At 43.7% G+C, this 434,732-nt stretch overlaps 14 protein-coding genes and 1 long non-coding RNA gene across 18 annotated transcripts; 3 read left to right on the forward strand and 12 right to left on the reverse strand.

The window, feature by feature from the left end:
* Positions 1-9,016: 9,016 nt before the first annotated feature.
* Positions 9,017-14,777, reverse strand: LOC140065887 (uncharacterized). The gene is made up of 4 exons (XM_072113448.1): positions 14,761-14,777; positions 13,965-14,023; positions 12,742-12,871; positions 9,017-9,764 (listed from the first exon to the last, which is right to left on the reverse strand). The coding sequence occupies exons 2-4, from the start codon at positions 14,008-14,010 to the stop codon at positions 9,017-9,019; spliced, it is 924 nt and encodes a 307-aa protein (XP_071969549.1). The 5' UTR covers positions 14,011-14,023; positions 14,761-14,777.
* A 13,684-nt stretch (positions 14,778-28,461) lies between these two features.
* LOC140134933 (uncharacterized) lies at positions 28,462-31,283 on the reverse strand. The gene is made up of 4 exons (XM_072155776.1): positions 31,126-31,283; positions 30,936-31,034; positions 29,741-29,867; positions 28,462-29,507 (listed from the first exon to the last, which is right to left on the reverse strand). The coding sequence occupies exons 2-4, from the start codon at positions 30,979-30,981 to the stop codon at positions 28,580-28,582; spliced, it is 1,101 nt and encodes a 366-aa protein (XP_072011877.1). The 5' UTR covers positions 30,982-31,034; positions 31,126-31,283; the 3' UTR covers positions 28,462-28,579.
* Positions 31,284-34,357: 3,074 nt separating this feature from the next.
* LOC140134934 (uncharacterized) lies at positions 34,358-38,489 on the reverse strand. Its single transcript, XM_072155778.1, has 4 exons — positions 38,367-38,489; positions 38,029-38,120; positions 37,527-37,653; positions 34,358-35,719 (listed from the first exon to the last, which is right to left on the reverse strand). The coding sequence occupies exons 2-4, from the start codon at positions 38,075-38,077 to the stop codon at positions 34,792-34,794; spliced, it is 1,104 nt and encodes a 367-aa protein (XP_072011879.1). The 5' UTR covers positions 38,078-38,120; positions 38,367-38,489; the 3' UTR covers positions 34,358-34,791.
* LOC140134936 (uncharacterized) lies at positions 37,559-53,188 on the forward strand. Its single transcript, XR_011856429.1, has 3 exons — positions 37,559-37,673; positions 48,371-48,634; positions 52,501-53,188. It is a non-coding gene; the product is annotated as an uncharacterized lncRNA (long non-coding RNA).
* LOC140134935 (uncharacterized) lies at positions 51,178-55,470 on the reverse strand. The gene is made up of 4 exons (XM_072155779.1): positions 55,241-55,470; positions 55,043-55,123; positions 53,557-53,683; positions 51,178-52,368 (listed from the first exon to the last, which is right to left on the reverse strand). Exons 2-4 carry the CDS (start codon positions 55,089-55,091, stop codon positions 51,441-51,443), a joined length of 1,104 nt encoding a protein of 367 aa, XP_072011880.1. The 5' UTR covers positions 55,092-55,123; positions 55,241-55,470; the 3' UTR covers positions 51,178-51,440.
* Positions 55,471-101,499: 46,029 nt separating this feature from the next.
* On the reverse strand, positions 101,500-113,707 carry LOC140134938 (uncharacterized). The gene is made up of 4 exons (XM_072155781.1): positions 111,329-113,707; positions 111,059-111,136; positions 107,124-107,268; positions 101,500-103,094 (listed from the first exon to the last, which is right to left on the reverse strand). The coding sequence occupies exons 2-4, from the start codon at positions 111,099-111,101 to the stop codon at positions 102,590-102,592; spliced, it is 693 nt and encodes a 230-aa protein (XP_072011882.1). The 5' UTR covers positions 111,102-111,136; positions 111,329-113,707; the 3' UTR covers positions 101,500-102,589.
* A 136-nt stretch (positions 113,708-113,843) lies between these two features.
* Positions 113,844-117,283, reverse strand: LOC140134937 (uncharacterized). Its single transcript, XM_072155780.1, has 4 exons — positions 117,221-117,283; positions 116,907-116,984; positions 116,157-116,301; positions 113,844-114,570 (listed from the first exon to the last, which is right to left on the reverse strand). The coding sequence occupies exons 2-4, from the start codon at positions 116,947-116,949 to the stop codon at positions 113,988-113,990; spliced, it is 771 nt and encodes a 256-aa protein (XP_072011881.1). The 5' UTR covers positions 116,950-116,984; positions 117,221-117,283; the 3' UTR covers positions 113,844-113,987.
* A 2,725-nt stretch (positions 117,284-120,008) lies between these two features.
* On the reverse strand, positions 120,009-358,963 carry LOC140134943 (uncharacterized). 3 transcript variants are annotated; one of them, XM_072155788.1, is made up of 4 exons: positions 358,960-358,963; positions 124,064-124,141; positions 123,031-123,175; positions 120,009-120,735 (listed from the first exon to the last, which is right to left on the reverse strand). In XM_072155788.1, exons 2-4 carry the CDS (start codon positions 124,104-124,106, stop codon positions 120,153-120,155), a joined length of 771 nt encoding a protein of 256 aa, XP_072011889.1. In that variant the 5' UTR covers positions 124,107-124,141; positions 358,960-358,963; the 3' UTR covers positions 120,009-120,152. The 3 variants fall into 3 exon arrangements, with proteins under 3 accessions (XP_072011889.1, XP_072011890.1, XP_072011888.1); XM_072155789.1 differs by lacking the exon at positions 358,960-358,963 and adding an exon at positions 240,789-240,792; XM_072155787.1 differs by lacking the exon at positions 358,960-358,963 and adding an exon at positions 124,378-124,433.
* LOC140134939 (uncharacterized) lies at positions 155,907-159,049 on the reverse strand. Its single transcript, XM_072155783.1, has 4 exons — positions 158,965-159,049; positions 158,773-158,837; positions 157,797-157,941; positions 155,907-156,635 (listed from the first exon to the last, which is right to left on the reverse strand). The coding sequence occupies exons 2-4, from the start codon at positions 158,813-158,815 to the stop codon at positions 156,056-156,058; spliced, it is 768 nt and encodes a 255-aa protein (XP_072011884.1). The 5' UTR covers positions 158,816-158,837; positions 158,965-159,049; the 3' UTR covers positions 155,907-156,055.
* On the forward strand, positions 202,621-206,434 carry LOC140065653 (uncharacterized). The gene is made up of 10 exons (XM_072113231.1): positions 202,621-202,672; positions 202,777-202,810; positions 203,249-203,638; positions 204,074-204,112; positions 204,468-204,512; positions 204,736-204,828; positions 204,935-204,985; positions 205,192-205,248; positions 205,699-205,734; positions 206,245-206,434. Exons 3-10 carry the CDS (start codon positions 203,250-203,252, stop codon positions 206,291-206,293), a joined length of 759 nt encoding a protein of 252 aa, XP_071969332.1. The 5' UTR covers positions 202,621-202,672; positions 202,777-202,810; position 203,249; the 3' UTR covers positions 206,294-206,434.
* LOC140134941 (uncharacterized) lies at positions 217,090-224,824 on the forward strand. Its single transcript, XM_072155785.1, has 3 exons — positions 217,090-217,205; positions 221,414-221,558; positions 224,052-224,824. Exons 1-3 carry the CDS (start codon positions 217,163-217,165, stop codon positions 224,593-224,595), a joined length of 732 nt encoding a protein of 243 aa, XP_072011886.1. The 5' UTR covers positions 217,090-217,162; the 3' UTR covers positions 224,596-224,824.
* Positions 226,815-228,917, reverse strand: LOC140134940 (uncharacterized). Its single transcript, XM_072155784.1, has 3 exons — positions 228,773-228,917; positions 228,006-228,159; positions 226,815-227,643 (listed from the first exon to the last, which is right to left on the reverse strand). Exons 1-3 carry the CDS (start codon positions 228,813-228,815, stop codon positions 227,061-227,063), a joined length of 780 nt encoding a protein of 259 aa, XP_072011885.1. The 5' UTR covers positions 228,816-228,917; the 3' UTR covers positions 226,815-227,060.
* Positions 245,742-315,646, reverse strand: SIK3 (SIK family kinase 3). Its single transcript, XM_072155786.1, has 25 exons — positions 315,446-315,646; positions 280,009-280,125; positions 277,998-278,061; positions 271,658-271,819; positions 265,743-265,867; positions 265,421-265,544; positions 263,920-264,038; positions 263,553-263,663; positions 262,467-262,607; positions 261,529-261,606; positions 261,062-261,171; positions 260,814-260,970; positions 259,056-259,211; positions 258,021-258,091; positions 256,303-256,446; positions 255,164-255,317; positions 254,214-254,339; positions 253,777-253,877; positions 253,553-253,662; positions 253,148-253,472; positions 252,217-252,983; positions 250,052-250,218; positions 249,832-249,964; positions 249,532-249,683; positions 245,742-246,925 (listed from the first exon to the last, which is right to left on the reverse strand). Exons 1-24 carry the CDS (start codon positions 315,596-315,598, stop codon positions 249,538-249,540), a joined length of 3,861 nt encoding a protein of 1,286 aa, XP_072011887.1. The 5' UTR covers positions 315,599-315,646; the 3' UTR covers positions 245,742-246,925; positions 249,532-249,537.
* On the reverse strand, positions 332,760-356,908 carry LAYN (layilin). 2 transcript variants are annotated; one of them, XM_072155790.1, is made up of 8 exons: positions 355,791-356,908; positions 350,791-350,811; positions 349,091-349,388; positions 341,132-341,289; positions 337,280-337,324; positions 336,415-336,489; positions 333,776-333,872; positions 332,760-333,347 (listed from the first exon to the last, which is right to left on the reverse strand). In XM_072155790.1, the coding sequence occupies exons 1-8, from the start codon at positions 355,867-355,869 to the stop codon at positions 332,984-332,986; spliced, it is 1,137 nt and encodes a 378-aa protein (XP_072011891.1). In that variant the 5' UTR covers positions 355,870-356,908; the 3' UTR covers positions 332,760-332,983. The 2 variants fall into 2 exon arrangements, with proteins under 2 accessions (XP_072011891.1, XP_072011892.1); XM_072155791.1 differs by lacking the exon at positions 350,791-350,811.
* Positions 358,964-376,794: 17,831 nt separating the features above from the next.
* Positions 376,795-406,093, reverse strand: HOATZ (HOATZ cilia and flagella associated protein). Its single transcript, XM_072113232.1, has 6 exons — positions 405,854-406,093; positions 403,746-403,781; positions 402,718-402,788; positions 384,614-384,673; positions 378,754-378,806; positions 376,795-377,122 (listed from the first exon to the last, which is right to left on the reverse strand). The coding sequence occupies exons 1-6, from the start codon at positions 406,068-406,070 to the stop codon at positions 377,062-377,064; spliced, it is 498 nt and encodes a 165-aa protein (XP_071969333.1). The 5' UTR covers positions 406,071-406,093; the 3' UTR covers positions 376,795-377,061.
* Between the last annotated feature and the right edge of the window lie 28,639 nt (positions 406,094-434,732).

Genomic DNA, 434,732 nt, shown 5'->3' on the forward strand with positions numbered 1-434,732 from the left:
ACTGTAAGCACTTGTGCCACCCCCTCATCCTCATAGACTGTAAGCTCTTGTGTCACCCCCTCATCCTCATAGACTCTAAGCTCTTGTCATCCCCCTCATCCTCATAGACTGTAAGCTCTTGTGTCACCCCCTCATCCTCATAGACTGTAAGCTCTCGTGTCACCCCCTCATCCTCATAGACTGTAAGCTCTTGTGTCACCCCTCATCCTCATAGACTGTAAGCTCTTGTCATCCCCCTCATCCTCATAGACTGTAAGCTCTTATGTCACCCCCTCATCCTCCTAGACTGTAAGCTCTCGTGTCACCCCCTCATCCTCATAGACTGTAAGCTCTTGTGTCACCCCCTCATCCTCATAGACTGTAAGCTCTTGTGTCACCCCCTCATCCTCATAGACTGTAAGCTCTTGTGTCACCCCTCATCTGCATAGACTGTAAGTTCTTGTGTCACCCCCTCATCCTCATAGACTGTAAGCTCTTGTCTCACCCCCTCATCCTCATAGCCTGTAAGCTCTTGTGTCCTCCCCTCATCATCATAGACTGTAAGCTCTTGTGTTACCCCCTTATCCTCATAGACTGTAATTTCTTGTATCACCCCCTCATCCTCATAGACTGTAAGCTCTTGTGTCACCCCTTTATCATAGACTGTAAGCTCTTGTGTCACCCCTTCATCCTCATAGACTGTAATTTCTTGTGTCACCCCCTCATCCACATAGACTGTAAGCTCTTGTGACACCCCTTTATCATAGACTGTAAGCTCTTGTGTCACACCTTCATCCTCATAGACTGTAAGCTCTTGTGTCACCCCCTCATCCTCATAGCCTGTAAGCTCTTGTGTCACCCCCTCATCCTCATAGACTGTAAGCTCTTGTGTCAACGTCTCATCCTCATAGACTGTAAGCTCTTGTGTCCTCCCCTCATCATCATAGACTGTAAGCTCTTGTGTTACCCCCTTATCCTCATAGACTGTAATTTGTCACCCCCTCATCCTCATAGACTGTAAGCTCTTGTGTCACCCCTTCATCCTCATAGACTGTAAGCTCTTGTGTCACCCCCTCATCCTCATAGACTGTAAGCTCTTGTGTCACCCCCTCATCCTCATAGACTGTAAGCTCTTGTGTCACCCCTTCATCCACATAGACTGTAAGCTCTTGTGTCCTCCCCTCATCCTCATAGACTGTAAGCTCTTGTGTTACCCCCTTATCCTCATAGACTGTAATTTCTTGTGTCACTCCCTCATCCTCATAGACTGTAATTTCTTGTGTCACTCCCTCATCCTCATAGACTGTAAGCTCTTGTGTCACCCCCTCATCCTCATAGACTGTAAGCTCTTGTGTCACCCCCTCATCCTCATAGACTGTAATTTCTTGTGTCACTCCCTCATCCTCATAGACTGTAAGCTCTTGTGTCACCCCCTCATCCTCATAGACTGTAAGCTCTTGTGTCACCCCCTCATCCTCATAGACTGTAAGCTCTTGTGTCACCCCCTCATCCTCATAGACTGTAAGCTCTTGTGTCACCCCCTCATCCTCATAGACTGTAAGCTCTTGTGTTACCCCCTCATCCTCATAGACTGTAAGCACTTGTGCCACCCCCTCATCCTCATAGACTGTAAGCTCTTGTGTCACCCCCTCATCCTCATAGACTGTAAGCTCTTGTGTCACCCCCTCATCCTCATAGACTGTAAGCTCTTGTGTCACCCCCTCATCCTCATAGACTGTAAGCTCTTGTGTCACCCCTCATCCTCATAGACTGTAAGCTCTTGTGTCACCCTCTCATCCTCATAGACTGTAAGCTCTTGTGTCACCCCTTCAGATCCCAGAATTCCCTAGTGGAGCAGGCTTTAAGCCTCCACACACCTGGGTGGCCTTAATTGGTAATCTCTCCATAAGGAGAACACCTACTGTCTGACCCTAGATAGATCCAGGCACTGTGACTGTGGTAATCTTCTTATACCTGTTATCCATGGCCTCCTTTCTTCTAAAATAAACCTTTAAAAGTTTTCTAATGAGCCTGAGGGGCTAATAAACCAGAGAGGCTCTGTGTGTTTCCAAACCCCTCAATGCTGCAGCATCACAGGCTGTTACAATGAGCAGAACACATCTCACCCCCCCCCCCCCTGCTCTCTCCCTCCTCCCTTTGGCAATGTAATCTAGCAGCAGCAGGAAGTACATGGGGAGGGGAGACCTGCTCTGTCCATGGTAACAGCTAGTGTAAAGACTGAGGGGCTCTGGAAACACCCACCAGAGCTCCTCATGCTCATAAGCATAATTTTAATCATTTATTTTAGAAGGAAAGAAGCCATTACCACAGTCACGGTGACTGGATCTATGAGTAAGTGTCCCTGGTTTATCATGATGGATTTTGATGCTAGATATCCTTTAACACCCCACATGGCCGTTCTGGCAGGAGCCGGACTATCAGTTTGTGCCGGGCTTCTGCTACAGTCGTACCTGCTCTGCTTCTGAGCCCATACAAACACCATGACAGAATAGGGCAGCTTAGGGAACTAGAGCAGCTGTGACCACGGGGTACTATCCCGTTATGCTGTGGGTAGAGGTTAATAGCCAGTCCCATTTCATTACTAGGAATTGTCATCAGTTGACTCCATGCCTCTGTATTGACTTCTTAAAGGGGTTTTCCCACAAACATAAGTAAGGCCCTATCCATCAGTGCTGAGACCCCCGTAGATCACGAAAACGAAAACCTATGACCGTTCTGCTCCATTAATCTCTATGGAGCTGACGGAGATGGGTGGGGGCGTCGCTCGGCAATATCCATCAGCTCCGTAGAGATTAATGGAGCAGAACGGTCATGCGCGGCTTCCTGCTCCCTTAGTCTGAGGAGCGGCAAGGGGTCTGACGGAGGTACCTGGGACCCCATCGGACCCCTCGTTTTCGTGATCTGTGGGGGTCTCATCACTGAGACCCCTACCGATCAGCAACGTAGGTTGTGTTTGTGGGAAAAACCCCTTTAAGGACCTAAGTCTAGAGTTATGGTTTCCAGTTGCTATACAAAGCCAACCAGTCCCATCACGAGTGGGGCTCATAAACCTCATGTGTCTCTAAACCAATGGTCGGGGAACACTAGTTTTGGACGTTGAAGCCGTTACATTTGCTTACGGTTTTGTGTACAAACAATGGAAATTGGGGCAAAGTTGAGGGCTGCAGTGTTGTTTGTTATCTGCTGTTTTCATTCTGTCTACAAGAGTCCGTCACTTGAATCAACAGCAAAGTCCAACGTGCAGCCTAAGACCTCCAACTATACAGAACTGGATGATCCCGATGAAAGTCCACCTTCATGGCATCATTGCCCGTCCTATAGGTATTGTGTAATGCTGACGTGCACCGAGACACCGCTGATAACATAAAGGTTACATCCAGTTCATGCAATCCTCCCACACATCACAGATATTTCTGGAAATGCCATCCCTTTATTATATTTGGCAGAAGAGATGGGGTAGTTGTAGGAGCACACAGTCATCTATGAGGACAGCTGCCGGCCCATTTCTATTGAGACATAAGACATAAGTACTTAGTGACTACCTAGTGCCCCCATCCTAATTTCTACTGTGAAGCCCCACGTTTCCCTTACTGTGATCATCCCCTCTCCAGAATTACTTGATATTACTGTACTGTATGTGTATCATCATTCCTGTCGTGTGATGTTGCTGTGTATAAAATCTCTGTACTGTGACATTACTGTATGTATTATCCCTGTACTGTGACATTACTGTGTGTATTATCCCTGTACTGTGGCATCACTGTGTGTATTATCCCTGTACTGTGACATCACTGTGTGTATTATCCCTGTACTGTGACATAACTGTGTGTATTATCCCTGTACTGTGACATCACTGTGTGTATTATCCCTGTACTGTGACATCACTGTGTGTATTATACCTGTACTGTGACATCACTATGTGGATTATCCCTGTACTGTGACATCACTGTGTGTATTATCCCTGCTCTGTGACATCACTGTGTGCATTATTTCTGTACTGTGACATCACTGTGTGTATTATCCCTGTACTGTGACATCACTGTGTGTATTATCCCTGAACCGTGACATCACTGTATGTATTATCCCTGTACTGTGATATCACTCTATATATTATCCCTGTACTGTGGCATCACTGTGTGTATGATCCCTGTACTGTGATATCACTCTATGTATTATCCCTGTACTGTGATATCACTCTATATATTATCCCTGTACTGTGGCATCACTGTGTGTATTATCCCTGTACTGTGATATCACTCTGTGTATTATCCCTGTACTGTGGCATCACTGTGTGTATTATCCCTGTACTGTGACATCACTGTATGTATTATCACTGTACTGTGACATCACTGTGTGTATTATCCCTGTACTGTGACATCACTGTGTGTATTATCCCTGTACTGTGGCATCACTGTGTGTATTATCCCTGTACTGTGACATCACTGTGTGTATTATCCCTGTACTGTGACATCACTGTGTGTATTATCCCTGTACTGTGACAAGACAACACTGTGTGTATTATCCCTGAACCGTGACATCACTGTATGTATTATCCCTGTACTGTGATATCACTCTATATATTATCCCTGTACTGTGGCATCACTGTGTGTATTATCCCTGTACTGTGATATCACTCTATGTATTATCCCTGTACTGTGATATCACTCTATATATTATCCCTGTACTGTGGCATCACTGTGTGTATTATCCCTGTACTGGGACATCACTGTATGTATTATCACTGTACTGTGACATCACTGTGTGTATTATCCCTGTACTGTGACATCACTGTGTGTATTATCCCTGTACTGTGACATCACTGTGTGTATTATCCCTGTACTGTGACATCACTGTGTGTATTATCCCTGTACTGTGGCATCACTGTGTGTATTATCCCTGTACTGTGATATCACTGTGTGTATTATCCCTGTACTGTGACATCACTGTGTGTATTATCCCTGTACTGTGACATCACTGTGTGTATTATCCATGTACTGTGACATCACTTTGTGTATTACCCCTGTACTGTGACATCACTGTGTGTATTATCCCTGTACTGTGACATCACTGTGTGTATTATCCATGTACTGTGACATCACTGTGTGCATTATTTCTGTACTGTGACATCACTGTGTGTATTATCCCTGTACTGTAACATCACTGTGTGTATTATCCCTGTACTGTGACATCACTTTGTGTATTATCCCTGTACTGTGACATCACTGTATGTATTATCCCTGTACTGTGACATCACTGTGTGTATTATCCCTGCTCTGTGACATCACTGTGTGCATTATTTCTGTACTGTAACATCACTATGTGTATTATCCCTGTACTGTAACATCACTATGTGTATTATCCATGTACTGTGACATCACTGTGTGTATTATCCCTGTACTGTGACATCACTGTATGTATTGTCCCTGTACTGTGACATCACTGTGTGTATTACCCCTGTACTGGGACATCACTGTATGTATTATCACTGTACTGTGACATCACTGTGTGTATTATCCCTGTACTGTAACATCACTGTGTATTATACCTGTACTGTGACATCGCTGTGTGTATTATCCCTGTACTGTGACATCCCTGTGTGTATTATCCCTGTACTGTGACATCACTGTGTGTATTATTCCTGTACTGTGACATCACTGTGTGTATTATCCCTGTACTGTGACATCATTGTGTGTATTATCCCTGTACTGTGACATCCCTGTATTATCCCTGTACTGTGACATCCCTGTATTATCCCTGTACTCAGGGCTGGCGCCAGCATTGGGCATGCCTGGGCAAGTGCCAGGGCCCAAAGCTGTTAAGGGTGGGGGGCACATAAGTCTGTACATAAGGAATCCATGTAGGTGAGGGGGGATGTATGTAATGAATCCATAGGGAGTGAGGGGATTTTATATAAAATACCCATGAGGGGTCTGTTTAGTATGATAAACTAGGGAATATTTGGGGGAATAGGAGGTTTTTGTTTCTGAATTTTTAAAGCCGCCACATGAGTTCACTGCAAAGGGGAGCCGACGCTGCCTGTACTATGACATCACTGTGTGTATTATCCCTGTACTGTGACATCACTATGTGTATTATCCCTGTACTATGACATCACTGTGTGTATTATCCCTGAACTGTGACATCACTGTGTGTATTATCCCTGTACTGTGACATCACTGTGTGTATTATCCCGGTGCTGTGACATCACTGTGTGTATTATCCCTGTACTGTGACATCACTGTGTGCATTATCCCTGTACTGTGACATCACTGTGTGCATTATCCCTGTACTGTGACATCACTGTGTGTATTATCCCTGTACTATGACATCACTGTGTGTATTATCCCTGAACTGTGACATCACTGTGTGTATTATCCCTGTACTGTGACATCACTGTGTGTATTATCCCGGTGCTGTGACATCACCGTGTGCATTATCCCTGTACTGTGACATCACTGTGTGCATTATCACTGTACTGTGACATCACTATGTGTATTATCACTGTACTGTGACATCACTGTGTGTATTATCCCTGTACTGTGACATCACTGTTTGCATTATCACTGTACTGTGACATCACTGTGTACTATCCCTGTACTGTGACATCACTGTGTATTATCCCTGTACTGTGACATCACTGTGTGTATTATCCCTGTACTGTGACATCACTGTGTGTATTATTCTTGTAATGTGACATCACTGTGTAGTATCTCTGCATTGTGACATCACTGTGTGTATTATTCTTGTAATGTGACATCACTGTGTGTATTATCCTTCTACTGTGACATCACTGTGTTTATTATCCCTCTACTGTGACATCACTGTGTGTATTGTTCTTGTAATGTGACATCACTGTGTAGTATCCATTTACTGTGACATCACTGTGTGTATTACCCCTCTTAAGGAGGAAATAAAAGTCGGGCATATTGAATTTCATAAGCCATCTTTTTCCCCTTTCCATTTAAAATGCATGTATGAGCGCTGCTCACCCCTCCCCTCTCCATAGAGAAGCGAGCAGTCTGTGCCGTAACACAGGAAAATATAGGACATATACAATATTTTTCTGTGCACAATCATGGACGTTGCACTGATATAATGTGTGCTCACTGTACCATGACCGGAAGCCATAGGCGTCTACGGGGACTGATATTGTGTGCTGGATACAGGTCCCCCACATGTTCGTGTGCAAGGAGCGCCCACATCAGCTCACAGAGAAAACATTATATACTACATACTTCATTCCAGATTATTCATTTGCAGAAGTTTATTTAAAAGTTGAAAACAATTGAATGATTATATAATATAAAAGTGAATACATACATAATAATAAGAAGACCATATATATACTGCTTTGGTCGGAGTAACAATCAGTATTGGCAATCCTCCGTCTACTGTCGCTTGGCTACTGATACCTTGCAGACTTGATTTAACCTTTGGGAATGAACATTTCTAAATAAAAAGTTAGTGATTAGAAACCGCATCATGTGGGATCAATAAATGAGTATATCAGGTGATACCAATGTCTGTTTGTCAGTAACATGGAACAAGAACAAGGGAATCTCTGCCACAACAACATGTCATTTTAGGGACTGATAACTTTCTTAAGAGCGCTCATAGATCACATTTTTCATACAGAGCTCAAACTTCACTGTATAGAAGACTATTCTGTCTGTCTGCAGCCACCATTAGGGGGCAGTGTAGGAACCTGCTGCATACAGTTTTATTATGGGGATCAATCTATAGAGTCAAAGGTCCTAGAACACCCATTTATATTGGAAAATAAAATGGGAAATGACATATGTGACACCCCAGCAAGTAATAGGTGAGGGGGGCTATCTTTTCGGCTATGTCTGGAAAGTGGCTGCTATCTTGAAAGCCACAATACTGAATCAAGGGCAGTGTTTTTTTTTTTCCAATGGGAATGTGGTCATGTAGTAGATCAAAGAATTGTCTCCAAAATCAATTGCAACAATCTGACTTGCAATAGATTGTCATGAAGGTTCATGACTAGTAATGAGCAGACCCAAACCACAAAGTTCCGGGCCAGTTCCGGCTCAACCCCCCCTCCCCCCCTGTGTTTATGCCCCCGTGGTGCTGGCACTAATCATGGGCGTTAACTCTTTAAATGCCACTGGCAACTTTGCCTTTGAATAGCTTCAGCCGCGCACCACTGCCAGCAGTGCTAGGCACCACCAATTTGGGGAGGCTCCTTATTCCCTGATGACATCAACGGGAGCGACAACTCTCCCCAAAATGATGAAGCACAGCGCAACCAGGTGGTTGGTGCCAGCACGCTCTGCTGCTGTAGTTTAAATGCTGCTGGTGACATTACACGGACCTGAACAGGATTTTAAAATTCCAAATTTTAACAGGTCTGCTCATTACTACTGATAACGGTTGGATACAATAGCTCTGTGATCAACACCATGCACAACACGTCACATAGCTGTGCATCACAGGGAATGTCCCTGGTTGTTGTGTCAACTTTCTGTGCTTGATAACTTTTGAACCACAAGAAATGTTGCAAAACTGTATCAACTGATTTTGAGACGATTCTAACTAAGATAGATTCATGATGCTTAGCAAAAGGAGGTGCTTATCCAAACTTCACCCAAATAGTTGTTCATAGTCAGATTTTGCCAGGGATAAAATGCATTCACGTCTGTATGGCTCATCAATCCAATCCAAACTATAATCCTACCATGCAATGTGAATATATACTTATATTATATAATATATTTACTGTATATGTCATCATTTAATTTAGTTATATAATGAATTTTTATGCTATATTTTCAAGCAAAGCACTTGTAAGTGTCCCGCTATATATTTATTAAAGACACTCATAGCTCTGTATATAAATAGGAGGGACTTGCAAACCCCCTCTGGCACCCATCACCCAGTGGGCACATGTCCCACCTATTCTAAGCCCTTATGTTATATATTGCTTGTGTTAATGAGATCAATTCTGTATAATATATTTTGGGTTGTGATAATACTGTAGCAGGTAAAATGTTTACTCTGTGACTACTCTGGTCGGAGTTGTCAGGAGGGTGCTGTTTAGGAGTTCATTGATCTTGTCATAGATATTCTTTTCTATGTAATCTTTCTGGTCTGTAAGACTCAATGCTGCAGATGCATCTAACAAGTTTTGTAGGTTCTCAACACGTGACACAACAGACTTGATGATAGCTTCTCCGTAGGCACGCTCAATAAGGAAGACACTTTTTTTCATCACATAGTTTAGGTTCTCCAAGTTTTTCTTTAAAGGACTTTGCATATCTCCAACGAGAGGGGAAAGACTTTGATACAAAGACAAGACTTGCAGATCAATCTTCTTCTTCACTTCTTCAGTACACGTTCCTATCACCTTCTTCAGGGCATTAAAAGACTCGGCCATTTTAGCTTCTAGTTTTTGCGAGTACATGACCAGAGATACCATCATGCTATTACTGAGCGCGCCACTGGTCAGGTCTAAATTTAGACTTTCTAGCTTTTTGACAAAGTCCAAGGTGATTGTTTGCACTTGGGTTTGAAGCTCCTCAGCATAAGGATTAAGTGTGATCCTTAACTCTTCAGTGGTCCTGCTCAACAGCCTTGTCACCTCTTCCGAATATGGTAAGAGCTTGACCTTGAGTTGTTCCAACTCCAGCTGGAGCTTCTCGGAGTCTTGTGTCACTTGCTCATAGATGTCTTTGGCAAAGAACGAGACTTTGTTTAGTAGGTCTGCATTTAAACTTTTCACTCCATCCAATGCTAGAGCACTGTTGAAATGTAAAATATAAGGCGGTTAGTAACTTGTAATAAAAGGACATAAAGTCGTTTCAAAAGTTACATGTAAAAATGTATGAAAAGCATTGTGCTTAGAAGAATTAAAGGGAACCTGTCACCAGGGACCTCATTTTCAGACAGGTTAAAGAAAACCATTACACCTGTATATCTAATATGCCTTTCTGCTTTCTCCAAGCATTTGCATTACAATATGTGTGTTATAACTTATCTTGCACCCTGACAAAATCTTCTGCTAAGTCCCAGGGGTTGGGCTTTGGATCCAAGAATTTCAAAAGATAACATGTGACTTGTCTGTACTGCAGACTCCTCAGGAGCACAAAGGTGGGGGCCGAGAGCTGAGGAGTCTGCAGTACAGATACCGTATATTCCGGCGTATAAGACGACCTGGTGTATAAGACGACCCCCCTACTTTCCTGTTTAAAATATAGAGTTTAAGATATATTCGCCGTATAAGACTACCCCTTTTCCAACGCATACAAAACACCGGTAAAAATTAAAAAAAAAAACATTTGAATTTAACGTGGTCCTTTTTTTAATGTAAATTCTTATGACATGCAGGTATATAGCAGGAAAACTGTCGCTCATAAACATAAGGCATACAACAACAACATTACCATTACAGCACAGCCCCCAGTAGTATACAGCACAGCCCCCAGTAGTATACAGCACAGCCCCCAGTAGTATACAGCACTGCCCCCAGTAGTATACAGCACAGCCCCCAGTAGTATACAGCACAGCCCCCAGTAGTATACAGCACAGCCCCCAGTAATATACAGCACTGCCCCCAGAAGTATACAGCACTGCCCCCAGTAGTATACAGCACAGCCCCCAGTAATATCCAGCCAGCCCAGCATTAATAGAAAATAATAAACATATACTCACCCTCCGGTGGCCCCGACCTGCAGTGCTGCTCCCCCGATGTCCGCGTGGGTCCTCTTCTGGCTTCGGCGCCCGTCTTCTGTCTTCACTAACTTCGTGCCAGGCGTCGCCATTGTTCTCCCCTGGACGGCGCCTAGTATGACGCGCCGCTGCTGATGTCATACTAGGAGCCGCCCCTGGGAAAAGCATGGCGGCGCCCAGCAGAAGAAGACTGCGCGGAAGACGATCCGCGCGGACATCGGGGCCAACGGAGGGTGAGTATGCACCCAATGTCTTTTTGAGGCTGCCGGCAGCCATCGCTGTGCAAACACCCGCGATCGGTGCTAGCAATATGCAGCAAAGACTTACCGGCTATGGAGAGGGCTCAGCCCGTGAGCCCTCTCCATGCACCGGGACCCGCTGTATAAGACAATTACCGGCGTATAAGCCGACCCCAGAGAAGACAGAAGATTTTTCTGTCTTCAAAAGTCGTCTTATACGCCGGTATATACGGTAAGTCACATGTTATCTTTTGAAATGCACAGGTCCTCAATTAAATGATGTGTAGGACTCCAAGCACTTATCAGATAATTATCCTTTATCCAAAGGACTTGGTATTTACCAGAATACCCCTTCAAAGAAAATTTTGCATCAAAATCCATCCTGATAAACCAGGGACACTTACTCATAGATACAGACACAGTGTAACAGCCTATAAATCTGCAGCACACAGAGGCTCTGGATGCCACCCCAGTAGCATAAAGTAGCATTTTAAAAGTTGATTTTAGAAGGAAGGAGGCCATGAATAACAAATATAACAAAGATTACCACAGTCACTGTGCCTGGATCTATGAGCAAGTGCCCCTGGTTTAACATGATGGATTTTGATGGTAGATATCCACATGTAGTCTCAGCTGACTGTTACTCTAGAAGTTGTCAAAGTTGTCAAAACTATTATGTACTGCTTTCTTAAAGAAGACTCCCAGTGGTAACACAATGGGGCTCATTTAGTAAGGGTCCGTGGACTGCATTTCTGTCAGGTTACCCAACGGTTTTGCGCCACATTTAACAGGGGTTTTTGTCGCACGCGATTGGATTGTGTTGCAATTGCGCAAGCTTTCATGCGACACAAATCGTGGGAGCGGGTCGTTGGTCGATCTGACGGATTCGGACAGACCGCAGGATTTAACTTTAAAATTGTGTCGCATATAATGCACTTACATGCACCAGGAAGAAGAAGGTGAACTCCAGCGGACCTGAGCGGGGAAGCGACACATGCAGGAAATCGGGCGCACGCTGTAAGTGAATCGCGGCAGCTATGCATTCTCACCTCGGGGATCGCGCAGGGACGGGTAAGTAAATGTGCCCCAACGTGTACTCCTGCTCACTCCACCTCCTCTGCACGTCTATTACTCATACTACACTTGCTTTTGCACCACAGCGTCAATATGTGAATGTAGTCTAATAAAAATAGATGAGATGTATCTTTTAAACATGAAAATCACCGGCAGTCCCCGGGTTACGTACAAGATAGGTTCTACAGGTTTGTTCTAAAGTTGAATTTGTTTGTAAGTCTAAACTGTTTACTTTATAAGTGTAACCCCAGTCAAAAATTTTTTTGTCTCTGTGACTAGCGGATTTTAAAAATGTTGAGTTGCAGATACCTCTGATAACTATTATTGCTCTTTATTGTAGCCTAGGGCTAAAATACAGTAAATTACCAACATCCAGAGGTCCGTTTGTGACTAGGGGTCGTCTGTAAGTCGGGTGTAAGTAGGGGACTGCCTGTATATTCAAGCTTACAAATAACTGAGAAATATCTTATATATAAGTAGTAACAGGCTCATTCATTTACTTCTAATACTCTAACCATAATGTAGTCCTCTTATTCCCATACACTTTTCTGCAGATCACTCCCCGCTCACTTACTTGTAAGTAGGGGACTGCCTGTATATTCAAGCTTACAAATAACTGAGAAATATCTTATATATAAGTAGTAACAGGCTCATTCATTTACTTCTAATACTCTAACCATAATGTAGTCCTCTTATTCCCATACACTTTTCTGCAGATCACTCCCCGCTCACTTACTTGGATACACTGCTTAGGTCAGACACCTGGACCTGTGAGGTGGTGCTGTCCTTGGTGCTGAGAGTGGACTGGTCAAAGTAAGACAAGATGGCATCAACTAACACATTAGAGGCGACATCTCCCAGAACACCTGAGGAAGAAACCGAAAGTCTTATTTTTCAATTATATTAAAATTTATTTAAGTGAGCAGCAGAAGAGAATATAAGACACTTTGTAACATATCTCATAGAAGGAAAGTTCTTATTTTCCTCCTCCTATCAGGGTGGAGAAAAATAAGAACTTTTCCTTCTATGACATATGTTACAATGGGGCAGATTTATCAAGCAGTCTGAATGTCAGAATATTTCCAGTTGCCCATGGCAACCAATCACACCTCAGCTTTCATTTGACCAGTGCTCATGAATATTTTAAAGGGGAGCTGTGATTGGTTTCCATGGGCAATTGGAAATATTCTGACTTTCAGACACTTGATAAATCTGCCCCAATGTGTCTATTATTCTCTTCTTACTTCTGAAATATTTTCTGGAATTACCATATAATAAAAACTTTTCTTTTGTTTAAAGGAAACAAGTTGCCAAATGTTTGTATTGACCGGGTAAATAAAATGTAATTACATTTTTGATTTTATTTTTGGATATTTATATAAAACCTTTGAAATTGTGGAAGTATCTGGGGTTTTCCCCTTTTGCCTTCCTCTCCCAATAACACTAGATATAGAAAAGTGAATACAATTTACTTCACCTCTCATGTGGCATATATTATACCATAATAATAATATCATAAAAATCCTGGTGCATCGAATCTAATAATTTTGTGTTGTGTTTCTCTCTTTATCCTCATGTCAATAAATTCCCAAATAAGAGTAAAGAAAACAAAGCCCCTTAGGTTAGGGATGATGATCCATACCCAAAAACTTCATCAAAAATTTGAGCATAAAAACACAGCCTAAGGCTACATTCACACTGCCGTGAATGGGCACACGGCGATGTACTGGAGCGGTACAGTACAGCACACGTGCGGCATTGTACCGTTCTGTAGCCGGGAGTAAGATAGGACATGTCCTATCTTTCCCCGGAATACGGTACTGTGCGCTATATATCACTATCCCCAGCGCCAAAGTGTGCTCACCGTACTATGGTACGGCAGGCACAGATCGTGTGAATGTAGCCTAAAGCTAATGTTATAAAAAATAAAAAAACAAACATTTGGAGCTTTGTACTGACCTGCAATGGTGCACACCAGTGTGATGGCTAGCACTTTAGCCAACATTTTTCTTTATGACCTGTTGAGTAAAATATATGTAGATGTTACATTAGTTTAATATAACTATTAACAAGATTGGATGAGTCATAATATTCCCAATCATGTAACCTCCAGATCCTTCATCAATATACTATTTGGTAGGGTTGGAGATTGATCAGCTATTATTGTGGCCATACTGGGGATGGAACCAGGAACAGGTGGCTTTATCCACTGCATAGTGGCCATGTCCGGGAACAGCAACTCTGATCCTATGAATCTCTGATCAATGTGAGGTTTAAGGGTCTGACCTGGAAAACACCTTTTACACCTCATCTTAGTCAAGGAACATGAACTTTAACAGGATAGCAATTTCTTGTGTATTCACATACAAAGTTGCAAAGTTGTATGTATGAATGTATACTGTATATGTGTGTATAAATGTGTGTGTATGAGTGTAGAACTGTATGTTTGTGTATATAAGTGTATAAATTGTATAAATGTGCATGAATGTGCAAATATATCAATTTTTTAAGGGGAAGTCTGCTATGGGACCTGGCCTCTCCTAGTTACCCCCCTGATAGTTACCAATGACATACAAATAAAACCGGAGGTCCCATACCAAAAATTGGAAGCTGTTTGACTATGACACACTGACGAAAACTCAAAATTGGCGATCTTGGTTCCCCATCCCATTATTTTGCCCGGACCTCGGGTCTGTAGGGTGAGTATCACTTCAAATCAATCACACGAGAGAAGAGAATCCAGTCCATTCCTTACCTGATGACTTCTTCTCCAGTTCTGGATGCAATGTTGTGGTGCTGTAAGGTGATATATATATATCAGCGCATATGTTTCCCGGCTTGGTATTACATCTAATATTACAGCGTACAATTCCTGATGCTTCTCTGATTTCAGGGTAACGCTGGAAGCTTCTTGCACTCACAGAGTTCTGGTTATTGAATTTTGGAATCTCTATTTTTGTTTTTAGACGCAGTAAAAAATACACAGCTATTAAAGGGATATGAAAACATTTCTTTGTTTTTCATTTTCTAAACATGTTCTTAAAACCTCACATCTCCAAGCAATATTCTAACACTGGGACAATTGGATTTACTAAGCCTGTCTAAATATTAGATTATCCTTAAAGAGGACCTGTCACCCTTAAAAACGGCACTAGGAGCTGGTTGCTAAAGTAAGCAGCTCCTAGTGCTACAACAGACGCAGCAGTGTTACAATGATAGCGTTATCCGTAACCTCCGATAATGCTAACAAACACCGCTGTGCACTAGAAACGCTGGACCGCTCTCTAAGAGGTCCGACGTATTCATGAGGGGGCAGGATTGCGCATGACACGAGGCAGTCACCGCCGGTCTATGGAGTGAGCGGTCCGGTGTTTCTATTGTACAGCGCTGCAGTATCTGCTAGTGTTATTGGAGGTTTCTGATAAGACAAGCAGTGTAACACTGCTGCGCCTGTTTTAGCACTAGGAGCCGCTAACTTTAGTAACCAGTTCCTAGTGCAGTTTCTAAGGGTGACAGGTCCTCTTTAAGGGGCATGTATTAAAGGAAATCTGACATTAATATCAAGCATGATAAACCAGGGCCACTTACTCATAGAACTGTGACTGTAGTAATCTTCTTATAGTTGTTAACCATTGCCTTCTTCCTTCTAAAATCAACGTTTTAAATTATGCTAATGAATTGAAGGGCTCTGGAGGTGTTACCAGAGCCCCTCAGTGCTGTACTTTCACATGCTGCTACACTGTGCAGGAGCACTTTCTATTATGGAAAAGCATTTTTTTTAAATGGTCATAGAGGGTTGAGTAGAGGGAATTGTTATTTCAATAACATTGTATATGTTTACCCATCGTTGTATTGGAATTGAATGGTAATAAACCAGCCAATGGGTTATTACTAAGCTCCCCTTAGCATTTACTTACCCGGTCCATTCACGATCCAGCGGCCGGTCCTCCGACGCTGATTCGTGTCTTCCGGCGATTCACTTAGGTAGTGCGCCCGAATATGGCGGTTTTTCTGAATCCGTTGTGTTTTCTATGGCCACAACCCCCCCCCCCCCCCGATTTCCGTCACAATCCGATCGCGTGCACCAAAAACCCGGGGCAAATCAGGGAAAATAGGCCCAAAAAGGAAAAATTCTGGTAACCCGCCGGAAAAATGCGATTCGGGCCCTTAGTAAATGACCCCCAAAATTTCAAGCCAGCAGTCGAGTATATAGTAGCAGAAAATGCTTTGCAGAGGGCGAGAAAAGGCGATAAAATACTGAAATTCTATAGGTTAGCTTGAATATACCAGAACTTCCCCTTTAAGCTATTTTCTCCCTAAGTCTCTCCCTACTTCATCAAAACAAGATGCAGACGCTGAAACAAAAACAGAATAAAAGTAGTCAAGGCCAAGCAAAGAGATTTTTGAATTATGACATGGCTGACAGTGGACAATATGGCTTCTGGCTGAACAATATGGCATCTGGAGAGAAATATGATATCTCTTTCATGGCTCTGATTGCATGCGCTACTTGTATCTACAGTATATTGTCTCTTTCTTTATTGTCTATGTATAACTCATAAAATTCGCTCAAAAATGTGGGATGAAGAAGGCACAATTCAAAGAAAACATCTGTCTTGCAAAGATACTTTAGAAACACTTCTACAGACACAAGCTGATAAACTTATTGACAAATAAAAAAGTGCAAATGCTCCCCAAAAGGTACAGAAAGCACAAAAATGTGCAAAAAGAAAAGAAAAAATACATGTCCCTCACAGTCTAAAAAAAAATGTAGATAATTGTAACATCTGTGTTAGGGTTCAGCGGACCCAAACTACAATGTTCGGGTCAGTGGCAAACATGGCGAGTTCAGCTCCCCAAAAACCAGACTGACTTCAGCCAGAAAAACTGGTTAATGGGCAGCCCATCCAGTAGCTTTTTAACTTAAATTAAGGATGTTTGAAGAGGACTCTTCAAATACCAACAAGTAATAAACGCAAAAGGTGTTGACCCTTTAAGTGCCGCCAGCGGTATTTAAATGTCGATGGGTCATGTATGCTGCCATTTTTCCTAGGACCGCTACTCCCCGATGAAATCACAGGGTACGACGATCCTAGGGAATATGGTGACATGTACACTCACCGGCCCCTTTATTAGGTACACCATGCTAGTAATGGGTTGGACCCCTTTTGCCTTCAGAACTGCCTCAATTCTTCGTGGCATAGTTTCAACAAGGTGCTGGAAGCATTCCTCCGAGATTTTTATCCATATTGACATGATGGCATCACACAGTTGCCGCAGATTTGTCGGCTGCACATCCATGATGCGAATCTCCCGTTCAACCACATCCCAAAGATGCTCTATTGGATTGAGACCTGGTGACTGTGGAGGCCATTTGAGTACAGTGAACTCATTGTCATGTTCAAGAAACCAGTCTGAGATGATTCCAGCTTTATGACATGGCGCATTATCCTGCTGAAAGTAGCCATCAGATGTTGGGTACATTGTGGTCATAAAGGGATGGACATGGTCAGCAACAATACTCAGGTAGGCTGTGGCATTGCAACGATGCTCAATTGGTACCAAGGGGCCCAAAGAGTGCCAAGAAAATATTCCCCACACCATGACACCACCACCACCAGCCTGAACCGTTGATACAAGGCAGGATGGATCCATGCTTTCATGTTGTTGACGCCAAATTCTGACCCTACCATCCGAATGTCGCAGCAGAAATCGAGACTCATCAGACCAGGCAACGTTTTTCCAATCTTCTACTGTCCAATTTCGATGAGCTTGTGTAAATTGTAGCCTCAGTTTCCTGTTCTTAGCTGAAAGGAGTGGCATCCGGTGTGGTCTTCTGCTGCTGTAGCCTATCTGCCTCAAAGTTCGACGTACTGTGCGTTCAGAGATGCTCTTCTGCCTACTTTGGTTGTAACGGGCGGCGATTTGAGTCACTGTTGCCTTTCTATCAGCTCGAACCAGTCTGCCCATTCTCCTCTGACCTCTGGCATCAACAAGGCATTTCCGCCCACAGAACTGCCGCTCACTGGATGTTTTTTCTTTTCCGGACCATCCTCTGTAAACCCTAGAGATGGTTGTGCGTGAAAATCCCAGTAGATCAGCAGTTTCTGAAATACTCAGACCAGCCCTTCTGGCACCAACATCCATGCCACGTTCAAAGGCACTCAAATCACCTTTCTTCCCCATACTGATGCTCGGTTTGAACTGCAGGAGATTGTCTTGACCATGTCTACATGCCTAAATGCACTGAGTTGCCGCCATGTGATTGGCTGATTAGAAATTAAGTGTTAACGAGCAGTTGGACAGGTGTACCTAATAAAGTGGCCGGTGATTGTACATCATTGGTTTGCATAGTCCAGTCTTGGTCTCTGTTTGCACTTTTGCAACTCCGACTAGTTGTCAGCTACCCCTAGGGTAGTCAAGGCAATTAGGAAGGAATAGCTGGAGATTTAGTCTTAAAGGGGTTTTCTCATCAATACAAGAAGGGCCTAAATTGTTGATCGGTGGGGGTCCCAATGATGAGACCCCTACAGATCACCAAAATGAGTGGTCCGATGGGGTCCCACGTACCTCTGAGAGCTGCTCTCAGAAATTTCGGTCAGCTCCTTAGAGATGTATGGAGCAGAACCCCTTGTTTTTGTGATTTGTGGGGGTCTCCTCACTGAAACCCCCACCGATCAGCAAGTTAGGCCCTATATTGAGGGAAAACCCCTGTCACTGTCCCTGTCGATCCTAATCAATCCCTCACTGCATTACAATAACTTATGGAAAAGGATTGTTTTTACTCGGAATACAGTATAACCAATATACAGTAAATGACTATTTTGTTTCGGTTCATTTAAAAGCTTCTCCGTGTAAGCGTGTTAGCCAGCCTTCTCACGTACCAGTGCACAGAGTCACTGACATCAGCACATATGAGGCGACCTGATGTTTGTCCCAGTATAAGATGCAAGAAACCCTCCGCTGTCAAGCATAAAGAAAGGATTGTGCATCCGTAACATTAACAAACATGAGAAAAGAAGCCTCAAACATGATATGATAACGTTCTGGTTCATTCTTAAAGGTAACTTGGTTTTCTGCTCTTCTGTATGTGAGTGAGTAAGAAGCAGAAACTTTGGATAAAGACTGTATATTATTAGAGATCAACACATTACATGTACTGTACATTATATAAGAAATCAAGACCAACCTAGTCCCTTTGTAACCCATTGGAAAAATAGTGCCCTCAATAATGCTCTTCATAGCAACAATACACTCCTCATAATGCCCTGGGGGTGCCCTCACACCCCTTTATGTCCCTTACGGGAGGCAGCACATATAGTGATGAGCTTTGTGATTTCTGGTCAGTGAGATTAGTGGATTAGTAGTAGATGGACTAAATTTGCGGCCATGGGAGCAGCTAATTATAATAATAATAATAATTATTTATATAGCGCACACAGATTATCCAGTGCTGCACAAAGCTTGTCAAATTGGTCCCTGTCCCCATGGGCTCACAATCTAAACAACCTAACAGTATATTTTGGAGTGTGGGAGGAAACCCACAAAAACACAGAGAGAACATACAAACTCTTTGCAGATGTTGACCTGGGTGGGATTTGAACCCAGGACCCCTGGGTACCGCCCTATAATTATAGGCTCCTAGTTACCCGTTGACTCCGCTGCCTTTATTTCCAATCTTTTGTTCTATGAATGTCTTGAAGAAATCAGTTAATGTTTATATTCCATATAAATAAATCCCATATGAGAATTGACTAATATACATATTCTTCCACAAATCAAAGCCTGGCAGTATAGGATAGCATATAACTGCAGGCATCTTATCCAGTATTTTATAGTTACAGATCTTTCAATTCCAATCGCTAAAATGACATTCATCTTTCACAAATATTTACTAAAGATTCCGAATAATTCTGATGTCAGGTTTATAACAATTGATTATAATTCATAAAGACACTTGCGGTCAGGACCAGGTACCCACAAATCCTTACCCTTTTGGTCTAATGGAGGGTGTTTACCCAAAATGCGTTACCTTTGGATTGTTTTATTGTACCTTTTTATTAATACAAAATAAAGACGACGTCTAGCGGACCAGTTAAGCCCTGTTTTTCTCCTTTCGTAGACTATTATCCATGGTCCCCGGTGTTGGAGCTGTTAGGAGCTGCTAAGGTAACCATGTAAGGAACCTACACTAGTCACTAAGTAATCTGACCCCATAGTGAGTCCTGTATGCAACATTGGAAGTGGTAACCAGGTGAGCACCTCCATTATACTTACCCGGACATCAACTTTTTCCTTGAAGTTATCATGTGAGACACCGTTTTTTTTATATATCTTCTCTGTAGATAAATAGATTGGTAGATAATGGATGATGCTTTTTTTTAAATGTGATTTATACTTACAGGGGGTTATTTATCATTGGTTTTGCTGGGTTATTTTGGCATAAAAATTCTTTAAAAAGTCCCTTTGACATCTTTTGGGACTTTTCACTGCTAAAAAGTTGCACAGGGCTATTTCCCACACTACATTAATCTGGTGGAAACATAGAATTACTGCTAGTGCAACACCATTCAATGCCAGATTCATGATTATTTTCCCCTTTCCGCCAGTTCCACACCAAGGGATGTGAAGGGGTCACGGCCAGTGCTGCAGTGAGAAGTTCCTGGTAGGATCTGGTGTAGAAATGAAAGGCTGCGCAGTTGGCCGCCGAATACATCAAGAGGCCAAAGCCGGAGGTGCAGTGGGGCTATCATATCGCGGGCATTGGTGCATATTTACTTTACCAGGTCCTGTCGCGAACCGGATCCGGACTGTCCGACGAGGATGAAGTCTGGCGCGATTCACCAAGATTGTGCGCCCGATATCCTGCATGTGCCGCTTCCCCGCTGAGGTCCGCCGGAGTCCACCTTCTTCTTCCCGGTGTATGTGAGTGCATGTCTTGCGACACAATTTGAATTTTAAATCCTGCGCTTAGTCCGAATCAGTCAGGTTGTTCGTCGGCCAAGCCTCCGATTTGTGTTGCATAAAAGTCGGCGATTGCGCCAAAATCCAATCACGTGTGCCAAAAACCTCTGTTAAATGTGGCGCAAATCGGAAATAGTAAGGAAACCCGACGGAAATGCGGTCATCGGACCCTTAGTAAATGTGCCCCATTGTGTATGATAAATACCCCCATAGTCTATGATATTACTTTGTTACTGAGAATTTCCGACAGTGTGATGAATGAATGAATTAAAGATATGAAGCCATTCATATTATGTACAGACATATAGAACAAGGACACACATAATTAATTTCAATATTACACCATCTACAGAATATCCAGAATGCATTAGTTTATCTTTTACAATAGTTTTACAATAAACATTTGTGTTGATTACTTGTCATTAGTGTGATATGCGTTATTAACTATTATCGTAATTTCATCGCATTTGTATTATTTCCAGTAGAAACACTGACTTTTTATACACGTCTGCCACCTACAGTCCTGAAATAATAGCACACATGATGACTATGTAACTATCTGATTACTAAATGGTACAAAATAACAGAGCAATAAACCTTCTTTAGCCTTTATGTAACTGATGTCACTTTATGTAATTTATTCTGTCAATAAACAGTGAAGGGAATAATGATTTGATCCCTGGCTGATTTTGTTCGTTTGTCCTCTGCCATGCACAGTCTATTATTTTAAGGCCATGTTAATTTTAACATTTAGAGATAGAATATCAAGAATACAATCCAGAAAATTTCAGTGTATAAATTATACACTCACCGGCCACTTTATTAGGTACACCATGCTAGTAACGGGTTGGACCCCCTTTTGCCTTCAGAACTGCCTCAATTCTTCGTGGCATAGATTCAACAAGGTGCTGGAAGCATTTCTCAGAGATTTTGGTCCATATTGACATGATGGCATCACACAGTTGCCGCAGATTTGTCAGCTGCACATCCATGATGCGAATCTCCCGTTCCACCACATCCCAAAGATGCTCTATTGGATTGAGACCTGGTGACTGTGGAGGCCATTTGAGTACAGTGACCTCATTGTCATGTTCAAGAAACCAGTCTGAGATGATTCCAGCTTTATGACATGGCGCATTATCCTGCTGAAAGTAGCCATCAGATGTTGGGTACATTGTGGTCATAAAGGGATGGACATGGTCAGCAACAATACTCAGGCATTGGCATTGCAACGATGCTCAATTGGTACCAAGGGGCCCAAAGAGTGCCAAGAAAATATACCCCACACCATGACACCACCACCACCAGCCTGAACCGTTGATACAAGGCAGGATGAATCCATGCTTTCATGTTGTTGACGCCAAATTCTGACCCTACCATCCGAATGTCGCAGCAGAAATCGAGACTCATCAGACCAGGCAACGTTTTTCCAATCTTCTACTGTCCAATTTCGATGAGCTTGTGCAAATTGTAGCCTCAGTTTCCTGTTCTTAACTGAAAGGAGTGGCACCTGGTGTGGTCTTCTGCTGCTGTAGCCCTTCTGCCTCAAAGTTCGACGTACTGTGCGTTCAGAGATGCTCTTCTGCCTACCTTGGTTGTAACGGGTGGCGATTTGAGTCACTGTTGCCTTTCTATCAGCTCAAACCAGTCTGCCCATTCTCCTCTGACCTCTGGCATCGACAAGGCATTTCCGCCCACAGAACTGCCACTCACTGGATGTTTTTTCTTTTTCGGACCATTTTCTGTACACCCTAGAGATGGTTGTGCGTGAAAATCCCAGTAGATCAGCAGTTTCTGAAATACTCAGACCAGCCCTTCTGGCACCAACAACCATGCCACGTTCAAAGGCACTCAAATCACCTTTCTTCCCCATACTGATGCTCGGTTTGAACTGCAGGAGATTGTCTTGACCATGTCTACATGCCTAAATGCACTGAGTTGCCGCCATGTGATTGGCTGATTAGAAATTAAGTGTTAACGAGCAGTTGGACAGGTGTACCTAATAAAGTGGCCGGTGAGTGTATACATTTATTTGCCTTTTGCTGAGAGAAATAAGTATTTGATCCCTGACCAACCATTAAGAGTTCTAATCACATTGTTATGCATTACATTGCATTGCATTGCATTACAGACAGTGGGGCAGATTTACTTACCCGGTCCGTTCACGATCCAGCGGCGCGTTCTCTGTGGTGGATTCGGGTCCGGACGGGATTCACTAAGGCAGTTCCTCCGCCGTCCACCAAGTGGCGCTGCTGCGCTGAAGTTCCCCGGAGGCGCGCTGGAATGCCCTGAAATTCACCGACCTATACCTGGTGAAGGTAAGTGTAATTTTCGCGACACATTTTTTGTTTTAAATGCAGCGGTTTTTCCGAATCCGTCGGGTTTTCGTTCTGCCACGCCCACCGATTTCCGTCGCGTGCATGCCGGCGCCGATGCGCCAAAATCCGATCGCGTGCACCAAAATCCCGGGGCAATTCAGGAAAAATTGGCGCAAATCGGAAATATTCGGGTAACACGTTGGGAAAACGCGAACCGGGCCCTTACTAAATGACCCCCAGTGTCTTATATACTGTATATACTCAACTATAAGCTGAGTTTTTCAGCACAAAAATGTGTTGGCTCATATCTCAGCTTATAATCGAGTTCATGAAAAAAAATCTGTACTCACCTTTCCGACGCCCCCTCGCAGGTGCTCTTCTGTCTTCAGATCCTGCTCTGTCTTCGGGACCCCGCATGCTGTGTCACACTGTTTTTTTTTTAGGCTGGGCAGGGGGCTGCTGGCTATTTACAAGGGGACGGGCACTGTCTATATAGAAGGGTACTGCTGGCTATATAGAAGGGGGCAGGCACTGGCTATATAGAAGGGGGCTGCTGGCTATAAACAAGGGGCCAGGCACTGGCCATATAGAAGGGGGCTGCTAGCTATATACTGGGGGCAGAGGGCTGCTGGCTATATACTGGGGGGCAGGCACTGGCTATATGTTGAAAGGCTGCTGGCTACATTTTGGGGACAGGGGCTGCTGCCTACATACAAGGGGGCAGGCATTTGTATATAGGCACATGTTTCGCCAAGTCTGCGGCAACTGTGTTGGACCCCCTTTTGCCTTCAGAACTGCCTCAATTCTTTGTGGCATAGATTCAACAAGGTGCTGGAAGCTCCTCAGAGATTTTGGTCCATATTCACATGATGGCATCACACAGTTGCCGCAGATTTGTCGGCTGCACATCCATGATGCGAATCTCCCGTTCCACCACATCCCAAAGATGCTCTATTGGATTGAGATCTGGTGACTGTGGAGGCCATTTGAGTACAGTGAACTCATTGTCATGTTCAAGAAACCAGTCTGAGATGATTCCAGCTTTATGACATGGCGCATTATCCTGCTGAAAGTAGCCATCAGATGTTGGGTACATTGTGGTCATAAAGGGATGGACATGGTCAGCAACAATACTCAGGTAGGCTGTGGCGTTGCAACGATGCTTAATACCAAGGGGCCCAAAGAGTGCCAAGAAAATATTCCCCACACCATGACACCACCACCACCAGCCTGAACCGTTGATACAAGGCAGGATGGATCCATGCTTTCATGTTGTTGACGCCAAATTCTGACCCTACCATCTGAATGTCGCAGCAGAAATCAAGACTCATCAGACCAGGCAAGGTTTTTCTAATCTTCTACTGTCCAATTTCGATGAGCTTGTGCAAATTGTAGCCTCAGTTTCCTGTTCTTAGCTGAAAGGAGTGGCATCCGGTGTGGTCTTCTGCTGCTGTAGCCCATCTGCCTCAAAGTTCGACGTACTGTGCGTTCAGAGATGCTCTTCTGCCTACCTTGGTTGTAACGGGTGGCGATTCGAGTCACTGTTGCCTTTCTATTAACTCAAACCAGTCTGCCCATTCTCCTCTGACCTCTGGCATCAACAAGGCATTTCCGCCCACAGAACTGCCGCTCACTGGATGTTTTTTCTTTTTCGGACCATTCTCTGTAAACCCTAGAGATGGTTGTGCGTGAAAATCCCAGTAGATCAGCAGTTTCTGAAATACTCAGACCAGCCCTTCTGGCACCAACAACCATGCCACGTTCAAAGGCACTCAAATCACCTTTCTTCCCCATACTGATGCTCGGTTTGAACTGCAGGAGATTGTCTTGACCATGTCTACATGCCTAAATGCACTGAGTTGCCGCCATGTGATTGGCTGATTAGAAATTAAGTGTTAACGAGCAGTTGGACAGGTGTACCTAATACAGTGGCCGGTGAGTGTATATATCCGAGATTGAACATTCGTGCCCCACCTGATATACATAATCAATTACCCACAACTACGGCCTGCCCCATTAATACAAATATGATATATATGATACCTAGGGCCACATTTATCACTTGTTTTTTCTGTTGTTTTTGCGCCTTTTCGTTTAGGCGCACCGTTTTTGCGCCATTTTTGCGATTAAACGTCAAATTAGCCGCGCAGCAAAAATAACCACCTTTCCCTCATCTATCGTTCAATTCCAGATGTTTTGCTGCGCCTAATGATATTCATCACGTGCGACTTTTGCATTTAGGCGCAAAAACGGGCGCAAAAACACTCCAGCCCGAAGCTGGCGTTATCTGAGAAGAAAGCACTGAGCCCCTTTGCAGAAGAGCTCATTTCTAGCAGCAAAGCTCAGCCAGACACTGAAACATATAATAGATACAATTAGATACATTGCAGACAGGAGCTGCAGACTCTATTTACAGTTCATCACCTTCTATTTACAAAATATTCTGCAAAACCCTGAGCTCACAGCAAGAGCAAGAGAAGTTTGCACAAGTTTGCAGAAGCTTGCAGAATTTTGCAGATACTACATACAAGTGTCCCCCATGTAATTCTGCACAGTGTCTGAGGGGGATATTGTGCAGAATTACAGGGGTGCAGCAGGAGACCAGCACTGGGGGATCCCCTCCAGGAGAAGCCCCTGCTGAGGAGGTCACTGGGTGCAGGGTGTCACACACCTGGGTGCTGCTGTGAGTGTTATCTTCATTCTGGGCTGCGGGAGAAGCAGAGAGGAGCTTCTAGCAGGATCACATGTAAGTGCCCGAATCTAACATTGCGCCTAAACTGCGCCTAAACTTTGTTAAAGTAAAGTGATTAATAAGAGGCAGAAAATATACTTATCACAGATGGTTGTAGCTTGTGATAATTCTGGCAAAACAGTGCGCCAGAATTTAGGCGCAACTACTACACTTAGGCGCACAAAAGTGATAAATGTGGCCCCTAGTCTGGTAATCCGGTAAACCAGTACTTGGGTAATCATACACGGTGTATTGGTGTAGTCCTGTGGTTTATAATCCTTCATCCTGGTGGTAGATATCCTTTAAGTTGAATTTGTATGCAAGTCAGAACAGGTATATTTTATTGTCCCCCCAGGCAAAAATGTTTTGTACCCTGGGACAAACGGATTTTCAAAATTTGTGCTGTCATGGGAGCAAGGATAATCAATAAATCTTCATTACAGACACCTTACAGCTGATCATTGCAGCCTGGGAGAAAAGTAGCATCCAAAGAGCTTCACCAGAGGTCACAGAGGGCAGAGAGGTCCTGTATTGAAGTTTATCTGGATCCTAAGGGAACAGATAGAGTTGATGACAGGAGATACCACACACTGCCTAGGACAGCAGGTCAACAACCAAAATCACGGATTGTCTTGTTGAACCAAGGATGGGATTCTGAGAAGTGTGCAAAGGCATCTTATACATAGGATTGCTGAAGAGTTGGTAAACATAGGTTGGCTATGTGTTGACTACACCCATTATTGTAAGGGGTGAGAACCTTTTTAAAGGAAATCTACCATCAAAATCAAGCCTGATAAACCAGCGACACTTACTCATAGATCTACTGTATATATATATATATATATATATATATATATATATATATATATAGATATAGAATATGCCCAATCTGTGAAGCAAAGTGTCCATAATGTATCATAATGGTCCATAATGTACCAGTTCTGCATTTCCCTATTGCTCATGTAGAGGTTCCCTATGTGTCTGACACAATTTTCCCATAATGCAATGCACAGTATAGTCCTAATATGAGGTTCTTCCACCAACTGCGCATTTCATACAATGACCACCTTCCTGCCCTGTGCACTCACTCACTGTAGCCGTCAATCCTTCATGTCTGGCAGCCGTTTCTGACAATGCCAGGACTTTCTTCATACACCGGTGAATGATGAATGATAATACAGGACTGCCTGCGTATAAAATATATCACATACTCCACCCTGAGGATTTATATATAAAGGGCCCCTCAGGTAGGGTATGAAATGTCCTTTCTAGAATCCCCTCTTTTATGTAAAATCTCCCCCAAAGTCATGTGACAATGGTGAAAAGAGTCATACACAGGCAGTCCTCGGGTTATGTACAAGATAGGTTCTGTAGGTTTGTTCTTAAGTTGAATTTGTATGTAAGTCGGAACTGTATATTTTATAATTGTAACCCGAGCCAAATATTTTTTGGTCTCTGTGACAATTGGATTTTAAAAATGTTGGGTTGTTGTAAGAACCAGGATTAGCAATAAAGCTTCATTGTAGACACCTGCACAAAGTGCAGTAAATTACCAACATCCAGAGGTCCGTTTGTATATAGGGGTCGTCTGTACTGTAAGTCGGGGGTTCTTAAGTAGGGGACTGCCTGTACTGCCAAAGACCAAACAAGTTTAGAGACTTAAGAGTAATGTTATTTAAGAAGCATCTATCTTTGGATTTATAGCACCTAGAACCTGCTCATGTTAAAGATAAGCATCTCATCATTCAGATTACATCAGGCTTGTCATTCTGTGATTTACAGAACTGGAGATGCAGGCAGTTAAATACAGTCGGAAATGCTGCAGATATAGATCTTCTTGGATCCATTGGAATAGAGTGTGGGTCACACATTTATACTTTTTGCCCTTGTTCTTCCGATTCTATAACTTGTTCCATGTTCTGTGAATGTTTCTAGAGGTAAAGGCATGGGACGACCCTGTTTTAGGGACAGTGTAGACAGTATTCTGTATCTCCTGATTACTTTTAGTGTTTTTTTCTAGGATTTATCCCAGTCCCATGCAGGGCTGAGGTACCGAGGGTCTGTGCCTAAGGGCTTATAAGTGTCAATGTATAAGAGTGGGTGCATAGGTGGGTCATAGTATATAAGAGAAATGGCATAGGTTGTTTATACATAGGGGTGGGGGCATAGAAAGGGATTGGGAGCACAGGTGTTATGATTTTGATAGTGGAAATTATTGTATGTTTGAATGGGTTATCTACTCACCAGATGATTATCACTAAGAAACTGTTTCATATCACTGACCAAATATCATTATAATTACTTGGAAACAGTTGAACCATTACTGTCGAATTTATATTTGACCTTTAATGCAAATGAGTTCCAACTTAGTGCCCAGGGCAGCATGAACTGTACATATGGCTCTGATCCCTTGTACTAAATACTATATACAACATGCAAGACATTGGATCTCAATATTTATTTGCTACAATTTTGTATGTGTTACAATCTATTCCGATATTTATTTTAGAAATGGTGATTACTTGCTGAATGTCCTCATTCTTCTACCACAGGTGTCACTATCAGTTCTCAGAAGAAGCCCCCTGGGTGATGAAGTCCCGGATCCTGTCTCGAATGTCTTTCTCTAAGTACTCCATTTGATCCTGTACGCTCACAGTATATTCTCCCAACTTCTTCTTCATGTCTCTCAGTCTCCTGACAAGGGCCTTGTTAAGGGCGTCTGCAATGGGCATTATGGTCTCTCTAAACTCTTCAATCTTCTGGTCCATCTGCTGGTTCATCTCTGTAAAATATGGTTCCATGGTCTGTTTGACATCTGCGGCGTCACTATTCAGCTTGTTTCTTAGCTCATTCACATAGGGGTAGAGTTGCTCTCGCAGTTTTCCAGTGAACTCCAATAATTTGCTCTCGATCTGTTCAGTATTCTTCTTCATCTGGAAGTCCATGTTCTTGATCTGTTTGTGCAGCTCCTCTTGCATTTCGTCTGCGTAGGGTTTCAGGCTTTTATATAACTCATCCATTTGCTGTCCAATGTTGCATTGTACTTGATCGTTGATCATTTTTAGCTGTTTCTCTAGCTGCTCTATTTTGTCATCTATTGTACTCTTCAGTTCCTGCAAATATGGGCCCATTGACGCCTGCAGAGGGTCAGCATTTTCCTTGATCTTGGTCTCTATGTTCTTGCTTATAGATTTCAGTTGTTCTCTGAGAACCTCCGTGCTTTTATCCAACTGGGCTTGAAACTCTTTAGCATGTGGAGCCAATTTATCCTGAAGCTCCTCTGCATTTCTGTTCAGCTGCTTTTGCACCTCTTCCGTATATGGAGTCAACTTGACCTTCAACTTCTCCAGCTCTTCTTTGATTTGTTCTCTCAATGCTTGAGAGTCTTGTGTCAGTTGTTTTTGGATTTGTTTTGCCAAAGGAACAAGCTGACCCACTAATTCACCATCAAAATTATGAACACTCCGAAGGTTTTCTTCAATTAGAGAACTGTGGAGAAGAGAAAATGAGTCAGAACCAAGACTGGTAGCAATCTTAACTAAGATTGGCTCAATACCAACAAGTATTGTTGGGGTTCATAAAATTTTACATTGGAAATCTGTAATTTTTTTTCTCAAATTGAAGGAATATTATGACATAACCACACAAAGAGGACTTTACAGTAAGGTTTCTTGCCTAGAACAATTCTTTGTATCATGGGGGTTGCGTCCACAACTACTTACTTGATCTGTTTACTGATCTCCGATTGCTGAGAGTTGTCCGCTTTGTCCCTGCTATTACTGCTCAGTTGTGTGATGTAATTCCAGAAAACATTGCTTATCTTGTCTGTGCTGATATCAGCTTGATTTCCTAACAAAATACAGAACACATCAGAAGTCATGTAAATTTATAACCTTGCTAAATAATATTTAAAGGGATCATTTCACCTCTGCTGGCTGTGTTAGTTAGTTAAAAGTTGTAATTCCCATGAAAAAAAAATTCTGGAGCATTATCATCTTATGACTTATGGTTTCATAATCATAACAAACATAAAATATCATCCAAACTTCATCAGTAGAGGTGACAACAGGCTCTCTTCAGAGTCTGGTTTAGACAATCACAATTTTTTGTATATGTATGGCTTGAACCAGGTTTACAAGTTATAAAACATACCAGTGGTTAGACACCACTCCATTCCAAGTTGGCAGAAGGATACCTACTTGCAGATAGAGATGAGCAGACCCAAAGTTTCCATTCAGGTTTGGGTGCATCCCACGCTACCTGGACACATTACCAAATTGGCAACCAAACAGCCAATTCGGCAAATTGACGCCCCTAACTACTAGCCATGGCTGTGAAAGGGCATGAGCACACCAGGGATAGTCGCTAGGGAGGTTAATTCTCCGGATTGGTAGTTCGGCCGCCAATGCGGCAACATGTCAGATTCCCGAGGGGCACACCTGAACATGAACGTAAACTTTGGGTCTGCTCATCTCTACTCTTCGGCAAATTTCCTGAGGCCAGAGTTGTCTTGTTTTGCTCATCTTCTACAAATTGTTTCATTAGAATTAGGGTTAAGCTTATGGTTAGCGTTATGGTTAACGTAAACCCTAATGCTAGCCCTAACCCTATTGAAAATAAAGGAAGCAAGATATGACCTTTTTTTTAAATAAAAATAAATCAGTGTTTTAAAGGACTAGAGGGGGTTAAATTCCAATTTCCAGAACAATTGGAAGAAAATTGGAACACAATTGATTAATTGGCAGTGAATCAGAAAAATCTGTCTTCAATTTGTAATTGATAAATAGATTCACTTACCTTTATCTATATGCATAAAATTTCTAAAGTTGCCAATTTCTCAAAAATTTTGTTTTTGTTTTTTATGTTTTTCAGTCACAGTCCTTCTAAAGTTAGTATTCTCGAAGTAGAAATACTGACCTGTTATTACCAAGGCTAATGCCAGCAGTAAGACTTTCACCAACATTTTAATCACTGGATAGGTTGTCAAAATGGTTAAAAAAAATCCAGATGACCAATCTGTACAAAGAAAAATATCTGGGTTATATTAAGGCTCAATTCTCAAATTATTCCAATAGTTCTTGAAGCTGGAGGTGAGCTTGGTCCTTACCTGATCCCTTAGTGTTTGGGTCAGCATTGCAGTTGATGTTAGCCGTTCCTTTATATGAGTTTTTTTTGGACTCTGGCTATGTTCCAGGGCAGCTTTGTGGGCAATGGGTTGGTTTTTCAATGAGGAATCATTGATGCCCCTCTCTTTTCAGAGGGATGTTGGATGTTTGAAGAGCTTTGTGAGTTCTCGAGCCATAATTGTGAAGGAGGAGAAGACCGCTGAGTAGTTTTGTTCAGGAGCTACAGCTGACGTTGAAATAACAACTAGGCCCCATCACAAATGCTTGTGGTGTGTAAGTAAGAGGCCATTGCAGGTCGTATCTGGGCTCATACACAATAGAAGGCTTAACGGACACAATTTAGTAATTGTGAGTCCAATGAGCTTTTATTTGTGTGACCAATTTGCATATGTTAGCCATGGGAAAGGACTTAGTGGGTCAAGATCACAATAATTTTGGTAAAAACAATCTGGAAAGTAGAACAGAAAGTGCCAAACTATTATTATGCTGGATACCATTGCTGAATCCTGATTTTTTTTTTCCGGTGTAGGGCCCTCAGTTCATCTGACATCAGAATATTTATGTATAGAGTTCCCTAGAATCCTCTTAAACCTACTGTGGTGATCATGTGGTCATGCAGTTGAGTAATGTTCAATGGTCCAGATCTTGCTGGTTCCAATTGTCCCAATTATATTCTTCTGTTGTCACTGAGTTTTGGCAGTCAACCTACTGATCCTATCACTAATTTTTTTTTTTAATTTTTATTCTTATCTGTTTTTTTTATACCGTATATACTCGAGTATAAGCCGACCCAAGTATAAGCCGAGGCCCCTAATTTTACCACAAAAACCTGGTAAAATTTATATATTTTTTACTCGAGTATAAGCCGAGTTTGGGTTTTCAGCACATTTTTTTGTGCTAAAAAACTAGGCTTATACTCGAGTATATATATATTTTCAGAAAAGACAGATAATTGCAGTAAAATCTAATACATTTTTATTTGTGTTTATTTGTTTATTTCCTTGGGCTTGTATTTAAGTTGAATTTGTATGTTTGTTGTAAGTCGTAACTGTATATTTTATAATTGGAGCTCCAGAGAAAACATTTTTTGTCCCAGTGACAATTGGATTTTCCAAATTTTTTGCTGTCATGGGATCAAGAATTATTAACAAAGCTTTATTACAGACACCTTACAGCTGATCATTGCAGCCTGGGACTAAAGTAACATCCAGAGAGCTTCACCAGAGGTCATAGGGGACAGAGAGGTCCGTCTATAACTAGGGGTTGCCTGTAAGTCGGGTGTCCTTAAGTAGGGGACTGCCCATACTCATATATATATACATTTTCTTTTTCTGAAAAAAAGATAATTGCAGTAAAATGAACAACATCATAAACCACAAAACACCATCACATATTTTTGTTGATAGACATATTGAGGCTTATTTACTAAGGGTCCCGCGGACGCATTTTAGTCGGGAAATCTAGGGGGGGGGGGGTCTTTGGACGATCTGATGGATTCGGAAGCCAAGCACTCACATGCTACGGGAAGAAGAAGGTGAACTGCGGTGGACCTGATGCAGGATGTCGGGCACACGCTGGTAGTGAATCGCGGCAGCTGTGCATTCTCATCGGGGATCGCACCTCGAGGATCGCGCAGGGACGGGTAAGTAAATCTGCCCCATTGATGAAATAGGTTTCAATTTTATTGTTTATCTGTTTGCCATTTGATATATAAAGTATATGTAATATTTTCAGTTTGGAAAATCTAATTTGCTAATGCTAATTTGCATATACTTTTTTGGGCCATATCTTTGGAATGGGTAGATAGATTTTAGTAGCTATATCATTTAGTAACTTGATTTACCATCAAAATCCATCATGATAAACCAGGGACACTTACTCATAGATCCGGGCACCGTGACTGAGGTATTCATCTTATTTTTCTGCTAATCTTATCTATGCTAATGAGTCAGAAGGGCTATGAATGTGTTACAGAAACCCTCTGTGCTCTGACTTCACAAGCTGTTACACTGTAGCAGCACATCTAAGTCTCATCCTTCCCCCTGCAATTCGTGTAATCTCAGCAGCAGTGAGCACACAGCGGGAGGGGGAAGTGCTGCTTCATTATGTAACAACCTGTGCAGCTGCAGCATAGAGAGGCTCTCATAGTCTTTCTGGCTTGTTAGCATAATTTTAAAAGTTGATTTTAGAAGGAAGGAGGCAATGGCTAGTAAATATAAGAAGATTCCCACAGTCACTGTTCTTGGATCTATGAGTAAGTGCTCCTGGTTTACATGCCTGATTTTGATGGTAGATTTTCCTTTAATGGAAGTATAAAGATAATGAATAAGGAGGAGTAAGAGCATCCCTACCACCAGCTTAGGTAAAATAACCCTTTCACATGAACGTATGGGACCTGGTCATAGCATACGGCCGGCTGGAGAAGGAGATGGGTGAGTGGTCCTCACCCCTCCCCTTTCCATAGGGAGCAGTGCAGCGTTGCATAATTCAGACAAAAAATAGAACATGCTATATCTTTTTTATAGCGATGGCACAGTGCGGTGACACACAGGGGCGTAACTTGAGGGGGTGCAGAGGGTGCGGTCGCAACCAGGCCCAAGAGGCTTAGGGGGCCCGTTAGGTGTCACTTTCCCATATGAGTAGACTAGTACTAAAATCCATACATTATAGTCGGGGGCCTGGGACAGACTTTGCACTGGGGCCCATCAGCTTCAAGTTACGCCACTGGTGACACATGTCTACTCACCCTACTGTGGGTAGGGCACGTCACGTGCACAATGCACTTCCATGGTGGTCGCGCGCTAGCTGCCATTCGTACAGCTAGCACACAGCCATCATATACAGTCATGTGAAAGGGGTCTTAAAATCAGATATAGCACCTTCAAAGGGGGAAATGTATAAACACATTGTACACACAATGGGGGAGATTTTTCAGAAGTGTCTGAGAGCAGAACTGTTCTAGTTGCCCATAGCAACCAATCAGAGCTCAGCTTTCATTTTCCCACAACTGTTTACAAAATGAAAGTTGATCTCTGATTGGTTTCCATGGGATACTAGAACAGTTTTACCTCAGAAAGTTGATGAGTAACCTCCTTCATAATGTACCACAGATTTATGCAGTTAAAATGTTGTACACACTAAAAGGAGCATTGAAAGCGAAATATTAAAACCCCCACATATCTGAACAACATAGATAAACCAGGACAAAACATATATTGCTGAATTGAATTTTATTGAACTGAGAGAAGATAGAACAGTCACATATATGGTTTTTAAATGATGGAAAGATGACATCTAAAATGTGCAGATACATACATATGGTGGCACAAATTGCGTTCTTGATACTTCTAGGCAGAATACCTGTACTTTACCAGCTGTGACTGATAGGAAACACTTACTATGGACACTACAAAGGTCAAATATGTTAGGACCTACACCATTGACACGGCTGTAAACAATAGACAAGTAGATGCTGAGGTCTGGATGGACCTTCAAAGTGTAAACTTATTTAAAGACTATGTGAAGATAGTGTAAGCCTGTGAAATACAGAAGTGGGATAACACCATTAATATTATCCTAGTACCTCTAGTATGTAATATTGAACGGTATCATAGCAAATTACATTATCTTTCATGAATGAGAAGCATTTAGTTTTCGATGGCAACGCCCTTGTTGATGAATTCTTGGATCTTGTCACTGACATCTTTCTGTAGGTACTCTGCTTGATCCTGTACACTAACAGTGTATTCTCCCAACTTCTTCTTCATATCTTCAACTCTCTGAACAAGGGCCTTGTTGAGGGCTTCGCCATAGGGAGTCATTGTTTCTTTGAACTCAGCAATCTTCTTGTCCATCTCCTGGTTCATCTGAGTAAGGTATGGCTCCAGTGTCTGCTTGGCGTTGGTCATATCTCCTTCCAGTTTGGTTCGGAGCTCGTTGGCGTAGGGTTGCAGCTGCTCTTTCAATTGCTCAGTGAACTCCAAGACTTTGCTTTCCATCTGCTTAACGTTCGACTTCATCTGAAAGTCCATGTTCTTGATCTGGTTACGCAGTTCTTCCTGGACATCTTCTGCATATGGTGTCAAGCTTTTGTAAAGCTCTTGCATTTGTTGATCAACATTATCTTTAACTTTCTCGGTGATGGGAATGAGTTGTTTTCTCAGTTGTTCCACATTGTCATCTATCTTAGCCTTGAGTTCCTGGGAGTATGGGGTCAATGAGGCCTGCACAAGGTCTGTATTTTCTCTGATCTTGGCTTCCAGGTCCTTAGTTACAGACTTGAGTTGCTCAGTGACCATTGCAGTGTTTTTGTCCAACTGGGTTTTCAGCTCCTCAGCATAGGGAGCAAGTTTTACTCTAAGCTCCTCTGCATTCTTATTCAACTGCTTTTGTACTTCATCTGTATAGGGGGACAGTTTGACCTTTAACTTCTCAAGCTCCTCAGTTATTTGTGCCTTCAGTTTCTCTGGGTCTTGGGTTAGCTGGTCATGCATCTGCTTGACAAAGGGAATAAGTTGTTTCTCAAGTTCTCCTGCATAAAGTTGAATGTTCTTCAGGTTGTCATCAATTAGAACACTGTGGAAATTAAAAACATAGTTTTATTACCTTTAAAAAAAAATAATCAAAAGTAGTGTGAACATTTTTGACAAAATCCATACATACTCGAGTATAAGCCTAGTTTTCCAGCACAAAAAAACGTGTTGAAACCCCAAACTTGGCTTATACTCGAGTAAAAGAAAATATATTAAAACTCACCTTTCCGGCTTCCCCCACTGCTGGCAATATACTGTGGCAGGGGGCTGGCTATATACTGGGGCAGGGGGCTAGCTATATACTGAGGCAGAGGGCTGGCTATATACTGGGGGATATGGGCTGGCAGGCTATATACTGGGGGGCAGGTGCTGGCTATATACTATGGGCAAGTCCGGCAGGCTATATAATGGGGAGGCTGTGACCAATGCATTTCCCACCCTCGGTTTATACTTGAGTCAATGGGGCAGATTTAACAAGCAGTCTGAAAGTCAGAATATTTCCAGTTGCCCATGGCAACCAATCACAGCTCAGCTTTCATTTCACCAGTGTTCATGAATATTTTAAAGGGGAGCTGTGATTGGTTGCCATGGGCAATTGGAAATATTCTGACTTTCAGACTGCTTGTTAAATCTGCCCCAATATGTTTTCCCAGGTTTTTGTGGTAAAATTAGGGGCCTCGGCTTATACTTGGGTTGGGTTATACTCGAGTATATACACGGTAACTTAACTTTCTTGCAATTTGTTAGAGATCCCAACAACAAAATAGCAAAAGCTAAACAGCATAAGGTGATTTTAAAGAGGGACATTCTAACAAATCATGGGCTGTCTAAAGTGGAAAGAAATGTATAATAGAAATACAAATATTTTATAAATTAAGAAATATTAAAAAAATGGAAAGTAAAAAATATGAAAACAGAAATCTATGCAAACAGAAGAAAAACAGATTCATGGAAATTTTATAATTTTATAGAGTCAAAAAAATGTTTAAACTTAAAGGGAATATAGTAATGTTATTAGCTGTCTACATAGAATGAAATAAATGAAAAAAAAACAACTTAAAGGGGTTGGCCGCCTTACCTTGTGTATTTTGTAATGTGTTCGTAAGTTGGAGGGGACGACAGGATATTAGTTAATTTACCAATATACATCTATTAATAGTTCTGCTCTGCTTTCTTGATATGTAAAGTGAAGCCTCCAGTCTTTTACCTCATCACCCGGACATTCCTGACCATAAAATGGCCGCAGATGGAGGGTCATGTGATCTCTAACTGTCCATAAGCAATTGCCCTGCCAGGACCGTGATCTTGTATTCACAAATACTATCATAAGGTTCTGGCAGAGCGAGTAAAAGACAGGAGGATTCAATCTAATTATCAAGAAAGCGGAGAAGAATTTTTATTAGATGTATATTGGTAAATTACCCAATATTCTGCCCCCCCCCCACACTTACACACACTTTACAAAAAAGGGAAAGTGGCCAACCCCTTTAAAAAGTAATAACAAGTTAATATGTAATGACGTACAAATACATAAACACAATAAACTTGGGGTTTATGATCTCCATTGGAAGAGTGAAAAAGACTTGGTTAAAGCTCAGCCAACACCATGTCGTCTGCAGACAAAAACCAAGTACTGAGTAGCATTGTTTGTGGCTTACAAAGAGAGTACTAAGTAGCTAGACCCCTCTGTGCCCTACAAATGCAAATAGGTAGGAAGCAAACCATTAAATATCTATATCGCCATCTTTGATTTCTTACAACCCCAAAAGTGCAATAAAACATCTTGATCAATCATCTTCAGAGATTTTCAATCTATAGTAAGTACTATTCACAGATATTTGGACGCTTACTTTAGCTGTTTGCTGATGTCAGACTGTTGGATCTGCTCCACCTTCTCCTTGGTGTTGCTGGTGAGTTGGGTGAAGTAATTCCAGAAAGCATCGCTTATCTGGTCAGTGCTGATCTCCGCTTGAGATCCTAAGACGTATGAAGATAAGGTAAGTTTTTGTATTAGATTAATTTCCTAATGTTTCTTCTTTAGGGTAGTTAACAACAAGAAATGTACAGATGTGCTCACTTGGATTTGTTATGGGACATCGACAAAAACCACCTGTAAGTGTAGTCATTTTAGCTTGGATAATTTTATACTGCAGGAAGAGGTAATAACATTGAAATATTGTTTTGTAGGAAATGATTTTGTATAATGTATATTTGTTGTCTTTGGGATTCCTGATTTGAAGTTTAGAATCCAGACCCTACAAGATCCTAAGCATAGATTAAGTATCTGATGGCATCTAACATATCTTTAAGAGAATACAAGATCAGATACTATTCGTTTTGATATTTACTGACCTGTGATGGCGCACACAACTAGTGCCAGAGCTACGACTTTCACCAACATGTTGATTCTCTGGATCGGTCAACCTTGTCCCAACGGTGAAAATCTGTATCAACAAATTAATTATGTTTAAGGAATATACTGGTGAGTAGACACTTGTAGAAGAAGGTGTTTTTAGGTCATTCAGCAGTGAAGTCAAACTGCTGGGGCTTAGAAGGGAATAGTATTTTCCCAACATCTGAAGTGTCACCAATATATACTCTATCTCTGTGATCTTCTGATGACTATGATTACATAGCTCCTACACTGCCCATCCGCTTCTTTTAGAAGAAAGGATAAGATAGGTCCTTACCTGATCCCTTGGTGTTCGGATCTGAGGATGAAGTGTAAGCCACTGTCTGCCCTTTTATATTAGAGCATCCTTACTTTGGCTTTGCTCCAAGGCAGCTTTATGGACTTTAGATCAAATGTGGAGCTCATGACGTGTTTGTTTTTAAAGGGATCCTGGAAGTATGAGAAGCTCAGTGAGTAATGATCTGAGTCACAATCATGATGAAATTCAAGAGTGCTGATCATGAAGTCTTAATCTCTAAGTGCTGTTCTAAGTGAAATGATCAGAACATACCACCACAAAAGGTTGTCATCTGTGGGTTTCATGTTATTGAAGGTCACTATTTGGTCCAACCATAATCCAGGGTTACTGTGAGTCAAAAGTATTATTTCAGGTTTGTTGGGTTGTAGTTGGTGCCATTGTGTTCTTCATGTCCTTTGTTCTCATGAATTTTGTCAGATAGCTGTTTCGATAGATCTAAAAGATTACTTTGCAAAATAGTGGTAGAAATGTTTGGTCGGTATATTATAGATGTATATCTTAAAGAACTTGCACTGAATATGCAGCTTAGAGATAAGTACAAGCAATAACAGGGCATGATGTAATTGCAGCAAATAGAAGACGTGGTCTAAGCTTTTTCAAAATGGCTGGTATTGTAGAGTTCCCAGTATAAAGCAGTCAATAACTGAGGTCAAAGGATGGTTGCTGTGTAGGGGGCTTCAAAGGCACAGATTGGTCTCATACATGGGTCCACCATTTGAAGCTTCTACATGTGCGTGAGAACTGGACCATGGAGAAGTGGTCTGCCTCAACCAACCTGGGGCATACACATTGATGTTTCTCCCAATGAAGAACTGTTTGAGGTCTTAGCCACTGTATGGCCAAAGTGCTCACCTGATGACATAAGGTCACAGAGACCCAGGACAAAAAAAATAGAACTACCGCTGGATCCAAGGCTAAATGGAGAGGACATTAGAAAAGATTTATCATAAAGTGGTGAATCTTGTTTCGTATATATCCTGCCTGCCTGTCATAGAATTGTGCTAACCCCTTCACCTGAACAGGCGCAGGTTGTAGCTTGTGTGCAGATGTGGGGCAGGACCCCCCTTGCCGGTCCACCCTACTGTCCGGCTCATCCTCTTCACACAGCTCCATGCCCACTTGCATTGGAGACGGTATAAGGGGGAGATTAATCCCAATTTCTGCATTTTGCAAGGAATTGTGATTAATTCAAAGCTTGTATGCCACAATACTGTGTATATTTTATTTTTACACCTTTGAATATGAGAAACAGCATTTCTTAATGATAAAAAATTTAAATTACCAGAACGGAAAGTTTATGGTTCAGTTTTTTTCCTTATTCGCCCTACAAAAATACCTGGATAATTGTCCTGCCCTGATTCCTCTTTCTTATGTTATGTAATGTTTGATAAATGTTTCACTTTTCCTTTGATGGAAGAGAACACTTGTCTCTATGGATTCTATGGGATACAAATGTTGAAAACATATCCATAGGATGGTTCAGTAAAGGGGATTTCCAGCCACATCAATATCAGAGAACCGGTCACACATTCCCATGTGGCTGTATTCATCCTTAGCTACTTCAATTAGTGGACAGTGGGGTGTCATTTATTTAGGGGTGCAATAGATCCCATTCGTGTGATTCCTGGGTTCCCACCGTGGGGACCCCCACTAATGAGCAAGTTGTCTCCTATGCAGGCGCTTATACTGATCAGCTATTCTCCGTGGCTTCCAACACCAGAACTCAGAATAGATAACTGACCCAGGAGAACAGCTTTGATATATATGTTACATGTTTGTAAAAATAAATGTTATAAAATGCTTAGAGAGCTTAATAACACGGCTTGTACTTTTTACCTTTACTGCAGAATAGTTCCCATTCAAATGTTTGCTTCAAACTGCTAATCCATGCGGCTTATGGGATATCGCTGACCACCAATCCAAAGGAATTAGCTAATTTCAAAAACCAATGGACAACCCATGATCACATAATTGTTGAGAGACCCTTAAAAAACAATAAAAAGGGTAGCAAAGAATGGGACCACAATAAGAGGGGGGAAGAGAGTGGGCCAATACTATGTTTAGGAGAGAAGGGGGCAACAATAAGAAAGGAAGCAGAGAAGGGGGCCACAATAAGAGGGGGGGAAGAGAGGGGGATAAAACTATGTTCAGAAGAGAAGGGGGCAACAATAAGAAGGGGAGCAGAGAAGGGGCCACAATAAGAGGGGGAGAAGAAAGGGGGATCATGCTATCTGCAGGAGAGAAGGGGGCAACACTAAGAAGTGGAACAGAAAAGGGGGCCACAATAAGAGGGAGAAGAGAGGGGGATCATACTATGTGCAGGAGAGAAGGGGGCAACAATAAGAAAAGCAGAGAAGGGGACCACAATGAGAGAGGAGGGTGAGCAGAGTGTGGGGCCATAATAAGAGTGGGGGCCGAGAAGGGGGGCACAATGGGAGGAGTAGGAGCGGCGGAGCCCATGGGTCATATTGAGGGTTGAGCAGAGAAAAGCGTCACAAGAAGATGGGAGCAAAGAAGGGGGCAACAATGAGATAGAGAAGGAAGGCACAATGGGGGGGGGGGGGGATTGAAGTGTGAGGACGTTTTAAAATGTGTGTGAGCCACAGAAAAGGGGGCATGTCCAGACTCTGTGCCTAATGTAGCGTGATCTCTGACTACTACCCCGGCTACAGACACAATAGAGTAATCACATGTGTTTTATCGGGTTATGCCAGTCGTATTTCTGTGAAACTCCACCACTGCCCTGATTTCTTTTATCCACTTTTATTCCGATATAGGTTAAGTGTACATAAGGAGACTACCTTCCCTTGTCCAACTCTTCTTGATGCCACGTTGCTTACAATGTGAAGTAATGATGGGATTGAAGATCAATCATAACAAAATGATCTAAATGAAATAATGTCCTCTCACCACTTATCTGAGGAAGGTTACTGCAGAATTGATAATGTGACGCGAGTCGCTCTTTAACCTGCTGGTGTACAAAGCATCTGTACTTTTACCTGTACCAGGCTTTATCTGCTGTACTCCACCTTCCTCCGCACTACAAGTCATCGGGAAAAGTGAGATATTATACTGAGTTTATATTGCGCCTATCCCTGAAGCACACCAGTATTTTCAAGATTGTCTTCATGTCTTATTTTTGGGATAGGTGCACATCAGAATACGGGGCTCCATTATTAATGGGGCTCAGTTGGTGTCTATTATATGATGGATGTTTTCCTGTTACTTCAATGAAGACTACTGGCTCATATGCTCCCAGTAAGGAAACCAGCATTGTGCAGGGCTCCAATTATCAGCATTGTAGACAAAATCCAGTGTGTAATGTGCCCTACACAACATTAGTTTTCCTTGTTGGGTGATTTGAGGGCATCTACACTTCCTTTAAATCTATCTTTTTATCTAATTTTCCCATTTTATAAAATTAGTGTTGGAAAGTAGAGCAACCCAGATTAAAATGGATGGCCCCAATTCAATATCTATAGGGCAGCAGATAAAAATTTGGTTCTGGGGCCTACCACTCGGACCCCCAGTGATCATGATATTGGTGTGGATAGGGGTAAACCTCCTAATTGGTGGATGACCTGCTACTCGAGTCATGCGGGAGATTCATTATGCCTCCTCTACGAGTGTCCTGCCAGAGAAATCACATGAATCTCCCCCTATTCACCAGTTTTCTGGTATCTCTTACCTTTGGGCGCGTCGGGGCAGAGAGTGGGGAGCAGGGCAGGTGGAGGGCAGGCAGGGAGGTGAGCGGCAGGCCCGCTCTGCCAAAAATCTCTGCCAGTTCAGACCTGGTCTACAGGTTGGATCTAGCAGAGATTGTGCCCATATTTATTAAGAAGTCGGAGCCTCTTAGTGGATCTGGGCACCAGACTGCCAACAGAGGAATTTAAAGAAGACTGCTGTTAGTCTTAATAAATTCCCCCCAATACTATGCTCACCCAGTATCGCCCAACAGGAACCAATATATATCTGACCAGGCAATGGTTTTGAAGTGGGTCCCATTTTTAGTGCTTTTCTCTTTTTCCTTTAGATAGCAATGCTCCTTAGATGTGTCCTCAGCGGTTATAGCCCATCCGTGCTAAGGAGCATCAAACTCTCTGACTGTTATTGAGTGCCATGTGCTTCATTCCATATCCAAATTCTCACAGACCCCAGGGCTAAAGCTTGGGACCACCTACACAATGGGGACATTTACTAAGGGCTTTGCGCCGCTTTGCAACACACTTTTTTCAGACTGTGCCCTTTCTTCAATGTTAAGACGTCTTTCACAGGTATTTAAGTAGTGGGTGCGTTGCGATTGTGTCGCACGCAAACCTTTTTTTGGCACAGCTGCGCTGGCTTCCATGTGACACAATTTAGGGGGTGTGCTGTTGGACGATCCGACTGATTCGGACTGAGCACGAGATTTAACTTCCAAATTGTGTTGCAAGCCCAAGCCCTAACATGCATCACTAAAATGATGGTGAACTCTGTCGGACCTGAGTGGTGAAGCGACACATGCAGGATATCGGGAGCAAAATCTTAGTGAATCACGGCATTCGAGTGCATTCGAGTGGGACAATGCACTTTCGGTGACTGGGTAAGTAAATGTGCCCCAATGTTTCCACATTTCAATTAGTACCAGTAACCCAAATGACCAACTGATGCAGGCTTAGAAGCCGAGTCTTCACCCTTTAACAACTTGGCCCTTTTTGAATTTTTGTATTTTTGCTCCCCTCCTTCAAAAATACATCATGTATTGAGCTGTATCAGTGTTTTTTTCCATATAACAAATTGTAGATTTGTTTAATATTCTATGCCGTGTACTGGGAAGCTGAAATAAAATTCCAAATCTGGTGAAATTGGCGAAAACCCCCATTTGTGACATTTTCTTCTGGGCTCTGTATTTACACCTATCACTTTTTGATCAAAATGACACCTCCCCTTTATTCATTGGGTTGGTAAGATCACAGGAATACCAAATTTATAAAGGTATTAATATGTTTTTTAAAAAATTAATCCTTGTGTACAAAAATAACTCTTTGTTCCGCCAAGTTCTGACACTAATAACTTTTTTTGTGATACAGCATACCGTTCTGTTTATGATCTCATTTTTTGAGAGACAAGATAACGTTATCATTGCTGCCATTTTATGTACTGTATGACATTTTGATCACTTTTTAGTCAAATTTTTATGAGTGAAATTTTGGACATTTGGGCTGTATTTTCCGTTACGGAAATAACCGTTTTTATATATATTGATAGATCATGACTTTTTGGACGCAGTGTTACCTTTCATTTTTGTTTGTTTTATATCAGTTCTAGATTTTTAATTTATTTTTTTACCTTTTTTATATCTTTTTTCTTCACTTTCTTTAGACCCCCCTCGGGTACTTTAACCCTAGGTGGTCTGATTGATCCTACTATTTACTGTTATTGTACAGTGTGTTTTACAGTGCTTGTAGACCGCGCTGCTTTATGGGCCAAATTGCAGAGACGACCACTGCGACTAACTAACTCCATAGTTACACTACTGAAGGGTATTTTATCCTAATACTTTGCTGCATTAGGATGGCAGAAATTTTTATGCTGAATATTCCATGAAAGATTTTTGTATTCACTGAGATTACCTGACTTTCTTGACTATATCTTTATTGTCAAGTCTTGACTATATCTTTATAATAAAGTCTATATCTTTATCTTTTCACTTATTTAATGCTATACAGAACCAATTTCCTTTCATTACAAGCCCCAAGATTGAGCCAAAACTGTAAAAATAAAATTACCAATGGCGCTCCAAAAAATGGGAGGTTCTGTATTTACCCAAACTGCTCACAAACTCATAAACCTTTCTCAATTTCTGCATAGTCATGAGATGCAGAAGGTCTTCCCACCTTGCAATATTCTAGCTTTAAACGGGACCTTAGAAGGCCTTGAACCTTTGTGGCAATAACAGTTTCTGTATGACTCAGTATCGTCCTCTCACATTGTTCCGTCAGACTTTTGGCCACACTTCTATGCAGTGTTGTTTCGGTTCATTGAGATGTGTAGGCATCTGTTTACGCTCTCTTAAGCATTTCACTTAAGTTGAGGTCTGAACAATGACTGGACTTCTGCAGAGCCAACATTCTTTTCTTTTTCAGAGTTTGACCAAGATTTAGATGTTGTATAAAGAGACACACATTTCACTCTATGTGATGACTTATTATATAGAGGAGTTTATGGTCGGCTCAATGGAGTAAGAATTCGGCAGGGCCCACAAGTGGAGTAGAAAAATACACAGTCTACTAGTTTGCATCTTTTTTCATGCCAAAAAGTCTCTAATGACTGCAAGGTGTCCCCAAATCATCCCCCCCCCCCCCAACACCACACTGGACATATAATGGATCATTAAGGATGAGGTCACACAATGCGTTTTGTTTGTGTTTTAATTGCTTTTGAAATGCATTTCAATAGTTGAGGAGAGGTGATTTGCCTACCGTGTTTTGAGGACTATAAGGCGCACAAAAAATCCTTTTTCTCAAAAATCAAAGGTGCGCCTTATAGTCCAGTGCGCCTTATATATGAACCGTACTGACAGACAACAGCTGCCTTGAGCTGTGCACAGGTCTGCCACCTGCTGGTCATTCATCCTTATAATCAGGTGCGCCTTATATATGAACAGTACTTACAGACAACAGCTGCCTTGAGCTGTGCACAGGTCTGCCACCTGCTGGTCATTCATCCTTACAATCAGGTGCGCCTTAGAATCCGTGCACCTTAAATATGAACCTAGACGTTTTAGAAGGCATTTATTGATGGTGCGCCTTATACTCCGGTGCGCCTTATAGTCCGAAAAATACTGTAATTACATTACTGTTAACGTTTGCGTTGACACGCAAACACAATAACGTTAACTATATGTTTAGATTGCGTTTTGTAAGCACAAATGTTGACAGTAATGTAATTAGGCAAATCACCTCTCCTCAGCTGTTGAAATGCATTTCAAAATGCAATTAAAACACAATCGCAACATGTGACCGCACCCTTAAGTAAAACATAGCAATAGAGCAAAAACACTGTTGAGTCCTGACCCTGTGTATGCATGTTTTATTTATGTATATATATCTATATCTATCTATCTATCTATCTATCTATCTATCTATCTATCTGTGTATATCCTATCTCTCATATCTATCTATGTATCTATATCTATCTATCTATCTATCTATCTATCTATCCAGGGCCGATTCTAGCTTTTTTGCTGCCTGAGGCGAAAACTGAAATGCTGCCCCCTCCCCCCCTTTAAAAAAAAAAAAAATCCTAGCCCTGATCTCCTTCTATATACCGCCCACTGAATGTACATACGCAACTTAACACTAGCGCTGTGTTTACTAACATAGCACTAGTGTACAGAGGTGGGTCTTGGCCCGATCACGTATACGTTTCTATGGAAACGCATGTGATCGGTAACCAGAACCCGGTCTCTTGTAATAGAAATTAAATAGTATTTACACTAAAAGTACATAAATACGCGAAACATTCTATCTGTACATATATATATGTACATACAACTTACTACATTAACATTCCACATTAATACACATTTTTAATCTATACATACATCAGCCATATATATGAAATAAACCACTACTCCTATATTGAATCATGACTTACCCATTTTTCTTCAGAGGATCTTGCTGGTACATCAGCAGGTGGTAGATGGAGGGGTCAAAAGAGTAACTGAGGGGGTCAAAAATAAGTAAGCAGGAGGACCATACACAGCATCACATACTGCAGGCAGCAGCATACACACCGCATCATACACACACTGAATATACATGCAGCATACACACAGCAGGCAGCATCATACACAGCATCAGATACAGCATCATACACACAGCATATACATGCAGCATCATATACAGCAGGCCGCAGCATACACTCCGCGTCATACACACACAGCAGACAGCAGCATACACAGCATCATACACACACAGCATATACATGCAGCATACACAGCATCAGATACAGCATCATACACACAGCATATACATGCAGCATCATATACAGCAGGCCGCAGCATACACTCCGCATCATACACACACAGCAGACAGCAGCATACACAGCATCATACACACACAGCATATACATGCAGCATACACACAGCATCACATACAGCAGGCCACAGCATACACTCCGCATCACACACACACAGCATCACATACAGCAGGCAGCAGCATACACAGCATCACACACAGCAGGCAGCAGCATACACAGCATCACACACAGCAGGCAGCAGCATACACAGCATCAGATACAGCATCATACACACAGCATATACATGCAGCATCATATACAGCAGGCCGCAGCATACACTCCGCATCATACACACACAGCAGACAGCAGCATACACAGCATCATACACACACAGCATATACATGCAGCATACACAGCATCATACACACACAGCATATACATGCAGCATACACACAGCATCACATACAGCAGGCCGCAGCATACACTCCGCATCACACACACACAGCAGACAGCAGCATACACAGCATCATACACACACAGCATATACATGCAGCATACACACAGCATCACATACAGCAGGCCGCAGCATACACTCCGCATCACACACACACAGCAAACAGCAGCATACACAGCATCATACACACAGCATATACACAGCATCACATACAGCAGGCAGCAGCATACACAGCATCACAAACATGAGGAAGCAGCATACACAGCATCATATACACACAGCATATACATGCAGCATCACATACAGTAGGCAGCAGCATACACAGCATCACACACAGCAGGCAGCAGCATACACAGCATCACACACAGCAGGCAGCAGCATACACAGCATCATACACACAGCAGGCAGCAGCATACACAGCATCATACACACAGCAACATGCACAGCATCATACACACAGCAACATGCACAACATCATACACACAGCAACATGCACAGCATCATACACACAGCAACATGCATGCAACATACACACAGCAGCATATACACAGCATTATACAGAGCATACATACAAAACAGCATACACAGCAGGCAGCAGCATACACACAGCAACATGCAGCATACCTGCAGCTTACACACAGCAACATGCACAGCATACACCCAGCATACACCCAGCATACACCCAGCATACACCCAGCAACATACCTGTAGCTTACACACAGCAGCACACATAGCTGCTGATGAAGTTCAGGAGCTCTGAGCTGGTGGGCGGAGCTTGCTCATCGGAGCTTCTACAGCAGGAGCAGAGAGCTCAGCGGAGGATACTTTCTGGCTGCCGGCTGTGGTGGAGCAGCAGCAAAGTGATAACTCTCCATCTGACTGCTGCTCCACCAGCCAGTGAAGCCTCTGCACAGGCTTCCCGTCTGACCCTTCTCCTTCATCAGCCCACCGGGAGCCAGCCTTCCCCCTCCTCCTGCCAGCAGCGCTGCTGTTCATGTGCGGACCTGCCGCTGCCTCGATTCCTCACAGTAGCGCTGATGGAGGACACAGGCGGCGTTTGATGATGTCATGCCGCCAGCGTCCTCCATCAGCGCTACTGTGAGGAATCGAGGCAGCGGCAGGTCCGCACTGCTTGTGGGTGATTCGGGCGAGTGCCCAAATCACCTACAGCTGTTTCGCCGCCTGCCTCAGGGCTCCGCATCTGCCGCCTGAGGCGAAATTTTCATCCCGCCTCATGGCAGATGCGGCCCTGTATCTATCTATCTATCTATACATCTCATATCTATCTATCTATCTATCTATCTATCTAAATATATACAGTACAGACCAAAAGTTTGTACACACCTTCTCACCCACCATGAAACATGGAGGAGGAGGGGTGATTGTGTGAGTGCGGGGGGGGGGGGGGTTGGGGCTTTGCTGGTGACACTACTGGGGATTATAGTGAACCAGCCTGGTTACCACAGCATCTGGCAGCGGCTGCTATTCCATCCAGTGTTTAGTTGGACTATCATTTATTTTTCAACAGGGCAATGACCCCAAACACACCTCCAGGCTGTGTGGGGGCTATTTGACCAAGAAGGAGAGTGATGGGGGCTACACCAGATGACCTGACCTCCACAGTCACCAGACCTGAACCCAATCCAGATGGTTTGCAGTGAGCTGGACTGCAAAGTGAAGGCAAATAGGAAATAGGAAATCTTTCAAGACTGTTGAAAGACCTTTTCAGGTGACTACCTCTTGTATCTCATCAAAAAAGCCAAGAGTGTGCAAATCAGTAATCACAGCAAAGGTAACTACAATATAAGACATATTTTCAGTTGTTTCACACTTTTTTTGTTAAGTATATAATTCCTCATGTGATAATTCATCGTTTTGACGCCTTCAGTGTGAATCTACAATTTTTATAGTCATGAAAATGCAGAACATTTTTTGAATGAGAAGGTGTGTCCAAACTGTACATATACTGTACTGTACATATATAAGATATTTAGGAAGGGGGGAATTTATTGTTTTATTATTTCACTTGACTCTGTATTGAAAAAAAAACTCCTTCTGCACAGTGTAACTGCCTTTGAAGATACAACACAAAGGGGCTCTGCAGAGCACTTCTGTCTCATTAGCATAATTTTAAAAGTTGACTTAAGAAGGAATGGGGCCATGGATTACAAAGATTAGAAGATTACCACAGTCACTGTGACTGCATCTATAAGTAAGTGTCCCTGGTTTATAATGCTTGATCATGGTGGCAGATTGCCTTTAAGAGAATATACATGTCGTAAATAGACTAATGGATATGACAGAAAAAGTACTAAATCATGTATTAAAATAGGCCCCGAAAGCCCAAAGCAAAATTTAGTACAAAAGCTTTAATAAAGCACTAACATGCACCGGGAAGAAGAAGGTGAACTCCGGCGGACCTGAGCAGGGAAGCGACACATGCAGGATGATCGGGCACATGATCTTTGTGATCTTCATCTTCGTCAGACAGTCCGGATCGAGTATCGCGCAGGGACCGGGTAAGTAAATGTGCCCCAATATGTGAACACAGCCTAAGTCCATGTTCACAAGATGCGCTTGAATTGCTTTTTGAAGCTCATTTCGAGAGTGTATTGAATGGCCTTAAACTCTTTTGAAACACTTTTGTTGTGTTAAAAAAAACCCTTGTTGGTATATACAGGATGCAAGCATTTAGGTCTAAACATATCTGCGTCACAGCAGTAACTTGGAATGCATATCAAAATGACTTAAGGTACAGCATTAGGTGGGTCCGCTTATTAAAAGCAATCTGTGCATCTGCTAGCTCCCTCTCATATTGTTTTCCCCTCACATTGTGCCCCCCACTCAGCTCCCCTTATATTTTGGCACCTCATCTCCCCCTCATATTGTGGCCCATAATTTCCTTCTTATATTGTGGCATCTCATCTCCCCCTCATATTGTGGCCTCTCTCATCTCACCCCTCCTCTAGTGGCAACCTCTTATCTTACCTCTCATATTGTGGCCCCCTTTTATCTCACCCCTCATAATGTGGTCCCCTGTTATTGTGGCCCTTTCTCCTTCTCCTCTCATATTGTGGTACTATGAAAAAGTTGCAATCATTGGCTATTTATTGTATAAAATATAACAGCAATCCACAGTTAATGCGTTCAGTCTTGATTTCTGGAAGGAAGAGGCAGAATAATGGAAGAGCCCTTTGTGAGCCAAGCGACATAGTGAGATATAGGTGCAACTGCACCACATTGGAACAAGATGCCATGATATCTCACTATGCCACTAGCCTCACAGAGACATCCTTGGTTCTTTAAATTTGTTTGTGTGGGAGAAGGTAGAATTAACAGAATTTAATTGAGGATTTATAAGAATGTAGGTTGAGTCTCCATTTGATTTTGTTGGTGCTTAAATCTACCATCAAAATTCATCATGATAAACCAGAAACACTTACTAATAAATCTAGGCACCGTGACTTTGGTAATCTACTTATATTTGTTATCCATGGCTTCCTATGTTCTAAAATAAACTTTTAAAATTATACAAAGGGAGGTGGGGGTGTTACCAGAGCCGTTCCATGCTGTAGCTTCTTTGTCTCACCATTCCGTTCTTCTCTCTCTGCATTTCCCCCTCCCGCATCCCAGATGTGATTACACTGCTGAACATGAACTTTGAAGTTCTCCTGCACTGTGTAACAGCCCGTGAGTCTGTAGCAAGGATGGGCTCTGGTAACACCCCAGGAACCACTCAAGCTCATTAGCATAGTTTTAAAAGTTGATTTTAGAAGGAACGAAGCCATGGATAACAAATACAATAGAATTCTAGAGGGTTAGAGTTACACTTATCTCTTAGTCTGGTCATTACGGAACTGTAATGGATATTTATGACACTGATTAGTAAAGGTGCAAGATTAAAGGGGTTGTCTGATGAGATAAAAAACTGTTCAGATGATTTTGAAATTGAAATGGTTGAAACAAGGACAGAGAAGGAGAATGGCTGAGCCATACAAAGCCATTCATCACATCACCAATGCAAAGAGTATGAGGAGACACCATGCCAATATGTTGATTAGATTGAGAGCCCCTTTGGGGACAGGGACTGATGTGACAAGCTCTGAGCAGTGCTGCGTAATCTGTGTGCGCTATATAAATAAAGGAATTATTATTATTATCAGAACAAATTTAGAAATGGAGCTTCTGGGATCTTGGGGCCCTCACTGATTGTTGGGACAATGGTGGCATTCACATAATTGATGTAGACTATTAATTCAATCATTAGAATTTTAGGAACATCTATATCACAAAATCATGAAACCATGTTCTTTCCAGTCATTCACTTACAACACATTGTACATTGCTCCATTGTATTTTATTTAAAAGAAGTAAAAATAAAAAATACAGCTAAAATATCAGGAATGGGAACATCTAACACTGTCATGAAGGACAACGAAACAAAGACTTTGTCCTGATGAAGGACTGTGCCAACTAGTCACTGGTGAAGGCATGTGTTCAACAAAATAAAGATGATAAAAGCAGAATATAATAGTCTTAAGTGGTGTTAAGTCCCTTTCTAAAGCCTATGTTGGTGTTATTTTGAGTGTCAATAATATCTAGTTTTCACTGGCAACACCCTTATTGATGAAATCTTGGATCTTGTCTCGAACGTCTTTCTCCAAATAATCTACTTGATCCTGTACAGTCACTGTGTATTCGCCCAGCTTCTTCTTCATGTCTTCCACTCTTTGTACAAGGGCTTTGTTGAGGGTATCCACATAGGGGGTCATTGTGTCTTTAAACTCTACCACTTTCTGGTCCATCTTGTGGTTCATCTCATTGAAGTAGGGTTCCAGTGTCTGCTTGACGTTAGTCATATCTCCATTCAGTTTGCTTCTTAATTCGTTGGCGTAGGGGTAGAGTTGCTCTCTCAGCTGCCCGGTGAACTCCAAGACTTTGGCTTCCATCTGTTCGACATTCTTCCTCATCTGGAATTCCATGGTCTTCATTTGGTTGCGCAACTCCTCTTGCACATCTTCTGCATAAGGCGTCAAGCTCTTGTATAGCTCCTCGAGTTGTTGGTCAATGTTATCCTTCACTTTTTCAGTGACTGGCTTGATTTGTTTTCTCAGTTGCTCCACGTTGTTGTCTATTGTAGCCTTGAGTTCCTGGGAGTATGGGGTCAATGATTCCTGGACACGGTCAGTATTTTCTCTGATTTTGGCTTCCAGATCCTTAGTTACAGACTTGAGCTGCTCGCTTACTAACTGGGTGTTCTTCTCCAGCTGGGTTCTTAGCTGTTCTGCATATGGTGCCAGTTTTTCTTGAAGTTCCTCTACATTCCTGCTCAGTTGCTGGTGAACTTTATCTGCATATGGAGACAACTTGACCTTCAGGGTCTCCAACTCTTGTCTTATTTGCTCCCTCAATTTTTCTGAATCCTGAGTTAGTTGCTCATGTATTTGCTTTGCAAAGGGAATTAGTTGTTGATGTAATTCACCCGCATACAGATTCACATTTTCCAGGTTTTTCTCGATTAATGAACTGGAAAGAGAGAGAAGTATTTAGTGACTACAGCAACACCATTGATATTAGTGATGTCCCTGTGAAGTATTGTTATATGTTTAATGAAAATGTTTTTATTTTTCATATACTTGCTAAATGCTGAAAACTAAGATGAGGCTAGACTATTGATGAAGATTGATAACAATCTGCTGTGCAGTGAAAGACTGTGTCCTTGGCTGTTTTACGATACCACCCACTCCAAGAAGAAACAGAGCCTTTGTTCCTGCGATGATCATATTATAATTTACTAACCAATGAACTATGGACATTACTTCTTATCTTTGGCTAGTCAAGCCCAGGTCCAGCCCAATGAAAGTTCTGTATAATCCTTTGTGACTTGAATAAATTTGCACACATCTGTCTAGCCTTGCAGAGATTTAGATATTATACCATACGTTGTCTTGGTCTAATTTCTTCTGAGCTCAACTCTGTGACTTTTATAAATTATTAGAGAACCTGAGGTTCTGTGAACAAGGACATGACACTTGACATCCCCTTTAGACTATGTTCACTTAGGTTACAAAAGGGGCTTTAGAGTCCTTCATGTAGGCCTTTATTATCCTGTGCACAGATGGATGCCCAACCTGAAGCCCAATGGACCCTATTATAGTCAGTGAAATATTTTGGGCTGTGTTTGCCCATTTTTTAAAGGGTGTACCAACTTTTGGTTCTTAGCCCCTATCTAAAGAATAGCGGGTAGGGGGTTGGTTCATTGATCACGAGAATGAGGATCTTGTTTTACCGAATAAATCCAGCATCAGGTAGTGGAACATCATGGGTAGTGCCTCCCTTTTTACTGTCCAAGGGATTGCTAGAAGTTGCTGAGCACAGTACTGAGCTATCTGTAGCACTCTTATAGCAGTGCTATGCTCAGCAATGTCCGACACTCCCATAGTTGAATAATGTGGCAGTACACATGCTTGACCTGCCTCTGCCTTTAACAGGACCTAAGTTGAATTCAGTTAATCCTTAGAAATTACTTAGCACACCACTTTCTGGCAGTAACATACATCAAATATTTCTTTCTAGCAAATTGCATATGAATTAGTAGAAATTAAACTAGTTATTAATGACCAATCTTCAATATCCTATAACAGTTGTATATTATCTGACCAGTCCTAGCCAGGGAGTGTGTAATGGGAAATGGGTGACATTTATTGCACTTACTTTAGCTGTTTGCTGATGTCAGACTGTTGGATCTGCTCCACCTGATCCTTGGTGTTGCTGGTCATCTGGGTGAAGTAATTCCAGAAGGCATCGCTTATCTGGTCAGTGCTAACCTCTGCTTGAGATCCTAAAAATGAAAATGATCAAATTCAGAAAGACGCCTCCAAAGTGACTTTCAGTTTACCTTTTTATGTGTTAACATTGTAGTGACAACAGTTATTTACTGTAATGCCCTCCATCTGGGGTCTGAATGGCGCACTAGAGTAAGAGCGCATTTACACATTCAGTTTTTCAGATGCAGTTTTTGAAGCCAAAAGCAAGTGTGGATAATAATGGGTAAGAAGCCATCATTGAGAAAAGCCACTCTTCCTCCTTTTTCACTCCACTTCAGGTTTGGACATCAAAAACTGCATCTGAAAAACTGAGGCTAAGGCTGCTCCAGTGGGCCCAGTCTGGAACACAATTTATTATTCCTAGAGATACAAAAGAAGTCAACCCAATGTCAAAGCTACTAGGGCTTCTTCCAAAGGAGCGAGACGGCAAACCTGGTAAGGCCCAAAAACTACTACATGAATAAGACGCAAAGTGACAGATTCATCAAGCTGTCTAAAAATAAGAATGTTCTTAGTTGTCCATGGCAACCAATTACAGCTCAGTTTTCATTTTACCAGTGCTCATGAATATTTTAAAGGGGAGCTATAATTGTTTGTCATAGGCATTTAAGATTATTCTTATTTTTAGACAGCTTGATAAATTTGCCCAAAAAAAGTGATGTCACAGTGCATTTAAATATGAATATGAATAACACACAGTGATGTCACAGTACAAAAATACTACAAACAGTGATGTCACAGTACAGGGGTAATACACACAGTGATGTCACAGTACAGGGTAATACACACAGTGATGTCACAGTACAGGTATAATACACACAGTGATGTCACAGTACAGGTATAATACACACAGTGATGTCACAGTACAGGGTAATACACACAGTGATGTCACATTACAGGCATAACATACACAGTGATGTCGCAGTACAGAAATACTACAAACAGTGATTCCACACTACAGAGATAACACACACAGTGATGTCACAGTAAAGGGATTATAGACACAGTGATGTCACAGTAGAGGGATAATAGACGCTATAATGTCACTGTACATTGATTGTATACACACAGTGATGTCCCAGTGCAGGGATAACACACACAGTGATGTCACAGTGCAGGGATAATTTGTACAGTGATATCACAATAGAGAGATAATATAATATTGTGGTCATCAATCTGATATCAAAGTAGAAGGATAGTGATGTTATGTCACAGAGTGTATTAGTAATACAAGCTACAGTATCATAGTATAAGTGTAGAGTCATTATGTTCACTGTGACATCACAGCACAGGAAAAAAAATGCATCATGATGTCACCATGGCACCAAGGCACAGAAATAATACAAAAAATAATGCTCGTGACCAATACTGACCTGAGATTGTGAATAGTACCAGTGCAACCACGGCTATTCTCACCAACATGTTGACGCACTGGAAAACCAATTTGCATAAATCTGTAAAAATAAAAGTAAAGTCATTAGGAGAAAAAATTAGCTGGTTCTGTTTGGATCAACCAATAACATCCTCCAATTCCCTTCTACATTAGCTGTTCGCTTTCTCTGTCTCCTCACCTGATCTCTGTTCTTTGATGATGATGGTAATGAGTGGAAACCACTCGCCGGCCTTTATATTGACTATCTCAGGGCTGCGCCGAGGCTTCAGGCATTGGGTTTGGACTTTAGATCAGTTTTACAACGTGGAGCTCCTGACGTGTCCCTGTTTTCCTTGTGATGCTGGAAGTTAGATTAGCTCAGTAAACCCTGGACACTGAGTCACAGTCATGATGGCGGATGGAGGGGCCGGTTGTTTGTTTTTGTGCATAAAATTCTCAGTAGCCATCATTACAAAAGCCCCTTGTCCCCCAGCTCCAGGTTATTCCAGTTCACATGACAGGACATTCACAATAACAGCCGGGTGTAATCCAAGCCAAGATTCCTTCCCCAAAATATAATGTCCCTTCATCTGTTTACCAAAAGAACCGGTCACAGAACAAAACTCTTCACATCGTTCAGTTTGTCCTAAAAGATTACACAGAATCACAAATTGGTTTGCACGTAGTTTGTCAAAAAATAGGAGGTTACTAAAGGTGGGTTAATCCCTGAAATTTTGATACATTTTCTATATAAGAATTTATGTGACGATCGGTCTGATAATTTGGATCTGATGACCTGAAAGAGTTCATTTTATACAAGGAGACAGGACCTTTTATGACATCAGAGGTCCTTCCATAGTGCATTGGTTATCTAATATATATAAGGATATAAGGAACACAGCACAATACAATTACTCAATTCCAATATATACGGGCGCTGCACAGTACTAGTACTTCCATCCTGTATATGTTGCCACTACCCAGTACTACTTGTATCTTGGATATATGGACAGCACATTACCAGTTCTCTTATCCTATACATTTGTGACTGCATGGCATGACTTTCATCCTGTATATTCAGCAGAGCTGCACCACCCATGAAGCGACTTGAGAATATCGCCTAGGGTGGCGACCACTGCTGGATGATGGGGGTGGCATCTTAGGGCCACTACTACCCCTCCTCCTACTTGGCCACTTTAATAATGGAGTTACCTCGATGTGTGACAACATCAGACGTCCGCTTGCTGTGGCTCATCCCCACTCATGTGCCATAGTCATCACACATTGCCTGCGCCACATATATCACATAAGTCGGACAGAGCCGGCCTGTTTGATGGATGGTACACAGCCCTGCTTCTCCTAAGGGCCCGATTCACGTTTTCTCGACGTGTTACCCGAATATTTCCGATTTGCGACGATTTTCCCTGAATTGCCCCGGGATTTTGGAGCACGTGATCGGATTGTGCTTACCTTCACTAGGAATAAGCCGGTGAACTTGAGTGCATTTCGGCTGGCCTCGGGGAACTTCAGCACAGCAGCACCACCTGGTGGACATCAGATGAACTACCTTAGTGAATCCCGGCCGGACCCGAATCCACCGCAGAGAACGCGCCGCTGGATCGCGAATGGACCGGGTAAGTAAATCTGCTCCAGTCCCTCCTTGCGTCAGAATACCCCATTCACTCTAATTAACATCCCTTCATCATAAATGTCTCCAAAGTCTGAATGAATGTTGTCAATCACAGCAAAAGGGGGTGTTCTAAGACAAGGAGAGCTTGACTTCAGTTCAAAACTCTCCACCTAATTTACATCTTTAAAGTTGATTTTTTTAGATGATGCTCCAACACTCTGCCATGAAAAAAAGATGATTTGGAAGATGATAAGCTTCTGGTAGTGGTGTGTTAGTTCAATTTCTGCTGACAGGTTCTTTTTAGTTTTTCTTTTTATGGTATATTTGGAACTTTTATTAATCTAATAGTCTTTTTTCTAGTTTTATATGCGTTTTGTAATTTGGACTTTCCGAAGGTGTTGTGGATTACACCTGTTTTTTCTTAACTTCTAGCACGGTTCCTTCTTTATTTAATTATTTATTATTTAATGTGATTATTATCCGTATGTAGGAAGTTTTTTGTCATTTTGTAAACATTTTATTGCGTTTCGTTACTATATGAGTAGTTTTAAAACTTCTTTTCTATAGATTTACAGCAAGTCTATGAAAATCTGTATAGTAGACTTCTTCAGGCAGATGTGATCTCTAGGCCTCTGCTTCTATGCAGACAAGCAGCTGGCAAGCACATGTTTGCCCGATCCCGTAGTAAATTTTTTGTGAAAGGAGAACCTCTTTGAGGTGGTATTTTTTTTATGCATTTGTGCATATTTCGAATAGAAATGACAATCACTTCTAGATTCTTATATCTCTTAACCCCTTTCTGACCAGGCTTTAAAAGGCTTTAATGACCAAATCATTTTTTCATGAATTGTCATACTTATTGGGTCAAGGGCCACAACTTCCATTTTTTTGTGCAATATTGTAAAAAAAAAAGTTGCTGCATGTTTTTTGTAACACATAAGGGTATTTAAAAATAAAAAAAAAAGTTAAGGGACTTATTTTTCTAAGTTTTTTCAGGGGTTAAAGTAACAAAAACTGGAGATAAATATTTTTTTTGTAATGTATAGTACATATATTTTTTCAGTTTTTTTAATTATCTGAATATGAGCATTATAAATTAATTCCTTTGTGTGTGACAGTTGTTGTTTTAAAATACTTTGGGGCTCATTTACTAAGGGCTCCACGGCCGCACTTTCATCGGGTTTCCCGATTTTTTTTACATTTTACGCCAAATCCTGCCGGGATTTTGGCGCATGCGATCGGATTTTGATGCAAACACGCCGGCATTCACGTGACAGAAATCAGGGGGCGTGGCCATCGGAAAACCCGACGGAAAAACCGCAGAATTTAATAAACGAATTGTGGCGCAAAATCAATCACTCACATGCACCGGGAATAGGTTGGTGAACTCCAGCGGACCTCGGCAGACTTCAGCGCAGCAGCCACAGCTAGTGGACATCGGGTGCACGACCTTAGTGAATCGCCGGAAGACCCCGAATCCTCGTCAGAGAACGTGCCGCTGGATCGCGACAGGACCGGTTAAGTAAATGACCCCCAATATGTATAGTCTGAGGCAAATGGGGTGACTATATAGTTTTTGAGGTGGAGTGGGGGATTTTTTATTTTATTGGGGAATATCAATGAATATTTTTATTAATTGTATATTAATTAATATGTGATGTGTGTATGTGTTTTACATTTATCTTTCCTCCACAAGGTTATAAAAGACATTTTTTTACATTTTTTCTTTACTTCTTTACAGATGTTTGATCAGAGCTGTACTGGGTCTAATCAGACCAAGCAGCTCTGATTAACCCCTACAGACCCAGCAATCACGTGACCACCGGGACTATACAATGGGCAATGAAAGTAGCGTAAATCTGATTTGCATACATTGAGTATAATGCATTTTAGATGATAATATTGCAGTCTTCCCAGGCCCATACACGTGAAGTTCAGCAATGTCGTTTTAATGTCAGACAAAGACAAATATGTTGTTGGCAGAGTCTTATCTCACGGCAGCTAGAATAAACTGTGATGTGTAGCCTCAGGGCAAAGTACCTGATAAACCCAGGAGGTAAAAAAGACTAAACCTGTGATGCAGATGTAATAGTTACATAAGCCCGGGGCCATTATACACTATATTACTGTATATTATATGTCCTGATGGAGCGTAATACACATATAAATATAGATGTAATTTTGGTTCAGAGAGTATTGTGACATATAGTCCCCTGAATATATAATATGATGTATATAACATTCGCCCTGAATCCATAATAATCTGCCCCATGATGAAATTATAAACACAGTTACCTCTCGCTGTCTTGTCCTCTTATGACTGGGCTTTAGGGAAATTATAGGGAATGTGATGATAGTTGAACCTGTGTCTTAAGGTGGGAGCCGCACAGAAGAAAGAAGTCTATGACCATGATGAAGACTGTATATAGTCGAAAAACCTATGGGGGAGATTTATCATCACGTTTCTGAGGTAAAACTGTTCTAGTTGCTCATGGAAACCAATCAGAGCTCAGCTTTAAATTTATAAACAGCAGTAGGAAAATGAAATCTGAATTCTGATTGGTTGCGATGGGCGGGAGTGGAGGTGGCGGCGGGTGGGCGGGAGCGGAGGCCGGGCGTTGGGCGGGAGCGGAGGCGGGGGGATGGGAACGGAGACCGAAGGGCGAAGAGCGAAAGCTGGACCTGGGGAGCTGGACCTGGGGAGCAAAGGTATTCTGAGAGTTGGGGGCGGCGCTCGGAGACGGCCAGAGGACAGTCAGGAGCACAGTGCTGGGACAGAGGGCTGGATGGTGCCGGGAGGCGGGAGCTCGATGCCAGCTGGCCGGAGGACAGGAGATCGGTTGCCGGAGCGTGGGCCTGGCCGGCGGGGGCGGTGCCATTTCTTCAGTGTTGTCCCATGAAATTATACAATAAAATATTTCCAAAGATGGAAGGAATGTTATCATTGATTCTTAGATTCTAAGATTGATTCTTATTGGGATATATGTCTGTCTTGGATGTGGGAAGTCCTCTACTTGCAAACTTTGCAAGCCCATGTGTTATAGTTGAATATCTTCCATATAAGACCATTTTTGTCCTACTTGTCCTACTTGTGGCTACAGATTGTCCCAACTAATCAGTGAGAGAAAGGTGACCTCTGGCAATCAGCTGATTATTCCCAATAATGGATTATAGTGTAGGCAGTTTAGGTGGTAGCCCGGGGCCTGAATCTTCTAGGGGGCTCATGGCCACCAAAACCACCCACAAATGATACTGAGAAGGACCTTCACCCATGAAATCCTTGTGCATTGGTTAATACACATTTACACAAGACCTTTGAGTGTCCCCCAAAGGTCCTGAAAGCAGTAGAAGGGACACATCCCCCATTACCCAAGAAGCCGATCCTAGTCCCATATGTAGGAAGTGATTCCAGACTTGTAGGGGCTATAATATTCATACAGTCCAGGGCCCATGGCAGTCATAATCCACTCGTGGTTATGTCTGCTTTATTATGAATAGGAATTGACTTCTGGTACCCTCCCCCCCATCTCTTCCCTCCGGAAAAAAAGATACAATCTTGACAGATGTAGTTGGCTCCTTATCCCTGTATGATCTCTGTTCCTGGCACAGCCCTTAACCAAACACACTGGTTTTTATTGATCTATGCATAAGCCTTACAAGCAATGCTTCAGGGAAACAAACTATGCAAATTGTCTCTTATCTGTAAGAAATAACATTTATCTAGTGCTGCCAAAAGCTACTGTAGTTATCCTGTAAGTCTGGGTCTGACCCATTAAAGAGCTTTGAAAACCAAAACTGTGGCCTACATTTACTAAGGTCCTTGCGCCAGTTTTCTGTTTCGACTTTGCGTGTTCTTTTCAGTGCAAACTTTTTGGACAGGTATTTAAGAAGTGTCCAAGAGATATATATGTGTCGCCCGCTGCGCTATACTTGACGCAACACAAAATTCTACATTGAAGGAAGCGTTCTGGTGCTCAGTCAGACCATGCGCCACATTTAACATGCAAAGTAAAACAGAATTGTGTTGGTCACCCCATGTCAAAGGTGCTCCAAAAATAAATGGTGCCCTCTGCCCGGGCAGTGCAGGAGGCGCCAGGTTCATAAAGAACGGGCTCCACAAATCATAAATCTGATGTACCCTGCGCACTACACTGGCAAACGGCACCTAGTGTAATTTGTACTGTTTTTAGTAAATGTGCCCCTGTATGTTAATGTTATGCCCCCCAGGTCCATTAGCTTTAAATTATGATTTTTTTTAACTTTAAAAGTTAACTTTCTTTAACGTTTGATCAACTTGTGTTGAATGCACTTTTTTGTACCAAACCTCCAAAAATAAAGTCAAATCTGCCCCTCCACACAAAGTAAACTTCAAAGAAAACCCCTTCACTGGGTTATAGAATGAATATATGATCTAGGATTATTTCTAATCTGTTGATCCTTTCCTATCTTGTCTACACCAGAGTCAGCAGTTCCGGCTACGCGATTGGTGATCTTGCTCTGCAACCTTCACCCCTTCTTTGCACACCTCCTCTCCTCCCCTCCAAACTATTTGGACACAACCTATAAAACACTAGCACCTGCATACTAGACCAAGAGACCGGACGGAGATCAAGGTGCAGCATTGCCTGGTGAGTTACAGAACCATAACAGGTAGATCGATGGAATTGGTTGCTGTATATTTCTTTATTTAGCCTAATTTTCAGATGAAATTTGCAATTTTTTAGTATTTAATTTTTTATCATGTTTTTCTTCTATCACAGTTCAACTATCACACCCTAAATATGAAGCTCCTGGTGATCTCTGCTCTGCTCGCCCTTGTGGTCTGTGCAGGTAAGAATTGACTTTTGTTACTGCAGAATTTGTTGCCGAATTTTATGCAGTTCACAGCACATTTCATTGATTTGAATGGATTTGTTTTGGGAGCTAAAACACAAATTGGCTCCTTTCAGATCATGGGAGAAATTTGGGCAACAAATAGATTACAAATCTGATACAATTTGGTACATTAAAAGTTTTTGCTGTAGATTATACAAACACTTTACTGTATGATGCTAATGGAATAGTAAAGCAAAGATGAGGATTTAGATTTTTTGCTCTGTTAGGCAATGTCCCAGTCTCTAAACCACAGAGATTTTGTGCCATTGTGTCTGCAGATTTAGGCTATAAAGATGGACCACACCTTCTGCTCCCCTCAAATTTTATTTGACTTTTTAACCACCATTCATCTACATTGCGCAAACATAAACTAAAACTTGTCCCTTCACAGACTAGTAAAAGTTAATGAGGCTGTTACGGTCTATTCTGTTCTTTGTTGTATGTGTACATGTAGGGGCTATGTAATACTCAGCAAAAACAAGGAAATATAAAAATGTGCTTAGCAGTGTAGTATGAATACATTGATGTAGTAAATGTCTCCGGTCATAGATCTTAGCACTGAGCTTCTTGACTCTAATAATAACCTTTGCTGAGTTCCTCTTTCTTTTGTCTGAACTGTGATCTGACTTTCCTAATATTCTTCATAGAGTTTTGCAATCCGGAGTCTGATCAGTGTCCAAGGTCTAGAAGTAAACAAAATTGGGCACAAATATTAGAGGAGAGGGGAGACCCCTGGCAGAACCCTCTTACCTGATAAAAAGATTTGCGTTGAAGTGTTTGGGTCCGGAGCATTTAGGTTATAGCAGATTTTAACCTTTGCAATGCAAACATTGAAATTCAAACCTGCAGAGAGATAAAACTGTGTACAAACTGCTCAGCTCTTCCTGGTCCATAACATGTAAAAAACTATGTACAATCTGTTCAGCTCCTCTGGCTCTATTACATTCTGCCTGCAGATAGGAGCCTTTGTGCAATATACACTGCTCTTCCTGCTCTATAATAAACTGCCTACAGATGGGAAATGATGTACAATCTGCTCAGCTCCTCCTGCTGTATAACTTGCTGCTTATAGATAGGACACTATGTACAATCTGCTCAGCTCCTCCTGCTCTATAACATGCTGCCTGCAGATAGGACACTATGTACAATCTGCTTAGCTCCTCCTGCTCTATAACATGCTGCTCGCAGAGAGGACGCTATGTACAATCTGCTCTTCTTCTCCTGCTCTATAACATTCTGCCTGCAGATAGGACACTGTACAATCAGCTCAGCTCCCCCTGCTCTATAACATGCAATCTTATTAGCTTCTCCTGCTATATAACTTGCTGCTTGTAGATTGTACAACTCCTAAATGAAAGGAATAAGGTTGGAAGCCAAGGTGATCCACCTTCTCTGGAAGGAGCAAGAGAAATAATTAGCTTCTTATACCTATTCTCAAGGTCTATTTTACTGCTGATTGGGGGGGGGGGGGGGGTAGTTGGGTCATGGACTCCCCCTCCCCCCAGTATTTCTGACCTATTCTAAGGATGTCAACAGTATATATATCTTGAAAAAAATATTTTTTCTTCTTGTATGTGTGAACCAAATCTATGGGCCTAACAATTGTGTTTCCTGTCTTGTCTCCAGTCTCTGCTCAGGAAGAAACCTACTTGTCACAAGCAATTGACTACTTCCAGGACTTGGGCAGTGACTTCTCCTCAAAGACAACAGAAGCTTTGAACCAAGTTAGAGAATTGTCCCTGGCACAGCAGGCTATGTAAGAATACCTTATATACAACGCACATAAAACCAGATTTCTTTTCACTCAATTACTGTCTGAACAGGTATAATTTGGTCAGTGGTGCCTATTTCTAAAATTGGAAATGAAGTATTAGAGGGGTTGTCAAGGAATTTTTAAAAAAATCTATTTTTATACATTGCTGGGGATTTCTGTAAATATAATAAACTGCTAATACTCGCTCCACAGCCGCACCGAGTAGTCAGATGCTGTGTATAACACTCCTTACACTTCCAAATGAGCATATTGTAGTATGTGAAGCAGCATCACTTAACACTTGATAAGGAATAGATTTTAGAGAATGGCCAAAATTAATTACAGTATATACTCGAGTATAAGCCGACCCAAGTATAAGCCGAGGCCCCTAATTTTACCACAAAAACCTGGTAAACCCAATATTTTTTTTTACTCGAGTATAAGCCGAGTTTGGGTTTTCAACACATTTTTTTGTGCTGAAAAACTAGGCTTATACTCGGGTATATATGGTAACTCCTTCAGGTCCTGAAAATGGAGACTTGACCTTATAAAATGAGTTGTAATAACTTTTCAAGCTGATCATGGAGGGTCCAACTTCTGGGATAATGACAATAGGACCCCTGGTAATCCGGAGAATGGGGTTCCCTTTCTTACTAATGGGTGGAGCATGTATTCTGCCTCTCCATTCAATACTATGGGACTGTCAGAAATTGCTCCCCTATCTCCTTCACTTACATTCACTGTCTATAAGAGTGCGGAGGTATCCTACCACTGTTCTTATAACATATTATAATATTGGGGCTCATTTACTAAGGGTCCGAACGCCGCACTTTCGTCGGGTTTCCAGAATATTTCCGATTAGCACCGAATTGCCCCGGGAAGTGATCGGATTGTGTCGCATTGGCGCCGGCTTTCACCCGACAGAAATCGGGGGGGGGGGGGGTGTGACCGTCGGACAACCCGACGGATTCGGAAAAAACGCGTAATTTAAAAAAGAATTTGTGTTGCAAGATCAACACTTACATGCACCGGGAAGAAGAAGGTCAACTCCGGCGGACCTGCTGGATGTCGGACGCACAGACCTTAGTGAATCCCGGCAGAACCAATTCCTCGTCGGACAACGCGCCGCGGGATCGCGACTGGACTGGGTAAGTAAATGTGCCCCAATATGTTAGTTATATAATAGGATTATAATATAGGCAGTTTGGGCTGCAGTATTGGGCCACCCAAACCACCCACCAGATCTTATACTAAGAAGTCCTCTTAAAACTTTTCCTGCTCTAAATACACATGTACGCAAGAGCCATTTCAGGGCCTTTGAAGGTCCTCCAAAGGTCCTGAAACCACAGATTGAAAGCAGCAGAAGGGACACATCCTTCATACTCCAAAAAGCTGATCCTTGTACCATCTGTAGGAAGTGATTCCAGACTTGTAGGGGCTATAATATTCATACAGCCCAGGGCCCATCGTGGTCTTAATCCACCCTTGGTGCTCAGCAATTTATAGCAGTCCCATAGTTTTGAATTGAGCGGTAGGATGCATGAGACCCCCATTCTCCAGATTACTGGGGACCTGTTCCTGTGATTGGACCCTTACTGATCAGCTTGTTGTTATTTATACTGTGGATAGGGGTTAACTTAAAAAGTTGGTACAGCCCCTTTAAAGAGATTGGGCAGGGGAAGTCCATATGTTATATCAATGTATATCAAACCCAATTTGACCCTTCTCTTCATTCCCCTTTAGTGACATATATGACTCTGGAACCGAGTACATCAGCGGTATGTACACATCCGTTTTAAACACTGCAATGAAGAGATGGGAGGAGCTGACCAAGTCCTTCTAAGAAGACCCCACAAGCAGCAAAAGGGTCTCCAAGTGTTCACTATTCGCATTTCGCTGAGAACAGAGCATGTATAATTCTGGCCGTTACCATATTCCGGAACACATCCTGCTAAGCGCAGTCACACCATCACAGTAGGATGGTTCATCCATGCGGCTCTTTCTCCGGTGTGTTCAACATTTTGCTTTTTTGATGTTTTTGTAAAAGATCTTTTGTAAATAAAGTCACGGTGAAGACAAATTATATAGCACTCGCTTATTCACCCTTAGACTAACCCACTGATCATTTGCATAATTTACATACTTACAACAAGTAGAAGTTTCCAAAAAGGACTATTTTATGTTTATTACAAAGGGAAATAACATAAAGTGTGATGAAGGACACTTCTAACTTGTGTCTGTGCCTGTGCATGGGAGTTATGCACTTTTTAGGGGGTCCACCACTGCCTTGTCATGTGACCAGGAATGGGCCTTTCCGAATTAAGGGGATAAAAGTTCTCCTTATGGAGCGTTTGCCAATAAAGGGCATCATGTAGGCACGTGGAGACTTATAGCCATTGACGCTCCACTGGGGAATACTGGGAAGTATGCAAATATGTTTTCCAGTATGGGAAAAGGAAAACTATGCCTCTTTTGTAAGGCAGCCCCCTTCTCCTTTTCCCGTCCTGGAAATCTAATTTGCATATTTTGCCAGAAAAAACGACTTCCTCTCACATGACACATAGAAGAACCAGAAGTGAGTTTCTATATCACAAATATACAGACCTTACCTTCACTACAACCAAACTAAACTTACACCTTACTTTTTTCAACAAAACAGAGCAAAAAATAGGAATTTTTGTTTAAATCCTCAAAATTGCAACATTTGGAGAAATTACAGACAATTACAATTGCCACTTTTGTGACAAGTCTGTGTATTCCCTAGTCTTTGACTATTTTCTACATAATAAAGGAAATTCAAAATTCCCCTGAGCCAGAAGTGGCATAAAATGTTTTGTACAAGTAAAAAATAGCAAAAAGTTACAAATTGTGTTGCAAGCTAATTTTTACTCCAAACTGTGTAACTTTATGCATATGTGCAGTGACCATGCTATGTTTCTGACCAATGTGGGTCATGACAAATGTATCATTTATGGCAGAAACTTGCATTTATCATGACTAAAAACAAAGCCCGCAAATAGCTCTTAGACTTGTTTTTTAGTAGATGATCCTAATTCATTGGGAGGCTTTATTACCATTAAAAGGAAATACCCCCAAGGCACAAAGGGCCACATTTATCACTTGTTTTTTCTGTTGTTTTTGCGCCTTTTCATTCAGGCGCACAGTTTTTGCGCCATTTTTGCGATTAAACACCAAACTAGCCGCGTAGCAAAAATAACCAGCTTTCCCTCATCTGTCTTACCAATCCAGATGTTTTGCTGCGCCTAATGATATTCATCACTTGCAACGTTTTCATTTAGGCGCAAAAACGGGCGCAAAAACACTCCAGCCCGAAGGTGGCGTTAACTGAGAAGAAAGCACTGAGCCCCTTTGCAGAACAGCTCATTTCTAGCAGCAGAGCTCAGCCAGACACTGGAACAGATAATAGATACATGAGATACTCTGCAGACAGGAGCTGCAGACTCTATTTACACTTCATCACCTTCTATTTACAAAATATTCTGCAAAACCCTGAGCTCACAGCAAGAGAGAAGAGAACTTTGCAGAAGTTTGCAGATACGACATACAAGTGTCCCCCATGTAATTCTGCACAGTGTCTGAGGGGGATATTGTGCAGAATTACAGGGGTGCAGCAGGAGACCAGCACTGGGGGATCCCCTCCAGGAGAAGCCCCTGCTGAGGAGGTCACGGGGTGCAGGGTGTCACACAGCTGGGTGCTGCTGAGGAGGTCACTGGGTGCAGGGTGTCACACACCTGGGTGCTGCTGTGAGTGTTATCTTCATTCTGGGCTGTGGGAGAAGCAGAGAGGAGCTTGTAGCAGGATTACATGTAAGTGCCCAAATCTAACATTGCGCCTAAACTGCGCCAAAATTGTGCCTAAACTGTTTTAAAGTTAAGTGATTAACAAGAGGCAGAAAATATACTTATCACAGATGGTTGTAGCTTGTGATAATTCTAGCAAAACAGTGCGCCAGAATTTAGGCGCAACTACTACACTTAGGCGCACAAAAGTGATAAATGTGGCCCAAAGGATCAAGACTCAGACCCCGTGAGGGGCATTTATCAATTTGGGTGCAGGCTGGCACTGGAAATGTGCTATAATTTTCAGTGTGATATAAATCTGTGGAGCAAGGGTTTAATGATTTGGTGAACAAACCAAAAGGTTAAGAATTGTCTCCCCATTCATGAAGGTGAAATAAGTCCCTAGACCAACTTTTAGCTTCTCTAATTGTGAGCCAAAAACTGTGCCACAAAACAAGTCAAAAAAATAGAAGCAGCGCCACAATTTTGCACGCAAAACAGAGCCGTAAGTGTCAAAAAAACACCCAAATTGTGAATGAATGCCCTTGAATTTTACACCAGTGGGGCACAATAGGGCATTTACTTACCCGTCCCGTTGCATCCGCCAATCCGGAATGTCGGACGAGGATTCGGAGCTGCCGCGATTCACTAAGATCGATTTGTGTCATATTTGTGTCATATAAAAGCCGGCGCCGATGCGCCACAATCCGCTCGCATGCGCCAAAAACCCGTGTGCGATTCAGGGAAATATTCGGGAAGCCCAACGTAACCTCGTCCGACGGACCCTTAGTAAATGTGCCCCTGTGTGTCCTAAAGCTGCTTCCCAGAATACGCAGCCCTTGTTATTGCTGCATATTTGTCTTCTATATTTTCTTGCTGAAATTGCAGGATTTCATGAAAAATCTTGTGAATAGAGTGAAAGGAAAGAACTATATGAAAGCCATGTCTGATTATCCTCCAAAGTACTAACACGTTGAGCCTCTGCACCTGTATACAGATGCATATCAGGGGCCCCAGATAGGAAGAAGTTTCTATCAACCAAAATGTAAAGAGACCACAAAATATATTTTTTGCAAAGTTGCAGAAAATAAAGTATACAGTATCATTTTCCTGAACGTCTTACAATTGCCTAAACCTTGATACAGAGTTTTTTGCAAGTTTTTTTTAATGACCAGATACACTCTTTTGACCTATTCCCCCCTGAAGATCAAGTATAACCATTTCTCTAATGGTAACATTTCACATTCTACAACTCCAAGAATCTTAATAATTCTTTTAATGTGTGGAAGAAGTTATCAGGACTTTCACTGTCAATCACTGTGTGTGGGCGGGGTAATCAGGATTCTCACTGTCAATCACTGTTTTTTTGGGAGGGGTAATCAGGAGTCTCACTGTCAATCACTGTGTGTGGGCGGGGTAATCAGGACTCTCACTGTCAATCACTGTGTGTGGGAGGGGCAATCAGGACTTTCACTGTCAATCACTGTGTCTGGGCAGAGTAATCCGGACTCTCACTGTCAATCACTGTGTGTGGGCGGGGTAATCAGGAGTCTCACTGTCATTCACTGTGTGTGGGCGGGGTAATCAGGACTGTCACTGTCAATCACTGTGTGTGGGCGGGGTAATCAGGACTGTCACTGTCATTCACTGTGTGTGGGCAGGGTAATCTGGACTGTCACTGTCAATCACTGTGTGTGGGCAGAGTAATCAGGACTCTTACTGTCAATCACTGTGTGTGGGTGGGGTAATCATGAGTCTCACTGTCAATCACTGTGTGTGGGAGGGGCAATCCGGATGCTCACTGACAATCACTGTGTCTGGGCAGAGTAATCTGGACTCTCACTGTCAATCACTGTGTGTGGGCAGGGTAATCAGGACTCTCACTGTCAATCACTGTGTGTGGGAGGGGTAATCCGGAGTCTCACTGACAATGACTGTGTTTGGGAGGGGTAATCAGGACTCTTACTGTCAATCACTGCGGGTGGGTGGGGTAATCAGGACTCTCACTGTCATTTCTAGGAGTCCTGGCAGTAACATCTACCATAGATGCCGCCATTACTGCCTGGCACCTTCCAATAGCTGTTCAATCAAGTGTCAGACGCTTCTTATGGATGATATTGGCTTGATTGGCGTTATGTATCTGCCTCCCTGCCTCCCCGAAGTGGCAGCATCCATTGCACTATTCAGGCTCCTTGTACAGCAATTATATCAGAGGGCCAAGCAGAATTGGGGCCCTCAGTAATAACACTGCAAGAGATGTGATAAATGTCCTTTTGTGAAGCATTTCCTTTTATAAATCGGAATATAGGAGAAACTTGATATCCATCAGTTTCAAGCAACAGTTTTGCACCCTTTACATAAAAATAATATTTTGCTTGTCTGACACTCAATAGCCAGATATTCCCCTATTTATCACATAGGTCACACATTTGTTTAAAACTATGGCTGTTCTGTGTAGTCCACCAATTTTACCTTTTTTTTTTTTAAATGAAGAATATTATTTATAATACTGATATGACTGCGGTATATTGTCTGAACTGCTGTAATGTAATGTATTTACCACTAGATGGCAGTGTATTAGAGTAATTCTTCTGTTTCCATCCAAAAGTATCAATACATCAATGCACTTACATTATTATGTGTCATTATTAATAATTAGAATATTACTTACATTAGTGATATTGTTGCAGTTTGCCAAAGTAATATTTGGTCATGTGACCTGGAGTAAGAACATATCTCCATATCAGTTCTTTATTATTTGTAGACCATCTGAGGCCCAAAGTATAAAATAAACAAAACAAGACAATCCAAAGGGAACATTTAAAGAGATATCATACAAAAACCAAAACCATTCAATAGTTGGAGCAATAGTTGGAAAATCAGAGAAGAGGAAAAATAAAAATATTATGAGAAAGAATGGGATGATGTTACGCCTACGTCTTCATCGGTTCATACTAATAGTTTGAGGAAATGTTGACCGCTCCTGTAGTTTACTTTTGTCTGGCAGTGTGAACTATGTTTTAGAGGCTGGCTGTATATTGTATTTACCATACTCATCTCTCTTGCAGCCAGGCTCTGGGCCAGCAAGAGTTAACACCATGTGACTGTAAGTGCCTGCTCCTTCCACCTGGGGCAGAGTTCCTCCTCATTAAATATCCTGTACTCAGCTCATTCCCTGCCAGTCAAATTCATTTGCTAGCTCTGTTATCTATTCTGCTGTAGTTCATTACTCCTCTATTCCTGGTACAGGCAGTCCCCGGGTTACATACAAGATAGGTTCTGTAGGTTTGTTCTTAAGTTGAATTTGTATGTAAGTCGGAACTGTATATTTTATCATTGTAATCCCAGCCAGAACTTTTTTGGTCTCTTTGACAATTGGATTTTAAAAATGTTGGGTTGTCATAAGAATCAATATTAACACTAAAGCTTCATTACAGACACCTGTGATAACTGTTACAGCTGATTATTGTAGCCTAGGACTAAAGTACAATAAATTACCAATATCCAGAGGTCCGTTTGTAACTAGGGGTCATATGTAAGTCGAGTGTTCTTAAGTAGGGGACCGCCTGTATTTGATTCTTGGCTTGTTTTTGTGATTATTCTTTGATGTTTCCGATTCTGTTCTTTTTATGCTCTCTCATTTGTGACCTTGATTATGTACTATACCTTATTCTGTTTTTCACTTTGTAAATCATGTTTCTTGTCTGCACTGCGACCTAGGGAGGGATTGTCTTCGTGGTTGTTCCATATCAATAGGATAAGCAAAGGCAATCTGGCAGGACAGTTTAGGGATCACTGTCCTGACTAATGTCACTGAGTCCAGTGTCCCCATTACAGATGCACTGTGTACAAGAACCCTTGAACCGCAGACATGGAGCAGTTCGTATTTTCTTTGATAATTATGTTTACGTGGAGGGGGGGGGGGGGGTTTTAACCACAGTTTTGTAATAATGTCCAGCTTTTTTCTTGTTGTACCTCCAATCAATGCATCTCTGTTGTAACAAGAAAAGGACAAAAATGTTGGTAGTTTGTCAAAAAGTATCGAAATATGACCAAGATCAGACGACCAAATGCTTGTTTGTTGTCTGTTTCCTTGGAGAAACTTGGATTGAAAATATTTCCATGACTCCCATAATAGTGCACAATAGGACACCTCTCCATGTATTGTCCACCTGGATGCATTAATCCAGGTAAAAACCCCTTATATAACATAAATCTATGGTATATCCTGCCCTAATCGCCTAACACGTGAATATCACTTTACGTATCAGTGTTGGGTCTTGACCTCGGTCTTGTTTGTAAGTCAGAAGATCTAAAAGCAATAATAAATCATCCAAATACTAAATTTATATCAGGAAAAACATGTCCTTGTTTCTTCTGTGATAGTAAGCTGAACTCGTCTGCTATCACAAGGGACGTATTTATGACATTATATGGCACTTATCACAATCTTGCCACATACCCGTGAGTCACATCAGCTGGTCAAGGTCCTCCGTCAGCTTCGTTATGCTGACCAAGTCTGTTTCTTATGTCTGGATGTCAAAATACTTTATTGATTCCAGATGTGTCTAAACATGTGATAACCTTCTGTATGAAGTGGCAATGAGTAGGTGTCTGGAGGTGGCACTGCTGTTCTCCCAAAATCACAATTTTACTCAATTTCAGATTAAGTCTTCAAATGTCATTTAAAGTTTTTATTGGATTATTTTATTAGTATTATGTGATTACTAGATGAGGTTTGGAAAACTTATTTTTTAATTATAGAGACAGCTCCCTTCAGTTAAGACCCCCAGTAATATATATTATCTGTACTGGAAGCTGGAAACTAATCATTAGTTCCCATTTTCTAACCATTGTCTACTCTGCCGGATGAATGAGGTGCTGTATTTATGGCAGAGACCATTGACACCTGGTAGGCCCCCATTGTAGTCATAATGATTGTGCCTGTCTTCCCCTTGATTGTATGTATATTTTGTTCTTTGTTTAGATTATTTGTCGGTCTTCAAGGTACTCGTGGTCCTCACTAGTTAATTCACTCTTGCCAGTCTTTGGCATAAGTATGTTGGGGCACATTTACTAAGGGTCCGTCGGACGCATTTCCGTCAGGTTTCCTGAATATTTCCGATTTGCCGGTTTTGGCACACGCGATCAGATTTTGGTGCATCGGCGCCGGCTTTCATGCAACACAAATCAGGGGCGTGGACATCGGACAACCCAACTGATTCAGACAAACTGCAGAATTTAACTTTCAAAATTGTGTTGCATGACACGCCCTTACATGCACTGGGAAGAAGATGGTGAACTCTGAATCCTCATCTGACAACGCACCTTGGGGATCACGACGGGACGGGTAAGTAAATGTGCCTCATTGTATTCTTCCCTGGCCTTCTCGAGGCGACCTACACAGTGGGGCACATTTACTTACCTGTCCCACCGCGATCCCCGAGGTGCGATGTCTGATGAGGATTCGGAGCTGCTGCGATTCACTAAGATCGTGCGTCCAATTTCCTGCATGTGTCGCTTCCCGTCCCGCTCAGGATCGCCGAAGTTCACCAGCTTCTTCCCGGTGTTTGTAAGTGCAACACAATTTTGAAAGTTAAATTCTGCGGTTTGTCTGAATCAGTCGGGTTGTCCGATCACGTGCGTAAAAAACCCTGGGCAATTCAGGGCAAATCAGAAATATTTGGGAAACCCGACGAAAATGCATCCGACGGACCCTTAGTAAATGTGCCCCAGTAGCTTATTCATGGTTAGATTTTGTTCATGCAACTGTTTAATGGTCCTGCAAGGCCGTTCTTGTATGATGCATATTATTTATGGACTATTATGTATTATTATTATGTTTTACTTTTGTTTTGTTGTATATATTTGTTTGTATTATACTTAGTTAAAACTTAAATAAACTAATTTTAAACATAATAATTCAATGAGAAATCAATCTTCAATGAGAAAATATTGAAAGACTGATCACTAAAACAGCCACAATATGCTGATGATTAATTTTCTACTACTCACTTGGCTTTGCTGTTTAGATTGGGACAGACAACCACAGCTATTATGATCAGAAGTGATACAATTATATTTTATTAGGTCCCATGCACATGACTTGATTGGGGGACATAATCTGGCTACACCGTTTGCGGCCACATCACAGCACTCATATATAGGTCTATTGCACCCGGTCACACTGTGTCTCAGTGCACGTGACCAAGCCAGCTCACATTGGACATGTCCTATACCAGGGTGTTTTTGCGGCACGACTGCTGGTCTTTCTATGGAGTTTTCACTACCCTCCTTTCTCAACCCGGTCGTGTGCCCTGTGCGGATGTGTGCATGGGGTATTATGGTAATTGTAGTCTAGCAGTGACTCCGTAAACTACAAAATGAAGGGGATCATACACTATGAATATGTGTACTTTCTGAAGCCCCCAAATAAATAATTTTTATTTGGCAAATACAAATACAATTTTTCCTTTTCAGTGCAGAACGTTGTGTTGTGTCGGGTATAGTGCAGCTGCGACACAAATGTGTTGTGGACACTTTGTAAGTACATGTGCAAGCAGTTTGCACTGGAAAGAACATGCAAATACAGACAGAAAACTGGCGCACATTATTTATGGCTCAAATTGATTAGCGTTTGTGCCAGTTTTCTGCCTGGAAACTGCTTATACATGTATTTATAAAGTGTCTGCACCAATTTTGTGTCCGACAAGAGAGAAAAATTGTGCACCAAAAGGGATGTGTTAGTGCTTAGTCAGACCGTGCGCCTCATTTATTATTAATGCACGCCCCAACTGTGTCTGTGCCACAATTCTGCAGCATGAACAAAGTGCACCAAAAAAATAACGGCGCCCACTTCCTGGGCAGCGCAGGGGGCGACAGATTCATGAAGACCGTGCACCAGTTTTGATTAATCTAGTGCACCAGTTTTGATAAATGTGGGCCAATGTGATTACTGAGCTTGAGCTGCAGAGTCTATGGACTTGGACCGGAACCTGTGACCTTGAGTTACTCGCAAATATATTTGCGTTGCTTCAGATTTGCTGATCACTCCTGATGATGAACATTTGCTCCCTCTGCCAGAAATATCCGTCCAGCAATCCTTTATAAACCTCCTTTTTTATATTTACAGACTGGTCACCTATCCTGACATGTTTGATATTAACTCATTAACAGCTGTCTTACTTTTTGAGGGTAGTTTTTCTCATACGCAACTTTATTCCAAAGGTCGTTCTGCAGCCAGTACATTGACACTTACACCCAGGATTGGGAAAGCTTTGATCACGGGTGTTTAACTCCTTAGACATCACAGTCATCCACAGACCAAAGCGTCTAAGAGGCTTCAGAGGGAAAGTGCTAACTCTATCAAAGAGTGCTGATTGCGTCACACACCAGCCAGGGGTCCATTGAAAAACTCCAAATACATGGAATACGCGTCATCTTTATCTTTTCTCAAGTTGGTGCTCAAGTAGTTGATCCACTCTCTTCATCAATTTCTAAGTAGAAACTTGGCACTCATAGATTGGAAGAAAGATTCTGCTTTATTTACTCAGTATTTTATGTGCAATCCAGTTTACAGAAATAAGACATTTTGGTCTAAAAACTAGACCTTCTTCAATCTCAAATTGCTGTTGGTGTCAGGGTTAATCGGGTTCGTCTGGATATTAGCGTCTGGTGAATGGGGCTCTATAGAGCTGCCATTCACCAGACGCTCATATCCAGACGAACCGAGCTACATCTCTGCTCTACTTCTGCAAACCGCCTATATTATAATCCACTAATGGTAGCCATCAGCTGACATGTACCAGTTATAATTTTGGTGCCATCTTATGTCGTAGAAGGGTCTTTAGGCTACATACACATGGGCTGTACATATGGCAGTTAGATCATAGCAGTGACATTTTACTTTATATTACAAATCCCATCCGCATGCTACAACAGTATAAGTTGACCTGTGCTTTGGCTCTCCAACCTGTGACATCACTTTTTCTGTAGGAATGTTGCTGAAAAAGAAGACAACAGCAGATACATCTAAGGTGAACATACACTTCACTCCGTTGGACACCATGTCCCTCACTTCTATAGCAATGCCAGAATACTTTCAACATAATATCGTCCACTGGACAAAATACAATATCAATGGACACAGTGGGGCACATTTATTTACGCATCCCGTCGCGATCCCCGAGGTGCGTTGTCCGATGAGGATTCGAAGCGGCCGCGATTCACTAAGATCGTGCGTCCAATTTCCTGCATTTATTGCTTATCCGCTCAGGTCCCCCGGAGTTCACCATTGTCTTCCCGGTGTATGTGAGTGCATGCGTGCTTGCGACACAATTTTGAAAGATAAATCCCGCACTTAGTCCAAATCAGTTGGGTTTTCCGACGGCCACGCCCCCGATTTGTGGCGCATTAAAGTCGGCGTGATTGCGCCAAAATCCGATGCGGTGCAAAACGGAAAATGCGGTTCGCGGACCCTTAGTAAACTCACTAATAATTTATTAAAACATGTCAAAAACAAGGGGCAATTGAGGACTTTGCTGTATTCTGCCAAATTAGAAAAAAAAAATCCAAACCTGACCGTGAGCCAAAGTAAAGTCTGTTTTGCCTAATAGATATTACCTTGTCGAGACTCTATAAAGCCGTCGTGTCCCCATTGTACCCGGCACTCACCTTATCCAGAAGGTAGGTAAATGGTGTGCTAAATCTGGTGTCATGTATGGTTGTGGAGGTCCGTGGCTTATGGAAACATCTACATTATGTAAAGTGATTTGTAGGACAGTTGGTGACTAGATTGGATGGGTACATACTAGAAACTGGATTTTCATGGCTTTATTACAAGATCCATAGCAGATAAAATTGACTGACATCACATTTCTGCTATTGATGTTGCAATTGGATCAGTCTCATTGGGGTTCACTAGGGATATTACTGAGTGATTGCTGGTAATCATTGTTCACACCACAGATCTGCCCAGGGAAGTTTATGCCTTTTGAAGAGGTTGTGTGGGGCATGGGATGTAGATTGTTCTGGGATTGGATACAGATTCTACCCTAAAATCCATGTTGACCTGTGAAGATAGCCGAATGCTGATCCCTGCTAGATAGCTATCACCTATCCACTCAAAACACAGATGACAGGAAAATAGACTCCCCTCAAACTAGTGCATCAATACAACCAACCTTGAGTTTTGTGTCTCAGGCCATCAACTCATACACATGAAGTAGAGACCACAGTCATGTGTGGGCAGCACGGTGGCTCAGTGGGTAGCACTACAGCCTTGCAGTGCTTGGGTCCTGGGTTCAAGTCCCAGGGTCAACATCTGCAAAGAGTTCCTATCTTCTCTCTGTGTTTGCATGGGTTTCCTCTGGGTCCTCTGTTTTCCTCCCACACTCCAAAACATACTGGTAGGTTGATTAGATTGTGAGCTCCATGGGGACAGGGACTGATTTGGCAAGCTCTGTGCAGCCCTGCGTAATCAGTGTGCTCTACATAAATACAGAATTATTAAATTATGAGCCAATTAACAAAAATGAAATTTATGTTATCTACAAATACAGAGGTTATCATACAGTGCACTACAATGTTTGTGTGCAAGGGGCCTAAGAGTCAGTTCACACTTCAAGTATTTCATCACATGACTGAGTTTACTATGTCATGAAGTTAGAGTTCTCTTTACAGAGACTTTGCAGATTAAGGCCACCTTGTAGGCATGTGGAGACTTATAGCCATTGATACTCCACTAGGAATTCTGGGATAATTATAGTCATTTTATATGGACTGTGATAAGATCAGAAAAAACAGATAAATAAGTTTTCCAGGAAGGGAAACCACACCTCCTACAATACAGCTAAAAGAGATGTGGTTTTCCTTATTCCATCCCGGAAAACTTATTTGCCTGTTTTTCTTATCTTATCACAGTCCACATACAAAATTACTTTCATTTTCTGTTAAATAGAAATGACCACTAATTTTTCATAACTGAATTGGACGGGTCAATATAAGGAATTCAGATATTTCTTATCATGTCATGTGCTTCATATATACAGGAAGTCCCTGGGTTACATACAAGATAGGTTCTGTAGGTGTAGGTTTGTTCTTAAGTTGAATTTGTATGTAAGTCGGAACTGTATATTTTATTATTGTAACCCCAGTCAAAATTTTTTTGGCCTCTGTGACAATTGGATTTTAAAAATGTTGGATTGTCATAAGAACCAGGATTAACAACAAAGCTTCATTACAGGCACTATTGATAACTGTTAAAAATGTTTATTGTAGCCTAGGACTAAAGTACAGTAAATTACCAACATCTAGAGGTCCGTTTGTAACTAGGGGTTGTATGTAAGTCAGGTGTTCTTAAGTAGGGGACCGCCTGTAGTCTGTTATACTTTCTCCTAGTATTTGAGGAGTCACAGTAGATGGCTCCTAACAATGTTGCCAGCAGTGGATTTGCCAATAAAGCATCACATTCAACAATATGGGGCCCCAGAAATCAGGGGGCCCCTAACTAAACTGGCAAGTATACAGTTCTGAGCTAGTTATTGGAGACCCCAATGAGTGTTGTACTGTACATTCCCATCCAAATATCCTAAATCAGTTCTGTGTCCTTACTTTGATGTCATATCTGTTATTTCCTACAGAACAAGTTCTCATCATGAAGCTGCTTATTTCTTGCATCCTGATCTTGTTTCTGGGTGTCTGTACAGGTGAGAATATGTGGGTGCTACTTAGGGTACAGCAGTGAGTCGTTGGTACCCGATACAAGGGAGATCAGCATCATTATCCTGTGACTATTTCACATAGACTATAATATGTACTTTACAATACATTGCACTACAGTAGTTCTATACATACTCCATGACTGGGGGTAAAAAGAGGATCAAGGGGTCTCCTTCTGCATTTCAGATGATGACAGATCGTGAAATGTCAGGTTGGATTTGTCTAAGTCGTTGTTGGCAAGTTCAAAAATTCTGATTGGTCTTCAGGCTGCATTCTTTAACCACACCCACCTTCTGTGTAAGCCCTGCCTACTTGCCAAAAAACATATGATCAACCATTAATATTATAGTAAATTACAATACACATACTTACCTGTTGGCGTCTTCTCCCCGATGCCGGGGTGTATCTTCATTCATCTTGAAAAGGCGTGTGTCAGAAATATCTGTTAAAAAAAGAGGATTTATTTATTACATTCTTAACCCCTTAAGGACGCAGCCATTTTACAGCTTAAGGCTCAGTCCCATTTTTTGGATTCTGACATGCGTCGCTTTATATGGTTATAACTTTTGAACACTGTTACTTATCAAAACGATTCTGAGATTGTTTTTTACCCACATGTTGTACTTCATTTTAGTGGTAAATTTTGGCTGATAAGTTTTGCGTTTATTTACAAAAAAAAAGAAAATATGATGAAAAATTTGCCATTTTTGAAATTTGAAATCATTGCGTTTTCAGGCAGATAGATGTACCACCTAAATAAATTGCTGAATAACATTTCCCATATGTCTACTTTACATTTTCACCATTTTTGAAATGTCTGGATAATTTATTTTGATGTCACGCGGCTTACAAATCGAATATCGCTTTTCCGGATTTTCAGAATTGACTATTTTGGGGATAAATACAGTTTTGAATGAAAATTTACATATTTAGCATCAAAACCCCCCATATAACCAACCCAATTTCAAATCTGCACCCCTCAAGCTATCAGAAACAGATTTTACGAAGATTGTTAACCCCTTGAGATCTTCATAGTAATTACATCAAAATGGAGGCGAAATTTAGAATAGTCAAATTGTGCCGGTTATACGTTCATTTAGCCCTAAAATTTACACATTTCCAAAAGATAAAAATACAAAACCCACCATACAATTTGTTCTACAATTTCTCCCGAGTGCAGAGACCCCCCACATGTGGCCGTTACTTGTTTTATGGGCACACAGTGAGGCGCAGAAGGGAAGGAGCGCCCTGCAGCTGCCAGGATTTTACTTTCCTCATTGGCCTCTTTTGAAGGCTATAAAATTTTCGCTTTTTCGTTATTGGGGCCATGTGACGGCATTTTTTTTGCGGGACAAGATGCTTTTTCCATTGTTACCATTTTGGGGTTGGTATCACCTATTGTTGAAAATTTAGGAACTTCTTTTTGAGAGCAGGAGTAGAAAAGCATCAATTCTCTACTGGTTTTTTTCCTTTTTTTTTTTTGTGGTGTTCACCGTATAGACTAATAATCATATTATCTTCATTCTATGGGTCGATACGATTACGGGGATACCAGACACGAATATATTTTTTTGCGTTTTACTAAATTTGTAAAATAAAACCCTATTGTGGGGAAAAATCTATCATTTTTGTATTGCCATCCTCCAAGTGGCATAACTTTGTTACTTTTTTGGCTACGGAGCTGGTTGATGGCTTGTTTTTTGCGGGACACGTTGTACTTTGCACCAGTATCATTCTAGAGTACATATGTTTTTTTGATCACTTTTTATAGCATTTTTTGTGGGATTGAATAGGTAAAAATCATAATTTTTGGAGGGTTTATAACAGTTTTCTTTTACGGCGTTCATCGTGCGGGTTCAATAATTATTTATTTTTATTCTACGGGTTGTTATGGACGCGGTGATACTATATATGTGGGGTTTGTGTTATGATTTAGACTTTTTTTTAGTTATATGTCTCTTTATATGTTTTGGGGCTTTTGGGCATTTTTGGTGATTTATGACTTTATTTTTTTTATTGAATAATTTTTTTTTTACTTTTTCACTTTTTCCACCATGGGAAATGAACAAGCAATCATCTGATTGCTTGTTCATAATAATACCCTGCAATACTTATGTATTGCAGGGCATTATCAGTGTCAGCCTATGCACTTGCATAGGGTGGCACTCTGCCAGTAAGATGACGTCACAGACGCCATCTTACCGGCAGTTCCTGCAGGTAACACTGGGGTCCAGATCGGACCCCAGTGATACCGTAGCAATGATCGGTGTCCCCCGAAAATGATTCGGGGGGGCCGATCGTGGGGGAAAGACACCCCAGATGCATGTTAGATGCCGCGGTCGCTATGACCGCGGCATTAAACGGGTTAATCACCCGCGATCAGAGACAACTCCGATCGCGGGTGTTACACTGATCTTGAGCTGAACCGGCATCGGCTCAGCGTACGATATATCGGACGCTGAGCGCTAAGTCACTGAGCTCAGCGTCCGATATATCGGACGCTGAGCGTTAAGAGGTTAATATTATGTAATCATAACAATGGGGCAGATTTACTTACCCGGTCCATTCGCGATCCAGTGGCGCGTTCTCTGTGGTGGATTCGGGCCCGGCCGGGATTCATTAAGGCAGTTCCTCCGACGTTCACCAGGTGGCGCTGCTGCGCTGAAGAGCATCGGAGTGCACTCAAGTACATCGAGCCGAGTGAAGGAAAGTGCAAGCTCCGCGACACGTTTTTTGTTTTAAATGCGGCGGTTTTTCCGAATCCGTCGGGTTTTCGTTCGGTCACGCCCCCCGATTTCCGGTGCGTGCATGCCGGCGCTGATGCGCCACAATCTGATCCGATGCGCCACAATCTGATCGCGTGCGCCAAAATCCTGGGGCAATTCAGGGGAAATCGCCGCAAATCGGAAATATTCGGGTAACACGTCCGGAAAACGCAAATCGGGCCCTTAGTAAATGACCCCCATTGTGTCCATCTAGAATAATGGTCCAATTTAGTATATTTTTGTTGAATTTAAATGGAACCTGTCAAATTAACTAACTCACACTAACTAAACCTATCTTACAAAAATGCTATTATAGTGCTGTACAACTATCCCTATATTGTTCCTCCCCATGCCTGTATAGTCTTTCATTCCTGAGGGTGGGCTGAATTAGCTGAGCTGAGTTAGCTCCGCCCCTAGTCAATCAGAAGGTGGAGCTAGAAGAACATGATTATGTGTAGATGGCAAGTCAACTTTACAAACGCAGGGTGGAACTTACACAATATAGGGATTGTTGTATTGCCGTGTAACAGCAGTTTTCGAATATGCATTTATTTTATAGTGTGGGTTGGTTCATCTGACCGGTTCTCTGTCAAGGAAATCTGTCATCAAAATCAACATCATAAACCAGGAGCACTTACTCCATAGGCACTGTGACTGTGGTAATCTTTTTATATTTGGCTTCCTTCTAAAATAAACTTTTACAATTATGCTAATGAGCCAGAACGGCTTAAAGAGGACCTGTCACCCATAATTTCAGCACTAGGAGCTGCTTACTAAAGTAAGCAGCTCCTAGTGCTTAAACAAACGCCGCAGTGTTAGAAGGATAGCGTTTTTCGGAAACCTATGGTAACGCTATGTAACACTGCGGTGGAGCACAATGTAATCATAGTACCGCTCGCCAAGTGGTCCAATGTATTCATGAGGGGGTGGGGTTGGAGCGGGATTAGGGGCGGTGACTGCCGTATGACTTGTGGCAGTCACCGCCGGCCTATGGAGCGAACGGGGCGGTCCGGGGAAGAGGCAGCTCCTCGGACCACTCCATCATGAATAAGTTGGACCGCTTTGCGGGAGGTCCGACCTTTACATTGTACTCTGCCGCAGTGTTAGATAGCGTTAACGGAGATTTACGGTAATGCTATCCTTCTAACGCTGCGGCGTTTGTTTAAGCAAGTAAGCAGCTCCTAGTGCCCAATTATGGGTGACAGGTCCTCTTTAAGGGGGCCCCAGGCCCCCTTTGTGCTGTAGCTTCACAGGCTGTTACACCGCGCTGAAGCATCTTCCCCTGTCACTGTGTGAGATTACAGAAGATATAGAAAGATATAGGGAACTGCCCAGAGAGCAGAGGAGGACATGGTTGTGCACAGTGTAACAGCCTACGAAGCTGCAGCATAGCGGGGCTCTGCTTACACCACCAGGAGTCCTTTTTGCTCTTTAGCATAATTCGAAAGCTGATTTTTGAAGGAATGAGACCATGGATAACAAATATATGAAGATTACCACAGTCACAGTGCCTGCGTCTATGAATACATGTCCCTGGTTTATCGTGCTGGATTTTGATAATGGATTTCCTTTAAACCTAAATATATATATATACATACACATCATATATATATATATATATATATATATATATATATATATATATACATATATGTATAAAAAGTCGATATTTCTGCTAGATTTTTATTGTTTAATGTTTATTATGGTCTGTACAGCTGTGTATTTTATATGTTTTTGGTGTAATGAGTATTTTTATATGTATTCTATTACATGTATATTCTTATCCTGCAATAATTTTGGACAGAGCTTTTCCAAGCGAATATTTAACCAGAGGCATCGCAGACTGGCACCCATAGTGATACAGAGCCGCAGGGACTCTGGGTGCCATGTCTAGGGTCCAAGGGAGACGCAATCCTGCGAATGCAGCAATGATTATGTCTAATGTTATCAAATGGAGACTCGGTGGAGAGAGCAGAGTTCTCAGATAACATACCAGTTATTTTTGCCAATCCAGCAAGAAATATACTTACTAAAACTAAAAAATAATGACTTATCAAATGCCAGTTTCAACTGAAAGATGTCAGATGGGGATAATACCTGTCAGTATGAGTTAGAAAAGCGGAATATTTAACATGAATTTATCAACTGAAAGTGGGGTTTTTTAAGTTAACATTTTGGTGGAACTTTAGATTATTTTTCTACTTACCGTATGTTATCTGAAACTGACATCATGTGCAGTCATCTCAAGATTGCCATAATAGTCTGATATATGTGTGTGTGTGATCTCCAGAACCCACAGGGGTTTCTTAACTGACCATCCTACCTACACCCAATTCTATAAAAAATCTACCCTTTCTAGTTTTCCTTCTACTATGTTACATTTCTAGGTTCAACATTAAAAGAAATCACCTCTAAAGTCATATGCAAATTAGCTGACAATAGTCGTTTTTCTACCAGAGAAGAGTCACTTTTAGAGACTGTAGGAGGAGCACTTTAACTCCCTAAGGACCAGGCCCTTTTTCGTTTTTGCATTTCCATTTTTTACTCCCCACCTTCAAAAATCTATAACTTTTTTATTTTTCCATGTAAAGAGCTGTATGAAGGCGTGTTTTCTATAGTGATGGTATTTAATATTCCATGCAGTGTACTGAGAAATGGGAAAAAATCTCCAAATGCAGTGAAATTGGTGAAAAAACACTTTTGCACCATTTTCCTGTGGGCTTGGATTTTACGACTTTCACTGTGCGCCCAAAAATGACAGGTCTACTTTATTCTTTGTGTCGGTGCGATCACGGGGATACCAAAATTATACAGGTTTTATACTGTTTTAATACATTTCCAAAAATTAAAACCTCCTGTACAAAAAAAATTCTTCATTTTGCCATCTTCTGGAGCTAATACCTTTTTCATACTTCAGTGTACGGAGCTGTGGGTGGTGTTATTGTTTGCAATGAGATAAGATTATGTTTTCAATGCTTCCATTTTCAGGACTGTACAGCCTATTGATCACTTTTAATAATTTTATTTTAGATTTTTGAAAATGGCATTTTCGATTTCGGGCGCAATTTTCCATTACGGGGTTAAATGGCGGAAATAACCGGAATAACTGTTAATATATTTTGATTGGACATTTCGGGATGTGGTGATACCTAAAATGTTTTTGAATTTTACTGCTTATTTATATTTATATCAGTTGTAGGAAAAGGGGGATAATTCGAATATTTAGGTTTTTTTTTATTCATTTATTTTTATTTATTTATTTTTTTACAATTTTTTAGACCCGCTAGGGTACTTTAACCCTAGGTTGTCTGATCGATTCTGCCATATACTGCCATACTACAGTATGACAGTATTTGGGGATTTTACTGCTCATGTATTACACATTGTATTAAAATATACAGCCTCAGGTCTTTGTGTGACCCAAGGCTGTCATAGGAACAGATAGCCACTCATCGATGATGTCACAACAATCTAAGCCAACATACCGTCGCACATGCGCCGCCTGGTTCTTAATGCCGCTCGTGTCGATCGAGGGGTTAAAAAACTAAAGATCTGATTTTTCTTTTACTACGCATATTAATGGTTCTGTAGCTCACAGAACCACAATCATAAAGATAATTTCTCCTTGTTAGGCCAGGTGCTATAAGGCCCATTATAGGGTCTTTTTTTGAATGCTCCTCATCCAGCCTCTAAAAGTGACACATCTCAGGCATCCTCTTATTTTATTTACATATGATTTATGAAGTGCATTTTTTATAGGTAAACCAAAAAGAGGGAATACTAGAAAGAATAGTTTATACCCTACAAGAGGGGGATGATAGTTTGGTGGGGTAAAATCTGTTACCTTTAAAATACCCATAGAAGTGAAGAGCTGTGACAACCAAATATTATTTTTATATTATTACTATGCAGGAAGTCTTTCTGTAACCTATAAAAATGGATTCTTCTATGTTTCAGGGATGGCCAGTGAAGAACAGCAGCACAGTGAAGCTCCACACCCACCGGAGGAAGAATCAAATGCGGTACTTTGTTATCTATGAGCTCAACAATAGTCAGTGCAGTTGTATTTGTGAACTTTTTGAGAAATATATATCCAGGGGGAGGGGACTTCCATCTTGGTTATCGGTTCTGTCCCCGATTTCATTAGGCTCACCACAGAACCCTTGTTGCCCCCTCATAATGAGGGCATCCTGTTCTGTCATTGGGATTGTCCCGTCTTATTTGGGACCATCCATTGGTCATCAGCTCTGAGGCTTTTTCTTACTTTGAAGTTTTTCCAGCTTTTCTGGTAGTCTTGGAGATGTCCCCCTTTCCGGTAGCCTCCTGGACGTTTCATGACTGTTTGGATGTGTTTTCGACATGTTGTTGTTCAGGCATCAGGTTTGAGTTTGGGAAAACATGGCAAGCTGATTGATTGGCTACTGAGCAGCCAATCAACCAACTTGCAGCCCCTTAGCAACCACAGCCATGCCCACAATTAGCATGGCTGGGATTGGCTGGGTGTAACATGTGACCCAGCTGTATAAGAGGCAGGGTCATATGTCCCGGTGCCATAACAGACAGGAGACAGAGAGAGGTTGTTGATCTTGATAGGGTCAGTCAGACAGGTAAGGATTTAGCATAAATGGATGATTGCCCTTTCAGGGCAGTTTTGTAGGCAGAGGAGGCTACTGTGATTATGGAAATATGGATTATTGCTCTTTTTAGGGTACTCTGAAGAACTGTGGGTTAGATTTACCAAGCTGCCTAAGAGTAAGAATGTGCTTAGTTGCCCATGGCAACCAATTACAGCTCCCCTTTAAAATATTCATGAGCACTGGTAAAAGAAAGCTGAGCTGTGTCAGTCTCAGAGGTTGTGGATCCTCTGAAACACTGCGGACGATGACACAAGCCACTACCTGGGACCGGAGTCTAAGTGACACCCGGTTATTACCAGAGCCCGCCGCAAAGCGGATTGGTCTTGCTGCAGCGTGGTATCACCAGGTCGTTCCACAGGCGTGTCCGCGGTGGCGGCCAAGGACGAGGTACAGGAACGGCAGGCAATCTCGTAGTCGGGGAGAGGCAGGAGGTCAGGACGGGCAGCACAGGATAGGAGTCGGAGACGTAGCAACAGGTCAAGGCAGGCGGCAAAGCAGAGAAGTTAGAAACGGAACCGGGGTCACAACGGGAATTCTCAAAAACAGCACAAGACATCAATACAGCTTTCTCTAGGGCTCAAGGCACAAATATCCGGCAAGGAAGGATGATGCCGGATTTATAAAGGTGGAGGTGCTCAGCCAGCGCACAAATCAGCGGTGCGCTGGCCCTTAAAATTTCCTGAAGCTGGCGAGCGCTCCCTAGTAGACGGAAACTAATGTTCGGTAGACTTTAGTGCACTTTTCAAAAAGTCACAAAAAAGGTGCAAAAATTGCAATGTGCCAAAAAAAGTCTAAAAAAATGAAAAAAAGAAAGGAAAATAAAGATAGATTGACTGGTATAGTGCGGGGGCAGTGTTACTACTATTTGCAGTTCCAGCATCGTCTGATGGAATTTGAGGCACTCCATGTGAAGTAATTGACCAATGACTCATCTTCGTATACCCTTTCCATACCCTTTTTATCTTATTTTATTATTTTAAGTATTTTTCCTAGCTCATTTTTGCCCTGTTATTATCCCAATTTTTCATCCCTCTACCCCTTACTAACTTTGTTTTACAGCCGTTTTGCCTGTTAAAATTCAGGTCATCATTGACTTGGGCTTTGTGTTTGGGGCTCAAGTTCAGGGTCAAGTTTGGGTATTTTTCACCAGTTTCTGGATGTACCTTTTGAACATGAATTTTGAGTAACTTCACTAACCATATTCTGTTTCATAATCTCAATACTATCTTCTTATAAACCTTTTTGAACACAATGTAATTTTTTGTCCTTTCAGACTTTATTTTCGGTTATTGAAAAATGGTTTGATGTGGCAAAAGTTTCAGTGGACTCCTCACAAATGGTAACAAAAGCAAAGTAAGTAACTATAACATTGTACAAACAATTATTACATTACTATGAGCTGCGAAATATGCAAATACATTTTACAGGAAGGGGAAAGGAAAACATTGCCTCTTAGCTATTTGGAAAGGCAGCCCTCTTACCATCAAGCATGACTTTCAGGAATCTTAACCCCTTAACGACTTGGCCTTTTTTAGTTTTTTCACTTCCATTTTTCACACCCCACCTTCAAAAATCTATAACTTTTTTATTTTTCCACATAAAGAGCTCTGTTATGGCTTATTTTCTGCGTAACAAATTGCACTTCGTAGTGACGGTATTTAATGTTCCATGGCGCGTACTGGGAAGCGGGAAAAAAATTCCAAATGCAGTGAAAATGGTGAAAAAACACATTTGCGACGTTTTCTTGTGGGCTTGGATTTTACAGCTTTCACTGTGTGCCCCAAATTCTTTGGGTTGCTACGATCACAGGGATACCACATTTGTACAGGTTTTATAATGTTTTCATACATTTAAAAAAATTAAAACCTCCTGTACAAAAATTTTTTTTTTGATTTTGTCATCTTCTGGCGCTAATAACTTTTTCATACTTTGGTGTACGAAGCTGTGGGTGGTGTCATTTTTTGCGACTTTTGATGGCGTTTTCATTGCTATCATTGTTAGGACTGTGCTACCTTTTGATCACTTTTTAATAATTTTTTTATATTTTCCAAAATGGCAAAAAAATTTCATTTTTGACTTTGGACGCTATTTTCCGTTACGGGGTTAAACGCAGTGAAAAACCGTTATTATATTTTGATAGATCGGACATTTTCGGACGCGGTGATACCTAATGTGTTTATGATTTTTACTGTTTATTAATATTAATATCAGTTCTAGGGAAAGGGGGGTGATTTGAATTTTTAGGTTTTTTTAATATAATTTTTTTTTTTAAACTTTTTTTTACTTTTACTTTAACTATTTTTCAGACTCCCTAGGGTACTTTAACCCTAGGTTGTCTGATCGATCCTACCATATACTGCCATACTGCAATATGGCAGTATATGGGGATTTTACTCCTCATTCATTACAATGTGCTGATAGCACATTGTAATGAATAGGTTAAAACGAGACAGCTTCGGGCCTTCGTGAGGCCCGATGCTGTCATGGCAACGGATCACCGCTCCCCGTGACGTCATCGGGGAGCGAAGATCCGCGCCAAGATGGCGGCGCCCATGCGGCGCCATCTTTTTGAAGCCTCCGGCAGCATTGCCGGAGGTGATCGCGGTGAAAGCACCCGCGATCGGTGCTAGCACCGATCGCGGGTGTTACCGGTAAGCCTTTGCTGCAATATGCAGCAAAGACTTACCGGCTATGGAGAGGGCTCGGGCCGCGAGCCCTCTCCATGCACCGGGACCCGGCGCGCGCCGTACTAGTACGGCGCGCGTCGGGAAGGGGTTAATGACATGATGTGAGATTAAAACCAAACCAGTATATCTATTCCAGGAGGAACAGACTTTCAACTCTAGACAGCACTGTTTCAATGTGGTTACTATCTTCAGTACAATGTAGGGAACTGATTTAGACTCTAGACCAGGGGCGTTGCTAGGTCAAAAGATCTCGGTTCTTTTGGCCCATGCCCCGAATGTCCCGGTGTCCAGACGCATTTCCTCAGCACTGTAGTGGAGAACAGAGCCGTCGGCTCCGTTCTCCACTACAGGGAGCAGGGACGCGATCTCACAGCATCTCCTGCTTCAAGCAGCTCACTACAGCTGCCGGGAGCAGGAGACGCCGGGTGATGACGTCATTGCGCCTCAGTGCTGCGAGAAGACAGATGGAAGAGAGATAGAGAAGACTTGGGTGAGTATGTTTGTTTTTTTTAATGATACAGTGGAGGGGGAGGTCACATTGAGGAGACTGTGGTGACCATTACAGGGGGCTAAGAGGACCTGGGAAGGGGGGGGGCTGTGGGGGACATTACTTGCAGCCGGAGGAATTACTGGAGCTTATGAGGACATGGGGGCTGCAGATGTCATTACAGGGATTTTTTTTTGGGGGGGGGGGGCTGTGGGGTACATTACTTATGGCTGGGGACATTAAAGGAGGGCTATGAGGACATGGAGGACATTACTTATGGCTGGGGGGAACTTTTTAGAGGGGGCTGAGGGGAACATTACAAGGGGCTGCAGGGGACCTTACAGTAGTCTGCAGAGAACCTTTCAGGTGACTGCGGGCAACCTTACAGGGGGCTGTGGGGGTTATTATAGGGGGCTTTAGGGATGTTTCAGGGGGCATTACAGGGGGCTATTAGGGCATGGAAGCTGTGAGGGACCTCATTTGTGGCTGGGGGCTTTACTTGTGTCTGAGGGGAACTGTTTAGTTGGGGCTGTGGAGGACACTGGGGGGTTTGTGGGGGACCTTACAGGGGGCTGAGGGGGACATTACTGGTGGCAATAGCAGTTGCCGGCATGGTGAGGACACTTTTGTGTCACCATGCCGCCGCTGGAAAACAAATCTTTCCAGTAACAAAGGCCTGGCTGCACGGCTTCCTATGGACAGGGAAGGAGTGAGGAGCACTCGTCCCCCTCCATCAGTCCTGGCCCAGGCAAAGCATACATGTGTGTAGTAAAGGAGAGAAAGTGTTAGGGGTAGCAGCAGGATAACACTGTTTGGGGACCAAGATGTAAGGACAATAAAGAACATAAGATGTCTGTGTGGTGAACTTCACCGGGAGGACACCTGGCTGAGGAGGAGGCCTGGTGATGCCGGGCGTAATGGAGAAGATAGAGAGAAACTTCATGTCACAGGACACGTCACCTTGTGGTAGATGAAATAGGTAGGGATTTCTTCTGTGTTTTCTGTAGCTGTATATGTTAGGTACAGTTGTTTTCAGCACAACCACATGTGAAGTAGGTTATGTACATGAGTGAATACTACTGAAAATTTGGTACATATGCATTGGGGCCCGTGCCCCGGATCTTCTGCGACCCTAGCAACACCCCTGCTCTAGACAGCAGTGTTTTAATGTGGTTGCACCTCTTCAGTACAGTGTAGGGAACGATTTAGTCTCTAGACAGCAGTGTTTCAATGTGGTTGCATCTCTTCAGTAGAGTGTAGGATACTGATTTAGCTGAGTGAGAGGCTCATTGAGTACTATGAGATAACACCAAAAAGGATGTATTAAGATTATTGCTGCATAATATTCCATTCCACAACATATGTACTAAAAGTTTTTTCAGAAATTTTAGACTGATGATCTGACCTTAGACTAGGTCTTCAATTCTATGGGGCAGATGTATTATCGTGAGCCATAAAAGTGTGGGGAACTCACATTTTTTTTGGCGCATAATTGTTACAGATTATTTATAATGAGTTAGCGCCCAGAAAAAAAAGTTTACGACTATCCCAACTTGTCCATCTTTTTTGGCACAAGTAGGCATGGCCTATATTTTCCACATCATCCACCACATTTATGTGGAGTTTGTTGACATTTTTCGGCGCAAATTGTGGTGCACAACAGACCAGGAAAAAATGGTCTGAAATCAAAATTATAAAAAAAAGGTGCAGTCCATGTAAAATTTTGGCGCACCCCTCATTTGTGTTGGCATTTTTATGGCACCTGACTGATTAGTTCTGTCTGTGCGTCAATAACTTACAGCCATGCGCTACTTCAATATGCTTTCCATAGTCTGATCTCAGATGCCGACTGTCAATGTTAAAGGGGCCGTACCTAATTAGGAAGATTTTAGGAAAACTTTAGGAAGAATTTAGGAATATTTTAGGCTAGACTCGTCTTCAGCCTTCATTTTTTTTCAGGGATATTCCAAGTAATAGGTACAAATAATGATGACTAATATACAGCAGGGTAGGATTTTTTAAAGGGGTTTGCCCATTAAAGAAAGTTCTCAGGTTTTCATTCCCTAGTGATGTTTGCACAATAAAGATTATTTTTAACCACTTACTTTACAATTTTACTCAGTTTTATTGCTATTTTAGCTCCTATCCCTCAGTGATGGTCAGTGTAAAATTCCAGACTCGGGACTCTCTAAACGGACACTTCATGATTCCTCTAGTGCTGTGAGATGCTGTGTGCTGACAATGTCCTTATATTGGAAGAGTCCAGGGTTTATCTATACCTTTATTTAGTTTCTGAACATTTTACTAGTGTATGATACATAGAAAAAGAGAGATGATGAGATCCATGAGATGGATATAAAACACAATGACACTCTCTGCTAACTCACCTAATTAATAAAACTCACAGTCAGCTCTGCTCTAAAGACCTTATATTGCCTGCAGCTTGTAGAGTAAGGCTGCATTCACACGAACATATGGGGGACGTATATGTACCACTTCTACGGGAGTGGTACAGTGCCGCACACGTCCGGCACCGTACCGCTTTGTATCCTATAGAAAGATAGGGCATGTCCTTTCTTCCAATGGAATGCGGCGCTGTGCGCTGTATATTTCTATGGTGAGGGGCTGAGCTGCGCTCATCCCCTGCTTCTCTCTGCAGCACCGATGTGTGCCCGCCGTACTACGGTACGGCGGGTATACATCGTGTGAATGTAGCCTAAGTCTTGCACACTTCTGATTGTGTCTGAGCTGGACTTGTAATGCAAGGGGGGGGGGGCAGGAGGCAGAGAACATTGCAGTGTGCAGAGAGGAGAAGCTATTCATGAGAAGAATCCGAACATAGTCAGAAGATTTGCGGTCATATCCAGGAAAAAACAAAATTGTGTACACCAGATGTGTCTGATAGAGACAGGTTGGATTTATATCTGTGAAATGCTGTATTTTTGTCAATAACAGTGAATTAGAGAATGTGTTATTTTGTTATCCTGAGTATATTTAAGGGGAATACACCTTTAATTAGAAAACTAGTAAAGCAAAGGTACAAAAAATATTAAGTTATGGTATTCATGTAACATTATGAACCAGTCTTATCTCTTTTCTCAGGAGTCTATATAGCACCAGCACTGATTTTCTTGAAGGCGTATATGACTGGACCTTGAATGCGGTAATGACACAGTGGAAGAAGATCACGGACTAAGATGCCAGAGTAGATCTTCATCTTCAAATAAAAATCATTAAAAGAGTCCCCCATTATTTCATAGGAACTGATCTTGATTATTAATATTGGTTTTTTTTCCAAAACCTGTCAGCTGATTTTATCTGTCCTGCATGATATGACAGTAGGAAAGAACTTGAGCTCTGTGATAACTACATTTCATGAGGAGCAGGATAGAAGTAAAAAACAGAATAAATCAAGAAAGTGCTCCTAATAGCAACAGTAACAGTCCTGATAACCCCGCCCACCCACAGTGATCGACAGTGAGAATCTTGCTTACCCCGCCCACACACAGTGATTGACAGTGAGAGTCCTGATTACCCCTCCCACACACAGGGATTGTCAGTGAGAGTCCTGATTACCACGCTCACACACAGTGATCGACAGTGAGAGTCCTGATTACCCCGCCCACACACAGTGATTGACAGTGAGAGTCCTGATTACCCCGCCCACACACAGGGATTGTCAGTGAGAGTCCTGATTACCCCTCCCACACACAGTGATCGACAGGGAGAATCTTGATTACCCCGTCCACACACAGTGATTGACAGTGAGAGTCCTGATTACCCTGCCCACACACAGTGATTGACAGTGAGAGTCCTGATTACCCCGCCCACACACAGTGATTGTCAGTGAGAGTCCTGATTACCCTGCCCACACACAGTGATTGTCAGTGAGAGTCCTGATTACCCCTCTCACACACAGTGATCGACAGTGAGAATCTTGATTACCCCGCCCACACACAGTGATTGACAGTGAGAGTCCAGATTACCCTGCCCACACACAGTGATTGTCAGTGAGAGTCCTGATTACCCCTCTCACACACAGTGATCGACAGTGAGAATCTTGATTACCCCGCCCACACACAGTGATTGACAGTGAGAGTCCAGATTACCCTGCCCACACACAGTGATTGAAGTTTGAGTCCTGATTACCCACTCACCCACAGTGATTGAGTGTTGAAAATCTCTCCCACATACCGTGATTGACAATAATTTTCCTTATTAACCTACCTAAGCATAGTAATTGACAGGGAGATTCCTCATTATCCGACCCACACACAGTGATCGTCAGTGAGAGTCCTGTCTACCCCGCCCATGCACAATGATTGATTATGATCATCTTGATTTCCCCGCCCCACATAGTGACTGGCAGTGAAAATCTAAATTACCCCGCCCATACAGAGTGATTGATTGGGCAGTATATGCAGAACTCTCAATCAGAACTGTCAATGTATGTTGCATGCATGCTTACCAAATACACAGTTAACAGATAGGTAGAAAAATTGGAATTATATTAGAGAGAAATACTGTAATCTGACTGTTACCCACTTGACATCTTTTTATGAGTCATTATGCCCCTCCTTATCCAACAAGGGTCAAAAAAACTTTTTGCAAAATGTTTCCATTTTGTTTTACTGTAAAGCATTTAGGGATAGTCCTAGTAGTCTCACTTTTATGGGAAAATAGTTTCCTATATTGTTTTGTTGGTCTGGTGTTTTCTATGGCAATAGACAGGGCCGCATCTGCCATGAGGCGAGATGAAAATCTCGCCTCACGCGGCAGATGCCCGAGCCCTGAGTGAGGCGCCGAAATTTGGGGCCATAATGTGGGCAATTCGGGTGGCGATTGCCTCCTGAACCGCCTACATGAAAAATCAATCGCGTTGGCGGGGGGCTGCATTTTAATTTTCACCTCAGGCAGCAAATACCCTAGAATCAGCCCTGGCAAGAGACAAAGGTCACCCAGAAATTACATGGTTCATTTCTGGACCAGTACAGTATAAGATTCTACTGTTGGGTACCATACTGTATGTTTAGCAAAAGTAAAGGAAGAAGTGAGAAATTGAAATTGAAATAATTGCACCTACATATAGATGGAATGATGGCTCCCGCAGGGTGTAGCACAAACTCCTGATGTTATTTAATGATGGAGATAATGGTGAAGTGTCCTGACACTTATGATCTCACTCATGATATGAAAAGGATTATCGCACTTTCCTCCCAGCAGGTCGAGATGTTACAGTCTATAGTTTCCCATGTGATGTCTTGTGTTTATTTTCTTGCAATTAAATGGGCTGTTCTAAATTTTATTGCAATCCCCAATCCAGAATAGGGGATAATAATCTATTTGTTGGGGTAAATCTGCTGGGACCTCTACAGGAGACTGGAATGGAATATCGCGTGCTGAAGATAGCTGAGTAGAGATGAGCGAATATACTCGTCCGAGCTTGATGCTCGTTCGAGCATTAGCGTACTCGAAACTGCTCGTTGCTCGGACGAATACTTCGCCCGCTCGAGAAAATGGCAGCTCCCGCCGTTTTGCTTTTTGGTGGCCAGATGCAGAGCCAATCACAAGCCAGGAGACTCTGCACTCCACCCAGCATGACGTGGTACCCTTACACGTCGATAGCAGTGGTTGGCTGGCCATATCAGGTGACCCTGGGATAGACTAGCCGCTGCCCGCGCTGCTCGGATCATTCTGTGTCTGGATGCCGCTAGGGAGAGAGCTGCTGCTGGTCAGGGAAAGCGTTAGGCTGTTCTATTAGAATAGTGTTAGGCAGGAGTGATTCTCCAAGAACCCAACAGCCCTTCTTAGGGCTACAATAACGTTATACTTTTTTTTTTTTTGTTTGCTTGTGGCTGGGCTTGCTGGCACTAGTAGTGCAGCTAGTACCATATTGTGAGGAATTTGCAGGGGGACTTGCTACCGTTGTGTTTAGCTCTTAGTGACACACATATCCACCTCAAACACCAAAGTGGGAAAATTTATTAGGGGTTGGATTTCAATTAGGCACAGTCTGGCAGTTTCTTTTTATTTTACGTTTATTTTTTCATAACTCAGCGTCATCTCATCAGTGTGCTTTCATACTTGGCTAGAAAATAGCCAAAGGAGAATCCAAACGGCTTACTTACGCCTACAATAGCGTTATATATATATTTTATTTCTGGTTGATCTGCTGGTGGCTGTCCTTGCTGCAGTGCATATACTAGCCAATTGTGAGGAATTTGGAGTGAGACTTGCGACTGCTGTGTTTAGCGCTTAGTGACGCACATATCCATCGCAAAGACCGAAGTGGGAAAATTTATTAGGGGTTGGATTTCAATTAGGCACAGTCTGCCATTTCCTTTTTATTTTACGTTTATTTTTTCATAGCTCAGCGTCATCTCATCAGTGTGCTTTCATACTTGGCTAGAAAATAGCCAAAGGAGAATCCAAACGGCTTACTTACGCCTACAATAGTGTTATATATATTTTATTTCTGGTTGATCTGCTGGTGGCTGTCCTTGCTGCAGTGCATATACTAGCCAATTGTGAGGAATTTGGAGTGAGACTTGCGACCGCTGTGTTTAGCGCTTAGTGACGCACATATCCATCGCAAAGACCGAAGTGGGAAAATTTATTAGGGGTTGGATTTCAATTAGGCACAGTCTGCCATTTCCTTTTTATTTTACGTTTATTTTTTCATAACTCAGCGTCATCTCATCAGTGTGCTTTCATACTTGGCTAGAAAATAGCCAAAGGAGAATCCAAACGGCTTACTTACGCCTACAATAGTGTTATATATATTTTATTTCTGGTTGATCTGCTGGTGGCTGTCCTTGCTGCAGTGCATATACTAGCCAATTGTGAGGAATTTGGAGTGAGACTTGCGACCGCTGTGTTTAGCGCTTAGTGACGCACATATCCATCGCAAAGACCGAAGTGGGAAAATTTATTAGGGGTTGGATTTCAATTAGGCACAGTCTGCCATTTCCTTTTTATTTTACGTTTATTTTTTCATAACTCAGCGTCATCTCATCAGTGTGCTTTCATACTTGGCTAGAAAATAGCCATAGCAATAGGATAGCATTGTTTGGTTTTAAAAACTAAAAAACACAAAAAAAACCTAAAAAACACAAAAAAACACAAAAAAAAGTAAAAAAAAAATTAAAGTTATATAACTTTCATTTTCAAAATGTTTAACCCGAGAGCTAGGGGTAGAGGACGAGGGCGGGGACGTGGGCGTCCATCTACTGCAGGGGTCAGAGGCCGTGGTCCTGGGTGGGGTGAGACACCACCTGCTGATGAGGGAACAGGGGAACGCCGCAGAGCTACACTCCCTAGGTTCATCATGTCTGAAGTTACTGGGACTCGTGGTAGAGCACTGTTGAGGCCAGAACAGTGCGAACAGGTGATGTCGTGGATTGCCGACAATGCTTCGAGCAATTTGTCCACCAGTCAGTCTTCTACGCAGTCCACCCATGTCACCGAAATCGGCACTCCTCCAGCTCCTGCACCTCAGTTTCCTCCCCCCCAGTCTGCCCCCTCCCAGGAAAATTTGGCATTTGAACCGGCATACTCTGAGGAACTGTTTTCTGGACCCTTCCCACAGTCACAAACCACTTGTCCGGTTGCTGCTGAGCAATTTTCCAATGCCCAGGTTTTCCACCAGTCGCAGTCTGTGGGTGATGATGACCTTCTTGACGTAGTGGAAGAAGTGTGTAAAGAGGTGTCCGACGATGAGGAGACACGGTTGTCAGACAGTGGTGAAGTTGTTGTCAGGGCAGGAAGTCCGAGGGGGGAGCAGACTGAGGGATCGGAGGATGATGAGGTGACAGACCCAAACTGGGTTGAGAGGCCGGGTGAACACAGTGCTTCTGAGACGGAGGAGAGTCCTATAGCAGAACAGGTTGGAAGAGGCAGTGGTGGGGCCAGACGGAGAGGCAGGGCCAGAGCAGGTGCATCAGCGCCAAATGTGTCACGTAGTGAAGCTCCCGTGGCGAGGGCTCCCGCGGCGAGGGCTAGATTTTCAGAAGTCTGGAGGTTCTTTAAGGAAACACCGGATGACCGACGGACTGTGGTGTGCAACCTTTGCCAAACCAGGATCAGCAGGGGTTCCACCACTACTAGCTTAACTACCACCAGTATGCGCAGGCATATGAATGCTAAACACCCGAATCAGTGGCACCAAGCCCGTTCACCTCCGGCCGTGCACACCACTGCTCCTTCCCCTGTGTCAGCTGATAGTCAGCCCCCTGCCCAGGACCCTGCCACAAAAACCCCATCGTCGCCTCCACGATCCTCCACAGCATCCACCAGCGTTCAGCTCTCCATACCCCAGACGCTGGAGAGGAAAAGAAAATATAGTGCAACCCACCCGCACGCCCAAGTACTTAATGTCCACATCTCCAGATTGCTTAGCCTGGAGATGCTGCCCTATAGGCTAGTAGAGACCGAGGCCTTTCGCAACCTCATGGCGGCGGCCGCCCCTCGGTATTCGGTCCCCAGCCGCCACTACTTTTCCCGATGTGCCGTCCCAGCCCTGCACCAGCACGTGTCAGACAACATCATCCGTGCCCTGACCAACGCCGTTTCTGACAAGGTCCACCTGACCACGGACACGTGGACGAGTGCTGCCGGGCAGGGCCACTATATATCGCTGACGGCACATTGGGTTAACTTGGTGGAGGCTGGGACCGAGTCTGACCCTGGGGCTGGTCATATACTGCCGACGCCGAGGATTGCGGGGCCTACCTCGGTCCAGGTCTCAAAGGCCTACTATGCCTCCTCCTCCTCCCACCCCTCCTCCACCTCCTCCTCCGAACTACCATCCGTGGGCATGGCGCCATCAGTCACTAGCTCTAGGCACAGCAACTCAAACTGCTGAGCCTAGGCGATAAAAGGCACACCGCCCAAGAACTATTACAGGGCATCACGGCGCAGACTGATCTGTGGCTGGCACCGCTGAACCTGAAGCCAGGCATGGTTGTGTGTGACAACGGCCGTAACCTGGTGGCGGCTCTGCAACTCGGCAGACTGACACATGAGCCATGCCTGGCCCATGTGTTAAATCTGATAGTTCAGCGTTTCCTCAAGACATACTCCAATCTGTCTGATTTGCTCACGAAGGTGCGCCGCATCTGTGCGCATTTCAGGAAGTCCAGCACAGATGCTGCCACTCTCAGGGCAGTGCAGCGCCGCCTCCAACTGCCCGCTCACCGACTGTTGTGCGACGTGCCCACGAGGTGGAATTCAACATTAACCACGTTATCCAGAGTTTACCAGCAGCGCAGAGTGATTGTAGACTGCCAGATGTCAACTTCCACCAGAACTGGTAGTCAGGTCAGTCAGCTTCCTCAAGTCTACAATGAGGAGTGGATGTGGATGTCTGATATCTGTCAGGTGCTGAGTAACTTTGAGGAGTCAACACAGATGGTCAGTGGCGATGCCGCCATCATCAGCCTCACCATCCCGCTGCTTGGCCTGTTGAAAAACTCTCTGATCAGCATGAAGTCGGAAGCTTTGCGCTCGTCACAAGAGACGGGGGAAGAAGATTCCCTTGTTGATAGCCAAAGCACCCTTAGGTCTGTTTCTCAGCGCATATCGGAGGAGGTGGAGGTGGAGGAGGATGAGGAGGAAGAGGAGGAGAATGTTGGCGAGACACAAGAGGGGAGCATTGTTTAGACCTTCACTGTTCAGCGTGTATGGGCAGAAGAAGAGGAGTTGGAGGAGTTGGAGGAGGAGGAAATGGGCAGTCAGGCCAGTGAGGGGAGTGAATTCTTGCGCGTTGGGACTCTGGCGCATATGGCAGATTTCATGCTAGGCTGCCTATCCCGTGACCCTCGCGTTCAAAGAATTTATTCCAGCTCCGATTACTGGGTATTCACTCTCCTGGACCCACGGTACAAGCAAAATCTTTCCACTCTCATCCCTGGAGAGGAAAGGAGTGTGAGAATGCATGAATACCAGCAGGCCCTGGTGCACAAGCTGAAACAGTATTTCCCTTCTGACAGCGCTAGCGTCAGAGTGCGTAGTTCTGCGGGACAAGTAGCGAGGGAGAGTAGGCGAGCAGGCAGCTTGTCCAGCACTGGCAAGGGTACGCTTTACAAGGCTTTTGCCAGCTTTATGTCACCCCAGCAAGACACTGTCACCTGTCCCCAGTCTCGGCAGAGTAGGGCTGATCTTTACAGAAAGATGGTGAGGGAGTACGTAGCTGACCATACCATCGTCCTAAATGATCACACAGCTCCCTACAACTACTGGGTTTCAAAGCTGGACATGTGGCACGAACTGGCGTTGTACGCCTTGGAGGTTCTTGCCTGCCCTGCCGCTAGCGTCTTGTCCAAGCGGGTTTTCAGTGCAGCTGGTGGCATCATCACCGATAAGCGTACACGCCTGTCGACTGACAGCGCTGACAGGCTGACGCTTATTAAGATGAATAAAGCCTGGATTTCTCATAATTTCCAATCTCCACCAGGTGAAGGAAGCTCAACCTGAATAATTTATGCACTCCTCCTCCTCCTCATTTTCCTCCTTCTCCTCCTCTTTGTACACTAAAGCAGAGGAAACTGGCTATTTTTTGACAGGGCCCACTGGCTCTAGCTATAGTACTTTATGCATTTAATTTTTCTGGAGGGCCACCTACCCGGTCCTCTGTTTTAAACAATTTTTGGGAGTGCCACATACAGGCACTCAATCTATTCAATTTTTCTGGAGGGCCACCTACCTGCTCCTCTGGTTTGAAAACTTTTTTGGACTGCCACATACAGGCACTCAATCTATTTCATTGTTCTGGAGGGCCACCTACCTGCTCCTCTGGTTTGAAAACTTTTTTGGACTGCCACATACAGGCACTCAATCTATTCCATTTTTCTGGAGGGCCACCTACCTGCTCCTCTGGTTTGAAAACTTTTTTGGACTGCCACATACAGGCACTCAATCTATTTCATTTTTCTGGAGGGCCACCTACCTGCTCCTCTGGTTTGAAAACTTTTTTGGACTGCCACATACAGGCACTCAATCTATTTCATTTTTCTGGAGGGCCACCTACCTGCTCCTCTGGTTTGAAAACTTTTTTGGACTGCCACATACAGGCACTCAATCTATTCTATTTTTCTGGAGGGCCACCTACCTGCTCCTCTGGTTTGAAAACTTTTTTGGACTGCCACATACAGGCACTCAATCTATTTCATTTTTCTGGAGGGCCACCTACCTGCTCCTCTGGTTTGAAAACTTTTTTGGACTGCCACATACAGGCACTCAATCTATTCCATTTTTCTGGAGGGCCACCTACCTGCTCCTCTGGTTTGAAAACTTTTTTGGACTGCCACATACAGGCACTATCCAAATTAAATTGTCTCCATAGCAGCCTCCACACGTTGTCTCCATTGCTACCTCCAAAAGTCGTCCATATAGCTGCCTCCATACATCGTCCCCTTATCAAACGAGGTGTGTCAGGCAGAAATTTGGGTTGTTTTCATGGATTCCACATCAAAGTTGTTAACTTTGTCGCCACCCTGCTGTGTTATCCACAAAATATACTGGCAAACTTTTATGATTAACCGATATTATTTCAGCGCTTCCTGCGCATCTGTTTACATTCCCCTCACCCGCCATATCCCAAACTTATAAGAACGCTACTACACTTGATCTTATACAAAAGGTTCGTAGAAGTGCTGTTTGGGGAGTAGCCTAGAGACAGGGGCTTGGATTGGCGAAAGCTCGCCTGGCAGCGGAGCGCCAGCTCCATGCCAAGATCCAACTAACATAGTTTTAACTGCAGCACCTTTAATCTACTACTAGTTCACTGCCTCCATACATGTTCCCCTTATCAAACGAGCTGTGTCAGGCAGAATTTTGGGTTGTTTTCATGGCTTCCACATCAAACTTGTTAACTTTGTCGCCACCCTGCTGTGTAATCCCCAAAATATACTGGCAAACTTTTATCATTTACCGATATTATTTCAGCGCTTCTTGCGCATCTGTTTACATTCCCCTCACCCGCCATATCCCAAACTTATAAGAACGCTACTACACTTGATCTTATACAAAAGGTTCTTAGAAGTGCTGTTTGGGGAGTAGCCTAGAGACAGGGGCTTGGATTGGCGAAAGCTCGTCTGGCAGCGGAGCGCCAGCTCCATGCCAAGATCCAACTAACATAGTTTTAACTGCAGCACCTTTAATCTACTACTAGTTCACTGCCTCCATACATGTTCCCCTTATCAAACGAGCTGTGTCAGGCAGAATTTTGGGTTGTTTTCATGGCTTCCATGTTAACTTTGTCGCCACCCTGCTGTGTAATCCACAAAATATACTGGCAAACTTTTATCATGTACCGATATTATTTGAGCGCTTCTTGCTCACCTCCTTTGGTTCCTCTCTGCCACCCATTGGTTTGAAGCCTGAGTCCATTTAGGGTATGTCGCCATGACACTCTCTAGCCTGCTGCCGCTGCCTCTGCATGCCGTCCCCTATAGTGTCAGGGTCAATTATTGGATGTTTTAGATGCTATCTAGCTTCATTCTGTCACTCTGTCATTGCCATGCTGTTGCCCATAATTTTGGCATAATGGTGCGATTAAGCAGCCTCAGAGGCATCCATGCATGCTGCCCCTGCTGTTTCCTGTCCATTTCCGTGGTGTTTCCATCCTTTTCTGAGGTTCCCAGGTGTTTGGCCAAGCTTCCCTGTGCAGAGCCTTGGTCCCCTTGAAAAATGCTCGAGTCTCCCATTGACTTCAATGGGGCTCGTGATTCGAGACGAGCACTCGAGCATCGGGAAAAGTTTGTCTCGAATAACGAGTACCCGAGCATTTTAGTGCTCGCTCATCTCTATAGCTGAGGCCTGTTCTCCATAATTCCCAATGTTTCCAAAGTTCTGAATGGAATGGATTGACTTCATGCTCCAGCAATTAGTGTCCATTCTACCAATGTTTTATCCGCTATAATGTGAATAGAAGATGACTTTCAAACTTATTACAATTCCTCTAAATCCCATGTAAGAAATTAGAGGCATTCTGATGCTCGAGGTGACCCACATGGGGTTGTATTAAAGATCCATACAGCTGGCAGGTTTTTAATATAAAAATCTGCAAACCCTAAAACCTTGAATAATATAAATCAGAGCTTAGGATTTAAGCATTGCCGAGCTTTTAATAACAAAAATTGGAGTTGAACATTTTAAGCTATTAAAGAAAAAGTGTTTGAAACAGATTTACAGGGTTAATAGAGTTAGAAATCACAATAACATTTCTAACTTATTTGTCTCTTGAGTTGCTTTAATCTGAGTTTGAAATACTGTATTTTTCAGAAAAAAATTTGTTTAAAAACTGCATTTTATAGTCCAAAGACCAGGAGGATCTAGCACTACCAGTCCCTCCTGACCGCTGTCCTGAAGATCGAGGGAAGTGCTCACAGACTGTTCACCTCGGTCTGTGAGAAAACAGAGCCACTGCACTGCTCTCTTCTGCCCGGCCCAACTGTAAGGATACATTCACACTGCCGAATGGGGGACGTATATATGGCCGACATATATATGGCTGATATACGTCCCCCATAGACGGCAATGGGTGCACAGCGCCCAACGGGAGCGGTACAGTGCAGCACACGTGCGCCATATGTTCCTATGGAGAAGGGCGCGGGTGAGCTGCGCTCACCTTCTCCTCCTCTCCCCGTGCGCTGCCATTGTCCGCCATGCTACGGTACGGCGGGCAACGGCAGTGTGAATGTAGCCTAACACTAAAGGACCTTAGGTGATGTAATCGGGTCGCGTGACAGTGGAGCAGGGCCTTTCAATACACAGAATGAGCTGTCTGTGACCTGCAGCTACATGGAGAATGTGAGTAGTTGAAGGGCTGGTGGAGATGTGTGGGAAGTATATACAGAGGAGATGAGAAGCTGGAGGGATTGTTATACACCGGGGATAAAGAGCTAGGTGAACGGGGGTTTGATATCGGATGGAATGTGGGGGATAGGAACCTGAGGGTATGGAGGGGAGTTAGTCAATATAATGGGTTGAAAGCTAATGGGGTATTGGGGGGGGGGTCTTGGATGTAACAGGGCTCTATGTGTATGTGTAGCAGAACCCTGTCAATTCATATGGATATCTGTAGGTGCATGTAGTGGAGCTAATGCAGAGATGTGTGTGTGACTACCAAATGGGTGTCAAATACATTTTTCCTTTTTTAGATATCCAAATCTTTTTTGTGTCTTATGATAAGGTCTTACAGTCCAAAAGATAGAATATATCCTCCATATTCTTTAAACAACTTTACAAATGCTTCCAAAATGTCTTCCCGATCTTGAAATTTATTTCTAATTTTTTCGATGTGAGGCTTAGCATGCTCCTTTATCTCCTCCATCTTCTTCTCTACCATCTGGAATTCTTCATCTACGTAGGGTTGCAGTTTGGTGCGGAGGCTCTCGATCTCAGCGTGTACGCCGTCACTACCCTTTTCTGCTATTTTCTTTAGATTATTTAAGAAACTTTCTAAACTGTTATACATTCCAGATAGAAGATTGGTTGTTTGCATCTCTATTTGTTCGGCAATTTTCTTATGCTGATCAAACTCCTTCAGAATGGGGACAACATTGTTCCGGAATACGGGGAATTTCTTGTGAAGCTTTTGATCGAATTGCTCCCGAAGTTTATCATAGTAATTGTATAAAGCTTCTCCAAAATTACGGGTGTGTTCCCTTACAGCATCCATCTTCTCTTTGATTTGATAACTGGGAAGGAAAATGTAGACATGAGAAATTCAAGATATGTTTTTCCGACCTAAATAGTGTTTGTTTTAGGCCCTCTAAAGGAAATCTACCGCCAGGATCAAGGACTGTAAACTAAGTAGACTTACAGGCTAATGTGTGCCCTGTCTGGTAGGATCCATCAGCATCTCATGACCTTGTTTTTAAGAAACAAAGGCTTTAAATAAGCATATGAGCCTGAGGGGCTCTGGGCTCCAAAAACAGCTCCCAGGAGCCGCAGCCCCCCAGGATCATTTGCATAACTTTTAAAGGCCCTTTTTGGGGTAAAAACAAAGGCAAAAGACGCTAAAAGAAGAGCAGTTCCTGCCAGAGGAGGCACACACCAGCATGTAAGCATAGTAGGTTTACAATTCCTTTAACATTTGTTACGTGTTGAAAGTTGAATCTACATGAAATTATTTTATGTTTTTCTATGTTTTGTGGTGGATGTATAATGTATTATTCACTTTTCTGCATTTCCTCTGCCTTTAAGGCTACATTCACACTACCGTATGGGGGACGTATATACGGCCGACGTATATATACGGCCGCTATATTTCCTATGGAGAGAGGCAGGGGTGAGCTGCGCCTCCTCTCCCCGTGGGCTGCCGTTGCCCGCCGTGCTATGGTACAGCGGGCAACGGCAGTGCGAATGTAGCCTTAGAGTTATAAATTTGAAAATTACCCGCTGATCAACGATGAGGTAACCTGGACATTTCTATAGATGATCTCATCTTCATGCTAAAATTATGAAAATCAGCTGTGCACAACACATGAAATTGTTATGGATGTTGGAGTTATCAACCACCATCCAAATATATGCAAACTTTCAAATTGGGTGCCTCCACCCATGACCATTCTCACACCCACTCCTGATCACATTCTTACACATCCCCTTCATTATTTTATATCCATGATATTTACAGACATATTCTATGTATTGGGGACACTCTTGAAGAGTTTTGTTCAAGAACATTTTGAAGAAGACTCAAGTGCTGGTGTACAGAAAAGAGAAAGACAAAAAGAGTTCTAGAAAGTGGGAAGGGTAGAGGGTATAAAAAGACTTCCACAACCAAATCCTCCAGGTGTCAGTAGTCTATAGCCAGCAGGGTTGAATCTAAATGCTCAGCTACCTAAGACGAGCTATATAATGGCACCCCACTCCACCCCATGGCGAAGAAATATGTCAGTTTTTTGTTTTAATAGGTGGCTTATCCATTCAGTGTTGACACTGATTGTGAAGAGACAGTGGGGCACATTTACTTACCCGTCTGGTTGCGATCCCTGAGGTGCATTGTCTGATGAGGATTCGAAGCTTCCACGATTCACTAGGAGTTCACCATCTTCTTCCCGAATCAGTTGGGTTGTCCGACGGCCCCCGATTTGTGTCCCATGAAAGTCGTCGCGATTGCACCAAAATCCAATTATGTGCTCCAAAAACCCCAGTTAAATGCGACGCAAAACGAAAAAAGGCTGGAAACCCAATGAAAATGCGGTCCGCGGACCCTTAGTAAATGTGCCCCATTATTTTTAAGTGTCAGGACCTGCTTTGTAGCTGGTGATTGCACCCCTGATGCTGCCGCTTACCTTGCTGCATGTGGTGCTGCCTGAGGCAAGAGCATCAACTTGCCTCATAGCTGGAGAACCCCTGATAGTCAGTGTCTGCAGGAGACTGAGGCCTAACAAAGGCAAAGTCTAATCCATTTCTTATCAAGATGTACAAAGAAAAACAGAAAATTTTAAGGAGGTAAATAAAAAAGAAAGGTATAATCCCAGTGAAAATCTTTGAGTCTCCATGGCCAGCTTATCAGTAGATGTCCCTAGAGATATACCATAAACTCCACCAAAAAGGATCTCATGTAGGTGGAGACCAGTAAGGCTAGGATGCACCTCAGTGGACACATGAACTCATGGGGTGTTGTTACCATTAGTTTTTCTGGGCTTTTTTGGTGTAAAAAAGTCGCATTGCTAAAAGATCTCATTTTTGCAATAAGTCCCATAAAAAGTCTCATAGTTACTGCAATCCCCTGCTGCTGCATGCGCTGGAACTTTTTATGCATTTTGAGACATTTTGGGGACTTTTTGAAAAAAAAACTGCAATTAGAGCAAACACTTTGATGAAACTGATGGGCAGCGGAGCTGCAAACACAGACATAGAACTGTTGCAAGGAGCCACCTAATGTTAAATAACCCCCATGGTGATGTTTTTAGCATGGAGAAAAGCATGTGTACATTACTATGGAGGCTAACAGCAATATTCCTGTGTGGACTTATGTGGCTGAGGACTGCGCACCATAAAATATACCACGTGTGCCTCAACTAGCGGATGAATTATTACTGAAAATGAATCCAACATGATAAACCAGGGGCACTTACTCATAGATCCAGGCACCGTGACTGTTGAAATCTTCTTATATTTGTTATCCATGGCCTCCTTTCTTCTAAAATCAACTTTTAAAATTATGCTAATGAGGATGAAGGGTGTCGTTACCAGAACTTTCTATCATATATGGTTCCTTCCTTATGTGCTATAATGTGGTGATAATTTAAAAGGGAACCTGTCAGGCACATATAGCCCCCAAACTGAATGTCCTTCCTCATTTACTGTAGTGAGTTGCTCTGCAGGATGATATTGGAATGAGTCAACAGCTCCTCTGAATTATAAAATGATCTCCTCCCACTCTGCAGTGTAATCCTGTAAACTAAGTCATCCGGGTGTTGTGGCAGCATCCCCTTCCTCCTCTGTAATCTGCTAAATATCCCCCCTGCACACTTCCTACACTCACCTCCTACTATTCTGCAGCACAGGAAGGGGTGTGTCTCATATGTGCAGGGGGCGTGTTTAACAGAGGGCAGAGTAAAAGGGGGTGTTGCAGCCTGATTCAGCTCATCTCGGGAACACCCAGATGACTCAATTCCCAGGATTACAATGTAGAGTAGGGGTGTTCTTTAAATAATTCACAGGAGTCGCTGACTCATTTCAATATCATCCAGCAGAGCTACTTACTACAGAAAATGAGGTAGGAGCTTTGGTTTGAGGGGCTTGATGTACCTGACAGGGTCCCTTTAACAATCTTACACTAGGTTTCCTTCTAAAAATGTATTAGAAACTTTCCCTCTGGGAGTTACCAGTTGGTTGTCTTTCACAGTAGAACACAACTTCCTCACAGTTTTTGGCCTATGTCCTATCTTTTGTCTTATGACTCCCTTTCCCCACCTAAAAAAATACCCTATGGGGCACATTTACTAAGGGTCCGAACATTGCATTTTTGTCGGGTTTTCTGATTCTTTTCCGTTTTGCCCTGAATTGCCCCGGTTTTTTGGCGCATGCGATTGGATTGTGTCACATCGGTGCCAGTTTGCATGCAACACAAATCGAGGGGGCGTGGACTTCAAACAACCTGACTGATTCGGACGAATCACGGAATTTAAAAACCAAATTGTGTTGCAAGATCAAGCACTCACATGCACCGGGAAGAAGAAGGTGAACTCTGGCGGATCTCAGCGGGGGAAGCGACACATGCAGGAAATTGGGCGCATGATCTTAGTGAATCGCAGAAGACCTGAATCCTCGTCAGACAACGCATGGTGGGGATCGCGTCAGGACCGGGTAAGTAAATCTGCCCCCTATATGTTTAAAACACTGCTTTTTTGACTGAGAAGAGATATAATAGCAAAAGAAGGTGTTCACCATCTCTACTATCTGGAAAAACTATATTCTTATCTTCAGGAAGAAGTATCTGGGAGACTTACAACTATCATGAAGAAGTGTTGCGATCCAATCAGTGAGTTTCCTGTACACTCAGCTCTTATTGGACAATGTTAGAGTACAGTATATAGGGACACACCTAAAAACTAGTAACGCCCAGTTGACAATGTACTAATTTCCTCTTACTTCTGACTTGTTATTTATGGGGTATAGACATATTTCCAAAAACGGGTCCTTTTCAACTGATGAACTGGATTTATCTTTTTAATTAATTTGTGTATAAGAAGTGATGAAAAATCACTTACTCTTTTGCAATGCCTTCAAAATCCAGGCGTTCAAAGGCATCTGATACCATTTCAAGCCCTTCAAGTAGAACCTCAGTTATCACATCCACATCAGGATACTTTTTCGAGGGTTCATCTTGTTGCCAAAAGTAGCGCCCCTGTGCCCCTGCGAGACAAGAGAATGTTACACGACATCTCGGGTGGTGAAAAATCTGTCAACTAATGTGATAGAAATTCATGTTATCAAAAAAGAAGAATATGGTGGATGGTGAACACCAAGCAGAGCTGACAGTAATTCCTTCTGGCTTCCCCACACACATGCACACTTAGTGTGATCAGTAGGGAGAGGGGCATATGACAAGATAACATTGTAGTGGCTTTACAAATGGGAAAACTGCATTTTCCAATCCGCCTGTCACCCAACATCATCTGTCAGTGGAGACTCCAGAGACTCCAGAGTTCGCTATAATAGTTGTTGGAATCTGCTGATGTCAGCAGATTTAGTTTCTTTTACTCGTGTTTTCAAGGACAACAGCAATGTTCTCCTACAGAGGGTGAATCACGAATGTATAATTGAAGCTACGTGGATAGACACATAACATATGGAATATGGATGCAGTAGGTACAGAAAGTAATCAGACCACTTGAATTTTTTTTTACTTTTTGTTTCATTGCAGCTAATTGGTAAGATAAAAAAAAAGTTATTATTTGTTCGCTCTCTTTATGTATATTCTGCACCCCATCTTGACAGAAAAAAACAGAAATGTCAATATGTAGAATGTATATTTTTGCTAATTTATTAAACAAGAAAAACTGAAGTAGCACACGGTCATAAGTAATCAGCCCCTTTGTTGTGACACTCATTTGTAACTCACATGCTGTCCATTTCCTTCTGATCCTCCTTGAGATGGTTTACCTCCTTCATTGGAGTCCAGCTGTGTTTAATTAAACTGTTGGACTTTATTGGGAAGGCAAACACCTGTCTATATAAAAACTCACAGCTCACAGTGCATGTCAGAGCACATGAGAATCATGAGGTCTAAAGAACTGCCCAGTTCAGCATCTCTGGAGAGACTTGAAAATGTCTTCTACCAACGTTCACCATCCAACCTGAGGGAACTGTAGAGGATCTGGAAGGAAGAGGCAGATAATCCCCAAATCCAGGTGTGAGAAACTTGTAGCATTTTCCCAAGAAGACTCCTGGCTGTACTAGCTCCAAAGCTGCTTCTACTCAATACTGAGCAAAGGGACTGAATACTTATCACCATGTGGTATTTCAGTTTTTCTTAATGAATTAGCAAAACTGTCTACATTTCTGTTTTATTCTGTCAGGGTGGGGGCAGAGTGTACATTAATGAGCAAAAAAATAACTTTTTTTTTAAATAACTTTTTAAAATAACTTTTTTTAACTCACCATTTGGTAGCAATGAAACAAAAATGTAAAGGTGTCTGAATACTTTCCGTACCCACTGTAAGTGTCTAGTTTGGGTGATCCACATGGTAGATCCATGAAAATAAATATCCAGATGAAATTGTTTTACCTTTGCAAATAATAGGAGACAATGGTTACAAAAGGACATAGACCAGGTGGATACAAAGGTTAACAAAAATATATGCAAATTCATACAAGAGCCTTGGGAACCATTATACCCAATGGAAGATCTTTAAATAGGTGGTATGGGCGGGCACCTGGGCCCCATATGAAGATGTCCATCTTCCGCTGCCCAGGACCGTGCTGCGGCCTAATAGCTGCAAACTAAAAAAAACTCTATACTTACCTTCAGCTTCTCCTCGTCCTGCTTGAACACATACACCAGGGCATGGCGGTATCGTGGGCGAGTGATGTAATAATGTGTGCACATGGGCAGGAAGAGGAGAAGATGGAGCAGTGGGGAGAAGAAGCCGAAGGTAAGTATAGATGTTTTCTTATTCAATGGGGCTCTAATAAGGACATTTCTATAATGATGGGGGGTGAAGCAGCTCTGCTGTGGACATTCTGTAGAGGGGGGGGGCCCTGCTGTGGACATTTCTCTAAAGGGGGGCTCTGCTGTGGGCATTTCTGTAAAGTGGGGGCTCTGACGTGGACATTTCTGTAAAGAGGGGGGCTTTGCTATGGACATTTCTGTAAAGGGGGGCTCTGCTATAGACATTTCTGTAAAGGGGGTTCTGCTGTGGACATTTTAATAAAGGTGGGCTCTGTTGAGTACATTTCTTTAAAGGGGGCTCTGCTGTGTGCATTTCATTAAGGGGGGCTCTGCTGTGGACATTTCATTAAAGGTGGAGCTCTGCTGTGGGCATTTATTTAAAGGGAGCCCTGCTGTGTACATTTCATCAAAGGGGGCTATGCTATAGACATTTCATCAAATGGGGTTCTGCTGTGGACATTTCTTTAAAGGGGGGCTCTGCTGTGGACATTTTATTAATGAGTTGCTTTTGCTGGACATTTTATTGGAGTAGCGGCTGCATTTCCTAACCTAGGGCTTATACTTAAGTCAATTGACCAAGGGACGTATGTGCACTTTTGTTGGACTGTACACCGTGTTTGGGGTTAAAATGGCTTGCACAGGTATTTAAGTAGTGGGGGAGCTGGGATTGTGGCGCACACGACCCTTTTTGTGGCATATACTTACCTTCAGCTTCTCTTTGTCCTACCTGCACACATACACATGCACATACACACACATACATGGCACAGCGGTGTCGCGGGCGCGTAATGTAATACTGTGTGCACATGTGCAGGAAGAGGAGAAGATGGAGCCACGGGGAGAAGAAGCCGAAGGTAAATATAGATGTTTTCTTATTCAATGGGGCTCTAATAAGGACATTTCTATAATGATGGGGGGAAGAAGAATCTCTGCTGTGGACATTCTGTAGAGGGGGTTCTGCTGTGTACATTTCATTAAAGGGGGCTCTGCTGTGGACATTTCATTAAAGGGGCATCTGCTGTGGACATTTTATTAAAGGTGGGCTCTGCTGTGTACATTTCATTAAAGGGGCATCTGTTGTGTAAATTTCATTAAAGGGGGGCTCTGCTGTGGACATTTCATTAAAGGGGGGCTCTGTTGTGGACATTTCTTTAAATGGGGGCCCTGCTGTGTGCATTTCATCAAAGGGTGCTTTGCTGTTGACATTTCATCAAAGGGGGCTCTGCTGTAGACATTTCTTTGAAAGGGGCTCTGCTGTGGACATTTCATCATAGGGAGCTCTGCTGTGGACATTTCATCATAGGGAGCTCTGCTGTGGACATTTCATTAATGAGGTGCTGCTGCTGCTGGACATTTTATTGGAGTAGCGGCTGCATTTCCTACCCTAGGGCTTAAGTCAATGGGGCTCATTTACTAAGGATCATATGTGCACTTTGTTGGACTGTGCACCGCTTTCGGGGCTAAAATAGCTTGCACAAGTATTTAAGTAGTGGGTGCACCGGGATTGTCGCACACACCACCCATTTTGTGATGCAGTTGCGCTGGCTTCCATGCGACACAAATTAGGGGGCGGACTGATTCGGACTGGGTGCGGGATTTAACTTTCAAATTGTGTTGCAAGCCCAAGAACTTACATGCACCAGGAAGATGAAGGTGAACTCAGTCGGACCTGAGCGGGGAAGCGACACATGCAGGATATCGGACACAGGATCTTAGTGAATCGCGGCACAGTACATCATCGTCAGACAATGCACTCTATGTGAACTCAGGTCACCCTGTAAGTAAATGTTCCCCAATAACATTTCCCAGTTTTTTTGTGGTAAATAAAATTGTGTCGCAACCCCTTTGGTAAAGATGCATCCTAAAAAAGATGGTTAAAGATGTCTGACCTGAGCGGGGAAGTGACACTTTCATGATTACAGGCTGTGCGCCTGTAATCATGAAAGCGTCACTTCCCTGCTCAGGCTTAGTGAATTGCCGCACACGCCATTATAGATGGAGATAACACTTTAAATGAACTACTGAATATACCTGTAAAGAAGAGCAGGGCTACAGATAGAAAGAGGATTTTCATGATTGAACACCCCTTGAATGTTCCACTTTATAAACCTGTAATAAACATATTAGAACAATGAATATCAAGAAGATATCCCAATTTAGAAATTACTGAGCCCAAAAATGACAACGCTGGGTACTAATTTAATCTGAATTTAAAAATCACAAATAAATGCACCAATACATTAAAAGCAGAATTTTGTAATGATTGATTCTACATTTCAGAGACAAGAACAAATAACTTACAATTTTGGGGATATTCAGAATGTCATGTGAAAGTGGTTGCTCAATGACAGGTATTTATAGTGATTCTACCACCCGCCGCTTCCGGGCACCGACCCAATCAGATTATGAAGACACGTTTAACACAAAGTTCAAAAATACCAGAACAATGCAAAAACAAATTAAAGGGGTCATAAAGAGGGAAAGCAGGTGCACAAGACAGGAAAGGATTAAACCTCAACACAGGTGTCCCAGGAGTATTGGTATAAAATTAGGATATACAAGTGCTTCTCAATAAATTAGAATTCTTTCATCAACAAAAAGTTATTTTTTTAGTAATTCATTTCAAAATGTAAAATGTCAAACGTTATATATGGGTTCATTAGAAACATGATTACTTTTTTCATAGTGTTTATTTTAAATGATGATGATTATGGCTTACAGAACATGAGTAAAATATCATTATTTAATCAATGAAAAGAACACTGATCAAAACTGGAGATCCGATAGGAAACATCAACATCAACAAACTGGGGGGAGACAGAACCCAAAGTCTGTGAAGAAGTCAGTGAAATGTGGTGTAGGAAGTGTCATGGTTTGGGGAATGTTTTCTACAGCAGGAGTTGGACCTCTCATACAACTACATTGTAGAGTAGATACAAGTATTAGAACCTTCCTTCTTCAACATCACGTGGTTCCTTCCTTGCATTCTTCAATCAATTAGCAAACAATATTCATGCAGGACAATGCCCCCTGTCATACAGCAAAACAAGTAAAGACAAACAATTGAAACAATCAAATGGCCAGTCCAGACAAGGTTATGGCCAAAAAGCCCACAGCAGTCACAGAACTGTGGAGACGACTGGAAGTAGGGGGGGCCTAAAATCCCACCAGAGCAGTGTAAGAAACTAGTGATGTCCGATGGCTATATTTACTATCGTCTCTGCTGGAGGTCTAAACAGGTCTGACCTGTCGGAGATCGCTTTTGGATCTACCAAGAGGACATAGTCTTGCTAGATTCCTCACAATAACTTGTTGTCTTTGTATGGACGGTGGTTCAAGTTTTTTGGTGGAGTTTGGTCTTATAGTAAGCTTATTGCAATTCAGTTTGGGGCACATTTCACTAATGACCTTTTTATTTATCAACTGTGAAAGCATCATCTCTGCTTGAGGTGGTTGAGGTTCCCTTGAGGTGTAATGAGTATGGATTCCTTATGCCTTACAAGTAAGAGCAGGAGCCTGGAGTCCAGTTGTTATTGATGGGGTCAATTTTTTTTGTATAGCACTAAAAATGGCAATAACCTTAAAGGAACACTCCAGTTAAAGACAGTCCATTCAATAATACACAGTGCAGGACCTGAAGGAAGGAGCAGGACTCATTTTCATCATATTCCTAGAATCTTGTTAGACCCTAGAGTCATGCTCCTACCTCCAGGCCCTGCACAATGTAGGATTCAATGAATCAGATGTGACTGGAGTTTTCCTTTAACGTCCAAGCAAGTTTAAATGGCAAAGGATGTGTCTTGTTGGTCTGAAGTCTTGCATTGCTAGCGAAAAAGGTGACTGAGAAATTACATGGTTCATTTCTGGACCAATATAACATTCCACTGTTGAGTAACACGTGCTGTAAAGACAGAGGAGAAAAGTCAAGAAAAAAAGAATTTCACCAACTTTAGCCCCATCATATATGGTATGATGGGACTGTTCCACACAGGCTCAGCACAGGGTGTAGCACGGACTCCTTTCATAGCTCCTGATCATAAATAACACTTTTATTTAGTGATGGAGATAATGGTGAAGTGTCCTGACACTTATGATCTCATTTATGAAATGATAAGGATTATCACACTTTCCTCCCAGCAGGCTGAGATGTTACAGTCTATAGTTACCCATGTGATGCCCATGTATACTATTTTTTGGCAATTAAAGGGGCTGTTCCAAATTTGATTGTAATCCCCAACCACAGAATAGGGGATAACAATCTGTTTGTTGGGGTAACACTATTGGGAACCCTACAGAACACTAGAAACTAATATTCTTTTTTCTTTTCCTTCACTTTTCGTTGAGAGTGCTTAAGATAGCTGAGAAAATATGCAAAGTTTTCCAGGATGGAAAAAGGAAAACCGTGCCTCGTTATTCCATCCTGGGAAACTTTGCATATTTCCCCGCTAGTGGAGCATCCATGGCTTTAAGACTCCACACGCCTACACGGCGGCCTTAATTGGCAGTCTCTGTAAGGAGAACTCTTACTTCCCAAAAATAGATGAGGCCTGTTCTCCATAATTCCCAATGCTTCCAAAGTTCTGAATGGAGTGAATTGACCTCATGCTCCACCAATAAGTGTCCGTTCTATCAATTTGTCATTCCCTATATTGTGAATAGAAGATAACATTCAAAATTTATTACAACCCCTTTAAATCCAATGTAAGAAATTAGAGGCATTCTGATGACCCACATGGGCTTGTATTATAGCTCCAGGTTTATAATATACAAATCTGTAAACCCAAAAACCTTAAATAATATAAATCAGAGCTTAGGATTTAAGCATTGAGGAACTTTTAATAACAGAAATTGAAGTTGAACACTTAAATTATTAAAGAAAAAGTGTTTGAAACAGATTTACAGGATTAATAGAGTTAGAAATCACAATAACATTTATTCCTTGTTTGTCTCTTGAGTTGCTTTAATCTGATTTTGAAACGTATTCTTTAAACTCTTTAAGCAACTTCTCAAATTTCTCCTGAACGTCTCCCCGATCTGGAAAGTTTTTCCTTATATTTTCGATGTGCGGCTTAGCATGCTCCTTTATCTCCTCCATCTTCTTCTCTACCTTTGTCCTGATATCTGAATAATCCTTCTGGAATTCTCCATGCACGTCCTTGCGGTATCTCTCATATTCTGCATGGACCTCATCCATGTAGGGTTGTAGTTTGTTGCGGAGGCTCTCGATTTCACCGCGTAGACTATCACTTCCCTTTTCTGCAACTTTTTCTAGATTATCTATGAAACTTCCTAAACTCTTAGCCATTCCAGACAGAAGGTTGGTTGCATGAGGAACTATTTGTTCTGCAATTTTCTCAAGCTGATCCTCTAAAGCATCATCAAACTCCTTCAGAATAGGCATGACATTCTTCCGGAATATGGGGAATTTCTCATCAAGCTTTTGATCGAATTGCTCCCAAAGTTTATCAAAGTAATCATCTACAGCTTTTTCGAAATTACTGGTGTGTTTCCTTGCAGCGTCCAACTTTTCTTTGAGGTGATACCTGGGAAGGAAAATGTAGACATGAGAAATTGCAGACACGTTTCTCCAACATAAATAGGTATAAAAAGGTATAGGTTTGGTTTTAGGCCCCTTAATATTTGTTGCATGTTAACAGTTGAATCTACATGAAATTATTTAATTATGTTTTTAAAATGTTGTGTGATGGATGTATAATTTACTATATGTTAATTCAGTTCTCTGTGGGAGTTTTCTCCTCTGCCTTTAAGAGTTAAAAGATTGAGGATTACCATATGATCGGCCTCCAGAGGTAACCTGGACATTTCTATAGATGATCTCATCTTCATTCTAATTTCCGGCTGTGCAGAACACATGGACTTCTCATAGATATTGGAGTTATCAACTACCAACCAAAGTATAGTGAACTTTCAAACTAAGTGTCTTCACCTATGACCATTCTCACACCCATCACTGTCCCCATACTTGCACATCCCCTTCATTATTTATTTCCCTAATATTTACAGACATGTTCTATGAAGGGTTGTGATCAAAATTTTTTTTGAAGAAGACTCAAGTGCTGCTGCACAGAATATTAAATTACCTAATCTACCACTAGCATGAAGCATTGTAAACCAAGCACACTGGCATACTGGTGTATGCCCCCTCTGGCAGGAACTGTTCTTTATTTAGTTTCTTATACCATGGCTTTTCCATAAGTAATATTTAAAAATTATGTAAAATAGCCTGAGGGGCTCCAGAAGCTTAAAGAAGAGCGGATCCTGCCAGATGGGGCACACCGTGTAAGTGTGCTTGGTTTACAATCTTTCATCCTGGTGGTAGATTTCCTTTAAATAGAGAAATACCCAGATAGTGCAGTGAGTAAAAGTCTGCCAACCAAATCCCCTAGGTGTCAGTAGTAGCCTATAGTCAGTGTCTAACAGTGCAGCCAAGTGCAGACCTTTTAAATATAAAAACGAATGCTTATGTAGGGATAAAAAAAAACAACTAAGAATCCTAGGAAAGCAAACTTAGAATCCCACGGATAAACATTGAATCTCCACAACCAGCTTATCAGTAGATGTCCCTAGACACAAACTAGACCCTCCACCGACGAAGATCTCATGCAGGGGGTGAGCTGACTGCTGAACTCATCTGTGAGCTGTATGTTGACGGTGGGGGCCTTCTGAATAGAGTGGTGGAGGCCCTGGGGCACACGCCACAGGTGACTTCCCCTTGATCACTTTTGCCATCAAATTATAATTAATAAGAAGAAGCTGGTGTTCTGATCTTCAGGCAGAAGTATCTGAGAGACTTACATATATATCACAAGAATAACATATATCAAGAAGTGCTGCCATCCAATCTTTCAGTTTCCTGCACAGTGTAACTCTTTTAGCTCTGATTGGACAATGTGTGAGTATTTAGGGACACAACTCCCAACTAGTAGCGCCCAGTTGATGATGTACTCATTTCCACTTGTGTTTGTGTGCTTGTAATCTATGGAGTGCATACCTCTGTATTGTTATTTATGGGGTGTAAAAATATTTACAAAAATTGGTCCTTTTCTACTGCTAAATTGGATTTGTCTTTTAAATTACTATGTATAAGAAGTGGAAAAATTTTTCTTACTCGTTTGCAATGCCTTCAAAATCCAGGCGTTCAAAGACATCTGATACCATTTCAAGCCCTTCAAGTACAACCTGAGTTATAACATCCACATCAGGATCCTTTTCTGCAGGTGCATCTTGTTGCCAATAGTAGCGCCCCTGTGCCCCTGCGAGACAAGAGAATGTTACATGACGTCCTGGGTGGATGAAAATCTGTCAATTATGTGGGATAATGTGATAGAAATTCATGTTACCAGAAAAGAAGAATATGATGGATGGTCAGCACCAAGCAGAGCTGACAGTAATTCCTTCTGGCTTCCCTACACACATGCACACTTAGTCTGATCATTAGTTAGTGGGTTAACAAATGGAAAAACTGAACTATCCAATCCATCTGTCACCCAACATCATCTGTCTACAGAAACTCCAGAGTTTCCCATACACATTAGATCGTTTTTGGAATCTGCTGATGTCAGCAGATTTAGTTTCTATTACTTATATTTTTAAGGACAACAGAAATGTTCTCCTGCAGACTACAGTAGCAATGCAACTAAATTGATAGAAGACACATAACATATGGAATATGGATATATGGTGTGTAGTTTGGATGATCCACATGGTGGATCCATGACGGTAAGAGCCCAGGTGAAATAGTTCTACCAATACAAATGAAAGTAGACAATGGTTACAAAAGGACATAGACCAGGTGGATACAGAGGTTACAAATAGATGCATATTATTGGCCATACAAGAGTCCTGGGAACCATCATACCTGTAAAGAAGAGCAGGGCTACAGATAGTAGCAGGATCTTCATGATTGAACACCCCTTCAATATTCCACTATAGAAACCTGTAATAAACATATAAGAACAATGAATATCAAGCAGTTATCCCAACTTAAAAACTACTGATCCCAAAAATGATGAAGCTGGATACTAATTTAATCCAAATTAAAAATCTCAGTTTTTTTCTTCAATACAAATAAATGCACCGATCCGTTAAAATAAAAGTGCTAAATTCTACTATAATCACAATAGTTAATTCATGCAAAATTTAGCAGTGACAAGACAAGTACAGATAACTTACAATTTTGGGGATATTCAGAATGTCATATGAAAGTTGTTGCTCAATGACGGGTATTTATAGTGATTCTACCACCCGCCGCTTCCGGGCACCGACCCAATCAGATTATGAAGACACGTTTAGCACAAAGTTCAAAAATACCAGAACAATGCAAAAACAAATTAAAGGCAGAGGGGTCATAGAGAGGGAAAGCAGGTGCACAAGACATAAGGAAAGGATAAAACCTCAACACAGGTGTCCCAGGAGTATTGGTATAAAATTAGGATATACAAGTGCTTCTCAATAAATTAGAATTCTTTCATCAACAAAAAAGTTTTTTTTAGTAATTCATTTCTAAATGTAAAACGTCATACGTTATATGGGTTCATTAGAAACATAATTACTTTTTTCATAGTGTTTATTTTAAATGATGATGATTATGGATTACAGAACATGAGTAAAATATCAGTATTTAATCAATAAAAGGAACACAAAACTTGAGATCTGATAGGAAACATCAACATCAACAAACTGGGGGGAGACAGAACCCAAAGTCTGTGAAGAAGTCAGTGAAATGTGGTGGAGGAAGTGTCATGGTTTGGGGAATGTTTTCTACAGCAGGAGTTGGACCTCTCATACAACTACATTGTAGAGTGGATACAAGTATCAGAACCTTCTTCAACAACATGTGTTTCCTTCCTTGCAAAATAAGTACAGAAGTTTCTTGAAACAGAAAACATTGAAACAATGAAATGGCCAGTCCGGAGTCCAAACCCAATAGAAAACCTCTAAAGAATCTTTGATGACAACATTATGGCCAAGAAACCCACAACAGTCCCCGAACTGCAGAGACGACTGGAAGTAGGGATGGCCTAAAATTCCACCAGGGCAGTGTAAGAAACTAGTGATGTCCGATGGCTATATTTACTATCGTCTCTGCTGGAGGTCTAAACAGGTCTGACCTGTCGGAGATTGCTTTTGGATCTACCAAGAGGACATAGTCTTGTTAGATTCCTCACAATAATTTGTTGCTTTTGAATGGTCGGTGGTTCAAGGTTTCTGGTGGAGTTTGGTCTTATAGTAAGTTTATTGTAATTCATTTCACTGATGACCTTTTTATTTATCAACTGTGAAAGCATCATCTCTGCTTGAGGTGGTTGAGGTTCCCTTAAGGTGTAATGAGTATGGATTCCTTATACCTTACAAGTAAGAGCAGGAGCCTGGAGTCCAGTTGTTATTGATGAGGCCAATTTATGGCTGTATAGCACTAAAAATGGCAATAAACTTAAAGGAACACTCCAGTTAAAGACAGTCCATTGAATAATACACAGTGCAGGACCTGAAGGAAGGAGCAGGACTCATTTTAATCATATTCCTAGAACCAGGGGCGTAACTTAAGGGGGTGCAGAGGTTGCGGTCGCACCCGGGCCCTAATGGTTTAGGGGGCCCTAATGGTGGCACTTTCCCATATGAGAAGGCTATTACTTTAAAACATACATTATTTTTGGGGACCTGGAACAGTCTTTGCAATGGGGCCCATCAGCTTCTAGTTACGCCACTGCCGAGAACCTTGTTAGAGCCTAGAGTCATGCTCCTACCTCCAGGTCCTGCACAATGTAGGATTCAATGGATCAGCTGTGACTGGAGTGTTCCTTTAGTATCCAAGCAAGTTTAAATGGCAAAGCATGTGTCTGTTCTGGTGTCTGGTGTCTTGCATTGCAAGCGAAAAAGGTGACCGAGAAATTACATGGTTCATTTCGGGACCAGTATAACATTCCACTGTTGAGTAACATATCTGCTGTAAAGGCAGAGGTGAAAAGACAAGAAAAAAAGAAGTGCACCAACTTTAGAGAATCGTCATATATATATATATATATGTATATATATATATATATATATATATATATATGTATATATATATATATATATATATATATATATATATACATATATATATATATATATGTATATATATATATATATATATATATATTTATATAAGCACAGTGTGTGGCACAGACTCCTTTCATAGCTCCTGATCATCATAAATAGCACTTTTATTTAGTGATGGAGATAATGGTGAAGTATCCTGACACTTATGATCTCATTTATGATATGATAAGGATTATCACACTATCCTCCCAGCAGGCTGAGATGTTACAGTCTATAGTTACCCATGTGATGCCCATGTATACTATTTTTTGGCAATTAAAGGGGCTGTTTCAAATTTGATTGTAATCCCCAACCACAGAATAGGGGATAACAATCTGTTTGTTGGGAACCCTACAGAACACTAGAAACTAATATTCTTTTTTTTTTTCCTTCACTTTTTGTTGAGAAAATATCCAAAGTTTTCCAGGATGGAAAAAGGAAAACCGTGCCTCGTTATTCCATCCTGGAAAACATTGCATATTTTCCCAGAATCCCCCTAGTGGAGCATCCATGGGTTTAAGACTCCACATGGTGGCCTTAATTGGCAGTCTCCATAAGGAGAACTCTTACATCCCGAAGATAGCTGAGGCCTGTTCTCCTCAATTCCCAATGCTTCCAAAGTTCTGAATGGAGTGGATTGACCTCATGCTCCACCAATAAGTGTCCATTCTATCAATTTGTCATTCCCTATATTGTGAATAGAAGATAACATTAAAATTTATTACAACCCCTTTGAATCCCATGTAAGAAATTAGAGGCATTCTGATACTCGGGGTGACCCACATAGGGTTGTATTATAGCTCCATACAGTTTGCAGGTTTATAATAAACAAATCTGTAAACTCAAAAAAACCTTAAATAATATAAATCAGAGCTTAGGATTTAAGCATTGAGGAACTTTTAATAACAGAAATTGAAGTTGAACACTTAAGTTATTAAAGAAAAAGTGTTTGAAACAGATTTACAGGGTTAATAGCGTTAGAAATCACAATAACATTTCTTCCTTGTTTGTCTCTTGAGTTGCTTTAATCTGATTTTGAAACGTATTCTTTAAACTCTTTAAGCAACTTCTCAAATTTCTCCTGAACGTCTCCCCGATCTGGAAAGTTTTTCCTTATATTTTCGATGTGCGGCTTAGCATGCTCCTTTATCTCCTCCATCTTCTTCTCTACCTTTGTCCTGATATCTGAATAATCCTTCTGGAATTCTCCATGCACGTCCTTGCGGTATCTCTCATATTCTACATGGACCTCATCCATGTAGGGTTGTAGTTTGTTGCGGAGGCTCTCGATTTCACCGCGTAGACTATCACTTCCCTTTTCTGCAACTTTTTCTAGATTATCTATGAAACTTCCTAAACTCTTAGCCATTCCAGACAGAAGGTTGGTTGCATGCGGAACTATTTGTTCTGCAATTTTCTCAAGCTGATCCTCTAAAGCATCATCAAACTCCTTCAGAATAGGCATGACATTCTTCCGGAATATGGGGAATTTCTCATCAAGCTTTTGATCGAATTGCTCCCAAAGTTTATCAAAGTAATCATCTACAGCTTTTTCGAAATTATTGGTGTGTTTCCTTGCAGCGTCCAACTTTTCTTTGAGGTGATACCTGGGAAGGAAAATGTAGACATGAGAAATTGCAGACATGTTTCTCCAACATAAAAATCGTTTGGTTTTAGGCCCCTTAATATTTGTTGCATGTTAACAGTTGAATCTACATGAAATGATTTCATTATGTTTTTCTAATGTTTTGTGGTGTATGTACAATATATTATATGTAAATTCACTTCTCTGTGGGAGATGTCTCCTCTGCCTTTAAGAGTTAAAAGATTGAGGATTACCATATGATCGGCCTCCAGAGGTAACCTGGACATTTCTATAGATGATCTCATCTTCATTCTAATTTCCAGCTGTGCAGAACACATGGACTTCTCATAGATATTGGAGTTATCAACTACCAACCAAAGTATAGTGTCTCCACCTATGACCATTCTCACATCCATCACTGATCCCATTCTTGCACATCCCCTTCATTATTTCTTTCCTTGATATTTACAGACATGTTCTATGAAGGGTTTTGATCAAGAAACTTTTGAAGAAGACTCAAGTTCAGCTGCACAGAATATTCAAGGATATCTACCACCAGCATGAAGTATTGTAAACCAAGCACACTGACATACTGGTGTATGCCCCCTCTGGCAGGATCTGCCCCTTATTTAGTTTCTTATACCATGGTTTTTCCATTAAAAAAAAAAAGATTTTAAATTTATATAAATGAACCTGAGGGGCTCCAGAAGCTAAAAGAAGAGCGGATCATGCCAGATGGGGCACAGTGTGTAAGTGTGCTTGGTTTACAATTCTTCATCCTGGTGGTAGATTTCCTTTAAATAGAGAAATACCCAGAGAGTTGTATTAATTGCATGTGGGTTAAAGTTATAAAAGGGCTGCCAACTAGAGATGAGCTAGCATACTCGTCCAAGCTTGATGCTTGTTCGAGTATTAGCATACTCGAAACGGCTCGTTGCTTGGACGAGTATTTCGCCCGCTCGAGAACTGCTCGAGTCAATGCAAATTGTCTTCTGATAAGTTAGAAGATGTATGGGAATATCTGCAATGTGTTCTTCAGTGAACACAGGATCATTTAAGTGAAGAACACAGCAAAGAACACAGTGAAGAACACATTGCAGATGTATGGAAACATCTGCAATATGTTCTTCACACATATTGTTCTTCACATACTATTGCGAAGAACACCTTTCTGCACTCGTGTCTTCTGATAAGTTAGCAGATGTACGGAAACATCTGCAATGTGCTCTTCAATGAAGAACACATTGCAGATGTTTCCATACATCTGCTAACTTATCAGAAGACATTATTTCTCAATAAAATGGCACATTGAAAAATGCTTGAGTCTCCCAATGACTTCAAAGGGGCTCGTTATTCGAAACGAGCACTCGAACATCGGCAAAAGTTTGTCTCGAATAACGAGCACTCAAGCATTTTAGTGCTCACTCATCTCTACTGCCAACCAAAGCCCCTATGTGTCAGTAGTAGTCTATGGGGCAGATTTATCAAGCAGTCTGAAAGTCAGAATATTTCTAGTTGCCCATGGCAACAAATCACAGCTCAGCTTTCATTTTAACAGTGCTCATGAATATTTTAAAGTGGAGCTGTGATTAGTTGCCATGGGCAAGTAGAAATATTCTGACTTTTAGACAGCTTGATTAATCTGCCCCTATATGTATAGTCAGTGTCTAATAGTGCAGCTCAGCGCAGACCTTATAAATGTAAAAACTAATATATTACTTATGTAGGGATAAAAAGAAAAACTAAGAATCCTAAGAAAGTAAAGTTAGAATCCCACGGATAAACATTGAATCACCACAACCAACTTATCAGTTTATGTCCCGAGAAAAAAAAATAAACCCTCATCTGTGAGCTGGATGTCCTACATTGATGGTTGTGGCCCCCTTATTAAAAGAGTGGTGGGGGCCCTGGGGCACACACCACAGGAGCCTTCCCCTGGATCTGGATGTCTTTGGACACCTTTTTCCCACCAAATTATACTTAATAAGAAGAAGCTGGTGTTCTGATCTTCAGGCAGAAGTATATGAGAGACTTACATACAGTATATCATGAAGAAATGCTGCCATCTAATCTTTGAGTTTCCTGCAGAGGGTAACTCTCTTAGCTCTGAGTTAGGAGCACAACTCTCAACTAGTAGCGCCCAGTTGATAATGTACTCATTTCCACTTGTGTTTGTGTGCTTGTGGTCTATGGAGTACATACTTCTGTATTGTTATTTATGGGGTGTAAAAATATTTACAAAAACTGGTCCTTTTCTACTGCTAAATTGGATTTGTCTTTTAAATTAATTTTTATAAGAAGTGGAAAATTTTCTTACTCGTTTGCAATGCCTTCAAAATCCAGGCGTTCAAAGACATCTGATACCATTTCAAGCCCTTCAAGTACAACCTGAGTTATAACATCCACATCAGGATCCTTTTCTGCAGGTGCATCTTGTTGCCAAAAGTAGCGCCCCTGTGCCCCTGCGAGACAAGAGAATGTTACATGACGTCCCGGGTGGATGAAAATCTGTCAATTATGTGGGATAATGTGATAGAAATTCATGTTTTTGGAAAAGAAGAATATGATGGATGGTCAGCACCAAGCAGAGCTGACAGCTATTCCTTCTGGCTTCCCCATACACATTAGATAGTTGTTGGAATCTGCTGATGTCAGCAGATTTAGTTTCTTTTACTTATATTTTCAAGGACAACAGCAATGTTCTCCTGCAGACTACAGTAGCAATGCAACTAATTGGATAGAAGATACATAACATATGGAATATGGACACATAGGGGCAGATTTACTTACCCGGTCCATTCGCGATCCAGCGGCGCGTTCTCTGCGCTGGATTCGGGTCCGGCCGGGATTTATTAAGGTAGTTCCTCCGCCGTCCACCAGGTGGCGCTGCTGCGCTGAAGAGCATCGGAACGCACTGCAATACACCGAGCCAGGCTGAGTGAAGGTAAGTGCAATTTTCGCGACACATTTTTTTTTTAAATGTGGCGGTTTTTCCAAATCCGTTGGGTTTTCATTTGGCCACGCCCCCGATTTCCGTCGCATGCATGCCGGCACCGATGCACCACAATCCGATCGCGTGCGCCAAACTCACGGGGCAATTCAGGGAAAATCGGCGCAAATCGGAAATATTCGGGTAACACGTCGGGAAAACGCGAATCGGGCCCTTAGTAAATGACCCCCATAGTATCTAGTTTGGATGATCCACATGGTAGATCCATGACACTAAGAGCCGAGGTGAAATAGTTTTACCAATACAAATGAAAGTAGACAATGGTTACAAAGGGACATAGACCAGGTGGATACAGAGGTTACAAATAGATGCATATTATTGGCCATGGGAACCATCATACCTGTAAAGAAGAGCAGGGCTACAGATAGTAGCAGGATCTTCATGATTGAACACCCCTTCAATATTCCACTATAGAAGCCTGTAATAAACATATAAGAACAATGAATATCAAGCAGTTATCCAAACTTAAAAACTACTGATCCCAAAAATGATGAAGCTGGATACTAATTTAATCCAAATTAAAAATCTCAGGTTTTTTCCCCAAAACAAATAAATGCACCGATCCGTTAAAATAAAAGTGCTACATTCTACTATAATCACAATAGTTAATTAATGCAAAATTTAGCAGTGACAAGACAAGAACAGATAACTTACAATTTTGGGGATATTCAGAATGTCATATGAAAGTGGTTGCTCAATGATGGGTATTTATAGTGATTCTACCACCCGCCGCTGCTGGGCACCGACCCAATCAGATTATGAAGACACGTTTAGCACAAAGTTCAAAAATACCAACAACGCAGAACACAAAAACAAATTAAAGATAGAGGGGTCACAGAGAGGGAAAGCAGGTGCACAAGACATGAGGAAAGGATAAAACCTCAACAAAGGAGTCCCAGGAGTATTGGTATAACAATAGGAGAGATATAGAGATGAGCGAACATACTCGTCCGAGCTTGATGCTCGGTCGAGCATTAGCGTACTCGAAACTGCTCGTTGCTCGGACGAATACTTCGCCCGCTCGAGAAAATGGCAGCTCCCGCCGTTTTGCTTTTTGGCGGCCAGAAACAGAGCCAATCACAAGCCAGGAGACTCTGCACTCCACCCAGCATGACGTGGTACCCTTACACGTCGATAGCAGTGGTTGGCTGGCCAGATCAGGTGACCCTGGGATAGACTAGCCGCTGCCCGCGCTGCTCGGATCATTCTGTGTCTGGATGCCGCTAGGGAGAGAGCTGCTGCTGGTCAGGGAAAGCGTTAGGGTGTTCTATTAGCTTACTGTTAGGCAGGAGTGATTCTACAAGAACCCAACAGCCCTTCTTAGGGCTACAATAACGTTATACTTTTTTTTTTTTATTTGCAGCTAGTACCATATTGTGAGGAATTTGCAGGGGGACTTGCTACCGTTGTGTTTAGCTCTTAGTGACACACATATCCACCTCAAACACCAAAGTGGGAAAATTTATTAGGGGTTTGATTTCAATTAGGCACAGTCTGCCATTTACTTTTTATTTTACGTTTATTTTTTTAATAACTCAGTGTCATCTCATCTTGCATAGTAGTGTGCTTTCATACTTGGCTAGAAAATAGCCATAGGAGAATCCAAACGGCTTACTTACGCCTACAGTAGCGTTATATATATTTGATTTCTGGTTGATCTGCTGGTGGCTGTACTTGCTGCAGTGCATCTACTAGCAAATTGTGAGCAATTTGTAGTGAGACTTGCGACCACTGTGTTTTGCGCTTAGTGACGCACATATCCATCGCAAAGACCGAAGTGGGAAAATTTATTAGGGGTTGGATTTCAATTAGGCACAGTCTGCCATTTCCTTTTTTATTTTACGTTTATTTTTTTAATAACTCAGCGTCATCTCATCTGGCATAGTAGTGTGCTTTCATACTTGGCTAGAAAATAGCCATAGGAGAATCCAAACGGCTTACTTACGCCTACAGTAGCGTTATATATATTTGATTTCTGGTTGATCTGCTGGTGGCTGTACTTGCTGCAGTGCATCTACTAGCAAATTGTGAGCAATTTGTAGTGAGACTTGCGACCGCTGTGTTTTGCGCTTAGTGACGCACATATCCATTGCAAAGACCGAAGTGGGAAAATTTATTAGGGGTTGGATTTCAATTAGGCACAGTCTGCCATTTCCTTTTTTATTTTACGTTTATTTTGTTTAATAACTCAGCGTCATCTCATCTGGCATAGCAGTGTGCTTTCATACTTGGCTAGAAAATAGCCATAGCAATAGGATAGCATCGTTTGGTTTTAAAAACTAAAAAACACAAAAAAAAACAAAAAACACAAAAAAAAGTTAAAAAAAAATTAAAGTTATAACTCTCATTTTCAAAATGTTTAACCCGAGGGCTAGGGGTAGAGGACGAGGGCGGGGACGTGGGCGTCCAACTACTGCAGGGGTCAGAGGCCGTGGTCCTGGGCGGGGTGAGACACCACCTGCTTATGAGGGAGCAAGGGAACGCCGCAGAGCTACACTCCCTAGGTTCATGTCTGAAGTTACTGGGACTCGTGGTAGAGCACTGTTGAGGCCAGAACAGTGCGAACAGGTGATGTCGTGGATTGCCGACAATGCTTCGAGCAATTTGTCCACCAGTCAGTCACTCCTCCAGCTCCTGCACCTCAGCCTCCTCCCCCCCAGTCTGCCCCCTCCCAGGAAAATTTGGCATTTGAACCGGCATACTCTGAGGAACTGTTTTCTGGACCCTTCCCACACTCACAAACCACTTGTCCGGTTGCTGCTGAGCAATTTTCCGATGCCCAGGTTTTCCACCAGTCACAGTCTGTGGGTGATGATGACCTTCTTGACGTAGTGGAAGAAGTGTGTAAAGAGGTGTCCGACGATGAGGAGACACGGTTGTCAGACAGTGGGGAAGTTGTTGTCAGGGCAGGAAGTCCGAGGGGGGAGCAGACTGAGGGATCGGAGGATGATGAGGTGACAGACCCAAGCTGGGTTGATAGGCCGGGTGAACACAGTGCTTCTGAGACGGAGGAGAGTCCTCGACCAGAACAGGTTGGAAGAGGCAGTGGTGGGGCCAGACGGAGAGGCAGGGCCAGAGCTGGTGCATCAGCGCCAAATGTGTCAACTAGTGAAGCTCCCGTGGCGAGGGCTCCTGCGGCGAGGGCTAGATTTTCAGAAGTCTGGAGGTTCTTTAAGGAAACACCGGATGACCGACGGACTGTGGTGTGCAACATTTGCCAAACCAGGATCAGCAGGGGTTCCACCACTAATAGCTTAACTACCACCAGTATGCGCAGGCATATGAATGCTAAACACCCCACTCAGTGGCAACAAGCCCGTTCACCTCCGGCCGTGCACACCACTGCTCCTTCCCCTGTGTCAGCTGATAGTCAGCCCCCTGCCCAGGACCCTGCCACAAAAACCCCATCGTCGCCTCCACGATCCTCCACAGCATCCACCAGCGTTCAGCTCTCCATACCCCAGATGCTGGAGCGGAAACGCAAATATAGTGCAACCCACCCGCACGCCCAAGCCCTTAATGTCCACATCTCCAGATTGCTTAGCCTGGACATGCTGCCCTATAGGCTAGTAGAGACCGAGGCCTTTCGCAACCTCATGGCGGCGGCCGCCCCTCGGTATTCGGTCCCCAGCTGCCACTACTTTTCCCGATGTGCCGTCCCAGCCCTGCACCAGCATGTGTCAGACAACATCATCCGTGCCCTGACCAACGCCGTTTCTGACAAGGTCCACCTGACCACGGACACGTGGACGAGTGCTGCCGGGCAGGGCCACTAAATATCGCTGGCGGCACATTGGGTTAACTTGGTGGAGGCTGGGACCGAGTCTGACCCTGCGGCTGGTCATATACTGCCGACGCCGAGGATTGCGGGGCCTACCTCGGTCTAGGTGTTTCAGGCCTACTATGCCTCCTCCTCCTCCCACCCCTCCTCCACCTCCTCCTCCGAACTACCATCCGTGGGCATGGCGCCATCAGTCGGTAGCTCTAGGCACAGCAGCAGTGCCGTCGCTAAGCGACAGCAGGCGGTGCTCAAACTGCTGAGCCTAGGCGATAAAAGGCACACCGCCCAAGAGCTATTACAGGGCATCACGGCGCAGACTGATCTGTGGCTGGCACCGCTGAACCTGAAGCCAGGCATGGTTGTGTGTGACAACGGCCGTAACCTGGTGGCGGCTCTGCAACTCGGCAGACTGACACATGTGCCATGCCTGGCCCATGTGTTAAATCTGATAGTTCAGCGTTTCCTCAAGACATACCCCAATCTGTCTGATTTGCTCACGAAGGTGCGCCGCATCTGTGCGCATTTCAGGAAGTCCAGCACAGATGCTGCCACTCTCAGGGCAGCGCAGCGCCGCCTCCAACTGCCCGCTCACCGACTGTTGTGCGACGTGCCCACGAGGTGGAATTCAACACTGACCATGTTATCCAGAGTTTACCAGCAGCGCCGAGCGATTGTAGACTGCCAGATGTCAACTTCCACCAGAACTGGTAGTCAGGTCAGTCAGCTTCCTCAAGTCTACAATGAGGAGTGGACGTGGATGTCTGATATCTGTCAGGTGCTGAGTAACTTTGAGGAGTCAACACAGATGGTCAGTGGCGATGCCGCCATCATCAGCCTCACCATCCCGCTGCTTGGCCTGTTGAAAAACTCTCTGATCAGCATGAAGTCGGAAGCTTTGCGCTCGTCACAAGAGACGGGGGAAGAAGATTCCCGTGTTGATAGCCAAAGCACCCTTAGGTCTGTTTCTCAGCGCATATCGGAGGAGGTGGAGGTGGAGGAGGATGAGGAGGAAGAGGAGGAGAATGTTGGCGAGACACAAGAGGGGACCATTGTTGAGTCCTTCACTGTTCAGCGTGTATGGGCAGAAGAAGAGGAGTTGGAGGAGGAGGAAATGGACAGTCAGGCCAGTGAGGGGAGTGAATTCTTACGCGTTGGTACTCTGGCGCATATGGCAGATTTCATGCTAGGCTGCCTATCCCGTGACCCTCGCGTTCAAAGAATTTATTCCAGCACCGATTACTGGGTGTTCACTCTCCTGGACCCACGGTACAAGCAAAATCTTTCCACTCTCATCCCTGGAGAGGAAAGGAGTGTGAGAATGCATGAATACCAGCAGGCCCTGGTGCACAAGCTGAAACAGTATTTCCCTTCTGACAGCGCTAGCGGCAGAGTGCGTAGTTCTGCGGGACAAGTAGCGAGGGAGAGTAGGCGAGCAGGCAGCTTGTCCAGCACTGGCAAGGGTACGCTTTACAAGGCTTTTGCCAGCTTTATGTCACCCCAGCAAGACACTGTCACCTGTCCCCAGTCTCGGCAGAGTAGGGCTGATCTTTACAGAAAGATGGTGAGGGAGTACGTAGCTGACCATACCATCGTCCTAAATGATCACACAGCTCCCTACAACTACTGGGTTTCAAAGCTGGACATGTGGCACGAACTGGCGCTGTACGCCTTGGAGGTTCTTGCCTGCCCTGCCGCTAGCGTCTTGTCCGAGCGGGTTTTCAGTGCAGCTGGTGGCATCATCACCGATAAGCGTACACGCCTGTCGACTGACAGCGCTGACAGGCTGACGCTTATTAAGATGAATAAAGCCTGGATTTCTCATAATTTCCAATCTCCACCAGGTGAAGGAAGCTCAACCTGAATAATTTATCCACTCCTCCTCCTCCTCATTTTCCTCCTTCTCCTCCTCTTTGTACAGTAAAGCAGAGGAAACTGGCTATTTTTTTGACAGGGCCCACTGGCTCTAGCTATAGTACTTTATGCATTTAATTTTTCTGGAGGGCCACCGACCCGGTCCTCTGTTTTAAACAATTTTTGGGAGTGCCACATACAGGCACTCAATCTATTCAATTTTTCTGGAGGGCCACCTACCTGCTCCTCTGGTTTGAAAACTTTTTTGGACTGCCACATACAGGCACTCAATCTATTCAATTTTTCTGGAGGGCCACCTACCTGCTCCTCTGGTTTGAAAACTTTTTTGGACTGCCACATACAGGCACTCAATCTATTTCATTTTTCTGGAGGGCCACCTACCTGCTCCTCTGGTTTGAAAACTTTTTGGGACTGCCACATACAGGCACTCAATCTATTTCATTTTTCTGGAGGGCCACCTACCTGCTCCTCTGGTTTGAAAACTTTTTTGGACTGCCACATACAGGCACTATCCAAATTAAATTGTCTCCATAGCAGCCTCCACACGTTGTCTCCCTTGCTACCTCCAAAAGTCGTCCATATAGCTGCCTCCATACATCGTCCCTTTATCAAACGAGGTGTGTCAGGCAGAAATTTGGGTTGTTTTCATGGATTCCAACATCAAAGTTGTTAACTTTGTCGCCACCCAGCTGTGTTATCCACAAAATATACTGGCAAACTTTTATCATTTACCAATATTATTTCAGCGCTTCTTGCGCTTCTGTTTACATTCCCCTCACCCGCCATATCCTAAACTTATAAGAACGCTACTACACTTGATCTTATACAAAAGGTTCTTAGAAGTGCTGTTTGGGGAGTAGCCTAGAGACAGGGGCTTGGATTGGCGAAAGCTCGCCTGGCAGCGGAGCGCCAGCTCCATGCCAAGATCCAACTAACATAGTTTTAACTGCAGCACCTTTAATCTACTACTAGTTCACTGCCTCCATACATGGTCCCCTTATCAAACGAGCTGTGTCAGGCAGAATTTTGGGTTGTTTTCATGGCTTCCATGTTAACTTTGTCGCCACCCTGCTGTGTAATCCACAAAATATACTGGCAAACTTTTATCATGTACCGATATTATTTGAGCGCATCTTGCTCACCTCCTTTGGTTCCTCTCTGCCACCCATTGGTTTGAAGCCTGAGTCCATTTAGGGTATGTCGCCATGCCACTCTCTAGCCTGCCGCTGCTGCCGCTGCCTCTGCATGCCGTCCCCTATAGTGTCAGGGTCAATTATTGGATGTTTTAGATGCTATCTAGCTTCATTCTGTCACTCTGTCATGGCCATGCTGTTGCCCATAATTTTGGCATAATGGTGCGATTAGGCAGCCTCAGAGGCATCCATGCATGCTGCCCCTGCTGTTTCCTGTCCATTTCCGTGGTGTTTCCATCCTTTTCTGAGGTTCCCAGGTGTTTGGCCAAGCTTCCCTGTGCAGAGCCTTGGTCCCCTTGAAAAATGCTCGAGTCTCCCATTGACTTCAATGGGGCTCGTTATTCGAGACGAGCACTCGAGCATCGGGAAAAGTTTGTCTCGAATAACGAGTACCCGAGCATTTTAGTGCTCGCTCATCTCTAGAGAGATACCATATATACTCGAGTATAAGCCTAGTTTTTCAGCACAAAAAAATGTGCTGAAAACCCAAACTCGGCTTATACTCGAGTAAAAGAAATATATGTTTTTGTGGTAAAATTAGGGGCCTCGGCTTATACTTGGGTCGGCTTATACTCGAGTATATACGGTATATGTGTTTTATATATGTATATATATATATTATATATATATATATATATATATATATATATTGGCTACATTAAAACTGTAGTGCTCTGTGTCACATATTTCATGGAGGAATCTGGAATCATGAATCTGGAATATTGCACTTTGACAATTGCATTTGGCCCGCCCTAATAAAGTGTGACGGGAGTGGGCAGGGCCGGATTAAGGTTGGTGGGGGCCCCTGGGCGCAAAATATGGTGAATGTAGTCTATGGTAAATGTAGTCTAGACAATCACTATATACAGCTCCCCCAGCAATCACCGTATACAGCTCCCCCAGCATAATAACTATACACCCCCTATAACTATATAGTCCCCTATAATAAATATATACACCCCCTATATTAACTATACGCACCTTTTCTATAATAACTATATACACCTTTCCTATAATAACTATATACACCCCCCTATAAAAACTATATACAGCCTCCCTATAATTATATACACCTTCCCTAAAATAACTATATACACCTTCCCTATAATAACTATATACACCCTCCTATAAAAACTATATACAGCCTCCCTATAATTATATATACCTTCCCTAAAATAACTATATACACAATCCCTATAATAACTATATACACCCCCCTATAAAAACTATATACAGCCTCCCTATAATTATATATACCTTCCCTAAAATAACTATATACACAATCCCTATAATAACTATTGTGAGACACTGAAGGGGTTAACTGTGGATGGGGGGTATGTTTCCCCTAGGTTTTGCTATTATGCAAGGCCTTAGTGCTGAGGTGTGTTGTCCAGCACCTTGGACACAGGTGATGGGAGCAGCCTAATCAGTCTCCATAAAGTGGCTCAGCAGAGCCAAGAGTGTGGTCTCTCTCTGAAAGGAGGCTGGAGAGCACACAGCCCTGACCTCTGTGCCTGGAGCAGCCAAGTGATTTTGTATAGTGGTGAGTTAGTGGAATACCTGTATAGTTAGCACCCTGACGGGTAGGATTTTTGTTTATTTAATGCCTGAATGTAAAGGCTGTTTTATTTTGTACCTGCTGCATTAAACGCAGGCGAGACCTGTTTTGGACTGTATCTTGGTGTCACTGTCTTGAACTGCATCACAAAACCCCACTACCTCAGACTCTACTGGGCCAAATCTCCCACACTATATACACCTTCCCTATAATAACTATATACACCCCCCTATAATAACTATATACACCCCCTATAATAACTATATACACCTTCCCTATAATAACTATATACACCCTCCTATAATAACTATATACACCCTCCTATAATAACTATATACACCTTCCCTATAATAACTATATACACCCTCCTATAACTATATACATCCTCCTATAATAACTATATACACCCCCCTATAATAACTATATACACCCCCCTATAAAAACTATATACACCTTCCCTATAATAACTATATACACCCTCCTATAATAACTATATACACCCTCCTATAATAACTATATACACCTTCCCTATAATAACTATATACACCCTCCTATAATAACTATATACACCCTCCTATAATAACTATATACACCTTCCCTATAATAACTATATACACCTTCCCTATAATAACTATATACACCTTCCTATAATAACTATATACACCCTCCTATAATAACTATATACACCTTCCCTAAAATAACTATATACACCCTCCTATAACTATATACACCCTCCTATAATAACTATATACACCCTCCTATAATAACTATATACACCCTCCTATAATAACTATATACACCTTCCCTATAATAACTATATACACCCTCCTATAACTATATACATCCTCCTATAATAACTATATACACCCCCCTATAATAACTATATACACCCCCCTATAAAAACTATATATACCTTCCCTATAATAACTATATACACCTTCCCTATAATAACTATATACACCCTCCTATAATAACTATATACACCCTCCTATAATAACTATATACACCTTCCCTATAATAACTATATACACCCTCCTATAATAACTATATACACCCTCCTATAATAACTATATACACCCTCCTATAATAACTATATACACCCTCCTATAATAACTATATACACCTTCCCTATAATAACTATATACACCCCCTATAATAACTATATACACCTTCCCTATAATAACTATATACACCCCCCTATAATAACTATATACACCTTCCCTATAATAACTATATACACCTTCCCTATAATAACTATATACACCCCCTATAATAACTATATACACCCCCTATAATAACTATATACACCTTCCCTATAAAAACTATATACACCCCCTATAATAACTATATACACCTTACCTATAATAACTATATACACCTTCCCTATAATAACTATATACACCCCCTATAATAACTATATACACCCCCTTTAATAACTATATACACCCCCTATAATAAATATATACACCTTCCCTATAATAACTGTATACACCCCCCTATAATAACTATATACACCTTCCCTATAATAACTGTATACACCCCCTATAATAACTATATACACCTTCCCTATAATAACTATATACACCCTCCTATAATAACTATATACACCCTCCTATAATAACTATATACACCCTCCTATAATAACTATATACACCTTCCCTATAATAACTATATACACCCCCTATAATAACTATATACACCTTCCCTATAATAACTATATACACCCTCCTATAATAACTATATACACCTTCCCTATAATAACTATGTACACCTTCCCTATAATAACTATATACACCTTCCCTATAATAACTATATACACCCCCTATAATAACTATATACACCCCCTATAATAACTATATACACCTTCCCTATAATAACTATATACACCCCCTATAATAACTATATACACCTTTCCTATAATAACTATATACACCCCCCTATAATAACTATATACACCCCCTATAATAACTATATACACCCCCTATAATAACTATATACACCTTCCCTATAATAACTATATACACCCCCTATAATAACTATATACACCCCCTATAATAACTATATACACCTTCCCTATAATAACTATATACACCCCTATAATAACTATATACACCCTCCTATAATAACTATATACACCTTACCTATAATAACTATATACACCCCCTATAATAACTATATACACCCCCTATAATAACTATATACACCTTCCCTATAATAACTATATACACCCCTATAATAACTATATACACCCTCCTATAATAACTATATACACCTTACCTATAATAACTATATACACCCCCTATAATAACTATATACACCCCCTATAATAACTATATACACCTTCCCTATAATAACTATATACAGTCCCCCTATAATAACTATATACACCCCCCTATAAAAACTATTTACGGCCTCCTTATAATTATATACACCTTCCCTAAAATAACTATATACACGTTCCCTATAATAACTATATACACCTTCCCTATAATAACTATATATACCTTCCCTATAATAACTATATGCACCCCCCTATAATAACTATATACACCCTCCTATAATAACTATATACACCCTCCTATAATAACTATATAAACCTTCCCTATAATAACTGTTTACACCCCCTATAATAATGATATAAACCTTCCCTATAATAACTATATACACCCACTATAATAACTATATACACCCCCTATAATAACTATATACAACCTCCTATAATAACTATATACACCCACTATAATAACTATATACACCCCCTATAATAACTATATACACCCACTATAATAACTATATACACCCCCTATAATAACTATATACACACTCCTATAATAATTATATACACCCACCGATAATAACTATATACACCCCCTATAATAACTATATACCTTCCCTATAATAACAATATACACCCTCCTATAATACCTATATACACCCCCCCATAATAACTATATACACCCCCTCTAATAACTATATACAGTCCCCTATAACTATTTACAGTCCCCTATAACTATATACATTCCCCCTTTAACAATATAGTCCCCTATAATAACTATATACATTTCCCCTATAATAACTATATACACCCTCCTATAATAACTATATACACCTTCCCTATAATAACTGTATACACCCTCCTATAATAACTATATACACCCTCCTATAATAATTATATACACCCTCCTATAATAATGATATACACCCCCCTATAATAACTATATACACCCTCCTATAATAACTATATGCACCCTCCTATAATAATTATATACACCCTCCGATAATAACTATATACACCCCCTATTAATTATATACCTTCCCTATAATAACTATATACACCCTCCTATAATAACTATATACACCCTCCTATAATAACTATAAACACCCCCTATAATAACTATATACACCTTCCCTATAATAACTATATACAGTCCCCCTATAATAACTATATACACCCTCCTACAATAACTATATACACGTTCCCTATAATAACTATATACACCTTCCCTATAATAACTATATACACCTTCCCTATAACAACTATATACACCCTCCTACAATAACTATATACACCTTCCCTATAATAACTATATACACCTTCCCTATAATAACTATATACACCTTCCCTATAATAACTATATACACCCTCCTATAATAACTATGTACACCTTCCCTATAATAACTATATACACCCCCTTATAATAACTATATACACCCCCTATAATAACAACTATATATAGACACCCATAATAACTATATACACCCCCTCTAATAACTATATACACCCTCCTATAATAACTATATACACCCCCTATAATAACTATATATACCTTCCCTATAATAACTATATACACCCCCTATAATAACTATATACACCCCCTATTATAACAACTATATACAGACACCCAATATAACTATATACACCCCATATAATAACTATATACAGTTCCCCTATAACAACTTAATACAGTCCTTCTATGATAACTATATACACCCCCTCTAATAACTATATACAGTCCCCTATAACTACTTACAGTCCCCTATAACTATAAACATTCCCCCTTTAACTATATAGTCCCCTATAATAACTATATACACTTTCCCTATAATAACTATATACACTTTCCCTATAATAACTATATACACTTACCCTATAATAACTATATACACTTACCCTATAATAATTATATACACTTACCCTATAATAATTATATACACCCTCCTATAATAACTGTATACACCTTCCCTATAATAACTATATATACCTTCCCTATAATAACTATATACACCCCCCTATAATAACTATATACACCTTCCCTATAATAACTATATACACCATCCTATAATAACTATATACACCCTCCTATAATACCTGTATACACCCCATATAATAACTATATACACCCCCTTATAATAAATATGTACACCCCTCTATAATAACTATATACACCCTCCTATAATAATGATATACACCCTCCGATAATAACTATATACACCCCCTATTAATTATATACCTTCCCTATAATAACTATATACACCCTCCTATAATAACTATATACACCCTCCTATAATAACTATATACACCCCCTATAATAACTATATACACCTTCCCTATAATAACTATATACAGTCCCCCTATAATAACTATATACACCCTCCTACAATAACTATATACACCTTCCCTATAATAACTATATACACCCTCCTATAATAACTATATACACCCCCTATAATAACTATATACACCTTCCCTATAATAACTATATACAGTCCCCCTATAATAACTATATATACCCTCCTACAATAACTATATACACCTTCCCTATAATAACTATATACACCCCCTTATAATAACTATATACACCCCCTATAATAACAACTATATATAGACACCCATAATAACTATATACACCCCCTCTAATAACTATATACACCCTCCTATAATAACTATATACACCCCCTATAATAACTATATACACCTTCCCTATAATAACTATACACACCTTCCCTATAATAACTATATACACCCCCTATAATAACAACTATATATAGACACCCATAATAACTATATACACCCCCTCTAATAACTATATACACCCCCTCTAATAACTATATACACCCTCCTATAATAACTATATACACCCCCTATAATAACTATATACACCTTACCTATAATAACTATATACACCCTCCTATAATAACTATATACACCCTCCTATAATAATTATATACACCCTCCGATAATAACTATATACACCCCCTATTAATTATATACCTTCCCTATAATAACTATATACACCCTCCTATAATAACTATATACACCCTCCTATAATAACTATATACACCCCCTATAATAACTATATACACCTTCCCTATAATAACTATATACAGTCCCCCTATAATAACTATATACACCCTCCTACAATAACTATATACACCTTCCCTATAATAACTATATACACCTTCCCTATAATAACTATATACACCTTCCCTATAATAACTATATACACCCTCCTACAATAACTATATACACCTTCCCTATAATAACTATATACACCTTCCCTATAATAACTATATACACCTTCCCTATAATAACTATATACACCCTCCTATAATAACTATGTACACCTTCCCTATAATAACTATATACACCCCCTTATAATAACTATATACACCCCCTATAATAACAACTATATATAGACACCCATAATAACTATATACACCCCCTCTAATAACTATATACACCCTCCTATAATAACTATATACACCCCTATAATAACTATATACACCTTCCCTATAATAACTATACACACCTTCCCTATAATAACTATATACACCCTCCTATAATAACTATATACACCCCCCTATAATAACTATATACACCCCCTATTATAACAACTATATACAGACACCCAATATAACTATATACACCCCATATAATAACTATATACAGTTCCCCTATAACAACTTAATACAGTCCTTCTATGATAACTATATACACCCCCTCTAATAACTATATACAGTCCCCTATAACTATAAACATTCCCCCTTTAACTATACAGTCCCCTATAATAACTATATACACTTTCCCTATAATAACTATATACACTTACCCTATAATAACTATATACACTTACCCTATAATAATTATATACACCCTCCTATAATAACTGTATACACCTTCCCTATAATAACTATATACACCTTCCCTATAATAACTATATACACCCCCCTATAATAACTATATACACCCTCCCTATAATAACCATATACACCCCCTATAATAACTATATACACCATCCTATAATAACTATATACACCCTCCTATAATACCTGTATACACCCCATATAATAACTATATACACCCCCTTATAATAAATATATACACCCCTCTATAATAACTATATACACCCTCCTATAATAATTATATACACCCTCCGATAATAACTATATACACCCCCTATTAATTATATACCTTCCCTATAATAACTATATACACCCTCCTATAATAACTATATACACCCTCCTATAATAACTATATACACCCCCTATAATAACTATATACACCTTCCCTATAATAACTATATACAGTCCCCCTATAATAACTATATACACCCTCCTACAATAACTATATACACCTTCCCTATAATAACTATATACACCTTCCCTATAATAACTATATACACCCTCCTATAATAACTATGTACACCTTCCCTATAATAACTATATACACCCCCTTATAATAACTATATACACCCCCTATAATAACAACTATATATAGACACCCATAATAACTATATACACCCCCTCTAATAACTATATACACCCTCCCTATAATAACTATATACACCTTCCCTATAATAACTATATACACCTTCCCTATAATAACTATATACACCCTCCTATAATAACTATATACACCCTCCCTATAATAACTATACACACCTTCCCTATAATAACTATATACACCCCCCTATAATAACTATATACACCCCCTATTATAACAACTATATACAGACACCTAATATAACTATATACACCCCATATAATAACTATATACAGTTCCCCTATAACAACTTAATACAGTCCTTCTATGATAACTATATACACCCCCTCTAATAACTATATACAGTCCCCTATAACTATTTACAGTCCCCTATAACTATAAACATTCCCCCTTTAACTATATAGTCCCCTATAATAACTATATACACTTTCCCTATAATAACTATATACACTTACCCTATAATAACTATAAACACTTACCCTATAATAATTATATACACCCTCCTATAATAACTGTATACACCTTCCCTATAATAACTATATACACCTTCCCTATAATAACTATATACACCATCCTATAATAACCATATACACCCCCTATAATAACTATATACACCATCCTATAATAACTATATACACCCTCCTATAATACCTGTATACACCCCATATAATAACTATTTACACCCCCTTATAATAAATATATACACCCCTCTATAATAACTATATACACCCTCCTATAATAATTATATACACCCTCCGATAATAACTATATACACCCCCTATTAATTATATACCTTCCCTATAATAACTATATACACCCTCCTATAATAACTATATACACCCTCCTATAATAACTATATACACCCCCTATAATAACTATATACACCTTCCCTATAATAACTATATACACCCTCCTATAATAACTATGTACACCTTCCCTATAATAACTATATACACCCCCTTATAATAACTATATACACCCCCTATAATAACAACTATATATAGACACCCATAATAACTATATACACCCCCTCTAATAACTATATACACCCTCCTATAATAACTATATACACCCTCCCTATAATAACTATACACACCTTCCCTATAATAACTATATACACCCCCCTATAATAACTATATACACCCCCTATTATAACAACTATATACAGACACCCAATATAACTATATACACCCCATATAATAACTATATACAGTTCCCCTATAACAACTTAATACAGTCCTTCTATGATAACTATATACACCCCCTCTAATAACTATATACAGTCCCCTATAACTATTTACAGTCCCCTATAACTATAAACATTCCCCCTTTAACTATATAGTCCCCTATAATAACTATATACACTTTCCCTATAATAACTATATACACTTACCCTATAATAACTATAAACACTTACCCTATAATAATTATATACACCCTCCTATAATAACTGTATACACCTTCCCTATAATAACTATATATACCTTCCCTATAATAACTATATACACCCCCCTATAATAACTATATACACCTTCCCTATAATAACTATATACACCATCCTATAATAACTATATACACCCTCCTAAAATACCTGTATACACCCCATATAATAACTATATACACCCCCTTATAATAAATATATACACCCCTCTATAATAACTATATACACCCCCCTATAATAACTATATACACCCTCCTATAATAACTGTATGCACCGCCTATAATAACTATATAAACCCCCTATAATAACTATATACACTACTCTATAATAACTATATACACCCCATATAATAACTATATACACCTTCCCTATAATAACTATATACACCCCCTATAATAACTATATACACCCCCCTATAATAACTATATACACCCCCCTATAATAACACAGACATATACAGTACACACATATATACAGTATGCATACCACAGATATATACAGTACACACATATATACAGTATGCATAACACAGACATACTGTACACACATATATACAGTATGCATGGCACATATATATATATACACATATACACACAAATATGCACAGCACAGATACAGACACACACGTATACTTATATACACATAACACAGACGTAAACACACACACATGACATATTATATATCTGTGTTATGCATATGTGTGTAAATGTCACATATACACACACATTATGCATTGCACAGGTATATATGAATGGGAACTGTATAAACTTTAGACACTGTACAACTTACAGTTATCTATGAGGAAGGCACACAGCAGCCTCTGGATGTTTAGGGTCACAGTTCCACTTTAGGTCTCCTAGTAGGAGGGGGAGGTACAAGCTTGACCCCTGCTGCTTCCTGGTCCCAGCGCTGCACTGGGAATGACAGTGTGATAGTGTTCCTAATGTTGTGTGTCTTCCAGATGCCCTCAGGAAGAAAAAGTGCCAGAAAGAGCAGGCATAGGTGCTGTACTACCTGTCACCAGCCCTTACCAGAGGATTGGGAACCAGACTTGTGTGAAGGATGCACTCCACGCCAGGAGGAGATGAGCTTACAGGCAGATTCCACCAGGTTTTTTTCTTGGCTTAAAACTACTATTGCTCAGGCAGTGGCTGAAACCTCTCTCTCCCAATGTACAAATAGGAAAAGATCATATCCTGTACCATCAGACTCTCCAGGGCCCTCCAGCCATGAGGAGTATAGGTCTGAGGGTGAGGTCAGCTCAGAGGACGAGGCAGAGGCCTCTCCAGATGATTTCTACCTGTTTAATAAAGATGCTGTTTCCAGGCTTATAAAAGCCGTAAAAGAAGCAGTGGAGTCAGATAAAGACACTGAAGATCTCTCTAGAAGAGAAGCTCTTTATTATTTCCCTAAGAAGAAAGCCAAATATTTGCCCAGCCATCCAGATTTGAAGAATCTGATGGAGGCTGCTTGGAAAAAACCTGATAGAAACCCCAACCCTCGGGTTAGATTTAAGTATGTGTACAGATTGGATCCTGCTTTGTCCACCGAATGGGAGTCTCTCCCTAAAGTGAATATGTCCCTGGCCAAGTTTGCGCTTAATTCCATCTTTCCAGCTGAGGAGGCGACCCTCCTGAAAGATCCTATTGATAGGAAGATGGACTCGTTCATAAGACGGGATTATACCCATTCTGCAAATATATGTAAAACCTCTCTGGCTTCTGTTCCAGTGGCGAGGGCATTGAGGATCTGGCTAAGCCAGCTTACCCATGATGTCAAGGATGGTGTATCAAGGAAGGATATTGTAGAGGATATTTCTCTTCTCAAATCAGTGGCAGAGTTTCTTTGCGACTCTCATGTGGATACAATCAAGCTGACATCAGCCAGCCTGGCCTCCATAAATTCTATAAGGCGTACGCTCTGGATAAAGCTCTGGCCGGGAGATGTCCCCGCTAAGACCCATTTTTGTAATCTACCATTTCAGCCGTCAAGTCTGTTTGGTCCACAGCTGGAAGAGATCCTGAAGGTCATTAATGATGACAAGGGCACTTCTTTCCCCAAGCCTAAGAAAAGAACAGTTTTTAAGTCCTTTCGTTCTAGGCAAAGATCTCCACAAGTCAGAAGACAGTTTAGAAGAGATGACAAAAGGGGTTTCAGGAATCGGTTTGTCCAGAATAAAAAACCTCATTCGGAGCCCTCCAAGAAGTCTGAATTATGACGCCAGGCCTGTCAAAGTCGGAGCAAAGCTTTCCCAGTTTTCTTCATATGTGTCAAAACTTCTTCAGACACATGGGTCAATTCTCTTGTGAGAAGAGGTTATTCTCTGGAGCTAACCAGCTTTCCTCCAGACAGGTTCTTCAACAACGAACCTGGCGATCTAATTGATCCTCGTCTTCTTCAAGAATTCATAGAAAAGGGTGCCTTGGAGCCTGTCCCCTATTCCCAGAGAGGTTCAGGCGTTTATTCCTGAGAATTTCCTGTCCCAAAACAAGGAGGATCTTGGAGGCTGGTGATAGATCTTACTTACCTCAACCAGTTTATTCTGAAGAAGAGATTCAGGATGGAATCAATTAGAACAACCATACTCTTAATCTCCAGGAACTACTTCATGACGACAGTGGATCTGAAAGATGCGTATCTGCATATTCCAGTATTTCAGAGTCACAGGAAGTTTCTCCGGGTCGCTATACTACAGGACAAAACAGTACTGCATTACCAGTTCACGTGTCTACCCTTCGGTCTGAGTTCAGCGCCCAGAGTATTTACGAAGGTCGTAGTGGTGTTATCGGCAGCCCTCAGGTTACAAGGCATCCAGGTGATACCATATCTAGATGACTGGCTTCTGATAGCTCAAATGGAGCACTTGATGTACCACGATCTAGCAGTGGTCCTGAAGACTCTGGAGGTTCATGGGTTTGTGATCAACAAAAAGAAGTCCTCTCTGGTTCCTGCAACCTCTCAGAAATTTCTAGGTTTTATAGTAAACTCTTCCAACATGACGCTCTCTTTGTCATCAGCCAGAATTACCGCTCTGAAGAAAGCGATCAAGCATCTGATTCTGCACCCCAGGACAACAATCAGGAAAGCCATGGTAGTCCTAGGACAAATAACCTCGGCTATAGAAGCAGTCCCGTGGGCAAAAACCCATATGAGGGGTCTCCAGGCGTCCATTCTCTCCCAGTGGTCAAGGAGTCTGCCGTCCTTGGACAAACCAGTGACGATCTCAGTCCAAGCTATCAAGGACTTAATCTGGTGGTCCCGAAACCCACTATTAGGCAGATCCATCCAATTCCTTCAGCCAGTGGTCCTTACATCAGACGCATCCAATTGGGGCTGGGGCGCCCTATTGGAAGGCCAGTGGGTTCAAAAGAGGTGGACACGGTTCGAGTCCAAATTGCCTTCGAACCTCAAAGAAATGAGGGCTGTTCGTCTGGCACTTCTTCACTTCTCCAGTCTCCTACTTGGGCAAGAAGTTTTGGTCCGATCAGACAACCCGGCAGTTGTCTTCTATATCAACGAACAGGGGGGCACGAGGAGCCGGTCCCTTGCCAGAGAGTGTTCCCTTCTGATGACCTGGGCCGAGAAGACGGTTCACAACATCTCTGCGATTCATATCAGGGGAGTATTGAATGTGGAGGCGGATTGGCTGAGCCGCAATCCAGTCAGACCTTCGGAGTGGTCTCTGAACAAACAAGTGTTCCAACAAATTGTCCGGAAAATGGGTCTTCCTCAGATAGACCTGATGGCGTCGAGGTCCAACTCTCAGCTTCCCCAGTTTTGCTCCCTGCACAAGCAGGAGAACCCAGTAGTGGTGGATGCACTCTCATTCGACTGGACAGACCAATTTCTTTACATATTCCCACTGTTCCCTCTCATTCCGAGAGTGTTACAGAAGATCAGGAGAGAGAAAATGACAGTCATAGCCGTGATTCCGTTTTGGCCGTTAAGGGCCTGGTTCCCTCGTCTCCTGTCATTGTCAAAAGGGGAATTCTGGTTTCTCCCTCCCCGGAAGGATTTGCTACTCCAGAACGGGTTCCTCCACCCCAACCCAGCACCTCTCCATCTGGTGGCCTGGAAGCTGAAAGGGGGAATCTAAGAAGGTCAGGGTTTTCGGATGAGGCTATTAACACATTGGCACATTGAAAGTCTACCAACGTGTCTGGGGAATCTATAAGCAATGGTGATTATCAAGAAGAGCTTCTTCTACTCATGTACCTTCCCTCCTTCAATTTCTGCAGGATGGCTTAAAGAAGGGCCTGAAAGTCCATTTTACCGCCATTAATTCTTCCTTAGGCGGAATCTTCTCTGAGAACCTGTTGGTCAGGAGATTCTTCAAGGGTCTGAAGAAGTTAAAGCCTACAGTTATGTCACCTCTACCGTCTTGGGATCTTTCTATTGTTTTATGTCTTTATGTCAAGAACCATTCGAACCAATCTCAGATATCCCTCTGCATCTTCTGTCCTGGAAGACGGTTTTCCTGGTGGCCATTTGTTCTGCAAGGAGGATTAGTGAAATCCAAGCCTTATCCTGTAAGGAACTGTATCTGAGAGTCATGGAAGACTGCATAATTCTTCGTACTATGCCGGGTTTTCTGCCAAAAATACCTTCTCAATCGGCTTTAAATCAAGAGATCTTCCTTCCTGTCCTGGGTACAGATGCCCCAGAAGAAGAGCAAGGGAAGCTTCAAGCCCTGGATGTGAAAAGATCAGTTCTCGCTTATCTCCAGAGGGCAGAAGTTTTTAGGGAATCTGAAGCCCTGTTCTTACAGTTCAGAGGTCCTAATAAGGGAAAACGGGCTAGTAAGTCTACCCTAGCCAGATGGATTAAAGATACAATTTCCAGGTGTTATGATCTAGAAGGCCTTCCATCTCCTCTTAATCTGAAATCGCATTCAACGAGGTCAACGGCTGCAGTATGGTCGGGTCCTTCAACCTTCATCAGGCACTATAGGCTCAATGTGGGCCCCGGGGTAGGCTTGGCCTTCGGCAAGAGTGTAATTTGTTCGGCTGCCTCAAAGTAACCCGCCCCTTATGTTCTACTGCTTTTCAAGTCCCATTCAGTGCTGCCGAAGGACGACCAGGAATATCGAAATTTGCTCACCGAAATTTTGGTTTCCTGTAGATCGTAGGCAGCAAAAGATCCCCCCCAATAAAAAGTACTTATTGCTGCATAAGAAAACACGTGTGTTCATTGGCTCAGGGGTATTTTATAGGTAGTCAACCTGCCAATCTCTATTGCTAATTAATTGTTATCTTCTGTCCAATAGGAGGATGCGACTTAACCCATTCAGTGCTGCCTACGGACTACAGGAAACCAAAATTTCGGTGAGCAAATTTCGATAATACACCCTCCTATAATAACTATATACACCCCCCATTATAACTATATACACCTTCCCTATAATAACTATATACACCCACTATAATAACTATATACACCTTCCCTATAATAACTATACACATCTTCCCTATAATAACCATATACACCCTCCTATAATAACTATATACACCCTCCTATAATAACTATATACACCCTCCTATAATAACTGTATACACCCCCTATAATAACTATATACACCTTCCCTATAATAACTGTATACACCCCCTATAATAACTATATACACCCTCCTATAATAACTATATACACCTTCCCTATAATAACTATATACACCCTCCTATAATAACTATATACACCCCCTATAATAACTATATACACCTTCCCTATAATAACTATATACACCCTCCTATAATAACTGTATACACCCCCTATAATAACTATATACACCTTCCCTATAATAACTATATACACCTTCCCTATAATAACTATATACACCCACTATAATAACTATACACACCTTCCCTATAATAACCATATACACCCTCCTATAATAACTATATACACCCTCCTATAATAACTGTATACACCCCCTATAATAACTATATACACCTTCCCTATAATAACCATATACACCCTCCTATAATAACTATATACACCTTCCCTATAATAACTATATACCGTATATACTCGAGTATAAGCCGAGTTTTTCAGCACAAAAAATGTGCTGAAAAACACAAACTCGGCTTATACTCGAGTCAAACATAAAATGTACACACAAAAAAAAGAAAAGAAATCAAAACTCACCTTTCCGGGGGCCCGTTCGGGTCTTCTGTGCCATCTGTTGGTAAGCGGCAGGTCCGTGCGATGTCACAGGCACTGACATCAGCCGCCGCCGCTGCTGCAATAGTATTGTGTGTGCCGGCAGCCGGCACACACTGTGATGCCAGCGGCTGCGGCTGATGTTAGCGCTGTGCGGACCTGCCGCTGACTTGCCGCTGAAAAAAAAATCAAAACTCACCTTTCCGGCGGCCCCCTCGGGTCTTCTGTGTGATCCGGCAGTCAGCGGCAGTTTCGTCCGATGTCACAGGCACTGACATCAGCCGCCGCCGCTGCAATAGTATTGTGTGTGCCGGCAGCCGGCACACACTGTGATGTCAGTGGCTACGGCTGACGTCAGCGCTGTGCGCGGCACGGACCTGCCGCTGACTGATGGACAGCAAAGAAGACCAGAGGGGGCCGCCGGAAAGGTGAGTTTTGATTATTTATTTTTTTACATCAATGGGGCGGGGGTCCGGCTCCATAACGGGGCACAGGGGCTGGCAGGCTGTATAGCGGGGCACAGGGGCTGGCAGGATATAAACCGGGGCACAGGGGCTGGCAGGCTGTATTTCCCGGGGCACAGGGGCTGGCAGGCTATATTTCCCGGGGCAAAGGGGCTGGCAGGCTGTATACTGGGGCACAGGGGCTGGCAGGCTATATACTGGGGCACAGGGGCTGGCAGGCTATATACTGGGACACAGGGGCTGGCAGGCTATATACTGGGGCTGGCAGGCTATATACTGGGGCACAGGGGCTGGCAGGCTGTATACTGGTGCACAGGGGCTGGCAGGGTATATACTGGGGGGCAGGGACTGGCTGGCTATATACTGCGGGGCTGCTGGCTATATACTTCTGGGGGCTTGCTGGCTATATATTTGGGGGAAGGGGCTGTTACCAATGCATTTCCCACCCTCGGCTTATACTCGAGTCAATAGGTTTTACCAGGTTTTTGTGGTAAAATTAGGGGTCTCGGCTTATACTCGGGTCGGCTTATACTCGAGTATATACGGTACACCTTCCCTATAATAACTATATACACCCTCCTATAATAACTATATACACCCCCTATAATAACTATATATACCCTCCTATAATAACTATATACACCCTCCTATAATAACTATATACACCCCCTATAATAACTATATACACCCCCCTATAATAACTATATACACCTTCCCTATAATAACTATATACACCTTCCCTATAATAACTATACACACCTTCCCTATAATAACCATATACACCCTCCTATAATAACTATATACACCCTCCTATAATAACTATATACACCCCCTATAATAACTATATACACCTTCCCTATAATAACTATATACACCCTCCTATAATAACTATATACACCCTACTATAATAACTGTATACACCCCCTATAATAACTATATACACCTCCCCTATAATAACTATATACACCCTCCTATAATAACTATATACACCCTCTTATAATAACTATATACACCCTCCTATAATACCTGTATACACCCCATATAATAACTATATACACCCCCTATAATAACTATATACACCTTCTCTATAAGAACTATATACACCCCCTATAATAAGTATATACACCCTCCTATAATAACTATATACACCTTCCCTATAATAACTATATACACATTACGATAATAACTATATACACCCCCTATAATAACTATATACACCCCCTATAATAACTATATACAACCCCTTTAATAACTATATACACCCCCTATAATAACTATATACACCTTCCCTATAATAACTATATACACCCCCTATAATAACTATATACACCCCCTATAATAACTATATACAGACACCCATAATAACTATATATACCCCCTATAATAACTTCATAAGTCCTTCTATGATAACTATATACACCCCCTCTAATAACTATTTAAGGTCCCCTATAACTATATACAGTCCCCTATAACTATATACATTCCCCTATAACTATATAGTCCCCTATAATAACTATGTAAACCTTCCCTATAATAACTATATACACCTTCCCTATAATAAGTATATACACCTTCCCTATAATAACTATATACACCCCCCTATAATAACTATATACAGTCCCCTATGATAGCTATATACACCCCCTCTAATAGCTATATACAGTCCCCTATAACTATATAAAGTCCCCCTATAACTATATACACTCCCTCTTAACTATATACAGTCTCCCTATAATAACTAACTACATACAATCCCCCTATAGCAACTATATACACCCCCCATAGTAGATATATACAATCCCCCTAAAATAAATATATACAGTCCTAGGTAAAGTAATAAAATTATACTTACGTTGCAGCGTTCCCCCGATGCACGCCGTCCTCAGCTTCCCTCACAGTGGATATCGACTGCAAACAAAGATGGCGGCGCCCAGCTTCAGCGGGCGCTGCCGTCTCGGTGCCGTGACGTCACACGCTGAGACGTCACCGCACTGCGCCGCTAGCGGCTGGCCGCCGCTATATTTGTTTATATGCAGTCATCTATGGCAGAGCAAGGAACTTATTGTTCCCTAGCTCTGCCATAGGCGAAAAGCAGGAGCATCCCGCTATTCGGCCCGGGGAGCCCGGAGCCAAGTACACTGTTGGCGATTCGTGGGGGCCCCTTTAAGAGCAAAGTGGTGGGGGCCCCGTGGCTCGCGCCCCTGGAGCCCCCCTTATGATCCGGCTCTGGGAGCGGGGCAGATAGGGGGAGTGTGGCCCACAATATATTCTATAGTCTCTGCTGGAGATCTGGTCTAAACAGGTCTGACCCATCGGCAATCGCTTTTGGATCTACTTAGAGGACATAGTCTGAATAGATTCCCCCCTATATCTTGGTTTTTTGTATGGTTGGTGGATCCAAACTTTAGGTGGAGTTTTTCTTTTATTAAGTTTGTTTTAATTCAGTTTGTAATTCAGTATCGTCTGCTTTAGAGACTCCAAACATTTTGTGAAACATAATTTAAGCCAAAAGGAGACATCACAGAATGACTCTTCTTCACCGTCAATACTTTTTACGGGGTAATTCTATACAGAGCTCAAAGACCTTATTGTGCAAAATTGAGAATTTACCAGAATATGTAAGGATATCACTGTCCTGAAAAACAGATCATTGATTGTTTGTGGTCCTAACTCCTCATGACAGGTTCACTTTAAGGAGCAAAAGGATAGGGACTTCTTATACCTATGGATAGGAGCCTGGAGTCCCGTTGTTATTGATGGCATGAATTTATTGCTGTTTAGCACTAAAAAAAATGTCCACCAGTGTCATGATATGTTGAAAAACTCCTAAGATGAAGCAGAAGAAGCGTCCAGCCCTTCTAGATTTTAGTGGAGCCATTGTTCAGAGACTTGGCTTACTACATGGATTTGATTCTTTTGTCCTCTTAGCTTTGGCCTACTTCTGAATAGTATGATAGTCAAGGTAGGACATTCACCAGTCTATGGTACACCCAACCACTGCCAAATCTCCTGATAGGGTTCAAAAATTGAAGCTGACGCTTTATTGTCTTGAATAAGGTTTAACTTGTAAGAGGAGAAATCAACCCCTGAATTTGGTCCTGGAAATGTAAGAATCAGTAGGCCAGTCTAGGAGGATCCAAGGCCACATTTCGGATTGTATGAATTGCTGCTTTTTTGCGGTTTCAATGTTCTACATCAATATATCTCAATTCATGACCTAACACTGTCTGCAGTTGTTTATGGTGAAAATTTCTGGTAGACTCCCTTCAAAATATAAACGATTAATAATAGAGTGTAATTAAAACATGCCTCTGATTCATTGGTTATGGTCGACAATGATACGGATTGCAAAATATGAAGACAGTAATTAAATATCAAAGTCTAAAAAGTGAAGTTCAAATTCTACACAGCGTTGCTAAAGAAATAGCTGAATGAACATTGGTTTTAGCTTGGTATTAAATTATAGCGACTAGATATCCTATTGCTATAAAAACTGTCAAACTGTCAAACCACATAAACATGTTTAACATGTTGCATGTATGCAGAAAATGTTTTTTTTTTTATTTTTACTAAACAAAACTGCAATAATTGGTTCCCTGACGAACATTACCGGTTTGGGTTTCTGAACATAGGCCCACATTCACTAAGGGCCGTGCACCAGTTTTCTGTGGGACTTTGCACATTCTTTTTAGGGCAAACTGCTTGCACAGGTATTTAACCCTTTCAGGACCTGGCCCTTTTTTGTTTTTTCATTTTCATTTTTTACTCCCCATGATCAAAAATCCATAACTTTTTTATTTTTCCATGTACAGAGCTGTGTGACGGCTTACTTTCTGCGTAACAAATTGCACTTCATAGAGATGGTATTGAATATTCCATGCCGTGTACTAGGAAGCAGGAAAAAAATTCCAAATGCAGTGAAATTGGTAAAAAAACGCATTTGTGCCGCCTTCTTGTGGGCTTGGATGTTACGGATTTCACTGTGCGCCCCAAATGACATGTCTACTTTATTCTTTGGGTCGGTACGATTACGGGGATACCAAATTTGTATAGGTTTTATAATGTTTTCATACATTTAAAAAAATTAAAACCTCCTGTACAAAAATTTTTTTTGGGATTTTGCCATCTTCTGGCGCTAATAACTTTTTTATACTTTGGTGTACTGAGCTGTGAGTGGTGTCGTTTTTTGCGGATTTTAATGACGTTTACAATGTTATCAATTTTAGGACTGTACGACCTTGTGATCACTTTTTATAGAATATTTTAATTTTTTTAAATGACAAAAAAAGTGCCATTTTCGAATTTGGGCGCGATTTTCCGTTACGGGATTAAACACAGTGAAAAACCGTTATCATATTTTGATAGATCGGGCATTTTCGGACGCGGCGATACCTAATGTGTTTATGATTTTTACTGTTTATTTATATTTATATCAGTTCTAGGGAAAGGGGGGTGATTTGAGTTTTTAGGGTTTTTTATTATAATTTTTTTTCTTTTAACTTTTTTTTATTTTTATTTTTAGTACTTTTCAGACTCCCTAGGGTACTTTAACCCTAGGGGGTCTGCACGATCCTATCATATACTGCCATACTACAGTATGGCAGTCAAAGCAAATATAACAAGAAAGTTCCTGCTCACCTCCTTTCTTCACTGTTTCCCAGCGCGTGATACATCTGATAAGCCCCACGGATCAAAGGCAGAAAGTCCAAAAACAAAAGAAATGATGTCCGCGCTCCAGGGAAATTCAGATAAAATTCATTCTTTTATTGTAGAAATAGCATTAAAATCCATAGGCATGGTTGGCAATCAAATGGTTACCCAGGTCAGTGACCAGGGTAACCATTTGATTGCCAACCATGCCTATGGATTTTAATGCTATTTCTACAATAAAAGAATGAATTTTATCTGAATTTCCCTGGAGCGCGGACATCATTTCTTTTGTTTACAGTATGGCAGTATATGGGGATTTTACTCCTCATACATTACAATGTGCTGATAGCACATTGTAATGCATGGGTTAACCAGAAGTAGCCTCGGGTCTTCGCGAGACCCGAGGTTACCATGGCGACGGATCGCCGCTCCCCGATGACGTCACGGGGAGCGGCGATCCTCGAAAAGATGGCGGCGCCCACGCGCCGCCATGCTTTTGGAGCCGCCGGCAGCATTGGCGGCGGCGATCGAGGTGAAAACACCCGCGATCGGTGCTAGCACCGATCGCGGGTGTTACCGGTAAGCCTTTGCTGCAATATGCAGCAAAGACTTACCGGCTATGGAGAGGGCTCAGCGCGTGAGCCCTCTCCATGCACCCGCGGCCGACCCGTGACGTGCTATTACGTCACGGGTCGTGAAAGGGTTAAGAAGTGTCTGCACCACATTTGTGGCGCATGCAACCGTTTTGCGGCGCGGCTGCACTATTCGTCATGCAACACAAATTTGTGCACCACATTTACCATGCAAAGTCTGACAGAAATGTGTTGCATGCATGTTATAGGTGAACCAGGAAAAAAGTTGGTGCACTCTGTTGGAGTAGAGCAGGGGGCGCCAGATTCATGAGAACGTGCGCCACAAATCCTGAATTTGGCTCCCCCTGCAATATACACAAGCACATAGTGCATAGTGTGTTCCAGCTTACCCCACTGGTAATTGCACCGATCATGGGTGTTAACCCTTTAAGTGCCGCAGGCAAAACTATCGACACCGTTTACCTAATGATGGCAAGGTTTTGCTGTGATGACCAGCTTTGTCAGGGGCGTTTTAAGCGATAATACCCACAATCGGTGCTGCTAAGGTTTGTTTTTGGGTTCAAACCAAACTTATTTTCAAGGTTTGGCAGAACCCAGCAAACCTGAACTTGAATTATCTGTTCATCACTAGTCCACACATCTAACACCATCCATTTGTCTTGTGTCTTGCCTTATTTGACACATAGTAAAAGTGTGCAACAATAATATCCCGTTAATGACCCCACACATAGTGGTATGCCTAACAAGTGACCAATATGGTAACCCTAACGGCTATGTGCCCACACGCTCCCTATAATGCCACCCAGCTGATAGTCCCTCAAACAGTAATGATGCTCAATGTTTCCTCCACACTCAGTATGATGTCCCTTAGCACATTTTTCATGTAATATGATGCCCACTTAGTTCCTCTACATATTAAGACACCTTCCCAGTGGCGCCTACTACCCACAGTAACCCCCACAATATGATGCCACTGTACTCCCGATCCAAACAGTAAGATGTTGCCTTCTTGACCCCATGTAGTATTATACACTATTAATTATTATAATGTTACCAGCACTGTTACAGCACCTTACAGAGATAATTAGGTCAAAGTCTTTTGGAGTTGACAGGAGCGGTGGCAAACTGATTAGGGGTTAAAGGAATGTAGTCGGGTACCTGCACCTTAGCCGATCTTCAGGAAGTTGTGCTGCCATTAAGTTACTGCAGCTGTTAAAGTTGAAACCTCCCCATAGCAGTAGTTTTTACTGTCCCTTACGGCTCCACCGAAAATATTTCTTATGTTGCTAGCTGGGACAAGTATGCCTCATGGTGGTATTTGCTAGAGGATGTATCATTTCCTTGCTTTTTTATTGTGTTGTCTGCAAATTTGCTAATAAACACCATTGTTTAATATTTAATTAATGGTTGATTGTTCTGTCATCTAGATCTCAGAATGTTGATCCTCTGATTCTTCTGAGAAAGGACTCCCAATTCAACATGAGATGTCTGCTCACTGGCTGTATGGTTCTTCCATATCAGAGAAATATTTCTCCCTATCATCTGGTGGAGAATACGGGCACATCCAACATCTCTTATTCCTGTGACAGAAGGATTTACAAGAGAAGTCCAGCCAACAATTCTTCTTTTCAATGCAACATTTCTATTGCCGATATAACCTTGTTGTGTCATGTGATAGTCTCACCAATTTATATGTACTTTGGGAAGAATAGAAGTCAATTTCTCTGCATTCACACAGCCGAATGGGGGGGCGTGTATACGGCCGACGTATATACGTCGGATTTACATCCCCCATAGACGGCAATGGGTACATGGCGCTGTATGGGAGTGGTACAGTGCAACACAAGTGTGATATAGGATATGTCCTATATTTCCCAGGGATACGGTGCCGCGTCCCATGTTTCTCTATGGAGAGAGGTGGGGGTGAGTTCCCCCCGACGCCGACGTGTGCCCGCCGTGCTACGTTAGTGCATATGTTAGTGCGAATGTAGCCTAAGTCTGTAAGACTCACATTGAGGATTTTATAGACTTACATAGAGGAACTGATTTCTATTCCACCCAGTAGTACAATCATGAACTGGCAAGTCAGATTGTAAACCAAAGGACTACACAGTGGGCGGCATAACGGAAACCATTAACACAAAAAAGAAATGTAAATTATCAATACAATAAAGTATAATACTAAAGTTTACAAAATGCCTCTTACTATAGTTTAAAAATAATAGGAGACTGCTCAAAAACAAAAAATAACAATGTGATTTCATCGTTTTAGTATTTAAAGGGAACCTGTCACCAGGAGACCCATTTCTAGCACTTCCCCAGTCCCCACAGAGCATAGTACATACACTGTCAACGTGTTTTTGTATTACAAAATTGGTTTTACAGAAAAAAAGATATGTTATATTGTACCTTTCATTAGCATCTGCTGTGTGACGGTGTAGCAGTTTCCGCCCCCACCCTTGGGGAACAGCTACTCCATGTGACCTTTTCAAATATATGAAAACACCCATCACTTGGCTTAGCAACGCCCCCTGCTCCTCTACAGCCAATCCCGAGTGATGGGAGTTATTCATATATTTCCACATGTTTCCCAAGGGTGGGGGGGGAACTGCTCCTTTCCAGCCCCTCTTATTGGGCAACTGCCTAGTCACACAGCAGATGCTAATGAAAGGTACAATATAACATATCTTTTTTTCTGTAAAACCAATTTTTTATACAAAAACACTTTGGCAGTGTATGTACTATGCTCTGTGGGGACTGGGGGAGTGCTAAAAATGGGTCTCCTGGTGACAGGTTCCCTTTAAGTGCAAGGAAAACGTATAAAAACTGTATACAATATTGTGTCTTCTGCCTATTTCATATGTATATGAGATAAATTATGTTTTCTGGAGAAGCATATAGACTCCCTGTATATGACAAAGTTTCAAGTAGAGTATCTAAAGCTGTGTAATATGGACCTCTGTGGTATCATGGTTAAGAAATAATTACCTTAGGGACAATCACAATTCCATCAAATTCATGCAGTAGTTACAATGCCATCCATCAAAGTGCAATTTATATAGTATTGTAGCCCCGTAATCCTCCGAACGTTATAAACCCTAAACTATCTTTCACTAATCCTTTTATATAGCGCAGTGGTTCTCAACCTGTGGGTCGGGACCCCAGCGAGGGTCGAACGACCAAAACCGGGGGTCACCTAAAGCCATCGGAGCCGCAATTTTACTGTGTTTTTACTGCGAGTTGCATGGTTTGGGGTCACCACAGCATGAGGAACTGTATTGTGGGGTCACAGCATTAGAAAGGTTGAGAACCACTGATATAGCGTAACCTGATCCAAACTTTTATCTCCATCAATTAGTTAGAATTGGACCCCTTTCAACCTGTCGTTCCATTAATTAGCTATAATGGAACCCACTTCATCCTACCGCTCCATCAGTTATTGAGTATGGGCCACCCTCAACCTGCAGCGGCATCAATTAGTCAGAATAGGACCCCCCCCCCTCAGCCTGACGCTTGATCTATTAGTAAGAATGGAATCCCTATCAACCTACTGCAGATAATGGGGAATGGAGAAGCCTGTCCGGGCTGTGGGAGTAAAGGCTACTCAATGCCCCAGTTTAGGGTATAGGACATTAGGAGGAACCTACTATTGGATTAGTTTTTTAGCTATATACAACAGGCATCAACATGATCAGCATTAAAGGAAGTTTAATATCATGAGTTTGAGATTTTACACTGAATATGGCAGAAAGACATAGAGTAACAATGCTCAGGATGGAATCTCAGAATTACTCTCTGACAGTTATCAGATATCAGAGTTTGTCTCTAGAGTTGCCTTTCTTACAACTTTAATATTGCTTCTTTTATCTCCTTAAGCAACTCATCCACTTTTTCCTGATATTCTTTCCCATCTGGAAATTTATTTTTTATGTTTTCAAGAAGAGGCTTAGCGTGCTCCTTCAGCATCTCCATTTTCTTCTCGACATCTTGCTTCAGATCTTTATAATCCTTTTGGAATTCTCCTTTAAAATCCTCATGATATCTCTTGTACTCTGCATGGACCTCATCCACGTAGGGTTGGACTCGGCCACGCAGCTTGTCTACCTCAGCACGCAGGTCTTCCAGACCCTTTTCTGCAATACTTTCCAAGTTATCTAAGAAATCGGTTATTTGCTTATTTATTGAAGACAAGAAGTCGGTTCCATGTGGAACTATTTCCTTCATAATCTTCTTGAGTCGCTCTTCTAAAGCGTCATCAAACTCCTGAAAGATAGGGAATACATTCTTCCTGAGTGTTGGGAATTTCTCATGGAGCTGTTCATCGAATTTCTTCCAGACTCCTGCAGAGTAACCTTCTAGAGCTTTCTCTAGTTTGCGTGTGTGTTTCCTTGCAGCATCCAACTTCTCTTTTAGTTGATACCTGGGAATGAGTGTAAATATTAGAAATTGTAGAGATTAATATTTGTTTACATTGATTTATGTCATAGCGACCTACAGAAATACCAAATCAATGGATGCCCCCAGTATTCTTACATATCAGGCATCATAGCTTAGAAGCACTAATTCTAGAACTACTCGATGGTTCTGTTAGAGTTCTGAAATTTCAATTGTTTTATTATACAAATTCTCTTATCATTAAATTCTTTTGCATGAAATGATCATATCAAAAATCTTGATGTACTGTATGGCAACTATATTGCTGACAAACTTAAAGGGGTTTTCCAAGTTTGATCCTTTGATCAGTGAGTGTTCAGCCACTGGGATATCCACCAATCACAAGAACAAGGGTCTTCTTCTCACTAACTGATGGAACGACAGTATTGTATTGAACGGAGCAGAAGGAGACTCCACATGCTCCCTCAATTAGTGACAAGGGGACCCCTTTCAAACGACCACCCCATCAATGAGTAAGAATGGGACCCCCTTCAGGCTGCTACTCCATCAATTCGTAAGAATGGGATCATCCTCAGTGTGCCGCTCCAACATTTAGTAAGAACCCCACCCCCCTCAACCTGCCGCTCCATCAATTAGTTAGAATAGGACCCCCTTCAAACTGCCCTTCCATTAAATAGTCAAAATGGGACCACCGTCAGTCTACTGCTCCGTCAATTAGCCAGAATAGGACCCCTCCTCAGCCTGACACTTAATCCATTAGTAAGAATGGAAGCCCATCAACCTACTGCACCATCAATTAGTGATAAAGGGATCCTCCTCAACCTGCCACTCCATTAAATTTTAAGAATGGGACCCCCCTCAACCTGCTGCTTCATTAATTACTATCAATGGGACCCCCTTCAACCTCCATGCATTTGTGCCTCCATCAATTTTTGGGAATGGGATTTCCATTTGCATCCTCAGTGAGAATCCCAGGAGTTGGACCCCCATAGATCAGGTATTTATCTCCTATCCTGCGGATGAGGATAACACATTCACAGACATCCTATTATAAGACACATAAGTGGCTTCAGGACTTTGTTCCAGAAATAGATGGAGATCCTAGAGGTGAGACTTATGAAACATGTATGACATAACCTAGAGATATTCTTTACATTGACGCTGAATGTTGATGGAAATGACTTACTGTTCTGCAATCTTTGGAAAGTCCAGGCTTTTAAATACATCAGTTACTATTGCAACCGCATCATGGAAAACCCTTTCCACTGTTTTGTCAGAAGTTTGTTCTTGGTGAGGTTCATCTTGTTGCCAAAAGTAGCGCCCCTGTGCCCCTGCAAGACAAAAGGAATGTCAAAACAGATTGTGGATGGATGTAAACCTTTCCAAAGGATTGTCTTATGGCATAATACGATGGTACAAAATGCGTGGGGGATGGTGAAAAAATATGCAAATTTCCATGTTAGAATTTGCATGAAGTACAACACAAAAAAATGTATAATATAATCTACAATCCAAATTCTAAAATTGTTGCCCTGGTGACAAAAATCTATTATCAAGATCAAGTATGATAAACCGGGGACACTTACTCATAGATCGAGGTACCGTGATTTTGGTCATCTTCTTATATTTGTTATCCATGGCCACGTTCCTTCTAAAATCAGTTTTTATAATTATGTTAATGAGCCTTAAGTGCTACAGGGCCACTTCCCAGAGCCTCCATTCTGGCGTATTAGCATAAATATAAAAGTTGATTTAGCAGGAAGGAGGCTGATGTACCCATAAAGCAATTACTTGGGTCCCAAAATATGTTGGAGGAGACCATAATGACAACATCAGTTTAAAGCAGTGGTAGAGCAGGAAGTAATAGACTTTGCCATTCAGTAGCTATACATTAAAGAGCCCCCAGAGATTTTTTTGGAAACCCAGAAATACCATATCCAGCAGCCACACATTTCTTCTACAGAGGGCACAGTGAGTATCATCTATCCTTATGTGACATCTATTTAAGTCAATGAATGATCACAGGGGTCATCCCAGTACACATAACGCTAGTTAAAATGTCTCAAAAGGGCTAAAGTACACGAAAAAACAAAAAAAAGTGAAAATAAGTTCCTTTTTCTCCAGTATTTCTAATCACGTAAGAGTTATAAGAGTCACTATACCTGTGCAGAAGAGCAGGGCTACTGATAGTAGCAAAACTTTCATGCTTGAGCTGTCCCTTCAATACCTGTCGTAGAAAAGAAGAGGATGATACATAGAGCAACAGAATATCCAAAAATTACAAAATATCCTTCAAGAAGTTCTTTAGAACTCTTAGAATTTAAAGTAAGTCATCTCATAAGCTGGTAACTTACAATTTCTCATGAATTCAGGACGTGGTGTGAGCTATGGTTACTCAGTGACTGGCATATATAGAGAATCTGCCACCCACTGATGGGCACCTGCCCAATCAGATTATGAAGACACGTCCAACACAAAGTTCACAAATACCATCAACACATTAACGCTGCGGGGGGGGGGGGGGCAAAGCTGAAGGGGTAAAGCACAGTCCAAGTGATGAAGAGTTCACATCAGGGGACAGAGGGGGCAGCATAGCCAACAAAAGGTCACAAATAACCATCAAAGTCATGAAGGTCACAATAAAACTTAAACATATTTTGGAGATTATTGGCCAATCTGCAAAATGTTCTGTGCCAGTTTATTTTACATTTGTTTTTCTGGTACAGATCTTCAAAAGTTTAAGGCTTCTTTATATCCCCATAGCCACCAGTATGGGAAGCTTTGGAGGTAATTTTATACTGTAAACTGGTTTAGGTCCACCCATTTATTGATAGGTTTGATTTGCGGTGAGCTCTGGTGAAGATCAGGTGGCACTTAGTCTCTGGTCCCGGGTGTCGGCTGGTACCATCTGCATCTCCCGTGGTGGACCAGAGGGTCCACAGACTCTGCTCCCAAATAGACTTTCTCACAGACTCTTGGCTACTATCCTGGAGGTGGCCTCCACCCTGAGAGTCGCCTACCCTAGTATTGTGACAGTAAGATACGGCCATGGACCCTGCGAAGGTCGAGGATCCCACCACAGCCATGGATCCCATCAAGGACATAGACTGTGCCAAGGATCATATCTGTTACTGGCTGATTTTTCTAACGTGGTTGCCCAGTGGACTCAACTTTTTACTTATCGGGAAGAGCAACTTGGCAAAGTTGCCTCCATACTTCAACAGCTGCTTGGCTCCTGGTCCCACAGGCTCCATTCCAGTGCTGCTCCGGCTTTCCAAGAGCCACTTCAGCCTGTCTCCATGCCTCAGCAGCTATTTGATTGCTAGCAACTACAAGGCCGGCTACCTTGCCTGCCTCGATTGGCTCCAGCTTTCCAGAAGCCATTCCAGCCTCTGCTGCTTCCCAGCGCTGCTCCAGCTTTCCAAAAGCCATTCCAGCCTTCGCTGCTTCCCAGAGCTGTTCCGGCTTTCCAAGGGCCTCTCCAGCCTCTGGCTTGCCAAGGGCCACTCCAGCCTCGGGCTTGACAAAAGCCACTCAAGCCTCCGGCTTGCCAAGGGCCACTCCAGCCTCGGGCTTGCCAAGAGCCACTCCAGCCTCCAGCTTGCCAAGAGCCACTCCAGCCTCCGGCTTGCCAAGAGCCACTCCAGTCTCCTGATTGCCAAGAGTCACTCCAGTCTCCGGCTTTCCAGAAGCCACTCCAGTCTCCTGCTTGCCTAGAGTCACTCCAGTCTCTGGCTTTCCAGAAGCCACTCCAGTCCCTGGCTTTCCAGAAGCCACTACAGCTTTCCAGAAGCCACTCCAGTCTCCGGCTTTCCAGAAGCCACTCCAGCCTCCGGCTTGCTAAGACCCATTTCAGCCTCCAGCCATTCTACTTGCAGGGGAGTCAATGCAAGTTAAGAGAGCTCGTCCTTCCTCGTCCAGGAGACGCCAACACCTTAGGGTTTTGGGAGTGACTTCCCTTGGGGTCATTACAGTGTCTCCAAGTATGAAAATTCCAGCTTTCCTCCTCTTGTGTCCCGTCACCAAGATGAATTGGAGGAGGTGGAAGAAGAGGCTAAAGAAGAAGAGAAGAGGGGTACACCCGTACACCTCCATATGGTGCGGTCACCCCCCGTCCTGGACTTACCTCTCCAACGCTCCCAACTAGGCCGCGCCTGCTTCCTGACTAGGTCCCGCTCGTTCCAACTCACCAGGGCGTCTTCCTGATTGGAGCTGGTTAATCCGGCCCTCCCTTCCTTCCTTGCTGGATCCTCTCTAGGAACTTCCAAGGTTTCCAGACCTCGCTTCCCAGAGCAGTTCCAGTTGAAGTAAAAAGCCCTTCCCGCGTTCCAAGACGCTCCTGTGTCTTCAGCATCATTTCATGTGAAAGCCCTCCAGTGTTCCCTGTGTTTCCAGTGTTTCTCCATGTTCCTGTGTTACCAGAGTTCCTCCGTGTTCCTACCATTCCTGTGTCCTGCTGTGCGTTCCAGGGTTCCTGTTCAGCGGTGTCTTCAGTCTGTGCCAGTGTTACCAGTATTCCTCCGAGTTCCTGTGTTAACAGTTTTCCTCCGTGTTACCGCTGTCATTTCAGGCTTGGACTGTTTCCTGCATCTCCTACGGTACTACCTTGGCTGCCACTGCGGGCCTAGTTGCACCTGTGAAACAACTTGGTGGCACCCCGCCGCAGCAAGACCATCGTGCTTTGTGGCAGGTTCTGGCAAAGACCAGGTGCCACTTAGACTTTGGTCCCAGGTGTCGGCTAGTACCATCTGCATCTCCTGCAGTGGCCCAGTGGGTCCACAGACTCTTCCCAAAGAGATTATCAGACTGTTCGTCCCTCCGAACTGTGACAGACTGAATTACAATTTGGGATGTAATCATTTCGTGGTAGGAACCCAAATGATGTAGAAGGAGTCCACATTGGAATGCAGACAACTTTATTCTATGCTTCTTCTTGTTCCGCCCCAAACCAGACTGCTCCTCCTCCTCGGAACCTCAGAACTGCAGAAGAAGCAAACACATTAACAGTAAACATATTAACTGAACAGATATAACAACTCACATGGGACAAGGCCAGAATTTTTTCAGGATGGTTGGTAAGAGTCCTGTGGCGAGACCTGTTTGGACGGAACTTTGGTGTCACTGTCTTGAACTGCATACAAACCTCGCTACCTCAGTCTCTACTGGGCCAAATCTCCCACAGCAGCAATTGCGGAAATATAGAGTTATAGCTCAGGCTTTGTCACCCGAGCGCCTCAGGAAGCCTCGTATTTTAATTTATGCACTCCCCCCACTTGTGCTAGCAGTCCCTACAGCGCACAGAACAGGTGACAGGTGGGACCACTAGCTCAAGTGGGGGGAAGTGCATAAATTAAAATATGATGCTCCCTGAGGTGCTCGAGTGATGTAGCCTAAGCTCCCCAGGGTAGTTAGCATAACTTTTATAACTATATTTCAGCAATCCCGCCATATAATAGTTATAATAAAAGTAATAAATGTAAAGGAAACTGATAGAAGATGTCCTTTAAGGATCTTCAAGTGGTAGCTGCAGGTATCTCCATAGTCTGCAGAATGTGTGTCCTCTGCATGTGAGGTCCACTCATGACAGTACAAAAAACTGGCTAGCCGCAAATACGGGCAGGAATAGGGCCTACTCTGAGTTTTGCAGGTCAGGCATATACCTGAAAGTGACATGGAAAGTTCTACAGGCCCTCTCCAACCACCCCCAAGAACCCAACTGGGTTACTAGAAGCCCAACCTGCAGGACATTAAACACCCCAGCCATGTAGAAGAATAAACCTATAGACCTGGGGACAGGAAACTAGACCAGTGACAAATAGGACAAGGACAGGACCTTGATTTATCAGCTACTGATGGCATTAGCCTATCCCAGTGACGTAGTCTTGTGAAAGGACATAGACCAATGTCAAGGATAAAATGGGAGCACCATTACCCTCCGCTCAGAGCCTATGTCTTCCAACGCACATTTACTAAGGTTCCGCATTTTTGTCGGGTTTCCCTACTATTTCCGATTTGCGCTGCTTTTAAGTGGGGGTTTTGGCGCACCTTTGGACAACCCAACTGATTCGGACTAAGCGCGGGATTTACAATTCAAATTGTGTCGCTAGATCAGCATTCACATACACCAGGAAGAAGACGATGAACTCCGGCGGACCTCAGCGGGGAAGCGACACATGCAGGATATCGGGCACACGATCTTGGTGAATCGCGCCGGACTTCATCTTTGTCGGACAACACACCTCGGGGGGATCGAGACAGGACCGGGTAAGTAAATCTGCCGCAATAAGCTTGATTCACCCCCCACTGCACCTTTATTAAAATGTACAGGGCAGGTGTCCCAGCTTAAAGGGGTTATCCAAGACCATAAAACAAAAAATATTGGGGGCCAGCAGGGGACTGCTAAAAACTGGCCAGCCACCTCGGCGGGTTGGAAGCTGAACTCAGCACAGATTCCGTGTTCCTGTTTGTTTACATCAGGCTCAGACTAGAGAGATGGCAGCGTGAGATGCGGGGAGGGACCGGAGAGGTAAGTACATGTTTATTTTTTTAAGCAGCCCCCTCCCGGCCACCAATGTTTTTTGATTTATGGTATTGGAAAACCCCTGTAAGATGTCCAGACAATAAAAGTTATCACTCAAAGGTAGAAAAAAGATCGCCAGCTCACCCAACCTCAAGCTTCCACCAGATGTTAGATGTTGTACGGCTCCAGGTGCACGGAACAGATCCAACCTCAGCCGTCAGGTAATCAAATAGAAGAGAAAAAGAGCAGCGCACCAGCACTCATAGAGGAGTCCAACCAGGAAGCTTGATGTAAAAAATAGTACATCCTTTATTTACATATCCAACATGATGAGACCTCGGTTCACGTGTTTCGGCGCCTAGTGTCGTACTCATAACCTACACATGTCTCCACTGTATTACCTTATATTCATTGCACCTGAAAATTTTCACCCAGTTGTAATTTCAACTTGTTAACTCACCTGGACATTAATAAATTGGCACACAATATCACAGTAAGGAAACATGTGACAATAGAAACGGGCGAATCTAAACAGGACAATAAGGTTAATGATTATGTAGCTGACCTGATGGAATCAGATCTTGTTTTATGTGAATTTACAGAACAAGAAAATCCATTATGTTTAGCACTTTGGCATGTGAACAGGCGGAAGTTAATGATAATGTCAATAAGAGTTTTTGTACTCCTAATGTTAGTTTCTATCATGTGAGTTCACGTGTATCAGTTCTAGATGTGGCGGAGATTGGGGGCGGGGTGAAAGACTGGGCGAATGGCTTGACCACTATTTGCAGCCCCTCACTAGGGTCACCCCTTCCTATCTACAGGACACCAAACATTTGTTATGTATCATGAATGAGTTTAAATGGCAAGACAACTGTAAGTGGGCTTCATGTGATGTCCATTCTTCCATTACATCCTTGAAAGAATTTATTGCGCCAGCCACCACTTTTTTACTTCAGAATAACTTTTTTTCTGTTTGATGGGAATTGCTCATTGGTTTTTATTCATAGGGCATGTGTTGGGTCTTGGAATGCTAGTATTGCAACTTAATATTCAACTTGTGCCCGGTGAATATATTGGGGCACATTTACTTAGGGTCCGCGGACCGCATTTCCGTCGGGTTTCCCGACTATTTCTGAATTGCGCCGCATTTAACTGGGGTTTTTGGCGCACGTGATCGGATTCTGGCGCAATCTTTCATGCGACACAAATCGGGGGGCGTGGCCGGTGGACAACCCGACTGATTCGCAATAAGCACAGGATTCAAAATTCAAATAGTGGGGCACATTTACTAAGGGTCCGCAGCCGCGAATCCGTCGGGTTTTTCCCGAATATTTCCACTTTGCGCTGTATTTCACGGGATTGTGGCGCACGTGATCGATTTTTGGCGCAAACGCGCCGACTTTCGCGTGACAGAAATCTGGGGGCGTGGCCACCGGACAACCCGAAGGATTTGGAAAAACCGCAGAATTTAAAAAGCCATTTGTGTCGCAAGATCAAGCACTCACATACACCAGAAAAAAGCAGGTGAACTTCGGCGGACCTCGGCGCAGCAGCGACACCTGGTGAATATCGGCGCACGGACCTTAGTGAATCCCGGCAGAACCCGAATCAACGCCGGAGAGCGCACCGCTGGATCGCGACTGGACCGGGTAAGTAAATGTGCACCAGTGTTGCAAGACAGTGCACTCACATACACCGGGAAGAAGAAGGTGAACTCCGGCGGACCTCAGCGGGGAAGCAACACATGCAGGATATTGGGTTAATCACGCCGGAATTCATCTTCGTCGGACAATGCACCTTGGGGACAAGACCGGGTAAGTAAATGTTCCCCATTATGTTCTCCTTTCCCCTCTTTTTTTACACGTTTTTTGTGATTAATATTTAGTCAGAGGGTCAAACACATGCTTCAGTTATGAGACTATAGATTAGTGACAGTCTTTTGGTAGTGTACTGCAAAGAGTCTTTTGTAAGTTCTGTATTACTTATACTAGTCTATTCATGTTCTCATACTGATGTGTCTTTTGCCACTTCTTCAAAGTACTGAGGGAAATATGTTACATAGCATCGGAGTTTGACAGCTGCGTGACGTTTATAGACATGATACTAGTGTACACAAGATTTGTTACATTTGCTTGGTGAAGCGTATCAACCTCTAATCCTAAAAACACCTACCACGTGTCCCCATTGTACAGACATGTTGCTGGGAACTATATGATGTAGTTCTTTTTTAAGGAATTTTCGTTTTCTATGTAAGCTATTAATGTTTTTATGATGTTTCTAGCTATGTGTTTTCTTACCAATCTTACCTGTCCATGTGACATGGTAGGTTGGCTCACCTGAGATCATGTGATACGGTAGGAGGGCCTTTGGGTCCTCCAATGAGCTGAGCAGATGCAATGAATGAATATAAGGTAACGCAATGGAGACATGTATAGGCGATGAGGAAGACGCTAGGCATTGAAACGCGTTAAAAGAGATCTCATCATGTAAATAAAGGACATACTATTTTTTACATCAAGCTTCCTCGTTGGACTCTCCATGAGTGCTGGTGCGCTGCTCTTTTTCTCAACCCCTTTAAGCTTTTTAAAAAAAGTGCAGTGGGGGTAAATAAAGCTTATTGTGGCTGTACTTGATGACAGGTTCCCTTTAAGGTCCCACTGATCTATGCATCCTACGTGACCCCTCATATTCTGGACTCTCATCTCCCCCTCATCTTGTTTCCCTTCATCTTTCCCTCATATTGCTGCTCCTCATCTACCCCTCATATTGTGCCCGCCCATTTATTTCCCCCTCAAATTGTGGCCCTTCCTCTCTCCCTCAAATTTTAGGTCTTCAACTTTACCTTATATTGTTACCCCTCATTTCCCCCTCATGTACTGACCTCTCGTCTCCCTCATATTGTGGTTTCCCATCTACCTCATATTGTGGCCTCCTGTCTACCCCTCATATTTTTACTTCTCATCTCCCCCTCATTTTGTGGCCTTTCTCTTCTCCGCCTCATATTGTGACTTCTCATCTCCCCCTTATATTGTGACTTCTCATCTTCCCCCTCATATTGTGGCCCCTCTCATCTCCCCCTCATATGGTGTCGCCTCTCATCTACACTCATATTGAGGCCCTTCATCTTTCCCTCATATTGTTGTTCCTCATCTCCGCCTCATATTCTGCCTTCTCATCCACCCCTATATTCTACCCATCCTATTGTGGCCTATCATCTACCACTCATATCGAGGCTTCTCATCTCCCTCTCATATTGTGACCTATCAACATTTTAAAACAATGTCCCCCTTCCTGGGCACATTCATTGGGACAAAGATAAACGAGTGTCGTCTCTGGCAAGATACGAAAGGAAACAAGGATGACATTAAAGTTCTCTCTGAAATGGGCAAAATTCCTTGGAAACCAATCATGTATTTAAGAAGAGAAGTCCTAGAATATGGCTTAGCCTATGAGGGGATCAGGAGCAGGCTGTGCACCTGCAGGGTCTTCATGGCCAGGCATTTTTCTTTTCCAGCAGGTGCATGTTTAGTAACAGCCAATGGAGCAGGAACCTCCTCAAGAAATGGTGCAGCAGTCGGGATGCCATCTAACTACTGTTGGTGCGGTAGTAGTCATGTATTCCTCAGAGACGGATGGACGGCCTTCCGCAGTCAGTGGTGCTGTTGAGCTTACTGAAACCACCACCGGAGCTGTAGTGCTGGCTGGCGGTCAGTGTTTCAAATTCGCAGGCAGTTACAATGAGCAGAAAATCTCAACCAACCCCCCGGCTCCCTCTCATGATGTGCAGGGGGAGGGGAGACATTCTCTGTTGAATGTAACAGCCTGTGAAGTTATAGCACTGAGGGGCTTTGGAAACACCCATTAGAGCCCTTCATCACTTATTAGATTAATCATAAAAGTTAATTTTAGAAAGAAGGAGGTCATGTTAGCACGAAGCTGGCTGCAAGTAGGCGCAGTGCGGTCATGACGGTCATCCCTATGAGAGGAGAGAAAATGATGGGTGGAGTGGTCTTGGGGGGTGGAGATGTTAGTACTAAGTTGATAGGTGGGTTTGAAATGGGGGGAGGAGATAGTGAGGGGTTTATATAGGAGGTTCAGGAAGGGCAGCCGTGTTTTGGCTTGAGAAAATTGTCAGAGGAGGTTGTCAGTCGTCTCGCTTAGTGGTTAGGGCCTAGTAAGGGGTACGTGAGAAGGGGGGCAAGATAGGTCAGAGAGGGCCAGGATTAGGTTAGGTAGTGCAGGGGTATTTGAGGATGGCGGAGGTGGAGGCATTTTTAGAAAAAATGAGGGAGCAGGCCAGGGCGAAGGGCCCAGAATGGGTGAGGAGCCAGATGTTGACGCTGACTGGTGGCGACATACCTGGGCGCCCGGCTAGTTCCAGACGATCGCGGCCTCCGGAGCGACTGAGCCCCTCCGTCTCTCCGATGCGGGGGCAGCGGAGGGCGAGTGCTGCAGCCGGCAGCGTCAGCGGTGGTCAGCGGAGGAGGTCTCGGGGCCCGGCAGGAGAAGAGGCGCAGCAGGTTCCGGCCAGCACGGTGGTAGGAGGAAGAGCCCGGGTTGCGGCAAGGCCGGCGAAGATGGCGCCTATACGTGGCAGCGCGGTGAAGAGGCGGAGCGGTGGAGGATCCGTGAGAAGGGGCGGAACAGGAGCGGTGACGCGTGAGGCGGAGGAGGTCGGCGATGTCGACGATGACGCCGACGATGACGAGGAGGCAGAGGAGGAGCCGGAAGCGAGAGGTCGGAGGCGGAGCGGTGGCGGCGTCACCAGGCCAGCGGTGAGTGCCAGGGATACCAGGGGAGCGCCAGGGGGCAGCGGCGCAGCAAAGAGGCTGCGGCGGGTGGAAGCGGGGAGTGGCCGCCAAGTGTTGGAGGGCAGGAGGAGGAGCCGCCTGGGAACCGCGGCTAGGCGAGGTCAGCGGGACGTTGCGGTGGGGGAGCGTGAGGACAGCTCTCCCATCAGGAGGCAGGGGGCAGGCAGCGGAGCATATAACTCCAGTCCCGAAGTGCACAGAGCGGGTGCTAGGCGAGCGGCCCCGTCGGAGGCGGCAAGTGTGGCGGCGGGGGGGGGGGGCGGTGCACCCCCTCTAGGAGACATTGGAGAGCCGGGAATGCATAGTGAGGGCGGGCATAGGGCTGCTGGGGGGTGTCAGCTGAGTTCGGCGGCACTCAGCAGCAGTATGGGGGGTCAGGGGGAGGATCAGTCTGTGGTGCGCGGTGTCTCCTCTGTTCTTTTTCCATTACAGGCTCGCGGCGGCTCTGAGACGGCTATTCTGGAGACATTGCGGCAGGCTTTAGACATGGCCCAGCCAGGACAGGCTCCGGTGATGGCGGTCTCGGCAGGGGTTCCGGTGGTTTCCAACACGGCAGGAGTCGCGCCGGTGCCATTGCCCGTGGCGGTGGGGGTATCTGCCTCGCCGGGAGCTGCGGCAGTTGGACAACATTCTCTGCCAGGATCCGGGATGGTCACAGGAGCTTCCAGCTCCACAGGAGCAGCAGGTGTCTTCAGCGCTGCTCAATCAGGTGGGTCTACAGGCACACATACACTGATACAGGGAATTACACAAACACCAGTAGGACAGGGCAGCAAGCTTGTGCTGGGGGGGGCTGAAATGGCCTCGGGTGGAGTGTTGGAGGGCAGGAGGAGGAGCCGTCTGGGAACCGCGGCTAGGCGAGGTCAGCGGGACGTTGCGGTGGGGGAGCGTGAGGACAGCTCTCCCATCAGGAGGCAGGGGGCAGGCAGCGGAGCATATAACTCGCGGCAGCGCTGAGACAGCTATTCTGGAGACATTGCGGCAGGCTTTAGGCACGGCCCAGCCAGGACAGGCTCCGGTGATGGCGGTCTCGGCAGGGGTTCCGGTGGTTTCCAACACGGCAGGAGTCGCGCCGGTGCCATTGCCCGTGGCGGTGGGGGTATCTGCCTCGCCGGGAGTTGCGGCAGTTGGACAACATTCTCTGCCAGGATCCGGGATGGTCGCAGGAGCTTCCAGCTCCACAGGAGCAGCAGGTGTCTTCAGCGCTGCTCAATCAGGTGGGTCTACAGGCACACATACACTGATACAGGGAATTACACAAACACCAGTAGGACAGGGCAGCGAGCTTGTGCTGGGGGCGCTGAAATGGCCTCGGGTGGAGTGTTGGAGGGCAGGAGGAGGAGCCGTCTGGGAACCGCGGCTAGGCGAGGTCAGCGGGACGTTGCGGTGGGGGAGCGTGAGGACAGCTCTCCCATCAGGAGGCAGGGGGCAGGCAGCGGAGCATATAACTCCAGTCCCGAAGTGCACAGAGCGGGTGCTAGGCAAGCGGCCCCGTCGGAGGCGGCAAGTGTGGCGGCGGGGGGGGGGCGGTGCACCCCCTCTAGGAGACATTGGAGAGCCGGGAATGCATAGTGAGGGCGGGCATAGGGCTGCTGGGGGGTGTCAGCTGAGTCCGGTGGCACTCAGCAGCAGTATGGGGGGTCAGGGGGAGGATCAGTCTATGGTGCGCGGTGTCTCCTCTGTTTTTTTTCCATTACAGGCTCGCGGCGGCACTGAGACGGCTATTCTGGAGACATTGCAGCAGGCTTTAGGCACGGCCCAGCCAGGACAGGCTCCGGTGATGGCGGTCTCGGCAGGGGTTCCGGTGGTTTCCAACACGGCAGGAGTCGCGCCGGTGCCATTGCCCGTGGCGGTGGGGGTATCTGCCTCGCCGGGAGTTGCGGCAGTTGGACAACATTCTCTGCCAGGATCCGGGATGGTCGCAGGAGCTTCCAGCTCCACAGGAGCAGCAGGTGTCTTCAGCGCTGCTCAATCAGGTGGGTCTACAGGCACACATACACTGATACAGGGAATTACACAAACACCAGTAGGACAGGGCAGCGAGCTTGTGCTGGGGGGGGTCTGAAATGGCCTCGGGTGGAGCGCTGCAGGAGATATTACAGGGAGTACAGCGGTTAGTAAAAGTTGTTGAGCAAGTTCAGGGGTCACAGCGGGCTGGACCATTAGCGGTTTGGATGGGGGGCGATAGCTCAGGTACGAGTACGGGGGATGGGGTGGTTGCGAGGCAAGAACAGGGAGTAACCGCCGGTTCTGCAGAGACGGGGGTACAGACGGAGAAGGAGGATGCGGCTTCTAAGCCGCTGCCAGTGTCGGATGGGGCGAAAGCTAGTCTGTACATTTGTATGAGGGGGCCATTAGGGGCTCATTTAAAACCAGAGGTAAAGGAAAAGATATGGAAAAAAGAGAACCTGGACATTTTCACGTTGTTGCCGTTGGAGCGCTTTAGTGTTGAAAGGTGGGAAAAGGGAAAGGAGCATAGGAAAGAGGAGGACGAGGAGAGGAGAAGGTTTAGGTTGATTCCTCGTACATTTGGGAACTGGTTAAATGCGTTTGCTATATTAGCAAGCGTGGTGGGCGAGAAGCGCCCTGAATGCTGTTCAGCACTGTGGTGTTACTTTGTGACGGTGTGGGATGCGTATAAAAACTATGGGGGCACGGCATGGTTACAGTATGATGAGCAGTTTCGGCAGCGCATGTCAGTGCAGCCGTCATTAGAATGGGATCACAGGGATATAGATCTGTGGATGCGATTGATGATGTTGCCCAAGGTTCCAGGGAAGGGGTCGTATTTTGGGGGGGTACAGGTGGCAGGATCGCCTTTTCAGCCAGGGCCCGATGGGGGGAAGCTTGGGAGCCCGTCGGGCGGGGTTAGAAAGGGTGTGTGCTGGCGTTTTAACGAAGGCTCCTGCACATGGGGGGGTCTCATGTATTTTCCGGCATGAATGCTCAGGGTGTGGGGGAAGTAATCACCCCTTCTCCAGATGTTTTAAGAGAAATGGGGCTCAATTGCAGCGGGTCGGGTACTCCACTCAAAAAGGGGATAACTCCAGTGCGCCTTGCCGCAATGATGCCGTGGCTAGAGAAATACCCAAATAGGGAAAAAGCTTTGCTGTTGAAGGAGGGTTTTAGCGTGGGTTTTTGGATTCCATTTAGAGAGGGATTGGGGGGTTGTTTTGCAAGGAATTTAAAGTCGGTAGCTGAGTTTCCTACGGTAGTTAGGGAAAAGTTGAATAAGGAGGTGGCGTTGGGTAGGATGTTAGGCCCGTTTTCTACACCTCCTGTGGCTGAGTTGAGGGTGTCCCCTCTGGGTTTGGTCCCGAAAAAAGAGGTCGGGAAGTTTAGGCTGATACACCATTTGTCTTACCCAAGAGGGGCGTCAGTTAATGATGACATCGATACTTCCTTGACGTCCGTGTCATACACGTCTTTTGATGCAGCAGTAGCCCTGGTACGGGAGACCGGGCGGGGAGCCCTTATGGCAAAAGCGGACATTGAGGCTGCATTTCGATTGCTACCGGTTCACCCGGAATCGATGCATTTGTTGGGGTGTTGTTTTGAGGATTGTTATTATGTGGATGCTTGCCTCCCGATGGGATGCTCCATTTCATGTGCATATTTTAAGGCGTTCAGCACATTTTTGGAGTGGGTCATCCGGGAGCGGGCGGGTTCAAAATCAGTTATACACTATTTAGACGACTTTTTATGTGTAGGGATGGCTGGTGGTTATGGTTGTAAAATATTACTGGCTACCTTGGAGCAGGTCTTTTCAGAGTTTGGGGTGCCGTTGGCGGCGGATAAAACTGAGGGCCCGATGACAACATTGTGTTTTCTAGGCATTGAAATAGATTCAGAAAAGATGGAATGTCGCCTGCCAGATGCCAAGTTAGAGGACCTTCGTTTGGGGGTACAGGAGGCGTTAGTGAAGAAAAAACTTACATTGCGCCAGCTGCAATCATTGTTAGGGAAATTGAATTTTGCTTGCCGCATTATGCCAATGGGGAGGGTGTTTTGTCGGCGTCTTGCACAGGCAACAGCAGGGGTGCGTAGGCCGGACCATTTTATCAGACTGCTAAGTGGACATAGAGCGGATTTGATGGTGTGGGACAGTTTCTTGGCTAAGTACAATGGCCGGACATTGTGGATGTCCGCACCATTCTCTAACTTGGAATTGCATCTGTACACGGACGCAGCTGGAGCGGTGGGTTATGGGGCTTTCTTTGACGGAGAATGGTGTGCTGGGCAGTGGCCCAAGCAGTGGGTGGAAAAGGGCCTGACAGCCAATCTGTGCTTGTTGGAGCTGTTCCCGATTGTTATGTCAGTAGAGCTGTGGGGGTGTCAGCTAGCGGACAAGTGTGTTGTGTTTCATTGTGATAACATGTCGGTAGTACAGGTAATCAACCAGCAGACGGCATCTTCTCCTGAAGTGATTGCCTTGCTGCGACACTTAGTGTTGCGCTGCCTGGATTGGAATGTGATGTTTCGGGCGGTTCATGTTCCAGGAGTGGTAACACTATAGCGGATGCTCTATCTCGCCTACAGCTGGAAAAATTCAGGGAACTGGTGCCGGGGGCGGCGAAGGAGCCGAAGTTGTGCCCGGACGCGGTTTGGGAGTTGGTAACTTAAGGATTTTGTATTGGATTCAAAGATCGTTGGCGCCATCCACATGGTTGGCATATCAGAAGGTATGGAAGGCGTGGTTTCTTTTTCAGGATGACTGGTGTGCTGGAGGGTTGCCTTGGGTCAGAGGGGAGGCAGTTATTTGTTACATTTCGGAGTTGTTAGAGAAGAGAGTGTCTAGGGCTGGGGTTCAGAAGTCATTGGCTGCACTATCATTTTTGTTTAAACTTTGCGGAGCGGCGGATGATACGCAGTCATTCATTGTCAGGCAGGCGGTTAAAGGGTACGTCAAGCAGGGTGGTCTCCCTGATGGCAGGAGGCCGGTGTCATTTAACTTATTGCACGAACTGTTGGGGATGTTGCCGGCGGTGTGCGTGTCAGAGTATGAGCGGGTTTTGTTTAGTGTGTTTTTTTCCTGGGCATTTTTTGGGGCTTTTCGGGTGGGGGAGTTGGTTAGTCCCAGAAAAAGTAGCCCGGGGGGGATACAAGTGCATCATGTGGTAGTGGGGATGGATGAGTTGCGGATTACATTGGTGGGGTCAAAAACTGATAAGTTGGGTAAGGGTTTTTTGGTTTCATTGCGCAGATTGGAGGGTCAGTTGGTTTGCCCGGTGGCAAAATATGAGGCTTTCATGCAGGTGCGTGGGGGAGCAGCCGGCTCCTTGTTTATCCATGCTGATGGGTCGCCATTGACTAGATATTAGTTTGTAGCGGTATTTCGGGCATGCATAAGGAGATTGGGGTTAAGAGAAGGGGAATATTGTTCACATTCCTTCCGTATAGGCGCAGCTACGGAGGCGGCTAGATGGGGTATGTCTGAAAACGAGGTAAAGCGCATTGGTAGGTGGGAGTCGCGGCGCTTCAGGTCATATGTGCGTATGCATAGAGTGGAGCGTTAGGGGATAGGCATTGCAGGAGTAGGGAGAGGCAGGGGCATCTATCGGGATGGGTGTGGGTTATTGTGTTTAATTGTTTGTTCATCACGGATAGGTTCACGCAAGTGCGTGGTTTGGATGTTTGGCCATTCCTTCATCTATTGGGCGGAGAAGTGAGCGCAGCTGCGCTTAGGTGGTAGGTCATTGGGGCTGGATGAGGATATGGTAAGTGTTCGATGGTTTGGCTTTAGGGGATTGTGCTGGGACAAGGTGAGGTTCCGGTTAGAAGGGGCTTTTAAAAAATGGGGAGTGCCAGATGTGTTGGTGTTGCATGTGGGGTGCAACGATGTTGGCAGTTTTCCAATGCGGCCATTGATTAAGACGATAAAAAGGGATTTGTTATGGATGTTGGACGAGCATGCAGAATGTCTGTTGGTTTGGTCTGAGATGGTCCGCAGATTGAGGTGGAGAGAGGCGGTGTCTGTGCCAGCGCTGAACCGTACCCGGAAGAAGATCAATAAAAGTGTGTCGAAGTTTGTGCGTCTGAATGGAGGTTTAGTGGTGCGGCATGATTTGCTTGAGGAGGAAGTGAGTTATACGGGCCCGGATGGTGTACATCTGACAGATTTGGGATTGGATGTGTTCAATTACGGTTTGGCTGAAGCGGCTGGCTTTGCTGTGCGGGTGTGGAGGGGCATGCCGGCTTAAGGGGTCAAGCCGCCATGCGGTGGCGGGGTTCTTGGCAACAGCTAATTCAACTGGTAAAGTGGATAACAAGTTGAGGAAAAGATGGTGTGGTTATTTTAAGTCCGGAAGTTAAGATGATTTATGCCAGGATCCTTCAGGGGGGTGGCCTCCCCTTTTAGGACCTGGTTGGTTTTATTAAATTGGATGGTTAGTCACCTCTGCTCACGCCACTTGCTAGGAGGTTGGCGGCTAGTGGTTTTGGTAGTTGTGACATCGCACGCCGAGCGTGCTTTCTGAGCATATATATAATGGTATATAAAGGCACCGGACGAATATGATTATGGAAATATTGGTGGCAATTTTTGGAAGCTGTTGTCAAGGACTCTGCTCACCCATCATTTTAATTTGAAAAAGAATTGTTATATTTTGTGTTTTAATAAAGTTTGTTTTTTACAGATTGTAAACATTTTCAATAAAGGCTGTGACTAGAGATGAGCGAACATACTCGTCCGAGCTTGATGCTCGATCGAGCATTAGCGTACTCGTAACTGCTCGTTGCTCGGACGAGTATTTCGCCCGCTCGAGAAAATGGCAGCTCCCGCCGTTTTGCTTTTTGGCGGCCAGAAACAGAGCCAATCACAAGCCAGGAGACTCTGCACTCCACCCAGCATGACGTGGTACCCTTACACGTAGATAGCAGTGGTTGGCTGGCCAGATCAGGTGACCCTGGGATAGACTAGCCGCTGCCCGCGCTGCTCGGATCATTCTGTGTCTGGATGCCGCTAGGGAGAGAGCTGCTGCTGCTCAGGGAAAGCGTTAGGGTGTTCTATTAGCTTACTGTTAGGCAGGAGTGATTCTAAAAGAACCCAACAGCCCTTCTTAGGGCTACAATAACGTTATAATTTTTTTTTTTTTTTATTTGCAGCTAGTACCATATTGTGAGGAATTAGCAGGGGGACTTGCTACCGTTGTGTTTAGCTCTTAGTGACACACATATCCACCTCAAACACCAAAGTGGGAAAATTTATTAGGGGTTTGAGTAGAATTAGGCACAGTCTGCCAGTTTCTTTTTATTTTACGTTTATTTTTTTCATAACTCAGCGTCATCTCATCTGGCATAGTAGTGTGCTGTAATACTTGGCTAGAAAATAGCCATAGGAGAATACAAACGTCTTAATTACGCCTACAGTAGCGTTATATATATTTGATTTCTGGTTGATCTGCTGGTGGCTGTACTTGCTGCAGTGCATCTACTATCAAATTGGGAGCAATTTGGAGTCAGACTTGCGACCACTGTGTTTTAGTGACGCACATATCCATCGCAAAGACCGAAGTGGGAAAATTTATTAGGGCCCGGGGTTGTATTTCAATTAGGCACAGTCTGCCAGTTTCTTTTTATTTTACGTTTATTTTTTTCATAACTCAGCGTCATCTCATCTGGCATAGTAGTGTGCTGTAATACTTGGCTAGAAAATAGCCATAGGAGAATACAAACGTCTTAATTACGCCTACAGTAGCATTATATATATTTGATTTCTGGTTGATCTGCTGGTGGCTGTACTTGCTGCAGTGCATCTACTATCAAATTGGGAGCAATTTGGAGTCAGACTTGCGACCACTGTGTTTTAGTGACGCACATATCCATCGCAAAGACCGAAGTGGGAAAATTTATTAGGGCCCGGGGTTGTATTTCAACTAGGCACAGTCTGCCATTTCCTTTTTTATTTTACGTTTATTTTTTTCATAACTCAGCGTCATCTCATCTGGCATAGTAGTGTGCTGTAATACTTGGCTAGAAAATAGCCATAGCAATAGGATAGCATCGTTTGGTTTTAAAAACTAAAAAACACAAAAAAAAAAAAAAAAAGTTAAAAAAAAAATACAAGTTATAACTCTCATTTTCAAAATGTTTAACCCGAGGGCTAGGGGTAGAGGACGAGGGCGGGGACGTGGGCGTCCAACTACTGCAGGGGTCAGAGGCCGTGGTCCTGGGCGGGGTGAGACACCACCTGCTTATGAGGGAGCAGGGGAACGCCGCAGAGCTACACTCCCTAGGTTCATGTCTGAAGTTACTGGGAATCGTGGTAGAGCACTGTTGAGGCCAGAACAGTGCGAACAGGTGATGTCGTGGATTGCCGACAATGCTTCGAGCAATTTGTCCACCAGTCAGTCTTCCACGCAGTCCACCCATGTCACCGAAATCGGCACTCCTCCAGCTCCTGCACCTCAGCCTCCTCCCCCCCAGTCTGCCCCCTCCCAGCAAAATTTGCCATTTGAACCGGCATACTCTGAGGAACTGTTTTCTGGACCCTTCCCACAGTCACAAACCACTTGTCCGGTTGCTGATGAGCAATTTTCCGATGCCCAGGTTTTCCACCAGTCGCAGTCTGTGGGTGATGATGACCTTGTTGACGTAGTGGAAGAAGTGTGTAAAGAGGTGTCCGACGATGAGGAGACACGGTTGTCAGACAGTGGGGAAGTTGTTGTCAGGGCAGGAAGTCCGAGGGGGGAGCAGACTGAGGGATCGGAGGATGATGAGGTGACAGACCCAAGCTGGGTTGAGAGGCCGGGTGAACACAGTGCTTCTGAGACGGAGGAGAGTCCTCGACCAGAACAGGTTGGAAGAGGCAGTGGTGGGGCCAGACGGAGAGGCAGGGCCAGAGCTGGTGCATCAGCGCCAAATGTGTCAACTAGTGAAGCTCCCGTGGCGAGGGCTCCTGCGGCGAGGGCTAGATTTTCAGAAGTCTGGAGGTTCTTTAAGGAAACACCGGATGACCGACGGACTGTGGTGTGCCACATTTGCCAAACCAGGATCAGCAGGGGTTCCACCACTACTAGCTTAACTACCACCAGTATGCGCAGGCATATGAATGCTAAACACCCCACTCAGTGGCAACAAGCGCGTTCACCTCCGGCCGTGCACACCACTGCTCCTTCCCCTGTGTCAGCTGATAGTCAGCCCCCTGCCCAGGACCCTGCCACAAAAACCCCATCGTCACCTCCACGATCCTCCACAGCATCCACCAGCGTTCAGCTCTCCATACCCCAGACGCTGGAGCGGAAACGCAAATATAGTGCAACCCACCCGCACGCCCAAGCCCTTAATGTGCACATCTCCAGATTGCTAAGCCTGGAGATGCTGCCCTATAGGCTAGTAGAGACCGAGGCCTTTCGCAGCCTCATGGCGGCGGCCGCCCCTCGGTATTCGGTCCCCAGCCGCCACTACTTTTCCCGATGTGCCGTCCCAGCCCTGCACCAGCACGTGTCAGACAACATAATCCGTGCCCTGACCAACGCCGTTTCTGACAAGGTCCACCTGACCACGGACACGTGGACGAGTGCTGCCGGGCAGGGCCACTATATATCTCTGACGGCACATTGGGTTAACTTGGTGGAGGCTGGGACCAAGTGTGACCCTGCGGCTGGTCATATACTGCCGACGCCGAGGATTGCGGGGCCTACCTCGGTCCAGGTGTTTGAGGCCTACTATGCCTCCTCCTCCTCCCACCCCTCCTCCACCTCCTCCTCCGAACGACCATCCGTGGGCATGGCGCCATCAGTCGGTAGCTCTAGGCACAGCAGCAGTGCCGTCGCTAAGCGACAGCAGGCGGTGCTCAAACTGCTGAGCCTAGGCGATAAAAGGCACACCGCCCAAGAACTATTACAGGGCATCACGGCGCAGACTGATCTGTGGCTGGCACCGCTGAACCTGAAGCCAGGCATGGTTGTGTGTGACAACGGCCGTAACCTGGTGGCGGCTCTGCAACTCGGCAGACTGACACATGTGCCATGCCTGGCCCATGTGTTAAATCTGATAGTTCAGCGTTTCCTCAAGACATACCCCAATCTGTCTGATTTGCTCACGAAGGTGCGCCGCATCTGTGCGCATTTCAGGAAGTCCAGCACAGATGCTGCCACTCTCAGGGCAGCGCAGCGCCGCCTCCAACTGCCCGCTCACCGACTGTTGTGCGACGTGCCCACGAGGTGGAATTCAACACTGACCATGTTATCCAGAGTTTACCAGCAGCGCCGAGCGATTGTAGACTGCCAGATGTCAACTTCCACCAGAACTGGTAGTCAGGTCAGTCAGCTTCCTCAAGTCTACAATGAGCAGTGGACGTGGATGTCTGATATCTGTCAGGTGCTGAGTAACTTTGAGGAGTCAACACAGATGGTCAGTGGCGATGCCGCCATCATCAGCCTCACCATCCCGCTGCTTGGCCTGTTGAAAAACTCTCTGGTCAGCATGAAGTCGGAAGCTTTGCGCTCCTCACAAGAGACAGGGGAAGAAGATTCCCTTGTTGATAGCCAAAGCACCCTTAGGTCTGTTTCTCAGCGCATATCGGAGGAGGTGGAGGTGGAGGAGGATGAGGAGGAAGAGGAGGAGAATGTTGGCGAGACACAAGAGGGGACCATTGTTGAGTCCTACACTGTTGAGCGTGTATGGGCAGAAGAAGAGGAGTTGGAGGAGTTGGAGGAGGAGGAAATGGACAGTCAGGCCAGTGAGGGGAGTGAATTCTTACGCGTTGGTACTCTGGCGCATATGGCAGATTTCATGCTAGGCTGCCTATCCCGTGACCCTCGCGTTCAAAGAATTTATTCCAGCACCGATTACTGGGTGTTCACTCTCCTGGACCCACGGTACAAGCAAAATCTTTCCACTCTCATCCCTGGAGAGGAAAGGAGTGTGAGAATGCATGAATACCAGCAGGCCCTGGTGCACAAGCTGAAACAGTATTTCCCTTCTGACAGCGCTAGCGGCAGAGTGCGTAGTTCTGCGGGACAAGTAGCGAGGGAGAGTAGGCGAGCAGGCAGCTTGTCCAGCACTGGCAAGGGTACGCTTTACAAGGCTTTTGCCAGCTTTATGTCACCCCAGCAAGACACTGTCACCTGTCCCCAGTCTCGGCAGAGTAGGGCTGATCTTTACAGAAAGATGGTGAGGGAGTACGTAGCTGACCATACCATCGTCCTAAATGATCACACAGCTCCCTACAACTACTGGGTTTCAAAGCTGGACATGTGGCACGAACTGGCGCTGTACGCCTTGGAGGTTCTTGCCTGCCCTGCCGCTAGCGTCTTGTCAGAGCGGGTTTTCAGTGCAGCTGGTGGCATCATCACCGATAAGCGTACACGCCTGTCGACTGACAGCGCTGACAGGCTGACGCTTATCAAGATGAATAAAGCATGGATTTCTCCTAATTTCAAATCTCCAGCAGGTGAAGGAAGCTCAACCTGAATAATTTATCTACTCCTCCTCCTCCTCATTTTCCTCCTTCTCCTCCTCTTTCTACAGTAAAGCAGAGGAAACTGGCTGTTTTTTGACAGGGCCCACTGGCTCTAGGTATAGTACTTTATGCATTTAATTTTTCTGGAGGGCCACCGACACGGTCCTCTGTTTTAAACAATTTTTGGGAGTGCCACATACAGGCACTCAATCTATTCAATTTTTCTGGAGGGCCACCTTTCCGGTCCTCTGTTTTAAACAATTTTTTGGGACTGCCACATACAGGCACTCAATCTATTCCATTTTTCTGGAGGGCCACCTACCTGCTCCTCTGGTTTAAAAACTTTTTTGGACTGCCACATACAGGCACTTAATCTATTCCATTTTTCTGGAGGGCCACCTACCTGCTCCTCTGGTTTAAAAACTTTTTTGGACTGCCACATACAGGCACTCAATCTATTCCATTTTTCTGGAGGGCCACCTACCTGCTCCTCTGGTTTGAAAAATTTTTTGGACTGCCACATACAGGCACTCAATCTATTCCATTTTCTGGAGGGCCACCTACCTGCTCCTCTGGTTTGAAAAATTTTTTGGACTGCCACATACAGGCACTCAATCTATTCCATTTTTCTGGAGGGCCACCTACCTGCTCCTCTGGTTTGAAACATTTTTTGGACTGCCACATACAGGCACTATCCAAATTGAATTGTCTCCATAGCAGCCTCCACACGTTGTCTCCATTGCTACCTCCAAAAGTCGTCCATATAGCTGCCTCCATACATCGTCCCTTTATCAAACGAGGTTTGTCAGGCCGAAATTTGGGTTGTTTTCATGGATTCCACATCAAAGTTGTTAACTTTGTCGCCACCCTGCTGTGTTATCCACAAAATACACTGGCAAACTTTTACCATTTACGGATATTATTTCAGCGCTTCTTGCGCATCTGTTTACATTCCCCTCACCCGCCATATCCTAAACTTATAAGAACGCTACTACACTTGATCTTATACAAAAGGTTCTTAGAAGTCCTGTTTGGGGAGTAGCCTAGAGACAGGGGCTTGGATTGGCGAAAGCTCGCCTAGCAGCGGAGCGCCAGCTCCATGCGCATCATGCGCTTCTTGCGCATCTGTTTACATTCCCCTCACCCGCCATATCCCAAACTTATAAGAACGCTACTACACTTAACTTGGTGCAGGCTGGGACCGAGTCTGACCCTGGGGCTGGTCATATACTGCCGACGCAGAGGATTGCGGGGCCTACCTCGGTCCAGGTCTCAAAGGCCTACTATACCTCCAAATCCTCCCACCCCTCCTCCACCTCCTCCTCCTCCGAATTACCATCCGTGGGCATGGCGCCATCAGTCGGTAGCTCTAGGCACAGCAGCAGTGCCGTTGCTAAGCGACAGCAGGCGGTGCTCAAACTGCTGAGCCTAGGTGATAAAAGGCACACCGCCCAAGAGCTATTGCAGGGCATTCCACATCAAACTTGTTAACTTTGTCGCCACCCTGCTGTGTAAGCCACAAAATATACTGGAAAACTTTTTTCATTTACGGATATTATTTCAGCGCTTCTTGCGCAGATGTTTACATTCCCCTCACCCGCCATATCCCAAACTTATAAGAACGCTACTACACTTGATCTTATCCGAAAGGTTCTTAGAAGTGCTGTTTGGGGAGTAGCCTAGAGACAGGGGCTTGGATTGGCGAAAGCTCGCCTGGCAGCGGAGCGCCAGCTCCATGCCAAGAACCAACTAACATAGTTTTAACTGCAGCACCTTTAATCTACTACTAGTTCACTGCCTCCATACATCGTCCCCTTATCAAACGAGCTGTGTCAGGCAGAATTTTGGATTGTTTTCATGGCTTCCATGTTAACTTTGTCGCCACCCTGCTGTGTAATCCACAAAATATACTGGCAAACTTTTATCATGTACCAATATTATTTGAGCGCTTCTTGCTCACCTCCTTTGGTTCCTCTCTGACACCCATTGGTTTGAAGCCTGAGTCCATTTAGGGTATGTCGCCATGCCACTCTCTAGCCTTCCGCTGCTGCCGCTGCCTCTGCATGCCGTCCCCTATAGTGTCAGGGTCAATTATTGGATGTTTTAGATGCTATCTAGCTTCATTCTGTCACTCTGTCATGGCCATGCTGTTGCCCATAATTTTGGCATAATGGTGCATTTAAGCAGCCTCAGAGGCATCCATGCATGCTGCCCCTGCTGTTTCCTGTCCATTTCCGTGGTGTTTCCATCCTTTTCTGAGGTTCCCAGGTGTTTGGCCAAGCTTCCCTGTGCAGAGCCTTGGTCCCCTTGAAAAATGCTCGAGTCTCCCATTGACTTCAATGGGGCTCGTTACTCGAAACGAGCACTCGAGCATCGGGAAAAGTTCGTCTCGAATAACGAGTACCCGAGCATTTTAGTGCTCGCTCATCTCTAGCTGTGACCAATCACCTTCCAATTCAAAAGTTGTATGTATGTTTATTTAGTTAGAAGGGGTTGGTCAGGCAGAATTCTTTTACTTTCCTTTCATCTCTAATCGTACCGAGTCAGCAATTGCCTGGGTCATGGTTTATTATACAGCTACCTCTCAAGCCAGCAAGATCTTGTCATGCATCAAAAGTGGTTTGGACTTTGGGGATAAGGATGTAATATTATCACTATACAAGGCATTGGTTCAGCCTTACCTTGAATATGCTTTCCAGTTCTGGGCACCAGTCCATAAAAAGGATGCCCTTTTTTATGGTTCTTCATTTTACCCTCTTCAGCTCGGAGATGGTAAAACGAAGAACCATAAAAATGATAGGGGGTATGAAGGGTCTCAGTTATGAGGAAAGATTAAAACAACTAGATTTATTTAGTCTTGAAAAAAGATGATTAAGTGGAGACATGATAAATTTATATAAATATATGAATGGTCCATACAAAAAATACAGTGGAAAGTTATTTTTGGTTAAATGAAATCAAATGACAAGGGGGCACTGTCTCCGTCTCGAGAAAACAAGGTTTAATCACCAGAGGTGACAGGGCTTCTTTACTGTGAGAACTGTCAACCCGTGGAATAGCCTGCCTCAGGCGCTGTCACAGTAGGGACAGCAGAGAGCTTCAAGAAGGGTCTAGATGCCTTTTAACATCTAAATAACATTGATGGTTATGATATGCAGGATTGTTTCAGTAAATCCCTTCCTTATCCAATCCCATCCCTTCATTGGTTGAACTTGATGGATATCTGTCTTTTTACAAACATATAAACTATGTAACTATGTAAGTTAAAAAATACTTTAAAAATTCAATCCAAAAATTTACCTAAAATGTATTTCTCCAAAGAAATGCAAACACCACATTGCTAGTTAAAATAAAATGAGGACAATTGTGTGTGGTCTTTAAGCAGTTGAACAGACAGCACCACTATAAGAATATAGAGCAACGGTAGAAGTGATCACCAAAAGCTGGCATTGATTGGAGGGGGATTGTTAGGTTGAGTGGAATTTTTTGTACATCTGTTCCTGCTTTCAATACATATGTACAAAAGGGTCATTTCAGGACCCGCAAAAGGTCCTAAAATCGCACACTGACGCATCCTCCATTTCCCAAGAAGCTGACTCTAGCACCATATGTAGGAAGTGATTCAAGACTTGTAGGGGCAATAATATTCATACAGCCCAGGGTCCATGGTGGTCTTAATCCACTCCTGCAGGTGAGTCTGATTTTTTAGATCATATCATTTCTCTTTCATTTTTAATGGTCTCTGAACCTGTGTGCAATCAACAAGTTAATTTTTGTAACTTAGTGAATGCAGCTGCATGTTATGCAATATCTTACCACAGTCCCTGTTTGTATAGTCACATGCCAACAAATATTGTGCAATATTTCCCCCTTTACGCCACCTCAATGTAAATCGGGCAGGGGGAGGGACGTGAAGTGGGGCGCAGGGTACTCATGCCCTCTGGAGGAGTCTCATGATGTGTCCAACAGCACTGGAGGGGTAAGGGCTTTAACAGACGTTAGCACATGAGATAAATGGCATAGGATAAATGTTCCCCATTTTCTAAACTTTTGTGTCTTAATTAATAAGAAATTAAAAAATGATTGCAAAAAATAAAAATAAATCTTACAATCTAGTGTCAAGTCTACTGTATAAGTCTAAGGCTCTATGCACACAACCATATATTAACGGGTGTATATGTGGCTGCAACATGGCCCCATGCATTCCAATGGGCAATATGGATATCTATGTACATATCCAAATTGTCCACTGTACCGTACCGTAAGCGAGCTGTATAAAAATATAGAACAAGTCCTACTTTCCAACGTATTTCCGTTCCCTGCGGCCCATAGAATGGGTCAATGGGAGCATATAAAATACGGGCTAAATATACGCTGCATAGGGCTGTGGACCGTATGCTGCCGTATATATACATTCAGTATCCAGAACCAGTGGGAGGTGCATTCTGTCAAAAATAACAAATAGACAAAAGTATATAAAGGGGTAGTATGTAACTTGGTCTGGGACTAGAGGATATCCATTTCCTCATACAAACGCATCCATGAATTGTGTCCAACAAAAGCGACCATAACCATGGCAAAAAAAAGTTTTCTCTTAAACAAATTTTTCTTTTTACTTCAATATTCATCAGTGCAAAAATATTTACAGATAAGTTGCAATATTCTTCATGGCATCACACTTTAGAATAGTAGTGCTTGCATCACAAGATTTAAACAGAGAGTGTCACTATCGTATATACATTTTTGTAGCACTGATCCGTAGCGCTCCGTAATGTGCTGCCCCATCCCGGACCCGCAACTCACCTCTCCCCAAACCTGGTCCGGCTCTGGTCCCGGTCTTCTGTACTGGCTCCCATTCTTGTCCATGACTAGGCCCCACGCACGCCCCCGCTCTCTAGGGCACGCGCGGCGGTACTCTGTGATTTAAAGGGCAAGTGTCTTCCTAATTGGCGCTGTCATTCCGGCTCTGCTATATATTCTGGCAGCTCCTAGCATCCCCTGCCGGATCTTCAAGTCATTCCCTGAAGTGAAAGTCCTCCTGTGTTACTAGTGTTCTTGCGTTCCTGCGTTCCAGCGTTTCCAGTGTCCCTCTGTGTTTTCCTGTGTTTCCTGCGTTCCTGTATCCCTGTGGTGTTCCTGCATCCCTGTGGTGTTCCTGCATCCCTGTGGCATTCCTGCATCCATGTGGCATTCCTGCTATCCTGTGGTGGTCCTGCTATCCTATGGCTGTCCTGCTATCCTGTGGGGGTCCAGTAATCCTGTGGTGGTTCTATAATCCTGTGGCGGTCCGGTATTCCTGTGGCGGTCCCGGTCCGGTATTCCAGTGGTCTTCCTGTGGCCCTGCCTTCCCGTGGTCCTGCCTTCCCAGTGTCCGTTCCTACTCCGCCGATCCATTCCTGTTCCCTGTTTCTCTACCTTGGCTCCCACCGCGGGCCTAGTCGCACCTGTGGAACGACCTGGTGACTCCCCACCGCAGCAAGACCATCTTGCTTTGCGGCGGGCTCTGGCAAAGACCAGGGGGCCACTTAGACTCTGGTCCCAGGTTGCGGCTGGTATCATCATCCCCCATGGTGGTCCAGGGAGTCCACAGACTTTAGTCTCAAGAGACTCTCCCACACGGCCGTGTGTGACAGTAAGATCTGGCCATGTACTCCACCAAGGTCATGAACTCTGCTAAAGCCATGGACAGTGCCAAGGATCCATACCAGCTACTGGCAGACCTTCCCAGCACTATCGCCCAGCAGTCCCAAGAGATTGCTGCCCAAAATGAACTTCTAGACAGACTCACTGCCACTCTTAGATGGATGATTGACTCCCAGCAGCAGGCTCCTGCGACTCCCCCCGATGCTGCTCCAGTTAACCCGCCATGTTTTCTGGCAGTAGACTCTAGACCCGAATTTTTTATGCCTGACAAATTTGATGGCAACCCTAAATTGTGCAGGAGATTTGTTTCCCAGTGCTCACTGCACATTGAACTGATGTCATCCCAGTTCACCACCGAACGCTCTAAGCTGGCGTTCATCTTCAGTTTGCTCTCTGGGGAGGCCCTGGTCTGGGCTACTCCTCTATATGATACTGGTGATCCAGACATGGCTACCTATACAAAAATTCTGTCCAGGTTCGAACCAACTCAAGTCCGGCATCCACGCTTATCCTGCTTGGCTCTGGTGTCCCCAGTGTCTCCACAGCTTCCCAGAGCTGCTCCAAAGTCTCCGGCTTACCCAGAAGCCATTTCAGTCTCTCCGCAGCTTCCCAGAGCTCACCAGGCTTTCCCAGAAGCCGCTCCAGTGTCTCCACAGATTCCCACAGCTGCTCCGGCTTTTCCAGAAGCCGCTCCAGTGCCTCTGCAGCTTCCCAGTGCAGCTCCGGCTTTCCCAGAAGCCACTCCAAAGTCTCCGGCTTACCCAGAAGCCGTTCTAGTGTCTCCGCAGCTTCCCAGAGCTGCTCCGGCCTTCCCTGAGGCCGCTCTAGAGTCTCCTCAGGCCTTCCATGAGGCCGCTCCAGAGTCTCCTCCGGCCTTCAATGAGGCCGCTGCAGAGTCTCCTCCGGCCTTCAATGAGGCCGCTCCAGAGTCTCCTCAGGCCTTCCCTGAGGCCGCTCCAGAGTCTTCTCCGGCCTTCCCTGAGGCTGCTCCAGAATCTCCTCCAGCCTTCCCTGAGGCGGTGTGCCAAGAGCCGCTCCAGTCTCCGGTGTGCCAAGAGCCTCAGGCCTTCCCCGAAGCCACTCCAGAGTCTCCTCCGGCCTTCCCTGAGGCCACTCCAGAGTCTCCTATGGCCTTCCCTAAAGCTGCTCCAGAGTCTCCTCTGGCCTTCCCTAAGGCCGCTCTAGAGTCTCCTCCGGCCTTTCCTGAGGCCGCTCCAGTGTGCTAAGAGCCGCTCCAGTCTCTGGTGTGCCAAGAGCCGCTCCAGTCTCCGGTGTGCCAAGAGCTGCTCCAGTCTCCGCAGCTTCTGCCCCAGCGGTGCCCCAGCCTCTGCAGCTTCCCAGTGCTGCTCCAGCGGCGCCACAGCCTCTGCAGCTTCCCAGTGCTGCTCCAGCAGCTTACCAAGAGTCGCCCCAGCCTCTGGCCTTCCAAGGGCCACTCCAGCCTCCGGCCTCCCAAGGGCCACTCCAGCCTCCGGCCAAAAGACGTTATAGACAGTCTCAAGATGTCCTCAGCTCGTCCATGTCAGGTCCAAGCACCACGTGGTTTGTCCTGTCTTCTATGTTCCTGCTCTCCTCCTCAGGTATCTCATCACCAAGAAGAATAGGAGGAAGCGGAGGAAGAAGAAGAGGGGGCTAAAGAAGAGAAGAGGGGCCCTAAAGGGGGGGGTACTGTCACATGTGACCCCGCGATTTATGTCTCGGACTGCGGTTGCACCCGTGCGCTACTCCGGCCCAGCCCTATGGCACAGGTGTCCCCGCGATCCATGTTGCGGATCGCGGGTACAACCGAGCTCCACTATGTGCTGCCCCATCCCAGGCCCGCAACTCACCTCTCCCCGCTCCTGGTCCGATTCTGGTCCCGGTCTTCTCTCCTGGTTCCTGTTCCCGTCCATGACTAAGCCCCGCGCTCTCTAGGGCGCGCGGCAGTACTCTGTGATTTGAAGGGCCAGCGTCTTCCTAATTGGCGCTGGCATACTGGCTCTGCTATATATTCCGGAAGCTCCCAGCATCTTCTGCCGGATCTTCAAGTCATGAGGTCCTGCCAGCCATCCGAGGTCCTGCCAGCCATTTGAGGTCCTGCCAGCCTTTAAATAATAATTTAAAAAGCACATAGTAAACCAAGCGTGTTTTATGGACTTATCTTCTTTATCCATAAAACAATTTAAATTCTGCAAAAATTGTCTTTTGAATTTATGCAGACTAGTGCCAGTATGATCACAGCGATACCAAATTTATATAGGTTTTAGTAGGTTTTAGTAGATTTTTAAAAATTAAAATCTTTTGTACAAAAAAAACTAAACTTATAAGTACTAATTATAACTTAATAATCCCACAAGAAGAGAAAACACGGCACTCACCGGTATGTGCAACGTTGAAGTCTTTATTCGGACGGACACAGGACAGGAGTGATGCACGCCACGACTAGGCGACGGGCCGTTTCGCGCACACAGCGCTTCCTCAAGCCTCAGACCTCGCGAGATCTCTGGGTCCGGGTAAAATACCCGCCCCCAGTTCGCGTGGCCTTGGTAACAATAAACAATGCAATTAAAAACATATGGTGAGTGTATCGGGTGCACCTAGACTATGATGCACACAGGTACACACACCGTGAGGTTTTACATTAAAATAATCTATATAAAGAACACTAAACTGCAGTAAAGCGACTAAGCATAGTTGCATGGAATAAAGGGTAAGAGATATTTAGGAGCATCAGTAAGAGTGGTTGACCAAACAGTAGTAATACGGAACCGTCTACAAAGAGGGTAGGTAAGTGGTAAAGTATATAGGTAGAAAAAAAGACCAGTAGAGATACGAATATGAAAAAATGGAGGAGTGACAAAGTCAAGAGAGCGAAAGCAAGGACCATTTGTATCCTAATACACCGTAAAATTATATGGAAAAGAGGCGCCTTATAAAAAGACGCTCATGTCGTTCCTGTCATTTAATCCCATCGGGCCCAACGCATTATATTTTAAGATCAATCTCCCTTCTCTTTGAAGTAGATGTTTTTGGCGGTCACCTCCCCGGGCATCTATATCTACCTTTTCCAGCCCCATAAACCTCAGTACATTTGGGTTCCCCCCATGCTCCTCTCTAACGTGGTTGATCAATCGGGGGCAGCCTTTTCCAGTACCTATGGAATTGAGATGCTCGCGGAACCTGATAAATAGATTTCTAATAGTTTTACCAATATAGAAAAATTGGCATGGACATAGTATAGCATACACTACAAATGTAGTCCTACAGTTAATAAAAGACCGGACCCTGTGATTAAAACCTGCCAATATTATGTTGTCGGTTTGTAAATTAAAGCGACAAAAATTGCAGGTGCCGCACTTAAAGTTACCAATGGGAATATGTTTTTCCAACCAAGTATTAGTGGATGTAGATAGATGGCTGGATACCAACTCGGTTCTGATGGAGGGGCTACGTCTAAAGGTGACTAATGGTTTTTGTTTTGTGACTTCAATAAGTTGTTCATCTAATTCCAGGATCCTCCAATTCCTGTGTATAGCAGTCCGGATTGCCCGCTCATGTGGGCTAAACCCGAACGAGAAGGCCACGCGCCCCTCATTCCTATTTTTACCCCCATGGCTATTCTCATGATGACTGAAGACTGTATTGACCGGGAACTCTCTTGCTCTGGCCAGAGCTGACTCTAATAAGGGGATCAGGTATCCACGGTTCATTAATCTCTGCTTCAACTCAGCAGCCTGTCTTTCAAAACCTCCCACTTCACTATTTATCCTTCTCAGGCGCAAAAATTGACTGAAGGGTAAACCTTCTTTTGTATGGTGGGGGTGAAAGCTCCTAAAGTGAAGGAGAGAATTAGTGGCCGTGGGCTTTCTGAAGGCTGTAGTGGTCAGTGTGCCATCTTTTACTAACACCTTCACATCCAGAAACTCCAGGGTGTCCCCTCCAAACACAGCGGTGAACCGCATATTCATCGCGTTGGTGTCGTTAAGAAAAGACACAAATTTAAAGAAATCTATTTCCGTCCCATCCCAAATTAGAAAGATATCGTCCACGTATCGAAACAGGGTCACAATGCATTTTGCAAATGGGTTCTGAAGGGAAAAAATATATTTGCTTTCAAAGACCGCTAAAAAAATATTCGCAAAAGTGCACGCCACGGGAGTACCCATGGCCGTGCCGGTCTTTTGAACGAACCATTTCCCATTGAACATAAATGCATTGTGTTTTAAAATAAAAGTTAACCCTTCGCAGACAAACCTGATGTAATCCTCGCTTTGTTGTGCATTCTGGAGGACACCCCGCACACTCTCTACACCCAGATCTTGGGGGATCCGGGTGTAGAGGCTCTCAACGTCTATCGAGGCCAGGTGGTAATTCTCCTGCCAGGTGACGGATTTTAGCACTTTCAAAAATGAGTTGGTATCCTTGAGATAGGATGGGATACTGGAAAGGAGGGGACGCAACAACCAGTCCAAGTATTTGGACAAAGGTTCAGACAGCGATCCTATCCCTGCCACTATCGGGCGGCCGGGGGGATTTTCAAGGGTTTTATGAACCTTGGGTAAACAATACCATGTGGGGTATCTAGGATGTAGGGGAAGTAACCTTTTGGCAGTGTTTTCGTTAATGATTTTCTTCTCGACACTTTGTCTCAGAAACGTACGTAGCTGGCCAAGGTATTTTAGCGTTGGATTGCTAGTGAGCCTTTGGTATGTATTCTCATCTCCCAGTTGTCTCATAGCTTCCTGGACATACTGATTATGTGTCATGAGGACTATGTTACCGCCCTTGTCCGCGGGCTTCACCACAACGTCCCCTTGGGACTTTAGCCACGACAGGGCTTTTTGTTCGCCCGCGGACAAGTTTGGGGGGGGCTCCGGATACACCAGGGCTTTGACATCCTCAAGTACTTTCCTATGGAAGATATCGATAGGGGAGCCCACAGGTAAAGGCGGGCAAAAGGTCGAGGGAACACCGCCTTTGAAGCTCCGGACTTCCATTGTCTCAGGAGCCTCAATGCGAGATTCTGCAATATCGAGTAATGTACATACATTTAATAAATCGTTGGGGTCCTGTAGGGAGGGAGGGAGGAAACCCAGTGGGCCAACCGCACACGGGGTTTCCCCGATAACATCAGAATTGGTAGCGACATCTTTTCCACAAAAAAACTTTCTAAGATTCAAATTACGAATGGTTTTAAACAAATCTATCTCGAATTGCACAGGGTCAAATTTGTTAGTCACAGCAAAATTAAGTCCCTTAGACAATGGAGAGGAACAGTCAGGATCAAGAGTCAGGTTAGTGAGATTAATGATGTTAGTCTCGTTTACACAGTCACCTGATTCTTCTAACGCCAAGACACTTGTTTCCGTTTTCGACTCGGCCAGCGACCTCTTCCTCCTCCTCTTTCCGCCCCTCCTGGTGTGTTTCCTAAAGGGGCAGCTTCGACATTGGATACAGGAGCTGTCAAGGTGCTTGATCCAGATGCGGAGTCTTTCTTTTGTGTCTCATCTGATGCGCTCGAATCAGACTCTGTTGTCCAAAACTCGGTGTTCCGGGGTCTATTCTTTGTCGGCTTCCTTTTAAGATGTTGTCTCCTGCTGGTTTGCCAACCGAACACGTTACCACTTTCAAAGTCCAATTTGTCCCGTAGAAATTTGTCACGTTTTTTGTCTTTTACTTCAGTTTGGACAATAATTAGTCTTCTCTCCAATTTTTTGAAGAATAAAGATGCTTGGTTATCAGACAAACGAGTCTTTAACTCTATTTTGGCTTTCTCAAGTTCTGTGGTAACGTTGGCGTATTCTAATTCATTGCGTTTTGATACTAGACGCATAACATTAAGCGAGTGTTGTAAGTAACTAATTATAACTTATTCACACTTTGGTGTACAGACCTATGTAAGGTGTAATTTTTTGCGGTACATGCTGGCATTTTAACTTATATTCAAACCTTTATGACCGTTTGATCATTTTTTATTCAAATATTCATGAATGGAAAATGGAAAAAAAGCCGCTATTTGGACGCAATTTTCCGTTACAGTGTTCACTGCCGAAGATAAACTTTTTATATTTTGATAGAACGGACATTTTGGGACACGCCGATCCCTAACATTTTTATTGTTTATTTATTTTTATATATATTCTAGGGTAAGAGTGATATAAGCTTTTCCTATTTTTATTTTTTTAATCTATTTTTTAATTTAAAAAAAAAATTCACTATTATTTTAGATCCCCTAGGTCAGTGATGGCTAACCTATGGCACTGGTGCCAGAGGTGGCACTCAGAGCCCTTTCTGTGGGCACTCAGGCCATAACCAGAGATGACTCCAGGTATCTTCCTGCAGTCCCAGACAGCCCAGGACTTGCTGTGCAGAGGTATTTTAAAGGGACAGCGCTACCTGGGACTATTTTCTGCTTTATTGGTGTCCTCAGGGTGCTGGTATCAATGAAAACTGTGACAGAGAAGGGAGTATAAATCACAAATTAAATTTCTGTGTTGGCACTTTGCGATAAATAAGTGGGTCTTTGTTGTAGTTTGGGCACTTGGCCTCTAAAAGGTTTGCCATCACTGCCCTAGGGTACTGTAACCCTGCTGGGTCTGATTGTTCATACTGAAATTTTACTGATGATCTTTTATAGCCTGTAATTTACAGTTTATTGAAGATCATTAGGGTTTCCGTCTCTATGAGACTGTAGGCGCCATGACAACCAATTGCCACTCTCCAATGACGTCACGGGGGGCAGCAATCGGCTATCCAAGATGGCAGAGCCCATCAGCAGCAATGTTTGGTGCCGTGGTTGGGTTTGACCGAGGCACTTAACAGGTTAACTGCCGTAATCAGTGCCACGATCAATGCCAGCATCAACATGGGGAGAGAAAAAGAACTGGACCGCACATCACACAATGATCTACTGCCGCTACATTATAACGAACTCAAGGTTCTTAGTTACATTTTGATCAAATTGTATAAGCCCACCATCACATAGCATCCACCGCAGCTGCAACAAAGCAACGGCAGGGACCAACACCCGGTTGCCCCCCAGCACTCATACTGGAAGGCATAGTCCCCATGGCTCCAGGCCCCAGGTCCCCACCAGCATGGCACGACAGAAGCAATGGATCCCATGCAATACCGCTCCATGTGAACAGGAAAAAAGGCTCACCATGTGTGAACAGGTGTTGAATACTCACTGTTCCATGTGGTCTCAGACGCTGGCTGAGAGGAAGTAGGCGGCCCCTATATGCACTCTCCTGCTAATTTAAAAATACTTGGGTCGGATGGGGCGTAGTGCTGGAACCAGGCAAAAAAATAAATAAATAAATGAAGGAATAGAATGTACTAAACAAACATGGGAAGAAAAAGTACTGGACCGCACATCCACACATCACACAATAATCTACTGCCGCTAGGTTACATTATATAACCAAATCGAGGTTCTTAGTTACATTTTGATCAAAATGTATAAGCCCACCAACCACTTAACTGTGACCTTGTTGTAGTGGGTCCCTACAATGACAGCACCGACAACGGAAGTAACAGGTGCAGCATATATCCCCAGCAGCACCAGGATGTAATAGTATGTCCTGGTGCGCAAAAGAGGTGTAATACAGAGGGAGCAATGTGTTCAACCGGTTTAATATTAGATTCTTTATAATCACATTTGTGGTACATTGCTGCATGTCTCCAGATGCTGTGTTGGAGGAATCCATTCTCGATGTTATGTCTGTGTATATGCAAACATTTCCTCCGTGGTTGTACCTTACGCCAAGGTACTGTCATTTACATAATTGGAGCTATAATTGAGGAAGTGTTTGATATTGAAGCTTTCACAAGTGATGTTAGAAACAAACTTCTTAAGACAAATAGATACACAGCACTTGCACACATTGGGGCTCATTTACTAAGGGCTCCACGGCTGCACTTTCGTTGGGTTTCCCAACTTTTTCCATTTTGCGACAAATTCCACCAGGATTTTGGCACGCGATCCGATTTCACGCGACAGAAATTGGGGGCGTGGCCGTCGGAATACCGAACAGATTCGGAAAAAACACGTAATTTAAAAAACCAAGTGTGTTGCAAAATCAATCACTCACATGCACCGAGAAGAAGCAGGTGAACTACGGTGGACCTCGGCGCAGCAGCGACACCTGGTGGACATCGGGCACAGGACCTCAGTGAATCGCCGGAGAACACGCCGCTGGATTGCGACAGGACTGGGTAATTAAATGTGCCCCGATGGCCACGCCCCCCCGCCTTTTCTGTCACGTGAAAGCCGGCGCTGATGCGCCACAATCCGATCGCGTGCGCCAAAATCCCTGGGCAATTTGGCGCAAAACGAAAATATTCAGTAAACCCGACGAAAATGCGTGATTCAGAACCTTAGTAAATAACCCCCATTATGCCCACACTTAAAACAAGAAGGGTAAGGGGGGGCAGGCTATGCTGTGACATCCATGCTACAGGCGTGCATTTTAAGATAATACCAGAGTGCCGAGCCGTCTGTGCTACGGCAAGAGGATAATTTACATAATCTTAGAATCATTTTTTTTTCTTGCAGAAAATGCTTATTTACAGTATAAGCCAAGATCAGTTCCTGGATCCGTATAACAAATGTTTAGTTTAAAAAGTAAGTAGTAGATTTCCTTTAAATCTTGATGAATATTTATACCTACCACTAGGAGTCATTTTTTGCAAAAGTAGTTCTATACATATAACTTTGTGATAAGTTGTAACTAAATTGTAACCAAAGTCTCCAGATAGAACACGATCTGTTACAGGTTTTGCCTACTTGGAAATATTGTAGCAGAAGTAGTTTATAGAATTGGTATAATGATGAATCCGGTCAGAGATAATACAACACTGATATCTGCTTAGTAGGAGAGATATAAAGTACGAAGCAGATATTTCTCCTCCTGCTTTGTGCTGTCGCTTTAGGTAACGATTAGAGATGAGCGAGCACTAAAATGCTCGGGTACTCGTTATTCGAGACGAACTTTTCCCGATGCTCGAGTGCTCGTTTCGAGTAACGAGCCCCATTGAAGTCAATGGGAGACTCGAGCATTTTTCAAGGGGACCAAGGCTCTGCACAGGGAAGCTTGGCCAAACACCTGGGAACCTCAGAAAAGGATGGAAACACCACGGAAATGGACAGGAAACAGCAGGGGCAGCATGCATGGATGCCTCTGAGGCTGCTTAAATGCACCATTATGCCAAAATTATGGGCAACAGCATGGCCATGACAGAGTGACAGAATGAAGCTAGATAGCATCTAAAACATCCAATAATTGACCCTGACACTATAGGGGACGGCATGCAGAGGCAGCGGCAGCAGGCTAGAGAGTGGCATGGCGACATACCCTAATTGGACTCAGGCTTCAAACCAATGGGTAGCAGAGAGGAACCAAAGGAGGTGAGCAAGAAGCTCTCAAATAATATTGGTACATGATAAAAGTTTGCCAGTATATTTTGTGGATTACACAGCAGGGTGGCGACAAAGTTAACATGGAAGCCATGAAAACAATCCAAAATTCTGCCTGACACAGCTCGTTTGATAAGGGGACGATGTATGGAGGCAGTGAACTAGTAGTAGATTAAAGGTGCTGCAGTTAAAACTATGTTAGTTGGTTCTTGGCATGGAGCTGGCGCTCCGCTGCCAGGCGAGCTTTCGCCAATCCAAGCCCCTGTCTCTAGGCTACTCCCCAAACAGCACTTCTAAGAACCTTTCGGATAAGATCAAGTGTAGTAGCGTTCTTATAAGTTTGGGATATGGCGGGTGAGGGGAATGTACACATCTGCGCAAGAAGCGCTGAAATAATATCCGTAAATGAAAAAAGTTTTCCAGTATATTTTGTGGCTTACACAGCAGGGTGGCGACAAAGTTAACAAGTTTGATGTGGAATGCCCTGCAATAGCTCTTGGGCGGTGTGCCTTTTATCACCTAGGCTCAGCAGTTTGAGCACCGCCTGCTGTCGCTTAGCAACGGCACTGCTGCTGTGCCTAGAGCTACCGACTGATGGCGCCATGCCCACGGATGGTAATTCGGAGGAGGAGGAGGTGGAGGAGGGGTGGGAGGATTTGGAGGTATAGTAGGCCTTTGAGACCTGGACCGAGGTAGGCCCCGCAATCCTCTGCGTCGGCAGTATATGACCAGCCCCAGGGTCAGACTCGGTCCCAGCCTGCACCAAGTTAAGTGTAGTAGCGTTCTTATAAGTTTGGGATATGGCGGGTGAGGGGAATGTAAACAGATGCGCAAGAAGCGCATGATGCGCATGGAGCTGGCGCTCCGCTGCCAGGTGAGCTTTCGCCAATCCAAGCCCCTGTCTCTAGGCTACTCCCCAAACAGCACTTCTAAGAACCTTCTGTATAAGATCAAGTGTAGTAGCGTTCTTATAAGTTTAGGATATGGCGGGTGAGGGGAATGTAAACAGATAATATCCGTAAATGGTAAAAGTTTGCCAGTGTATTTTGTGGATAACACAGCAGGGTGGCGACAAAGTTAACAACTTTGATGTGGAATCCATGAAAACAACCCAAATTTCGGCCTGACAAACCTCGTTTGATAAAGGGACGATGTATGGAGGCAGCTATATGGACGACTTTTGGAGGTAGCAATGGAGACAACGTGTGGAGGCTGCTATGGAGACAATTCAATTTGGATAGTGCCTGTATGTGGCAGTCCAAAAAATTTTTCAAACCAGAGGAGCAGGTAGGTGGCCCTGCAGTAAAATGGAATAGATTGAGTGCCTGTATGTGGCAGTCCAAAAAAGTTTTTAAACCAGAGGAGCAGGTAGGTGGCCCTCCAGAAAAATGGAATAGATTGAGTGCCTGTATGTGGCAGTCCCAAAAAATTGTTTAAAACAGAGGACCGGAAAGGTGGCCCTCCAGAAAAATTGAATAGATTGAGTGCCTGTATGTGGCACTCCCAAAAATTGTTTAAAACAGAGGACCGTGTCGGTGGCCCTCCAGAAAAATTAAATGCATAAAGTACTATACCTAGAGCCAGTGGGCCCTGTCAAAAAACAGCCAGTTTCCTCTGCTTTACTGTAGAAAGAGGAGGAGAAGGAGGAAAATGAGGAGGAGGAGGAGTGGATAAATTATTCAGGTTGAGCTTCCTTCACCTGCTGGAGATTTGAAATTAGGAGAAATCCATGCTTTATTCATCTTGATAAGCGCCAGCCTGTCAGCGCTGTCAGTCGACAGGCGTGTACGCTTATAGGTGATGATGCCACCAGCTGCACTGAAAACCCGCTCTGACAAGACGCTAGCGGCAGGGCAGGCAAGAACCTCCAAGGCGTAGAGCGCCAGTTCGTGCCACATGTCCAGCTTTGAAACCCAGTAGTTGTAGGGAGCTGTGTGATCATTTAGGACGATGGTATGGTCAGCTACGTACTCCCTCACCATCTTTCTGTAAAGATCAGCCCTACTCTGCCGAGACTGGGGACAGGTGACAGTGTCTTGCTGGGGTGACATAAAGCTGGCAAAAGCCTTGTAAAGCGTACCCTTGCCAGTGCTGGACAAGCTGCCTGCTCGCCTACTCTCCCTCACTACTTGTCCCGCAGAACTACGCACTCTGCCGCTAGCGCTGTCAGAAGGGAAATACTGTTTCAGCTTGTGCACCAGGGCCTGCTGGTATTCATGCATTCTCACACTCCTTTCCTCTCCAGGGATGAGAGTGGAAAGATTTTGCTTGTACCGTGGGTCCAGGAGAGTGAACACCCAGTAATCGGTGCTGGAATAAATTCTTTGAACGCGAGGGTCACGGGATAGGTAGCCTAGCATGAAATCTGCCATATGCGCCAGAGTACCAACGCGTAAGAATTCACTCCACTCACTGGCCTGACTGTCCATTTCCTCCTCCTCCAACTCCTCCAACTCCTCTTCTTCTGCCCATACACGCTCAACAGTGTAGGACTCAACAATGGTCCCCTCTTGTGTCTCGCCAACATTCTCCTCCTCTTCCTCCTCATCCTCCTCCACCTCCACCTCCTCCGATATGCGCTGAGAAACAGACCTAAGGGTGCTTTGGCTATCAACAAGGGAATCTTCTTCCCCTGTCTCTTGTGAGGAGCGCAAAGCTTCCGACTTCATGCTGACCAGAGAGTTTTTCAACAGGCCAAGCAGCGGGATGGTGAGGCTGATGATGGCGGCATCGCCACTGACCATCTGTGTTGACTCCTCAAAGTTACTCAGCACCTGACAGATATCAGACATCCACGTCCACTCCTCATTGTAGACTTGAGGAAGCTGACTGACCTGACTACCAGTTCTGGTGGAAGTTGACATCTGGCAGTCTACAATCGCTCGGCGCTGCTGGTAAACTCTGGATAACATGGTCAGTGTTGAATTCCACCTCGTGGGCACGTCGCACAACAGTCGGTGAGCGGGCAGTTGGAGGCGGCGCTGCGCTGCCCTGAGAGTGGCAGCATCTGTGCTGTGCCTAGAGCTACCGACTGATGGCGCCATGCCCACGGATGGTCGTTCGGAGGAGGAGGTGGAGGAGGGGTGGGAGGAGGAGGAGGCATAGTAGGCCTCAAACACCTGGACCGAGGTAGGCCCCGCAATCCTCGGCGTCGGCAGTATATGACCAGCCGCAGGGTCACACTCGGTCCCAGCCTCCACCAAGTTAACCCAATGTGCCGTCAGAGATATATAGTGGCCCTGCCCGGCAGCACTCGTCCACGTGTCCGTGGTCAGGTGGACCTTGTCAGAAACGGCGTTGGTCAGGGCACGGATTATGTTGTCTGACACGTGCTGGTGCAGGGCTGGGACGGCACATCGGGAAAAGTAGTGGCGGCTGGGGACCGAATACCGAGGGGCGGCCGCCGCCATGAGGCTGCGAAAGGCCTCGGTCTCTACTAGCCTATAGGGCAGCATCTCCAGGCTTAGCAATCTGGAAATGTGCACATTAAGGGCTTGGGCGTGCGGGTGGGTTGCACTATATTTGCGTTTCCGCTCCAGCGTCTGGGGTATGGAGAGCTGAACGCTGGTGGATGCTGTGGAGGATCGTGGAGGTGACGATGGGGTTTTTGTGGCAGGGTCCTGGGCAGGGGGCTGACTATCAGCTGACACAGGGGAAGGAGCAGTGGTGTGCACGGCCGGAGGTGAACGCGCTTGTTGCCACTGAGTGGGGTGTTTAGCATTCATATGCCTGCGCATACTGGTGGTAGTTAAGCTAGTAGTGGTGGAACCCCTGCTGATCCTGGTTTGGCAAATGTGGCACACCACAGTCCGTCGGTCATCCGGTGTTTCCTTAAAGAACCTCCAGACTTCTGAAAATCTAGCCCTCGCCGCAGGAGCCCTCGCCACGGGAGCTTCACTAGTTGACACATTTGGCGCTGATGCACCAGCTCTGGCCCTGCCTCTCCGTCTGGCCCCACCACTGCCTCTTCCAACCTGTTCTGGTCGAGGACTCTCCTCCGTCTCAGAAGCACTGTGTTCACCCGGCCTCTCAACCCAGCTTGGGTCTGTCACCTCATCATCCTCCGATCCCTCAGTCTGCTCCCCCCTCGGACTTCCTGCCCTGACAACAACTTCCCCACTGTCTGACAACCGTGTCTCCTCATCGTCGGACACCTCTTTACACACTTCTTCCACTACGTCAACAAGGTCATCATCACCCACAGACTGCGACTGGTGGAAAACCTGGGCATCGGAAAATTGCTCATCAGCAACCGGACAAGTGGTTTGTGACTGTGGGAAGGGTCCAGAAAACAGTTCCTCAGAGTATGCCGGTTCAAATGGCAAATTTTGCTGGGAGGGGGCAGACTGGGGGGGAGGAGGCTGAGGTGCAGGAGCTGGAGGAGTGCCGATTTCGGTGACATGGGTGGACTGCGTGGAAGACTGACTGGTGGACAAATTGCTCGAAGCATTGTCGGCAATCCACGACATCACCTGTTCGCACTGTTCTGGCCTCAACAGTGCTCTACCACGAGTCCCAGTAACTTCAGACATGAACCTAGGGAGTGTAGCTCTGCGGCGTTCCCCTGCTCCCTCATAAGCAGGTGGTGTCTCACCCCGCCCAGGACCACGGCCTCTGACCCCTGCAGTAGTTGGACGCCCACGTCCCCGCCCTCGTCCTCTACCCCTAGCCCTCGGGTTAAACATTTTGAAAATGAGAGTTATAACTTGTATTTTTTTTTTTTTTTTTTTTTTTTTTTTTGTGTTTTTTAGTTTTTAAAACCAAACGATGCTATCCTATTGCTATGGCTATTTTCTAGCCAAGTATTACAGCACACTACTATGCCAGATGAGATGACGCTGAGTTATGAAAAAAATAAACGTAAAATAAAAAAGGAAATGGCAGACTGTGCCTAGTTGAAATACAACCCCGGGCCCTAATAAATTTTCCCACTTCGGTCTTTGCGATGGATATGTGCATCACTAAAACACAGTGGTCGCAAGTCTGACTCCAAATTGCTCCCAATTTGATAGTAGATGCACTGCAGCAAGTACAGCCACCAGCAGATCAACCAGAAATCAAATATATATAACGCTACTGTAGGCGTAATTAAGACGTTTGTATTCTCCTATGGCTATTTTCTAGCCAAGTATTACAGCACACTACTATGCCAGATGAGATGACGCTGAGTTATGAAAAAAATAAACGTAAAATAAAAAAGGAAATGGCAGACTGTGCCTAGTTGAAATACAACCCCGGGCCCTAATAAATTTTCCCACTTCGGTCTTTGCGATGGATATGCGCGTCACTAAAACACAGTGGTCGCAAGTCTGACTCCAAATTGCTCCCAATTTGATAGTAGATGCACTGCAGCAAGTACAGCCACCAGCAGATCAACCAGAAATCAAATATATATAACGCTACTGTAGGCGTAATTAAGACGTTTGTATTCTCCTATGGCTATTTTCTAGCCAAGTATTACAGCACACTACTATGCCAGATGAGATGACGCTGAGTTATGAAAAAAATAAACGTAAAATAAAAAAGGAAATGGCAGACTGTGCCTAGTTGAAATACAACCCCGGGCCCTAATAAATTTTCCCACTTTGGTCTTTGCGATGGATATGTGCGTCACTAAAACACAGTGGTCGCAAGTCTGACTCCAAATTGCTCCCAATTTGATAGTAGATGCACTGCAGCAAGTACAGCCACCAGCAGATCAACCAGAAATCAAATATATATAACGCTACTGTAGGCGTAATTAAGACGTTTGTATTCTCCTATGGCTATTTTCTAGCCAAGTATTACAGCACACTACTATGCCAGATGAGATGACGCTGAGTTATGAAAAAAATAAACGTAAAATAAAAAGAAACTGGCAGACTGTGCCTAATTGAAATACAACCCCGGGCCCTAATAAATTTTCCCACTTCGGTCTTTGCGATGGATATGTGCGTCACTAAAACACAGTGGTCGCAAGTCTGACTCCAAATTGCTCCCAATTTGATAGTAGATGCACTGCAGCAAGTACAGCCACCAGCAGATCAACCAGAAATCAAATATATATAACGCTACTGTAGGCGTAATTAAGACGTTTGTATTCTCCTATGGCTATTTTCTAGCCAAGTATTACAGCACACTACTATGCCAGATGAGATGACGCTGAGTTATGAAAAAAATAAACGTAAAATAAAAAAGGAAATGGCAGACTGTGCCTAGTTGAAATACAACCCCGGGCCCTAATAAATTTTCCCACTTCGGTCTTTGCGATGGATATGTGCGTCACTAAAACACAGTGGTCGCAAGTCTGACTCCAAATTGCTCCCAATTTGATAGTAGATGCACTGCAGCAAGTACAGCCACCAGCAGATCAACCAGAAATCAAATATATATAACGCTACTGTAGGCGTAATTAAGACGTTTGTATTCTCCTATGGCTATTTTCTAGCCAAGTATTACAGCACACTACTATGCCAGATGAGATGACGCTGAGTTATGAAAAAAATAAACGTAAAATAAAAAGAAACTGGCAGACTGTGCCTAATTGAAATACAACCCCGGGCCCTAATAAATTTTCCCACTTCGGTCTTTGCGATGGATATGTGCGTCACTAAAACACAGTGGTCGCAAGTCTGACTCCAAATTGCTCCCAATTTGATAGTAGATGCACTGCAGCAAGTACAGCCACCAGCAGATCAACCAGAAATCAAATATATATAACGCTACTGTAGGCGTAATTAAGACGTTTGTATTCTCCTATGGCTATTTTCTAGCCAAGTATAACAGCACACTACTATGCCAGATGAGATGACGCTGAGTTATGAAAAAAATAAACGTAAAATAAAAAGAAACTGGCAGACTGTGCCTAATTGAAATACAACCCCGGGCCCTAATAAATTTTCCCACTTCGGTCTTTGCGATGGATATGTGCGTCACTAAAACACAGTGGTCGCAAGTCTGACTCCAAATTGCTCCCAATTTGATAGTAGATGCACTGCAGCAAGTACAGCCACCAGCAGATCAACCAGAAATCAAATATATATAACGCTACTGCAGGCGTAATTAAGACGTTTGTATTCTCCTATGGCTATTTTCTAGCCAAGTATTACAGCACACTACTATGCCAGATGAGATGACGCTGAGTTATGAAAAAAATAAACGTAAAATAAAAAGAAACTGGCAGACTGTGCCTAATTCTACTCAAACCCCTAATAAATTTTCCCACTTTGGTGTTTGAGGTGGATATGTGTGTCACTAAGAGCTAAACACAACGGTAGCAAGTCCCCCTGCTAATTCCTCACAATATGGTACTAGCTGCAAATAAAAAAAAAAAAAAATTATAACGTTATTGTAGCCCTAAGAAGGGCTGTTGGGTTCTTGGAGAATCACTCCTGCCTAACAGTAAGCTAATAGAACACCCTAACGCTTTCCCTGAGCAGCAGCAGCTCTCTCCCTAGCGGCATCCAGACACAGAATGATCCGAGCAGCGCGGGCAGCGGCTAGTCTATCCCAGGGTCACCTGATCTGGCCAGCCAACCACTGCTATCTACGTGTAAGGGTACCACGTCATGCTGGGTGGAGTGCAGAGTCTCCTGGCTTGTGATTGGCTCTGTTTCTGGCCGCCAAAAAGCAAAACGGCGGGAGCTGCCATTTTCTCGAGCGGGCGAAATACTCGTCCGAGCAACGAGCAGTTACGAGTACGCTAATGCTCGATCGAGCATCAAGCTCGGACGAGTATGTTCGCTCATCTCTAGTAACGATGGAGGAGACGTCAGTGATAATAATTCATAGTAAATGTCCTTTACTTTTCTATGTATCTGATACAATAATCTGCTCTTTGTTTCCATGTCCTTCATTTATCATCAGGATATTCTCCTAGTTTTTAAGTTTTCTATATTTATTATGAGGAAAATGAAGAAATAACAGAAGGAGTAACATAAACCCTATAAAAATCCTCCCATTGTACATAGACTTTTATGTACAATCCCTGAAACAACTCTTTCTGTTTTTATTACCAATAGCAAAACAGCCGGGGACAATATTTCTATAATATGGTGTAAAACAAAACACTGTAAATAAAGTTTATTGATGATAGAATGTGACAGAATGTTGTGCTGCTGGCTCCTCCCCTTACATCATCCTGCTTTTTGATTGGTTGCCTTACCATTATAGAAAAGTTTCTGCTGCTTATGATGTCATGGAATGCTGTGCTGCTGGCTCCTCCCTCCTACATTATGACATCATGTAGGTATATAAGAAGCTGCGGAACTAAGAATCCTCTGAGGGTTTGTTGTAGGCGTTGGAGGTAAGTCCACTGTGTCCTCAGCTCCTGTTTTGTCCTTCATTTTCTTCTATCATGTCTCCTCCTTTTTAGTAATGGCCACTTCTTTTCTTTTGCCTCTGTTGCAGAGTTGGTGTTGGTGTGTTATAGAGTGAGATTGTGGTAAGTTCATCTTTCCTGTAAATGTACAATGTCTTCCTCCAGCCACCACTAGGGGGAGCTCACTGTATACAGGTCCCTCTGTAATTAATAATAGCTGATAACTATCCATAGTTAGTTATTCATAGAATAGAAGGAAAGGATATTGAATGTAGTTTTATAGTAATTTGTATTTTGGGTTCCCTTTGGTACCTTTTCTGGGTTCAGGAACCTTTGACTGAACCATTGGGTGCTGTAGAGGTCCGCTATGGTTGCTACATATCGGGGTCTTAAAGATCAGTTATAGTAAAAGGGTGAAAAATCAAGCCAAAAATAGAGGGAATCTTAAAGTCTTCACATGTTAGGTTGAGATATTGGGTAGAAGTTGATGATGTCCATCATGTCTCCATGTGTAGAGATCATAGAGGATGTTCTGGGCACTAATTATCCTTTTTCTTACAGAATGGATGACTACGAGGCGATTGAGGAGGCAGAGGTGGAGGAGTTGGTGATGGAGGTGATTTACATCGGGCAGAAAGAGATTGATGAAGAGGAGGGTTACATCGGAGATGACGAGGAGAAGGAGGTGGAAGAGACAGAAGTGGAGGAGTTTTACATCAGGCAGGACGAGAGTGATAAAGAGGAGGGTAACATCGGAGAGGAAGAGGAGGAGGAGGTGGAAGAGACAGAAGTGGAGGAGTTTTACATCAGGCAGGAAGAGAGTGATGAAGAGGAGGGTTACATCGGAGATAATGAGGAGCAGGAGGTGGAAGAGACAGAAGTGGAGGTGATTTACATCAGGCAGGAAGGAAGTAATGATGAGAAGGAGGTAGAGGAGGAGGAGATGGCGATGTAAGTAAATCTGTCACTAATTTCATTATTTACTTAGGATAGGACATAAAGTTGCAGCAGTTGTCTATATAACAGACCACATCACAATTTGCATTTTCCAATGAGCTTTATACACATAAAATCAGTTGCTATAGGTAACGACTTCCCCTTTAATTTCCTTTAATTTTTGTAGAGAAAAGTCCAATCTATAATATGCAGCATATAATCTTGTGACCTTCATATTTCCCAGCGTCACCATCATACATGAGACACCCATAGAAGGAAGACCCCAATGTCTATCCCGATGTAACACAGCACATAGAGGAGCAATGGTCTTGTACATGATCTGATTGGTTGTTCCTATGGGAATTTATAGTGACGTCACATTGTATCATGTATATGAGCGAGCATCTCCTGACCTGTATATGTCATGTTTCTCATCATATTCCCCAACAGGTGGTGGAGGCGAGTGGCCATGTCTGACCAGCCAGTACGGTAATTATATGACACTTCTATTCTCTATAAGATTCTGAACTTATATGAAGGGGTTAATTCTGTTGGTACTTCATATATTATGCATTTTATTAATATTTATTATTCTTGGTGAATTTCTATCATGGGAACCAGGTTTTTAAGTAGGACATAAGAGGGGCATATGGCAGACATGAGGGGAATATGAGGAACATGAGGGGTATATGTGGGAGATGAATGGTATATGGGAGACATGAGGGGTATATGTGGGACATGAATGGTATATGGGAGACATGAGGGGTATATGGGGGACATGGGGGGTAGATCAGGGACATGTACGGGGCAGTTCCAGTAACCAGCGCTGTGTTTTCTATTTTAGGATAAGAACAGTGATGAAGTTAAAACCATTTGCATTTGATACCATGTAAGTTTTATGATCTCACAAACTTTGTTACATCTTATTAATAACATTTTTCAGTTACAATCACACAGTGGATTATTGTGATTCATCCCATTCTGTTATATGGAAGAATATGGAAACACTATAGACAATTCTTATCCAGTCTCCATACATTCTGCACCAAATTGTGGTTAGAGAAAAATCTGATTCATTAATAGTGAAATCATTTATGTTTTGTATCATATAGCGAGGAGGAGGAGGAAGCACAGGAAGAGGAGGAGGAAGCACAGGAAGAGGAGGAGCAAGTGATTGTAGAGGTGAAGGAAGTGAGTCCAAGAAGGTGAGTATAGAGCTCAGATTTTATAAAATGATTATATACTGACTATATACCGTATATATACTTAATAATAATGATCCTACATTGATCTCCATATTTTCTGTTATAGACCTTTAGGACAGGAGGTAATAGAGGCCGGGGCCAGCAAGGAGTCTCCCCTGTAAGTATGTAAAAGAAATAGGACTTAATATATATTGCTGGAGTGCACATAGGGGTCACATATTTTTCTGTGTTGAGCTCTGCCACTCTGAGTATCCACAGAACATGACCCAGAACGACATCAATATATAGAACCTCCTAGACTGATCCTGGGACACGTCCTCCATGATATGGAGATGGTTTATCTACTTATTTTTTTCTTTTAAGGCCAAGACGCAGGTGGTGGAGACCAAAGTGTCTGCAGAAAAGCAGCAGAAAGAAGAGGTAAGTGACTTTTCTCTTGAAGGGGTTCTCCCAACAAGTTAGGCCCTATCCACAGGATAGGAGATCTCCATCAGCTCCATAGAGATGTATGGAGCAGAACTGTCATGCGTGGCCATCTGCTCCAATAATCTCAGGGAGCGACGAGGTGTCCGACGGAGGTACCTGGGACCCCATCGGACCCCTCATTGTTGTGATCTGTGGGGGGTCTCCCCACTGAGACCTCCACCGATCAGCAAGTTAGGCCATAAGTTGTTTGGTGGGAAGCCCCTTTAAAGAGTCTTGCAAATGAATATATAAATAGATATAAATCTAAAAAAATATATAGCCCCATTGTGTATCAATTCTCTTCTTGGACAGGAGGGGACAGGGTGTACATATTCTAGCACCAGGGTCTCCCCTGTATGTTCCTATGTAATGACATATTAATAATGAAATGTTATTTTTCTGCAGCAGAAGCAGCAGCAGGGGAGAGGGAAGACCTTCCAGGTAAATACCTGACTGCTAAAACTCTTTTTACTTCTATCTTATGAGGCGATATTCAGTTGATGGTAGAGGGTCTCCACATCCAGTCTCATCAGTCACAATGGGGCTTATTTACTAAGGGTTACAGATCGCACTTTCGTCGGACTTTGCGCTGGTTTTGGGTCTGACAGGTATTTAACAAGTGTCTGCGCTGGGATTGTTTTGCACACGATCGGATTGTGTCGAAGCTGCGCTGCTTCCGTGCGACAGAAATAGGGGGGCTGGCCCTTGGACGATCGGACTGATTCGGACTGAGCGCGTGATTTAACTTTCAAATTGTGTTGCAAGACAATGAACTTACATGCACCATGAAGAAGAAGATGGTGAACTCCGGTGAACCTGAGCGGGGAAGCGACACATGCAGGATATCGGGGCACGATCTTAGTGAATCGCGGCACAATGCATTATCATCGGACACTCCTCGGACCGGGTAAGTAACTGTGCCCCAATGTCTCTTGGTCTTGTCTCTTGCAGGTTCCTCAGGTTCCTCCTGTGTTGCAGCAGTATAGACACAGTAGAATAGAAGAACCATGAGATCTGAGGTTCCCGCAGACCATCCTGATATATCAACAAATACCCCGAGAGATTACTTGGATTTGGATGTGTCTTCCTTAACTGCATTCAGTAATAATTATACCACATTATATAAATTTAAAAAAAATAAAGCATTAAAATAAAATGAAGGTGTTTTTCCGTCCTTTATATCACATTTTAAAATGTTCACTGACGATCATATTGGTTTCGCTGTCATGGAGCCCCCACAAGATGTATCTGCATCACATCCAGTATCTCCAGAGTTTTATTCAGCAGACCTGTGTGTGTTCTGTCAAATGAATAATCATACAAGATACTGAGATGAGGGAAAATTGTGTTGTGTTAGATACTCGTAAGGGACAATCTAGTTCCGGATGCTCCTAGGGACTTCATCAAGCACTAATGTGTATTCAGTAATAGACTATTGAAACTAGTTACAGAAGAGAACAATACAAAAAATTCAATTGAGCATAAATTCACCAGCAAAAAAAAATGTTTAGGGAAGGTTGAACTAAAGCTAACTAAAACATAACTTTTAATATATTCAATATAAGGTCATAAAGTACTTCAGACCAAAACCACACTCCATCTCATAACACCAGAAGAAATGGAGAGCAGTAATAAAACAGACAATTTTACATCAATACACAATAATACACAGATAAATAAGCTACACTAGTGTATCGACTAGTGTATCGAGAGCTCATCAGTACATCAGTGCAGTGAGTCCATCCTTTGGGTACAGTCCTTGGTGAAGGAAAAAAACCTACAGATATGCTGTTGTTCTACAGTCAGCAGAGACGAGTGCTTTCATAGCACAACTGGGGACAAGTTCAAGGAGAGTCTCTTGACTTTGTAACAAATGGGGAGTAAAAAATCAAAAATATGTACAGAGCACCTGTTATGGGCTTCAGCCCATCAGGGAATTATTTCTCTTGTGGAATATCATCAGGATCAATAGCTGCACGCACTGGAGCAGGAACTGCAGCATGGACATCATCAGCTTGGGTGAAATCAGCAGTGGTTGGACCTGTCACCTGGACACCTCTGGTGGTGGAAGCTGGAACTGCTGATGTAGGTGCAGAAGCAGCAGAGATGTCATCTGGCGCAGGAGTGGCTGTAGCAGGACCGCAGGTCGCAGGAACCTATAGCAGGAACGGATGATGTTGGAACACGTTCCGATGCCGGTGGAGGATCAACCTGTGAAACAGAAGCTCAGCAGGAACATCAGGAACACTGGTAGGTTCTGGAACTGCTGGCATGCAGGGGCGGACTGGTCGTAGATTTTACCGGGAGAACTCCCAGTGGGCCGCAGCTCTTAAACAGCTGATGGGGTCAGTCCCTTCCTCCTCAGTACCTGCAGGGCTGGGGCCCCTCCTTCTCTCCCTCACTAAACAATGTGCCCTGCTGTTCTTATTATATGGATTCATAGCATGGGTGGCAGTGAAGGCATCCTGTTCTCCTCTGCAGACATCAGCCCCAACCCTGGACTCCTCAGTGGCCCTTCTGTATAAAGCCAGCCAGCCCCCCAGTATATAAGCAGCCAGCCTCCCAGTATATAGTCATTCCCTCCCCAGTATACACTCACCGGCCACTTTATTAGGTACATCTGTCTAACTGCTCGTTAACACTTAATTTCTAATCAGCTAATCACATGGCGGCAACTCAGTGCATTTAGGCATGTAGACATCGTCAAGACAATCTCCTGCAGTTCAAGCCGAGCATCAGTATGGGGAAGAAAGGGGATTTGAGTGCCTTTGAACGTGGCATGGTTGTTGGTGCCAGAAGGGCTGGTCTGAGTATTTCAGAAACTGCTGATCTACTGGGATTTTCACGTACAACCATCTCTAGGGTTTACAGAGAATGGTCCGAAAAAGAAAAAACATCCAGTGAGCGGCAGTTCTGTGGGCGGAAATGCCTTGTTGATGCCCGAGGTCAGTGGAGAATGGGCAGACTGGTTCGAGCTGATACAAAGGCAACAGTGACTCAAGTCACCACCCGTTACAACCAAGGTAGGCAGAAGAGCATCTCTGAACGTCGAACTTTGAGGCAGATGGGCTACAGCAGCAGAAGACCACACCGGGTGCCACTCCTTTCAGCTAAGAACAGGAAACTGAGGCTACAATTTGCCCACTCAGTATACAGACATAAATCCCTAACAGTGTCACCAGCAAAGCCCCTCACAACATCACACCTCCTCCCCCATGCTTCACAATGGGAACCAGGCATGTAGAGTCCATTTGTTTATCTTTTCTGTGTTGCACAAAGACACAATGGTTGGAACCAAATACCTCAAATTTGGACTCATCAGACCAAAGCACAGATTTCCACTGCTCTAATGTCTATTCCTTGTGTTCTTTAGCCCAAACAAGTCTCTTGTGCTTGTTGCCTCCTTATCAGTGGTTTCCTAGAAACTATGTCACCATGAAGGCTGCTGCACAGTCTCCTCTTAGCAGTTGTTGTGTAGATGTGTCTGCTGCTAGACCTCTGTGCAGCAGTGACCTGGTCTCTAATCTGAGCTGCTGTTACCGGCGGTTTCTGTGGCTGGTGACTCGGATGAACTCATCCTCCGCAGCAGAGGTGACTCTTGCTCTTCCTAACTAAGGGCTGTCCTCATGTGAGCCAGTTTCTTTGTAGCGCTTGATGGTTTTGGCAACTGCACTTGGGGACATTTTCAAAATTTTCTCAATTTTTCGGACTGACTGACCTTCATTTCTTAAAGTAATGATGGCCACTAGTTTTTTTTTACTTAGCTGCTCTTTTCTAGCCATAATACAAACTCTACCAGTCTATTCAGTAGGACTATCAGCTGTGTATCCCCTGACTCCTGCAGAACACAACTGATGCTCCCAAACCTATTTATAAGGCAAGAATTTCCACTTATTACCCTTGAAAGGGCACCTGTGATGTGACAACCTTTTCTGGTGACTACCTCTTGTATCTCATCAACAGAAGCCAATAGTGTGCAAAGCAGTAATCACAGCAAAATGATCTAGAATATAAGACATCCTTTCAGTTGATTCACACTTTTTTGTTAAGTATATAATTCCACATGTGATAATTCATAGTTTTGATGCCTTCAGTGTGAATCTACAATTTTTATAGTCATGAAAATACAAAAAAACTCTTTGAATGAGAAGATGTGTCCACCAAACTTTTGGTCTGTACTGAATATATGTATGTGTATATATGTGTATGTACACTCACCGGCCACTTTATTAGGTACACCATGCTAGTAACGGGTTGGACCCCCTTTTGCCTTCAGAACTGCCTCAATTCTTCGTGGCATAGAAACAACAAGGTGCTGGAAGCATTCCTCAGAGATTTTGGTCCATATTGACATGATGGCATCACACAGTTGCCGCAGATTTGTCGGCTGCACATCCATGATGCGAATCTCCCGTTCCACCACATCCCAAAGATACTCTATTAGATTGAGATCTGGTGACTGTGGAGGTCATTTGAGTACAGTGACCTCATTGTCATGTTCAAGAAACCAGTCTGAGATGATTCCAGCTTTATGACATGGCGCATTATCCTGCTGAAAGTAGCCATCAGATGTTGGGTACATTGTGGTCATAAAGGGATGGACATGGTCAACAACAATACTAAGGTAGGCTGTGGCATTGCAACGATGCTCAATTGGTACCAAGGGGCCCAAAGAGTGCCAAGAAAATATTCCCCACACCATGACACCACCAGCCTGAACCGTTGATACAAGGCAGGATGGATCCATGCTTTCATGTTGTTGACGCCAAATTCTGACCCTACCATCCGAATGTCGCAGCAGAAATCGAGACACATCAGACCAGGCAACGTTTTTCCAATCTTCTACTGTCCAATTTCAATGAGCTTGTGCAAATCGTAGCCTCAGTACTTAGCTGAAAGGAGTGGCACCCGGTGTGGTCTTCTGCTGCTGTAGCCCATCTGCCTCAAAGTTCGACGCACTGTGTGTTCAGAGATGCTCTTCTGCCTACCTTGGTTGTAACGGGTGGCGATTTGAGTCACTGTTGCCTTTCTATCAGCTCGAACCAGTCTGCCCATTCTCCTCTGACCTCTGGCATCAACAAGGCATTCCGCCCACAGAACTGCCGCTCACTGGATGTTTTTTCTTTTTCGGACCATGCTCTGTAAACCCTAGGGATGGTTGTGCGTGAAAATCCCAGTAGATCAGCAGTTTCTGAAATACTCAGACCAGCCCTTCTGGCACCAACAACCATGCCACATTCAAAGGCACTCAAATCACCTTTCTTCCCCATACTGATGCTCGGTATGAACTGCAGGAGATTGTCTTGACCATGTCTACATGCCTAAATGCACTGAGTTGCCACCATGTGATTGGCTGATTAGAAATTAAGTGTTAACGAGCAGTTGGACAGGTGTACCTAATAAAGTGGCCGGTGAGTGTAGTTTCTTTGCACCCAGGTTACGTACAAAATTATAGATTTACAAAATAGATTTGTTCTTAAATTGAATTTGTATGTAAGTCGGAATTGTATATTTTATAATTATAACCCCAGGGGAGGCGTGAGCAGCAATCACCTCCCAGCGCGCCCCACGTGTGTCCGCCTGGCTACAACAGGGAGGGAACATGTTTTGTGTGAATGCAGCTTAAATATGAATATGTATTTTTTAAACAGAAATCTGATATGGGGCCCAGCCTCACTTAGTAACACCCCTGGGGGGGCACAGCTTGGGGCATTATATGGGGGTGAGCACTGTTGGGGACACGTTATTAGGGGTGGAGAGCACTGCTGGGGACATTTCATGGGGGCCTCCACTGAGGACATTTCATGAGGGGGAGCACTGCTGAGGTCATTTCATTAGGGGGGAGCACTACTGAGGGCATAATATGAGAGAGCACTGTTGGTGGCATTTTATTAGTGGTGGTGAGCGCTGCTAGGGACATTTTAAAGGGGGAAGCACTACTCAGGGGATTTCATTAATAGGGGCACTATAGGGGCATTTCCTTAATGAAGGAGCACTGCTCGGCATTTCATTAATTGGGGAGCACTACTGGGGGCATTTCATTATTGGGGGCGCACTGCTGCGAACATTGCATTAGGGGGGAGCACTTCTGGGGACATTTCATAAGGGGGGGCGTACTGCTGGCTCTGGTGTGGACATTTTAATCGGGTGCACTACTGGGGGCATTTTGTTAATGGGGACAGTGCTGGGGACATATTTTATGGGGTAGGGAGCACTGTTTGGGGGCATTTCATTAAAGGGGTTTCCCATGAAAAAAATCTCAAATTTCAATCCCCTAGTGTTGTTAACACTATAAAGATCTTTTTAACCTTTTACTTCACAACTTTTCTCAGTTTTCTTGCTGTTTTAGCTCCTATCACTCAGTAATGGTTGATGTGTAAAAATCCAGAGTGTGGGCAGGGACTCTCTAAGTAGACACTTCATGATCCCTTTTCTGTAGCCGTCTTTTTATCAAATAATTAAAAGATGACTATAGAAAAAGGGGCACTATAGAGGGAGGCTGCAGGAAATGGGACATTATATGGGTTGGGGTTAGACATGGAATATTTGTACGGCACACAATTCATATCCCTATAACTATGGTAAGAGGGTTACTCGGCCCTGGAAAAACATTCTAGGTGCAGCCAGTCCCCAGATACAAAAAGGTTGGGGAACACTGCTTTAATGAATAAAATATACTGCCCCCATAACAAATTGAGGCCCTCCATACTAATTAATAATATATATTAACTGAGAATAAATTTAGATGACCTGATATAATGATAGTAATAAAGAAATAATATCATATACTATAGTTATTATGTAGCATTAGTCTGGCCACAAATAAATTAATAAAAATACTTACTCCTTACACAGTCCTCTAAGGTGTTCTGTCTGGTGCTGACCACTAAGCATTATGCGTTGTGGTCTGAAAGATGGCAGTACAATCAATAAATTGATTAATGACTTACTCATGAATTACTGACTTTTCCCATGTTAAACCACATATAAAGTAGGAGACCTCCTGATTGGAGAAGAAGGTGGTGAACTGATTACGAGCTCTGTGATTGGTCACTGAAAACATGTTTTTTCATATTGGAAATCCCAATATCCCAATGGAGATACTGTTGAGCTTTGTCATCAATTTGACGGGAAAAACCTTTGGAGATAGTAGCTTGGCTTTGCTACTTGAGGCAGAGGCGGGCCTGCAATAGTCACAAGTGCTATGTATAACAGCATCTGACCCCTGCAATATTGGGGTCACTTAATAAAGGGCGCCCTCACTAAGAATGGGGCAGTAGGGGGTACTTACTAATAATAGGGAAAAGGGGGAAACTTACTTAGAAAGGGGGTATTAAACATGAGATAAGATGGAGGTGACATTGGTGACCACTCGTGCCAGCGCATCATCTATGGCTTGTGCCAGTTCTTGGCGCAGGTTAACGCTTCATTCTATGCCAGGCTGTGCCACTCGTGCACCAGAAATAAACTAAGAGTCTGGAGCCTCTTGGAATATTCGGCACAACATGCGGGGGGAATATCAAGAGCTGGTGCACGATGCGGTAAATCGTCCCCACTATTTTTTTATCTTCTTGATGCCTTAGGCTACATGCACACTGCCGTGAGCCCACTGCACCGTAACACGGCGGGCACACGGCAGCACGGGGAGAGGAGGAGGAGGTGAGCGCAGCTCACCCCCGCCCCTCTCCATAGCGATATATGGCCGCGGCGCCGTAATACGGGAAAAGATAGGACATGTCCTATCTTTTTCCCGGGCTACGGAACGGTACGGTGCCGCACGTGTGCTGCACCATACCGCTCCCGTACAGGGCCGTGAGCCCATAGAAGTGTATGGGGGACGTATATTGGCTGCATATACGTTGGCCGTATATACGTCCCCCATACTGTAGTGTGAATGTAGCCTTAATGGTGGTGGCCACGGTTGGGTGCAAAGAAGAGTCCCATTATGAATTTTGCCCGGGTCCCAGAGGACTCTAGTTACACCACTGCTTATAGCTTAGTACTCAACCTACCTGTTCTGGTCCATTAAGTATTATACCAAAGTGTCAGGCATTAAGGGAAAATAGCTCAGAGACTGATATTGCCTTCATGATGTCCCTGGTGCCCTGAACTCATCATTGGTTATTGTTGATCATCCTAATTATACTTAAAAGAAGAAAATGTTAATTAGAGATTGGATCCGATGTAGTCAGTTATCTCCCTAACTGCACCTCACCATAGACTAGGGGGCACCTCATGCTCAACAATGTTCTAGTTTTTTGGCCTTCATACAGCTGATACTTGTACTGAACTTGTAATTCTGATCCCTTTCCTGGTTCTCTATTGACATGTCACTGTTTGGTTTGTCGCCTACACGTTTATCAATGCAAATTACACAATAGTTTTTTTAGCTGGACAGGCAGATCTTTCACTAAGGGAAAACATTGAACAATAGTTTATTAAATACACATGCCCCTTCACCAGGACCAGAACATTTTGTTTTTTTAACTAATAATGTAGTATTATCCTGAAATAGTCATTATATTAGTGCTCATTATTACCTTTTGTATAAGTTATGATACATCATGAATGTATTCTGTTGTTAGGTATTTTGGGGATGTTTCTACACCTTATTTGCACATACAAGAACATTGTGACCTTCATCATTTCTAAAATGAATTTGTTTAGAGCCACAAGGACTCTTCTTAATGCTGACAACCCCATCAAACTAAGTAATCAAAGGAGAAGGATCTTGGTCAGAGAGATGGCCGAGAATCCAATCATTGAAGGGAAAGACGAGATGAATAACAAGTCTTCTAAGGTAGGTTCAAGTTCATAAGAGCACACCATAGGGTGGAGGCTTATCTGAGGTGCTCTTTTTATAGAACCTTGAATTTTTATCCTAAATCTTGATGCCCAACAGTCAAAACTTGTGTGCTGGGTTTAGGACAAGATAAGTAACAATGGGATACCAGGAGATGGACTGGACCGGCACCATATTGGGGGTCGAAGATTGTTTTGGGTGGTCTTCAGTGGTTGAAGAAGGGAGTCCACACTTGGGAATAATTTAAGTAATTTTTTTTTTCATTATTACGTGTTTCGGAGATGGATTACCTCCTTTGTAAGATCTGAAGGAACTTATGGCCACTCTCAGTCTGGACTGCAGTCAAATGAAAAAATAAGAAAGGGATTTTTACTTCGAAGTGTGGACCCCCTACTTCTTCCACTGAAGAGCACACAACACATTCTCCAACCCCTTAGTCTGGTGTAGGTCCAGTCCATATCCTGGTATCCAAAGAACCCAATTGACAACCTGTGACTCCAGTGATACAATTTACTGATGGTAGAAACGTCCAGGAGGTCAACTATCACTGCAGGACTTCAACAACCTGAGCTTTATGGCTTTTATTTAGTAAAAGACCACTAAGAGTTTATAAAAAGCACCTTAGGGAACCTCCATCTGTGAGAAAGATGACGCACTGGTCCACTGAAACCAAGATGGAACTTTTTGGTGTCATTTCTAGGCGTCATCTCTGTAGGAAACCATGCCCTGCCCAATGCCTTCACTAAGGGTCAGGCAGTAAGAGTTCTGCTTACGGAGAGTTTGCCAATTAAGGCCGCCTTATAGGCATGTGGAGACTTAATGTTATTAGACTTCTTGTATGTCATGCTTGGTGTTAAGGGGGCTGCCTTTCAAGGAACCTGTCAGGCTTGCGAGATGTGGATCCGCTGGACCACTGCAGACGATGACTGAAGCCACTACCTGGGACCGGAATCTAAGTGGTACTCGGTTTTCACCAGAGCCCGCCGCAAAGCGGGTTAGACAAGCTGCGGCGTGGTACCACCAGGTCGTTCCTCAGGCGTGACTTGTCTGCAGTGGCGGCCAAGGTTGAGGTACAGAAACAGCAGTCAAGCTCGAGGTCACAGTCCAGGCACAGGGTCAGGGCAGGCGGCAGAGATGCAATGTCAGAATCCAAACCGGGGTCAGCAACAGGAGATCCAAGCAGAAGGGTACGGGAACACAGAACTCACGACAGCAATACGAAGGGACACTGGTACACGGGAACACGGAGGTAGTCAGGCAACACAGGAACACGGAGGGAGTCAGGCACGCAGGAGACACTGGAACGCAGGCAAATCGCAACAGAGCTTTCTCTAAGGCTGTGAGGCACAAAGATCCGGCAGGGCTTGCAGGAAGAGGCAGGCTTATATGGATTTGGGCAATGTGGCCAGCACCAATTAATGGCGCGCTGGCCCTTTAAATTTCCTGGAAGTGCCGCGCGCGTGCCCTAAGGCGCGGGACCGCGCGCACACGGAGCGAGGCCGGGACTCGGGAGCGGGGAGAGGTAAGACGCGCTGGCGCGGCGCCTGCGGGGAGCGAGAGGCACGGGTGAGCCCGCGACCCGCGATGTGGGTCGCGGGTCCACCCGTGACAGAACCAAAAAAGGTAATTGTTTTCCATTTCCCACCCTGGAAAACATATTTGCATATTTCCCTACAGTAAAGTATGGTGGCAGTAGAATCATCTGGAAGAGTTATTTATGCTCAGACTGGACCAAAGATGTAGCTTCCAACAAGACAATTACCCTAAGCACACAGTTTAGAAAACACGGGATTAGCTTTGGGATAACTTGTTGAATGCATTTTTGGAGACACTTATGAATGAAAGCTTCAGACTGATGGTTCCCATACAACCTTACATATCTTGAGAAAAATTCCAAAAATCCAGGATTACTCTTAGAGTGGGAGTAATATTTATAACTTAAACAAAATTGTGTACTAAGTACTCATTGCACACAATGGTGTTTGAAACCTGTGGTTGGGTATTTCTCCATAGGGCTCCATTGCTTATCTGAGAATTCGCCAATAAATTGGAGCCAATATGGTGGTCTAAAATATGGTAGAACCACTCACGGTAAAAATCTACCAGAACTTACCCAGAGTACATAAAAATCAATTTCTGTAATGTGACTACGAATGTACAGGCCGTCCCCGACTAAAGGACACCTGACATACTGACGACCCCTAGTTACAGACGGACCTCCCTGGTCACTGTGACCTCTGGTGAAGCTCTCTAGATACTTTACTATAGTCCGAGGCTGCAATGATCAACTGTAAGGTGTCTGTAATGAAGTTTTATTGATAATCTCTGTTCCCATGACAGCACAAAATTTTCGAAATCCAATTGTTACTGGGACAAAAAGTTAATTTTGTGGGGAGTTACAATTTATAAAATATACCTGTTCCAACTTACATACAAATTCAACTTAAGAGGCTGTCTTGTACGTAACCCAGGGACTGCCTGTATATCAGGCGCTGTATAAAATCACATGTCCATATGTTTTTGATCTAAGATTCCACCCACCGACCTTATATCACTCTTCACCTCGTGTCCACCCTATGTTGACTCTTCTAATCTGTGTCCTATCACTTTGCTTCCAGCTTTCTGTTGGGTATGTGCCCAGTCTAACATTGGGTGTCCATGCCGCGGCATATATAAAGCTGAGGAGGAATCCCACGTCATGGGATTGAGTCTTCTGACAGGTGAGATATCAGCAATGCTATTTCGCACTATACATCATTGTATATTGTTAATATTATTATGTATATTGTTAATGTGTATGAGTACTTTTAACGTTAAATATATGGATGGATCCATAGGCAACGCAGAATGGGGGGAGTAGTAGCCACGGTAAATAACCGCACTAAGACGTTGCACTATGAAAAAATTTCTTTACAAAATCCCTTTCATTTATAAATGGGATTCCCATAACTGATAACAGATTAATAGACAGTATTGTCTTGTATTATATATTTTTATATATTATTGTATCCCCCTTGTATTATAGAATTAATTTCTATTTTTTCATCTGTTTTGCAGTTTCTGATCATGAAATCTCTGGTTTTATCATTGTTCCTCTTGTTCCTATCAGGTATGGGATACTGCGCCCCATAGTGGGCGTCACTAACTTGTGTGCTGCACACATTGTATAGACAATTGTTATAGGGTTAAAGGGAGTCCAAAAGCTCTCAAACCAACCCACAAGTGAACACAGAATTTTGTAGGAAACCTTCCAGGTTTAATTTATTGCTCCATGAAATTGAGGTTCTCAGTGCACTGGGGATGGGCCCTTGTGCACCCCTTTTTTTCTTTCTACACCTAATATTATATGGTAGATGTAATGTATTGTGTGAAGAGTGGGTTATGCACCACAAGGTCCCAGGATGTAACCAAAAAGTTGTGGACCATTGAATATGAAGAAAAAAATTGATACTCTCCTTTCCCCATTTCCCACAGCAGTCCTCTTCTCTTCTCTGCTACAACTATCATCACAACTCAGCTCGTTGTGGCAGAGAAGAGGATTGGACAGCTGCAGGAAAGGGGCAGGATAAGATAGGGCTGTAAAAAAAGAGGAATAATAAGGAATCAGGAATTGGAGGATTATAAAGGGGGGACATTATAATGGGGGGCTGCAAGAAAGGGGGCATCAATGGGGGGCACAGGATAGGGCACCTTATAAGGGAGCCTGCAGGAAAGGCTCATTATATAGGTTGGGGTAAGGATGGGGCACACATTTTTTTCCAGGGACAATGGGGGGGGGGTGAGATTTTTATGTTACAAAAAGTTTGGTGACCACTGATATAAAGGATGGGGCAGAGCAGCAGTGAGACAAAAAAAAATTTTGCACCCAAATAGACACAAAAGTTACAAAAGGAGGAGGTGGGGGATATACTGGAAGGGGATGTCCTCCGGTGTCTTGGGTGAATTTATTTAAAAATTTAGCAGAAATGATGTCATAAACTGCATTGGATTGTGGCTGTGGTACATTTGGTATTGTGCCACAGGGAACACAGGAGACGGACCTGTTTTATTAAGCTAAGTCAGCCCTAATAAATAGGAAGTATGTTCATTCCTGCCTCCTTACTTCCTCCTTAGGACCCGCCTCCTTACTTCCTTCTTACGACCCGCCTTCTTACTACCCCGCCTCCTGACTTCTTTCCCTGTGGATATCTTCATTATTACTAACCCAAACCCTGGTGTTTTTTGAAAACCACTGTTTCAAAATGCAGATATTGTGCAGTAATTGCTATTTATCAATTTTAAAATGATAATAATAAGTACGATAAGTAATATACAAGTAAATGTACATTTTTTGCTGCAATTTTGACACTTTCGTTTTTACAAATTTGAGAAAAATTATGAATAAATAAAAGAAAAACCGAAACTACATCCTTAATATTAGATGTGGATTTTGATATAGTGATATGTGTTAGATTAATATAGTATGGTATATATGATAAGGTTTCATCGCACCTCCCTTCTGCTCTGAGTCACTGCTGTAGCATTGAACTAGTAGTTACAGCAGTCACACAAAGCAAAGGGGATGGGCTATGGAGCAGTTTAATGCAGATTTTTATTTGTCAGCTACAATCCCAGGATATAAATACATTTTTCACAGTCCTGCTGCTACTAACCAGACACAATCGTCTGATTACACAGATCTGCAGAGACAATACCTAAGGCCCCTTCCACACTAGCGTTTTTCACGCGTGAGTTCTGCACGTGCTTTTGACGCGCAGAACTTGCATTGCACTCTGTCCCATTGTTTCCAATGGGCCTTTCCTCATTTGCGTTGTTTTTCACGCGCGTGCTTGCGTTTGTTTTGACACGCGTCAAAATCGCAGCATGCTCTACTTTTGCGTTTCACGCGCGTTTTTCCCGCCCCATTCAAGTCTATGGAGACGCATAAAAAATGCATTGCACTCGCAAGCCTTGCAAGTGCAATGCGAGTGCAATGCGTTTTAAATGGATGGGTTGCTAGGTGACATGAATAATTCCCCTGCTCGAGATCGAGCATTTAATTAAAAAAACACAGTGAAGAACAGTGAAGAATAGAATAAAAACAGTGAACACAGTGAACACAGGATCATTTAAGTGAAAAACACAGTGAAGAACACAGTGAAGAATAGATTACAGATGTTCGGCACATCTGCTTACTTGTCGGAAGATACGCGCGGAACGGTGCGAACAAAATAGCATGTGAAGAACAATATATATGTGTGTAAAGAACACATTGCAGATGTTTCCATACATCTGCAATGTGTTCTTCACACATATATATTGTTCTTCACATACTATTTTGTTCGCACCGTTCCGTGCGTATCTCCCGACAAGTAAGCAGATGTGCCGAACATCTGTAATCTATTCTTCACTGTGTTTTTCACTTAAATGATCCTGTGTTCACTGTTTTTATTCTATTCTTCACTGTTCTTCACATCTGCTAACTTGTCGGGAGATAATATACGTGCAGAACAGTGAAGAATAGATTGCAGATGTTTGCGTACATCTGATAAGTTATCTGAAGACATTCTTTTTCAATTAAATAAAACATTTTATTCCCGAACCATTGTCCCTTTGAAAAATGCTCGAGTCTCCCATTGACTTAAAAAACGCGCGTGAAAATGCACCGAAAAAGCAAAAAAACGCGAACAACGCGCGCGTGAAAAACGCTAATGACTCCAAGGAAAAATGGAACAAAAACGCAGCCAAAAACTTCAGTTTTTCACGCATTGCACCCTGACGTGAAATGCAACTCTAGTGTGGAAGGGGCCTAACACTATCTGCAGTTCTGCTTGGTTAATATTGCTGACACAGTTAACCCTTTAATCTTAAAGGAAATCTAGCACTCGGGTAGATGTTACTTACAGGTGGGACTTATCTCCATTGTTCCGGAGCTTCTTTCCAGTAGCCTTGAAACACCTGTTTAAAGATAAAAAACGACGATGTAGAATTTGCTACTTAGATCCAGTGATTTTTTTTTTTCTCGATGTACTAAGTTTCAGGAAAATCCTATAAGATTTTGACCAGATTGGATCAAACCCCAACAGTTCTCAGACGAATGGGGACAGATTTGTCCCCAGATCAGGCCATTCTGGGAGGAAATCTCCTGCACTATTAATAATATAACATCTATGAGTATTAAGCACACTCCGGAATCAGTTCTCCTTTGCTACCTGATAAGACGTGGACTCCTTGGACTATCCTCGTCCAGGCAGCTTAATCTCTGATTCTTCAGCAGTGGTGGAGCAGCATCTCTCTCCGTCATTTGAGCAAAAGTGAACCAAATCTATAGATTTAGAGGAGATTTCCAGCTGGATAGATAGGAAACACAAATCCTTCTTAAAGGGGTTGACCGATTGTTTTTAAAATTCTGCAGGCAGGTTGGGGAGGGATGCTATCGTTTAAGCCGTATCAAGTGCTGAGGTATGGGGCTGGGTGGACATGTGCGACCAAAAGTGGACCTCAGCGCAGTTTCCATGTGAAAATGGCGGCGCTGGACAGTGCCACCATCCCTCCCCAACCCGTCTGCAGAATTTTAAAAACAGTCAGACACCCCTTTAAAGATACGGAAAGCGTGGATCAAGTACTGGAGTTGACAGGTGTAACCTTCTTGCCCTCAGGAAGAAGGTTACACCAGGAGTAGGGTCAGCTCCAGGTTTCAGTAGGCTCCTGGGCGATAGTGCCTCAGTAGGCCGCTGTTTTTCGAGGGTCTTACAAGTTTGTGTGTCACTGTTGTACTTGGACTCAACCGCTTACAAAAGTATTAATACAAGAAACCAAAGGATTCGGAGACATTTGCAGTGAACTCACGTGGCGGCATTAAAAATTCAGAAACTAAAACAGTCTCCTATTCTTTAAAATATTCCCAAGTTTATCATCCTAAACAGCCCCTTTATGGTTATTATATATAAAGCCCACTCTCACCCTCTATGGATTCCTTATGTACTGACTTATGTGGGCCCCCACCAGCAGCCCTGGGCCCCGACACTAGCCCAGGAATGACCAGTGCTGGAGCCGGCCCTGTATCTAAGACTTATTGCCCTAGCTGTCATATAATGCAGACGCTCTTACCGCTCTTGCCTCCCCCCCCCCCCCACGCACTCCATAATGTACATTTTAAATATGTATAACCTCCTTCTGTGTTTACTTACTGGATGTCCAATGTATATTACTTCATTAAAAGTTTCTTTAAATACCAAAAAAAAAAAGAATGAATAATGAATATAATGAATATGTCATGTTAATGATGTTAATGTTATATCGTTCTGTTTAACTTTTAAATTACTATTTACCTTGTAGGAATATATGGTTCACCTGTCACACCGGTTGAACAACAACCTCCAAAACCTGCAGTAAGAGACTCAGTCAAAAGTCTGGTCCATAATGCATTGGTGTTTGGCGCAGAATTGGTATCAAACTTGGAGTCGTCAGAGAAGGACAGACTGTAAGGAAGGCTCTGTTCATATTATTTTAGTGGATTGATGTGCAAATTATCACATTATCCATGGCCTCCTTCCTTCTAATATCAACTTGTAAAATTATGCTAATGAGTCTTAAAGGCTATTGGGGCAGTTCCTAGAGTCCCTCCTTGCTGCAGATTCATGGGCTGTTACACTGTTTTCCCCCTACCCTTGTGATAGACACTTACCCTCTCACTGCCTAATAAGTTTCAGCACAAAGTGGGAAAGGGAAGTGCTCCAGGAAGCCAACGCAAAGGGCTCTGAGAACCTCCCCAGTAGCCTTGCAAGCTCATTAGCGTAGTTATATCAGTTGATTTTAGAAGGAAGGAGGCCATGGATAACAAATATAAGAAGATTAGTCACGGATCTGTGAGTTAACATGAGCTATTTGTTAACATGAACCTTGAAATATAAATGTGGTGCTATCTGCAGGCAGCATGTTATAGAGCAAGAGAAGCTGAACAGATTATAAATAGTGTTTTATCTGCAGGCAGCATGTTATAGAGCAGGAGGAGCTGAGCAGATTATACATAGTGTCCTATCTGCAGGTGGCATGTTATAGAGCAGGAGGAGCTGAGCAGATTGTACATAGTGTCCTATCTGCAGGCAGCGTGTTATAGAGCAGGGGGAGTGGAGCAGATTATAAATAGTGTTCTATCTGCAGGCAGCATGTTATAGAGCAGGAGGAGCTGAAAAGATTGTACATAGTGTCCTATCTGCAGGCAGCATGTTATAGAGCAAGAGAAGCTGAACAGATTATAAATAGTGTTTTATCTGCAGGCAGCAGGTTATAGAGCAGGAGGAGCTGAGCAGATTATAAATAGTGTTTTATCTGCAGGCAGCATGTTATAGAGCAGGAGGAGCTGAGCAGATTATACATAGTGTCCTATCTGCAGGTGGCATGTTATAGAGCAGGAGGAGCTGAGCAGATTGTACATAGTGTCCTATCTGCAGGCATCGTGTTATAGAGCAGGGGGAGTGGAGCAGATTATAAATAGTGTTCTATCTGCAGGCAGCATGTTATAGAGCAGGAGGAGCTCTTGGCATCACATCTTTTTGTGCTTTGAGGCTGCAGTGTTATTTACTTAATGTTTTGGCATTATTGTATATCTAGAGCCTATGGGGGCTTGTTTTTTTGTGCAGGACAAGTTATTATAAGTGACAACAGCATTTTGAATGACACACTATAATAAAAACAAGCTTTCATTAGTTAGTATTTGGCAGGAGATTCAAGCAGCAACTTTTTTGAAGATGTATTTTTTGAAATAAATATTACATTCATGCAGTTCAGTGGCATTACAGTATGGCATTATGTATGTAGTATTTTATTTTTTGCTAGTTTTGCACATTCAAAGCTTTGTTAAAAAAAATGTATGTGTGATATTATGCAATGAAACCTAGAGAGCTTGTTTTTTGAAGAATATGCTGTGATTTTTATTGGAAATATTATTGGGTTTTACTCCATTTTTGTGGCAACAGGGCTACCAAAAAAAAATTATTGTTTTTTTATTATTATTTTTTTAATATATATATATATATATATACATATATATATATACACCGTATTTTTCGGACTATAAGGCGCACAAAAAATCTTTTGATTTTCTCAATCAAAGATTCTGCCACCTGCTGGTCATTCATCCTTATAATCAGGTGCACCTTATAATGTCTAGGTTCATATATAAGGCGCACCGGAATATAAGGTGTGCCTTATATATGAACCTAGACGTTTTAGCAGGCATTTATTGAAGGTGCGCCTTATAATACAGTGCGCCTTATAGTCCAAAAATACGGTACCATTTGACATGCATGAAGAATAGCATGATAATTTTATATTTTAGGCTGTTACGGACACATTAATACCAATTATGTATACTACATTTTAAGGATAACTTATTTTAAAAGAAACTTTTTTTTTTTCATTACATTTCTAGGTTCACTAGGGAATATGACTTCCAATATCCTGACTGTAGGTAGAGTGCACTGTACAGGGCCTGCTATATATATCGGTCCAAGGCTATAGGCTATTGTACCTGTCTGTGGAAAGACTACTCCATGCCCCAGTGGCCTCTGCTGACCCTCCTGTCCGTGTGTATTAGTCACTCTTCTATCGCTCCACTGACTCGCTCAGCTCAGGCTTCAGTGTGCGTGCATATAGTGCGCATATGTGGAGCACCAAAGAAAAGCTACTAATACGTTGTGCAGGTAGAAGGCACAGAAGAGGCTATTGGAGCATAGAGTAGCCTTTGCTCACACAGTCCGTAGGGGCTACTCCATGCCAAAAATGAGCACATGACTTAGATATAGTGTAGATAAGGTTAGAAAGTATCATAGGACTAGAAACAATAGTTTAGAATGGCTTTGAATGTTACGAAGAACCAACCATCAGATCTTAATAGGTAGATTCTTGATGGTAGGTAAGTAGCTCGAAACAATTGACTAATTTGACAAATTCTTTTTCTTTTGCTTTCATACAGTGCTGTTTTGGGCAACAGAGCTCAGAAACTAAAAGTAAGTTACTATAACTTAGCCTACGGCATCTCTGACTACTTGGGAGACATCATCAAAGAGGTGTACAAGGAAATCAATGAGACCTACCCAGTGTACACCAGCAAAGTCCTCCCTCTATTGGGAGCATTTGTCGTTCACACTGTTAACAGTTTACGTGTCACTGCCGAGGAAATACAACCGTATTTCGAGAAGTTTGAAGAGAAAGTTAAAGTCCATCAAATTACTTTCTGGGACGAAATCCTGCCTATTTTACAGAAAAAAACCAAGCCTGTCATTGATGCCCTAAAAGCCGGACTGGACCCCCATATTGAGGAAGTCCACAAAGAAGTCGAAGCTGCCAATGCGAAAGAAGAAGCATCGCCACTATCTGAACAAACTGAAAAAGAATTGAAAGAAATGGAAGAAAATTACAATGTTGCTGAAAAGTTACAAAAAATACTCATGTTCGACAAGAATGTGTTAAAGAAGATGCTGTCTCAACTCGCCATTTTTAATAATAACAACGCTTAGAGATTTATCAGAATTGTTTGAGAGCAAAACTTTTCTAATTACTCACTGTAACCAATCAGAGCTCAGCTTTATGAAAATGAAAGCTGGGCTCTGATTGGTTTTGCTCACTTTTGATAAATATTCTCATCCCTGAGAGAGCAGCTCCGATCATAACTGATAATGGAGGCCTCCTCGCCAAAACCATCCCTATGTTATGTTGTCAATCAAATAAAAGAAATTTTACTGAGAACTATTAATCATGAATGTTACTTTTATCATGGTAAGCATAAGAAAACAAATTTATGACCATGCATGAAGCCTTTCAACAAACTTTGCATAAATCAGTATCCAGTGTGTTGACATGTCAGGTCACTATGTAATCATCATTTTCTAGGCCCTTCAATCTCTGCAGCTTCATCTGTAGTTTGCAGTCCTCTCTGTGTTTGGTGTAGAGACTTAGCTGCTGTGACTCACTCCTCCCCCTCCGCATTGAGCTGCTAGGTCATCTGAGCTTCTAGCAAGGTGGAATTCAGCAGAGACTGAAAAAGCAGATTAGAATGAAGGAGTGAGATTGACGATAAAGCACAGAAGTGTTTTTATTCGTTTGTACTACTGATTTATGCAAAGTTTGTTAAAAATGTACTGACCGCTTAAAACAGCCCTGGGAAAAAAGTGGTCTCATGTGGCAGCATAGCTCCCAAATTAAGCAGTGGTGAAAGAGGGATAAAAGTTGTGGGGTATAATTCCCCTTTTAGTGTTCCTACCATCTCCCCCTCCCTTTGTGGCTCCATCATATTCAGGTCCCCCCTCATATTTTAGCTCCCCCAGCAGGTTCCCTTCATACTGTGTCCCCAACAGCTTCCCTTGATACTGTGTCCCCCAGCAGCTCCCCTTCACAATAATCCCCCCCAACAGCTCCCCTTCATACTGTACCCCCCAGCAGCTCCCCTTCACAATAATCCCAACTGCTCCCCTTCATACTGTACGCCCAAGAAGCTCCCCATTATAGTGTCCACCTAACAGCACCGCTCCACACTTTGTCCCCCAGCAGCTCCGCTTCACAATGTGCCCCCACCAACAGCTCCCTTTTATACTGTGCCCCTCCAGCGGCATCCGTTCATAGTGTCCCCCCAACAGTTCCCCAATACACCGTGCCCCTCCAGCAGCTCCCCTTCATACTGTGGTCCCACAACCTACTAACCATGACAACCTCAGCCTTGCAGATTTTAAGAGACACGTAAAATATTTTGTAATTGGAATATAATTTACCAACAATTGACTCCATAGTTATTAGACCATTAATGAAAAAAGAATAATGTTGATGCTCTTGACTAGGATGTGTCTTAGGTCTCCATATACATTACCTTAACATTACTGGAACCTACTGATATTGGCGGGTCGGCCAGTATAGCACCTGCATATGTCTTGCCTCTCCCCTCCACAGATGGTCTTGTGGAAGAGGTTTTACCTGCTACTGTTCTATGTGATGTCATTGGGTTCCATAAATTTAGAAGTGCACACCTGGCTATGCAAAGTGTATGACGGTTGGGAATATGGTGATTCTGGGAAATTCAGTGTAAAATCAATCAATGTATCATTTAGTCTTTCTTCTTGCCCAGATCTTGTGCGGTCTATAAGCATTATGTGGTTCTAGCATTATATAAACAACGTAACGGTTTTAGTAGAACATCTTCAGTCTACATTTGAGGATTACAAGTTGGGTAGCCATCTTATTCTGTGGACTAGGTCTTTTCCACGGGTTTCTATCACTGGGATACATTCCATTTTTATATTTTCTTCATCTTAGGTTAATATCCAGGACATAAGACTCTGACAAGGGTTGTGAAGGTCCTAAAACACGATGTGAAATGTGCGAGTTGTGTAAAGACATTTACTAATCATCTCACAATGGCTCAAGGATAAGTAGTACCCATGATGCCCAAGTAGCTGCCCTGATAGATTGACCTGTTCGTTGGTCTATATTGGTGAAGTTTCCAGAGGTTATGGTGTTAGTCCTATGTATAGCTATATATGTATGATAATTTGGTTTAAACACTAAGCACCTATTGGATCTAGTAGATAACTACTGACAATGTAGACTGATGATGGCCATACTCAACACATAATTCATGTAACAAAGCAGGGTGTAAGTTGGACCACCTAATATAAGGATGTAAATTATTATACCATAATGCTTTATTTTACCATATTATAAAACACCAAAAACACCAACAAAAACGTGTTCTACCAATGCGATTTATTTTCAGACCGATGTGAAAGATAACGAAGACATGGTCTTAAGAACAAGGTTATCGGGTGGTTTGATGTAAGCTATGCATTACAGTTGACATTTTACTGACAGTAATAGCTAATATCAGCACCTCCTTAATGCTTCCACCACTCTTTAGGAATACAGAAGTTGTAGAGAAGTCAAGGATTCATACCAGGAGCACCATGTCATCACACAGTCATTACAAATGGACATTCTAAGACTTTTGAAGTCTGGCCCTCACAGCTTCCCAAAGTTTGGCGAGTTTGGCTTTGGCTTCTTCTGCATGGGGCAACAGACGTTCCTTGACATTCTCAGCAATGGGTCCAAACCTCTCCTTCAGGGTTTCAATGTGTTGGTTGACTTGAGCTCTGTATTCCTCTGCCCTGGGACCGGCATTGGCTTTAACTTCTTCCAATTTCTCAATGATCTTCTGCCTCAGCTCATCGGTGTATGGAGCAAGGTTGGCCCGAAGGGAGTCAACCTCAGAACGCAGCTTCTCTCTGAAATCTTCAGCCACTGGCTGCAGCCTCTTGTAGAAAGCTTCTAGGTTATCTTTGGTTTGTTTCTTCAGCTCATCTCCCAAAGGTGCCACCCTCTCTCTGAAAGACTTAACTTCAACAGCCCAGTTTTTCTGGAAATTCTCAACGATGGGACGGATCTTTTCTCTCAGAAGTGGGATATCCTTCTCCAGTTCAGCAGAAACTTGCTCTCTGACTTGGTCAACGTATGGGTTCAGCTGCTTCTTCAGGGCCAAGGCGTTGGTGCTGAGGGTGTCAAACCTCTCTGTGATTTTCAGGCTGAAGAAAGAAAAACATGATATAAAATTAGTTAATTTCACCCTAGAATGTGACAAAATATAGGGTCATGTCCATGGATAAATTACTCATAGGTAACACCACCCATTATACCTTGTGTCTATAGATTGACATTGACCATCAACCTAAGTGATGACCAAGGTAGCCATGTCTTATTTTACATAACCAATCCATTTGTCCTCACAAAATATAATTAGTAGTAGCTATCCCAAGCATGCATGTGTTTGAGGGAGTCAAGATTAACATCTGTCATTTGTAGGAGGCAATGGCTTTGTATAGCCACCTTATTACGACTTCACGTTGTGTCTACCCTTTCAGTGGGACATATCAAGTGGGACACTTACTCAAGCTGCTTTGCAAGATCTGAAGACTCCACCTGTGACACAGCCTCTCTACCAAGATCTCGGACTTTGACTAGGTAGCTTTCCAGCAATTCCCGGACGTGATTAACTGGGGTTTGGGGCTCATCATGTTGCCATGGGTAACGAGCCTGTGTTCCTGATGGAATAAAACAAAGTTATGTTTGAGGAGAAGAAGATAAATCGAGTCATATGACTATAAACTGAAGAGAACAAGAAGCAGCTAGACAAAACTGCACCACACGTCTCTATAGGTTGCATCTGGTATCACAGCTGAGCTCAAGGGCGGATTAAGGCTGCCATGGGCCCTGGGCCGTATGAATATTATTGCCCCTACAAGACAGGTATCACTTCCTACATCTGGTACTAGAATCAGCTTCTTGGGGAATGGAGGTTGTGTCTCTTCTGCTGCTGGATGATCTTCAAAGGCCCTGAAATGGCTCTTGTGTACATGTGCATTAAGAGCAGGAACAGATGTATGAGGATTTTATGGGTGAAGGTCCTTCTTGGTATACAATTTGGTGGGTGATTTAGGTGGCCATGTACCCCCTACAAGGCTTGGGGCTACCACCAAAACCGTCCAGGCTCAGCTTTATGTCAGTGAATGAGGCTGGTCTACAGTAAATTGGTCTTTAAAATAAGGTTAAAATTGGTTCAGGTTCTTAACAATAGTTTCCAATGATATATGTCATTAATATCAGGGAATGATCTCAGAAACAAAGGTAATTAATGACTTAGTTACAGCCACTTACCTGTGAGGAACAGGAGAGCGAGGGCGACCACGAAACCTCTCATAGCTGCGACTTCTCCTCACCAACCTATGGCACAGACAGATTTGTATTGAATTTTTTTTCACATGCCGGACCCTTACTTTTCTATTGCTCACCACGACTGGCTTATCAGTGAGCTCTGGTAGTACATTTACAGAATATGTCAGCAGATTTTTAGAAAATTTTCTACTGGATTTGCTTGGATAATGGATGGTAAAATGCCCAACATTAAAAAATTAATTTGCTATTTTTTGCTTGAATTTGTAACAGGATTAAACTCTGACTAGTACATAATAATGTATGTGTGTATATATAGTGCATATATACTGTGTATAAAATATACAAATATGTATATTTTTTTTAAAAGGTAAGGGGGGCCCCATTCAGAAACCTGTTATGGGGTCCTACCTCTGCAATTTACACCCCTGTATATAATGACTTATATACCTGTATCTAATAGTCTATAGCAGATATAATCTATTATCAATATAATAATTGTAAATGAAACAATCTACTACCTAAACCTAAGTAACAATAAATAGCATTTAAACTGTAGGCCGAATCCAAAAACAGAAGTTAAACAAGTCTATGATACAATTATAGGATAAGTATTTGCTCCTTCTGAGCATAGGGGTCAGGGGGCAATCCAACCCCCAAAGATAGGACCACTCAAGGACTTCTAAGCCCAGAAGGAGCAGGGCTATAAAAAAGAAAAAAATGAAACAAAATTAGAATTTTCTAGAAAAAAAACTTTGCTACACTATTTTCAATGTGAACAGAATGCAAAATGTCCAATATTAATTTGAAATGTCAAGAAAAATAATTAGAAAATATACAATAAGTAAATAACACATTATTAAAATTTGCCACCACCAAAAATAGAAATGAATTACAAAATATACTCCGTAATGCAAATTTTTGCTAATTTAAAGGAATTGTCCACATAAATGTAAGTCATGTCATATATCATCATGTTATAGGGATGCATATCCAGTGGTCATCCCTTCTATTCTCAGTCCAGGTCAGGTCAGGTTGTGTGAGCTCTTACCTTCTCCGCTGCCTATGGGATCTGTACTGGGAAATGCCCTGGATTTATACTCCTGTACACACGCACTGCCCCAGGTTTATCAGCATAGATAAGCTGTATCTGCAGTTTAACATATGCACCTTAGGGAGTAAAGGTCGGGTGATGTGCTAGGAAAACATAAGGATTTGCTGTTTCATTCCATCCAGAGATCTACGTATAGATTATTATAGTAGTCATGTTAGACATATGTCCGGATGATTAGATACAGGCAGGTGATCTGTACAGAGTCAATAATGTACAAGTATAATGATGCGTTTGGAATAAATTACAGAAGTATTAGATATATAATATGTATAGTCATCTGTCCTAAAGCTGAAATGAAATATATACAGGAAAGAGAAATAAAGAAATACAAAGTTATGATAGAAATAATAAGGCCTGAAATGGTGTTTTGTGCTGCCCCCTATTATTATTTCTCACTGTTGTGGGGGGACATAGTATGGCTATATGTTATACAGGCGGTCACCTACTTAAGAACACCCGACTTACAGACGACCCCTAGTTACAAACGGATGTCTTGTAATTGGTAATTTACTGTACTTTAGCCTTAGGCTACAATAAACAACTATAACAGTTACGAAAGTGTCTGCAATGAAGTTTTATTGTTAATCCTGGTTCTTATGACAACCCAACCTTTTTAAAATCCAATTGTCACAGAGACCAAAAAAATTTGGCTGGAGCTACGATTATAAACTATACAGTTCCGACTTACATACAAATTCAACTTAAGAACAAACCTATAGAACCTATCTTGTACGTAACCCGAGGAATGCCTATAATCAGAACCATATAGGTTCTAGTGTAAAGCAAATCCCAGTCACTTCCTATCAAGAACACTGCTGTACATTCTATAATAGGGGAAAAAAAATAAAAATACATATGGAGGATGTCGCCTCGGGTGATAGGGTCAGACCAAAGAATAAAGACCAGAACCCACAAGTCCTGTTTTTTCAATTTTACCTGGAGACCTCTTAGGTTTTATGGATCAAACCCCACTGGGTTTACAAGGCTGATTCTGCGCTCCGTGGTGTAGCTCACAGACCAATGGATGGTGTCCTTCAGATCCTTGGCCCCAACGACCCGAACAACCCGAAACTGGTAATGGTATTGAAAAGGATAGGAAAATTGGGCACTAACACCATAGATCGAGCGCCCACATTGGGGAAAAAAAATGCTTCAAATCCAATAGATGTTAAGAATGATGAATTTATTAAAAGGAAGTAAATATAATATACAGATCTCACGCGGTTTAGGTGTATAAGCCACCCTTCTTTAGATGCAGACTGTTTCTGAAGAAGGGTGCTTACATCTAAAAAGCATTAGAGGGATTTTTAGATTATATTTACTTCCTTTTAATAAATACAGAATTACTGATATTTTTCTTACCCTCTCAATGCATTCTGTAATGGCTGAGCCTAGTATTACAGCTCATTCCTATTTATTTGGATTCGACTGAGGCCATGTGGCTAAAGGCTAAAGGATGTGACATTGCTGGACCGGGAAGGGGAAGCAGCGCCCACTAGAGCGCCATCAGTGGTTTAATTGGAATTACAGATGTCGAATGCCCAGCAGTCTGTACTGATAGATACACACAAAAAAAAAAACAACAACAGGGAATAAGAAGCTAAAAGATAAGCAGATCCTTCCAGAGGGGGCACACGCCAATATATTTGGTTTACAGTCCTTCATCCTGGTTGTAAATCTAAAGGAAATCTACCATCAAAATAAAACATGATAAACCAGAGACACCGCAGGGCTCGGGGGACATTATCAGAGCCCCCCCCCCCTTATGGGGATCTTATAGTAACAGTATGCCTCATACCTTAATAGGAAAGATAGTGGCATTCTCCAATAAATGTGGAGTCATGAAGGTATGTAGCATTGCTACACGGCACCCGCATCTGCATGGATATTCCTTTCCTGCGGTGCTCCTCATGTGACCCAGTTTCTTTGTAGGGTTTATTGGTTTTTGCAACTGCACTTGGGGACACTTTTAAAAGTTTTCCCAATTTTTCGGACTGACTGTCTTTCATTTCTTAAAGTAATGATGGCCGCTCATTTTTCTTTACTTTTTTTGCTGCTTTTTTTCTAGCCATAGTACAAATTCTAGCAGTCTATTCAGTAGGACTATAAGGACTATAAGTTCTGCACAACACAACTGATGGTCCCAACCCCATTTATAAGGCAAGAAATTCCACTTATTACCCCTGTCAGGGCACCTGTGATGTGAAAACCTTTTCTGGTCGCTACCTCTTGTATCTCATCAAGAGAAGCCTAGAATGTGCAAAGCAGTATTCACAGCAAAATGATCTAGAATATAAGACACCCTTTCAGTTATTTCACACTTTTTTGTTAAGTATATAATTCCTCATGTGATAATTCATAGTTTTGATGCCTTCAGTGTGAATCTACAATTTTTATAGTCATGAAACTGCAGAAAAATCCTTGAAGGAGAAGTTGTGTCCAAACTTTTGGTCTGTACTATGTATATATATTTCAATAGTTCCTTACTCAAATGCTGAGCATACACATTCTACATCATTATTGAATGAAAACGCTGATTTTTTGCAAAACCCCATCACTTTTATCTAATGGTCAAGAGAAATAAGGATTGGGCAGTTGGATATCTCCCCTATTCCCTTTTTAGGGCACATGGAGGGTCAGTCGTGTTTGGGAAACTTTGTGGCAAAGCCTGTTAATGAATGGTCATGAACTGGGAGAAGATTTGTCTCTCAATAACGCATTCCCTCTTCTCACTCCCTTGTTACTTGCTTCAAGAACCGGTCAATGTAGTCAAGACTGCAAAGTTTCAGCTCACGGCAACCCCTAGAAGACTTCTCCGGAGCAGGGAATGGCTTGAGGCTTCACAGGTGAAAGCCCTACAAAAGAAAGGAATCCGGCGCTCCAAGGATCAGATTCTGTCCTTTATTATTAAAAGCTTGACACCAGATGCAAGGTACAGGCAGACGGACGTGTTTGGACAATTTATATCTTAGTCATGATCTGATATCAACAAATTTCCAAATGATTAAAAATACCCTCCCCATGTGATGGATGGATGGGATTACCTTTCAAAATCGTATGTGGCATTAACCCCAAAGCAGCTCAAAAGCAGTAACCTGCTCCCCACCCACCGGTGGTCACATGGGGAGGGTATTTTTATGCATTTGGACATTTTTTGATATCAGATCAGGACTAAGACATAAATTGTCCAAACACGTCCGTCTGCCTGTACCTTGCATCTGGTGTCAGGCTTTTAACAATAAAGGACAGAATCTGGAGCACCAGATTCTTTTGTAGGGCTTTCACCTGTGAAGCCTCAAGCCATTCCCTGCTCCGGAGAAGTCTTCTAAGGGTTGACGTGAGCACAAAATATCACAAAATAGATATAGTCCTTATTATAACATGAAGGGAATACAAATGTGCAATATCATAAATTTATGGTACACATTCATAATGCAACATTAGAGGGATTCTGATATATAAGAACATGAAAAGCAAAATATATAAGAACCAGATAAAAAATTTCTGTGAACTCTTTGTAAAACATAACCAGACTATAACATGTATAGGTGACATGCACTACCCTTCTCTTAACATATAATACAACTTTATTGATCCCCTGGGGTGGGGGGGAATTATTTTGTACATAAATCCATATCATATGTGACAGACAGAAATACCTTGTGTGTGTCTTTATCCCAAGGCTGGAGTGTAAGCCTACTCCTAGAAAGCCAGAGGCAAACAGAGGCTGCGGTCACATGACCTAACCTCATCCTGCATCTTCATTAGCATCTACAGTAATGAGTGTGAACAAGGTATAAGTATGGGACAAAACATACAAGGTGTAAGTATAGGACAAAACATACAAGGTGTAAGTATAGGCAAAACATACAAGGTGTAAGTATAGGACAAAACATACAAGGTGTAAGTATAGGCAAAACATACAAGGTGTAAGTATAGGACAAAACATACAAGGTATAAGTATAGGACAAAACATACAAGGTGTAAGTATAGGACAAAACATACAAGGTATAAGTATAGGACACAACATACAAGGTATAAGTATAGGACACAACATACAAGGTATAAGTATAGGACAAAACATACAAGGTGTAAGTATAGGACACAACATACAAGGTGTAAGTATAGGACACAACATACAAGGTGTAAGTATAGGACAAAACATACAAGGTGTAAGTATAGGACAAAACATACAAGGTATAAGTATAGGGCAAAACATACAAGGTGTAAGTATAGGACAAAACATGCAAGGTGTAAGTATAGGACAAAACATACAAGGTGTAAGTATAGGACAAAACATACAAGGTGTAAGTATAGGACAAAACATACAAGGTATAGGTATAGGACAAAACATACAAGGTATAAGTATAGAACAAAACATACAAGGTGTAAGTATAGGACAAAACATACAAGGTGTAAGTATAGGACAAAACATACAAGGTTTAAGTATAGGACAAAACATACAAGGTGTAAGTATAAGACAAAACATACAAGGTATAAGTATAGGACAAAACATACAAGGTGTAAGTATAGGACAAAACATACAAGGTTTAAGTATAGGACAAAACATACAAGGTGTAAGTATAGGACAAAACATACAAGGTGTAAGTATAGGACAAAACATACAAGGTGTAAGTATAGAACAAAACATACAAGGTGTAAGTATAGGACAAAACATACAAGGTGTAAGTATAGAACAAAACATACAAGGTGTAAGTATAGAACAAAACATACAAGGTGTAAGTATAAGACAAAACATACAAGGTGTAAGTATAGGACAAAACATACAAGGTATAAGTATAGGACAAAACATACAAGGTGTAAGTATAGGACAAAACATACAAGGTGTAAGTATAGGACAAAACATACAAGGTGTAAGTATAGGACAAAACATACAAGGTGTAAGTATAGGACACAACATACAAGGTGTAAGTATAGGACAAAACATACAAGGTGTAAGTATAGGACAAAACATACAAGGTATAAGTATAGGACAAAACATACAAGGTATAAGTATAGGACAAAACATACAAGGTGTAAGTATAGGACAAAACATACAAGGTGTAAGTATAGGACACAACATACAAGGTGTAAGTATAGGACAAAACATACAAGGTGTAAGTATAGGACAAAACATACAAGGTATAAGTATAGGACAAAACATACAAGGTATAAGTATAGGACAAAACATACAAGGTGTAAGTATAGGACAAAACATACAAGGTGTAAGTATAGGACAAAACATACAAGGTATAAGTATAGGACAAAACATACAAGGTATAAGTATAGGACAAAACATACAAGGTATAAGTATAGGACAAAACATACAAGGTGTAAGTATAGGACAAAACATACAAGGTTTAAGTATAGGACAAAACATACAAGGTTTAAGTATAGGACAAAACATACAAGGTGTAAGTATAGAACAAAACATACAAGGTGTAAGTATAGGACAAAACATACAAGGTGTAAGTATAGGACAAAACATACAAGGTGTAAGTATAGGACAAAACATACAAGGTGTAAGTATAGGACAAAACATACAAGGTATAAGTATAGGACAAAACATACAAGGTGTAAGTATAGGACAAAACATACAAGGTATAAGTATAGGACACAACATACAAGGTATAGGTATAGGACAAAACATACAAGGTTTAAGTATAGGACAAAACATACAAGGTGTAAGTATAGAACAAAACATACAAGGTGTAAGTATAGGACAAAACATACAAGGTGTAAGTATAGGACAAAACATACAAGGTATAAGTATAGGACAAAACATACAAGGTGTAAGTATAGGACAAAACATACAAGGTATAAGTATAGGACACAACATACAAGGTATAGGTATAGGACAAAACATACAAGGTATAGGTATAGGACAAAACATACAAGGTGTAAGTATAGGACAAAACATACAAGGTGTAAGTATAGGACAAAACATACAAGGTGTAAGTATAGAACAAAACATACAAGGTGTAAGTATAGGACAAAACATACAAGGTATAAGTATAGAACAAAACATACAAGGTGTAAGTATAGGACAAAACATACAAGGTGTAAGTATAGGACAAAACATACAAGGTGTAAGTATAGGACAAAACATACAAGGTGTAAGTATAGGACAAAACATACAAGGTATAAGTATAGGACAAAACATACAAGGTGTAAGTATAGGACAAAACATACAAGGTTTAAGTATAGGACAAAACATACAAGGTTTAAGTATAGGACACAACATACAAGGTATAAGTATAGGACAAAACATACAAGGTGTAAGTATAGGACAAAACATACAAGGTGTAAGTATAGGACAAAACATACAAGGTTTAAGTATAGGACAAAACATACAAGGTGTAAGTATAGGACACAACATACAAGGTGTAAGTATAGGACAAAACATACAAGGTGTAAGTATAGAACAAAACATACAAGGTGTAAGTATAGGACAAAACATACAAGGTGTAAGTATAGGACAAAACATACAAGGTATAAGTATAGGACAAAACATACAAGGTGTAAGTATAGGACAAAACATACAAGGTATAAGTATAGGACACAACATACAAGGTATAGGTATAGGACAAAACATACAAGGTATAGGTATAGGACAAAACATACAAGGTGTAAGTATAGGACAAAACATACAAGGTGTAAGTATAGGACAAAACATACAAGGTATAAGTATAGGACAAAACATACAAGGTGTAAGTATAGGACAAAACATACAAGGTGTAAGTATAGGACAAAACATACAAGGTGTAAGTATAGAACAAAACATACAAGGTGTAAGTATAGGACAAAACATACAAGGTATAAGTATAGAACAAAACATACAAGGTGTAAGTATAGGACAAAACATACAAGGTGTAAGTATAGGACAAAACATACAAGGTGTAAGTATAGGACAAAACATACAAGGTGTAAGTATAGGACAAAACATACAAGGTATAAGTATAGGACAAAACATACAAGGTGTAAGTATAGGACAAAACATACAAGGTTTAAGTATAGGACAAAACATACAAGGTTTAAGTATAGGACACAACATACAAGGTATAAGTATAGGACAAAACATACAAGGTGTAAGTATAGGACAAAACATACAAGGTGTAAGTATAGGACAAAACATACAAGGTTTAAGTATAGGACAAAACATACAAGGTGTAAGTATAGGACACAACATACAAGGTGTAAGTATAGGACAAAACATACAAGGTGTAAGTATAGAACAAAACATACAAGGTGTAAGTATAGGACAAAACATACAAGGTGTAAGTATAGGACAAAACATACAAGGTGTAAGTATAGGACAAAACATACAAGGTGTAAGTATAGGACAAAACATACAAGGTATAAGTATAGGACAAAACATACAAGGTGTAAGTATAGGACAAAACATACAAGGTGTAAGTATAGGACAAAACATACAAGGTATAAGTATAGGACACAACATACAAGGTATAGGTATAGGACAAAACATACAAGGTTTAAGTATAGGACAAAACATACAAGGTGTAAGTATAAGACAAAACATACAAGGTATAAGTATAGGACAAAACATACAAGGTGTAAGTATAGGACAAAACATACAAGGTTTAAGTATAGGACAAAACATACAAGGTGTAAGTATAGGACAAAACAAACAAGGTGTAAGTATAGGACAAAACATACAAGGTGTAAGTATAGAACAAAACATACAAGGTGTAAGTATAGGACAAAACATACAAGGTGTAAGTATAGGACACAACATACAAGGTATAAGTATAGGACAAAACATACAAGGTATAAGTATAGGACACAACATACAAGGTGTAAGTATAGGACACAACATACAAGGTATAAGTATAGGACAAAACATACAAGGTATAAGTATAGGACACAACATACAAGGTGTAAGTATAGGACAAAACATACAAGGTGTAAGTATAAGACAAAACATACAAGGTATAAGTATAGGACAAAACATACAAGGTATAAGTATAGGACAAAACATACAAGGTATAAGTAAAGGACACAACATACAAGGTGTAAGTATAGGACACAACATACAAGCCAGTCTTATAGTGAGGAGCCCACAGATACGTAGGAACAAGGCATATGCAGAGTAAGATATTATTTCTCTACTTTCTAAGTGTGAACAGGACATATAACACACACTAAATGTTATACAAAGAAATTGCAGAAATACAATAAATGTCCACAAGGCACACGAGTATCATTTGTTTTGCAAAATGCCCACATAAATGCAGTAAGTATCCACTAAGCCACCGTGCTGCCCTCTGGTTATTGAGACCGTATGGAATCCTTTTATTTAGGATGAACATCCAGAAGGTCATTTAAAAATTTTTTTTTTTTTTATTGAAATCACCAACCTGAATTGGCCTATACACCCTTTCTATGCCTTGCAATATAAAATCCCGGGTGTCTCCTGCATGAGCCTCCCTGAAATGTGAAGAAGTGACTACATTTTGGCTGGTGACATTAGACAGATGCCTCCTAATCTTTGGCTGGAGTCAGTGGTATGGCCGACATATTATAATTTATATGTTTTTTCTGGTAGAGAAGCCAGAATATATCTGGGCCATTATGTCCTAAAAAAATCCAAAGAGTCCTCATTGAACCCAATCAGAAGTCAGTGTAGTCCACTGGAAATCGCTTGTACCAATGCGTTAGAGGACTTCTACAGCAGAAGATAACGGAGCTCCAAAAACACCTCCAGGCTTTACCCCACAGGTCGGGTATGAAATGTCCTTTCTAGAATTCCCTCTTATGTGAAATCTCTCGATTACTTGTATGAAAATGTCTCGTATGTGGGGATGTGTATGGGGGGGGATAGTGGTCAGCTGAATGAATGTGACCCTAAGTATAGTGATAGGCACTGATAGAATAGAATCGGATCTTGTATATAAGTACCACTGCTACATCACAGCTTGGGTTTTCGTTTTCTTTTCCCGGTTTCTTGGCACAATGAGTTGGCATGAGTCGTGTGAATTGTACGCCAGTCATTAACCTCATAAAGTCATGAACTAGATCCAAAGTAAAGGAGTTCATCATAATAATATAATAAAACCGCTCTTTGAATACCTGTTAATAAAAAATTAATGTCTGATCCTTTGGAATTGTATTATCCGCCTTCTAAGCATCAGTATTTTATATATGGGCATATGTTAAGACTGGCATTTAAAAGGCCAATCTGAAAATACCCCCCACCCGGGTGCAAAGCTCGCCAATTCTGACACGTAAATCGGAACTAGCAGTTTTTCTGCTCTAGTCTAGGTCCAGCACCCCATCCATTCTACAAAGTGGCTTGCGGGGACAAGGAGATTAATATGGTTTCTCTGCCAGAAAACTACAGGAGAAGCCATAATATATCTGGGCCATAATGTCCTGAAAATCCAAAGAGGCTTCATTAGACCCAATCACGTCAGTGTAGTCCAATGTGTTAGAGGTCTACAGCAGAATTTAATTTGCGTTTCATGAGAACCTGTCTCCAAATTTTTACCCAATTAAACTAACAGCCTCCATAAGTCGGGTATGAAATGTCCTTTCTAGAATTCTGTCTTTTATGTGAAATCTCATGTGGGAATGAGAGAAGAGTCAGATTTGCCCGAGATGAGCCAAGTTTAAAGGTGTGGATAGAGTCATCTGAAGTGACGCCTCTAAACAGGACTCAACTCAGGCAAATCTGACTCTTCTCTCACTTTACCATGACGTGAGGATTTTCAACAATTTTTTTTTTCACAAAAAAAAGAACATTTCATATGCTACCTGAGGCAGCTTGTAGGGGGGGGGATGAAATCTGGTGCCAGTGTCCCTTTAATTTTGGGGTTATCCATCTACCAACTTTTATGGATGCAAGTGGCTATAGGAACCATTGATTACTAAAAACACTCCCACATTTGGCTTGTTTTTTGTATTGTTGTAGTATTTGTCCGATTTTTTTTTTAAATTATGGTCTACAATATAAGACACAGTCCAACAAAATGAGACTGTACTCAAAACTAAAAACTCAGCCCAATACATTATCATTATCTAAATCCATCATGATCAGGGCAACGTGACTGTGGCCTCCTTCCATCTAAAATCAACTTTTTTAATTATACTTATGGATCTGAAAGTCTCTGGGGCGTAATACCAGTGCCCCTCCGTGCTGCAGCTTCACAGACTGTTACAATGTCTCCCTCAGCACTTCCCCTCACTCTGCCTGCTGTAACATTACTGCAGGCTGAAAGGGGTCGTGGTGTATGACATGCGTAATGTACGTAATAAACATAAAACAAGACACCGAGCGCTTAATCTGCATATCACAAGTTTATTTCCAGGAATTCACTTCCAAAACTCTTTGTCTGACGTCTCAAAAGAAAAAAAAAATAGATATATCACTGAAACAGCCATTTTAATACATCTTTTGTAGATTTTTTTTTTTCGTCTAGTCCAACATAAATAACAAAAAATGAAAAATATCAACCAGAAAAAAAAGAAAACAAAATCATTACTTTGGACATAAGAGATAGAGAGCCGTTTTGTTACATTCAGCGGATTCCTGCGTGTATTGGATGCAAAGAAAATACTGACCAAAAATTCCCAATATACTATACAGGTTCTTTGTAAGGATCAAAATCAGAAGGTCAAGGATACGGGAGTGGGAAGCGGTGACGCTGTAAGCTTACCATTCCTTCAATCACTGGCAGCAAAAGTTTGTACAATGATTACTAGATCCTGGTATAACACGTGGCCCTGGAGATAGCAGAGTCCATCAGTTCTGCCGTTCATGTGGCCCTGGAAGGAATCATCCCTCAAGTCTCCGCTACGTCACACATTCTCCAGTACTTTGTGGCGGAAAGATTGTTATTGGAATGTCCCTATACATAAAGTTTGGCAAATTTTGGGCTTTTGCGCAAACAAAAAATCAAAGTTTGTTCAATTTGGAAAAAACGGATGCAGCTCCCTGGCCAGGCTGATCCACCCCAGATTCTGCGGATGTACTTACTCCAGGAATGGATCAATGAGTATAAATAAAGCTTCTTGTGTGTCTCCTGATACTACAGTAAATATTAGGGGACGCCGCTCAACCACTAGTCGAAGTGGTGACCTGCCCAAGCCTGTGATTGGACGCCTATAGGACTTCCTGAGGAAGTGGATGACAAACAGGAAGTCCAGAATCAGAAGCTCCGCCCCAAAGCAACAGGGAAGCACAATTTTACCTCTTTTACTTATTTTGAGTTTGCCTCTCTGATTTTACAATTCACAAGCAAAACTTCCGGAACGTTCTCGTGCCTTACAGGAAGTGGTGCATTACAAAAAATACACAAGCAAAAACCCCATTATATATTAATAGGTTAATAGAGCTATTAACCTACACAAAATTTGGAAGGAATTTTGGATATTGAGTGGCGCAGCAATGTTTAGTTGCGACTATACGAATAAGGTGAAAGTAAGCAAATTGGCCCGCTAGTGTTTGGAAATTTTACATTAATAATCGAGATGAACGCGTTTGGGATTCAGACAAGCGACACCGGGATAATGGCGGCCAACCCGGCCCTTACATCTATAGCAATGGATATGATTACACATGGGGTGGGGGAACGGTGCGGCCGCACCCGTACATCGGGTCCGCTCATTTCAAATGACAATGTCTTCTACTAGTGGACACGGCCGTACAGTTTTTTGTATTTGTTAGATTATAGACCCAAACATGAAGGGTCCTTCCCCCTGTGCCTGTTTAATTTAGTTTTTGTACTCCCAGTTGGTTTTATCATAATGTAATGCAGCGTATCGCTAGTTCCGGATATTTGCCCGAGAGTTCCGTGACAGTTGGGTTCGCTACATGTATTAAACATTTGCCGGGGACCATCTTACCCTGATCCACGCTTACTTATCCAAATAACTTTTGTGATTTGTGGGATGCTTCTTCCAGAGATATGTTAGATGAGACATTGGACCCAACACCGTGGTGCATTATGGGGCACCTTTGTACCATCACGTTACGACATAACTCATCTCAATCCAGCCTTCTCGTTTCATGTTGACTCCTGACTTGTTACCCCAGTCTCCATGCCCATACTGTACCTGCACATCCTTCCGCCCAGGTTCTGCTGTAAGTGTTTGCCTTTATTGCAAAATTGGTTTCGCCATTTTATGTTCTCAATGTGACCCTATGCCAAGTGGTTACATATATATTACTATAAACCAGAACAAGGTACTGGAGAATGGCAAGCGATGCTCCATGCAGAAAATACAATCTAATGTTATCCATAACCTGGGCACTCATTGTAAGTCACTTGTATCTGGAATCCATCAGTAAGCAGGGCGGCACGTGCTGATGGATCTACACAATGTATTCACTTACTTATGTACAGACGTGTTATGGAATTACTCCAACCCAGAGCCAACTCGCCTCATCTCAAAATGGTGACGAGATCCGTCAGCAAGTGCGATGCCTCTTGATGACTATTTCCCAGGAAGCAGGTTTTTGGATGAAGGTTTTATATACAGCATTTTCAGTAAATCTATCAAATGGTTGCTTTTATAAGCGAGTGATCCGATGACTTGCAGGTCAAGGATCATATCACATCATGTTATATCCATTAGTGGATCTTTCTTACAGAGGGGCACACCGTTACTAAAATTACCGTTTTAAGGGAAATCTACCATAAAAATCGGGCATTACAAACCAGGGGCACTTACTCATCGATCCAGGCCCTGTGACTTGTGATATCTTCTTATATTTGGTATCCACGGCCTCCTTCCTTCTAAAATCAACCTTAAAAATTAAGCTAATGAGCCTTGTTATAGTTTCACAGGCTCTTAAATCGTCTCCCCCTCACAGTGGGAGAGAGGAAGTGCTCCTGTACAGTGTAGTAGCCTGTGAAGCTAAAGCAAAAAAAAAAAAAAAAAAGGGGCTCTAGTAACGCCCCCAGAGCCCTTCAGGCTCATTATCAGAATTTTGAAAGTTGATTTTAGATGGAAGGAGGCCATGGATAACTAATACAAGAAGATCACCACAGTCACAGCGCCTGGATCTATTAGTAAGTGTCCCTTGCTTGTTATGCATCATTTTGATTTCCTAAGGGTGGATACAAATGTAGCAGAAATTGTCACCAAAAACTGTAATCTGAATCTGAAATGATCGGATCTCCCTGCTTGTAAAAGGAGCCGCTCTGATAATAATGTTAACCCTTTGGCCTCTGGATAACTACTGAATTCAAACCAGAGCTTCAAAAGTTCACCTTTACCCAATACCTGCTGCTTCCGAGAACACAGGCTCCGAGTTACACCCCCGCTTTCTCAGAAACAGAGGCCGAATGCTTTCTAATACATCGCGGGTCCACACAAGGGCAAAGACCACATCTCCCCATACACGTTGCCATTGATATCTGCAGGCGGATCAGGTCATATAAGCAATGCGCAAATGATTTATTTATCCCACGGAGTTAGGGGAACCCTGCAACCCTTCAAGAGAAGCAAATATAGCAGGCAATAGGAGCTGGAAGAAGAAAAAAAAAAAAACAAGGAGAGAAAAGAAATTGGAAGGATGCATATAAAAAAAGCATGCAACTCAAAGATACAGAACATCCACCATTGTTACTCCATGAAGAGATATCCAGGGATTACTCAGAGGCGGCTGGAATGTGGCTGTAAGGCGCTCCGGATCCAGGACCCGAATGCCACGACACACTGTAACGAAGTCCATACACCCAATGCATCCTGTCTTTTACTGCACGGCCCCTTCGGAGACAGCAAAAATGGGATTATTCGTGCACATGCCGGGATGGTATCGATGGGTAATCCTTAAAAGAGTTCGGGGAAGGGGCAGGCAAGAAAAGAACATTCTAAGAAGTATGAGTAGGCACGGCCGTATCCAAAGAAAACGCTTAAGGTGACGGCTTTAGTTTTGCGTCTACAATTTCAGCGCGGCTAGGAACACACATAATAATAATAATAATAATAGGCAGGCCTCGAAAGGGAAAGCGAGCAAAACCATTTTACCACTAAACCTTGTCCTGTCGGCAGCAGAATCACCCTCCCCCTTACTGCCGGAACATGATAGGATCGTATCAAAAGGTCTGTCAAAAGTGTACAGGAAGTTTACAAATCGAGTTAAAACAAGCAAAAAGCGGTATGGAATGATCTCCGGGTATTTATACGTCTATAGTACAGGATTCATCGCCTTCCAGGTCTTCAGCCATTGCCAAAATTAATCTGCCCGACCCAAAACTTCAAAAATCTTGCGGATAGAATATCCATCTCTCTCTCTATATATATATATATTTCTCTCTATAAATAGATCTATATCTGTCTTATGATACAAGGGGTTTAAAAAAAAAAAAAAAAAAGAAAAAAAACCAAAACTGATGAAAAACATTGAATGTAGAAGATGAAAACCGTGAGTGGGGACCCGCATGCAAAGCTGCAGATTCTGCCCTCTTAAAACACAAACTTTTCAGTTACTTTTTTTTTAAAGTTTTTTTTTTATTACCAATAATAACAATAATTATATAACAACATTAAAAGGGAGACAGAGAAAAAAAAAAACTATGAAAATAAAAACAAGGGGGATAAAAAGAAAACAAAACAAAAACATTTGCTTACGTCAGATGAGAGATATTCGGTGAGGGGGGGGCCTGCTCGGGTCAGCAGGTGGAATTTTTTTTTTCTTCTTTCTCAAATATATATATATATATATATATATATTTTTTTTTTATATATTTTTTTTCATATATATTTGTGTTTGTAAGAGAAAAGAGAGACTCTTTGGGCCAAAAATAAAAAAAAATTTGAAATGAACTGGTGAGGAGTGCAGGGACGACACACGCACACACACACACGTGTATATAAAGACATGTTGCTCCCACCCCGACCCCCCTAACCATGACATGAGCTGCAGCTTCCTATGTGTATCGGCACACGCAAAATATGTTGTATCCAACATATGGTAAAGGTGAGCTGCCCATATGGTCATTACAGCAAAAAGTTACATGTTCCCCCTCTTTGTGAGGGAGGCGAATTGCTTGGGAGGCAAGGAATGGAAAGTATCAGAGAAGCTAGAATACGCTATTCATATGCATGGTTGGTCATACACAGCTAACAATGTAGATTACACCGCGGGAATCGGACGCAACGGATTCAATACTGGTTAACAGAAAGCCAACATGGATGTGGATGAGAGACCTTTGTGCGTGTGATGAATAAGCAGAGGGTTAGACTGTGTGTAGGGTCAGAGTGCAGGACAAGGTCTTGTTTGCATCAGTAAAACATAAGCCGGTTTTATGGCCGCTCCTCTGGCGGAGGGAAGGGGGGGTCATAACTACTGCGCGACGCACACAGGACCATATTTGCTTAAAATACAAATATACGCACCGTTTTCCTGGACTCGTCCCCTTTATACAGTCCTGTAACAGGCCAAAGCTACAACTAAGCATAAGACGGACACAACCAGTAACAGCGGCTGACCTATAGGCGCACACGTCTTTATATACACACACAGACATCCCGTCATAATATATACATCCATACAAACATCTATATACACATACATATGTACACAGTCCCCGCATGTACTCCAAGTAAAACACTATATGATCTCGCTTCGACCATCTCACTGCTAGACGGGAAGGACACGCTCCCAGCACGCAGCGAGGGGTTAAATCCGATCATGATTAATGAAAGACAAAAAAAAAATAAAAATACACACACACAAAAAAAGAAACAAAAAAAATCATGTAAAATAAGTAGCATATTGCACCAGGCCTAATCTCCCAAGGGCCGCACGTGGGCACGGCGTGGGATCTGTGTCTGTGATCAGTGGATGGGCAGGAGGAGTTGGCACCCAGGGTGTAGGGTTTACCCTACCACAGATATGTCTATGGCTGGAGGTATATTAGAGTTACTTTTTCTGTTTTTTTTTGCACCCTCGTTCCACTAGAACATAAATCGCTACAAAGATGAGGAAATGCTTGGCACATTGTATCACCAATACACCCTCCAGAGGCAGCAGCTTTATCATGTGCAAAACATGGTGCCAACGTGGACGTACCCAGGGGCACGCCGCGGCCCCAACCAGTACAGAATATTCTGCGCATTGTCTGACCTCAGGCTGTGCCATCTCTATTGGGTCAGTACCAGTCACCGTCTGGTCTAGTGCTTACACAGGGCAACTCATAGCACCCACCAAAAATGGACAAAAAAGGGAATATTAAAAAAAAGGAAACTAATAAAATGGCACATACTTCCTGACCATATAGCAAATGGGCTAAAAGTGTTTTTTTCAGTTTTTTTTCTCTCTTTGGCTTAGAATTAAAAAAAAAAAACAAAAAAAAAAAAAACAAATAATAAACTATGGAGCAAAATAAAATAGTGCAATTTAGGATAAGTTTATGAAGCTTGTCAAGAGGTCATACTAGGTGACCAGCGTCCTAACCCTGTAAGCAAAGACAGAAGTAAAACTATCCAACTAGTGTATATCGAGGAACGTAGGGCTCTCCCTATGGTGCGCCCAACCCTAGGTACTAGCTGCTCCTGCCAGGCCACCCTTGGACATCACCCACAGGTGCCGGTGAGTCCCGTGTCCGGGAACAAGCCCCTACTACCGTGAGGCTGCAGTCTCTTTGGACACAGTAGGTGCCGTACTTCTAGGTTGGATTCTTTGCTGGTGTTTCTGTATTTCAGTCACCAAATATTCCCCCCACCCCCGCCAATGTTTACAAGATTCCTCCATTTCTCGCCACCATCTCCAAGGGTGGTTTAAAAAAAACAAAAAACAGACCTATCTTTAAGAAATAATCCCAGCCCTTCTCCTTTTGTGATCATCCCAAACTCCTCTTTGGAGAAGGGAAATTAAAAAAAATAAAAATAAAAGAAAGAAGTAAAGTTATACGAGGGGCACTTCAAGAATTCGGTCTGCGATGTGGTGGGGCATGGCGAGTCAGTTCGGGGAAGGAATACAGATGAAATTTGGCGCTAAAGCTGCAGATACTGTTGGTGTCAAAGATGGGACCTTCTGGTTTCTTGATGGAAATCTGGAAAAAATAAAGAAAAAAAAAACCCCACTATGGTAAATACATTAAGAAAAGGGTTAAAAACCATCAGAAAATGTATAACTATTATTTATATGTTTATAAATGTGTAACAAAGGGAAAGGACTTGAGCGGTGCCAGAAAAAGTGACGTCACCGGCTCTTGCTTGAAATCTCACGCAGTCGCAGTACTCCTCTGTCGACAGCGCAAGGAGTTGATATCGCGCACGTGCAAGTTTTCAAGTGGTCCCAGTAGTGTGTAACTTGCAGAAGAATGGCTTTTCTGATAATTTAACCCCTTCGCGTCTATGCCATTTTAGACCTTCAGGACCAGGCCTGATTTTTTAAATTTGCCCTGTGTCATTATAGGTGGTTATAACTTTGTGACGCTTTAACATATCCAGGGGATTTTGAGATTGTTTTACCGTCACACATTGTACTTCAAAGTAATAGAAAAATTTTGATGATATCTTTTGTGTTTAGTTATGAATAAAATTGAAATTTGGCTAAAATTTCTGAAAATTTTTCATTTTCAAAGTTCAAAATTTTCTGCTTTTCAGGCAGATAGTCATAGCACCCAAGTAACTTTATAACTAACATTTCCCGAATGTCTGCTTTATATTGGCGCAGGGTTTTATGCATCTTCTCTCTTTTCTAGGTTGTTAGGAGGTTCAGAATTTTGGGTGCAATTTTTCTCATTTTTATGAAAATCGCCAAAACCCTTATTTAGAGGCACATGCTCAGGTCTAAGTGACTTTGAGAGGCCTAAACAGCAGTAAAACCCCATGTATCACGCCATTTTAGAAACTACACCCCTCAATGTGTAAAAAATCAATTTTAAGAAGTAGGTTAACCCTTTAGATGCTTCACAGTGGTTAAAACAATATGGAGGTGTAATTTACAAGCTGTCATTTTTTTTAGACAATATATTAATTTTGGCCAAAAATTAAACCGTCACAAAGTATTAAATGACAAAAAACTCCACAAAGTTTGATACCCAATTTCTCCCGAGTATAAGGATGCCCCATATGTGGTGGTGACTGCTGTACGGCCGCACGGCCGGGCATAGAAGGGAAGCTGCGCCATTCAGAACAGATCTGCAATGTCACATCTTACAGGCTATAAAATGTTTATTTTTTTGTAATTTGGACATATGGGGGATTATTTTTTTTGTGGATGAAATCCACTTTTCAGGGACATCATTTACGGTGGGGCTCAATAGCCAATAATCAGATTTTATTAACTCTTTCTTGGTGGTGGTTAAAAAAATCAATTCTTGTTTATGGTTTTTAGCATTTTTTTCGCCGGACGTTCACCATACCATAAAAATAATGTGTTATCTTTATTCTACGGGTCATCACGATTACAGCGATACCCCATTTATATGGCTTTTTTATGGTTAACTTGTTTTGCAGAATATAGAACTAATTTTGTGAGAAATTTGCTTGTTTTTGCTTGCCGTGTAACAATGGGCAGAACATTTATATTTTTTGGTTTACAGAGTTGGTTTATAGCTTATTTTTTGCGGGACAAGCTGTACTTATTCTTGGTATCATGTCGGGGTAAATTTTACTTTTTGATTACTTTTTATGCGCTTTTTATGAGGTCAGATGTGAAAATTTCATAATTTTTGCAAGTTTTTTTGTGTTTTTTTTTACGCCGTTCACCGTACGGGTTCAGTGACGATTTTATTCTATTGTACGGGTTGTAACGGACGTTGTGATGCCCAATATGTTGTGTTTTTTTTTGTGATTTTCACTTTTTTATGTTTTATTGTATTATTGCATGGGATGGGACTTCAAGGGACTTTTATTCTTTTTTAATAATTTTTTTTAATTGCACTTTTTTTTTTTTAACTTTTTTTTACTGTTTTATTTTGTCCCAGGGTGGGACATGAACAAGTGATCATTTGATCACTTGTTCATTGTAATATACTGCAATACTAATGTATTGCAGCATATTACATAGCATTCTGCATAGGCTGATATCAGCACTGTTAGGATCGTGCTGTAAGCACGATCCTAACAGGCTTCTAGTGAAGGCAACCCTGGGGGCCTTATCGGGCTTCAGGGTTGCCATGGCAACGATCGGCACCTCCGTGCCATGCACGGAGGGTGCCGATCGTCGCGGCGATTCACTATAGACGCTGCGGTCACAATGACCGCGGCGTCTATAGGGTTAAACAGCCGGGATCGCGATAGTCGCGATCCTGGCTGTTACTGCGGGATCCCGGCTACCGCGTACCGCCGGGATCCCGCGGCGATCGCCCGGGCTCAGCTTCTGAGCCCGGGTGATCGCCATGACGTGATACTACGTCAAGGTGCGGGAACGACCCGCATCCTATGACGTAGTATCACGTCAGGGTGCGGGAAGGGGTTAAGCGGGACATTTAAAGTGTTTTTATCCTTTTCACAGAATTCCTGATCTTTCCCTGCTAATATCCCTGGTGGTCTGGAGTATAGAATGGGTAAGAGCCACCAGTCCTAGTCATACAGTACATAGACAGAATACTCAAAATGAACACCACACACGATAAAACTATTTCTATGGAGGCTCTATAAATATTTAGGTGGAGGTTTTTGTGATAAGGTGTAAATCCATGTGTCATACCTCTATTCACACGCCTGCCTGCTCCATGCTGAAATTCAGATCAGTGTGTTTGTACCCCAGCAGCATGGTTGCAGGGTAACAAGAGGTGGAAAGATGTTGCCCGCTGTCGCCGATGACCGACAGGTCCGTCTCGTCAGGAGATCTCTCGCAATCTGTTCAGTAGTAAACACATACATAGACTGTGGATTATGGTGACATTAGATTGTCCGCACACAGGGCAAAAGTGGAAAAGGTTTATGGGTTAACCCCTTTAAATGTGAATGCGACATAAGAGAAGTTTAGGCAATGTGCAGGGCTTACCTTCACCCTCCCCATCCTGAAGCTGCTGACTTCCCATGAGCGAGGAGCGGCTCTGAACAGCATCGGACATACGAGCGGAGCTTAGTGCTTTACCTGCTATTAGGCTCATCCCAGCCAAATTATCCAGCTGCACCTAAATACACCAAGACATAGATTCACCCTCCCTATATACTGTACAGGACCACTGCTTACACCTATAGATGATAGAGGTCATACATACATAGGCATCGTCACTGGTCTGGATGGTGTGGTGCCTCTGCAACATCCGGGTACGGGCGTGTTCACTCGGGGAGGACTTAGGAGGATAGGGGACACCATTGTGATCTGGACCATCCATGACATGGGGAGGGGAAACTCTGTCCATGCAGTTTACCGAAGGTCCTGGTTCTAGGCGTAAGGAAAAAAAAAAAAAAACGTGTGACACGGTGATTGTAAGTATTACATGAAAATAAATTAAAATATGGATAAATCCCTTGCTGTGGTGTCTACACTTCTGCTGTGGTGTCTGCTACTTACCCTGTCTAACCTCACAAAATGTCTGTAGGTCATATACCCCCAAAACAAGTTTGGCTTCTCATATGTGCATACACATAATATAAAGGATCAGATCAGTGAATGAAAACTGGGACAATCAATGACATCAGCTGTCACTTGGCCAATGGGTGTTACCACGTCCCCTCCAACAAGATGAGAAGTCCAAGGGACCGCAGCACTGAAGCTGGAATGAGGAGGATATTTCTATACACCAAAGCAAACATCTCTGCCCCCCAGGGGGGTTTTTGGAAGTGATAAAAGTCCTGTTAATATTTGACAAGATGACCACCATTGCTACATGCTCTGTAGAGAACCTTTTATAGCTTTACAACATGTTTATGGGAAGACTGCAGTGCTATGAGGAGCCTAGAAATGGTTAGGAAGACACCAATCTATGAATCCTATAAACATAAAATTAAAGGGCCTTTTGGAGATTTATGAAAAAAACATAATGCTCAAAAGGCAAATTTGTATGAAAAAATAAATAAGGGGCTTCAGGTAATCGATGCCGATCACTTATCCTTGGGATAGGTCACCAATATTTGATCCATGAGTAATGGGGTAGCCCGGCTATACCACTACTCAAAGAGTCCTCCATGTCAGTCATGGCTAGAGACACGGGTGCGTGTGCCAGACCTCGACCAATATTATGGTGATTATCTATCAATCATTCCAAGAATCCCTTAAATTCCTACAAACTGCATGCAGTAAGCTCCCCCTAGCGCTATTATTCAGGAAGTTTGTGTTTTGTATCACAAAAAGGCCAAGCCATGTGCTGGCAGCAGAACAGACGCCAGACATCAAAAGCCGGCACGGTAATAATGGCACAGTAGTTGGCTTGGCTTAAAGGGAGTGTGTAAATGATAAACAAGCATGCCACCCTGCGGTGAATGTCCCCACAAGTGCTGTATCACCCCACAGTACTGGGCGTGCTTAAAGGGGTTGTCCAAGAGTTGCAAATATATGTATGAGGTCTTTATGCATATAATTGTTACTCTTTGTACAACCCGTTTAAAGTCATTAAAGGGGTTGTTCCAAGTTTGATTGTTATCTCTATACACAAAATTGGAGATAACTACCTGATCAGTAGGGTTTTGACTGCTGGAACCCCTCCGGGTCCTGTTCTGGAAGGTGGAGCTTGCATCCTGTTGCTCTATTTAATACTATGGAAATGTTGGAAATTGCTGACCACAGCACTTGGCTATGTCCAGCTCTCCTGTTCACTTTCGATGAGAGTGCAGGATATAAACGCCTCCATAGTATTAAAGAAAGTTCCCATAAAAATGCTTGACCTGTCGCTCCATAAATTAGTGAGCCAGCCTTCAGCCTCCATGATCAGATTGTTGGTACAATAACTTTAATTGAAGATCGCTGCGTTGTAACATCCAGGTCCTGCATTTACCATCAGTTTTATTACAGCGGATGGAGCCAGAAGCCATAAGCTCAGTCTGTTTTATGTAGTGGCCTTTCTGTGGTATTGCAGCTCAGCTCCTATTCAGATATAGCAGCAATAGCACAGCCGCCGCACAACTACCAGCTATTGACCATGCACTATGATTGTATGTCAAACCCAACACAATCCTCAATCCCAATTGTAATCCAAGGAACACACCTATAACACACAATTGAAAATGCTTCCAAATTATCCCCTTTGTTTCACTAACACAGAACGGGATGGGTTAACCATACGATGGTTGAGTATGCACACAGGCGTCGAGATCAGCTTGATGAAAGTCCAAGAGGCAGGCGGATAACAGGCCATAAAGATATCAGGACAAGCAGAAGGCGCAGTAAAACCATTGATCGGACAGATAGCTGGCGCAGTGTAAGCATTTTCGGATGTCCACTTACCTCTGCTGGCTAGCTTGGTCCGGCTGTAAGAGGTCTGTGGCTGATACTGCTGCGTACTCAACTCCTGCCCCAGTAGAGACTCAGTATCGTCATGTCCGCTCTCCTGCAGGGGTTTGCTCAAACCTCTGAGAGTCTCTGCCTCGCTCATCCTGTGTCCCTCCCCGGAGCAATCCTCCTCCATACTCTCTGAATGTAACATAGACGGGTGATATCTGGGGGCCGGGGGTGCGTGTGTCGCCTGATGCATACATTCTTTCCCTCGGATCTGTAGGAGGTGGTGGTAGGGCTCGGAGGGGTTCTGGTAGGATATGTTGCCTGCATCTACTTGCGTCAGGTGCTGGTTGAACAGTTCATTCAGCTCCTGTTGCTGCTGCTGGTGCTGTTTTATGAGCTGCATGAAATCTGCGGGGGGTAAGCGTGTATCCGCGTGACCTGTCAGAGAGTGCCGCGGGGAGAGCAGACCCTGAAGCATGTGCGGTAGTTGCTGGTGATGTCGGGTGTATGTGCTGGGGGTTGGGGAGAGCAGGGCTTGTTGCAGGGCGGACGTGGGGTAATTCTGCTGCGGGGTTGCACTGAATGCAGGATACTGCTCGAGCTGGGGAACTTTCAAGGCTTGAGGAAAACCAGCGGCACCGGAAGGGTTGTATGCTGCACTTCCTTGGCTTGTGTATCCCGTTGGGGGAGGCCTCGGTTGTTCCGGAAACACATGGGGGTGTAGGTGGGTCTGGTCATAATTAGTGGAGGGAGAGAAGCGGCCCATATTCAAGCTAAAACAAAGGAAAAAGAGACGGGTAAGTATTAAAATCAAATCCATAAGCAAAATCTGAGCTACGGTCCCTGCATCTGATTGACATGGCGCTGGGGGGGGGAAGTAGTCCATCAGCAATGTTCAACAAGCCAAAACTAGCTTTGTATATGTCCAGTGTTTTACCTGTGCACTTCAGCACTGTCAGCGCTCAGTTGCTTGGACAGAGGTCGGTGGGTATAGCTGCCCAATGAAGCCATAAGCGATGCCCGTTGCTGCATCTGTATATGATTGGCACTAGGATTAATAGGAATACCCCGAGCAGCTCCTGACATTTCCGATGGCTCCTGCACCTGGATGGTGACTTGCTGTGCTGACTGCTGCTGGTTCTGCTGCTGCTGTATGCCCATGCGTGGCAGTGCAATGCTAGGCGGAGGGGAGCCACTGTTAGAAGGCTGGTACAGAGCGCTGTGACCTGGCACCCCCTGATACTGAGTGGAAGGTTGGGCCCCTGGAGGTGCAAGAAGAACAGGAAAGTGAGGAAAGAATACAGAAGAAAAATAAATAAATAATATAAAACAAGACCCTTACCGTGTGTTTGGAGCATGGCACTGGAAGATGGTGGGGGGCTGTTGTTTGGCTGTCTGAAGAGGTGGTTGCTGGCTGGATTGGGTGGGGGGCTGGAAGGCTGGATTCGCAATCTGAGATAAGACAACGAGACAGGTCAATGAAGATACAATCCTGAAAAAGGCCAGTCATCCCTGTGACTAGAGGATCAGATGGATGACGCAGTCCAGCAATGGGTATGCCCTTACCTCTGAAGCTGGTGTGTAAGGAGGGCAGGCTGATTCTCACACGGTGGTACCATGGATGAGGACTGGAGAGGAGGAGAGGGCTGCGCAGGGTGGATACAATCCTGAAAGGCAACCAAACTGCTGAGCCGCTACATCACCAGATAAAATAGAAGATAAACTAACACTCTTAGAAACTAGAAGTACAGAACCACAACTTCTGGACTCATAAAAAACCCCTCTAAAATCACAATTTTTCCTAAACTGCACCATAGATAGTTCAGCATCGCCACTACTTATCCTCCCAAAGTTCATTGTGGGGCTGACCCAAAAAGTTCACAACTGGATCCCACAGTGACCTTTATTGTCAGCAGATTAAAGGGAGTCTATGATTCGCTAGATAAAAGAAAACATGTTCTAACAGCCGTTACAATGTATGAATGATAGATGGAAGCACATACCTGGATCTGGTGCTGATAGATGTGTTGCTGATGCTCCTGCTGGTACATGATGTGCTGCTGCTGCGTGTGTTCCAGGGTCCTCTCATCCATATGGATCCCATACATCTTCTGCAGTTGCTCGCACTCCTATAAAATCACCAGAAAACCATTGTCACCCCTCTGTAGTTTGTTTCTCCTGTAGGGTTCCCGACTGTCCGTAGTTGTAATGTGACTGTGTTATACGGTCTATTGACTCGATCTAACAGCAACATAGGGAAACGATACTCTGCTATATCAGTCACTAGACCCATGGCCAGGGAAGGATTTAAAGTAATAACATGGTCCCTCACATTACATGCACCTAAATAATCCTTAAAAAGGGATGTAGTTCTGGTTGGGTGCTAAAGCGGATTGATAGTACTTTCCTGTGCACCCACTGATCAAGGAAAAGCACCGCAGCAGATGCAAAACCTACAACTAAGAGGCTCCAGATACCTTGTTCTCAGGAAAGGTAAAGGTCTAAATGAAATTCTAAAGTACAGGCCGGGTTACGTACAAGATAGCTTCTGTAGGTTTGTTCTTAAGTTGAATTTGTATGCAAGTCGGAACTGTATATTTTATAATTGTAACACCAGCCAGAATTGTTTGTTGGTCTCAATTGTGTGACAATTGGATTTTAAAAATGTTGGTTTGTCGTAAGAACCAGGGTTAACAAAAAAAGCTTAAATTACAGACACCTTTGATAGCTGTTATTTAACTCTTTATTGTAGCCTAGTACAGTACTAGTAAATTACCAACATCCAGAGGTCAGTTTGTAACTAGGAGTCGTCTGTAAGCTGGGTGTTCTTAGTAGGGGACCGCCTGGAGACATGGAGACCCTACACGGAGAACCTACCACCCCCATAGACAAGTCATCCTTGTAGGATGTAGCCTCGGTGTATGGGATTTTGGCTGTTTCCACGGCCCATTACCTGTTGTAGCTGTTTGATGCTGCTGTTCTGGTGCGCGGTCTTCTCCAGGTGAGCCTTGAAGGCTTGGATTGTAGCCGCTCCATCCGAGAACCTGCGCACTGGCGAGAAGCGCTCGGCAGGAAGGTGAAGAGTGTTGGAATCTTTGTACATGGAACTGAAAAGACAGAAAATGACGCTACGTATTGTAGATGACTGCTAGAAGACACTTATCATACATGTAAATGGAGCATTTGTTATTACTTCAATCAGAAAGCAGAGCTTTTACTATGTTCTTACAACACCTGATGCATGAATGATGCAGTTGTGGTTGTGTTTAGGAGGTAAAAACCACAATAAATTAGATAAATAGGTTGTAAGCTCTTGCTAGAGGGGACATCATGCTATTGCTTTGCAATGTCTTCATTTGTTTGTACCTTTAACCCATGATCTGTACGGAGCTGCAGAATGTGTTGGCGCTATATTTGTAAAGATTTCCTCTGTAAAGGTACAGCTATGTCACTCTGCCGCACAGAAGGTAATGAGGCTCAGGTCTACTATGTATATTGTTTGTCATTAAAAAAAAGGGGGTATTTAGGGGGATATTGTTTCCCCTCCATTTGTCACCAGTGGTCAGACTCCAAATGTTCTCTCGTATCAATTCCTATAAGAGTATGCAGTGAGTAACCTGTCCCCTTTATCATCTACCAGGAACTTGTCTTATAACAATCCCTATGATCTCCTTACAATGCACGGTGGTAAGACATGACCCTATGTGAATTGTAAGGCAATACTGAAAAGCCTATACCCCATACAAGAATTTCACAAGCTACTAGGGACAACAAAGACTTTCCAATCTATTAGCTCCAGCGTGGCAGTGATTCAGGTGTTGGGCAAAGTTTACATGTTCACGTCCGCACTGACTGGTCAAAGGTTGGGAGGGCACTCCTGGACAAACTTCCTGAGAAAACACTCAACTTTTGATTACATAAGGACATTGCTTGCGGAGAGAATAAGGTAAAAAAAAAAAAAAAAAAACAGCCCGGTCAGTTCATGATGGTCCTAAAATAATACATTATACACACACACAGGAAACTACATCTATATAAGAACGCAAGTTAATTAAATCAGTAAGATATGGAGGTCATAGCAGCTGCACTCACCGATGCTGGTCAGCTACCAGGTGCGGAGGCCATACTCTGTTTCGGAAACCCTGCTGCACCAACTGGCGCTGTATGTCTGGGGGGATCTCGGCTGTAGGACTGGTCATTGCCAATGTGTGTCTCTTAGAGCGGTTGGCGAGATACCTAAAGTAATGATAAGACCATATAATTTATCCCTGCAAAACATAAGAGCATAAAGAGACAAAGTAAGCTCTAGCTGGATACATTGTATTCCGGGCAATCGTTCCATGTTGCCCTCTGATAACGAGAATCCGCAGATCGATTGTGTTCCCAATTGTCCTATGAGTAAGGCTGGTCACCTACAAACAAGCAAGATCCCACATCATGACCAGAGGCTGTTCCTCTGCAAAGGGACCAGGACGACTGTTCCATGTACATGAAAGAATGAATGGGGCCATATATCTGTCATATAGAGTTGGAGTGCAAACCTCCTTCCATCACCAAGGGCATTGGAGATGAAACATGGCTGGGTCTTTCAGCATGACCATGATCCCCAGCACGCCGTCAGTGCAATGAGGGGGTGTCATATCATGACATTAAACATGGTGACTGAATTAGAGAAACACCAGACCTAAACTTAACTGGTGGACAGGAGTTGTGCGAAACAAAGCCACCATATGCTTTCTGTATGTCATAAAACCCCCATAAGTAAACATGTATGGGGACATTGGACCTGCTCTTAAACTTAAGTAGGATTTCAAAACCAAACAGAAGACCCTGAACATAAAGTAATAAACCAAAAGCCAAAAACCGGCAGAGGTGATAACAGGGAAATGCCAATATAAAAGGAGAACACACGGTGTATGGACTTTGGTTATAGATTTAACGTCTTCTACAATCTGCTCCACAACATATAAGGTTTAAAATAACCTACAATTTAGTGAGATTGTTCTATATACCAAAAAGTTGGTGGTCCCGTCACTGATTGACAGCCATCTCTGTATATACGATTTTAAGAATCAAGGAAATTCGCTATAAATTTAGTATGAAATATGGTAGAAGATCAGCTTGGTCAATAACTAATACTCCAGTAGATTGTATCATCACCTTATTATAGATAGGTGCCAACTGAAATACTAGAGAATGCTCACCCCCCACACATCAAACACATGCATGCTCAGCTCATCGAATAGTACAGGTGTGCTGCCAATCATAGCAAGTAAGGCTCTATCCACAGGATACGGCCTAACTTGCTGATCGCTGGGGGTCTCAGTGAGGTCTGTTGAACCACTGTTGCGCTCGAGATAAGGAGAACAGGTGGTCACACATGCGCCGACTGCTCTATTCATCTCTATGGAGTGCACAAGGATTGCCGAGTTCGGCGCTCGGCTATTTCTGTCAGTGTCATAGAGATGAACGGAGCAGCTGGTGCATGTGTGACTGGGTGCTCCGGTCATCTAGAGCGCAACTTTTCTCAAGATCCATTCACCGGGACCCCCACTGATCCTGTGGATAGTCACTTGCCATGACTGGAGAACCCCTTCAATCCTTCTTTGTATTGGTGATATCTTTAGATGAAGCTTCCATGTTCTATATTTTGAGCTAAAATACAGTGAGTCGATGATCATCTGATTTACCGGTGTACAAAACTGTACACTTTATAGGTCAATGTCTAAATATTACTGGCTATGAAAGCAGTCCATTCACACCAATGGTGCCTTTCCTTATAAACGAGTACCATAAGTGAATGAGGTTACCTCTGCACGGCCTCCTGATCAGGTTCCCCATCTGAACTCTCCTCATCCACCGGGGTAACTGCAGGAACAGCCTAAAGTAGAAACACAAAGAAATGTGTTCACTCCTTGGAGTCACAACCTCTGTCAATGTAATGGAGGCGGCACATGTGTGACACAGAGTTGGACACACAGGGGAGCCTTTCCACTAGAATCAGCCTGACCGTATATGGATTATGGGTCCCCTGTTCTGGATACGAGTGCAGGTCCGAACAGGATCTGTATGCACCCATCAGATTTTAAACATCCAAAGAAAATTTTCTGCCAAAATATGACAGATATTGGATGCTACATTCATTACGTATGTTAATATGCAAGCTGCACTATACAACATCTTTTCTTAACGTAAAGCTCTTGCGGTGGTATAAAGTACAACGTGAAATGAGAATAATCTGATCCAGATATTACGGTGATGGTCCAAGGGTTAGGGACTATTGGACTGACGTGTTATCGGGGATCAGAGATAGATCTACTTCTGTGCATTATGAGGGACACTGATGGTTATAATATATCCTTCTCTGCATCAGTGTGGATCGGCATTAAAAAGGAACATGTCAGGGTGATTTGGGACACTAACCACAGGGTTTCGTGTCCTACATCCCCTTATTTTATATCTCTCCATGAAGCAGATGGCGAGTGCTGCTCTGGCTTCATTAAAGCATCATGTGGGAGAGGGGAGCACCAGAGAGGAGTCTGATTTGCCTTATCAGACCCATCTCTATGTAACTATAAAGGATTGTTTTTAATAACGGCCACAGACTGATATGTAACAGGGTAATTTGGGACTCCAAAACACTGGTCCTTTACCAGAGTCTTTTGGTAAAGTATGCACATGGACCCATTAAATACTATAGTACTGTGGTCATTCTGTAACAAACAGAGTGACCAATATGTGATGCGAGGAACATAGGCACAAAGTGAATGGTGCAGCACCCCACTGCCGCTACTACATCTATACATTCGCCCATCAATACAAACCATACAGCGCTTTACACTCACAGTGGTCATTGTAACCAAGGGTGAAGGACCCCGGGGCCTCTTCAGGAACTGTTGTGCATGTAACTGGATGTTAGCCCCTCCATCAGATGCCCTGCGTCCAAGAGGTCCCATGCCATTCAAGAGTTGAAGTGTTGGAGGCTGCAAGAGGGACTGTTCCTAGAAAAGATAAAAAAAAGAAAAAAAGTTATACAAGTTCTGATTTTACCACGATACAACTAACAAACAACTATGCTTGATGGTCGCACACATGGGATATCTTTGGTACCCATTGCAACTGAATAAGCAAGATTGCTAATGGTTCTCCCTAGGAAATTTTGTTCTCGATTATTACATGCACCAATCAATGACTTGTTTGACCATAACGTGCTTCTGACAAACTGGCATCTTTTACACTGCATTAAAATCATTGCCATCTTTACCATAATTTGTGGAATTAACTATTCCTATGAATCCCAATAACTGGCCTGATAACTAGCTTATAAGAAAGGGCCTCTGCTTCAGATTGGTTGTACAGTATCCAAAGATCAGGCCAAGGGTTGTGAAACATTGCAAATCTTTCTTATAACTCATGGCAATGTAGTCCTGATCCTACGTAGCCCAAACAACTGGACAATGTGAAATCCCTATTCTAAGCGCCATCCATAAACCACTACTGCTCTTGTTCACCATTAAATAGCGCCATCTTCTGGTCGCACTAATAAACTAGTCACCAGTACAAAACTGAATTTTGTTTGTGATACTGATCAAAATCTAATAAAAAAATAATAATAATGATAATTCAAGACAAATAATGCTACAATGCTCAATATTCAGAAATAAGGGCATTTATATTTCTAGTTATTTCCTAGCACAAGATGGTAATGGACAAGACCGGATCAGTACACACTGCTCCGATGTGAGGTACAGTAATGAGAACCATTTTCCCCACTAAATGATACATTATACACATTGGTACATAATGTTCTTCCTTCTCTAGGTCTCCTAAACGCTACACAGTGTAAATATTCTGTACATTGTGTGCCAACGCAGAAAGTGAGAGAGGAAAGAGGAACAAGGTGAATACGAAGAGATTAACAATTATACATGGAATGACCTGTGGTTTAGGCCTCATTCACACAGATGTAATTGTGATCAAATTGCAATCAGATCACAGCCAAAATAGAAGTCTATGGCACCAGGCCACGTTGCGAGCATCACACAGTGTCTCTCCGCACCATGACTGAGCAGCCGCTCGGCTTTTTAATGGAGAGGGGATGGGTTAGGAGTGCGCACTCCCTCTCCCTTCTCCAACTGGTTGTGTGCTACCCGCCCAGGATTTAGTCATGGATGAGCACACAGCTCACATGTGAAATAGGTCTTGGATGTCAAAGCTAGAACACTACATACCTGTCTATTGTGGGACTGAATATACAGCTTAAAGGGGGTTCCCCATGAACAAAAGTTAGGCCCTATCCACTGGATTACTTTAGTAAGCAGCTCCTAGAGCGTTGTTTTGGGGTGACATGTCCTCTTTAAATCACTGCCTTTCCACAAAGGATCAAGTAGTGGAATAAGAATCTCCCATTTTCCCAAATTAATTAAAATTGCTGGTCGCGCACACACAGCAGCTCCATTTACTACTATGTGACTAAGTACAGCCACTGGCCATCTAAAGAGCATGGGATCATCAGATCAACAAATCTCGTGGATGGCAGATAACTCGATGTAAAATGCAATGCCCTTAAATGAAAAGTTGTATTTGATGATGACCATACATACCTTATACTCAAGGTGGCCACTGGGTGGCATGTTTTGCATTGGTAATAACGGGTGAAGGGTGTTTGTGTTTTGTGCCACTGGAAGGAATGGAGTCTGTGGAGTGACCCTTGGGAATCCAGGAATGATCTTCTGCAGCTCCTCCGCACCTCCCTCATTACTGAGATAAAAAAAACACACTGGTCAGAACACAAACTACGAAAGCCACAGCATTAGCGTCATAGAAGATGCGCTATTCCAATATCGCTTACTGTGTGTCCGGCACTCCCACTGTGTGTCTCCTCATAGACAGGTATCGGGCCAAGGCTTCCGGCGAAGGTTCTTCTCCTTCATCGCTGTCCAGGTTCATGGTGCCATTAGTCTAAAGCCAAGAGATAAGATCCGCATGGTGTGAACACGCACAACGTAGAGAAATCTCATAACTTTATAAAGATTGTACACACGGATACATTTTCATAGACAATGCTTGCATATAGCCTTATAGTGGCCATACGCTCTACGAGGGCTGTCCAATGCCAAGATGGTGGGGATCTGACACTCAATACGGACAATGAGTAGTTAGTAGCAGAGACATAGACAGCCGGCGCCATCCCCTGTGCAGACAGGTAACTGCAGCTCATCTACCCATCACTCCAACGGGATCAAGCTGCAATCTCCAGCGAGGGTCAGAATTTTACGGGATGTTTATGATTTGTTTACTGAGAATGACCTTCCTCACCTCCACAATCTGATTTTCAGGATTGATGAGCTGAACCTGCGGCACATTCATGCTGACGGCACTACCAGCTGCATCCGCCTGTAGAAGGACAGACAACGTTACTGTCATAGAAGGTACAAAGTATACAAAGCGGAACCGCACCTCAGAGAGAAGCAAAGCTGAAATATTAACCAATGTTTAGGAGCCCCAGCAGGGGGTGTAATATTAGTTATATGATGCTATCGACTGAAGTAAAAAGCAAACACTAGAGTCCAGTGGTCTGTCCCCATTACAGCAGCTGCTTTATGGCTAAAACTAAAAACAAAAAAAGGTCAACGCAGAGAATTGTGATTAACTGACATCTACCACCAGGATGAAGGATTGTAAACCAAGCACACTGATCTACCGGTGTGTGTCCTCTCTGGCAGGATCTGCACTTCTATTTAGCTTCTTAGGACCTTGTTCTTACAAAAAATGCTTTTAAAATTATGCAAATGAGTCTGATGGGCTCTGGGCTCTATTGGTGTTAATGGAGCCTCAAGCACCTGACTCATTTGCATAATTTTTAAAACCTTTTTTCTTAAAAACAAGGCCATAAGATGAAAGAAGAGCAGATCCTGCCAGTGGGGCCGCACACCAGTATGTGAGTGTGCTTGGTTTACAATCCTTCATCCTGGAGGTAAGATGTCCTGACATCACCCATTCCAGGGATTGGAGACTACTTTGCTCCGCCCCATCGTCAAATGGCACACGTAAGAATTTTCATAACTGAAATCAGGGACATCACATGGCAAATGAGCTTATTCTAATGCGTTTCACATTCTGACTTGTTGTAAATGACTCGCTTTAAGCCTCTTCAGTTGTCACTCACTCTTTGCATATAGGTCCTGAGCCTGTGCTGCACCATATATAACTACTAGTAGTGTGTACTTATTAGTGCGTCACTTTAATAGTCTTACCTGTATTGGTGAAGCAGTGTAAGACAGGGGGCGCGGGGCACTGGGTGGAGTGGGGAGACGTAGAGTTTTGTGTCTCTTGAGCCGTTCGCACAGCAAACTGTAGATGGCGCTGTAGTTGTCATACGCGTCTGTTCTCAAAGACTGAATGTAGAACGAAGACATAATGAGGCATAAGACATAAAACATACATAAAGGTATAAAGGTTGATGCATCAGAGAGAACCTCAAATAAGGTTCCCCTACAACACCATTGATTGGCATTCCCCTACAACACGACTGATTGGCATTAATACCAGGGTCATCACAGAAAATGAAGATAGAAGAACAGCACCAAACTCTCTATAATGGACAGGTCAGGTAACTGCAGCCCAGTCACTACACAGAGGACAGGAGGAATCAGCTAGACACGGGGGTGTCATTAGGAAGTTTTCCCCCATCCACAGCTGATGGTGAGAGCCTCCCCATGATCACGGGAATGGGACCCCCAGCAATTCATAGAACGGCAGTCCTTTCTCACTAATGGGTAGAACGTCAGAACGGCCATGTGTCCCACCGCTGCATTCATTAGTTGGGTCTGAAATGGCAGAGTACAGTGCTCAGCCATCTATGGAAGTTTCATAGGCAGTGTTCAGCGCAATGCTCAGCAATCTCAGACTCCTCCATAGAACTGGACTTGTCGCTCCACCAATGATTGAGAAAGGGACCCCCCTTTCTCTGGAGGTCTCAGAAGTTGGACCCTCCCCAGTCGACTTACTATCCCTTATATACAGGACAACCCCTTTTAGTGAACTTTCCCATTGATGATAGGCACTTACTCTCTATTTGTAAGAAAACATCTTTAAATAAAAGGAAACAAAAACTTTCGGAATCAGCAGCACTGGTATCTTCTATGTATGGGGGACTCTGATAATATCCTCAAGGTCAAGAAGGAATCAGGCATGATGAATTACTTCAGTCCTTAAAATCTCCTTTTAACAGCATTTTAACATTAAGGACACATACATGCTTCACTTGGCTGAGTGTGCATGTGTATGCGGGGATGTTTGCTGAACAAGAGGAGTCACTTTCAGGTATACAGGTGCATTACCTGCAGTGTACGGTCTTTGTCCAGGCCCATCTCCGCCATGGTGTGCAGGACCTGCTCATTTATAGGCTCCCTCTGCCGCTCCATCTTCACGTGCTGGCATTCTGCTATTAACTGCAACACAACAGGTTTCCACATTACTCACACAATAGATTATCCTTGTAGTATTAGCATTGTCAGGATTCTGTATGGAAAAAGCTGCCCAGTACAGCACGTGTGGGCCCACTGAGCCGTGCATGCCCCCACTTATTACAGTCCCAGTCTGGTCTCTGCAGAATGTGCTACAAAGATCAGAGCCGGACAACTAAGTCCACAAGTGCAAACTATGGAAGTAAAGTAGTTAAGAAAACTCAATACAGTTTCCACTTACCCTATCGAACTCGAGATCCTGCTCCCCCTGACACATCCACTTGTGTTTACAGATCTGCTCCATGGTCAGACGCTTACTGGGCTCCAGAATCAGCATGTGTCTTATAAGATGTTCACATTCTGGAAGAAAGACGGACCAGAACCATCAGCACACACTGTGCACATGTCTAGGCAGGACAGGATACTGTATACCCAGCGACATATAGTATTATATATACATGAGAGCTCTCATCCAAAAGGAAGGAAATTGCACCTACAGTGCAATTAACATAACCACCTATAGGTGGCACTAAGGAGACAGTTTTCATCTTTTAACATGGATAGCGGTCTCGCATATGTTTTCCCAGGGAGCAAGATGACCCTGTGCCTCCCACTAAAATGGTGCACAGGCCAGCCCCCAAAACAGGAATCTCTGTAAGAACTAGCCCTTATCTTAGTTGCTGAAATAAATATGAAGGGTGCACCAAGTTTGTTTGCATTGCTTTCACTTATTCCATAGGGAATAATCAGTGAAGGTCAGACAGCTAGGACCCCCACTGATCACAACGATACTTGTCAAACACAACGCTGGGTATCTTCTCGTCTATGCGAGTGCTATGTTCAGTACACATGCTTGACCTACCGCTCCATAAAGTATTGGAATGGGACCCCCCCAGCTCTCATGAACAGAACTGGACGCCCACCAATCAGGTTGTGGATAGGAAACAGCAATCAAACTCGGGTCGATCCCTTTAAGTAGATCCTGACGATAATATAGATCTGTTATCACCAGGACATGCACCATCTCTAGGTCGTGTGCGGTGCTGCAGCTCAGCCCCATTCGTTCAATGCTCTTCCATGCAACAAGGAACACAATGACTGAATAAGGGGTGATAGCATTTTTGGAAAAAAGCATCCAGGATTTTTAAAATCCATTGCAGTCCATGTCATTTATAGTCCTGGAGTATAGTAAGCAGGGCTGAAAACCTGATGGGTGTTACATATAGTTGATAAAGGGCTTCATTGTGAGGTCTGCACGATGACATACAGCAAGTACAAAGAGGCAGTAAGCTTAGAGCCTATGGCGCTATAGGGTATAGCGGCCAATACTGAGGTCTCTATATAATTCTATATATCACATTATCAGCTCGCTTCCTACAGAATCAGTAATATGAATGTCACGTATGACATGCTTTATGATATAAAATCTAAAATAGTTGAAGAATTGCTGCGCCTTTAGCAATGCAAATTTCAAGCACAAAGCGGAAAGTGATGGGAAAGTCCCGCTGCTTCTATAGTCTCCTCCTAATGTGTCTGACAGAGGCATCCACCACCCAGCCCTATACACTGCAATGGGAATTTACTATACACGTACAGGTCTCCTGTAAGAACTGGTTTGACGAGACACGGGCGGAGGGGTTCCCCTGTGCGTCTCTCCATGAAGCTGAAGTGTTACGGAAGATGAGGTGTAAAGGATGAGATTTGTGCTTAGGAAATAAAACTGACATTATGAGAAACTTTACCTGTGGACATGAAAAAGGGAATCCGGAACTTCCCGCTCAAGACCCTGGCCCGCAGGTTTTGTAACGTGCTTCCATCGAAGGGGAGAGCGCCGCACACCAAGACGTATAAGACCACCCCCAAACTCTGCAGGGAGAAACACAGGGAAATCATAGAAATCGCTGCAACATAACCTGATCCATCCACAAAATAGATAGGTCATCAATATCAGATAGACATAGACACCAAAGAGACAATGTAGCGATTCTTCCTACTCCGTGTGGATTCAGGTGCTGGAGGTGCTCAGCGTCACCCCTGATTGTTTTATGAACCTGTTGAACTTACCCATATATCAACCTTGGGCCCTTCATACTCCTTTCCTTCAAAAAGCTCCGGCGCTGCGTACGGGGGGCTGCCGCACCAAGTCTTCAGCAGCTGCCCCGGAGTGAACCGGTTACTGAAACCAAAATCTGAAAGAGAAAAGGAAAAATCGTGAAGTAACACTGAATATATTATGAGGCAAAATGAATACCTGTCAGAGGAAACAAGAGGCTTCTAATATCTGCCAGGACAGAATATATAACACAGAATTTTATGACTCGCTTCTTATTTTCTAGAATTCTCTCTATTATGAGAAATCTCGCCCATTCATACTATATATATATATTAAAAATATCTGGCTCAAAGTAATGTGAAAATGAGCAGAGAAGAGTTATATTTGTCCGAGATGAGTCACTTGTAAAGGCTGAATGAAGATGTCTTATTAGACATCCCTATCTTAGGTTTTTAACCCCTTAACGACTTGGCCTTTTTTAGTTTTTTCACTTCCATTTTTTACTCCCCACCTTCAAAAATCTATAACTTTTTTATTTTTTCACATAAAGAGCTCTGTTATGGCTTATTTTCTGCGTAACAAATTGCACTTCGTAGTGACGGTATTTAATATTCTATGGCGCGTTCTGGGAAACGGGAAAAAAATTCCAAATGCAGTGAAAATGGTGAAAAAACACATTTGCGACGTTTTCTTGTGGGCTTGGATTTTACGGATTTCACTGTGCACCCCAAATGACATGTCTATTTTATTCTTTGGGTTGCTACGATCACAGGGATACCACATTTGTACAGGTTTTATAATGTTTTCATACATTTAAAAAAATTAAAACCTCCTGTACAAATTTTTTTTTTTTTATTTTGCCATCTTCTGGCGCTAATAACTTTTTCATACTTTGGTGTACGGAGCTGTGGGTGGTGTCATTTTTTGCGACTTTTGATGGCGTTTTCATTGCTATCATTGTTAGGACTGTGCGACCTTTTGATCACTTTTTATTAATTTTTTAATATTTTCCAAAATGGCAAAAAAATGTCATTTTTGACTTTGGACGCTATTTTCCGTTACGGGGTTAAACGCAGTGAAAAACTGTTATTATATTTTGATAGATCGGGCATTTTCGGACGCGGCGGTACCTAATGTGTTTATGATTTTTACTGTTTATTATTTATTTTTTAAACTTTTTTTTACTTTTACTTTAACTATTTTTCAGACTCCCTAGGGTACTTTAACCCTAGGTTGTCTGATCGATCCTACCATATACTGCCATACTGCAATATGGCAGTATATGGGGATTTTACTCCTCATTCATTACAATGTGCTGATAGCACATTGTAATGAATGGGTTAAAACGAGACAGCATCGGGCCTTCGTGAGACCCGATGCTGTCATGGCAACGGATCACCGCTCCCCGTGACGTCATCGGGGAGCGGCGATCCGCGGCAAGATGGCGGCGCCATCTTTTTGAAGCCTCCGGCAGCATTGCCGGCGGCGATCGCCGTGAAAGCACCCGCGATCGGTGCTAGCACCGATCGCGGGTGTTACCGGTAAGCCTTTGCTGCAATATGCAGCAAAGACTTACCGGCTATGGAGAGGGCTCGGCCCGCGAGCCCTCTCCATGCACCGGGACCCGGCGTGCGCCGTACTAGTATTAGATACAAGTCTCATCTTTCAGATCATATCAGGTTAGAAGTTCTTTGATCTACCGATAAAGAGATACAGACAAAGACAGAAACGTGAGCTGCAGATAAAGATCCAATTGCAGCCATTTCTACAATCGCTCACGTCTCTGGATCTGAAAGATGATATTTTTATCCTTAGCATGGCACCATAACCATGATTCTAGGTGCACTTCCCCATTCAGCCTCTCAGTGTGACTATCAGCTCAGCTTCACCACATCATTATGTCCTATGCTGCGTCTGGCTGTAAGACAACTGGCTGCAGCAGGATCCTACAGTAACTACAGGGTGGCAGCCATAGCAGCTGCTATGGGGCTCGCAGTGTCAGGGGGCCCTGACATCTGGGGTATTGGCTGTGTATTGGGTATGCATATGCTGGCAATCCATTCTATATTGGTATTTAGTCTATTGTGTATACGGTTTTATAACAACTTATAATACAGAGCTTGTATTTTAGAACTAAAGTTCACATTTTGTTTTCTGGGTTTGGTATTATATTCAGAAGCAGCCCTGCCCCAATCAAGTCCATTGACGGGAGCAGATCAGAGGGGATTCACCCCTGTATTCTCTGCAGCATTTCTACAAGACTATTTGTATCAGGTCCATGTAGAGACTCCATGAGTTATTGCCACTTCAAATGGTGGGTCCGTTATATCAATCCATATAGAAATTTGCCATTTAAAAAAAAATAAAATCCACTGTTTGTGAAGTGTCTCCAGTCACAACAGTTCACATGTAAATTGCCTCATCGGATCCCAAAGTCGCTGTGTTACCTTCTTGCTCCTATCCTGCATAAGCAGGTCATTAACAGCGGATGGAGGAAAAGAAGTACAAATGCAGGATCAGACTACACAAAGCTTGTTTGTTGTCTGTTACTATGGAGATATGTAGACCTACAGCAGTAGATGCAATAAAACGATAACATTCTATGTAATAGATCAAACTTGATTTCTTTTAAGGAAATCTACCATCAAAATCCATCATGATAAACCAGGGACATTACTCATAGACCCGGGCACCGTGACTGTGGTAATCCTCTTATATTTGTTATCCATGGCCTCCTTCCTTCTACAATCAACTTTTACATTTATGCTAATGAGCCAGAAGGACTCCTGGGGGTGGTACTAGAGCCCCTCTATGCTGCAGCTTCACAGGCTGTTACACTGCTCCCTCAGTACTGACTGTCTGTTGTAATCTCATTGCAGCAGAGGTTGTCTCAGCACACAGTGGGAGGGGGGAAATGCTCCAGCACAGTGTAACAGTGCTCCTTCCTTTCCTTTAATGACACCTCATAAAGGGTCTATGAACTAATTGTGGCCAACATCTGTAACAAGCTCACCCCGTAAGGTTTCCTATCATCTATTTGTGCTTGGGCATAAAATAAACTCATCCGGTCGAAATATCAAAGTTATGAAAGTAATTATTTCCTCCTACTATAGGACAACGTAGAGTGGGAAGTCAGGAAGTTTTTAGGATTCAGGACGGTAGGTATGAGGCAGTCAGGAAGCTTTTGGGACCCCCATTAATAGTTAGGAAGCCTGCGGCAGACAGGACGGGCACAGGCAGTGAGACAAACAAGCACTTCTGCCGTATCGGAGGTCGTCACAAATTGGGGGAAAGATACACAGAATAACAAGCGAGCTCCATGGAGCCGGCCTGACAGTAAATCAGCATTTCCATCCTACTCATCAGATGACGGAGCCGAGCGGCTGCCAAAGCAAACAGCAGATGGGAGGATCTGCAGCACTTCCAGAGCAGCTCCCGGCCGCAGGATTCCCAGGAACAGTCACTTCCCTCATCCCTCGCAATACACTCCATCATCCCAAATATATAAGAGTGTCAGCCCTGTGACAACCTCACGTCATATAGGCCGGCCTTCCACCCCCATCTACTCAAATAACTCAGAAATGCACCAGTATAGCAGTGTTTTGTAGGCTACCTCCTAAAAATACCAAGGTGTTTGCCATCTGTAATGGGAATCTCTCTCTACAGCACGGCTATAGATGCCGATACTGGGTATATAGGACCTCAGTGCTGTACATGAGTAACTGGATGCAGCACGGCAGCGCATGACCAAACGGATGCAGCACGGCAGCGCATGACCAAACGGATGCAGCACGGCAGCGCACGATCAAATGGATGCAGCACGGCAGCGCACGATCAAATGGATGCAGCACGGCAGCGCATGGTGGCTTAGTGGTTAGCATTACAGCCTTGCAGCGCTGGGGTCCTGGATTCATGTCCCAGGGTCAACATCTGCAAAGAGTTTGTATGTTCTCTCCCTGTTTGCGTGGGTTTCCTCAAGGTCCTCTGGTTTCCTCCCACACTCCAAAACATACTGGTAGGTTGATTAGATTGTGAGTCCCATTGGGGACAGGGACTGATTTGGCAAGTTCTGTGCAGCCCTGCGTAATCTGTGTGCACTATATAAATAAAGGAATTATTATTATTATGCAGCGCATGAGTGAGTGGATGCAGCAGACCTGTGCATTAGTGAATTGATTGCTTAACCTGCAATTCATCTTATGCATTTCCCAAAGACATGAACACATTCCTGAGCTGAGCATGCATGTCTATGAGGAGTCAGAAGTAATATTTTTTTGTATCAGAGTTATCTCAAAAAGCATCCTAGTACAGACAAATGTTTTCTTGGGTAGATAAAGTGCCGACTACACCACGTTCTATACACTCACCTGTATAATCTAGTGATAATAGTATATAATAAACTATGATGTAAGAAGGTTAAAGGCCACAAGTCAGACTTCCTTTCCAAAAGGGATATCACCCCCCCAGGGTTTCTGTCGGGATCCAGGAGAACTCTTGTTATATATCATGGGGTTGTAGCATACATGCACTCATCAGGTCCAGACGTAGTGCAGGGAGGGGTCACCATACATCTATCACCACTGGATTAGTCATTGGGGTGACAATAACAATAACATTATTGGGCTGCAGTCGGGATAGTGCAAGAAACCCTCAGTGCAGGTACATACACCCAAAGATGAACACCCCCATATAACAAATTACACTGTATTATTACTTATACTTGTCAAAAGGTGGGTGGTCAGGTCAAAGACCTTCACTTTGCCTTTGCCCAGACAATTTTTAGCAAGAACAAGTGTGCCTAAAAAAATGCATCTTCTAGTCCGAAGTCAGGAGGATCCTACATTTCCAGTCCCTCCTGACCGCTGTCCTGGGGATCAGATGAAGCGTTTCACTCCATCTTAGAGAGAGCAGAGCCTCTGCACTGCTCCCTCCCTCTGTGCACATCCTGCAATAGATCACATGCTTCATCACTGGAAGGTCCTCAGCCGGTCACAGCCAGGTGCAAACTGAGCAAGGGGCAGAACAACTTTTCTTCATACTGTCGCTGGGAGTAAATGTATGCAGCAGAGCCGTGGATGAGTGAATGGATTGATGCAGCAGAGCTGTGCATGAGTGAATGGATGGATGCAGCAGAGAGGCGTGCATGGGAAAATGGATGCAGCAGAGGTGTGGATGAGTGAATGGATGGATGCAGCAGAGATGTGGATGAGTGAATGGATGGATGCAGCAGAGCTGTGCATGAGTGAATGGATGGATGCAGCAGAGCCGTGCATGGGAAAATGGATGCAGCAGAGATGTGGATGAGTGAATGGATGGATGCAGCAGAGCTGTGCATGAGTGAATGGATGGATGCAGCAGAGCTGTGCATGAGTGAATAAATGGATGCAGCAGAGCCGTGCATGAGTGAATAAATGGATGCAGCAGAGCCGTGCATGGGAAAATGGATGCAGCAGAGGTGTGGATGAGTGAATGGATGGATGCAGCAGAGCTGTGCATGAGTGAATGGATGGATGCAGCAGAGCTGTGCATGAGTGAATGGATGGATGCAGCAGAGTTGTGCATGAGTGAATAAATGGATGCAGCAGAGTTGTGCATGAGTGAATAAATGGATGCAGCAGAGCCGTGAATGCATGGATGGATGGATGCAGCGGAGCTGTGCACGAGTGAATGGATGGATGCAGCATAGCTGTCCATGAGTGAATGGATGGATGGATGCAGCAGGGCTGTGCGTGCGTGAATGTAGCATTGCTGTGTGGGTGAGTGACTGTATGTAGTAGAGCTGTGCTTGTTTGTAACCACCAGGGAATTTATCACTGGTGTCAATTTTTTTTTTTTGTTCTGACATTTGTAGTGTCTTATAGCAGCATGTGTAGAATGGTGAGTCTTATAGCCCCAAAAATATGACATGCTGTAGTTTTCCACTCACCCGCAATCTTTATATTGAGGTTTGCATCAAGCAACAAATTCTCGGCCTTCAAATCTCGGTGCACGATATTCCTACAATGACAGAAGTGGACAGCGGCGACAATCTGCTTGAATTTCTTGCGCGCCTCTTTCTCTGCCATGCGCCCGTGAGCCACAAGGTGATCTGCAATACAAGAGAGGGGAATGAGCTGATGGATGGGAAGGAGACATTTGTGTCACGTTAGATAAACCATTCACAAATTGGTGCGCACAAACGTCCTTCGTGTTTTCCTTTCCTGCACATGGAACGTAAACATAGCGGAATGTAAGTAAATGGATGTGAAAAATGTGAAACCCTTTAGGGGCCATCTCTTTAAGGATCACACTGAAGAATTTGTACGGAGCTGTAGTTTGTCCTGTTACAGACTGGCCCCATCCAAATATTATATAGGAGGCCATTTATTGGGACAGGAACATTAATCCCACAAGGAATCATGCAAAACTAAATGTAAAGGGAACAATAGGGCAGCATGGTGGCTCAGTGGTTAGCACTACAGCCTTGCAGCGCTGGGGACCTGGTTTCAAGCCCCCTAACAGGTCAACATCTGCAAAGAGTTTGTACGTTCTCTCCGTGTTTACATGGGTTTCCTCTGGGTCCTCAGGTTTCCTCCCACACTCCAAAAGATACTGGTAGGTGATTGGATTGTGAGCCCCATGGGGACAGGGACTGATTTTACAAGCTCTGTACAGCACTGCGTAATCTGAAGGTGCTATATAAAGGAATTATTATTAACCATTTGATGAAACTTTTGTGCCAGAAGTAGATTTTTTCCCTGTACAATGGGATAGGGGTAGCCATCTTGGCAAGGCTGCTGTTTACAGCATTTAGAGATATGCTTTACAGCTGCCATAAAGCCCATAGGAAACTGAGGACTGGAGATGAGAAATTTACTTCTCCGGGAAGGTCTTGTGGGCCTCATTCCACTCGGTGCCTGTGCATTGAGCCCATTGTGCTCACAGTTTTGCACAGCGCTGTAGGTATGGCACATGCTCAATGAAGCTGAGACGCGGGTGCGAGATCTGCAGATGAAACTCCAGTATACCTTATGGGACTCACATTTAGCGCTGCTCACCCCCGGTCCATCTCCATAGAGGAATATCACGCACGGCGCCGTAAGCGGAGAAAAGATAGGACATGTTATCTTTTCACGGGGTACGGAGCGGTACAGTGTCGCACCGTAACGCTCCCGGTAGGGTGCCGGGCGCCCATTGCCATCTATGGGTGACTGTATAGGCCGCATATACGTCAGCAGTATATACGTCCCCCATACGGCAGTATGAATGTAGCCTTAGTCATAGCTGCAGTGGACTTTAAAGCCGTCTTTCCAATCCTGACTTCCTGTTCTGTAGAGATCACTTCGCAGAAGTCATCTCATTATCAAGGCTCAGGGAACTATTTGAAAGGGAATCAAGCTGCAGTGACATGTTTAAGCCACTACAAGGAGAACTGCTTCATGTCCCTTTCATTGAGAATCAGCTGCTGAGAACATCTGATTATTTAGGTTGTACACCACTTTAATATCGATGACCTAAACATTGTATACATCATCAATATTTTAAGACAACCCCTATGAAGAAAATAGACCAACATCCATTATTGCTAAACCAAGGACACTTGCTCATAGATCCAGGCACCATGACTCTGGTAATCTTAGATTTGTTATCCATGGTCTCATTCCTTCTAAAATCAACTTTTACAATTATGCTAATGATCCAGAAAGGCTAGGGGCGTGTTATAGATTCACAGGCTGTTACACTGATCAAGGAGCTCATCCACCTCCCACTGTGTTCTCACTGCTGCCAAGACTAAAGGTAGTGCAGGGGCGAGACTGAGAACAGTCTGTGATGGCTGAGCACAGGGGGCTTCTGTAACATGTCCAGAGCCCTTTAGACTGATTAGTATCATTTTAAAAGGGGATATTAGAAGTAAGGAGGCCATGGATAACAAATATAAGACGACACCACAGTCACGCTGCCTGGATCTATGAGTAAGTGTCCCTGATTTTTCATGATGAAATTTGATGGTAGATTTTCTTTAAACACTAGGTCAATTTCTGATGACAGGTTCCCTCTAGGCCAAGCCTTGGAGCGTCCCAATAGAATATATAATATCTGACTCCATATGACTGAAACCAAAGAGAAATCATCAGGAACTGTGTCATTATACAAGTTACCCAAAACTGGAAAACCCCATTTCGTAGACTAAGCCCTGTTGTCTAGATTTAGTCACCTAATCAATTGAGAGAGTAGAGTAACAGAGAGGAGGACGTGTGCAATGGATGTGAACAAGTATATCATATACCAGTGATGGCAAACCTTTTAGAGGCCGAGTGCCCAAACTACAACAAAGACCCGCTTATTTATCGCAAAGTGCCAACCCAGAAATTAAATTAGTGATTTATACTCCCTTCTCTGTCACAGCTTTCATTGATACCAGCACCTGAGGACACCAATAATGCAGAAAATAGTCCCAGGTACAGCTGTCACTTTAAAATAGCTCTGTGCACAGCAAGTCCTGGGCTGTCTGGGACTGCAGGAAGATACCTGGAGTCATCTCTGGTGATGGCCTGAGTGCCCACAGAAAGGGCTCCGAGTGCCAACTCTGGCACCAGTGCCATAGGTTAGCCATCACTGTCATATACAATAGGTGCCCTATAAGGGGCAATGTAAACCCGTGACATTACTATGTGCACACACAGTAGGCATCGCTGACATCTAGAGGCCGAAACAGTGCACTGCACCCAGCCGAAAGCTCTGCCCATCCATGACGGACAATGGCAGGGTCGTTGTTGCCAGTAAGAATAAAGTCACAGGCGTCTCCGGTAATATTTCAGCTATAGCAATTATTTTACATGCTCCATGACTTACATAATTTTGCCTCCCTGACTTTATACATCTAACTTCAAAGATGATTTTCTGGATGATGCCATTACCCTGGGGCATGTGGGCGGCACAGTAGCTCAGTGGTTGGCACTACAACCTTGCAGCGCTGTGGACCTGGGCTCATCTGCAAATAGTTTGTATGTTCTCTCCATATTTGCGTGGGTTTCCTCCACAAAACATACTAGTAGGTTGATTTGATTGTGAGCCCCATTGCTGCGCACCTTGTGCTGGTACTGCAGCTTGGCAGCATAGACATAAACAGAGCTGCAATACCCTGCACTACCCATGCACAAGTGTGGCGCTGTTTCTTGCAGGAAGAAAATAGATTTTTTTTTTTTTATTTTTACTCTCAGACAATCCCTTTAAGGCAGCAATAACCGTCAATAGAGGGGTGCATGATATTTTTGACGAGTGTCACAGCCGTCCGGATCTGGATCTAAGGCCACAGCTTCAAACAATGGTTCTCTCTGTTTACATACCTCCAGTCCCTAAGGTGACAGGACCTGCAGGAGAATACACATCATACCAGGTCTGTGCCCCAACACAGGGGGGAAATACTCTGTGTATACAGTATAGATGACACTACCCCACGGTAACGGCGAGGATGACTATAATCCAGAGAAACAGAAGGACAATGGGGTCTTCCTGTATTAGACCTTCAAGAAGTGACCACAATTTTGATCACCTTCTTTACATCAAACACATCAATCCTAAAGGAGATATACGGTCAATATCCATCATGATAAACATTTACTCATAGATGCAGTGGTAATCTTCTCCTGTTATCCATGGCTTCCATCCTAACATCAACTTTTAAAATTATGCAAATAGTCCAGATGGGCTCTGGAGGTAATACCGGAGTCCATTTGCACTGCTCCCTCAGCACCAGCCCCTTCCATCTGCCTGATGTAATCTTACACAATGGGAAGTTCTCCTGCCCATTGTAACAGTCTGTGAGACTACAGAATGGAGGGACACTTGCTCATAGATGCAGGCTCTAGGACTGTGGTAATTTTCTTATATTTGCTATCCATATTCTTCCGTCTAAAATACATTTTTTAAATGATGTTAATGAGCCATAAAGGCTATGGGTGTGTTGCAAGAGCTCCTCCGTCCTGCAGATTCAAAGGCTGTTACACTGTGCAAGAAGCACTCCCCCCCCCCCGCCCCCCCACTGTGTGCTCACTGCTGCCGACGCTACATTAAACGCACGGAGCAGAGAGAGAGACTGAGACGTGCAGCCGCAGTGTAACAGTCTGTGAAGCTACAGTACAGAGGGGTTCTGGTTACACCCACATAGCCCTTTTGGCTTATTAGCAAAATGCTAAAAGTTGATTTTAGAAGGAAGGAGGCCATGGATAACAGATGTAAGAAGATTACCACTGTCAATATCCCTTGGTTCATCATGATGGATTTTAAAAGTAGATTTTCATTAAAGGGTTTGTCCTGAACTTGAAATACTTGGCTGCTTTATTCCATAAGAATAGCGCCACATCTGTCTGTAGGTTGCATCGGTATAGCAGCTCCGCTCTATTAAAGAGACTAGGACTGGATACTAACCACGGGCAGGTGTCATTTTAGGAAGAAAGTAGCCACGTATTTCTAATCCTGGATGACCCCTTTAAGACGTCATGTGATCACAAGTCTACGTCTCGCTACAGCTGAAGAAGTTTTCTAAATCAATAAAAGTTTTATAAAGTTTTCGGAATCTAACAAGAACATGGACAAGTAAGGGACTGACCGCTCCCTGAACACGTTGCGATCACCTTCCCGGGGATCTGGGTGCACTTTGGGCAGGAATGTCGGCCATTAGATTGAGGAGAGGAGACCTATTTATAGGGGTGGCTGCCGGAGGAATGCAAGAAAACCAAAGTGTTTGGTTATATTTGGAGAGGCGGGAGGAGGGTGCACGGGAGCTGTGCTAACAAGGAGGGCTCAGAACACGATGTTCAGCCAAGTAAAAGGGGGCAACGGGATCCCCGAGCACCTCCAGAAATTAGGACATCCATCTAGTGCTTCAGCGTTCCCTTTCTAATCCCCTTGATTTTTTTTTCCTTAATCCGCTGCGGCGGTGACTGATAACTTAAGACCAGAGATGAAATTCGTCACGGTTATTAGGTGCAACAAAAGATGTAACGGGACGACTCGCCGACGCACGCCCCAATATAGTTACCCCCCACCTCCCCCCTATTAACTCACTGCAGCCCTGGTGGAAAGAAAAGGGTTAAATGATGTTATGACTCCCACACGCATGATACATCCTGTTTACAGAGTCAGGCTGCTGCATGCACGACGGACCCGTATCTCATTACTAGTCACGCCGCTTCATTAACCCTTTATCTCCCGGCAGGAAGCGGAAGACCTAAGCAGTGCACCTCTAAGATTTGGGTGCGGATCCCTGGAGCAAGAGAGTTCAGAGCAGCAGGTACCAGACTGCGCCCCGTGTGCGCTACTCCAAGTCATTGCACATCAGAGACCATGACCAGCAAACAGATTTTAAAGGGGTTGTACGGAGTTATCCGCACAGTGATCGGCGAGGGTCTGTCTGCTAGGATGAGAACAGGACCAATCCAGGACCAAATGGGGGGCCTGTTATCACTAGTGGGTGCAGCAGCAGGAGGTCAAGAATTGGTCCTGCTGCTCCATTCAATTCTATGAGAGTAAGGAGAAATTGCTGAGCACAGCGCTCAGGTATTTTAGGCTCTCCCAAAGACAGTGAATGGTAGTGCCGGAGACACTACAATTCCTGACACTCCCATATTATTTTATGGAGTGCAGGACAAATGCCCGACCTGCAGCTCCATCCATGAGCAGGACTCCCCAACAACGTTCTCCGGATTGCTTGGGGGGCCCTTTTTCGAGATCAGTAGTCGGACTCTCGTCAATCATCTTGTTATGCCCTATCATGTGAGCAGGAAATAACGTAAAAATTTGATACAACCCATTTAAAGGAAATCTACCATCAAAGTCCATCATAATAAACCAGGGATACTTATTCATATATCCGGGCACCGTGGTAATCTCCTTAGATTTGTTATCAAATTTTATAAATCTGCTTCAGGGGGGCGTTACCAGAGACCCTCTGTGCTGTGGCTTCACAGGATGTTACAACACCCTCCTCAGGGCTCCCTCGGCCTGATGTCATCACACTGCAGAAGAATACGTTTCAGCATGCAGTGCGAGAGGAGAATCTGCCTGTCAATCTGCAGCACAGAGGGGCTCTGGTAACACCTTGCAGAGCCAAGCATTTATCAGTTTGCTCTCTGCCATGGGAATGATGCTGGAGGCTTAGTATGACTGAATAGATAGATAGTAGACATGAAGTCATACTCCAGACCCCTATAACCCAGATAGTGAATAGGGGATCTGTTCTGTAATCTCTCACGTCACGGTAGAAAGGATATAATTATGTTACTTACCAAATATCTCCCCTCCGCTAGCATACTCCGTCACCAGGTAGATCATCCTCTCAGTCTCCATTACCTGTAGCGGATACACGAAATGAAGATAGTGAGGAACCGCAACGTAAATTTGGACAGACATAGCTGAGCCGGTATAGGCCAGGGCTCTGCCCACAATACAACACTTAGTGTGAATCTACTCCTACAACTCATGTGTCAGCGCTGTGGGATTCCTACTGATGACAGCAAGCAGAGATCTTGAAATCGTGATGAATTGATACAAAGTTTCTCTCTGGACATTATAGCAGCAATCCTCTTCACTCGCAGAATCTGTGCTGCCCCTTTAACCTTCCCATTAATGCAGATGGGTGTTGTCCCTTCCTGTAAAAACTATTATTTTTTTTCTGTGTTGCTCATAAAATGTCACTGCTGACAGAAGGTGAAACCCTCGCCGGCTCTCCCTGTGCTGCACCTGTGGCCAGGAACATGTGATGTATAGATATCTCCCCTTCCCGGCCATTTCCTCGCTTTCCTGTAGTCATTTCCAGTAGCGGAATGAAAAGGAGGAAGAAACATGTATAAAAAGGGGTTTAAATATTCAGTATATCGCACTGTGTATTCGGGGCGGGGCTTATATTGTCATAGCCTATGTAACACTATCACCCCTTTAAGTGAGGATGATAACCAATAAGTTATATACCCAAAAGTTTTCTATTAAATTAAACTCAAAACACATCCTGGGTGAGTGACTACTCCTGAGCTCCAGTGTCTACAGGGAGTGTGAGGTAGTCTAAGACACGCCCCCCCCATCTCATCATTGGTTCAGGATGCTGCACACCCCCCTCCCCAGCAGCTCCGCCTCCCAGGACATTGATAACGTTCCCCGTGTGACCAGCGAGTACCCGATAACCCGGCTCTATGGGCCTCACAATAACACAGTGTTTACTCAGTGATGTCTGATACGGAGGCCTATCTACTAGTGTCAGAATGAATGAGTCTGAGTAACTGCGGCCTCTCTCCAGCCTCCGCTAGTGAAGGACAAAGAGCAGGTATCCAGCAGCAGGATTATCTCCCTGGTTTAATAATGGTGGATTGGAGGCTGCAGGTTTATTGAGCTGTAATACCACAAACGACCAGTAGATGGGTGTGGTTCTGATTCCCAAAGAATGCAGCCATGTTTTTCCCCAAATACCAACCGCCCTCCAGAGGAGATCTTAGTCACCCGCATATAATGTGTATAGGATGCCATGTATAATCTACCAAGCTCCTCTTGCTCTATAACATGCTGCCTTTAGATAGGACACCATATACAATCTGCTCATCTCCTCCTGCTCTATAACATGCTGCCTGCAGATAGGGCACTATGTACAATGTGCTCAGCTCCTCCTGCTCCATAACAAGCTGCCTGCAGATAGGGCACTATGTACAATGTGCTCAGCTCTTCCTCCTCTATAACATGCTGCCTGCAGATAGGGCACTATGTACAATGTGCTCAGCTCTTCCTCCTCTATAACATGCTGCCTGCAGATAGGACACTGTGTACAATCTGCTCAGCTCCTCCTGCTCTATAACATGCTGCCTGCAGATAGGGCACTATGTACAATGTGCTCAGCTCCTCCTGCTCCATAACAAGCTGCCTGCAGATAGGGCACTATGTACAATGTGCTCAGCTCTCCCTCCTCTATAACATGCTTAACATGCTGCCTGCAGATAGGACACTATGTACAATGTGCTCAGCCATTTTCCAAAGTCACAGTGTCTGGATCTAGAAGTAAGTGTCCCTGGTTTATCACGCTTGATGTTGATTGTAGATTTCCTTTAAATTGGGACTTTTGGAATAGGGGGATGTTTAGTACAGAGAAAAACTCTACCCTCCCGAATATGTAATTATGGGCCAAGTTTGGAGAATGAGATGAATGTTGGCCTTCCTGTAAGGACTGTAATGACCAATAGAGAAGATGAATACTATGTTGCTACCATTTTTGGGTAAACGCTGGGATAGAGTCACCCCTATGTGTAATTGACCTACCTGATAGAGTCTGATAATATGAGGGTGGATAAGCATCTTCATGATCTGGACTTCACGGAAAATCTTCTTCAGGTTTTCATCGTCTAATTTGGTCTTATCGATGATCTTGATTGCAACCTGGGAAGAGGGAATAAAAGAAAAGTTTAGCTACATAGTAATTTGAACGCAACATGTAAAACACATAAAAAAATGAATAATTCACTGACTTTCATATAATCCCGTAAGAGAGTTTGGCCAGGAAAGGATTTTAAGGCCTAGGTGTCCGCCGAGTAGGCGTCTAATACTAGAGCTGGACATAGACATAGATGTTATACCAGACAGGGCCCTTTGGATGAAATCGCCACCGTTTCGAAAATTTAACCCAATTTTACACAATCTCTCAAACAGCGAAACGATCCTTCTTTATTTAGTCCATAAGACAAACTGCAACTATCCACATACGTGGATCAGCCTGGATGTGGATATTTGTGGTCCGTCTTCTAGGCTGTGGGGGGTCTCCGATGGCTTCTTCTTGTCCCGTGTCTAATACACTCTTCATATGGCCACATACACGAGGGATGGACAAGCCCCCGGGAGACTAAGGCTCCTAGAAATTTGCTATAGGCAACTAGTTTCTGGGAAAGTTTCCTATTGAGGTCATGGAAGATCTTGTTGCTTGGAAACTTAAGTTGTCAAATTGGCTCCGGGTCCTTCCATTCCCAACCTGATGTCATATAAAGGGAACTTTCCCAGTGGGAGATTCCCATTAAACACGAAACCTAAGCTAATACACGTATCCTGCCCCCACAGGCCAGATGATTACCCCCATGTCTCCTCTCCATCATGTGAACATGGTCCCATAGTGTGATAACAATCACCCTCTCCCACCATCACGCTACAGGTTTACACAAAGGCCCCTTTATATAAGAGGGAGCAGGCATCTCCCACATGTCCACAAGCCCTCACCCCTGCCACATTAGCTTTCATGTGACCGATATCTAGGAGCCGATAGGTGAAGACCGAAACAAAAGTCGCATGAACACCAATTAGATTGTTCCCCCCTATCCTGTGGGCTACAAATAAATGAATACATTGAGGCTCAAACTTTTAGTATTTTTGCACTGATGTAGGAAACTCCTGAATCTTATTCTACCTGCAATGTAGATCCCATTGGGGAGTCTGCTGATGTAGCCAGTTGTCTTAAGATAGTAGAGTGAGGTGTGTAGTAAGCAGTTTACATGACCAATGTGTAGTAGTTTTCATTTTACATAATTAAAGTAATTAAATTGACCTTGTAAGAGGAGCCCTGCATATGATACAGAGGGAAGCTGAACGCTGTTACAAGGCTGCTGCTGTGGCTAGTTGTCTTCAATTTGGCAAGATGCAGGACCAGGGGGTAGAGCAGAGGGGGAGGCTGCTACTGTAGTGGCCAGTTATCTTACAGCCGGCCGCAGGACAAGGGGGTAGAGCAGAGGTGGAGGCTACTTCTGCTGCAGTGGCCAGTTGTCTTACAGCCAGCCGCAGGACAAGGGGGTAGAGCAGAGGTGGAGGCTACTTCTGCTGCAGTGGCCAGTTGTCTTACAGCCAGCCGCAGGACAAGGGGGTAGAGCAGAGGTGGAGGCTACTTCTGCTGCAGTGGCCAGTTGTCTTACAGCCAGCCGCAGGACAAGGGGGTAGAGCAGAGGTGGAGGCTACTTCTGCTGCAGTGGCCAGTTGTCTTACAGCCAGCCGCAGGACAAGCGGGTAGAGCAGAGGTGGAGGCTGCTGCTGCTGCAGTGGCCAGTTGTCTTACAGCCAGACACAGGAGTAAAAGCAAATAAATTACTAAGGCTAGACCACACCAGGACAGATCCGGGGTGCAGCACACAACCAGGTGCAGCAGAAGGGGGAGGAGAAGAGCAGTCCCCAAACTTCCATTCCCCAATGGAAAGCTGAGCAGCTGTGGAAGAATCCCAGCAAAAGATAGGACATGTCCTGCCTTTTGCTGTATGGCCGTCTGGCCAGGTCACGGTACTGTGAGGCTATAGAGACCTCTATTGGGGCCATGATCTGGCTATGGGCAATGTCAGCCCTAGACCATGGAGGCCGCACCAGCGCAGTCCCATTCTCCTAGAACAAACTATGACTTAAGCTGCCGACATAAAGCAATTTGGAGAGCAGAAGAGGTCGGAGGCTGAGGCTATAGCCAGTTGTCTTACAGCCAGACACACGACGGTAAGTAAAAGGAGATGCTAAGTTCACTTAACACACAGATAAGGTCTATTTTAAGAGTTTCAAGTTTTTAAGTTTTTATTACAATAGGAGACTATGGCAGAGGAAAAAAAAAAAAAAAAAGCAAAAGCCCCTCCTATTCCCCTGAGTTTGGCATTTCATAAACTACCTGGCATCCGTCCATCAGTCACTGTCCATACTTAGTTTTGGTACTATACCAGGATACAAATAGTTCCCTTTTTCATGAGAGGAAGGACGGTTTTAATCGGCCGGAGATTTATAGCATACTGGAAAATCTTGTTTTGACAAGTAGCTTTGATAATTATGTTTATTAACCCCCCCCCCCCCCTCCATCAGATCCAATTGTCACCCCTGTCTGGCCTCCCTTATCCTGATGACTTGGACTTGGACAGGAGTTAGATTACTCTAGGGCTAATCCCACTGTTTTCTTTACGATAACCACCAGAGTCAGAGGTGTCATTCAGTCACTTATCTCCTGCCTCTACTAAAACAACATGAGGGTCTGGGGGCTGTCTATGGGTCCATGGCCTGAAATACCTTAGCATCATACAGGAATGTAGACACTCTGTGATTGCATGTCTACAAACCTTCAGCTCCCTGAGCCCTAATCCTGCCTTCTTCATGGATCACTTCCCAAACTGTGCCACGTCTGTTTATCCTGACAGCCTGTACCAGGAGATGGAGTCCGTGACACGCATCCCATCTACACGTGGCCTGGGAAGTTAAACATGACGCAACAAAATCCACTGCGTTCAGGCGCGACAATCAATCATGACGCTGCAAATCATGGGCTCCTCTACAGGTCACCTGACTGTATAATGGAACACAAAAACCCAAACAGAACATGTACCAAGAGACATGAAGGGCAAGACATAAAATATTCCCAAAATAGGCAACCACCTATAACTTCATCTGAAGATATTTCAACTTCTATCTAATATGTACGACCACTGATCGATGGAGCACGGAAATGCATCTTTCTCGGTGACCATTTTCTTGTCTCACCAAATGTCTCACTAAATTTTAATTAAACATTTGTCCAAGATATCTGTAAATCTCTAATCACAGAATGTCTCTCTTTTGGCCATACAAAGCTGCAGCCATTGTTAGATATTGGCCCTAGCGATCTGTGTAACCATACCTTTATGGGGGTTTTTTTTAGTTAGTACCAACAGCAGTGTGAATAATGTGTTCAAATTCCAGGATTGTAGCTGGACTTGATGCACTGAGTTGATTTGGTGTGGGAGATCTCTTCACTGCACACAGCAATATTTCTTCCCTCCTGGTAAGAGCTGTAACAGGCTTCTGGTTAGACATTAAAGCAAAGCAGAGAGTGGAATGAGAGCAATTTGAATGTAGAGTTCAAAGAGCACGGCAGTATGAAACTCCCCCCAGTGCAGTTCAGCAACAATCCTGGAATATAAATGCATTTTCACAGTCCTGCTGCTAACAATAAACACCCAGGCATGGATACACAGATCTCCAGGGCTTATATCTAATTTTGTATGGTCAAAACAGAAAACGTTTGTCCAAAACTGGCAGAAAATTGTGAACCTAGTCAGTAATGGCAAAGGTATCATTTTGGCAAATGGATGCTCAACAGATGAATCGCTTTTTTAGGCTGGATGGACGATACCCTGTGCTGTCTAGGAGTGGGGTGGGCAGCATTATATAGTCTTATTAGGAAAGGTAACATGGGGATTGCAGTACAGTGAGCGTGGGCACTGCCCCATATGGCTTGGTCATTAGTAAAGGTGCCCAGTAATTTTGGTAGAGAAATAACTATGAATGATGAATTGGCACAGGCCCCATCCTCTGCAGGACAATCGTCTATTTCTATGTGCTGGGGGGCTCGTGAGTATTATATTCCTTCATCTCCATGCAGAATCTGCAAGAAAAATCAAGGACACAAGGACACATGTCAGGAGCCCCCCTGAGCGCCAGCGCTGCGGTGGGTGAGCTGCACCAGAGCGCGCTTTCACCTTGCAGCCATCGATCTCTCGTAACGCAGGAGGAGAATGGGCTTAATGACACACGTCGATGCACATGCCAGGTCACAAGGACCCCCCCAGTGTTCACGGTGACGTCTGCCATTATGTCATCGCCCGGGCTCCTTCTCTTTAAACGCAGAGCACAAGACTTGTCATTATGGCAGAACAAGCCGCTGCTTATCTGAACCTCCGCGCACAGCGTCATCTGCTTCAGGGAAAGCCATGGTGACAACTTCCGCCCAGAGACTGCACTAGGGATGGAAATCTGCACAGATCGGCCATTTATTACCTGTGAATGGAGCCGTTACATACACAGGGGGTCCCTACAAAGGGAACCTGTTCCCTGGGATCCGGGGTGGAAGTGTTGCACAAGAGAAGACCCCGTCTTCTAAGAAATAGGTACATTTCTGAAGTTTTTCTATATCCATCTGTGAAGACCACATGGATTTACAGGCAGGATGTGAGGAGTGCACATGAACCCCATTTAAATTAAATCCGAATCCGACGGCGGGTGTGATCTCCCAAACTTTCAGCACCAATCTAATGTAACGCGTAGTAGAGGCAAAGCCGGAGAACAATACATTTGTAGCTCCCTACTACATGGAGACAGGGGGAAAAAACATGAGAAGACATGTAAATTAAGAGCGATACCAGGAAGAAAACGTAAAATATTTGTTATATGCGTAGGGCCTAAAGATTGGAGGAGACACTTGTCATATCCCTGCAGGGTGATAACTTTAGGCTGCATTCACAATGACGTGTGCCCGCCGTACCGTAGCGCGGCTCACCCCTGCCCCTCTCTATAGAGTAACATGGGGCACGGCGCTGTATTTGAGAAAAGATAGGACATGTCCTATCTTTTCACGGGGAACGGAGTGGCACTTGTGTGCGGCACCGTACCACTCCCGTAGGGTGCTGTGCGCCCATTGCCGTCTATGGGGGGACGTATATATGCCGTATATAAATCCCCCATACGGCAGTGTGAATGCAGCCTAAGGGACAGCATGGACATGCCCTTTTACCAAGCAGAGCGAGTGCTAATGTATAAAATTCCAAGTGGGATAACGGAGGATACAATTGCAGAAGTATTAAGGATAACCGGACACATCCTCATTAGCTATAGGCATTTACACAAAATTTCTACTTGCACGGCAGGTTTTGCAATAATTCGTATCCCCATTACTCACTACCACACCCCGATAAATTCACCCCACACGAGCAGAACCATGTCTTATAAGAACCAATCCTGATCCGCTTTAGCTTGGGCAGATGTGTCACGATCCAGACATTATAGTGTTAAGTTTGTTGCCTGGAGTAGTGAGGAACACACTGAGTCACTGAGGTATTACGCTGCTCCGAAAACTGCCAAAGTGGTGCCAGGATGAAACTCGGGAATCACCCCTGGGTATCCAGGATCTGGCACAGAAACCTGCCAGCCACAACAAAGAAGAATTAGGTCAGGAAAAAAAAAAAAAAGGATTATTAAGTTGAACCGTCGTTGGAGTGATAGAACTTTTCCGAAACTAGACGTTCCACGTGTAGGAAGACGAAGACCAGCCGATGTTAGGGGAAAGAACTACACTATGAGGCCATGTGCACATTGAATACATATTGTCAGTGTGAACTGTGCTCCAAAAATTGTGCAAAAAGATAAGGAGTGTCACAGGTTTTAAGAAGCCCTGTGGTCAGGTATAGAATTGAAGGTTTCCACAGGATAGGGTATAACTTGCTGATCGGTGAGGTCTCAATCATGAGGATCATGGAAACGAGGGGTCCGATGGGGTCCCACGTACCGCTGTCGGACCCCTCGTTGCTCCATGAGAGTAATGGAGAGGACGGCTGTGCATGACCGTTCTGCTCCACACATCACAATGGTCCCCAAAGTACCACTAAGGGGTCTCACACAGCTGAGACATACCCCATGGTTGGGTGTAGAAGAAGAGGCGCAACTTAAAGCCAATGGGGCACCAATGTACAACTATGAGGTATTATTTATAGTACTTATCCCTGGACTAAAAATCAGGTAAAACCAAAAGTAATACTATTCAGTGGGCCAAAACCGAGCAATGCAAGGGCTTTGTGGACACAAATCAATGAAGCAAAACAGAGATCATCCTCCTTATGGATATGCAAATTAAACTGCAAGTGCACTGGGGGCGGGTCAGATTTGCTTATAGACAGCTGCACGTTCCCCGACTATCCTATCCTGACCATCAATAAATGCCTGCTTAAATGTATAGGTTCACATATAAGGCGCACTGGATTACAGGGCGCACCGTCAATAAATGCCTGCTAAAACCTCTAGGTTCATATATAAGGCGCACCGGATTATAAGGCGCACCTGAGTATAAGGATGAATGACCAGCAGGTGGCAGACCTGTGCACAGTACAAGGCAGCTGTTGTCTGTAAGTACGGTTCATATATAAGGCGCACTGGACTATAAGGCGCACCTTTGATTTCTGAGAAAATCAAAGGATTTTTTTGTGCGCCTTATAGTCCGAAAAAGCCTAAGTCACAACAACGAGTCACAGCTGTTTGCTGACAAATGGGCTCCGCCCCAGATGCACTTACATTGCTGTATCGGTGTGTGGACACAAATGGCTCCTATACGACCCCAATATTATTTTGTTTGGCACTAAAGCAGGTTGACACAAGGATTTCCGCAACAAATCAGCCGTGTGCGAATACGAGTATTGACTAGATAACCATCAAGCAGTCCTATCAGTGCCCAGGAAAGCTGAATTACCATAAATATACTGCCTTGTGCCCCCCCCTGTAAGGAACAAGTGACCCCATCTAAATATAGGAAACGGAAACTTGATTCTACAAGATGTTAAGTGATAAGAAAAATCCTGTCAGAATGAATTTTCGTGAGGAGCACAAAAAAAGCCCCCGTCACAGCAGATGACATGTTCCCAGGTTCTGTGAGATGAGAAGCAGCCAGTGCTCCGTTTCCAGTGCGCTGTGCGGTCCCACGGTTATTTGTAGGGAGTATTAATTGTTTGGGATAGGTCCGGGGGTTCTTTAAACATTTTAGGATTCTTTAACTGTATTACTCTGTCACTTTTGCTGGGAAACTATTCCAAACATCTACAAACTTTTCCGTAAAGAAGCATCGCTGCTCCCCAAGCCTCCTGGTACATGAAGAATCTATCACTTAGACCTAAGCCAAGACCGGACATACAAAGCCAGAAATCTGCAAAGTAAATCTACATGTAGGATAGAATTTTTGGTTAAGATTTTCTTCAAAAAAACTACAAAGCTGAACTCCAGAACACTGAATCATGATGTATGTGAACCCACCGGATTTCATGTACAAGGCAAGAACGTTACTACAGCGGTAGCAGACATAGCGGCTGCTATGGGGCCCTTTGTGTCAAGGGGGCCCTGGCATCTGGGTATTAGGTGTGTATTTGCTGTATGTATGTGTTGTGTCTATACACTGGTTGTGTGTGCATATGCTGTATGGCTGTATATGGTACCGTATGTACTTTGTATGTATGTATGTATGTATGTATATGATGTATGTGTATGTATATAACTATGTAAATGGTTTGTGTATTCATGAGTGTATAAATGTGTGCGATTACAACTCACATGTGTGAGTATACAAATATTCATTTTTTTAAGAAGGAAGTAGTGGGTCACTCTGGGGCTAAAGCAATAATAATGTTTGCTAATCTAGCCAAAAAAATATTAGAAACTTGCCATAAGATGTAAGCAATGCAGACAACACTACAAAAAAAAAAAAAAAAAAAAAAAAAAAGGAGTTCACTTTACGGCCTACAGCAAAACAGAATGTCATTTTCAGCAACAGAGGGAGGAAAGCTAATGTCCCCATAGAGGTAAGATGGATTGCAGTAAAGCAAACGCTCTGCTGTAAAGAGAAGATGGAGGGCCATTCCTGCTTATAAGGGGCAAAAAAATGCATCTATTGCATGAAAATGAATGAACTTACTCTATAGATAAGTTATAGTAATGTAACAACGGCTGAGGTAGAGGCCCGATATTACAGGTCATTACTTGGGAAGTACGGGCCTGTCAGTAGGGTGCAAATCAGAAAAGTCCAACCTGGCACGATTAGCAAATTGGTTCAGGGGGAAATTTTGGAAGCAGGAGACTCCATTCACCTTTTGCTGGCAACTCAGCCCCTATTTAAAGTGAACCTTTAGAATTCCCACTTTTACACCTATAAAACAATCAATGTCATGTTAAAAACAAGCAGAGCAGAGTATTTTGCCTGAAATGAGTCAAGTTTAGAGGCAGCAGTGGCAGTGCAGATAAATCAGTCACCTTTTTTTTTTGCCTGTATATTCAGTTCTGTAGCTCACAGACTCGCAGCCTTATGTGCTCTTAAAGTTGAGATCACTGTCTTTAACATAACATCAAAAGGCTTCTAGGTACTACAGAACTGAAGATAGGGGGCGCATCTGAAATGAAACTTGTCCTGCAGCCTCTAAAGTTGACTCATTTCAGGCAAAGGATAACACTTCTCTGCTCATTTTTAAGTCTTTGGAGGAGATTTTTTTAAATTTATAGTTAAACAGGAGCGATCTCCCATAGAAGAGGGAATTGTAGAAAGCACATTTCATACTCTGCCTGAGAAGGGCTAGTAGTTTTAGGAGGTAAAATTTGGTGAAAGGTTGCCTTTAAAAAAAAAAGGAAGGGAGATGCCATGCCATAACGGGGCACCTCCATAACACCACACATAGCTGTGCACGTCTGGCATCTTCTTGTAGGTAGGGGAGGGGGCCATGACAGATCCCCTCCATACTAATCACAGAGAACTCCTTTAACAAGTACGACGTGAAGAGGCTCGGGTATACCCAAAACCATGGAAACACATGAGATCAGGTAAGATGTCACATACTGCTCATCCTTTACATAACATTGTCTCTTTCCCACGTAAACGCCTTCTTCTATCAATGCTAAGAAGGTATTCCTCCCACAGTCTCCTCGCTGCATCACAGGGGAAGAGGAGGAGGAGGCCGTATTTACCAGCCAGCTCACATGTCCGGGCCAGCACCGCCACAGATACACACCGGTATCAGCCAACACCTCCACCGGGAGACAGACACTATGTGGGAAGACACAAATCTGCCCCTACGTGCCTTACTACATTGCAGACCATTGCCCGCATACGTCCGCCCCACCATGAGAAAGACCAATTGTCCGCCGTGACTTCTTTACTTGTCCTACGAGACAAGCAGAGACAATACCCTCCATATTCCTGCCAACCTACATCACTCCTCAGTACCCAGCTGTTCCTCTGTCATTTCTCCGAAAAAATGTTTGACCAAAATGCCCACTGGATTGTATTGTGATGCAGGGTGCACTGTCTGAAAGGTACTGACCATGTGAATTGGCCACACGCCGGCAGAATAACAGAGGGGTAATGAAGAAAAGGGAAAAAGGGGGGGGGGTCCATTTAACCCTTGAATTCCGCATCAGGAATCTACTACATATATCAATTTACCCTGCAGGTTTTCTTCCCACAGCAATGATGTCCGATGTACCCGGGGATTCAAAAGATATATTAGAATTATTTTTTAAATTGATCAATTATCAGCCGATTAATTTTTGGATCAGATAGAAAGGTGGACTTAAAGGGTGACGTCAATCGGCAAAGGGGCCGGTTGAGGCGCCATTTAAGGGACCAGGCAGGGAGGGGCGGTAGGCAGTGCCGCCAGAGGGGCCGGCCACAGTTACAGATATGTATCGCTTATCCTAAGGATGGATCGAAAATATAAAAGGAAGATGGTTACAGTGCGATATTACCACATCCACACACTGATCGTGGGCAAGAAGAGGTTAAAACCCCGGCTAGCCCGAGGACTGAATGGCTGACGTCTCCTGCCTCGCCAGAGAACCTGGAGTTAATTCTGTCTAGGAAAGAGCGTGCACAGCGATGAGAAGGAAATCCCAGAAGGACAGTGTGAAAACAGACACTTAATTATAAGGTTGTTTAATTAAATAATTCAGAACCATGATAATAAATAAGGCAGAGCCTGCGGTGTCCTGCGCTCACAGAGGAGGCAGATCCTCTCACGTGCCTGTACTCAGTGACCATCGTGTAGAGGATACCATTCATCAGCGCAGGGGCGGCCGCGGCGTCATCATCATCATTTCACTGGGCGCTAGAAATTATCACCTACGCCACATAGTGGCAAGAGTACCGCTACCCAAGAGGACTCCCGGTGCCACTGAATAACACTCCGTGGGGGTCCTGTCACAGAGCCGATGAGGGGGCATCCTCCAGTTGGGACCGTCACGGAAAAGAGCAATTTCCTGCAATTAATATACTGATACATTCTGTAGTTCCATGAATTCATACTAGTGTGAAAGATCTCCCCTCAGTCACACAGGACAATTAGGGGCTCAGGACCTCCACTGTCTAGCGTTTATATTTTTTTTTACAGAACATAATATATACTTTAATCGGCTGCACAGCATCTCATTTTACAGCCTACTGCGAAACAGAATATCAGCTCATTAGGACTGCCCGGCAGAGAATCGATGCTGCTACGACAGGTCTATTACTCTGTCTCTGGATGAGTTTAGACGCCAAAGATCGGAGCAAGGACCCAAGGTCATCGGATGACGTTGTGGCTCATCTTGCGTTACAGAATTCATTGATTGGACAGGAAAGCAACTCTTACCGCAACATACGCTGATAGGTATCCCTTGAAGACTCCGACTTGACCTCTACTACGTCATACTATATAGCTGAAAGACACAATGGTGACTAATAACGTGCAATGGACCGCACTGGCTTATCGTAGGATCGGTGGGATCCTGCTGAGGTGCAGGGAAAAGTCATTAGGGCCCCACTGACGTATTGTGGGATCCTGCTGAGTTGCATGGTCACATGATCAGGACCCCACTGACTTACTGTGGGATTCTGCTGAGGTGCAGGGTCATGTGATCAGGGCCCCAGTGACTTCTTGTGGGATTGGTAGGATCCTGCTGAGGTGCAGGGTCATGTGATCAGGGCCCCACTGACTCCTTGGGGGATCCTGCTGAGGTGCAGGGTCATGTGATCAGGGCCCCAGTGACTCCTTGGGGGATTGGTAGGATCCTGCTGAGGTGCAGGGTCATGTGATCAGGGCCCCAGTGACTCCTTGGGGGATCGGTGGGATTCTGCTGAGGTGCAGGGTCATGTGATCAGGGCCCCAGTGACTTCTTGTGGGATCGGTAGGATCCTGCTGAGGTGCAGGGTCATGTGATCAGGGCCCCACTGACTCCTTGTGGGATCGGCGGGATCCTGCTGAGGTGCAGGGTCATGTGATCAGGGCCCCAGTGACTACTTGTGGGATCCTGCTGAGGTGCAGGGTCATGTGATCAGGGCGCCAGTGACTTATCGTGGGATCCTGCTGAGGTGCAAGGTCATGTGATCAGGGCCCCACTGACTTCTTGTGGGATCGGTAGGATCCTGCTGAGGTGCAAGGTCATGTGATCAGGGCCCCACTGACTTCTTGTGGGATCGGTAGGATCCTGCTGAGGTGCAGGGTCATGTGATCAGGGCCCCACTGACTCCTTGTGGGATCGGCGGGATCCTGCTGAGGTGCAGGGTCATGTGATCAGGGCCCCAGTGACTACTTGTGGGATCCTGCTGAGGTGCAGGGTCATGTGATCAGGGCGCCAGTGACTTATCGTGGGATCCTGCTGAGGTGCAAGGTCATGTGATCAGGGCCCCACTGACTTCTTGTGGGATCGGTAGGATCCTGCTGAGGTGCAGGGTCATGTGATCAAGGCCATAGCTAGTAAAAGGAGAAAGTAAAGACCTAATTGGCAAAAACTTCTCAGAATACCATGAACAGCAAGAAAAGCAAACAAGCAAGCAGCTCCTGGACTAAACAAGTCTGTTCTTCCACTTGACGGGCAAATGACCACAGTAAAGCTTATTACAGACGGGAGAGGTCCCAAGCCCTTGAAGAGTAGTCGAGCTCGGAAGATTCGATAGGGGGGGGGGGGTATGGAGAACGATACTATGCAAATCAAAGATGTGCCGTACAAGTCAGAAGATGACTGCAGTCTTTGTCCGTAAGCCCAGGAGATGACGGGACACATAGCTGGCCGCACTTGGCCTGATATTTATACCTCGGATTCTGAGAGGACAGTTGTCGGGCACAGGGCTGACCTCATCCACACTGTAAGATTGGACCCGGGCCCTGCCATCAGCTGATCCTACAGCATTAACAAGGCCTCGTAGTAACTCATCTGTGGCATATGGAAATCCGGAAGTCACAGGGATGAGAAGGACCCCAGCAATAAAATAGAGAACAAGTGTCAGATTAAAAAAAAAAAAAAAAAAGTGCAGCCTTTTATTACTTTTAGATAATTTGCCACTTTTTTATATATGGATAAACACTATTCCAAGTCATTATATGACGTTACTTCTACAGTTTTCACCCTTCTTCCCCAATGAGGACTCTCTCTATAAGTCGTCTCTGTGCCGATGGCGGGGGACTAGATGCTATGATGTCTTTCATATACTGCACATAGGAACTTACATCACGCTGGACATTATACAAAAGTACCGACATAAATAGAGCACTTATACTATTTATCTGTCTCTTCTCTCACTAAGCATCAGCTTCCCCTCCCAATAGACATCTGTGTAATCTTACACACGGTAGTCTGTCCTATTCTAGCAAGCTGGATTCAGGAAAAAAATTCAGATTTTGTAGACTAGGAGGGAGCTCAATATGTATTTTACAAAGTTGTAACTTATATTACCGAGCTATGGCTCCAAGGTCTATCTGGTATGACTAGGAATCACGAGAGTCACTTTATTGGATGATTAGCCACCTCATTAAGGGACAACACGGGAAGTAAAATACCTTTGTACGGCTCCTTGCACACGATCGTATGCTCGCCCGGGGTACATCTGTGTGCAGGAGGGAGGAGGGTAGAGAACTCCGCCACCCTCCCCTCTCCATAGGGACGCCTGGCTCCCGGCTGTATGTACAGAGAAAGACAGAGCTACCGTTATATGGTATGGTGACATACACATGTCTGCTCACCGTACCCCAGCCTGGCACAATAAGAATCGGTGGGGACAATTATCCAGCCACAGAATTTTCATGTGCTTGGGGCCTAACACAGCGAGACAGAGGCCATCTATGGGATGTAGTGTGACCCCCAGTAACTTCAGGTCGGCACCAGCCGTGGTGAGAGTCACAGGACCTGCTACATCCAATGAGATTCCTCCGTGAACACGGAGTGGGTCAGTATATGTTCTTTTAACTCTGGAATATGAAAAACGCTTTTAAGACCAAATACACAGGACTGTGTGCTTCACCCGTGCCGGAACCCGAGAGAAGCGCACCGCGGGATGTACATGAAGAGCCAGGAGATGGACAGGGACTTGTCCTATCTTTTCTAGTGTGGCTTCCTGGCACGGTCACGGTGTGAAGACACATGGCGTGCTTACCGCTCTGTGATCAGTGGTATGCAGGCCGTGCACTGGGTGCAATTTGTACCCCAAAACAGCTATGTGCATGGGGCCGAAGGCTGATGTTTGAAAGTGAATTAAATCTGGCGAATGTCATGAATCACTGTGATAAGTAGACGCATGGGTGGGAGCATACTAATAAAGAACAATCGGTAAACCAGTATCAGGGTCTCAGAGCAAATACTAGACTGAACCCTAAAATGAAGTAGTGTTACATAAACTGCAGTAAACCTCTGCTGGCTGCTACAGATAAGAGATCCAGCAGGCAGCATGGACGTGTATTCCCAAATCCCTCCCTAAAACCTTTGTGCAATATCTGCAGAATAAAAAATCCTGCGGAGGGAGCCGAGCTGATGTCATGGCAGAACAGGAAGCAGGTAAACAGGCTCATTAGAGCGGTGGGTGGCAGCGGGTACAGCAGCTGCTTGTACAGCCTGGGCACAGTGTGGGTAGAGAGTCTCTCGCTGGAAAATAGAAGCGGCTCAGTGTGTCAGCCGCGCACCAGGAATGCAGTTTCCAGGAAGAGTCAGAGCATCTGATCTATGTGTTGCCAGGAGACTGAATACACAATAAATGCAGCTAGTGGCTGGCGCAGTGCATCACACGCTTACTGTACACGCACGCCACATTCATGCTGTGCATCCTCCGGAGCAGGAGGAGGAAGGGAGAAGGGAAAAAAATGCAAGTGCATTTATCAAAATCCAGAAATCCCTCATGGAAAACACTGAGACGCCTCCATACCAACGCAGTGCTCAGGTCAAAAACCAGGTGTGAGTCCGGATATATAAGATGTGAGCGCATCATACATTACACTAAAGCTCGCCCCACAAGCGCTCACAATCACAGGTCTCAGACCTCCCCCTCCTCCGCTATTATCTGGATGCATCTGCTCAACATCCCCAGGACATATCACATAGTGATGCCAGCAGATCCCTAAAGTGGTGCCCCAGCGGGGAAATGAGTCCCGATTATCCCTCCCACACAGAGTGATTGACAGGAAGAGTCCCGATTATCCCTCCCACACAGAGTGATTGACAGGAAGAGTCCCGATTACCCCTCCCACACAGAGTGATTGACAGGAAGAGTCCCGATTACCCCTCCCACACACAGTGATTGACAGGAAGAGTCCCGATTACCCCTCCCACACACAGTGATTGAAAGGAAGAGTCCTGATTATCCCGCCCACACACAGTGATTGACAGGAAGAGTCCTGATTATCCCGCCCACACACAGTGATTGACAGGAAGTGTCCCGATTACCCCTCCCACACACAGTGATTGACAGGAAGAGTCACGATTACCCCTCCCACACACAGTGATTGACAGGAAGAGTCCCGATTACCCCTCCCACACACAGTGATTGACAGGAAGAGTCCCGATTACCCCTCCCACACACAGTGATTGACAGGAAGAGTCCTGATTATCCCGCCCACACACAGTGATTGACAGTGAGAGTCCCGATTATTCCACCTTGTCAAATCAGTGTGTATAGGTGGGGTAATCGGGACTCTCACCGTCTCTCCTAGGAGTCCTGGAGGGATATACTCAGCTTTATTTAACTCCTTCCTCAACTCATATAATGTCCTTGTTATGGCTCTGTAATGTCTTACTTTAATTGTATATGTACCCAATTATTTGCAAAATACTGGGGAATTTATATCACAGAGCTCAGCTTCTCCACCATATCATGCTCTCATGTGCAGCCTCCCTGGATAGGGTATACAGATGCCAATGAGGGGCCAATCTATGATCCAAAGGACAGATCTGCTCACCCACAGTCATGGATCCAGCCCATCAATCCATTACACCCTCAGCCATTACTACATATTGCAAATGCACAAGGCCAATCAATCCGATTGTTCATCAGATAATTAATCACATACAAAAAGGAAGATGCCTTTCTATCCGGATGGTAGACAAATCCCAGCAGCCTGGGCCACCGCAGATTATTCTACCACTACAATCCTGCATTCTACAATTGTATCAGCCAAATCTCAATCAAATATTGTAAAGAAAATCACGGGGACCATACAGGACCCGAGGTGCAATTATTTAACCAGAACCGTCCGAGTGGTAACCTGTAATTTAACCCTATCTAAAAGAAACAAACAGTGCAAAGAGTCTCCAGGCAACACTATCTATAGTGGTAGAGGGAGCGCGGGCCTGATGTGTGCGCCTTGTTTATTAAGAGTCATTGAACATCCCCCTCCCTCTGCTTTCCCTACATTCCCAGATACCAAAATTCATTAGTTGCCTCCCATGGGCCTTATATTCCAGGTTTCATTTAATTTCAAGACGAGGAACACGCTTCTGCATATCGGCAAGCAGAGGGCCGCTGTAAATCATTCCTAATCACGGGGGCTATCTACTAAGAAGAACAGGCACTTCTATCACATACATGAGACTTACAGGCCACCGTAGTTATCAGATTACCAGGTGGTCCAAAGGAAAGGTGCTACCGATGGTCAACATTATGGGTTATCTCCAATTTATGCCCCATGTACAGAGGGTTTTCATAGTAATCTCATCTATTCCTCCTTCCAATGACTGATACCCTGCGTGATAGAGCAGTGGTGAGTACGAGAGACCACCACTCCATCATGACCGAACACAGCAGTGGTCACACATACAACCCCTACGCCGAATCCTTATCCTGTGGACAGGGCTTACCTTTAAAATTTCCCCAATTTGATTGCATGTTTGCGATCATTGAGGCAGCCAAAGCCACAGATATACCTTACAGCAGCTATATAGACAATCTGTAGATCTATGGAATAGCATTGTGGGCATGCTCTGTGAGCTGTGCAGGGGAAGAGGGAGGAGCCGAATAGTGACCATCGCCTATTGTAAAAGCGTGATCCTGTGTTATCTGTTTGCACTTCATGGGTGGGATCTTATCTGGCTTATATCAAATTCAAGGGAAGCCCCTAATCCTGCCTGAGATGACTTCAGATATAGCCCCCCTTTTCTTAATGCAAGTGTCTGACACATCAGCATACACTTAGTCCTATCCTACTCAGCATTCAGACTGTGCCTTGGACTCATGTGAAGGTGACAAGGCTCTCAGGTTGTAGGACTTGATGTGGATATAAAGCCAGCACTGTAGCATCATCAAGATGGAGAGTACTAGTAAGATATCTGGCATCAATCTGAATACTGCTTATACCAGTGCTGCAGTCCTATCACTGCTACAGCCATACACGATTTGATAGAAGACCTCTCCTGGCACCTATCATCACCCCCAATGATTATGAGAATGGGGGTCCCTTTTCTGTTCAAATAAGCATGCCCACTGCCATACAGCCCATTCCCTATAAGCATGCCCACTGCCATACAGTTCATTCCCTATAAGCATGCCCACTGCCATACAGTTCATTCCCTATAAGCATGCCCACTGCCATACAGTTCATTCCCTATAAGCCTGCCCACTGCCATACAGTTCATTCCCTATAAGCCTGCCCACTGCCATACAGCCCATTCCCTATAAGCATGCCCCCTGCCATACAGTTCATTCCCTATAAGCATGCCCACTGCCATACAGCCCATTCCCTATAAGCATGCCCCCTGCCATACAGTTCATTCCCTATAAGCATGCCCACTGCCATACAGCCCATTCCCTATAAGCATGCCCACTGCCATACAGTTCATTCCCTATAAGCATGCCCACTGCCATACAGTTCATTCCCTATAAGCATGCCCACTGCCATACAGTTCATTCCCTATAAGCCTGCCCACTGCCATACAGTTCATTCCCTATAAGCCTGCCCACTGCCATACAGTTCATTCCCTATAAGCATGCCCACTGCCATACAGCCCATTCCCAATAAGCATGCCCCCTGCCATACAGTTCATTCCCTATAAGCATGCCCACTGCCATACAGCCCATTCCCTATAAGCATGCCCCCTGCCATACAGTTCATTCCATATAAGCATGCCCCCTGCCATACAGTTCATTCCCTATAAGCATGCCCCCTGCCATACAGTTCATTCCCTATAAGCATGCCCCCTGCCATACAGTTCATTCCCTATAAGCATGCCCCCTGCCATACAGATCATTCCCTATAAGCATGCCCCCTGCCATACAGATCATTCCCTATAAGCATGCCCACTGCTGTACAGTTCATTCCCTATAAGCATGCCCACTGCCATACAGCCCATTCCCTATAAGCATGCCCCCTGCCATACAGTTCATTCCCTATAAGCATGCCCCCTGCCATACAGTTCATTCCCTATAAGCATGCCCACTGCCATACAGTTCATTCCCTATAAGCATGCCCACTGCCATACAGCCCATTCCCTATAAGCATGCCCACTGCCATACAGTTCATTCCCTATAAGCATGCCCACTGCCATACAGTTCATTCCCTATAAGCATGCCCACTGCCATACAGTTCATTCCCTATAAGCCTGCCCACTGCCATACAGTTCATTCCCTATAAGCCTGCCCACTGCCATACAGCCCATTCCCTATAAGCATGCCCCCTGCCATACAGTTCATTCCCTATAAGCATGCCCACTGCCATACAGCCCATTCCCTATAAGCATGCCCCCTGCCATACAGTTCATTCCCTATAAGCATGCCCACTGCCATACAGCCCATTCCCTATAAGCATGCCCACTGCCATACAGTTCATTCCCTATAAGCATGCCCACTGCCATACAGTTCATTCCCTATAAGCCTGCCCACTGCCATACAGTTCATTCCCTATAAGCCTGCCCACTGCCATACAGTTCATTCCCTATAAGCCTGCCCACTGCCATACAGCCCATTCCCAATAAGCATGCCCCCTGCCATACAGTTCATTCCCTATAAGCATGCCCACTGCCATACAGCCCATTCCCTATAAGCATGCCCCCTGCCATACAGTTCATTCCCTATAAGCATGCCCCCTGCCATACAGTTCATTCCCTATAAGCATGCCCCCTGCCATACAGTTCATTCCCTATAAGCATGCCCCCTGCCATACAGTTCATTCCCTATAAGCATGCCCCCTGCCATACAGATCATTCCCTATAAGCATGCCCCCTGCCATACAGATCATTCCCTATAAGCATGCCCACTGCTGTACAGTTCATTCCCTATAAGCATGCCCACTGCCATACAGCCCATTCCCTATAAGCATGCCCCACTGCCATACAGCCCATTCCCTATAAGCATACCCCTGCCATACAGTTCATTCCCTATAAGCCTGCCCACTGCCATACAGTTCATTCCCTACAAGTATGCCCACTGCCATAGAGCCCATTCCATATAAGCATGCCCACTGCCATACAGTTCATTCCCTATAAGCATGCCCACTGTCATACAGTTCATTCCCTATAAGCATGTCCACTGCCATACAGTTCATTCCCTATAAGCATGTCCACTGCCATACAGTTCATTCCCTATAAGCATGCCCCCTGCCATACAGTTCATTCCCTATAAGCATGCCCCCTGCCATACAGATCATTCCCTACAAGCATGCCCCCTGCCATACAGTTCATTCCCTATAAGCATGCCCCCTGCCATACAGTTCATTCCCTATAAGCATGCCCCCTGCCATACAGTTCATTCCCTATAAGCATGCCCACTGCCATACAGTTCATTCCCTATAAGCATGCCCCCTGCCATACAGTTCATTCCCTATAAGCATGCCCCCTGCCATACAGTTCATTCCCTATAAGCATGCCCCCTGCCATACAGTTCATTCCCTATAAGCATGCCCCACTTCCATACAGCCCATTCCCTATAAGCATGTCCCCTGCCATACAGATCATTCCCTATAAGCATGCCCACTGCCGTACAGTTCATTCCCTATAAGCATGCCCCCTGCCATACAGTTCATTCCCTATAAGCATGCCCACTGCCATACAGATCATTCCCTATAAGCATGCCCCCTGCCATACAGTTCATTCCCTATAAGCATGCCCCCTGCCATACAGTTCATTCCCTATAAGCATGCCCCCTGCCATACAGTTCATTCCCTATAAGCATGCCCCCTGCCATACAGTTCATTCCCTATAAGCATGCCCACTGCCATACAGTTCATTCCCTATAAGCATGCCCACTGCCATAGAGTTCATTCCCTATAAGCATGCCCACTGCCATACAGTTCATTCCCTATAAGCATGCCCCCTGCCATACAGTTCATTCCCTATAAGCATGCCCCCTGCCATACAGTTCATTCCCTATAAGCATGCCCACTGCCATACAGATCATTCCCTATAAGCATGCCCCCTGCCATACAGTTCATTCCCTATAAGCATGCCCCCTGCCATACAGTTCATTCCCTATAAGCATGCCCCCTGCCATACAGTTCATTCCCTATAAGCATGCCCCCTGCCATACAGTTCATTCCCTATAAGCATGCCCCCTGCCATACAGTTCATTCCCTATAAGCATGCCCACTGCCATACAGTTCATTCCCTATAAGCATGCCCACTGCCATACAGATCATTCCCTATAAGCATGCCCACTGCCATACAGTTAATTTCCTATGGCACTGCAGGAGTAGTTGTATACACCCAACTAACTGGTCCATCAAAATAGATGTACAATAGACTCTCCTGTCCAATGAGTTAGGAATATACTTTACCGTATTTTTCGGACTAAAAGACGCACTGGACCATAAGACGCACCTAGGTTTTAGAGGTGTAAAAATAAGAAAACATGTGTTTTTCCCCAAATAGTGTGCTAAAATATTTAATAAAGTAACAGTAAAGTAGCAGCGCCTTACGGGCGGTGCAGCCATGTTTCTCTTTGGAAAGGGGTAGGGATGAGCAGCCCTCACCCCCTCCTCCTCTCCCGGGCATCAACGTATGCCCGCCGTGCTATGTACGTGCTACGTTCATGTGAATGTAGCCTAAGGGGACTGTGTATGGGATACTTTTAATAGGGGTCATTGTGTGACATTTGGTGAAGTTTTAATAGTGTACTGTGTTCAGGAAGAATTAATGGGGAGACTTTATTAGGGGACATTTTATGGGACACTGTTACCTGGTGCTGAAGGATGACTCCCGTGCTGACAGTACAAGTGTTCTGTCAGATTCAGCTCTATACAGAACACTTGGTGGTCGCTAGGTGTGTGGTTCCTTTGACCCAACACTGATGGGCTAGCACCAAGCTCAGCCAACCAGTGTTGGGGGCAGAATTAGTGATGGGAATTATGGCTCTTTAGATAGATTTATGCTGGCACGTAGTCAGGGGGTCTCAAGCGTTACCAGGGCTGTATATGTGACAATGGTCACAAGAGCTTACAATCTATGAGGAGGAGGGGCACTGACGGTGACAATGCTTGTACAATGGTCAAAAGAGCTTACAATCTATGAGGAAGAGGGGCACTGGCGGTGACAATGCTTGTACAATGGTCACAAGAGCTTACAATCTATGAGGAGGAGGGGCACTGGCGGTGACAATGCTTGTACAATGGTCACAAGAGCTTACAATCTATGAGGAGGAGGGGCACTGGCGGTGACAATGCTTGTACAATGGTCACAAGAGCTTACAATCTATGAGGAGGGGACACAGGAGATGACAATGCTTGTACAATGAACACAAGAGCTTACATTCTATGAGGAGGAGGACAGAGGAGGTGACAGTGCTTGTACAATGAACACAAGAGCTTACAATCTATGAGGAGGAGGGGACAGGAGGTGACAGTGCTTGTACAACGGTCACAAGAGCTTACAATCTATGAGGAGGAGGACACAAGAGGTGACAATGCTTGTACAATGGCCCCCAGAGCTTACAATCTATGAAGAGGAGGACACAGGAGGTGACATAGACTGTAAGCTTCTGTGACCTTGTACAAGCACTGTTTGGGAATTGTTCAGTTTCACACACCTGTGAGCACAGCACAGCAGGCACAGGAGCAGAGACTCCAGTACTGGTCACAGGTCCTGTCCCCTCTTTAGTGGTATTTGATGCCCCTGCAGCACGAGCAGCTGGGACTCTGGCAGAAGACAGTGACCTGTCCGGCATCAGTCACAGTGAGAGCTCCGTGCTGAGGGGGCGTGGCTTCTGCTTCCCTTCATCTGATAACCTGGAAGTGGTGTCACAGTCTGTGTGCCTTGCACGAGCTCCGCTGCTCATAGAAACTAAGAGGCAGCAGCTGTGTGTGGAGCCGAGCTCAGAGCAGTGTGCTGCTAGAGCCAAGCTCAGCACTGCCCCTGCGCTTACTGCCATGTGCCGTCCTCCATTCTCTCCTGCAGTGGAGGGCTGAGACGCCGGCACTCTCCACTGTACATTCGGACTATAAGACGCACCACAGTTTTTTCCCCATCTTCTGGGGAAAAAATGTGCGTCTTATAGTCCAAAAAATACGGTATACCCTATTACCCATCTGAGGTCATTTACTTTTTTGATTCAGATTCTCTTCGTATTATATGCCGCCCTTCAACAATATACCCACCTCTGCTGTATTATTACCCCCAACAACACCTATGGGCCCTAAAGCTCTGGTATATGGAGGGGTGGGAGGATTCATCTTCTAGGAAATGTTTTCTAAGCGATGCTTATTTACATGGCTGCTGAAGAATAATGACTACACCACCTGCCTAATTTAGGAGAGTCCCCCGGAGACCTCTAATGTCATCCCTGGAGACCTCCATCCACAAGATATTACCTTGAGTGTCAGAAAGTGTTATTTACAACGAAAGGATGATTCATTAGAGGACTCAGAGTGATAGGGCTAATTCAGACAGCCATAATGTGTCCATTTTATATGACGTGCCCAAATCTGTGTGAACAAGCCCTCAAAGAAGCAGATAGTTTGTGCACTTCCCCTCACATAATACGGACAGACTTGCTAGGACCACATAAGTGAAGATCATGTCTAGTTCCTAATAGCAGGTCTCGGTAATCCCACTATCACAGGACAAGTGAGACAAGAATTTCTTTGCCACCATCTTTTTTAATTTCGGTAAGGAATGGACACTGAATAGCGACTCTCAATGGGTGGCGCTACAGAGACGCTTTCTTCTTGCTTGGGGACCTGCATATCTCATTTCTATCATCGCGTTTCACAATAATAAACTGCAGACAGTGGTAGGTGTAAGCTGCATAGATCTGTGTAACTATACTTCTGTGTCTGTAGTAAGTAGCAGGGACCTGTCAATCCAGATGTGCACTTCCCCCAAGGGCTTTGGTCGGGTCCTTTAGTCTGAAGAGCTTTCTGCTCTTTACAATGAGCTGTACCACACCCCTCCCTTCTGCTCTGAGTGACTGCTGTGACCATACAACCAAATTCCTGATATAGCACCTACCAGTAGCACTTCTACCGAGAGAGGCTGTAAAGCAGCACAGTATAGAGAGCAGAAAGCTCTTCAGGCTCAAAGACCCACCCAGAGTCTTTGCAAGAGCTGGATTATAAATTCACTTTTCAGTCTTGGTCACCAAGGTCTGATTACACGGAACTCTAGGGACAATGCGGAACATCGTCTGCAGCTTTGTATGGTCAAAACTGTTGACAGATTCCCTGCCATCAGCGCCCCCCCCCCCCAACACCAAACACAGAGCAGGTGACGGGCGGTACCGCTAGCGCTACGGGGGGAGTGCATAAATTAAAATACTAGGCTCACTGAGGCGCTCGCACGACAAAGCCTGTGCGCCGGAGGGTAATTATCATAACTTTTATAACTCTATTAAACTGATGGTAGATGTCCTTTGAGATTCAGTAGTCACTAGTAAAAATAATAATAATAAGTAATAATAATAAGTAAAAATAATAAGTATTTCATAGACCCTCCACAGAAAAGAGCTATACAACGTGGTCCGTCTTACAGATAATGTCCAAAAGATCCTAGACGTGGGAGTCAAAATTATCAGGTTTTTAGAACCAAATATACACAATGGTCAACAGGGTTACTTATCTTGTCCTATATCATTAAAATAGGCAGTGGATTTCAGCTATGCAGATGCACAGAACCCCGGATGTTCGGATGTTCTAGGTATAATCTACAAGTATTTCGGGCGAATCTCTCCAGCTACAGAGTAACGACTGTCGGGTGTAAAAACCAAAACCCTTGTGTGAAGAAGTGCAATCCATTTCAAAAGGGCGGACAACCCCTTTAAGAAGTGCTCTCATATCAGGGAGAGGGGTAAGTCAAGGCTACTACTAGAATGAATGGACAATAGGATTTTTTTTATTTTTTTTACCTTTACAGGCAGTCCCTGGGTTACATACAAGATAGGGTCTTGTAGCTTTGTTCTCAAGTTGAATTTGTATGCAAGTCGGAACTGTATACTTTATCATTGTAATCCCAGCCAGAACTTTTTTGGTCTCTGTGATTTTAAAAATGTTGGGTTGTCATAAGAATCAGGATTATCACTAACGCTTCATTACGGACACATTTGATCATTGTAGCCCAGGGCTATAGTACAATAAATTACCAATATCCAGAGGTCCGTTTGTAACTAGGGGTCGTATGCAAGTCGAGTGTTCTTAAGTAGAGGACCGCCTGTATACTACTTTGGGTCAATGATGCAGAAAACTGTATTTAAGAGAATCTATAGTAAGGGACACGAAGATGAGACCAGAACATCGGAGCGGGGTTATTCCAAGCCCAGTCAGAAGTATAGAACAAATCTGCTTCATGTGAACCCGTCCCCCTGTGAAGCCCCCTCCGTGTCACATTAGTCAGAGCTCGGTAGGAACAAGCAGGCACCATTCTCCTGTTTAAACACACTTATCAAGAAAAACAAGACGGCAGTCACTGCAAGAAACCCGGCTTTGTATTTAAGAGGAATGCAAGGTCTTACACCCATGAGATCATTGGTATGCCTCATATTTCTCCCCATCAATGATAGTCCAAGTTCACAGACGACCACAGAAAAAGAAAAAAAGCCTCCACAAATGAGTCTGTGTGAAGTGTGTACAAGGCTCATACAGGCCATCAGCTGACACCGGCTCATGGAGAAGCCAAAGGCAACAGCTGTAGTGTCCGGCTCTGCTCCGTCCTCCGCATGTGCTGTCACAGATCTGTGGGATGCCTGGAATCGTAATGAAAAGCCTCCAGTGCGCTCATACATGTCACACAAGACTCATCCCCCAGTTACATAACAGATGTACAGTCATGTGGAAAAGAAGAGGAGGCCAACGCCACGTGACATCTCATCTTATGTCATTATTAGCATCGACAAAAACTAGGCCAGAATACACACGTCTCCATAAGGAAAAGGTATGTAAATTGATGACCTGCCAGTGTGACCACTTCTATATGAGCAGAAGTTCTGGCAGCCAAAAGGCCAAGGATCAAAGACAACCAGAGTGATGACAGAGAAGCAAATGATACAGCTTGTCAATACGGGAAGGCCATTGCCAAACCATTTCATCAGTATACAGTATATACATATATACATATACACACATACATACCATATACAATCATGCATCATATACAGACACACAGCAAACACACACAATACCATATACAGACCCAATACACCACGGGCCCCATAGCAGCTGATAGCCCTTCATTTTCCGGATTGGCTGTTCACATGTGCGAAAGTAAACTAGTAACTAACCATGGTTGTGATTGGCCAGGAGAACAATTGGAGGGGATACAATTGTTATAAAGCCAAAGGAGCTGGGCGCCTTCCGATGAAGTGTATGTAGTATTTTGGAATCAATCATATGTTGTTGTTCAATAAACCTAAATTTTAGACCTTCTAAGCACCAGATGTTTTGCTATTATGTCCCAATACCTCATAAAACCTTTGCATTTGAAGGGGCTGTACATACTTTGTGCCATCACTGAACAGAGGAAACAGAGATGGATCTCTACTCATAGATTGAACGCTTGGGGCAAATTCAGATGGACCCATTTTCTACAAGCGTTACAAGTAATTGTGGTTGCTGCTTTCCTCCGGTGACACAATGTGGACGCTCCATTGTCTGGATGTGGTGGACCTGTGCTGGCCCCGGGGGCCCGGAATTAGTGGTCACACGTTGGCTGCTTGTAAACAGAGGAGCAGCAAGAAGAGAAGCTGGAACCGTGTTATTTGGTTCATGACGTTTGCAGCTGTTGATATTGAACTAGCAAACGGGTGTGTAACAATCAGTCTTTGTACAAGAGCCATTTGTAGAAATCACCAAATTTGATTTTCCTTATTAAAGCAATTCTTCACTTCCTCAGATACATATTGGCCAAGACTTCTCCAGCTTAGCCGAGGGATGTTCAAAGGATGAAAATCATGGCTTCTGTTTCCAAAAAGAGCGCCACATCTGACCCTGGTTTGTACCGGTATTGCAGCTCAGCTCCGTTCATCCCTATACATCTGAGCTGTAATACCAGCACTAACCATGGGAGGGCTTGGAGCTGTTATTGGAACAAAGAAGTCATGATTATCATCCTCCAGACAATCCCTTTAAGTCATAAATACATCCCCTCCAGTGCTCCATCTGAGACAATGGAGGGGGCAGGTCTCTGACTCCTCTGCAGAAGTTAGTGACCATTTAGGGGTTGTACCAACTACTTATGTTATCCTCCATCCACAGAATAGGGAATAACATACTGATTGTAAAGACTTGGTTGTGGGGAATTGGGCAGCGGAGCAACCATTCAATTGTATGGTAGCGGTGCAAATTGAGCGCACAGTGGTAGAGATACCCAAGTGGTGTGCTGAGCAATTTTCAACGCTACCATACTATTGCGTAGAGCGCTAGTACACATACTAAAGCTAACATCAATTAGTAAAAACAAGAACCCTGATCTCCGAAATGCCGAGTACCCCAAGTGACTCAAGTGGTTAAATAACTTAAATGTTTGTAGAACCCCTTTAAGGAAATATACAGGGCAAGATAAAGAATGCAACACAGACACCAAAGGGGGAGATTTGTCAGAAGTGTCGGAGGTAAAACTGTTCTAGTTGCCCATGGAAACCAATCAGAGCCCAGGTTTAATACTATAAACAGCTGGTGGGAAAATGAAAGATGAGCTCTGATTAGTTGCCATTGGTAACTATAACAGATCTAATCTCTTCTGATAAATCTCCCCCCGGAGCGCAACGTGGGCAACGTTTGTCAAATTTTGAGGGTTGCTTTAAACCGAGATCTTACCTCGTGTTTCATGTGAAATTCCCCACTAAAGTACAAGAAAGGATTCGGCGCAAGAAAGAGAGAAAATGAATGTAACTTGTTCCACAGATAAATGTAACCAGGATCTCCACCTAATATTTAGGTACTGCAGGAAGCTGGCATAATGGCAGGCTTTGTGCACGCTCTATTAGATGAATTCCAGTCAATGCCTCCCTTGTTTCCCGTAGTCTGGCATGGGCTGTAGAGACAAAGACTGGGAAGCTCTCATCCGTACTCAGTGCACCGCCGCTCCGGGCAGCCCGTGGCAAACAGGAAAACAAGCGGATAGCTCCATGAGCGTGTCCGGAGGCAGAACACACATGTTATACTGTAACCTTACATAACATGGGGGCTCAGTGCTGCCAGCGCTCACACATTACCTCAATGGTCACAGCTCCGAGAGCGGCCATGACACATGTGACCTGTGCAAGGTGATGGCAAACGTCCCCATAGCCGAGCACCCCCAGCCATGAGAACATGGCACCCCCACTATGCCAAGTACAGGACCCTGAAGTGACATATCACAATGTAGGGTAGAGGGATGTATGTGTCCAGTCACAACATGTCGCCGAACTTGTTGTTTACGAGAATGTGGGGTCCGTTGTACCCTAAATGACTGAAGCAGTAGTTTGGACGTGTGCGCTGCTGCTCCATTCACTATCTATGACATTGACAGAAGCAGACGAATACTGCATGTGGCCATCTCCGTCCCATAGAGATGAACAGAGCAGACGACAGGGGTACAATGCTCCCCCCTGTTCTTGTAATTCCACCACTCGGAAAACCACCCATGACCAAGTTTTACACTATCCCACCATCAGTTTTGGCGCCGTTTTTGGAAGAAAGCAGCCATGTTTTTCAACCTCTGGACAACCCCTTAAAACAGATCAAAAGAGAACAAGACTATATGTACCTAACATACAGTCAGATTTTGCCTTTTGGTTGCAGATGATGCTCGTTAGACACGACTCCCCGACTGCGCCGCTTATAACAATATATAATATTACAGAGGAATATTGTCCTTATTCACAAGATGAAAGTCGGAGAATATAACCAAGCCAAAAGAAGGCAGCACAGCCGAAGAGACGCAAGACGGGCAGAGCCTGAAAAATCTATCACAACACTTACTATTCTAAGACAGCCACCGAGGGAAGGATATAATCACAAGGCGCAGCAAAGTTTGGGATCGCTCACTTAAAATACCCTTATTTGCTTTCAGCTGGCTAAAAGCTTTGCTCGGCATTCCTGGTAAATATTACTCACAAAATACAAGTTACTGCCGACCAAATATGAGATGGAAAAGTCTAATCGCGCCGCAACATCAATCTTCAGAGATGGCATGAAATCTGTAAAGAAAAAGCATCCAAAGTAGGAAACACGAGCGATCCCTACGCATCTATTCACTGCAGGACAATGGGGGTCCCAGGCCCCTGGTGTCCAGATAAAACAAACCCTTAAATGTTTGTTCTGTTCCTGATCTCAGGATTTAGGCCCGGACTGAACGGCATTTATTGGTCCAAGGGCCATACAGTAACCGACACCCTAGATGAACCAACAACCACAGTACAGCACAAAATGATAAATGCCACAGTACAGCAAGAAATGGCACCCCAGCTACCAAATATTCAGAGCAGACAACAGTGGAGACCCCAGAGCAGACAATGATAATAATACTGGAGATCCACAGAGCAGACAACAGTGGAGACCCCAGAGCAGACAACAGTGGAGACCCCAGAGCAGACAATGATAATAATACTGGAGAACCCCAGAGCAGACAAAAATAAATACGCCCTCTCCTTTCTGGGCTCCTTCCAATGGTTGTATGCGCCAGCATCTGGAGCTGAACTGTTGAAAGAGCAGGAGAGGACCAGAGAGCAGTACAGTACAGCTGACAAATACTTACCTCTCCTGCTCCTGGGGTCGCTCTACTGTGTCCTTATCCTGACTCATACAACCAGCATCAGGAAAGAGGACACAGAGCCGGAGCGGCAGGAGAGAACCCAGGAGCAGTGAGAACTTCTCAGTTACACTCACCGCTACCCGGCTTCCTGCACCAATGAATGCTTTCATCAGTTTTGGACGTACTCATTGCAATCTGATTGTCAGCGGGGTGCCGGACGCAACTTGAGGCTGCATAGACTGCATGTGGCCTGTTGGCTGATGGTTATGCCCCCTTGTTCCTGTCTTTAGGTTAAAATGAATGTGGCTGCACTTTATGTACATGCTCAGTAGTGATGCTCCTCTGCTACGGATCAGAAGAATAAGGCACTGGGAAGGACCCATGCCTGACCTGTTTGCTCCATCACTTAGTGAGAAGAGAACCCCCAAACAGGGAGGCAGTAGTAAACAACCTCCAACAAGTCCTGTGGTCTCCTCGCCTCTCCCCAGGTGCAGCACCATACATTATACTGTGGCTGTGCTTGGTATTGCAGATGAGCCCCGTATTGATGCACCGATACCTATACCAACTATGGGAAGTAGCCAATTGGTGGAGGTTGCCAAACACACATCGATATAATAAAGGGGGTGTCCACTTTCAACAGTTAAATATTATTGTTTGTGCAGTATAAAGTTAGATAATAATATCAATATCTATAGTAATGGTTCACGGTTTTCTAGATCTCTGCTTGCTGTTTTTCTATTGGAAGCTTTATTGTTTACTTCCAGTGGATAAACTGTCCCTGTTTATGGGATGTCACACAGGTGCACAACTCATATCAGAGTAATCAGAGCCATGTGTTATAACGAGGCATGCGGCTGCGTGACATCACATGACCAGGTATATAACGAGGCTTGCACCTCTGTGACATCACATGACCAGGTATATAACGAGGCTTGCACCTCTGTGACATCACATGACCAGGGATATAATGAGGCGTGCGGTTGTGTGACATCACATGACCAGGGATATAACAAGGCTTGCGTCTGTGTGACATCACATGACCAGGTATAACGAGGCTTGCACCTGTGTGACATCACATGACCAGGGATATATAACGAGGCGTGCGGCTTTGTGACATCACATGACCAGGGTTATAAAGAGGCGTGCGGCTTTGTGACATCACATGACCAGGGTTATAAAGAGGCGTGCGCCTGTGTGACATCACATGATCAGAGATATAACGAGGCGAGCGCCTGTGTGACATCACATGATCAGAGATATAACGAGGCGAGCGCCTGTGTGACATCACATGACCAGAGATATAACGAGGCGAGCGCCTGTGTGACATCAGATGATCAGAGATATAACGAGGCGAGCGCCTGTGTGACATCACATGACCAGAGATATAACGAGGCGAGCGCCTGTGTGACATCACATGATCAGAGATATAACGAGGCGAGCGCCTGTGTGACATCACATGATCAGAGATATAACGAGGCGTGCGGCTGTGTGACATCACATGACCAGAGATATAACGAGGCGTGCGCCTGTGTGACATCACATGACCAGAGATATAACGAGGCGTGCGGCTGTGTGACATCACATGACCAGGTATATAACGATGCATGCACCTGTGTGACATCACATGACCAGGGACAGATTTCTATCCCCTTGAAGTAAACATAGAAGCTTCGGATAGAATGACAGCAAGCAGAGATGTAGAAAACTGCGAGAAACTGATACAGAAAGTGCAAGGGGAAATTGTATAACTTTTCATTACGCAAACAATATCATTTATTTGTGGAAAGTGGACAATCCCTTTAACAAAGTCAAGGAAATTCAAATAAAAAGGTTATTTCCCCCCACACCATAGAAACATCCAAAACAGGGACGTTCCCTACTACAACACACACACTGAGTGATACTTCCTCTCAGGAATAGGCCCTTTTCCATTTACTTCTCAAAAATTCCTCCGGCAAAGGGTCTAATTGTTCTCCGGAGAATAACTGGGGTGTACCAAATCACTGCAAAAAATGAATGACTCGTCCTACATCCTCAGTCATATACTGCCACTACATCAAGACCCTGGAAACCTGAGGACATGATGCAAGAACATTAACCACAAGTCACAGCTCCGAGCCAAGATCTATTCAAGCCGAGCAGAATCAAACCCTCCGCGGCACATAACCGCATGTACTTAGAGAGCAAACGCCGAAAGAGAAACGCCGCAGGTACTTCACGCCATTTACAACATGTCAATATTTAGGAAGGAATTGTATGACAAATATACATGTCCCATCACAGATACTACAATAGGGGGAGAGACCCGACATCACCGGGGGGGCTCTCCAGATATTTAGCCAAAAGAGAAGGAAACTTAAATATTCTTATATGTGTTATCCATGGCCTCCTTCCTTCTAACATCAACTTCTAATTATGCTAGTAAGCAAGATGGGCTCGGGGGGGTGGGGGGGTGGGGGGGTGGCGGGGTTACCAGAGCTCCTCCATGCTGTAGCTACACAGGCTACTACACTGCTTCTCCCCTCCACCCTGCTCCCTTAGCACTCTTCCCTCCCCCCTACTTTTTGCCTATGAATATGCAACACAGAGGGGCTCTGGTAACTCCCCCAAAGCTCTTCAGGCTCATTAGCATCATTATAATAGTTGATTTTAGAAGGAAAGAGGCCATGGATAACAAATATAAGAAGATTACTTCAGTCACAGTGCCTGGGTCTACAAGTGCCCCTGGTTTATTATGATGGATAGATAAATACGTTTTTCACTACTGCACACGTTTGCAGCTTATCACATACAGTTTATGGCCCCTAGCACATGAACGATACGTATATCGGTCCCCATAGACCCTTATAAGCTCCGATCATGGCGCGGTGTGGACACGTTGTCTCACCTATATTTCGCCGTACTACGGCACCAGCCCTGCACTTCTCTATGGAGAGGGGAGGGGTGAGGAGTGATACCTCCTCTCTTCTGTGCACGGCTGTTCGCATATGTTACAGTGCAAGGGGCCTATGTTTGCGCTTACAGGTAACACAATCATGTGACTCTTAAAGGGCTTGGGACAAGTTTAGGCCTTCAGTTTTGTTTGTGTACCTGCACGGAAGCCACATGGACTGTATGTGTAGCCATGCGGCTCGGTAAAGGATTACACACTGTAGACACGTAGGCCACAAACATTGACCACTTGGCAAAATTTGTCAACCAATCACAGTCCAGTCTGGGGGGGGTGTACACAGCAGTGAATGGTCCAAGTAATGTGGCCACGGCACAAGCCACGATTTTCTTGGACTATAAAAGCCGCTCAAGTCCAACCTTACAGATGAGGTCTTGAAATTGTGGAGGAAGAACGTATCAGGCAAACTGGACTCCAGATCTGTGTCTCCTCCATGTGATAAGTGAGTGGCCCCCTGATGGTGTAGCTTGTCAACAAGCCCCCCACCAGACAGGCAGGGGAATCATCCAGGTGATATGTAGCCAGATAGTAACGCTTATGGGATAATAGTAAGACGTAGTCACAGCTGAACCAGGAAAATACATTTAGCATCACTGGGTTCCCCCAGAAGAGCTCGTCATACAGACAAGGACATTATGTTCAGGATGTCATCCCCATGTGCTGCCCCTAAGCACGCTTCAGGTGACCCATATGGAGATTTACACATCAGAGACTCAACAGAATCCAACTGCGAAAGTAGAAGCTCAACCTGAGCCTTTCACCATCATCTGGGACCAGTGAAGAAAACACAAGTGACCCACAGGAGGCAGTGCACACAACTGGACCGAGCTCAGAGACACCCGACACATTGCCACAAGATCCAAGAGATACGGCACCGGGGCCCAAACTTGTCATTCCCAACGTGTACATCTCCCTATACACAATCCATCCCAGCAGGTAGCACCAGTATATAGAAGCGTCCTAATGTCTACAGCCGGGAGCAGAGGCAAATGTATATATCTGTGGCCAGGGGGGGCACACAGAATACACAGCGGGAGGCACACAGTATACACCACCGGGGGGGGCACACAGTATATACAGTATACACAGCAGGGCGCACAGTATAGACAGGGTACACAGTATATACAGTATACACAGCAGGGCGCACACAGTATACACACAATATACAGTATATACAGCGGGGGGCACACAGTATACACACAATATACAGTATATACAGCGGGGGGCACACAGTATATACAGTATACACCGCCGGGGTACACAGTATACACAGCATTCACACAGGCGGGGTACACAGTATGCACAGCCGGGGTAAACAGTATACACATTTATACAGTATACACATATATACAGTATACACAGCCGGGGTACACAGAGTATACAGTATACACAGTATGGCAGCTGGTGCCCCTCCTGCAGTGCCCTCCATGTGCACACAGTATACACAGCCGGGGGCACACAGTATACACAGCCGGGGTACACAGAGTATACAGTATGGCAGTAGGTGGCCCTCCTGCAGTGCCCTCCATGTGCACACAGTATACACAGCCGGGGGCACACAGTATACACAGCCGGGGGCACACAGTATACACAGCCGGGGGCACACAGTATACACAGCCGGGGGCACAGAGTATACAGTATGGCAGTAGGTGGCCCTCCTGCAGTGCCCTCCATGTGTACACTGTATACTGTGTGCCCCGGCTGTATATACTCAGTATGGCACACAGTATACATCGTATATAAAGTATACACAGTATGGCACACAGTATATACAGTATGGCACACAGTATGGCACACAGCCGGGGGCACACAGTATATACAGCATGGCACACAGTATACACAGCATGGCACACAGTATACACAGCATGGCACACAGTATACACAGTATACACAGCATGGCACACAGTATACACAGTATACACAGCATGGCACACAGTATACACAGCATGGCACACAGTATACACAGTATACACAGCATGGCACACAGTATACACAGTATACACAGCATGGCACACAGTATACACAGTATACACAGCATGGCACACAGTATACACAGCATGGCACACAGTATACACAGCATGGCACACAGTATACACAGCATGGCACACAGTATACACAGTATATACAGCATGGCACACAGTATACACAGTATACACAGCATGGCACACAGTATACACAGCATGGCACACAGTATACACAGCATGGCACACAGTATACACAGCATGGCACACAGTATACACAGTATATACAGTATGGCACACAGTATATACAGTATGGCACACAGTATGGCACACAGTATATACAGTATGGCACACAGTATATACAGTATTGCACACAGTATGGCACACAGTATATACAGTATGGCACACAGTATATACAGTATATACAGTATGGCACACAGTATGGCACACAGTATATACAGTATGGCACACAGTATATACAGTATGGCACACAGTATATACAGTATGGCACACAGTATGGCACACAGTATATACAGTATGGCACACAGTATGGCACACAGTATATACAGTATGGCACACAGTATGGCACACAGTATACACAGTATGGCACACAGTATACACAGTATGGCACACAGTATACACAGTATGGCACACAGTATGGCACACAGTATGGCACACAGTATGGCACACAGTATGGCACACAGTATGGCACACAGTATGGCACACAGTATGGCACACAGTATGGCACACAGTATACACAGTATGGCACACAGTATACACAGTATGGCACACAGTATACACAGTATGGCACACAGTATATACAGTATGGCACACAGTATATACAGTATGGCACACAGTATATACAGTATGGCACACAGTATATACAGTATGGCACACAGTATATACAGTATGGCACACAGTATATACAGTATGGCACACAGTATATACAGTATGGCACACAGTATACACAGTATGGCACACAGTATATACAGTATGGCACACAGTATACACAGTATGGCACACAGTATATACAGTATGGCACACAGTATATACAGTATGGCACACAGTATATACAGTATGGCACACAGTATATACAGTATGGCACACAGTATATACAGTATGGCACACAGTATATACAGTATGGCACACAGTATACACAGTATGGCACACAGTATACACAGTATGGCACACAGTATGCACAGTATATACAGTATGGCACAAAGTATACACAGTATATACCCCGGGGTACACAGTATATACAGTATACACAGCCGGTGCACACAGTACACACAGTATACACAGCATATACCCCGGGGGGGCACACAGTATACACAGCGGGGCGCACAGTATACACAATATACACACTATATACAGTATACACAGCCAGGGCACACAGTATACACAGCGGGGCACACAGTATACACAGCGGGGCACACAGTATACACAGCGGGGCACACAGTATACACAGCGGGGCACACAGTATACACAGCGGGGCACACAGTATACACAGCGGGGCACACAGTATACACAGCGGGGCACACAGTATACACAGCGGGGCACACAGTATACACAGCCAGGGCACACTATATACAGTATACACAGCCAGGGCACACAGTATACATAGCCGGGGGCACACAGTATACACAGCCAGGGCACACAGTATACACAGCCAGGGCACACAGTATACACAGCCAGGGCACACAGTATATACAGTATACACAGCCGGTGCCCCTCCTGCAATGCCCTCCATGTGACAGCGGTGGCAGTGCCCGTATACAGGCCGCTCCTCACCTGGATGTCACACACCGGCAGCGCCATCACCACCCCTGGGGTCCCCCCCGCTTCTCCTATGGATGCCCCTCTCCCCCGGTGCTGCTCCCTCTCTGCCTCCCGGGGCACTGCCAGTTACCTTTGCCCGTGTCACGATGTGCGTGGCCAGTTTGACCACCGCGAAGTTGCCTTTGCCGATCGTCCTGTCTATCTCGTAGTATCCAATCCGGGCCGGGGCTGAGCGGTGCGGCGGGAGTTGGGTCCCGGTACCCCCGGGCACAGTAGCCGCCATCTTGTGCGAGCGAGTCCCGGTCTGACCGGCGGACACCGCGGCCTGACGTCACGGGGCGGGGCTTGTTGACGACAGCAAAAGGAGAGAGGCGGGAGGAAGACAGAACGGGGGAGGAGGAAGAGATAGGGGGCAGCACTGAGGCTTGTGGACTGTGTAATGTATACTGTGTACTGTATACTGTGTGTAACTACATGTATACTGTGTGTAACTATATGTATACTGTGTGTAATGTATGTGTAACTACATGTATTGTGTGTAATGTGTGTATCTACATGTATACTGTGTGTAATGTGTGTGTATCTACATGTATACTGTGTGTAATGTGTGTGTATCTACATGTATACTGTGTGTAATGTATGTGTAACTACATGTATACTGTGTGTAATGTATGTATAACTATAACTACATGTATACTGTGTGTAATGTGTGTATCTACATGTATACTGTGTGTAATGTGTGTATCTACATGTATACTGTGTGTGTGATACAGTACAGACCAAAAGTTTGGACTCAGTTTTCTGTATTTTCATGAATATAAAAATTGTAGATTCACACTGAAGGCATCAAAACTATGAATTATCACATGAGGAATTATATACTTAACAAAAAGTGTGAAACAACTGAAAATATATCTTATATTGTAGGTTCTTTTGCTGTGTTTACTGCTTTGCCCAATCTTGGGCTTCTCTTGATGAGATACAAGAGGTAGTCACCTGAAATGTTCTTCCAACAGTCTTGAAGGAGTTCCCAGAGATGCTCAGCACTTGTTGGCCATTTTGCCTTCACTCTGCAGTCCAGCTCACCCCAAACCATGTGGATTGGGTTCAGGTCTGGTCACTGTGGAGGTCAGGTCATCTGGTGTAGGCCCCATCACTCTCCTTCTTGGTCCAATAGGTAAAAAATAAATGATGGTCCTACTAAACATTCATTCACCTTTTCTGCGTCGCACAACCAAAGATCTCAAATTTGGACTCCTCAGAACAAAGCACAGATTTCCACTGGTCTAATGTCCATTCCCTGTGCCTCTTGTGCTTGTTGCTTGTCCTCAGGAGAGGTTTCCTAGCAGCAATTTACCATGAAGGCTGCTGCACCCAGTCTCCTCTTACCAGTTGTTGTAGAGACGTGTCTGCTGCTAGAGCTCTGTGCGGCAGTGACCTGGTCTCTAATCTGAGCTGCTGTTACCTGCGATTTCTGAGGCTGGGGACTCGGATGAACTCGTCCTCCGCAGCAGCAGTGACTCTTATCCTCTGCAGCAGAGATGACTCTTATCCTCCGCAGCAGAGATGACTCTTATCCTCCGAAACAGAGGTGACTCTTATCCTCCGAAACAGAGGTGACTCTTATCCTCCGAAACAGAGGTGACTCTTATCCTCCGAAACAGAGGTGACTCTTATCCTCCGAAACAGAGGTGACTCTTATCCTCCGAAACAGAGGTGACTCTTATCCTCCGAAACAGAGGTGACTCTTATCCTCCGAAACAGAGGTGACTCTTATCCTCTGCAGCAGAGGTGACTCTTATCCTCTGCAGCAGAGGTGACTCTTATCCTCTGCAGCAGAGGTGACTCTTATCCTCTGCAGCAGAGGTGACTCTTATCCTCTGCAGCAGAGGTGACTCTTATCCTCTGCAGCAGAGGTGACTCTTATCCTCCGAAACAGAGGTGACTCTTATCCTCTGCAGCAGAGGTGACTCTTATCCTCCGAAACAGAGGTGACTCTTATCCTCCGAAACAGAGGTGACTCTTATCCTCCGAAACAGAGGTGACTCTTATCCTCCGAAACAGAGGTGACTCTTATCCTCTGCAGCAGAGGTGACTCTTATCCTCTGAAACAGAGGTGACTCTTATCCTCCGAAACAGAGGTGACTCTTATCCTCTGCAGCAGAGGTGACTCTTATCCTCTGCAGCAGAGGTGACTCTTATCCTCTGCAGCAGAGGTGACTCTTATCCTCTGCAGCAGAGGTGACTCTTATCCTCTGCAGCAGAGGTGACTCTTATCCTCTGCAGCAGAGGTGACTCTTATCCTCTGCAGCAGAGGTGACTCTTATCCTCTGCAGCAGAGGTGACTCTTATCCTCTGCAGCAGAGGTGACTCTTATCCTCCGAAACAGAGGTGACTCTTATCCTCTGCAGCAGAGGTGACTCTTATCCTCCGAAACAGAGGTGACTCTTATCCTCCGAAACAGAGGTGACTCTTATCCTCCGAAACAGAGGTGACTCTTATCCTCCGAAACAGAGGTGACTCTTATCCTCCGAAACAGAGGTGACTCTTATCCTCTGCAGCAGAGGTGACTCTTATCCTCTGAAACAGAGGTGACTCTTATCCTCCGAAACAGAGGTGACTCTTATCCTCTGCAGCAGAGGTGACTCTTATCCTCTGCAGCAGAGGTGACTCTTATCCTCTGCAGCAGAGGTGACTCTTATCCTCTGCAGCAGAGGTGACTCTTATCCTCTGCAGCAGAGGTGACTCTTATCCTCTGCAGCAGAGGTGACTCTTATCCTCTGCAGCAGAGGTGACTCTTATCCTCTGCAGCAGAGGTGACTCTTATCCTCTGCAGCAGAGGTGACTCTTATCCTCTGCAGCAGAGGTGACTCTTATCCTCTGCAGCAGAGGTGACTCTTATCCTCTGCAGCAGAGGTGACTCTTATCCTCTGCAGCAGAGGTGACTCTTATCCTCCGAAACAGAGGTGACTCTTATCCTCTGCAGCAGAGGTGACTCTTATCCTCCGAAACAGAGGTGACTCTTATCCTCCGAAACAGAGGTGACTCTTATCCTCCGAAACAGAGGTGACTCTTATCCTCCGAAACAGAGGTGACTCTTATCCTCCGAAACAGAGGTGACTCTTATCCTCCGAAACAGAGGTGACTCTTATCCTCCGAAACAGAGGTGACTCTTATCCTCCGAAACAGAGGTGACTCTTATCCTCCGAAACAGAGGTGACTCTTATCCTCCGAAACAGAGGTGACTCTTATCCTCCGAAACAGAGGTGACTCTTATCCTCTGCAGCAGAGGTGACTCTTATCCTCTGCAGCAGAGGTGACTCTTATCCTCTGCAGCAGAGGTGACTCTTATCCTCCGAAACAGAGGTGACTCTTATCCTCCGAAACAGAGGTGACTCTTATCCTCTGCAGCAGAGGTGACTCTTATCCTCCGAAACAGAGGTGACTCTTATCCTCCGAAACAGAGGTGACTCTTATCCTCTGCAGCAGAGGTGACTCTTATCCTCCGAAACAGAGGTGACTCTTATCCTCCGAAACAGAGGTGACTCTTATCCTCCGAAACAGAGGTGACTCTTATCCTCCGAAACAGAGGTGACTCTTATCCTCCGAAACAGAGGTGACTCTTATCCTCTGCAGCAGAGGTGACTCTTATCCTCTGCAGCAGAGGTGACTCTTATCCTCTGCAGCAGAGGTGACTCTTATCCTCTGCAGCAGAGGTGACTCTTATCCTCTGCAGCAGAGGTGACTCTTATCCTCTGCAGCAGAGGTGACTCTTATCCTCTGCAGCAGAGGTGACTCTTATCCTCTGCAGCAGAGGTGACTCTTATCCTCTGCAGCAGAGGTGACTCTTATCCTCTGCAGCAGAGGTGACTCTTATCCTCTGCAGCAGAGGTGACTCTTATCCTCTGCAGCAGAGGTGACTCTTATCCTCTGCAGCAGAGGTGACTCTTATCCTCCGCAGCAGAGGTGACTCTTATCCTCCGAAACAGAGGTGACTCTTATCCACCGCAGCAGAGGTGACTCTTATCCACCGCAGCAGAGGTGACTCTTATTCTCCGCAGCAGAGGTGACTCTTATTCTCCGCAGCAGAGGTGACTCTTATTCTCCGCAGCAGAGGTGACTCTTATCCTTTGCAGCAGAGGTGACTCTTTTCCTCCGCAGCAGAGGTGACTCTTTTCCTCCGCAGCAGAGGTGACTCTTTTTCTCCGCAGCAGAGGTGACTCTTTTCCTCCGCAGCAGAGGTGACTCTCTTTCTCCGCAGCAGAGGTGACTCTTTTCCTCCGCAGCAGAGGTGACTCTTTTCCTCCGCAGCAGAGGTGACTCTTTTCCTCCGCAGCAGAGGTGACTCTTATCCTCCGCAGCAGAGGTGACTCTTATCCTCCGCAGCAGAGGTGACTCTTATCCTCCGCAGCAGAGGTGACGCTTATCCTCCGCAGCAGAGGTGACTCTTATCCTCCGCAGCAGAGGTGACGCTTATCCTCCGCAGCAGAGGTGACTCTTATCCTCCGCAGCAGAGGTGACTCTTATCCTCCGCAGCAGAGGTGACTCTTATCCTCCGCAGCAGAGGTGACTCTTATCCTCCGCAGCAGAGGTGACTCTTATCCTCCGCAGCAGAGGTGACTCTTATCCTCCGCAGCAGAGGTGACTCTTGGTCTTCCTTTCCTGGGTCTTCCTCATGTGACCCAGTTTCTTTGTAGCACTTTAAAGTAATGATGGCCACTGGTTGTTCTTTACTTTGCTGCTCTTTTCTAGCCATAATACAAATTCTAACAATCTATTCAGTAGGACTATCAGCTGTGTATCCCCTGACTCCTGCACAACACAACTGATGGTCCCAACCACGTTTATTAGGCAAGAAATCCCACTTATTACCCCTGTCAGGGCACCTGTGATGTGACAACCTTTTCTGGTGACTACCTCTTGTATCTCATCAACAGAAGCCAAGAGTGTGCAAAGCAAAATGATCTAGAATATAAGACATATTTTCAGTTGTTTCACACTTTTTTGTTAAGTATATAATTCCTCATGTGATAATTCATAGTTTTGCTGCCTTCAGTGTGAATCTACAATTTTTATAGTAATGAAAATACATGTAGTTACACGCACATTATACATGTAGTTAAACATCCATCACACATATCACACACAATGGGGCACATTTACTAAGGGTCCGAATCGGGTTTTGCCGTCGGGTTTCCTGAATTTTTCCGAATTGCCCTGGGATTTTGGCGCATGCGATCGGATTGTGGCGCAGCGGCGCCGGCATGCATGCCACGGAAATCGGGGGCATGGCCATCGGAAAACCCAACGGATTCGGAAAAACCGCGGTATTTAAAAAAAATAAATTGTGTCGCAAAAACGGCACTCACATACACCGAGGCGAAGAAGGTGAATTACGGCGGACTTCAGCGCAGCAGCGACACCTGGTGGACATCGGGCGCACGACCTTAGTGAATCCCGGTAGAACCCGAATCAGCGTCTGAGAACGCGACACTGGATCTCGACAGGACTGGGTAAGTAAATCTGCCCAATGTCTTTATTATATTTTGCTACGCGCTTCGATCCTGTACTAGGATCTTCTTCAGGCAATAAACAAAAAACACCCTCTTTTTATTGCCTGAAGAAGATCCTAGTACAGGATCGAAACGCGTAGCAAAATATAATAAAGACATTGCTTTTTAACTCACTTGGACAGTATGCAGCGCCAGTTTTTTCAAGACTCCGAAAACCTTGTGCTTAGATTCCAATACATATCACTCACAGTATACATGTAGTTACACATACATCACATACATGTGTTGCTTCCCCGCTCAGGTCAGCCGGAGTTCACCTTCTTCTTCCCGGTACATGTAAGTTCATTGTCTTGCAACACAATTTGAAAGCTAAATTCTGCGCTCAGTCCGAATCAGTCGAATATCCAACGACCCGCCCCCCTCGATTTTCACTTGCAAAAAGCCAGCGCAGCTGATCACCTGTGACACAATCCCATTGCAAACCTCTGTTAAATACCTGTTAAAGCTGTGCAAATCCCGAAAACGGTGCAAAGTCCGACGAAACCTACATCCTTTGTAAATAAGCCACAGTATATACACACCATACAGCATATGCATACAAATACATATAAGGGTACAAGCCTGGATATATATATACACATATATAAGGGTGCATGCATCTGTGATATTCACCTCCAAATGGTTCCAGCGTTGATCTCTTGTAGAGGAAAGGCAGAGGGACTTGCCAGCGTGGGAAGGATGAAGGATCCTTTCTGTGTTGAGTCACTTAGCACCTTTTCTCAGAGCACGTCATGCGTCGGGTCGGGGGTCATGTGACTTCATGACCTCGGCCTCAAAGAAGAAAAAAGGTAGGACCTGGGTGACACAGAGGTGGGCTGGCCAGGCCTAGTACCTCAGTAGGGACACAAACTTTATCATCATAGGGCCATGGCTCAGCAGGGACACAAAGAGAGGGGCCTTAACTTCAAGAGCCCCGGCTGCCTTGGCAGTAGTTACGTCACAGCATGAGGGGGCCTGATCCATAAAAACACATGGTGCTGGGGTATGTATGAACCCATATGAGGGGAGATGGAGGACAGGAGGCTACAGAAAGAGCACGATGGAGGACAGAAAGAGGAGGCTGGAGTACAGGGACCACATGAGGAGGATGGAGGACAGGAGGCTACAGTATAAGGGGGGGGGGGGGGGCAGAGAACAGGGGCCACACCACATAATGAGCGGTGGGGGTAGGAGTAAAGATAGTTTTACGTGTAAGTTAAGGGAGATAAATAAAAGTGGAAAACCAAATGTAAAGGAAGGATAACATTAAAGAGGGGTTTTATATGTTGCCGAGTTGCATTAGGGGTATTCTATAGGCCAGCGATGGCGAACCTATGGCACGCGTGCCAGAGAGGGCACGCAGAGCCCTCACTGCTGGCACGCGCCCCATCCTCCTAACCACTGCCAGGTGCGGACAACCACTGTCCACACCTGGTTGTCATGGCTGCTGGCAGTATCGGAGCTGCGCTCCGATACTGCTAACGGCCATGACAGAGCAGGGTGCTGACACTTCCTGCTCTGTCACTCCAATCACAGCAGCGCACAAGACGGTAAGCGTCCCAGCGCTGGCAGCGAAATGATGTCATTACGCTGCCAGCGCTGGGCACCTTACTCTGTGTGCGCTGCAGTGATCAGCCGGAGGAACGCCGAGTCTGAGGTGAGTTTTTTTTTTTTTAACTCAGCGCATCCACGGGGCATAGATCAGCAGGAGGCTGATTTCCCGCCCGTCCCCTCCACTAAGCAACCGGCCCTAAAACTCACTGCGCCGCTACCACAAGCCCCCGCGCCCGAACCCCAGCCGCTATCGCACCCCTACCCCCCCCGCCCAAACTCCGCCCACTACTGCAATTTGCCTGCCGAACTCCGGCCGCTCTCACTAAACCCCCCCCCCCCAACTCCGGTCACTGCCCCGCATCACCCCCTCTCCTGGAACTCATGCCTCATAACCCCATTGCCCCGAACTCCAGATGCTGCATTACCCCCCCCAGCCCTAACTCTGGCCGCCCACCCTCTGCCCATCTACCCTACTGACCCCCCCGGAACAACAGACACCTGAACTTCTGCCCGCCAGCATGGCCGCCACCTTGGACAACCAAAGAGTAAGTAACATGTATTTCTATGTATGTATTTATGTATATGCATATTAGATTATAAATTTATATGTGCATTTGTATATTTATACCTGTGTGAGGGCTTATTTTTTGCGTAACATATTTTACTTCTCATTTATTATTCCATGTCGTGTACTGGGAAGCTGTAGATTTTAATACTTTCGCTGTGCGCTCCAAATCATTTGTCTCCTTTATTCTTTGGTTCGGTCCTATCACAGTGATACCAGATTTGTAGGTTTTATTGTGTTTTAATACTTTTTCAATAATTAAAACAGTGTACGAAAAAGAAAATAGTTTCGCCATCTTGTGACGCTAATAACTTTAGTGCACGGAGCTGGGGAGATTTGGGTTTTTTTGCTTTATGAGCCGTTGTTTTCATTGCTACCATTTTGAGGACTGCGTGACCTTTTGATAACTTTTTATTACTCTTTTATGTGATGTAAAATGGTGTAAAAGTGGCGTTTCAGTGTGTATAGGACTGCTGGAATCCGAGCTCAGGCAGTCCTGTGTAAATTGATTCTAAACTAAACCGTCAGTTTTCAGGTTAAATTGCCGTACTGGCACTTTGCCATAAGTAATTAGGTTTTGGGTTGCAGTTTGGGCACTCGGTCTCTAAAAGGTTCGCCATCACTGCTATAGGCCCATAGGGTGTTGGCCACATTACATTATGTGGGAGCGATTTGAGGTCGATGTTTGCGGATGGGGCAATGGGCGTGGATCAGCAAAAAGGAGGAGGGGTTTCTTTCCGTAGCCCCAAAGTTAACGGATATGGCCATCTGTTGAAACAACAGCTAACATTGAGCCCCAAACAATGTTACTATGTGCCGACACTGACACAGCAGCGCCCCCTGCTGGATGAAAGAGTCATCTCAGTTCACTAAAGCAACTTGCTAACTAATAACAAGGCTGCTAAACATGAAATACCAACACTTAAAAAAAATTAAAAATCATAATTTTTCAATTGAAAATTGACTAAATCACAAAAACACTTGTCAACTTTGGAGGTAAAAACCAGTATTAAAAAAATGCATAATCAATCCACACAGGAATCTTACACAATAGATGGACAATATATAGCAGGAGGTGTATATACATTAATGAGAGGGGCAATGTATAGCAGGAGGTGTATATAAATCTATGAGAGGGACAATATATACAGCAGGAGGTGTATATAAATCTATGAGAGGGACAATATATAGCAGGAGGTGTATATATATTCATGAGAGGGACAATATATAGCAGGAGGTGTATATAAATTCATGAGAGGGACAATATATAGCAGGAGGTGTATATAAATTCATGAGAGGGACAATGTATAGCAGGAGGTGTATATATATTCATGAGAGGGACAATATATAGCAGGAGGTGTATATAAATTCATGAGAGGGACAATATATAGCAGGAGGTGTATATAAATTCATGAGAGGGACAATATATAGCAGGAGGTGTATATAAATTCATGAGAGGGACAATATATAGCAGGAGGTGTATATAAATTCATGAGAGGGACAATATATAGCAGGAGGTGTATATAAATTCATGAGAGGGACAATATATAGCAGGAGGTGTATATAAATTCATGAGAGGGACAATATATAGCAGGAGGTGTATATAAATTCATGAGAGGGACAATATATAGCAGGAGGTGTATATAAATTCATGAGAGGGACAATATATAGCAGGAGGTGTATATAAATTCATGAGAGGGACAATATATAGCAGGAGGTGTATATAAATTCATGAGAGGGACAATATATAGCAGGAGGTGTATATAAATTCATGAGAGGGACAATATATAGCAGGAGGTGTATATAAATTCATGAGAGGGACAATGTATAGCAGGAGGTGTATATAAATTCATGAGAGGGACAATATATAGCAGGAGGTGTATATAAATTCATGAGAGGGACAATGTATAGCAGGAGGTGTATATAAATTCATGAGAGGGACACTGTATAGCAGGAGGTGTATATATATTCATGAGAGGGACAATATATAGCAGGAGGTGTATATAAATTCATGAGAGGGACAATATATAGCAGGAGGTGTATATAAATTCATGAGAGGGACAATATATAGCAGGAGGTGTATATAAATTCATGAGAGGGACAATGTATAGCAGGAGGTGTATATAAATTCATGAGAGGGACAATATATAGCAGGAGGTGTATATAAATTCATGAGAGGGACAATGTATAGCAGGAGGTGTATATAAATTCATGAGAGGGACAATGTATAGCAGGAGGTGTATACTACCACTCAAAAGTTTGGGGTCAATAAGAAATTTCCTTATATTTGAAAGAAAAGCACATTTTCTTTCAATGAAACTAACATTAAAATAATCATAAATACACTATACGCATTGTTAATGTGGTAAATGACAATTCTATTTGTAAACGTCTGGGTTTTAACCCCTTAACAACAAGGCCCTTTTTCATTTTTGCGCTTCCATTTTTTTACTCCCCATCTTCAAAAATCTATAACTTTTTTTTCATTTTTAAATATACAGAGCTTTGTAAGGGCTTGTTTTCTGCGTAACAAATTGCACTTCATAGTGACAATATAGAATATTCCATGCCATGTACTGGGAAGGGGGAAGAAAATTCCAAATGCAGTGAAATTGGTGAAAAAAATGCTTATGTGCCTTTTTCTTGTGGCTTTGGATTTTACGGCTTTCACTGTGCGCCCCTAAATGACATGTCTACTGTATTCTATGGGTCGGTGCGATCACAGGGATATCACATTTGTATATGTTTTATAATGTTTTTATACATTTACAAAAATTAAAACCTCCTGTACAAAATATATATATTTTGCCATATTCTGACGCTAATAACTTTTTCATACTTTGATGTACAGAGCTGTGGGTGGTGTCATTTTTTGCGACTTTTGATGACGTATTAATTGCTACCATTTTTAGGACTGTCTGAACTTTTGATCACTTTTTATAGAATTTTTCATATTTTTCAAAATGGCTAAAAGTGCCATTTTCAACTTTTGGCACTATTTTCCGTTATGGGGTTAAACACAGTGAAATGTAATTATATTTTGATAGATCTGGCATTTTATGATTTTTACTGTTTATTTATATTTATATGACTTCTTGGGAAATTGGGGGTTATTTAAATTTTTTAGGTTTTTGTAATAAAATTTTTTTTACTATTTTTCAGACCTTCGGATCCTCGGAAGACCCAAGGCTATTGTGGCAAGTTATTGGGACGCCGGAGGGTGACTATATAAGTTTTTTTTTTTTTTTTTTAAAAGACTCTTGTATAAGCTGAGGTGATGTTTTTCAGCACATTTTTTGCGCTGAAAAACTTGGCTTATACACGAGTATATACGGTATTTGCAAATGAATGCATCTATTTTATGTATCTAACTAGTCTAAGTAAACAGCGCGATATTGTGTCTGGTCGCCCACAACTACTTCTATTCTTGCACCAAATCAGGATATTCCTCCTGTTTACCAGAATCTGCATATTTCTCCGATCAGCACAACAGGGGCATCTTATTCCCTGAACTATTTCCATCTCCACATCAGGACCCGTGCCCCCTTACTACCCACACTTCACATCTCCATGGAGCGAGGTGTTCTCCCATAACAATTATTACAAGGGTCAGTGGACCCACTGAACCACCGTGTACGATGATGTTAGTGAACACCTGGGAGGGGCGTCTAAGTGGCACCAGGTTTTCACCAGAGCCCGGCGCAAAGCAGGTTGGACTTGCTGCGGCGTGGTACCACCAGGTCTCTCCACAGGCACGACTTTGTCGGCAGTGGTGGCCAAGGCGTAGTACAGAATCGTGAGGCAAGACGGAGTCGTGGACAGCCAAGAAGTCAGGACAGGCAGCACAGAATCAGAGTCGGGGACGTAGCAGGAGGTCAAGGCAGGCGGCAAAGAATCGAAGTCAGGAATCAATGTCACAACAGGTAATCATAATAATAGCAGGGAACACAGAAGACAAGTTTTCTCCAAGTTTAGTGGTTGCAGGGGCAGTGTCACTGGAGAAGCCCTTCTGTTCCATAGCACCTTATGGCTTGTGAGCTACAAAACCGGAAATACAAATAGCTAAATACCTAGTTGGAAATGCAACCTGCATATAAAGATCCAGTCAGGGTCAGACTGGTCCACCGGTGTGGCCCCGACGCCTTTTAGCCCCGCCTTGTGCTGACTCCGCCCCTTCCGACCATTCCGTTGCTCCAACTCTATCTGTGTCCGGAGAGGGCACAAATAGCGTTGAATAACAGGATGGTGCAGAGAGTTATTAGCATAAGGTAGCATCTTGGGACCTCACACGCAGGCCATGCCACGCCTGATGGTAGTGCCTCACTGCTTTTACTTACCATCCGTGGGCCACCAAAGGTAGGATCTTATGCCTTCACCTACCAAGGAACACCCGAAGGAATCATGTTTCTCTTTTCTTTTACTAATAAAAATATAATCTTAATTAACACTGAACTTTTCACTTTAACCCAATATGAGAGAGATGTATAGAATTAGTTTTCCAAGTGTTGAGGGGTCTTTTTACAGAATTGCACAAAATCTTTCCAAATTTACTACAAATTTATCCTTTTAACATGCAATGTAAGCATTCAATCATAGAGGTCCTACAGATATGTTAAATGCAGTAGAGGTTGAGATGTTTTGGAACTTCTTGCAACTCATCTCACTTCGAAATGAAATCCACCCTTTTGGTTCAAGTCTCCACACACAGTTAGGCTGCATTCACATGTTGTAATTAGAGATGAGCATTAGCGTACTTGCAACTGCTCGGTGCTCAGACGAGTATTTCTCCCGCTCGAGAAAATCTCATCTTGCGGTGCTTAGATTTTTGGCAGCCAGAAACAGAGCCAATCACAAGCCAGGAGACTCTGCACTCCACCCAGCATGACGTGGTACCCTTACACGTCGATAGCAGTGGTTGGCTGGCCAGATCAGGTGACCCTGGGATAGACTAGCCCCTGCCCGCGCTGCTCGGATCATTCTCTGTCTGGATGCCGCTAGGGAGAGAGCTGCTGCTGGTCAGGGAAAGCGTTAGGGTGTTATATTAGACTACTGTTAGGCAGGAGTGAGTCTACAAGAACCCAACAGCCCTTCTTAGGGCTACGTTAGCGTTTTTCAAAAGTTAAGGTGACACACTCAGTCACAGCACAAAATCCTTTTGTTTGCTGTCAGTGTAGGTTAGAAACTAGCCATAGCAATCATCTTCTGTGGTTGCTGTGTGATTTCTTCTGCACGTTTTGTTCTATTAAAAAAAAAACACAAAAAAATGTACAGTTTATATTTCTGTTTTGTCTATATAATAGACTTTAATTTTGAAAATGTTGAACCCTAGGGTTAGGGGTAGAGGACAAGGGCAAGGGCGTCCAATTACTGCAGGGGTCAGAGGCCCTGGTCCTGGGCGGGGTGAGACACCACCTGCTGATGAGGGAGCAGGGGAACGCCGCAGAGCTTTATGTCTCAAGTTACTGGGACTCGTGGTAGAGCACTGTTGAGGCCAGAACAGTGCGAACAGGTGATGTTGTGGATTGCGGACAATGCTTCTAGACATTTGTCCACCAGTCAGTCTTCCATGCAGTCCACCCATGTTACCCAAGTGAGCGCTCCTCCACCTCAGCCTCCTTCCCCCCCAGTCTGCCCCCTCCCAGGAAAATTTGGTATTTGAGCCGGCATACTCTGAGGAACTGTTTTCCGGACCCTTCCCAGAGTCACAAACCACTTGTCCGGTTGCTGCTGAGCTCTTTTCCGATGCCCAGGTTTTCCACCGGTCGCAGTCTGTGGGTCATGGTAACCTGCTTGACGTAGTGGAAGTGTGTAAAGAGGTGTCGGGCGATGAGCAGACACGGTTGTCAGACAGTGGTGAAGTTGTCAGGGCAGGAAGTCCGAGGGGGGAGCAGACTGAGGGATCGGAGGATGATGAGGTGACAGACCCAAGCTGGGTTGATAGGCCGGGTGAACACAGTGCTTGTGAGACAGAGGCGAGTCCTATACCAGAACAGGTTGGAAGAGGCAGTGGTGGGGCCAGACGGAGAGGCAGGGCCAGAGCTGGTGCATCAGCGCCAAATGTTTCAAGTAGTCAAGCTCCCGTGGCAAGGGCTAGATTTTCAGAAGTCTGGAGGTTCTTTAAAGAAACACCGGATGACCGACGGACTGTGGTGTGCAACCTTTGCCAAACCAGGATCAGCAGGGGTTCCACCACTACTAGCTTAACTACCACCAGTATGCGCAGGCATATGAATGCTAAACACCCCACTCAATGGAACCAAGGCCGTTCACCTCCAGCCGGGCACACCACTGCTCCTTCCCCTGTGTCATTTGCTGCCTCTGCTAGTCAGCCCCCTGCCCAGGACCCCGGCACAAACACCTCCCGTGTGAAAACCACACCTTCGCCTCCACGATCCTCCACAGCGTCCACCAATGTCTCCATGCGCAGCATCCAGCTGTCTATACCCCAGACGCTGGAGCGCAAGAGGAAATACAGTGCAACCCACCCACATGCCCAAGTCCTCAACGTCCACATCTCCAAATTACTCAGCCTGGAGATGCTGCTCCATAGGCTGGTAGAGACCGAGGCCTTTCGCAACCTCATGGCAGCGGCGGCCCCTCGGTATTCGGTCCCCCACTACTTTTCCCGATGTGCCGTCCCAGCCCTGCACCATCACGTGTTAGACAACATCACCCGTTCCCTGACTAACGCCGTTTCTGACAAGGTCCACCTAACCACGGACACGTGGATGAGTGCTGCCGGGCAGGGCCACTATATATCGCTGACGGCACATTGGGTGAACTTGGTGGAAGCTGGAACGCCAAGGATTGCGGTGCCTACCTCGGTCCAGGTCTCTCAGGCCTACTATGCCTCCTTCTCCTCCCACCCCTCCTCCTACGAATTACTATCCGTGGGCATGGCGCCATCAGTCGGTAGCTCTAGGCACAGCAGCAGTGCCGTAGCTAAGCGACAGCAGGTGGTGCTCAAACTGCTGAGCCTAGGCGATAAAAGGCACACCGCCCAAGAGCTATTACAGGACATCACGGCGCAGACTGATCTGTGGCTGGCACCGCTGAACCTGAAGCCAGGCATGGTTGTGTGTGACAACGGCCGTAACCTGGTGGCGGCTCTGCAACTCGGCAGAATGACACATGTGCCATGCCTGGCCCATGTGTTAAATCTCGTAGTTCAGCGGTTCCTCAAGACATACCCCAGTCTGTCTGATTTGCTCACGAAGGTGCGCCGCTTTTGGACTGCCACATACAAGCACTCTATCTATTTAATTTTTCTGGAGGACCACCTACCCGCTCCTCTGGTTTGAAAACTTTTTTGGACTGCCACATACAGGCACTATCCAAATTTAATTGTCTCCATAGCAGCCTCCACACGTCGTCTTTATAGCTGCCTCCACCTTTGTCTCCATTGCCACCTCCAAAAGTCGTCCATATAGCATCCTCCATACATCGTCCCCTTAGCAAACGAGCTGTGTTAGGCAGAATTTTGGGTTGTTTAAACGGCACATCAAACTTGTTAACTTTGTCGCCACCCTGCTGTGTTATCCACAAAATATACCGCCAAACTTTTATCACTTACCGATATTATTTCAGCGCTACTTGCGCATCTGTATACGTTCCCCTCCCCCACCATAACCAGGCCAATTACTTATAAGAACACTACTACACTTGATCTTATACAAAATGTTCTTAGAAGTGCTGTTTGTAGCCCCCACCTGCTTTGAAAATTATAATTTTTTTCAAAGTAAACGCTTCTGGCCCCCAGGCCCATTTTGGGTGGGGAGGAGCCGAGAGGCAGGGGCTTGGCGAGGCCGAGCATCATTTTAACTGCAGCACCTTTATTCTGCTACTACCTTACTGCCTCCATACATCATCCCCTTAGCAAACAAGCTGTGTCAGGCAGAATTTTCGGGTGTTTCACCAGATACATAGTGGAACTCGGCCCATCTGTCGCCGCCATGCTGGAGACCTGAAGTTGCAATCATAGCAGCGCAATATGAATGCCCCATACTGTCGCTCTTAATCATGGACGTCGTCTCCATGGCTGCCTCCACATGTCGTCCCCTTATCAAAAGAGCTGTGTCAGGCTCATTTTTCGGGTGTTTCACCAGATATGTTATGGAACTTGGTCACTATGTCGCCACCATGCTGTGTTATCGACTAAATATACCGTCAACCTTTTGTTCACATAGGAAATCATTTCAGCGCTTCTTGCTCACCTCCTTTGGTTCCTCTCTGCCACCCATTGGTTTGAAGCCTGAGTCCATTTAGGGTATGTCGCCATGCCACTCTCTAGCCTGCCTGCAGCACTCGAGCATTTTAGTGCTCGCTCATCTCTAGTTGTAATCTATCCAGTCCTGTATTTTTGCGCTGTATGAATCCGTATATACGTAACGATTTTCATCCGGTATGGTATGGTGGGCAATAAGACCATGTAAATGAAATGAATGGGGCCATATGCTACCCATATATTTGGCCATATAAACTGCCCTTTTCATACATTGGTGTGAATGCAGCCTTAGGGTTAGGATGTATTTCCTTTAAAGATCTTTTATCGGCACAGGTCTATCCCTGTCTCATACATTATTCACACTATACACACATTATACACATTGCACATACTATAAACAGCACTCATACTGCTATCCACACGTACATTGTATACAACATATATGTTACACGTTACATCATACAAGGGACATTATGGAGAACGATGACATCAAGCTTATGACACGGTTAGGCAAGTGCAAGAGATGAAACTGATTTACTGTATATGCAACAGTGATGTACAGCAGGGTATGAGATCAGCATCCGGAGCAATGACGAGAAAATGTGACCCTGATACCCAGAGTAAGACTGATATGGGGTCCTCAGATGTTCCCATTTGCTTTAGGTTTCTTTCACATGTATGTTACGCATGGGTCGGGACCTGGTCGTATCATATGTTCGCTGGAGAGGTGGAAGGGAGAGCGCTCCTCACCCCTCCCCTCTCCATAGGGAGATGTGCCGAGGGGGCGTACGTACATACAGCTCTATCATTTTTCCATCTACGGCACGGTACGGGGACACACGTTTGCGCTCACCTTACCGTACCATGCACAATACACTCTTATGGAGGCCTCTGTTTGTACGGCTAGCATTCGCCTGCCATATACGTCTGTGTGAACTCCTGTTGGTGCAGCATCTGTAGAGCTGCATTCTCATACCTGACCACATCTCATGTGTATGGCAGCCATCTGACTCTCACCTATTGGCAGATCATGGGGCAGATGGAACATGCCGTCAGACATCAACATGTTCAATCCTTTTTACTCCACTTGAAGAAAAGCTTCCCCCTTTTGCTCGATCAGAACATCCTCAGCTGAGCCGAGTATGCATGTGTGTGGAAAGACTGGGAAATATAGTTGTTGGAAGTCCTACACCCATATCATAGGTGAACAGATAATAAAATATTATGTAAAACTAAACAAATATATTTTACAAATGTCTCCTCTGAGGAGTAGATTTACTGCAGGATATTGCGGAGTAGTGATAAGATGAGTATATCTACTGCACATTACATTGTGGTTATTCTTCAGCCAGTTGGTAAACAGATATAGGGAAAATTTGACATAGGAAAGTGCATATTTTCACCCTACATACACGTTGCCTATAGTAACCAGAAATGCATCTGGGTTAAAGCCATTTTGCTTTGTCTGGGGGGTTTCATTTGAGGTAGTATGTAAAACAGGATCAGCTGAACAAACGTGCAAAATAAATGAAAAACCAGACCCAAAAAATACATGTTTTTGTTTTCTTGTCTGTGGTGCCACCTTGTGGTGAAACAAGTAACTGATGGGTGTGTATCCAGCTTAGAAAATACATCAAAACAACATCTTTATGTTGTCATTTCTGCTGTCTCTTCGAGGGTTTCTCCATGAAACTCTATTGTACAGTGTAAAGTCAGGTATTTGTTCTGCAGGACACCCCAGGGTCTCAGGCTGTCCTCCTCCCTCTGATTCCCTTAATAACCATAGATTTCGTTCTCCACCCAGCCGGACTCTGTGCTCCTGCCGTACTTGTCGGTGCAGAGCTCATAGAGTTCATTGGTGACAAAGCCACTTTCTGTGCTGGCGAGAGTAACAAATCCGCTCTCCGAGTGATGTCCTGCAATGTTATCATAGTCGCCCGAGAGGTTGTCAGGGGGTGACATATCCCCGGAGGGGCCTCGGAAGGACGTGTTACGGATATTTGGTCGCGTTCCTGTTAAGTCTGCTTCAGTCTGCCTCTTGATGACATTGTAAATTTCCAAATTTGGGCTGTTCCTTCGGTTTGGGGCTAACCAGAAGCTGGGCTCCTTTACTGCCGCTTCACTTCTTTCTTGTTTCCTGGAGGAAAATGAGAGAATTGGGAATTAGTCCTAATCATTAAATGGGTATAATGACACCTAGATAGGGGATACTTCAAATCCATTGTAGAACCCCCTGATGAATATAATAGCTGCCCATCAACTAAGGTGACCCCACAGTTACTTGTTACCCCCCACTAATGCTACGTATATACCCACAAGACTCTCTATATGCCATGAATGTAGCTGGTGACCTGGACATATGGCTCTATAGTATGGCAGACTCTACCACTGTGCCTATTTGTGATCCCAAACAACCATTATCTATCACTGGACAGAGAGAACATGCAAATCTGAACCAAAGCCGGCGCAGTGGGCGTGGCTCAGACTACCCCCGGACTGCAGGTAAACCGATGACCACTGAACAAAACGTTGGGCTAAAAAGCAGAGAAGAAGGTATAAACCTACCTTCTCTCTATGAAGCAGCAGCACAACACCCCGATAAATATCAGCAGCAGGGTCAGCACAGGGATTGTAGCAATCAGGATGAAATGCAGATTGGACTCTGAAAGATAAAGGATTTTACCTACAGAAATATCATTTCATCTCAACTAAAAAAGATACTTCTTTACTTCATATAACATCGGAGACTGCAGAACAATATTCCATACTGCATAAAATGTCAACGCAGATCTTCAATCTATAGTGGACCTCCAATGTGGTGAATAGGATCTATAGGATGTAGTTCCTAGTATTTGTACTGGACCATCAATCTAGTACCTAGTATCTATAACGGACCACCAATCTAGTACCTAGTATCTATAATGGACCACCAATCTAATACTTAGTATCTATAGTGGACCACCAATCTAGTACATAGTATCTATAGTGGACCACCAATCTAGTACCTAGTATCTATAATGGATCACCAATCTAATACTTAGTATCTATAGTGGACCATCAATCTGATGTCTTGTGTCTATAGTGGTCCACCAATCTAGTACCTAGTATCTATAGTGGACCACCAATCTGATGTCTTGTGTCTATAGTGGACCACCAATCTCATGTCTTGTGTCTATAGTGGACCACCAATCTCATGTCTTGTGTCTATAGTGGTCCACCAATCTAGTACCTAGTATCTATAGTGGACCACCAATCTGATGTCTTGTGTCTATAGTGGACCACCAATCTCATGTCTTGTGTCTATAGTGGACCACCAATCTGATGTCTTGTGTCTATAGTGGTCCACCAATCTAATACTTAGTATCTATAGTGGACCACCAATCTGATGTCTTGTGTCTATAGTGGACCACCAATCTGATGTCTTGTGTCTATAGTGGTCCACCAATCTAGTACCTAGTATCTATAATGGACCACCAATCTAGTACTTAGTATCTATGGTGGACCACCAATCTGATGTCTTGTGTCTATAGTGGACCACCAATCTGATTTCTTGTGTCTATAGTGGACCACCAATCTGATGTCTTGTGTCTATAGTGGTCCACCAATCTAGTACCTAGTATCTATAATGGACCACCAATCTAGTACTTAGTATCTATAGTGGACCTCCAATCTGATGTCTTGTGTCTATAGTGGACCACCAATATAGTACCTAGTATCTATAATGGATCACCAATCTGATGTCTTGTGTCTATAGTGGACCACCAATATAGTACCTAGTATCTATAATGGACCACCAATCTAGTACCTAGTATCTATAATGGACCACCAATCTAGTACCTAGTATCTATAATGGACCACCAATCTAGTACATAGTATCTATAATGGACCACCAATCTAGTACATAGTATCTATAATGGACCACCAATCTGTTCTCTTGTGTCTGTAGTGGACCTCCAAGCTAGTACCTAGTATCTATAGTGGACCTCCATTCTGATGTCTTGTGTCTATAGTGGACCTCCACTCTGGTGCCTTGTGTCTATAGTGGACCTCCATTCTGATGTCTTGTGTCTATAGTGGACCTCCACTCTGGTGCCTTGTGTCTATAGTGGACCTCCATTCTGATGTCTTGTGTCTATAGTGGACCTCCATTCTGATGTCTTGTGTCTATAGTGGACCTCCACTATGGGTGTTGCTGCAATAGAGACCGAGATTGGGGTTCCACTTCTCCTGCAGCATTTAAGCCTGACTCATCTCAGGCAAAAAAAAGTGACTTTTCTCTGCTCCTTCACATGACTTTGGATGAGATTTTTTTTACAGTTGAATAGTTGAAATCTCACAGAAAAGAGTAAATTCTATATAGGACATTTCACACCCTACATGGGGGGGGGGGGGAGCTGCTATTTCAAAGAGGTAAAACCGGATGACAGATTCCGTTTAATAGGTAGAGTTTCCAGCGAAGAGGAGATCAACATTGCCTTATGAACTGCTATTTGTGGTCCCACAAAAGAAGACAGTTCCTAATGTTTCCACCATTAACTTAGCTCAAATAAGGACTTCAATTTCTCATTAAAACAGACCGATATCATTTTGTAAAGTGCTAACAAAACCCTTGACAGGCTGCAATTCACAACATAATCACTGGGTGGCAGCGACGCAATACGGCACATGTATAATAAGTCCTGCTTTATTCGTCAGTTTTTGGGGATTTTTCTTGGCTTTTCTGCTGATCGGATGTCTCTTAGCAGTTTTTCCTTGATACATGTAGCGTTTGGTCTTTGGTGAATTTGTGACTTTTTAAAACAAAAGTCGCAAAAAGTCTACAAAAGTCGCAATCAGTTCCAAGCTAAGTTCTAAGTCAGGTCAGGGGCAGCTGTAGAGTTGCGCCAAAATTTCCGCCTTTTTAAAAGTTGCAACCGGAGAAAACCAGACAATGGCGAACTTTGAAGGGAGAATGTCTTAGGTACAAAAAACGTCACAAATGAGCACAAGCACCATGAAGGAATAAAGTAAACCAAAAGTTTAATACACGCGTCCCATTGAAGCAAAGCAATATTATCTTCAAAAAGAAATGATGTGATGGGACATATTGTATATCTGGACATGTCCATCCAAAGCACAGCTGTGACTTGTCATGTCAGTGCCTCCAGCATTTACATCCATAGATTTTATTATATCTTATTTTACACATTATCCGTTACACTTACCTTCAGTATCTTTCGCGGTCTGATTGACGTTCTTTATGGACACATCTGGTGGTCGGCTGGCCATGGGTTCAACATCTTTAAAATATGTTTAAAAAAAAAATAAAGTCTAACAATTGGCCAAGTAAAACTTCTTTCAGATGGCACATAAGTATTCAGACTTGTGCTTCTGGATCTCTGACATGTGAGCAAATAAAAATCCAATTGCTACCTGTATTTAACTGTCTGTATCTCCGGTTCTACAGCTCACAGAACCACAAGCCTAATGCAGTCTAATGAGATTCTTATCTTTAAAGTGACATAGTGGGTGCAAGGGATTGGATTGTGGCGCATCGGCGCCGGCGTGCACACGACGGAAATCGGGGGGCGTGGCCATCGGAAAACCCGTCGGATTATGAGAAACCGCCGTATTTTTTTTTTTAAAAATGTGTTGCTTGACACGCGCTTACCTGCACCCAGTGTAGCTTGGCGAACTCCAGTGAACTCTGAAGGAATTCAGCGCAGCAGCGACCCCTGGTGGACATCGGGCGCACTACCTTAGTGAATCGCCAGAAGACCCGAATCTTCCACAGAGAACGCGCCGCTGGATCGCGAATGGACTGGGTAAGTAAATCTGCCCCAGCATGTTTCTATGTGTTAAATAAGATAGAGGCATCTGAATTGACACTACCCCTGCAGCCTCTGTACTTGACTCTATGACAAATATGACTCTTCTCTGCTTCTCTGCTCAAAGAGAATTTTATCCTCTACCTGAGGGGCTGCTAGTAGTTTCATGGGGTAAAATCTGGTTAAATTACATGAATTATAAACACCCAAGAAAGTTCTTTATATAACTTTTGCAATTTACATTAGTATTTCACTTACTTACCAGAATAGGACTTGTTTCGAGTTGGGGGATGTGTGGACTTCATTACTAAGCAAAGATAAGACACATATGTTAAAACTTCATTCACAGTCAAAGGGTCAGATGTATCACAGTCTCGTTGTTGCGCTTTAATTCTGGCGCATTGTGTTGCCAGAATTATCACAAGCTACAGCCATCTGGGATGAGTTGAGTTCCTGCCTCTTATTTATCACTTTACTTGTTAGATTTAAATGTTAGATTTGGGCTCTTACATATGATCCTCCCACAAGCTCCTCTCTGCTTGTCTCCGGCACCCCAGCATGAGAATCACACTCACAGCAGCACCCAGGTGTGTGACACCCTGCACGCAGTGATCTACTCAGCAGTGGCTTCTCCTGGAGGGGATCCCCCAGTGCTGGTCTCCTGCTGCACCCCTGTAATTCTGGCCAGTATCTTCCTCAGCAGTGTGGTCATCCTGCTACACGGGGACACTTCTCTGTCCTGTCTGCAGCTCCCACACACTTCTCTTCTATCCTGCTACACAGGGACACTTCTCTGTACTATCTGCAGCTCTTACACACTTCTCTTCTATCCTGCTACACAGGGACACTTCTCCCTGTATTATCTGCAGCTCTTACACACTTCTCTTCTATCCTGCTACACGGGGACACCTCTCTGTCCTGTCTGCAGCTCCCACACACTTCTCTTCTATCCTGCTACACAGGGCACTTCTCTGTACTATCTGCAGCTCTTACACACTTCTCTTCTATCCTGCTACACAGGAACACTCCTCTGTTCTGTCTGCAGCTCTGACACACTTCTCTTCTATCCTGCTACACAGGGACACTTCTCTGTCCTGTCTGCAGCTCTTACACACTTGTCTTCTATCCTGCTACACAGGGACACTTCTCTGTCTTGTCTGCAGCTCTTACACACTTCTCTTCTATCCTGCTACACGGGGACACCTCTCTGTCCTGTCTGCAGCTCCCACACACTTCTCTTCTATCCTGCTACACAGGGCACTTCTCTGTACTATCTGCAGCTCTTACACACTTCTCTTCTATCCTGCTACACAGGAACACTCCTCTGTTCTGTCTGCAGCTCTGACACACTTCTCTTCTATCCTGCTACACAGGGACACTTCTCTGTCCTGTCTGCAGCTCTTACACACTTCTCTTCTATCCTGCTACACAGGGACACTTCTCTGTCTTGTCTGCAGCTCTTACACACTTCTCTTCTATCCTGCTACACAGGGACACTTCTCTGTCCTATTTACAGCTCCTACAGACTTCTCTTCTATCCTGCTACACAGGGACACTTCTCTGTCCTGTCTGCAGCTCTTACACACTTCTCTTCTATCCTGCTACACAGGGACACTTCTCTGCCCTGTCTGCAGATCTTACACACTTCTCTTCTATCCTGCTACACAGGGACACTTCTCTGTCCTGTCTGCAGCTCCTACACACTTCTCTTCTATCCTGCTACACAGGGATACTTCTCTGTATTATCTGCAGCTCCTACACACTTCTCTTCTATCCTGCTACAAAGGGACACTTCTCTGTCCTGTCTGCAGCTCTTACACACTTCTCTTCTATCCTGCTACACAGGGACACTTCTCTGTCCTGTCTGCAGCTCTTACACACTTCTCTTCTATCCTGCTACACAGGGACACTTCTCTGTCCTGTCTGCAGCTCCTACACACTTCTCTTCTATCCTGCTACACAGGGATACTTCTCTGTATTATCTGCAGCTCCTACACACTTCTCTTCTATCCTGCTACAAAGGGACACTTCTCTGTCCTGTCTGCAGTTCCTAAACTCTTATCTTCTATTCTGCCACACATGGACACTTCTCCCTGTACTATCTGCAGCTCTTACACACTTGCTACAACTTGCTACAAACTTCTCTTCTCTCCTGCTCTGAGCTGCTGCTTTTGCAGATTGTTTGTAAAAAGAAGGTCATGTGCTGTAAACAGAGGCTGCAGGTAGTGTCTGTAGTGTATGCTGAGCTCTGCTGCTGGGAATAAGCTGCTCGGCACAAGAGCTCAGTGCTGCTTCTCAGCTTACGCCACCTTCAGGGTGGAGTGTTTTTGCGTCTACATTGCGTCTAAATTAAAAAGTCACTAATGATGAATGATAAGTAGGTGCAGCAAAACATTTGGATTGGTAAGATAAATGAGGAAAACATGGTTATTTTTGCTGCGTGGCTAGTTTGATGTTTAGGCACAAAACTGCCACAAAAACAGTGGGACAATATGAAAAGGCGCAAAAATAAGATAAAAAACAAGTCATACATCTGGCCCATAGATAGATGAGATAGTGTGTATATATAGATAGATAGTTGAGATGGATATAGGGGCAGATTTAACATAGTCTGATGCAGGATTTTGTGTTGTATTTTAGTAACTTTTAGGGCACATTGGGTTATTTGCACAATTTTTAGCACCATTTTCCAAAAGTTCGTCGGAGTTCACTGTGTAGCAGTAATCCTGGTTTGCACCTAATTTGTCTCCTGCTTCCATATATTTTCTCCTTATTTAACATTGATTTGCCCATCAAAGGGCACAAATAATTGTGCAAAAACGCTTCAGTCCTGACCATGCATAGGGAAGCCTATAGCATGAGTGGCACAACAATTGCGCCATTTTAAAGTCTGTGCCTAAAAAGTATTAAAAAAACCCTGCATTTTACTCAAAAGACTCACTAGACTCACAAAAATAGCCAAGGGAAGGGGAAAAAAGATAAATGACCCCCATAGATTGATGAATTGTCATAAATGTTAAAAAGAGACAGTAGCTGACATGCCTTCAGTTATGTTCAGTTAATATCATTTTATTTATCGTCCGTTTTTTTCTTTTTTAACGGAGTTAAATAACGGAAATGTTGACAGAAGTGTGAATTTAACCCAAGTCTGAAACAGTATATAGTTCCAGCTCCAGATTTAAAGGAACGCTCCAGTCGTAGCTGATTCATTGAATTCTACTTTGTGCAGGACCTGAAGGGAGGAGCAGGACTCCAGGTTCTAGAGTATACAATGTAAATGTGTCACGCTCCTCCTTGCAGCATGTATTATTCAATGAATTCGCTTTCACTGGAGTGTTCCTTTAAAGGGAACCCGTCACCAGGGACCTCATTTTCCCTAAGGACAAATTGTAAAAGCCCATGACACCTGCAGTTCAAAAAACAACATGTGACTTGTCTGAGCTGCAGGCTGCCTCCATCTTTGTGCTCCTGTACAGCTTGTCCCTCTCCCACTGATCTCATCTCACCAGGCTGTGACCTCTGAGAAGGAGCAGGAGGTGGAGGTGTACAGGAGCACAAAGGTGGGGGCCAAGCTCTGAGGAGAGAGTAACACAGACAAGTCACATGTTGTTTTTTGAAATGCATCCAAACCAAAGTCCAGCCCCTGTGACTACCCCAGGATTTTGTCAGGATGCAAGAGTAAGTTATAACTCACAATTATATTGTAATGCAAATGCTTAGAAAAGGCAGAAAGGCAGATTTGCACTGCAGGTGTAATGGGATTCTGCAACCTGTCTTTAGTGAAAATGAGTTCCCTGGTGACAGGTTCCCTTTAACAACTCTCAGGAAGCCATTGCTGTGAGCCATGTGCCATTTGCTTTCAAGCCAGTGAGAGTAAATGGTGGATATAACCCCACCTGGTCCCTGCAATTGGACCACCTCAGTAAGGGGCTATGCAGAAATTAAAGGATACAGTCCAAGGAAGTTCTAGATATTTCTAGAAAAACCGCCTAGAAACCTAGTACTAGAATCTGTCTATTTGATAAAATTACATTATCTCAGAAGATGTCACCTAGAGTGTTGACACAACATGATTATGACTTTATGATAGATAATATAAGATTTAATGACTGACCTTCAGAATATTTACATATGAAATTGTTCTTCATGTTACATCGGTCGTCGTTCCATTGGAACATGTACCGTCCGCCAACACCAGGGGGAGCAAAGGGCTGGTAGTACATGACTACACACACCTCACTGCCACACGACGGCTCATCCACATACCAGTTCCTAGAAGAAAGCATGGACAAATCCATCACAAATGTAATGCCCCTATAATCACTCCTATTAGATTGGTATCTGTCCATAGAGACTAATCACCCCTCTGGGAGAGATTCATTGTTAAACCGATGATACTTGTTGTTTGAGTAATGTCAATCCTGCTCTGCCCCGAGGTTCCTAATTGGTGGATGCATGGAAATCCCCCAGAAGGGAGGTTTTACTTAGGCTACATTCACACTAACGTATGGGGGACATATATATACGGCCGACGTATATACGGTCGATATACGTCCCCCATACACTTCTATGGGCGCACGGCACCCTACGGGGTGCACCGTACCGTTCCGTACCCGGGAAAAAGATAGGACCTGTCCTATCTTTTCCCGTAATACGGCGCCGTGCGCCATAGGTTGCTATGGAGAGGGGCGGGGGCGAGCTGCGCTCACCTCCTCCTCCTCTCCCCGTACACTGCCATTGCCCGGTACGGGCGGGCAACGGCAGTGTGAATATAGCCTTAGGGTGCGGTCACACGGTCCGTTTTTTAAACGGACTAAAAGCACATGCATTGAGTGGAGTCTGCTGCTGGACGTTTCATTGATTGGAGGCTTCTGCTGGGCATTTTATTTAGGGGAAGCTGCTGCTGGGCATTTTATTGGGAGGAGGCTGCTGCTGGGCAAATTATTAAGGGGAGGCTGCTGCTGGGCATTTCAGCGAATGGAGGCTGCTGCTGGGCATTTGATTTAGGGGAGGCTGCTGCTGGACACAAAGTAAAAAGTGTGTGAGTTTGGTACTGTGTGTATACATATATATAGGTGTAGTATTAGTATGTGTATTTTCTAGTGGGATGGGAGTGGCAGAACAATTATAGCTATACGGGGCCCCAATTCAAAGTTTGCAGCTTTCTTATATACTCTCATCTGATTCCAAAAACAAAAAGTGAACCCAGCCTATGCGGAAAACTATTCAGCACCAATTCCTGAATCTAGGATGTGATTGTTTTGCTGCCAGACTGCATCCGACCAGCTACTGTCACGTCCATGCCAAAACTTAACCGTCTTAACCGTTTATCTAGTGGTGGTGGTTGTGCAGTTGCTGGGCAGGTGCTGACAGCTACCTAATAGGACCTCTACCTCAGCCTGTTATCATTTCTGCATTAAGTCTAGGAATAAAGAGTCTATAAGTTTGATGTTTTACATCTTGTCTCCATGTGTGAACCCTGACTGCCGCTAACATCATGGGCCTCCCCCCTCTTCCATTTATCCGGGGATCCCTAACACATGCATATACTAAGAGTGCTCCAGGGGAAACCTCCATCATATTGCAGCCTTGCATCCCCTTGCTGGCCCTGCCTGATGTGGACTAGGCCTGTTCCACAAGTCTAGCGCTAGGCCATGCTGAAACCAGCTACTCAAGTACCAGGGGAATCCAGCTGCCCCCACACTGATAGGTCAGGCCCTGGTGGGGGGACGTTGCACTCTCAGCAATAGAAGAAATGGAAAAGTAAGGTCCTGTAGTACAGGGGTTTGGTCTTTCATCTTGTTGCCTCCTAGCTCAGGGTCAGTATTGTACAGGGATGATAGACAGTTAGACCAGAGAGTCTTATACTGTCCCAGATCTCGAACACTGGATAGAAATAATAAGAATAGTAAATCTTTATCAATATAGAGTCAGTGCAGTTCCTTATAAATCCAACCTGGTATAGCTTAGGTTACTGTAGTTTAATGCCAGAAAATGCGGCAAAATTTGGCTGATTTCTTGACAGACAACAGTCACTTATGCCATACCCTCTTCTGCCCAGACACTGCTCCTTTCTCAATTAACTATTTATTAAAGGGGTTTTCCCATGAAAAAAAGTTAGGGCCTATCCACAGGATAGGGCCTGACTTGCTGATCAGTGGGGGTCTCAGTGCTGAGACCCCCACAGATCACGAAAAGCAGATCACAGATCACGCAGTGCTCAGCAATTTCCGTCAGCTCCATAGAGATTAATGAAACAGAACGGTCATGCGTTCATCCATTAATCATTAAGCGACGAGGGGTCCGATGGAGGTACGTGGAACCCATTCGGACCCCTCATTTTCGTGATCTGTGGGGGTCTCAGCACTGAAACCCCCACTGATCAGCAAGTTAGGCCCTATTTTTTGTGTGAAACCCCCTTTAAACACTTTTTCCTATTAGTTGTGAAAGCTTCTAAACTCTGTTTAAAATACTTAGAAAATGTGGTGTAAATCTGTTTAGTGGTGCGGGTTATGGCAGAATTCGGATGAATTTTCTTAGTTTAGCTCCTCCTGTGTGCAATAGCCAATCTCCAATGTCAATGATCACAAAGGGACTAGCTAAAGGGAGATTTGGGACACCAAACCACCGATCCATAAAGACTAGAGATGAGCGAGCACTAAAATGCTCGAGTGCTCGTTATTCGAGGCGAACTTTTCCAGATGCTCGAGTGCTCGTCTCGAATAACGAGCCCCATTGAAGTCAATGGGAGACTCGAGCATTTTTCAAAGGGACCATGGTTCGGGAATAAAATGTGTTAATTAATTGAAAAAGAATGTCTTCTGATAAGTTAGCAGATGTATGCAAACATCTGCAATCTATTCTTCACTGTTCCGCGCGTATATTATCTCCCGACAAGTTAGCAGATGTGAAGAACAGTGAAGAATAGAATAAAAACAGTGAACACAGGATCGTTTAAGTGAAAAACACAGTGAAGAATAGATTGCAGATGTCCGGCACATCTGCTTACTTGTCGGGAGATACGCTGTCCCGGGATCCGCTGCTCTTCTTCCACTGAAGTCTCCCCGATCTCTCCGTGCTGCCCCATGTCTCCGTGCTGCCCGATGTTTCCCTGCTGCCCGATGTCTCCGTGCTGCCCCATGTCTCCCTGCTGCCCGATGTCTCCCTGCTGCCCGATCTCTCCGTGCTGCCCGATGTCTCCCTGCTGCCCCATGTCTCCGTGCTGCCCGATCTCTCCATGCTGCCCCATGTCTCCCTGCTGCCTGATGTCTTCGTGCTGCCCCATGTCTCCGTGCTGCCCGATGTCTCCCTGTTAGCCGATGTCTCCGTGCTGCCCGATGTCTCCGTGCTGCCCGATGTCTCCCTGCTGCCCCATGTCTCCGTGCTGTCCGATGTCTCCGTGCTGCCCGATCTCTCCGTGCTGCCCGATGTTTCCCTGCTGCCCGATGTCTCCGTGCTGCCCCATGTCTCCCTGCTGCCCGATCTCTCCGTGCTGCCCGATGTCTCCGTGCTGCCCCATGTCTCCCTGCTGCCCCATGTCTCCGTGCTGCCCGATGTCTCCGTGCTGCCCGATCTCTCCATGCTGCCCCATGTCTCCCTGCTGCCCGATGTCTTCGTGCTGCCCCATGTCTCCGTGCTGCCCGATGTCTCCCTGTAAGCCGATGTCTCCGTGCTGCCCGATGTCTCCCTGCTGCCCCATGTCTCCGTGCTGCCCCATGTCTCCGTGCTGCCCGATGTCTCCGTGCTTCCCGATGTCTCCGTGCTTCCCGATGTCTCCCTGCTGCCCGATGTCTCCCTGCTGCACCATGTCTCCGTGCTGCCCCATGTCTCCGTGCTGCCAGATGTCTCCCTGCTGCCCGATGTCTCCGTGCTGCCCGATGTCTCCCTGCTGCACCATGTCTCCGTGCTGCCCCATGTCTCCCTGCTGCCCGATGTCTCCCTGCTGCCCGATGTCTCCCTGCTGCCCGATGTCTCCCTGCTGCCCCATGACTCCGTGCTTCCCGATGTCTCCGTGCTTCCCGATGTCTCCCTGCTGCCCGATGTCTCCCTGCTGCACCATGTCTCTGTGCTGCCCCATGTCTCCGTGCTGCCAGATGTCTCCCTGCTGCCCGATGTCTCCCTGCTGCCCGATCTCTCCGTGCTGCCGCTGCCCGATGTCTCCGTGCTGCCCGATGTCTCCCTGCTGCCCCATGACTCCGTGCTTCCCGATGTCTCCGTGCTTCCCGATGTCTCCCTGCTGCCCGATGTCTCCCTGCTGCACCATGTCTCCCTGCTGCACCATGTCTCTGTGCTGCCCCATGTCTCCGTGCTGCCCGATGTCTCCCTGCTGCCCGATGTCTCCCTGCTGCCCGATCTCTCCGTGCTGCCCGATGTCTCCGTGCTGCCGCTGCCCGATGTCTCCGTGCTGCCCGATGTCTCCGAGCTGCCGCTGCCCCATGTCTCCGTGCTGCCCGGTGTCTCCGTGCTGTCGCTTCCCCGGTGTCTCTGTGCTGCTCCCCGGTGTCTCTGTGCTGCTCCCCGGTGTCTCTGCGCTGCTCACCGTGTTCTTCAATGTGTTCTTCACACATATATATTGTTCTTCACATACTATTTTGTTCGCACCGTTTCGCGCGTATCTTCCGACAAGTAAGCAGAAGTGCCGAACATCTGCAATCTATTCTTCACTGTGTTCTTGACTGTGTTTTTCACTTAAATGATCCTGTGTTCACTGTTTTTATTCTATTCTTCATTGTTCTTCACTGTGTTTTTTTAATTAAATGCTCGATCTCGAGCAGGGGAAATACTCGTCCGAGCAACGAGCCGTTTTGAGTACCTTAATACTCGAACGAGCATCAAGCTCGGACGAGTATACTCGCTCATCTCTAATAAAGACCTGTGGATGGTTTAGTGCCTTAAATTGCCCTGACCGTTGTCCTATAAAACTCCATACACCTGCTAGGTCTCCTTTCTGATTGTAGACAGCACATCAGTTTTCATCAGTTTTTCTTTACTTGAGGAACTTGAGTTATAAAAATTTGCTAATGAGTCGGAGGCGCTCAGGCCTACATCACCAGAGCGCCTCTTGGCTCCGCGGACTAATTATATATGTACGCTTCCTCTCTGAAGTTCAACCTGGTCCCTGGTGATGTCATCAGCTGTCTCTGGATCAAGGCTGAACTTCAGAGAGATGACACCCATCACTACTAAGCATCACCCTGTTACTCAATAATTGCAATCTCCCAATAAAATTAGGAGGGAATGGGTGCAGCAGCCGTAAAAAAATGGATTCACCATTAGTTTAAGACTCCTGGGACACATAGACATTTGAATTATTTTATATTTCATCGGTTTATTGCACCTGTGTGTAATGGTGGAGGGGGATTGTATACAGAATACAGTAATAATATCAATGCAATGTGATTTGTAACCATATACATGATCCCTAATTCTGACCTTAGTAGAAAGCCCCTACTCCTTAGAAGATTCCTATTAAGGTTGCTTGTATATATTTTGATCCGGCTCGCTCAGTCTTATTCCATTAATAGCAATGCAGCTGTGGTCTGGCAGAAATCCTAAACACATGCAGGACAAGCATTTACTGCCAGTAGTAGCTCCTGCTAGAAATTGTGCAGAACAGCTGTGTTATAGAGGCTTTATGGCTATTTTACTGGGATGGTGGGATTTTAAGAGAATTTTCCAGATGTCTAGTACAAGGCATGGATGTCATCTGACAACCTTGTAAGGTCTTAGTTATACTAGAGAGCTTCTTTACTAATATGCTGGAGGAGATGGAAAGCAGAATATTCATATATTACAACCTCAGCCCATAAACTGCAATGATTTATTCTGCTGAACCTGGACACTGGACATTCATACAACAGGACTATGTGATCCCGATATTTCCCTGGGACCTTTAACAGTTTCCTAACTTTTCTCCAAAAAGCAATAATATTAATATACACAAGAAACTATGTCATATACACTCACCGGCCACTTTATTAGGTACACCATGCTAGTAACGGGTTGGACCCCCTTTTGCCTTCAGAACTGCCTCAATTCTTCGTGGCATAGATACAACAAGGTGCTGGAAGCATTCCTCAGAGATTTTGGTCCATATTGACATGATGGCATCACACAGTTGCCGCAGATTTGTCGGCTGCACATCCATGATGCGAATCTCCCGTTCCACCACATCCCAAAGATGCTCTATTGGATTGAGATCTGGTGACTGTGGAGGACATTTGAGTACAGTGAACTCATTGTCATGTTCAAGAAACCAGTCTGAGATGATTCCAGCTTTATGACATGGCGCATTATCCTGCTGAAAGTAGCCATCAGATGTTGGGTACCTTGTGGTCATAAAGGGATGGACATGGTCAGCAACAATACTCAGGTAGGCTGTGGCGTTGCAACGATGCTCAATTGGTACCAAGGGGCCCAAAGAGTGCCAAGAAAATATTCCCCACACCATGACACCACCACCACCAGCCTGAACCGTTGATACAAGGCAGGATGGATCCATGCTTTCATGTTGTTGACGCCAAATTCTGACCCTACCATCCGAATGTCGCAGCAGAAATCGAGACTCATCAGACCAGGCAACGTTTTTCCAATCTTCTACTGTCCAATTTCGATGAGCTTGTGCAAATTGTAGCCTCAGCTTCCTGTTCTTAGCTGAAAGGAGTGGCACCCGATGTGGTCTTCTGCTGCTGTAGCCCATCTGCCTCAAAGTCCGACGTACTGTGCGTTCAGAGATGCTCTTCTGCCTACCTTGGTTGTAACGGGTGGCGATTTGAGTCACTGTTGCCTTTCTATCAGCTCGAACCAGTCTGCCCATTCTCCTCTGGCCTCTGGCATCAACAAGGCATTTCCGCCCACAGAACTGCCTCTCATTGGATGTTTTTTCTTTTTCGGACCATTCTCTGTAAACCCTAGAGATGGTTGTGCGTGAAAATCCCAGTAGATCAGCAGTTTCTGAAATACTCAGACCAGCCCTTCTGGCACCAACAACCATGCCACATTCAAAGGCCTCAAATCACCTTTCTTCCCCATACTGATGCTTGAACTGCAGGAGATTGTCTTGACCATGTCTACATGCCTAAATGCACTGAGTTGCCGCCATGTGATTGGCTGATTAGAAATTAAGTGTTAACGAGCAGTTGGACAGGTGTACCTAATAAAGTGGCCGGTGAGTGTATATCTTGTAAAAGAAAAATGCTTCCTTCTCTTCCTACTTTGGCTCTTACCATCCTCCCTCATTCTTTGCACTCTGAAATTCCCTTGTGGATTCCTTCTTGCTAGCACAGTTATAAGATTATATAGAAGCTCTATAGCAATTTGCAACAGCTCGGTCTCCACCCACCAGCACAAAAAGGACTGCAAAACTATAGATAGAGACTGCAGAGGGATAAATAGCTAGAAAATTAAGATTATACGATCCATACACAGGGAACTATGTTATCCTCCTTTCTGCAAAGTTTTTTCAAAGGTTAGAAAAACTTTAAGTTATATAGTAAATATTGTGAAACCCATTGTGAAAACCCATCCCTTTAAAAAATCCCAAAGGGGTTATATTAGTTTTCTAAAATTCCCTTAAAAGGGTTCTCCAGTGACAAACAAGTTAGCACTTATCCTATGATGCAAACGGTAAGCAAAAGGTTTGGCACTCGGAAGAAGCCACCAGGATAAATAAAATGTTTCTCTTTATTTCAGTCTCCGGAACATAAGAGAAACTACATTTTATTTATCCTGGTGGCTTCTTCCGAGTGCAGAACCTTTTGCTTACCTTTTGCATTGCGTGGATCCTATGGCGTGGATGTGGTAGCGTGCACCGAGGCCGAGACCAGGGAAGCTGGGATTGTCTCCTTTTGGGTGAGCTGGACTTTTTCAGCCCCGGGTGTTTTTCTTATGTCACTTACCCTGTGGACTTGCTGATTGGTGGGGGACTCAGTGATGGGACCCCCATCTATCACAAGAACGTGGGTCCGTTGCAACCCCGTCCTACTCCAAGATGAAGAGAGCAGCCAGTGGCATACTAGTTGCCAACAAAAAGCTATATCATACAAAACAATGAACTTCAATCATAAACCCTTACCAAAATGTTGGTTTACTGCCATCAACCCAAGTGTATTGACTTTGACAGTCACTGGAATTTGGCGAATCATCTTCGATTCTCCGGAGGCCGAGCCAAAAGTCCCCGTCAGAACCTGTGAGACTCTGGATGAGCTTCTGGATGAATTTCTGCTCCGCTTCAGACTTTATAGTCATGAGGTGACCACCATCCCGTTTACACTCATCCTGCGCCTCATGGAAGGACAACCTTCTTGATGTATCATGGAAGTAAATGATCTTATAACATGGCTTCTGAGTCCCTTGTTTGCAAACAATTTGTCCTGTAACATTAAAAGGAAGACATGTTAGTCTTGGTGATGCACCTAGACATGTGGACATCAAGGACCTCACAGTTATGTCTCTTACAATGCATGATATGCAGAAATGTTACACAAAGTTGACAAAAAAAAAGTTATTTTGCAAATTTGCAGTTTTGAGTCGTTACTAGGAAGAATAAGGGTTGGGTTTAAAATGTCTAGAGTAAGGGGAACATACCACATGCCACTGGTTCTAGGGTCCAGCTTATAAAAGTTAGATGTATTTGTATGTCATGTAGGAATTCAAGCTTTCCAGAGTTACAATATCTCTTCCGGTTCAAAGGTTATCTTTTGAGATGAACGGACCCGAACTTTAGATTCATCAGTTCCACCTAACCCGGACATGTTTCTAGATGATCTGCAGAGCAGCCAATCAGGTAGCTTCATGCCCCTAGCAACAAGATGGCTGTGGTTGGCTAGGTGGACACCGGATGGACACACCTAGCCAATCAGAGCTATGCCTAATTGCTAGGGGCATAAAGATTGGATGCTCTGCAACCCATCATGAAACATGTCTAGGTTATTCAAAGCTGCTGAACCTAAATTTCTGGTTCACTCATCTCTAGTCATAAACACGGAGGGGCACATTTACTAAGGGTCCGAACACCGCATTTCCATCAGGTTTTGCAATGTTTTTCAGATTTGCGCTGAATTGCCCTGGGTTTTTGGCGCACACGATTGTGCCGCATTGGCGCTGGCTTGCAGGGATCAGCACTCACATGCACTGTGAAAGTTGTGGCATGCACCCGGAAAGTTACAAACCGGGTATGTTCCAACCGGGTATGTTACCTGTGATGCGCCTGTGATCTATGTGACGTGTTGTCCATGGTGCTGAACACAGAGATGAATGCACTGGATCCAATCATTATAAACCTAAATTAAAATTTATGGAGAATGTTTGTGTTGATAACTTTGAACCACAAGAGATATTGCAGATCTGACCCCGGCAATTGATTTCTGAGATAATTCAGTTCTTCTTTGATATGTTACATGACCACCTTCCCATTGGAAAAACATAGCCTTTATCTAACAGATACATTTAGCCTAAAAGATACATCCCCTCACTCATTACTTGCTGGCAAATACAGATCTGTAGTTTTCCCTTGTTTATAGAATTAAAGGTTTTCTGTGATTTCGCACTCACTTTGTTGTACATGGCCTATAGCCACAACATAAGATGCCCAGGATTTGTGGCCATAAAACAGATTCTTTTATACATATGATATTATGGACAGATGATGGCTTATAAATTATTCCTGCTTAGCATAGCTAGGGTTGACTTTCACTGTATTACAACTTGAAAAAATCAAAATGAGTAAAATTTCTCCTATACATTGGTTGAAATAGAAAATGGTAAAGCACATACCTGGTTTATGTGTCATATCCTCTAACGAAGGCAATAAGAGAAGATTCGTCATTAGTAATACAATGACTTATCATGTGTCTCACATATTTTATACTCATGTACAGTATTGCTTTAATATTTTATAAATTTACAGGATGTTTAAGGAATTGCACAACTAAACAATTGTTCAAAATAAAGTAATGCTTCCCTTAACCAATCCCCAGCTTCCCACTTGGACACATTTTGGGTAGAGATGAGTGGACCCAATGGATGGTTTCGGGTTTGGCGTTAGGGTTCGGCTGCCTGAACCAGACATATTGCCATGGATAGTTGATAGTGGGCGTTAATTTGATGGATACAAATCCGGCAATATGTCCGGGTCAGTCGGTCGAACACGAACTTCGAACCTGTCCATTAGGTCAACTTGTCTCTAGATCTGGGTCCTTTCTGAGTCAATAAGGATATGTGACCCAGGATGTAGATCAGTGTTATGCTTGTGAAAGTGGCTGAGCTGCAATACCAAGTACAGCCACAATACAATACAAGGCACTCAGCTTGGTACCCAATATAGGCCCCCCAACCATTCTCATATAATAATAATTTATCTGTTTTCTTACCTGCCAAGTTGGCAGATAAGAAGACCATGATCAGATCACAAAGGACATTTTTTGTTGTCTGTTACTGTAGAGAAATAAAAATCTAAACAGAAACCTTATACAATAAACATATATAATAAATATAATACATTTTAAGTTCTGATGAATCTGCAAAGTTGCTTTATTTTTCATTGTAGAGGCACTGGAACAATAGCAGAAGTAGACCTAGTTTTTGCTGATTATCTGCTAACACAGCAGCTTGGCTTATAAGATGCAAAACCCAGAACATTTACAGTGGGAACAGAAAGAATTCAGACCCCTTTAAATTTTTTAATTAAATTTTTTACTCTTTTTTATGCTCAGTAATGTGCACTCTGCACCCATCTTGACAGAATAAAAACAGAAATGTAGATATTTTTGCTATTTTAGATATTTTTGATATTTTTGCTAATTTGTTACACAGTAAAACTGAAATCTCCCTTGGTGATAAGTATTCAGCCCCTTTGCTCAGTATTGAGTAGAAGCAGCTTTGGAGCTGGTGCAGCCAGGAGTCTTCTTGAGAAGATACAACAAGTTTCTCACACCTGGATTTGGGGATCCTCTGCCTCTTCCCTGCAGATCCTCTCCAGTTCCCTCAGGTTGGATGGTGAACGTTGGTGGAAGCCATTTTCAAGTTTCTCCAGAGATGCACCATTGGGTTTAGGTCAGGGCTCTGGCTGGGCCCATCAGGAATGGTCACAGAGATGTTCTGAATCCTCTGCTTTGTTATTTTAGCTGTGTGCTTAGGGTCATTGTCTTGTTAGAAGGTGAACTTTCAGCCCAGTCTGAGGTCCAGTGCACTCTAGAAGAGGTTTTCATCCAGGAGATCTCTGTACTTGGCCACATTTTTCTTTCCTTCAATTACAACCAGTGGTCCTGTCCCTGACCCCATAGCCGGATGCTGCCCCCACCATGTGTCACTGCTGGGATTGTATTTGGCAGGTGATGAGCAGTGCCTAGTTTTATCCACACACACCACTTCAAAGCTCATCTCATCAGACCAGAGAATCTTATTTCTCATAGTCTGGGAGTCCTTCATGTGTTTTGCACATTATATGCAACTTTCATATGTCTTGCACTGAGGAGAGGCTTCTGTCGGCAGATTCTGCCATAAAGCCCCGACTGGTGGAGGCTGCAGAGATAGTTGTGTTTGTTGAACTTTATCCCATCTCCCTCCTGTATCTCTAGAGCTCAGCCACAGTGATCTTGGCATTCTGGTCTACCTCTCTCATCGAGGCTCCTTACCAGGATTGGTTAGTTTGGCTGGACGGCCTGGTTGAAAAAGAGTTGTGGTCGTCACAAACCTCTTCCTTTTAAGGATTAGGCCACTGTGCTCTTAGAAACCTTGAAAGCTGTAGAAATTGCCACAATTTCTCTGAGTCTCATTGGGCAGTTCCTTAGGCCTCATCATTCTCATGTGCTCTGACATGCACCGTGGCCTGTGAGGTCATATATAGACAGGTGTGTGCCTTCACTAATCAAGTCCAATCAGTTTCATTAAACAGATAGGGGGTCATTTACTAAGGGCCCGAATTGCGTTTTTCCGGCAGGTTACCCAAATTATTCCGTTTTACGCGGATTTTCCCTGAATTGCCCCGGGATTGTGGTGCATCGGCGCTGGCATGCACGCGACGGAAATTGGGGGGCGTGGCCGTACGAAAACCCGACGGATACGGAAAAACCTCCGCATTTAAAAAAAAAAGACGCTTGACACGCGCTTACCTGCACCGAGGGTAGGACGGTGTAGTTCAGTGCACTCCGACGGACTTCAGCGCAGCAGCGACACCTAGTGGACATCGGGGGAACTACCTTAGGGAATCCCGTCCGGAGCCGAATCGTCCGCACAGAACGCGCCGCTGGATCACGAATGGACCGGGTAAGTAAATCTGCCCCATAGACTCCAATGAATAAGCAGAACCATCTCAAGGAGGATCAGAAGTAAATGGACAGCATGTGAGTTAAATTATGAGGTTCTGGGTTCTGATGTTAACTTCTACAGTATATAGTATAGGGTGGTTCTTTCCAAACTTAAGCGTTCTTACTACAACTCCAATCATACTCTGAGAGCAGGAGTTTGAAGAGCAAAATATGTGGGATCACTGGTATTGCCTGATCCGGAATACATTTGGTCTTTAGACCTTAAAACCAGGTTCACACGGCGGATATTGGATGACATGGCTGGTAGTCTGCCTATTTCTAAAATTAGGCCCCTTTCCATAGGAGAAAGTCAAAGATGACCTGCGTCAGTTTCAGAGGAGATAACAATTCCGAAACCGCAACAAGAAAGGGCATGACAAAGGTTTTGTTGCTGGTTGTTTGTGGGAAAACACAGCACAAATAAACACAATGTGAACTAGGTCTTAGCAGTTACACCAGGGAGATGCCCATACAGCAATATCTCTGCTCTTTCTGTATAGACACCAGTTTATAGCTACAGTAAATGTCACTTTACAAGAAGATGTTTAGCTTCTTTGTCAGCAGAGGGAAGATCTCCTCTTATAAAGGGGCATTTTCAGGACTTAAACATCTTCTGAGCTCAAGAAACAGGAAGCCCATTTTATTAATACATTTCTTTCAAGGGCAAGAGTTCAGCAGATGAATAAAAGATCCTTTTAGAGGCGAAAAACCACTGACTGAATGTAATATGGAATAATATAATGCTCCAATGGCTCGTCTGATAGGATGTTGTGATTATCGGGGTCACAGATTGTCCGGCTGCTATAGGACCCCAGCAATCAGCTAATATCACAAGAGGAAACTGCTGCTAAGGTACAGGATTCCAGGTGTTCAAAGTGAAGGATTTCTATACCTGCTGACACCTGCACACAGCTCTGCTACTTCAGTACAGACAGTCCGCGGGTTACTTACAAGATAGATTCTGTAGGTTTGTTCTTAAGTTGAATTTGTATGTAAGTCAGAACTGTATATTTTATCATTGTAACTCCAGATAATTTTTTTTTGGTCTCTGTGACAATTGGATTTTAAAAATGTTGGGTTGTCATCAGAACCAGGATTACCAATAAATCTTAATTGTAGACACCTCTGATAACTGTTATAGCTGTTTGTTGTAGCCTATGGATAAAGTACACTAAATTACCAACATCCAGAGGTCCGTTTGTAACTAGGGGTTGTCTGTAAGTCGGGTGTTCTTAAGTAGGGGACCGCTTGTATATGGGTTACTAGAAATGATCTCAACCAAACAGTCCAATAACTTAGATAAATAATTGGTTTATACTTATTGATAGACGAGCAATGGAGATAGCATGAGGGTTTCATGACTGCTTTAAGGAACTGATCAATAGATAGATAGATAGATAGATAGATAGATAGATAGATAGATAGATATGAGATAGATAGATATGAGATAGATAGATAAATAGATAGATATGAGATAGATATGAGATATATAGATATGAGATAGATAGATATGAGATAGATAATCAAAGAAATGGCGGCACTCCAAAATTTGTGAAACAAAATCAGCAGACTTTATTCCAAAGTGCTACTTTTCGGCTTCATCTGAAGCCTTTCTCAAGTCTATTTTATTGTATCCGATAGATAGATAGATATGAGATAGATATATATGAGATAGATAGATAGATATGAGATAGATATATATGAGATAGATAGATAGATATGAGATAGATATATATGAGATAGATAGATAGATAGATAGATATGAGATAGATAGATATGAGATAAATGATGGTTGAAATGACTAGAAGTATTTTAGCTTCGGAGTGCTAACATTATATAGATATATTCTGTACATAAATATATGATTGATAGATAGAAGATAGATAGATAGATAGATAGATAGATAGATAGATAAATACTGTACATATAGATTCTATAGATAAAAAAATACTGTAGAAAGATACAGAGACAAGCATTGGGAGATATTAGGCTTTTAGAGAAATAGATAGATAAATAGGATATAAATAGGAGATAGATAGATGGATAGGAGATAGATAGATGGATAGGTATTCGGTAACTCAGAAGAAATAGTTGAGATAAATGAATAGACAGATAAATGTATAGATAGATATTAGATAGCGTGTGCCCTAGACAATAGCAGAGATAGTAATGAGATGGATATGACATAGATAGAATCAAATATCTGCTCCAGTATTACATACTGTTCTGTATGACATTCACTAGGACAATGCATTTATATACATGATATACTGTATATATATTAACAAAAATGACTATTCATGCATATAAAGATCCATAAATACACAAAATAAATGATCACAAACTTTTGATGGAGGTGATCCCCCCCTCGGTTCCTAGCAGCAGCCTGTGCTGTGCACATACAGGTAATACTATAGGAGCTATGCTCTGCACTACGTGTGAGGACATGGCTTTCCAGGTGGTACTCACCGCTCTGCAGCCTGGTTCCTCTACAGCAGTGGATATAGACAGCTACAATAGTCACCAGAGCTGTGAGAAGATCCATCATCTCCCTGGTCTCTTGTATGGAGGCTTCTGTGTATAAGGTGTCCAGGTGGAGAGCGCAGAGGTTCAGAGAGTCCAGATGTGTAGTGGCATCCTGGCGCTGATGTGCCCAGCACTCGCTCCTCTGTAAGTGATCAATACAAGTCTATGTGACACATTGCTGGAGGGGCAGGATCCAACCTCAGCCAAACCAATCCAGGCAGGAGCCCATTAGGGTAAGGACTTGTCAGGACTCCCATCGCCGGGCGCTGTCATTTTAATTACTTGAAAGCAGCGACTTCTTAAAACCTTCTGGATTGATCCTTATTCCCAGCAGCTTCTAGGAGTAGCTGACATCCACTATATGTATATCCAGATACTGCACAGGTGATATCTGCCCGCTCATACACACTAGAGAAATCCCTTCAATAGTACAAATCCAAGAACCCTATTCCGTGATGGAAATTTATTGACTATTTTGTGGTTATCAATGGTCAGACTATTGATTTTCGACAAGACAGGGTCTTAAATCTGCAGACGTTACTGGAATTTAGGGGAAACCGGAAAAAAAAAATCTGCTGATGAATCGATCCATAAAAAGGAAAATGAGTCGATCGCTCCGGGTTCCTTCTCTAATTTGTGGAAAAAGTGTATTTAGCCGTATACTTCTTGTGTTATCCAGCTAAACGCGTCCAGCTCTGCTACATCTATATATCATTTCTGTAATGTGAGCGTCGCTGGTCCTAGTGATGAGATTACAACAAGATAAGCCGCTAGTCATTAAATCATCACATCCTTAGAATAGAAGGAATAAATCTTGAGATTAAGACAGATATTGATCCTCCTTAGCATTTACAAAAAGTGAGAATTTTTTTCCTCTGCCTCGGGCTGCGTCAGCACAAAACCAAAGAGCTGCTAACTTTCCACTATGGAAAACTTACTCAGCAAAAATGTCCATAAAACCTGGAACTTCAGGGGGGGTGCGAGAAGCCCCCAACGGCTCCAAAATCCTGGCCCAGTGCGTCTGGTCACAAGTAGAGTGCTGTAGGAAGCAGGAGGACCCGCCGAATGCCTCTGCACCCTGCAATCCTCTCTTATTCTATCTTTGGCTCAGTGTATTCATGAGCTCCAGCACTATTTCCTTTCCCCCCTCCGCTGCAGAGAGAGAAGACTGCGGAGCGGAGCCAGAAAGCTGTGGAAATGCAGATGATCCTGATGTTTATAAACCGGAGAGATGGAAACGTGAAAGAAACTATTCATGGAGTCTGGTCAACGTACTTCAAAAAGTCTAACGTTTTTAACTAGAAGCAAAACTTTTCAGACACCTCCGAAAGTAAGGAACATATTAGGGAAAATGTTTTGGCCGCAGACTGATGACGCAACGTAGAGATAACATTCTGCCTGCAGATAGAACACTATGTACAATCTGCTCAGCTCCTCCTGCTCTATAACATGCTGCCTGGAGCCTATACACAATCTGCTCAGCTCCTCCTCCTCTATAACATGCTACCTGCAGATAGGAGCCTATACACAATCTGCTCAGCTCCTCCTGCTCTATAACATGCTGCCTGCAGATTGGACACTATGTACAATCTGCTCAGATCCTCCTGCTCTATAACATGCTGCCTGCAGATAGGAGCCAATACACAATCTGCTCAGCTCCTCCTGCTATATAGCATGCTGCCTGCAGATAGGACACTATGTACAATGTGCTCAGCTTCTCCTGCTCTATAACATGCTGCATGCAGATAGGAGCCAATACACAATCTGCTCAGCTCCTCCTGCTCTATAGCATGCTGCCTGCAGTAGAACACTATGTACAATCTGCTCAGCTCCTCCTGCTCTATAACATGCTGCCTGCAGATAACACTATGTACAATCTGCTCAGCTTCTCCTGCTCTATAACATGCTGCATGCAGATAGGACACTGTGTACAATCTGCTAAGCTCCTTTTGCTCTATAACATGCTGCCTGCAGATAGGACACTATGTCCAGGGTGTTCAGCTCCCCATGCTCTATAACATGCTGCCTGCAGATAATTCTAGATGTTCAATGAGGCTCTTTGTATTTTGTGCACTGGTTTAGTGGTTGTTTCTACACACTAATTACAGGATGGAAAACTATTTGGAATGGGAATTTTAATTAAACAAAGCATCTATTATTTTCTACGTTCCGATTTGATTTCTCACACAGAATGTTAAACTTTACATATGATCAATTTAGCCAGCAAGGTTTCTATTTAAAATAATCATTTCCCTCTAATTACTGTAAGAATCCCATATTGAAAACCCAGAACAGTTGTGACCCAAAGCCTCACAAAAAAATAAAAATCCTTGGACTCAAATCATCCAGGAAATCACAAAATGTCGGAACATGAAGGCTTCTCGTATCAGAGCCCATGACTGTACCATAGGAAAGAGGTTGGAGAAGAGAAGGAAGGAGGGAGCCCCTGCCAAGAGTAACATTCATCTCTCACTACTTAAAGAGGAGCTGTCATCCATATAAAAGGCACTAGGAGCTGGTTACTAAAGTAAGCAGCATCTAGTGCTACAGCAGATGTAGCAGTGTTACACCACTAGCGTTATCGGAAAACCTCCACCGGACCGCACTGTAAGCGGGTGTATTCATGATGGTGCAGTCCGAGGTGACGCTTCTCCACGGGACCGGCTCCATAGGCTGGCAGTGTCTGCCAAGCTTTATGTAGCAGCCACCACCCACTCATCAATCCCTTACAGCGCGGTCCTGCGTTTCTATTGTACAACGCGGCAGGTCTGCTAGCATTATTGGAGGTTTCATACAATAGTAAGCAGCTCCTAGTGCCTTTTATATGGATGACAGCTCCTCTTTAATGTAGTTTGACAATGGCTGAAAATACAGAAGACTGCATTGTAACATGTATGGATTGGCCATGTCAAAGCCTTGACCGGGAAGGATTAGGATAGATGCTAGAGAAGAACTTGTACCAAGTATGTATGTTACATGACACAGGATAGGGAATAACAAGTCCTGACCGTCCCATATTACTGAATGGAGCATCAGGATACATGTCGAGCTGCTGCTCCAACCATTAGTGAGAACGGCTGCTTTTATGGATTGCTGGGAGTCCCAATCACATAATTTTGGGAGTCCCAGTCACCACCACCAAAAAACTTGTTATCCCCTATCCAGTGGATAACATGATGCAGACTTGGTACAGCCTCTTTAAAGGAGATGTAAATCCCTCATGATAAACCAGAGGCACTTGCACATAGATCGAGGTACCAATGAATTAATATCCAACAGTGGCAGGGGCAGTGATACACATATGGACGCTGCTTTACCCCTCACTGCAGTGAAAGAGTTAAATCTTCTGATAATATTATGGGGCTTATTCACTTTCATCTATTCACTTTCGTCAGTTTTTTCGGAGAGATCATGGCTAGGTATTTAACAGGTGTCTGCACTGGGATATTGTTGCACGTGGTCGGATTTTGGCACAGCTGCGCTGACATCCATGCAGCACAAATTAGGGAGCGTGCCGTCAGACGATCCGACTGATTCGGACAGAGCGAGGGATTTAACTTTCAAATTGTGTCGCCAGACAATACACTTACATGGAAGAAGAAGGTGACCTCCGTCGGATCTGAGCGGGGAAGCGACACATGCAGGATATGGGGCACCCAAACTCAGTGAATCGCGGCACAGTGCATGATCGGTGGACAATGCACTTTCTGTGAGATCCTCGGACCCGGTAACTAAATGTGCCCCAATATGTCACATATTGTGAGCTTTCCTGAGTATGGAAAACCATAAAATATCCCTTTAATACTAAAGGTTAAAGAACTCTGCTTTTTTTCAGTTTACATCTATTTGCAAGATATTGTTATTATTTACTGTCATTGGATATACTGGATACAGTTGCTATTTCCTCAAAGCTGCTAATTTTTCCTCTTGAAACAACTCACTTTAAGGCCACTTCCCAACTAATGTTTCTGCACCATATGAATGGAAAGCTCCTTGTCCATAGACTTACTCTGGCAGCATACGGCATTTTGCCTCGGTTTGCGAAGTATAATTTGCATCGAGTAGAAAACACTGGATGAAAATACACAACATCCTGCTTCCTATGGAGAGTTCAGTATAGTGGACTATAGAGGCTATGGGAGATGGATGCAACTGTATAGAACCCAGCCCTGGCCTCGGGTGAGAAAATCGACAGCAGCAAATCTCTGCCTGAGACCAATTTTCATTCCTCCTTTCGTGTCCCAATGTTTAAGCATACAGTGGGGTACTCTGCTGCTCTCCAAGCTGAACCAGAGCACATATCCCACTATATAAGCTTGTACATTGGTATACGTTGTATATGTTGTAAGGCCTCCTTCCATTTTCTCCTTCCTCTTTCCGTTGGAAATCCTCCTGATAAATCCTTACAATAGAGCAGGGTGCCACTAGGAAGGTAAGTAAATGTTTATATTTTTAACCATCCCAGCCACATATAATTTTTTTCAGGTCTTGGACAACCCCTTTAAGGCTTACAGGTCCTCGTCTGTAAGGAGATTGTGGCCTCCCCAATTCTCTAGATTTTAAAATGATCTAATGTCTAGTGTGTAAGTGCATAAAACAGTAACAAAACTTGTTGCAAAGAAACTACACTCACCGGCCACTTTATTAGGTACACCTGTCCAACTGCTTGTTAACACTTAATTTCTAATCAGCCAATCTCATGGCGGCAACTCAGTGCATTTAGGCATATAGACATGGTCAAGACAGTCTCCTGCAGTTCAAACCGAGCATCAGTATGGGGAAGAAAGGTGATTTGAGTGCCTTTGAACGTAGCATGGTTGTTGGTGCCAGAAGGGCTGGTCTGAGTATTTCAGAAACTGCTGATCTACTGGGATTTTCACACACAATCATCTCTAGGGTTTACAGAGAATGGTCCGAAAAAGAAAAAACATCCAGTGAGCGGCAGTTCTGTGGGCGGAAATGCCTTGTTGATGCCAGAGGTCAGAGGAGAATGGGCAGACTGGTTCGAGCTGATAGAAAGGCAACAGTGACTCAAATCGCCACCCGTTACAACCAAGGTAGGCAGAAGAGCATCTCTGAATGCACAGTACGTCGAACTTTGAGGCAGATGGGCTACAGCAGCAGAAGACCACACCGGGTGCCACTCCTTTCAGCTAAGAACAGGAAACTGAGGCTACAATTTGCACAAGCTCATTGAAATAGGACAGTAGAAGATTTGAAAAACGTTGCCTGGTCTGATGAGTCTCGATTTCTGCTGCGACATTCGGATGGTAGGGTCAGAATTTGGCGTCAACAACATGAAAGCATGGATCCATCCTGCCTTGTATCAACGGTTCAGGCTGGTGGTGGTGGTGTCATGGTGTGGGGAATATTTTCTTGGCACTCTTTGGGCCCCTTGAACATGACAATGAGGTCACTGTACTCAAATGGCCTCCACAGTCACCAGATCTCAATCCAATAGAGCATCTTTGGGATGTGGTGGAACGGAAGATTCGCATAATGGATGTGCAGCCGACAAATCTGCGGCAACTGTGTGATGCCATCATGTCAATATGGACCAAAATCTCTGAGGAATGCTTCCAGCACCTTGTTGAATCTATGCCACGAAGAATTGAGGCAGTTCTGAAGGCAAAAGGGGGTCCAACCCGTTACTAGCATGGTGTACCTAATAAAGTGGCCGGTGAGTGTATAACATAACTAAATGCATTGCATAAGGACTGCACCAAAACCAAATACTACACAGATACAGCAGTGAAACCAAACTTACTACATAGAAACAGCACCAAGCTTACTATTCAGATCCAGGGCCAGAACCAAGTTTACTACATTGATACAGGACCAGAACCAAAATAACTACGGTACTTAGATTATTTCCAAGAACCAAATACTAGAACTAGAACAACCACATAAAACAGCACCAGTACCAAGCTTACTATACAGACAAAGGAGCAGAACAAAGCAGAGTGAGACAGACAGCCTTACATTACATACAGATTTATAGCAGTATAACCTCAAAAAACCATATGAGTGATTTTATAGGATGATATAGAATCACGTTGGGCTAGATTGGATTGACTGTTGCACTGGCACTTTATAGTGGATCTCCAATAGCTTTACATGGCAATACATTCTGGTATAAAACATCTGCTTGCTGATTGCTATTGTGATATGGGGATGCATTAGAAGAACTCCCGGGAACAATTCACTTTGCATTGTACTTTAAAGTCATATTGTCATATTGTTGTTTTTAGATTGTAATTATTAATACAATGAGACATATTTTTTTAATAAATGGTGTGATGAAACGTTTATGGACCAGATATCACTCCTATGGTTTTTTGAGGTTATATTGAGTTGTAAATAGAGTGGGTTCGCGTAAGGAAGATTTACAGAAAAATGTTGTTCTATCGTTTTGTGCTAATTATTCGGTTTGGGAGATTTATAGCCGTGTCTGATGCTGAATGATAACTATGACGTAGTAGAAAACTGTCACCATGTAACTCTCCTCATAAGAGAAGATAACAGATTGTCATAGCACAGTATAGGCACTGCAGAATTATGAGGTCATGGGTAATACCAGTACTTAAAAAATATATAAAAATTCATAAAATTCCATATTATGATATATCTTTTTGTTTCTACATTTTATTGAACAAAATCAGCTGTGTCTCTCCACTGTCTCACCATCCAGATTTCTATCTCCTGCTCTGCTATCATTTATGTGCGGTGAAGAAAGACTGATGCTCAGAATTTCCTGACCGCTGTCCAGTTGGTTGACTCTTTCAAGCCGCCTGACGTGAAAGGAAATCCTGCTCTGGAGGCTTCTTTTTGTCAAACGGACAATAGGAAATGAAAATGAAAACAAACAGTAAATACTATTTAGAGAGGCAAAAGTAAACTAGAGTCAGATATAGCAAATGTGCAGTCCAGCAGTGTTATATACTGTATACATATATGTACATCCTATTTCATCTAGAGCAGTGAGGGGGAACCTTTTGGAGACAGAGTGCCCAAGCTACAACCAAAAGCCACTTATATGTCGCAAAGTACCAACATGACAATTTAAGCAGTAACTTATTGATCCCTGCTGTATCAAGTTTTAATTGTATTGGCGTCCTGAGAACACCAATACAGTAGAAAGATGATGGAGAAATTTGGATTGTAGCTTCCTTCCAGCAGGAGCTCCAATGACAATCCATCTCTATCCACACCTTCCCGCTCCTCCTGTAGTTCTGGCAGCCAAGGATGTTGCTTTAAAATAGCGTTGAGCATGGCACATCCTGGGCTGTATTGGATCACAGGAGAAAGCCTTGAGTCCTATCTGGTAAACTATGTGTTGGTCTGAAGGCCTGGGTGCCCACAGAAAGGGCTCTGAGTGCCACCTCTGGTACCCGTGCCATAGATTCGCCACCACTGATCTAGAGGCTCGAGGGGTCGATCGATTTTTTTACCTGATGAGTAGGGGAAGTACGGTACAACGCCGAGTAGACCTTAATGTTGGCTTGTGAACAGAGTTTTACCTTCTGTCTTTTCGCATTTCCCAATATGTATAACTGAGTGGTGTATTCCAAACACAGCCTCAATATTACATCTGATTCTCTGCTAGAAAAATAAGGATTAAGAGCCCAATAATATTTTATGAAATTTAGTATATTATTAGGGCCAATAAGTAGACCAAGATAACAGTCATGAGGGCTGTCTGACTAGCCATACCCATCAGTCAGTGGATGACTGTGTACTTTTTGGCTATTCTTTATGATGCCCCTCCTTGTATAGACACAAAATCCATTACCTTATGTGAGAACATAAGGATTCAAGAAATAAGTCCAACACATGATCCCTTTATACATTAGATGGTCAGCTGGTCCGATTATTGCACAAATATTTAAATACAATCGTCATCAGCTAAATGTGTTTAGCTGATCACAATTGTATTTAAATATTCATAGTCAAACTTCACGGTCAAACAGTGACCAATTGTCAATTTTCTTCCGGTGGCCTTGCAACAAGAATTGGGAGCCAAAGCAAAATTATTGATTTTTATATATTTATCTGCCCCCCTTAAATGTATATTTTTATTAGGATTTTAAAAAAAAAATCCCCAAAAACAAACAGTACAATAGGTAGCGTACACAATATGCACCAAACAGTATTCTGGGACAGACAATGGAGCATCTTCATATAGGTGGCTTTAGGCTTCCCAGGGGTTCATTAAAGGGGGGCTCTACAGTGAACATTTCTGTAAACGTGGGCTATGCTGTGGAATTTCATTAAAGGGGGTTTTGCTGTGGACATTGCTGTAAAAGGGGCCATCTGCTGTGGACATTTAATTAAAGGGGGGCTCTGCTGTGGACATTTCAATAAAGGGGAACCAGTATTGGCTGCTGAGGAGATTGGGCCTCAGGGCACAATGCTTGGTTTGGACGCTGGGGGCGGGGCTAGTCATGTGAATAGACTATAAGAAACTTAATCCGCCACTGGGTTCAGACAACTGGTTCAAATAATCCTCCATAGTAGTGTCTAGCTCAATAACAAAAGAAAACCCTTTCTAGAGACTTAACACAACCGGAGATGTAACCCCCAGGATTTTCTAGTGAACTATTTTAAAGGGTTGTACCCTGTATAGAGCAGAGCAGCCGATCGCTATTCATCACTATGGCGTTATTCCATAGAAAGTGAATGGAGCAGCAGGGCCGATGTCTCACCTGCCACTCCAATCTTTTGGGATGCATCAGGGGTACAATGGACATGATCCATGGGGGTCCCACCATAGAGACTCCCACCGACTAGCATGATAGGAATAGTGTTAGGGATTTTTATGCAGGGCCCCAACAGCCCTCTTGACTTTTGTAAGGTGAGTCCTAATTAACCCTTTCATGATTGAACATAAAGACTAAGCCACACACGTCAATCTCTTAGTCAAGATCTTCTACCGTTTAATAATCAAAATGCATAATATATATCAGACAGAAGAGTCATCAGAGGGGCGTGTATAGTATACTCCAAACCTATTGGTCATCAGCACATTCTGGGAAAAAAGTGAATTAATTGTGCTCAGTTCTCAGAGACCTTGTACACAGATATTGTTTATACTAGTTTGCTGAGAAGGAGATGATAAGTGGCTCCAGAATCCTAATATCATGCAGCATCGAGGACAGACTGGCTTCTCATTAAATGTCAAAGGGTATTAGCTGACAGGCGAGCAAACATGTTACATAAAATGAAGTTTGAATCATGACATTAACTTGACAATGGTCAGGGAACATGGCCGCTGTATCTAAGATGGCGGACAGTAGTCAAGATGGTGTCCGAAACAAGTGCGACCTCCTTAACAATTCCCTCCTTTGAGCTTTGCTGGCCTGTAACTCCATCCTGAGCGACCTCCTCAAGCTCCAGGTACCCACAGGTAGGCTAAGCCCATACCTGCTGGACTTGTTAACTCTTCACCAGATCCCCTGGAGGCTGGTCACTCAGGGGTTATAGGACTGCACACTCAAATCACATCACTGAGTTCCCATAGTCCATAGGTTTGTAAACAGGCAGCATCATCCTCCACACTGGGACTTCTCCTGTCGTGGTTCTTACCGCTTGGACGGCCATCTGGGACATGGTGGACTTGATGAGGGGGACCACACAACACGCAATAAGTGACAAGAGCAAAATCACAATCCCCAATATCACCCCCACTTACAGGAAACCCTTCCAATCCCCCAACCACAAAGTGAAGGACAAAGTGTCCACCCCAGAGTTTCTCTTGAGTTTCCTGGACAGTCCTTTAATCTCTTCAAGTGCATGGGTAATGGATCCATAGGGGGCGAAGTCATCTGGGATGTACATGCAACAAGCCACACCCACCATCTTACAGACTCCTCCCTTCTCAGCAAGGGTCATGTCCAAAGCCGTGCGGGTCTGGGAAGCATCTCCGATATAATTCACAAATCTCTGTTGATTACAACAAAAACAGTTATAACCCAACCAACATTTTTGCTCATAGGTCTCTGGGGAATAATGGACTCTAGACCTGCCCATATGTGATTGTGGGCATTGTACTCATCTGGGACCCCCCTTTGGTGCTCCCACTGTATCTATATAAACGTTGTCATCTAGGTGCTTCTCTCAGACCTCCAGAATCCTTTGGGATTCTCTACCTTTTCTTATGTGTCTGATCAACCTTATCCCTGGGGATCACGAGGAAGGAATGCACAAGTGTTATCACCGTACACTCACCTTCCCAGCCTCTAGGCCTGACCTGACTCTCCTATCCCCACAAATCCAGTACACATCAGACACTGCTAATACAGGGTTACCTGTGCTCTCAATGTTAAAGAAGGTCACTGTCTTGTTGCACCAACCGTAGGTAAAGTCTCCTACCCTAGGGGCATCCTGGTCACCCCTATAGATATAGTGATAGTCATGGTTGGGGTGTCCTTGAGCATACAAGTCAGTCAGAAGAGACCAGCTAGCAAGAAGTAAGTTTACAATAGAAAGCATGGAAGCATGCTGACTTCCCTCTAGCTTCACAGGCGTGGCACTGGTCAGCAGGACTTGGAAAGGACCATCGTAGCGAGGCTCCAGACTCTCTCTCTGGTGTGTCTTCACCACCCGTAGTCTCCAGGCTTCAGGTTATGCATCCTGAGGTCTCTGTCTGGATCTGAAAAAGTAATCAGAAACACTTTTGCGGAGCTTTTCCAAGGCCTGGCTCAACTGTGTGGCACATTCCACCTGGTTTCCTGCCATCAGCTATAGGATCTGTGGGAAGTAGGGGCCTAGTCTGGGTGCACAGCCAAAAAGTACTTCAAAGGGGGACAATCCCATCTTTCTGTTGGGTGTGGTCCTAACAGTATGGTGGGCAGCAGGAAAGCACTCACGCCATGGTTTCCCTTTTACTTCCATGGCCTCCTGGATCTCTAACTTAAGAGTGCAGTTTAAAGTATCTCAAACGCACCACCAACTTGGAGATGCTAAGGGGTGTGCAGGGCCTGTTCTACACCCAGGAGGGACAAGGTTTCAGTCTTTACCTGTCCAGTGAAGTGGGTTCATAGTATCATAGTATCATAGTAGTATCATAGTATATAAGGCTGGAAGGAGACGCAAGTCCATCAAGTCCAACCTTCAAGAATTAAATAAATGTTTTATCCCCATAACCCGTGATATTTTTTCTCTCCAGAAAGTCATCCAGGCCTCTCTTGAACATGTACATAGAGTCGGCCATAACAACCTCCTGCAGCAGAGAGTTCCACAGTCTCACTGCTCTTACAGTAAAGAACCTTTGTCTATGGTGATGGTAGAATCGCCTCTCCTCTAGGCGTAGAGGATGCCCCCTTGTCCTGGTCACAGGCCGTGGTATAAAAAGATCTTTGGAGAGATCCTGTCCGTTCAGGTATTTGTACATTGTAATGAGGTCTCCCCTCAGTCGTCTTTTTTCTAAACTGAATAATCCCAAATTTTGTAATCTGTCAGTGTATTCTAATCCCCCCATTCCCCTAATAATCCTGGTTGCTCTCCTCTGCACCCGTTCCAGCTCTACTATATCCTTTTTATACAGTGGTGCCCAAAACTGTACACAATATTCCATGTGTGGTCTGACCAGGGATTTGTATAAGGGCAAAACTATGTCTTTATCATGAGAATCTATTCCTCTCTTGATACATCCCATTATTTTATTTGCTTTAGCAGCAGCCGCCTGGCTCTGGTCACTAAAATTAAGTTTACCATCCACCAATACGCCCAAGTCCTTTTCAGCTCCAGTTTTACCAAGTAATTGACCTTTTAGAACATAATTATACTTTTTGTTTCCATGGCCCAAGTGCATAACTTTACATTTATCTACATTAAACCTCATCAACCATTTCTCTGCCCATTCCTCAAGCTTCCACAAATCCCTCTGTAATGCTAAACTATCGACCTCAGTATTTATTACTTTACACAGCTTATTATCATCTGCAAATATTGAAACTTGACTGTGTAAACCCACTACAAGGTCATTAATAAAAATATTAAAAAGAAGTGGCCCCAATACTGACCCCTGTGGCACTCCACTGGTAACATCAACCCAATCTGAGAATGTGCCATTAATGACCACCCTCTGTTTTCTATCACTAAGCCAATTACTTACCCAGATACACAGATTTTCTCCTATTCCCAGCAGTCTCATTTTATATACCAACCTTTTATGTGGCACGGTGTCAAATGCCTTTGAGAAGTCCAGATATACAACATCCACAGCGTCCCCCAGATCCAGTCTTGAACTTACCTCCTCGTAGAAACCAATCAGATTAGTCTGACAGGACCGATCTCTCATAAACCCATGCTGACGCTGGGTTATAAGGTTGTGCACAGTGAGATACTCCAGGATAGCATCTCTAATAAACCCCTCAAATATTTTCCCCACCACAGCAGTTAGACTTACGGGTCTGTAGTTTCCAGGATCGCTATTTGATCCTTTTTTGTATATTGGTACCATATTGTATATTGTATATTGGTTCTGCGACCGGACTCTATGGTATCTGGAAGTCCAAACCTGCAGAAAAATCTCACTCACCAACTTCTTGGCTGCAGCTCTGGCAGTAGCCTTGGTCATGGGAGAAGCTTCTGGCCACCCTGGAAAGAGATCAATGCACACAAGCACGTATTCCTACGTACCACTTTTTGGTAGCTGGATAAAATCCATCTGCAGTCTTTGGAAGGGATACAGCAGCTTAGGTGTCACCTTCTGTGGGGTCTTTTCCACCTTACCCGGGTTGTGGCGGGCACAGACTATACAGGCTTTCACTAGTCTAGTGACAGGGGTAGTAATGCCGGGGCAAACCACTGGTGGTTTATGAGCACTAGCATGGCCATTTTGGATGTGCATGTGTCTGTAGGCTACTTGACTTACTGTCGGGTGCAGGGCTCCGGGCAGGCACACCCTCTCTCCCAGCATCCAGGTCCCATCGGCATCTGGGCTCCAGCTCTCCTCCACATTTCCTTCACTTCTGATGACTCTCGGGCCACCAGGGACTGGAACACCTGTGGATCAAACTTTTAGCTCAGAACTCACCGCTGAGACTTCAGGACAGTCTCTGGGTTCCATCTGTGCAGCTGCCTTCGCCATCCCATCGGCCACATACTTGCCCTTGGCTTGTGGAGTCACCAAATTGTGTGTGGTTTAACTTTTATTATCCTCACCTCTTGTGGAAGTAGGAGAGCATCCATGAGCTCTTTAACCAGCATGCCATGCTTAACGGGGGTCCCTGCAGAGGTGAGGAAATCTCTAGCCTTCCATAAGGGTTCATAGTCGTGTTAAGACCCCAGAACTATACCTTGAGTATAGATGTTTGCCCTTTTACCTTCCACCAGCTGTAGCACTTCCCTGAGTGCCGTCACTTCACCTCCTGCGCTGACCTGTGTGGAGGGAGTGGTTCTGCTTGTACTACCTCATGTGCACCACTGACCACTGTATATCCAGTGTAGAACCGTCTGTCTTCTCCCGCAGACCTGGAGCCATCTATGAGAAAAAAAACTCAACATCTGGGTTAATCACCCTTCTCCCCCCCCCCTCTCTGAATCCTGGAAGACTGGTGATAGAATGAAGGATTCAGAGCTGTGCACCTTATCAGTGTATCCTGGGGCATCAGGAGTGCACACTGGAGTCTGAGCTGTCTGGCCTTGGCTCACATGCTTGGGCTGTACTTGGGTGAGGACACTGTGCAAGGTATGTGGGGTTTGCACAGTAACTGAGTGATCTAGGGTCTAGGATCAGCTCACTGGCCTTGCTGAGCAGATTGCTGGCTGCAGCTACTAACACATGAGGGGCTCCCCACACGACTGAGTCTAACCGGGCCTAAGAGTAGGTCACTGGGGAGGCCACCACGTTCCTGGGCTAAGACACCTGTGGCATGGCCTAGATACTCAGTGCAAAATAAAATAAAAGGTCTGGTTCAGTGGGATGTGCCTAGGGCCAGGGCAGACTTGCCAGCTTAGGGCTATGGAATGCTTCAATTGCCTCCTGACTAAGGGCAAATGGGGAAGAGGCAATTCAGTCAGAAAGGGGCAGCAGACCTTATCCCAGGCCTGCAGGAGCTGGCCAGTCCTAGAATCATGTGAAGAGGCTTAGGGCCTCAGGGCAGGGGCATATCCTGGACTGCCAGCTTTCTTTCCTCTGTCAGGTGTCTGCCTGTGGCTGAGAAGCAGTGGCCTAGGAAGACCACCTTCTCCTGGCAATACCGGAGTTTGTCTCTGGAAACTTTGCAACCCTTCTGGAACAGAAAACACATAAGGTCAATACATGCATTCCGGCTAACAAAAACAGTAGGTCCTCTGCATACTGAAAAGGAGAACATCCAGTAAGGGGCTAGTCTGCCATTCTACTCCCTGTAGGGCCGTGGGGTATTGGCTGGGTGAGTTTTACCCCCCTTGTGGGAATCTACATCAGATATACTGGAATATTACACTGGTAAAGGCAAATAGGTACTGGCAATCTTCATGCAGGGGCACAGAGAGGAAAACATTTGCCAAATCAATAACAGTGAATAATATGTCACTCTCAGGGACTGCTGCCAGTTTGGGCTAGGGACCACTGGGCTTCAGTACATTCATTGGCAGCTTGGAGGTCATGGACCATGCTACATGTATCCGGTTGTTCTTTCTGAGTCTTTTCTTGACCGGGAATGGGCTAAAATCATCATCGGACTAGCAGGGGAGAGTTCTACAAGGAAAGGCGATAACTCTGTTTGGGGGGGCTGTTCTCGCTGACATCCTTGTCCATAACCACCCCCCTTGTCTTGCCCTGTCGGGGCCGTCTCCGCCACTCACTACAGTAATGTCTCCTCCCCGCAACGCCCACTTGGGTTGGCCGGTTGAGACTTCCGGAGATGTTGTCAATCTCACTTTGGCATGGTCTGTGAAACATCCTCTATTCCCTCTGTACGTCAATGTGTCAGAGTCCCTCCACCACATCTCCAGCCCAGTGTTCTGTGCTTCCTATAAAGTTCTGGCCAGACTCCAACGTCTCAATAAAATCCAGGTACACTTAAAATGGTTTTTAATCAAAAAGGAACAAAAGTCAGTCATAGGCTCTGTAATACAGTTGGGGGGCTTGTTCTTGCTTAGTCTGTTCATGGGGTACACAGGAGGACATCACATCATACTGTATTCTTGTTCCACAATCAAATAAATTCCTTCAAGTGTTTTTTAGATTGTCAGGGAGAAGTCTAAACGCAGCGATCTACCCCTCCCAAATGTGAATGTTCTCACTAGCCTGTAAACCACGAGATAACAGAACACAGATTCCAAGCAACTCAATATGGAGAAATTCAGTTTTCCGTGAACATCAAGGTCACTATCGTCTCTCTCGTAGATAAGACAGACACAGCACATGTCAGTTCTTCACAAAACAAAACGCAGCTTCAACAGCCCCCACCCTTCTGTTAACCCCTTAAATGCCAGAAAGCAGGTACCGGAGACATTGTAACACTTTTTATAGTAATTTTTCTCTAATTGTCGGGATCAATAAATTTTAATAATACTCAAACAAACACCATCCCTCACTCCAAGACCCCTAGCAGACGTCCGAAAAGGTGAACTGTTTTCCTACAAAGCCCCACAACAGCTTTTATGGCTGCCAACAGCAATCAACTTATTGGGACTTGAAGGGAATATAACTTAAAATGGCTGCCACTGAAAAATAAACTGTCTTAAGATGGCCGCCACTGAAGAATGGTAGGGCGTGTCATCTTCTCTAACCACCAGATACAGGGGTGGAGTCTGGATTACAGGGGCCATTTTTCTCTCCAAGGAAAATATAATTAAATCTCTTTTTCTCAAATTCTTTCCACATCAAAAACTTTGAAATGTCCCTTATCGCCTGTCTCTTTCTTCATTAGGCACGCTGAAGGATTCCTGTCCCTCTGTCCTGGTCCGTTCGTCAGTCAGAGGCTATAAGTGTCTGTTTCCAAATCTGATCAAGTTTTCTCACTTGTACAATCATCAGATCATCTGACACATCCCAAAACCTTCAAACCTTCAATATTACTTTTCATTTCAACACAAAACTACCAGCCCTTATGTCCGATCATGTCAACTTGCACTTTTCCATCAGTCCTACTTAACTCAACAACCTTCTATCTCTGTGCATCTTTCCCCTCCATGTGGGACACAATCTGAGTAGCTTTTCTAGGTCCGCACCCTTGGCTTACTTTACTTTGCTTACTTCCCATCACAAATGTCTACAACTGCAACACTGCCAAACCTGTCCCCCACAGATACAACGAATCCGACACCTTGTGTGACCGACCCCAAAGAAACTAGATACCAGACTTCCACAGAGGACTCTTTACCAAGTCTCCCTTATTGACTCTTTACCAAGTCAACTCTCTTACTGACTCTTTACCAAGTCACTACTAGTTCTTACAGTCATCCACAAAGTCGTTCAGACTCCAAAATGAAGCTAAACGCACACTTGATCAGAGTGGGTCTCCGCTGCACGTGCACAAATTAAGCTCTCTACCTCTATGGGCAACCCTATTGACACTAGTCAAACAATACTATAGACCAGGGGTCTCAAACTCAATTTACCTGGGGGCCGTTGGAGGTAGATTCTGGGTAAGGCTGGGCCGCATCAAGTTTTCCACACAAAATGCGCTTACAAAATATCATTATTCAGATTCAAATGTCACGGCGTCTCCCAGTGCAAGGAAAGCCCCAAGCTGGGAATACGTGTTTTCTCTATGAACGCGTCCTGTGCACCGAGGGGTCCCAAGCTCCTACCGCACTGAGCCCAGTCAGGGACACTCCATCCCCCCCCCCCCCACCCGGTACTTGCCTCCCCGTGTCCCTCCCATCGAAGAAGATGAAGTCGCCGCTCTGACCTGCACCAAGTGCGTTCAGAGCGGCGACTTCATCTTCTTCAAGTACCGGAGGGAAGGGGATTAACCGGTTACGGGCCCTTTCCTGTTTTTTCATGTCCATTTTTCACTCCCCACCTTCAAAAAACTATAACTTTTTTATTTTTACACGTAAAGAGCTGTGTGATGGATTGTTTTCTGCGTAACAAATTGCACTTCATAGTGATGGTATTAAATATTCCATGCCATGTACTCGGAAGCGGGAAAAAAATTCCAAATGCAATGAAAATGCATTTGCGCCATTTTCTTGTGGGCTTGGATATTACGTCTTTCACTGAGCGCCCCAAATGACATGTCTACTTTATTTTTTGGGTCGGTACGATTAAGGGGATACCAAATTTGTATAGGTTTTATAATGTTTTCATACATTTACAAAAATTAAAACCTACTGTACAAAAATATTTTTTTTTATTTTGCCAAATTCTGGCGCTAATAACTTTTTCATACTTTGGTGTACGGAGCTGTGGGTGCTGTCATTTTTTGCGAAATTTGATAATATGTTCAATGATATCATTTTTAGGACTGTACAACCTTTTGATCACTTTTTATAGATTTTTTTATATTTTTCAAAATGGCAAAAAAGTGCCATTTTCGAATTTGGGCGCTATTTTCCGTAACGGGGTTAAACGCACTGAAAAACCGTCATCATATTTTGATAGATCGGGCATTTTCGGACGCGTCGATACCTGATATGTTTATGATTTTTACTGTTTATTTATATTTATGTCAGTTCTAGGGAAAGGGGGGTGATTTGAAATTTTAGGTTTTTTTATTATTATTATTTTTTTTTAAACTTTTTTTTATTTTTATTTATACTATTTTTCAGACTCCCTAGGGTACTTTAACCCTAGGTTGTCTGATCGATCCTATCATATACTGCCATACTACAGTATGGCAGTATATGGAGATTTTCCTCCTCATTCATTACAATGTGCTATCAGCACATTGTAATGAAGGGGTTAAAACGAAATAGCCTCGGGTCTTCGGAAGACCTGAGGCTACCATGGAGACGGATCTCCGCCCCCCGATGACGTCACGGGGAGCGGTGATCCCAGGTAAGATGGCGGCGCCCATGCGCCGCTATCTTTTTGAGGCTGCCGGCAGCTTTGTCGGCAGCCATCGCTGTGAAAGCACCCGCGATCGGTGCTAGCACCGATCGCGGGTGTTACCGGTAAGCCTTTGCTGCAATATGCAGAAAAGACTTACCGGCTATGGAGAGGGCTCAGCCCGTGAGCCCTCTCCATGCAGCGGGACCAGGTGGGGGCCGCAAAATATTGTCCCGCGGGCCGCAGTTGGCCCGCGGGCCGCGAGTTTGAGACCCCTGCTATAGACACTATGATAATTTGACAATCACAACAAAGTATCTCCTACTTTAGCAGTGTGGACCTCTAAGGGCTACTCCCTCCCGTCCCACAGTTTCAGCTAACATCACAGACTGTCTGACCATCCGTCACTGTCCAGTCTCTGTCCATCACCTTACAAAGTGGTTCTTTGCCAAAAACTCTGAGCTTAGGTTACAGTGAACAACAGTGGCAAATATATAACACAGAGACAGTCTTACCCGGTCCGTCCAACCAGTGAACCAGAAGTGACATTTCAAGGTAGACAATAAAAAACAGCTTACCCTGAGAGCTCTCTGGTCAGTTCTGTTCACCAAGCCGGCAGGGACACTTCACGGAGGCTGTCTCGGTGTTGTTGTTGTTTACTTCTAAGCCCACCCAGGGACGCCAAATATTGTTAGGGATTTTTATGCAGGGCCCCAACAGCCCTCTTGACTTTTGTAAGGTGAGTCCTAATTAACCATTTCATGATTGAACATAAAGACTAAGCCACACACGTCAATCTCTTAGTCAAGATCTTCTTCCCTTTAATAATCAAAATGCATAATATATATCAGACAGAAGAGTCATCAGAGGGGCGTGTATAGTATACTCCAAACCTATTAGTCATCAGCACATTCTGGGAAAAAAGTGAATTAATTGTGCTCAGTTCTCAGAGACCTTGTACACAGATATTGTTTATACTAATTTCCTGAGAAGGAGATGATAAGTGGCTCCAGAATCCTAATATCATGCAGCATCGAGGACAGACTGGCTTCTCATTAAATGTCAAAGGGTATTAGCTGACAGGCGAGCAAACATGTTACATAAAATGAAGTTTGAATCATGACATTAACTTGACAATGGTCAGGGAACATGGCCGCTGTATCTAAGATGGCGGACAGTAGTCAAGATGGCGTCCGAAACAAGTGCGACCTCCTTAACAAATAGGTACAAGCTTGTTATGACTGGACAATCCCTTTAAGTCTTATAGTTCTGGACAGTTGTAGCAAATACATCTAGATGGACACCAACAGTTGAAGCTGAGAAGATATAATATGAGGAAGCTCTGCAATATTCAGTCAATAGCACAGGGACAGTGAAAATTTAGGGAAAGGAGAAGTAACTGAAAAAATTGAAAAAATAAATCATGTGCGGAAACACATCCAGAGCAGAGAGAAAGTCACAAAAGGACATATATTACAGAACGATATCAGGAAACATAAAGAGAGAGGCTGAGCACTTACCAGGGAGCCGCAGAAACATCTACAGGAATCTGTACTTTCAATTAAATTGATCAGATTAGATTTCAGGAGCAAAAATGTGTCCAAAAGCATCACCTGTACAATACAACCACTGATGATGGGAGTATTCCTGCTCACAAATACCCCACAGGTAAAACCAGCAATGTGTAGCTATTTGTAGAAGCTTTCCAAAAATACCCTTCCTGTTTCCCAGTCGTCTGGGGCACAATATTAGGTAGCCCGGGCAGCACTAAAGAACAAATGTATTTAAATTAAAAAACTGAATTTTCTCTTTAATGAAAGATCAATGGAAAACATGGAAGGTTTGTCTGGTAATCTTGTAAAGCCCTCTGCAAGGCTGTTTTGACTTGTGGGAGGATTTGGGAAATGGTAAACTGGGAGTTGTGCTATGGAAGCCGATCTATTTTATTTTATCAGCAATTTCTGAACTTTTCTTTGTACACTTAATAGGTAAGTTATGGGATGTGGCGGAAAATCATAAAGACATGAACCAGTTTTCCATTCAGACACTATTTATTGCATCTCTAGACATTATTTACTTGTTTTTCTGCCAAATCATATATTATTGAGCAGGAAAGTGCTTTTTGCTACAAAATAATACAAATATAATGATTTTTATAAATTGTGCTTTATGAGCGGCAACAACCTAGGAGCCACAGCTACCGCTGTAACCATAAATCCATTGACATTACATGGACACACTGTAACTTAAATAATGTACGGTAGTTCATTTTGTTTTTTTTTTTACTTTACTTACTCATAGATTTTTACTTGTTCTCTTTATAGATCCTATACAGGGTCTTATATTCTGGAGGACAAACCTACCATTGAATATTCCATACAATAAAGCAGAACAAATCTGGAACATGGAGATACCAAATTTATATTTTTATGATATTTAAAAATGGATAAACAAAATTATTTTCAGATCCACCATAACTGTATAAGGGGGGTCACTTTTTGTGGGATGAGTTGTAGTTTTCATCGATACCATTTTAGGAAATGTGATTACTTAGTATTTAAAATATGTAAATTTATTTGCGGTGAATTAGTGAAAAGCAGTGTCATCTTTACGATGTTTACTGTATGAGTTTCATCTGGTTTGACTAGATCAGGCACCCGTCCATGCACACTTGGGGTGCAGGTGGTGTAAGGAAGTGAAATAGGTGTAATTCCTGGCACACAAGCCCTGATAAATGTGATCCTTTATCTATTGATGCCTGCCATTGACAAACACACACAGCATTTAGTATCTACGGCTTTTAATATCGGTTCTAGAATTTAAACCCTGCTGTATAATGTCCTGCATGCTGCTGTGCTCTGCAAAGAAATAGGGAATTCTTGCCACACTGAAGTCATATAATAGAACAATTATTGCCCATCAATCACACTTATTAGAGACTTATCCTCCTCCTCCTGCACGTTTTAGTTTAATTAAACATGCAAAATACATTTTCAGTGAGAAAAAGTATAGATCTAGTGAAATATAAAAAACTTTATTCATTTCCAATTTCTGTACAATAACATACATAACATGTATCATTTTATTCATGATATAATCAATCACTGCACTATTCCAAAACGTCTTATATTTTGTAATGTATTCATTTCTGCAATTTATGACATTAAATAAGAGTTATGAGCACATAAAAACACCTGGGCAAAAACATCTTTCTACATTTGTAGAAAGATCTACAATATTAGATATAGACTGTCCCACTGGTGACATCAACGTCCGGCTATAGAGTTATTTAAGCTGCTTTACAGCCTTTATATCTTCCATCTCTTCCGTGTCTGGTGCGTGTAACCTATAGGAAAATAAATAATAATGTGAAATATATTTCTGATGTTTAGCAGGTTTTTTAAATTTAGGCGCCTTCCACACTTGCGTTTTTCACGCGCATGTTCTGCGTGTGCTTTTGACGCGCAGAACTTGCATTGCACTCTGACCCATTGTAATCAATGGGCTTTTTCAGACTTGCATTTTCTTCATGCACACACATGCGTCTATTTCAATGCACGTTTAAATCTCGACATGCTCTACTTTTGCAAGTCACGCTTCAAAAACGCACCATACAAGTCTATAGAGATGCATCAAAAACGCATTGCACTCTGAGACACTTGCAAGTGCAATGCGTTTTTCACTGATCAATTGCCATAGAAAAGATAGAGCTCAGTCCTGAGTCCATTTCACGCGCATTACCTGTGCGTGAAAAACGCATTGAAATTGCATCGAAAATGCGCGTGAAAAACTGAGACACTGAACAAACTCTGACTGAAAACTGATTGCACTCTGATGCAAAATGTCAGTTTTTCTGTGACCAAACACTGATCGCACCCTGATCAGACTCTGACGTGATCTGCAACGCAAGGGTGGAAGGGGCAGAACATGCGCAGAACACGCAAAGAACCCTATTTGTCCTGCTTCCGGCAAAGCACTGGTGCTTTCAGCCTTTGGGACCTGCGCCCAGGCAGAAGTGGTGGGAGGTCATAGGACCTCTGACCTTTGGACGTCCCATTCTTCTGATGTAGCAAATTATATCACTGTCGGATTAGATCCCAAATTAGCTGAAGTGGATCACAAGACCCAATCACAGCAGCTGGAGATGGTAAGTACCAGGGCAGCATGAGAGCACGGTGAGGATACTTTGTTTCCTTTTCAACACCCCTGCCCATGCCCCCAAGGGATTTTCCAGAACTCCTTTAAATACTGAACATACCACCTACGAGTTATTCCTAGACTCAATGGTCTAGCGATTAAAGGGATTGTCTGGCCACACTGACTGCCCTGTACTGAAGCCACTTTGTGTATGAACTGGCTAGTAACAAAACTGGACAGACACATTTATTATAAGCTAGACCGCGTCAGTAATGGGTGAAATAATTTGGTAGAATAAAAATCCACTTAACCCTTTCCTCATATGTAGCTGGCTCCCCTTGAATACTACCATAAATTATGTATAGTGCTTCATAGTGCTGATCGTGTTATGTGATGTTATTACCATTGACTAAAACACCTACAACAGCAGCGATGTTGGTAAATCTTTGTCTCAACGTTGATTAAATGTCTGCAGGATCAATACAGAGGTCTTGTCCTGCGCTGGAAGACTATGGCACGTAGGCCTCAGCCTCACCTCACTAAGTGGCCTGCTTACAGATATGGCAGCTAAAACATGAGGATTGATCACGCACAACAATATAAAAAAAGAAAACATCCAGCAATCCCCTTTATCTAGTATAACCCACAGCCAAGACCTATCGCTCCGATACTCTGCTTGTACCAGAGCTACAGAAGAGCAAGCTCAGAAGTTCAGAAAACTAACCCTGACCCATGTAAGGCATGGGGCTCCCACTTATTGGACATTTATGGAATAAATCATGTTGAAAAATCATAAAGATCTTTTGGTTGGAGCTTTTTATGCTTAGGTTTAAGACTAACCTTTGATCTTCCACTCGAATATTTGGCTTTTGTCCCAAAGACACAAGTTCTTTCTAAACAGAAGAAAGTGACAGAATTAATTACAATTCAATTAAAATCAAAAAGACAAAAATATCATAATCAGATTGTTCCTTATCTCATAGGGAACGCTGAGGGCAGTTACACTGTATACCCCCTTCTGTCCATAGACAGGCAGTCCCCTACTTAAGAAAACCCGACTTACGGACGACCCCTAGTTACAAACAGACCTCTGGATGTTGCTGATTGACTGTATTTTAGTCCAAGACTACAATAATCCGTTGTAAGAGCTACGAAAGGTGTCTGCAATTAAGATTTATTGTTAATTCTGGTTCTTTTGACAATCCAAAAGTTTTAAAATCCAATTGTCACAGAGACCAAAAAAATTTGGCTGGGGTTACAATTATAAAATTTACAGTTCCAACTTACATACAAATTTGACTTAAGAAGAAACCTCCAGAACCTATCTGGTACATAACCCGGGACTCCCTGTACAGGACTTTTATGGTCAAATGTATGGTAGAATAATCTTATGGTACACTGCAAGCTTTGATATGGTGGAACACTGTAGCAAAAAAAAACTATAGAATAAAAATATATTTTTATTACACCAGTTGGTGGCAGTTATATGCAACTGTACAGACTACGGGCCAGTTCACATGTGCATTCAGATTCCATTTTTGGATTGTAACAAAAACAGATGTCTGTATATATCAATAGCAAAGCATGCATTTTTTTAACAAATCCGTTTAAAAAAAGGATACTGTGCTCTCTGTTAGTTTCAGGTTACGTTTTCATTACCATATAGCAGTGACGGCAAACCTTTTAGAGACAGAGTGCCCAAGCTACAACCAAAACCCACTTATATTTCTCAAACAACATGACAATTTAAGCAGTAACTTCTTGATCCCTGCTGTATCACAAGTCTCAATCGTATTGCTGTCCTGAGGACGACAATACAATAGAAAGAAGATGGAGAAATTTGGATTGTATCTTCGATCCAGGGTCCCCTGAAGGGTCACACCTTCTTACTCCTCCTGTCGTAGCACTGAGCATGGAACCTCCTCGCTGTCTTGGATCACAGAAGGAAGTCTTGAGTTCTCTCTGGCAAACTCTGTGCTGGGGTTAAGGTCTGGGTGCTCACAGAAAGGGCTCTGAGTGCCACCTCCGGCACCCGTGCCATAGGTTCACCACCACTGCCTTATAGCCATCCGTTTTTTTTATTGCTTTGCTTTGGCCACTAGAGGTCGCACTGAAACTCTAGAATTCAAAATCAGAGCATGCTCGGTACGAAAAAAAAAACGGATGGATCAACTCATTCTACGAACCGATACAAATGAAGACCACCGGTTATCCATAGAAAACAATGACAAAAATAGGACAGAAGAAAGTCCTCCATGTGACAAGCGTCCTCCATTGTCCTTCAGTTACTTCGGATGGAAACAATGGCGGAGCAGTTCACGTCTAACACTCTGCTGAAATAATGGAAGATGTAAAAACGGATACTAATAGACGCCATTACTAGTCCGTTGAAACAACTGGGGAATAAAACGGGTCTGTTAGTTACCCATTAGTAAAAAAAACGGAAGGGAACGATTGGTGGCATATGGCAACAACATTATAGATTCAGAAAGTCTCAGCAATGATGTGAAGATTTTAAGTAGAAAGAGTTTGTCTTGTACATAGTGGAGTGGATCTGCAAGGCGAAGGTACAGAGCAGCTGATGCTTTTACATCCAAATAAAATAATCCTAAATATTAAAAGAGGAGTCAATTATGAAATGCAGTCTGTTGTAGTAAAGCAGACAGGAGAATGAGCGGCCGGGCCGCCGGAACTGCATTTATCTGTCTCCAAACTGAAGTTCCATTGGATTTATATTGCACTTACTGTAACCCAGTGCTCAAGAAGAAGGATGGTTTACACTGCTGACAGTATGTAGACACATTGCAAAATGTCACACAGTCTGATGGATCTCATGACTATTGAATAATTATGTATAATGGATCTCCGAGCTGTGCTTTCTATTCCTCCTTTATTCCTCTGTGAAATTTATGAATGAACTAATATCTGAGTGTTAATAGTGAGGGATGACCCAACACAGTCTGACAGCACCATATAGAAAATGTCCTCTACTACAGGTCAAAAGTCAAGGACACTCTTTTATTTAAAAAACAAAACAAAAGAAGAAATTACATATGTGATACCCCAGCAAGTAATGGGTGAGGGGCCTATTTTTTAGGTCATCTCTAGAACATGTCCGCCATCTTGGATGAAGGGCAAGTTTTTCCAATGGGAAGGTGGTCGTGTAACATATCAAAGACCAGAATTGTCTCATAAATTGATTGTCACAATCAGTTTTGCAGTATCTCTATGTTGGAGGTTGTTTTTGCAGCTTAGCTCCTTCAACTTCTGTAGAGTTGAGCTTCTATATCAGACAGGACTCATGGACAGGGGTGGTGATGTCCAGGTGATGTCACAATCTTGTACAACCCTTCAAAGGGAGTCTACCAAGTCCGAAATCGACCCACCCAAGTAAAATCAGCATTGTGTAGGACACTTCAGAAGCTCTCCATACACCTTTCCTGATTCCCATTAACCTTTCATTTCTGAGAAAATTCTGTTGCAAATGACCATTCAGGTGAACCAAGAGACTACGCTCTGCCTCTAGTGCACTGATAACTTCATTTAAATAAAGATAAAAACATAAATAATATCACTCAGAAACAGAAACAGAAAAGATAAGTTTGAAAAATTAAAAGACCTTCATAGTGAGGGAGGGTCATTGGGGGAAATTCATTAAAACTGGTGTTCCCTTATCCAGGTCTGAACTGGTGGAGCTTTTTGCTGTAGTGACCACCGGATTTCTGTCAGAGACTATAGTAAATGTGGCGGGCCCTCTGCCAGCCGAACTCCCTGCCCTGACACGCACACCAAAAGTGGCGGGAAAAAAGCAAAACTGGCAGGAAGAGGGAGATTGTCTGGAACAGAAGGCACATGAAACTCCCGCTCCCCACTAGTTTCCTGGCTTCTTTGACCTATACACCATCTTGGGTGTGTCAAGGAACGGGCTAGGCAGTGACAGAGACTATAGCACAAAAGACTTTGCCATCTCAGACCTGGTCAGAAGCCGTCAGGCAAAATAACCCCCTAAGCTAAATATATTTTCATAAACTGCCATTAGAGAGCATTGCCTCTATCCCTTCATTGTCCCTCTACATGCCTGTAAACCTAAGCAATGAGGTCCTAAAGCTGTATGCAAATGACCTGTGAAATGTCCAATAAGTCATTAGCATATTCAAGCTGTCCAGCTTATTCATGAGTGGGAGGTACAGCCACACCCCCAGTGCTTGACTGACAGCCTGTATAATGATGTGAGGCTGTATAATGATGTGCTTCCTGGTGCTGACGCCCCCTGCAGCCTGTGTGTGTGTATAGGAGAGATACAGCAGCTCCAGGCAGCCATGTTATAGCAGAACATGTCAGGTACTTGTGTAGCTGATGTCTGTGTCTCTGTGTATTAGGAGGATGCAGCATGTCAGCAGATGCAGCACACACACTAGCAATGCTTTACTACACATTACACACAGGCATGAGCAGGGGGAGGAGTAACAGGGGTGACATCACTGCCTCTGACCATGTGACCAGCCTCATTTACATAATAAAGAATAGATGATTTTATAATGATTAATGTATGAAATAACTATATAAAGGCTGGGATGGGATCCATGTGAGCTGCTCCAACAGGTAGAGGTGACAGGACTAGTGGCAGAGACCTGATGACAGGTGTCCTTTAAGTCCAAAGTTGCGGACTTTGAGCCCATATTTACTAAGAGGCCAGGGGAATTTAAAGACTAGCGTCCACCAGTCTTCATAAAATCCCCCCAGTGATGTTTTAACTTATGGGGTTATATAGGAACTTGGTAAACTCCCGTAAGTAAACATTAAACAACTTTGTTGAAGTTCTGAGCTCCTTCGTCTACTTCTGATGAGCTCACAAGAATTTTAAGAAGTCGGCAAAGATGTATAAATATCACCACTTAGAACTCCAAAAAATTACACCGCAGCAAAATGTCTGCAGCTTCATTGGCTACCTGCCCCATTAAATTGAGCAGTCCAGTATAAATCACATCAGTTCTTTGGTGGGTGGGCATTTATTATATCCATCATCGCTAGGTTTAGTTGCCATGGTGCCACTTAAGCTCTCTTGTATTTGCGCCAGTCGTCTTGTCGTCTTGTCTTGTCGACGATATTATGTCTTGTGCCGTTTTCCTATTGTGTTTACAAACAGTAAAGATTGATCAACAGAGAAGCGATCCAGAAGACGAGAGCTCCGGCGGTAATTACAGCAGCAGGCGACCTGCAGCGGGATAACCTACCATGTATTATTAATACCGAATCTACACAGAGATCAATAGAGATCAGGATGGCAGGCAGAAAACGGCACAGCACTGGCTTCATAAATCACCGGCAGATTGATACACCGCGTCCCTCGCTGCTGTGTTGCAGTATCAATCTACCGGGATTGCATTTCCTTGTTAAATATAATGCAGTTTATTTCATCTGGAGATTAATTGCTTCACAGTCAGCAGATATTAGTGTATACCTGAGCACCTAAAGTACATTTATTGAGCATTTGAGAGCGATCTACCGGAGTATAAAACTTCAATAATTTGTTTTGGATTTACCTAACTTACAAATTCCATTAACTAGTGAACCATAATAGACCAAAAAATGTTAAGACTCGAAAGGGGGCGGGAGGTGTCAGCACAGCACAAGAATTAGGGGCTGTGGAGTCGAGACTTGGTGGCCATTTTCGTGGAGTTTGAGTCAGGGTAAAATAGCCGTCTCCATAAAGATATAATAAATTACAAGAATGATGGAATTTCCTTTAAATGTCTATTCTGTTCCTGATCTAAAAATTTAGGCCAGGGTATTTTGGGAAGGATTTTGCAAGGACGATGCAATAATATATATATAATTTGTGTTATTAGAATCCTTATAGATGTTTCTAGGATTAGGTTTTATTTTAACAAGTTCCTGGATGGTATCAAAATAACAGACAATGGGGGTCATTTACTAAGGGCCCGATTCGCGTTTTCCCGACATGATACCCGAATATTTCCGATTTGCGTTGATTTTCCCTGATTTGCCCCGAAATTTTGCCGCACGCGATCGGATTGTGGCGCATCGGCGCTGGCATGCACGTGACGGAAATGGGGGTGGGGGGGCGTGGCCAAACGAAAACCCGACGGATTCGGAAAAACCTCCGCATTTAAAAAAAAAAAAGTGTTGCGGGACTCGCGCTCACCTTCACCAGGTATAGGCCGGTGAACTTCAGTGCATTCCGGGGAACTTCAGCGCAGCAGCGCCACCTGGTGGACGTCGGAGGAACTGCCTTAGTGAATCCCGGCCGGACCCGAATCCACCGCAGAGAACGCGCCGCAGGATCGCGAATGTACTGGGTAAGTAAATCTGCCCCATTGTATACTTACTGATGGCCAATGCTCTGGTTGAGTGTGGTGCCGCCAAACTATTGCGACCTTTGTGTGTATACAGAATCTAAGCAGTGATGTGGTATCGATAGCCTCACTGAGTGTCTGTATACAAACCAAAGCCGGTGGTGATAGGCTGTTACGTTCTGAACCGGAGTGGGGTAAGTATATGCCCCCCCCCCCACCGTGGACCTTTATAATAGAAATCCTAATCCCAGACAACCTCTTTTAACTAAATGTATGGAAAAGTAAGGGTGTACATATCTGTGCTTTACATTTATACAAGTATATGAAGAAATGACCATGTAAAGTATATAGTATAATATATTGTATATAAATCTATATTGTACCTTAATACGATCTTCTCTTTGCTTTTTCAGCAGGGCAATTATTTCTTCTCTTCTTTTCGCCTGTAAAAACCAAAGAAAACCAATAAAACTTTTATCTTTAGACTCACAAGATGTTTGCCTCTTGGATGCAGATTGTACAGCCTGCTGATATTTATTAATCTCTCATTCATTTACCTATGAAGATAGGATGAATTGGGCAAGTCATGGGGAACACAGAGATATATATATACCATGAGCCACAAGTATCACTAATGGCCTCTACAGTGTTTTACCAGTATCTACTGTAGTAGACAGCAGTGTCATGTCATGGTGACCTGTACATGAAGTGTGATCAGGATGAACCTACCCTCTGTTGCCTGAGAACAATAGAAAGGTGACCCATTCCATCCCATACAATAGAAACATAGCTATGAATCGTCCCGGATTCAGTGGGACAGTACCGGTTTTTCAGGGCTGTCCCGGACAGTTGGGAGTTTGTCCCACATATCAGCGCTGTGCCCCTTCCCCCTGGTCCGGACAAGAATCGCTCATCGGGATCAGGAGGTGGAACACAAAGAGGAGATGTATGGGACACAGTGGAACACTGCAGCTACTTGCCTCCCTCACTGCTCATGCTTCGTTTCACATGTAACTCCGCCCCTCCTTCCCGAGACACAACCTGGCAGCTTCCTGCTGGACGGGGCAATGTATCATGATAAGAAGAGGAGCTGCTGTGGGAGTGGGGACATTATTATGGAGAGCTGCTGGAGGGCAGCACAGTAATATGGGGAGCTGCTGGAGGGGGGCACAGTATTATGGGAAACTGCAGAAGGGGGCAGATTGTGATGAGGAGCTGCTGGGAGACACACTATTGTGGGGAGCTGCAGGGGTGGGGGCAAACTGTTATGGGGAGCTGTGGGAGGGGGGCACATTATGAAGGGGAGCTACTGGTGGGCGGCACACTATTATGAGGAGCTGCTGGAGGGGTGCACACGATTATGGGGAGATTATTATTAGGAGGTATTCAATAGTGAAATATCATGTTATTTTATTATGAGGCGGATTGTCCATACAGTGTCTCCCATAACACACCCAAAGGTGAAACTGTGCCCTGAATGTCCCTACCATCATTTCTGCAGGTGGTGGTGCTGCCCTGAGGACAGAGGCTCAACTAGCCGCATGGGTGAGACCAACAACTGGTTGGTATATTTCTCTCTTTTTAATCTCTTTATAACCTATGTGTTCCAACTGTGCTTGTTTTTCAAGAATATATCTTTTAAGTACATTAATATGGCCAGAGTCGGCTCCAGGTTTCAGTAGGCCCCTGGGTGACAGAGCCTCAGTGGGCCACTTTTCAGTGAACTCACGTGGTGGCACTAAAAATTCAGAAACTAAAACAGTCTCCTGTTCCCAAAAATATTCCCTAGTTTATCGAACCAAACAGCCCCCTTATGGTTATTTTATGAGAAAAGCCCCCTTATCCCCTATAGATTCCTTATGTACAGCCTTATGTGGGCTCCCCTTTAGAGCCCTGGGCCCCGGCACTTGCCATTGTATGGCCAGTGCTTGTGCCGGCCCAGATTGTAGCATCATAAGTTGCTCTTAACTTTATTGTCCTGGGCCCACTGGTGGATCCTCCTGCCATATGTTGCGCCATTAGGCCTTCCATATGACAAATTACATATTATCTATACAGAAAGTAATGGCTCATCACATGGATCTGACGGACCATATTTCTTAGTTTTAGCACTGTCACATGTCATGTAATTACTACATGAACATATATACTGACATTTCTCAATAATAATCTTCTTATGAGCAGCGCAGATTTTTATTTACGTTCCGATCGGAGCAATCTCTTCATTATCATCAAGCAAGTGTGGAGCTCATTAACCTGAGTGATGGGGGTGATCAATGCCGGCTATAATGTAGCCAGGGGCCCCCTCTGTTACAGTGTGTTTCAGCATCCTATAAATCACTTCAGTCCTACATCTATATAAAGACAGGAATGCCACCAGTACATGGGCACCCAATCAGTGCCACCTCACATATCTTTATACCACTGCAGCGTATTCTGCCTATACATGGGCATTAATATACAGATATACGAGGAAGGTGAAATATGGAGCCAGGGAGGCAACTATACATTAACTCTGCTGCTTCATTATCAAATCCATCTGCCCTATGCAGTAGTGGATTATAATTAAGGCAGTCTGGAGGGCAGCCCGGGGCCCAAAGCCTTCTAGGGGACCCATGGCGACCTCCCAAATTTTATATGTTGAAGGACCTTCACCCATAAAATCCTCATACATCTGTTCTTGCTGTCAATACACTTGTACACAAGAACCATTTCAGGACCTTCCAAGGTCCTCCAAGGGTCCTAAAACCACAGATTGAAAGTAGGCTGAAGAGACACCTCCTCCATTCCTCACAAAAGCTGATTCTAGGACCATATGTAGGAAGTGATTCCAGACTTGTAGGGGCTATAATATTCATATGGTGATAAACACATTTTAATAAGAATTACTAAAGTCACAGACTACAGTTACAGAGCCGGGACTACATTCTCTATTATCCAGCAGATTTCCTGTTGTGTTGCACAGTACATAGAGGACAGCACATGCGGGGGTAATTTGTTTGCCATGAGAAACAGACAAGCTCTGCTAGGTAAGTTCTTCAGTGTTTTGGATCCATTTCTTATTTTGGATCCCAAATACTGACCACAATACTTTAGTGAAATCTCTCTAGAAGAGCTCCCCTTATAGTAGACCTCCTCCTAAAAAGACCATTATACTCTATAGAAACTGCTCCCTATGAGCGGAGCACCACTTTAAGGAAATCTTCCAGCAAAATCAAGCGAGGCAAACCAGGGGCACTTACCCATAGAACCAGGCACCATGACTGTGGCAATCTCCTTATATTTGTTATTCATGGCCTCCTGCCTTCTAAAATCAACTGTTAAAATTATGCTAATAACCCAGAAAGGCTACTGGGGCAGTTCCAAAGGCCCCTCCGTGCTATAGCTTAACAGGCTGTTACACTGTCTCACCCTTCTCCTTTGTCTGCTGTAATCTCACACAGTGGGAGCGAGGGAGTGCTCCTTGCATCTGCAGCACAAAAGAGCTCTGGGAACCGCCTCATTAGTCCTTCAGGCTCATTATCATAATTGTAAAAATTGATTTTAGAAGTAAGGAGGCCATGGATAGCAAATATAAGATCACCACAGTTCCACTGTCTGGATCTATGAGTACACTTGAAAATAGCTCCATTGAGGGGCTGAAACATTGCACCTTACACTTCATTCACTTTCTGTCATTTCTTTTTAATGATTGCTGAGATTCCAACTGATTGGACCTCTAGAGATCCCATGGATAGGGAGTAACTTACAATAGAACAACCATTTTAAAGAGATTGTATAAAGTTTGCATGTTATCCCTATCCACAAGATACGCAATAGCATTTTGATCATGAAAGATCTGACTGCTGAGCCCCCGCGATAGTCATCTGGAGCCGGGTCTCATTTTCAATGATTGCTGAAGCAACAGATTGAGCATGTGTCCTGCAGCTCTATTCAATAATATGGGAGTGTTGGAAATAGTAAATTCACAGTCATTGTCAGAGAGGAGTTGAGCAAACAGGACTCAAGATATCCCCCTGCAGTTTTAGGGCGCTCTCACATGATACGTTGTTTCACGGTTTTTGATGCTTTTTTGATGCATTTTTGACGCATTCCACTGGCTTCAGCCTTGATCACATGCTGAGGTCACATGAAGACTTTGGAATGCGTCAAAAACGCATCAAAACGTGACACAACTCATTGGGGCACATTTACTTACCCGTCCGAGTCGCGATCCCCGATCTGGACTGTCCGACGATGATGCACTGTGCCGCGATCCACATAGATCGAGTGTCCGATATCCTGCATGTGTCACTCCTCGTTCAGGTCCGCCGGGGTTGATCGTCTTCTTCCCGGTGTATGTAAGTACGTGTCTTGTCACTTACATACACCGGCGCTGATGCGACACAAACCCGTTTAAATGTGGCGCAAAACGGAAATCGTCGGAATACCCGCGGAAAGTGCGGTCCACAGACTCTTAATAAATTACCCTTGTGTGAAAACGCCCTGAGATAGTCCAGAATGGGCCACTGATTCTTCGGAACCAGTAGGGACGCTACAATGATAATAGAAATTTCTCCTTCTTTTTACTCTATTGTTGTCCTCAGGATGGTGATACAATTGAAAGTTGTGATACAGCAGAAAGGTTTAAGTCTCTTAAACTTTCACCATCACTTGTTTAAAACCAAGAAAAACCATGTACATGGAAAACAGTAAATGGGGCACAGGCTATCCATACTCCTTCTTTAACACATACTATAATCAGCAAAACACATCATGGCTTTATGTACAGACTTTTACAGAATGTGAAATCTCATCTCTTGCAGACAGAAGTAAAACAGTTAAAGGCATCAACACTAAGAATTCTGCTTCTCAGCCGATCCGATTTGGAAAGAAATGTTTAATGTTTGCTAATGGACTGGAAGCCCTACGTGTGCAATTAATTGGAAGCGCCTATTTGCTGACTTGCAGAATGCACCGTGCTGCACAGCTCAGCTTCTTCGGGAGCTACTATAAAGATTTGTAAGGCTGGCGATTGTCCCAGCCGCTCAATGCGCTCTTTTTATATTAAAGAGAGAAACATTTTTTACTGGAATGACAGCAAATTTGCCAGTTTTCTCAAGTTATGGCTTTAGGGGTGTACACTGCTTGGCGGAGGGTTTATGCAGTGCACATAAAACAGGTGGGATGTGTTCAATTAGCTTTAGCCTATGTTAATGTGTACTCCTCCAGTATAGATGGGTGCAAAGATCAAGTGACAGAACTGAGGCTTAATCCGTAATTATGGCGATGCATAAAAAGCCATTTGTGCTATATCCGTGTACTAAAATGCCTTCTTAGAATGGCGACAGTGACAGTATCCTCTCACATAGCATGGCTCATGTGGATTCTTCTGAATTCTGCATAGAATGACTTTATTATACATGGTCGTACAGCTTCACATGTTGAATCACATAGCAAAATAGGATGGCCACTGCTCCTCTTACTTCCCTTAGTTTGACTTTCTCCTTTCCAGGTCTGATGTTACAAGGAACCAGGGTCATTAGAACAGGGGTGGTGCTCTATTTCTCAAACTAGTCCAACAAACCCAAAATATTTAGAACATGGAAAGGCACTCATCCTCTTTCATTACTCAATTTATCTCTTACCTTTATTCTTTCAATTTAAAAAGTCCATATCAGGGGAGAGGGAAAGTGCCAGACAAGTGCTGTACACGACCGACGGACGTTTCGGTGCGACCAGCGCTTCTTTTCACCATGACCACTGTGTGATATTATCCCACCAGGGTCTTTCCACAGTTTGAGGGCAGCTGGATTCCCAGGGACATGAGTGGCTGGGTGTAGTGTGGCCTAGCGTCACAATAGGGCTCATTCACTAAGGGTCCGCGGAGCGCATTTTCGTCAGGTTTCCCAACGATTTCCTTTTTGCGCTGCATTTAACAGGGCATTTTGGCGCATGCGGTCGGATTTTGGTGCATTGGCGCCGGCTTGCACGCGACACAAATCGGAGGGCAGGCCGTCGGACAACCTGACGGACTCGGACTAAGCGCTTGATTTAACATATCAAATTGTGTCGCAAGACACGCACTTACAAGCACCGAGAAGAAGAAGGTGAACTCTGGCGGACCTCGGCGGGGAAGCGGCGGATGCAGGGACTCGGCCGCACGATCTTAGTGAATCGCACCGGACTTCATCTTCGTCGGAGAACGCACCTCGGGGGGCGGTGGTGAGAAGAGGGGATCCCACAATGTAGATAAGGGATCATGTGGAACTCATCCTTTAATAGTAGAAATGGTCCACACAGCAGCAAGTGACAGGTTGGTAATGATCTTTCCTGCAGGCACTCGAGGAGGTGGATTGGTTGGCTGTGGTGATGATTTCATTGTTGAGCTAGAATTTGGGAGTATCTCAGCTTTGAACCAGTGGTCAGAAGGCTGTAAGTTATATCCAGAGGAGCGGGGTTTGCTCACAATGACCATGACAATGACCATTACAATAAGTCATGACAATGACCATTGGGAGACCAAGGAAAACGTGCCATATTGTTACATGTTCATGCATGTGTGCTTTTCTGTGATCCGTGGTCTATTTATGTGGTTTGTATGACATCAGTGTGTAATCCAGTGTGTACAGGTAGGAATAGGACCTGCTCAGAGTTTTCTACAGCCTCCAAACGGATCTATGAAAAACATGTCCATTGAAATGAATGTGTCAGCGTGTCATCCGCAAAAAAACAGATGAATTAATTGAATGAATCTGCCATATACAATTGGATGTTCTTCAAATGGATGTTATAAGAATATGTACCTGTGTAAAGATAATTTTCCATAAATCTGTTGTCTCTTAGAAACAAAATAGTTGTCCTTGGATACGACCACCTCTTGTGGGGTGAATGGACAAAGAAACAAATTATTCTTGTTTATGAAATGGCCGAGAGATACACCATTTTACATAGAACGAATAAAGGCAGAATCCAGAAGGCTGGGTGGGTATCAATAGCGCATGTCTGGTCACTGCTGCCAAAGGGAAATGGTGGTCGTTTCCAGGGACAGCTATCTTGTTTCTAAGGAAGAACATGGCCACGTTTATAGGACATTGGGGCAGATTTACTTACCCGGTCCATTCGTGATCCAGCGGCGCGTTCTCTGAACAGGATTCGGGTCCGGACGGGATTTATGAAGGTAGTTCCTCCGCCGTCCACCAGGTGTCGATGCTGCGCTGAAAATCATCTGAACGCGCCGGAATACACCGAGCTGGACCAGGTGAAGGTAAGCGCTTCCCAAGCGACACTTTTTCGGTTTTTAAATGCGGCGGTTTTTCCGAATACGTCGGGTTTTCGTTCGGCCACGCCCCCCGATTTCCGTCGCGTGCATGCCAGCGCTGATGCGCCACAATCCGATCGCGTGCGCCAAAATCCCGGGGCAATTCAGGTACAATCGCAAATCGGAAATATTCGGGTAACACGTCGGGAAAACGCGAATCGGGCCCTTAGTAAATGACCCCCATTATCTTCACATACGAATATTTTTTTAATAAAGAAATGTCTATATGTAGTTAAATTAATTACGTTATAATAATAGTTATAATAATAAGTTCTAAGTTATTTGAATACAAAGATGGAAATACCCCTTTAAGGCTGGAATGTAAAACCCCTATCTTAATAAATCCCTCCCAATGTGTATTATGTCCTGAAAATTCTTTGCATAAAGCCATCTCAAAATGAACATGTTAAGCACATGGAGTAAAATGGTGTAGTTTAGCCAGCTAACAGGGACTCCTTGCATCATATTTCTGTAGGATGCTGTAGGATGTACGATATGATCAGTTTCACTCAATAATGCTGGTTGTTTGATCCCAGAATTGACAGTATTAGACAAAGCTCTGTAATCCTGGGAATACTGAGTGCTCTAAACTATGACACAGACTGCAATTTTGGATCATGATAAGGAAAGTAGGATAGATGTGACGCTAAATAATTGTAAATTCCCAGTTTAACAGAAACAAAATCTGCTTTTCGCTTACCCTTAAATATTGTTGGTGACTGATTTATCTTTGAGGATTACAATAGCAAATTTCCATTCTCTGCATGTCTATTGTTAGAACTCAGAATTAATTTGAGCACCATCCTTCTTCCAGATCCAGAGCCGCATCTGATTACATTGGGAGAATTCATTAGACTACATTAATACTTGCATGGTAAAAGGATTGCGGAATATAAAAATCATGGGATGCATTTATAATCTAATTGAGGTTATTAAGGCAGTCCGGGCTGTCCATATTAGTTATCTTTATCATGGAGATAGGTTGACATTAGGGAGGTAGTTAATTACAACAGTAGCTTAACCCTTTAAAATCTGAATATATAATTATGTCCTTGTATGTACAGGATAATAGTGTAATATCTAGAGGCCCACCTACGATATTGTAATATATACAGCCTCCCCCCACAATAGTGTCATATCTACAGGAACCTCCACCAATAGTGTAATATCTAAAGCCTCCCCCACAATAGTGTAATATCTACAGCCTCCCCCCACAATAGTGTAATATCTACAGGAACATCCACCAATAGTGTAATATCTAAAGCCTCCCCCACAATAGTGTAATATCTACAGGAACATCCACCAATAGTGTAAAATCTAAAGCCTCCCCCATAATAGTGTAATATCTACAGCCTCACCACACAATAGTGTCATATCTACAGCTTCTCCCACAATAGTATAATATCTGCAGCTTCCCCCACAATAGTGTCATATTTAGATGCTCCCCTGACAATAGTTTAATAAATACAGCCTCCCCAACAATAGTGTCATATGTAGATGCTCCCCCCACAATAGTGTCATATCTACAGCCTCCCCCTACAATAGTGTAATATCTACAGCATCCCCCACAATAGTGTCATATCTAGAGACACCCCCTACAATAGTGTAATATCTACAGCCTCCCCTACAATAGTGTAATATCTACAGCCTCCCCAACAATAGTGTCATATGTAGATGCTCCCCCCACAATAGTGTCATATGTAGATGCTCCCCCCACAATAGTGTAATATCTACAGCATCCCCCACAATAGTGTCATATCTACAGCATCCCCCACAATAGTGTCATATCTAGAGGCACCCCCTACAATAGTGTCATATTTACAGCATCCCCCACAATAGTGAAACCCAATAACTAGAACAAGCCAATCCAGTTATAATATATCACTAAAATACTTTTCCAATGTTGTGACTTTTACAGGCTCAGAAGATTACACACTCCGGGTTCTGTTACATGAAACAATGTATTTCCATCAATGTTGCTGAATGTAAAGCTCTCGGGGGATCTGTTACTTTAAGAAACTCATTGCTCCTCGGGGATAATATATAAGCTTTCCAGCATCATCTTCTGGGAAACTACTTATGGTTCTGACACCTGCGCAGGCTCTTGTAAATGCAATAATTAAAACTCTCAATCTCCATGAAATGGCAAATCCATAACAGGACTTCAGTGGGAACTGATCTGTAAATCCAGGATCTGCAGATGGGGGGAGGTAAGTATCTTACATCACTGATAAAATAAGCAGCTAATATATTGTCATAATCAGTAATAATGGGTGGGGGTGCTGGGGTCATTAAACCTGTCCAGATGTAATGCAGACTCATTATACTGCCAGTGCTTGTCTGAGTGCCCAGTATTCATTTGTCTTATGCAGTATTTGGCCTTACAATGTGTGGGATGTGCTGCGTCACACCAGCTTTTCTGACCATCTGGATTTCTTCATCCTTCCAATGTACAGTAGGTTCTAGCATGGTCTGCTATCCATCATGTCTTTATCTAGGCCTGGCATCAGGTGGTGTGGTTTTGGGAGATGTAAGGTACATGGCTTTTTTTCTAGGAGCTATAATCCATGGCATATCATAAGATTGTGGAGGAACTACCCCTAGAAAGTTGTCCAATAAATAAAACTTACCAGAGCACTGTAACTCCAATCATAAAAAGTATGAGGTGCCTCAGTTCCCAATGGAAGGTGCACATTCATGATCAATGCTCCATGTGACTTCTAGATATCTGTCACGCACTGGGGTTCGGGTAGAGTCTCTGAGGCTAAAGTCTTGTGGACTCCCTGGACCACCGCGGGAGATAACAATACTAGCCACAACCCGGGAGCGGAGTCTAAGTGGACTCCTGGTCTTTGCCGGAGCCCGCCGCAAGGCGGGATGGTCTTGCTGCGGTGGGGAGCCACCAGGTCGTTCCACGGGTATGACTAGGCCCTCGGTGGCAGCCAAGGTAGGGACACGGGTAGGCAGGACCACGGGTTGGCAGGACCACGGGTAGGCAGGACCTCGGAAGGACGGATGGCAGGACCTCGGAAGGACGGCTGGGATACAGGACCGCCACACGATTACAGGACCGCCACAGGATTACGGGACCGCCACAGGAACACGGGACCGCCACAGGAACACGGGACCGCCACAGGAACACGGGAACACCACAGGAACACGGGAACTCGGAGGCGTCTGGAAACGCTCAGGAATCACGGAGGCGTCTGGAAACGCTCAGGAGGCTTTCTCTTCAGTAGAATGACAGGAAAATCCGGCAGGGGATGTTGGGAGTCGCCAGGCTATCAAGCAGAGCCAGGATGCCAGAGCCAATAAGGAGGATGCTGGCCCTTTAAATTCTTAGAGAGTCGTGGTGCGCGCGCGGCCTATTCCGCGAGCAGGAGCCAGGGACCGGAGCCAGGAGCCAGGAACCAGGAGAGGTAAGCATCGTCCTGGAGGAGTGGGGGCAGCGGCAGCACACGGCGGAGCACGTAACATGGATCGCGGGGGCACCCGTGCCATGACTCCAGACCCGGGCCGGGCAGCGCACGGGTGCACCCGCGATCCGAGACGTGGATCTTGGGGTCACCCGTGACAGTATCACGATTTCAGAACTTTCTTTATTTAAGCAACAAATCCCCTCCTTTCAGCAAACAAATCTATCATTTGTTTTTATGCATTGTGAAACAAACATACCTTGAGAATACTGTAGCAACACTGATGCAGAAACATATCTTGTTTAATCCCGAACCGAGTGGTTTTGCTTAAAAAACAGTTATAAAATTCAGGACCTTGGGAAAGCTGGCTGCATGCTGTCTGACGTTCATAAACACATTAAACAGAGCTTCCTGAACTGTCCAGACAGGACTAATCAACCTGAGCTGGATGACTTATACACAGCAGCTGGGGAATGGTGCAGCGATTGATTACTTCTGCTTGTCAGGGACAACACAATGAATACAGCGTTCTCTGAAGCAGGGCATAATTAGGGTGAGGAGAAGCAAAAGAGCAGACACAGGAGTGACAGAGCCTCATTATAATCATTTCATAATTGTTTTTTCAGCAAATCCACTCAGATCAGGGACTAAACAAGATATGTTTCTGCATCAGTGTAGCTACAGTATTCTCAAGGTATGTTTTGTTCATAATGCATAAAAGTAATGGTAGATTTCCTTTAAACAACCAAGTAAAATGCCAGCGCCACACTAAAAAGATGATACATCGTGGGGGTCTTTCAGGAATGTGGGGCCTCATGCACGTATAACTATGATAATTGGACTCCCAGGCCTGGAGCAATCAATGTTTAGTCTGTGAAATGCAGCCATTACAGGGTCCCTATTTCATGACCGAGCACTTTTGTGTGAATGAACTCTAAAAGGAATAAAAACAGAAGTAGAGATAACAAGCCTAAGGCTGGTGGCACTCGGCCATGGTTAGGTGTGCTGGGTGGATTTCACAGAGCGACCACAATACAGAGGACTCTGTGCATCACAAAACAGCAGCACCTCGCTATGGACAGGAATTCATCATATATGATTCTGCCCCAAATTTGAACAAATATCTGCTATTATTTCACATGTGGATACACAGTGGATTTTTGTCTAGATTCTGCAGTGGATTTTGTCATAATGTGAAAGGAGAAACTTGCTGTGAATCTGCAGTAGAAAACGGATGTGCTGTGTATTATAATAATCTGCAGCTCATGTCATCTTCTGTGTAGAAAAAATGCTGCACCATATGTTCAACAACCCCACCGAGGGCTCACAGTGTATAGGGGAAACTAAAGACTAGGACCAGAGTGGCTGGCCTGGTTACGGCCTAGCTGCAGGTGTCACAGTAGCTCAGTCTTAATGTAGGCCTCATCCAAATCTACGAGGGCCAGCGCGGGAAAGCAAGAAGATGAGGAGGTCACGTGACTATACAGTACCCCAACTTCGGTTCCTTTAATGATCATCTCGGATACAGAACTCTGCCTATGTACCTCAGCAGCATAAAAATGTGAGCTGTTTTTACAAACTAGTTTTGACCCCTTATGGCTTCCGTACAATTCGCAATATAACAACTTGTTAACACATTATATACAAATATAATCAACACCAACAGAATTTATTAGACCCGATATATGTGGACAATTAAGTCGGCCACACTCGGGTCCCAATACAAAACACTAATAATTTGACCAAAAAGTGATGTAACACTCACAATGAGTAAATGTAAAAATTACAATCTTTATTAGTAACATACAAATAATCAAGACACACAGTAGATGAACTACAATGGGTTAAAAGCGTGTGGTACAATAAATAATTCTATCTAGCCCCAAGTATACATGCATAAGACAATAGGGTTTAAGTAAATGCACAGATTAATCCTGTAGGAAAAAATGACAAAAGGAAAATGGAAAACAAATACCATACCAAATCAGATCACACATGGGAGTTTGCCCCATGTGTGATCTGATTTGGTATGGTATGGTTTACTTAAACCCTATTGTCTCATGTATGTATACTTGGGCCTATGCTATATGACAAACTCATTACCTACCCATATACATAGATAGAATTATTTATTGTACCACACATGGCTTTTAACCCATTGTAGTTCATCTACTGTGTGTCTTGATTATTTGTATGTTACTAATAAAGATGGTCATTTTTACATTTACTCATTTTGAGTGTTACATCACTTTTTGGTCAAATTATTAGTGTTTTGACAAATATAATCAAATGTAATGCAAATGCTATAAAAGTGTTCAATATGTTCATTATCTCGGATAATCCCAGATACAGAGTTCTGCCGGAACAACCTTAGCAGCGTAAAACTGAAAGATATACTTACAACCTAGTTTTGACTCCTTACGGCTTGCGTACAATTTATTTGGCCTTATCTACTTGATATTGCTATTTTAGTCTCTGTCTTCCAAATAACTGTTTATGTGTCCTTTCATTCAGGAATGGTTCTGATGTATATTCCAATGAATTTCCTTTAGAGCTCATCCTATTGATGTACATTTTAACCTTCAGTGAAAATTTCTTTTATCCATGATAACTGGGATTACAACATATCCATGGGAACCAAGGACATTATATTTATAGTCTCCAGTACCCAGTTCTTTTATATATACATATATATATATATTTAGTCATGTTATTTATATTTATTTCCGAATTACATGTAACTATGTTTGTATTCTTTTTATATATGTCAGAACTATGCTCTACAGTATTAAACTGGAGGGTAAGTATAAATAATAAAACTTTATTTGTCCCCAAGGGGAAATTCAAATTTCATTGAAGATCTCAAACACACAAGTATAAAAAACATCAAAAAACATACCCATATATACTTGAGTATAAGCTGACCCAAGTATAAGCCGTGGCCCCTAATTTTACCACAAAAACCTGGTAAAACCTATATTTTTTTTACTCAAGTATAAGCCGAGTTTGGGGTTTCAGCACATTTTTTTGTGCTGAAAAACTAGGCTTATACTCGAGTATATATGGTACATTAAAATACATAAACGTGTTTATAAACATCCAAACTAAGGCTGTGACAGCTTGTTTTCAAATCTTATAGTCGCTGGAATAAAGGTTTGCTGCTGCTACCCTCTCCATAGAGTTCAACAGGGCAGAAGACTGAACACGCCGAAATATAGGGCATGTCCTATATTTCGCCGTGCATGGTCATGGTGCGGTGAGCTCACCGCACAGTGACCGGGCGCCATAGACGTCAATAGGTTTTGTTATCAAACTTGAAAGGGAACCGGCCTTAAAGGACATCTACCACCAGGATGAAGGACTTATGCAAATGAGCCTGAGGCGGTCCAGGCTCCTTTAACACCTAGGGAGATTGGGGCCCCTCAGGCTCATCCTTCATCCTGGTGGTAGATGACCTTTAAGGCCGGTTGCCCACATTCAAGTCTGTTCACATAAACTCGCTCTTTGTGTGCAGAATTTGAAACCTATGGATGTATAACTTATACCTTCAGCATTACTACTACCCTGTTTCCCCTAAAAAAGGACATCCCCCAAAAGACCTAGTACAATTTTGTTCAAGCTTAGAAATATAAGGCCTCCCCTGAAAATAAGACCTAGCGGCCGTCATTGCTACAGCTTCGCTACGTGCCATAAATTGTTGACTGTTGCATTGCAAATGTGCTAAGCAGATACCCGAACGAGAAGGAGTCATTGAATGGAATTGCCATTGCTAAACATGAGGGATTGGGAACAATGATTCCAATAGAAATGGAGTCACAAGAAATTTAGGATGAAATTTAGAGTTTGGAGAGTTATAAAGATGTTAGAGAAGTAGATTTTTAGTTTAACAATAAATGTGAATTCTTGTTCATGGAAAAATAGAACAACCCCTGAAAATAAGACCTTTTGCCTCTTTAGGAGCAAAAATTAATATAAGACACTGGGGCTCATTTACTAAGGGTCGCGCTGCTCACTTTTGTCAGACCTTTCACCTTTTTCGTGGTTTACACGCCTTGGACAGGTGTCTGCGCTGGGATTTTGGCGCATGTGATTGTTTTTTTTGGCGCAGCTGCGCTGGCTTCCATGCGACACAAATCAGAGGGAGTGCCTTCGGACGATCCGACTGATTCCAGGATTTAACTTTCAAAATATGTCGCAAGCCCAAGCACTTAGATGCACCACATAAAAGATGGTGAACTCTGTCGGACCTGATCAGGGAAGCGACACATGCAGGATATCGGGCGCACAATCTTAGTGAATGGCGGCACAGTGCATGATCGTCAGATAATGTACTTTCGGTGAACTCCAGCGGATGGGTAAGTAAATGTGCCCCACTGTCTTATCTTCGGGGAAACATGGTATTAAGATCCATAAATCAATGTGAATCCTCTTATCTACAGTATTCTCTGAGATCATTAAAAAAAATACATAGCGGGATTTTACAAAGCCGAAGTTTAATTACTCCATTTAGTCCATTTAATATATCTCTGACATTCGTCCATTAAAGTACTAAGCAGCCCCTATATCCCTCTGACGAGGATCAATCTGAGAAGACAAATGCTGGCCTCCCGCTTTCGATGTCTAATGATTTTCCTTCCTAGAAGATGAACTACAAATGGCTTTTGCACAATTAATATTAATGTATAAGGACAGTACTGACATAAATACAGCACAGGAAACAACAGGACTAGTCAAGAAGCAAAGTTTCAACAATCAATTATCTATAAAATCCAACATTAGAGGCGTTTCACATGTCAGCTGTATCCATCTGAATAACCAAAGGGTTTTTACGGCAAGAGAAGAATTACTGGAATATTTGTGGAGATTTAACTATAGACGAAAAGCACCCAATGGGAGCAGGAATAGTCGCAGGTATAGGCTCTCATTCCTCCTAGAAATTAGTAAATTGACAACTAGGTGTAACCATACACAGTCTTTAAAATGGGGGTCAAACATTCAAAACACTGTAGAAATGAAACTAAAACAGTGGCAGCCATCGTATTGGTGGTCTGTGATAAGCTAGGAGCCATATATGCCATATGGTTGGTGCTCCTGAAATAATTGAGATTGGAGGTTTTTCCTATTTGGAGAACTGCTATAAAAGAAGTTTTTCCCATAAAAACAGCCCAGATTAGGGACAACCATCCAGATTCAAGTGCACTGGCTCATAAGATGAAAACTATTTTTAGGACCTGACTTGTACTATAAAGGGTCCCAAACTTTTTCACCTTTGTCAGTGGGCATGTTTATGAGTTTCTAGGTGAAATTGAAGGGTCTGTTGACTTGAGTCTGCAAGGGATTTAATGCACCAAAATCCTACTGATAGGTTCCTTTTTGGCTCTCAATTTAGGTCCCTCTAGAATTGTTTGAGGAAACCTGCAGTGAAATTTTAGATCCGTAGAAAATCCTCTGAAAATATAATAATTCCCTTATTTATATAGCGCACACAGATTACGCAGCGCTGCACAGAACTTGCCAAATCGGTCCCTGTCCCCAATGGGGCTCACAGTCTAATCACCGTACCAGTATGTTTTGTAGTGTGGGAGTTAACCGGAGGACCCAGAGGAAACCCACAAAAACACGGAGAGAACATACAAACTCTTTGCAGATGTTGACCCTTGGACTTGAACCCACGTCCCCAGCGCAGCAAGGCTGTAATACTAACCACTTAGCCACCGTGCTGCCCAAGAATATGTGGTGAATCTGCAACATGCTGTAAATTTACATCTCCAATTTTTGTGAAGAAAATATTCACAACCTATAGATGACATTTATAGCAGCATTAAACAATATGTGCATTAACCTTTGCACTTATACATGTGTAGTACACAGTGTCCCATTAATGTACACTATGCACAAGCATTACACTCTAATAAGACTTTGCCTGATATCTAGATGAGTTTCTGTCCAAGAGGAAGAAGTGTTCTCCATGGGTCATACTTTTTTTTTTTTGCAGAAAGGACCCCTAGAAACCTAATTTACATATCATCATCAGTTTTTCCCTGTATGACGGAAAACAATACAGCAGCCTCCTGAACTATGTACAGACTAGGCTGCTTAGGGAGAAACTGATACTGCCCGCTACCTGGCCGGATTATCACACCTGGAGAAAACATCATTTCAATGCTGAAATGCATTGCAATAGGAAAAAGTATATTATTTTAGTATTGTGTATGCTGTGCTGATGGGTAATGTTGTGGAAGGGGCAAAAATATGCTAACTGCTCTGTCAGCACATAAACATTTGGGGTTATTAGCAGCCAGGCAATGTATATAGTAAAACATACATGGTCGTAATAAATGACAGTTTCATGATAAGGCTATTTTTTTATATTATATACAAATGAGCAGGATAAGTGAGACACGCTTGTCATCTCTAAATCATAGCTGCTCCCCTCCCCATCTACTCCTACTTTATAGTATATCCCTGGCAGAGGCTTAAGGCTGCCAACAAGAGGAAGATTGAAACCAGCGCTGACCCCTCCATCCCTCATCTCTGATTCTCCTACTGAGGAAACTCTATTAACTAAATACATTGCCGCCATAATAAATCTGCTATTCCTCCTGGTCTTTTAAGTGCAGATAGTATTAGAGCTTCCTATTACCAGGAAAAATGTATTTTATATGGTTGACATATAGGGATAAAACAGATTATTCCAGCTACAATATTCCGGTATATAATAGGTATATATGCACAATGTTGGACTGGGATTCCATTCTGGACGCCCACCTCCTATTATATCATTGTAAAGAGACCCTACTATTTTCCAAATTGGGTTGCCTTGTGCTGTACATCTGTTATCCAATAATGGGTTACATCCTGGGCCCACCAAAGGATCCTCTGATTCAATGGTGGGCCAGTCTAACACTGGGCAATAAAATTTTCGCTTTTCACCCAGTAAATCCAGTGCGGTGGGTCCAAAGTGATAACTACCATAAAATATCACATCTTGCAAACATCAGTGTACTACAAATTGATAGGACAGGTTTTCCAAAAAACATACAGATTTAGCCGTGATTTTGTAAAAATCATGTGGTGCCCCTTACAACTGTGTCAGTGCTACCCTGTGTAGCCCTAGTCTCATTCAGCCAGCAGTGTGTGGATACAACATGTGTATACAATATTCGGCAAGTAATGTAAGAATACAATGGGGGTCATTTACTAAGGGCCTGATTCACGTTTTCCCGACGTGTTACCCGAATATTTCCAATTTGCGCCGATTTTTCCCCAGGATTTTGGCACATGCGATCGGATTGTGGCGCATCGGCGCTGTCATGCACGTGGCGGAAATCGGGGCCGTGGCCGAACGAAAAACCGCCGCATTTAAATTAAAAAATGTCTTGCAAAAATTGCACTTACCTTCACTCAGCCCGGCTCGGTGTATTCCAGTGCGTTCCGATGCTCTTCAGCGCAGCAGCGCCACCTGGGGGACGGCGGAGGAACTACCTTAATAAATCCCGGCCGGACCCGAATCCAGCGCAGAGAACGCACCGCTGGATCGCGAATGGGCCGGGTAAGTAAATCTGCCCCAATGTATGGATACAATACTCAGCCAGCAACCTATGTATACAATATTCAGCCAGCAATGTATGTATACAATGTATGGATACAATACTCAGCCAGCAATGTATGTATACAATGTATTGATACAATATATGTGCACACTTGTGATTCACGGCCTCATCGCCCTATTACACAGTAAGAGAGAGATTATATAAGAGATGACACTTACTTTCTGCATATAAATGGATCGTTGTTCCATCTCTTGTACTCTCTGAGCTTCCAATAGGAAATACTCTGTCTCTGGAATAAGAGAATCTGCCTTATGACGTGATCTTAGCAACCGGCAAGATGTTTATACATGAAAACGGAATATTATATGATGTGTGTAGCTCAATGTTATCATTTGCAGGAAAGTCAAATAGTTTTGGACAGGGCCAGAGACATTAAAGGGATCTGTCAGCAGTTCTGACCATACAAAGCTGCAGACAGTGTTAGGTATGGTCCCTGGAGATCAGTGTGACCATACCTTACTACCTTTGTATATGGTCTTAGTAGCAGCAGGACTGTGGGAAACGCATTTATATTTCAGGACTTGAGCACTGTGGTACATTGATGGGCAGAGAGCATAGCACAACCCCTCCCTACAGAAGCCTGGAGGGGGGCCTCGCTGATTAGAGTATTTTGCATACAAGAAAACTTATTAAACTTATTAAATTGATTGGACAGTGTCAGAGAAGCTGCTGTGTATATACACAGTGTGATCTCACTATGTTCATCTATCATTTTGATTGGACAGTGTCAGAGAAGCTGCTGTGTACATACACAGTGTAATCTCACTAGGCTCATCTATCATTTTGATTGGACAGTGTCAGAGAAGATTAGTATAACACACACCCACTCCTCCAACCCAGCTCCTCCTCTCTGACAGTGGAGAGGATTATAACGTCAGATACCAGGACTCATATCTCTGCAACCATAGGGGATAGAAAGAAAGTTCAAAGTGCCTCTGGATCTGTGTAGCAGCCCCTACAGTATATCTATTACCACATATGTTAGGTGGTGAAAGGACCTGGCATTTAAGTCCCGCCTCTTGAAGGGGCCACTTTTTGTGTGACATTATACCATTCCCTTTCTTCTTTGATAGAACTGGTTGGTTAAAATGTCAGATAATTCAAGTCATATTACCTGTGCCTGGATTAATTTATCTTATGTATAATATATTATGTATATTATTATACACCTGGGTTTCATACTCACTAAGGTCCTCCAGCTCCTTCTGCGTGTAATTCCATCCTGATAAATAAAATGAAGATAAAGTAAGTAAACCAGGGAACAGTCCAGCGTCACCCCCAATCCTGCGTGTCTGCAGGTCCCCGCCCACCATTGTTCATCTCAGTGATGTGACTTTTCATTAAGAATAATTCATTATATGGGAATCAGCGAGTAAAAGCGAATGTGTATTGATCCCTTTAACCCTATTGCTGACGAGGCGCTTTCAGCTGAAGTGTCATTTTAGTGAACTCCGGGCCCATTTACTGCAGCGATTAGCCGATAATGATGGAGTATAAGGGCCAGACAGGTGGGTGCTGCGTACGCTGTAAGGGTGGCGGCACACGTGTCGTTTTGAACCCGTTTTTAAGCAATCCGTTAAAAAATTGTATGCGTTTTTGACCGTTTCCCTCAATTATCTTAATTAAGATAATTAGGAAACGGTCAAAAAACGGTCAAAAAACAGATGCGTTTTTTTAACGGACTGCTTAAAAACGGGCTTAAAACTGTTTCAAAACGCTAACGCCACCCCGAGGGTGATGGCACATGGGTTTGAACACGTTTTGGGCCGTTTTTAAGCAGTCAGTTAAAAAATGCATGCGTTTTTGATCGTTTTCCTCAATTATCTTAATTAAGATAATTAGGAAGGGGATAAAAACAAACAGTCAAAAAACTGATACGTTTTGGCGTTTTTACGCGTTTTTGGCCCCGTTTTTAAGCAGTCCGTTAAAACCGCATGCGTTTTTTGAAAACTACTATCTTAATTCAAACAGGTCAAAAATGGATGCGTTTTAAAAAAAAACGTTTTTTAACGCATGCGTTTTTTGGACGGACTGCTTAAAAAACGGTCCAAAAAACGAGTTCGAACGCCATGTGTGGTATCACCCTAAAGCCGGCGCCACACAGGGCGCTTTGTCTGCGCTTGCAAACGCAAACGCAGACAAAGTCGCGCCCACCGGGGCGGGCCTCGGCCCGATCGCATCGGCGTTTCATTGAAAACGCCTGCAATCGGGAACGAGCCGCCGGTGTTTTGCGTTAATTTAACGCGAAACACCGGCGGCTCGTTCCCGATCGCAGGCGTTTCCATAGAAACGCCGATGCGATTGGGCCGAGGCCCGCCCCGGTGGGCGCGACTTTGTCTGCGTTTGCAAGCGCAGACAAAGCGCCCTGTGTGGCGCCGGCCTAAGGGCGCGTTCACACGTTGCGTTTTGACCTGCGTTTTCATTGCGTTTGAAACGCATATACAACAGCTGAGGAGAGGTGATTTGCCTAATTACATCACTGTTAACGTTTCCATTTACAAAACGCATCGTAAACGCGATGTTAACGCATGCGTTAACAAAGTGTTAACACGTGCGTTTTGTTAACGCATGCGTTAACATTGCATTTACAAACGTAAACGGTAATGTAATTAGGCAAATTACCTCACATCAGCTGTTGTATATGCGTTTCAGACGCAATGAAAAAGCAACCAAAACACAACGTGTGAACGCGCCCTAAGGCTGCGTTCACACATGGCGTTTACATTGCATTTTGAAACCCGATACAGCAGCTGAGAAGAGATTTGCCTAATTACATTACTGTTAACATTTGTGTTTACTAAACGCAACGTTAACAGTAATATAATTAGGAAAATCCCCTCTCCTCAGCTCTTGTATCGGGTTTTAAAACGCGAGGTAAACGCCACGTGTGAACGCAGCCTTAGCCGTACCTCGTGTCCATGCTGCGATATTGGGAAGAGGATGAACACTATATCATGTAATAGTTTATTTGTACAGAAAAATCCATATCATCGTATATATCTATACATATATATTTATTTTTTACATCTAATTTGGCAAAAACTACCGTATTCAAGAAGCAAATATAGTTACTGATGATCCTTGATGGTTATCCCTATTCCTTGGGAACTAACAAGACAATATAAGTGTAAGATTTAATTTTTGGGTTTTTTTAGGCTGTTTTACATGACATATGTAACTGACAATGTACAGAAGTTCTGAAAAAATACAGACAAGGGGGTAACTGAGCTATGTGCTATGCAGATTTGAAGTCTGACGTCATACCGCAAGGTGTGAACCCGCCCCTGTACTCACGCGGCTTGTCCTCCCCGGCAGCTCTCAGCCTCTGCTGCACGTCCCCGGACACCAGCCTGGACTCCAGCGGAGGCTGCAGGGAGATGGAGCTCCAGAATATCTTACTGCACATCACATCGTGCTCACCAGAACCGGCAAACACCGTGCAGTCATCATAACCGCGCTCCTGCAGGCCGGACATGCCGCACTGTGTGTACACGGACGTCACCGTCACCATGGAGAGGAACGCTGAGCATGCGCAGAGAGGATGTGTCCTCTTCATGTTGTGTTTTCCTTCCTTCTTAGGTAGCAGTGTATATTGTTACATACTCAGTGTATGCAATCATGCAAATACAAACAATTAATAAAATAACAAAGCGATTTATGGAAGGCAGAGGAGGCTGCTGTGGGAAGTAGTTAAAACCTTTCCATATGGCCCAGCAAATACTTTCATGCAGGGGTGTACATAAATATCATGGGGTCCCCTTTATGAACTTATATACAGAGCGCTCCCCACTATACAGTGCTCCCCTGCTATACAGCGCACCCCACTATACATTGCTCCCCTGCTATACAGCGCACACCACTATACAGCGCACCCCACTATACAGTGCTCCCCTGCTATACAGCGCACCCCACTATACAGTGCTCCCCTGCTATACAGCGCTCCCCTGCTATACAGCGCTCCCCTGCTATACAGCGCTCCCCTGCTATACAGCGCTCCCCTGCTATACAGTGCTCCCCTGCTATACAGTGCAGCCTCCTATAGAGCGCAACCCAATATACAGTCTCCCCTGCTATAGAGCGCACCCCACTATACAGAGTTCCCCTCCTATAGAGCACACCCCGCTATACAGTGCTCCCCTGCTATAGAGCACACCCCGCTATACAGTGCACCTTAACCCTACTATACAGTGCTTCCCTGCTATAGAGCACACTATACAGTTCTCCCCTGCTATACAGCGCATCCCGCTATGCAGTGCTCCCCTGCTATACAGCGCACCCCACCTGCTGTACAAGACTCCTTGCACAACTGCATAGAACCCCCTTTTTTATACAGCATCCCCTGCCTCCTTCTATACAGGGCTCTTATTCTACAGTAGAAAATTGAGAAGCAGCACTCCGGTATTTCCAGTGAATAAAGTGGTTTTTATTCCACCAACATAGTGCGACGTTTCGCCAATTCAATCAAGGCATTATCAAGCATGCTTGATAATGCCTTGATTGAATTGGCGAAACGTCGCACTATGTTGGTGGAATAAAAACCACTTTATTCACTGGAAATACCGGAGTGCTGCTTCTCAATTTTCTACTGTATGATATTGGGGTCATTGTCGGACCTCTTAAAGAAGACCTGCACCCGATTATATATATATATACACGGTGCCGCTCAAAACACCCTGTTTTTGGGCTCTTATTCTATATATAGCATCCACCTTACTCAAAAGCACCCCCCCCCCCCCAACACTATACAGCAGCCTCCCTTCCTCTCTCTATTCAGGGCTCCTGTTCTATATAGCACTCTCCTGATTCTAAACCAACCCCAACAATATTCAGCAGCCCCTGCTGCTCCCCAGCGATTCTTTTCTATACATCCACCCCCTCCTGCCTCTCCTATATACAGTTCCCCCCTGCTGTACATCACCCCTTTACATCCAGATGCAGATGCATTGAATCTATAGCCCTAAAGGCTGCTACAATATACTGCAGTACTACAGTGTAGTTTCCAGCATGGCTTTCCTACAAGAGTTGTATTCATAACTGACTGACATCATAAATGTCTGATCCAACTGCAAGGATCCCCTGTGATCAGCAGAGAGGGGGACCACAAGTCACATTTGCATTTCAGCTGCCCAATCCTTTAGTTTATAGGAAGGTAGCGTTCAGAATAACCATTATGTGCTCTTATGTTTATGGCCAGCTTAAAGGGATTGTCCCTTGAGGATAGGGAATAAGTCAGATTGATGGGGGTGCAACCATAGGCGGTTTAGTCAAACACAGAAATGCTGTCCGCCTGCTCTTGGCTGTAGGTCCTTATGGTTATACCCCAAGTGATCAGACTAAGATCATTTAAGGCTAAGTGCACACACTGGAAAGTTACAGCAAATCTATCATCACTGCCACACTAATGGGGCCATTACCATATTAAGCGATGTGCATATATAAAGGTATACTTACCTTTTCATATCTTTAAGGGGGAGGGTGGGCATGATGCAGAATCTCACAGAGAGTTTGCCTCATTATAATAGCCGGGTACCATGATCACGTTATACAGAAGGCAGATTCAGGACTTTTGGAAGACCTTGAACAGTCCCAAAATGGCTCTTGTGTACAAGTGTTTTTAGAACACAAATAGATGTGCAAGGATTTAATGGGTGAAGATCCTGCCAAGTATCAAATTTATTGGGTGGATTTGGTGGCCATAGGCACCACAGGAAGGCTTGGGCCCCGGGCTACTGCCCAAACTGCCTGTATTATAATCCACTACTGGGTGTTGTGTATTCAGCCAATGCAATTTGGCAATTTTTCTTCACAAAATGTCCAGTTATTGTCCAAATTATGAATGCATTTTATTTTGGGGATGTATTTTGGTTGCAAAAAATAAAAGCATGCGCCTAGCAGTGCTAATTTATGTTCATTGTTTGTAAATAGTTTTTGAAGCCACAACTCATATCTTTTGTAGGTTCTAAGCTGTTTTCCCCACAATTTAAAGGAAATCTACAATCACAGTCAAGCCTGATAAACCAGGGACACTATAGATTCAGGCACCGTGACTGCAATCTTCTTACATTTGTTATCCATGGCCTACTTACTTCTGAAATCAACTTTTAAAATGATGCTAATGAGCCAGTAGGGCCCTGGGGCATTACCAGAGCCCCTCAGTACTGCAGATTCATGGGTTGTTACACTGTTGCCCCCACCCTATACCTCACTGCAGCAGAGGAAGAGTCATCACACGGTGGGAGGGGGAAGTGCTCCTGCATAGTTTAACAGCTTGTGAATCTGCAGCACATATGTACTCTGATATCACCAGAGCCGTTCTGGCTCATTAGCATCATTTTAAAAGTTGATTTTAGAGGGAAGGAGACCATGGATAACAAATATAAGAATATAACCACAGTCACAGTACTTGGATCTTCGAGTAAGGTTTATCAGATCTCATTTTGATGGTAGATTTCCTTTAAATTATGATTTTGAGGGGAAAACAGCAACAATTACTGAGCCCCTAGCCACCCCATACTTTAGATACTAGGAGCCATAAGACACCAGGACTCTAAGGCTCTGGACAGTAGCTAAAATAGTTTATTTTATATGTTTGATACAGCAATAGGTCTATTACAAAATCCTACATTTATATCGATAGTTTGTGGTTTGTAAAGAAAAACAAACAAATCAGAAATAATCAAACTTTAATTATCCTGTCTTGTAACAAACATAAAAGTAAATATAAGCAAAGGAATAAAACAAACAGTCTGTATTACATCCAGAGCCATCCATAGTTGTGTTCATGTTGTTGGGATTCGCTCCCCTTTACCTGGCTGTATAGTTAGTGATTGATCGGATCTCAAATCATCTAACCACACTGCCTGGTAACTGGGCCGGGAATATGCTTCTTATAAACAAGAAATATGATAATAAAAATACTGTTGCAATGATTAAGTGATCCACATGGAGCTGCCGAGGGAAACTCTGCAGGATTTCGCTCATGTAGACAAAAATCTTCAATGCTTAGAAGTCAGTGTAACAAATCTATATACCCATTATCCACAATGTAATGGAACGTAGCAGAAAGTAACATCTTGTAGAGTATCCACTGTGCTTTTGTGTTTGGTTTTGATGGTAGTTTAGTTAGTGATTGTAAGCTGTATACACACACAATCAGCTAACTACACTGCCTGAAAGCCAAACACAGGCTGAGGATCCATCCACATCATACACCTGAAAGTAGAAAGCAATGAACGTGACACATGGAAGAACTGAAAGAAATCTTTCCATCTACCCGAAGATTGCAAACACCATCTCTACTTGTAATATCTCCTGGACTAGGACACCTACCTGTGAGGAGCAGTAAGAAGTCCTGGAAGCTCCTCCAAGGAATTGCTTCTGCTTTTCAACTCTTTGGACCAACCCTAAGTCTATTGAAGTTTTTGCTTTTTGTATACAAACCGTATCCATGGACTTGTGTGTGTAATATAAAAGAAGGCAGGTGTATGGTCACAGCCAAGCCACATGAGTGACAGGGCTTGGTACCTATCACTGCCTTTCTGATTGGGTTTCCATGGACAGCACGAAAGAACGCAAAAAACTGACAAGCGATTGTAGCAAGTCACTGTGACCTCTGCCGGGATACTACATGTTATCAGTAAGAAGGTATAAGGAAGATGAGGAAGGTTATAGTCGAGGTGTACAGGTGGTCATGTTATGTACTCGAAGAGTACTACTACCTATAGAACTCTCTAAAACTACAACCTTCAGCAAAAGTGACAGCTAGATTTCCCTAAATTATTAACCCATCATCTACACACAAGATAATATTTATCCTTGCTGATGGCTCCAATCGTAAAATCAGGATCCTACATCCATGTATTTTCACTATTCAATCCCTATGAGATTGTTGGGAGATTGAGTATCAGTCTCATGGACACAAGACCCTTATGATATTTGGGAGGTCCCTAAAGATGAAAAACATATCTCCATTTACTTCAACCATATCGTAGACGAATATTTAGCCTTTAAATAATGACTACAATACCCAGACCTACTAGACCCCCATCACTAAGGAGAGTTCATTAGTACCACAGGTATTGTAAAGCTATGTTCACTAGTCACAACAATGAGTCACTGTATTTGGATCAGATTTTTGGGTTGGGCTTCTGCCTCTAAATTCCCACACAATAATAATACTTCCTAATATGCCTCCATTTTCAATAGCCGAGAAGACAACACAAACAAAGTCGGTATGGTCTTTTGGCACAGTTTCTGCGGACAATCCCCATGGTATGACGATAATCCAAGGGAATGATTTTGATAAGACAATCCAATCCCCAAAAAACAGTGTGAACCCAAGGGTGATGGCACACGTGGCGGTTTGAACACGTTTTTGGCCCTTTTATACACAGTCCACCAAAAACGGATGAGTTTTCAAAAAACGGTAGCGTTTTTCAAAAATGCATACGTTTTTTAACGGAATGCTTAAAAACGGCCCAAAAACACGTGTGCCATCACCCTAAAGCCCGTTGGCCACAAGCAAGTTCAGTCTAAAAGATTTGCTATGTGAATTTTGAGACTGAATAGGTCGAATGTCTGAGTTCAGTTCAGTGATGCGAGGTTCAGTCCTGGTAAATCACAGAGGAGAGTGAGTTTGTTTGACCGAATTTACTTGTGGGCCAATAGCTTATACAGCGGCTGTGCCCATTTCCGCACCAGTCAGACTAGGTGCCATGTACGTCACCTATCCCTATCCCTAGTGAATTTCACCGCACACAATAATCAAGGTTTCTGACAGGGTCCCAGTTCTCTTAATTTTTTTTTTTGAGAAATAAAGTGGATCCCAGTCACAATGTATAGATTCATTATGGTTTTTAATGGAATTTTCAAACAACTGTTAACCTGCTGTTTGAAAATTCCATCAAAAACCATTCTGCATTGATACAGTGTGACTGGGATCCCCCTTATGTATGTCACCTACCTATACATGGTCACCCTTCTTGACAAAACATATTAGGGGCACAATCTAAAAAAATTCTAAGTGTAATAAAAATTTTTACAGAAATAACTAAAGTCTAGAGCATGCACAGGTGAAGTGCACCTCATGGTACAATACAGCTAGTGTATATGTATAGTATTGTATAGTGCTGCAGTAGGGCGCACGGCAGTGTTCACACTATGTGGAGATAGATACTCACCTGTTGCGGCTCTCTCCGCCCCTCATGTGCTGCCTCCACAGGAGACCTCTCCGCCTCTTATATAGGCGACATTCAAGGCGGGGAAGCCGCGGGAGGACAGCGGGAATAACGTGCCGCGCTACCGCTCAGGTGTCCGCTATTTTGAGCGGGAAGGAGCGGATAGCAGAGGCAGTGACTGGAGATGGGAGCGGGCAGTGACCGGGGAGAGGGAATCAGTCATCTACCTCAGATATAATGGCAGCACTGAATAAAAATAAAGGCTTCCTGACTACATTTTATGCTCATTAGGGTTTTTTATAAATCAAGTTATAAAACTGAAACCATTAAACGATATGTTTAATGGTCTTTAATGGTATTTCTTATAATGGTCACCATTTGACCTGACTGAGCTATAGCTGAGAACATCCTTCCTACTAAGTAGATGACAGAATAGACATGGCTGACAGGAAGCCCCTAAAACATGACATGAATACAAGTTTAGGAATGGTCACTTTTCCGGAGAATTAACTTTTCAGGCCACTTTTCAGGTGGAGAATTTGGCTCTTGTTTTGACCCACAAATGATAAACGGAAGAACGCCAAACGTGATGGATTGTAGCGTGATAATCATTCGCTTCAACAGCCAGACGTTGCGCTCTTACGGTATATTGTACCGCAACAAATCGCCACGTAGCCCTAGCCGTACTTATCACAGCATTAGTAGCTAAAGACTTCACGCCTTGCTGAAATATTTTTGGGCCATGGAGCAGATCTAAGCCACATGGATGTGGCGTCAGTCTGTATCTATTATGTTGTCATAAATTCGCCATTAATACTGTTAAAGGGAACCTGTCCCCAGATTTTATCGCATTAAACTAGGAGGTAGGGGATAAAATGTCCTGTCTAGAATTCCCTCTTTTACATGAAATCTCTTCCATTTACCTATAAAAAAAATCTACTCCAAAATCATGTGAGAATGAGCAGAGAAGAGTCATATTTTGCCTGAGATGAGTCAAGTTTTGAGGCTGTAAGGGGTGCGTCAATTCAGATGCCTTTATCATCAGTTCTACAGCACCTAGAAAAATGCTTTTTGTATATTGGAGACGTTATAATATAGTAGCAACATAGTGAAGGCATTAATACAAATATCATCCACATGCTGCAGAAAACATTTGCAGAGAAAATGGATTTTCGCAGCGGATGTTAAATACACAGCATGTACATTTTTTTTAGGAGGGGAGCAAAATGCGGAAATGAAAAAAATGAAAGGTTCCCATTGTAGGGAAGGGGTTAGAACTGGCTACTGTTTCTGAGGATTTGCTGCAGAATGACATCTTATCCCTGTATAATGACATCAGAATACTGTAACCTCACTGCCTATAATATCTCTGTATTGTGACATTAATGTGTATTATCCCTGTACTATGATTTCACTGTGTTTTTCTGTCTACTGTGACATCACTGTGTGTATTATCCCTGTACTGTGACATCACTGTGTGTATTATCCCTGTACTGTGACATAACTGTGTGTATTATCCCTGTACTGTGACATCACTGTGTGTATTATCCCTGTACTGTGACATCACTGTGTGTATTATCCCTGTACTGTGACATCACTGTGTGTATTATCCCTGTACTATGATTTCACTGTGTTTTTCTGTCTACTGTGACATCACTGTGTGTATTATCCCTGTACTGTGACATCACTGTGTGTATTATCTCTGTACTGTGACATCGCTGTGTGTATTATCCCTGTACTGTGACATCACTGTGTGTATTATCCCTGTACTGTGACATCACTGTGTGTATTATCTCTGTACTGTGACATCACTGTGTGTATTACCCCTGTACTGTGACATCACTGTGTGTATTATCCCTGTACTGTGACATCGCTGTGTGTATTATCTCTGTACTGTGACATCACTGTGTGTATTATCCCTGTAATGTGACATCACTGTGTGTATTATCCCTGTACTGTGACATCACTGTGTATTATCCCTGTAATGTGACATCACTGTGTGTATTATCTCTGTACTGTGACATCACTGTGTATTATCCCTGTAATGTGACATCACTGTGTGTATTATCCCTGTACTGTGACATCGCTGTGTGTATTATCCCTGTAATGTGACATCACTGTGTGTATTATTCCTGTACTGTGACATCACTGTGTGTATTATCCCTGTACTGTGACATCGCTGTGTGTATTATCTCTGTACTGTGACATCACTGTGTGTATTATCCCTGTACTGTGACATCACTGTGTGTATTATCCCTGTACTGTGACATTGCTGTGTGTACTATCCCTGTACTGTGACATCACTGTGTGTATTATCCCTGTACTGTGACATCACTGTGTGTATTATCCCTGTACTGTGACACCACTGTGTGTATTATCCCTGTACTGTGACATCACTGTGTGTATTATCCCTGTAATGTGACATCACTGTGTGTATTATCCCTGTACTGTGACATCACTGTGTGTATTATCCCTGTACTGTGACATCACTGTGTGTATTATCCCTGTAATGTGACATCACTGTGTGTATTATCCCTGTACTGTGACATCACTGTGTGTATTATCCCTGTAATGTGACATCACTGTGTGTATTATCCCTGTACTGTGACATCACTGTGTGTATTATCTGTGCACTGTGACATCACTGTGTGTATAATCCCTGTACTGTGACATCACTGTGTGTATTATCCCTGTACTGTGACATCGCTGTGTGTATTATCTCTGTAGTGTGACATCACTGTGTGTATTATCCCTGTACTGTGACATCACTGTGTGTATTATCCCTGTAATGTGACATCACTGTGTGTATTATCCCTGTACTGTGACATCACTGTGTGTATTATCCCTGTACTGTGACATCACTGTGTGTATTATCCCTGTACTGTGACATCACTGTGTGCATTATCCCTGTACTGTGACATCACTGTGTGTATTATCCCTGTACTGTGACATCACTGTGTGCATTATCCCTGTACTGTGACATCACTGTGTGTAGTATCACTGTACTGTGACATCACTGTGTGTATTATCCCTGTACTGTGATATGCCTGGGTGTATTATCCCTGTACTGTGACATCACTGTGTGTATTATCTGTGTTTTGTGACATCACTCTGTGTATTATCTCTGTTTTGTGACATTACTATGAGTATTAACAGGAGTAGGAAAAAACTAAAGCTTTTTATATTCTAAACCTTCTTGCTGGTGCATAGTGGTCCTATTACATCTTTCCTTTGGGGTCCCATAGGTATTTGTTATGCTTTCACACACGCCTGGTTGCTGCATTCGCTTCCCATCCGCTCCCAGTGCAGTTGGTGAGCGGCCAGGGCTGCTTGGTACACTACAGAGATTAAGATAAGGATGGGTGTGAAGTTTGTAGTGAGTGGAGTTAGACGCTACTCTCACCCTTGCTCTTCCCTCCTACATTGTTGTGTGAAGAAACAACATTGCTGAGAGTTGTAAGATCAGAGATAAGAAGTCAATCTGTGTATGTGTCTAGTATCAGGATCTATGTTACTCTCCCTATCAAAAATATTTATATTTATTGTATAATAATACAATAATAATAATAATACAGGAACCTTAAAAGGGGGTGTCCAACAAACAACACCAAATCCTTTATCCTATGGATAGGGGGGATACATTTCTCATCTCTGGGAGTTCTGCCAATCACAAGAATAGGAGGTACCATGCCCCCTCTTTAAAGCACTAGTTCTGAACTGTGGTGCTCTTCTCCATCCATGTACATCCTATGACTATCTGTCACATTCCCAATGGAGCAGACGTGCACAACCGATGCTCCATTTACTCAAGTGCAGGAAAAGTGTCGAGATTGAAGAGCTGCGCCCAAATTGAGCAACAAGATTAAAGTTGTCGAAAAAGAAGCTAAGTTGTGCGCTAACATATAATAAATATGGTGCACTTGCTGCAAGCTGATGCCCTTTACACAAATATAAAAATGGTCTGTTTTAACGTAACTTCGACACTCGCCTCTGGTCTACAGCTGACCTATTCCAAGTGACACTTTTTGGTGCACAGACATTATGCAGTGTTCACATTGCACTTAACATAGTAATTTTATTCTCTCTACCAATTTTGGTACCTGGGAGGACAGTTCAGTATCTCTGGTTTCCCTTCCCTCGTGACCGATTCTTCTGTACTGAGACCATTGATTGCTAACAATTACCCTTATAATAATATAAACCAGTATGTTTTGGAGTGTGGGAGGAAACCGGAGGACCCGGAGGAAACCCACACAAACACGGAAAGAACATACAAACTCTTTGCAGATGTTGACCCTGGGACTTCTCCTTCAGTTTTTTCACTATGTGTTTCTTAGTGCCGATCCGTACCCTCAGCCCGGGGACACACATGGCGTTTTTGTTGCGTCGTGAGCATGCGTTTTTTTTTCACATGTTTGCTTGCATTTGCATTTTTGATGTGCTTTAATTGAATGCAGCCGTGTTTTTTGCAATTTGTAAAAACGCAGTGATCTTCTTCTCCCTGCTGTTTGTGCAAGTAATTACTTGTGTTTCGTAACGCAAACCACAAAGACATGTGTTTTCAAAAACACAACCGCTTTGAAAAGCACAATGAAAATGCACCTCAAAAATGGTGGAACCTAAAATTTTAACCTAAAACCCATTGAAAAAGCCAAAATATGATGCGTTTTTCAAGCAAAGACCCAATGAAAAAAACATAACAAAAATGCCACGTGTGTCACCGGCCTCAGTGTATTAACCTCTTGGTGTCTCCCATTCCTTGCTGAATGTACCTGTGTTTGGTTCATGTTTTTATGTCAATTTACCCAGTGTATGTTTATTTAGGCGTCACTCTATCTTACTATTTATATTTTTGTATAGCACTTTGTTATAATTGGATTTTTTGGAGACCTAAATGTACAATAGACAGTTTTTAACTTTTTTCTTTCATTATATACTGTCACATTTTCCATTCTTTCACTTGATCTCTGCTTAGAGTATATGATTATTTTTGTATCCCTTGCATTTAATCTTATTAAAGAGAAAAAAAAACAGTTTCTTTTTCTTGATCCTGCCTTTCCTGCGGAGTCAGGATTAGCCTATCCAGTTAGTGGGCAGACCATAAGGGGTTAACACCTTTAATAGAAAACCCTGGCATAACACATAACAATCCGGTAGGTGCTTTGTCACAGCTCTATGGATTTTATGGCTATTTGGGTTGGTTGACATAAAGCTGATGAACCACCATGTTGTTATTTTTGTTCTTCTTATTAAATATTATGGGAGTCTTATCAAAAGTAATAACCATACAGATATCAATTTGACATAAAGCTGATGTGGGTATATGGTATACGTGCATATGGTGATGTATAAACTGGAAGAGTATGGTCTATTTCTACATGTGTATGTTGGTACATCTCTAGATTTTGGTGTCCTTATTAGAGCCTTAAAGGAAATCTACCAGCAAAATCAAGCATAGATAAACCAGGGACACTTACTCATAGATCCATAGACTCTGACAATCTTATCCTAAGGGCTCTTTCACATTGGCTTTGTTTTCCATGTTCGTTGTTCAGTGATTTCCACAGATGCCAAACAAAGCCATTGGTTTCTATGGATGTTTTCACATTGACTTGTATTTTCACTGATCTGTTGTCCTATTTTTTCATGGATGTGGATCACAGAAGGCAACAGAAGTCTATGGGTTTTCAAAAATAAAATGATAAAACATCCGTTTTTTTAACGATGAGGCTGAAAAACCAAGTATGATGTTTTCAAAGCAAGGTTAAAACCTTCCATTTTTTTGAAGACAGGGAGCTGAAATGGAAGAAATACGGAGACATAACGGAGACAAACCACAACGGATGCGCAACTGGAACTAAGGACCAACACGAATGTGAAACAGCCCTAAATATAAGTGATCGATATTCAAGTCCAGAAACAACCCTCTAGAATAAAGCATGTCATTATTATTTAATACTGGGGGTTCCTAATGTGCTATATATAATTATTATATACAAAACTGAACATATCAATGGACAATGTTATATACATTTGAGAATAAAGAAGCACATGGACATAATCACAGTCTATCCATACTTAAGTCTTCTGTTAGTCACACTTATGCTTTGTGTTCTCTTGCATTAAGTAAAGCAACCATCAAATATTCATAATCCAACCTACGCACAAACACCGAGGCATCCTCATCTAAATCAATAGGATGTAAAATTAGAATCACATTGCAGTCAAGGAATCTTTAGTGTAAGAATGACAATGGACAATGGAATCTTGGGCAATGACTGAAGGAGTTAGGGAACTGTAGGGGGTTCTGTGACAATATGGGTAAATGGCACAGTATCTGACCCCATATATAACACATTTGATGCCCTTTGGATTACGATTTAATTCCACTTAGCAGGTCAGGTAGTGTGTTTGCCTGTCAGACATGTAAATGAGGCACCTGTTGTGATCGATAGCCAAGGTAACCATGCTTCACAGCTCGGAGCACTCACCCCGCCTGCTCTTATATTCAATTATCTCAGATTCCACCAAGCTGCATCCATAGAAAAGAATTTACTAACAAACTCATTGCATTGTTCTTCTTAATAAGTGACTCTTCTAACTGTCTTACCTGCAAGTTGCCTGGATTGTGTGAAGAAACCTGCCCAACAAGACGCTCCTGTAGATGGATGTAGAGCATGGCCTCAACAGAGCATCCAAAAACACACACAAAAGCTAAAAAGAAAAAAAAAATCTCTATTTTGTATATAAAAGTCTCCACAATGTGGACTCAACACATAAACATGACTATGTGGCCTAGTATTTTAAGTTGTAAAAACTTTATGGCGATCCCGGTCATGATTGGTTACCATAGTACCCTGCCGGAGTGACACCTTTTTTTTTTCCCCGTACAAGCTCAGACTTGTCCACAGTTCATATTTAATCAGTGTAGGAATGTTTGCTCAGATTTTGATGTCTAAATAAAAAGGAACGTGTGCAGCGATGTCTGAACTGGGACTGGATGGTATAGTGTGATACATTACAAAGAGCTTTCATGTTATGGAGGATGATAATATACTAGGATATTTCTTTTCTAATCTACTAATGCTTAGTCAACACATTCACCTGAACATTGTTTCCATTTTTTTGGAATGGGATTTCCACTGTTCTTCCACTAATCAATGTTGTTAGTTTCAGCATCTAATATGTTAATATGACTCTATGGAGTCAGGTGGGTGGTCTTGGGTTGGTGCAGAGAGTCCCAGACCACCCACTTGACTGTAAGGTGCCACAACTAACAGCACAGATTGCTAAGGAATGATGGGGTTGAAGAAGAAAATTCCACCCAGGGATTAGTAGAGTGCCAACATATTCGGGGGGCATTATTTTTTGGTAGCCATTCTTACCAGTGGTTTGCGCTGTGATTATATATTGTGACGCTTGGCCTTAATGTATTTGGCGCACCGTAAAATAAACAAATGAGCTTCAGATATGCCAAATCACATTTATGAAAGGGTTTAGAATTTGGTAGATTTGCATTTTATTGGTCTAATTTTGAACATTGGGAAACTAGAAGTGCAGGAAAAGTGTCATGATTGAAGAACTGCGCCAAATTTGAGCAACAAAAAAGAGTTGTGTGTGTGTTCAAAGCTAAATTGTGGCTCGGACATATAATAAATATGGCGCACATGGCACAGCAACAAAAAAGTAAATAAATACTGCTATTCAACTGGCGCAAAGCCAATAATAAATGCCCCTCACTGTGGTAAGATTGTGTTTTTTTAACGCAAATGTTAACACAATGTTATATTGTTGCATGTTATACTGTTGTATTGCGTTTTAAATCCCAATGTAAACGCCACACGTGAGCGCAGCCTAAGACTTTCTATCAATATTAGTAAGTTTTGTGCCACAAACAAATGAAGAATTATATTGTTTATCTTTTCTAGGTGTGGTTGTGATGCAAATTATTTCATGTAGTGTTAACCGCACCTTAAAGGACACCTGTCATCAGGTCTGTGTCACTTGTCCTGTCACTACTACCTGTTGGAGCAGCTCACAAGGATCCCATCCCAGCCTTTATCTAGTTATTTCATACATTAATCATTATAAAATCATCTATTCTTTATTATGTAAATGAGGCTGGTCACATGGTCAGAGGCAGTGATGTCACCCCTGTTACCCCTCCCCTCTCCTCCCCCTGCTCATGTCTGTGTGTAATGTATAGTAAAGCATTACTAGTGTGTGTTCTGCATCTGCTGACATGCTGCATCCTCCTAATACACATGTGAGACACAGACAACAGCTACACAAGTACCTGACATGTTCTGCTATAACATGGCTGCAGCCTGGAGCTGTTGTATCTCTCCTACACACACGGGCTGCAGGGGGCGCCAGCACCAGGAAGCACATCATTATACAGCCTCACACCATTATACAAGCTGTCAGTCAAGCACTGGGGGTGTGGCTGTACCTCCCTCTCATGAATAAGCTGGACAGCTTGAATATGATAATGACTCATTGGACATTTCACAGGTCATTTGCATATAGCTTCAGGACCTCATTGCTTAGGTTTACAGGCATGTAGAGGGACAATGAAGGGACAGAGGCAATGCTCTCTAATGGCAGTTTATGAAAATATATTTAGTTTAGGGGGGTTATTTTGCCTGACGGGTTCTCTTTATATGTGTTAGTAGGAAAAATAAATGTATTTATCTATTATTTGATGAGTTCAATAATAATAATAATTATAATGATAATAAATCTAGCACCATCATATTCTGCAGCATTTTGCAGGTCTTAGGGATTATATACAAGCAATAAAATCATATGAAACAATAGGAACGAGGGCCCTACTCACATGAGCTTACACTCAATATAACCTCTGTCAACTGATATTACCTATATGTATATATCTGCATTGGAAGACCATCAAACAAAAAATCTCACATATACAACATCTGCTTATAAGCCCACAATAGAAGCAAGACGAAAATAGTAAAACTCAGAGGTAATGAGCTGCAATATTCATGTGTAGTTCCTGTTTATTACTAGACAGGATGACGGCACAGGTTGTGCCACGTGTTTCAGGAAACAGTACTTGTGCGTCTTTGTTTCTTTGTAGAATGCAGTCATCCATTGTGTCACACTAGAATTTCTTAATGCTTTGGGCTTGTCTGGGCCTGTATGTGAATGGCTCTGCTTAGAGAGTTCAAAGAACCACACCAAAGCATGACATGCTTCACTTACTCACACTTACCTCCCGTTCTTATACTATTCACAATCATTTTAATCCAGTGCCTAATACAAGATAGAATAAGCATATAGTGTGACCCAGGGAGTACCTAGAGCAGTGATGGTGAACGTTTTAGAGACGGAGTGCCCAAACTATAACCAAAATCCACTTATTTACCGTGAAGTGCCAACATGGTATTTTAAGCAGTAACTTATTGCTACCAGTTCTTCCACATCTCTGAATCGTATCGGCCTCCTGAGGTCACCTATATAGTTGAAAGAAGGAGGGTCAAATTCAGACTATCATAGTAGCTTTTCTCCAGGGTCTCTCTGTAGAGGAAAAATGGGGGGTACAGCAGGATGACCTCCAAAGATAATGCAGTTCTGTCAACATTTTCACACTTTTCCCACAGTTCCAACAAAGTGTTGCTTTATAATAGCGCTGAGAACAGCATCTCTTAAGTTGCCTGGGACTGTAGGAAGATTTGGTGGATTTTGTCCTGTTTGGTGAACTCTGTCCTGGGGTGACGACCTGAGTGCCCACAGAAAGGGCTCAGTGCCATAGGTTTGCCACCACTGACCTAGAGGCTCCTGTGCCCTGATGCAAATGGTCACTTTAGGCTTCCCTAGTCACTTATCCAAGCCCCAAGATGAATGCTTTGTCATTGTGACATTTTTATTACAGGTTTTATTTAGTTTTTTTTTATTTTGTTATTGTGGGGAAAGAATGGCACATTGAGGAGAATTTCTAAGGATTGGCTTATGAACGCAGGTCTTAATTCCCCCCACTGAAACTACAGATTTACGAAGAGTTTCCAGATTTCTGGAAAAAATTGGGCGGTGAGCTCCACTGACGAAAAGATGTAGTCTATAGTATTACAGCAGAACATAGTAATGACAATCGCCCTGCCACTCTGAAAGAAAATGTCTTGCAGGTCCCGTTCCACAGCATTCACTGTACACATATACACTGGGAAATTAGAGAACATTAGAGAACTATTTTTCACACATAATTTAATCTCCATTAATGAACATTTGATGGATTTTTGTAAGGAGTACACCATGCCACTAGAGCAGTGTTTTACCAAAGTATCGACATAAAACATTTAATGATAATTTCTTGCAAAACAGAGAACAGAATCACCAATACAGCTCCCAGACCGAACAGTGAATACAAATCCAAACCAGATACTTGATGATAACGCAGACAATACAGACATCACACCAGCCACTAAATAATAATTCCGACTTTGGACCACACAATAACAAATAACACAGACCCAAGAACAAATAATTCATTATAATTGTGATCCCAGACCATTGCAGAAAATGAATGCAGATCTGAGACCAGGTTTATATACCACAGACCGCAAAGCAGGCAAACAAATTGGACTAGTAATAATGGAGTAATGAAATAATGCTACAGTAGTCAAAAGAAACCCTCCCCTCTTATTAAATCCTCCTATGATTCATGCATTGCAATCCATGTTCTACTACTAGTCCATGCGCAATTCTGCTTTGGGTCCTGACATTAACGCTCACTACCATGATCATAACCTTAGCATAGAGGTGAGCAGAAAAGAACCCAGGAGCGGTGATTCCATCCACATAATACTAGCACTAGGACCCAGAGCAGAGCAGAACCCGGAGCAATAGAGAACCCAGAAGTGCTGAGTATGGCCTACATATACTCACCTCTTCTTGGTCCTCTCCTGCCACACCAAAGAGTGCTTCTATACATTGCTCTTCTATTACATTGATTACTTACGCAGCCTGGCACACATGGCACATCAGGTTACAGATTGTGCCCCCCCTGCTGTAAATCGGCTCCCCAAGATTACTGCCCATTATGCCAAATCGGAAGATGTGGTGCAACCCTGTTGGATACATTTTATGTCAGAATTTTAAAAATGCACGACTTCAGAAATTCTTACACACTTCTGATTGTAAGATAAATTCAACCCTACCAATTCTATGTCACCCACAGCCACAGTAAAGATGCACAATTCATCAACATAAAATTTGTGTCGGCTGTTATGCAACAATTTTACAAACCGTGGTGATGGTTATTAGACTTATATGGAAGTTCTAAATACTGGATATGATTAGAGATGAGCGAACATACTCGTCGATCGAGCATTAGCGTACTCGTAACTGCTCGTTGCTCGGACGAGTATTTCGCCCGCTCGAGAAAATGGCAGCTCCCGCCGTTTTGCTTTTTGGCGGCCAGAAACAGAGCCAATCACAAGCCAGGAGACTCTGCACTCCACCCAGCATGACGTGGTACCCTTACACGTAGATAGCAGTGGTTGGCTGGCCAGATCAGGTGACCCTGGGATAGACTAGCCGCTGCCCGCGCTGGTCGGATCATTCTGTGTCTGGATGCCGCTAGGGAGAGAGCTGCTGCTGGTCAGGGAAAGCGTTAGGGTGTTCTATTAGCTTACTGTTAGGCAGGAGTGATTCTACAACAACCCAACAGCCCTTCTTAGGGCTACAATAACGTTATACTTTTTTTTTTTATTTGCTTGTGGCTGGGCTTGCTGGCACTAGTAGTGCAGCTAGTACCATATTGTGAGGAATTTGCAGGGGGACTTGCTACCGTTGTGTTTAGCTTTTAGTGACACACATATCCACCTCAAACACCAAAGTGGGACAATTTATTAGGGGTTTGATTTCAATTAGGCACAGTCTGCCAGTTTCTTTTTATTTTACGTTTATTTTTTTAATAACTCAGTGTCATCTCATCTTGCATAGTAGTGTGCTTTCATACTTGGCTAGAAAATAGCCATAGGAGAATCCAAACGTCTTACTTACGCCTACAGTAGCGTTATATATATTTGATTTCTGGTTGATCTGCTGGTGGCTGTAGTTGCTGCAGTGCATCTACTAGCAAATTGTGAGCAATTTGGAGTGAGACTTGCGACCACTGTGTTTTGCGCTTAGTGACGCACATATCCATCGCAAAGACCGAAGTGGGAAAATTTATTAGGGCCCGGGGTTGTATTTCAATTAGGCACAGTCTGCCATTTCCTTTTTTATTTTACGTTTATTTTTTTCATAACTCAGCGTCATCTCATCTGGCATAGTAGTGTGCTGTAATACTTGGCTAGAAAATAGCCATAGGAGAATCCAAACGTCTTACTTACGCCTACAGTAGCGTTATATATATTTGATTTCTGGTTGATCTGCTGGTGGCTGTAGTTGCTGCAGTGCATCTACTAGCAAATTGTGAGCAATTTGTAGTGAGACTTACGACCACTGTGTTTTGCGCTTAGTGACGCACATATCCATCGCAAAGACCGAAGTGAGAAAATTTATTAGGGCCCAGGGTTGTATTTCAATTAGGCACAGTCTGCCATTTCCTTTTGTATTTTACGTTTATTTTTTTCATAACTCAGCGTCATCTCATCTGGCATAGTAGTGTGCTTTCATACTTGGCTAGAAAATAGCCATAGCAATAGGATAGCATCGTTTGGTTTTAAAAACTAAAAAACACACACAAAAAAAAAAACACAAAAAAAAGTTAAAAAAAAAATTAAAGTTATAACTCTCATTTTCAAAATGTTTAACCCAAGGGCTAGGGGTAGAGGACGAGGGCGGGGACGTGGGCGTCCAACTACTGCAGGGGTCAGAGGCCGTGGTCCTGGGCGGGGTGAGACACCACCTGCTTATGAGGGAGCAGGGGAACGCCGCAGAGCTACACTCCCTAGGTTCATGTCTGAAGTTACTGGGACTCGTGGTAGAGCACTGTTGAGGCCAGAACAGTGCGAACAGGTGATGTCGTGGATTGCCGACAATGCTTCGAGCAATTTGTCCACCAGTCAGTCTTCCACGCAGTCCACCCATGTCACCGAAATCGGCACTCCTCCAGCTCCTGCACCTCAGCCTCCTCCCCCCCAGTCTGCCCCCTCCCACCAAAATTTGCCATTTGAACCGGCATACTCTGAGGAACTGTTTTCTGGACCCTTCCCACAGTCACAAACCACTTGTCCGGTTGCTGATGAGCAATTTTCCGATGCCCAGGTTTTCCACCAGTCGCAGTCTGTGGGTGATGATGACCTTGTTGACGTACTGGAAGAAGTGTGTAAAGAGGTGTCCGACGATGAGGAGACACGGTTGTCAGACAGTGGGGAAGTTGTTGTCAGGGCAGGAAGTCCGAGGGGGGAGCAGACTGAGGGATCGGAGGATGATGAGGTGACAGACCCAAGCTGGGTTGAGAGGCCGGGTGAACACAGTGCTTCTGAGACGGAGGAGAGTCCTCGACCAGAACAGGTTGGAAGAGGCAGTGGTGGGGCCAGACGGAGAGGCAGGGCCAGAGCTGGTGCATCAGCGCCAAATGTGTCAACTAGTGAAGCTCCCGTGGCGAGGGCTCCTGCGGCGAGGGCTAGATTTTCAGAAGTCTGGAGGTTCTTTAAGGAAACACCGGATGACCGACGGACTGTGGTGTGCCACATTTGCCAAACCAGGATCAGCAGGGGTTCCACCACTACTAGCTTAACTACCACCAGTATGCGCAGGCATATGAATGCTAAACACCCCACTCAGTGGCAACAAGCGCGTTCACCTCCGGCCGTGCACACCACTGCTCCTTCCCCTGTGTCAGCTGATAGTCAGCCCCCTGCCCAGGACCCTGCCACAAAAACCCCATCGTCGCCTCCACGATCCTCCACAGCATCCACCAGCGTTCAGCTCTCCATACCCCAGACGCTGGAGCGGAAACGCAAATATAGTGCAACCCACCCGCACGCCCAAGCCCTTAATGTGCACATCTCCAGATTGCTAAGCCTGGAGATGCTGCCCTATAGGCTAGTAGAGACCGAGGCCTTTCGCAGCCTCATGGCGGCGGCCGCCCCTCGGTATTCGGTCCCCAGCCGCCACTACTTTTCCCGATGTGCCGTCCCAGCCCTGCACCAGCACGTGTCAGACAACATAATCCGTGCCCTGACCAACGCCGTTTCTGACAAGGTCCACCTGACCACGGACACGTGGACGAGTGCTGCCGGGCAGGGCCACTATATATCGCTGACGGCACATTGGGTTAACTTGGTGGAGGCTGGGACCGAGTCTGACCCTGCGGCTGGTCATATACTGCCGACGCCGAGGATTGCGGGGCCTACCTCGGTCCAGTTGTTTCAGGCCTACTATGCCTCCTCCTCCTCCCACCCCTCCTCCACCTCCTCCTCCGAACGACCATCCGTGGGCATGGCGCCATCAGTTGGTAGCTCTAGGCACAGCAGCAGTGCCGTCGCTAAGCGACAGCAGGCGGTGCTGAAACTGCTGAGCCTAGGCGATAAAAGGCACACCGCCCAAGAACTATTACAGGGCATCACGGCGCAGACTGATCTGTGGCTGGCACCGCTGAACCTGAAGCCAGGCATGGTTGTGTGTGACAACGGCCGTAACCTGGTGGCGGCTCTGCAACTCGGCAGACTGACACATGTGCCATGCCTGGCCCATGTGTTAAATCTGATAGTTCAGCGTTTCCTCAAGACATACCCCAATCTGTCTGATTTGCTCACGAAGGTGCGCCGCATCTGTGCGCATTTCAGGAAGTCCAGCACAGATGCTGCCACTCTCAGGGCAGCGCAGCGCCGCCTCCAACTGCCCGCTCACCGACTGTTGTGCGACGTGCCCACGAGGTGGAATTCAACACTGACCATGTTATCCAGAGTTTACCAGCAGCGCCGAGCGATTGTAGACTGCCAGATGTCAACTTCCACCAGAACTGGTAGTCAGGTCAGTCAGCTTCCTCAAGTCTACAATGAGGAGTGGACGTGGATGTCTGATATCTGTCAGGTGCTGAGTAACTTTGAGGAGTCAACACAGATGGTCAGTGGCGATGCCGCCATCATCAGCCTCACCATCCCGCTGCTTGGCCTGTTGAAAAACTCTCTGATCAGCATGAAGTCGGAAGCTTTGCGCTCCTCACAAGAGACGGGGGAAGAAGATTCCCTTGTTGATAGCCAAAGCACCCTTAGGTCTGTTTCTCAGCGCATATCGAAGGAGGTGGAGGAGGATGAGGAGGAAGAGGAGGAGAATGTTGGCGAGACACAAGAGGGGACCATTGTTGAGTCCTTCACTGTTGAGCGTGTATGGGCAGAAGAAGAGGAGTTGGAGGAGTAGGAGGAGGAGGAAATGGACAGTCAGGCCAGTGAGGGGAGTGAATTCTTACGCGTTGGTACTCTGGCGCATATGGCAGATTTCATGCTAGGCTGCCTATCCCGTGACCCTCGCATTCAAAGAATTTATTCCAGCACCGATTACTGGGTGTTCACTCTCCTGGACCCACGGTACAAGCAAAATCTTTCCACTCTCATCCCTGGAGAGGAAAGGAGTGTGAGAATGCATGAATACCAGCAGGCCCTGGTGCACAAGCTGAAACAGTATTTCCCTTCTGACAGCGCTAGCGGCAGAGTGCGTAGTTCTGCGGGACAAGTAGCGAGGGAGAGTAGGCGAGCAGGCAGCTTGTCCAGCACTGGCAAGGGTACGCTTTACAAGGCTTTTGCCAGCTTTATGTCACCCCAGCAAGACACTGTCACCTGTCCCCAGTCTCGGCAGAGTAGGGCTGATCTTTACAGAAAGATGGTGAGGGAGTACGTAGCTGACCATACCATCGTCCTAAATGATCACACAGCTCCCTACAACTACTGGGTTTCAAAGCTGGACATGTGGCACGAACTGGCGCTGTACGCCTTGGAGGTTCTTGCCTGCCCTGCCGCTAGCGTCTTGTCCGAGCGGGTTTTCAGTGCAGCTGGTGGCATCATCACCGATAAGCGTACACGCCTGTCGACTGACAGCGCTGACAGGCTGACGCTTATCAAGATGAATAAAGCATGGATTTCTCCTAATTTCCAATCTCCACCAGGTGAAGGAAGCTCAACCTGAATAATTTATCCACTCCTCCTCCTCCTCATTTTCCTCCTTCTCCTCCTCTTTGTACAGTAAAGCAGAGGAAACTGGCTATTTTTTGACGGGGCCCACTGGCTCTAGCTATAGTACTTTATGCATTTAATTTTTATGGAGGGCCACCGACCCGGTCCTCTGTTTTAAACAATTTTTGGGAGTGCCACATACAGGCACTCAATCTATTCCATTTTTCTGGAGGGCCACCTACCTGCTCCTCTGGTTTGAAAACTTTTTTGGACTGCCACATACAGGCACTCAATCTATTCCATTTTTATGGAGGGCCACCTACCTGCTCCTCTGGTTTGAAAACTTTTTTGGACTGCCACATACAGGCAATCAATCTATTCCATTTTTATGGAGGGCCACCTACCTCCTCCTCTGGTTTGAAAACTTTTTTTCACAAGAGGGGACACAAGAGGGGACCATTGTTGAGTCCTTCACTGTTGAGCGTGTATGGGCAGAAGAAGAGGAGTTGGAGGAGTAGGAGGAGGAGGAAATGGACAGTCCGGCCAGTGAGGGGAGTGAATTCTTACGCGTTGGTACTCTGGCGCATATGGCAGATTTCATGCTAGGCTGCCTATCCCGTGACCCTCGCATTCAAAGAATTTATTCCAGCACCGATTACTGGGTGTTCACTCTCCTGGACCCACGGTACAAGCAAAATCTTTCCACTCTCATCCCTGGAGAGGAAAGGAGTGTGAGAATGCATGAATACCAGCAGGCCCTGGTGCACAAGCTGAAACAGTATTTCCCTTCTGACAGCGCTAGCGGCAGAGTGCGTAGTTCTGCGGGACAAGTAGCGAGGGAGAGTAGGCGAGCAGGCAGCTTGTCCAGCACTGGCAAGGGTACGCTTTACAAGGCTTTTGCCAGCTTTATGTCACCCCAGCAAGACACTGTCACCTGTCCCCAGTCTCGGCAGAGTAGGGCTGATCTTTACAGAAAGATGGTGAGGGAGTACGTAGCTGACCATACCATCGTCCTAAATGATCACACAGCTCCCTACAACTACTGGGTTTCAAAGCTGGACATGTGGCACGAACTGGCGCTGTACGCCTTGGAGGTTCTTGCCTGCCCTGCCGCTAGCGTCTTGTCCGAGCGGGTTTTCAGTGCAGCTGGTGGCATCATCACCGATAAGCGTACACGCCTGTCGACTGACAGCGCTGACAGGCTGACGCTTATCAAGATGAATAAAGCATGGATTTCTCCTAATTTCCAATCTCCACCAGGTGAAGGAAGCTCAACCTGAATAATTTATCCACTCCTCCTCCTCCTCATTTTCCTCCTTCTCCTCCTCTTTGTACAGTAAAGCAGAGGAAACTGGCTATTTTTTGACAGGGCCCACTGGCTCTAGCTATAGTACTTTATGCATTTAATTTTTATGGAGGGCCACCGACCCGGTCCTCTGTTTTAAACAATTTTTGGGAGTGCCACATACAGGCACTCAATCTATTCCATTTTTCTGGAGGGCCACCTACCTGCTCCTCTGGTTTGAAAACTTTTTTGGACTGCCACATACAGGCACTCAATCTATTCCATTTTTATGGAGGGCCACCTACCTGCTCCTCTGGTTTGAAAACTTTTTTGGACTGCCACATACAGGCAATCAATCTATTCCATTTTTATGGAGGGCCACCTACCTCCTCCTCTGGTTTGAAAACTTTTTTGGACTGCCACATACAGGCACTCAATCTATTCCATTTTTATGGAGCTCCACCTACCTGCTCCTCTGGTTTGAAAACTTTTTTGGACTGCCACGTACAGGCACTCAATCTATTCCATTTTTATGGAGGGCCACCTACCTCCTCCTCTGGTTTGAAAACTTTTTTGGACTGCCACATACAGGCACTCAATCTATTCCATTTTTATGGAGGGCCACCTACCTGCTCCTCTGGTTTGAAAACTTTTTTGGACTGCCACATACAGGCACTCAATCTATTCCATTTTTATGGAGGGCCACCTACCTCCTCCTCTGGTTTGAAAACTTTTTTGGACTGCCACATACAGGCACTCAATCTATTCCATTTTTATGGAGGGCCACCTACCTGCTCCTCTGGTTTGAAAACTTTTTTGGACTGCCACATACAGGCACTCAATCTATTCCATTTTTATGGAGGGCCACCTACCTCCTCCTCTGGTTTGAAAACTTTTTTGGACTGCCACATACAGGCACTCAATCTATTCCATTTTTATGGAGGGCCACCTACCTGCTCCTCTGGTTTGAAAACTTTTTTGGACTGCCACATACAGGCACTATCCAAATTGAATTGTCTCCATAGCAGCCTCCACACGTTGTCTCCATTGCTACCTCCAAAAGTCGTCCATATAGCTGCCTCCATACATCGTCCCTTTATCAAACGAGGTGTGTCAGGCCGAAATTTGGGTTGTTTTCATGGATTCCACATCAAAGTTGTTAACTTTGTCGCCACCCTGCTGTGTTATCCACAAAATACACTGGAAAACTTTTACCATTTACGGATATTATTTCAGCGCTTCTTGCGCATCTGTTTACATTCCCCTCACCCGCCATATCCTAAACTTATAAGAACGCTACTACACTTGATCTTATACAAAAGGTTCTTAGAAGTGCTGTTTGGGGAGTGGCCTAGAGACAGGGGCTTGGATTGGCGAAAGCTCGCCTTGCAGCGGAGCGCCAGCTCCATGCCAAGATCCAACTAACATAGTTTTAACTGCAGCACCTTTAATCTACTACTAGTTCACTATGCCTCCTCCTCCTCCCACCCCTCCTCCACCTCCTCCTCCGAACGACCATCCGTGGGCATGGCGCCATCAGTCGGTAGCTCTAGGCACAGCAGCAATGCCGTCGCTAAGCGACAGCAGGCGGTGCTCAAACTGCTGAGCCTAGGTGATAAAAGGCACACCGCCCAAGAGCTATTAAAGGGCATTCCACATCAAACTTGTTAACTTTGTCGCCACCCTGCTGTGTAAGCCACAAAATATACTGGCAAACTTTTTTCATTTACGGATATTATTTCAGCGCTTCTTGCGCGTCTGTTTACATTCCCCTCACCCGCCATATCCCAAACTTATAAGAACGCTACTACACTTGATCTTATACAAAAGGTTCTTAGAAGTGCTGTTTGGGGAGTAGCCTAGAGACAGGGGCTTGGATTGGCGAAAGCTCGCCTGGCAGCGGAGCGCCAGCTCCATGCCAAGATCCAACTAACATAGTTTTAACTGCAGCACCTTTAATCTACTACTAGTTCACTGCCTCCATACATGGTCCCCTTATCAAACGAGGTGTGTCAGGCAGAATTTTGGATTGTTTTCATGGCTTCCACATCAAACTTGTTAACTTTGTCGCCACCCTGCTGTGTAATCCACAAAATATACTGGCAAACTTTTATCATGTACCGATATTATTTGAGCGCTTCTTGCTCACCTCCTTTGGTTCCTCTCTGCCACCCATTGGTTTGAAGCCTGAGTCCATTTAGGGTATGTCGCTGCTGCCACTGCCTCTGCATGCCGTCCCCTATAGTGTCAGGGTCAATTATTGGATGTTTTAGATGCTATCTAGCTTCATTCTGTCACTCTGTCATGGCCATGCTGTTGCCCATAATTTTGGCATAATGGTGCGATTAAGCAGCCTCAGAGGCATCCATGCATGCTGCCCGTGCTGTTTCCTGTCCATTTCCGTGGTGTTTCCAACCTTTTCTGAGGTTCCCAGGTGTTTGGCCAAGCTTCCCTGTGCAGAGCCTTGGTCCCCTTGAAAAATGCTCGAGTCTCCCATTGACTTCAATGGGGCTCGTTACTCGAAACGAGCACTCGAGCATCGGGAAAAGTTCGTCTCGAATAACGAGTACCCGAGCATTTTAGTGCCCGCTCATCTCTAGATATGATTATTTGAGATCCTAGAATGTGGTGCAGTATTTTAACATCTCCAACAGATGGCGCCAAAGTACAATCGATCATATAAATACATCATATATATATATATATATATATATATATATATATATATATATATATATAAAAAAATATATAGGTTTTGTCAGGTTTTTATGGTAAAATTAGGGGCCTCGGCTTATACTTGGGTCGGCTTATACTCGAGTATATAATACATATACAAATATATATATATTAGTGTTTGTTTTAACTTCTTTGAAAAAAAAAAACAATAAATATCAAGATACATAAAAAAGATAAATAGAAATAACTTCGTAGTACATGTAGGCTCGGGTCACACTAGTATAACAGAAGCTCTAATGTTGTGTCACATCCATTGTTGTCCTATAAAGCAAAATAATCTATCACTTACGGTCTCAGAATTGATTGAAGTCGTTTTTTAAGACAATTTTTTGCATCTGCTTGCCATACTGTTCTTTTCATAAAATTTCTGTAGGTTTTTGAAATGGGTCTAAATTATGACAGACGTAAAAATGTTTGTAATACCTTTCTGTGGTGTTTTCCCCACTCCTGTATCTTTTTTAAAACTATTTTGAGATCATTTATATAATTTAGTTTACATACTTTAACCTGCGGCCCAGGAGCCTGATGTCGTTCATTTAATGGCGACATCTGCCTCATAAAAAAAAATCTGTAACAAATTGTGATCGCCGTCTAACACACACACAGCGCTGATAACTGGCATGCAGCGTCCACTCGTCTCTATGACCCTGGGGCCATCACCTAAGCAATGATGGGGGCAGCGGCATAGAGAAAAACGTGGGAGCAATGAAGAGCCAGCTACATGCTATCACTACCTATCTACTGGGGGGCATGTGCTGTGGCTACCTATATACTAGGGGCATGTGCTGTGGCTACCTATATACTGGAGGGCATGTGCTGTGGCTGCCTATCTAGTGGGAGGCATGTTCTGGGGTTACCTATCTACTGGGGGGCATGTGCTGGAACTACATTTCTACTGGAGGCCATGTGCTCTGGCTACCTATCTACTGGGGGGCATGTGCTGGGGCTGCCTATCTACTGGGGGCATGTTCTGAGGCTACCATTCTACTGGGGGACATGAGCTGGGGCTACTTTTCTACTGGGGAGCATGTGCTGGGGCTACTATTCTACTGGGGGGCACATGCTGTGGCTACCTGTCTACTGGGGGGCATGTGCTGTGGCTACCTATCTACTGCGGGTGAGGTGCTGTGGCTACCTATCTACTGGGGAGCATATGCTGTAGTTACCTATCTACTCAGGGGCATGTGCTGTGGCTACCTATCTACTGGAGGGCATTTGCTGTGGCTACATATCTACTGCAGGTGAGGTGCTGTGGCTACCTATCTACTGCAGGTGTGGTGCTGTGGCTACCTATCTACTGGGGGACATGTGCTGTGGCTACCTATCTACTGGGGGGCATGTGCATATAGTATGGCTGTCATTTTAAAATATGTGGTGTTCATGGTTCTAACAAAAACAGCCCTGCACCTAACCATGGTTAGTGTGTCCTATTGCAACTGAGCGCATTCATCTCTATACATCTGAGATGCAATAACACTAGAGACCATGGTCAGGTGAGGCGCTGTTTTTGGTAGAAAAATTCTTTACAGTCTCTTTTTGGGGATACATAGGATGAGCAAAAAGACATATGTCCATCAAGTTGTAGCTTGTCATCTACAGTATTTATTTGCTAATTCACACATCAGCGTAGAACTGGCATCCCGGTCCAGCACCGACCCACAGTTCTGACACTCATCTGGCACCAGAATCTGCTGCCAAAGAGAAATAAAGGCTAAAATCAGTTTGATCCTTTTCATGCATTTATACAAAGGAGGATTTCTTATTTACACAATACTTAGACCTTGGACTGTACTTTAGCGCCCTCTACTGAAATAGTTTTGTATTTATCTTCTACATGTAAAATTATTAATTGACCAACCGTAATTCCCAACCACATTCTTTGTAAAAAAAAAAAAAAAAAATTATTGCAATTTTCAGACTTTGCAATGCAATGTGGTTGGCATATCAGAAGAAAAACGTCTGCAGCAAAATAATCAATTGTGTGCAGTCAGACTGCATAAAAAAAAACACTGGAACAAACACATCCATTTTGTCCTTAGGAGCAGTTCCAGTTAGGGACAGACTGCTTAAAAACGGACCAAAAACGGGTTCAAAACATCATGTGTGGCATCACCCTTAGTGTTCTGGTTTCCGTTTTGCAGTTTGCTGAGCAAATATTGACTTCATCCTATTTTTTACGTTACTGTATTTTCTATGTAAAATAGATGGTCTTGATTTGTATTATTTGTATGCTCTTTTTCATACTGAGCATGCTCTAATTTTACATTTCAGGGCGCGTTCACACATAGTGTTTTGGCCTGCATTTTCATTGCGTTTGAACAGCTTAGGAGAGGTGATTTGCCTAATTACTGTTTACATTTGTTAACATAATGTTAACACAGGTGTTAACAAAACTCATGCATTAACGCATTGTTAACACATGCATTAACATCGCATTTACGATGCGTTTGGGAAAGGCAAATGTTAACAGTAATGTAATTAGGCAAATCACCTCTCCTGAGCTGTTCTATTGTGTTTCATACGCAATGAAAACGCAGGCCAAAACGCAACGTGTGAACGCGCATGTATTGAAGTACATTGTATAGGTGATCACTTGGGTCAAAGTACCTTAGGGGGTCTATCATAATAGTAAAGAAAAGTTATAGAATACAAAAAAATTTTAAAAATTTCTAATCACCCCATTTTCCCTAGAATTAATACAAATATAAATAAACAAGTAAAATAGTAAAATGCTAAACATGTGAGATACTGACAATTCCCAACATTTCTGATCTATCAAAATATAAAAACGATTATTCCTGGCAGTGAACCCCGTAACAGAAAATAGCACCCCAAATGTCCGAATCATCCATTTTTTGCAATTTCACAACACATAAACATTTTTTAAAACA

Source organism: Engystomops pustulosus, chromosome 6 (assembly GCF_040894005.1).
Source record: "Engystomops pustulosus chromosome 6, aEngPut4.maternal, whole genome shotgun sequence".
NCBI classification, from domain to species: domain Eukaryota; kingdom Metazoa; phylum Chordata; class Amphibia; order Anura; family Leptodactylidae; genus Engystomops; species Engystomops pustulosus.

Excerpts from the sequence above, each read along its gene's own strand:
- LOC140065887 (XM_072113448.1), bottom strand. The coding sequence starts at position 14,010 with ATGTTGGCTAAAGTGCTAGCCATCACACTGGTGTGCACCATTGCAG. Across the intron at positions 12,872-13,964 it reads ACTGGTGTGCACCATTGCAG|GTGTTCTGGGAGATGTCGCC; the intron begins GTCAGTACAAAG and ends TTTCTTCCTCAG. Across the intron at positions 9,765-12,741 it reads GACCTAAGCAGTGTATCCAA|TGCTCTAGCATTGGATGGAG; the intron begins GTAAGTGAGCGG and ends ACATTTCAACAG.
- LOC140134933 (XM_072155776.1), bottom strand. The coding sequence starts at position 30,981 with ATGTTGGTGAAAGTCTTACTGCTGGCATTAGCCTTGGTAATAACAG. Across the intron at positions 29,868-30,935 it reads ATTAGCCTTGGTAATAACAG|GAAATCAAGCTGATATCAGC; the intron begins GTCAGTATTTCT and ends GTATTTTGTTAG. Across the intron at positions 29,508-29,740 it reads GAGATCAGTAAACAGATCAA|TTCTCTAATTGAAGAAAACC; the intron begins GTAAGTAGTTGT and ends TCTTCTCCACAG.
- LOC140134934 (XM_072155778.1), bottom strand. The coding sequence starts at position 38,077 with ATGTTGGTGAAAGTCGTAGCTCTGGCACTAGTTGTGTGCGCCATCACA. Across the intron at positions 37,654-38,028 it reads AGTTGTGTGCGCCATCACAG|GATCTCAAGCGGAGATCAGC; the intron begins GTCAGTAAATAT and ends CATACGTCTTAG. Across the intron at positions 35,720-37,526 it reads GACATCAGCAAACAGCTAAA|TGTTCTAATTGATGACAACC; the intron begins GTAAGCGTCCAA and ends TAATTTCCACAG.
- LOC140134935 (XM_072155779.1), bottom strand. The coding sequence starts at position 55,091 with ATGTTGGTGAGAATAGCCGTGGTTGCACTGGTACTATTCACAATCTCA. Across the intron at positions 53,684-55,042 it reads GGTACTATTCACAATCTCAG|GATCTCAAGCAGAGGTTAGC; the intron begins GTCAGTATTGGT and ends TTTCATTTTTAG. Across the intron at positions 52,369-53,556 it reads GACATCAGCAAACAGCTAAA|TTCATTAATCGAGAAAAACC; the intron begins GTAAGTGCAATA and ends CTCTCTTTCCAG.
- LOC140134938 (XM_072155781.1), bottom strand. The coding sequence starts at position 111,101 with ATGAAAATCCTCTTTCTATCTGTAGCCCTGCTCTTCTTTACAG. Across the intron at positions 107,269-111,058 it reads AGCCCTGCTCTTCTTTACAG|GGGCACAGGGGCGCTACTTT; the intron begins GTATATTCAGTA and ends CTTGTCTCGCAG. Across the intron at positions 103,095-107,123 it reads TTTGAAGGCATTGCAAAAGA|TTATCAAATCAAAGAGAAGA; the intron begins GTAAGTGATTTT and ends TTTCCTTCCCAG.
- LOC140134937 (XM_072155780.1), bottom strand. The coding sequence starts at position 116,949 with ATGAAGATCCTGCTACTATCTGTAGCCCTGCTCTTCTTTACAG. Across the intron at positions 116,302-116,906 it reads AGCCCTGCTCTTCTTTACAG|GGGCACAGGGGCGCTACTAT; the intron begins GTATGATGGTTC and ends CTTGTCTCGCAG. Across the intron at positions 114,571-116,156 it reads TTTGAAGGCATTGCAAACGA|GTATCACCTCAAAGAAAAGT; the intron begins GTAAGAAAAATT and ends TTTCCTTCCCAG.
- LOC140134943 (XM_072155788.1), bottom strand. The coding sequence starts at position 124,106 with ATGAAGATCCTGCTACTATCTGTAGCCCTGCTCTTCTTTACAG. Across the intron at positions 123,176-124,063 it reads AGCCCTGCTCTTCTTTACAG|GGGCACAGGGGCGCTACTTT; the intron begins GTATGATGGTTC and ends CTTGTCTCGCAG. Across the intron at positions 120,736-123,030 it reads TTTGAAGGCATTGCAAACGA|GTATCACCTCAAAGAAAAGT; the intron begins GTAAGAAAATTT and ends TTTCCTTCCCAG.
- LOC140134939 (XM_072155783.1), bottom strand. The coding sequence starts at position 158,815 with ATGAAAGTTTTGCTACTATCAGTAGCCCTGCTCTTCTGCACAG. Across the intron at positions 157,942-158,772 it reads AGCCCTGCTCTTCTGCACAG|GGGCACAGGGGCGCTACTTT; the intron begins GTATAGTGACTC and ends TTTGTCTTGCAG. Across the intron at positions 156,636-157,796 it reads TTTCCAAAGATTGCAGAACA|GTATCAACTAAAAGAGAAGT; the intron begins GTAAGTCATTTC and ends ACTCATTCCCAG.
- LOC140065653 (XM_072113231.1), top strand. The coding sequence starts at position 203,250 with ATGGATGACTACGAGGCGATTGAGGAGGCAGAGGTGGAGGAGTTGGTG. Across the intron at positions 205,249-205,698 it reads AAAAGCAGCAGAAAGAAGAG|CAGAAGCAGCAGCAGGGGAG; the intron begins GTAAGTGACTTT and ends ATTTTTCTGCAG. Across the intron at positions 205,735-206,244 it reads GGAGAGGGAAGACCTTCCAG|GTTCCTCAGGTTCCTCCTGT; the intron begins GTAAATACCTGA and ends TGTCTCTTGCAG.
- LOC140134941 (XM_072155785.1), top strand. The coding sequence starts at position 217,163 with ATGAAATCTCTGGTTTTATCATTGTTCCTCTTGTTCCTATCAG. Across the intron at positions 217,206-221,413 it reads GTTCCTCTTGTTCCTATCAG|GAATATATGGTTCACCTGTC; the intron begins GTATGGGATACT and ends TTTACCTTGTAG. Across the intron at positions 221,559-224,051 it reads TCGTCAGAGAAGGACAGACT|TGCTGTTTTGGGCAACAGAG; the intron begins GTAAGGAAGGCT and ends GCTTTCATACAG.
- LOC140134940 (XM_072155784.1), bottom strand. The coding sequence starts at position 228,815 with ATGAGAGGTTTCGTGGTCGCCCTCGCTCTCCTGTTCCTCACAG. Across the intron at positions 228,160-228,772 it reads CGCTCTCCTGTTCCTCACAG|GAACACAGGCTCGTTACCCA; the intron begins GTAAGTGGCTGT and ends TTATTCCATCAG. Across the intron at positions 227,644-228,005 it reads GATCTTGCAAAGCAGCTTGA|CCTGAAAATCACAGAGAGGT; the intron begins GTAAGTGTCCCA and ends TTCTTTCTTCAG.
- SIK3 (XM_072155786.1), bottom strand. The coding sequence starts at position 315,598 with ATGGCGGCTACTGTGCCCGGGGGTACCGGGACCCAACTCCCGCCGCAC. Across the intron at positions 256,447-258,020 it reads GATCAGGAGGCCGTGCAGAG|GTATCTCGCCAACCGCTCTA; the intron begins GTAACCTCATTC and ends TCATTACTTTAG. Across the intron at positions 252,984-253,147 it reads GACAGTGCTGAAGTGCACAG|CTTGAATATGGGCCGCTTCT; the intron begins GTAAAACACTGG and ends CCTTTGTTTTAG.
- LAYN (XM_072155790.1), bottom strand. The coding sequence starts at position 355,869 with ATGATGGATCTTCTCACAGCTCTGGTGACTATTGTAGCTGTCTATATC. Across the intron at positions 349,389-350,790 it reads GGATATGACACATAAACCAG|GACAAATTGTTTGCAAACAA; the intron begins GTATGTGCTTTA and ends TTAATGTTACAG. Across the intron at positions 333,348-333,775 it reads TGCTGCTTCATAGAGAGAAG|GAAACAAGAAAGAAGTGAAG; the intron begins GTAGGTTTATAC and ends ATTTTCCTCCAG.
- HOATZ (XM_072113232.1), bottom strand. The coding sequence starts at position 406,070 with ATGGTGACGGTGACGTCCGTGTACACACAGTGCGGCATGTCCGGCCTG. Across the intron at positions 403,782-405,853 it reads TGCCGGGGAGGACAAGCCGC|GATGGAATTACACGCAGAAG; the intron begins GTGAGTACAGGG and ends TTTATTTATCAG. Across the intron at positions 402,789-403,745 it reads GAAGGAGCTGGAGGACCTTA|AGACAGAGTATTTCCTATTG; the intron begins GTGAGTATGAAA and ends CTCTTATTCCAG.